At 37.4% G+C, this 576,716-nt stretch overlaps 1 protein-coding gene and 1 non-coding gene across 6 annotated transcripts; both read right to left on the bottom strand.

Annotated features, from left to right (window-relative positions):
* Positions 1-48,168: 48,168 nt before the first annotated feature.
* LOC130021225 (U1 spliceosomal RNA) lies at positions 48,169-48,331 on the bottom strand. Its single transcript, XR_008792122.1, has one exon. It is a non-coding gene; the product is annotated as a U1 spliceosomal RNA (small nuclear RNA).
* Positions 48,332-154,976: 106,645 nt separating this feature from the next.
* On the bottom strand, positions 154,977-427,642 carry GULP1 (GULP PTB domain containing engulfment adaptor 1). Of its 5 annotated transcripts, XM_056111742.1 has the most exons (14): positions 427,495-427,642; positions 330,756-330,856; positions 256,560-256,634; positions 249,499-249,560; positions 210,003-210,074; positions 202,425-202,523; positions 196,188-196,325; positions 180,126-180,242; positions 179,850-179,930; positions 179,369-179,461; positions 166,779-167,003; positions 164,230-164,368; positions 163,315-163,409; positions 154,977-156,879 (listed from the first exon to the last, which is right to left on the bottom strand). In XM_056111742.1, the coding sequence occupies exons 3-14, from the start codon at positions 256,585-256,587 to the stop codon at positions 156,808-156,810; spliced, it is 1,221 nt and encodes a 406-aa protein (XP_055967717.1). In that variant the 5' UTR covers positions 256,588-256,634; positions 330,756-330,856; positions 427,495-427,642; the 3' UTR covers positions 154,977-156,807. The 5 variants fall into 5 exon arrangements, with proteins under 5 accessions (XP_055967717.1, XP_055967719.1, XP_055967720.1 ...); XM_056111744.1 differs by lacking the exons at positions 166,779-167,003; positions 427,495-427,642 and adding an exon at positions 427,176-427,302; XM_056111745.1 differs by lacking the exons at positions 166,779-167,003; positions 427,495-427,642 and adding an exon at positions 427,176-427,302 and having other exon boundaries at positions 179,850-179,873.
* Positions 427,643-576,716: the final 149,074 nt, after the last annotated feature.

Here is a 576,716-nt window from a genome sequence, read left to right as displayed (position 1 = left end):
TCAACATTGACTCATACTAAGTTATCTCTCTAGATAAAGTGTAAATAACACCCACGAGGAACTAGATGTAGTGTAAAATTGTTATTAAATTATTTTCTTCTAATTAATTTTAAACTCTAAGTTTCTTGTGGGTGGCTTGACACACTCAAATACTTTATGTTTAATGGGATTTGGAGATCATTAGGTAAAACGATTCAAAATATTCATATTGTAATCATTCAATAACTTTAAAATATTGTAAATACATCAGAAAAAGTATTTGAGTTACTCTAATTTGATCAACAGATATCATTAATTCCTAGTTTGTACTTGCATTTACTTTATTGTATAATCACATATTCTAATAAAACATTTTTAGAGAACTCTAATACAGATTTTTAAAAAAATTTTAATGAATCATCATGAGATTTTAACTTCTTTTTTTTTTACTTATCACATTAAGGAGTTCAAATTCAAATTCTTTGGGGCACAGAAGCAAATTAAGCTTTCTTTGAAGCATATGTAGCACCATACTCTTTAAGTCCCCTAAGCTTACTCTACAACGTGAAAAACATTGTAGCATCTGACATTTATTACCTATGTGTTTTTATTCCTAAAAACATAAATTAATTAAAAAGAAAAGTGAAACTCTCTAGAATTAGAGTCTGAGTCTGTGAGGCCCCAGAACCTTATTCACTTTTCTAGCTAGTACAGACCTTGCTGTTGCATATCACATTACTAAGCCAGAAACAAAGATTTTATTTTCTATAATGGTGTACACAATAAGGTTGTGACTTGCCTCGTTGATAAAGTAGCTACTCTGCCCATTTTATAGTAGTTATTTAGTCAGATAAAATACTTGAGTTTGACTGAGACACATTATGTTATCTTTGCTTTGTTTGCTTTCTTTTAGAGATTTCCTTTAAAAATTGCTTTCTGGTGGGTGGAGAGAAGACAGCAGGTAAGGCGCTTGTCTTACCTAGGAAGCCATCTCTGGTTCATCCTTAGAACCACATCTGCTTCACTGACCTTCAAAGGAATGATCCCTGAACAAGTTATGAGTAAGCACTGAGAACAGCTTCTAGGTACAGAACTTCCAACTAGTTTGCCTATTCTCCAAAGGAAACAATTTTAACATTCTCTGTTGATATTATTTTAAAGTTAGGGTAAACTCAATCATTTCATAGGTCCTTCCCAAAATATGGAATCCCTCACCTATAAAATAGTAAGAGACTGGGGGTAGAGTGTGGCCCCAAACAAGATCATTCTCATTCTCTCTCTCTCTCTTTAATTAGGAGTCACATCTGGCCTTGCTCTGGGCTTGCGTCTGTCTGTACTCAGGGACTGCTTCTGGTGGTGCCGGGGAATGCTTTTTAGCTCTACTTCAGATCAGCTCAGATCAGCATTTCAAATCAGCAATTTCTGATTGAACTTTTCTCATAATTTCTCCTGCCTTGCTGGAATTTTCCTCTGTTACTCCCTTCAGCTCAACGTACAGCCTAATCATTCTCACTTTAAAATCTTCATCTGGGAGTTTAAAGAGTTCTTCTCTGATTGAGCTCTGTCTAAGACTTGTGTCATTGTCAATTAGTACAGGTGGATTCTTCAGTTTCTTCATTATGTCTTTTTAAAAAAAATTTTTAATGAATCATCATGAGGTGAAGTTATAGATTCCTAAACTTTCAGGATTGCGTTTCAGTCATACAATGATCTAGTACCCATCCCTCCACCAGTCCCCATTCTCCACCAACAATCCCTACCACCATCCCTTCTCCCATGACCCCCACACTGTCTCTATAGCAGGCACATTCTCTTTTACTTCATTATGTCTTGCACTGCAGCTTCCTTGCATGTAGCTATCTCGGCCTTTCTTTAGTTGGACTGTTTCTCTAGGCCAGATCTGGGATATAGAGCAAAATTCATTAGTGGTGGGTGGAGAGAAGACAGCAGGTAAGGCACTTGTCTTACTAGGAACCCGTCTCTGGTTCCATACTTAGAACCACATCTGCTTCCCTGATCCCTTGAAGGAATGATCCCTGAACTTATAGATATAAGTAAGCACTTAGAACAGGTTAGTAATCAGAGTATTGGGTATTCAGTGGGGTTGGCTATTGAAACACTGCTTCAGCTGGGTTTCTTTGCTGGATAGGGTAGGGGAAGTGGTTTAAGGAGAATGTCAGCAGGCCTTACCATTCTTCAACAGCTTTGAACAGCAATAAATTATATAAAATTATTTGATGATTTAATAAGTAACATAATAAACAGTACTTGTGGAGAACAGTAACAAAACACTAAAATAAAATTTAATGTTATTTTATATCTTAAAAATTATAATACACAATATTGAACTTTCATAACCTAGCAGTGTTTTCCTTAAAAGAAGACAATGTGCCTAGGACATTAAGTAAGAGGTTGTCTTCATAATAAATCTTACTCTCCAAGAACACTGATCTACAAGGCCACCACAAAAATGTATTTAGCCAGTATTACTCTGAATTGTTTTAAAAGATACGAGACTACCAAAGATAAAGACTCATCAATATGTTTGGTTGTTTCATTCACAAACAAGAATTGAAGGTAGGATTTAATATAAAATAAGTCACACAATGGAAACGTCAATAAATCACATAAGTAGCTCATGTAATAAAATGAATTTAAAAAGTTATTTTATGCAGACTTTACTGAAGACTGGCAAAAATTTAGTGGACACATCTGTAATGTATCCATTCAGGGTTCTTTCCTCTCTCTTCAGAGTTCAAAGTCTTCCTTCAAAAAAATTTGTCTTAGTTAGGTGATTGGATAGTAAGACAACATGTTAGAAGCAACTTTGCCCATAAATAATTTAAGAGTAGTTATTCTGGGCCCGCCCCCCAGCGCCATCTTTACAGCACACAACCACAGAGAAGAAGGGCCACGTGGAGGGCTGGCTCCACAGCTCCCGGAGAAGACACCAGGTTGCAAAAAGAGCCGAGATCATCGGGAAGTCCCAGATGGGGTAGGTGCCGCATCCTACCTTGCCCAGATGGAAGCCCGGTGACCAGAAGCCTCTACAAGCATAGCTCGAGTATGGGGGTACTAGGACTTTTCCTCCAAACAGCCGGGACCATCCTGGCTCACAGGTAACCTCTGATTCCGGAAGTCACGCCCACGGCCCGCCCCCCAGCACCATTTTTACAGCACAAAGCTGCAGAGAAGAAGGTCCACGTGAAGGGCTGACTCCACAGCTCCCGGGGAAGACACCAGGTTCCAAAAAGAGCCGAGATCACCGGGAAATCCCAGAAGGGGTAGGTGCCGCTTCCCGCCTACCCCAGATGGAACCCCAGTGACCAGAAGACTCTACAAGCATTGCTCGACTATGCGGGAACTAGGTCTTTTTCTCCAAACTGCACGGCCACATATGCGGCCGTGCAATATCTCTGTATATACAGATTGAACAATGGGAAGTAAATCACCCAACGTTTCTCCCTGAAAATCAGAGTTAAGTTTGGAGCACGGCCACGGCCCCAGAAGCAAAAGGACTTAATGCAGAACCCAGCAGCTTAGAGCAGAAAAGTGAACGGACTATGCGTTAATCCAGGTCATCGTGTCTGCCCGGAGGGGAAAGGGTGTTGCCCCATTCACCCTCTCCTCTCTGGAAAGAAAGATGGCGGCCACATAGGAGCCTTGTGGAGAGCAGGTATGAGCCGGGGGTTTGGGGGCGACTAAAACCTCATGGGAAGGGAGACGCTCCGGTCCGTCCTTCACACCCTACTAAGGCCACCAGTTGCCCCCCACAAGTGGCTCTCCAGCACGGCAACGGCCCCAGAAGCACAAGGACTTAATGCAGAACCCAGCAACTTGGAGCAGAAAAGTGAACGGACTACACATTAATCCAGGCCATCATGTCTGCCCGGAGGGGAAAAGGGTGTTGCCCCATTCACCCTCTCCTCTCTGGAAAGAAAAATGGCGGCCACATGGGAGCCCTGTGGAGAGCAGGTGTGAGCGGGGGTGTGGGGGTGACTAAAACCTCATGGGAAGGGGGGCATTCCGATCCGTCCTTCACGCCCTACTGAGGCCATCAGTTGCCCCCCACGAGCAGCTCTCCGGCACGGGCATGGCCCCAGAAGCACAAGGACTTAATGCAGAACCCAGCAGCTTGGAGCAGAAAAGTGAAAGGACTATGCGTTAATCCAGGCCATCATGTCTGCCCGGAGGGGAAAGGGTGTTGCTCCCCTCCGCCCTCCTCCCTCTGGAAAGAAAGATGGCGGCCGCATGGGAGCCTTGTGGAGAGCAGGTATGAGCCGGGGGTGTGGGGGCGACTAAAACCTCTTGGGAAGGGGGGCGTTCTGGTCTGTCCTTCACGCCCTACTGAGGTCACCAGTTGCCCCCCACGGGCGGGTCTTCAGCACAGCCATGGCCCCAGAAGCACAAGGACTTAATGCAGAACCCAGCAGCTTGGAGCAGAAAAGTGAACGGACTATGCGTTAATCCAGGCCATCATGTCTGCCCAGAGGGGAAAGGTTGTTGCCCCATTCACCCTCTCCTCTCTGGAAAGAAAGATGGCAGCCGCATGGGTGCCTTGTGGAGAGCAGGTATGAGCCGGGTGTGTGGGAGCGACTAAAACCTCATGGGAATGGGGGCGTTCCGGTCCGTCCTTCAAGCCCTACTGAGGCCACCAGTTGCCCCCCACGAGTGGCTCTCCAGTACGGCCACGACTCCAGAGCACAGAAACCAATCTCTTAATTATCTGACTTTCAGTAGAAATACTTCCAGAGTTAATTAGTAAAATAGCGCACATCCAAAACCAGCATTTAATTCTTGAACCCAGCTGTAGAGAGCGAATCACATCACAATGCTTTTTCAGCATGTCTGATTTGGGGGGGGGGGGTAAACTCTAAATAATAGTGGTGCATCTTTTATTGAAACAATGACTCTAATCAAAGCAGATAGAGTGTTAACTAGAATTCATCTGCCTCGCAGGCATTGGGAGGGGTTTGGGGTGGGGTTTTATTGGGGTTCTTCGTGGTAAAAAATAAGTATTGGTAAAGGGAAATGTGTTTGATATTTGAATGACTGAGACCTAAACCTGAAAACTTTGTAACTTTTCCCACAGTGATTCAATAAATAAATTATTTAAAAAAAAAGAATAGTTATTCTATCTATAATTGTCTTTTGAAAACACATTCAGTATAATTTAGGGTACTCTTAATCAGAATATCTTCTAAAAGCTGCTGCAAATCTTTAAAAGTTGTTAAAAAACAAGGAGTAATACAAAAATAGAAATTTCTAACAAAAATATGCTGGTAATTTATAAAAGTGAACAAAAATGATTAATTTTTTTCAGCTATGTCATATGATGATTAAGTGGGAAAGGTATAAAATAATTTAAGGAGTGTGAACAAAATATTGACAATAAATGTTTAATTATATGCAGATATTCATTTGTTAGTATCATAATTATAGGCTTAGTTCTAATAAAGTAAAAGGAAAAGATAGTAGACATTGGATAGGAAATTTATAAAAGGTAAAGGCCCTCCCATTGATCGTCGATTTGCTCGAGCGGGCCCAGTAACGTTTCCATTGGAGACTTTGTTGTTACTGTGTTTGGCATATCGAATACTCTCGGTAGCTTGCCGGGCTCTCCGTGGAAATTTATATCTTTATTTATTTAAACTTAACAAAAAAGAAATATCAAGTGTTTTATCAGTTAATAGGCAGTGGATAAAAAGTTAAATTAATTATAAAAACAAAACAAAAAAATTCTTCTCTCATTCACCATATTGTTAAATTCTGACTTAGAGTTAACAAAAATTTTACTGCTTCTGAATGCATATTTCATCATGGATAGTTATTTGTAACAAATAATTTTACTTTTGGGAATATATCGGTATCAGAGATACAGGACAGATTTTCTCAATTTTCCTATGTGGGTGATAAAATTTTAAACCCCACTCCTTCTAAATGTCTTTCAATGCAAAGTAAATCTTAGTTCATTTAAATCTCTTAAAAACTTTTAATCATGGGTGTTTATAATGCAGAACATTTAGGAAGAAAAGTTACCACAAAATGGAAGTAATCTCCAAAAAATATTACCCTTGAGTGAAACAAAAAATAAAATCATTGAATGAGATACCTTCCTTATAAAGTAAAAATTTTCTTGTTAATTTTCTTCAAGATTATCTCCCATTTCAGATCATATATTTTCATATTATTTACCATATAGAAGTATTATTGTATTTTTGTTTCAATCTATTTTAATACCATAATTATATCAATTACTTTTTTCCTTTAATTAGAATCAGATTTTAGCTTTTGTTAATTTTAAAGAATATAATGGAAATGAGTGTGAAATGGAGCTATTTTATTTTTGTTTAATAATATAACATTATGTGACAGCAACTTCAGAATATTTAGTATTCAGCTTGAGAATGACAACTTGGAATATATAAAAGGAAAAATAGATGATATTTATATATTAGTTTAGTATTTTCAGTCTAATATTTAGCTAGTCTGCCATAACAAAAGCACAATGATGGACAGATAGAATCTTACAAAGAAAACGAATAAACCCAAGCTAAACAGTAATTTTCTAAATGGGTGAAAACGCAACATATATTCACAAATTTAGTGTGATAATAGCAACACAACTGACACAAATATGAGCTCCTGGCAGAGGAGTTGATTTATTTATCACTGAAGCTGAATATTTCAGCACATAGAAGTGCATATGGAAGGAGAGTTATTCTAAACTAAAGAAGTGATTACAGCGTAATGAATGATTCAATAAGTCTGTACACAACTAGTGCTAAAATTTGAATGTGACCAAATTGTAATAACACTTAGTAGTATGAAAACATAAACTTTATTTCATAAGAAAATAGATAGAGCTGCTCAATGGACACACATATATAAACAATTTTTTTCATATAAATGCAGGAATAGTTGAAATGGTAAGATGTGATATCTTGAACAATTTCATAATCTTACAAGAGAATCAAGAATGTGGTTGGGAGAAAGAAATATAAAGAAGGAAGGTAAGGAAAGAAATATAGGCACCATAGGCACCATTTTATAATACTGGCATCATTTTATGAAATAAAGAAGAGAAAGAGAAAGACGTTCACCATCCCTTCTTCAATTCTTGCTTCTCCCATCATAGAATCAATTAGAAAATTGGTGTGGCAAGTTCTGTACAAAGTGAGAAAAGATAAATAAAAAAGATATAGAAAATGAAGAAGCTTATTGATAGTATACTTATGGATCAGGTAAGGAGGTCAAGTAGATCCAATCCAAAGGAAATAAAGAGCCCATAGTTTAGGATTACATATGTTAACTTGGATGTGTGATACTCTTAAATTCTATTCTATTCCTGCACATAATTCTCTATATGTATCTGCACAAACCAGTAGTTTCACTGGAGCCCCTTCATCCTATTCCTGTCCCCGAGGGACACCCAGAAAGCATATGCAGTTGAAAATGACGGTTAAGTGGAAAATCACACAACTGCAAGATGTGCTTTCTGATGCAATGAGCAAGTTTGAGTTTATTCTATCCATACAAATTCATCACCCCCATACAGATCTTAGGAGAGAGAATGCCAGTTAGAAGGAACATAGTTTTCTTATCATGCTGTGTGTGATTTCAGTGAACATATAAATTGCTTATTTTATTATGAATATTTTGGGCTCTTATAAATTGTTCAGGCTTCTTGAACCTTATTATGTTTAAGACTGTTTGGGGAATTAATTTGGGGAGCTTCCTTTTAATATCCCTTCTTCCAATTGGTTATCATCCTGAAGTCTTTCACGCTTTCCTAAATCCTAGTTATTTTTTTCTTATGATTTTTGTTTTCAAAAACATTATTGTGATCAAGTTCTTTTTGGTTATTTTGTCTTTTGGGATTTCACCCACTGAGAATCCTGGGTATTTCCAATCCCTTATTCAGAAAGGAGGAAGCCCTCACTGTTTTTTGAGTGATATTATAACAAATTTCCAAACTTTAGTCTTGAATTTTAATTTTTATATCAACTTACTTAAAGCAGGAAATTCAACAAATACCATTAATTTCATTATTTAAATTAGTTTAGATATATGGAAGTCAAATCTATTAATGCAAAATGTCATAACACAGATCCATTAAATTTTAACAGTTCAGTATTTAGCAATTTAGTTAAGTTTTGCAAATCCCATTTTGTTTCCTTTTTTTAAATTTTGGCTATGGCCAATAAGTAGTAATCCTGGGGGGTGACTCCGAACTCTGTGCACAGGCTCACTCCCAGCAGTGCTTAAGGATTACACAGACCTGCTACATGCAAAGCATGTGCTCGGCCTATTGAGCTATCTTTCTAGTCCTAGCAATTCTTGATTTTGAATAATTACTTTTTAAAAAATTTTTAATAAATAAATTAGTTACAATAAGAATGAGGGAGATAAATGTTTAGTATAGTTTGGAATAATAGTTACATCAGTATTAGTAATATGAAATAAAGTCAGAAAATAATTATTGAATGCCTACCAAATGCAAATTATTATACAAGTGTCAAAAACTGAACAGTATAACAATAACTAAAAAATATAACAAAAAATAAGAAACTAAAATCTTTATAGAGGCTGGAGTAATAGTACACTGGGTTGGGCATTTGCCTTGCACATGGCCGACCCGGGTTCGATTCCCAGTATCTCACATGGTCCCCTGAGTACTGCCAAGAGTACTTCCTGAGTGCAAAACCAGGAGTAATCCCTGAGCATCACCAGGTGTGATGTCAAAAAGAAACTTTATAAATATAAAAAATCTAAGCAATAATAAATAAAATTTGAATATAATTACTAAAAACTGATTTTAAAAAATAAAAGAATGTAAACCTTTTATAAACAAATTTAAGGGATTAAAAAGTGAAAAAGTTATGTCTTTAAAAGTGAATATTAACACCTTAACTATACAGTAACTGTTTCCTCAATTCTTTCAAAAAGAATTGAGGTTGAGTAAGTTATTATGCTACATAGCTCTGAATTCTATATGCATATATATTTTTAAAAACTTTCTTTTTTAAAAAAATAAACAAACAACTCCCTCCAAAAAAACCTGTGCATTTAAAGAATAAAGAAAGTATGATAGACTATTGTACACAGATAGAGTACTTTGACACACAAACGAACCCTGGACCTGAGCAACTTGCTGAAGAAATGGCCTCAAAGTTTGCGATAGGCCATTTCTGCTGGGTAACTCCAGACAGGGGAAGGCACCATCCCTTCAGTGGCCACCATTTTCTAGAAGTCAGGGACAAGCTCCAGGTATACAAGTGGCAGTGTCAGCAGACTCCAGACCTCACGGGACAGGGGAGGAGCAGATCTTCCTTCTTCCCCTGGCCCCGAAGGGATGTCAAGATGATGCCACATCCAGCCACCGTCTACTTAGGCTCCCACACAGCCACAATCCAGAAACACACAAACGAATCTCGGACCCGAGCAAATTGCTGCAGTGATCTCTTCAGACCCTAATTATTAAAATTTCAGAATTCCTAGAGCACACAGCCACTCTCGTTTCTGTGTGACATTATATTGTATCCATAACAAGCAATATAAACACATTGCATAGCATCACCTTTTCGGCAGGTATGAGTGGTAGTGAGACTGGTCTTGAAATATTGAAGGTAATTAAAGTAGAGAAAGAGAGTATTGTGCAAATTGTCTGCCATACAGGCAGGGGGAGGTGTGGAATGGTGGGGTGGGGGAATACTGGGGATTTTGGTGGTGGAAAACGTGCATCGATGAAGGGATGGGTGTTTGATGACTGTATGATCGAAGCTCAAACATAAAAGCTTTGTACTGTACTTCACGGTGGAGCAATAAAACAAAAATATTAAAAACATAAAAAATAAAATAAAATATACTCACTACTGAAATAAGATACTGTACTTTAAAATAACAACTTACATTAGAGTATGAAAAACATTTCTAAGCTATATATCTACACAAAATCAAATTACTTTATCCAGTTCTCTACATTATTATAACTTAATCTCTATTTAGATGAGCATTGTAAAGCAAAATATTCTTTTCAAATAATATTACAGAATTTAATTTTTCATTCAAAAAAATTTACAAAAGAATTTTTTGGGGGGGTGGATTGTGTCACACCCAATTGTGCTCAGGGCTTAATCCTGGCTCTGTGCTCAGGAATAACTGCTGATGGGTCTTGAGGGACCTTATTTAGTATTCAGGATAGAATACAGGTCAACCATATGCAAGGCAAGTACCCATTGTGCTATTTCTCATGCCCAAAATGTATTATTTGTTAAGCCAGCATTGGTTTATCCATAGCTAGAGATTACATCATAAACTATGTAGAGCATTAGGCTAAGTAATTTGATTTTTGGTGTTTTACAGCAGCACTGCTTTTTTACACGAACATTCTCCTTTCCTTATTTTGTTGCATGTTACTTCTTATACCAGTTTCCAAATTACTATCATCATTAGGCATTACCAATTAGTAAAGATATTCTCTTCCCAGTCCTGCTAAATTGAAATTTCCCCTTTTTCCTTTTTATTCGTTATTTTTTGTTGCTAAGGAATCAATTCTTGGCTTCTAGATTTTCAACTTGGCATATCCCCTTCCTAAACCTTGAGAATTAGAATTATATTTTGCAAAATAAATAAATCCATCCGGGAATAAATAAATCCATGGGACTCTGCATCAGGCTACTTTCACCTCGGGGCTCCCAAGAGGGACCAAGCCCTGGCAGTCAACTTCCACTATCCAACTGCCACCACAGTCCAGGCCCCTTTCCACATGCTTAGGCCGAGCTTCACATACGAAGAACATATTCTGGACCATGTGGCCTTGAAAGCAGCCATGCGACATATCATAAGACACTCCCTACCCATTTTCCATAATATATATATATATATATAATATATATTTATATGTTTATCACTGTCACTGTCCTCCCGTTGTTCATCGATTTGCTCAAGTGGGCCCAGTAACGTCTCCATTTTGAGACTTGTTGTTACTGTGTTTGGCATATCGAATACGTCACGGGTAGCTTGTCAGGCTTTGCTGTGTGGGTGAGATACCAAGATACTCTCGGTAGCCTGCCAGGCTCTGGAGAGGGGCAGAGGAATTGAACCTGGCTCAGCCGGGCTGGCTGTGCACAAGGCAAACGCCCTACCACTAGATAGATAGATAGATAGATAGATAGATAGATAGATAGATCTTGGAATGCCCGGCAAGGTACTGAGAGTATCCCGCTGGCACTGCAGAGCCTGGCAAGCTCCCCATGGTGTATTCAATATGCCAAAAACAGTAACAATAATGGGTCTCATTCCCCTGACCCTGAAAGAGCCTCCAATACGGCAGCGTTGGGAAAGATGAGTAAGAGAGGCTGCTAAAATCTCAGGGCTGGGACAAATGGAGACATTATTAGCACCCACTCGAGTAAATCGACAATCAATGGGATGAGAGTAATACAGTGATACAGTGAAATAAATCCATGATTGGTTTCATGGGGATATTTAGGAAAACTGGAAGACACAATTCTTTGATTTCTAAAGACTCTGTTAAACTTGACTTTCAACAAATGTTGCTTATGGTTCATAGACATTCATTATTTTCTAATAAGCTCAGAGAAATTAACATTGATTTTTTCTTTTTATTCATGTTACTATTTCTTTTCAAAAATTTTAGATGAATAATTTTAACAACTTAGGAGTTAGGTAATTACAGGCTAAAGACAGGTCCCTTAACACTTGATGTTCACTCTGGTTCTTTTTAACTGGGAGTCACTTTTTCATTTCTGAGTTTCTATTTTTTTGGTTATAGAAGAAAAATACAAATCTGAAAATGCTCCTCTAGTTTTTGATTTTAAGGAATTGTAGCCAATTTCTAGAACCCGAGTGCCAATCAATCTTTTTTGTCCATATGCAATTTATTCCTAAAATTTAAGGAAACTAATAAGATAAGAGATTCCCTAGTAATGTTTCAGGCATAATCTTCAACTTTCTGGAAACTGCAAAGGAAAGCACCTGTGTAGGTATCTCAGCACTGTCAACAAGAATTAATATCACCTATGAAACAAGAAAATCATAATTAAACTGACTTTCACTAGCCTTTAGGATTTGTAGTGATGGTCAGCATAATCACAGTCAATCAAGTAAAAATTATACATAATTTCTTTGTAATACTATAAAAATACTTACATTAAGTAACTTCAATACTCATAGAATTCTTTGAGTTTGGTATTCTTATCTGTTTGAGAATTTTTTTTTTCCTTTTATCTTCACTTGGTTGTTGTTGATTCCAACAATAACATGGCTTCATGGTGGGTTGTGGTCCTTCCACACAGCTGACTACAGTGAGCATAGGAGACTGCAGACCTATTGTGGCACTGGGGATCCAATGACTACAGAATATTACATTCAGGTGTGGGTCGGTAAAAAAGGATCAAACTCTTGGTACCAGGCCTCCAAGGATATCACTCTACTGCTAAATCAAACTTCCATACCTTGGGTGCTGTGCTCTTACAAAAGAAGAAATTGACACTCAATAATCATGTTTTCATATGGGTTACAAGGACATATAGTTCAATTATGGTAGAGCTATATTTTAACCAATCTGTATAGACCAGAGCACATGCTTGTACCTTTGTACCTACTCTATTGCTCTGCCTTACACTGCTATCAGAGGAAACACTCACTACAAGAGAATAAAAATACACACACATAACAATTCATTTCTATTGTCACATATAATAATTTTATTTTATTTTAATGAATTTATATATAATTTATGGGCTGGGAGCTTGTTTGGAGGTTCTAGCAGGAGAGCGCAGCTACTCGTATACCCTCGACCAAAGACTGGTCCGTCTCTATTTGGGGAAGGCCATCCTCTTCAACCGAGCATGCAGCTTTGGGAGGGACACACATGGAGCGGTAAGGGAGGAAGGGGACACCCGCCTAGCCAGCCAGATCAGCGAATCAACCCTGGCGATCAATGGGGTGACAGATGTCACAGCCAGATCGCCCTCACATAGCACAGCAGTAGGGCGTTTGCCTTGCACGCAGCCAACATGGCCGACCCGAGTTCGATTGCTCCGCCTCTCTCGGAGAGCCCGGCAAGCTGCCGAGAGTATCTTGCCCGCACGGCAGAGCCTGGCAAGCTCCCCATGAGTATTCGATATGCCAAACACAGTAACAAGAAGTCTCATGAGGGAGACGTTACTGGGCCCGATTGAGCAAATCGATGAACAACGGGAGGACCATGATATCGTGATTATGGGCTGGAGCGATAGCACAGCGAGTAGAGTGTTTGCCTTGCATGCAGCTGACCGGGCTGACCCGGGTTCGAGAGCTCCGCCCCTCTTGGAGAACCCGGCAAGCTATTGAGAGTATCTCGCCCACACAACAAAGCATGGTAAGCTACCAATGATGTATTCAATATGCCAAACACAGTAACAACAAGTCTCACAATGGAGATGTTACTGGGCCTGTTTGAGTAAATCGATGAATAATGGGAGTACAGTGCTATTTAATTTATATAAATTATTTAATTTATATATATGGTTTATTAAATAATACATTTAGAAACCATTAGTTTATATCAAAACTTTTATTTTTTATTTTAATTATCTTTTTATTGAATCACCATAAGATTCTGTTACACTGAGACACTGTTACAAAGTTGTTCATGATTGGGTTTCAGTCATACTATGTTTCAACCCCAATTCCTTCAGCAGTGTACATTTCCAATGACCAACCAACTGCTCCCAGTTTCTCTCCTGCTTCCTCACAGCCCCTGCCACCTTCCTCCATAGGAACAAGCACTTCTAACTCCCTCCCTCCCTCCCTCCCTTTCTCTCCCCATCTCTCTCTCTCTCTCTCTTTTCTTTTGGGCTTTATGGTTGGCAGTACAGGTACTGACAGATTATCAGATTATCAGACATATCACTTAACCTACTTTCAACACTCAGTTCCTGTCCAAAATGATCATTTCCAGCTATTATTGTCATACTGGTGCCTTCTCTATCCTAACTGCCCTTCACCCCCCAGACACTGTTGTGGCAAGCTTCTAAGCACTAAGCAATCCTCCTTCAAAACTATTATTTATGAATTTTCACTCTATAACAATTATATTTCAATTGAATTTAGAAGAAAACAAAGTTTTGGGTTTTTATTTTCAATGTTTTTATATAATATGATGCTAATATGTTTATATAATATGATGCTCAATTTTTTAAGACTAAAACATAATTGTTTCTTCCCAAATGTAGTCATTTATTTTCATTGTATTGCTATTCTATATTTCAGATGCACTACCAGTTACTGTGGGCTGGAGCGATAGCACAGCAGTAGGGCATTCGCCTTACAAGCGGCCAACATGGCCTAGCCGAGTTCGATTCCTCCGCCCCTCTCGGAGAGCCTGGCAAGCTACCGAGAGTATCTCGCCCGCACGACAGAGCCTGGCAAGCTACCCGTGACATATTCGATATGCCAAACACAGTAACAATAAGTCTCATGATGGAGACGTTACTGGGCCCGCTTGAGCAAATTGATGAACAACAAAAGGACTGTGACTGTGACCAGTTACCGTAAATTCCATAATTTCCACTCATAACATCTGGACAAATGCATATAAATTTCTTATGCCAAAGAGCAATAATGCATGGAAAAATCCTCCTGGCATTCATTATTCCATTTCTTTAAAATCATGCTTTGCATCTCTAGTAATCAGAAATGAATTCATGATTCATTAACTGCTTTCTACCTGACTCTGTACTTGCTGCTATATTCTATATCAATTTTCCCCCAAGTTTGTTATCTAAAGAAGCTTCTCATTCTAATTATAATTATGTACTTATTAAGAACTGAATATTTTCCTTTACTTTTTCATTAAAAAATGTAGTTTAATCTTTAAAAGTTTCCAATTGATTTCTGTCCATTCACTGACGACCTCATATGTTAAAATATGTGCAGAAAAGATACAAGTTGGATTGGTCATCCAACTGCCAAATAAAATTCCTGCTTATCCATTTGAATTTCAAGTATAAAATTGATGATTGTAAAGTTTCATAATATAGGGAAACACCTAAAAATTAAAATGGCAGCTGTCCTTTCAGACTCAGTAAGTTCAATGATAGAGTGATACAGTATTATTAGTGTTGGAAGAGTGCAGACATTTTACAAAATTCCTATATTTTCATTTTACATTGCTTGCCAATTGAAAAGTCATACAGAAAAGTCATTGTATATTAAGAGCCCATGGAGAGCCAATAATTACAAGGAAATTTCAGTAATAAATAAAAATTAAACATCTCATTAATTTCAACTATATAAAATTAAGTACCCAGTATGGTAAAAACTGTAGAAATTATAGCATCACTTAGTTATGACAACTATGGCTAAAAGTTAAATTTCTTTCTTACTAAGTCATTTGATTTGAAGAATTTCTCTTTCCCTTTGTATGTATAACTATATATACATATATGTTTGTATACATATGTATAGATAGATATATAGATATAGATAACTATATGAAAACTATAACTAAAAACAATCATTTTTGCTATCTACATATTCTATTTTCTTCTGAGATCTCATATTGATCAATTAGAAAGGCTGTTTGTAAGGCTATGCTTCTGCAATATTTTTGAGGTATGTTTAATATTTTATTTCCTACTTAAAATCTTCTTGTCAACATGATGAGATTTGTAAGTATTGCCTCACAGAGATGTACTTGGATTATAACTTTCCTTTGCTTTTTAACTTTTCTGAGAAAATTTATAGAGAACTAAATATTTGACATTCTAGATTGTTCTACATTACTGAAAATCTTCACTAAAAGAACTCTGAATGTCAGAACTGCGTAAATGAAGCAGATCACAAATTCATTCTATGTGACTTCATTATTAATATACTATTTCTCACATTTTACTGTTTTAATGCTCTTACATGTCCAAGCAGTTTTTTATTTTTATTTTATTTATTTATTTTTACTTTTGTGAAAGACCATGTAGTATTTCTCACAGGCCCAAGTTATTGACTATGAATTCTTTTATCTGTTGTTTGTATAAAAAACTTTACCTTCCCTTGAATAACTCATTCTTTTGTTTTATTTTGAGGCAACAGTGTTGGGGCTTAGGGTTGACTCCTGGCCCTTCATCCATGGATCACTCAGGGACCCATACAGGAGGCCGAGGATAGAACCCTGTTTGATCGCATGTAAGTCCAGTGTCCCTACTGGCTGTACTGTCACTCCAGATCAGCTAAGCTATACTTACAGCTGAATGGTTTTGGTTGGCGGTCTTTTTCATTCAACACTTTGGACATAGCAGACCCATTCCTTTCTGTTCTGTAGCTTTTAGGTTAGTGGTTTAGTTCTTTTGTTTGTTTGTTTGTTTGTTTGTTTTGTTTTGTTTTGTTTTGTTTTTGTTTTTTGGACCATACCAGGAGATGCTCAGGGGTTACTCCTGGCTCTGCTCTCAGGAACGACTCGTGGTGGCACTCAGGGAACCACATGGGATGCTGGGAATCGAACCCGGGTCAGCTAAGAGCAAGGCAAATGCCCTACCCACTGTGCTGTTGCTTCCAGCCCCAGTGGTTCAGTTCTGATTAAGTATGTTTCCTTTGTTTTACTTTTGTGATTTTATTTGAAATTGGGAGAAAGTGGTCTAATTTACAATAAAAAATCTAAGTGAAAGTGTAAATGTCTATCTAAAAAGGCATTTGATATTTTTATGTCTGAGTTAAGAAGCAGGCCCTGTGTTCTCTCAAGCCCATGGGATGTTAATGGATCACAGACAAAACTGTGAGTTAGTCTCCAAAACTGACTCTTGTACAAATATTGAATCTAATAACTTTTGTTAAAATTTCTTTTGCTCATAACAGTTACATTTTAAAATACTCCTACTTGAACCAGGAAAGGGTCTCATCGATAGACGCATATGTCTCACATGTGGGAATCTCTGGGTTGGCTCTCAGCCCCCTTAAATATTTCATCCCTCAAAAGCCTTTATGAAAATTAAACAAAACAAAATCAACAATAATACTATTTCCCCTTTCCACTCCTATACTCTATTTGCAAGTTTTCTTTAAAATATAAATTAAACAGTTCCCTTAATAAAAATTATTAGAAAATATACTTAAATTAACAAGTTACAACCAGCAGAATGTCATATCTTTTAAATCACTGTCATCACTGTCCTCCCGTTGTTCATCGATTTGCTCGAGCGGATCCAGTAATGTCTCCATTGGAGACTTTGTTGTTACTGTGTTTGGCATATCAAATATGGATTATTTTCAAGCATTTTTACTTTAGTATATGTTAAGAATTATAAACCCATCCTATCATGTATCCTATATTAAAAGTGTTGGAGAGGCTTGATGGATGTTTCTGTTCCTTGATACTGTGATATCTGACCTCAGTTTTTCCAAACTGGCAAAGATAGTTCTTTTTAGTTCCAACGTCAACTGTCTTAAATTCATTAGTTTGGCACACAATGATAATAAGTGATACAGAATATATTCTATAGCTTACTGAGTAGCCATAAAATTACAGACAGTACATTCCTAAAACAGTCCCTCTAGTGGATCTAAGCCAAAAGTGATTCAAAGGAACAAGAGATGCTTAGATAAAACTGCTTTTATTTTCATTTCTTACTTCACAGTTACTTTTATTGCATTTTATGTCAGTAAGGCATAAATAAATATATGAATTTAATTTATATTTCCTGAAAATGTGTTTGATATTATTTTTAATTAACACAAATATATATATATTGCTCAATATAGATTCCATTGCCCTAAGGAAATTTGGAGTGGGTATATTTCTTATATTGTAGTGCATAAAGTCTTTTTTTCCTTTAAGTAGTTAAGTTTTTATAAAATGGTTTCTTTCAATTTGGTATTTTTAATTAGTAATTTTTGGTTTTTCTTTTTTTGAGGCCACACCTAGCTGGCTCTATAACTGGTTCTCAACTCAGAAATCGCTACTGGCAGGCTCGGGGGCCATCTGGGATGCTAGAAATCAAACCCAAGTCAGCCATGTGCAAGGCAAGTTCCCTACACATTGTACTATGCCTCCAGCCCACATATGTGGTATTTTTTATTTTTCATTTCATTTCATTTCATCATCCTGTTATTCGTCGATTGCCTCGAGCAGGCCCCAGTAATGTCTCTTTCATCCAAACCCTGAGATTATATTCAAGGCTCTTTAGGAGAATGAGACCCATCATTGTTACTGGTATTTGGCATATTTGGTACGCCATGGGGAGTTTCCAGACTCTGCCCTGTGGGCAGGCTACATTCGATAGCCTGCAAGTTTGTCCAAAGTAGGAATGAGATAATAAGATGTCATGAAAAGATGTCCTGATAAGATGTTGCGCAGCCGCAAATGCGGCCGCGCGGTTCCAGGACCTGAATTTTATAGTCTCTGAGTCTTGGCCGTTGATGGGATTACACGGCGCCAGGGGGCCAGGTGGTGGGTGTGACCCCCACCTACTGGAATTTGGAGGATCTGGGTGGAGGATGCTCGACTCCAATCCGAGTAGGCTGGGAGATCTCGGCCCCGGAACCTGCGTGGATTTGTCCCTCTGCCATTACCTTCATGTGTGCGGAGAGTGGTCTCAGCATGGTGATGGCTGGTCCTGGATGTCTTCGGCTGCCGGAACCCTGGTCGGGGTGGGGAGGAAAGCTCAACCCGCTCCCGTCCAATGGGCCCGGGCGAGGAACAGGCAGGCGCGGGGGCAGAAGACTGCACTGTTCTCGTCCGGGAGCTGGATTTTTTATTGTGGCTGGAGCGATAGCACAGCGGGTAGGGCATTCGCCTTACAAGCGGCCAACATGGCCGACCCGAGTTCGATTCCTCCGCCCCTCTCGGAGAGCCCGGCAAGCTACCGAGAGTATTCGATATGCCAGACACAGTAACAACAAAGTCTCCAATGGAGACGTTACTGGGCCCGCTCGAGCAAATCGACGATCAACGGGAGGGCCTTTACCTTTACCTTTATAAAAATGTAACATGAATGAATTATTCTTATCATTCAAATTGACCACTATGGCAAAACTGTAGCAGTTTTATATGTTACCTTGAGCAAAGATTTGATAGAATTTCCTAAACAAAAATTTATGAGAACATAACAAAAAACTATTATCTCAATGTTTAACTTAATACTCTTTCTTTTTAGAAGTTCAGCTAGTTCTAATGCACAAGCAGATATTTCCTCTATGATTAAAATTAGGATTATCATTTGAAGGGAGCAATTCAGATCTTTGGAATATTCCCAGGAGGAACAAAAGAACATGTATACACAAAATACTTTGTATATCAATGTTTTTGTTAATAGTGTTAATGAAAACCTAAAGGTGGAAAAAAATGAAATATTCATTTACTGACAAAGAATTTTAGGTGTGATATAACCATACAATTACATGTTTATTGAGCCGTAAAAGAGTAATGAAGTACTGACACACAACCCAATATGAACAAAATTTGAAAATGTTTTTCTAAGTGAAAGAAGTTTATCACCAAAGGTGATAAAATACCACGTAGGTAATTCCATGCATATAAAGGCCCAGTACAAGAGTATCTATTGCTTAGGATAAGGAATATAAAGAGACATACTAACTAAAGGATATAGATTTTATTTTGATATCAAGAACATGTTTGAAAATTGACTCATATTAGTGGTAATGGTGTGCATAGCCATGAGTATATTATAACCACTGGATGGTGTACTTTAAGCAGGTGAATTATGTAATATGTAAATTGTTTCTCAGTAAAGCTGTTAAAATTTCTTCAAAAGAAAAATAAAGTGAGGGAAAGGAATCTGACCACAGAGGTGGGTCAGCAACCAGAAAACCAGCAGATGTGGAGCTGGGACCATTGAAATGGCAGAGGTTAGATGTGGAGGCTGCCAAGGCCAGTATAGAGATTAGTCTCACCTGGAAGGGCAGGAAAGCGAGCAGAGGTTTCTACATCTATTTTTATATATTAAAAAAACATTTGAGGAAACCCCCTTGAGATTTATTTGTTAGAAAACTCTAATATTTCCCTAGGACATTTCAGGTACAAAATCAATATTAAGAACTTGTACAGACAGCATTCAGCCAAAGAGAAGGACTACATGGAGGGCGGGATCCACAGATCCCGAAGGAAAAAAAAAAAAACAGGTTCCAAAAAGAGCCGAGATCATCATCATCAGGAAGTCCCAGATGGGGTAGGTACCGCATCCCGCCTCCCCCAGATGGAACCCCGGTGACCAGAAGCCTCTACAAGCACAGCTCGAGTATGCGGGAACTAGGACTTTTCCTCAAATCTGCCGGGACTACAACTCCCAGGTAACCTCAGATTCCGGAAGTCACGCCCACAGCCCGCCCCCCAGCGCCATCTTTACAGCATTCAGCCGAAGAGAAGGGCTACATGGAGGGCGGGATCCACAGATCCCGAAGGAAAAAAAAAAAAACAGGTTCCAAAAAGAGCCGAGATCATCGGGAAGTCCCAGATGGGGTAGGTACCGCATCCCGCCTCCCCCAGATGGAACCCCGGTGACCAGAAGCCTCTACAAGCACAGCTCGAGTATGCGGGAACTAGGACTTTTCCTCAAAACCGTGCGGCAGCTTATGCGGCCGCGTGACATCTCTCTATATACAAAGTGAACCATGGGAAGTAAACCACCCAACGTTTCTCTCTGAAAATCATAGTTAAGTTTGGAGCACGGCCACAGCCCCAGAAACACAAGGACTTAATGTGTAACCCAGCAGCTTGGAGCAGAAAAGTGAACGGGCTATGCGTTAATCCAGGCCATTATGTCTGTCCGGAGGGGAAAGGGTGTTGCCCCATTTGCCCTCTCTTCTCTGGAAAGAAGGATGGCGGCCGCATGGGGGCCTTGTGGACAGCAGGTATGAGCCGGGGTTGTGGGGGCGAATAAAACCTCATGGGAAGGGGGGCGTTCTGGTCCGTCCTTCACGCCCTACCGAGGTCACCAGTTGCCCCCCACGGGCGGCTCTCCAGCACGGCCGCAGCCCCAGAAGCACAAGGACTTAATGCAGAACCCAGCAGCTTGGAGCAGAAAAGTGAAAGGACTATGCGTTAATCCAGACCATCATGTCTGCCCGGAGGGGAAAGGGTGTTGGTCCCTTCCGCCCTCCTCCCTCTGGAAAGAAAGATGGCGGCCACATGGGAACCTTGTGGACAGCAGCTATGAGCCGGGGGTGTGGGGGCGACTAAAACCTCATGGGAAGGGGGGCGTTCCAGTCCGCCCTTCACGCCCTACCGAGGTCACCAGTTGCCCCCCACTAGAGGCTCTCCAGCACGGCCACGACTCCAGAGCACAGAAACCAATTTCTTAACTATCTGACTTTCAGTAGAAATACTTCCAGGGTCAATAAGTAAAATAGCAGAAATCCAAAACCAACATTTAATTCTTGAACCCAGCTGTAGAAAGCAAATCACTTCACAATGCTTTTTCAGCATGTCTGATTTTGGGGGGGGGGGGTAAACTCTAAATAATAGTGGTGAATCTTTTAATGAAACAATGAATCTAATCAAAGCAGATAGAGTGTTAACTAGAATTCATCTGCCTCACAGGGACTGGGAGGGGTGGGGGGTGGGGTTTCATTGGGGTTCTTCATGGTAAAAAATAAGTATTGGTAAAGGGAAATGTGTTTGATATTTGCATGACTGAGACCTAAACCTGAAAGCTTTGTAACCTTTCCCATGGTGATTCAATAAATAAATAAAGAAAAAAGAAAAAAAAAAGAACTTGTACAAAACACTTCAACAACAAAGCTTAGATTTTATTTTAGCAACATTATAATACAAAATAAAATTTTATTTTTACTTCAGTTTTCATGGGAACAGAGCAAATATTCTATACAGAGAGAGTGTATTTTGCAGCTCTCCTGAAAAGAATTCACGGTCACGGTCACGGTCCTCCCGTTGTTCATCGATTTGCACGAGTGGGCCCAGTAACGTCTCCATCATGAGACTTTGTTGTTACTGTGTTTGGCATATCGAATACGTCATGAGTAGCTTGCCATGCTCTGCCATGCGGGCAAGATACTCTCAGTAGCTTGCCGGGCTCTCCGAGAGGGGCAGAGGAATCGAACTCGGGTTGGCCATGTTGGCTATAGAGAAAAAAATGTTGTAAAGACTAGTTTTGAGTGGGTGATAAGCAACATTTTGAAGAGTTTGGGCTTTAACTCTGTGTAAGCAACACGCATTAGGATCTTTCTTAGAATCTCTCCTTCCTCATTGACCTTACTGTATCCATTAGGAATGGATACAGTATCCATTAGGAATGGATACAGTATCCATTCTTAAGGGATATTCTCATGCATTGTGTATTTAATGTTAAACAAGGTAGAGTTGCAAACAGAGGGGAAAGACCAAACACCAGGCCCTCTGGAGATTCCTGAAGGAATCTTTTATCAAGGATTCAGCTAACGGTGGCTGTTATCTAACTATTTTATCTCCAAGTTCTATAGGGAATAGACCTCCAACCTGCCAGGAATTCATTAAACCACTGATGTCAGCCAATTGAGCACTTTTCTCCTGACCTGTTAGCCTATTTTAATTAACTTACTTTCCAAATCAGCCCTGTATTAATACTAACCCCAACTTGGGAGCAAAATGGTTGAGGGGTCATATCTACCATCTTTTTAGGTTACTGATACTGACACGTATCTGTTTTTTTTCTTTTTTTCTTATCAACTCATATATCTTAAGTAATAGTATTTGAACATCAAGTATCAGAACTTGGATACAGGAACAACTGCACATTGGAAGCAATAATATTTTAAACAAAAGTATTAAACAGATTAATTGATGTTTACTGAACTCAACAAAATACCAAGGGTATATTCAGAGATTAATAGCAGAAGAAATAATTTATATAAATTAAAGTAATGGTCTTTATGATATAAGGCTCTGAAAGTTAGTAATTATTTGACTAAATCATTTTATGATAAACACTTAAAAGGATATCATGTCCTCAAAATTCAGGAACAAAAAACAAATCTATAAAGTTTTATGCATTTGACATTTTTCTTAACTTAGAACAAAGTGCATTGTTTGACATAAAAAGGACAGATGTTATTTTATGTTGTAGTTAGAAATATATCACAATCATAAATTGTAAGAAAAATCTGTCTTGGGAAACTTCCGAGTTCTCCACGCAAGGGGGTTGGAAATTATCACCCCTTTCTAATGATCAGAAAACTGGACAGAATGGAAAAAAATCACAATTTTGAACCCAAAAGGGACAAATAATACAAAGGAAAATATTGATCCTAAGAATAGAGAGACAAATAGGTATAAAAACAGGAAATCACAAGACACTAGAGGAAAAATTGAAGAATAGAGGGCAGCTATGGACCCAGTGCTTGGATAGGATAAGCTGAATGGCAACTGTGTCTGAAGGCTTAGTGAGGACAACTATGTGAGTTAAAAGCAGGGGGACCAAATCACTGGGGACTTACCCAATAAGTGCAATTTATCTAGATGAGCTTATCCAGGTTCCTGGAATATCTGAGATTCTCCTTCCCTTTCATATTTTCACCAAGGGGAGAGAAAAATGAGTTAGTTTGGAAATAAACCAGAGTACGTGTTCTTCTTAATATGAATACCCTCAGGGGAAACTAGTTAACCAGATCCTAACCAGAAGGTTATATTACCAGAGTCTAATGGAAGATAGGAAACATCAACTCCAAGTCCAGTCCAATACAGCTATGCTGTCCCACCTAATTATGGAGGGAAAATAACTGTGAAACTAAGGAAAAATAATTGTGAAACTCTTGTAATGTTTATAGTCCAGCGGCACAGACTCATAAAAAAATCGAGGTCTATTGAACTACAAAATGTTTTTCTCATACACAGCTCTGCAACACAACTAAGTTCTGTTTACTACTTTCCCTTTTGAAGCTGAATGAAGGTTTGCTGCCCAGTATATAAGAAAATCAAATATTGTCAAAACAGCTTTTGCAAGAAGGAAAAAGTTTTTACTGCAGTCTGAAGTGTAAAGAAGGTAAGAGCATGCCCAGCTATTCTACCATTCCTTTGTTTCAGAGACTATTTATACAGATAGGGGGAGGGACTGCAAACTTTTATCAATCTATTGAAAAATGGGAGGTAGGTTTCAAGATACACAAGATAGAACCTTGAGGTTATCAGATTATCTTGCCTTCAGGATGAGGATGTTTTTTCTGTAGTTTTTTTCCTTGAAACTAGTCTTTAACTGTTGTTCTTTAGAAACCTCTGTGAGTGAGTGTGTGTGTGTGTGTGTGTGTGTGTGTGTGTGTGTGTGTAAGAGAGAGAAACAGAGGAAGAGAAACAGAGACAGGGAGGAGATTATGAGACTATGCCTTTTGTTCTTTCTTTTTTTATGTTACTGCCACTGTGGAAACAATTCCTGTGAACTATGAGAGGGCTTTTATATTTTGTTTATTCAAAGTAGTTGATGTAAAGTTGCCTTATCTTTCAAGGGCCAAGCCAGTTAGTACCAAAATATTGGAACTATAGATTTACTTATAGATTTACTTTTACTGAGTTGATTGTATGAAGCCTTTAAGAAAAAAATTGCAGGTCATACCAAAAGGTGAGAGAGAGAGAGAGAGAGAGAGAGAAAAGGAGACAGAGACAGAGACAGGGACAGAGACAGAGACAGACACAGAGAGAAGAAAACTAAAATCATTTTGATATGACACGCCAATCATTAAAATTAGTCATGGCAAGAATGCTGGAACTGTAAGAAGAATTTAATACACAAAGATCTCTAAGAAATAAAGCACATAATGTTAATAAATTAATGATATTTAAGAGATGGAAATGCAAAGGATAAACAAAATGCAAAAATAATTTTATGGAGGTATGTTTGGTGGCCCAGCATGTGCTCTGTCTTGGAGAATGTCCTATGTACACATGAGAAGAATGTGTATTCAGTATTTTTTGAGGATGAAGTGCCCTGTAGATATCTACTAAGCCTCTTTCTTCCATTTCTTCCCTCAGATAAAGTATGACCTTGCTAAGCTTGAGTTTGATTGATTTATCAAGAAGTGATAAAGTGGTGTTAAAATCTCCCACTAGTATTGTGTTACTATTGATGTCTTTCTTCAAATCTATGAGTAGTTGTTTTAAGTATTTTGCTGGCCCCTCATTTGCTGGCATATATGTTTAGGAGTGTAAGTTCTGATGGTTGGAGGGATAGATCAGGATGGGAGATGTGTGCTGAAAGTAGATAAAAACTCAAATGTGATAACCTCTCAATATCTGTATTGCAAATCATAATGCCCAAAAGTAGAGAGAGAGAGAGAATGGAGTAAATTGTCTGCAATAGAGGCAGGGGAAGGGATGGGGGGATGTTTATGGGGGACATTGGTGATGGAAAATATGCACTGGTGGAAGAATGGGTGTTCGATCATTGTATGACTGAAACTCAAACATGAAAGCCTTCCCATATTAGTCTTTCCATAAAGACTACACAAAAGTTATGACAGAATTGATATAACTTTTTCCAAATATTTTCTTAATTTAATTTCAATTATCCTTTCTTTACCCACCTTTCTTTGAAATTTAATTTTTTATATTAGAAACAATAAAGAATAAAAAAATCCATGTTTGTCTTAACTATTTGCACTTCAGGATTTATTGTGTTTGTTTTGTGTATCAATATGTTTTCTTCTACTCTTGACTAGTAGGACCTTTAAGAGTCCACCATTGAGGCTATCTATTACATTAATTCTGCCTCCCATTCATTTGTTGATGTTTAGAAATCACATATTTTACTTTCATTATTTAGAAAATGTCTCAGTGCTGTCTTTCTATGTCTGTCCCTCTCTGACTCATTTCACTTAGCATGATACTTTCCATTGGGCTGGAGCTATAGCACAGCAGGTAGGGCGTTTGCCTTGCACGCAGCCAACCTGGCCAACCCAAGTTTGATTCCTTCGCCCCTCCCGGAGAGTCTGGCAGTCTACCAAGAGTATCTTGCCCACATGGCAAAGCCTGGCAAGCTACCCGTGATGTATTCGATATGCCAAACACAGTAATAATTGTCACAATGGAGATGTTACTGGGCCCGCTCGAGCAAATCGATGAACACCAGGAGGACAGTGACAGTGATATTCTCCATGTCTATCTATTTATAAGCAAATTTCATAACTTCATCTCTCCTAACAGCTGCATAGTATTCCATTGTATAGATGTACCAAAGTTTCTTTAACCAGTCATCTGTTCTAGGGCACTTGGGTTGTTTCCAGATTTTGGCTATTATGAATAGTGTTGCAATGAACACATAGGTACAGATGTCCTATGTGTTTTTTACATCCTTGAGATATATTCCCAGAAGTGGTATTGTGGGGTCATATGGAAGCTCAATTTCTAATTTTTGAAGGACTGTCCATATTGTTTTCAAGAAAGGCTGTACTAGTGTACTACTTTTCACCAACAGTGAAAGAGCATCCCTTTTTCTCCACATCCACACCAGCACTGTTTACTTTTGTTCTTTTGTATGTGTGCCAGTCTCTGTGATGTGAAATGATATCTCATTGTTGTTTTGATTTGCACTTCCCTGATGGATAGCGATGTAGAGCATTTTTTCATGTGCCTTTTGTCCATTTGTATTTCTTTTTTGAGGAAACTTTTGTTCATTTCTTCTCCCCATTTTTTGATGGGGTTGGAGGTTTTTTTCTTGTACAATTCTACTATTGTCTTGTATATCCTAGATATTAGTCCCTTATCAGATGGGTATTGTGTAAATATTCTTTCTCATTCTGTGGGCTCTTTCTGTATTTTGGTCACTTTTTTTTTTTTTTTTTTTTTTGCTTTTTGGGTCACACCCGGCGATGCTCAGTGGTTACTCCTGGCTCATGCACTCAGGAATTACGCCTGGCGGTGCTCGTGGACCATATGTGATGGTGGGAATCGAACCCGTGTCGGCCATGTTGGCTGCGTGCAAGGCAAACGCCCTACCCTTTGTGCTATTGCTCCAGCCCTGTCACTGATTCTTTTGAAGTGCAGAATCTTCTTAGTTTGATATAGTTCCATTTGTTTATGTTTGCTTCCACTTGCATGGTCAGTGCTGTTTCATCCTTAAAGATGCTTTAAGCTTCAATGTCGTGGAGAGTTCTGCCTACATTTTCCTCTATGTACCTTATGGATTTAAGTCTTATATTGAGGTCTTTAATCCACTTTGATCTGACTTTTGTGCCTGGCATTAGACAGAGGTCAGAGTTCATTTTTTTTTTTTTTTTTGCAGGTAGCTATCAAGTTTTCCCAGCACCACTTGTTGAAGAGGCTTTCCTTGTTCCACTTCACATTTCTTGCTCTTTTGTCAAAGATTAAGTGGTCATATACTTGGGGGTTATTTGTGGAGTTTGAAACAACATAACATGAGACTGACTTCTAAGGATATTAGATACACAGGACAGGAAAATTGCTCCATAGCTGGAAGCCTGCCTCATGAGCAAAGGGGAGAAGATAGCTGAAACAGAGAAGGGATTACTAAGAAAATGATGCCTTGAGGAACCAGTTGAGATGGGAGATGTGTGCTGAAATTAGATAAAGGACCAAAAATGATAATCTCCCAGTGTATGTATTGTAAGCCATAATGCCCAGAAATAGAGAGAGAGTATGGGGAATATTGTCTGCCATGGAGGCAGGGGAAGGGTGGGAAAGGAGGGGTAGGCGGTTATACCGGCAATATTGGTGGTGGGGAATGTGCACTGGTGGAGGGATGGGTTTTTGATCACTGTGTGACTGTAACCCAAACATGAAAGCTTTTAACTATCTCATGGTGATTCAATAAAATTTAAAAAAAAGATAATGTCTCAGTGCAAAAGTAGATAAAAGATCAAACATGATAACCTCTCCGTATCTGTATTTAAAACCATAATGCCCAAAAGTAGAGAGAAAGATTATGGGGGAAACTGTCTGCCATGGTGGTGGGGAGCAGGAGGTTTGGAAAAGGGAGGGTATACTGAGGACTTGGTGATGGAAAATATGCACTGGTGGAGTGATGGGTGTTTGATCATTGTATGACTGAAACTCAAACATGAAAGCTTTGTAACTGTGTTTCACAGTGATTCAATAAAAAAAAGTCTCTGAAATACATTAATGTGAGGCACTGAGACTCCATTATTTTGTAGGTTAACAACTTACCAAACTTCAATAAATTTTATGTTCTTTTATAGACATGAGCACATAACCACAGAGAGCTTAGTAAATATCAGTTCTATTAAAATCTGGCAGAGATATTTTAGCACACAGTTAAATTTGGGTGAATGAACTGAAAATGATTCTTTCCTCCCATTGATGACACCATTTTCAGTTGCTGCATGCCCTCTGAGTAACAAGCACCAGCTACAGGAACAGTTTAGGCTTTTAGTACACTGTTTCTCAGAGGTGTAATCAGAGCCAAAAATATTACTAACACGATCTCACCACACCTGAAAACATATAGTGGTTAACACTTCTGTTTGGGAAAATAGATTTATATTAGTAGCAGTGACTAGTATCAATTAACTACATTTCATATTCGTAGGATGAGGTTACTGATTATTTTAAATTATATTGCCAATATTGTGAGTTTTCTGTTCTCTATAAATAAGTACAAGAAAAATATAGTCTAAGTTTATGAGAAATTGAGATCATTTCCCAATTCATATTCTTAAAAGACAGAATTATGGTTCCCAAAATAATTCTTTAGTTCATATTTTGACTTGTTTTACTATGCTTAATGTCATTTGTGGGGTCATCCAAGCACCTTTGGAGCCTGTGATCATTCTCAGCAAGAGTCAGTCTGGCAGAGAGGGCTATAAGTTTCTATGATGTGGCAACCCAGTGTTGTGCAGGTCCAGATGTGCTGGAAAATACCACAGCAACCCAGCAGTACTCGGGGTGGAGCAAGTATGTGGTTCCAGGGATGAATCACCTCATACTCCAGGCCTTTGAACAGTGATAATTTGTTTTAAATGACATGTAAACACTTTTGACCTATTACCAGGGATGATATGCATTGTGATAACTTTATTTTACATACCAGGAAAACAATAGAATTTCCAATGACCATTGCAATTAACTGTTGATAATTGGCCCAAGGAGGTAGATAGTAAAGTGAGTAAAAACAAGAACAATTAGTAAAAACAATAACCCATAGTGTCATACACATATATGAATCATGCTAAATCATCAGATCAACAGAAAACAATCATTAACTCAGTAGTTTTTCTAGGGTTCTCTACATGATGGTTTCTTAAACTTTTTTCTTCTTATGACCACTTTTGGCTCTCCAAATTTGTATGCCACTCTTAATATATGATTCTGTTCTATTTTTAGGGCTCCCAATGCTTCGTAGGTCAATTTTGTCCAGTTTTGTAATTCTTATCCTGTAGAAAGTTGTTGACATCCAAAAATCACAAGGAAGCTGAAAGAAAAGGGTTTTATTGGCAGAAAAGTAAAAAAGTTAGCCTGGCCTGCACATACTGTAGAATGAGCTTTGGAACGAGGAAGGGGGTGGTCTGACTTGATGGCAAGTAGAGGAGTTAAGATTTATGTAACAGTGTGAAAGTGTTTAGGAGTTTCAAGGACACTGATGCATATTTATGGGACATATGAGAATGCACAATTGAGTGACATACAATGAACATACATAACAATATATCTCATGTGTAGAAGGCAAGAGAAATGTCACTCTGGTCAAAGCTGTGGTTTTTGAGTATGGTAATGATAAAACAGGGTAGGAAGAGGCCCATTGTGCTTGCCTACTGACCACTTCTCTACAGCTGGAGTCTGTGGTCCTTTGAAGCTCAAATATTCTGTCTTGATCCAGACAAAACTATAAGAATTCAGCAATATGGTTGCTTCCAATGTAGGGTGGGGTGAGTGGGCATGGCTGGGTTGTGCTATTATTCAGATGACAAGCCTCAGACCAATGTGTCTTGTTTTCTTCACCTCTTCACCTCAGAGAATCTCTAATTTAGGCAAGAAAATAAAGCACAAATTTGCACACAGTTGAAAAATTTGATTACTCTGCCATTGCACTGTTAATAATTACAAATTTAATTTTGATAAAACCTGTTCCAGTAGTTAAGAACACAGCTTAGTCATCACAGGTACCTGAACTCCAGTATAATTCTCAAGTGGTGCACCTAGGATAGCTGAGGTGACTCACGTGGTCCCCAGTACCACTTGGCACTAGCAACATCACATCTTGGGCTCTGGCACAGAGCTTTTTGGCCCCTTTGACCAAGTATGATGAGGAAGAACTTCATAGTGCCCTCAACCCTACTTGGGAGTTCCTCTTGTCCAATTTACTTTCATATTGCTTTACTTCTTAAATTTTATCTCAGAGAACTTAAAAATGTTGACTTTGTTTACTATCCATTTTATCCATAATTTCTCATGAATATTAGAATTTTAATTTACATAGTCACAATTTATTTTTAGTTTTTTTTAGGATTTTTATATATTTTCTTCCTTGTGATTTTCTTGCAGATTCACATTTCTCATAGCTCAGTATTAGGCCATGTGTTTACATTTCAAGTTCCCACATTATATATGAGTGTATTAAACTTATCAGTTTGACAGTTGACAGGAAAGAGTTTTTTTTAAAGAATGAACTTATTGATTTAGAAAAATACTTTGAGCAAGCGATAGCACAGCGGTAGGGTGTTTGCCTTGCACGCAGCCAACATGGCCGACCCGAGTTCGATTCCTCTGCCCCTCTCAGAGAAGCCCCGCAAGCTACCGAGAGTATCTCGACCACACGGTAGAGCCTGGCAAGCCTCCCGTGATGTATTTGATATGCCAAACACAGTAACAACAAAATCTCCCATGGAGACGTTACTGGGCCCGCTCGAGCAAATCGATGAACAACGGGAGGGCCTTTTTAAGAAAGCAGACACACTGCTGGAGAGAAGTGTTGGACCATCCTACCCATGAAACCCTATAACTAACAGTATAATAATTTCAAGTGTCTCAAAATTCAAAATATACTTTTGTTATCATAATAGACTGGATTATCTTAAATGATCACTTTTACCTGTATAAACTACATATAAGTGTGTGTGAGTGTGACACACACATGAACACATCATCATGTGACTGCAAAATATTTTAGTAGAGATATTCATCTACTGACTTTTGTTTGCTTGGCCTTAAAATTATGTTGATCAATCTCAGTACCGCAAATGCTACATAAGGAGAGCAGGGTTTTATATTATTGTTATGCATATATGCAAACATACACATGTTTATGTATGTTTATATGCATATGCTCATATTATTTATCTTGACCTTTTGTGTTTCCACAGTCCACTAAGAATCCACATTTTGTAACTACTCCTAAATAAGAAGAATCCTAAATTGTAGTGCAGATAAACCCAGGTAAGTCTAGCAATATCAAATAAACTGTAACCAACTGACACATGAAAAAGAAAAATATATTCTGCTCCAATTAAGGTCTAAGACTAATGCATAATGTTTCTGTATAAATTTCTTACTAACACAGAGGGAAAACATGACCTGATCAAAATCAAAAAAGAAACTACTAAAGTCCTCTGCCTAATAAATATAAATTTGAGGAGGAAGAAATTAAGGAGAGGAATGAAAGATAAAAATTAAGCTACTCAGATAAACAGACATAGGATATCAGAGTAGGATGGAACCTGAAGAAACAGTATATTAAAGTGTCATGTAAATTCTAATTAAAAAGTAATACATTTTCAATTCATTAAACATCTTACCGAGTTTGACCTTGGATTCCAGTTTCTCAACATTTTCCTAGTTCTTCTAACCTGCAGTTAGATGGAACAGGATGGCTTCTATGAGCTGGAGTTGAGTACTTTGAGTCTGTTAAACTTTGACAGTTCCTCAACAGTTTAGACTCTGATTAACTGGTTTTCTCTGGTGGCAGGCTTTGTTAAGAACTGAGATATAACCTGAGCCTGGAAGTTCCTTAAGGACATAAAAGTTATTGGTTATTTAGTGTGTTCAGTACTTGACTCTTTAGAATTACATGATGCTCCCTAGTTCTTTGTGCACACAATTAGAAAGCTCTCTGCTTGTGATGATTTATAATGAATTCTATATGAAGTTACACACAAATTTCTATTCTTAGTTTTACTTAGAGGGCTTAATTCTGAATAATTTATGGATTTAGTTTAATTTAATAATTTATATGTTTCTCTACATGTATTTATGTAAATATATACTTTTCCTCAATATTTTGAGAGTTATATAATAGAATAGATTTAAATTTCAGCTAACTTTTAATTTCTGGCCAAATATTTCTGATCACAATCTATTATATTTTAAAACAATTCTGGTTCTAATTTGCAAAAATTTTACTGACAAAAATGCATCTGTACTTATAAAATATATAAACCTATAATATTTTTATTTGAAAATCTTTTATAGGTTTTCTTATCAGAATTAGGCTTATAAAATGAGTTAGGAAGTAATTTTATCTTTCATTGGATATTTCTATTTACTCTTCTTTACTTTTTTAATTTATCTAGGTCCATCTGTCTCATTAAAATTTTAAACAATTTGAATTTAGTTTATTATTTTTGCCTCTTTCATCATCTGTCACTGTCACTGTCCTCACTCCAGCTTATCTTTCATCATATTTATCATTCTTATTTCTTTACATATATTTAATGTGTTCATACTTTTTGTTCTTTTCTAACAACTTATGATCACTGTTTGATTTTTAATTTTTAACATTTATTTCCTAGGTGTCAGGAGTGGGATGGAGTGATAGCACAGCGGTAGGGCGTTTGCCTTGCACCAGCCAACATGGCCGACCTGAGTTCGATTCCTCCGCCCCTCTTGGAGAGCCCGGCAAGCTACCGAGAGTATCTCGCCTGCACGACAGAGCCTGGCAAGCTCCCCGTGACATATTCGATATGCCAGACACAGTAACAACAAAGTCTCCAATGGAGATGTTACTAGGCTGCTCGAGCAAATTGATGAACAATGGGAGGACAGTGACAGTGACATTTCCTAGGTATGGGCTGGAGCGACAACACAGCAGGTAGGTTGTTTGTCTGACATGACTGACCTGGATTCAATTCCTCTTTCCTTCTCAGAGACCCCAGCAATCTACTGAGAGTATCCCACCCCCACGGCAGAGCCTGGCAAGCTCTTCGTGGCGTATTCAATATGCCAGATATGCCAAAAACAGTAACAACAAGTCTCACAATGGAGAAATTACTGGTGCCCACTTGAGCAAATGGATGAACAATGGGAGGATAGTACTACAGTGCTATATCCTAAGTACAGTAGTAGAAATCCAATAATTTACTACATATCAATACTAATATTTCTTTAAAATACCTTTGAGAAATGATTTGCACTTTTTAAATTTCAAAACTTGAGGGGAAAACTATGGAATACCTTTCTTTAATACATTATAACAAAAATATTATCCTAATAAAATATGAAATTAATATTATTCAAGTTTGAATTATGCTTTAAACCTTAGGAAACATGTTCAAATTAATATTTTGTCTTTTTATCATTTTTGTTTGTTTGGCTCTGTGCTTCCTTCTTCACGCCATGGATGCTCAAACTTGGCCACCACAGGGCGGTAGGCTGCAACCCAGCTGCAGCCCCTAAGACTCTCTGGCAGATGCCGTTCTTGGCGAGCTTCTCCTTGACCTGACGTGTCAGCTCCAGTGTGTCCACATAGTGGCACATGTACAACTCCTACTAGGGAGCCACACCCAGTTGTGCTATAAGCTTACTCTAAGCACTAGACTTAAGGATTACTCCTGGTCATAACTGAGGGGCCATTTCTGGGGCTGAGGATTGAATCTGGGTTGATCACAGCAACACAAGCATCTCACTCACTGTGTTTTCTCTCCATCAACTTATGATTATTTCTAAAGTTTAAATCAATAGGATCTGTCACTGTCACTGTTCTCCCATTGTTCATTGATGCACGAGTGGACACCAGTAACGTCTCCATTGTGGGACTTGTTACTGTGTTTGGCATATTGAATACATCACGGGTAGCTTGCCAGGCTTCGCTGTGTGGGCAAGATACTCTTGGTAGCTTGCCGGGCTCTCCGAGAGAGATGGAGGAATGGAACCCGGGTCGGCGGCATGCAGGGCAAACACCCTACCCTCTATGCTGTTGCTCTGGCCCAAATCTATGGGATATATAAACAAAGGAGATGGTGGTCTGATCCTGTTTGGAATTTTGGGACAACAGTGGGGAGAAAGAGCTGCAAAGTTTAAGAAGAGAAGTCCCAGAACGACCACCAACTAGGAGCTCTTTGGCACTATTGCTGAAACATGGGAAGATGCCAATGTTGACAACATCAATGAGGAACACAATCGACTATTTCAGCACCTGCATGATTGTGCATATATTGATTGTGCATATATTTCAGCACCTGCATATATTGAATATGCCACGGGTAGCTTGCAGGTAGGACACTCTCGGTAGTATACCAGGCTCTCTGAGAGGGATGGAGGCTTCTAGGATGGCCTCTAATTGTTATACAATCACTTGATCACTTGACATTCCTTTACTTATCAATTAGTTCGGGTGGGCACCAGTAACGTCTCCATGTGTCCCTGTCGCATGCTAATGTAGCCCAACAGCTTCTGCTCCTTGTAGGAATACAAAGAGCCTCAAACCAATCGTTTAGGGTCTTGATGAAAAAGTTTGACCATCTCGTAGGTGGGCGGCCACAAAGTCTTTTGATGTTTCATGGAATCCAGTCGGTAATGGCTCTAGTTCAGCAGTCGTCTCCAAATCTCATGTGTATAGCCCATTTGATTTTTGATGCCTACGGAGGTTGGAACTCCGGATTCTTTCTCTCATTTGAGTAAAATGTGATACTCCAAGCATAGCTCTTTTGATTCCTCTTTGGGAGACCCGAATAGCGTTCTCATCCTGTTTTCGTAGGGTCCAGGTCTCTGAGGCATATGTTAATGCAGAAAGAACATCGGAATCAAAGAGATGTGCCCAGAGCCAGAGGTTCTTTGTCCTCTTAGTTATTTCTTCGACACTCTTGAAGGCATTCCAAGCTGCTCTTTTCCTCCTCCTGTGCAACTCAGGTGCCAGGTCATTTGTCATGTTGACTTCTCAACCTAGGTATACATAACTGTTGCATTCAGAGATGGTCGTTCTGTTGAGAACAAATGGAATGTCAGAAACAAGACTGTTTATCATAAACATTGTCTTTGTGAGATTCAGTTGTAGTCTGACCTTTCCACACTCACGGTCGAAGTTGGCCAGCATTTGTGCCATTATACCATAGAGTTAGTAAATTTTATATTTCCTAGATTTGTAGGAGATTTGTAAAAGGTTGTCGTCTCGTGTGTTATGCAACTGATCCACGGTACAAATACTCTAAAACAAGAGCTAAATTAAAGATCATATACATATATATAATACTTATAAAAATTAAATGGTACTAAATTTCAGAAATATCAAAAACCAAATTGAATCAGAATATTTTTAATTTGTAAATTGGGGACAGTTTTAAAATACATACTTTGATTTACATATTCTCTAAAAAAATGTATCTCAACCTGCCAAGGCCAAAAGTTGCCCCCCACAAGCGGCTCTCAGGCACGGCCATGGACCCAGAGGCATATGGACCTAATTCAAACCCAGCAGCTTTTGGCAGAAATGTAAATGGACTATGCATTAAACTATGGCACTGTGTCCCCATTCCCCAGAGGGAAAGGGTGTCTGTCTCTTCCGCCTTCCCACCCCCCACCCGGCAGCACTTTGGCCTCAGAGCTTATTGGACAGCCAGGTATGAGCCCCTGGTGACAGGGCAACTGCAGCCTCATGGGATGTGGGACAGAACCAGCATGTCCTTTCCACCCTGCCGAGGCCGAGAGTTGCCCCATATGAGCGACTCTCCAGCACGGCCATGGCCCCAGCAGCATACAAACCAATCTCGTAACTACGCAGCTTTTGGCAGAAATTCCTCCATACTTAATTAGCAAAATATCAGAAATCCCAAATCACGTGGCCACTATTGCAGCCACATGACATAATATGGTCTTCATAACCAGCAATATGAAACAAATTATTTCACAATGCCTTTTCAGCAGGTCTGATTGTTGTGGGGAAATTCCAAATAATAATGATGCATCTTACGTTGAAATAATGAATGTAATCAAAATAGAGAAAGAGTTAAGTGGAAATCGTATGCTTCACAGGCATCGGGAGGGGTGGGATGGGGGGCATATTGGCGTTCTTGGTGGTGTAAAATATGCAGTGGTGAAGAAATAGGCATTTGATCATTGTATGACTGAGACTTAAAACTGAAAGCTTTGTAACTTTTCTCATGGTGATTAAGTAAATAAATTTAATATATATATATTTCAAATGCTATGAATTTATCAATATTCACATGGTCTAAGATGTTTTAGCAGTGGTTTCACTTAGAGCATAATTTTGTTGCTCTTTCCCAGTCTATGTTTATCCTTCTCTCATGTAACACTGTTGCACTGTTGTCCCATTGTTCATCAATTTGCTCAAGTGGGCACCAGAAATGTCAATTGTGAGAATTGTTGTTACTATTTTTTGCATATCGAATATGTCATGGGTAGCTTCTCAGGCTTTGCCGTGAGGGCGGAATACTTGTGAGAGGGGCAGAGGAATTGAATCCGGGTCAGTCATGTACCAGGCAAATGCCCAAATATAAATTACAAAACTAATCTTTTCACTTGGGCTGGAGTGATAGCACAGTGGGTAGGGCATTTGCCTTGCATGCAGCCAACATGGCCGACCTGAGTTCAATTCCTCCGCCCCTCTCTGAGAGCCGGGCAAGCTACTGAGAGTATCTTGCCCGCACAGCAAAGCCTGGCAAGCTACCCATGATGTATTCAATATGCCAAACACAGTAATAACAAGTCTCAAAATGGAGACGTTACTGGACCCGCTCGAGCAAATTGATGAACAACGGAGGACAGTGACAGTGAATCTTTTCACTTATTAAACTAGCTCTGTTCTTTCTGGATAATGCAGGTAAATAGCAGATCACCCACTCCAAGAAATGAGTGAGGCTTATGTGAACCCAAAGCATCTCAACAAATGTTCTGGACCCACATGAAACCTGGAAGAATCCCTTTTGACCATGGCACATAGCAGAAGCATACTACTGTCCAACACTTCTGTGCATTAATCCAAAATACTCTCTTGTTCTCTTGCCACTGTCACATTGAAGCTGTCATCTCAAGCCCCAAGTTCTAAAGACCAAGTGAAATTTGAACTGAGTCATTGAAATTTTTTGAATGTATACAACGTAAAAATTTAATGTATTCAACAAAACTAAAATAGTTAGAATTTATAAGTTTAGGTCTAGAAGACAGTTCAGGGTGAAGATGCTTCCTTTTCCTATTTTTGATCAACCACTATTTAACTGCCTGCCCAGCATAAGCCCCTGGACACCACAGGGAGTGACTCCAAATCAGGATCCAAAGAAGTTCATATATGTCACTAGCCCCTCCCCCAAATATATAAATAGTTCAATGGCTTTGGCATATTTAAATAAATATAAACTTACCATGTAATTTAAAAGTATCTGTCTTTCTGAGATCTCCAAGCCTACTCAGATCGGGGCTGAGCATCCTCCACCCAGATCCTCCAAATTCCAGTAGGCTGGGGTCACACCCACCAACTGGTCCCCTGGCGCCTTGTAATCCCATCAATGGCCAAGACTCAGAGACTATAAAACCCAGCTCCCGGAAGAGAACAGTGCAGAGTCTCCTGCCCCCGCACCTGGCTGTCCTCGCTGGGGTCCCTTGGAGGGGAGAGGGTTGAGATTTCCTCCCCGCCCTGACCAGGGCTCTGGCAGCCGAAGACCTCCAGAACCAGCCACCACCATGCTGAGATCACTCTCCGCACACATGAAGGTACCGGCAGAGGAACAAAGACACGCGGGTCCAGGGGCTGAGATCTCCAAGCCTACTCAGATCGGGGCTGAGCATCCTCCACCCAGATTGTCCAAATTCCAGTAGGCGGGGGTCACACCCACCAACTAGCCCCCTGGCGCTGTGTAATCCCACCAATGGCCAAGACTCAGAGACAATAAAACACAGCTCCCAGAAGTGCGCGGCCGTGACATCTTATCATCTCATTCCTACTTTGGACAAGCTGACAGGCTAGTGAATGTAACCTGCCCACATGGCAGAGTCTGGCAAACTCCCCGTGGCATACCCAATATGCCAAATACCAGTAACAATGAAGGGTCTCATTCTCCTAACTCTGAAAGAGCCTTGAATATGACACTTTTTAAAAAAAATCTCAGGGCTAGGACAAAGGAGACGTTACTGGGGCCTGCTCGAGGCAATCGACGAATAACAGGATGATTGTGATCTTGTTGTCTTTCTTTCAAATCATGGGGATATTTTGCTTAAAGTGTACTGATAAAAAGACATTTTTAAAAGGAAATATCTTGTTTTGTGGCCACATTTGGAATCATTCAGGTTTTACTTCTGACTCCCAAAAATTTTAATTAAGATTTATTATAATGATTACTTCAAATTTAAAGCTCTGAGAAACTATAATTTTTATTTTCTTTTTGAGAGAGAATTGATTGTTATCAGGTAGCATACATGCAGAAAATGGGATAACTGTTTCTCAATGTTACTGAAAAGAAAAACAAAGTTTGGGACTGCATAAAAAATGAGATATAATTTTGAATATATTTAGTAGACCAATGCATTTATCTCACTTTCATGCTATATGACATGCTATCATTTTTGTATATGTTTAAATATTAGAAAAATTATGAACTAAAACACAGAATTTAGATCAAAGAAAACTATTGTTTATATAATGAGAGGTGATATTGTTCTTATAAATGGAAAGACTAAAGATACTGTCCAACTAGCCCAATGCTAACATATTTTTAAAATTTTAATATCCGTGGCCAATATATACATGGTTTGTTCCAGATTATTCAAGTTCAGCCTTAGCAGTCCTGATAGTTATTTGAGATAATGTTTCCTCTAGATTTTTTACCTGCATCTTCTATTAACAATCATATCCTGACATTTAAGAAATCATGATGTTTTTTGGGTTTTCAATTTTTATAAAAATAAATCACAAAGTTTCCACTGTGCAGCTAGAAAATAACTCCTGAAATATGAAATTCCTATTTAACAACTTTATTTTCCTACCTTCATATTCTACAACTATCTTTGGAATACAGAGACAAAGTGAGGATATTTATTAAACAGAAAAATATTTTTATATTCGACACTTAAAACAATATATTTCTATCCTATTTTTCTGAATAGTCTGACACCAGTTCAAAGTGTCACGGAGACGAAAAGTAAATTACAAAGCATAAGTAACTATTATGTCTATGTCTGTGTATCTTGTGAATATTTCCTTATTTCTACAGTGCAAAGATAGGATGAATATCAAGCTTCAGTTTGCTATTTCAATTTTATTGACATAGACTCAACTGTATTAAGTAGTCTTCCTACTTCTCATGACAGAAAATAGCCAAGATATGTAATGTGTAATCCTTAAATAGTAGATGCATTGCAAATTGGCTTTGATTTGATTTTTACTGCTGGTTCTATTAATTTTTTAATTAAAACACGGTGAGATACATAGCTACAAAGATATTCATAATTGGGTTCAAGTAATATAATATTTCGACATCGATGCCTCCAACAGTGTACATTTCCCACAACCAATGACCTCAGTTTCCCTCCCAACAACACCCCTCACCATTGCCAGCCTGCTTCTATGGCAGGTAATTTTCTTCTCTGTCTTTGTCTGTCTGTCTGTCTCTGCCTCTGTCTATATATCTCTCTGTTTCTCTCTCTGTCTCTCTCTCTTCCTCTCTCTTTGTCTCTCTTTGTTTCTCCAAACCTCTCTCTCTTTCCTGCTCTTTGTCTCTTTCTCTCTATCTTTCTCATTTTGAGCATTACAATTTGCAATACAGATACCTAGAGGTTATCATGTTTTGATACTCAGATTTTAACAACAAGTAAACCATGTAGTTGACTCTAAACTGCTTGAAATATTCCAGGATAAAGAACTGTTCACCTTGTAGTTCAATTAAAAAAATAAACAAAACAATTTTTTAAAGGGATTGCTCACTTCAAAATTAATGTATTAGGTTTTTATGTGATGACATGATTGTTGGTGAATGTAAAGACAAATGTATTTTTATATATTTAGTTTTCTCTAAATTTGTTAATTTTGTAGTTTTGTTTCTTCATTAAACTTTTGTTTTCTTTATTGCTTCTTCATTAAACTTTTGTTTTCTTTATTTTTTAACCTCTGCATTAAACACTGTGCCTGGCTCAGATTAAGGACTGAAATCACAATAAATAAATTGAATTGAACACACGTTATGTTGTTCTTTCCGTGAAATCCTTGGAGAAAGAATTACTGCCTTGATGTGTTAGTGTTGGTATCCTGAAAAGTTAGAGTTTAAATAATGTTTTTAGAGAAAACATCCTGGCATTTAGCAAGAGCCAAAAATCTCTTGTCAGTCAGGTGGAACTCCTTCTGAAATTCTTTGTCCACAATATGGTTCCACCAAAACCCAGGCTCGGTGTGGGTGGCCAAGGAACATTTAACTTCCCCTCAAAGAAAATAATAAACCTTCTACCTGTAGGACAAGTTTTTATATTACCTTCCATCCAAGAACTATTTAACTATGTAAATAAGTTGAACACTGAAAACCTATTTCTAGAAATATTTCAGTGAAACAGAATTTATATCTCTGAACCTGATTTCATTTCTCAGCATGAGTAGTTATTACATAGAAGATGCTCAATGGAGTGAGGCATCAGCCCACACATTCAGTTAGCCTCCAGCAACCAAACAAATAATCCAGTAATCATTCACCCTCTTCCCCCAAATGAGAGTGCCAATATGGCTGTGCATAGTAAATGAGTATGTATATATGCCTTAGGAACTGAATAGTGCTTCTAGTCTTATTCAGCCTCTTTCATAACTTCACGTTACTGAAACACCACAGGGAGAACAGGGGATAAGGAGAGGAAATCAACCAAAGCACACGCTTTCTTTTATTCTTCTACATTTTGGTTTGCATATTTGAAGGCCATACTGGCATTACTTTTGTCTGACTCCTGGCTTTTGCTCAGGGATCACTCCTGGAGGGACCTGAAGGACCTTATGTGGTGTTGGGGATCAAACTCTAGTTTATCACATGCAAACTAAGTGCCATACCTGCTGTACTATCTCTCCTGTCCTCTTTCTTTGATTTTCTTTCCTTTCATTTTTCTTTTCTTTATTTGCTTGTCTTATCTTATTTCAAATAAACCATATAGTTGACTATAAGCTACTTCTTTTTTCTCCTTTCTTTGTTATCCTTTCTTTTCCTTTTGTTCTCCTTATCTTTTACTCTCCTCTTTTTTCCCCTAACACAGTTTACTTCCCTTTTCATTACATATTTTTTTGTCACAGATGTTACTAATGATGCAGAGACTGCTAGAACAAACGTGGTGGAAAAAATTTCACAAAAGAAATGCTATCCTTTTAGTTTTGTTGCCAGGTATAATTGATTCCATACAGTCTGGCCATCATTCTTGTTGATTCTATTTCTTGTTGTACAAAAATGTATTCTCTTATAGTGACATTTGATATTTTGGTTTTTCTCACAGTAAAATAGTAAAATATCTAAATCTTAGAAATTAAAAGAGGAGCTGTAGAGATAGATGAGTGGGTAGGGTGCTTACCTAGCACTCTGCTGACTTGTGTTTAATCCTAGAATCACATATGGTCCCCCATGCAGCACCAGGAGTGATCCCTGGGAACAGATCCAGAATTGTTATCTGAACACCATAGTGTGTGGCAAAAAAACAAACAAAAAATTAAATTAAAAGAAAAAAGTGGTAATTTAAATGCCTTACTTGTTTTGTTTTGCTTTTATATGTATTTATATTAAACTCATTTTCCAATGATAAAACATGTTTATTTGTATAGTTTAAATATGTTCTAATAATTAATAAGCAATTAAGTATTTAAATAATTGTATGCATGCATATACACATACACACACACTTATAGCTGTAAGACAATGTCAACAAAATCCACTTAAAACTAGTCATTCACCTAATGAACTTTCCCTAGATACCTAACTTTTAGATTATAAAGTGTTTTATGACTGATTGGACAAAAATAGAACTAACAAATAGATCTGAATGCCATTATAACAGGTTATTTTCTCACAAATCAGAATTCATGAATTCTAAGAAATAAATAAAAAATTTCAAATTGTTAATTTTCTATTTTTATGATCACAGATTGAAACCAAGAAACAATTAGCAAAGGGTGAGGGTATAGTATATAGTCATATTTATTCCTATTTATTTATTGTTGATACAATGGTTAAACCAAGGAGATTAAGCCTCCTCCCTGATAAAGTAAATATCAGTTATCTCACAGATTCAATATTCATTTTACCTATGCTCATGCTTGAGATATAACAGAAAATTGGATTGTAATGATGTCCAAAGCATTCCATCCACACCCAAAAGCATCTGTATTGGTATTCACATTATTCCAGAATATTTATTAAAAATACTTTCAAAACACATGGAAATTTTTACAGAAATGTTGTATCCACATAGCCAGCACTAATTGAATACTTCTTTTTAAGTTGGCATCCTTTTAGATTAGCATGTTGTGAAGTCAGTACAAAGGTAATTACATTTATATTATACTTTTCTATATCTTATTTATTATTTTATTTTATCCATAATTTTCTCTAGCAGGGGAAGACTTCCTACTATAGGTAGAAGACTGCCTAACAGCCCAAAGAGAAATTCTGAATAGGTAAGTTAAACACAAAGTAGGTGATTTTACAAATACATTTGAAAACATATTGTGACTTTACTTGCATAACAATGATAAATGCCAATAATTGCAAGTCAGAAAAATCCATTACCAATATTTTAATAGAATTGTATGACACAATGCAAGTAAGTTTTGATACGTGATACTACAACATTCAAAGTAAAAGTATGTAGATATTGCAACAATTGTTTTACTGGTGAAACTCAACTCATGAGGTTAAACTATTTCATCCACGTAAACTTATAGAATGTAATTAACCAAACATAAACCCATATCCTCTGATTTATGCCTAGAGTTCTTTGATCTTACACCATAAACTGCAAATAATGGCCAGAAGTGCATGTTTGAACTTTTTATATGGATTGTAATAATCTCTAGTTGAATGATAAACTGGATTCTAAGTGTAAGACATATACTAAAAGCTTATCTCTGGGATCAGAAGAATCAGAGTTGAGCAGAGACAGTCGAAATTGTAATTCACTTATGACAAAGATTTATCCAATCCTAAGGGATGTTCTGGAGCAAATAAGTCAGATAAGTTTCTTACTGCATAGAAGATGCCAAGTTTGTTTATTCTTACTGTACTCAGTCTTTGCTGGGGCAGCACAGGAAGTATTTCAAAAACTGCACAAATACAGCTCAAACATTGAGGTACATTTACAAGGTGCTAAAAGCTGAACAGTTCATTGAAGCACTCTTTACAATAGCCAGAATCTGGAAAAAACTTGAGTGCCCAAGAACAGATGACTGGTTAAAGAAACTTTGGGGCCTCACGGGATGGGGGTGGAGCCAGCCCTTTCCTCCCCATCCCCAGGAGACCCTGAGTCGCTGCCCATGAACAGCCTCTCTGGCTCCTGATCAAGCTTCTTAACGGCCATGATCCCAGAGACTCAGAAACAAATCTCAGAACCCAGTGGCTTTTGGCAGAAATGCATCGAGACCCACAGTAGGTTACTGTCACCGGGCGACCCCAGGGGGGAAAGGGTGTTGTCCCTCTGCCTGCTCCCCCTAGGCGGCTTGGTGGCTGCCATCCTTCAGAGGCCATCAGGCAGTCAGGTTTGGGCCCTCAAAGATGAGACATACAGCACCTCACAGGATAGAGGAGGAGCCGGCACTTTCCTCCCTGTCCCAATGAGATCCCGAGTCACCGCCCAAGAAAGGCCTCAAACTGCTTAACGGCCATGATTTCAGAGACTCAGGAACAAATCTCGGAACCCAGCAGGTTTTGGCAGAAATCCCTCCAGATTTAATCATTAAAATTTCGGAATTTCAAAATCGCGCAGCCACTACTGCAGCCACACGACATCATATGTTATTCATAACCAGGAATAGAAAACAAATTGTCAACTGTTGGCTTTTTAGCTGATCTGAGTGTTGGGGTAAAATCTCAAATAATAATAGTAGGTCTGGTGTCAAAATATTGAATGTAATCAAAGTAGAGAGGAGTAAAGTGGAAACCATCTGCCCCACAGGTAGGAGGAGGGTGTGGGATGGGGGTATACTGGGGTTTTTGGCGATGAAGAATGGGAACTGGTGAAGGTACAGGTGTTTTATTGTATGCCTGAGACAAACCCGTAAGCTTTGTAACTGCTCTCATGGTGATTCAATAAACAAAATTATAAAAAAATGAAAAAAAGAAACTTTGGTACATTTACACAATGGAGTACTATGTAGTTATTAGAAAAGATGTAGTAATGAAATTTATATACAAGTGGTACTACATGGAAAGTATCATGTTAAGCAAAATGAGTCAGAAAGAGCGGGATAGACACAGAAAGATTGCATTCATGTGGGGAACAAAAAGCAACAAAATGGGAGACTAACACCCAGGAGTGGCCAAGATTAGTACCAGAAATTTTGCTCCATGACTTGGAGGCCAACCATACGTGGTAGGGAAAAAGGAAGCTCAAATAGAGAAGGGAGCACCAAATAAAGGGTGTTGGAAGGATCCTCCTAGGATGGGAGAAACATGTTGAAAATAGACTACAGACCAAACATGATTGCCACTTTATGCCTCTCTTGCAAACCACAGGACCCAAAAGGAGAGAGAGAGAACAAAAGGGAATGCCCTGCCACAGAGGCAGGGTGTGATGGGGGGAGGATGGGGGATGGGAGGGATGCTGGGACCCGTGGTGGTGGAGGATGGGTGCTGGTGGAGGGATGGGTACTTGATCATTGTATAACTGAAACCCAAGCACAAAAATTTGTATATAACTATAACCGTACCTCCTGGTGTCTCACTAATTTAAAAAAAACCCATTCATAAAAGCTGAACAGTGTTTCTAACTGCCCTCCTTAAAATTGCACGGAAAAATATTTCCTGAAAGTACCATTTTAGTAATTTGCATATACATGTAAGTGGTGGAATTAAATTGGAGTTAAAAATTCTTAGAAATGGTGGATGAGGACAGAAAACTTCCAGATTTTCTCAAGAAATATCACTGGTGCTTCTAGATAGCAGAAAAGAAGTTATTTCTCAAAGGCATTAAAGTTATACATATCTAAAATTTTGCTTTGAGAAAACATTATTACACTAAAAATTAATATGGGCTGCATCAATTCTAGATTAGTCTAACTTTATCAAGAAGATAGGACTGCCTGGTCACTGATTATTTTCAAACAATCTTCAAATTATGAGAAGAAATTTCCTTATGAGTCTGGTCACTGATTATTTTCAAACAATCTTCAAACTATGAGAAGAAATTTCCTTATGAGTCACAGAAATCTATTTTAATGCATTCTAAGCAAATTTGTACATGAATCATTAGATGGACAACAGATGGAGTCATAATTTTGTAAGCGATAATGTTGTTTATTAATTTAGCAATTTATAGAATGTGCAAGATGTGCAAAAGCATATCTAAGTTCAGCATCAAAGATCTTAAAAGATAAACTATCACACACAATACCAAAGATTTATATATAAGAAAATTTTGTAATTGTAGTTAATAGGCAAAAAGGCTGTGATTAGTAAAAATCAAAATATTAATGTGAATATCACAGAATAATTTTAATGTCTCTAACATATACAATTGTTTTTGAACATTTTTGAAAGTAAATACACTTAAAGGGTACAAATGTCTGGACTTGAGTGACAACACAGTTAGTAAGCACTTGCCTTGCACACAGTACATGTGGCTTTGATCCTGGCACTTCTTATGATCTCCTGAGCCTCACAGGAGTGATCCCTGAGAACAAAACCAGAAGAAAGCCTTAAGCACTGCTGATTGTGGCTCCAAACAAAAAGAAACAAACAAAAAATACAAATGTATTGAATTTAAACATTTACTAAAAATAATGATGATAGCTAAAGTGAACTAAAAATTGTAAAATATTTGGGTTACGCATCTCTATTGAGCTAAAAAGAATATTAACATTGACACACATAGGCTTGACAAAATGTTGACTTTCTGTACTTGCTCTCCAATATTATATCAAAATATAACGTTGCCAGTCTTCTATAAGGATCATTAGTCTGAATAGGAAGAAAATGAGGGTGAAAATGAAATTTTTAGTTGGCAATGGTAATATGCTCTTTCAGTAGGATGTGCAATGTATTTGAGGAAGATTGTAATTATTTTCTGGTCAGGTTTTTCATATTCATCTTCATTTAACAATTCTATATTATATTCAGACATTGTGAGAAAACATTTTATGATTAGTGCATGATGTAGGTATTTACTTTGATAAGACTCATGAGAAGAATAAATAAAGGGCAATTTTATCAATGTAAATGTTTTCATCTTCGCCTTATTGGCTTACAAATTTGGGAATTTTTTAATGACAGGATCACAATGGCTTAAAATTTACAAAAGCATTTCTCATAACAAAATCCCATTTCCTGATAATTCTTGGAATTTTTACCAGAAAAATTCATGTTGAATAGAAAATCTCCATAGTCAGCAATTGGCCTCTAGCACTCTTTGCCCTTAGGTCACCTCCTGCTGGCTCAATTGTAGGTTTCCTAGGATTTTTGCTGCTTACACTACAAATATCTTTCTCTGCATGGATACAGTAGCATCCTAACACTTACTACTACTTTTATGATGACTAAATTTTGATGTGTTGAAAAACTTCAATGAACAACAGGAAAATACAAGAAAACAAAATAGCAGCAATCTGAAATACAGAACAAATTTTTCTCTTACAAAGAAGATAACATGTGATAGAGTTGAAATGTATTTTGAATGCTAATCCTCATCACCTCCCCAGGTACCCTATGGCATTTATGTTGTTATTGTTTAAATATCTTTATATTTCCTTAAAAGTTCGCAAAGAATATTAAGGCCTAATTATAAAAATACATCGTTATCTCAAAGAATTTTCTTTACCTAACTTAATACCTTGAACATGTTTTACCCTATGAATACAAGTTTTCTGCTTAAAATCTCTCATTTTTATTGCCACATTATTATTTTTATGTATACATTCTGTGTAACTCTTCATATTCAATCTCTTTCAGAAAGATGTTCACAAGTTGACTAACATTACTAACTCTGTCTCCTCATTTTGGGTGGTGTGAATTATTTATTAATTCTTTTCCAATGCTTAACTAGTTTTCTTTAGGCACTGCGGTTTACACCACTCATTCCAACATCATATCCATCACCAGACTGCTCACTTCTGCCCATCATTGTCCCAGTATTCCCTCAACAACCACTGTGGTAACTTTTCTACTGAAGACTAGTTCTTAGTTTCTATTGGCTTTTGGCATAATTATCCCCCACTGTGCTTATTGATTGATTGATTGATTTTAATCACTTACTATTATTATTGCTATTTTTGGTGCCAGGGATCAAATCAGACTTAATATGCAGGAATGCACTTTACCATTGAGCCACAACTCAGTTCCATAACTATTTATTGGTTTTGTGGACTTACTCTTGCCACATTTTAATTATTTTTAAATTGTTAAGCTTTTTATTCTCACCAATGGTGCACGAACTTTTCTAATACTTACTTTTGCTACTGCTTTTCTTTGTTGATACCTTTCCATGCCAATATTGCAAATCACAATGCCCAAAAGGAAAGAGAGAGATGGAGATAGAGAGACAGAGAGAGAGGAAAAGTAACTGCCATAGAAATACGGTGGCAGTGGTTGGGGGTGTTGGTAGGAAAACAGAGGTCATTGGTCCTGGGAAATATACACTGGTGGAGGCATGGGTGTTGGAATACTGTATGGCTGTATTCAATCATGAACAGCTTTGTAAGAGTCGATCTCACAGGGATTCAATAAAAAAGTAAAAATCACAAAGCAACTCCTGTGTTTATTTATATCCCACATATGAGAGAAATCATACTGTCTGTTCCTCTCCTTCTGAATAACTTCACAGGGTATAATATTCTCCATATCCATCCACATAGCAACACGCTGCATGACTTCATTTTTTCTTTATATTTTTCAGAGGATAGTTTGAACCGGTCTATTACTGCAACAAGTTATGCAGTCAAGTTTTCCACATTTGAATAAACTGCATAAATTAGCACATCCAGAGTGTAATGGATAAGCAATCACCCTAGCAAAAGCACCTTTGTGATCATGGTATCTGCCCTGCCAGGTGTCATCTTTTCTTATAGTACAACAGTTTTCTGAGTAGTATTCCAATTCATCATGTATACACACTGTAGTTTGTTTTTCCAGTCACTATTCTTCTGTCTCTTCTGTTAACAGTTGAATTTCCTTCATGCATGCAGTTGAAGAGAATGCTGTGAAGTTTCCAGTAAATACTTACTTTTTAATTGAATCACCATGAGATATAGTTACAAAGCTTTCATGTTTGAGATTCAGCAAACAACAGTCTCCAATGGAGACGTTACTGGGCCCGCTCGAGCAAATCAATGATCAACGGGAGGGCCTTTACCTTTACCTTTATAATAAAATTTAACACTTCGAGCATAGATAAAAAATGTAGAGCCTTCGCTGAAATTTGCTCAAAACAATTTTAGTACATTTCATTCCAGATTATTACAGAAACAATGCAAATGTTCAAATAATTACATTTGTAACATTGTTATGTTGATAAATATAGCTAAAATTCTTCTAATCCGACACAGCATTCAGCCGAAGAGAAGGACAACATGGAGGGCGGGATCCACAGATCCCGAAGGAAAAAAAAAATAGGTTCCAAAAAGAGCCGAGATCATCGGGAAGCCCCAGATGGGGTAGGTACCACATCCCGCCTCCTCCAGATGGAACCCCAGTGACCAGAAGCCTCTACAACCACAGCTCGAGTATGCGGGAACTAGGACTTTTCCTCAAAACCGCACGGCCTCTCACGCGGCCGCGCAACATCTCTCTATATACAAAGTGATCCATGGGAAGTAAACCACCCAACGTTTCTCTCTGAAAATCATAGTTAAGTTTGGAGCACGGCCACAGCCCCAGAAACACAAGGACTTAATGCAGAACCCAGCAGCTTGGAGCAGAAAAGTGAACGGGCTATGCGTTAATCCAGGCCATCATGACTGTCCAGAGGGGAAAGGGTGTTGCCCCATTCGCCCTCTCCTCTCTGGAAAGAAAGATGACGGCCTCATGGGAGCCTTGTGGACAGCAGGTATGAGCCGGGGGTGTGGGGGCGACTAAAACCTCATGGGAAAGGGGGCGTTCCGGTCCGTCCTTCATGCCCTACCGAGGTCACCAGTTGCCCCCCACAAGCGGCTCTCCAGCACGGCCGCAGCCCCAGAAGCACAAGGACTTAATGCAGAACCCGGCAGCTTAGAGCAGAAAAGTGAACGGACCATGAGTTAATCCAGGCCATCAAGTCTGCCGGAGGAGAAAGGGTGTTGCCCCATTCGCCCTCTCTTCTCTGGAAAGAAGGATGGCGGCTGCATGGGAGCCTTGTGGACAGCAGGTATGAACCGGGGGAGTGGGGGTGACTAAAACCTCATGGGAAGGGGGGCGTTCCGGTCCGTCCTTCACGCCCTACCGAGGTCACCAGTTGCCCCCCACGGGCGGCTCTCCAGCACGGCCGCAGCCCCAGAAGCACAAGGACTTAATGCAGAACCCAGCAGCTTGGAGCAGAAAAGTGAACGGACTATGCGTTAATCCAGGCCATCAGGTCTGTCCGGAGGGGAAAGGGTGTTGGCCCAGTCGCCTCCTCCTCTCTGGAAAGAAAGATGGCAGCCGCATGGGAGCTTTGTGAACAGCAGGTATGAGCCGGGGGAGTGGGGGCGACTAAAACCTCATGGGAAGGGGGGCGTTTCAGTCCGCCCTTCACGCCCTACCGAGGCCACCAGTTGCCCCCCACTAGCGGCTCTCCAGCACGGCCACGACTCCAGAGCACAGAAACCAATTTCTTAACTATCTGACTTTCAGTAGAAATACTTCCAGGGTCAATAAGTAAAACAGTAGAAATCCAAAACCGACATATAATTCTTGAACCCAGCTGTAGAAAGCAAATCACTTCACAATGCTTTGTCAGCATGTCTGATTTGGGGGTGGGGGAGTAAACTCTAAATAATAGTGGTGAATCTTTTATTGAAACAATGAATCTAATCAAAGCAGATAGAGTGTTAACTAGAATTCATCTGCCCCACAGGGACTGGGAGGGGTGGGGGGTGGGGTTTTATTGGGGTTCTTCATGGTAAAAAATAAGTTTTGGTAAAGGGAAATGTGCTTGATATTTGCATGACTGAGACCTAAACCTGAAAGGTTTGTAACCTTTCCCATGGTGATTCAATAAATAAATAAAAAAAATATTCTTCTCATCCAAAATCAAGTTTTTGTACAAGAAACAAAATGTTTCTTATCGCTTACATTTTACTTTTTTCCAAGTGTTGCTTTAATGTATATTTTCAACATAATAACAACTAAAGATTTTATTCACCAATTAATATTGATAGCTCAGGTCACTCTTTACCAGAGATAGCAAGTTAAAAGGAAAAAGGCAGAAGTTTCTTCTTCATTTTTGTCTATTCTTCTAGTCGCAATTACAAATTGCTTTTACTTTTTTTCTTTTTTAGTTTCTCCAGTTTTCTGTTTCAGTACAATTTATCTTGGGGTCAGAGAGATAGCACAGTGGGTAGTGTGCTTGCTTTCCATGTGCTGATGCAGGTTTGAACCCTGGTACTCTATAAGGTCCTCAAATCCGCTAGGACTAAACTCTGAGTATGGAGCCAAGACTAAGCCCCAAACATGGCTGGGTGTGGCCCCCAAAGTATAACAAAACTCCTCAGCACAAGTTTTTTTATATTGTAAGAATTTTTATATTTTTATGAGCCAGAATGATAACATAGAACATAGGGTGCTTGCCTTGCAATGCACCTGACCTGGATTCAATACCCCCACTCCATATGGTTCCCTGAGTCTGCCAAGAATTATACCTGAACTCAGAGCCAGGAATAAGCCCTAGTAGAGCCAGGTATGTCCCCAAAACCAAACAAGAAAAGAAACACGGAGGAATATTTATATTTAGAGCATGTGTCAAAGAAGAAAGCAATCTCATAGAAAAATAGAAAGAATCTTCCCTCATAGCAAGACCAACATTCAAAATCTGAGGCACAAATATTTTATTAATTCTTTAAGAACTTTTTCCTTAAACATTCCAAGTTATGATATTATAGATCTAAATTAAAAAGTAGCCAATAATTTATTATTCCTGAGTCACAAATATTAAGAAGTTGTATTTGGTATTTTATGATCACGGTCACAGTCCTCCCGTTGTTCATCGATTTGCTCGAGCGGGCCCAGTAACGTCTTCATTGTGAGACTTGCTACTGTGTTTGGCATATCGAATACATCAAGGGTGGCTTGCCAGGCTTTGCCATGCAGGCGAGATACTCTCAGTAGCTTGCCGGGCTCTCTGAGAGGGGTGGAGAAATGGAACTCGGGTTGGCCATGTTGGCTGCGTGCAAGGCAAACGCCCTACCCGCTGTGCTATCATATCACTCCAGCCTGGTATTTTATGACCATTTTAAAATTATTTTTGCTTATTAAATAAATACAAGTGGAGCATAAAAACTGAAATTAACATGATGAAAAATAAGGTATACTTTGAAAGATTTTTATGTATATTTTGAAATTGCTAATTTTGAGGACAAATGCTTTTTTATAAAATCTTTTTTTAATTGAAGTATCAGGATTTACAATACTGTTAATCATATTGTCCTAGCATACATCATTCCAACACCAGTTATTTTAATAGCTTCTATCATTGTCTTAATTTTTAGTGTTATCTATAGATGAATATCTTCTCATGTAAAAGTATCTTCTTACAGTGTTTTCACAATTCCACATGTGAATTATCGTTTACTTAATCATTCCATTACTTTGGACAGGTTTTAACATTTGCTGTTACACATATCACTGTTTGAACACACTTCATATGGACTTACTTAATCCTTATAATAACTCTGGGACTGCCTTGTTTAACAGATGAACTTGTGTAAAACAGAAATCAAGGCCACACAACTTGAAATGGTACTAACGTGATTTGATCCCAATTAGTCTTTCACTGTAGTCCAACTTTTTACCTCACTACCAAATACTTTATATCATTGTCCAAATAACTTTTTCCTTAAATCAAAAAAGTCAATTTCTTGGAACATAACTAAGAATAACATATTTTTAAAATGAATTAATCATATACAGACATTTTTCCCTTCAGCACTGCTTCAATAATAGTCCCAAATGCCATCAGTACATAATCCAAATTCCCAAGAAAGCAGTGAGAATTGTTTTTTAATATCTCCAAAATCTTAATTCTCACCTTAAAATAGTTTAAACTTCAAAACCAAACATGACATGCCATTATTTTTCTTTTCAGTTGCTTTAAAAGAGTTTATGAAAAGTTTGATTATTATTTTTATATTTATATTATATATATATTGAGAGCATCATATATGTATAAGCAACATTTGTTCAGGGTTTTGACAAAGAAGCCTGACCATCTTGTAGTGGGCAGCCATGCAATCTTTTGACATCCCATGGAATCCAGTTGGTAACGGCTGTAGTCCAGCCTTCGTCTCCAACTCGCATTATGTGTCCAGCCCATCTGATTTTTGACACCTTGGCAAACGAGACAGCATCCCTGATTCTCAATCGTTGACGGAGGTCAGAACTCCGATTCTTTCTCTCACTTGACTGAAGTGTGATACTCCAAGTATAGGTCTACCGATTCCTCTTTGGGAGACCCGAATCTCAGGTCTCTGAGGCATATGTTAATGCAGGAAGAACGGTGGAATCGAAGAAATGTGCCTGGAGCCAGAGGTTCTTCATCCTCTTAGCTATTTCCTCTATGCTCTTGAGGACATTCCAAGCCTCTCACTTCTTCCTGCGCAATCAGGAACCAGGTTATTTGTCATGTTGAGGTCTCGACCTAGATAACATAATTGTTGCATTTGGAGATGTTCATTTCATTGAGAGAAAATGGAATGTCAGAGACAAGTCCATATCTCATAAACATTGTCCGTGAGATTCAGCTGTAGGCTGACCTTTCCACACTGACGGTTGAAGTCGGCCAGCATTTGTGCCACTTGGCTAAAGTTTGTTGTTATTAGAATAATGTTATCAGCGAAGTGGAGGTGGTGTAGTTGCTGACCATATATCTTCACTCCTATTTTTCCCATTCCAGTTGTCGCATGACATTCTCGAGGGTGGCACTGAAGAGTTTTGGTGAAATGGTATCACCCTGCCGAACCCCTCTCTTGACTTCGATGATGACTTCCTTGTAGAATGGTGAGATCTTGGTAGAAAATCCATAATACAGCTCACCAAGGATCCTGATGTATTGAGTTTGAACACCCTGTTTGGCTAGGGATTCGATGACCGCTTCAGTCTTACAAAATTAAAGGCCTTCTTTAAATCATTATAATAAACATTAGACAGAGTGGCATCTTGAACTCCCAAGAAACCTCAATGAGGTTGGTTACCATGTGGATATGGTCAATGGTGCTGAATCCTTTTCAGAACCTGGCTTGGCCACATTGTTGTCCTTCATCTAGAGTTCTGCCAATCCTATTTAGGATGACTTGAGTGAATAGCTTGTAGACAACAGATCTTGGCAGATCTGGCGATAGTTACCAAGGTCGTAGATGTCAACCTTCTTGTACAGTAGAACAGTTCTGCTGGTTTTCCATTGGAACAGAACCTTGCATTCAGACAGGTAGCATGTGAAAAGCCGAGCCAGTATATTGATGAGTACTGACTGCAGGTCTTCAGGTGTTCAGGTCTGACCTTGTCTGGGCCGGGTGTTGCTCACTTCTTTACTGACGAAATGGCGTGTCAGATTTCGAAAGGGAGAATGTTGAGAATGACATATCCATCCTTCGGAATTTGGTAGGTGGACATGGCTATTGAAGAGATACGAGTAGAAGTCTTGGATGATCTTTTCCATTGTCCTTCTGCAAGATGTGATAGATCCATCAGGATGTCAGAGGGCAGTCATCTTGGTCTTGTAGTTGGCGAAGGACAGGTGGGAATTGCAAATGCTTTTCCTGGCTTCTGCCACATCTACCAGCACTGCTGCTCTTCTCTCTTTGAAGTATTCCTTTATTGCCTCTCTGCAATGCTTTTCTAGTTTTTTCTAGCTTGGATGTTCACTTGTGGTTTCCTGAGGCTCACGCCAAGCCACATTGACAGATGTTCTAGAGAGTTTTCAAAGACAGGTGTCTTTTTTGTGACTTTCTCTCTATAGGCATTGCTTGCACAATCATGGAGGTGCTTAACTGGTCGATTGTATTCTTCATCAATGTTGTCAACGATGGCATCTTCCAATATTGCACAATACTGCCAAAGAGCTCCCAGTTGGTGATTATTCCCAGTTCTCTTCTTAAACTTTGCTGTCCTTTCTCCCCACTCCGTGAAGTAGAATTTTGCATGAAGGAGATGGTGGTCTGATCCCGTTTGGAATTTTGGGACAACAGCAACATCAGTCAGGCAAAACCATCAATTGAATATGATGTGGTCATTTTTTTGTGGAACTTTACACCGGGAGACTCCCATGTCCAACATTTAGATTTGGCCTTCTGAAACTGTGAGTTACCATGGATGGTCTTGGTCGACATGATGAACTCATACAGCCTCTCATCCTGTTTATTCCATTCTAGGCCATGGGTCCCTATGTGGAGTTATTTTGCTGATATTCTCGGTCCTATCTTGGCATTAAAATCACCAACGAATATCTTGTAGAAGGTGTGGTCTTTTTCATAGAAATTCTTCAGCTCCATGTAGAATTTTTCAATTTCTTCTTCATCGTAATTGGATCTTAGCGCATAGACAATGGAGATAGAAACTGCCAGCAGTGAGCCACATCTATTCAAGTGTAATTGTCCGATTCAGGTTGTTAGGCATTCTAATGAATCAATGCTCATGGCCAAGTTCATGTTGACAAGGAAACCGACACCACCAACGCCTCTTTTGTCACATGTTCAGAGGAACAGTTCTTTTCCACTGTTGAAAATGACGTGATGTGGTTGATGCCTTCTCCTCTTGGTCAAACCAATGATGCCATACTTGATCTTTCATGCTTGTACCATCAGGTCCTCGATGGATGCATCCGATGCCAGTTTTGTGCATTGAAAATACAGACAATCATTTTAGTCCTTCTTCATTGTGGCAGCCTAGTTCGGCCTTGAGATTTTATCAGCCTCTCCTTGCTCATGCTTCTGAATGCTGCCATCTTGGGGACTTTATCAGGGTCAGCAGATTGAGACATATTGTATTTACTGTTTTGGGCATATTGAATTTGCCACGGATAGCTTGCCAGCTCTGCCATTTGGGCGGTATACTCTCAGTATCTTGCCAGGCTCTCCGAGAGGAATAGAGATTTAGGGCAGCCTCTAATCGCCCTGGCAGGTGTTCCCATAGTTCAAACCACATTTGAATCCCAACAAATATGGTGAATAATAAAATATATTTATATGTTTCTCTCCATGATTTGTTGCCTACTGTTTGAACACCATCAAATATGGCGTAGTAATTATGGAAAATGGGTAGGAAGTGTATTATGATGTGTTCGGAAAGTGGCCTGGAGCATGGTGGTGGTTGGGTAGTGGAAGTTGGCTGCTGGGACTGGATCCTTTGGGGTGGAGAGGGCTCTCACCCTCTGGGAAGCCCTGAGTGAAAACAACCTGGTGTAGAGACCGGTAGCATGGTTATGGGAGTCTCATTTAATGCTCCCTTTGGGAGAAGCAGCCTTGAGTTCTGAAGGGTGGCCAATGAGGAGATTATCTGGCGCTGGCAGGGAGTGGCTTGTGGGTGTTACCCCGGGTTCACCAGAGACTGGAGAAAACAGGCAGAGGATCTCTGCTCCCAGGTCCTGTTGAGCCCGGAGTCTAAGGTCACAAAGTTCCACATTGCCTGGGTTGTGTGGGACTTCATTCATGTGTGAGTCTCGGCCGGAGCATCTGGAAAGCATCCTGGAGTATGGCGGCCATTGGATAGTGGAGGTCAGTTGCTGGGGCTGGGTCCCTTGGGGCAGGGAGGTTGAGAGCCCTCTTATAATGTAATGAAACATATCTACACATTTCTATAATTTCTATCATGATTTTTATTCATATAACTCTCCCATTTTTGCTTCTACCATAATATTAATTTTTATTTAATTATATGTCTCCATAATGCTCTATTCTCATACTTTTTGCTTTCACTTGCTCTTTATGCTCTTCTAATCGCTTTCTCTCTCTCAGTTTAGCATGAGATTCTCCAGTTCTATTCATGTTGCAATAAATTTCATAGTTTTGTCTTTCTTACAGTTGCATGTAAAGACTATGAGAAAGAGAAGGGCTAGAGGAGGACTAAGAGGACCTTGAGGTCTACATGGAGACTAGGATGATGGAACTATTATTGGGACTATGACCAAAACTATGACTATCATCATTCTGTAAGGGGAGAGAATGGACAATTCTGTGGAGGAGAGAGAAATAAACCGACTACCAACCGTCTGGGGCCCAGTCCCTGTTCTTCTGTTCCCTGTTCCCCATTTATGCAGTCCTTCATCTGTTTATTGCTTTGGGCGGCCAGGGGAACAGCACTTGGCCACTGAACGCTCAAGTCCCTCATGTGCCTGTCACTTTTCCTTTGGAAAACCACACTGTACTATCTTATGGGCTGGAGTGATAGCACAGCGGGTAGGGTGTTTGCCTTGCACACTGCTGACCTGCGTTCAATTCCTCCATCCCTCTTGGAGAGCCAGGCAAGCTACTAAGAGTATTCCACCTGCACGGCAAAGCCCAGCAAGTTTCTAGTGGCATATTTGATATGCCAAAAGCAGTAACAAGTCTCACAAGGGAGATGTTACTGGTGCATAATATACCAATTTGTATATGTACAACATCTTCTTGATTAATCACCCATCTTTCTTAGATGTCTGGGTTCTTTATATCCTGGCTATTGTGCTAACTACTGCAATGAACAAAAGTGTACACAAATCTTTTCAAATGAATGGTTTTGTGTTTGGAGGTAGGTGCAAATAAGAGTAATTGCTGGGAGCTCAATTCTTACTTTCTTGAAGAATTTCCATATTGTTTTCTATAGGGGATAAATCAGATGACATTTCCACTAGCAGTGAATCAATGTTTCTTTTTCACCACATCCCTATCGACACTGGTTGTTTCCAGTCTTTTTAATCCATGCAATTTTCACTAGTGTGAAATGATATCTGATTGCTCTTTTTATTTGCATTTCCTTGATAATAAGAGATGATGAACACTTTTTCATATACCTATTGGCCACTCCTATATCTTTTTCAAGAAAATGTTAATGTCTATTAATCTCCACACCCCACATTTGATGGGATTATGTGTGTCTTTGTGTGTGTGTCTTTGTGTATGTGTATGTGTGAAACTGAAGAGTATACTACTAAGTGAAAAAAGGAGAAGTATAAATACGGGTGATATCATTCATATATATAATACAGAAAGAGAAAAACAACAACAACATAGGAATATAAAGTTTTAAACTACAATAAACGTTTTGGCCTTCACTTACAAAACATTTTAATAATTAGTTGATGATGGTAGGAAAGGGAATGAGAAGATTATAGATATGGAGAATATAGGGCACTTCAGTGGTGGTAAGATGTAGTTATTGTTACATAAATATCATAAAGGTAAAGGTAAAGGCCCTCCCGTTGATCGTCGATTTGCTCGAGCGGGCCCAGTAACGTCTCCATTGGAGACTTTGTTGTTACTGTGTCTGGCATATCGAATACTCTCGGTAGCTCGCCGGGCTCTCCGAGAGGGGCGGAGGAATCGAACTCGGGTCAGCCATGTTGGCCGCTTGTAAGGCGAACACACTACCCGCTGTGCTAACAAAATTATTGCTGTTACCTAAACACCAATCAACAACTATATTTTGCATTTTTATTTCATTTGATTCTTTTCAAAAAGATGTTACATTTGTTATTTGCAACTTAAAAGATTTTTTAGGACCTGAGAGATAGCACAGTAGTTAAAGCACTTGCCAAGCCTGGGGCACACCCTGGTTCATTCTCCTGCGCTGCATATGTCCCTAAACTCCACCAAGGATAATCCCGGACCACAGAGACAGTAGTTAGCCCTGAGGACTACTGAGTGTGGCCACTAAATGCAAGAATGAAACTTATTTTAATTTTTTAAGTTTTTTTATTTTTTTTATTCTGAGTCTGGGAGATTAGCACAGATGTCAGAGTATGTGCTTTATATGCGCAAGAACCAGAACTTCATTAACAATAAAGCATAGTCCCTCGGTGCCTTTGAGTTAGCCTTAGAGAACCCCAGACCTGCTGGTCCTAAGTAGGTCCACATCATAGGGCCTGAGAATTTAATCAATTTTACCATCAGCCCAAGTAACCCCAGGAGTGTCTCCTTGGCTCCCTGAGCACTATTTGGGAGCCACCTACAAAAAATTATTTCTCCTATCTTTCTGTATTTTGATAGAAAAATTATCTTAAAGTAATGGCATTTTTCTTTAGACTACATGGCTATTCCTTCTTATGTTGACTGCTTTTATCCTTGGAAGTTTTATTGATTTATTATTTTTTTAATAATACTTCACTTTAAATAAAATACAACAGAATACATTGCAGGGAGAAGAAGTTGTAAATGAAAAGAAAATCATCATTTGTTTATCAGAGCATACTATTTTCTTTGTATTCTAACCACATCCTTTTTGCTGCAGCTAAGACTAACCTCAAGTTTCTGTCTTTGAGAGACTCAAGGGGTCCACAGCAATTCCTATTCACACTCAGCCTCTCCACATTGTGGTATGACTCCTCCCTTTCACTCTATTTGATTTTCTGTAATCCTTTGAACTAAGAAATCCAAATATTAAATTAAATAAATTTCTTATCAGTATGATTTTCTTATCTTCTAAACCTAGTTATTTGAATGTATCTCTTCCTAAACTTAACACATATAACCTATTATTGAAACTGAACTAGGTTTAATCTCTCAAATGAAACACCTCTAAAGATGGTGATACTGATACATAAGGCAAACATGCACTTTACTAAGGTTTAAAGTCAAGAATGTCAACTCTGAGTATTGCTTCATCTCATTATGGGCTTTAAGCTTAAGACTATACTCTGCAGAGTTTGTGGCTTGTAGATAGTATTGTCTTTGTTTATCATTCAAGAAGATTTCCCCAAACTTTTTACAGTTAATTTTTGTTTACAATGCCTGTCAGGGAAGGTAATTGAGTTAAATTTTAATTCTATTTTAATTAGAATTCTATTTTATTTCCACATTAATATGAAAATGTATTCTTTTTACTTATTTTATACTAATTTTGATTTTTACAATTCAGATTTCTATCAAATAACATTTTGGAGATTTCTTCTTTAAAGAGTCAGCTGTGGGAGCTGGTAGATTTTAATGTTTTTCATCTCCCATTTCAGTTTAAATTGTAGTTTAGTTAATTTTCTTTAAGCATGGTTACATTTGTCAATGGAAATATGCATTACATATATAACTATGTTTAGTTTTTAACATTTATGTTTTTTTCATTATATTCAGTTGTATTAGTTTTTAATATCAATATAAATCCAGATACCATGCAAACACCATCCAATATCCAGTGGAAATTTTCACATAAAACATCCCTTACTGTGCACAGAACCAAAAATGCACCAAATAGCAAAAGTAATTGAGAGTAAACAAAGCCAGAGGCATCACTTTCCTTGACTCAAATTATCTTACAAGACCTTAGTAATTGAAAAAGTATGATACTGGCCTAATAATAGACACCAACCCCCTGAGGATTGTCAGGTATGGCCCACAAACCAAAACAAACAGTGAAAATCAATGGACACCATAGATTCACAGTAGTGGAAACCCAAGATGTTCAGTACATTTTTATCATGCAGATATAAAATCAGATATAAACACATTCGGTCAATTAATTTATACAAAGTATCCAAGAAATATAGTGCGGAAAGGGTAGTCTCTTCAATAAAATGTGTTGAAAAAGCAGCACCGCCAAACATAAAATAATGAAATTGTTTTTTTCTGAGATCGCACCCTGTGTTGCTCAGGACTAACTCTTGGCTCTGTACTCAGGTGTCACTCCTGGTGGAAAAGGTCAGAGAAGAAAAAAAAATCCAGAGGGGTTGTGGGGTGGAAAGTAGAGACAGATGGGAATCAACTGCAGGCAGAGGTCAAGGAGATTCAGTTACATTGGTGGTGTAAAGGAATGGTATAACTGAAAATCCAAACCACACTCAACAACAGTGAAATCATGAGACCCAAACTTTAAGAGCCAGACTTAAAAAGATTCCTGTCAAGATGCAGGCTGGGAAGTGGTGGGAAAGGAAACCTGGGAAACTGGTGGAGGAAAGTTGACACTTGGTGGTAGAATCATTGCTAAAACACTATGAATAACTTTGTAAATCATGGAGCTTTAATAAATTTCATAAATGAAACTGAATCACTATTCTTGAGTCAAACTGGATTAAAGACCTGAATGTAAGAACTAAAATCATAAACCTCCAGGAAGTATTTTTAGTTAGGCTCTTATCATTAATTTTGATGATGATATTTTTTTTTATCTGACACTGAAATCAAAATCAAGAACAAAAATAACTTCTTTAGCAGTGGTGAATCTCCCTTTGCTAATGGCTGTGTTCTCAATAGACTTTTTTTTTCTCAGTGAAGCCCTCTTGATATTCTGGTTTTTAATTCACATCATGTGCATTTATTTGTGTGTTGATGCTGTGGAATGCTCTCAGGTCTTCCTCCTTTTGGATATCTTGGCCCCACCTATATCTAAAGCTTCCTAAAAGCTTCCTTTCTTTTAAAAAATAAATCTTTGTTTAGATACCATGATTTACAAAGTGTTGACCTACAATGTTCCCAATTCTAATCCCACAACCAGTGACTTCATTCCTACATCTATGGCTCCAAATTCTCTCCTACTGATGTTCTGATCCTTGACTGATTCATTCTTAAGTTATTGTAGTTTGAGTTCCATGCTTAGAGTAGTTTGGGGCCTAGGGGTTTACATATGTAAATATATATATATATATATATATATATATATATATATATACATAGCTCGCCTCTACACCCTGATAAACCCTTTTATAATTTCATTTATTTTTCTGGGAGTAACTTTTTTTCCCTTTATGATTACAAAATATAATTTAGGAGCTGGAGAGATAGTACAGAGAGTAGGGTGCTTGCCTTGTACGCGGTCAACCTGGGTTCAACCCCTGACAGTACATATGGCCCCCTAGCCTCTACCAGAAGTGCTCCCTCAGAGCAGAACCAAAAGTGGTCTTGGGCACATCCAGAAGTGTCTCCAAGAACAAAAAGTTACTTATCTTGTATAAATAAGTATAAATATTTTGTACAAATAATTACTGATAAATGATTCGTGGCAAATAGATATCTATTAATATATATAAAATCTTTCCTGAACAGTAAATTTTATTTATTAATTTGTAATTAATTAATTAAATATTCTAACTTATCTATTCCAAGTGTGTAAAACTGTGCGGATTGTAGTAAAACATAAAACATATTTTAATTAATTGATATCTTTTTTAAAAGGTCATTGAGATTTGCTAGTTAATCTGCTCTCTGAAAAAAATTTTCCGAACTTTTTGAGTAAACACCTAAACAAAGGATATTAATAATAGGATGGAAATAATAGGATGGAAAATTATATCCCTTGGACTGTCTCAAAGCATATGTCATGGCTAATTGAAATATGCAAAGGCTTTCTTGTGGACAATTTCCCTGAAATAAAATGGGATAGAATTAACAGCAAGCAGGAAAAGCCTCTAAACTGTAATGTCGCCCTGAAATCTATATAATAATGAGAAGAGTAAAGATTAAATATTGTATTGAAAAGGCCTCAGACTTTGCAATACATATGGTGTATTTTTTCTTTATTTCAGTTTGAAAGCAGTTGTTTATTAATTAAATTACAAACAGAAATGGGCTGGAGCGATAGCACAGCGGGTAGGGCGTTCGCCTTACAAGCGGCCAACATGGCCGACCCGAGTTCGATTCCTCCGCCCCTCTCGGAGAGCCCGGCAAGCTACCGAGAGTATTCGATATGCCAAACACAGTAACAACAAAGTCTCCAATGGAGACGTTACTGGGCCCGCTCGAGCAAATCGACGATCAACGGGAGGGCTTTTACCTTTTTTACCTTTTACAAACAGAAATGGTAGATACCTTAGTTCATTTAGTTTCCTGTTGCCAACATCTCCACCATCTACAAAATGAGTGGTCTTTTTTTTTTCCATCCCGCCCCTGGTGAGAAGATAATTTTAAAAAGTCAAAGAAAGTTGTTTTCCTCTTTGAAGAGTTTTCCAATGGTATAAATCTCATGAAACAGATCCTTCATGCAAGTGATGTTGTATTACTAAGAGTTCAATCAATCAATGTGTTATGTGTTAGGACAATTTCCTTCTTGGTGCATTTTGTCATAAAAATGCTTGTAAATTATTTTTTTATGAAATTCACTTTGGGGTACCCACATGCAATATAGGATTCCATAATCCTAAGCATTTTACTTGAAGACTTGTGCTTAGTAAAGGTGCCATTGAAAATATGCAGAAGGTTGAGAAGCTACAGTGACTTTCAGGCCTTGAGGCTCACACAATTGATATCTCTCATCCTGATGAGAAAAAGTTAATCTGGGTTCTGCAGGAATGTAAAAGTTGCCAGCTTTACTCATCACTCTAGTCATATGGATATCTTTCCTTTACATCTGCCTAGATTCCTTGTGAAAGTGCTTAACTTTTTCATAGATCATCTTCCTCCTTGCTTTTTGTAGCCTCATTTGGGCAAACTTCTTTCTCAGATGCTTAATCTTCAGTTCTGTGAAATTTTTTTGCTTTTCAGAGTTTCTGCACATCAGAAAGCTTCTTTTACTTCTTTCTGATTATCATATACTAGCATTTTCCACAAAGCTTTTTTTTTCCAAAAAAACGCTTAAGAATATGATTCTACATAATTTAACATGTCCATTACATCTAATTGACTAGATGAAGCAAATGAATGCATAAAAATTTATGTTTATATGTTTAATTGTGATTGCGTTCTCTTTGAATATAATCATGGTTCTATTGAATTGTACTGTATATAACTAAACAAAAAACATACTCAGAAATATTAAAAACGCATGTCATTTTATTGATTATAACAACACACGCCTATGTCTAGAAACTGTTTATTCTATTTTTTCCTCCTCTGTGGGTTAGTAAAGAAAATAGAAAGAGAATTTAGATTTCTATGTGTCTGTAATCAAGAAAGTTATATATAATATAAATAGAAATTGAAGCTAATTTATAAAAATTATACTATACCTTTGCTTTTACTGTTCTAACTCTGTTGTTGCTCTAGTGAATGATATACAATCAAATGAGGTATATAGGAGTGTTTTTTAACATTAATGTGACCATTTCAATTGCTCAGTAAAAGACAGCTTCCAGATAGAAAAAGTGTTAACTTAATGACTAATCACTTATTAACCACTAAAAATTATTATGTTATTCAAGGTTTGGTACTAGATCATTAACACATGAAATATGAGATTTGACAAAACAACAAGTTCAATGAACAGATTTCCACAAAGGTGAAAACCAATCCCCAAATGTCAACAAAGCATAAATATTTAAAAATCTTGTTATCATAATTTAGGGCAGTTTGATCAGAAAGTAATTAACATAGAATTAAAATGCATGACAGATTGGCTTCATCATCAAAGTTTGGCCACTGATCTTGAGATGGTTTTAATTATATTTTAACTATTCTGAGCAATGCCCATTTAGGAAAATACTTATTACCAGATGTACAGTGAGCTCTCTGATTTCTGTATTTTGCAATTAATTCAGTGAAATATATTAAATGCCTATTATGTTTTAGGCATAAGCATATGTTGCTCTGAAGAAAGCAGAACACTGCTCTAACAAGAAAAGTAGAAAGTTTTAAGTAATATAGAAACATAATCTAATTGTGGAGGGAGCCAAAGACTGTTGAAATAAACCACTGCTAGAAAAAATAATCTAATGTATAACTATAAAAAATGGAATAACTCTCGGAGAGCCCGGCAAGCTACCGAGAGTATTCGATATGCCAGATACAGTAACAACAAAGTCTCCAATGGAGACGTTACTGGGCCCGCTCGAGCAAATCGACGATCAACGGGAGGGCCTTTACCTTTACCTTTACCTTCTTTGAAAGGGGGTTTTGAAAAGCATGCGAATCTGAGTCAGAGTTGAAAAAGTAGTTCATGAAGGCAATACCATAGCCACACATCAAAATATATTTTCATATCCTGAATATCAGTTTTTTTTACTCTTCCAGTTGCTCTATGAAACTGCAGAGTTAACATTTTAACTTCTTTCTACTCTTTCAATCATTCCTTGATAACTGTTCACTCACCAGACCACTGATGTAAATACAGTAACTTGATATACAAATCTAGAACAGAAACATATAATAATTTTTGTTAACAGACTAATAACTCATCATTCATTTACTACTAGATCATTGAATTGCTGAGTATAGGCAGTAGTAGAATTATTTATCCCAACAAAGTGACTCAGATTTTTCATATAGTACCCTAAATTAGCATGTTACCCTGGGAGAATGACTCAGGGCCTTTTGCCCATGCCTTTAATTGCATGCTTCAAATGAAAGAGCCAGACAGTTTTTATCTTCTCATCCAAATATTATTGGGTTGAGTTTACCACACCAAAATACAGAAAACAACATGTCTCATATGTACTTCTTCATTAAAATGTTTCTTGTTCTATGTGTCAATTATCTGTCAATTATTGGGAAATCCACAATAATTTAGAAAACACCCTATCTGAAGATGCCAGGAGGAAAAAAAAATACCATGAATGTGTTCTTTCCAAAGTCAAGTTCTGTTTGTTGAAACAAGATATTTAGCAAGTCAAAATTACTAGGATAAAACATTTGTTATAAAGCAGTTGAACACCATTTGATTTAAAGAAAGTACAATTGTTTAGAACCATTTCAGGGCTAACTTGATTCAATTTGTTATAGATATAATCACTAGATTTGACCCTCTTCTTTGATACTTTAGAAATACAAAGTGTTTGGCATATCTGAACTATGGCGACATTTGCAACTGAATATGCTCCAAAGGTTGCAGAAGCAGTCAGGCAATTCACAAAGTAGGCTAATTCTACACAAATGTTACAAGATTTCACTAACATACAAGTTAGATTGTAGAAAGAAATATTTTTTCCTGCTGATTCTAAATTCCTTTCCCTTCCCTTCTGCTGTTGTTATTAGCAAGGTCATGCACTCCTTGGTCACAATGTTGACACATATGTAGTTGTAATGCTTGCTGGAGGCTGCACTTCCAAGAGCAATGCTTGCACACTAGGCTGTGCCATTCACAGAAAAAGGACCTCAAGCCAAGTACCTTAGTTCTGGTGCTTGTGCATTTGCTCATGGGGGAAGACCGTGATGCTCTACATAGCTGTGACACTTGCACACTTCTGGCTCTGGTACTAATACTCACGTAATCTATTTTAATGGAAATATTTAAATAGATCTAGTAGTTTATTCAGATATTAACCAGCACATTAGAAGGAACATTATATATATATTTTTTTTCTTAAGACTGAGACCAGAGATGGTCAGATGATGAGATGGATAGTCATCATTCATTCATATGTACTTCTTCATTAAAAGAAACTTGTATGAAATGTACTTCTTCATTTCAGAGAAACTAATATTCATTTTCCTTTTCTTTTTTTTTCTAGTAACTTTAAATTAAAAATTACAATAACAACTGAGGCACATCTTGCGGAAACAAAGCTGAATGGCTCCGGGCATTCTCTCCTCATTCAAACAGATACAGCCCGGCACCCAGTGTCAGGGACACTTTCCAGAGCCATGGCCGCTAACGCAGCCGCAAATTATTCTCTCACTACATATCCCATAGGAACCATAAGTTACCCTCTTAGATGGATCCTTCTCTAGGTTATCTCAACCACTAGAAACACATTAGCCAATAATTTGTTAAGCCTATCTCAATTTATTCTGCATATCAAGCAGAACAGTAACAGTGAACATGAAGGTCTAAACCAAAATGATAATAATGGTAAAGCAACACAAAAGCCCACCAAACTTTCTTATTGAAGAGGCTAGCCCGAAAGACTACAACTGTATTGTAGTGTTGGGCAACCTCTCTGACAAGGAACTCAGAAGGGAGCTACTTAGGATGCTTAGGGAGCTAAAACAAACAATGGGAAGCAATGCCAATAAAAGACAAGAGGATTTGAAGGCATAAATGAGGAAAATGCAAACGGAAATGTCACACCTGAAAAACCTGGTAGGCAAATTGAAAAACTCAGTGGAAGGCCTCAGCAGCAGAGTAACAGCTGCTGAGAACAGATCAGTGAGCTCGAGGATGTAGTTCAGAGACTCTCCAGAAAAGAGCAGAAAATGAAAAAGAGACTCAAATTCAGGAACAGATGGCAAGAAAAGATCGTGATGAAGCCAAGAGGGGTAACATAAGAATTATTGGAGTACCAGAGGGACAGGAAGAAAACCCTGATGAAGAAGAAACTGTCAAAGACATCATTGCTACAACATTTCCAGAGCTGAAGAAAACTTGTGACCACATTCAGGAGGCCTAAAGGGTACCAGCTAGAAGAAATCTGAATAAAAATACCCCAAGCCACATGCTGATCAAAATGACAAAATCTTAGATAGAGACAAAATTCTGAAAGCAGCAAGATCAAAGAAAGAAATTTCCTACAAAGAAGCATCCTTAAATTTCACAGTTGATTTGTCTGATGAAACCCTCATGGCCCGAAAACAGTGGTGGAATATAGTGAAAAAACTCAATGAAATAAATGCCTCACCAAAAATACTTTACCCAGTGAGACTCTCATTCATAACAGAAGGAACAACACACAGTTTCACAGACAAACAGGAACTTAGGAACTTCATAGACTCAAAACCATGGTTACAAGAACAACTAAATGGGCTACTTTAAGACAAGACAGGCCTCTCAAATACACAAAATTTCAACAGAAAAATGGGAAAATACACCATAACAATAATCTCTTTCAATGTCAATGGGCTAAATGCAACAATTTAAACACACAGAGCGTCAGGATGGATTAGAAAATTGAACCCACATTGTGCTGCCTGCAAGAAACACATCTCAATAGTCAAAACAAACACAGGCTCAGAGTCAAAGGCTGGAAAACAACCCTACAGGCAAACAGCTCCCATAAAAAAAGCTTGGGTAGCCATCCTAGTATCAGATCACATAGATTTCACAGTGAAGAAGGTCACAAGAGACAGTGAAACCCATTTCTTATTGATCAAGGGATCTGTACAACAGGAAGAACTTACAATAATAAATGTATATGCACCTAATGAGGGACCAACAAAGTACTTAAAACAACTACTCATAGATTTGGAGAAAGACATCCATAGCAACACAATACTAGTGGGAGACTTCAACACCACTTTATCACCTCTTGATAGATAAAACAGACTCAAGTTTAGCAAGGACATACTTCATCTGAGGAAAACAATGGAAGAAAGCTACTTATTAGATATATACAGGACACTTCATCCTCAAAAAGCTGAGTACACATTCTTCCAAGCATGCATGGAGCATTCTCCAAGATAGACCACATGCTGCGTCACAAAACATACCTCCATAAAATTATGAAGATAGAGATTGTATCATCAATTTTCTCAGAACATCACTGTCACTGTCCTCCCATTGTTCATTGATTTGCTCGAGCGGGTCAGTAACGTCTCCATTGGAGACTTTATTGTTACTGTGTTTGGCATATTGAATACATCACGGGTAGCTTGCCAGGCTCTGCCGTGCGGGCGAGATATTCTCGGTAGCTTGCCGGGCTCTCTCAGACCATTATGTGCTGAAATTAGAAGTAAATCACACAAAAAAACAGAAAACTAAATCAAAAACCTGGAAATTAAACAGTTAACTATTGAACGACAAGTGGCTTAGAAAGAGGAAATCAAAAGATTCCTAGAAACAAATGAAAATGAGGACACAAGTTACCAAAACTTATGGGATGCAGCAAAAATTGTGTTTAGAGGAAAGTTTATAGCTCTACAAGCATTCCTCAGGAAGCAGGAGCGAGCCCACATACATAACGTAACCTCTCAGCTTAAGAGCTTGGAGAAGGACCAACAAAAGGAGTACAACCCGAACAGGAGGAAGGAAATAATAAAAGTCAGAGCAGAGATTAATGAGATGGAAACCCAAAAAACACCCCGAAAGACCAATGAAACCAAAAGCTGATTCTTCGAGAAAATTAACAAGATCGATAAGCCTCTGGCAAAACCTACAAAGAAAGGGAGAGAGAAAACCCTAATAAACCGAATCAGAAATGAAAAGGGGGCCATTACAACAGAAACTACAGAAATTAAAAGGATCCTCAGGGAGTACTTTGAGAAGCTTTATGCCAAGGAACATGAAAACCTCAAGGAAATGGGTAAATTCCTAGACTCCTACAGACTCCCAAGGTTGAACCAAGAAGACCTGGAATACCTGAACAGACTTATCACCATCAAGGAAATTGACATGGTAATAAAACATCTTCCCAAGCACAAAAGTCTGGCCCAGATGGATTCACTAGTGAATTCTTCCGAATCTTTAAAGAAGACTTACTCCCAATTCTCTTTAAGCTTTTCCACAAAATTGAAATATCAAAAACCCTTCCGAACAGTTTCTATGAAGCCAATAACAACCTGATACCAAAAGCAGACAGAGATACCACAAAGAAAGAGAATTACAGGCCGATATCCCTGATGAACACAGATGCAAAGATCCTCAACAAACTTCTAGCAAATAGAATCCAACAACTTATCAAAAAAATCATACAGCATGACCAAGTAGGATTCATCCCAGGGATGCAAGGATGGTTTAACATTCGGAAATAAATCAACATAATCCATCATATCAACAAAAGAAAAGAAAAAAACCATATGATCATATTAATAGATGCAGAAAAAACATTTGAGAATGTTTATAATGAAAACCCTAGCCAAAATGGGTAAAGAGGGGACTTTCCTCAACATAGTTAAAGCCATCTACCACAAGCCTACAGCAAACATCATCCTCAGTGCGGAAAAAGTGAGAGCCTTCCCTCTAAGATCAGGGAAGAGACAAGGATACTCACTCTCTCCACTGCTGTTCAATATAGAACTGGAAGTTCTTGCAATAGCGATTAGGCAGGAAAAAGTTATTAAGGGCATTCAGGTAGGAAAGGAAGAAATCAAGCTCTCACTATTTGCAGACGATATGATACTATACTTAGAGAACCGTATAACCTCTATCAAGAAACTCCTAGAAACAATAGACTTGTATAGTAAAGTTGCAGGCTATAAAATCAATACCCAAAAGTCCATGGCTTCCCAATACGCAAACAGTGAGAGAGAAGAAAGCGACATGAGAAAAACATTCCCGTTCACAATTGTGCCCCAGAAAATCAAGTACCTAGAAATCAGCTTGACTAAGGAAATAAAGGATCTGTACAAAGAAAACTACAAAACTACAAAACACTACTTTAGGAAATAAAAGAGGATATGAGAAAATGGAAAGATATCCCATGCTCATGGGTTGGGAGAGTTAACACTGTCAAAATGGCAATACTTCCCAAAGCACTGTACAAATTCATTGTAATCCCTATAAGGATACCCAAGACATTCTTCAAAGAAATGAAGCAAACACTCCTGAAATTTATATGGAGCAATAAGCCCCCACGAATAGCTAAAGCAATTCTTGGGAAAAATAAAATGGGAGGAATCAACCTCCCTAACTTCAAACTCTACTACAAAGCAGTAATATTTAAAACTGTATGGTACTGGAACAAAGGCAGAGCTGCAGACCAATGGAACAAGGTTGCATATACTGACATCTCCCCTCAATCATATGATCATATAATATTTGATAAAGGAGTAAGAAATGTGAAGTGGAGTAAGGAAAGCCTCTTTAACAATTTGTGCTGGCAAAACTGGAAGGCTACATGTAAAAAAATGGGCACAGAACTCTGCCTAACACCATGTACAAAAGTAAGATCAAAATGAATTAAAGACCTCAACATCAGACCAGAATCCATAAGGTACATTGAAGAAAAAGTTGGCAAAACCCTCCAAGACATTGAAGCTAATGGTATCTTCAAAGATGTCACGCCACTGACCAAGTAAGTAAAAACAGAGATAGATCAATGGGACTATCTTAAATGAAGAAGCTTCTGCACCTCAAAAGGAACTGTGACCAAAATACAAAGACAGTCTACAAAATGGGAAAGGATATTATCCGAATACACATCTGACAAGGGGTTGATATCAAGGATATACAAAGTACTGGCTGAACTCCACAAAAAGAAAACATTCAACCCAACCAAAAAATGGGGCGATGAAATGAACAGAAACTTTCTCAAAAAAGAAATTCGAATGGATAAAAGGCACATGAGAAAATGCTCTACATCATTAATCATTAGGGAGATGCAAATCAAAACAACAATGAGATATCATTTCACACCACAGAGACTGGCCCACATCCAAAAGAACAAATGCAAACCACAGCACCTAAATGGAGAGAGAGAACAAAAGGGAATGCCCTGCCAGAGAGGCAGGGTGGGATGGGAGGCATGGGGGTGAGATGGATACTGGGATCCATGGTGGTGGAAAATGGGCACTGGTGGAGGGATGGGTATTTGATCATTGTATAATTGAAACTCAAGCACAAAAATTTGTAAGTCTACAACTGTACCTCAAGGTGTTTCACTAATAAAAATTTTTTAAAAATTACAGTAACATGTAAGACTCCACTATTTATCTGAAATTAATAAAATACTCTAACATTAGAATTTTTAAGGAAATTCTATGTATTTTATCTTCCAGAGCATTATGTTCCTGTAATTCTATTTATTATATATTTTCAGTTATAAAATCAATTTTATTTATACAACCATTTCTAATTTCTATTAATAAAATAAATTTATGCATAAATTTAAAAATTAGTGTCAAATATCATCAGCAATTGACAAAAGTGTTTTGCTTTAATCTTCCTTTATTTGTACAATGACATTAGTTAGCATGGAATAATATAATTTATTGAAAATGGCAATGTCACTGGAGCAGTACACAAGGGTTAGAGCTTATGCCTGGCATGTGTCTAACTCTACTTCCATCTCTGGCAGCTCATGGTTTTCCAAGCATCACTGGATCTGACCCTGGACATCCCCAAAGTACATTTGGGGTGGCCTTGGGTAATCCCATTGCCACAGGATCTTAGTAGAACCACATTCTTGGGCCCTTGCTGACTCTGTTAACAATATTTAAACAGGGCCCCTAGGCTTACTGAGAAATACTTGGGAGGTCCAAAAAAATAGATAAAAATTTGTAAAGAAAATCCCTATGTCAAAAGTTATCTTCTCAATGGAATTTGCACTCTGGACTATATCTAAGATACAAATAATTTTTAGCACTGTCATCTTCACAATTATTCACAATAATTTCTCTCTTGATACATTACTTTTTAAATTTTATACATTGAACAGATTATTTTATAGATTTTGAAATCTGCATCAGTTTTCTTTTATGACATTATTTTATTTTGCTCTAGTTTCTACTGTGTAAAGAAAATTTCTCTCTTCATTACTATAAAGTGTTTGGGAATGATATTGTATAATTTTGGTACTATCTTGGCAATATACAATTAATTATAACATGCATTGCATGGCATATGTTTCTCACCATTCCTCTTACCCGAATTGTTAAGATATTTTGGATTTTGAAATTAAGTTATTATCAACCATGGGAAAATATCACATAGATTTGGAGGTCCACTTCTTTAGATCAGCACCCTAGGAGAGTGCAGTAGCAGAACAATACTCACAGGCTCCTCACAAAGTATCAATAAGAAAAAATCTCAAAGACTAAGAATAAAACGATAATTAAAGCTTTAAAATTATACTTGTGATTGTCACTTATTTTCAAACTGAGCATGAAAATAGACTTGGGTTGTTCTTAACAAAGCACTCCTTATAGGTGCTTGTGGACACGGTATCCATTTGATGGAATGGGGGAGTGAGGAAGATGACATGGCAGTAAAGGGCTCTCTTATTTTACATTTTACATGTTTATACATTCTTATACTTAAACAAAATGTCCTTATGTAGTAAGGAAGGCTTGTAAAGAAAAGAAATAATAATCAAATATTTGTTTAAAAGGCAAATTCTAAAATGCAAAGTTCTAATGAGTTTCTAATTTTACTTAAACATGTGAAACATAGCATTCAACTCAGAAAAAGTGTTGTACAGAAGTTAAAATTAAATGTTATTATTGAATTCAATAATAGATTAAATTTAATTTATTTGTTGATGAGAGCTTATAGTCAGATAATGGAAAGATTGTACCCTTAACAGTATATGCAGTTGTTTCATGAGTTTACTAGTGTGTAAAGAACTTCCTCAAAGTTCATGCTTAGATTTACAATTGTTTTTAATATTATGTATATCATGCTTAATCCTGATAACTAGTAAAGAATGCAAAGAGAGATTGCCACAAATTTATCTGTAAGTCTATCCATCTCCCAATAGAATAGCCTTAGAACAAAAGAACCATTCCTTTTTTAACTTATAAAGTAAGAATTACAGTTCACATTAATATTTTTCTTATATGGTTGAAGTACATTTTAGAAGTTTTTTTTCTGTTTAATATTCACTATTGGCTTAGGATGTTATCTACACAATGTTCTATGCACTTACAGAAATGAAAAAGCTGAAAATCTTGAAAATTTGATTTGAAATGAATTATCCATGATTCATTTCTCCTGCTGTTGTTTCGTAGGGAGTTGCCAGTTTACTTCTGGCTTTGTGCTCAGGGTTCAGTTCTACCAGTGGGATCAAACCAGAGTTGGTTGCATTCAAAGCAAGTGCCTAAACCTCCATACCATTTCTCCAGCAAGTTTTTTTTCCCAACAGAATATATTATTGACATAGCTCACAGCCCATTTGCATATTAAACTGCCATCAGGGTTGTAAGTTACAGTCATAGAACATTCATCTCATATTTATTATTTTATTGTTTACAAGGTGCTGAATTATTTCTATTTATTTGCTCTTTTTCTATGTGTTTACAATGGAGACTTGGTTGTTTTCCATCCAAACCTACACTGAGTTAATTTACCAGTAACTCATAAATGATGTGCCTAAAATGTATAGAATTATATATTGTAATACAAGTAGAATTCATACCAAGAATGTAGAGACCTACAATATAAAGATGCAAGTTATAAACTTTAGATATGCCTATTTATTGTTGAAATATTATTTCAGAAAGATGTTTCTGTAATGATGTCATGAAACACTTTTTGTAAAGTACATATATGTTGTTACTGTGTCTGGCATATCGAATACTCTTGGTAGCTTGCTGGGCTCTCCGAGAGGGGCAGAGGAATCGAACTCGGGTCAGCCATGTTGGCTGCGTGCAAGGCAGACGCCCTACCCGCCGTGCTATGTTTCATTGTATATATATAAATATGATTAATTAAATGGATTATAATATACTGATATAATATGCAATATATTGTATTTATATTATTACTAAACTAAACCCAGCACAACACTAAAAATGAAGTATATTCATTTTTAGAAAATGAAATAAGAAAATTGGGGAGCTAGAGCAATAGCACATCAGGTAGGGCATTTGCCTTGCATACAGCCAACCCAGCCAACCCAGGTTCGATTCCCAGCATCTTATAGGGTCCCCCGAGCACCGCCAGGAGTAATTCCTGATTGCATGAGCCAGGAGTAACTCCTGAGCATTACTGGGTGTGACCCCAAAAAATCAAAAATAAAAGAAAAAAAGAAATAAAAGAAAATTGAAAGGTTAGAGATGTCGTCCAGTGGTAAAGTACTTGCCTTGGGTACGTGTTTGTGAGGCCCTAGGTTTGACTACAGTCACTACATTGCTCTTCCCATATCACCATACACTCTCCCCAGAACTGTTAAGAGTAACCCCTAAATGAACCCTAAGCACTGGGAAGGAAGTTGACCCAGAGCTGACCTCCAGGAATATCCCAAAAACCAAACAAAGGGGCAAATTTCACTCATAATGATAATAGCTGAAACCATTTTGATAAATGAGAAGCTATCTGAGGTAGATGGTGGTGATGGTTGTCTAATAAAAAATTTACTTAATATAACTGAATTATATAATTTAGATGGTTAAGACAATAAATTTTATGTTAGGTAGCACTGTAGCACTGTCCTCCTGTTGTTCATCAATTTGCTCGAGCGGGGACCAGTAACGTCTCACAAAAAATTGTGAAACTTGTTACTGTTTTTGGCCTATCGAATCTGTCATGGGTAGCTTGCCAGGTTTTACCCTCTGGGCAAGATACTCTTGGTAGCTTGCTGGGCTCTCCAAGAGGGGTGGAAGAATAGAACCCAGGTCGATATATTTGAAAAAAAATGAGAAAAAAAGATTTCCAGCACTAGATTTTCTGTCATTGATTCTCTAGTTAATAAGAATATTTTTAATTTAGGTTATTTTAACTTTCACATTATTTTGGGAACCACCCCAAGTGGTGCTTAGGGAACCATGCAGTGCCTGGGATCCATCCACATGCACAGCGTTGATACTATCACTTTAAGAGCTGTATCTGGCACTAACATTCCATTACTGTAAGTCACAAGGAAAAAGTGATGTGAAAGTGTAATTTTATTTTATTTTGTTTTATTTATTTTTATTGAATCATCAGAAGATACGCTGTTACAAAGATGTTCATGATAGTGTTTCAGTCATACAATGTTACAACAACCCATCCTTCCACCCATGTACATGTTCCATCACCAATATCCCCAGTTTTCCTCCTACTACACCCTTCATTCACCAAGCATGTCTATATGGTACTTCTCTCTCTCTCTCTCTCTCTCTCTCTCTCTCTCTCTCTCTCTCTCTCTCTCCTTTTCTCCCCCCTCCCCTCTCTCTCCCCCCGCCTTCTCTTTCTTCTTTGTTTCCTCTTTGCCTCTTTGGGACATTATGGTTTGCAATACAGATACTGAGAGGTTATCATGCTTGTTCCTTGAAAACACAGTTTTGATATATAATAAAATTTTAGTATAATATATCTTTGCCTATAAACATCTATATACAAAAATAATATACAAAAATAATCATACAAAGTAATATTCTTACACAGGCACAAATTTTTATTATCACAAATGAACATGGGATATAACTTTTAATCCCAAGACTTTATTGATGTATTTTTATTTTGTTTGGGGGCCATGCCTGGCAATACTCAGAGTATGCTCCTGGCTCTGCACTCAGAGTTAATTCCAGGTAGGCTTAGGGTAACATATGAGGTTTTGGGATTGAACCTGGGTTGGCAAACTGTGAGGCAAGAAATCTAGCCCACTGTACTATTTTTCCAGCTCTTCAAACTCAAGATTTAATGAGAGTAAACTTAAGTTACAGATTTGTAAATTAACTCTGGATGCTAGAAATATGCTCTGTCTGACTTTACCTTATGCATTATGATTATAATATCCAAACAAAAGTGAAAAGGAATTATTCCAAGTATGAGTAACTTTTAAACATCAGCACCAATTAAGTGCTATGGATTCTTATTTCAGTGAGATATCATGAACTTGGTTCTGGCTATTTGGTCTTGAAGACTATGTGAAACAAATAGCATTTTTAAGATTCTTTAGTAATCATTTTTTAAAAATTTTTATTAGTGAGACACCATGAGGTACACTTGGAGACTTAACGATTTTTATGCTTGGGTTTCAATTACATAATGATCAAATACCCACCCCTCCACCAGTGCCCATTTTCCACCACCACGAATCCCAGTATCCCTCCCACCACCAATCCTCCACATCCCACCCTGACACTGTGGAAGGGCATTCCCTTTTGTTCTTTCTCTCCTTTTAGGTATTGTGGTTTGCAAAATAAGCATTGAGTGGCAATCATGTTTGGTCTATAGTCTACTTTCAGCATGCTTCTCCCATCCTGGAAGGATCCTCCCGACACCCTTTATTTGGTGCTCCCTTCTCTATCTGAGCTTCCTTTACCTCTAGCATGTGTAGCTGGCCTCCAAGCCATGGAGCAAAATTCCTGGTACTAATCTTGGCCATTCTGGGGTGTTAGTCTCCTATTTTGTTACTTTATGTTCCCCAGATGAATGCAATCTTTCTATGTTTATTGCTCTCTTTCTGACTCATTTCGCTTAACATGATACTTTCCATGTAGTACCACTTGTATATAAATTTTATGACTTCATCTTTTCTAACAGCTACATAGTATTCCATTGTGTAGATGCACCAAAGTTTCTTTAACCAGTCATCTGTTCTTGGGCACTCAGGTTTTTTTTCCAGATTCTGTCTATTGTAAAGAGTGCTGCAATGAACAAACAAGGGCAGATGTCACTTCGACTATACTTTTTTGCCTCTCTGGGATATATTCCCAGGAATGGTATTGCTGGGTCAAATGGGAGCTCAATTTCTAATTTTTTGAGAATTGTCCATACTGTTTTCCAAAAGGGCTGAACTAATCGGCATTCCCACCCCCAGTGAAGTAGGGTCCCTTTCTTGCCACATCCACGCCAGCACTGGTTGCTTTTGTTCATGTGGATGTGGGCCAGTCTCTGTGGTATGAAATGATATGACATTGTGGTTTTGATCTGCATCTCCCTGATGACTAATGATGTGGAGAATTTTCTCATGTGCCTTTTAGCCATTCAAATTTCTTCTTTGAAAAAGTTTCTGTTAATTTCATTGCTCCATTGTTTTTTGTGGGTTGGATGTTTTCTTCTTGTGGAGTTCAACCAGTACTTTGTATATCCTTGATATCAACCCCTTGTCAGGTGTGTATTCGGAGAATATTCTTTCCCATTCTGTAGACTGTCTTTGTATTTTGGTCACTGTTTTGTTTGAGGTGCAGAAACTTCTTCCTTTTAGATAGTCCAATTTGTCTATCTCTGTTTTCACTTGCTTGGCAAGTGGCATGACATCTGTGAAGATACCATTAGCTTCAATATCTTGGAGGGTTTTGCCAACTTTTTCTTCAATGTACCTTATGGATTCTGGTCTAATGTTGAGGTCTTTAACCCACTTTGATCTTTCTTTTGTACATGGCGTTAGGCAGAGATCTAAGCCCACTTTTTTTGCATGTAGCATTCCAGTTTTGCCAGCACAAATTGTTAAAGAGGCTTTCCTTGCACTACTTCACTTTTCTTGCCCCTTTATCAAAGATTAGATGATCATATGCTTGGGGGGAGATGTTAGTATATTCAACCTTGTTCCATTGGTCTGCAGCTCTGCCTTTGTTCCAGTACGATTCTGTTTTAATTATTACTGCTTTGTAGTAGAGTTTGAAGTTAGGGAGGTTGATTCCTCCCATTTTATTTTTCCCAAGAATTGCTTTAGCTATTCGTGGGGGCTTATTGCTCCATATAAATTTCAGGAGTGTTTGCTTCATTTCTTTGAAGAATGTCTTGGGTATCCTTATAGGGATTACAATGAATTTGTACAGTGCTTTGGGAAGTATTGCCATTTTGACAATGTTATTTCTCCCGATCCATGAACAGGGAATATCCTTCCATTTCCTCGTGTCCTCTTTTATTTCCTGAAGTAGTGTTTTGTAGTTTCCTTTGTACAGGTCCTTTACTTCCTTAGTTAAGCTGATTCCTAGGTACTTGATTTTCTGGGGCACAATTGTGAACGGGATTGTTTTCTTCATGTCTCTTCATGTCACATCTGTTTCACTATTTGTGTATTGGAAAGCCATGGACTTTTGGGTATTGATTTTATAGCCTGCAACTTTACTATACAAGTCTATTGTTTCTAGGAGTTTCTTGATGGAGGTTATATGGTTCTCTATGTAAGGTATCATGTCATCTGCAAATAGTGAGAGCTTGATTTCTTCCTTTCCTACTTGGATGCCCTTCATATCTTTTTCTTGCCTAATCGCTATTGCAAGTACTTCCAGTACTATATTGAACAGCAGTGGATAGAGTGGATATCCTTGTCACTTCCCTGATCTTAGGGGGAAGGCTCTCAGTTTTTCCTCATTGAGGATGATGCTTGCTGTAGGCTTGTGTTAGTTAGATGGCTTTAACTGTATTGAGGAACGTCCCCTCTTTCCACTTTTTGGCAAAGGTTTTCATCATAAACGGCTGCTGGATCTTGTCAAATATTTTCTCTGCATCTATTGATATTATCATATGATTTTTATCTTTTCTTTTGTTGATATGATGGATTATGTTGATTGACTTCCGAGTGTTAAACCATCCTTCATCCCCGCGGTGAATCCCAGTTGGTCATGGTGTATGATCTTTTTGATGAGTAGTTGAATTCTATTTGCTAGTATTTTGTTGAGAATCTTCGCATCTGTGTTCATCAGGGATATAGGCTTGTAGTTTTCTTTTCTTGTGGTGTCTTTGTTTCCTTTTGGTATTAGAGATATGGTCTTCATAGAAACTGTTTGGGAGATTTTCTGTTTTTTCAATTTCCTGTAAAAGCTTGAGAAGGACTGGCAGTAGGTCCTCTTTACATGTTTGGAAAAATTCGCTAGTGAATCCTTCTGGACCTGGCTTTTGTTTTGGGGAAGACTTTAAATTACAGTTTCAATTTTCTTGATGTTAATAGGTCTATTCAGGTACTCTAGATCTTCTTGATTCAGCTTTGGGAGATGGTAGGAATCCAGGAATTTATCCATTTCTTCTAGGTTCTCTTGTTTCGTGGCATACAGACTTTCAAAGTAGTCTCTGATGATATTTTCAATTTCTTTGTTTTCTGTTGTGATATCCCCCTTCTCATTTCTGATTCAATTTATTAGGGTTCTCTCTGTTTCTTTGTGAGTGTTGCTAGTGGTTTATCTATCTTTATTGAAGAACCAGCTCTTGGTTTCATTGATCTTTCAGATTGTTTCTTTGCTTTTCATGTCATTGATTTTGCTTTAAGTTTTATGATCTCTTTCCTTCTGCCTGATTTGGGTTCTTTCTGTTGGTCCTTTTCTAACTGTGAAGTCAAGTTTTTTATGTGCATCTTTTCTTTCATCCTGAGAAATGCTTGCAGAGTTATACATTTTCCCCTAAATACAGCTTTTGCTGCATCCCATAAGTTCTGGTAGCTTGTGTCTTCATTCTCATTTGTTTCCAGGTATCTTTTGATTTCGTCTTTGACTTCCTTCCTGACCCACTCGTTGTTCATCATTGAGTTGTTTAATTTCCAGGTGTTAGATTTGGTTCTCTGTGTCTGTGTGTGATTCACTTCTATCCACAGTGCATCTTGGTCTGAAAAGATGGTTGATATTTTTTCTATCTTCCTGATTCTATTGAGGTATATTTTGTGGCCTAGGACATGGCCTATTTTGGAAAATGTTCCATGTGCACTGGAGAAGAATGTATTCTCTCTTTTTGGGGTGTAAAGCCCTGTATAGGTCTATAAGCCCTTTCTCTTCTATTTCTTATTTCAAAGCCAATGGTTCCTTGCTGACTTTTGTTCTTGTTGATCTATCCAGAGGTGATAAGGTGATGTTGAAATCTCCAACTACTATTGTGTTGCTAGCAATGTCCTTTTTAAAATCTGTTAGCAGTTGTTTTAAAAATTTAGCTGTTCCCTCATCAGGTGCATATACATTTAAGTGTGTGATTTCTTCCTGTTTTACGTATCCCTTGATGAAGAGAAAATAGCCTTCGTTGTCCCTTCTAATATTTTTCAATGTGAAATTAATATTGTCGGATACTAGTATGGCCACCCCAGCTTTTTTGAAGGAGCTGTTTGCTTGCGGGATTGTTTTCCATCCTTTCACTTTGAGTCTATGTTTGCTCTGACCGTTGAGATGAGTTTTTTGTAAGCAGCAGAATGTTGGGTTCTGTCTCTGAATCCATTTTACCACTCTGTGTCTCTTAAATGGTGAATTTAGACCGTTGACATTGAGAGAGATTACTGTTATGGGGTTTTGTGTCATCTTTTTGTAAGGGTCTGTTGTGGTTGTAGGGTTTGTCTTGTCTTATAATAGCTCCTTAATTTAGCTCCTGTTTTAGGTTTGGTTTTGAGTCTATGAAGTTCCTGAGCTTCTGTTTATCTAGAAAATAGTGTACCATTCCTTCGAGTTTGAGTGAGAGTTTAGCTGGATAGAATATTTTTGGTGAAGCATTCATTTCAGTGAGTTTTTTCACTATATCTTGCCAGTGCCTTCAGGTTTGGAGGCTTTCCTCTGATCTGCTGTGAATCTAAGGAGTGCTCCTTTGTATGTAATTTCCTTCGTTGCCCTTGCTGCTTGCAGTATTGTGTCTCTATTCGCAGCATAGATCATTCTATCTAAGATATGTCTTGGAGTGTTTTTGTTAGGGACTCTTTTAGCTGGCACCCTTTGGGGTCCTTGAATCTGAATGGCTGCATTGTCGAGCTCTGGGAATTTTTCAGCGATAATTTGTTTAACCATGGCTTTTTCATTGCGATTGTTTCCCTGAGCGTCTGGTAGACCAATGATTCAAATGTTGTTCCTTTTCGAATCATCTCCTAGGACTCTGTTTCTCTCTAGAGCTATTTTGAGGTCCCTTACCATTGTTTGCTGTTGCCTGTTGGCTTGGTGCAGCTGATCTTTCAGATCACTGATTCTTTCCTCAGCTGTGGCCATTCTACTTTTGAGGGCACATACTGAGTTTTTTAGTTTATCTACGGAATCTTTAATTTGTGACATTTCTGTGCGTAGCTTTTCAATTTCTGCTCTCATTTCTTCCCGTAATTTGTTGACTTTTTCTGTCATGTTACTGGATATCTAGCTGACTGTTTCATTGAGTTGATTGAACATCTTCATGACTTCGTATCTGAATTATTTGCCAGAGAGGTCCCTTAGGTGAGCAGTATCTACAGAGGCTTCTGGATTCTTTTCATCGACCTCCCTTTGTGGTGGGGATTTACGTTGTTTCTTCTTGTTGGTGTCTAGGTGTGGGGAGTAGATTTATTGGTATGATTAAACTACCTGCAGCCGCGTGAGCATTGGCCTGCTGACAATTGCCCAGCATCCACTTGCTTCCACAATCCAAATCCAATTAGGTCACACCCACTTCTACAGAAGCTACGTCCACTTCTAAAGCGGCCACACTCTCACGGGAACCTGGTGTGTGTGGGGGGAGTAAAGACTGGGTGGGGGAGAAGACCAGCTGAGCTTGGGGGAAGAAAAGGAAAATGCAGAAGCTCATGGCTGTTTTGTCTCCCAAGGTCTGAGAGGACGCCTGGGGGGCTTGCAGGGAGAAATCCAAGTCCCGGGTTTGAGAAGCAGTAAAACTGCAGATAAACTGAACTGGATGGGGGAGAAGACCAGTTCAGCTTGGGAGACGAAAAGGAAGAGCTTTCGTAGTTATTTCTGAAGTATTAAAAATGCATAAATTTACCTGCGGGGCGAGTGCATCAGCAGCCTGCTGTTGTGTTCAGGCTTCCTGATACCCCCAAATTGCTGCTTGTGCCTTTGACCAGACCCCAACAACTTGGGAACAAGTTTACCAAGAAATTAAACGGCGAAAGGTTAGGCATGTGGGAATCACATTCACAAACCACCTCCAGCTCAGCTATACAAGCTCACTCAGAGTTAGGATGGGCTACCTCTCCCACTTCTCAATACACATGGAAGAACTCATGGTCAACCCCCCCCCCCCCCATGAACCAACTCTAGTGCCACCCTGTGAGCTCTGCTATTAGCCTTGCTTCAGAGATCCCTAAATAAATCTCAAAAGCAATCAAAAACCACAGTTAAGCTCGGATCCATACATGGCTGAACAGTCTGGAGTAAATTGGAGGAAACAGGTTGGCGTGTGCCCACTCAAGCAGAGTCCCCAGCATCCACTTGCTTCCACAATCCAAAAGAGCTGCCATACCCCAGGCCTGACTCCACCATCTCAGGATGGACCTTACCAAGATATAATCTGCTGAAAATTTTGTAAAGTGGATTTTAGCGTACCAAAAGCCCTGGCCCAGAGACACAGTAGCAAGTCCTGGAAGACACCATAGTGCCAGAGATCTCTCCGTGCCTCAGATGGAGCCAATATCACCAGGACACCACAGATGGAGCAGGTGCAGTCTCCCCACCAACTGCAGATGGAATCCTGGTGGCCAAGAGCTTCCACAGCAAGGCCCAGGTATGCGGGTTCCAGGACTACATCTCCAGGCCACATAGCAGCAGAGGACCCGGGCTGTTTCTCCCTGGGTCCGCGCCTGCCCAGAAGATTGTCTGTCACCTCCACAATTAGCCTCCGGGCACCATCTAAGCATACCAAGAGCCCTGGTCCAGAGACACAGTAGCAAGTCCCAGGTGACACCACAGTGCCAGAGATCTCTCCAGGCCCCATACAGAACCAATATCACCAGGGCATCCCAGATGGAGTAGGTGCAGTCTCCCCACCTACTCCAGATGGAATCCCGGTGACCATGAACTTCCACAAGCAAGGTCAAGGTATGTGAGTTCCAGGAATACATCTCCTGGACGCATGGTGGCAGAGGACCCAGGCTGTCCCTCCCAGGTTCCTCGCCCACCCAGAAGACTGGCTGTTATGCCCACAATTATCCGCCTGACACCATCTTAACGTGCCAAAAGTCCTAACCCAAAAACACAACAGCAAGTCTCAGATGAGACCACATCACCTGGGATCTCTCAGGGCTCCATACCTAGCCAATATCACTGGGGCATCCCAGATGGAGCAGGTGCAGTCTTCCCACCTACTCCAGATCGAATTCCAGCAACCAAGAGCTTTCAAAGCAAGACCTAGGTATGCAGGTTTAGGACTAAATCTCCAGGCCGCATGGTGGCAGAAGACCTGGCCTTTCTCTCCCCAGAAGACTGGCTGTCACGCCCACAATTTGCCTCCAGATTCCACCTTACTGCACCAACAGCCCTGGCCCAGAGGCTCCCAATTGAATCCCAAAATGGATTAGTGCCATACAGAGATGTCTCTGGAACCCAGCCATTTACAATCTAGAAATTTACATTTACAATCTCGTCCGTGTGAGCTCTTGTGATATTTGAAATGAACTATGGAAAATGTATTATCTAGTGTTTGCCCCTGGCAGATAGGCTTGAATGGTGGTGAGAAAATTCAAGCAAAATTAATGGCTCAAATTAGAGAGAGAGTATTGTGAAAGTGTCTGCCATAGAGGCAGGGTGAGGACAGTCATGTGTATGTATGTGAGGGGGGGGGTGATACTTGGGACAATGGTGGTGGAAAATGTGCACCGGTGGAGGAATGGGTGTTTCATCATCGTATGGCTGAATCTCAAACATGAAAGCTTTATAACTCTATCTCACGGTGATACAATAAAATAAAAAAGTAATGTAGAGTTCATGCCCCATTCAATCAGCTTAATCAATGACTGAACAAATAGCAGTACTCCTACATTATATAAAAGAAAAAATGCATAAATTCTGATTCATCTGTGTAACTACAAATGAGGAAAGAATGACTGTAGCACTGTCCTCTCGTGCATCGATTTGCTGGAGTGGGCACTAGTAACTTCTCCATTGTGAGACTTGTGGTTACTGTTTTTGGCATATTGGATATGCCATGGTAGCTTTCCAGGCTCTGCCATGCAGGCGGGATACTCTCGGTAGCTTGCCCCGCTCCCCAAGAGGGACAGAAGAATCAAACCTGGGTTGGCCTCATGCAAGACAAACACCCTACCCGCTGTGCTATTGTTCCAGCCTACAAAGGAGGAAAGAATCGCTGTCATTAATAACAGAAATGCAATGCTCAGAATGAGAATAAGGGCCAGAAATATAGTACAGTGGTCAAGGTCCTTGCCTTCTGTGCCTCCAACTTGTATCCCCAGCCCCCAATATAGTTTCCATGCTCCCCCAGAGGAAAACAGTGAGTGAAGGGCCAGAAATAAGTCCTGAATACTGCCTAATGTGGTACATTGCAGTTAAAATATTTCAAAATATCCTTTAATAACCAGATTTTTTCACTTAGATCAATGTCTTTATGTTTATGTTTTAGTATGTTATTTTTTCCATTTAATAGTGAATAATATTCCACGGTATTTATATTCCACATTTTCTTAAAGCCTAAGTTTGAAAGGCTATTGAGAGTATAAATAATTCATCTACTTATGTTTGAATATTATCATTTTAATGCTAAGTTAAAATTAAGTAGAGCATATTTATAGCATACAAAGTACTCCATCATTGCATGTTTGGGTTTCTTCCATGCTTTCCCTGTGATTAATGCTGCTGTGAGCATAGTTACATAAATGTTTATATCTTCTCTTTCAATTCTTTAGAATATAAAGTTTGAAGTGGAATTGCTGGATTAAGTGGTAATTATACGTTTAATTTTTTGTTTTAATTCTATATTTTAATATTCCAAGAATCTACCATCTCATTTTTTTACATTGGACGTCTGTTTTTCTCATCAATGGTACTCAGGTTCTAATATCTCCACATTCTCATAAACATTTGTTATATTTTTGTTGTCTACTTGGAAAAACCACAGCAAAGCCTGCCAAGCTACCCATGACGTATTCGATATGGCAAACACAGTAACAACAAGTCTCATGATAGAGACGTTACTGGGTCCACTCAAGCAAATCAATGAACAACGGGAGGACAGTGCAGTGCAGTGCTACTTTGAAAAACATTGATATTCTTTAACTTTAATACATGCTCTTCAACTGATAATACTAATAAATTAATGATCTAAAATAATATTTTCATAATATTTCTTTTGATATTACTGAGATACTTAATCTTTGTCTGTGTTCAATAAATGTCAAAAAGCTAATCAATGATTGCTAAAACTTTAAGACAGATGAAAACAATTATTTCATAGGCCCAGTAACCACCTACTGCCTGAATGCCATATTGCTATATGATGCTTGAGTTTAATCTGTTGTATCACCTCACATGCCAAGATTGATCCCAGTTCCTTTTCCAAGTTTGTGCAAGCACCACAACTTAACCCCTTGTCATTGCAACAATAATAATAACTATAAGGGGAAATGGAAAATATTAATTGATTGTTATAGATAAATCAAGTATAAACTATTAAAAAAGCAATAGATTAAACCTCGTAATTAAATTTTAGCTTATATTACAGAGAAATGGCTATAAAATTCATTTTTCATTTGTTAATATAACTATGATTCCTTCCCACAACAAAAATATCTTTTAGATTCAGAAAAACATAGTTGGTAACAAGAGAAATGGTAAGGTAAACAGAGAGAACTAGTACGATGGTCAATTGGATAATGTGAATCACGGTCACGGTCACGGATCCTCCCGTTGTTCATCAATTTGCTTGAGCGGGCCCAGTAACATATCCATCATGAGACTTGTTGTTACTGTGTTTGGCATATCGAATACGTCACAGGTATCTTGCCAGGCTCTGCTGTGCAGGCAAGCTTGCCAGGCTCTCTGAGAGGGGTGGAGGAATCAAATTCGGGTCAGTCATGTTGGCCGCTTGTAAGGCGAACGCCCTACCGCTGTGCTATGGGCTGGAGTGATAGCACAGTGGGTAGGGTGTTTGCCTTGCACGCAGCCAACATGGCCGACCCGAGTTCGATTCCTCCCCCCTCTCCAAGAACCCTGCAAGTTACAGAGAGTATCTTTCCCACTTCAAACTGGATAATGTCATGGTACTAGAAATTTGGTATTAGCTGTGGTGACATATATATAAATATATATATATATATATATATAATTTGATTGTTAGTTGTGGTGATTTGTGAGACTGTATTACCAAAATGTAAATAATTTTAAATGATGAGTGGCAAGTTCTTGGGCTGGAGCGATAGTACAGCGGGTAGGGCATTTGCCTTGCATGCGGCCGACCTGGGTTCAATTCCTTTGTCCCTCTCAGAGAGCCTGGCAAGCTCCCCATGGCATATTTCATATGCCAAAAACATTAACAACAAGTCTCACAATGGAGACCTTACTGGTACCTGCTCGAGCACATTGATGAACAATGGGTGTGACAGTGAGTGGCAAGTTCTTAAAAAGTTTCACTGTAGAAAAATTTATATGACTATCTTTCATTTTCAAGTCATTTCCAGTGTTCAGATTTTATCTGTCATATGTGCTCCTTAACATTTTTATTCATCCAACAAACATCGAATTAACACTTCTTATGCAAGATAATTCCTTACTGCACCAATTTTGCTCACTAAGTTTTGTATGTAAATTCTTGCTAACGAGATATTTAGACACTTCTTCAAGAAGTGTGAATATATCTGGTAGGAAAGCAAAGAAGGACTAATGTTGGCTTTCTACATTGATTGAAGGTAAATCAAATTTACTACTACAAAAAAACTAATAGGTAATTTAGATGTATTTGAGACACTTATATGGTAAACACAAACACTATGTTGTTTTATTAGTTTAGTTTTCAAATTGTTAGATATTTTGAGCAGATGTTCGATGACTAGAATATGCATGTAGTTTTCTACATATTAATGTCTATACAATGTAAATTATTTGGAACTAATATGACTTATGGATTAGTTTCCATTTCCAAAATATTCAATAAATATCTGGAAAATGACTCAATTTTCACTTTAAAGGAAATGTAGAGATGAAGATCCAGCTCCATCTTTAAAATTTCTTGTCTATGTTTCAAGCAGAGAAAGCCTAAAACAAAACAAGCCCCAAACAAACTCCCTAATGACAAATGTGTGTCTGGGGAGCCTCATGTATACCTGGGGAGTTTCATTTCTTATGCTAAGACATTTGTATCTGTTTTATCCACATTGCAACTGTAACTTTGTCACTTTTGTTTTTACTTTGAGATTTTAATGAAGGTGTCTTAAGAGCTAGCCATAAGTGTGCAGGTTTAAATATAGCCACAAGTGACCTAGTTAAACCCTTGGATTTGTGACATGACAGAAATATAAACAAATTGTGTAGTACCCATAGAAACTCATCCAAGATTTTTCACTCACTTATTCCAAAAAGGGTACTGCTAGCCCTTGAACATTAAATAAATCAAATACTTGAAATGCCCCACAGCCATTTTTTTTCTTTCTAGAAACACATCTACCAATTTTCAATTTATTTCCAAATGGACCTTTGTAATTAAAATACACAAAATAGTTTAAGATATTTGCTAAGCCTATTTTACAATAAAATACCAAATTCATACATTTAAAAACTGCATTGTATGTATATTAAGAAAATGTATCTATCTGGTAGCAAATGTTATTGATTAAATTAATTATCCCTATTGCACATATGAGTTTACATGCACACTTATTACAAGATAGGTCAACTGCCTTAATAGCCACTGGAACATCATTTTAATTTAATGGTGGAAATTATGCTAAACAGTATTATAAATTTGAATGATTAAAAATAGGTAATACAGGATTTAGATGATGATGGAAACTTAGGTCAGCATTCACTGAATGACATTAGATTTTAGAGCTGACTTTTAATGTAATGGGAAGCCATTAAAACAGTCTAGTTTTAAATATTTCCAGAGTTGTTATTTTTTTGAGAAATTCCCTGTAATAGCACTGTAGCATTGTTCTTCCATTGTTCATCGATTTCCTTGAGTGGGCCCAGTAACGTCTCCATTGTGAGACTTGTTGTTACTGTGTTTGGCATATCGAATACGTCCGTGTAGTAGTTAGATAGTAAATCATAAATCAATGATATGAGCTAGCAATATTGCTCAAGTACTTAATCCCCAGCTCAATAACAAATATAAAATTTTAAAAATAAATGAAAGGTATATATGAGCTTGAATGGATGTATGGTTGTTGATTTGAAAGATAATTTCATAATTCATGGTTATGTAGAAATGGCATTTAGAGACTGCAGAGATAGGTCAGAGAGCACATGCCTAACAATATTCTAGGTCCTGAGATGGAGCCCCTCAGAAACACTGGTAGATATTTTAAAAGTAAGTGTTGGTGACTGAGATGTTTATGCAGAGTATAGAAGTCCTATATTTTAGTGATTATTATTATTTAGTTCCATATTGTTATTTATTTCTTGATTATTCAGTGATCATATATTGAGAACATTTTCTATCAAGAACTTGATAGAAGTAAAAAATAGAGAGGAATTTTTCTTCTTAAGATTATTTTAAGAAACTCATAAACAAGTATACAAATAAATGCAAATTATAATTTCTGATAAGAAATATTCTTCAAAATAATAAGATCTGGAGCATTAATAATAAGACAGGTGAATTTTTTTTCTGTGAATTAGTGTTTAGGGAAGATTATTTGAACCTTGATATAATATTGAGAGTCAGAGAGGTATTCAAATAGAGCAAAGCAAATTTCTATATTAAAAAAATTTAGCCTAGGCAAGACTATTGAAGGGGAAAAATGACTGGTATTAAAAGGAAGTAAGGACAGTGATGTGGAAGAAAAATTGTCTTCTCACCAAACAATGTAAGTTTAATTCAGACAATTAAATTTTTATCTTTTCTATGCTTCATTTGTAAAATGAAGATAACATAAAGATACTTAATGAACATCATAAGGTACAACACAGAGAAAGTCTCTATACTTATTGTTTCACTATGTTATATTCTTTGTAACAATAAAATATTGTAAGCACTAAAATATATGTGCTGGTATTCACCTTATTTACCAAAAAACACCAAGTAGATTAGGGTTCAGATAATCACTACTTAGACTAAGAAATGTAATTTTCCTATCACAGCCACCCAACTCTGCTGTTGCATCAAATCAATGAGACAGTGTATTAGGCCAATAAGTGTCGACTTTTCAATAAAGCATTGTTCACAAAAGTAGATGGTAGGTTTTTTTTCTCCCAAAGATGAAAATGCTAAAGGAAAAATCAGAGGATCATCCAAGCAAAATATCTACCATCTATTACATTACAAGTTCCCCCAAAAAACATAGATCTCAAAATTAGTCAACTTGATACTAAAAGGCAGGATTAATAGCCAATTAAATTATAAGTTTAATTTATGATTTTAAAAAATTAATTGTTGGTAACAAGAAGTAGTGATCGATTATTGTACCCTCATGCCATATCTTAATGCAACTTACCATTTAACCACTACACCATATATCCGAAACTCACTAAAAACAGGAATCTTAGTTGAGTTAATCTGGGCCTCTAACTGATTAGTTCTAGTCATTTTAGTTATATATATATATATATGTATATATATAAAATCTTAATCTAAGTAAATATGTTCAGCCATTATACCTGTGAATATTTTACTATGTAGCAAAATCTAACTGACTTATTGAGAATGGCATATCTTTGCACTGAACAGATCACATATATTTCTTGTAAAATGACAGTAAAACTTATATAAAACACAATTTAAAAGGGACCAGATGGTAGTACAATGAATAGGGTGCTTACCCTTCACATGCAGATCCAGGTTTGATTCCCAACATCCCATGGGGACCCCTGGGCACAAAGCCAGGAATAAGCACTGCTGGTGCGCCCCAAATCAAAACCAAAGCAGGAGCAATGGTTGCTGAGTGTGCCTATTAGATGTGGGAACCATGTTTCAGTTCTGAAATGTGCCAGAAATCAAGAGAATCATGACACCTCCTTTCAAAGATAAAGTTTTGGCATAACCAATTATCAGATTGCTAGAATGGTACAGCCTATAGATAAGGAATACTTTTATGCTGTGGTAAACATCAGCAATCACATAAACTTGGTTTCAACTAATGCATCTCTAGTCAAGATAGGCTGGAGTGTTCATGATATTTTGAATTTTTTTTTTAGGAAATAGAAATAATTCGTCTTTCGTTCTAGTATCAGTTGTTTCCAAAATGAAGACTAATGGCATGGCCAATGATTTTCTGTGTGTTTGCTTCCATTTGACAAAACTTCCATGTAGTTTGCATACCTACATGGCAATTGGGAGTACTTCCTGGGCTCCCTTTTATTTCCCTCTCTGGGTCTACTCAAAGGAGGAGCTGTGGATAGATAGGGTTCAAAAATTTTCAAAAAAGCCTTGGCAGAACTCCAGTCCTTTGAAATTCTGCTTTCAATGCTGTAATAGTTTCCATTTTGGGTCTTAGCTTCATTACTTTGCATCTGAACAACTGTTTGTTGTTGGTTAATTAAAACTACATTAAAAATTCATGAACTTGACTCTTGAATAATTGTGTCCAAAATAGGTCTTATGCTCTCAGAGTCATCACCTAAGGCAATCTTGGGCTCCAACCTGGCTTCCCATCAGCCACCTCATTCTTGGGTTTGGTTTATATGACTGAATCTGAATACCCTTCGCCCTTGGGCTCTAATACTCAGATTGTCTGTCCCTCAGAAAAGGGGAAAAATCTGTCTGAAGTTTTCTCATCCTCACCTTCACAGTACTGGGGAGGAGTGGGGGTTCTCAGCACTCAGGATAGACCCCTGTCTCACCACCCTACCTCAGAGGTCAAACTAGATGACAGATGATGGAAGCCACTGTTACTGGCAGGAAGCCAATAGGCTAAGGAATCCAGATGTTTTCCTGTCAAAGAGACAGACCTAGAGGCTCTGTTTAGGTGTGGGGGAGTTAGAAACAACACTAGAATTTCCTGACCCATCTCCCTTTTAAAAAACTTTTCAATCAAATACAACAATCTTTTTTACTAGTGGAAAAAAAGAGAATTCACTGATTTAGAAACAATACTGAATCCATGTGCAGAAAAAAATTCTATAAGGTATATTAGTAGTCCATGAAACTAAAAATGGGTTTTGGGCCACACCCAGATGGGCTCTGGGATTATTCCTAGCTCTGAACTCAAGGGTGACAATGGTGGGGCATGGGACTCTAAATGGGCTGCCTGAATTGAATCAGGGCTAGTCTCGTGCAAGGCAAGCACCCTGCCTGATGGTCTCTCTCACAGGCCTCTATGATTCTAAATTGCAGTGAATCAAATTTCTTCACCTTTTTTAAACTAAGGCCTAATTAATAATTATGATATTGACATATATGTGATAAAAAATGAAAATTATCTCCCTTTTTCCCACAAACTTTTCACCTGAGCTGTAATTTCAGATTATAAAAAATGTTCATAATCGTCCATTAAGATATTTGTTTATTTTTTTTGCTTATCGGAAATAACAAATTACAAAAGAAAATAAATATGACAGAGTTTACAGATATAGACTCTATGGAAAGAGGGAATTAACTGCAGAAAAAAAACAAGAGAATAAACAAGCAAATAACAGACCACTTACATCAGAAAATAAAAACAGAAATCAAAAAATCAAAAAAAAATCATCATTTTTATTTGTCATCAAGGCAGCCTCTAGTTCAGGTATAAACAATTAAGTTGGGTTTAAATCTGAATCTCCTTTTTGATAATATACATTATTATATTATTAATAATGAGTCAAGATCACTTGATCACTTGATCACTTGACATCCGGTTACTCATAGATTTGCTCAAGCGGGTGCCAGTAATGTCTCCATTGATCCCTGTTGCATGCTAGTGTAGCCCAATGGCGTCTGCTCTTTATAGGAACATGAAGAGACTCAAACTGATCATTCAGGATCTTGATGAAGAAGTCTGACCATCTCATAGGTAGGCGGCCACGCGATCTTTTGACGTCCCATGGAATCAAGTTGGAAATGGCTCTGTCCAGCAGTCCTCTCCAAATAGCATTACGTGACCAAATCATTTAGATCTGAGTCAAGATCATTTAGACATATTCTCAAATTAAGATATAACACAAGTGGACCTAAGAGATAATACAGAGGTTATGGCACTTGCATAACCCTCACCAGCGTCAGCAGAAGTGACCCATGAGCACAGAGCTAGGAGTACCCTAAGCATCTCTGCATGTGGCACTGCAACCAATTTGCCACATCACAGATGCCTAATTCACGGAGATTATGTAAGAATGAAAGATGATGATAAAGAACTGGAGTGCCTTAAGAAGTGTAATGACTTGCCACCTATTTCCATCTTTTTGTATGAATTGTTAAAATCAAAAACACTTATATACTGCAACCCTCACACCAAAAAGAGATAAACCAAGTAACATAACTAGTATAATCCTTGGCATGAAATAGTCTCAAATAATTATATATTTAATTATTAGTAGTACTAACATTAAAACTTCATTTAGACATAATTTAGTCTCTTATGACACATTTTTTAGTATTTTATAAAGCTGGACCAATGCATTTTAGAGATTTCCATGCTTAAAATAATGAAGAGCTTTTTATGTTTTAAAAAGTATATTTGGTCTCTTTGAAAATCATTTTTAAATTGTCCCAAAGATACTAAGAAAGAGAAATGTAGGAAGAGAGGAAACCCAGACAGACAGACAGAAAGACGCACACACACACAGAGGAGAGAGAGAAAGATAACTGATTAAGTAGTAGTAATGCTAAGAATAAAAGAATATTTTCATTCCATATGGTTTGCATTATTTATGAAATAAGTGTTTTTGATTTTAACAATTCATACAAAAAGATGGAAATACGTGGCAAGTCATTACACTTCTTCAGGCACTCCAGTTCTTTATCATCATCTTTCATTCTTACATAATCTCCGTGAATTAGGCATCTGTGATGTGGCAAATTGATTCAAACAAGAACGAAGACTGACCAAGAACATAACATTTTTTTCTACTGTCTTCAGAAGGAAGGCTGTCTTTTATGTTTTTCCCCTCAAGCCACCCAGTTTTTGCAGCCAGCCCCCTTGGCTCCTGACAAGAAGATGTCATAGTTCCCAAAGAGGCAGCTGCACTTAGTTACTGTGCTCTAGACATGCACACATCTCAAGTCAACACATTATTAAATACTGAAATATAAAAAAGAAACAAATGGTATTCAAACTCTGCTCTGGGGAAGAAATCAAAGTTAGATGAGCACTATTATATAGGCATAAAACAGAGTTTACAGGAAGGGTTGATATCAAACGTGACATATATATTTTTTCATAATAGAATTTTCCCACTCTAGGGCAACAAACAATGTGATGTATCAAATATTTTTTCTAATACATTCTAAAATTATTAGTGTGTCTTGGTTAAAAATCAGATAGTTCAAATAGTTTTTATTTTATATTATCCTTTACTTTGAAGCAACTTAAGACAGACACTGCTATATCAGAAGGAAACCAAAAAGAGAACATTCACTATATAATTTATGGGTTGATTATAGAAAAGCAAACTATATTTTATGAAGCTAAAACCAGGAAGTATCAAAACATAGAATTTAACATTTATTCTATTATGAGTCAATATTTATGTATATGTGATACATTTTATTCACTCACATTTTTCTTATTTGGGGGTCTAGTCTTATTTTTTTTTTTGCTATTTGTTCTGTATTAATTTTGTGGAATTTAATATTGGTCCTATGGTACATATTCTTGCTCTTTTTTGTTGTGTTCGGTTATAAAATCAAGGTCAAGTCCAAGTGTGTTTTTGTTGGAATGCATGTCACTGCACATGTGGAAATGCCTAATCAAGCAAAAATAAATTTCAAAAGGAAGCGTAATTACAAAAAATTGTTCTTGAATAACTAGGCTTTAGAACATTTTTAATGGCATTTGTTTCCCAGGCAGAGTATAAATACAATGTTATCTTCATGAACTCCAGATGGCTGTCAAATAAGAAGCATCTCTAAGGCTATTTGATATATTATATACTTGTTTCCACATTTATTTAGCAGAACAAACTTAACTTTACATTATATAGAATATCTTCTTTTAAATTGCTAAATCCACCAGTATAGCTCATTCTATGGACTCTTTTGCTAAAAGTATTCCATGGGTTGGAAACATGCTGATATGAAGACCCACAGAATTTCTTAACTGCTTCTTTATAGACCTTCAAATATAAGTTTCATGGGATCTACTATGACAAAGTATAAACTTTAAACTATCAGTTTAAATAAAAATTAGTGTAATTTAATATTTTATGTATGTAAAAACTAAGTTTGCAACATCAATTTACTAAAACTGTTTATAATTTAAGCATATGAATCAATGTATTTATGTCAATGGTTCTTTCTGATATATAAAAGAGTACGTATATAAGTTTATATCTCCAAGGAAAAGAACGTAAACTGTTTATGAAGCTTTTTCAAATATCAAAATACATTGCACAATACAAGGTGTTAAACATCAAAGAATTTTAACAAATTATATCTGGGGTCCAGATCTATAAAACAGAGTGTAGGTTGCTTGTCTTAAACAGACAACTGGGAATCAATCCCTGACACCCCATATAGTTCCCCAACTCCCTACTACGAGTCATCCCTTAGCAAAGAGTCAGGAGTAAGCTCTGAGCACAGTACTGTATATGTCCCCAAAAATAAGCTATCACTTAATCACTTAACTTCCTGTTAGTTGTCGATTTGCTCGAGCGGGCACCAGTAACGTCTCCATTTGTCCCTGTCGCGTGCTAGTGTAGCCCAATGGCATCTGTTCGCTCCGGAAACATGAAGAGCGTCAAACAGATCGTTCATGATCTTGACGAAGAAGTCCATCTGGTAGGTGGGCGGCCACGCGGTCTTTTGACATCCCATGGAATCCAGTCGGTAACAGCTCTAGTCCAGCGGTCGTCTTTAAATCTCATTACGTGACCAGCCCATTTGATTTTCGACACCTTGGCAAATGAGAGAGCGTCCCTGATTCTTGATCGTCGACGGATGTCGGAACTCCGGATTCTTTCTCTCATTTGAGTGAAACGTGATATTCCAAGAATAGCTCTTTCTATTCTTCTTTGGGAGACCTGAATAGCGTTCTCATCTTGTTTGCGTAGGGCCCAAGTCTCTGAGGCATATGTTAATGCAGGAAGAACAGTGGAATCAAAGAGATGTGCCTGGAGCCAGAGGTTCTTTGTCCTCTTAGCTATTTCTTTGACGTTCTTGAAGGTGTTCCAAGCCACTCTCTTCCTCCTGCGCAGCTCGGGTGCCAGGTCATTTGTAATGTTGACCTCCCGAGCTAGGTACACATAGCTGTTGCATTTGGAGATGGTCGTTCCGTTGAGAGCAAATGGGGCGTCAGGAACAAGGCTGTTTCTCATAAACATTGTCTTCGTAAGATTCAGCTGTAGTCCTACCTTTCCACACTCACGGTCAAAGTCGGCCAGCATTTGTGCCGCTTGGCTGATGTTTGGTGTATTAAAACAATGTCATCAGCAAAGCAGAGGTGGTGTAGTTGCCGACCATCTATCTTCACTCCCAATCCTTCCCATTCCAGTCGTTGCATGATGTTCTCGAGGATGGCACTGAAGAGTTTCGGTGAAATGGTATCACCCTGCCGAACCCCTCTCTTGACATCAACGATCACTTCTTTGTAGAATGGTGAGATCCTGGTAGTGAATCCGCAATAGAGCTCACGGAGGATCCTGATGTATTGGGCTTGAATGCCCTGATTGGCTAGGGCTTCAATGACCGCTTCCGTCTCAACAGAATCAAAGGCCTTCTTTATTTTTTTTATTTTTTTTTATACTTGTTATGCTTTTAATGGAGGAAGATACAAAACACATCACGGAAATGAATGTTGTATATACTCAGCCTTGTGATTAATGTAAATTTAAGAATATGCTGTCATATCTCAAAACTCTACAAAGTTTCTTAGAACTGAAAATAATGAAAAGGCTCCTTAAATTTTTATTGTTGCGGTGGGGGCTATTTTTTGGAGGCCTCATTGGTTTGTAACATTGTGTAAATGTCAAGTATACAGCTTTATACTTGACATCTACTACATGGTGATTACCAAAACTCTTGTTTCCATTACATACCACATTAATTGAAGTTCTAAATGGAGAGAGTAGAATGCAAAAATAGGATAGTTTCAACTGTAGTTTATGAATTCTAATTTAGTATCTGGCAAGGGAAATAGGACTAACAAAGGCCTTCTTTAAATCAATGAACGTTAAACAGAGCGGCATCTTGAACTCCCGAGAAACCTCAATGAGCTTGGTTATCATGTGGATATGGTCGATGGTGCTGAATCTTTTGCAGAACCTGGCTTGCTCGCATGGTTGTCCTTCATCTAGTGTTCTGCCAATCCTATTTAGGATGACTCGAGTGAACAACTTGTAGATGACAGACAATAGGCAGATCGGGCGATAGTTGCCAATGTCATGGATGTCTCCCTTCTTGAACAGTAGTACAGTCCTGCTGGTTTTCCACTGGGACGGAACCTTGCATTCAGACAGGTAGCGAGTGAAGAGCCGAGCCAGTGTATTGATGAGTACTGACGGCAGGTTCTTCAAGTGTTCAGGTCTGACCTTGTCTGGGCCAGGTGCTGTTTGTTTCTTTACCGACGAAATGGCGTGTCGGATTTCAGAAGGGAGAACATTGGGAACGACATATCCATCCTGTGGAATTTGGTATGTCGGCAAGTGGACATGGCTATTGAAGAGATTTGAGTAGAAGTCATGGATAATCTTCTCCATTGCCATTCTCGAGGACGTGATGGATCCATCAGGACGTCGGAGGGCAGTCATCTTGGTCTTGTAGTGGGCGAAGGACAGGCGGGCGTTACGAATACTTTTCCCGGCTTCTGCCACATCTACAGTACTTCTGTTCTTCTCTCTTTGAGGTCTTCCTTGATCGCATCTCTGCACTGCTTTGCGAGCTCAGAGGTTAGCTTGCGGTTGCCTGAGGCATGCGCCAAACCACACTGGCGAATTAGCTCAAGAGTTTTCGAAGATAGATGATTTTTTGTGGCTATCTCTCTCTTGGCTCCTCACACATTCATGGAGGTGCTGAACCAGTCGATTGTATTCCTCGTCAATGTTGTCAACAATGGCATCTTCCCATGTTGCCGCAATAGTACCAAAGAGTTCCCAGTTGGTGGTCATTCTGGGAGTTCTCTTTTAGAATTTTGTAGCCCTTTCTCCCCGCTCTGTGAAGTAGAATTTTGCACAAAGGAGACGGTGTTCCGATCCCGTTCGAAATTTTGGGACAACAGCGACATCAGTCAGGCAAAACCGTCAATTGAATATGATGTGGTCTATTTCGTTGTGGAATCGTCCACTGGGAGACTTCCATGTCCATCATTTAGATTCTGCCTTCTGGAGCTGTGAGTTACCATGAATGGTTTCGACACTGGAGAAGAATTGTTCCTCGGAACATGTGATAAAAGAGGTGTTGGAGGCGTCGGTGTCCTTGTCAACACAAACTTGGCCAAGAGCATTGATTCATTCGAATGCCTAACAACCCGAATCGGATGTTTACATTTGAATAGATGTGGCTCACTGCCTGCAGTTTCTATCTTCGTTGTCTACGCACCAACATCTCATTATGATAAAAGAGAAATCGAGAAGTTCTACATGGAGCTAGAGAAGTTCTATAAAGAAGACCACACCTTCTACAAGATCATTGTGGGTGATTTTAATGCCAAGATAGGACCGAGAAGATCAGCTGAAGAACTTCATATCAGGACCCATGGCCTAGAATGGAACGAACAGGGTGAGAGACTGTCTGAGTTCATCATGTCGACCAAGACCATTCATGGTAACTCACAGTTCCAGAAAAATAAGTTATATCTGACGATTTTATTACCAAATCAGAAAGAACAAGAGCATTTGTCAAATATTTGGGAATTAAGATTTTTCTCTCAGGGCTGGAGTGATAGCACAGTGTGTAGGGTATTTGCCTTGCATGCGTCCGACCCAGGTTCAATTTCCAGCATCCCATATGGTCCCCTAAGCACTGCCAGGAGTGATTCCTGAATGCAGAGCCATGAGTAATCCCTGTGCATCGCCATGTGTGACCCAAAGAGCAAAAAAAAAAAAAAAAGGTTTTTTCTGATACATTTTCCTACTCATAAGGTGGATTTCTCATAAACAATGTATAGAAGAAGTGTTTATGTAACAGGTACCATAAAATGCATATACATTTTATGCAATTGATTGACTCTAGTAAAAATTAACAATAACATGACTACATTAGTTTAGGTAATTTTATATTTTTAATCAAATACTGTCACGTTGTAGCTATTTAACTTTCAGATGTATGCATTACTGAAAATCAGCATGTGTTTGTACTATAGTACACTCATCACTGAAGCTCCAGTTTTATTCTTTAAACATACATTTGTCTGTCTTTGTGCTTATTTATCCCCCTTTTCCTTCTTGTAACCACTAACTAGTCTAAAAGTTTATTTTGGTCTTTCTTTTCTTCCTTCCTTCCTTCCATCCTTCCTTCCTGCTTGCCTTCCTTCCTTCCTTCCTTCCTTCCTTCCTTCCTTCCTTCCTTCCTTCCTTCTTTCCTTCTCTCTCTCTCTCTATTTCTTCAAGTTTGGGATAATACCTAGCATTGTTCAGAGCTGGGTCTGTGCTGGACTCATTTCAGCTGGTGCTCAGGGGACTATATATGGTGCCAGGAATAGAATCCAAGACTGCCACATGCAAGGTCTCCATCATGATGCTTTCCTTATTTGGTTGTTAAATTTCTCTATATTTTATCTAAGTAAACAATTTCTTTGATGGTTTCACCACTAATTTATCATAGTCAATTTTTGTGTGTTACAAGAAATTCAAAGTTGATAAGATCATGAAAAGATAATCTTATATTGTTTGGCTCTTCTATTACACAAATATAAATTTAGCAATATGATTTTAAACATAAAATTATAATGAAATGTCACGTTACCATTACTATTTTGATAAAATAAAAAAAATTAAAATGAACCAGAGAGATGACTCAAAGGAATGGGGTACACTTTGAATATGATGCCATGACTAATCTTGTAAAATAGTCCATCCAACTTAATTGGTTATATGAGTGGAAAACTCTAGTGTTATCATGATGGGTTTTGTTTTACTTATTTTTTGTGGATTTTTTTTTTTTACTTTCTTGGTCACACACAGTGGTTGCTCAGGGATTACTCTTGGCTCTGCACTCAGGTATTACTCCTGGAAGTGCTCAGAGGGCCATGTGAGATACCAGGAATAAAACCCTGGTCAGTATCCTGGCAAGGCAAACAACCTACTAGCTATACCAAGGCTCCAGCCCTGATGGTAATTAGATACGGAAGTCTGTTCTTTTGAGAATATTTATAGGTATCTAGAATTAGGTAAAATCTAATCAACTTTGCTATGGTATCTCAGTTTAATTGCCTTTTTAGCTTCCATTTGAAAAATAATCTTCATTAGAGGAATTTGTGTACTATTTTTGATGTTGTTATTGGAAGTATTTAAAAGCTTTAATCGGATATTTTTGCTGTAGTAAGTAGAAACACAACTGATTTCTATTGATTTGTGTCCTATGACTTTAATGATTTTATTTATCAATTCTGCTTTTGAGGGGATGTTTTAGGATTTTTTATATATAAGGTCATATCATTGGATCCAAAAGACAGTACAGTGGTTACTGTGTATGATACCATACACCTAACCTGGGCTTGATTCCTGTATCTTGAGGTCCCAGGGGCATGTCAGGTGTATCGCTGGAGACTCCCATCACCACCAGTGTGGGCCCAGGTGACCCCTTTACTGTAGGACCTAAGTAGCAATGTGTCCTTGGGCCCTGTTGGATTGAACCAAGAGCCTACTTGGCCATGAATGCTAGTGGGGCCTCTAGGCCTCCTGATCATTAGCTGGGTGCCCCTCAACCACCAAAAGAAGAAAAGTCATAGATTTACGGAAATAAAGTTGCTTTTTACATTTGATTTGGATGCCTTTTATTTCTTTTTTCTTCTTACAGTACCCCTCAGGAGGGAGAAATCACAGCCAAGGAAAGCTTTCTTGACCCACAGCTGTGCTGGCTTGTGGGAAGCACTGATTCAGATAAAGTTGAAGTGTTTCTCTAAACTTTCAATTAGGTAAAAACTCATTATTTTGTTGTTGTGATTTGTTTCAACTGTGTGTTAAAACTTGCATGCTAAATCCTGAACTTCGGAAAAGATTCACCAATATGAGGGAGATTGTCTAAGACATTGATCTTCAGGGAATTATGAACCATGCCTAAGCCAGGCTGGAGTTGGATCATGGGTCACTGCAGAATCCACAGCTGGCTCCAAGATCTGTATGACTAATAACATTCACATGTGGGCAAGAATCCTCCTCAGTCCCTTGGTGTACGTTATTCCATTACTGTATTCCATTACTTGGAGTATGTTATTCCATTGCTTCCTCGGTCATCTTGCTCCATGTAACAGTGCAAATTCTTGTGGCCGGGGTAGTGACAACAAGGAAAGTGAATGAATGATATTTTATTTATCTATGATGCAACTAGAGTTGTCTGTCTGGTATTTACTTTTGATTTCAGTTTTAGAAGGTAATTTACCTACTATGCTAGTACAAGGATGAGCTAGCTCTTATTGGAACATTTATTGAGTTTTTGTAATTTTCAAATAAATGAGATCCAGCAATTTCAAGAAATTAACACTGACATTCTGTCTTAGAATTTGTATTTTTCTAAACAGACTTTAATAATTCTCTTACCAGTAGGCTAGAAAGAGAGTACAGTCCAACCTGTGTTGGATTCAAATGTGAATTCAAAAGAGACATATCCAGAGGAGTCAAAGAATATTCAAACCTGGGGTGAATCGATAAATATATCTACATATTTTTCCTGAATTCTATTGTCCCTGAAAATATATTCAGTGATTCCATTGCTCTTTTCCCTGCTCAAAACAGACTTTAGTTTCTGCTATGCCAGCAAATGTGTTTATTTTCACAGAAAATATGATATTTTAATTGAATTGGCAACAATGGCAGCTGTGTGGTTTCTTATTTTCCCTTATCTCTCATGGTTTGAGTTATTAGTACTAAGTCTTCACTTCTGAGTAGTGTAGATAGTTCTTATGAACAATCTGCCTCTCAGTGTCTAACCTTGTGACTTATTTTCACCAATGATATGTCAGTAAAACTAGATAAAGAGAGAAAGTATGCTCACTGACTTTGATTTATGCTTTATTACTATGAGAATATGCATTGTATAACAGAGGTTCAAGATGGAGCGGACCAATCTCTACTGTACAACTAAGAGTCTAGTCCAATGAACCCGGACCTTATTGAGCCAACTGCACCAATACAGACTCATGGGATCAAAAGGTTTATGCCACTGTGTTGAAGGAAGTGTTGTTTTAATTATTACTTTAACTTTATGTATACTAGTCTTGGAAGTAGAAGGGAACTGGAGAGGACAATAGAATATATTATAGAAAATGAAATGTAGGTTAAAAAAAAAGAGCTAGACATAAATTAACCTTTCCTGCTGTCTTAGTGCTCTGGCCAAGGCTGACTCTATGAAAAAGGATAGGCAGTGAGAAAATCCTATAAAATTTTCAAGATCTAAGATGAGAGATAACCTGTGCCGTGCTTTTCAGGTAGTTTCTTTAAAAATATCAAGGTTCACTGGATAATATCCTGCAACAGAGCGGTGTTATTGCTCTTACATGGGAGCATAGCATTTCCAGGAATAAGTGTAAGCAACCTCTTCTCACAGTAATAATGCAGAAGAATGTTCAAAATGTCCTGTTTCCACCTTTTTGCAAAAGAAACAAATCAAAAGTCTTCTTTAAAAAGTGAAGAGTTAAGCGGACCCCTTCATAAAGAGATACCATAGCAGGTGATCTAAAAATCTATTCAGACAATTGACAGATATTGTTGTGAATATCACTGGAGACAAAAATAAGTGACTTTCTGAAAGAGACTTAATTTTGATGTGAGGGTACAGGGGGTTGGCTTCACTCAGTGATACTCAGGGGTGAATCCTGATTCTGTACTCAGAAGTGATCCCTAAATGTTCTTGAGGATCATATCCAGGACAAGTGATAGTATCTCTCCAGCACTTGAAGAGAACTTTAACTATAAACTCCAGATCACAGCATATTGAATTTATTTGGTGTGGTAGTTATTACCATGCCATAAAAGCAATCTAAGTTAACACCCCTTAGGCCAGAGTTATTGTCTCTCGGTCTACTTCAGGTTTTGAATGATCAAGAAAGATATCTTCAGTTCTTTCAGAGAAAAACAAAGGTTTCTCTCCCATTTTCTTTTTATTCTATGAAGAAAAAAATAAAAGCTCGCATATTATATTATATTTGGAAAAAAGCCAAACATATGATACTAACACCATTAGAAAACCAGAAACTAAGGACTATGTTGTACAAAATATAATAGCTTTCCTCCTAAAGAAGTCTTAAGAGATTCACAAACTGTATTACACTTAAAAATGCGTAGGCATTGGATCACCCACGTAGAAAAGCTGGAAAAGATTAAACTATTTAAAATACGCAGAGAGAATTCAATTTTTAAAAAAGTTTTAAAATAACATGCTGTGGGTGGATAGAGAAACCTTCAGAGGGAGAGAGAGAGAGTTGAACTAGGGACGGGCTGGAGGAACAGTATATATAAATTCCTTTAATTCACACACATACAAATAATATGAATCAATACAAAAATAAATATCACTTTTACATTGAAATTCCATGTTGTTGATTGGTATTATTTGATTTAAACTTTCAAAGTTTGATTCCTCTAAATTTTTTTTTGTTTTTTGCTCATTGATATGGAACTAAGACTCATACACTGGTAGGATGACTATATTTCCTGTTAAAAATTTGTATGTGAATCTATTGAAAAATATCTTAATAGATTTTCAATTATTTTGAAAAATTAGTTGACCTTAGGTGTGTGCTCCCAAATTGCAGTCACATCTTAAAATCAGTAATAAACCTAAATATGATTTTTTCAAGTAGCTCCCCAAAATTTTATAATTCATTTTATTCACTTAGTATCAGTAATAAAATATGCCTAATATTACCATAAATGTTATTAATCAATTCAATACACAGTTAAGATTCTCTTTTAAGATTCTCACATTATCAAATACTTTAGTTAGCGCTCAAATTGTCTCTGGGTCCTTTAATAACTTAATAGCACTGTCCCATTAGGGCACCAGTAATGTCTCCATTGTGAGACATGTTGTTACTGTGTTTGGCATATCCAATACGCCATGGGGAGCTTGCCAGGCTCTTTCATGCAGGTGGTTTACTCTCAGTTGCTTGCTGGGCTCTTCAAGAGGAGTGAGGTAGCTTACCGGGCTCTCCGAGAGGGTTGGAGGAATCGAACCCAGGTCGGCTGCATGCAAGGCGAACACCCTACCTGCTGTAATAACTCATCAAATTCTCGAAGTTCTTTATGCCTCTATAGTCTTCAAATACACTGCACCCAAGATGAAAATCACATTATTATTGAGCTATAATCACTTTTCTAAGTTTTAGTTTCACTTAAGTGACAATTTCATTTAGTTGTTTATCACAAGTGCAGCAAATTTTCATTCTTGGAATTACTGCTTAAGTGCCATAGAGATAGTACAGAGGATAGAAAGCTTACCTTGTATACAGACAACCCCTGTTTAAAACGCAACTCCACATTTTGAACCTACACTTTGTCAGGAGTGATCCCTGAACATAAAGCTAGCAGAAAGTCTTGAGTCTGAGCATGTGGCACAAAAACAAATAAACAAACAAAAACAAAAGAAAAAAACTTTTTATCTTCAGGATCACATGGATATCTCTCTCTCTCTCTATATATATATATATATATATATATACTCGAGCATATATATATATTATAATAATTAAATCACTTACTTAATCAGTTAACTCCCCGTTAGTCGTCGATTTGCTCGAGCGGGTGCCAGTAACGTCTCCATTTGTCCCTGTCGCATGCTAGTGTAGCTCAATGGCATCTGTTTGCTCTGGGAACATGAAGAGCCTCAAACCGATAATAATTAAAAGGATTTGCTTTTCAGTGAAAAAAAAATAGAGAAATAGGAACTGGAGAGATAGTTCAGTGGGTTGCTTACCTTGCATGCAATTAACCTGGTGACATCCCTGGCACATCTGGTTCCAGAGTTCTACCAGGTGTAATATCAGAGCACAAAGCCAAGAGTGAACCCTGAGAACCACCAGCTGTGGCCATAAAACAAATAATAGCACTGCAAATAGTACTAGTAGTGTTAATATATAAATAATAGGTCTCCCTATCCTACCAAAGATGATTCAGATCACTGCAGCACATACTTTTTATGCAGAAGCACCACAGGTGCCCCCCCCACACTGCAAACATCAAGAAGTAGCACTGCAATGTAGCACTGTCCTCCAGCATACACACACACACACACACACACACACACACACATATTCTCTATCTCTCTTTCTCTCATGCACACATATACACACACTAGCTACACAGCTATATCAATAGTTTACATTTTGCTGCAGTATAAATGGATCTATGTTGTGTGAAATGAATCAAAGCAAAACAAATGTTGATATTTCATCCATTTGCTTGAGTGGGCCCAGTAATGTCTCCATTGTGAGACTTGTTGTTACTGTGTTTGGCATATCGAATACATCACAGGTGGTTTGCCAGACTTTGCTGTGCGGGCGAGATACTCTTGGTAGCTTGCTGGGCTCTCCGAGAGGGGTAGAGGAATTGAACCCAGGTCAGCCAGGTTGGCCGCATGTAAGGCAAATTCCCTACCCGCTGTGCTATTGCCCCAGCCCATCAAGAAGTAATTTATTTAATTAATTGCTCAACATTTTCATATCTCACTCATTATATACACATTTTTAGTGGCAGAGTTAAAATGGAATGTTTTCATTATTTAACTACTATCTCTATGGTAAAGACCATTATCATTTATAATGCATATCTGCTATACAAGTTGTTCACTACATTCTCATAGGTACATAAATGATATCTGTGATACTATAATTATCCACTAATTTGAATCTATTCTAACAGGTTATTTGTATTTGTTTTCTCTTAAGTATAATCACTCTTACACAGTCATTCTCCCTTAATGTCGTTATTGTCCTTCGAACTCATATTTACTGTTGGAACAACCAGGGTAGGTGAGGACTGGGTGAAAAATGAACCATCATTCACTGTTGATGGGATTGTAAACTGCTTTGGTTTCAGTGCAAAACTGTACAGAAACATTTCCAAAAATTAAAAGTAACTACCTTTTTATCCGGGCTGGAGCGATAGCACAGCGGGTAGGGCGTTCGCCTTACAAGCGGCCAACATGGCCGACCCGAGTTCGATTCCTCCACCCCTCTCGGAGAGCCCGGCAAGCTACCGAGAGTATTCGATATGCCAGACACAGTAACAACAAAAGTCTCCAATGGAGACGTTACTGGGCCCGCTCGAGCAAATCGACGATCAACGGGAGGGCCTTTACCTTTACCTTTACCTTTTTATCCAACAATCCTTAATATCTATACTAAAGTTCTTGGTATCTATCCCAAAAACATTAAATGAGAAAGGAAATGCAAAAAAAATGCTCATTACAGTGCCAATTGCAGTATTCATTTATGGAGGCATCTCAAGTGCCCAAAGGCAGATAAGTAAACAAAGAAGTTGTTCACACGCATACACACACACACACACACACATTCTCTATCACTCTCTCTCATGCACACAAATACACACACTAGCTACACAACTATACCAATAGTTTACATTTTGCTACAGTATAAATGTATCTATTTTGTGTGAAATGAATCAAAACAATACAAATGTTGATATTTCAGTAATTTTGTGATATATAAACAAAGAAAATAATGCTAAATAAAAAATAATCTTACAGAAAAATTGAAGTTACCAAGTATCTGTAGAGGTTTTTTGATTGGCCATATAGGCAGGTTCTTATAGACAATGCTGGAGGGATATAATAATAATAAACAATCTTATTGTGAACTTCAAATTTCCTATCAAAAATTGTGGGTTTTTTTGTTGTTGTTTGTTTGTTTGGCAGTCTTGGAGATTGAATCTAGGGCCTTACATATGAAGAGCAGGTAATTTAGTGCTGAGTTATTTCTGGGGCTCACAATTGTATACTTGGAGAAGATTTTTAATTTACAGTAGTCTTACAAACAGTTTTAATGGACTTTTACTTATTTGAATTGTAGAACAACTTATACTGTAGTTGTTCCAGACATAGAATATTAATTTGGTTTTCATCACTTTAAGTCTTGGTTTTCTTCTCAGTTTCTGGTGCTTGATGTACTCTTCTCAACTATTTGCAAAGGATGAGATTACTATGGTAACAATACTCCAGTTTCAGAAAAACTGAGTAGGTGTTCCATTTCATAAATAGGAATGATCAATTACTGCTTGAATGTTTGCTGTACAAGCCCAAAGGTCTTTGTCAAGAGCCCATATTGTCTCCATCCCAATACCTATGGGACTTTGAATCCTTGCAGATGTTCAGTCAGAGATACCCATTATAGATCTATTATTAATAAACCATATAATACTATTTTTAGGAAAGGCTGAAAATGTTATTAGTTCTAAAAACTCTCAAGCTCTCTTCCCTTCTTAATCATCACAAAAACACAATTACATGCTATCCCTTTGATTCAAAATTTTGTCTGCCTATATCAAACAAATTTTGTCTGCATACTCAATGTGCCTATATCAGCAATGTTGTCTCAAAAAGTAATCTCTTAAATTTAGTCAGAGGTAAGTAAAGAGCAAGGAGAAAAAGGATGTAAAATCTGTTCACAGTGTGCTGCTGTCTGCCAAATAATGCTAACTATCTGTGCTGCTTCAGCTCAGTTGGCAGTGTTTCTGAAAATTAATCTCCAAAGTACTCTTCAGCCTTTGCTGAAATTGTTCAATACATTCATTTGAACTAAAAAAAAATAATGATAATGTTCAAAAATGGGAGTTGAACTATTTTCACTTTAAACTTTATCAAGGCTTTTAAAAAATATTATAAATGTGGTTAATGAAAATATTTGCTTTATTCCTGTAATCTGTTTGAGAAATTCAATAATGCAGCTTTAGTACAATTTAAAATCTTTGCTGACCGACTTGCTGGCAGCAATGATTTTTTTCCAAGACCTATTCCAAAGTTATCTCAATGAACACAGCTGCAAAACTGAAACCTTCCAGCTTGCACTACAATTTCCTAAAATTGATCACCAGGAAATGTATTTTCTCTAGTTTTCATAAGTGAATTTTAAATGAAGCAGTCCAGCAATTTTTTAAAGTCATGAATCCTTTCCATTTATATATCATCCCACAAAAATAAAAATAAGTCCTGAAATCTTGACTTCCCAAACAAAATAATACTTTTCATTAGTACATCATATTTATCATTTTTATAAAATTTACTTAGTAGTTTAATTCTATAAAGATAAAAATCAAATAGTTTCTTAAACAAAGTCCTTCTGAAACCTAGCCAATAATTGAGAATAAGAGAAATTGTAACCCTTAGCCCAGTCCTTTTTTGTGTTCTTTCTATCCAGAAGACTGTAAAAAATTGAAAAACATGGGCTGCATTAGAAAATTAATTCAATAGCACTAAACAATGTTATAGCAAGTATCACAAAAAGTATAGCTCCACCATATTATTCCATGATAAATAGAATACTGTCCTAAATTTTCTCTGTCATTTCGCCAAAAAAAGACAAACTGCAAATGATTTCCACATGTTTCTCTAAGAAATGAATAATACAGAAAAAAATATATGTCAGTGACAAATGGTACAAAAGTTAATGATAAAGCACAATATTTCCCAGCTCATAGCCCCACCAAAGCTTTTCTTTTAAAGAACAAAGTATAGCCTTTTTTAGAGATATAGACATAAACTTTAATTCTAGTTTCATTCTAAGAGTGGAAAAATGAGGTAGATTATCTAATAACTATGACAATAGATGTAATTCCAAGCTATTATCTCCAAATATTTTCCTTCACTATGAAGTTGAAACTTCTGTAGAATTTCCTTTGTCACTGAATACAGACATGATCACATAAAATTATCTTTAGTTCTGTCCTAACATTAGTAAACTGAAATGGAAATCTGAAATGGAAATCATCTGCACCAACCTCACAAGATGTGAGTTTGCCGTCCCCACAGTGAGCATTCACACACACACACACACACACACACACACACACACACACACACACATCTTTACTATACATATGAGCTTTATGAGCCTCCTGAAGATCTTGGTAAAGTATATATGATGATACAATGATTTTACATTAATGTCAGAGACTGCACTTTCACCAAGCTTATGTGACATTCTCTGCTTATTTTAAAACCACGTTTTAAGCAGTGAAATGTTATGATGACCAACTAATAAGAATCTCATAGCACTGTTAAGAGAAAGTTTATTGATACTAGGAATTGCAAAGTTATTGCCAAGACATCTGCAGTCAACTTGAGTGTATTCTCAGTGCAGTGCATTCCTCACACTTGAGGCTAAAGGAAGGAATGATCCAAGAACAATCTTAAAGTATGTTAATTATTAGTGCTGGAATCAATGTAGTGATAAAGCTTAGTCTTATAGCTGCAACAAAAAAAAATTTAAGTAGATAGTATTTAATCTTCTGATGTTTCTCAAACTTAAACCAATGCAAAAACTTCTTCATATTTAATTTCATGGTACTAGTCTTTGCACACACTTAAATGTGTTTTTATATAATGCCTAACAAAAATACTTTAGGGCCAGAGATATACTACAGTGGGTACAGCACAACATGGGCTGAATTGGGCTGAATCCCCATTACCATATACAGAGAATCATCAGGAGGAGTAATTTCTGAACACAGAGCCAAGAGTAAACTTAGAACCCCATCAAGTGTGACCTTATAACTTAAATAAGAACATATATATAGAGAGATGCATATCTATCTATATATACATATATATTAAAGCTATACTAAAGTGCATATATGTACTAAAGTGTATATACATGTAATTTCAGGTATTGATTCTTAAATTAGTAATAAATATAATTTAATCTTTAATATTATTTTATCTAACATTCTTATTTAGTGCTATGTCTAATATTATAAACATCTGTACATGCTTTATGAAAATCAGCAGGAAAATAAGAGAGGGAAATAAAAGTAGATAATTGAATAGAGGAGAGGGTACATATAAAAAATAAAGAGAAAGGTGGATGGAAAAACGAAATGAGCTAAAAATGAAAAAGCAATCAATAAAAAAGGAGAAAGATAGAGGAATAAAGGAAGGTGGGAAACTAGTTTTTGTACAAGGATGAAAAATTAGTTTTTGTAAAAGAACTGAGATTTAAAATAGGCCAAGTATCCTTTGCTTGGGTAGAAATAGCAGTAGATTGTCCCAGGATCATTTGTTGAAAAGGTAAATTTTTAATCATTGGAATTACTTTTGCACGTGTGCCCAGTATAAGTTGAGCAGATTCCTGTGGGTCTATTTCTTGGTTCTCTATTCTGTTACACTAATTTAAGCATTTATCTTCATAGACATGGCTTTACTTTTTTTCTAACGTATGTACATTTTCATTCTATTTCATTGGTTTCTAATGTTTTATTTATTATTTCATTTCTTTCTGCTTGTGGTGGGCTTATTTTGCTAGTTTCTAAATTCATGAGGTGAACATTAAGATGATTGATTTGCATAAATGTTTTTCCTAGTGTATGTAGTTATTGTTATAAATTTTATTCTCAGCACTGTTTTAGCTGCATTAAATATTTTGGCTCTTATTTTAATTTCGAGTCAATGTATTTTTTGTTGCACTGGAGCATTAGCACATCTGGTAGGGTGTTTGCCTTGCACACAGCCGACCCGGGTTCAATTCCTCCGTCCATTTCGGAGAGCCCGGCAAGCTACCGAGAGAATCATGCTCACATGACAGAACCTGGCAAGCTACCCATGGTGTACTCGATATGCCAAAAAAAAAAAAAAAAAACCAGTAACAACAAGTAACACAATGGAGACGTTACTGGTGCCCACTTGAGCAAATCAATGGACGACAGTGCTACAGTGCAGTACTTTTTGTTTACAAAGTGAGTTTATTACCTTTGATAAAATAATTACTAAGAAATATATTGCTCACATTCATAATTTTGAACCTTACTCAGAGATGTTACAGATGTTAAAAATATTAAAAGTAGATATTCCTGCTACCCCTGGCTCAGAGGTCCCTCCTAGGTTTATTTGGAGGCGCATGTGGTACTGGTATTGGATCTAGGTTTCCTATATGCAAAACAAGCACTCCTGACCATTAAGATTTCTTCTTTCCAGGGAGTTTTCTCCCTCAGATCCTATTGATTTCTGGTTTGATTTTATTGCACCTAATCAGCACTAAATAATATCAATTATTTTTAACTGTTTATAAATATTTCATTATCTTTGATGTAGTCTGCATTATAATATCTTCTATGAGTATTCAAAAATAATTTACATTTTTCATATGGAAGGTGGGATGGAGCAATAGCACAGCTGGTAGGGCATTTGCCTTGCATTTGGCCGACCTGACTGACTTAAGTTCGATTCCTCTGCCCCTCTCAGAGAGCCTGGCAAGCTACCAAGATTATCTCGCCTGCACGGCAAAGTCTGGCAAGGTACCCGTGATGTATTCGATATGCCAAACACAGTAACAAGTTTCACAACAGAGACGTTACTGGGCCTGCTCCAGTAAATCAATGAACAACGGGAGGACAGTGCATATTGAGGGTACAGTGTACTACAAAGGTTAATTTGAATTGAAGCAGGTTTAATTTCATTTATAACTTTGCTTACTTTCTGTCTGTCCTTTAGAGAGAGACCTTGCAAACCTGATGTATAATTGTGGTTTGATCCTTTTGACTAATCAACTTTTTATTTCAATGGGCTAGAAAGATAGTGCAGCAGGTAAGGCACTTGCCTTGCACGTGCCTGACCCCAATTTGATCCCTGGCACTCCATAGAGCACCCCCAAGCACCACCAGGCATGAGCTCTGAGCACTGCTAGATACAACCCAAAAACCTACCAATCAGTCACCCAGTCCCCTCCCACCCCAAACAAAACAAACAAAACAAAACAAACTTTGTATTTCTATAAACTCACCACTTCTGTGAATTTTATGTAATGGAATAATCACACACAATAAGTGTGTGATCTTATGTGACTAGGTTCTTTCACTTTGCATATTGTTTTCAAGGATTATCCATATTATAGAATTGTCAGTACTTCATGCTTTTTATAATCAGTACTTCATGTAATATTCCATCATATAGATATTCCATGGGGTGGAGTAATAACACAGTGGGTACAGTGTTTGCCTTGCACACGGCTGACCCGGGTTTGATTCCTCCATCCCTGTCAGAGAGCCCGGCAAGCTACCGAGATGATCCTACCTGCATGGCAGAGCATGGCAAGCTACCTATGACATATTCAATATGCCAAAAACAGTAACAACAAGTCTCACAATTTGTTCTGAGACGTTACTGGTGCCTGCTCGAGCAAATCGACGAACAATGGGAGGACAGTGCTACAGCACTTTTTAATCCTAATAATTTCTAAGAGTTAAAATTAATCTATTAATATAGCTGATGCTATCTATTTGGATTAATATGTCGATATGCCAAACATAGTAACAAGTGTCACAAAGGACACATTACTGGGCCCACTGGAGCAAATCAATGAACAACAGGAGGACATTGACAGTGAATGATCACATGATATATTCCCTTCAATCATTGAATTTGAAATGGAATTAAATTGGAATGAGTTTTTAAGTTTAGAGTTGGGTCATGGTCACAGCCACGGTCCTCCCTTGTTCATCGATTTGCTTGAGTGGGCCCAGTAACGTCTCCATCTTGAGACTTGTTGTTACTATGTTTGGCATATTGAATACGTCACGGGCAGCTTGTCAGACTTTGCCGTGCGGGCAGATACTCTCGGTAGCTTGCCGGGCTCTCCGAAAGGGACAGAGGAATCGAACTCGGATCGGCCATGTTGGCTGCGTGCAAGGCAAACACCCTACTGCTGTGCTATTGCTCCAGCCCCTTTGTATCATAATTGAAGAAATTGATATGCCATTTCTTTCTATGGTCACTGATGATAAATTTATTGTCACTCAAACACTCTTTCTCACATGGAAAAATTCTTTTGGATTCCTTTCAGAATGTTTCTTTGTCCTTAGTTTTTTATTGTAATGTATCTATGTGTAGATTTGATTGATCAGGTTTTCTTTAACTTTTCATGGTTGAAGATTTATGTATTTTGAAAAATTATTTTAATCATTATTCTTAATGTTTTTTATCTATTTATGGTATATTTATGCACATCATTATTGTGGAATTTTGTTAATTTTATTATATATCTTTTATATAAATATTTAATTCTACTATTTGGTTTGAAAATTTCTCTATAGGCCTTAGATTATCTCAGTGTGCCAAAATTTTCTAGTTTGGGTTGTTTCAGATATATTATTCATTGCTCACTGAAGTATTCATATTATGTTTCCTATAAAATATTTATTAGATGCAACTCTGGCATCTCAATTTGCCTTTTAGTTATTCTTTAAGGTTCTTTTTTAGAAGAGGTCCAATATGCTACCATTGTACAATGGAGCCACCTAAGGAGCTTTCGTAATTGGTTCACTCATATTGACTTTTAATTTTTGTTTCCTTTTTATACAAGGCATGCTGTTTTCATGACACTTTGGGGCATGTTTTGATAAAGGCATGTTGTTTTCATGACACTTTGGGGCATGTTTTGATAAAATTTTAGTTTTCAATTCATTATTCACAATCAATAGTATTACATTTTCTTTCTAGAATTCTAAGTTAGTTAATGTCCAGTAAAAGAAAATTTCTCCCATCTTTCTATCTCTGTGCACATGATTATTTTTGTATACTTATAAAATGTATATTTGTACTGGAATTTCCAGTCTCAGATACAACAAAAATAGATATGATAATATAGATATAAAATATTAACACTATGATTAGTGAAATATAGCTATGTAGATTTTTTCAACTTCATTTTTTATCTTTTTATCTATTTTAAATTTTTGTTAGTGAAACACTATGAAGTACAGTTGTAGACTTACAAACTTTTGTGCTGGGTTTCAGTTATACAATGATCGAGTACCCATCCCTCCACCAGTGCCCATTCTCCACCACCAATGATCTCAGTACCCCTCCGACCCCCCCCCCCAGCTCCCCCATCTCACCCCACCTCTTTGGCAGGGAATTCACTTTTGTTCTCTCTCTCCATTTACGTACTGTGGTTTGCAAAAGAGGCATTGAGTGGCAATCATGTTCGGTCTATAGTCTACTTTCAGCATGCATCTCCCATCCTGCGAGGATCCTCCCAAAAGCCTTTATTTGGTGCTCCCTTCTCTATCTGAGCTGCCCTTTTCCCTGGCATGTGTGGCTGGCCTCCACGACCTGGAGTAAACCTCCTGGTACTTATCTCAACCATTCTTGGGTGTTAGTCTCCTATTTTGTTAATTTACGTTCCCCAGGTAAATGCAATCTTTCTATGTCTGTCCCTCTCTTTCTGACTCATTTCACTTAACATGATACTTTCCATGTAGTAGCACTTCTATGTAAATTTCATGATTTCATCTTTTCTAACAGAAAAGCATATGATCATCTAATCTTCGTGAAGGGAGCAAGACATGTGAATTGGAGCAAGGAAAGCCTCTTTAACAAATTGTGCTGGCAAAACTGGACTGCTACATGCAAAACAAAAATGGGCTCAGGTCTCTACCTAACACCATGTACAAAAGTAAGATCAAAATGGCTTAAAGACCACAACATCAGACCAAAAACTATAATGTACATTGAAGACAAGGTTGGCAAAACCCTCCAGGACATTGAAGCTAACGGTATCTTCAAAGATGACACGCCACTGGCCAAACAAGTGAAAACAGAGGTAGACAAATGGGACTATCTTAAACTAAGAAGCTTCTGCACCTCAAAAGAAACAGTGACCAAAATACAAAGACAGTCTACAGAATCGGAAAGGATATTCACTCAATACCCATCTGACAAGGGGTTGATATCAAGGTTATTCAAAGTACTGGTTGAACTTCACAAGAAGAAAACATCCAACCCCACCAAAGGATGGGACAACGAAATGAACAGAAAGTTCCTCAAAGAAGAAATAAGAATGGCAAAAAGGCACATGAGAAAATGCTCTACATCACTAATCATCAGGGAGATGAAGATCAAATCAACAATGAGATATCATCTCACATCATAGAGACTGGCCTACATCCAAAAGAACAAAAGCAACCCGTGTTGGCGCGTATGTGGTGACAAAAGGACCCTCTTTCATTGCTGGTGGGAATGCCGACTGGTTCAGTCCTTCTGGAAAACAGTATTGATGATTCTCAAAAATTTAGAGCTCCTATTTGACCCAGCAATATCACTCCTGGGAATATATCCCAGAGAGGCAGAAAGGTATAGTCGAAGTGACATCTGCACTTGTTTATTCATTGCAGCACTGTTTACAATAGCCAGAATCTGGAAAAACCTGAGTGCCCGAGAACAGATGACTGGTTAAAGAAACTTTGGTACATCTACACAATGAGTACTATGTATCTGTTAGAAAAGATGAAATCATGAAGTTTACATAAAAGTGCTACTACATGGAAAGTATCATGTTAAGTGAAATGAGTCAGGAAGAGAGGGACAGACATAGAAAGATTGCATTCATCTGGGGAACGTAAATTAACAAAATAGGAGACTAACACCCAAGAATGGTTGAGATAAGTACCAGGAGGTTTACTCCAGGTTGTGGAGGCCAGCCACACATGCCAGGGAAAAGGGCAGCTCAGATAGAGAAGGGAGCACCAAATAAAGGCTGTTGGGAGGATCCTCGCAGGATGGGAGATGCATGCTGAAAGTAGACTATAGACCGAACATGGTTGCCACTCAATGCCTCTTTTGCAAACCATAGCACCTAAATGGAGAGAGAGAACAAAAGCGAATTGCCTGCCACAGAGGCGGGGTGAGATGGGGAGGATGGGGGAGGTAGGAGTGGTACTGAGATCATTGGTGATGGAGAATGGGCACTCGTGGAGGGATGGGTACTCAATCATAGTATAATTGAAACCCAGCAAAATTTTGTAAGTCTACAACTGTACCTTATGATGTTTAACTAATAAAAATTTTAAAAAGTAATTTCTACCAAATGTAAATTATGATTTAATCAATAAATGACTTACAATGCTTGTCTTGCAATCCTAAGGTCCTGGTGGACTCACATGGACCAAGTAATACCCAAGTAATGTTGCTTTTGAGTTTGGCAAATATCCAGTCTGTGATCCCCAACACTATCAACAATTTCCAGCCACACACTACCCAGGTTTGTGAGAGCACTACAGCCATTGGGCTGCTACATCCTATGAGAACTATTATACAATATTCAGACCCTACAGCCCGTAACTGTGACCACTGGCCAGTACTTTTGTAAGAATGGCAGTACTGCTTAGTGAATATTATAGCCAGAATGTGTCTAAAACCACGACTTAAGAGTACAAATCCAACAAGCATACATGGAAGCACCATAGTTCAATGAATGCAACCCCTGGCAAGCATTAAGGCTAGAAGTGAGAGAGAGCACTGCGGCCTTATTTGCAACAATCAGTGGATACTGCAACAACAACAAAATGTGCAGGAGTTAGGCCTGACTTGAGTACAACTCTAGCAATTAAAACAATATCGACAAGAAAGTAAGTTGGGAAACTAAATCATTAAAAATACAATCATTTATGTATAATGGAGAGAGATTGGTGAGAGAGTACAGCATTTACACTCTTGTCTTATATGCTGCTGACTCAGGTTTAGTCAATTCCCAGAACCTAGTATGGTTCCCTAAGGACTGCCAGGAATGACCCCTGAGTACAGGAAGCTCTGAGCACTGCAAATGTGGTCCAAAAGCAAAGAAATACAATTGATGTAGCTTAGTTACATCAGACCTACACCAGAAAAAATTTGAAAGTCCTTATACAAAAAGAGAAAGAGAACATTAAATATGATTTTTGTGAAAAATAGTAATCCAGAGTAACAAAATCAACATGACTCAACAAGAAGACATCAGACCCTAAAAACACAACACAAAAAAGACATCTGCTCTTCTTTGTTCATTGCAGCACTATTCACAATAACCAAAATCTGGAAACAACCCAAGTGCCCAAGAGTAAATGAGTAGAGAGAATAAGGTAGTGGTACATTTATCAATGGAATACTATGCATGGAATACTATGCAGCCACTAGGAAAATTGAACTTATGAAATTTGCTGATTCATGGATGTACATGGAGAGTATCACGTTGAGTGCAATGTGTCAAAGAAAGAGGGAAGACATAGAATAACCACACTCATTCTGGGGATGAAAAGAAAAGTAGGAGAATAATCCCCAAAAATAATAGAAATGAAGACGGGATGACTAGTTTCAGTAACATGATACTGTTTCAGTAACAGTATCCCAAACCAGAATACCTAAAAGTAAAAAAAAATATAAAAGTTTCTGTCATAGAGATCGATTGAGGGTTGGGAGGGAAACTGGGAACAATGATTGAGGGAAGTGGACACTGGCTGACGATTGGATGCTTAAACAGTGTACCACTGAAATTAAATCATAAAAAACTTGATAATTTTGTATCTCATAATGATTCAGTTAAAACAAACAAACAAACAAAAAACAAACCAAGAACACATTGAGGGGAAAGAATTACCATGTAGAATCTGTTTAGTTTAAGTAAAGCCAGTCAAAATTAGTACTAAAAAACTTTATCAGAAATCGAATACTTTTATTAAACTACATAGCAACGGCAAAACAAAAATCTTGAGCACAGACACAAACTAAATCTGAAGAAACTAAATCTCCAGGAAGCAATTAAATTAAAGCAGAAGACAGAAATTCAGGGAAGAAACACAAACAAATACAAAGGTAAAAGGTAAAGGCCCTCCCGTTGATCGTCGATTTGCTCGAGCGGGCCCAGTAACGTCTCTATTGGAGACTTTGTTGTTACTGTGTCTGGCATATCGAATACTCTCGGTAGCTTGCCGGGCTCTCCGAGAGGGGCGGAGGAATCAAACTCGGGTCGGCCATGTTGGCCGCTTGTAAGGCAAACGCCCTACCCGCTGTGCTATCGCTCCAGCCCCATTACAATTAACCTTAATATAAATTATCTGAATTTACCAATTTATGAGAAGCAGGCTAGGGTCACAGCAGTATTGCAGAGGTTAAAGTTCATGCCTTGCATGTGGCTGATCTAGAGTTTATCCCTACTACCACATGATTCCCAAATTTTGCTGGTGTGTAGGATAACATTGGTATGTCCTTTCTTCCTTTCCACAAAGAGTTTAGGTTTCCTGAGTAATACCCATTGCAATGCTCCTGAGGCACCCCTATTCCCTTTATGGGAATATAGCTCTAAACATTTTAGGATAACATTGGTATGTCCTCTCTCCCTTGCCACAGGGAGCTTAGGTATATTGGGTTACACCCATCACAGTACTCTTAAGGCATTCCCATTTCTCTGTGTTTATCTGTAACCTCTTCTCTGTACTCTCTTCCCCTACCAGTTAATCACGATTTTCCCCTAAGCAGTACCTGTGACTATTAAAGTGAAATATTCCTTTTTTTTTCTCCTTATATTCTTTGCATAGTTAATTCAGAGCAATGTCCTTTTTGTATAGACACAGGAAGACAGTTGATGCTATGCTTTTGTAACTTGGGAGTTAACTGACTCTGAATAATATTCACTCCTGGGTGTATAATAACTTTGGTTTGTCCTTTCTGCTTTGCCACAGGGAGCTTAGGTTTAGTGGGTTACTCCCATCACAGTGCTCCCATTCCTCTGATATATTTGTAAACTCTTTCTTTGTGCTCTGTTCACTTGTAAATATTGTTTTTTCTCTTCCCCTTAAGTCCTTTGCATAATTGATTCTGAGCAATATCCTTTTTGTATAGACACAGGATGACAGTTAATGTTATGCTAACTCCCAGGTAAATTGATCCAGATAATACTACCTCCTGGACATCTGTTCTCTCAACTTAAACTTCAGTTGCCCTTACTTCCGAGCACCCCAAAAGCAGTGTCCCGATGAGGGACTGGATGAACCCAAGCCAAGCAGTGAACTACTCTGGCATTGAAATGGGCCTGGTCAAAGCACCATAGTATTTAACTATAAGTTAAGAGCATGGTCACGGATAAATTCTGTCATGATCCAAAAAGTAATAACTGGATTAGGATCCTGCTAGGATTAGGAAAGACTAATCTGAGCACTGTAGTCTGAGATCTATAGCAAGATGTCCCCAGGAGAGCCACCCTATAAGCTTAATATGTCTTTTATTGTGTCCATACAAAACAACTAATATTATTAAGAAGTAGAATTAATATGAATGTTTCAATGGTTGTTGTATTAAGAAAAGAAAAAACACACCCACAAATTATATATTGCCCTTAGGTGGGTCTTCTTGATGAATGAGATTTTGTCCTGGAAGAAGCTTCCCCTGAGGGAGGGATCTTACATATGTTGATTGTATGATGGCACCTATGATGGGTAATTGCTATGCCAACCCCCTAATGATTTGGGAGATAACTAAGGCTGTAAGAGTGGGCAAGGGGAAGAAGAATCAAGGAGCAGGATCCCAGAGGAGGGATGAAGGAGAATCGGGGGAAAGGAGAATCAGGAGAGTATGGAGATGAGGATGGAATAAATGGCAATTGATACCAAGCATCCTGGCCCTCGTTTCCTCCTTTGTCCACCCATTGCCATAGGCCATCCTGGGGTGGGAGAAGTGGCCCAAAACCATGGAACACAGGCAGTGAGAGAGAGTGGCGGCCTTCATATTTATTTTTGAATACACACTGGTGCAATCTGGAGGACCCCCAAAATTTCTGGGAATGGCCCTGAAGGCCCATACATAGCACTGCCACAGTAGCCAAGGGGTACAGCTATATTATGTCCTCAGTCCTTGAAGTGAGCTATCAGCTAGTCAACCATATCCCCAAGAAGAACTACTTGAGAGCCTTCTACACCCCTGAGAAGAGAAACATTGGTTGTATATGTATATAAAAGTATATTTCATCTATATTATGCATGCAAGAAACTCACAACAGATACAAATACAAATATAAACTCAATGTTGAAGACCAAAATAAGTTTTCTTCAAAAAATAACAGAGGAAAGTGAGGAATCCTTTATTAAGATCTGAGAAACTAGACTTTGAACAAAAAATGATATCAAAAGGCAAATATAAATTTGGAATGCTCCCTAAAAGAGTATTGAATACACTAAAAATCATACAACATAATAAAGTTGTATCACTCCAGGGATGTAAAGCCTGTTCAATATGTACAAATAAATTAATGATATGTATACATAAAAATCACATTATTCTATCAATTGGTACTATAGATGCATATAATAAGATACATTAATTCATTTATGATTAATAAATTGATGATTGTGAATAGGAAACACATACCTCAACATAAATAATGGTCATATATGGCAAAATTACAGCTAACATCACCATACTAAATGGAGAAAAGCTTAAGGCCTTTTCTCTAAAATAAGAAATAAGACCTGGATGTCCTCTCATGAATATTATCTATTTTAAATCTACTGAGAGAAATAAGACAAGGAAAAGCTATAATAGGAAATAAAATTGTAAAAATAAATCATGAGAGTTGTTTCATATATATAGAAACAACTAAAGACTCCACCAAGACACTATTAAAAATTAAAAATTAACACAATAAAGTAGAAGTTTAAAGAAGCCATACATATAAATTTATTTTACTTTATATAAAAACAGAAAGTTAGAGGTAATAGTAATTAATAAAATAATTCTATTGGCCAGAGCAATATATTAGTGTGTAGGGAGTTTGTCTTGCAGGAGCTTCCCTAGGTCCTATCCCCAGAATCTCCCTGAGTACAGAGCTAGGAGCAAGCCCTGAGCACTTCCAGGTGTAGCCAAAAAATTGAAAATAAATAAATAAATAAACCAAAAAACCCAAACTTATACAAAGGGATCAAATACCTAGGAAAACATAACAAAGATCTAAATGTAGAAAATAAGACTACATTTAGAAAGAAAGAGAACACACACTTTTGAAAAAAATGAAACAAGATCATAGATTGGAAGAATTAATACCATATACCCATCATACCTAAAGCAACAGATTTTCAATAACATACCTATCAAAATCCTAATGGCTTTTTACTTGAAATTTTTAGCATGCATTTCTAGCATCTCAGTGATATTTGGATCAGCTGTAGCAACAAAGTATGCTGCTTTGGCTTGGAGGAGCTCAGGTTCCATCTAGATTTAACATATATAGTGATGGAAATTGTCCTTCTTAAATTGTATAGCATAGAACAAATTGGCATGGAAGATACACTATGGGTAAGGTACAATCAAAACACTAGTTGAATACCCAGGACCACATGACCCGAAGAGTAATGCTAGGAGTAATGTTAGCAGCCCATAGTACTACTAGAGCAGCTCTAGTGGTCCTAGAACTACTGTACCTAAGCACTACTCCATGCTTGGGCCCTATTATTCACCACTGAAATGGTTGGTCACCAAGAGTAGACCCAGAAGTACTTCATACCATTTGGGAGCCTTCCAAACTTACTGCAAAAAAGTAAGTTTAAACAAAGAATTGAAAATAGGGGCTGGAGCGATAGCACAGCAGGCAGGGCGTTTGCCTTGCACGCAGCCAACATGGCCGACCCTGGTTTGATTCCCAGCATCCCGTATGGTTCCCTGAGCACCGCCAGGAGTAATTCCTGAGTGCATGAGCCAGGAGTAACCCCTGAACATCGCCAGGTGTGACTCAAAAAGCAAAAAAAAAAAAAAAAAAAAGAATTGTAAATAAATAAATGACTGTGGAAAACTATCTTCTTGTTTACCTATTGAAAATATGCCTAACAAAAACAAAGCTGAAGTGCTCCAGGAACTCTCTCCTCATTCAAACAGGTACCCACCCGACGCAAGTACCCCTTTCTGGAGCTGCAGTCGCTAATGCGACCGCGAAGTATTCTCCCACTACATATACCATAGGAACCATAAGTTACCCTCTTAGATGGAACTTTCACTACGTTATCGTAACCACCAGAAACACATTAGCCAATAATTTATTAAGCCCATCTCAATTCATTCAGCATCTCAAGCAGAATAGTAACAGTGAGCGTGAAGGTCTAAGCCACAACTGGTCACAATGATAAAGCAATGCAAAAGCCCACCAAGCTTTTTTATTGAAGAGGCTAGCCCAGAAGACACTATTGTAATGAAGTGCTAGACAACCTCTCTGACAAGGAATTTAGAAGGGGGCTCCTGAGGATGCTTAGGGAGCTAACAATGAAAAGCAATGCCAATAAAAGACAAGAGGATTTGAAGGCAGAAATAAGGAAAATGCAAACATAAATGTCAGACCTACAAAAACTGGTAAGCGAATTGAAAAACTCAGTGTAAGGCCTCAGAAGCAGAGTAACAGCTGCTGAGGACAGAATCAGTGAGCTCGAAGATGAAGTCCAGAGACTCTCCAGAAAAGAGCAGAAAATAGAAAAGAGACTCACTATTTGGGAATAGATGGCAAGAGAAGATCATGATAAAGCCACGAGGGGTAATATAAGAGTTATTGGAGTACAAGAGGGACAGGAAGAAAACCCTGATGAAGAAACTGTCGAAGACATCATTGCTACGACGTTTCCAGAGCTGAAGAAAACATGTGACCACATTCAGGAGGCCCAAAGGGTAACAGCTTGAAGAAAAAAACACTGTCCTCCCGTTGCTCATCGATTTGCTCGAGTGGGTCCAGTAACATCTCCATTGTGAGACTTCTTATTACTGTGTTTGGCATATTGAATACTCTCCGTAGCTTGCCAGGCTCTCCGAGAGGGGCGGAGGAATCGAACCTGGCTCAGCCGGGCTGGCTGTGTGCAAGGCAAATGCCCTACCACTGTGCTATCACTCCAGCCACGGAAATTTGAAGAAATATGAATAAATATACCCTAAGACATATCCTGATCAAAATGACCAAAACCTTAGATAGATAACAAAATTCTGAAGGCAGCAAGATCAAAGAAAGAAATTTCCTACAAAGGAGCATCCTTAAAATTAACTGCTGACTTGTCTGATGGAACCCTCATGGCCTGAAAACAGTGGTGCGATATAGTGAAAAAACTCAATGAAATAAACACCTCACCAAAAATACTTTACACAGTAAGACTCTCATTCATAACAGAAGGAACAACACATAGTATCACAGACAAACAACAGCTCAGAAACTTCATAGACTCAAAACCATGGTTACAAGAACAACTAAATTGACTACTTTAAGACAAGACAGGTCCCTCAAATACACCAAATTTCAACAGAAAAAATGGGACAAAACCCCATAATAATAATCTCTATCACTGTCAATAGGCTAAACGCACCAATTAAAAGACACAGAGTGGCAGGATGGATTAGAAAACTGAACCCAACTTTCTGCTGCCTCCAAGAAACACATCTCAATAGTCAAAACAAACACAGGTTCAGAGTCAAGGGCTGGAAAACAATCCTACAGGAAAACAGCTCCCATAGAAAAGCTGGGGTAACCATCCTAGCATCAGACCACATAGATTTCACAGTGAAGAAGGTCACAAGAGATAGTGAAGGCCATTTCTTAATGATCAAGGGATCTGTACAACAGGAATAACTTCAATATTAAATGTATATGCACCTAATGAGGGACCAGCAAAGTACTTAAAACAACTACTCATAAACTTGGATTAAAACACTGATAGCAACACAATACTAGTGGGATACTTCAACACCGCTTTATCACCTCTTGATAGATCAAACAGACTCAAGTTTAGCAAGGACATACTTCATCTGAGGGGGAAAAAAATGAAAGAAAGGGACTTAGTCGATATATATAGGACACTTCATCCTCAAAAACCTGAATATACATTCTTCTCAAGCGTGCATGGAACATTCTCCAAGATAGACCACATGCTGAGCCACAAAACATACCTCCATAAAATTAAGAAGATAGACATTGTATGAACAATTTTCTCAGACCATAATGCGCTGAAATTAGAAGTAAATCACACACAAAAACAGAAAACTAAATCAAACACCTGGAAATTAAACAGCTCACTATTGGACAACGAGTGGCTTAGAATGAAAATCAAAGAGGAAATCAAAAGACTCCTGGAAACAAATGAAAATGAGGACACGAGTTACCAAAACTAATGGGACACAGCAAAAGCTATTTTAAGAAGAAAGTTTATAGTTCTACAAGCATTCCTCAGGAAGGATGAGCGAGCCCACATAAGTAACCTAACCTCACAGTTTAAGAGCTTGGACAAGGACCAACAAAAGGAGCGCAACCCGAACAGGAGGATGGAAATAATAAAACTAAGAGCAGAGATTAATGAGATGGAAACCCAAAAAACAATCTGAAAGATCAATGAAACCAAGAGCTGGTTCTTCGAGAAAATTAACAAGATTGATAAGCCTCTAGCAAAACTCAGAAAGAAAGGGAGAGAGAAAACCCTAATAAACTGAATCACAAATGAAAAGGGGGTCATTACAACAGAAACTACAGAAATGCAAAGTATCCTCAGGGAGTACTTTGAAAAGCTTTATGTTTCTCAAATCATAAAACATGAAACATAAAATACATAAAAGCACAACATAAAAACCTCGAGGAAATGGATAAATTCCTAGATTCCTATAGACTCCCAAGGCTGAACCAAGAACCTAGAATACCTGTATAGACCTATAACCATCAAGGAAATTGAAACGGTAATAAAAAGTCTCCCCAAGCACAAAAGTCCCGGCCCAGATTGATTCACAAATGAATTCTTCCAAATCTTTAAAGAGACTTACTCCCAGTCCTCTTTAAGATTTTCCATAAAATTGAAATATCTAAAACACTTTCAAACAGTTCTTATGAAGCAAATAACACCATGATACCAAAAGCAGACAGAGATACCACAAATAAAGAGAATTACAGGCCAATATCCCTGATGAACACAGATGCAAAGATCCTCAGCATACTATTAGCAAAGAGAATCGAACGACCCATCCAAAAGATCATAAACCATGACCAAGAGGGATTCATCTCAAGGATGCAAGGATGGTTTAACATTTGGAAATCAATCAACATAATCCATCATATCAACAAAAGAAAAGATAAAAAGATTATGATCACATCAATAGATGCAGAGAAAACATGTGACAAGATCCAGCACCCGTTTATGATGAAAACCGTTGCCAAAATGGGTATAGAGGGGACTTTCCTCAATATAGTTAAAGCCATCTACCACAAGCCTACAGTAAGTATCATCCTCAATGTGGAAAAACTGAGAGTGTTCCCTCTAAGATCAGGGACGAGACAAGGATGCCCACTCTCTCCACTGCTGTTCAATATAGTACTGGAAGTACTTGCAATAGTGGTTAGGCAATAAAAAGATATTAAGGACATTCAGGTAGGAAAGGAAGAAATCAAGCTCTCACTATTCGCAGATATGATACTTTACTTAGAGAACCCTACAACCTCTACGAAGAAACTCCTAGAAACAATAGATTTGTATAGTAAAGTTGAAGGCTATAAAATTAATACCCAAAAGTCCATGGGTTTTCTATATGCAAAGAGTGAGAGAGAATAAAGTAACATGAAAAAAACAATCCCATTCACAATTGTACCCCAGAAAATTAAGTACCTAGAAATCAGCTTAACTAAGGAAGTAAAAGACCTGAACAAAGAAAACTACAAAACCCTATTTCAGGAAATAAAAAAGGATACGAGGAAATGGAAGGATATCCCCTGCTCATGGATTGGGAGAATTAACATTGTCAAAATGGCAATATTTCCCAAAGCATTGTACAAATTCAATGTGATCCCTATAACGATACCCATGACATTCTTCAAAGAAGTGGAGCAAACACTCCTGAAATTCATATGGAACAATAAGCCCCCACGAATAGCTAAAGCAATTCTTGGGAAAAAGAAAATGGGAGGAATCAACCTCCCTAACTTCAAATTCTATTACAAAGCAGTAATAATTAAAACAGAATCGTACTGGAACAAAGGCAGAGCTGCAGACCAATGGAGGAGGGTTGAATATACTGACAACTCCCCTCAAACATACGATCATCTAATCTTTGATAAAGGAGCAAGAAATGTGAAGTGGACTAAGGAAAGCCTCTTTACCAAATTGTGCTGGCAAAACTGGACAGCTACATGCAAAAAAAATGGGCTCAGATCTCTGCCTAACACCATATACAAAAGTAAGATCAAAAGGGATTAAAGACTTCATCATCAGATCAGAATCCATAAGGTACATGGAAGACAAAGTTGGCAAAACCCTCCACAACAGTGAAGCGAATGATATTTTCAAAGGTGTTTCATCACTGGCCAAGAAAATGAAAACAGAGATAGACAAATAGGACTATCTTAAACTAAAAAGCTTCTGCATCTCAAAAGAAACAGTGACCAAAATACAAAGACAGTCTACAGAATCAGAAAGGATATTCACTCAATACCCATCTGACAAGGGGTTGATATCAAGGTTATTCAAAGTACTGGTTGAACTTCACAAGAAGAAAACATCCAACCCCACCAAAGGATGGGACAACGAAATGAACAGAAAGTTCCTCAAAGAAGAAATAAGAATGGCAAAAAGGCACATGAGAAAATGCTCTACATCATTAATCATCAGGGAGATGCAGATCAAAACCACAATTAGATATCATCTCACACCACAGAGACTGGCCCACATCCAAAAGTACAAAAGCAACTGGTGCTGGTGCGGATGTGGCAAGAGAGGGACCCTCCTTCACTGGTGGGAATGACGACTGGTTTAGCCCTTTTGGAAAACAGTATGGACAATTCTCCAAAAATTAGAAATTGAGCTCCTATTTTACCCAGCAATACCCCTCCAGGGAATATATCCCAGAGAGGCAGAAAGGTATAGTTGAAGTGACATCTGCACTTGTTTGTTCATTGTAACACTCTTTACAATAGCCAGAATCTGGAAGAATGTGAGTCCCCGAGAACAGATGTCTGGTTAAAAAAACTTTGGAACATCTACACAATAGCTGTAGGAAAGATGAAGTCAAGAAATTTACATAAAAGTGCTATTACAAGTATCATGTTAAGTGAAATGAGTCAGAAAGAGAGGGACAGACATAGAAATATTGCATTCATCTGGGGAACATAAGGTAACAAAATAGGAGACTAACACCCAAGAATAGCCGAGATAAGTACCAGGAGGTTTACTCCATGTCTTGGAGGCCAGTCATACATGCTAGGGGAAAAGACAGCTCAATTAGAGAAGGGAGCACTAAATAAAAGTTGTTGGGAGGATCCACCCAGGATGGGAGAAGCATGCTGAAAGTAGACTATAGACCGAACATGATTGCTACTCAATGCCTCTTTTGCAAAGCACAACACCCAAAAGGAGAGAGAGAACAAATGGGAATGTCCTGTCACAGGGAAAGGGTGGGTTCGGGGAATAGTGGTGTGGGAAGGATACTGGGATCTGTGGTGGTGTAAAATGGGAACTGGTGGAGGGATGGGTACTTTATCACTTTATAATTGAATCCCAAGCACAAAAATTTGTAAGTCTACAACTGTACCTTATGGTTTGTCACTAATAAAAAATTAAAAAAAATAAAATATGCCTAAAAGTACCTTATTTAAAGTCTAAAAATAAAGAAATAGGTTCTATTGACTAGTTTTAGTTTTTATTTCAACTTATTTTAAGTTGTTTTTTGGAAATTAGCATTTAGTTACCTTTCAAAGACATGGAAACTTCTGCTTCTTGTTACTAATTCTAAGCAATGACATGATTCTCACATGTTTATATTTTCTTCTCATATAATCCACTTCATAAATGTTGAATTTATTTTCCTTCTTTGTATTTTTATTATTTTATGTAACATGGTTACAACAGTGTTAAAGTGTAGAGTATATATTTACAAAATTACTTCTTTAATCACCATAAAAATACTCAATAGTATCTATTGCTATGTTACTTTTAGTCCTCTTCATTGACCCCCCCTCTCCACCCACTACTCAGTAAACTGAGTTTTGAAGTCCAAAGTCAAAGGGTTTTCTGTCTATATTCTCATTTTTTTCTCTATGCAGCACCAATGGGTGAGAAAATACAACATTGTCCTTCTACCTCTGGTTTATTTCACTTTTCATGGTACCCTTCAGTTCAATCCATGTTACAGCAAGCTGCCTGTTTTCATCTTTGCTGCATAGTACTCCATTGTGTATACATACCATAACATCTTGATCCATTCACCTCTGCTTAAATATTTGTGTTATTTTCATATCCTGCTATTTGAACTTAGGACTGCAATAACCAAAGGTGTACATATATCATTTTTAACAAACATTTTGTGGTTTTTAGGTAGATATCAAGGTCATGTGGAAAGTCTTTTCCTTATTTGAGATGTCTCCATTCTACTTTACAATTTTAAATGTTCAATATTATGCTGTATAGGCCCCCATTATAAATGTCCTGGGTCTTGTAAGTGTTGAATTATAAATACAATGGAAACAACCTTAGAGCAAATTCTACCATATGTACTTTAATCTACAAGAATTTTTTATGCCAACATGAAGTCTACCATAGCCATGCCACTGGACTCCGTGGCAGATTGTTTCACTTGGGGCCCCCAGAGGGGGGCAGGTGAGAGCCCTCCCCATCCCAAGGGACCCAGCTCTGGCAGTCAAAAATATCCAGAACCCAACTGCCGCCATGCTCAAGGCCACTTCTCCACACGCTTGGACTGAGCCTCATGCATGATTGAACATATTCTTGGATGGCGCAGCCATATTTGTGGATATGCGACACATCATAAGACACTCCCTACCCATTCTCCATAAGTACCATACCACATTTGATGGGGTTCAGATAGTAGGCGATAAATCATAGAGGGAAATATATATGCAAATGGATATATACATATGCAAATGGATATATACATATATATATATATATATATAAAAGTTCACATCACTCTACCTTTAACATGTTAGTGATATCCTAAGGAATGTCTTAATGGTCCCTGCCAAAATAGAACAATCGTCACACTGTTTCCTATATGAATACTTTTTTGTAAGCATTTTCAGTGGTTCTTCATAACAAACAATAAAAAATAAATTATTTCGGTTGTGCTTTGGGACAGGGATCAGGGCTTGAGATGGGAACATACCAAATTTGGTGTGAGAAGGTGTAATGGTGGTGGGATTGGTGTTTGAATATTAAATGTAATCAAATATTGTAAAATACCTTATAAAATAAAAAAATTAAAGAAAAAAAAGAATTTATTATGTCTTTGATCCATAAGTTTAGTAAGGGGCCATGAGGTTTTCATATTCCAGCAAAAACCTTGCATGAGAAATTCACTGAAGACATAGTCAACATTGTCTCAGTGACAGCATTTTACTAATTCTCTTATTATAAGGTTAAAAAAATCTGTACGTGAGTTTATGAAGATCAAACAAAATCATAAATTTAAGATGAATTTCCCTGTTATTATGCAAGAGATTTTTTATATGGGCTGCATTACCTATTATTCTAGGCCATCATATAGATTTTATTATTTCATAAAAATATAATCAATTCTGGGACCAGAGCAATAATATAGCCAGTATGGTGTTTGTCTTGCACATGGCCAACCTGGGTTCAATTCCCAGCATCCCATTAGTTTCCCGAGCACCGATGGGAGTAATTCCTTAGAACAGAGATAGGAGTAGAGTTGTATCAGGTATAACCCAAAACGCAAACAAATAAATAAATAATTCTTGAAGGTAGATTAAAATAACAGAACTTCTGTCTTTCAAATTATATGTGGATACTTAGTTGGAATTTTTCCTACACTTGATCTTAGCTAAAAGGTGGAGAAGTGATTAATTGGGGTTCTTAATACTAATTATTCAATTATGAATCATATATTTCTAGTGTAAAGTTTTTGCTCCAGATTAAAATTTGCACATATATATTATATATACTAGAAAACTATAACTAAAAGGAAATATAATCCTCATAATCCACTGTTAAGAAAGATACCAGGGAGGCTGGAGCAGTAATAGAGCAGTTAGAATGCTTGCTTTACTCTCACTGAACTCAAAATTTTGATCCCTATATTTATGGTCTTCTGAACCCACCAGGACTGATCCCGGAAAGAACTGTCAGGAGTAAGCCCTTAGCAGCACCAAGTGAGAACACTGCCCCACCCCACCCCCCAAAAAAAATTTAAAAAGAAAGATATTAAAGGGATGACATAGAGGAATGAGCACTTGGCTAGCATGCAGGTAGTCCTAGGTTGGATCTCTGAGAACTACATGGTTTCCGTAATGTCATCAGATGTGACACAGAGTCAGGAGTAGCCTATGAGCATGATCAAATGTGGTGGTAATTATAACAATAATCCCACAGTTCCTGCTCAATCAGCTTCTTTTTATTTAAATCTTGAACTGTGGTCTAGGAAATTTGAGGAATAGCTACCTTGACCAAAAAGCCATCTGTGTGACAGTCAGAACTGACAGCATTTATGTCAACAACTGCTAAAGTATGAGGTGTTTACAGGTTCATTTGTACTTGCTTTTAAAAAGAATTATAAAAATATTCTAAGATTTAGAAGTGAAATGAATGCTGATTTTCAACCTATTTTCACTCTTCCCAATGACAGTTGTGAAAAAGTTTTCACTAAATAAACGCAATTCTCCTTTCTTCTTTTCTCTTTCTTACTTTTTTTTTTTTAATTTTAGGTAATTCCAGGAGAAATAGCTTTCTGAAAAGCTTTCTTTTTCAGGGCCTCCAGGAGTTTGGCTGCCCGCCTTCATGCCCACAAAGTCAAAAAGAATTACGATGCATTTGGTTCTCAGCAAAGTCCGTGGCCCAAAAATCTCCGCCCTTCCTCTAGGGATTTTCTTGGCTACAGTTACACAAAGGATTGTGAAAGACAAATCAACCTACTGAGCTTTTTCTACACTTTTCCACTCTCTCCACCCTTTCAATTTACAGCAAATCCCTTCAATCACAGCAAGGCCTTAGGGGTCAGAGGTAGTGTCAGATAACAAGAAAACTGAAGTTCAGGAATTACAATGATCTGCAAATCATTTCTTCCAGCTACTAAGTGTATTATAGTTATTCATTTTATATAGACATAGATAAATGTGTGCTTTGAAGACAGGATTGGGTGACTAAACTAGTGCTGGAGAACATCAAATAGAGATGATTTGGAGCACAGAACATTATCTACCTTGTGTCTGGAATCTAGAGATTTCTCTCGTTCTCCATGAACCTAAATCTTTACCAGAACCCTAATATCACAATGATGTCAGAAGCTCTGTATTAACCACACAAACTAAAGTTTGCTAAAATATTTTCCAAAGAACCTTAACAGATTTTAAAAGCCTTGCTAATGAAGGGAGATCTTTAGCTCTGTGGATCAGTGATTGTCTCAAAGTAAATTACTAGAAATAATTCACTTTACTAGGGAATACCCCTCTTATGTAGAAAAAAGCAAGCATAGAAGTGTCTGGGAAAGCTGGCTTGGCTCTACTTAGTTAGCTTTTACATATAAATTGTGACAGGAGTATTAAGAGTTTTTGGCAAAGGAATACATTTTGTGGAAAGATCAAAGATACCAACATAGAGAAATATTTGAATGCAGCATTGAAGATACATTAGAACATTCAAAAAGAATAAAATTTCAAAATACTTGGTTTACTGAGGAAAAAGAAATAAAACAAACTTAATAGGTCTTAGGTTGTTTTTACTATATGATAATCCACAATGAGACCTTAAAAAATAGTATAATTAATTTTAAAACTTAGACAAAATTACATGATCTGTATTATTGAAATTAAAATTATCCTAAACAGTTCATATATAGTTACCAACAAGCATTTCTAATTACTCTGGAGATACAAAATATAATGCATTTATGTTCTTATGACTTAAATATTAATTATAATCTAACTTTATGTAAGAAACAGAAAATACTTGTTAAAAATGAAAGCTGTAACTATCAGAACTATAAAATGTGTTCTAAGTAGCTAAGTTTTACTTGTGGATTGTTTAATCATGCTCTAAAACTAATTTATAAAAGAAGAAATTTATTTATCACCTTTGTTCTTGAATATTACCGAGAGTATCTCGCCCGCACGGCAGAGCCTGGCAAGCTACCCGTGATGTATTTGATATGCCAAACACAGTAACAAGTCTCATGATGGAGACGTTACTGGGCCCACTCGAGCAAATCGATGAACAATGGGAGGACCGTGACCATGACTGAAAAAGAATGCACACTTTGTCCTTACCATGAAAATTGAAATAATAGACTGTGAAGGTGCATATTTTAAATTTAAAGGAATGTCAATTTAAGATCTTTTTAGTTAGTTAAATCAGTTAACCAGGTGTTTATGCTATTTAGGATTTTTTGGTATACATTCATCTGATACTCAGATCTACTAGCTTAATCATCTTTTTCTTTTATAACAACAAATTAAAAGGAAAGTAGTTCATAATGAAAGGGAGGAACAATATAATTTAAAAGAGTATTCAATATTTTTCTCTGCTCTTCTTAATCTATGCCATTTATAAAGTATGGCTATTTTATTCCTAGATAGCAAAGTTTTATTCCAAAGTGGAGGAAAGGAGGAGCTAGAGAAATAGTACTATAGGTAGCTTTCTTGCCTTGCATTTGGTTGACCCAGATTTGATCCCCAGATCCCTATGTGCTCCCTGGTGTCCAACAAAGACTGATATATAACACAACCAGAGCACAAAAGACAGAAAGGAAGTTAGTAAGTTTTATATATCAACAATCACCCTAAATATTAAACAACCAAAATACACTGACTGGGGACCAGAGATATGGTTCAAATTGCTGGAGAACATTACTTCTGTGCACAAGGCCCAAGGTTTGACATTTGACACTTCATGCTCCACTGGTACAACCCTGTACCTTTGTTCCCTTATACTCCCTTCTACTACCAAGATGTCCCTGGTCCCGCAGTGCAGCAAGGCCTAAGTACCACAACAGCTCTGGACACTAGCACTGAATTGTCAAGCCTAAGCTGCCAAGTTGAGTATCAACAAGACTGGATCATGAACTCTGCTACTGGAGAAACTCCCCTTAGCAAAAATATTACTAAATAAAATGATAATGATAATGATACAAAGTGGATTAAAGACTTACCTATTATAGCTTAAATGGTAAAAGTATATTTGTGAACAAAGGTAATATGTTCTAGACTAAAACATCAGGAATGCTGTTTAGAGGCTCTACATCAATACTAAGGGAAACAGAAGGATTTAAAACTCTGAATAAACTACAGCCACCTCCACTCCCCCCCCAAAAGTCCTACTACAAACACAAAAAATTCAATCCAACAATTGGAGATATTTGCACAATATCCATATAACTTGGGAGTGATATTCAAATTATGTAGATAACTCACTCTACCCAATAGTAAATAAGCACTTCCATTAAATATGCCATAATACTTGAATTGACACTTTTACAAAGAAGTTATATGAATCTCCCATGTATACATGAAAAAATATTTAACTTCCCTCTTGTTAGGGCTGGAGCAATAGCACAGCGGTAGGGCGTTTGCCTTGCACGCAGCCGACATGGCCGACCCGAGTTCGATTCCTCCGCCCCTCTCGGAGAGCCCAGCAAGCTACGGAGAGTATCTCACCGGCACAGCAGAGCCTGGCAAGCTACCCATGATGTATTCGATATGCCAAACACAGTAACAACAAAGTCTCCAATGGAAACGTTACTGGGCCCGCTTGAGCAAATCAATAAACAATGGGAGAGCCTTTATCTTTACCTTACCTTGTTAGATAAATACAAAACTGAAACACAATATCTCCTCCAAACCCCATGAATGGCTTACAAAAAATATTATAAACAGTCAATATTAGCAACACTATAGAGGAATAAAGTCTTTTAAATTAATAGGGGTCAGAATTAGTGGGGAGGGAAATTAGGGTCTGATGGTTCAGTGCTTGTCCAGGAAGTACAATATGTTCTTACAGAACTGGGATGGAAGGGCACCAGGCCCACACCCATTGGTGCCTGGGGGAACACCAGTACTGCAGTCTGGTGTTCAGGGTGGGGTGGTCATTTAATGCTGGGGACTGAACTCAAGACTTTGCCTAAATTTAGTATGTATTCTGCCATTTTAAGCCTTAAAGTTGGCCAAAAGAAGAAGAAAGAAACATGCATTGTTGGTAAAAATTTATGATGCAAAAAAGTGTAGAAGTTCTTTAAAAAAAATCAAAATGGAAATTTCATAAATCAGTAACATGACTCTTAGGCATTTATCCAAATGACATGAAAAGGCTAATTCAAAAGTTATTTGCATTCCTGTGTTGATAGCATTATTCATAAGTGCCAAAACATGAAATCACCCTAAATGCCCATCAACATATGAATGGATAAAGGACTTATAGTAATTTTTTTCTTTATAGGAGATATTTAACAGAATAAAAATCTTCTGTTAAAAGAAGATGAACTAATACCCCTTAAGACATAATTCATGAATCTTGAAATAATTATACTAAGTAATGAATTGGAAGATAATTAAACAACAACTTGATTCATAAGCTAATTATGAATAATTAAAACAAATTACTGGCAAACACCAAAAGACCTAACCCCCTAGACTTGGTGAAAATTTGGAAACTCACATTACCAGAGAGGAAGGTGAAGGGGTGTGTATATTCTCCAGGATGGCTATGGAAGGCCTCAGGAGCTCCCCCGCCCGCCACCTGGGGCCGCCCATGTCATGGGCAAATGGAGGAGGAAACGAGGGCCAAGCTGGTTGATAATCAGTTTCCATTTACTCCATTCTCCCCACGAGCCTGTTCCAGTCTCACTAAGCTCCCCATTCTAGTCTCATGCTGCCCCTCATTCCCGTGTCTTCCTGTCTCTCCTACTCATCTCTCCACGCTTCATCTTGCAGCTTGGGCTCTCTTTCCATGTGCCTACTCCTGTATTCTACTTGTATATTTTTTCCCCTGTGTTCCCCTTGCTAGTCTCTCCCCGCTCCATCTTGCAGCCCTGCAGACTCTTGTCTTCTTCTAACTCCTCCGGATTTGGGGTAGATGCTACACCTATTGGTAGCAAAATCAACATAATAAAACCCTTCCTGATGCCCTAACAGGCTCAAGGGCAGAAACACCACCTAGGGGTGTTCCTATTCTCCTTAGTCCAGTAACTTAATTACATCTTAATTCTACTTCTTAATATTATATTGTATGGACACAGTAAGAGATACATTGAGCTTGTAGGGTGGCTGTCCTGGGAACATCTTGCCACTGACTCAGACTACAGTGCTCAGGCTGGATTAATCTTTCCTAACCCTAGCAGGGTCCAAATCTAATTATTACTTTTTGGATCTTGACGGAATTTTTCCATGACCATGCTCTTAACTTATAGTTAAGTGTTATGGTGCTTTGGCCAGGCCCATTTCAATGTCAAAGCAGCATATAGCTCAGAGCTTGCCCTGGGGTCCATCCAGTCGCTCTTTGGGACCCTGCTTTTGGGGTGCTAGGAAGTAAGGGCAGCTGAGGCTTAAGTCAAGAGAACAGATGTCCAGGAGGTAAAGATCATTCAGAGTCAATTAACTCCCAAGTTATTAAAGCATAGCATTAACTCTCTTTTTGTGTCCATACAAAAAGAACATTGGTCTGAATTAACTACACAAAGGACATAAGGAAAAGAGGAAAACAATGTTTACAAAGTCAACAGAGCACAAAAAGAGAGGTTACAAATAAACACAAAGGAATGAGAGCACTGTGATGGAAGTAATCCAATAAACCTCAGCTCCCTGTGGCAAGGCAGAAAGGACAAACCAATGTTATCCTACAGTGGTGTATGGAACGAATAAGTATATGGTCTTTCTGGTAGTGGGATGGCACTGGAACCTTACTGGTAGAAGTGCTGAGAATTAGACTCTCATGCCCTTTAAAGAATGATTTTAAAGCCCTGAAATTTTATTATATCATAAAACAATGAAAAATTAATAAAAATAAAATTCATAGATCTTCTTAAAGTCCCTTCATGTGTTCATTTATTCATCATTGAGAGTCAATTTAAAAAATTTAGGTTTTCACAGCACCCAAAATGAGAGAGAAAACAAAAGGGAATGCCCTGCCACAGAGGCAGGGTGGGATGGAGGGAAGGGGGATGGGAGGGATACTGGGATCAGTGGTGGTGGAAAATGGACACTGATGGAGGGATGGGTACTCGAACATTGTATAATTGAAATCCAAGCACAAAAATTTTTAAGTCTACAACTGACCCTCATGGTGTTTCACTAATAAAAATTTTTTAAAAATGTAGGTTTTTTTCCCACAAAGAATACAGAGAATAATTATCTTACTATGTATATTAGTCAAGGTGAATAGAAAAATGGAAATATAAAAACATGTCTATTAAAAATGCATGAGGATTATCAACAGATAATTTCCATCATGGAGTGTGGTTTTGGGGTGTGGATAGACCACATGAGTAGAGAATATGTCCTGAATGACAGGGTGGATCCATTTTATCATATTTCTCTCTCTCTCTCTCTCTCTCTCTCTCTCTCTCTCTCTCTCTCTCTCTCTCTCTCTCTCTCACTCTTTTTGGGTTTTGGGCCTCACAGTGATGTCTCTTAGGATTTGACTGATCATTCCAATATCATCATAAGGAAGTAAAATTTAATGGCCACAAAAATTTATTCTTTGTAAATCTGGTTTCAGAAAATTGAATCACACACTATTAATTACATTTGCGTTATGAAATCGACCTCCATCTATTTGACTTTTGTGTAGATAGGGAGACTTTTTTAAAAGTGATTTGATGAAATTCGAACCTAAAAGGATTATTTTTTGGTTGTTTAATTGTTTTGACCAATCACATTTCAAAATTAGAATTGTTTAAACAAGTGTCAGTCATGTTGAGATACTGAAAGGGTCAAACAAAAAGTCATAACTACAGGCACACAGAATAACTTCTAAGATGGAAAATTAGAGACTGCAGAAGGTGGTGAATCTTTTTCAATGAAAGGTTTTCCATATATGTGATATATCCCTTTTAGATTATGTCTCTTTATGTTCGGCATCTGGAAAAGCAGAGACTCGTCAAAGGATAAAAATTACCAAAGTCAGTGCAAAAAGTTTAGCAGTTTTATAAGAAATAGAGAGTTTGCAAATATTTTACAATAGCACTGTCTGAGGCTTATGAACCATACAAGAGGCTTAGATCAAAGCCACATGACATGTTGAGGTTTAGCTTGTGCTTGAGTCTCTCCAGAAACAACGGAAACATGATATCATTTCACATCAGGGAATAAACCGAAGTGGAAACAGCACAATTTCAGTGATGGGTTCAGTCTGTGGTCAGTTCAACCAAGAAAATGATGAGGAAGAATGAATTCTTCTGCAGCAAAATGTGTTTCTCTTCCTGTAAAACAGTATCATCAACTTGTGATACATACATTGTAATCGGATTTTGGGTTTTGATGTCAGAGAGATTATTACCAGGATAAGGATGCTCACCTATCAAATAGCAAAGCAACAAAGTCTTTTTTTTTAAATTTTATTTCCTTTCTTCTTTCATTCTACACTCTTCTCTTTGGATATCAGAGTGTCAAATTTCTCACCCCAACATGTATTGATAGAGATTAAATTTTTAAAATCTAGAAAGAAAACAGTATGTTCTCTAGTTCTTCCAAAAGAAACTAAAGGATTCTTTTTGTAAAAAGAACATTTTATCTCTCCCAAAAGGATCGAACTATTTCTATTGCATGTCCAATAAATAGATATATTATTTTGTATATTTACAAATACTTGCTCAGATTTTTACTTTAAGCAAACAAATTTAATGTTCATTCATAAAAGGTCTATATTAATGAAATATCATATTTAAATCTTGATTTCTTCAAAACTAAAAAACAGTATCTTGCATTTCTCTATACATTTGCTTAGTGCTTTAACTGTATGATATATAACAATATATAACTATACATTTCTATACTCATTATTCTGTAGCACTGTAGCACTGTCCTCCCATTATTCATCGATTTGTTTGAGTGGGCACCAGTAAAGTCTCCTTTGTGAGACTTGTTACTGTTTTTGGCATATCGAATACGCCACGGGGAGTTTGCCAGGCTCTGCCATGTGGGCGGATACTCTCGGTAGCTTGCTGGGCTCTCTGAGAGGGATGGAGGAATTGAACCCGGGTTGGCTGCATGCAAGGCAAATGCCCTACCAGATGTGCTATAGCATATATATATATATATATATATATATATATATGTATTATACATATATATATATCAAAGTACTGGAAATGGAAGCACAATGTTTAGTATTCCAGATTCAGAAAATAATCCAAAAATTTATGAACTAGTCACATACATGCTTTTACCAAGTATGTCTGATCTGGGTTTGATTAATTGCCTGATTTTTTAAACTCTAGAACTTCCTAGGATCCTTTTTATTGAAATCTACTAAGTGCTTTGATTAATTTTTATTTCAATAATAATTGGAAATGTATATTCACTTAACTGACAATCTATTTTCTCCTTTGTAGTTGTATATAGCATGCAATAAACAATCAAACAATGGAATTTCTTATCTTCTTCACAAAGACACTAGACTCTTAGTAACATTTTGAGATATAATTTACTTGGCCTATGCTTTAAAATTTTAAACCAGCAGGCCAAAATGACGTAAGAAGCTTGCTTTGATACATACAATGCAGGTTAGATACCTGGCACTCTATGTGTTCTCTCAGCTCCAGGAAAGACCATATGGCTTGGGGCATAGGAATTTTTTAATGTTACTATGTTACTTTTAAAATTGAAGTATAGAATTTTAAAAAATTCTTATTATATAGGCTAGAGTGTTTAGAATAATTAATATATAATACCATATTTCTGCTAAATTTAACTCTGCTCTAGAACATCATATATTAAAAATATACAATGTATATATGTATTTTGGTAGTTATTTTATTATTAAACTAGCAAATATGAAAATGAGGCTAAAAAGGAACTTGGGGAAAGAAAGAAAGACTATGCTTCTATTCACATTTTTGTCACAGTATAAAATAAGATTAGATTGTGCTTGCTTCAGTATGTGATATATTTGTTATACAGTGAATCATAACCTACATGTACCTTAGAAATAAGAGAAAATGTAGAACAAATACTATATAAGACATGGATCTTTAGTCTTAAAGAGTGTGTAAGATTTAGATAAGTAGAGTGAATGAAGATAGAATTCCACATAGAGGATGCATGGAAGCAAATATAAATTGAAAGAATGAGAACCACGTGTTTGGGGACAAAATGACAGAAGATGAAAAATGGTGAAACAATGTATCATTTTGGCTTATCTTGAGAAATACCTCTGGATAGATAAGTAAAAGTTGAGCTGCCAGAATTCTTAAGTGGTAGTGATTAGTGAACAATTGTTTCCTAGATAAGTATCACAAACATAGTGAATCAAAATTATTCTCATTTATTATCCCATAGTTTCTTGCTTCTTGCATGTCATAGGCCATTTGTTGCTCATAGACTACTATTTCTTAGGTCCTCTTTCAGGCTGTGGCCAGAATTTAAGAGCATGTGTTTCTATAATTAATGTTTCCCTCACCCACCCACCCACCACCACCACCATCATCACCACCACCACCACCACCGCGATAGCACAGCGGTAGGGTGTTTGTCTTGCACGCAGCCAACATGGCCGACCCGAGTTCGATTCCTCCGCCCCTCTCGGAGAGCCCGGCAAGCTACCGAGAGTATCTCGCCCGCACGACAGACCCTGGCAAGCTCCCTGTGACGTATTCAATATGCCAAACACAGTAACAACAAAGTCTCCAATGGAGACGTTACTAGGCCCGCTCGAGCAAAATTATAAAGTATAATTCTTTGAAACAACACCCTGAGTATACATAATAGAGAAAAAGTATAATTTTCCAGGATAGTGGATGGTGGGAATGATAGCAATTAAGTTCAATATTTAAAAAATTCAAAAGATTCAGGAGTGAGAGTCCCATCAAATATATATTTCATTAACAATCTGGCCCTTATTAGGTAGATTCTGGAAGATGATAATGCCTTACAGCAAATTCAACAGGAGGTAATCTCAGTCAGAGATATTGTGCCATAGCAGATTAATTGAGTCTCAGACAAAGGTAGAGAATTGATTTATCATAGTATTTTCCAGAAAAATAAGCATGATGGAAATTCCTCAAATGAGTAACCTGTGGTGATATATTTGTTCACCTATTACATGAAGAAAGAAAGAAATTTGTCAGGTGATAGATACAAAGACTCTCAGGAAATGATGAGTAAATGGGTTAGAAACCCAAAGAAGGAATAGAATGTTAAGTAGAGGTACATGTGAGTTTATGTCATGAAGATGGGACTAAGGGACTGAACAAAAAATGGGAAGATTTTTATATTCCCTATTAAAATCTTTCAGAGATCATCTATTTGGGGGATGTAAATGAACACCATGGGCATGGCAAAAAAAATAGAAAAAAGGAAAATGATAAATAGGCAGATGAGAGAGTTCATGAACAAAACGTTTCTTAATATTCTCTTTAGAAGCACTCTTTTTTTCTAGCACTGCAATAGAAAGATGTCATTAAAAGTATACTATATCACTGCTGTTCATAAGATTAAAAGTTAGATAAAAGGCAAATTTAAAGAATTTGCCATGCGATAAAGAGTATATTTGAATGTTAAATCTTAAAAATCAATATTCACATATTCAAGAGGAGGAAAGATGTGAGCAGTACAGTTAAGTAATATATCATTTTTTGTTCCATATCTCCCATATTTGAAAAAGCAAAAGTGGACACTGTCAGCACCATTTACAGTTTAGCATTCTGGGTTACACAAGTGCTCATATTTTCTAAGAATTTTAGCCAACATTGGTTTTGGTAAGAATTCTTTCTTGAGGAACATTTCAAACCATAGAAAAAGCCCACAGTTTTTTGGCTTACCAGTAGGCAACCTAGATTATACTTTGTGGAACTTTGGTTCTGTAGCCACACTCAGCATAAAACCTACTGGCAGAAACCGGTCTTTTTCAAAAGCCACACCAGTGGCCACTATTGCAGGGGTAAGCCATTCATTAGACCAACATTCCTGTTTTCAATTAGGTAGGCTTTGTTATGATTTATTAAATTCTGGATATCCAATCCAGGAAGGATTGAATCTCACATTTATTAAAGATATCATATGGAGAAAATTGGCAGTTCAAAATTGCAGATCTTTTATGAGGAATACAAATAAAATCATTGTGAAAAAAAGAATAATAACTGCTGTTAAATTATTTGCTATTTTATTAAACAGTAATATAAATGCAAGGTTACAACCCCTTATATATTGCCTTGATAATTTATTATTTCTTAATAATTTATTACTAGAACTCTGAGTTTCACCACAGCAGCAATAGTTGTATATTCACTTACTAGATTCCAACTTCATTTATTGGTTCATTTTCTTTCTTAATGCAGAACTAGACACTATATTTTAGGAAAGATGAGATGATTCTTAAAAATAAGTAAATATTTTTCTACCTTCACAAAGTTAACAAATATTACAGGCATTTAATAAGCATAATGGTTTATAGTCATGCTTGCCAATTTTTATCTCCCTCCTGGAGGATTCCATTATATATCTCTCTCCCGACGAACTCAAGAATAGGCATGTGATTGCTTTGGCCAATGAAATAATCTGTCTTCATTTTAGAATAGAAGCCATGTGTGCTACTGCCAAACACAAATGTCAAGAGTCAGCAAAATGACTTTTCACATCTCCTTGCCTTGGATTGGTTTGCTAAACAGAATCAACAAAATAAATCAATTCAACAAGACTTTCTGCTGATTTTTATATTAATTCATTTTGAGTTGTCCACTAATAATATCTGATATCTTCAACTTTATTAAAATCTCTTTTAAGACAGATTATATATAGTAATTTTCACATTTTTCTCTACTGGAATTTTTTTTCCAAATTACTTATGTGATATCTCCTGTGATTAATTGATATTGCATTCATTCACTTTTACTGGTTTTACCTTTTTATGTTTTTAATATTGACTACACAACAGTGCACATAATGGCTGTTCCTAATCTTGATTCTGTCTGGAATATTATAAATAAATGGAGTAATTTTTTTCTATATACATCATTGCCTAGGGTCTAGTTTATATTGCTCCAAAAGCATTATGAAAAAGTTAACCAGCAAAGTAGAAAAATAACAGAAAAACAACTGAGCATATGCTTCAAAATGAAAGACAAGAGATAAAAGCTCTTTGTGACTTTCATGCAAAAATTCTTCTCGTATTTTGTGTTAGTTTCATTGAGATAAAACAGATATACCTTTATTCAAACCCAAATCTGACGTTATGTGTAATTAATGGTGTTTGCAATTGTCATTAATTCTAGACTATACAGGAAGTTTTCTATGAAATTGCCTTTTAATACAGTCTACTCTGGAACCTTATTTCTGTAGTGTGTGAATAATCTTTCCATAGAATGCTGATCTGCAGTTTTTGAAACCATATTTTTATCCAAAGTAGATGGCATAATATCTAGAATCACTGTTTTATTCTGGGACATCTGGCTGCCATGATTTGTGGTTTGACTGTACTTCTCATACAAGTAAATTCCCACTGATGCACTTGTGGTTTCACATATACCAAAAAAAAAAAAAAGTCTCTGAAAAGTGCTGAATGGAAAGGATTGTTCATCTAACAATCTTTATGGCCACACAGACATACTCCAATCTGTAGCAGTTATCTTGAAATTTTGGCAGTTTTAAACATTCATAATTTTGCCAATATATATTCATTATTAAAACCATTTCCCTTTGATGTTTTAGCCTTTAGGAAAGAAAAAATAAATATGTTTCTGAAACATTTTCAAAGTTTTTGTTGACTATCCCAAATTACTTTAGTAACTAATATGCTTAGGTGAAGTTTACAATCTCATTTCTAGACACTTTAGTTCTATGTATATAAGCAGATGTATAGGAAGACAAATGTGTGCACCTACATATAGATAAAAGTAGGTATAAAGAGGCAGAGACAGAAGGAGGGAGAGAGAAAAAGGGATTCCTATCACTGCATTATTGTAAAGGAAGCATAGTCTGAAGATGAAGTCAGAAATTAAATGTTCCCCTTCGAATATGTGTATGTGTAGTTAGGCACATTAAAGGGTCAGTGAAAGACAATGACTTGTTTCTTCTTTAAGCCCATACCCACCCATAACAGATTAGAGTCAGCACAAAAAAGACTTCATCAGAGAAGCCCTTTAGCATAGAACTTCTGACTTAAGTGCTTAAAATGTGACTTCAGTTTCTTCTCAAATACCACCACTAGCTGACCTTTTGAAACAGAGCTGCAAGTTTCTCTCTGCTTGAAATTGTTCATTCTCATGAAGAACAATGATCAATTAATGTGGTTTAAAAAATAATCTTGCTGGGTCTGAGAGCAACCACATTCCAAAACAACTTTCTCAGTTCTTTATGTCTTACTTACATGTTTCATTTTACATTCTAAAAATGAATTCACAGTAGCAATTTTCATGATACTTGTTAAAGAAAAAAGATAACTGATGTTACATGGAAATTGCTATTAAATATTATATTCAATAAGCTACCGCTGAATTGTCTTACAAAAAAAAACAAATTATGATACATGATCTTTCCTTTTACTTTTGTATCTATTTTGTTTTGTTAGTCGTTAGACAATTTTCATGCACTGATTTTTGGGACATGTTTGTCCAATTTTCCTTTGACCTTCTAATTTTTTTTTGGGGGGGGGGAACTGTGGGAAGCAATCTGTTTTTGATAGAATCCCAAAATTTTGCAAGTGTTTGTGTGTTCTAAATAAACTTAACTAGGTCAAATGACTCATGTGCTTTCCATGGTTGCATTAACTCAATTTTATGTCTACAAGCTTTCTATTTAACTTTATTTATAAGATATTCTTGATTGCATCTTTTTAAAATAAAAAAACACTGGGCTATATGTTAAGAAGGAGGTACTGCTTTAGATTTTAAATTTGTTATCTTCTAAAGTTTATAGAAATGTGATCAATTTACAGAGCAGAATAAATACTTGAGACCCCTGTGGTTTTCAAGGAGAGCCTGTTTTCAACTCTGATTAAGGCTCTAGGATAAGATGCAAACTGATCAGAAATGCAATTGCTGCTTTTAGCAAATGTAATAGAAACAGTAGTATTTTTATGTTCTCTGAATATTCTTTTCTATGAAAATTTGGCAACAAGAAAAAGCACCCCCCAAAAGCTACACAGTGTAGTATAACAACATATATTAAAAGCAAGTTTAAGCTGGATATATTTCAAGGAATACTTAAATATTTATATTCCTGCATATGATATCATATAACCTAAGTAAGTACAAGCAAATTTCGATTATATCCAGAAATACAAATATTCTGCTTAGTGTAAGTATTCTCTTCATCTAAGCACATTTGTTGTTGTTGTTGTTGTTTAGGGTCACACCTTACAATTCTTAGGGGTTACTTCTATCTCTACACTCAGGAACTACTTCTGATGATGCACTCCTGGCAGTGCACGGGGGACCAGATGCCAGGAATCAAAATGCAAGCTCACATACAAAGCAAATGCTCCACCCTCTGTACTATCTCTCTGGGAGGATAAAGTATAAGTTTCCTTTTGGTTTTGGTTTGGTTTGGTTTTGGGTGTCACAACTGGCGATCACCAGGGGTTATTACCAGAGGTGCTAGAGGATCATATGGATGCTAGCAGTCGAATCCGGGTTGACCACATGCAAGGTAAACATATACTTGCTCTACTATCCCTTCTGTTTCACATGTAAGCATACTTAATAATACTTGTATTTTGTGAGGGCCAGTACAGTGGGGAGAATGCTCTCTTTGCAGGTCACTAATCTGGGTTGGATCTCTTGCAGCACATATGATCCCCTGAGCCCCGCCAAGAGTGATTCCTAAGTGTAGAACCAAGAACAATCCCTGAGCAAATGGGGTTTGGTCCCTAAACCCAAAAAGAAAAGCAAAAGAATACTTGCTTTGACATTTCAACATATTATTTTAGACACCCTGCACCCCTTATCTGGGATTTTTAAAGTTTAATTTTTACCTAAAAAAAGGCTCTCAATTTGAGATGTTTCATTAACCTTATAGTTATCCTGACAGTATAAGGTATCATTATACATTTGAAGAGAAGCCTCGGCCCATTTTTCTAATGTGAATTTGCTCTAGGGCATATAGGGATAGTAATGCTTGGTAGAGGAGTGAACATTAGAATCATGGTTTTTGCTATGCATCCAACTTTATCATTGGGAAACAGAATTCTGATACAAATTTTCAGATATTAGACACAAAGTTTGAACAGTTTTGTTGTCCTCTTTTACAGAACTATTACCTCTGATTGTCAGTCAAACCCATTATTTATTTAGAAGACACTGATTCAGTGTTTATTTATAACCAGTGTTCAAATAAAAGATGAATCAATGTGGTTTCTATGACAATTTTTAAATCTTTGGTTTATTTGGATGGCTTTCTTTTTTTAATGCCAGGAATAGCTCATTTTCATGAACTTTATGAACCCTTTTACATGACTTTCTCAAATCAAATATCAAACTAGGGTTATAATGATCTATGTAGTAAGTGTGAAATTTCTCAGTTCTGTAGTTCAGTACTGAGAACTATACCTGATCACTGTCAGTTAATTTGAGTTATCTCTAAATGAAATATTCAAGAAAGTATAGTTGAAAAAATTTCAAACTCAAGTGATTCTAAAGATGTAATAGTTTCCCTGAACTGCCTTTGACAGCAGGAAGTCATGGAACCAGAGGTCAGTAATTCCTTTTAAGTGGAAATGAAAATCAAGTGGGGGTAGAAAGGAATCTTGGTACATTGAAGGAGGGAAGAGGACATTCTGGCAGTGGGTGTGGTACCAGAACACTATGCTTGAAACTATCATCATCAGTTTTATAAATCATTTGCCTTAATAAAAGCTGAAAACTGAGGGCATTACCAGAGAACAAGGAGAAATTAGAGATAACTCTGTAGAAAGTTGTTTGTAGTATAATTGCATCATACTTATTACTCCCTGGTCTGCAAATGTTTCATTTGTTTGAAAAATGGTCAGGTCAAATATGTCTGTGCACAGCTCTCTTGCCAAGTGTGTGTTAGTTTGTATCTCTGAAAATTTATCATTGCACCTTTACTACCTGTCTCCCTGTCTCCGCTCATTCCTTATACTTCCTAGTATAACTTATATTCATTACTCTACAATTAAAACAACTACCAAGAATAACTAAATATGACCTTAAATTTTAATGAAGTGCAAATGTGTGTGAGAATTTAAGATTATCTGGCTTTTCCCAAAATCTCTCTATATAAACTTACCCCCCCCCAAAAAAAAAAACCAAAAACAAAACACACAACTTAATTTGAGGCACGTTGATCTGCAATACTCTTCCTGATAGGGTTTCATGCATGCAAGATTCCAACCATAATCACCACAAGTGTCAGCTTCCCTCTACCATTAGCACAGTCTGCACCCCACTCCATCTACACTCCCTCTCTTGTACCTCTGCTGTGGTGAGCTCAGTTCTGTAGACCAGTTCTCATGTTCCTGTAAACAATGATTACACATGCTTAGCTTTAAAGTTATTTCATTATTTAATAATACTGATAGGGAACAACAATCTTTTTACGATTTTGTAAAGTACATAACCAAGCACAATGAAAAAAATCAGAAAATATTAGCAATTTTAAATTAGTCCAGAGATTAATTTATTTATCTTATAACTATTAGATTTAGCCGTAAAATTTTCTTTTTTTTTGTTTAATGTAGGCAAAGAACAAACATCTTTCTTTGCTTTCTTTGCAGGAAAGAACTCATATATGGATGATTTCCAGCCCATCCAGACAGCTATTTTAACTGGAATAAGTGACCTTTGGAACAGACTGGAACATAGCTGCCTGGCCAGACAGAGAGGAGGGAGTAGTCAACTGGAAAGAACCCCAACATGTTCTTGTGAAATGTCATTTGAAGTAGGAGGACAATAAAAGTTAAGGACAAATAAATTACCTTAACAATCTTTAAAGTCAGTGATAGCTCTTATGATAAAAACAGGGAGTAAAGGAAAGATACAATTTAAGTTCTTATTTGTTAATGCATATACTCAACATATATGCTTCTACTCTTTAAATGAAGAGTATTTAAGTATTCATTTTCCTTTGAAAATGACAATCCAAAAGGACAATGAATGTCCCTGAAGTATTCATTTTTCTTTGAATCTTTGTACTTTCTTAGATCTCAGCAATCATTTAATTTCCCTCCTACATTTGGGCCAGATTTCTTTAGTCTTACTCTATGGATATTGTTAGATACCTTTAAAATAATTATCATGATCTGGGTGTAGGGATGTAGCTCAGTGGTAGAATATTCAATTCCTAGCAACACACACACACACACACACACACACACACACACACACACACACCCCACCACCACCACCACCACCACCACCGCAGCAGACTCTGAAAATTTTTACTACTAAATTATCGCTGTAGTAAGAAACATTAAAATAATAGAGTTTTCATTAAAAATAAGTGGTTATCCTCTCCTAACTTTTTCTTGGTGGGTTTTCTTCTTTCAGAGAGCCTAAGTTTAATTAGCAAAAAGCTTGTGGAGGAATCATTTAATAAAGTATTGTACTTGGTATGCAAGAGGATACAAAATGTTAAGACAATGTTTCTTTCAAGAATGTTCAATGTCTCCTGAGCACTGTCAGGAGTAATTCCTGAGCACAGAGCCAGGAGTAACCCCTGTGCATTGCGGGGTGTGACCCAAAAAGCAAAAAAAAAAAAAAATGAAGAATATAGCAATATAAAAATCCAGTAGAAACTCTGGGTAGCAGAATAACTGCAACTAAGAAAAAGGTCAAGGTGGTGAAAGATGAGAGGAAGGAAATGGTTAGAAAAAACACTGAAGGTGGGAAAAAGTCTGAAAAGAAATAAACGAAACACCAGAGAACTGTGTAATAATATGAGAATTATCAGAGTTACTGAAGAAGAGACAGGCAAATTTGACAAAGAAACAATAGTTAAGGAAATCATAGTTAAGAATTTCCTAGAGTTGAAGAATACAGGCACCAAGATCTAAGAGGCACAAAAGGTTACAGAGAAAATACTCAAATAAGACTCCAAAACACACTTTACTCAGAATGACAAAATTCAAAGAAAAAGATTGAATATGGAAAATAACAAGGTCAAAAAAGGAAAATTACATATAAAAGAAAGCCGATAGGATTCATAGTAGATCAAATGATTCTACAAGCCAGAAGAGAATGGAGACACATGGCACAAAAACTTGATAAATAAACAACTCATTAAGAATACTTAATCCATTCATCTTTATTACTTTTCATTTCTGAAGGAACAATACAGAACTTTAGAGATGGGCAATGTATTAGGGAATTCATAGTCTTGAAATCAGTCTTGCAAAGGCATTAAAGGAGCTTCTCTGAAAGGTAAGACAAATTCTTCTGCACTTGGCATTGACTGAGTCATTTACTCATGGCACTTATGGTTATGCTCGACTAATTGAGACAGGTTTATCAATTCCTATCTTAAAGGATTGTAGATATTCTAAGTAATAAATTAACTTTAATTTATATTGAATATTACATATTTGACCAGTTTTTAAAAATAGGTTTTTAGTACAATCTTTTTCTTATTAGTGCAGACACTTATGCAGTATGGGCTGGAGCGATAGCACAGTGGGTAGGGCGTTTGCCTTGCAAGCGGCCAACATGGCCAACCTGAGTTCGATTCTTCTGCCCCTCTTGGAGAGCCCGGCAAGCTATGGAGAGTATCTCGCCCTCATGGCAAAGCCTGACAAGCTACCCATGATGTATTCGATATGCCAAACACAGTAACAAGTCTCATGATGGAGATGTTACTGGGCCCGCTCGAGCAAATCAATGAATAACGGGAAGAGCATGACCATGACATATACAGTATGCACAATATTACATCTCCTAACTGTTACATCACTGTCCTCCCGTTGTTCATTGATTTTCTCGAGCAGGCCAGTAATGTCTCCATTGTGAGACTTTGTTGTTACTGTGTTTGGCATATCGAATACGTTCACGGGTAGCTTGCCAGGCTTTGCTATGCGGGCGAGATACTCTTGGTAGCTTGCCGGACTTTCTGAGAGGGGTGGAGGAATAGAACTCGAGTCGACCATAGTTGGCTGTGTGCAAGGCAAACGCCTTACCCACTGTGCTATTGCTCCAGCCCACTCCTAACATAAAGCAAATATTTTCTTTCCTAAGGTAAAACACACTTTACTTCTCTTGACTGTTCAAATTCCCACTCATATATTCCTTAACTCTCTTCACTTTTACATTTGTAGGATTTGTCTGTTTCATTTAATCTTAAAATATAATGACACATATTCAATATTAATATGTTAAAGGTAAAAATTACGTTAAAGGTTTTAGAGCATTAATAAAGCTAAAGCTAAAGGCCCTCCCATTGTTCATCGATTTGCTCGAGCGGGTCCAGTAACGTCTCCATTGGAGATTTTGTTGTTACTGTGTTTGGCATATCGAATACATCACGGGGAGCTTGCCAGGCTGTGCCATGTGGGTGAGATACTCTCGGTAGTTTGCCGGGCTCTCCGAGAGGGGCGGAGGAATCGAACTCAGGTCGGCCATGTTGGCTGCGTGCAAGGCAAACGCCCTACCGCTGTGCTATCGTGTAGGATAACATTGGTTTGCCCTTCCTTCCTGGCCACGGGAAGCTTAGGTTTGTTGACTGTTCCCCCAACCTGTCAATTACCTTTGCCTCCTGATCAGATTCTTTTGACTTGTAAATATTGTTTTTCTGTTCTCCTTAATGTCCTTTGCATGGTTAGTTACTTCAGAGCAATTATTTTTTGTATGGACATAGGGAGACAGTTAAAAAGATAAGTTTGTAATTTCGGACTTAATTGACTCCAGATAATATTACCTCCTGGACATCTGCACTCTCTATTTAAGCCTCCATTGCCCTTACTTCCTAGGTTCCCCAAAACAAGGTCCATACGAGGGACTGGATGGACTGAGGGCAAGCTGTGATCTACCCTGGCATCGAAATAGGACAGGCCAAAGTGCCATAATGCTTAATTATAAGTTAAGAGCATGGTCATGGATGAACTCTGTCCTGATCCAAAAAGTAATAACTAGATTCATACCCTGGTAGGGTTAAAAATGATTAGTCCAGACTGAGCACTGAAGTGTGAGTCTGTGGTGAGGTGTTCCCAGGAGAGTTGCCCTACAGCCTAAATGTGTCTATTACTGTGTCCATACAGAATGGCAAATATTAGAAAGTAGAATTAAGGTGGGCTAGAACGATGAACAGTGGGTAGGGCGTTTGCCTTGTATGCAGCCAACCTGGCCAACCCGAGTTTCATTCCTCTGCCCCTCTTGAAGAGCCCGCCAACCTACTGAGAGTATTCTGCCTGCGTGGTAGAGCCTGGTAAGCTCCCCATGGCGTATTCGATATGCCAAACACAGTAACAACAAAGTCTCACAATGGAGACATTACTGGACCCGCTCGAGAAAATCGATGACCAATGGGAGCACAGTGACAGAATTAAGGTGTTAATTAAGTTACTTGTCTAAAGAGAGGAAAAACACACCTTAAGTGCTGTTTTGCCCTGGTGGGCTACAGATGGTCAGGAAGGCTTGATAAACATGTTGATTGTGCTTCCAGTGGGGATGGGGGGTGCGGGAGGCATGGTTTGGAGGCATAGTGAGAGAAGAGGTGGTTGAGGTGGTGGCTACAGGTGGACAGTGGGGATTTAGAAAGCAGAATTGAAGAGCTGGGAGAGAGTTGGTGAGAAACCAGAGATGGAAAGAGTGTTGTGACTTTGTGGAGCGAGTTAGAGAGAGAGGGTTGGAGTGAGCTAGGAGAGAGTTGGAGAAAGTTGGAAGCGAGTTGTGGAGAGTTGTGAGAGTTGTGGAAAGACTTTGGGAGAGATGAGAGATGGAATAAATGGCAACTGATCACCAACCGACGTGGCCCTCATTCTTTCTTCATCCACCCATGGCAAAGGCCGTCCCTGGTGGGAAATCTATTTGAGAACACCAAATGCAGGCTGTGAGAGAGAGCAGTCCAGAGAGCCTGTGAACATCTGTTAATGTGTAATAACTCATAGTGTCACCCAAGCAACAGAGTTTACACAGCTCTGAGAAAGGTGTTTACATAAATATTCATATTAATTAAAACATTTTTGTATTTGTAAAAATGATGAAGTTTATGAAAAATATTTTTTACTTTACTATTTGGTGGACTGGAGCAATAGCACAGCGAGTAGGGTGTTTGCCTTACATGTGGCCAACCCGGGTTCGATTCCTCCGCCTCTCTCAGAGAGCCCAGCAAGCTACCAAGAGTATCCCACCCACACAGCAAAGCCTGGAAAGCTACCTGTCATGTATTCGATATGCCAAAAACAGTAACAACAAGTCTCACAATGGAGATGTTACTGGGCCTGCTCGAGCAAACCAATGAACAATGGGAGGACAGTGCTACAGTGCTACAATTATGTACTGGTTTACAATTTTTGTGGATTCCGGATTACCACTATTCACCTATATTTGTAGGTGTCATCAGCTCCACAATTAAAAAAAAATCTCAAATATAAAATAAAAAAGAAACATAGAAAGCAGCAGAACAGCAAATGGTCAAAGTCATCAGAACTAAAGTTTTTTTTTTTTTTTTTTTTTTTTTTTTACAAAACTGAGTTCACCTGGAAATGGGTAAATTGGAGGGACACTGATGGAAGAAATGGGTACTCTGGTGGTGGGTGTGATTATTTTATTAATTAAAGGTATGATTAACAGTATTATAAATTCTGCTATTTATTTTTATTAAAAATAAAAAATAAGTTTTAAAAAATACGAACAAGAGGAAAATTTTAAATGAACTTTTTAAAAACTCGGCTCTTTTGTAAGTCATCTTCTGTAAAATATTTAAGAATGATTCTGAAAGTATTATGTCCCAGAATAAATAAGCTGGAGTGAGAAATTAATCGAGAGGGTAAAATAATGTTTTCTATTATTTAAACAAATATTTCACAAAATTCTGTTTAAAACAGGAAAATGTTAATGAAGACCACAAATTATTTTAGGGGGTGGTTTTCTTGCTAAAATAGGAAAATCACACTGAATCCCAGAAAGAAACATTTTTAGGGAGGAACTTTTAGTGAAGGTAATATTTGCATACTAACAATATGAAATAAAGACATGAAAGCATGCACATATTAAGCTTTATGCCAAATTTGAGCTTCACCTTGGAGGAGCTCTTGAAAAATTTGTGCTGCTTACCCCGGAAGTAGAGGACAAAAGTATTTTCTGCGAAGACTGGAGAAATAGTACAGCAGTTAGGGCTTGGGAGTTTGTCTCGCACACACACGACCTGGGTTTAACACTTGACAATCCATATGGTCCCTCGAGCACAGACAAGAGTAATTCCTGCCAAGAGTAATCACTGAACATCATCGAATGTGACTCCAAAAGCAAAAAACAAATCAGTATGTCCTGCATAAGACATAGGGTCTCAGTCTCCTGCCCTTGGCAAACAGGGTTTTAGCTGCCCGTGAACAGTGACTATTAGGTAGTCTGAGATTTGGTTGTCAAAACTGAATCCAAGATTATCCAGTAATCTAATAGGGGCTGGAGCGATAGCACAACAGTAAGGCGTTTGCCTTGCATGCAGCCAACATGGCCGACCTGAGTTCGATTCCTCCGCCCCTCTTGGAGAGCCCGGCAAGCTACCGAGAGTATCTCGCCCGCACGGCAGGGCCTGGCAAGCTCCCTGTGACGTATTCGATATGCCAGACACAGTAACAACAAAGTCTCCAATGGAGACGTTACTGGGCCTGCTCGAGCAAATCGATGATCAACGGGAGGGCCTTTACTTACTTTACTTAACAGGGGCTGAATCCTAAACTCATGAATGAATTTTAATTTGGAACCATATACCGAAACACTGGATAAAATAATATCAAAAGCCAGTTTTTTAATGGTAGAAGCATCAAAAATAAATTTTAGGGCTGGAAAGATAGTACAGTGCATAAGATACTTGCCTGCAGACCTGAGTTCTATCCCCTGCTCATGCATATGGAGCCTGCCAGAGTGGTTAGAGTCCGACAGGAGAGATCCCTGAATGTAGAGCTAGGAGCAAGCCCTTAAGCACAGCTCTGTGGCTCATTACTCCCAAATAACTAGTTTTAAAGTCAGCATTTAGAAATTAAGTCTGTCATAAATCTCATTGGAAATAAACTTCCATAGTGTGGTCAAAATATTTTGAAAAATACATAAGAAACCTGAAGAGATGAGTACTACCATTGACTTGTATTACATTGGATATGTAATATTGTCAATGATTACCAGTGTGGTGGCTAAATTTACACTAAATAAATGCTCTTGAGGAAGATTTAGCTTCACATAGTACATATTGGTTTTCATTTGTTAATTCATGTAACTGACTTTCTTCTATTTTTATGGCAATTAAGTAAAAGTCATCTCCAATTTAAATATCTGTTTGTAAACTACTTAGAAGGTGTTTTCTTACCACATCATATATGTAATTTACACAAAGTGAGCAATAAATGCATTGTACTGAATGGAATGATGAATGTTCATTGTTTTGCAAAAGTGTGTTTCTTTAAACACTTAACACTGTATTTTAAATAGGCTCACAGTTTCCTGGTTGCTCAACTAGTCACAGATCAAATCCTATTACTACTTATGAAAGCTTCTCCTTTTAAAAAGTATTAGGTTTTAGAATTATCAGTTTCTTTTTAGACTTGCATTATTATCAGGATTGAAGGGTTCATGGTTTAAAAAAGGAATCTTTCCATAACGTAGTTATTGTACCGAATACTTCTGGCTAAAGAAAACCAACACGGGGTATGGTGCCGTCAGCAGGTCAATCTGTACCTGTGAGGCGAGTGCATCAGCGCCTTCAGTCTTGCAGATACCCCCAAATTGCTGCTGTGCCTTTGGCCAGACCCCCAAAACTTGGGGCAAAGATTACCAAGAAAGGAAACACACCTACAAATCACCTCAGGCTCAGCTATATAATTGGAGGCATGGCCTCTCTGGTTCCTGGATTGAACTGCTTAATGGTCATGATCCCAGAGACTCAGAAACAAATCTCGAAACCCCGTGGCTTTTGGCAGAAATGCGTCTGGTCCCTGCAGTAGGTTACTGGTGCTGGGCCAACCCAGGTGGGAATAGGTTTCATGCCTTGATCTGTTTCCCCCTGGCGGCCCTGTGGCCACCCTCCTCCAGAGGCCATTGGACAGTCAGGTTTGGGCCCGCAGTGACGAGAAACACAGGGCCTCATGGGATGGGCGTCCTGTCCTCCCCACCACAACGAGACCCCAAGTCATCGCCCACGAATGGCCTCTCTGGCTCCTGATCAAGCTGCTTAATGGCCATGATCCCAGAGACTCAGAAATAGATCTCGAAACCCTGTGGCTTTTGGCAGAAGTGTGTCTGGATTCCACAGTAGGTTACAGTTGCCGGGCCACCTTAGGGAAGAAAGGTTGTTGTCACTCCACCTGCTCCCCCTTAACAGCTCAGTGGCCGTCATTCTCCAGAGGCCACTGGACAGTCAGGCTTGGGCCTGCAGTGACGAAACTTGTTGGGTCTCACGGGATGGAGTAGAGCCAGTCCTGTCCTCCCCGTCCCAATGAGACCCCAAGTCATCGCACACGAACGGCCTCTCTGGCTCCTGATCAAGTTGCTTAATGGCCATGATCCCAGAGACTCAGAAACAAATCTAGAAACCCAGTGGCTTTTGACAGAAATGTGGCTGGACCACTCGGTAGGTTACTGTCATCAGGCCACCCCAGAGGGTGTTGTCCCTCCCCCTGCTTCCCCCTGGTGGCTCGGTGGCCGTCATCCTCCAGAGGCCATTGGACAGTCAGGTTTGGGTCCACAGTAGCGAGACATTTTGGGCCTCACGGGATGGGGGTGGAGCCGGTCCTGTCCTCCCCACCCCAGTGAGACCCCAAGTCATCACCCACGAACGGCCTTTCTGGCTCCTGATCAAGCTGCTTAACGGCCATGATCCCAGAGACTCAGGGGCAAATCTCGAAACCCAGCAGGTTTTGGCAGAAATCCCTCCAGATTTAAGTGTTAAAATTTTGGAATTTCAAAATTGTGCGGCCACAACTGCAGCCACGCGACATCATATGTTATTCATAACCAGCAATAGAAAACAAATTGTCTACCATTGCCTTTTCAGCATTTCTCAGTGTTGGGGTAAAATCTCAAATAATAATGGTGGGTTTGGTGTCAAAATATTGAATGTGATCAAAGTAGAGAGAGAATAATGTGGAAATCATCTGTCCCACACATAGGGGGAAAGTGTGGGATGGGGGATTACGGGGGTTGTTGGGGGTCGAGAATGGGCACTGGTGAAGATACGGGTGTTTCATTGTATGACCGAGAATTAGACCCAAAAGCTCTATAACTGCTCTCATGGTGATTCAATAAATAAAATTATAAAAAATAAAAAAAAGAAAACCAACAATGAGCTCTATCAATTGTAACTGCTTCACAACTAAATAATATTTACTCAAAGAACTAAAATGTGTGTGGGCTACATAAAATGAAGTGAAAGGTGCAGACCTTTCTTCCTTCCATTTTAAATAACAAAAATATATCCAAGGTAATTTTATAGATCCAATAGGCTTTATTAACTTATGTCTTTCTCTGTCTCTCTCTTTCACTACCTATGATCCATTTTGTGGTAGGGAATTTAATTATGTGTAATAACTTCAAAATGTATCAGGCTCAAAGAACTATGAACATGCTTTGCTGCAAGAGCCTAGGTGACTCCAGGCAAGTTGTGCACCTTCTAGCAACACAATATGTAATTGAGGATTGAGCTGGGATTATTACCCCTAACACTGCCAGTTCTGCATCAACACAAAGAAAGACTGTACCAAATGACAACTATTTAATGAGTAAATTACACAATTCAATGTATTTGAAATCATTTATTCTTGGCAAAATCAAACATTATTGTTTACATAGAAATACAAGTTTCAACGAGATTTTCAAAAAATGCACTGGTGAAATAAATGTTCATAATTAATGACTAATTATGTACTACTTAATCATGCCAGTAGCAGAATTTCTTAACATTAAAAATTTTAAAGTACTACCTTAAATGTGCAAATACCATCTTAGTAATCTATTGTATTATCATTGATAGTAAATGGCCACTAAATATATAGCTATTACATAAAGCTTTTTAAGTACAATAAAAATACAAATTCTATCTGTTAAAAAAAGCCATTGGAATAGCTTCTAAACATCCTCATTATATAAATTCCAAAATACTATGTGACAAACAAAATTATAAAGAGTCTTCTTTATGAAACATACTAACCTCTAATTAAGGTACAGCTTAGCAGATAACAAACAAAAAACCAAAAAAAAAAAACAAAGAAGGCTTATACAGACCATAAGTTATTGTGGAGATACATACAAATATAATATTGCATGAGCATATTTGATTCTTTTCCTAGAGAAACGTACCTTTAGCATTTGAAGACAATTGCCATGAGTAATTGCCACGAGTGAAAGAAAAGCATATTTTGAGCATCACTGCCATCTAATATCAGATCTTTGATTTTTATTTATTATAATGTGATGAACCAAATAATTAATTTAGACTATGGATATTTGTCATAATGAGTACAACTTAGAATCTTCTGTATAATAGTATAGGAAATGTATAGGGAACAAACAGTTTTAAAGGACAATGTTCATCAGTACATTCGAAGATTCTAATGATTATTTTAATTAAGGATTAAACTGACCAACTCGATCTTGTGAAAATTGAGACTCTGTCCTCACCAAGTCAAATACAAAGTAAATTTTCTAAATAATATTGTTGATGTATACAGAATACTTGCCTTGATTTTAATATCTCAAAACTAATGTTGCATCATAAAATAAGCTTTGGTTAGAAAATATCTTTATCAAAGAAGAAAATAAAAGGATAGTTCTAATTCAGTTGAGAAAAAAATGTATTTGGCAAAGTAAATAAGAGTAAGAGACAAGTACATAAAGTACACAAAGCATATATTCCAAATGAGTTTTTAAGGAAAAACATATCAGATGATATTAAAGGTGTTGGATAATATTGGATTACAATCATATTTTGAGTGTTTCTGTAAATAGAAAACTTCCTTTTTTCCTCTCATAAGTTCTATTATGAGTATGACACTATTACCTTTTATTTACTAACACTTTAAATGCATTTGGTTTAAACATTGGAAGCTGGATTTTAATTTGTCTCATAATAATCACATGTCTGTATTATATTCAAATTTATATTTTTCAAAGACATAAACAATCACTTACACAAAATGACATAATCATTGGCAACATACTTACTGGTTTGAATATAGAGCATGTTAGTTTGGCATTGATAAATTCTTCAGAACTTTGAAAGTATTGATTTATAGTTTGGATTATTCAATAGTAAACTATTATTCCAAAAACTGAACAAAAGTTTTCTAAACTAATTTAAAGTAGACCAAAGGATATATTTTGGATAACTTGTTTTTCAATTATGAATTAACGTACAACAGGAAAAGGAAGGAGCATATAGGCAGAAACATAAAGGCAACTGTTTTTAAAATAAATTCAAGACTGAATGTCTGAAGAAATTTTACTAAAATAATTGTTTAAAAAGTTATTCAAAAATATATTGGCACATGTGTAATATCTGTTACATAGTAATAATGAATGATATATATGTATATGAAAGAAAACTGAACATGGGATCAGGATCTGTTGTTCTTGACATCAGCACCTGCTGTCTAATGGGTCAAGACAAAATACTGTGCCTTCGAGGGTTAATCCCATTTTGAACCCCTCCTGTAAAAGAAAGTAAATATCACTGCATTAGAAAATTTTTGGGGTGGGGGTAGGGGATATTAGGAAAATAAATGAGATTACAAATACTTCAAATCTTCATGCTTTTATAAACATAGAAGGATATTTTGGTCAAGTATTGCTCATAAAGTTTAACTTTTTATATATGTGCATAATCCAATAAATTCTTAACATCCATAGCATTTTATATATATTATGATACATCTACACAATGGAATACTATGTGTCTGTTAGAAAAAATGGAGTCATGAAATCCCCTTATAAATCAATGAACATGTAGAGTATCATGCTGAGTGAAATGAGTCAGAAGGAGAGGGACAGGCATAGAATTATTGCACTCATTTGTGGGATATAAAAAGAAAGAGAGAGACTAAGGCCCAAAGACAGAAGAATCAAGGGCCAGGAGGATTGGTCCATGGTTTGAAGTCTGTTCCAAGTGCTGGGAGAGAAGGCATTTGGGATAGAGAAGGGACCACTATGATAATGATGGTCGGAAGTGATTGCTCTGGGTGGGAGCTGTGTGCTGAAAGTGGGTAATAGACCAAACATAATGGTCTCTCAGTATTGCAAACCCTAAAAGTAGGGAGAGAGAGAGAAAGAAGAAAAGTGCTGGCCATAGAGGCAGGCTGAGGGTGGTGGGGTGGGGTCGGGTGCTGAGTTTGGCTGGAGGGATATTGGGGGACATTGGTGATGGAAAATGTACACTGTTGGAGGGATGGGTTAATTAGAACATTGGATGATTGAAACCAGATCACGAACAGCTTAGTTACCGTGTATCTCAGTTATTCAATTTTTAAAAATTAATAAAAGTGAGGTTAACTCTGAATATATGAGATCAGTATGCACGAAAGACTGAAATAAAATATAGAGTTGTTTTTAAGAACTTGATACTTATTTTAGTAAAGTCTATTATGCTATTCTATCTAAGCTTAAATATACCCCTATTGATTTTAAGGATTAAAATTCATTTAAATATGAGTAAAATGATTAAATCTCACACTGATGAGAGGTTCAAGGTAGCCTTAACCTTTCATTTCTGTCTCCTTATCTAGAGGCCCAATAAAATAATTTTAGTAAATGCAATGAGTATTCTGTGAATATAATTTTAGGAGACAAAACTTCATCTGCTACTCCTGCTATTCCTGTAGTTGCAAGCTGTTGCTTTCAATCCTATGTCTTCCCCTCCAAGCAAGTTTTAGATATTTTCAGAAATTAAGCTACTTTGATTTATCAAATGTAAGTATACAACTGACATGAGTCTTTACTAATGGTCACAACTGAGATATGAAAAAAGATATGAGATATGAAGTCAAACAGATCCTGTTTTAAGCTATCCTGTAGCAGTGTCTCTCTCTGTGTGATTATATTTATATATCATGATTATATATTTTATATAACTATCCTACTTTTTAATGAAAAGAACTGGAATTTTTTCCTATATTATTGATAGTCTGAAGTGACCATGTGACAGAGTGCCAATAACTACAAAGAGTAGTGTTATTCTTTATATATAATATGTATACACAATATAACACACATATCTATGTTTATCCTGATAGTGTTTATAATTTTTTAAATTATTAATTGAGATTCCGTGGTGCAAATACTACTAATAACGGTTTCTTATGCACATAATTCCAACATCACACAAATTCTCAAAAAACTTTAGCATTCTCAAGAAGCTTTAGTCCTCTGGTCTTCCCTGTGTTTTATTTAATTAGACTGTGTTTACTTTTGTATTAAACACTAGGCTGTATTTACTTGCAAGTTAGAGATTTGCTATCGTTCTGTATTTCCCTGAATTTCTTTTCTTTTGACATACATCTTATGTAAATACAACATAAACATTATCACACAGGCATAGAGTGCAGTGTTTCCCAAAGTGGATCATACTGTCCACCTCCTTAGTTGATGGGGAGTAGGTGGGAGTGCAGGGGTAAGTAGGGTCTTTCTGTTTGTTCACTTTCAATTTCCAAGGGCACTGAATAACTTTTCTTCTGAAAAGATGGCATATCAAATAAGCCTGAGAAACTTTGATTTTGGGAGAAAAAATAGGTACAAAACAATCAATCAGAAAAAAAGACAATGGTAGGTGATATAAAGAGGATAATTTGTATGATGTCTGAGGGATATTAGATACTTGGTGGTGACTATACATAGAATATTTATATATTCACATTAAAATTATGTACACCTGAAGCTTCTACAATGCTCTAAGCCGATTTTATTTCAACAAGTAAAAATGTGAAAGTGAAAAAAAGGAGAAAGGCAAAATAAAAACTTGTAAGTCATCCTTATATGCTATTAAGGCCAGAAAAGGATCAGTGTGTCTACAATACAAAGATCACCTAGCAATGCCATCACTTACGTGGTTTCAAAACTTCCAAATACTTGGAATAGAAATTATAGTTAGTGGAGTAAAAATTAAAAGTACATACCATTATTTTTAAAGCATATTTGTACCACAACAAGAAAAATTTTGTCACATATTATAAATACATACAAATATAAAACATATGACAAATAGAAAAGATAACACTTTAAAAATACTGCAACTAAAAATTTTTAAGTATTTTTTGGAGATTAGAGATCTGTGGACAACCTCTGTTTAGAGAAATAGGCAGGTATATGGAATGTATTATCAGTACTTGACAGTACTGTTCTGAAAGGCAAAAGAGCAAAGTCAAATAAAATCAAGCTCTATTTCTAGCACAAAAATGTGTATCACTTTAAAGAGTTCTTCCACGGTGTTTTTATAAGGCTTATTTTAGTTCCCGGAGATTAATTACTTCAATTAATGCTTTGTTATATTACTCCTTGGTTTCTTCCTTCCCTCATAAGTGAAATGTCCCATACATTTCTAACAATTCCTCCTAGGTCTTATTTTGTGAATCATCATTTAGTAGCCATAATGACTACTGTCATTATGAAGCCTGCTAAGGTTTCTACATCCCTTAAATCTTAATTGCTTTTTTGGGGGGGCTAGTAAAGGGAACTAGTCACAGTCAACAGTGCTCACGCACAACTCAGCTTGTGTGAAGGAGCAGGTGGTGCTGGGAATTTAACACACCTTCTTGTTTGCAAAGCATATGTGCCATCTTCCAGGCCCCTCCCCTTGAATTCTAAAACCTCAGAAATGCAAATGAGGCTTTATTCAATTTACGTAATGAAAGATACTATCATAAATTACACACACGATAATTTTTAAGGTTATTAATATTTTATGAAATAATTTTCCAGTTCTAATTTCTTATTTTAAAAAGGAGAAAAGAAAGCATATCAGATAAGAAAAAATATTCACAAATTTAAAATATAATTGGTAACATGATGAAATGTGCCTTTTCAGTATTCTTGTTTTCTCCACATATTTTAAGCCACTTTACTTTTTTTGGGTGAGGTGAGTCACACCTGGCAATGCACAGGTATCAGGTATTCCACCTGGTTTGCGCTCAGGAATTACTCCTGGCAGTGCTCAGATGACCATATGGGATGCTGGGAATCGAACCTGGGTTGGCCATGTGCAAGGCAAATGCCCTACCCGCTGTACTATCACTCAAGCCCCTTTAAGCCACTTTAAATAATACATAATTATATTATTTATTTTTTAGTCTTAGAAGAATAATCTTTCTCTGTTATTTTGTTTTATTTTGATTTTAGGGCTATACCTGAAAGTACTTGGGCATCAAATTTAGGGCTCACACATGAATATCATACTTCTAAATGTTAAGCTGTCTCTTCTGCCCATTCTATATTATTTGACTCCCTGTAAACTAATTTAATGTCTATGCAATATTCATTAGTGTTCTCCCAAATCTTCCAGTTGACATGATGCCACTTAATGCATAATTCTTTTAGTCTTAATTGACTTGTTATATTTCTTCATTATTGTGCTGAATTTATACATAATGCTTTGGAATAATCACTGTCAAAATAATTTGGTCATTTTTTACATGCACCAGAAGCTTTAAATACATCACTGATTTCAAATAAATACATAATTTTCTAACAACTTAAAAGTAAAATATGGCTTATAATTTCTGCTTAAATTCTTTAAGAATCTTCTTTGAGACATCTGTGATTTCCTTTGAAAATGAAAAAGAAAAACGAATGTTTCAAAACCTTACACTGAGTCAAATTTTTCTATTATAGTTAAGATAAAATTATGACATAATGTTTACATTGCATTAATTAGGCTAACAAGATTAAAAACAAAAAAAAAGTCATAGACTTTCAATGAAGGAAATGTTTTTCTTTAATTAAAGTGACCTTTCAAGTGACCTTAGATTAAAGAAATAAATAAGCAGTGAGGTGGATAATGGGGCAATGATTAAATTGCAGGAAAAATAACCATAACACCTAGATTGTAAAACCTTTTAAAATAATTATGAAAATCAGCAACATCTATTTGAAACCAGCATTTGAAAATTTATTGAGTAGAATATGCAAATATTACAGTTTTAGATTTCAGTAGTTGTACATTTTTTAAAACCTTATAAAAATATATACCAACCATCTCTGTCGCTACCCAGCATGAAAGCAGAAAAAAATAAAAGAGACATGAGCAAAATATTAGATATGGCATACTTGACAGCAAAACTTCACAGTTTAACCTTACTTAGTATATCATAAAACCATTCGGTGCAGTGATTCTCAAACTGGCTCCCTATAGAAGTCTAGAGATATATACTTATTTTATTTACTTCCAAAGCAAAAGGGAAAATTAAGTTTTGTAAAAATATCTTAAAAAAACAATAAAAAGTGCTCTTTATAATAATTTGAATAATTTCTGAAAACAAAGTCTACCACATAAATGCCCTTATAAAATATGTGATTTTATATAATATTAGTTTTAAGCAGTATAATGTTAATTGGTAAAGTTAATGGAGAAGGAAAGGAATTGATTTCAAATAAAACAGGATTCTCACTAAATAATTGTGTGTTTTGTGACTGAAAATTTTGTAGTACTTAAAAAATAGAAAAAAGATGGAAAATTGTGGTACTTAACTGGATACTCTGAGATTGACAACAGTAAATTTAGTTTCAACCAAACAACATGATTCATCTTATTGTATTATATTATTTTAGTTTATGATGCTCTTTTGCCTTAAATTATATTTTTTATCAATGGCTATATGAAAGCTATAGTAATAAATTGTTTATAATATTTTAAAAACTTTAAAGAATGTTACAAAAATGTAAGTTTATATTTAGGATTTAAAATAATTTTATGTAAGTAGGAACTATGAATCACACACCATAGTAAGTGCACTTTAACACTTAACATATGTTTTTTGACAATCTCAAGGCAAATGTTAAGTAATCCAACTTTTTTTGAGGGTGGGGCAAGGGGCCATATCCACAAATGCTAGGGTGAGGGAGGAGGAGCTAGCCCATGGATCTGACTACTGCGTGTTCAGCCTGGTTGTGAGTCAACATGGTGGAGCTTGGAGCATCACCAGGGCTACCCATAACAGTGCTTGACAATTCAACTTTTAAGATGCAAGTATTATTATGTTTTCAGCAACAGGAAATTCAACACTTTAGAAAACTAAGTGTGCTCATTGCTTCCATCCAAGTGATAAGGTTATTTATATTATCTTTCTAGTTATTCAGATTTAACCATTAGTAGAAGATCAAAATCTACCTTACGCAAGTAAGGAAGCGGAGTAAAGGCATGGGCTTGGGCCTAATGAGTACATTCTTTTTTTATTGCCTCTCCTCAGTCAGATTCTTAGATTTGGTCTCGGCCTGCATTTAACTGAACAGTAATTTAGATGAAAACTAGAGTACAGTGGTTTCACCAAAATGTAGAGGGTAAATGCAAACTTTATTCTACTGCTTATAAAACTCTTATCATGACACTTTATATACATAATCTTTAAAACCAATCTTCCAGATCAATTCAGAACTGAGAAATAAAAAAGAAGATGAAGAAATAAAAATCCATGGCTACGTTCCTAAAGAAGTTGCTATTGAGTGTCTGCTTTATTTTTAAATAAACCTTAGAAGTCTACACTACAACTACAATACTTCTTTTTTAAGAGACCAATCTTATACTTACAAGAATTTTCCTTTATAGTCTCATTCATAATTTTGAACTGTCTAATTGTTAAATCTTAGGTTAATTCTTATGTGCCTAGAGTAAGGCTTTCAAAATAATGAACCACTAGAATCCATGTAATTTGTACAAAATATTAGATATCTTATTGCTATTGCAAACTGTACTATTTAAAGCAGAGCAAAATCTTATCCTTAGAATGTATAGGACTTTTTTAGCAGAAAATATATATTTTTACTTTAAATAAATTTTTATAATGATAACAATTCAAAGAAAGAATAGTTTTGGTATAATTATTTCCCTTGTCCCATATTACAAAGAAAGGAATCACTTCTCGGGAAATCTATTAAAGTAGTCACCTGCATCTCATCTAATTTTGACTGAATATCTGGAGGGAAATCCCCTGCTCCACAGTTAAATGGGTCAAAAGGTTCTGCTCCAAACAGGTCTCGTTCTAAAAGAAAGAGAACAATTTTGTTAAATGACCAGAAGCAAATATGGTAACTTAATTCTCAGAGGCAGAATATCTGAGTTCACCAAATGTTTTAAGATATACAGGAGTAAATAAAAAAATTCAAGCATGAACAACAATTTTTTTTGGTCACAGTTTCCTCACATAGGGTTGATAAATCATGGCGTTTATAAATTTATGTATTTCTTTCACTAAGACGATCCAAATGCTCTGATAATAAACAATTTGAAACAAAATTTTTTAAATGTCAAAAATGTTTAAAATCACTACTGGAGTTGTTGTTTCTATTCATCAAATGAAAGCATTAAAAACAAAACTCCAAACAAAATTAAAATATAAAGTGCCTTGTATTATCATGTAAAAATGACTTTTAGTAAAATAGTTTCAAAATCAAAAAACATTTTTCAATGAACTCTGAACTATAATAAGGTAAAAGTAAAGGCCCTCCCGTTGATCGTCGATTTGCTCGAGCGGGCCCAGTAACGTCTCCATTGGAGTCTTTGTTGTTACTGTGTTTGGCATATCAAATACTCTCGGTAGCTTGCCGGGCTCTCCGAGAGTGGCGGAGGAATCGAACTCGGGTCGGCCATGTTGGCCGCTTGTAAGGCGAACGCCCTACCGCTGTGCTATCGTTCCAGCCCTTGAACTATAATGTAAAATATAATTAACTGAATTTCACATATAGACACACAAAAGTTCAGTAATCAAAGATTTTAGTGAGGATATTAGCATATATAATTATTTGACATTTAAATGGTATAAAAATACAACAAAATAATACAGAATTGTTTAGAGAGCTTACTAATTTCAGTAGATCTACTAGGTACAGGAGGTGGCTGTGTGCCATTGCGAGTGGGTAGTGAAGATGGGTGTGATGTTGGAGAAAATGGAATCATATCAAATATGTCAGTAGAAGGTGACTTAGGTGTCATACTGCCTGCCTGCAATAAAAATAATATCAGTTAGGGAAGTACTTCATGAAGACATATTCTAGTGCTAAGTACTCATGCTTATATATTAAATATATGTATATATAAAACAATAGTAAATTTATGCCAATCACATAAACACAATTTTGTAGGCTAAGGTAGTCAAATATTGGGATTTCATATGATTCAATTATGCCAAAGCTTGCTGACAATGTTATTTCTGCAAAAAAAGTTCTCAAATATGTTGTTAAAAATGGGAACAATATTATTCTATAGTAAGTAAAGTAAAGGCCTTCCCGTTGTTCATCGATTTGCTCAAGCGGGCCCAGTAACGTCTCCATTGGAGATTTTGTTGTTACTGTGTTTGGCATATCGAATACATCACGGGTGGCTTGCCAGGCTCTGCCGTGCGCGCAAGATACTCTCGGTAGCTTGCCGGGCTCTCCGAGAGGGGCGGAGGAATCGAACTCAGGTTGGCCATGTTGGCTGCGTGCAAGGCAAACGCCCTACCGCTGTGCTATCGCTCCAGCCCATATTATTCTATAGATATATTAAAAGATTATTGAATTCTCTGTATACTTAAAAATAATTTCCATTTGCATCATAGATTTAAAGACAGTTTAGAAACTATATAAAATATCATTTTAGAAGTTTAATCTATAAAAATGAAATTTTAAACAAAAAATGAACATAGATTATAGTCATTAAAAGTAACACTGAAATGTAATTAATAATTTAAAAGTAGAATATTTTATTTTTAATCTTTTATTGAAATGGTTTTTAATAAGCTCCCTTATGAAATAAATTAGCAACCATAAAGTATATCTTCAAAATTATTAGTTATCTAGAATCTAGCTTTTTACACGGTAGGTTTTGACCTCTATATAGGGGATCACAGCATTTTTTGTTTCCCTTTGGTTTTTTTCTTTGGTTCTGGAGTCACACCCGCTGGTACTCAGAGCTCATTCCTCATGGTACTCAAGGTATTGTATTTTTATATACTAAAGGTCAGCCAATTCCTCTACCCCTTGTACTTAAATCTGTGGCCCTGGGGTCACAAGTTTTTTAAAAAATGTTTTAAAATATTATCTTGTGATGAATATCAGTACATTTTTTATTTGTATACCTGGAGTTACATAAAAATTTCTTGGGTGAAAAAGAATAATGAGTGCAAAAATTTCAGAAACCCTGATTTAGACCAATTTTGGCCAAGGGATAACATAAGAATGAAACACTCATCACTTTGTATGACTGAGGAGCAAATAAAAAAGAAAAAGAATCCTGTTTGATGAGGAAAAGTAAGAGGAAGAAAATTACTTTGGAGGACGGAGGCTTCCTAAACAGTGTTCAGGAGGCCTGGGAGTCCCTTTCTGCAATTCTGGGCCAACCATGCCAGTGGCTCAGTATTATCGCCAATGGACTTGGTACTACTCCATCCACACACGGTGATGGTACTCTGTTCACTCTGAGGTCCTTGTGTATGTACAGGGCCAATGCATAACGTAAGAAAAAAAACACTCATCATTATGTAGACTGAGGGACAATCATATAAAAATAAAAGGAAAGAGAATTCCCTCTAGGTGACGCTTGAGCACAGCCTTAACTCCTGTACTACTTCTCAGCTCCCCAATTTTGTTTCTCATAAAAGAATATCAACAGAGGTTTCTTGGAGGGATTCATATTAAAATTAAAGTTCCCAACAAACATTTACTTTTTATTCATATAGAGTAAAGATCATGAAGAAAAATAAGACATTTTGTAGAAAGTGTGACAGATTTGCTATGGATTTAACATGATTTGTTTTTTTCATGTGGGAGAATTTTTGTCGTTTTAATTATTAGCAATCTATTTACCTTACTGGTCATAAATATATCCCCAAAATATATTTTTGGGGATGACTTTATCTATCAGCGACTTTATCTTTTTCCTTCTACTAGCAGATTTTATCCTCCTAAATCATCCATGCTACCATTTTCCCTGGCTTCCTTTCCCCAATCTCAGTTCAGTAAAGTTCTATAATTGAATTAGGACAAACAAAGCAACCGACATATCTTCTCTCCTTCCATATTCTCTTAGCCACTAAGCTCTTTCTCTTTTCATATCAAAGCTAAACTAGCTTCGTTCTCTCCTCAACTCCTAATCAATATTTGTTCCTTTGCTCTGAACTTTTTGGAAATCCTCTTCCCAGTAGCACGGACGACCTCATTTTTCAATTGCTGTGTTTGACGGATCCTTTGAAGTATCTATCCTATTTCATCTTTCTTTGCATTCGTACAGCTTCACCATACAGAAAGGATCCATGTCAGATGGCACAGACTGAAGACATACCTGATGTTTCCATTACTATAGAAATGGAACATTTCAGAAGAATTAAAAAAAAGGAAGTGGGATAATAAAAATATTTTTCTTTTTAGCAAATTACATGAGGTCTTGGAATGCTGTTCCCACTGATTGGCTTGGAAAGGCCCCATTTAGAAGGTGGTGGTATTATCAGTCCCAGTGATAGTCTGGAATCAGGCGGGTTGACAGGAGTGACAGTAATGGAAGAAATGTTTACACAGGAAGATGAACCATCACTACTCTGCCAGAAAGAGGATGAACATCTCTGAAACCCATGTTGCTCATGATCAGACATTTTGTGCAGCAGCTGTAAGGAAATGACAGAAAAATACACTAAGGAGAAGACAAGGAGGAAAGAGAAAAGTATAAGTGAAAGTTCACTTGCAAAATGAAACTGTAGGAAGTGAAATGATACATTATTCCCAATTGACTTTTCTAAAGTTAAAAATCTAAAAATACCTATTTTTCCCTTCCTAGGAGTCCTTAGACTCTGCATCATTTAATTTTATCACATTTCATTGAAATATTTTATTTTTTGATAGAAAATGAAATACTGCATTCATTAGGACTGAAGAAGAGTGAAGAAAATGAGTGAAGTCTGGACTTTTGAGGACCCTGAATTAGAGGCTCTGTCTTCCAGAAATAAACTATCATATTCAAGTTCTAGGAGCTGGAGAAACAGCATAGAAGCTAGGGTGTTTGCCTTGCACGTGGCCAACCCGGGTTTGATTCCCAACATCCCGTATGGTCCCCTGAGCACCGCCAGGTGTAATTCCTGAGTGTCTGAGCCAGGAGTAACCCCTGTGCATCACTGGGTGTGACCCAAAAAGCAAAAATAGAACAAAACAAGTTCTAATGCTTCTGCATGTTGCATGCCCGCTGATTGAGCCTGACAGCTCTCTGCTTTCTGTGATCCCTGATGCCAGGTATATGTGGACACCTCAGCTAGAGTAGTGGAACCCTTGGCAGGCCCCACAAATGATAAAAAAAAATAGTGTACTCTTTTTTGAGTATACTAAAAAGTGTGTGGCCAGGAAGTGTGTCCCATTTTAGCATGTGTGAGCACTCTGAGAACTTCCAGCACGCATTGCTTCCAGAATGTGCAAGCATTACAAATGATGGAATGTGATCCCAGATGAGCATCAATGTAAACACCTCAACCAAATGCATACAACGCCCAGGGAGGACCACAACCAGGTGTGTGATCTCAGGTGAGTAATGCAACTAAATGTGGGAGCATGTCTGGAGTCTGTGTGATACCTCCTAACCCCCAGCCCTATTACAGCAACATTGACAACACAGGGAAGGGGCAAAAATAGACATTCTTTAGAAAGTATTAGCATTAACAAATAAACACTGTCCTCCCGTTGTTCATCAATTTGAGCGGGCCCAGAAACGTCTCCATTTTGAGACTTGTTGTTACTGTGTTTGGCATATTGAATACGTCACGGGTAGCTTGCCAGGCTTTGCCGTGCAGACGAGATACTCTTGGTAGCTTGCCGGGCTCTTCGAGAGGGGCAGAAGAATCGAACCCGGCTCAACTGGGCTGGCTGAGTGCAAGACAAACACCCTAACACTGTACTATCACTCCAGCCTAAACCAGTTAAATTAAGACACCCAGAAAAGAAATTAATGTTCAGAGTCTGTTACTTAGAAAGGTAAGCAGCAGAACATACATTTAAAACAACAGGACTCTTCATCTTTTCAATAGGATCTTTTCAATAGGATGAGAGTTCCAAAAGGCAGTTTTTTTCAGGGTAGGGAGAGAGAATGAATAAACACAAGCAAGCAGTCCATTGTAATGGGTCTGATGTATGAGTCTTTAGATGATTTCAGGAGCTATTTCCATTATAGGATGGAAAACTATCAAGGGCTGAACTACAGAGATTTGAACTGTAAGATGCAAAAATGGTCAAAACATCAAGACAAACTGAAAGCAACAATTAAACCATTTTCCACTTCCCGTGACTATACATGCAACAGTCCAGAATGAAGCTGCTGGTTCTATCAATGCCCCCATTCTCCCCCAGGGAATGGCTAAGACTAAAGGTCAAAGTGAAGAATGCAGAAGCAGAGCTTTGGTTTACTCCAGAGGGAAACCTGAACAAAAGATGACCACTGGTATTTTTAATGAATTTTTGGTGGTGGAGAGGGAGGGGTTGGTGTGTAGGGCAAGACAGCATTATAGGGGTCAGTCCTGGATAGGGAAAGAGGAAATTGCCAGGGATAGAAAAGTATAAGTAAGGTATGGAATGATCTTGGAGCAAAGTATGTATCACTCTAGTCCACTGGATAATGTGGTCACGGCAGAGAAATCAAAGAGGGCACTTGGCCTAGGGGCCTCCAGCAGTGAGGAGTGCAGATATGCTTCTGAGCACTGCCAGTGTGGGAGTTGAGGGGCTTGTTTTTCTGACTGCATATCCTCCCTGCTAAGAACTAACTGCTGTAGGGTGGCCAGCAGCCCCCCAGGAAACTTGCCCCCAAGAGCTCTGTAGCTAAGACTGGACTGTAAAGATCACATATAGAATTCTGGTACCACCAGCTTGTTAGAGATAAAACACATTGGATATTTAACAAATTGATAACAAATTCTTTGTTAATGCATTCTTTATTTTTTGATTAATATTCCAGCAATTTTATTACAGTAATTTTTGAAATGCAAAAAGATACGAATATTTGTACTTTGAAAAATATAGTAAGGCAACAAGAAGCAGTTGTTCTTGGTCACCGCCACTGTCACTGTTCTCCCATTGTTCATCGATTTGCTCGAGCGGGACCAGTAACATCTCCATTGTGACAATTGTTACTGTGTTTGGCATATTGAATACATCACGGGTAACTTGCCGGGCTCTGCTGTGGCAGGCGAGATACTCTTGGTAGCTTACGGGGCTCTCCGTATCATCAGAATATAACATAAATCAGATTCCTCTACATTGTTTTGTAACTTGTATTGGACAAAAAGTATTTATGAAATGACTTAAAATTGAAGGTTCAATTCACTTAATTTAAAATTCTTTGTATTTTTCATGGTATTTTTATTTTCTACTTCCTCTGAGTGGTAAACTGATATAAAGAATGTATATAACTTAAAAATAATCAAGAAGTTAAATGCTTCAATTAAGAGGTATCTTTATATTTGAAATGGTAAGGTAGGGATATTTGTCAATAGTTATGGTATGTAGAATTTGGAACTCCAGTAATATCTTACTGAATCACAGATATCCTATCAGTTATCAGCAGCCCAAATTGGTGAAATGTATCTTTTTTGGGGGGCTACACAGGTCTTTTGAAAAAATGGTAAGTCAGTTGGGTTTTAGTAATACACACAGAGCCTTGTTCTGTTTTTAAAATTTTTTTACTTGAAAACTTAGAATATCTAGAAAGTGGTCTGCACAGTTTTGTAACTGTAATTGCTAATACTGAATATCTGCTATACTTTGTAAAGTGAGTGAGTGCATTCTAACTTATTGCTGCCACTCTATGTCTATTTCTTACATTTATGTCACAGCTGGGGCTCTGGCAATAGTTCAATTTGAAATTGAGAAGTTAGAAATTCAAGTCAAGGAATTACTGGTACATCCAATTCCTTCTAAGAATAAAATCTAAGCTCAGCATGTTTAAATGTAGAGGTAAATTTCAGTACTGCCTTATTCTGCACCAAACTGAAAGACCTACTGAGAATAAAAACATGTTAGCATAACAATTAAATGTTATTAGGTGGGCATAGATAAAATATTTTGAGCACTGTCTCTAATTGTGGAGATCTAACTGGATCAAGAAACTCATTTGAAAGCTGTTACTTTTAACTATTTGAGGGTACTTATTTGCTGGAGCAATAGCACAGCAGGTAGGGCGTTCGCCTTGCATGCAGCCAACATGGCTGACCCAAATTCAATTCCTCCACCCCTCTTGGAGAGCCCGGCAAGCTACCGAGAGTATCTCTCCTGCACAGCAAAGCCTGGCAAGCTACCCTTGACATATCTGATATGCCAAACATACATATTAGATATGCCAAACACAGTAACAACAAAGTCTCATGATGGAGATGTTACTGGGCGCGCTAGAGCAAATCAATGTGCTACCATTATTTACTCCCTTATGCTCATTCCTACAAGTCCTTTGGTTTTAAAAAGGTGTATAGAATCTGTTCTAAGATGAATGAGAAATTCTGATCAATATCTATGTGTAGAAATCTGTGCAGAAACTGCTAGGTTATAAGATCCACCAATGAAGGGTACCTCTATTTAAGATTCACTGTTAGTTTTGTACATTTAAGTAAATAGTGGTTTGGTACCATGAGGAAAATTTCAACAAAATATTGACAAAAAATGAATAACGTCCTAAAGGATGTGTGTGAATCTTTCAAGAGATATAAAATGCACTGAAATAAACAAAACAAATGCTATTAAAGTTCTGGAGCTAGAGAGACAGTCCAGTTGGTGCTTGCCTTGCTTACTGCCGACATTGGCTCAGTCCCTCAGTACTGCATATGGTAGCTAGAGCACCACTAGGAGTAATCCTTGAGCTCAGAATCAGGAATAAGTCCTGAACACATGTGGGCATGGCCCACCCTCCTCCCCCATGAGACGGGTTAAATAGTTCTCAGGTAATACATAGAGAAATATTAGAGCATGAACATTTTATTTCATGCTATCAGTTGTTTGGATAATATAAATCTACAATGACCAAAAATGTAAGACAACCTTAAGATTAAAATTTAGCACATGATAATTATGAAAATAGTAGAGTTTCATGGAAAATTTAAAGTATTTTAAATGTATAGATTGCTTAATATTTCTACTTAAAGACTGTTGGATTATAAATAATATTGAAGATGGGGAAATTTATAAGAAAGAAGATTAAGGATATAAGAATTTTTGGAAGCTATCCTTAAAAAATTATTTATTAATTCACATTTTGTTTCTTGAGTCACACCCTATGGTGCTCAGAGGCTTGTTCTGGTTTGGGAGTTGTTCCTGGATGTGCCTAAAGGACCACGTTGTGCTGGAAAGCAAATCAGGGTAGGTAGAGTGGTTGGCCATGGTTTCAATAAAAGTAAGATTCATAGTTCTGAAATACATGAAACTATATGGGTCCCATAAATGTCTTAGATCTTTCTATATTGTTTTGCTATTAATAATTCATTATCTGAAATATTTTTAAGAATATTTAGTGAAGCAAAATAGTTTTACTTAAAGTCATTTACTTATAGAAATGTGAGGGGAAAGAAGTAAAGAAATATGTATGTATCTTTTTTTTTCTTTTTGGGTCACACCAGTGATGTTCAGGGGTTACTCCTAGCTTTGCACTCAGGAATCACTCCTGGCCGTGCTCAGGGGACCACATCGGATGCTGAGAATTGAACCCATGTCTGCCACGTGCAAGGCAAAAGCCCTACCCATTGTGCTATCGCTCCAGTCCCTGAAATATGTATCTTAATATCATTTTCTAAATGTAAAACAACTTGTAGAGTTTAGAATTTATAGTAACATGTATTTGCTTTGTTCAGTCTTCTAGATGGACAGTGAGTTTATGTTGGTTGTCAGACCTATTATATGTTCTTACAAGAGTACTGCGAGTTAATCATACATAGCCAAAAAGTAGAGAGACAGAAAGAAGGTGACTGCCACAAAGGCAGGGGGTGGAGTGGGGTGGGGGTAGCAGGAGGGATACTTGGGACATTGGTGGTAGAAAATGTGCACTGGTGGATGGATGGGCTTTTTTTTTGTATTACTTAAACTTAATCATGAAAGCTTTGTAACTGTATTTCATGGTGATTCAATAAAATAAAAGTACTGTAAGTTAAAAGATATGATTGTCTACGTGTATCAAAGAGAAAGGGTGGAATGAGGAAAGATTAAATTACTTACTCTGATAGTCCTGATCACAAATAAAATGAGAATCTATATTCCATCTCTTTAGCCATGTTTTTATGAATTTATAATCATTTTCATACATGTAACAATTATAAAAGTGGAATTGTGGACCAATAATCTTTTGGGGACAAGTTCAAATGTCCTCAAATCAATGAACATGCTTAAAATGTATGTCTTTGTTTAAAGATTCACATTTAGTTTGCTGTGTAATTGAGTTTTCACATTCTGGTCTTGCCTATCATACTTCAATAGTAGTTGAGAAAACATTTGAGGAAGATAAATAGGAAGTTTTGTTTATCCACAATGAAATACACATTTTAAGTGTAATTGTCCTATCAAGTTTAATCAGTGGTCACACAGTTGTTTATGTAAAGAAGGAATTTTATCCAGCAACACTTGGTTAATTGAAAGGGAGACTTTTATTTTACTTAGCAATAGAAAAGTCCAGTATTTCTTTGGATACAATTTTATTTACTTAACTTCTTGGAAATGGTCTGATTTTGCTTGATAGTTCTATAGCCAGAAAAGTGAAATATAGGCATCCAGACATAAGAATCAAGAGGAACAATTTGATTTTTTCTATGCCACATTTTATATGGAACAATCTTCTGGAGGCATTCATAAGGCTAGGAGGGCAGAATAAACCCTTTTTCTGATATAAATACAGGCAGTACTGCCATGTGAATGTAATAAATGGAAATCAGATTGTTCCTAGATAATTAGTACCAAATGGTGGAAAACCCAACCTCTAATCTATTGCCAAACCACTAGAACACAGTAAAAAGCAAACAACACAGTCAAGTAACGGAAATTTCTTCGTGTATCTAAATGACTGAATAAAATAAGGACCCTGTTTCTAAAACCAATGAAAAGATTTCCATAATTCAGTGTGGTTGAGATTGGTAGAGATATGTAATATGGATACTATAAAAGGCTATTTTTTTGCAATAAAAGAAAGTCATGATAGAAACAGAAGTGGTATTTAGGAGACATGTAAGCATTCTGTTTGTGATGAACAAGTATAAAAACAATAGCATGTCAACCTTTATATGATAAAATAAAAATATTCATTATGCATATAATGAATTAGCTTTAACTGAAAAAATTTAAGATAGTATGAAAGACTTTATTTTCTTCAGTTTTGTAATGTATTTCCATACTGAGCTAAAAGAATAATTTTTTACTTTTTTTTTATTCCATAAACTCAGACTAGCACTGTAGCACTGTCCTCCCATAGTTCATCAATTTGCTCAAGTGGGCACCAGTAACGTCTCACAACAAATTGTGAGACTTGTCACTGTGTTTGGCATATGGAATACATCACGGATAGTTTGCCAGGCTTTGCCATGCAGGCGAGATACTCTCTGTAGCTTGCTGGGCTCTCCGAGAGGGGCAGAGGAATCAAACTCGGGTCGACTGGGTCAGCTGCATGCAAGGCAAATGCCGAAGTTCAAATTATGTACCAAAAAAAAAATTTTCTTCATTCAAGTACCATATATTGTGAGTACAGACATTCTTAAATTTCTGATACATGCATCTAAAAGCTTTCTAAACATTTAAAATTGCCTTTCAATACACAACAAAGTTTTAAAAATAAAAAATATTGTTTTTTTATTATTCACCTTACCCAAATCATGACTGCTTCAGAAAAATGGCACCATCACCAGATACATTAGGAAAAATTAGTATAGAATATCCCTGACACTGGAGCGATAGCACAGCGGGTAGGGCGTTCGCCTTACAAGCGGCCAACATGGCCGACCCGAGTTCGATTCCTCTGCCCCTCTCGGAGAGCCCGGCAAGCTACCGAGAGTATTCGATAAGCCAGACACAGTAACAACAAAGTCTCCAATGGAGACATTACTGGGCCTGCTCGAGCAAATCGACGATCCCTGACACTGTTATTCTTCAAGTAGTTGCTAATTCAGCAAATGTTGAAAATTTTACTCCTGAAAGGAATCAGTATCAAGTTCTGTAAGACCATCTCAATTAGTAAAATTCTAGACAAATCTAATTTTTTCCTTTCCTAGATTACTGAAATAGATGTTTACTCCATTTTTAGAACAACTCTTTGGTCACATTGCAGCTCAAGGTACCTATAGTAGACAGAGGACCAATTATCTGTGTAAACATTTAGGTGAATGAATTTCACCTAAATGAATGAATTTAGGTCCAAGGTGCTGCTGACCCTACTGTGCATAGGATTTTAAACCTCTCAGTGTTTGGGGACTTCAAGGCTGCACTCTGTAATGCTCAGGGGAAACTGCAGTGTTGAAGATAGAGCTAGGTATGTGCTGTCCAAGGCCTTAACTCCTGTTTTCTCTGGCTCCTTTCTTAAGGCAATTTAACAAACAAGTCAAACACCTTTATTATGTCCTGCAAAGCTCTGTAAAATCTAGACATTAGCTCGCTCTCTCATGACCTCTTTAAACTTTGTGGCTGTTAGTCATTAAGTTCTAATTAAAAAAGACCTTGTCATTCTTTCAGTCCTTTTATTTGACTTCTTTGTCATTTGGAACTCAATTCAAATATCAAATTGTCAGTAAAATTTTTCTTAATTAGATTCTCCATAAAATGTTCCTACTCATTATCTTGTTTTTATTCACAGTGTATCTTAGATCTGATTTTTTTAATTATATGTAATTACCTTGTGCTTATTAACCATCCCTCTCTCTTTCCTATGATCTGTAAGTCTTGGATGGGGAGGGCTCCCAATTGCAACTCAGGGGGCCTGGAAGCCCCTGTGATGATGCTCAACCAGACCAGTGGATCAGTTAAAAGGCATGAGGGTGTGATACGACTTGATCCCTGTGATGCTCAGTGTCAATAACTGGAAAGAAGGCCCTACATCAGCAACCAATTTTCTTACTAGCTAAAATTCCTACTTTGCTGAAATAAAGGGTTCTAGAGTATCATATGACCACATTAAAAGTCCAATAATTAAACTTCTATAAAGGTTTACAACTGGATTAAATGTATAAAACTGGCAAATATGAGAATGAAGTCATACACTTTATAATATCACATAACTGATATCATACATATGTATGATTATTCTATCCAAAGCTCTGTACAGATTAAATGAAATTTCATTCAAAATTTCAATAACATCTTTTAGGAACTCTACTAAAAATGTATGTAATCAAAAACCTCACCAGAGTCCAAAGATATTCTAAGGGAAAAAATAAGATGGGAGGTTTTCTTTCCATGGCTTTAAATTATACTACAAAGCTATAGTAATCAAAACAGTGACACTGGAAAGAAGAAAGATCATCAGACCAATGGAATAGAATTAACAGCCTCCAAAATTAGCCCTTATATGTGTTATCCCTCAATGTCAATTAATCTATGAAAAACATTAATCTATGATTAGTGTTAGAAAAGCCACTTAAAAATGTATAGCCACATTCAAAAAAGGTACATCGATTTGCTCAAGTGGGTCCAGTAACGTCTCCATTGTGAGACTTGTTACTGTCTTTGGCATATCCAATACACAAAAAATTAATATGAAAAGAAATATGCATGTCTATATTCATTCCAGCACTGAGTATAACAGTCTGAATATTAAAATAATGCAACAGTTTGATCACAAATGACTAGATTAAGAAATGTGGTACATATACACAAAGGAATACTATGCACCTCTAAGAGAAGATGAAATCATGTAGTTCACTGCAACATGGAGCTAGAAAGATGGTATAGGGGTTAAGGTGCACGATTTAGAAGCAGTCAACCCCAAACAGATCCCTGCTACCACAAATGGACTTCTGTAAATTTTAACATATCTGAAATCCATTTTAACATATTTGAAATAAATGTATCTACATTTAATGTTATGGTAGTTTACTGCACAATACTATAAATAAACTTAAAAATAAAATTATGTGGAGGTACAGAGCCAGTAACAGGTCAACCTTGTACCTGCAGGGCGACTGTATCAGCAGCCTGATGGTGCCTTCAGACTTCCTGATATCCCAAAATTGCCACTGGGCCTCTGACCAGACCCAAACAACTAGGGACTAAGTTTCCTGAGAAATTTAAAGTCCAAAAGTTAGGAATGTGTGAGGTACACCCCTGAAGCACCTCCAGCTCAGCTATACAAGCGCATTTATCGGCCTTGCTTCAGAGACTCATAAATAAATCTCAAAAGAGATCAGAGGGGGAGTGAGAGGGTAAGTGGTGTGGGTGGTGGGAAGGAATACTGGGGACATTGATGGTGGAGAATGGACACTGGAGGAGGGATAGGTACTCAGTCATTATATGACTGAAACGTAATCACTAAACTTTGTAAGTCTATAACTGTATCTCACGGTGATTCATTAAAAATAATTTTTTTAAAAATAAGAAATCAAAAGCCACAGTTAATCTTGTACCCACGCAAGGCTGATTGGATTAGGGTAAATCAGAGGGGGTGGGTCAGCCTGATGCCTGCCCAAGCAGAGTCTCTGGCAGCTGGTTGCTCCCACAATACAAAATCACCACCATGGCCCCAGCTGTACTCCACCATCTTGGGAGGGACCTGTCTGAGCTATCATCTCCTGAAAATTCAGATAGGTGGGTTTTGTGACTGAAATCTCCAGGCTTTCTCAGGGTTGGGATGGGTTACCTCCCTCCACTTTCCTATACTCCCAGAAGCACCAGCAGTCATCTCCAAAAACCAACTCCAGCATCCCATGTACGTTCTTCTACTAGTCTTGCTTCAGAGACCCATTAATAAATCTCAAAAGAAATTAAAAGCCACAGTTGATCTCTGACAAGTGCAAAGCTGAACAGACTTTCCATTTTCAGTACTTTAAAAATTGCTGTTTAATGCACATTTTTCAAATCTTTGCTCTTTGTAACTCCATGAAGCTCTCTCTTTTGATAAAGAAAATGCACAATGAACAAGATTTAGGTTTGTATCCACATGCTAACAAATCTTGTATTTTACTTGTAAATACTACCATTGAATAAAAAAAGCTACTTTCCATTTGCAGTAAATTTCAGGAACAACTAATAATCTTAGTTGAGTGCTTGAAAATGTAACCTGCCCTTCATTTATCATTACTTAATAGTATGTCTTACAAAATGCCTTATAATTAGACTTCCAATAGAATCCATAAGAATCTTATTCCATTTGGCACGAAAGGTTGAAAAGGAATCTGTGTTGATGCACATGCTGATTGGAATAGGGGATAAATGATTTAAAAAATAATAACAAAGCTCTTCAATTATGATAGTAAGGAGACAAAATAAGATGAGTTATAATAAGGCATGAATAGATATTTCCAACTTCTCAGCATGTATAACAGAGCATAGAAAATGAAGCCCAACTTCTCTCATCTCTGCTGTATCAAGTCCACTATTACAAACCAAATACCAAACAATGGGAATACCAGTGTTTAAGTGTGAGAAGATGGAATACAGAGGGTTTAGAACAAAATTTATTGACCCAATGCTAGAGCACACCCATACTTAAAACCTTAAATGCAACTTCATGAAACTATTCTACATTTTATACTACATTTCAGTCCTAGATAGCAAATATTTTCATTAAATAGGGTTTTGCTGCATTAGTCTATTAAACTCAAATTGACTGGCAGATTAGAATCTAGAGCACACTTTTTAGACATTTACAAATTCCGTGTATTTCGGTTCTCAGCCATCACATTATAGCTATATATTAAATATTTCAAAATAAAATGTACACTTTAATGTGGAACATTCATACAGATGATTCAAAAAGAAAAAATTCTTAATACACACTTCAGAAAAAAAGTGATGTTCGGAATTTCAGCATCCTTCAAAAATTTCAAATGGGGCTGGAAAGATAGTACAGGAGTTGTGGTACTTGTGTTGCAGAAGGCCCATTCTGTTTCAATTCCTGGAATATTCCTGGAATATTTCCCAAGCAGAGCCAGGAGTGATCCCTGAGCACAGAGTCAGAAGCAAGCCCTGAGCACTGCTCCAAAGCAAAATAAACGGTCACGGGTCACGGTCCTCCCATTGTGCATCAATTTGCTCCAGCGGGCCCAGTAACATTGTGAGACTTGTTACTATGTTTGGTATATTGAATACCTCATGGAAAGCTTGCCAGGCTTTGCCGTGAGGGCAAGATACTCTCAGTAGCTGCGGGCTCTCCGAGAGGGGAGGAGGAATCGAACTTGGGTTAGCCATGTTGGCTGGGTGCAAGGCAAACGCCCTACCAGCTGTGCTATCACTCCGGCCCAAATCATGAAAAAAATGGCATCATACAAGAAACTGGAAAAGTGACAAAGTAAAAGCCAGTAATTTACCTATAAATACATGAGTGTACTCTGCTGTCACCACCAGTCATTTTTAAGTATGAAATGTAGTTTTGTCACTCCTTTTCTCTCTCCACAGTGAGAACACACATTGTATATAATTATAACAAGAAACTAAATTTTGTTGTGCTGACAGTCTAGTTTCTATAATGAAGTTTAGTACTCCAGGGGTAAATTGAAAGAGACCATAAATCTAGCCTCGATAAATAATAGTCCATAGAAATGAAAGAAAGAATATTCCACAAAGAGAAAACAATCAACTAAAGGCCAAGTTCAAGAAAAGCACAAACTAAAGAATGCTATGGAGAAAGAATCTTGGTCTAAACAACTGAGATAATTTTTATTCTTAAATTAGACTATTTTTTAGCGCCTTTCATCTTCATTTATGTTACATTTTAAATATGATCCCAGAATATTATTTGATTACTTGAGTCACTGCAGAGCTGATGATCCAAGATGCTTTGTGAATTCTTGTTTCTAAGAAAAATATGCACATATTCTGTTATACTTACAGGAGAAGTTGATACTTGGGTTATTCGTAGCTGGTTCTCTAAATCTTGTACTTTATTTTTGAGTTCCACATTTTCTGTTTCTAAATCTTGAATCTAAAAATCAAATTATTATTGAATAGCCTTTAGAGATTTATTCTTGGAAAATACTAGCTATTATATTTGCTATATTCATTAATAGGAGTTCATGTTATTTAAAATTTTAATGTACTCTTATGTATGAGGAAATGAAGATAAATTTGGGAAGCTAACAGAGAATTTTATATTGATAAAATATATCTATATTATTTAAAATGTTGTATGTATATGTACAAATTTCTTGTTCTTAGTATCTATGTATTTTCATCTTGTACTCTTCAATCTGTACCCATAATCTTGTAGTACAACCACAAGACAGTGGAACTTGCTTATGATGGTTCTGAAGAGTAGAGAAAGGGTGTAATTTAATTACAAAGGAATCTGATCTGCATGGGAAACCACTTACCCAGCATCTGCTGCTTCTGCTGCTCTGATCCCCATGAGAAGCATCAGGAAGTGAAGCAAAGTCACATGAGAACAATAAGTTCTTGTGGGAATTCAATATAAAATGGTTAAAAACTGTGCAGGGGATCAGGAACGCAATATTATAGGAACACAGTGAAAGCAGTTCCAATCAGTGTGGGGAAAATTTAATGGCAGGTCTTCTAAATCTGTTTGATGATATGCAAGTTTTCCTGTGCTTACATCACATGAATGTGAACAACAAACTAAGTTTACTCACTCTTTTCTGTAAGCCTGCAATCTGTTTTCTTGTTTCAACATCTTTTCCTCCAGATTCTAGAAATTTCCTGTATGCCAGGTCAAATGCTTGACCAATTGTTAAAGTTATCTCTTCGGCCTTCACAAAAATCAAAGAAAATTTGCATTTAAAGATAAATATGTCAGACTGTTCTTTGAAATCAAGAGAAACACTCACATTTAAAGAGGTATTTGACAAGGGCAGTGGCTGGGGTATTCTAAACAAAGTAGTCTATACTAAAATATTTCACCTCCTATTAATGCATAACATTTAATAATGTTATCACAGTTAAATAAAGAACCACTGAAGCTATCCAATTTCTCATCTCTTTTAACATACTATTTGTTATTCCTGACCTGCCAACTGCAATTTTCTCTCACTGATTTGTCACTTATTTCCTAGTAAGGAAAGTTTGCTGAACCTGGAAGGAAACTTGACAGACTGGCAGGTGTCTATGGAAAACCTGAGATTGCTCTAACTGAGGAAACTGCTATTCAATTCCAGTTAATCGCTGGCTTTGTGAAAATGAGAGATATCAATCAAGTTGTAACATTTCATATAATCCAGTGAGATAAAATATCTGAACTTTTGTGAAATCTTCCAATTTTAAGTGATAGTAAGTTGCATTTTTGTAAAGTGTTTGTGTAGTCACAGTCAGTCACAGTCCTCCCGTTGTTCATCAATTTGTTTGAGCGGGCCCAGTAACGTCTCCGTCATGAGACTTGTTGTTACTGTGTTTGGCATATCGAATACATAGCAGGTAGCTTGCCAGACTCTGCCGTGCGGGTGAGATACTCTCGGTAGCTTGCCGGGCTATCCGAGAGGGACAGAGGAATCGAACTAGGGTCGGCCATGTTGGCCGCTTGTAAGGCAAACACCCAAAATAAATGAATGTTACTGGAATTTGGTTTCATACATAACTCTCACAGACCAATAATCTATCAACTAGAAATTGCCACAAATATCTCATAAATTCACCAGCTAATTCTCTGTTCTCATAACCCAACAAATATTAAAGTACTGCACAATGTAAGTAATAAATATTTGCTTTGAATTTTAAAGATATTTGAAAAATGCTTTAAATTAATCTGACATATCACAAAAATGCCTTATTTGATTTCAAGATGTCTGACGCACCAAATTTGTAATATTAATTCTTGAAAAGGTCATGTTTTGGGTCAGGAATGTAGTTTAGTGATAGGGTATATGGTTAGCACATGAAAGTCTCTGGATTCAATCCCTAGCAATCAATTAAGTCATTTAATAAAAATCATATACAAACAATAAATAAATCATAGATACCTCAAGAAATCAAGGGATATTAAAGAGAAAAATAATACTTAAGTTATTTAATCTCAAATTTTAAAATTTTATTAAATACTAGGATTAATCCAAAATTGAAACTATGCTTCTTAAATAAAACTTATATTTTTTAATACTATTGCATTTTGTAGTCCTCTATTTGAAAATAGTTTTTAGCCATACATATACAGCGATTTACCTAGTTAACAAAACATTCAAAATATATACCTAAAATGACAACAGGGGGCTGGAGCTATAGCACAGTGGGTAGGGTGTTTGCCTTGCATGCGGCCGACCCGGGTTCATTTTCCAGCATCTCTTATGGTCCCCTAAGCAACACTGGGAGTAATTCCCGAGTGCATGAGCCAGGAGTAACCCCTGTGAATCGCTGGGTGTGACCCAAAAAGCCAAAAAGAAATGACAACAGACTACATTTTATAGCAAAGAATTTAAGAGTTGCATTAAAGAATAATTTTTGAAAATGTAAAGGTCAGATATTAAATTATGTGAGCCTCATTATTCAAAAAATATATGGAATAAAACCTGGTGGTTAGAAGTTAATTATGCATAATTCTAAAACACAATAAAAGCAAATAAGATGTATTACCAAGTTTTGATGACCTTTTTATTTTCTAATTTCAAACTTTGGGTAACATACTTGCATTTGTTTCATAATAAAAGGTCATTTTGAGCTGGTACTATAGCTCTGAGGTAAGAGACACAAAAATATTGCCTGTGCAAGGTCCCTTGTTCATTCAGTCCTTGTGGGTGGTCCTGGGGTCCCCCTGGACCACTGAACTAGAACAGCGTAACATCAGGGAGTCTAGAATGGGACCACCTGACCCTGCTGGTCAAGAAACACTGGGAGTGACCTCCAAGAAATCAAAGTGCCAATAGGGAGCCCTCCAGTCCCCCCAATAATTTATTAAGTTATTTTTTTCAACCTTTCAAGGGTACAATATCTATCCACTTCTATAAATCTACTTATTTTAGATGCATATTTTTGTAGACTCCTTTCTGCTTCCTACCGAAAAATTATATTTGCATATAAAATTCTATTTCTTTATTATTTATTTATTTATTTTGACTTGGGGGCCACACTCAGTGGTGCTCATGGGCTTATTGCTTCTTCTGCTCAGGGATCACTCCTGGTGGAGATCAGGATACCAAATAGATTGTGGGGTATCAAATTTGGATTGGTCACATGCAAGGCAAGAGTCCTACCTACTGTATTATCTCTTTCACCTTGGAATTTATTTCCTCCTTTAGAATCCATATGGTTCTTATTTTCTTCTACTGTCCTATAGACATAGATAGCTAGAACATCCATGATTACATTTTATATTTTTGTTCTTGTTAGGCCACACCTGGGGGAATATTCTCAGGGCTTACTCCACGTCCTGCACTCAGGGACTACACTTGGCAGTGCTCAGGAGATCATCTGGGGTACTGGGGCTTGAATATGGATCAGCTACATGAAAGACAGGCACCCGCTCTGCTGTACTATTTCTTTAGCCCCTACTTACTATTTAATAGGAATATAATTAGAGTGGTTACACTGTAAACCCTGTTTTGTCCTCGGTCTTAGGAGGTAAGCATACAACTTCTCACCAAAAAGCAGAATGCCATCTACAAATTTTTTTTTTTTTTTTTTTTGGTTTTCTGGGTCACACCTGGCAATGCGCAGGGGTTACTCCTGGTTCATGCACTCAGATATTACTTCTGGCGGTGCTCCGGGGACCATATGTGATGCTGGGAATTGAACTCAGGCTGGCTACATGCAAGGCAAACACCCTACCCTCTGTGCTATTGCTCCAGCCCTGCCATCTACAGATTTTAAACATCAATTGATCAAGTGAAAAATTTCTTCCTTGGTTCCCAATATTTCTGGTCATTTCTGGCCCTTCTCTTCCCTGTTGATGTTATGGTGGGTGATAATTGGGTGTTGCACAAATGCTTTGTTGTGGTGCTTGCGGTTTTTTACTTATGGTGTTTTCCAGGGATACCACCTCAGCTTGTGGAGTTCAGACACTCCCAGGAGGTCACACTTCTTTATTTGCAAAGTTCACATGTGTCCTCACCATTGGTGACAACTCTGGCCCCAGTGCTTACATTTTCTTTTTTGTGACACTGTGCTCTGGGAGTTGTACCCTGGGTGGCTGTGAACTCACATACCTGGCTGCAATGTGCCAGAACTTAAGTGTACACTGGGAATCAGATAACAGAGCTGTGAAGCACAAAAAGTGAAGATGACAGGATCACACACTAGCTTTTGCAATGACACCAGGAGTAAACACGTCGTCTCATGCCTACGAGTAAAACAATTTAGCCATCAAGTCATCTCCTGGCTCCATTTAAGGATTTTTAATGATAAACATCTAATTATATTTTCAGTATGTTGAAAACCCTGATTGATGTGTCTTTTCTTTTGTCTGTTAGTAAGTTTAGTATATTGTTGAAATTTTGAGTATTAAGCAAGTCTTAAATTCCAGGACAAACTCCAGTGAATCCTATTGTGTAATTATTTTTCTATATTACAGAGTCATATTTTTCTAATACTGTTACTTTGGCATCCATATATTAGAGGCGTAATTTTTGCAATTTCTCATGCTCTTTTTCTCCTCTACACTGTGTATTTTGGCTTGGGTTCTAAGGATACACTGGTTTTACAAAATAATTGAGGAGAGGTCCCACTTTTGTATTTTTCAATAGGTTATATAGAATAATGTTAATTTATCTTGAAGCATTTTATAGATTTTTCCACTTAGAGCATCTAGTTTAGAGATTTCACTTTTAATAAACTCTCAATTGTGAAAAATTTGTTTTGTTATTAAATATTCTAGAGTTACTAGAATTATTTAATTGTGGGTGATTCGTGATGCTTTTTTATTTCTTGGGGAATTAATTCAATTCATCTGTGCCTATGAAATTTGTTCCATAGGCCATTATTTATATTAAACTTATTATTTAAATATCTGGGGAGTCTGCAATGAAGTCTTCATTTCACATTTGATATTGGTAACTTCTCTCTTTTTTCTTTTATTGCTCAGTCTTAAAAAAAATTGCATAACTTTTGGAGCCAGTGATACTGTACAGTGGGTAGTGTGCTTGCCTGCATACAGCAGACCCAGATTCAATCTGCAGCATCTCAAATGATTCCCTGAGCCCACAAGGAGTAATTGCTTAGCACCTCCAGGTATGGCTCAAAACCAACAAAAGATCATTACTTTACAGTCTTTAAAAAGAAATAGGCCCTGAATTTTATTAATTCTTTTTGTTTTAACTGTTTCTTTGTATCTTTCTTTTATTCTTTCTGCTTTGTTAAGTTTGTTATTTTGTTTTCTAGGTACTTGAGGTAGGAGCTTTGATTATTCATGCCTTTTCCTTTTCTTTCCAATGCATTTACAAATATGGATACTGAACATTTTTTATGGTTCATTGCCTGTAATGATTTTTTCCTTTAAAAATTTCTCTCTTTTATTTGGTGTATGGTGCCAGGATCAAGCCCCATGCTTTACATATGCAAAGCCATGGCTCTACTGATTTCCAGCTCTGAAAATCTCTTAGAAACACAAAAGTCATATTTCATTGCCAAGGTTGTGAAGTCCTCTGTTTTCTTTTGTTATTGATTTTTTCTTCAATTATATCTATTGCGATAATATGGTTTGAAAACTTTTCCATTTTTGTTTTTATACTTGCAATGCTACTATACAATTCTGACTAACAGTTTCAATAAAACTTCACCGTTCTCTCTAGGTCCTCTTTTCACTCACCTCTCTTTGCAGACCAGCTCACCATTCTTCTGACAAGAGCTCAGGATTTGCTTCTTTGGTGACTATCTATTCCCTTTTTATTTTTTTATATAGTTTACATATGTGAGATCATATGGAATTTGTCTTTTTCTTTTTCCCTTTATTTTTAAAATTCAGAATTTACCTCTGAACTCTCAATTCTATTCGTCTGATCCAATAAGCTGTCTTCATTGTAGGACCATGTAGTTTTTGTTGAAATAACTGCTCAGCACCCTAGAGCCGAAGACTGACTACTCCCATCCTTTTTCCCAACATCACTTTGGTTATTCTACGAATTCAATGGTTCCATAAAAAAATAGATGTATTTGTTCTATGTCCTTTTAGAATATCATGGGACTTTCATGAGTATACAATGAATCTCTGAGTCACTTTGGGTAGAATGGTCACTGTAATCTCAGTCTTCCAATTCATGAACAAGAAATGTGTTTCCATAAGAGACAGTGAAGGCCATTTCTTATTGATCAAAGGATCTGTACAACAGGTAGAACTTACAATAATAAATGTATATGCACCTAATGAGAGACCAGCAAAGTACTTAAAACAACTACTCATAGATTTGGAAAAAGACATCAATAGCAACACAATACTAGTGGGAGACTTCAACACTGCTTTGTCACCTCTTGATAGATCAACCAGACTCAAGCTTAGCAAGGACATACTTCATTTGAGGGAAACAATGGAAGAAAGGGACTTAGTAGATATATATAGGACACTTCATCCACAAAAAGCTGAATACACATTCTTCTCAAGCGTACATGGAACATTCTCCAAAATAGACCACATGCTGAGCCACAAAACATGCCTCCATAAAATTAAGAAGATAGAGATTGTATCAACAATCTTCTCAGACCATAATGCGCTGAAATTAGAAGTAAATCACACACAAAAACAGAAAACTAAATCAAACACCTGGAAATTAAACAGTGCACTATTGAACAACGAGTGGATTAGACAGGAAATCAAAGAGGAAATCAAAAGATTCCTAGAAACGAATGAAAATGAGAACACGAGTTACCAAAACTTATGGGACACAGCAAAGGCTGTGTTAAGAGGAAAGTTTATAGCTCTACAAGCATTCCTCAGGAAGGAGGAGCGAGCACACATAAGTAACCTAACCTCACAGCTTAAGAGCTTGGAGAAGGACCAAAAAAAGGAGCACAACCCGAACAGGAGAAAGGAAATAATAAAACTCAGAGCAGAGATTAACGAGATGGAAACCCAAAAAACAATCCGAAAGATCAATGAAACCAAAAGCTGGTTCTTTGAGAAAATTAACAAGATCGATAAGCCTCTAGCAAAACTCACAAATAAAGGGAGAGAGAAAACCCTAATAAACCGAATCAGAAATGAAAAGGGGGTCATTACAACAGAAACCACAGAAATTCAGAGGATCCTCAGGGAGTACTTTGAGAAGCTTTATGCCACGGAACATCAAAACCTCGAGGAAATGGATAAATTCCTAGACTCCTACAGACTCCCAAGGCTGAACCAAGAAGACCTGGAATACCTGAACAGACCTATCACCATCAAGGAAATTGAAATGGTAATAAAAAGTCTCCCCAAGCACAGAAATGTGTTTCCATTTATCTGTCTTCTAAAATTTTTTTTAATGGTGGTATCATTTTCACTAAATAAATTGGTCACCAATTTCATTAATTTCTTGATACCCTTTTGCATTGTTGTTTACATATTTAGAATGCACCTGATTTTTGTGCACCGATTTTGAGGCCTGATTCTTTAATGTATAGATTTTATGTTTTGTGTGTGCATGTCTGTATGTGTACAGTCCAGTTTCTCCATGCACAGTATAATATCATTTATGAGTCGTGATAAAAGTTTGACTTTTTTCTGTTTTTGAGACAGACCCACTGGTGCTCAGGGCTTTCTCCTAATACTAGGCTCAGAAGTAACTCTTACTGATACTTGAGGGAACGTGGTACAAAGCAAGGAATTAAATCTAGTCACATGCTAAGCTCTCCCTAATGTACCATCTCTTAGGCCCTACTTTGACTTCTTCAACAAGATTAGAATCCTTTTAGCTTCTTTTTTCTTGCTATATTGTGTGGCCAAGGCTTCCATCACCACGTTGAATAACATCAGTGAAAGTGAACATCCTTGTCTTGTCCTTGATCATAAAAAAAAGGTTTTCATTTCTCGTGCAACCCCCATAATTTGGGGAGTTGTTATATGATTTTTACTATAGTGAATTTATTCATTTCAGATTTGCTGAGGGATTTTTTAAAAATCGTAAAAGAGTTCTGAATTTTGGGAAAAAATGTTTTCTACATCTACAGAAAGCATCACATTTTATTAATTTGGTGTATTCAATTAATTGATTTTTATATATTGAACCATCCTTACAACCCTGCAATGCATCTGCAATGATGTGTTTAAAATAATATTGTAATGTATTCCCTAGGACATTATTGAGGATATTTTTCACCTTTATCAAGTCTACTAATCTGTAATTTACATTTTTAGTGATGACTCTTTTGATATGTGATGTCTTCCCTTTGAAATGAAAATAAGGTGTTCCATAGAGACTGTTCAGGTGAATTGTTGTTTCTTCCACTCCCTGGAAAAGATTGAGCAGTACAGACAATAGGTCCTTGATTCTTAGATTAACTTTTGTTACTTCAATTCTTTTAAATATGAGGAATAATTTTTAGCCCAGATGTGTTCATTTATTATTGCTGAGAGGAACTTCTCAACAGATGTTAATTAAATCCTATTAGGATGTTGATGCTGTTGACTAATTTTATTTCTTGATAGTGGTCTCTTTATTTGCAGAACATAGCAAGAAAGTCTTTAATGACAATTTTTTTTCATACTTTTTATGTATTTCTTTTCATTTGGCAGTTTGAGTTTCACTTATTTTGTAGCCCATTGGATGGATTATACACATTATTAGTGTATACACATTACATAGTCCTTATGAATGTGACTATTATATAATGTCTTTTTCTGTATCCAATATTTATTTGAAGTCTGCTTTATCTAAGTAAATGATTGTGTCCATTAAATGACATTTGCATATTATATTGTTTGACTATTCCCTTATTTGTAGTGTGTGTCCATCACTTGTAGGATAGTTGTAGAAAGTTTCTGTAGAAACTATGTATGAGTTATATTCTGCACCTCATAATCCTTTATTGTTGTGACGGCTGAGCATCACATGTATTTGGTAGTAAAGCTTATAAAGTCAGCCATCATGCTTACCAAGGTTCATGCCCTTTTGATTGCAGTTCTGGTTGATTGTACACACATTTCTGATCTCAATTCTTGCCAGAAACTACACACTTGGTAGCAGTTCTTGCACATCATGTTGCCATAGTAGCCAAGAATAAAACACTTTAGTTATAGTTCTGTGATGGTAATGTAATACAATACCGGTGACACCAGGATTGAAACTGCTGCTGTGCCAGGAAAGTCAGTTCATTGTCTACAAGGTGCTCTATCAGAGTTAGACCCAGTTCCCTAAATTAAGTAAAAGTAAGTAAGTAAAGGCCCTCCTGTTGTTCATCGATTTGCTCGAGCGGGCCCAGTAACATCTCCATTGGAGATTTTGTTATTACTGTGTTTGGCATATCGAATACAACATGGGTGGCTTGCCAGGCTCTGCCGTGCAGGCGAGGTACCTCGGTAGCTTGCCAGGCTCTCCAAGAGGGGTGGAGGAATCGAACTCGCGTTGGCCATGTTGGCTGCGTGCAAGTCAAACGCCCTACCGCTGTGCTATCGCTCCATCCCTAAGTTAGATTTTGAAAAACTTTACTCTGACAATATAGCTGAACTTTTGATGCATTAGAACCTGCTTGCCAGATGATTTTTTTTTCTTTTTGGGTCACACCTGGCAATCACCGGGGTTACTCCTGGCTGTGCTCAGGGGATCATATGGGATACTGGGAATTGAACCCGGCTCAGCCACATGCAAGGCATACATGCAAGGCAAATGCTCTATCTGCTGTGCTATCACTCCAGCTCTGATTTTTTTTTTGTGATACACAATTTTTCTTTTCTTCCTTTATGTTTTTTAATGATATATACCTATGAATTTCAAGAATATTTTATTATAAAGTTTTTTATTTATTCATAGTGCTTTAAAACTGACACACAGATAATATTTTAAAGTTATATAGTCCAAAATATAGTTTTAAAAATATTTTTTGATTTTGCGGGACACCTGCTGGTACTCAGGGACTGTTACTTGGGGGCTATATATGGTGTCAGGTATCAAAAATAAGGGTTGTGGGCTGGAGCGATAGCATAGTGGGTAGGGTGTTTGCCTTGCACATGGCCGACCGGAGTTCAATTCCCAGAATCCCATATGGTCCCATGAGCACTACCATGAGTGCAGAGCCAGGAGTAATCCCTGTGCATTGCCAGGTGTGACCCAAAAAAGGAAAAAAAAAATCAGGGTTGACAGCATGCAAGACAAATGTAATCCAGTACTATCTCATATGCCCCCACATAGTTTTTTATGGTTGCTCTAGGACACACATTGCATTTATATAATTTTGGAAAATCCATTAAATCTGTTAATTTTCCAGGTAAGTCAGGTATAGAAATCTTTTTTTTTTCTTTTCCTTGTTTTCTCTTTTTTTGCTATTTGGGTCACACCCGGCAATGCAATGCACAGGGGTTACTCCTGGCTCACGTACTCAAGAATTACTCCTGGCGGTGCTCAGAGGACGATATGGGATGCTGGGAATCAAACCTGGGTTGGCCGCGTGCAAGGCAAACGCCCTACCTGCTGTGTTATCACTCCAGCCTCAGGTACAGAAATCTTATGTTCTATTGTATCTTTTGCACTTCCCTTGTTTATAACATTGTTGCCCAAGTTCTTTTATATATATTCATTTAAATCATAATCACAAAGTATTTCTTCCTGTGACTATAATATTTTATGATTATTTTGTGACATTTGTTTTACTTTCAAAGAACCAATTTTTTTTTCACTTTTCTTTTTTCCTTCCTTATGCACTTAGGGTCCTTTTTGTATTATCACCTTCCTATTCAGAGAACTTAATTTAGAATTCATTTCAAGTGTGGGGAAGATCTAGTAATAACAAATAGCATGGTTTTGCTTCATCTGATGTTAAAAAACTGTTCTCTTTAAATTCCTTACATATATCTTTTTCTGAATACAGGATTCTGATTTGACAGTTTTGTTTCGATTTTTAACACTACAAATATATTGTGTTAATTTTTTTGGCCTTTGGGGCTTTCATGCAGAAAAATACTGTCTGTCTTTCAAATTATTTTCCTGCTTTAGGACTTGTTTACATTTTGTTGCTTTCAATATTTTCCTTTTCTCAGTTTTTATAAAATTTGGCTGGCATGTGTTTGTTAATCCTATTCAAAGTTCACACAATTTCTTAAATCTGTAGGTTATATATTTTACAAAAGTTGGAGAAGATGTAGCTATTATTTTTTTCAGGTACCCTCTCATGGATTTTTTTTTCATTTTTCCACTTTCCAAGACCCGGTGACTTGAATGGTTGATTTCTTATTATGGCTTGTCTTCATTTTAGTATTGAATCTGTTGACTGTAAGATAACAAGTTGTTTTGTCCTTCCTGTATAGCCTGAGGTAGTTTAGGTTTATTAGGTTGCTCCCATCACAGTGTTCCCATTCCTCTGTGTTTATTTGTAAACTTTGTGTTCTGTTGACCTGTAAATATTGTTTTTTCCTCTTTTCCCTAAGTCCTTTGCATAGTTTATTCAGAGCAATGTCCTTTTTGTATGGACACAAGAAGATAGTATTTGTTATGCTTTTGTAATGTGACTCTCAGTGATATTTTTCTCCTGGGCATCTGTTCTCTCACCTAAGCCTCAGCTACCCTTACTTCTTAGCACCCCCAAGGGCATGGTCCTGATGAGGGACTGGATGGAACCAGGGCAATCAGTAAGCTATGTGCTACCCTGGCATCAAGATGGGCCTGGCCAAAGTGCCTAATGCTTAACTATAAGCATTGGTCATAGACAAATGCTGTCATGATCCAAAAAGTAATAAGGAGATTCTAATCCTTCTAGGGTTAGGAAAGATTAATCTGACCTGAGTTCTGTAATCTCAGTCTGTGGTAAAATGTTCCCAGGAGAGCTGGCCTAAAAGCCTCAGTGTATCTTTTACTGTGTCCATACAAAAATAATTAGTATTAAGATGTTGATAGAGTTATTGGACTGAGGAAAGAAGAAAAACACCTTAAGAGGTATTTTGCCCTTGGGCAGTCAGGAAGGTCTTTGGAATATCCCTATGTGATGTTTAGTCCTTGAGCCTAGCAGTCAGGAAGGACTTTCTATTGTTGATTTGGCTACCTTATTGGGTGAGGTGTCAGCCCAGAGTGTTGAATTGGAGAGCTGGAGAGAGTTGGAGAGATGAGAGAGAGCAGGGCAGCAAGATGATGTGTGGAGAGACTAGCAAGGGGGACAGAGAGAGAAGAATGTAGAAGAAGAATACAGGAGTAAGCACGTGGAGAAAGAAAGCCCAGGCTGCAAGATGGAGTGGAGAGATGAGTGGGAAAGACAGGAGGAGATGGGAATGAGGGGTTTGAACTAGAATGGGAGGCTCAGAGAGGCTGGGGCAGGCATATGGGAAAAATTAAATAAACGACAACTGATCAATCTTCGAGTGGTCCTCCTGTGCCCCCCACCCCAGAACAAAATGCGGGTGGTGAGGGAGAGAGCCATTGGGTCTCTCCCTGGCCACCCCTTGAGGTTATACAGTTGACTCTTCCTTTTTTTTCTAGTTTAAGATCTTCCTGTGACTTTATCAGTGATTTTCAAAGAAATCCTGGTTATCTTAAAAATTTTATTATAAATTTCTATAATTTTAAAAGTTTTCTTTTTTTAAGTGGCATCAGCTACAACTACATGGTGAACAGGAAAGATAAAAGCACCGCCTCACAACTGTCTTTTGGTATTAGATGTATAGCTGCCTCATTGATTTTTTTCCTTCTTACAGATGGACAGAGAAGGTTATCTAGTTCCCCTGACTATCCAAGACAGTGGGAAAGAGAATCATTAAGACATTACAATGCTGTTTAGCAGTAAATTCTAGTCCTTAGTATAGGTTGATCTATCTTTCAAATGCTACAATTTCAGAGGCAATACAAAAGAAAAAACTACAAGTGGGTGAACCAGGTTTGAGTCCCAGAACCCCAGTTGGTTTGGTCCAACCCAAGCTTGGTTCCCTGAGCACTGCTAGGAATGATCCCTGAGTGCAGAACCAGAAAAAGCCCTGAGCACAGCCAGTTGTGGCTTCCAAACAAAAATAACAAAACAACAACAAAAGCAAAAAGTAAACTACAATGAATGGATAAGTCAAACGCTTCACTGTTAATATTCCCACCACTGTGATCTGGGGGAAGTAACAGTTATGGGAGTAATACAGCAAGATGGGATGAATGTAACAATGGCAATTTTGGGTCAATGTTTATCTTAAAATTACATTATGAATTTTTATAAATGAACGAACTTTGGCTAAGTCGCATATATGGTTTCTTATAATAAGAAGAAAGAGTCCTGCTAACCGTACCATAATATATTATCCTGTTTTAATATTCTTTAGGGCTGGAGCAATAGCACAGCAGGTAGGACGTTTGCCTTCTACTCAGCTGACCCGACCATGCCGCATTCGATTCCTCCATCCCTCTAGGAAAGCCCAGCAAGCTACCGAGAGTATCTCACCCACAGGGCAAAGCCTGGCAAGCTCCCCGTGACATATTTGATATGCCAAACACAGTAACAATTGTCACAGTGGAGACGTTACTGGGCCCGCTCGAGCAAATCAATGAACAACGGGAGGACAGTGACAGTGACAATATTCTTTTAATACCTAAAATGAGAATCAAGGTAGAAGTTAAAAAAATCTAAATAACAATCAAATCAATTTTATGGACATAGCCATAGTCCAGTCCCCGGACCCAGGGACAGAGTTTCTCTGCTTGCTCCTACCAACCACAGGTGACAAATCAAATCAATTTTATGGACATAGCCATAGTCCAGTCCCCGGACCCAGGGACAGAGTTTCTCTGCTTGCTCCTACCAACCACAGGTGACAAAGGGATTCTACTCAGGAGCCCCACCCTACCCTGCCCTGTCTGCTTCCATCAACCACCCAGGGATCAGATTGCGCACAGAAGACCCACCCTACCCAGATAAATACCCCACTGGCAGACTTCCACTATCGACACTACCTCCACTACCCAGCCGTTGCCACACTCAAGGACGCTTTCTGGACCCGCGCGACCGCGACACATCATAAGACACTAAATACCCATCTTCCAGAATTGTTGTACCATACTTGATAGGGTTCAAAAATGGTAACACCTACAAGGTGATTAGAGGTCGCCCCAAAAGCCTCTATCCCTCTCGGAAAGACTGGCAAGCTACTGAGAGTATTCCGCCCGCACGGAAGAGCCTGGCAAGCTATCCGTTGTGTATTCGATACGCCAAAACCTGTAACTACAACTGGTCTCATTCACCTGACCCTGAAGGCTTCACTGACATGGCAGCACTGAGAAGGATGAGAAAGGAGAGGCCGACAAAATCTCAAGGCCGAACTAGGCTGCCACAACGACTCATGAGCGATCGGTTTGAGACTCTTCATGTTCCCAGAACGAACAGATGCCATTGGGCTACACTAACACGCGGCAGGGACAAATGGAGACGTTACTGGTGCCCGCTCGAGCAATTCAACGACTAACAGGAAGTTAAGTGATTTAAGTGACTAAGCCATAGTTAGAGATAGTAAACATTACTGCGAAAATGATAAACTGGAACTTAAGAAAAATTCTTTGAACTCCTGAAGGTGGATGCCAACTCAGAGTTGGAGAAATAGCTTGGATCTGTGCATTTCCAAATCTAGACTTCTATCTGTAGCGGAATAACTTGGTCAACTTTCCAAATAGATTTGTTATGCTCCATCTCCAACAGATTAAGATTTTTTTTAAGTGTGAACCAAAGGGCTATATTTTAAAAGGCACTTCTTTTGAAAATTAAGTACAACAGTGTTTGCAAGATACTGCTGTGGACTTCAAAAATTTCTTGCCATTTTATTAAAAAAGTGAAGATGCTAATCCAAAGAGAATTATAAGTAAAAGTGAAATTCTGATAATCAATTATGAACAATTATAATCAGGAAGAAGCAGAGTCTACATTTCTAGTATGATGATGAGTCTATAGCAAGCTAATATTTAAAGTGGAATAAATTTGGCCAGAGAGCAAATAAAAATATATATCACAAAACACAAAGCTAAATTTTATGATTAACTGTAGCACTGTAGCACAGTCTTTCCATTGTTCATTGATATGCTCTAGTGGGCCCAGTAACATCTCCATTGTGAGACTTGTTACTGTGTTTGGCATATCCAATACATCACAGGTAGCTTGTGAGGCTTTGCCATGCGGACGAGATTCTCTTGGTAGCTTGCCAGGCTCTCCAAGAGGGGCAGAGGAATTGAACACGAGTCGGCCTGGTCAGTTGCATACAATTTAAATGTCCTACCTGCTGTGCTATCGCTCCCCAGCCCTAAGATTAACTGTTATTTATATTTTATTCTAAGGAAGTTTATTTCTCTGTAAGACAAGAAAAAACTGAGTTTGATGCAATTGTTGCTATGTCTTACATATACTCAACAAATATCAATTTTAATCTCCAGTATTACAAAAGAAAAATACTTGCAAACAATTATGGATGATACACTTGAAAGTAGAATATAAAGTGTTCATTCAGTGAAAAACAATTTTTAGGAAAAAACTATGTACATAGATAGTATCTTAATATTCATGTTAATTTATGTGGGCAAGCATATTTTATGATGTTTCTTAATCTTTATCATATTCACAGTTTTTATGAGGTCAAGTAGTTTAGTATAAAGTTAAATACTAATATGCCTTTCAAGCTCTATTATTCAAAAGATATAGATGATTGCTCTACTTTGTAGGTTTTCTATGGAGTCTTTCCTTAATGAGAAGTTAATTAGAATCTATTCTCCATATGATGTAATAGTCACACATGTACAAATTGAAAGTCAATTTGTTATCAAGATGTTCACATACTGAAGCCATAGAAATAAAGTATAGTGATAATGTTATTCTTTTCTATTTTTGACAAGAGGGAAATGATTCTTTTTCCTGCCTAAGCAAATAACATTATTGAGGTTAAAATTTCACCTTCATTAAACTCTTTAATAGTTTCAATATGTGCTTTAAGTTCACATTTTATGTTTTGAAACTTGACTCAAATTATTATCAATAGTTTATGTTTACAATTACATTTTAAGGGGATATCCTTAAATTTTAAGATAACTAAAGAACTTATAGAATGAATATTACTTTAGAATTCACCAATGTTCTTATCAGATAAAAACTTTATATTCACAAATATATACACACATAGAAACAAACATACACACTCCTATTAATGTTCATAATATTAAATTTTATGAATAATGAAAATTAAGAATAGAATTTTCAGAGTATTGGAATTTTTTTAAAGGTGCCATGCAGATTTTGTTTTTGGAAGTTTAAAATATTTTCACCACATCTATCTCATTCCATAAAAAAAGTACTCTGATGACCATTATTTCTTGCTTTGTGTGTATGCTACTAAATAATAGGTGAGATAAAAATAAATACATAAAATGACTACAAGAGAAATAAGTGCACAATAAAATAAGCTATCGAGTCAATATCTGGGCCACAAGCATGCATGACATTCGAAGAAATTTGCATGAAAGATTGTGCACATGAACATGAGAACTTAGTTAGGGATGAAACCCTGGAGCATATTCTCACAACAGAATGAATCCATTAGTCTAGATAAGTATTTGCAGACCTTACTCATTTCCAAATACTTTACTAATGCCGGAAACAAGACAATCCCTTGCCTGTAACAGAACAAACCACCCTAAAACATCTGGCATACTTACACACTTTTCGCTGTCAAATACATAGCACAAATGTTTATTTGACTCAGAATCTTTGCATATGAAAGTGAATATCCTCTTGTCAGTTTTATCATCTGCACAAAAAGATATTCTATGAAGCTGGCAATTGTGTTGGACTTCCTGTGAACACAGATACAAATAAGCAATTTGTGATATCTTTTATGATTTTCTAAAATAACAGTCAGTTTTAATACACACAATGTATGGCTGTAAAAATAAAATATTACTTGTCAAATTTTCGAGATTTGATTACATACTACACCCTAATGTTAAACATATACGTAATGGAGATAAACCTCCTGACTCAGGATTAACCAAAGAGTAATTTCAATAATATTAAGAAAAACGCAAGAAACTGATGGGCTTTCTCAGGTATAAGAAATATTACGAGAACACTGTTTTCAATCCTGAAATTTTGATTAGGAAATCATTAAATCCCAGAGAGGTTAATATGCTTCTCAAAGGTTATAAAATTAGCAGAATATTTAAAATCATAACAATTTTATATTATCTAATTATGCAATAAACACTACAGTTTAATACATAATTTCACCTCCACGTATTTCATTGAGATACCATTAGCCTTAATGTTCTTGTTAAACTGCACAGTATATATGTTAATGTTAAATCATAAGTACATCCTTCCAACTTCTACTGTGTTTTTCACTAAAGTAGCAAATGAACAAGATCTATAATGCAACTTCTAAATGACTCAATGAAACCTGTTAATCAGTAAAAAAAATTAAATACTACAACCAGACATATCATCTTTATCTAGCCATCTGCACCTTTTATATGAACAATCACTTGCCACTGTATACTTTCAAATCAGTGTCAGCAAGTTAAGACTGATTCACATTCGTACTCATCAGAATTGAAATAAATGTGAACAGCATTTGTATAAGGTACTGTATTCTTTCTTTGTATACACAAAATAGTAAACCAGGACTTCAGTAAACCTGAAAACTGAAGTGGGGGATTAAAATGAGGAAGTTTATAAAAATGAGAAAGTAAAAATATGATACTATTTTGTCATTTCAAGATAGTTTGAGTCATCCAATTCAACATCAAAGAGGTGCAAGGCTGGAATAAAGGAAGTACAGGACGAAGACTCATGCATTACATGTAGCCTACCCTGATTCTATCCATGGCACTGCACTATGATTCCCAAAAAAACCACTAGGAATGATCACTGAGCACAGAACCACGAGTAAACCCTGAGCACTGACACACCTGGCCTATACGTCAAAGTAAAAGAAAGAAATATAAAGTGCAAGGCAGGGGATACAGTACAGTGCACGCTTTTCAAGTACGTGTACTTGAATTCAATTTCAGCATCATAAATACAACAAGGAGGAGATGTTAAATTCTTAGGTTTTTGAGGAGTTATCTTCCCATCCTTTTGGTTACACTACAAACCAAATTTTGTAGTACACTGTCCACTGTACTACAATAAAAATGACCATATTTGTCTGAGACTATCCCTTTCCTATACTTTGACCAATTTATCACTGCTATACTATTACAGAGAAAGATTTATTTTTTCCAATTGCAGGAATCATTATAGGGAACATGAAAATGGGCGATTTATATATCTGGGCTTGAAGCCTACACAGTCCCTCAATGGTGAACCAACAATATGATAACAGATGAACATTGATTAGAAGAGTTGGGAATCGTTCCAGTTCTTTTTTCTTTTATTTGGGAGGGTGGAAAGGGAGAGGCACATCAGTTATGCTCAGGAATTACTCCTGGCTTTGCAATTAGGGAACGGTCCTGATAGGATTGATCCACCAATCCCACAGGGATTGTATGGTATGCAGGGGATCGAAATGGGGTTGGTGTGCATAGCAAGCACTCTACCAACTCTACCATTGCTCTGGCTCTTTAGTTCTAATTTAAAGTGACAAAGATAACTCTGGAAAGGTAAGACTAAGGAGCTGAGACATAATTGTTAAATTTTTATCAGTTATGTTATTGCAATGGATTAAAAACAAAGGCTTCGCTAATCACACTGAATTGAACCCCATACTTCTGACTTTCTTGAAAATAGGATTTTTGACTTGAGGAGGAATGCAGATTCGACAGTCAACATTTATGTAATAGAATTTATAAATAACAGATTGACAGGGATTTTATTAAGAGACACAATGGGACTCTAGAATCACCAACTAGTAACAGCACTCCATTTACATTGGCATGACACACATACACACACACAAACACACAAACACAGCAGCAGCAGCATTACCTTGACATGCATTCTGCCCTAAAGTTATGCTGCTATCAAAATATTAGTTCTTAACACTAAAAACATTCTCTCTGTATAAATTAATCATGTAGTTTATATAAATATGGTAACAGTTTTATAAATATCTTCTAATATAGATTCTTAAGTTTTATATCAATACATTAAAATACAAAAAGTGTACTAGGTATCCATTAATAGAAATTTTACTACAATCTGTAGGTTATGCTATTGGTGAAAACTTATAGCCTTGGATATATTAATAATGGGTAGGCTCAAATAAAAGATATAGATAGTGGTACAGACTCTGGAGAACTAGGTTATGATGAAAGTAGAGTTAACTTTGTTTATCAAAACCATTAAAATTAACACCATGCAACCATTTTACCTAATAAAAATAATTTTAAAAAGTGAAACAGTGGAAGTATATGTAGATGATATAAAAGGCATATGACAGCCCTTGGCATTTGAAGATAGTATGGTTTAAAAAATTATCAACATTCACCTAGAAGTGGAATTAATAATCAATTATACATATACACTTCAAAAGTGTTACAGATCTATATAGTTAAGAAGAATTTTCTTTAGTTTAGAAGAAATTTTAAACACAAAGATGGCCTACAAATTACCTCTCTAATTGAATATATTCCATTATGTATCAATTTCATTTTTAAAAGGAAATTCAGGGCAAGGATTATCTATCTTATACTGCTTATAAGATTGAACTTTTGGCTGCACTGTCACTCTGTAACTTCATGCTTCCTTAACTATTGTTCTTTTATAACTACTATTTGTGTAATTATTTTCTTTTTTTCTTTTTTTTTAATTGCTTTTGGGGTCACATCCGGCAATGCACAGGGGTTACTCCTGGCTCTGCACTCAGGAATTACTCTTGGCAGTGCTCGGGGGACCATATGGGATGCTGGGAATAGAACCCAGGCAGGCCCTGTGCAAAGCAAACACCCTACCCGCTGTGCTATTGTCCCAGCCCCTTGTGTAATTATTTTCATCCAACACACCTGTTTAGCAGAAAATGCCTCACTTTAAACTGTGTTTCTTGCAGGCAAACTACATACACATACACATACATATATATGTATATACACACATACATTTTTAGCCACCTCAGCAGTAGTTATTTAAAGACAATCATAATTAAGTAAAGTCTACATTTACTATTTGCTATATCATAGTGAATGCAAGTAATAGAAGTATCAAATAGTTTTAGAAGATCCTAAATCCATGGCTTGAGTGTTTCAAAGGAATGCTATTGCTCTTCAATTTGTTTTTGAACAGCAACTGTGGATATATCCATACCTAGTCCAGTTGTTCAGAAAATATTAAAAATGCAAATTTTCCATGAAAATTCTAGGTTAAGTTAGGGCATGAACTTAATTCTGTAAATGACTATGACTTTTACTGCAAATATTTCATAGGCTACAGTTTAAAATTGCATGCTGCCAGTGAAGTAAGCACTATACCAACTCTTCTCGAAATTTACTGTATATTAGCATTACTGTATTTCTTCAGAAAGTTTCCTGGTTGTACCAATGCGTCAAGTCAAATGATCAAGCTTTAACATGCATGACACTGCCAGGAGTTCCTGGGTCTATAGAGGATGTTATAAATGACAGATGCTAGACCAATGAAAAGTTTCAGACATGTGAAAAATGTTTTCCCAAGATATTGCTGGGCTTTAATTTAAAACTGAGACCATTTGTAGGTGTTAGGAGAAATCATCAATAACACATTTTTTTAGATAATTGGAGCTGAATGTTAATCTGTTCTTCCAAACAAACTTTCAGGATTTTATCACAATTACTAAACAAAGATTCTGAAGAACTATCAATAAAGTATTGCTTTAGTTAACTGGAGTTACTATAACAAATATCGATAGCATATTTAGTGATGACTCTTATGATGGGCTGGAGTGATAGCACAGAGGGTAGGGTGTTTGCCTTGCATGCGGCAGACCTGGGTTCAATTCCTCCATTCCTCTCAGAGAGCCCGGAAAACTACCAAGAGTATCCCGCCTGCACGGCAGAGCCTGGTAAGCTCCCTGTGGTGTATTCAATATGCCAAAAACAGTAACAACAAGTCTCACAATGGAGACTTTACTAGTGCCCGAAGACAGTGCTACAGTGCTACTATAGCAACAATATATCACCATCTTGGTGGCTTACATAGCAGAAAACTACTATCACATCATTTGGGAAGCCTTAAATCCAAGATTTGGTTTCAGCTGAAGCCCCTCTCTTTGGACTGTAGATGACTGTGTTCTCACTGCCCCAGCTGCCATGTGTTCTCAGGAATCTACGAAAGTCTGGAGGTACTCTGTCTCTTCTGCTAAGGACAGCTGTTCTACTGAATGAAGGCCCAAGACGACCTCCTTTAACCTCAATTTTCTTTTTCTTTTTTCTTTATTTTTTTTCTTTTTGGGTCACACCCAGCAATGCTCAGGGGTTCCTCCTGGCTCATGTACTTAGGAATTACCCACAGTAGTGCTGGGGGGAGGCATATGGGATATTGGGAATCGAACCTGGGTCGGTCGCATGCAAGGCAAATGCCCTACCCGTTGTGCTATCACTCCAGCCCCTAACCTCAATTTTCTTAAAGGCACTATCTTTAATCACAATCATAATGGGAATTGCATCTGACTACCAAGAGTATCTGACTGCACAGTAGAGTCTGGCAAGTTCCCCATGGAGTATTCGCTATGCCAAAACCCAGTAACAATGATGGGTCTCATTCCCATGACTGTGAAAGAGCCTCCAATGTGGCACTTGCTAAAATCTCAGGGTTGGAATGAATAGAGACATTACTGGTGCCTGCTCGAGGAAATCAATGAACAACAGGATGACAGTGATACAGTGACAATCAGACATATTAAGTCACAGAAAATTTTGGCTATTATTTGTAGTAGTGTTATCATTGTTAGTTTGGGGCTTCATCTGGCTTTAATCAGACAGGTATTACTCTTGGTTTAGCAGTCAGGGATTATTCCTGGAGGGGTTGAGGGGTCATATATGGTACCAGAGATGGAACTAGGGTTGGCTCCATGAAAAGCAAGCTCTTTAACAGCTGTACTCTTTCCAACCACTAAATACAACTCTTGAGTTTACACTGTGCCATGACCTGCATTATGTCCCCCAGTTCATAAATTGAAGCTTTAAGCACCAATCCCTCAGAACCAATCCATACTTGGAGATTGAAAGAGGTAGTTGAGTTAAATGAGATAGTTAGGGTTATGGTAGGTAACTGATCTCTTTATAAGACATAGTACTGAATAGGGCTACTTCAATCACACAGAACCAATTGGAGAGTAGTCAGAGAGAACTACAGGCCAAGAAGAGAAAACTTAACGAAAACAACCCATTCTCAGCTCAATCTTGAATTTCCGGACTTTGTGCTTTTAGGTCTTCAGTACTTTTTAATGGTATATCTAGGAAATCAATACACATTGGTCATGTCTACAGCCAATAAAAGTCAGTTCAGGATATTTTAACAAAGAAAACACTGTCTTACTGTCATACTCAGTGAACCACACTTTACGTACCTCTTTTAAGGAATAGCAGAAAAAACACAACTAAGTGCATCTTATATAAATTATTACATCACATACATGCTGATGATCAGGGCATGAAAAAAGAATTCCTAAGTTACTTTATTTCCTAGAGATGCTAGAAACTTTTAAGCGGTTAACACCTAACATCCAAACAGTTCCAGTGGGGGGCTGTGCCTTGCATGAAGCCAACCCATGTTTGATTCCCAACACCAAGTATACAGTCCCCAAAGTCTGAGCACAGACTTGGGAGAGAAACGCTGAGTAACACCAAGTGCAGTCCCCAAGTTAGTAATAATAACAGCAAAAGTTTCAATGTGTAACAAATAATAAATATCTATTAAAACTGGAATAAATTTGGAATTAATGAAAAATCAGAGTGCATCTAAAATTAGAGAACAAGTCTTACCTTTGTTTTGGGTTCAAGAATTTTTACTCCATAAATTGATATTTGCAACTCAACTTTAGGGATTTTCTGACCTTCAGATTTCTTGATGTGTCTTGCAAACTACAAAAGAAATATCATTCACAAAACAGTAGTTTTGTATCTTTTTTGTCTGTGGAAAGGCACAGACAAATAAATATCTGTCAAAATTAAATATTATGTGTTTGATTTTCTTTAGTTATTGTTTTTAACAAAGTGCAATATAAATAATATAAATTTGGCACTGCTTCAAACTATTTAGAAATAGTATTCTATCACTATTATCTTTACAATTTTTTAAGATATACTTAGTCACTGTCCTCCCATTGCTCATCGATTTGCTTGAGCAGCCCAGTAACATCTCCATTGGAGACTTTGTTGTTACTGTGTTTGGCATATCGAATACATCACGGGTAGCTTGCCAGGCTTTGCCGTGCGGGCAAGATGCTCTCGGTAGCTTGCCAGGCTCTCCGAGAGGGGTGGAGGAATCGAACTCAGGTCGGCCATGTTGGCTGCGTGCAAGGCAAATGCCCTACTGCTGTGCTATCGCTCCAGCCCAGATTTAGTATAGAATTGTAAATATATGTAATGTTTTCCCAAAATTATTTATGATACCTTCTTTATGAATCAATAAGTACATATAAGTTCTTATTAAGATCTATTTTGTTTTTAAAAGACAACCAGAAAACTCATCCACTTTGTAAATATAATGCTGCAAGTTTTGGTGGTGTAACAGGATTCCCACTGAATATGAACGTAGACAATATATTTAAATTTTTTATTTTAGAATATATGTATACACTTTCTTGTTAGACAAAACAAAAGATACATGCTGTTAATCATTGTCCTATGAAACCATAAGAAAATATTATGAGTAAAAACTTTGTTCTTTGTTTATATGACAGTTGAAGCTTATTGAGTGTCTTGATTCTATCTGGCATGAGTCTCTCTATATTTCTTCCCTTCTCTTCTCACCTTTCTTTTGAAAACTTGGCAATAAATAAAATGAAAGAACAATTTCTTATACCTATTCTAGGACTCTGAAACATTATTTCCTAGTACAACATTTTTTCAACATATGGACCATCCTAACTTGACTCAAAATAGATCACACATAAGACAGTGTGGGGTTTCAATCCTCTTTTGTGTGCCTTATTTATCTGCATTGTGTATTTCTTTCTAATGTAGGGCAGATGTGAATACACATGGTATAGTTCAGAACCTGGAGTAGAGAGTGGCTAAAGGCCATTTTTTATTCTCAAGGCTTTGTGCTACAATGGGGGATAATATAATAAATGCATACATGAGTGCCTTCAAGTGACTGCCTTGATATACTGAAGTGGGGTACCATCTGTCTCATTTCTTTCTGGGTGGTATAATTTTTTAACATGATGTCTGTTCTGTTCAATGAATGTGGGCATCTTAAAAAAATCCATTTGTACTAGACTCTGCACATGAATTCAACTAATTTGGGTCAGATAAATTTGACTATTTTCAAGAGACTTGTTTTGCTTCGGTGCAGATCTTTAAATATTATCCCATTTATTTCCCAGGAAAACAGGATTAATTTTTGTTCTTTTCCTTTTATAATCTTCCTGTACTGGCATAATTAAAACAAGTTGGGGTTTTAACATATAAAGGCTTACAAAATAAATCAGCTGTTCTCCATCTACGTGAATACATCTGAACAAAGTCATTCTCATCCTTGGCTGCAAAAGCACTCTAAGCTGGCTTCCCAGTTGCTGTTCTTTTCCAGAAAAAGACAATGAGCTGTGGCTCATAAGGCCTTTTCCACATCTGGACACAGCCATCCTGTGACCTCTTTTTGTTTCCAAAAAAGTCTATCACAAAACAACCACCACTATTAAATTTATCTGTTATTTCATTTTTGCCAGGAAAAAAAGAAAGAAAGAAGGAATGGAAGAAATGAAGGCAGAAAAGTGGGGGTTGAATAAAAAGAATTTAAGGAGTCAAGGAAGGTCAGAGATGGAGAAAGACAAGGAAGAACACAGAACAAAAGAAAATAAAACATAGAGATGGTCTGTGGCTTGTGATACCTTTTTAACACTGATTACTGTCAACAGGAAGTAACTGTATTCAAAGAATATTCAGAACTCATCCAATCTAATCTTCCCATTTTGAGGACAAAAAAAAAAAAACAACTAAGTCTTAGAAGTTATTTATATTGATCATAATGTAAATCTGTAACAACTTGTCTGATAATCTAGTTTTGCAGTTACTCAACTAAAATAAAAAAAAGATTCAGCAACAGCAACCTAGCAAACAGTTCCCCATACTTCAAGGTTTATCTTGCTATTGGCTTGACTGTGCTTGACTGTAGTACATAGGCTGCAAACCAACTTATGCAAAGGTTGTATTTGTCAAACTAGAGCAAATATTTTTGGATCAGCCTTATATTTCTTAAAATATAGTTAAATTACTGAATTGTCTATTTGTATACTGTCCTTTCGCTGTTCATCGATTTGCTCGAGCGGGCCCAGTAACGTCTCCATTGTGAGACTTCTTGTTACTGTGTTTGGCATATTGAATACTCTGGGTAGCTTGCCAGGCTCTCTGAGAGGGGCGGAGGAATCGAACCCCACACACTCTCCATTGATCTACCCATCTGTAGATTTCACTATGTTCCAAAAATATGTCGAATTTACATACCTAAATACCATTCCTTATTCTTTTGGGGAGTACAGGAGACAGAGACTAAGGGATGTGTTATGTCTCTAATCTTCCTTGACTTCTTAAATTCTTTTTATTTAGACCCCACTTTTCTCTCCTGCCTTCATTTCTTCCATTCCTTCTTCCTTTCTTTTTTTCTAGCAAAAATGAAATAACAGACTCCTGGCGATGCTAGGAAGTCTTTCAACGTATGCTTAGGAGACACTAGGACATCTCCAGGCGATTCTTGTCCTAATGGGTCCTAGGGTAAATGAAAGGAATCTGATGGTGTGTTGCGGTGCTGGCCTTCGTACTGTGGAACGACCAGAGACATACCTATCTCTCCTATTGTCCCAAACCCCCCAGGTTTCTAATTCTTAATACTCTATCCTTTTTTTCTCCATAATAAGTAGGTGAATATAATATTTTTTAAAATACTGGCAAATTTCTTTCCATTTTATATTCAATGTATTCATGTCATAGTCATCTAGATATAGTGATGTACAATCACCACTAGAAAAATCCAATAAAAATGAGTTCAAGTCGGTAAATCTTAAGCAATTCATAGAGTTATATTGTTACCACAAATAAACAAAATCCTTGTCCATTATAAAATAATGGAGAAGAATTGAGTATTACTTGAAATACATAATATTAGTAAAATATCTGGGCACTGGTGAGTAAAACAACTAAAGAGAATGAAGTGAGCACTGAGTTTCAATGTCATTATTATGCAATTTTTATTCATTTCTCAGACAAAATCCTTTAAAAAAATAAATCCAACTATATACTAAAAGAATATACATTATTAGGCAAAAAATAAATAGATAAATTTATTTTTTTGAGTTAACTTCTCAGATCTGTTCCTCGTTTCTAAGAACTATAACTCTGCCTCTCTGTGGTTTTTCTATTTAAATTGTAAATTTATTATAAAATATTCCTGATTATCTTGAAGGAAAAGCAGCTTCATGTGCATATTAATTAAATTATATGTTGAATAAGAATATTAATTAAATTAACTGCTAAATGAGTTATTAAATAACTTGCTATATAGATAAAGAAAATTATTCTGCACAGAAAGAGTGAAGTTAGTGTGAAAATACGTTGGACGAGACTTAACAGAACTCAACAATAATCCCAAGGGTCATAGCCTTTGAAAAAATTTATGTAATTTTAATTAGAAGTGAGAAGTCTCTCCTCTAAAATCAGTGTTAAGAAATACTGACCCCTGAGGCTGGAATGATAGCACAGCGGGTAGGGCGTTTGCCTTGCACGCAGCCGACCGGGTTTGAATCCCAGCATCCCATATGGTCCCTTGAATAATTAGGGGACCACCAGGAATAATTTCTGAATGCAAAGCCAGGAGTAACCCCTGAGCACTGCCGGTTGTGACCCAAAAAGAAAAACAAAACAAAACAAACAAACAAAACCCCAGAAATACTGAACCTTACATATTTATAAGAAAAATTAAAGGGTATGAGTTCACCTATTAATATATATCTACATGCAGACATAAGAAGCATATTTAATATAATGGAATGTCTGACATTTGTATTTAATGCATTCATAAAAATAGACAATGATTGAAAGTTAATTATTACAATTGGAAAGTTTGGCAATTTACTAAATCATAGCCTAAAGCATGATTAAGAAATACTGTTGACCATGATTGAAATACAGAAAATAATTGCTTTTGATAAATGTAAAACCTGAAAACTAAAACTTTAGCATAAAAGTGTATTAAAGAAAAAAACATAAACTATAAGTTCTCCTCAAAATGACTGAAAAAATGCACAATTAAAAAGTGCCACTTTTCATTTTTTCTCTCAAAACAATCAGATATCACTAAAAATAGGAAAATTAAAAATACATATTTTGAAAATCTCAGATTTTGAGTTAAAGTCAAAAGTTGATGTGGTAAGATTGGAAACTTTTGAAAAATGAACAAACAAAATAACAATGTTATTTTATGTGAAAAATAATATATTAAACTATAAGAGACAAAAAATCAGTCAATATACATAAATTAAAGAAAAACAAGCAGCAAATTAAAATGGGGGATGTCGGGCAGACTTTCCTTCTTTAGTAGAGCTATAGCACCATCTTCTGGTCATTTCTACATGACAATAGACAACAGAGGAGAACACAGATTTTTAAAAATTAATGCAAATATTGTTTACTTTAGGTGTACTCTCTGACTTTTGACCAAGATAAGTTGGGGGAAATAGATGAAGAGCATATTTTTGCTAATTTTCATTATCCATTACCCTAACTTTTTTTTTCTGATATACAAAATGTTTTGTAGTAAGTTTGCATGCTTGCATACTAAATACATATTTATTTTGGGTTACAGTGATTGTACAGCAGGTAGAGAGTTTACCTTACATGTGGCCAACCAGGATTTGATCCCCGGACCACATATAGTCTCCTAACACCTATAGGGGGGGGATCCCTGAACACAGAACCAGCAGTAAAGCCTAAGTACTGCCAGGTGTGTTGTCCCCAATCCTCTTCACACACACCCCTCCCCCCACCCCAACACACATACAGAAAGAAAAAAGAAGGAAAAAAAAACACACGTTTATTCTGGAAAAGATAAAGCGTCTATCAACTGACAATGCATTTTTAAACTGTATTACATAACTTTTACCATAAATCGTATCCTTTATTAGCAGTCGATTTTCAAACAGCACCAACTGTTACAAAATCATTTAATTTCAAACATCTCTTTATATTTTATTTTATTATAATGTAAATCATTTTTTCTTTGGGCAAACTAATAAAGTGCTATATATAAAGAAATGTTATGTGTAAAAATAAAACATTCTGACTGTTAAAGTTAGACACCTGTCCAGAGTTTGCAATATTTTGAATATTTATGTAGAATCTTTTTTTTTCTTTTTGGTTTTTGGGCCCACACTTGGCAATGCTGAGACTACTCCTGACTCTGCACTTAGTGATCAAGCCTGGTGGCACTAAGCAGATCATATATGGTGCCTAGGAAAAAAAAAAAAAAAACCAGCTAGGTTGCATGCAAAGCAAGCATCCTACCCAATCTACTATCACTCCAGTCTCTAAAACTGAGTCTTAAACTGAATGTTGTCTATAAACTGTAAGACTTTTTGTACTTTTTATTAGTTCTGAAGGCACTGACCAAATAAGGGCAAGTCTTAATAAGCAGTGGGAAGTTACTTATAATAGTACCTAATGAGTAATGGAAAGAAATTGTTGGTTAGTCAACCTCTTTCCGCCCTTAAATGAGAGATAGCACTTTGGGACCATGCAGCAAATTTATTTAAAATACTAAGTAAAGAATTTTCTATACAAAATGGATGCAAAAATGCCATTCATTTTTATTTACTCACCCATAATACAAGTTAAGTGCTCCATTTAAACTTTTCCTTCCTTTTAACACTCTGTAGATTCCTTCCCTTATGATAATCCTGCAACTAAGTAATTCTATTTGGAGGAAGGAAGGCTCCCAACCAGTACTCAGGGGTCCTGGGTCCACTTCTATTGATACTTGGCAAACTGGGTAGAGGGCTTAATGCTAGGGCATAAGAATGCAGTGTTTTGTGGGCCCTGCAGTGCTGGCGACTCCTTGGATCATGTTCAAGGATGCTTCAGTTTCTCCAGGATGATGCTCTGGTGTCTCCAAGGGTCCTTCGGATGTTTGGCAGGAGACTGAATCCATGGTCATGTACCTTTGCCCCTATACTATCTTGCAAGGCTCCAAGTAATATGTTGTGTAATGGTTATGGCTTTACCTGGCACACTCAAAGGCCTATTCCTCCTGAGGAATAAATGGATATTTTCTAATCCAAACAAAGTCAACAAAAGGTTGTTTCTCAAAATACAAAAACAAACCAAATCAAAACAAAATGTGTCAGTAGTCACAGAGAATAACATCAAACTGTGCAAACAAAGTGGAGTAGTTGGATATCTTAATGAGATAAAGATAAAATTCTGTTGGGAGTTTTCAGTTCTTTAAAATCTCTGCAAGAACTCTTTGGGATGGAATGCAATTAGAAAAACATTCTAATATGTATGCCCTCTTATATATGTGCTGACTATGAGTTTGTGGGGTTCAATAAATATCCATCCCTGCTGTCTTCATCTTTCGGTTTCCCATGTATGCTCAGGCATGTGATCAGATGCTCCTTGAATTTGTGCATTAGGATATCTTTAATATATACTGTGACTGCAAAATTCTTTTTTGGAATTCACACTAACTCTACATTTTTAAATTTATAGATACAATAACTATTATACATAACTGTTATGCCATTACTAACTTTTGAGTTGGGGAATTAATTCACCAAGAAAAGTGTAGGTAATCTACTTATAAAATAAACACTCCTGAAATATACATAAACATATAAATATAGCTTATATATATACTGATATACATAAAATACATAAAATATGCATTTATAAAATATATACTTGTAAGTGCATATTCATTATTATTATATATTCTTATAAAATATTGGCCAGAAGTGTATACTGGGGTAACAGAGTCTACATTGCTTGCACTGACTTCAGTTGGATTTCTGGTGCCACATATGAACTCTTGAACCCAGCTAAGAGAAATCCCTGAGCAGAGTCAGGGATAGCCCCTCAGCACTGCCTGTAATGACTCAAAAACCCATTGTCCCCCAAAAAGAAAGAAAGAAAAACCCAACACTTGTAAAATAATACCATTACAACACATTTTCGTTAAATAAAAGATTCTATAGATTATTAAAAAAAGGGACATCAGAAAAATAATTGTGTATATTTATCATTAAATGTTCCTTGACCTGAGACAAATGTGCTAATGCTTTGAGTTTCCAGGAGTCCACTAATGAATGAGACAACACACGAGCCGTTTATCTGAAGGGCCAGGCTTACCTTTAGCTTCCTCACAGCATCTCTCACAACTTCTGTTCCCTTAGGCTGTTCCACTTCTGTACTGCCAAGAAACTGAAAATAGTGATTTGTGAGACCCATGCTTCTCGACGTCAAATACATCTTAAATCACTTTGAAACATAGCATAATGTAATAATACAAAGTCTAAGGAAGAGCTAAAATAATAAAAAACAAGACACGGGTGTGTGTGTGTGGCAAATTTAAAACATGAGCTGGAAATGCAGACTTGAACTGCTGATTTACTATATGACAATGTGACCAAAAGAAGTTAAATTTTTATTTCTTCTGAGCCATACCTGGGGGTGCTCAAGATTTACTTCTGGTTCTGCACTCAAGAGATCACTCCTGGGAGGACTCAGGGAACCATATGGGGTACCGGGCATTGAATCTGGGGCGGCCAAGTGCAGGGTGAGCACCCTACCCATTGTCCTATCTCTATAGCCCCCAAAGTTTTAATTCTTGATTCTAAAAGGCACAAGCAATTCCTTTTTTTTTTCTTTTTGGGTCACACTCGGCAATGCACAGGGGTTACTCCTGGCTCTTCACTCAGGAATTACTCTTGGCGGTGCTCAAGGGATCATATGGGATGCTGGGAGTCAAACCCTGATTGGCTGCATGCAAGGCAAATGCCCTACCCGCTGTGTTATCGCTCCAGGCCCAGCAATTCCTTTTTAAAAATATGGTGAAATTACACCAAATAAATTTCAGCAAGGGACTGGATACAGTGTCATTAGATATCTAGTTTGCTCTACGGTGACCTCGACACTTTTCTATTGACACACAAGTTCAACTAAAAAGACCAAATAAATGGAGAAAGACTTAATTTGAAGGGAAATGAAAATGTGAAAGAAACATACGGAAGAATGCCAGACCTAATCCTCACGCAAAATGGACCAGTCACTGTTCTGTTTCAGATCAGCGTTCAATGCAGTTTGCAGGAGGGAATCACTTGGTAACTTTAAATTTAGAGCAGTGCCACAGTTTGCTTTAATTAGCTTGGGGGCAGAGCCTGGACATCTGTAGATTAAAAGACTCCTGGGGTGATTTTAATTGCCACTAGGCTTGAAAAGGACTGTTTTAGATCATCCAGAAAGGATAATAATTTCCAGGGTGAAAGAGAAGTCCGCACAATAGGTGTTATTAATCATTAAACTATGAGTAAAACCTTTGGTAAATTCTTGTTCTCAAAGCTCTCTTATCACCAAAAAATTCATCATTCAGTCAATTGTCTTGTATTAGCAGGAACAGGAACTCAAAAGCAAATGCCTAATTGGTTAAGTGATTCTTGAACTAGAAATAGATGAAATGTGTCAACAAGAGACTGTAATGGTTATAGGAAATATTTATGAAGAATATTCATAAATCTCATGAGTCATAAGTATTGTATGTAAATAAGTCCATATGGAAGAACTATGGAAGAACTCCAAGCACATTCCAACTGCATCAACCTCTTACAATGCTCCAGAAACCTTTAAATAAGTTTCTTTCATGCTGGCTTTAATTAAGCCATCTGAATAATAAAAACACAGGAAGAAGTCTTTAATTATCGTGGTAAATTAACTATTAGAAATTCTTACTATGAAACTTGCCACTTAGTCCAAGTTTTCATGGAATTTTAAATATCCTGAATAGAAATAATTTTCATTATTTCTTTTGCAAAATAGAATTGCTAAAATTAAAAAGTGTGTTACTTATTATATTTTCTGAATTTTTTTTTTTTGCTTTTTGGGTCCACCTGGCAATGCTCAGGGGTTACTCCTGGCTCTGCACTCAGGAGTTACCTCTGGTGATGCTCAGGGTACCATATGGGATACCGGAGATCGAACCCATGTAGGCCACGTGTAGGCCTTACCCACTGGACTATTGCTCCAGCCCCAATTTTCTAAATTTTTTTTATCCAGCTACTTTCCTTTGTTGCTATTGTGATGACCAGGTGTCACACACACACAGGTAATTTTGGTGCTCACCAAGGTAAGCACATGCTAACTATGGTGTTTACACAATTGACCGCCATTGGGTTTCATTCATTTAGCTGTGTCACTTGCACGTACACTGGATGTACTGTGTTCTGGGTTTTTCTGAGGGATGGGGGTCACATTCATGCCATGATTGTTCACAAATCTCTAGTTCCGTTACTTACACATACCTGGCTTTACACCAGAGATTACAGACTCTTTTTTAGCACTAAGAGTTTCACACTCTCAAAGTTACCAAGATTGTGCTCAGTGTATGTGTATAGCACCAGGGATCAAACTCAGAAATTTATAGCTACTGTCCTTCCCCCTAGGTCCTAAAAAACATTTTAAAATAACAAAAAAATTCAAATATTATTTTTAAATAATTCATATTTCTTACATTGTCATGTCTGTTAAGTATTTACAAAACTCAAATTGGAACAGTAAGGTATAACAAACTCAAGGCTTAGAATCGAATATACATTGGAGAATTTACTTAATCTTCATCATCTATGACTTGGAAAGTAAGGTTTATGATATTACCCTGCTCTCCACACTATTCTGAAAGAAGGTGAATTAACAAAATGGCATAAATGAGAATACAACACTGTAAACTGCATTGTGTTTTATAATTATGAAGAACTTGTCATTCCTTTATCAAAAAGGTTATAGGAGAATACACTAAGATTTAGCGGATACTGTGTGTGTCAGTTCTGTTCTCTTTGGATCAGAGCTTATTATCAACTCTGAATCTTATCCTTTGACTTCCACTGATTTATCTTCTGGGAATATTCACTCAAGCTCTTCAGGAGCTTCCCTTTGGACAAGTAAGTCATCTTGTCAGTATTGAGAGCTAGAAATACCTGGGAGGTTTTTGCCCTCAACCTCCATTCCAAAGGACCAGACAGTTTGCTGGAAGAGTGGTAAATTCTAAGGAGGATGCAGACATTCATTAGGAATAACACTGAGTCCTAGGCCTCACTCATGCATTCTCCATTTGTTTATTCCCCTTGTCAGTCCTGCAGTTCCTTTCTGTCTTACCCTAGGGGAAGCACTCCTTTAATAAATCACATGCACCCACATCTTTGCCTTAGGATCTAATTCTCAGAGGAATAGACCTATGATACTGTTAAATACTTTAACAATTAAATCCAGATATATATTTTCTATATCTGTTACTGTCACTGTCCTCCCACTGTTCATCGATTTGCTCAAGCAGGTCCAGTAACATTGTGAGACTTGCTACTGTGTTTGGCATATCGAATATGTCACAGGTAGCTTGCCAGGCTTTGCAGTGCGGGCAAGATACTCTCAGTAGCTTGCCGGGCTCTCCGAGAGGGGCGGAGGAATCGAACTTGTGTCGGCCATGTTGGCCGCATGCAAGGCAAATGTCTTACCCGCTGTGGTATCGCTCTAGCCTGTTTTCTATATACACCCCTCAAAATACTATACGACTGTTTAAAGAATTCATACAGAGCTTCAAGAGCAACACCGTGGGGAATTCACAGTTTTGAATCCAGTTTTGCAGAAGCTTTAAAGGAGCTTCCTTAAAGAAGAGGCAGAACTTCTCTGCACATATATGAAGTTAGTACGGCACTTACTAATGGTACTTATGGCTGCCTATGATAAATTAAGAATGGTGCTTACTCCTAACATGCCAGTTTCAATTAAAAAAATAACATCTCATTTATGCAGACTGTTTGTCTGACCAGTTCTTTTATATCCACAGATATTTTTATTTTTTATTAGTGAGGCACCATGAGGTACAGTTGTAGACTTACATATTTTGTGCTTGGGTTTCAATTATACAATGATCAAATACAAATCCCTCCACCAGTGCCCATTTCCCACCACCACGGATCCCAGTATCCGTCCCACCCTCTATCCCTCCCATCCCACCCTGCCTCTGTGGCAGGGTATTCCCCTCTGTTCTCTCTCTCCTTTTGGATGTTCCACAGATATTTTTTATTGTGATCTTTTATTTATTATTGCAGATGTCCAACCAGTATTTATAGTATTTTCTAATATAAAAGCAACACTAACTTTCTCATAGCAATAATTCTTTTTATTCTTTCTAATTTTTTTTCTTTTTTTGCTTTTTAGGTCACACCCGGAGATGCACAGGGGTCACTCCTGGCTCTGAACTCAGGAATTATCACTGGTGGTGCTCAGGGGAACATATGGGATGCTGGGAATCAAACCTGGGTCGGCCGCATGCAAGGCAAATGCCCTACCCACTGTGCTATCACTCCAGCCCCACTCTTACTAAATTTTAAATTTGTAGGTTTCACCTATTTCATGTAAATTCTAAAATAGCATTGAATTTTTTTTTTAAAAAGCCTTATACTTGCATTTTGATCTTCTAGATATTTTCTAGCATGAATCTAGTGCATCTTTTGGGTAATCTCTTGAGCCAATTTACTAACTTTTCAGTTGTAGAAAAGTTGAATGTCAATGAATATCTTTAAAATGCAAGTGAATTATGTGAATAGTATTATACCTTTCTGAAACTTAGTTTCAATAATATTTCCTATGTGCATATGATTCTTTGAATCCCATGGAACCACATAAAATCTCACTGCGCCCCCTCAATAACTGAGTTAAACAAACAAAAAAGCTTTATAACAGGGGAGATACAAAAATAATCACAGTAAGATCCAAGTACAAAATAAAATTTAATGCAATATATTTTAGATACCAGAGTTATAAACGTATTTATGTAAATAAGACTATGGGTTATATTAGCACTAGCACTAGCACTATCCTCCCGTTGTTCATCTATTTGCTCCAGTGGGCCCAGTAAAGTCTCCATTGTGAGACTTGTTACTGTGTTGTTACTTGTTGTTACTGTGTTTGGCATATCCAATATGTCACAGGTAGCTTGCCAGGCTTTGTCCTGTGGGTGAGATACTCCCGGTAGCTTGCCGTGCTCTACCAGAGGGGCAGAGGAATTGAACACGGGTCAGCCCGGTCGGTTGCATACAAAGTAAATGCCCTACCTGCTGTGCTATCGCTCCAGCCCTATGATTAATTGTTATTTATATTTTATTCTAAGGAAGTTTATTTCTCTGTAAGACAAGAAAAAACTGAATTTGATGCAAGTGTTGCTATGTCTTACATATACTCAACAAATATCAATTTTAATCTCCAGTATTACAAAAGAAAAATACTTGCAAACAATTACGCATGATACACTTGGAATTAGAATATAAAGTGTTCATTCACTATTGCTCCAGCACAGCGGGTAGGGCGTTTGCCTTGCATGCGGCCAACATGGCCGAGCTGGGTTCAATTCCTCTGCCTCTCTCAGAGAGCCCGGCAAGCTACCAAGAGTATCTCGCCCGCACAGCAAAGCCTGGCAAGCTACCTGTGACATATTCAGTATGCCAAACACAGTAACAACAAGTCTCATGATGGAGACGTTACTGGGCCCGCTCGAGCAAATTGATGAACAACAGGAGGACAGGGGTTATATTATTTTATATTAAATTATTTTAATTAATATACATAAGTTAAATTATATAAGTAATCATAATTAGACTTTTATTGATTTATTTTTAATATTTCAATTTGCCCATTCCATTAGATTTTCTTCAAGTGAGTCATAGGAAATAAGTTTGTTATATGCCTGCCAAGAAGGCACAACGGGAGATGGGAGGGGACCTGGAAACATTGACTGGTGGTAGGATTAGTGATTGAGCTTTTCATGCCTGAACCAACTCTATTATGAACAACTTTGCAAATGAGAACATAGTGGGCCAGAGTAATAGTATAGGTGGTAAGGTGCTTGTGCTGGCCATGGCCAAAACCAAAAAAAAAAAAAAACCAAGCGAAAAGAAAGAGAGGAAGAGAGAGAAGAGAAAGAAATAATGAAAGAAAAAAAGAAAAAAAGAAAGGAAGGAAGACAGAGAGAAAGAAAGAGACATTTAAAAATAATTTTCCTTCATTAATTACATGGGAAAGGGTGCTCCCAAGCAATGCTTAGGGATCCGAAGGGTCCCTGTGAATCTTGGCAAAGAGAGCTGGGCCATTCAATGCTTAGGTCTGGTGCTAAGGTGCTGCTCAGAGCAGGGAGCAAGGGTCCATCAGGGCTGTCCAGGTGGTGCTTGGTGGGCCTGTGAATGCAGGCATGTCCCCTTGCTACTGAGTTATCTCTCCTATCCCACCAAAATATTTAAACTGAGTTTAAAAATTCATGTTTTTACCTTTAGCTATTTTATGCTTCTATATGTCTATATGGCAGGACTTCTTGGCATCACACACACACACACACACACACACACACACACACACACACACACACTGAGCTAGCGAGCGAGCGAGAGAGAGACAGAGACAGAGAGAGAGAAAGATTCAATGTTTTCACATACTTTTATAATCATGTAGATAAATGTTATTTTGCAGCAAAAGAAAAAGATATATGTTCTGTGATGATGGATAATGGTTGGTGCCATTTATTCTTCTTAGGTGATGCAGTAGTCAAATTTTTATTATTTATTTCTCTGTGTAATTCCAAAAGTGCCATGTTTTACTTGGTAAATAAATATTTTTAATACCAGACATTACACCTAAAAGTACAAGCATGAATCTAGGATGATTTGTACTTTGAAATTTCATAACCAAAACTATCTACTGAATTTAAAACAACAATAATGCATGTTTCCTATAGGAAATTTAGAAATCACAAAAAAGTGCCAAGAAAAATATTAATTTAATAATAAGATGTAATTACTCCTAAAAATAAAAGCAAAACATCAATTACAACATTAGGCAAACATAAACAAGGAAGCACTTTAACTTACTACATGTGACTGTTCATTAGTGGGCATATATATATAAAACCCATATGCATTTTCACTATTAACTGAATTACTCAAAGAGTTGATATTAAAACCCTGAAATATTCCTAACAAATTGGACAAAAGTGAAAGGTGTCAAACAGTATTACATATATGGACTATAAAGTATGATAACAGAAAATCTCAAATAGTTTATTATTCTCAGTCTATATGTTGAAATGTTAACAACACAGCAAATACCTCCCACACATTTTGCATACAATATAATTTTTTCCAAAATTCTTCTATTGAGCCAGAGAGATGGTTTAAAGTACTGGAGCACATATCTTGAATGCAGAAGCCCTGGGTTCTATCCCAGAAACATATGGTATCCCCACAAACAATCACTGGGAGTGACTAACTCACTCCCAACTGAGCACTGATGAATATAGAACTCCCACCAATAATAAAACATAAACAAAACAAATTTTTCTATAATGATTTTGATAAACACAAGAGTAAATTTATGATACTACAAAGTAAGTGAATTACATGATCAACATAAGTACATCAACCTATGTATACTTTTTCCTAGTGCACTTGAATACTTAGTATATGTACTCACACCGGTACTTTCGGGTGGTGTAGTTACTTTAAGTTATATATATATATAAATATCAAACTCACCACTAGTATACATCTTAAATTAAGAGACAAATTACTTCCTGCTCACATTAAAAACTTCCAAAACTCCCACCATTTTTTTCAACTAACAAAATAACACAGACTTTTCTTTCAAACTTTCAGTGGTGTCTGTTTTCATTTTTTTTCCAGTTCTTAAACAAGCACATAGCAAAAACATGCAAAAGTGATGTTTTCGCTTTGGTTTTGAAATATTTCTCGAGCTTGACTTTTACACTTGAAAGTTTGAATTTATTTTCTAAGTTTCTTCTTTGCCAGTAGAGAGCAGTGTTGGACATCAAATGAGACTATAATAACCACTTGCTTCCTCAAATGTTTTAAGAATCACTCTATAAATGCAGTTTTTTTCTTAATGTCAGATAAATATCAATTAAAATAATGAAAGCATTATTAAGTCTAAGTATTATGAAATTTTGACACTAATATCTGAAAGAGCTAATTTAAGAACTATATTCAATACACATATCAAATTAAAAATGTGTCCATTTTAAGAAGATATCCATTATGCCCTTCTCATAATTGTTTTAAAATATTAAGAAAAGTAATTTTACTTCCTAGAACATAAATGCTTTATCTAACATGAAAACCAGTAAAGAGTGGTAGCATAATGACCAATGGGTATCCTAATTGTACAAAAAGGTAAAAGATAAGCCTCTATGTTTGCTGAACTTTAAATAGGTTAGGCCTCATTTTCTTGGATTTAAGCTGACTGTGTCAGTGAGAAAAAAGCAAAGCAACATTTAAACCTTTAACTATTCAACTGTACGGAGCAGATAAGTCATATAGGAGAAAGCCAATTTAATTTTGTCATCTTTCTCCGGCTGACTTGACATGTCACAGTGCCAAGCGAAACAGGAAAAACCATTTTTAAAAAGCAGATCATAGTAAATAATTGCTAAAGAATGGTAAAATAATCTACTTAATTTAAATGTATTACTTAATAATCAAGACTATAATACAGAGCAAAAAAACCACAGGCTAAAATAGATACGATCAAAAGAAAATTTAAACTTTGAAATTCAAACTAAATACTGTAAAAATTATCCTTGGAATAGGGGTCAGGAAATGTTAATAAAAAAATAAAAACTGCATTGGGGCTGGGATTTATTTATTCATTTATTTTGGTGAAGCAAGATTGTATTTACTGAGATTTATTTTGAAGGATGTGAGGGAATGGAAAGCTAGAGACGTGTATTTAAGAGAGAGAATAAAGATTTCTTCGGCGTGGAAATAGGCAAGCAAAGAAAGAGAGACAAGCAAGGAAGCAAGATATGTGTTCAACGGAGAAAATGGCCTTGAAGAGCATGCCTTGGGCCAGTATCTAAAAAAACTAGAATTTTATACTTGATTTTTAATTGAAACTTTTATTTTATTGTCATAATTTTCTATAATTGCTAAGGCTCAATAAATGGAACAAACAAGCCTTTGTCTGTCAGAAGCTCAGGGTTCAATTAATCAAAACACAGGCTCCTGTTGCTGTCTTCTCAAGAACTAAAAGTTAATATATAAATATATTGTTTGGTATTGTAGCACTGTAGCACTGTCCTTCCTCTGTTCATCGATTTGCTCGAGCAGGCCCAGTAACATCTCCACTGTGAGACTTGTTTGTTACTGTTTTTGGCATATCGAATACGTCACGGGTAGCTTGCCAGGCTTTGCCGTGAGGGCAAGATACTCTCGGTAGCTTGCCAGCTCTCTGAGAGGGACGGAGGAATCAAACCCGGGTCTTCCGTGTGCAAGGCAAATGCCCTGCCTCTTGTGCTATCGCTCCAGTCCTTCTTTGGTATTATTTCACATAAATAAATGATGCATTTCTAAATATAAATGGTGTATTTTTAATTTTTTAAATTTTTTTAATATCCCCCTCCCTTTATTTTGTAGTTTTGGAGATCAAATCCACATAAGTCCATAAGCAATAAGGCCTGTGCTCTGTTACTGAGGAATCTTTCCAGCTCTAGGTTCTATTTTAACACGAAGGCTTCTAAGGGTAAGTGAAAACAAGTTTATTTTCTATCAGAAACCTGCTACTCTCAGGTCCCTCTGCAAACTTAGCCTTGAATCACAGTGATAATGAGAGGTCAGTCTTTTTGCTGGCCCAGAGCCCCCTCCACAAGTAAACTTCTGCATCAGAGAATTAGAAGAGGTAGAATGAAGGACAGGCATCCACTTCTACTGTGATAAATAGAAGTATTGGAAAAATAAACATCACCTTACATGGAAATCAAAATCACAGATTTTGAATTCTCCTTAGAAAACCATATGGTTGCAGAGTGTGGAGATAACATCCTTTATCTTCCACTATTTTATAATGGTGAAATTGAGGCCTAAAGAAGGTAAAGTGAAAAAGCTTGTTAAAAAGCTTGTTGGTACCAGAATAATTCCCAGGGATGTATTTTTTTTTTCGAATGTCACAATGTAAAATTAATTTTTTAATTACAATATTATTAAAAATTGTTTCTCATGGACATAATTATAACACCATACCCATCACCAGTGTAATGCACAGACAAGTACTCTATTTCTGCTACTGGGGCAAAAAATATATGCTTTTAATTGAATAATTAAATATGGTCCTTCTTGCCTTCCAAAAAAACGCAGAAGGACTATCTTGGGTAAAGAAAGCAAAAGAAGAGAGGAGTTTGGGGTTCGAAACTTGTAGGATTTGACAAACATTCCCCAGTAGAAGTCAACCTGTTGTATTTCTTTGGTTTGGACTGGACCAAGAAAGAACCTTGTACTTAATAAGTTTCCCGCATCAAGGTGGAACAGTACTGCTCATTTGAGTAGGTAGGACCCTCCTCAATCAACTATCACATTATTTTCTCTGTTAAACATACCCTTCATGTAGTTTCTCAGCCACTCTTTGTACATGAGATACATGATGGCATGATGGAGTATGTGCATTGCGGGCCCCACAACTACAATGCATAAACATACCACCCATACACATGCATGAGCTTTCCTGAAAGATATCAATAGAATGGTGCATTACCCTGACTACCAAATCCTCATTTCCTCTCTTTGAAGTTCATGCGATAGTACATTTTAGCTTGACAAGTTTACAATCTTAAACTGTGTTCTTGTCAGTCAAGTCCCTCTGTTCTACGCACATGTTGCTTGTTTTTTGGGTGACAGGAAGAAAGAATACAGTGTGCTGAGTATCAGACTTTTCCAGAATGATGTCACTTGTTTACTGCTTGACAATCATTTATTTTACATGTTATTCCTATTTTGAGATATGCTTAACATCAAGGACAGACAAAAGGATATTTGATTGGGTCTATAATCAGTTAACCTGAGTTTCCAAATACCTAAATGCTTCTTAAGAGTCCAAGATCATTTGTAAAATGGGAATAACTTATTTTCATGAGTTATCAAATGAAGAAACATAGTTTGTGATGAGCTCAGAGTGATCAGCCATTGAATTTATGCTCAAAAATAAAAACAAAGAAATAAAACAGAAAGACTTTCAAAGTCAAGAAAAAAGTGAGGAAAAATATAAATTTGTATATGTGTTGTATGGAGTCCAACAGCCTCAGAATTCAAAATACAAATAACTGTAGCTAAAAAAATAGTTATTGTTGCATAATTCTCATTATGATTTGCCAAAGAATAAAAAACTTAAGATAGTGCCAAACATATAGTACAAATTACAGGGATCTTGCCTTGCACCATTCTGATCCCCATTGATCCCCAACATGAGATGTGGTCTAGTGAGTACTGTTAGGAGTGATCCTTGAGCACAGAGTGAGGAATAAGCCCTGAGCACTGTGGCTGTGGACTCTAAACCAAACCAAAATTTGAGACAAGTAATTTTTAGGTATTTTTTTTATAAAATGCCTATTTGTGGATATCTTATTAATGAATGCTAACATTGTAATATTGGCTTTTAGGAAGACTTTTTTTTTTTTTTGCTTTGGGCTGGAGCAATAGCACAGCAAATAGCATTTGCTTTCTGTGTGGCCAGCCCGGCTGAGCCAGGTTTGATTCCTCTGCCCCTCTCGGAGAGGCCGGCAAGCTACCGAGAGTATCTCGCCCGCACAGCAAAACCTGGCAAGCTACCCATCATGTATTTGATATGCCAAACACAGTAACAAGAAGTCTCAAAATGGAGACTTTATTGAGTCCGCTCAAGCAAATCGATGAACAATGGGAGGAAAGTGCTACAGTGCTTGTTTTTTTTTTTATTTTGGGGCCACATCTAGCAGTGCTCAGAGCTTACTCCTAGTGCTGTGCTTAGGGACCACTACAGGGATTAGGGGCTGGGGAACATAAGGGTTTGCTGATTGCAAAGCAGATGCCCTATCCATTGTACTTCCACTCCAGGAAGACTAGATACTTTATTTGACAATTATGTTCCAACCTATTGTATAATTCTGAGTGTAAATGAGATTATTTTTATTCTATTTATATTGTTATGGCTACTATAGGAAATATTTACCATCTATCTATTCAATTTACTGTTTCTTTTAATGCATAGCTTTAAAAAATTTATGAATTTTATGCATAGTTTAAAAAATATATCTGTTTATTTTAATTGGAATCCTTGGGATATAATTACCAGCAAAGTGAAATACATTTTTAGTTTGAACATTGTTAAAATTTTTTTCACAGTCCTCACTAACTGAACAAAATAATGAATAACAGTGAGAATTAGAATTCATATGAATTAATTTCTTCATCTTTTGGGGGGTGCTTAAATTTTCAGCAATATAATGTTTTAGTTACAACATAAAAGCATATAATAGTATGTATGCAGTTTAGTTACAACATAATAGCATTATAAAATATATAATTTTCTCATATCCTACTTAGGTTTGAATTTTGATGTGATTGTCTCAAATCTGAGTGTGGTTTTAAACTCTTCCCTAAAACAAAATATTTATCTAGCACTGTGTAGCACTGTCCTCCTGATTTTTCATCAACTTGCTCAAGCGGGCCCAGTAACGTCTCCATTGTGAGATTTGTTGTTACTGAGTTTGGCATATCCGATATGTCACAGGTAGCTTGTCAGGCTTTGCCATGCGGGCAAGATACTCTTGCTAGCTTGCCGGGTTCTCCGAGAGGGGCGGAGGAATCGAGAGAATATCCTAATATGCCAGGAGATCTTCCATCTCTAGTATCTAAGTGCATTTATTTTCTCCCTTTTGGAGAGACTATCCTTCGAAAATTCAAGTGTTCCTCCTACTCTTTTAAGAGCTAACATCCCACTTTAGAGCTAACATTCTACTTTCTTTCTGAGACCTAGTATGCTAATAATAATGATGGTATTGCTGTGGCTGATTTCTATGTCTTAAGACAACACAAAAATACTTACTGCACATCACCTATATGTCAGGTACTGTTCTAGACTCATGAAACATACAGCAGTGAACAAATCAGATTAAACTCCCTGGTACACTAAAGTCACTACAGGCTACACTCTGGGTCCTGTATGACCAGAGAAGGCATCTGTTTTGTTTTGTTTTAATCACAGGTTTTTTTTTCATTTAATTCTATCAAAAATCTCATTATTTGAGAAAACTCAAATAGAAAGCAATAATAACACACTTCTAAATTAATAATAGTTGCCATAGTGGAACTATTGGGCTTTTTTTTAATCCCTGTGTTTAATCCCTGTGTTGTTTTAATCCCTCTGATGTTATTTTGGTTCGGTTTTTGGCTTGGTGTTCCTGGCAGGACTCATGGGGCTATATGGGGTGCTGTAGATCAAATCCAGGTTGGCCTCATGCAATGGAAATGCCTGACCCACTATAATTTCTCTCTAGCCCCCAAAGTGGAGTTTTTTAAGTTTTAAAGTTTCCTTTAAAATCTGGCAGTTTTGGAGAAAACATCTAAGCTGGGAGATGAACTTCTCCTTCACACTTGACTGTCACAGTAAATGAGTGATCTCATTAAGAGACTTTACTATTTAAATTGCTACCTTCATTCTGTAGAAAGAAAGAATATCTACCTTTCTGATCTTGATAGGTTGCACATAGCTAATCTCAGTGAAAAACGAGCAAGTGCTAACAGTACTTCTGAAACATATTTATTTATTTCTTTTAACAGACTTTCTGTCGGTGATGAATATAACCTGATTAATTCTGTAATGCACTGCTGCATGCAGAACTTTCATTAGTGTGCTGTGAAGGTGTAAACAAAGAACATGGGTCCTTTTCCCTCCTCCACCATCACCTACCCCAAGAATTATCTGCTAGGTTTAGTGATATAAGCACCCGCAATGATGAGATGAAACAAATTCTTACAAGGTCAATGTCAGTGACTACGAACGTGTTGTTTTACCTAATTTTATCAGAAAATCAGAACTCCCTCCCCCCACAAAGGCGATCACGATCACGATCATCCTGTTGTTCGTGGATTACCTTGAGCAGGCACCAGTAAGGTCTCCTTCTTCCTAGCTCTGGGATTTTAGAAGAGCCATATTCTCTCTTCAGGGCTGAGAGAATGAGACCTATCATTGTTACTGCTATTTGGCATATTGAGTACGACACGGGAAGTATGCCAGATTCTGCCGTGTGGGCAGGATACTTTCAGTAGTCTGCTGGGTTCTCCAAAGTAAAAACGAGATAATGAAATGTCAGAAGCTGGGAGCTGGGTTTTATAGTCTCTGAGTCTTGACCGTTGATGGGACCACCTGGCACCAGTGGCAGATGGTGTGTGTAACGCCTACCTACTGGAAGATGGGGGATCTGGGTGGAGAAGGCCCAGTCTCCATCAGAGCAGGCGTAGAGATCTCAGCCCCGGGACCTGCATGCCTGGGTTCCTCTGCCAGTTCCTTCATGCATGAGGCTTGGCTTGTCCAGACATGTGGAGAGTGGTCTCAGCATGGCTGTGGCTGCTTCTGGAGGTCTTCGGGTGCCGGGGCTCTGCCAGGGGGGGAACTCTACCCGTCCCCCTCCAAGGGGCCCAGTAAGGACAGCCAGGCACAGGGGCAGGAGACTCTGTCCCACAAAGGCATTGGAGAAAAACAGACAAGTAGTGTCTTCACAAAACCTTTTTATTCAACCGCTATTTACTGAAGATTTACTAAGTGCCAGTTATTGTTCTAGGTAACAGGACATAGTGATAAACCTAGGGTTTTATAAGCTATATGAAATTGGCTTCGTGAAACCAAGCAAAACACATTTAGAGTCACATGGTTATGCATTTGAGTTCTTCTGTCACTTCATAAACCTTTAAATTTTAACATTTCTGAGATTCTTCTTTCTTCTTACCTCCCTCCTTTTCCTCCCCCTCTTCTTGTTTGTTTAATGTCACTGACACATATTCCTGTACTTCAAAGTGGGCTTCTGAGAGGTAGTACTGGTAAGGATACTTGCCCTGTAAAATGGGTGACCTGAGTTTTATTCCCAGAACCATATAAGGTCCCCTTATATCCTACCAGGAGTGATCACTAAATTTAGAGCCAGAAATGAGCCAGGAATACACCACAAATAAGCCCTGGCACCCCAAAATTAAATAAATAAAGTGCCAGCAAAACTCGCCCAGGTAAAGTATCTGACATACAACAAGAATGAGTAACTCTTTGTGTCTTTTAATAAATACTAGTAAATGATATACAGATGCTGTTTGTTTGGATCTAGATTTTACGTAACGTTGCATCAGGGTTTGTGCCTGATTATTTTATGAGTTGTTTTTGCTTCCGTATTCTAATGTTCAACATGATTCTATTTGTAGGGCTCAAGGAATATGTTGGTTTGATAGAAAGCTGATGACTCTGGCGAAATAAGTGACAGATGGAAAAATTTAGAAGGATCAAATAACGACAGTATCCTGGCAATTACAACAAAGGAATAAGGGAAAGAATTGATATTTCTTTTCACTGTAACCAGTCTATCTCCATTAAGAAATATGTCTTCCAATAAAATTATGACATGAAGAGATGCTCTTTTATCTCATTAAATACTAGCCTAATTCTCTCTTCCAGTTGTTAAAAGTGAGCACTTATCCTGCTTTCACTATATTAATGCATTTATTATTCTCTTGTTACCATTAGGTCAAATCTTATAAACTTCTAACTTCAATTTGATAATTTCATTTATATTTTAAGCTCATGCACTTTTTCTTTCTAAAGATTTTAGCTTTTATAATACTTGAAGCCAGTTATCACTAATTAGCACCACTTAGTCTTTACTATAATACTTGATTGGTTTTATTTGAACCTTAATATATGCTGATTTTATTTGATTTTTCTTGGCCTTTGTAAAAAAATCAATCATAACATATTCCTGGGAAGCTTCTAAAAGAATTTCTCAGCTGCCCTTTGAAATTTCTAATCCTGATATTAACATAGACCTTTATCTTTTATTGGAATACTTCTAAAAATTTAGTAACCTGATTAGTGACTTAAATTCCAAATAACATAAAATCTTACCTTTACAAATACAAATTATTTTTAAATATGTTAATTTTCTTTCCAAAAATCCATACATTTTTATTTACCATCATGCTGTCAAGGGCTATTAAAACACTAACATTAAATACTGACTTTTCTATTCCAAAGTGCAAAACTAGTACTTGAGGTAAACCATTACATCTACTTCCATTAATAATACAATAAAATCTAAAAGTAACTGTCTTTAAAATAATTTTAATTTTATTTATTCAATTCGCTTATTTCTTTACCCACCAGGATTAATTTAAAATAGATATATTGACTCAATACTAAGAACTACTTCTTTTCATTTAAAAGTGATTAATTCTACCAAAAAGCACAGACAAGAAAAGTCTAAGCAATGACATTCTAGCCTTATATCTCAATTCAGGGCTAATCTGGTTTATATTTCAAAATTATTTATGTCCATGGAAATTGTAAGTTGTGCTACATGAAGAAATAGGAAGCAAACAACATTCTCTCTTTGCTACAAAAATTTACATTCTGAAACTGAACTGTCAATTTGACACATTTATACAAACCGGGAATCCTATTCCGTAAAGCCCAATAAACTCCATAGAATGGAATTTCTTCTAGATCCTAAGTATTACTGCCATTTTAACATTATTAATTCTATATCTGACAGTAGATAGCATTTCATTCACCAGACAGTTTGAGGAAGTGTCTTTTGAAAGCCATTGATGGCATCTTATTGGAGCTGGAGGGCCCTAGCTAGAACCCCATCTGTCAAGCCATGCCTATGGATATTCTGCCAGCAGCCTACAGAAGGAAATGCAAGTGGGTGGATTGTAGAGATAATGTCATGAGAAAGGCACATAACTATCTCTCTTCTCTCAACTGCCTTGTTAGTCTCTCCACAGAAATTAATTTTGGCTTGCTACTATAAAAACACTTGAGGGTTGGGATCCATCTTCTCCACATGGATTGAATTTTTAGTTACTTGGAGAGCAACTTAACCAACTTATCTACGTGTAAAATAAAAACCCTCATATAAGCACCAGTCAGGGGGGATTTTTTTTGGTTAACTTTCTTTCATCTGCAAAGTGTATGTGTTTACTGGATGATGGATTCAAAATATTACTATGCCTATGCATAGTCATATGCTTAAAAAGAATTATGTGGCTCAGGGCTAGAAAATCAGCTCTGTATGTCAGTTTAATCCCTGGGCACTGATGCATGTATTTGAGTCTGAGTGCAATACTCAGCTCCTTTGTATCACACTCAAGGGTATAAGTGCAGCAACTACGTTTGTGAGACCAAGGAGTATCACCAACAGCACAACAACAAATGAAAAAAAAAAGAGCTAGCCAAAAAGAAAAGTCTATAACCTTGTGGACATTAAGATTTGAATCTTGGCTGTACTGTTACTTGATTATTCTGATGAATCTACTTTTTATCCCCAAGCCTTTACTATCAGTACAAAATGATATTAGTATTTTTATATTAAATATTCTAGGGATTGCTGAAAATGAGAATACAGTTTAGCACAGTGTGCATATTTAATAAATTAGCATTTAATAGAGTTGCTTCAATCAAGTAGAGAAATGGAAGTACTTTATAATAAAAGAAAAAGATTCTCCTTGAAATAAAAGTGTTTCATACTATATTACCCAAACCTATTACAGATACTAATATCAGTTTGGGGCTTTATTTAATACCTTGAAATTCCATAAATGTTAGTGAAAGTTTTCTGTCATGTCAGTTCTCCTAATTATTTTAATGTTCCATTAAAACTCCAATAAGCTAATATAAATTTGAAGTTAAAAATGAATTATGAAATGTATCCATATATACCAAAAATGTCAATATTGTTGTAGTAAAAATAAAACAACAGAAAGAAAACAGTGAGTAATAGAATTCAATTTAAGTTTAGAGATTACAATGTATAGGGAATATCACACTAGAATGTTTTAGGTGCTAAATATGTTGCAAATAATCTAAATCCATAAAATTCTTTCTTAAATTTAATATTTTAGGTTGACATATTTATATTTGCTTTTAAAGTGGAATGCTGTACCAAGTAGGTATGTGGTGATATCACTTAGGAGGTCACAGAGTTGGTCAATAATATGACATAAAGGGAATTAGTTTAAGGTAGGGCTAGAGCGATAACACAGCAGTAGGGCGTTTGCCTTACAAGCAGCCAACATGGCCGACCCGAGTTCGATTCCTCCGCCCCTCTCGGGGAGCCTGGCAAGCTACCGAGAGTACCTCGCCTGCATGGCAGAGCCTGGCAAGCTACCCGTGACGTATTCGATATGCCAAACACAGTAACAACAAGTCTCATGATGGAGACGTTACTGGGCCCGCTCGAGCAAATCGATGAACAACTGGAGGACCGTGACCGTGACTGACTGGAGTTTAAGGTAAGGCAAACTGGGTCAGTGACTATAAATTGCTTAAAGACTCACCCAATTCAATGGTCTAATTTATGAAGGTCAATAAACATTATTGAGGATACATGTCATATAAACCATCTCAGTGTTTATATCTCAGTGTTAATATCTAATCTATTTGTTTCAATATACACAGATAAGTACATTGATTTTGGACCAAAGTATTTAACCTACTGGTTTTCATTTTCTGTATAAATAGTACTGGATACTGATAATTCCACTGCTAGCTAGAACAATACATCTTCATGCAAAGAGTGACTCAGATGTAAGCCATATTCAAAGAGTTATCATACTCTATTTGCTTGACAATATTTAACAGGAAGTTATCACCTCAAATAGGCATCTGTTCATATAGTGACCTGTGTTTTAAGTAACAGCTGCCCTAGTATGGAGAAATTTTATGGTCAAATAGCAATGAAGCAGGGTGACAATTTATGATCTTGGAATTGTGGTCAAATCAATTAGGAGAGGGAGGGGGCACCCTTTGATGAAATTAAATACTTAGCCTCAGGATTTTAGGATAAAAACAAAAAAGAAGCAGAATTTGTTTTCTTAGCCAGGAGTTCTGGGGAGAATTGTGTGGCGAAACATCTATTGACTTGACTTGTGGAATGTGCTTAAGTTTGGGAAAGGCAGCAGAGGATTTAGGGTCCTCAGAGAGAATTGGTTTTCATTTGAGCAGGAAAAAAAAAACAAAGCTCAGAGGTGAGGTGGAGGACAAAGGAGATTTTGCTGGTGATTGGTTTTAAATTTCCAAGGACCTAGGAAAAGTTCTTCTTAAAAGGAAAAAAAAAACCTTAAACAAAATTCGCTGATAAAAAAGCCCTCTATTGTATATTAAAATATTAATGTAGCTAGAAAGAATCATAAAATAGAGAATGTAAAACAACGTAGAGGGGCTGCAGAGATAGTCTAGTGGGTAAGGCACTTTCCTTGCACATGGCCAAGTGGGATTGTTCACTCTCTGGCACTGGTAGGTTCCCAGATACTGCCATGAATGATCACTGAGCTCAGAGCCAGGAGGTAAGTCCTGAGCACAACCAGGTGTGGCCCATAACAGCCCCCGAAAAAATTAGAAAAGGAAAAAAGGTAAGAATATAGAACAAATATTAGTGGTCAAAAGGCATGCAATTCCTAAGATTTACTAAAGGTGGACCATAACTAGGCAACAAAGTCTTTGGCAACTACAAAAAAGAAAACAATGCAATCAGTTAACTATATAAATTACCAATGACATGGGAAAATAAAATAAAAATGTTTCATATATTTGATCACATTTTGATACACAAGTGGATTAATATGAGGTTTCACTGGCAGAAGTGTTTGATAGTTCATTAAATTTCAAATAGCTCTCTAGATATTTATTTTTATAATAGCTATGGATATAAAAATAGCTTTATATTTATTGCTGACTTTATTTCAAACTCTTTCCTTCTCTGCTATTTCCAAGTATTTCAGAGAAAGTACTGTAACTCTCAAAAAGGGATTAAATATGAATTACTTTTGTCTGTATCATTCTCTTATACATCTTCTAATAACCATTAGTAGTTGCTATGTAACTATTTAATTTACTCAACCATGAAATAACTCTTGGGGTTAGCTTTAAGACACAGCAAGTTATATAACATGTTGGTAATTTATACAGGCCTTGCTTTTAGTTGGCAATTTTTGTTTATGTTTAGTTTTGTTTGGGCACAATGGAGTTGGGAGAGCTTGGGCAATGCTCTGGAGCTGGTCTTGGTTCTGTGCTTGGGAGTCACTCCTAGTAATACTCAGAGTCACATGCTGCTGGAGCTCAAACCAAATCTCCTGCATGTAAAGCACTATATTTCAACCTTTTGAGCTTGCTCTGCAGCCTCCAATTCCATTTTTAAAAAAATTCAGTAGAATCCCATGCTTTTAAAAGTCCCAATTAGTTTCTAAGCTCAATTTTTACGAAGTGAAATACATGCAAATCATAACATCTTTTTTGATTTTATTTTTCAAACAATATGTTCATTGTTACAGCTTCCCTTCTCTCTACATTGTTAATACTGAAGATAAAAGTTATGCTATTTTCTTCTGCAATACAGGATAAATTATTTCTGCTACAATGCTCACCAAAGAAACATCATTAGAACTAATTTTGAGACTTTCTGTGGCACTAAATCAAGGGAATGTATTATTAGGATGAAAACATGTTGAACATGTTATAACCAACATTTATAAAGTGACAAAGCTGTGTTTTAATAAACATGTTAGTATAAAATAAAATCCATTATGATTAGGTTATAGGTAGGTATTTTATCCAAGTAGGTATATCTAGTAATTTCGAAGGACTTATAGGTCTCTCTCTTTCTCTCTGTCTCTCTCTCTATATATAATATACACATATAATATAGGTAGCTAAATATATTCTCTTTTTATATCGGTATGTAATTTATAGCTACAATTTAATTAAACATTTTAATTAGAGAAATACTTAAAAGTAATTCTAATCTCGGGATTCAATTGACATAAGCTGGGTAATTACATTAATCAGTCATTTATGAAAAGAATTTGAGAGTAATACTAAATGCAACACCCATGGCAGTTGTAATCATATCTAATATTTAGAAGAAAAGGAGTCTTTTCAGAAAAACACCATTAAAAAGCCTTTCAAGTCGGTTCTCTCAAGAGGCGATCGGATGGAACTCTTTCCCAGGTTTTCTTTCGCTCCTGGAGCTTACCAAATTGTAGAACCATCTGCTCCACCCAGTTAGTACTGTCTCCTCTGCAAGCAATCCCACAACTGCTTCTTACCCTGTCAGGGCTTTCCTTAGTAGTGGAATCCCTAAGAAGTGTGAGTAGTCTTGAAAATGGAAATGAGCAGCAAATGTGTTTTCTGAACAAAATGAGATTTTCAAGATGAAAGAAGAGAGGAAACATGACTCTGGAAAACTTGGTCTATTTTAAGTAGACACAGAGTGTTCAAGACTGGGAAAAACTAATTGGTTATGGGAAGAGAAGACAGCTACTGACTTTTTCTGGAAGAAGTCTGTGACAATTGGAGACATTCTTTTTCCTTCTGACAATTGCTCAGGAAGAAATTGAAAAAACTGCTTTCATCACAAGAGCAGTACTATCACACAATGAGACACAAGACCATAGTTTTTCTAACAGGACAGAATCAAACACAGAAAGGCCCATACATGATATATCCTCAGCTTACAAGATGACAGCTAACTGTTTTAATATGTGGCTTTAATATCACATTTTCTGAATTTGACACTTCTCTATTAATGATGTAACTTTGGGCAAATTATTTAATTGTTCTTAATATTAATTTCCTTATTTGTAAAACAGGGGCCATTATATGAACCAAATAGGTTAAGAATAAAATACTGTTAAAACTCAATAACCAAAGATTATCAAGAGAGTGAAAAGAGAAAAGATGTCTAATCAGTTATATACAACTTAATAATGCCAGCAGGATTATTACTAAAGTGTAAGTTGAGGGTTTTTTTTTTTTTTGCTTTTTGGGTCACACCTGGCAATGCACAGGGGTTACTCCTGGCTCTGCACTCAGGAGTTACTCCTGGAGGTGCTCAGGGAACCATATGGGATGCTGGGAATTGAACCCGGGTTGGCCGCGTGCAAGGCAAACGCCCTACCCGCTGTGCCCCTAAAGTGTAAGTTGAACGACTGGTATTAACCAATGACTAGTTCCATCAAGGCTTGAGAATATAAGATATATATTCTGAAATTTTGGTGGTGATAGGCCTATAGTACCGAAACATATCCAAAAATAGGTTATAAAATTATTTAGATTATACATGGGAAGTTACTTCTTTTTTTAAGCCCTTATGTTTCCAAAGGCTTGATTCAGTCAGGCTTCAGCAAAACAAAGGAATATTCCTCCAGTATAATTTTCTTTTCCTCTCCTAAATCATCACCTCCAGCTGATTTTGATGCTTATTAATACTGCTAGAACTAGTATACATATAGACAAAACTGAAGCTAAGACCAATTTATTTTTCTCCTTATAATGAATGATAGGAAGCAAGATGGACACTATTGATTAAAATAAGATGTGTTAATTTATTTTGCTTTGTATCCTTTCACATGAAATTCTCATCTTTCTGGTATTTCTTGGTTATATCACAACCAGAATGCAGGCTTCATGTTTCATAAACCTAATAAATCAGAGTAAGGATATATATAAAATATTTAGTAAATATATAAAAAAATCTGGATTTTCTCCTATTTGGGGCAATGAGGGAGATAGGGTGTTGGATTATAGAGCTCAGGGATCACTCATGGTGGTGCTTCCAGGACTATATGTGGAGCTGGGATTAAGCCAGTGTTGGAGGCATGCAAGGCAAATGCCTCAGCTCCTGTACCCTCTGTCTAACCTGAAGAATATGCATTCTTAATAAGCATGCTTGTTTAGAATAGTCATTATAAATAAATCTGCACAGTCTGTGATAAACTTTGCATGTCACAAAGCATGTGGGAGCTCTTAATCTAGTCAGAATAAGTATGCTGTCGTTACTAAAATGTCTATTTGTGTAGGTACAATACAGAATGGCAGAGCATAGGACAATAAGGTATGAAACGGAAGCAACTACTGCATATAGATGATGCAAATTTGATCCCAGGCACTACATATGGTCCAGGGTTTAACTAAGGGTGATCCTGAGCAACTGCAGAGCCAGATGTAGGCCCTGAGCCTGGCGACATGTGGCCAAAACTCCAGAATAAAATTTTTAAATAAAAGCACTCCCATGGATTGAGTCTACAACCTTCAAGATAAACTCTCTTATATTTTATATGTCTATACAGGATGATGCCTCATTACAAAAATTAAAAGTAAAGTTGTGTACATGATAATTTTTATCTACATATACACACTTATATTCTCTAACTTTATATTTCTAAAACTACAGAAGGTAATTTATTTATTTATTTATTTATTTTTGCTTTTTGGGTCACACCCAGCAATGCACAGGGGTTATTCCTGGCTCTGCACTCAGGAATTACTCCTGGCAGTGTTCAGGATACCATATGGGATGCTGGGAATCGAACTCAGGTCAGCCGCGTGCAAGGCAAACGACCTACCCTCTGTGCTATTGCTCCAGCCCCACAGAAGGTAATTTAGAGAGAAAAAGGAGTATAATTCAAATTTATTAGGTCCTAAAAGAACATTATCTGCACAGATCAGTTTAAACTTTTTATACGGTGTGAACTTAGACAAATAATATAAGCTCACTGGGGCTGCATTACTATTTCCAAAATATAGTAGTATTCATTCTGACTATCTCACTGGAATGTAAAAGCATAAACAGATATGAAGGTTATAACGTTTGGAAGACATGTGGCAATCACTTTGAATGATATGTGATCTTGTAGTTCAAAGGAAAATGGATTTTTGATGCTTGTGATTTTTTTTGTGATTACTTTTTAGACATTTCATCACGAGATAGAATCAAGTACATTTATAGTATAATACTGATGATCTTTACTATTTATTACTTTTAAAGTATTGGTCTGTCACTAGAAAAAGCAGATCTTTTTCTTTTTATAATGATTCAAATAATTGCTTATTTGAAAGATACAATGTCTACATAAAGGTAGATTCAGAAATTGTTACTATTATCCTTTAAAACTGTAAGAATTAGTATTTTTGCATTTTAAACATATGTGCATATAAATGTAGTAAGTATATATGTGTATGTGTGTACACACATGAATTTAACATTAATAAATTGTCATTTAATAAACCAAATAAAATCCCTGGGAAATCTTTTGGGGACAGAAATAAGGAAACACATCACTTGACCCCATATGGTGGTATAGGATAACATTGATTTGTCCTTTCTCCCTGGCCACAGATTAGTAATATCCATCACAATGCTCCTGAGGCACTCCCATTCTTCTACGTTTATCTGTAACCCCTTTTTTTGTGCTCTGCTTCCCCAACTGGTCAATCACCTGTATACCCTAATCAGACTCTGTTAACTTGTAAAGTCAGATCCTTCTAAGGACACTGGATTTATATTCGTAAATGTAACATTGCTTTTCTCTTCTCCTCATGTCTTTTGCATAGTTACTTCAGAACAATGTCCTTTGTGGATAGACACAGGAAGACAATTAATGCTATGCTTTTGTAACTTGGGAAATTAATTGACTCCAAATAATATTCACTCCTGGACATCTGTTCTCTCGACTCAGTTGCCTTTCTTCCTAGTACCCCAAAAGCAGGGTCCCGATGAGGAACTGGATGAACCTAGGGCAAACGGTGAACTACCGTGGCATCGAAATGGGTGAGGCCAAAGTGCCATAATACTTAACATAAATTAAGAGCATGGTCATGAACAAATTCTGTCATGATCCAAAAAGTAACAACTGGATTAGGACCCTGCTAGAATTCGGGAAAACTAATCTGACCTGAGCAATGTAGTTTGGGATCTATAAAGAGATGCTCCCAGGAGAGCCATCCCATAAGCTTAATGTATCTCTGTGTCCATACAAAATAACTAATATTATTAAGAAGTAAAATTAAGATGTATGTTTAGTGATTGTTGGACTAAGGAAAGTAGAAATGCACCCATAGATGGTTATTTTGCCCTTAAGTGGTTCTTCTTGCTGAATGAGTTTGTCCTTGAAGAAGCTTCCCCTGAGGAAGGGATCTTACATCCATTGATTGTATAACCACACTTAGATGTAATTGCTACCGGAACCCAGGATTATGGGGGGATATAAGTAAGGCTGTGAGAGCTGGCAAAGGAGGAGAAGAATATAGAGGAGAAGAATGCAGAGAAGAATATAGAGGAGAAAAATGCAGAGAAGAATGTAGGAGCAGGGTCCAGGAGAAAGGAATCAAGGAGAATGAGGGCATAAGGGAGGATCAAGGGGAGTCCAGGAGAAAGAAAAGAGACTCGAAGAAGGAGAGTCAGACGAGAATGGAGATGAGATTGGAATAAACTACAATTGATACCAGTCAGCCTGGCTCTCATTTTTTCCTTCATCTGCCCTTGGTATCAGCCGTCCTAGGAGAGGAAGTGGCTCGAGACCACTGAACGCAGACAGCGAGAGACAGCCATGGGTTTCATAGTCATTTTATGAATACACATGGTGGAAAGAAAATATAGCGACACTCTCAAGACAAAGTCTTCTTCATCAGGAAGATAGCTTTGACCTGATCATCTACAAGTGCATAACATAAATTTAAGAAAAAGAAAAACATTTTTTACCTATTTAAAATGGGTTTATGCTAATAAGCTAAGGAAGTAAAGAACCTGTACAAAGAAAAATACAAAATGCTACTTCAGGAAATAAAAGAGGACACGAGGAAATGGAAAAATATTCCCTGTTCATAGATTGGGAGAATTAACATTGTGAAAATGGCAAAACTTCCCAAAGCACTGTACAAATTCAATGTGATCCTCATAACGATACCCATGACATTCTTTAAAGAAATGGAGCAAACACTCCTGAAATTTATATGGAGCAATAAGCCCCCACGAATAGCTAAAGCAATTCTTGATAAAAAGAAAATGGGAGTAATCAACCTCCCTAACTTCAAACTCTACTACAAAGCAGTAACAATTAAAACAGCATGGCACTGGAAAAAAGGCAGAGCTGTAGACCAATGGAACAGGGTTGAATATACTGACATCTCCCCCCAAGCATATTATCATCTAATCTTTGATAATGGGGCAAAAAAAAGTGAAGTGGAGCAGAGAAATCCTCTTTAACAAATGCTGGCAAAACAGGACAGCTACATGCAAAAAGTGAGCTCAGATCTCTGCCTAACACCACATACAAAAGTAAGATCAACGTGGATTAAAGACCTCAACATCAGACCGGAATCCATAAGGTACATTGAAGAAAAAGTTGGCAAAACCCTCCATGACATTGAAGCTAATGGTGATTTCAAAGATGTCACACCGCTGGCCAAGCAAATGAAAACAGAGATAGACAAATGGGACTATCTTAAACTAAGAAGCTTCTGCACCTCAAAAGAAACAGTGATCAAAATACAAAGATAGTCAATAGAATGGGAAAAAATATTTGCCAAATACACATCTGACAATGGGTTGATAGCAAGGATATACAAAGTACTGGTTGAACTCCACAAGAAGAAAACATCTAACCCCATCAAAAAATGGGGCGATAAAATGAACAGAAAGTTTTTCAAAGAAGAAATCTGAATGGCTAAAAGCACGTGAGAAAATGCTCCAAATCATTAACCATCAGGGAGATGCAGATCAAAACAACAATGAAATATCATTTCACACCACAGAGACTGGCCCACATCCACAATAACAAAAGCAACCAGTGCTGGCGCGGATGTGGCGAGAAAGGGACCCTCCTTCACTACTGGTGGGAATGCTGACTGGTTCAGCCCTTTTGGAAAACAGTATGGACGATTCTCAAAACATTCGAAATTGAGCTCCCATTTGTCCCAGCAATACCACTCCTGTGAATATATCCCAGAGAAGCAAACATGTATTGTCGAAGTGACATCTGCACTTGTTTGTTCATTGCAGCACTCTTTACAATAGCCAGAATCTGGAAAAAAAACCTGAGTGCCCGAGAACAGATGACTGGTTAAAGAAACTTTGGTACATTTACACAATGGAGTACTATGTAGCTGTTAGAAAAGATGAAGTCATGAAATTTACATACAAGTGGTACTACATGGAAAGTATCATGTTAAGGGAAATGAGTCAGAAAGAGAGGGATAGACATAGAAAGATTGCATTCATCTGAGACACATAAAGTAACAAAATAGGAGACTAACACCCAAGAATGGCCGAGATTAGTACCAGGAATTTTGCTCCATGGCTTGGAGGCCAGCCACACATGCTAGGGGAAAAGGGAGCTCAGATAGAGAAGGGAGCACCAAATAAAGGGTGTTGGGAGGATACTCCCAGGACGGGAGAAGCATGCTGAAAGTAGACTATAGACAAAATATGATTGCCACTCAATGCCTCTTTTGCAAACCACAAAACCCAAAAGGAGAGAGAGATTACAGAGCGAAATGCCCTGCCACAGAGGCAGAGTGGGATGGGGGGGGTGGGCGGTGGGAGGGATACTGGGATCCGTGGTGGTGGGAAATGGGCACTGGTGGAGGAATGGGTATTTGATCATTGTATAATTGAAACCCAAGCACAAAAACTTTTAAGTCCACAACTGTACTTATGGTGTCTCACTAAATTAAATAAATAAATAAATAAATTAAATTAAATGGGTTTATGACAGGATTTTTTTAGAACTCTTAAAATGCAAGATTGGAGCAGTAGTCTTCCAATTACTAAGCGGTCAAAAAATACTATACTCTCTATTCTGGGCTTTTCATTATTTCTTGTCTCTCTCTATAGAGATGTTCTATAAGACCTAAAATTCACTGTCTAGACCCAGGATATATCTGACTCATCAGCACCTATCACACACTCAATCTGGTCATTACAGTCCTGTCACCCAGCAATGCAACTGAGAAGAGATTTATAATCTAAAAATGAATCTGTGAGACTAAGCAAAGACTTTGAAGTTCTGTGCCTAGAAGCTTCTTAGGATCCTGATGCTCAGTGTATAATCTTTTTCTTGCTACAATTGTTATCTTTGCCTTTATTAAAGACTTACATAAGTAAGGGTAAATATGAGACCCACGAGGTCTTGTTCTTCCAATCATCCAATCTTTTATTATCCTTGCAGCGGATCTCTTTCATAAGACTGTGGGAAGTGCATTATATAAAGCATTTATGCCTTTTATAAGCAGTACTTTAACTACAAACTTATGTCCTAGACTATTAAGTTTTACCCTAAAATCAAACTCACTATAGATACATTTTATATATCACCCCAATATGATATCATTCATAATAAAACTGAAAATCATTTAAATTCATAATAATCTATTAACTTTTTATAGTATAAAACTTTTCATTTTTTTAACTGTGGTTAATGATGAGCTTCAGCACTTTAGAGTCCTGTTATTAGTTTCATTTGCTATGAAATTATGTGCTTGTATCCTTTGTGGTTTTTATTACTATAGGAAACATTCTGTGAAATGTTTTGCAAACTGTACATCAAACATATATTTACTAAATCACCTTAAAAATGCAAGCTACACTTGTGAAAATATTATTGCTATATAATGCTCATAAGTGTATACTCTATTGGGCTGGAGCGATAGCACAGCTGGTAGGGCATTTGCCTTACAAGCAGCCAACATGGTCAACCCGAGTTCGATTCCTCTGCCCCTCTCGGAAAGGGGAATCCAGCAAGCTACTCGCCCGCACGGCAAAGCCTGGCAAGCTACAGGTGACATATTTGATATACCAAACACAGTAACAATTATCATAATTGAGACGTTACAGGGTTCGCTCAAGCAAATCGAACTCTATACTCTGTTATATCTCTGCTATAAATTTTTGTTTTATTACCTTCTCAAAAACAGTACAGATATCCCACTAATTACAGTATCTTTACCTGCTATAACCACATTGTATTACAAGCATGCAGTGTTCCATAGATTTCTCACTTCATTTCTTAATTTATATAGTTTTTGTTTCCTCTTAGTACACACTTTAACAATATTAGTGACATTTTTCTCATGGAAATACTCAGATATGTTTAATCTCACTCATTTTCCCCAGTAGTTGCTATATTATTTGCTCTGAAGATTTACAAATGGAAATGATTTCTCTGTTTGAAAGACTTGCTTTGTTTTCATTCCATTATCTCAGTGAATGTGTGAGCAAGAAGTGCAAGACCATTCTAATGAGCAATAAAAAAAAGTCTGGAAACCGAGAAAATAGTGTGGGAATCCTAGTAAGTACATGCAAAACCCAGCCAATCTAGCTCACCAGGTTTTACTATTTAGGATTATCACTGAGGTGCAACTAAAGGCAAATCAAGCCCAGTGTTGCTGGCTTCCCTGCCCAGGATACTATTCAATTCACCTACAGAGTGTGGGAGAGATGATTTATGCTTCTCTGAGTTTAAATCTCCCAGGAAGCAATTAGCTATCTCTGCCTTGCCTACTACCATTTGTGTGTAACTCCATCAGACAAAATCTGCCTGGGAGACAGAGCAGGGAGAGAGGGGATTGTGCAAGTCTATTCAATTTGGTTCAAGTATTTCATAACATTGAATTTTGGCATAATTATATATTCAAATATGCAAAAAATAATTGGGGCTAATCTAATAAATATGCTGTACTCTAAGAAAACAAAAAGCCAATCTGTAAATTGGTTGTTTAAAAAATGTGCAAGTTTTCTTCCATAGTAACAGTGTTTTATCAAATAGTAAAATATATCACATATGATATATATTTATATGACACAGATTACAATATATATGTGTGTGTGTGTATATGTGTAAGTATGCTTTCAACTAAATGATATGACTCCAAAGTCTGTGCTCTTTTGATCACATAGATTTCTAATCCTAACCTATTGTTTCTGTAGTACTAATAGTATAACAACTCTTAATTATCACATATAAGTCTTTGTTTAAGTGAATTCAGTTTTGCATTTTGAAAAGTAGAGGCGTGATTTTCTAATTTTCTTTGGCAACCTTTGCAATACAGCCGAGGAGTTAATTTTCTGGTTCCAAAACATTGCTAAAAATTTGTGCTGAGACTTCAATTACACCAATAAGCTATGTTATTAAAATTTAATGATAAATAATGAAGTCTCAGGCACTCACACAAAAAAGTTAGGGCATGCATGGGGATACTGAGGTGAATTCAGATATTTTATCAACAGAAATAATGAAGGAAGTATAACAGTGAGTAATATTCCAAGGCAAAAAAAATCTAAAAAAATAGGCAGAGTTTTTAAATGTTAAACAGTCCACCGAATACTGGGATGATTTAGACTTAGTAAGAGAAACATTATATAGAAAAAAATTTAAATCTAATAAATATCTCATAAATAGGAGAAGAAATTGTAAATTGTGTTAGTGATAAGATTTATTTTAATATATGAAAAAAATTAAGTACCAGAGGGAAATAAAGTTTCTAGAATTTTGGAACAAAATGCAAATTTTGTAATCTTAGAAAATTAAATCTGAAAAATGCAACAACAGCTGAGGACTGAAGCACGGTAGAGGGATGAAATGTGAGTAGGCTATTAAGCACATCACTCATTTGTACACATTGTCAAAAAATGATATGTGCTATTAAGAAAAAACATAAGGATGCCAAACTCTTAATGTGATTTTAATAATTATAGTTCTTTATCTCCAGAGCAGTCTTTGAGGAAATAATAAATCCTTGGGTAAAGATATATATATATATATATATATATATATATATATAAAGATATATATATATATATCTTAGATTAAGTATCTATTTTGATTCACTTTTTCTTCAATTATATTCAAATAAATTTCCATGTTTTTTTATTGTAAAATGGTATGTGCTATTATTTTCTTGTTAATCTTCCCATTTATCTATTCATTCTTAGTCCTACTTTCTATAGTTATTTGAATAATATTAATCTCATCAAACACTTAATAACACTATTATTATCACTGTCACTGTCACTGTCCTCCCGTTGTTCATCGATTTTCTCCAGCGGGCCCGGTAACGTCTCCATTTTTTTGGAACTTTGTTGTTACTGTGTTTGGCATATTGAATATGTCACGGGGAGCTTGCAAGGCTCTGCCGTGCGGGCGAGATACTCTCGGTAGCTTGCTGGGCTCTCCGAGAGGGGCGGAGGAATCGAACTCGAGTCGGCCATGTTGGCTGCGTGCAAAGTAAACGCCCTATCCACTGTGCTATCGCTCTAGCCCACTATTATTATCATCTCTTTAAAACTGGGATCAAACAATTGCAACAGTAAAGAAAAGAACACTGAGTGGGAGACTTCATTTCTAGACTTAATTTTGCTATCATCTTGCTGTGTAAAGCTTAAACAAATAACTTGGCACTTTCCTAGTCCTCAATTTGCTTTATCAAGTAAATGATGAAATCAGAAAAAGTAATTCCTGAAGTCCTTTTCAACATTAAAAGTCTTTAAATCTGTAATATCCTGAATGTTTTTATTTTACTTTTTAAGAAAGGACATTATTTCATAGTGAAATTTTACAATAAGCAGTTATATCTTGATATAAATGCAATTTTACTGTGGTAGTTATATTGAGTTTTTTAAAGAATTTTTTTGGTAGAGTAATAATATTTCATTGAAGATGTACTTCACAGTTATGTTTAATATCTGTTTCCTTTATTTTGCAAAAGAGGGGGAGAAAACCAACAACCGCAACCCTAGCATCCTCTTTACAATAAGCACTCACATTTTAGAAATTAAATTACTTAGGTTCATCCCTCAAAATGAGGTTTAGTAATGAAAGATGTTTGTTTTCATTTTTTCTTTCCTTCCCATTTTCCTTGTACTTTAAGAACACACAAAACTGAAATTATAATGAAAATTAAAAATATTTCAATTATAGTAAAGTAAAAGCCCTCCCGTTGTTCATCGATTTGCTCGAGTGGGCCCAGTAACATCTCCATTGGAGACTTTGTTGTTACTGTGTCAATTATAACACACTTAAAATATTTTCTGTTACACTTCATGTGCCTTAGCACTTAAGGGATATTTCCAAATAGTTAAAAATGTAAATTATCCATGGCAGCATCACATTTTTCAATATATAAAAATGATAATAAAAAGTTCAATTGTTAAATGTTTGAAATAAGCTGTGGAGGTAATTGACTGTAGAGCACCTATCTGCTGGCATGTCATTGGCTCTGGATAAAAGCTCCAGCACAGGAGAAAGAAAAGGAGGATAGATCAGCACTGGCAGAGGGAGAACGAAGGAGGGTTGAAGTCTTTGGAATGCACATAAAGTGTACATAGTAGCATTATTAAAAGTAGTTACAAAAAAGAGATTTAAAAACATATATGATGCCAATATCACAGACATCAGGGGTGCCAGCTTCTAATAGGAAGCTGCCAGGGGTACATCTGAGGTACCCGAGATCTAAACTCAAAACCATATGCTTGCAAAGTTATATGGCAGGCCCTGCAAGTCACTGCATTATTAATCTGTAGCACTGTGTTCCTGTTGTTCATCGATTTACTCGAGCAGGCACCAGTAACGTCTCACAACAAATTGTGTTACTGCTTTTGGCGTATCGAATACATCATGGGTAGCTTGCCAGGCTTTGCAGTGAGGGCGAAATACTCTCGGTAGCTTGCTGGGCTCTCAGAGAGGGGTGGAAGAATCAAACCTGGGTTGGCTTCGTGCAATGCAAAAGCCCTAACCGCTGTGCTATCACTACAGCCCACTATAAATCTGATACTAAATAAATACAAAATAATTTTTTTTTAAAAATCCAGGCTATTTGAAAAATAGTATGGCAGGTAAAGTATCTGCCTTTTATGCACTGACACATGTTCAATACCCAATACCACCTCTGGTCACCTGAACATCATCAAGGAGTGCTCATAACTAGGGAATGAACCCTGAGTACAACTAGATATAATCCAAAAAGAAAAAGAGGAGAAAGAAAGATAGGACAAAAGAAAATAATTTAATAGATAGTATTGAGAACTGATTGTTTTGAAGCAGTTCTATGTACTGAGACTAACTTAAAACTAATTTTGAAAAACTCATTAAATAAAATGCAATTCATCTCTCCATGATTCTTATTGTCCCCAGTCCCAGTATCAAAAAACAAACCAGTAAAATCGGAAATGTTCTTTTTTTTTTTCTTTTTGGGTCACATCCAGCGATGCTCAGGGGTTACTCCTGGCTCTGCACTCAGGAATTACTCCTGGTGGTGCTTGAGGAACCATATGGGATGCTGGGAAGCGAACCCGGGTCAAGCCATGTGCAAGGCAAACACCAGACCCCACTGTGCTACCGCTCCAGCCCCTGGGAATGCTTTTTTGGCTGCTACTACAAAAAAGCTTGAAAGAAACCTGTGAGTTTAGAATTCTATATTATTTTGAGTATTTTCACAACAAGTTATAGTAGCATATCTTTTACTCAGCTTCTAATGATTCACTGGGTTAATTATGAATACATTTCATTGCTAATTTCTTTTTAAAAAGAATTACAAGTATCACTTAATTCCAAGATCCAAATTTACTTCTGTGTCATAAACCATCCCATTGAGAAATGAATCCTACACTCACCAAAAATAGTATAAGAGGAATTAGTAAAATGATTTAGTTTCATAAAACTTTTCTCTACCCTGACTCATAATACCATGGCCACATGATGTTGTAATTTTCTCTCTTTATTAATTTCTTCGTTAAGCCCCATACCATTTTAAAACTTTGCATGAGCTTCCTTATATTTCTATATTTGATTTTTTTTTTAGTGAAGCGAAATAGTTTTTATTTAAAGAAATGTGAGGGTTGATAAAGAGAAATATGTGGTCAAGCAAAATCACGAGCTTCTCTAAAGGGTGAAAAAAACAGAAAATGGCTTTTAGGAAAGGCTATATGCAATTTCTTTAAACTGTCTTGGCCTGGAGTTCTCTGATGTCTACAAATTAATCTGGGTGTATTCTCAGGAAAGGCCCTGCACTCTTGATGGTCCTTGAATATTCTTAACAAGACCTTTAGATTACACAGCATATTCTATTCTTAGGGGATCTGCCCATCTCTGGGTGGGGTCTCAGTTTTTCCATTTCCAAAGAGCTCAAAATTTACATCTCAAAGGGATGAGTTCCCATGCTTTTGGGATAATTCAAAGTCAAAGGAATAGGAAAGTAGATTGCACTTGTGTTGTTTAACAGTCAATGCCTTTTCTTGTACGTAAACCTACCTTTGGATAAAAAAATGCCATTCCTTTCTCAAATCAAAAATTTTTGACTGGCCACAGCAGGTACCTTTCTACTGTTTCTGAGGAAAACAGAAAAAACAAACACTACTGGACACATTCTAAAAATGTTGTTTCCTGTTCGTCAGATAATAGTGCAAATGGGATTGATGTCAAAAATTTTACGCCTGAAACTCAACAATGAGTAACTTTGTAAATCCCATTGCCTCAACTTAAAAAAAGAACGTTCAAAAGGTATTCTCAAGAGATAATAACTAGAGCAACTCCAAACTTTACAACACTTTCTATAATAAAAGATAAGCTTTTGATAGGGAAGACATTGATTTAAGAATTTTTTTTATATCAACTCTTTTAAACCATATAGTAATCTAATGAAGTAGGTACAATTACTATCTCAGTTGGAAAGGAAGAAAAGCCAAGGATAGACAAGTCACACGTGCACCTCTTTGCACCTCTTTGGGCACTCAAATATGACACTTCAATCTACTTAGTTCGAGAAGGCTCACTTCAATCACTGTGATAAGAGGCAATATCTATGTGGCCATAAAATTCTGATAGCATGAGTAGAGCTGTTGGCACAGATGCCCTGGTAGTGTCTTTGCATATATGCCATGTGAAGGTCTTGATTTTCCTATCTCAATAAACAGGTTTGGTTTGAAGTTTTAAACATACAGATTTTGAACAAACAGGTGCAAGAATCCTAAAGTTCTAACTCCTTACTGTTACTACTAGCTATTGTAACTATTTTTAAGTAAAAAAAAAACTAGCTATATATATTTCCATATATATAATATATATACATGTATACGTACATGTATATATATTTTATATACACACATGTATATATGGAAACAGATTAGGTTGTAAAGATTTAAAGAAAAAACAAACTAGAAATCACCCAATTACATCAGGAATATCTTGAGAGTCAAGGTTCAGTTACACTTTCTCTGCAATTAAACACACTGCCAGCAAACAATACATATTTCATACATGAAATTGTTCTTTTAAAAAATCAGTAAAATACAATCTTTATTTTGTTGGCTATCATCTATTTAGTTTTCTTTCAAAATTCTTTGGTTCACATATTCTAATTCCCCCGGGAAGACTTAAGTTTTTAAGGTCAAGATCCATGTTTCTATTTGTTTTGGATTCAATTACTTTCAGAACTTGGAATAGAACAAATAGATAATCAAGGAATGCTAACTCTATCGCCAGATCTTAAAAATTACTGCATTACTTCAGAACAGATTTGTATTCTCATCTGCTTTAACAATGTTAGTATTTAATAAGAAATATATATTCATCTGTCCTTCGATGGGGATTACACCTTGTATAATAAAATATTAAATAACTAAATTAGTTTTAATACATCTATCATAGTAATCAGGAAAATGACTAACTAATGGAATAAGTTCCTTCAACGTTTTCATACTCTTATGCTCATAGAAAAGAAAATTCAGCGATTAGAGAGATAGCGTAATGGGTACAGCACTTGTCTTGCTTGTGGTTTAAGTAATCTCTAAGCACTGCTGAGCATCGTCTAAAACAAACAAACAAACAAACAAATAAAAAGACAGGCAATCTCGTCAAAAGTTGGAGAGAATGAAAATTATGACTTTCCTTAACAGTGATTTTTAAAAGTTGTTCTTTAGCAGTCTCAGTCACCTCTTTTTAAAAATAGTAACAGAAAACTAGTACACAATTCATCTATAGATCCTGTCAGCTTCTCAGATTTTATAGTGGTCTCTAAGACCCTCTATGTGATGAGACCATCCTCCCCTAGCTGCTTCTGAGCTATTGTGCTTGCTGCACGGCTTCCTAGCATCCTACAGCAATGCAGACACTCTGAATTGGCTAGTCCCCCACTTGCAATATGGTTCCACTAAAAAGGTGCCGGTCATGTCCTAAATACTCTTTGACCATGTAGTCTCCTGCTTTACTCTCTCCCTTAGTTTGTTTCCATAGCTCTTCCTTGATCACAGTATTTAATACATTGTCTTCATATCTCCCACTCACCGAATGCCTGCCTTAGATTTTTCTATGGCACATTTTACAATTTGGACTCGAGTTCATAAAAAAAACTACCATGTTAATACTATGGCATATTGTACTACAATAGTACAGTGAGTAGGGCTCTTGCCTTGCACATAGTCAGCCCAGGTTCAATTCCTGGAACCCCATCGGGCCCCCAAGGCCAGCCAGGAAGTGATTGTCTAGCACAGAGCCTAGCACCAACAGCTGTTGCCACCAAACCAAAACAAACATACCCAAAAAAGCACTATAGCATATATATATATAATGTATATAATACTAATAATACTGATTAATGAGTAAAATGTATTTTACATTTATCTTACTGAAGAAACTCATATTATTTACTAAGTACATATAAATTTTAGGAATGAAGCAATTTATATTAATGTGTTCACTGAATTCCTATTATCTAGATCAGAATCTGGCATTTATTAGGAGTTCAATTCAAATTTAGAAAAAGCATATGCAAGAATGAACCATAAAATAAACCTTTATTTCCACGTTACCATATATATATTTTTTATCTCACCTACATGTTAATAGGCATATTTCAGAAAGCATTTTAAAATGTCATAGTTAATGAAGACATACAGTTTAACTAAAATTGGATGCTCTTTTATTTAAAACACACTTGTCCTTTTAACTTACTCTCTCTCACAGTTGTTATTTTATGATTTAAATCAGTCAATACTGGGGTCAGTGCGATATTCCAGTGTGTAGGGCTCTTGTCTTGCACACAGGTAACCTGAGTTCAATACCTGGCAAGCCATATGGTTTCCAGGGCCTACCAGAGCCTGAGCACAGAGCACCAAGCCTGGAGTAAGCCCTGAACACAGTATTTAGTACACTGGGTATGCACCCACCAACCAAAAAAAAAAAGGAAGGAAGAAAAAAGAAATTTGTGAAGTCTTTGCTAGAATTTAAAAGATGGTTACTATTTAAAGAAAATGGATTTAAAACTCATGAGCTAAACTTTTATGAAACAAACTTATGGTCACCATATGAGTCCAGAAATGTCCATTACTTTCCACTCTATTTCATCTTTCATTGCATGCCTCCTATGACCCACAATTTTCATATTTCATGAACTCAGATTTTTTTATGAGACGTAACCTAAGCTTTGAAAAATCAAAAAAGTAATATAGTAATATAAGAAGAGTAATACATTTGCCCCAAGGTGCAGAATACCCAGTACCACATACGGTTCCCTAAGCACTAACAGGGGCCATTCCTAACCACAGAGACAAGAGTAAGTCCTGAGAACAGGTGGATGTGAAAGAAATCCCATCCACAAAAATATGAATGAACCTTACATAAAATGATACTTTCAGTTTATTATTTTATAGTATACAATACCATTATTTTATATCCCATGACCAGAATAGATAAATTATAAATATTTAATGACTATTTCTGAAATTTTGAACATTTTGGAGCCAAACTATGTGTAACTAAAATATTTAAAGCATAGCTAAAGTGACCACAACATTAAAGCACAAAACTATTTTAAAACTGAAAACATTTCAACATAAATGCTAGTATGTATTTCCCCATTTTTCCATTAAAATAAGTTTATATGAAGTTTAATATAATCCTATTTCTTTTTTTTCTTTTTGGGTCACACCCAGCAATGCACAGAAGTCACTCCTGGCTCGTGCACTCAGGAATTATGGGATGCTGGGAATCGAACCCGTGTCGGCCGTGTGCAAGGCAAGCGCCTTACCTGCTGTACTATTGCTCCAGCCCCTATCCTCCTATTTCTTGTGATTCAAATAAACTTTCATTTCACTACACATTTATCTTATTGAAAATTATTTTGTTATTTCACTGCTCAAACAGATTTTTCCTACTACTAAATCATTCTCAATTTATCTGTTCAGCATTATTCATCAGTAGTACTTGTACTGGTTAGTTTTATGCAACACCTTAGTTATCCAATCAAATGTTAACTGGTGTTGTTATCAACTTCCTTTGTAACTATAATTGAACTATGATAGTTGACTTTATGAGATTATCCTGAATAATAAGGATGGGCTTAGTACAATCAATTTAAAAGATTGAAACCAAAGCAAATACAGGATTTATTTTTGAAGGAGAAACTTCACCTGTGTTCAGATCTTGCCCAAGAGTTTCACATTCAGAGGCCCAAGCATAGCTCAGTGGCAGAGCACCTGCCTTATAAGCATCAGGGCAACCTGGCACCACCCCACAAGCTGAGCAGGATACTAGTGTTAATTGCTCTTTGTGAATGTGAAAGGGCTGGAGTGATAGCACAGTGGTAGGCCGTTTGCCTTGCAAGCAGCCAACATGGCCGACCTGAGTTCGATTCCTCTGCCCCTCTCGGAGAGCCAGGCAGGCTACTGAGAGTATCTCGCCTGCACAGCAGAGCCTGGCAAACTACCCATGACATATTCGATATGCCAAACACAGTAACAACAAGTCTCATGATGGAGACGTTACTGGGCCCGCTCGAGCAAATTGATGAACAACAAGAGGACTGTGACCATGAACGTGAAAACTACAACCAAGCATGTGATGTCTACTACCAGCAACATAACAGCAACACAGAGAGAAGGGAAGAAAAAAGATTTCAGTCTGCCTCTTCTGATAGCCTGACAGAAGGGTTTCAGTGTCACCAGACCAACCCCCACTCTTATGTACTCCACTACAAGAAACAAAGAATGTTTGTACGTATGCTTGTGTGTGTGTGTTCATAATACTTGCTTTATTTGTTATTGTATGATAATTATGTTCACTAAAATTGAAGCTCATTACTCTATTTCCAGTTTAGCTTTTATATCCATCTGAATTCATTCATTCATTCATCATCCTGTTATTCGTCGATTGCCTCAAGCAGGCCCCAGTAACGTCTCTTTCATCCTAGCCCTGAGATTATATTCAAGGCTCTTTAGGAGAATGAGACCCATCATTGTTACTGGTATTTGGCATATTTGGTACGCCACGGGGAGTTTGCCAGACTCTGCCCTGTGGGCAGGCTACTTTCGATAGCCTGCAAGTTTGTCCAAAGTAGGAATGAGATAATAAAATGTCATATCCATCTGAATATCAGAGCATTTGTATGTCTTAAAGCTTACTCATTGTTTTATCTCCTACAAGTCATGATATTGCAAATAATCTTAGTAACAGCCATCACTAGTTGAATAAAATATATGTATCACTTAAACAAATCATAAAGATTTTTTAATCTAAAAAGCTCATTTATTTGCAGAGAAAAATAACTTTCCACACTATATATGACAGTATGATATCATTTATATTTTTTTCAGGCTCATCTAGCAAATATATGCAATACATGACCAACCTTTCTAAGGACAATTTTGGATTACCAATAACAAACAAACAAACAAACAAATTCAATGACTGTTTTACCTTTAACACTAAACAAACTCTATAACAAGCACAAGTCACAAGGACCATTTTACCTTTGCATTATAGGGAATGTAATGTTTTGATAATGCTTCTGGTGTGTGCATCCATGTTTTGTCTGCAATTAAAAAGAAATACACCAAGTTAAATTAAATCACAGGTTCAAAGGGCATCATGTGCAAGCATTTGTAGGGATTCTGATAAGGGTGAAAATACTGAGTTTCTTTTGTTAAACTGAGAAACAATAACTATTCATTTATAAGAACAATGTCACTGGGAAGACATTATAAGGTTTTAATCCTCAGTATAAAGCTTCCAGATTTTCCTTTTAAAAGCTGTCAGAAAATACAAATAAAACAAAAAAAAAATGAGAGTCCTGAGAGGTAGTACATGGGTTAGGGTGAGACCGACGTTCAATTTCTTGTATCACATGGTCCACCAGAATAATCAAGAGACCCCCTCAACACTGTCTCTGGCAGTGGGCCCGGCGGGGAGGGGCTGCTAGTGGGACCCTGTGTCTCAGAGTCTGAGCTCAATGCATTCTGACCCCCGAGCATCAACATTTGGTTTATGGTCAGGTGTGGCAGTCAGGATCCATAAACACCTGCTGGGGGAGAGGGGTCATCAAAAATCAGTTGAATGATGAGTTAATTACATTATATAATATTTTCCTTCTATATAAGTAATTTTTCATGAAATAAAGGCGATTTTTATTAATTCCCTGGTCAATAAAATTCAAGTGCTCTTTAGTCATTGTGATTATATTATTCTTTTTTTAAAAATTTATTTTTTATTAGTGAAACACCATGAGGTACAGTTGTAGACTTACAAGTTGTTGTGCTTGGGTTTCAGTTATACAATGATCGAGTACCCATCCCACCACCAGTGCCCATGCATGCAAGACAGAGCCTGCTGACTCAACTATCTCCAGTCTAAAACAACTAAATATTTTTTTAAAAAAAATAATATACAATTAGTATAATTTCTAAGTCTAAATTTTAAGAAATATTGATTGAGGGGCTACTCTCAGGAATTTGGAATATAAATCTTAAAAAGAAGTAATCTGAAATGTTGAATAGATTAGAATAGTAGAAAATTGGAAACCAAAGTAAATAAAGGGATAACATACTTCAAAACTTTATTCATATTAGATATTATTAATACACATATAAAGTATATTTTATTCATTTTTTGAACTTATATATTCCATAGACCTCCCCAAATAATCTTTGACTTGTATAAACAAATTTAAAAAACAAAAAAATCATATTTATACAATTTAATGTTACTATTTCAAATTTTTAAGCAAAATTTTTTAATCTTCAAGTATGTGTCAAATATAAGACATGTAGCTCCTTAGGGTAATTATGTCCTTAGTCCTAATAGAAATTTTTAAAAAGTGTCTGATCAACACTATAAAAAGAACATAATCAAAGACATCTTACTATAAAAATATAGAATAAGAACATATTAAAAAATATATGATTAGTGATACAGTATTTTCAGCATTTACTTCAGAACATTTAAAATAGTGTTGATAGAAATTTGCTGTCTATCAACAGCAATATAGCTCTCGGCATGATTTTTTCAAACTCAAGGAATGCGAAGGCATAGAATTACTATATTATAGGGATTTCAATTATTTTGTATCACTTTAGGGATGACAAAGTGTTTATTTTAAACATATTTATGTTGTACAAGAACAATGACAAGTATTTCTATAACTGAAAAATGAGGGATAAAAGAAATTCCAAGCCTATGGTGCATTTGGGTGTTATTTCTGAATATTGAAATGGATATAGTAGCTGTACTAGCTTGGGATACTTAAGAGAGATGCATTCTAAGCTTCAAATAGCAATACTGGCATACTGTGTAAACATTTATTTTATCAGTTGTCAGTTTAATTACACTTTTTAAGATTCCTCTTGATAATGATATAGTAATTTAGTAATATTATGTACTTAGATTTGAAAGATAGTCTTACCTTTCTATACTAAAATGTATCACAGTGCTGTGCTATTGACACAGAGAAGGGAGCACCAAATAAAGGGTGTTTGGAGGATCCTCGCAGGATGGGAGAAGCATGCTAAAAGTAGACTATAGACCAAATATGATTGCCACTCAATGCCTATTTTGCAAACCATAACACCCAAAAGGAAATGCCCTGCCACAGAGGCAGGGTGGGAGGGATACTGGGATCCGTGGTGGTGGAAAATGGGCACTGGTGGAGGAATGGGTATTTGATCATTGTATAATTGAAACCCAAGCACAAAAATTTGTAAGTCTACAACTGTACCTCATGGTGTTTCACTAATAAAAATTTTTAAAAAATGTATCACAGTATCACTTCTCAGCCTTTTGGCTAAGATCAAGTGTAAAAGGTATCACAAAACATTTTGTACACTGAAACAATAAAAACACCAAAAATATGCCTTTCAGAAACCTTAAAAAGAAATTATTTTTTTCCAGTCCATAAAGATCTACTCTTCTCATGTCTTCTTTTTCAATAGATACGTCATGGTTCAGGAGGCTGTAAAGCCTTGCGGAAGAATCAAAGTGCTGGTTCAAGCCAATCGGAGGCAAAGTAATACTACTATTTCCTCTGGTGCTACTAAGAGAAAACCAATGGCAAGGCAGCTGAGATAGAAAAGGGATCACTAAGTCAATGATGATTGGAGGAATAGTTTGGGATGGGAGATGTGTGCTGAAAGTAGATAAAGGACCAAACATGATGGCCTCTCAGTATCTGTATAACAAACTGTAATGCCCCAAAGCAGAGAGAAAGAGGGAAACTGTCTGCCATTGGGGAGACGGGGATGGGATAGGGGGGTATACTAGAGACATTGGTGATGGAAAATTTACACTGGTGGAAGGATGGGTGTTCAATCATCTTATGACTGAAACTCAAACAGTAAAACTTTGTAATTGTATCACATATCTAGTGCTGGTGGGTTAGTGGGTTGTTCATAATATTCTCCTAGTATATGAAAAGTATATACTATATCTGAAGAATTTCAAAAACAGTTCCTTACTGTCATACTAACTTATAATTTGACAACTTAAAAACTACAATGAGGGGGCTGGAGAGATTGCACAGCGGGTAGGGTGTTTGCCTTTCACGTGGCCGACCCGGGTTCGATTCCCAGCATCCCATATGGTCCCCTGAGCACCGCCAGGAGTAACTCCTGAGTGCAGAGCCAGGAGTAACCCCTGTGCATCGCTGGGTGTGACCCAAAAAGAAAAAAAAAAACTACAATGAAACCTTTCATATTACTTTATATAGACATGGCTGACCTTGAAGAACAAATTCAGGTGATGTCCCTTTGTACCTACTCATAGTACTTAGACACATTAATAGAACTGGAGAAGAAATATAAATAAAAGTATTTTCTAACAGAACTCCCTCTTGATTTGAAACCATATCAACTAATTCAAGAATATTTACATACAGGATAATTGTAACATTTTAAATTATTTGACAATATCAAACTACTCTGACAGATCAATCATTATAGGTGCCTAAAGGCTCACTAAGAAAGGTGTAGTAACTTTGCAATTTTGAGTTAATAGCACATAACATAATGAAAACATCTACTTAAAGTCTTACAATGAAAATTAAATGTTGCTGAATTAAAACAGATGCTTATAAATGGATCATAAATAGAAAGATCGTGTTTAATTGATGAATTTTAGATGCTTTGTATTATATCTATTTCTCACTATGTCAATTTATAAGTTAAAGAATACAAACATAATTAGTTTATTTTATGCCTTAAGAGCAATTTTATCTATAGGATTTTAAAATAAATTAATAGATTATAGGAGTTAAGAAATCCAAAGACAAAGGTACCATACTGAGAGGAACTACAAAACAAATATACTCATTTAAGCAATCTACTTATGAGCCTTGACCCATTTTTAAGAAGCTCTTCAAAGTAGTTAAAAATAAATGCAACTCTTAACATACTCGTCTTTTCCTCAGAATCTTTAAGAGTTTCTAATATGATTACATTATTTAAAAAGAAAATAAATGAAGTACTTAATTAAATCAAAGTGGCAAATTTTAAATTGGGTGAGTTAAGAAAAAAGAAACCATTGTGTATACTAATCTCTTTTCTGAGGTGTAGGGTGATTTGGTGATGTTGCATGTGCATCCTAAAATAAAGGGAATGTCAATGAAGTAAGAAATAACCTTTTATTGACAGAAGACCATTGTGCAAGTTTATAGACTACAATACATAGTGCATTTTGAAGCTAGTTATTGGAAATAGAACTAAACTATATAAACTCTAGGGCTATAATTACTGATTCTGATTGTTAAGCTATATAATTTTGCTTATAACATTTTATATTTTATTCTTAAATTATAACTCAACCAAGTAGTCCTATTGATTGACACTAGAAGCAGAGGTTCTGAGAATTTCTTTCTTTAACAACCTCATTAAGTGAGCAAGTCAAAATTGATTGGTGAACAAAGGAAAAACTTTAAGTACCAATTTCTAACTCAGAATTAAAGTAACATATTGATCAATAATTTCCTGATAAAGACATTCAATCATTAGGAAAAAAGAAGTTGAAAAAGAGAGAGAAAGAGAATGAGACAAGCAAAAAATAACAAGTGTGAGTTTCTAAATTATTCCAATTTTCTTCTCAGTTGTAACACCACTTTCTACAAATGAGACAAATACATAATTTTCAGTTGCTTAGTATTTTTTAAAAAATGACCATTCCTCTTTACAATGAGTAAATTAGAAAAGTGGAGTTTCAGCTCTAAAACCACAAGAAAAGGAATTGGAAGAAAATGAAAAAAAAAAGGAAACTTTGAAGTGTTTCTAATATAGTGTAATTTATTATAAGGATTTTATTTATCTATTAAAATACAGTGTGGCTGTCCTTAGACAGAATAGAGAAGGGATCAATATGTCAATGATAGTTGGAAATGATCACTCTGGACAAGAATTGGGTGCTGAAAGTACATAAAGGGATATGCATGATAACCTTCAGTACCTGTACTGCAAATTGGCAAATCGTAATGCCCAAAAGAGGAGAGAGAGAGTGAAAGAGAGAGAGAGAGAGAGAGAGAGAGAGAGAGAGACAGACAGACAGACAGACAGACAGACAGACAGACAGACAGACAGAGGGAGAAGGAAGGTGCCAGTCATAGAGGCAGGATGAGTGGGCGGTGGCAAAATGGAAACTGGGGACACTGGTGATGGGAAATGTACACTGGTGAAGATACAGGCACTGGAACATTGTATGACTGAAACCCAATCATGAACAACTTTGCAACTATGTATCTCATGATGATTCAATTTTTAAAAATACATATATAGATCAGGTAATTATTTCCAGGTATTTTACTAGTAAAATGAATAAATACATTATTTTATTTTTTTAGTATATTTTTGAATCAGGGCAACTACAAACTACAACAAGTTATATTTTACCTTCCCTTTATTTGGAAAAATAAAGTAATAATAAATTTCTTGGTGTCCTCTGTTTAAAAAGTGTCAATAAGCCACTTTTCCTAAATCAAATGAATTAATCCTCTGTAACACATTCAAATGTTGAATAACTCTCTATTCTATAACAAAAGCAGTTAGTATATTTTGAGTAATTCCATTTTATTCTGCACGTTTTGGATGTTTCACCTACATTAAACTAATAGTCATATATTTTTACATCTTTTTGTTCCTTATTAAACTGAGTCCCAGTACAAAATGACAGCTCTTAAAACACGAAAAGACCACACCAACTATTCCCAGCCACTCTTTCTATTGTATGGTCAATAAATTCTGGTTTGGAAAATAATATTCTACTGTTTTGAATATAATAGCACAAATCTTCATGTCTTGGGTATAGAATGTTCGTTATTCACACACCTGACACTATCAACTGAAACCCTTGAGAATCACACCATAGATTAATCTTCATTTTTAGTCATATAGCTCATAAGGATCGTCTTCCTGAATTACAATTAAGTTGAATTACAATTAAGAAGTTAAATTATTTTTTGAACCTGTATTTGGTAATTTGCTATCTTAAACTTATGGTGTGAAATAGATGCCTCACTGACCATTGCTGCCCTAACCCCTCATACCAGTAATCCTACTATAGTAATGCTCTTCCTGCTTTCAATCATCTACACACTTGCTTAACATGTCTAAATATTTTCTCCCAATGCACTTATATATGTCAAATGAGAGGCCTGTGCCCAATGGCAGAGAAGCCCTCTTATGATACGAGGATACATTATTTTAAATTAACTGAACTGGGTAAAATATAAAATTTTTCTCTTTGTTTTGAGTGCACCATGAAATATTTTGTCAAATATGTTCTCTTGCCCCTTTAAAACAAAATGTAACTCTTTCTTTTATTCCTATGCTGATAACTATGATACATTACACTTACATTTAAAATTCTCACCTTGAAATTAATGACGAGCATATTTTTATTTCATTTCTAATAGTTCACCTTATCATTCAAATATTATTTAATAGGGGTTGGAGTAATAGCACAGTGGGTAGGGCATTTGCCTTGCAAGCAGTTGACCTGGCTTCGATTCCCAGTATCCCATATGGTCCTCTGTGCACTGCCAGGAGTAATTCCTGAGTGCACAGCCAGGAGTAGCCCCTGTGTATCTCCGGTGTAACTCACAAAGAAAAAAATAATTAAAATATATATATATATTATTTAATAAAATGTGAAGTATGGAGCTTCTTCCAGCCCTAAAACCCATACAAATGTGAATTTAAAATAACTGTAAAATTTGTGAATGAAGGAAACTTTAATATTATATGGCTATAGTAGTTAAAATTTCAGATCATTTTGGTGGTCGGGATAGGGCTGGGGCAATTTCTTACCACAGAACAAAATAGCCAAAGAACATGATATCATTATGTCTTCTAAACTAAGTTTATTATCTCCACTCATTATTATTGATCTGACCAGCAAAGAAGGTCAGTTAGCAATGTTTGAAGGTTAGCATGCTCAATTCTAACTTTATTTCTGAGTCATGTAGTTGATAATGGAAAAAAATTTGATTTATTAAGATCTCTTCTTGAATATCATAGCAACAATAAATTGGTTTCCAGGTCCTTTAAATGAGTACACGTACCTTTCTTCCTGCTAAAAGCACGGTTCATGATGAAGAACAGTCAAGCAGAGGTTCAGTTCAATCACAATTTATAGCCTATAAAAATAACAGTGTATTAATTAATGCTTTATGCAAATAAATGTTAACCTCTTTAATGCAACTACATTTTAACCACAAACCTTTTTCTTTTGCGAAAATATCTATAGACTGTATTTTGAAATGTTCCAATGTATACCATGTAAGAATAAGCACATGCTAATATCAAGAGTGGCCTAGAAGATATAACCAATAGTTCAAATGAAATTCTTTCAAAGTTCCTTGATTTTCTTATTGTACAACTAGAGCGATAGCACAGCGGTAGGGCGTTTGCCTTGCACGCAACCAACATGGCCAACCCAAGTTCGATTCCTCCGTCCCTCTCGGAAAGCCTGGCAAGCTACCGAGAGTATCTTGCCTGCACGGCAGAGCCTGGAAAGCTCCCCGTGACGTATTCGATATACCAAACACATGCCAAACACAGTAACAACAAAGTCTCCAATGGAGACGTTACTGGGCCCGCTCGAGCAAATCAATGAACAACGGGAGGGCCTTTACCTTTACCTTTACCTTTAGTATTAATTGTATCTACCTACAAATTAAGGAGAAATAATATCAATATGTTTGCCTTAGCAAGTCAGTAACAAGTTTGGTAAACCTTTGGGCTGGTAATAATATACAGTAGATAAACAGAAGCTTTCCTACAATAACAAGTGAAATCATGCTCCCCAAGTTCTGTTGGCTCTCTGCCTGGGCAGCTGCTACCCGGTCTGTCAAAACAGGTGATGACATTCTATCCTCTTGAAATCCAGAATAGGTCTGATGGTCTTTGAATTAACTTTGGGATCATGTATCCCTGATCTTGAAAAATTTCAAGACTTCAGTGAGCTCTATGGTCAGATATTGCCGGACCTAAGAAGTGCAGCAAGACTTCCCTCACTTCATCTCCTCTCAATCACTTCAGTTCCAACTGGCAGTGCTTTTGCTGAGGTAGCTAAGTAGGCCTGAGATTAATACCCAAGCTAACCCCCATCAAATGGTTGTTTGGCCACATCCTTGGTGCACTAATGTTAAATGTATAAGCTGACAAATTTTCAAATTGCTAAGTACTTATTTCATTTTACAACACAAGTCCTTCTTTAATTCATTTCCTTCTTGCCTAGTGCTGGAGCGATAGCACAGCGGGTAGGGCGTTCGCCTTACAAGCGGCCAACATGGCCGACCCGAGTTCGATTCCTCCGCCCCTCTCGGAGAGCCCGGCAAGCTACCGAGAGTATTCCATATGCCAGACACAGTAACAACAAAGTCTCCAATGGAGACGTTACTGGGCCCGCTCGAGCAAATCGACGATCAACGGGAGGGCCTTTACCTTTTCTTGCCTAGTACTATTAATCACTTTGAAGGAACCAAGCCCCTCCTTCAAAACTTTGCTTAGAAATTTCATCAGGCAAGTAATCAATTCCATCACTCCCAAATTATTCCCTTCTCAAAATACTAAAATGCAAATACAATACTAACAAGATCTTTGCCACAAGGATCATCACTTCTCTAGGTTCAATGCCATGGTCTTCATTTATATCTCAGACTATCGGAAAGCAATTTACCAGGCATATATCTACTGATATTCCGTTCCTTACTGTTTGTGTTTTTGCTACAAAGATGGAGATGTTCTCTCCAGGTTTTCTCTTATCTTTTTGAGCACTAATCAAAACAACAGTCCCTTCACAGAAGTATTAGCATCTTCTAGCATATATCTTTTAAAAATAATTTAAATCTATACATTACCTAATAATAAAACTATTTCCATAGTTTTGATATTTACTAGAGTAACAGCTCACTTCTAAATATCAAATTCTCTTTTAATCTGGACTGCCTTAACAAAATACCATACAAGTGAGTGGTTTAAACAAGAGATTTGATTTTCTCACTGTCTGATCGTTTGGAAGACTGAGATCAGGGGAAGATGGCCTAGTTCTCACAAGAGCTCTCCCCTTGGCTTGGAGACAGTCACTTTCTGACTGCATCCTCACATGACAGAGATGGCACTACACGGTCTTGCTCTTCTTATAAGGACACTAATCTCTCATGGGACTTTTCATGAGAACAACTATGCAAATTAATTCCCAGAGGTCCTCTCTCCAAACACTACTTTTATTTTATTTTATTTTGCTTTCTTGGTCACGCCCAGTGATGCACAGGGATTACTCCTGGCTCATGCTCTCAGGAACTACTCCTGGTGGTGCTGGGGGAACCACATGGGATGCTGGGAATCAAACCCAAGTCAGCTGCTTGCAAGGCAAACACCCTACCCGCTGTGCTATCGCTCCAGTCCCCAAACACTACTTTTATAGATAACTGTGTCAACATAAAATTGGGGCTCATGATAGGATGGCTGACATACACACACACAAAAAATCAGTCCTTAGCACTTTCTGCAATTCGACATAGCAATTAAAATACATTAAATCAATCTTTATCAAAAAGTTATTATTGTACTGGAAGAGCTATATCTATCCCCGCATTTCTACTTACAAAAAAAGGAATTGAAACATTTGATCATGTTATAACTACGTACTGATGTGTAGACTTAGACAAAACACATTACTATTCTGATGTTCACTAAACACTTTATTCATCTTCTCTAAGACACATCATTAATCCAATACTGAACATGCATTTTTAGAATAGCAAAATAATAACTTCAGGTATATTAACAATTTTGTAATCTATTTTTTTACTATGGTGTAAAATATTTTTATACAGGGATAATTAAAACAATTTCATTTTTTACAGATAATTGATTTACTCATAAAATAGTTTTGCTTTGGGATACAGCTCAGTATTAGAGCACAGTTAAGTGAGACTTAATGAGACTCTGGGTTCGATGACCAGTTTACAAATCAAATCCCCCCCAAAAAGCATAAAATATTTTTGATCAAAAGTGCCAATTACTCTGCAAGATGCAAAGGAAAATAACGGAAGTAAATTATATATTTTACTCTTCTGAATGTTTTTTTCCTTAATTTTTATGCTAAGAGATATGATTAGTGATTGTGTATCCTGGAGAAATAAGGGAAAGTACAAATCTACCTGCAAGAAGTACTGGGGCTCAGTGTTTGAGCACTTGCTTTGCATGTGGAAGGCTCTGGGTTCGACCCAGTACCACATGGTTCCTAGTCACTGATGGTTGTGCCCTAAAACAAACAAACAAACAAACAGAACTACCAGAAAAAGAAAAAACAACTCTCCAAAGATTAGATTCAACTTTCCTTTTCCAAAAATGTAACCAAATACTATTGAGAGTATTAGTCAGCAGGTTAAATTCAGTAGCTCCTCTAACACAACTTTCAGGTAAATAAGTAATAAAATATAAATAAAATAAATAGAATAAAACATAAAGAAGTATAACATAAAATATTAAAAAGTACATACATAATTAAGGGGGTCATATCCAATGGTGGTCAGGGGTTACTCCTGGCACTGTGCTCAGGAATCACTCCTAGTGTGGCTCAGGGGACCATAATGGGGTGTCTGGGATTGAACCCGGGTTGGTTGTATTCAAGGCAAATGCCCTACACACTATACTATCATTTCGGCCCCTTGATATTTTAGTTTTTAATTACAAACAATAACACAGTGCTGAAAAGTACAAAAGTTAAGGTACCGGTCTTGCAAAGAGTCACTCGTATTCTATCCTGAGCACCACCAGAAATGATGCCTGTGCACAGAGCCGGAAGTAAACTTGAACAAAGCAGGGTTTGACTCCAAGACAAAATACACCAAAAATCATTGGCTTTGAGAAGACTTGCAGAAAGAATTTTTTTTAAATGGAGTTGGAACAATATTACATAGGTCAGGAATTTGTCCTGTACTTAGCCAACCCATTTATAAAGCTCAGTAGGTCAATAAAGGGAATGGAAAATGCACTGCAACTCTATGACTCTAAATCATCAGAGGATTCTTGGTTTGTGTGTTTGTGTGTGGTGTTGAGGATGAGACACATGTAAAGCAAGCACTCGACCCACATTCTCAGCAAGATTTTGGAGGGGAGAGAAGAACCACACCTGAAGGTGTTCAAAGGCAACTCCTGACTCCCTGCTCACAAATGACCTCTGGTGGTGCTCAGGGAACCATGTGTGCTGTGGGGGATCAGAATCAGGGTTGCAGCTGCAGCAAGAGCCTGTAGGGACAGCACCTCATCTCATATAATATCTCTCTGCCACTCCGGAGGATCTTCATGTGCTCAGAAAATGCAAAAGGTCAATGAATCAGATTCATTCTTATCAAATACATGAAAAATACTGTAATTTTACTTTCTAAATACTACTCTAGTGTAATTATTTAATCCAATAATACTCTACATTTGTTTATGTGATAAATTCTATTTTCATACTCAAAAATAAGCAGATGCTACTACTTTTTCTTTGTGTTTATATAAAATGTATAATGCAAGTGTTATATACAGAGCCTGCCACTAAGTTTTCATTCAACATACTGCAAGGAGTGATAGCACAGCGGTAGGGCGTTTGCCTTGCACGCAGCCAACATGGCCGACCCGAGTTCGATTCCTCCGCCCCTCTCGGAGAGCCTGGCAAGCTGTCGAGAGTATCTCGCCCGCATGGCAGAGCCTGGCAAGCTCCCCGTGACGTATTCGATATGCCAAACACAGTAACAACAAAGTCTCCAATGGAGACGTTACTGGGCCCACTCGAGCAAATCGACGAACAACGGGAGGGCCTTTACCTTTTTTACCTTACTAATAATATGCACTAGACTATATTTGCAATAGGAAAAATAAGACACATGACTATAAACCAAGTAAGCTAATAGGTTGAGAAATAAAGTTCCAGGGGCCAGGGAAATAGCTCAAAAGCTAGAACACCTGCTTTGTATGCTGGAGTCCCTTATTCAATCCCTAGCACTGTGTGGAACCCGAGCAGAGCTGAATGCGACTCTCCCCCCAACTCCAAAAAACTGTCACTGTCACTGTCCTCCCATTGTCCATCCATTTGCTCAAGCAGGCCCAGTAACGTCTCCATTGTGAGACTTGGTGTTACTGTGTTTAGCATATCGAATACGTCACAGGTAGCTTGCCAGGCTTTGCTGTGCGGGTGAGATACTCTAGGTAGCTTGCCCGGCTCTGCGAGAGGGGCAGAGGAATTAAACCCAGCTCAGCCGGGCTGGCTGCGTGCAAGGCAAATGCCCTACAGCTGTGCTATCACTCAAGCCCCAAAACTATAAATAAAATAAAATTCTGCATTAATCTATTTTAATGCAACTTCCAATAAGGCAAAAAACTTCTTATTAAAAATATTTTACAAAAAAAAAATTTTTGTAAAAAATCTCAGGGCTAGGATGAAGGAGACGTTACTGGGGTCTGCTCAAGGCAATCGGCGAATAACAGGATGGTTGTGATTGTGATTGATTGTGAAAAATATTTTATAAATATTGTTCCATTGGCTAATGTATATAAGGATGCATTACTTCCCTATCACTAAATAATTGACTTCTAAACATAAACTAAGTATATATAAATAAATAAACATGAAAATTATACTTTATTAATTTTTTACTATGAAAATAATATCTTGAATTTGGAATTAAATCTGAAACACTGCTATTTAGATTTTCTCATTTTTGAAATTAAGCATAAAAGCGCTGTAACAATTTATATGGTAATCAATCATGTGTGAGAACATTTATGAACCTCAGTACCCAGAACTAAATAATGAATAGTAGATATCTCTATAATTTTCTGTGCTGTACTTTGCATAACCCTGTTATTCAAATACAACTCTTCAGGACTAATTGTACTATATAGAATGACATAAGAACTTACACTGATTTCCCAGTGGTATATTAAAAAAAAAAGTCACTATATTTCAATGAATAGTCCAAGGAGGAATGATATCATTCCTCAGAAATTTATTTTGCCAAATCCTCAACCTTGGCTTAATAAAAAAATGAGAATGCCATGGAAAAAATGGAGTATTGGGGTGGGGAATGAGGAGGCCGAATGGGTATAACCTAAGGGAATTTTCTAGGGTCTGGACGTACTTGAGGTGCAGAGGTAAGGCAATTATTTTCATCAAATCCTAAGAGCTAACACTTAGTGTAAGACTGTGGCTCAAAATCTAGAAAGTGAATTTTTAAAAATGTTTTTAAAGTTTGCTTAAGAGGTGGGTGGGGAAATAGAGGGAACTGGTAGACGGTCACTGGTAGAAGACCACTAACACTGGTAGTAGGTCTGACATTGAAAACACTGAATGCCTGAAATTCAGGAACAGTTTTGTAAATGACGGTGCCTTAAAAAAAATTATGTTTCTACCTTCCCATGCCGAAAATTCAACTATGGTCCCAGAAGAATAGTGCAAAGACTTTTAACATCTGTTCTGCAAGCTGGTAGTCATAGGTTGAACTTCCCAGTGCCCCATACCAAAGTGAGGGGTCTTGGTAGCTCTGTTGGTGCCTAGAAGTGACCTGTCTGCCATCTCTTCTATCACTACTAACATTATCCACCTGAACTGCAACCAGGTTTGGGTCAGAAGCACAAAAATGGGGGTAATCACCGAGTACCATAAATTGTGTACCTCAACTGAGAACACTCACCCTGGGGAGTACCATCACCCAGAGTGTGAAAGCACCTCTACATGCTGCAAAGGAATGGAAGGCACAGTGAACCCCGTGGCTCAGTGGATAAGCACCCCAACCTGAATGATGTGTGCCTCCAGGCTGCCGCACAGTAAAAACTATACAAGAACCATAATCTGGTCATCACAGTACCAATAAAAGCAACAGTGAAGGGAATTGGGGGGAGGGGTAATAAAACATAAATTAAAAAGATAAAAATCTCCTATGTAGATCTATTTTGATATCTGTTTCCAGACATTATGCAGTAAGATACTATATTGATCTAAGTGTATGAAACATCTAAAAATGAGATAATATATTAATGAAGTATCTGTTGACACATGGAACATCAGGCTATATAAAGAAAGGGCAATGATACATGAGAGATACGAAATAAATAAGGGATTGGAGAGATGATATAGTGAGACAAGCACTTGCCTTCATTTTAAAGAGCCCCAGCACTGCATTGAGTCCCTCAAACCCTGCTAGAAGTAAACCATGATAACAGAGCCAGGAGTAACAGTCAAGTGTGATTCTGGGCACAGATAAGTGTGTCCTAAAAGCCAAAATACAGCAGAACCAAAAAAAAAAAAAAAAACTATATTAGGTAAATACTACCATTTCCCAGATTAATGCATAGCGAAAGATACCAGGGTACAATCCTAGGTGAAACTCAGCATATTCCAAAAATGAGAACCTATAGCTGGGGATGTGGCAAAATGATGTGTTTACTGGTTGTTTTTCAACAGATAAAACCAAAGGTGCCCGCAGACAATTATTTACAGCAAAATTTAATATTGACGACTACAGAAAGTTGAAGAAAGGAGCCACCCACAAGTCTTAGGAAAGCAAGCCTGTAGTTCACTCAGGAACCAATAGCAAGAGAGGAGAATATCACTATTCACAAAACACCAGTGACCATGTGAAGAAGTGACTCACCTTACCTATGGGGGAAAATTAAAACTGCATTTCTGCATAAGTGCTGCATTTCTCCTAACCAGCAATTCTTAGAAACAAAGATCAAGATAAAATTAAAGCATCTTCAAGTAAGTTCACCATCTTTGCCATGTATTATAACTAGAAAAGTCATTCAGCACCTACTATAGTAAAATTAACCATGGCTGCCATTCAAAAAAATTAAATCAGGTATGCAAAGAAGGACAAAACAAACCTATAACAAGGAAGAAAAATCAATCAAACCTTATCCATAAATTACAGATAATGATAGTGTTAAGCATGGATATTGTAACATTTTATATGTTTTATATGTTCAAGAAGTTACGGCTAGAATAATCAATTATTAAATTCAGAGAAAATAAAAATTATTTTAAAATCACTATTTTTGGGCTGGAGCTATAGTTCAGTGGGTAGGGTGCTTGGCTTGCATGTGGCCAACCAGGGTTCAATCCTTAGCATCCCATATGGTCCCCACGTGACTCCAACTGTAATTCCACAGTTCAGAGCCAAGATTACCCCTAACATCACTGGGTGTTTATCCCTCCAAACAAAACTAAATAAACCTACAAAGAAAAATTTTTAGAAATGGAAACTATAATGTATGAGATAAAAATACATGTGTCAATATCATATAAGACATTGCAAGGGAAAGGAGAAGCACAATTGAAGACATTCCTAAAATGCAGCAGACAGGAGGTGAGGGAGGAAAGGGAAAGACAGAGGGAGAGAGAGAATAAGGATGGAGAGAGAAAGGAAGAAAGGAAGGAAGGAAGGAAGGGAGGGAGAAAGAGACAAGCACACTTCTGCCCAATAGTATTGTCACTCCAAATTTAAACCCGCTGGAGTCAACACTATTATAAACCATATTGTTTAGCAATACGTTTACAATTATATATGAATTAAAAAGAATAATTAAAATTATTTTAGATTGCAAAAATCTAAAAATTTAAAGGAAGATTAAAATAATTCTGATGCCATGAACCAAAAAGCCAGCAGTTTTTAAAAGTCACTGTCATTATTAAGTTTCTAAATAATCACTTAAAAGCATGTTCTAAATATTAAAGGTAGATATCATTAGATGTTATTTTAATCTTGATTTTTATTTAAAAGTTAGTAACTGCATAATATAAAACACTATCACTATAAGACCACTTGAAATTAACTTACTCTATACACTTAAACTTTGCAGGCCCAATTTTTTTTAAGTTTAGAGTCAACAATCATTTCTTTAAATAAATCTAGCACATCCAGATTTAAAAAATAATTTACCAAAGGAAATTCACTGATATTTATAGACTAGTTCAGGAGTTTCAGAGTAGCTTTTTAATGAATGGCAGTTTCCTGTTTTACAACCTGCTGTCCAAGCTCCTATTTTAAAAAGTTAAATTGTATTGTTATAATTAATGAAACTATGCCATAAATAATAGGACCTATAAAATAGCTAGTTCTGAACTTCAGTTTTATCCTGAGTGAATTTAAAAATCAAACTTTCTTTGAATTCTTCAAGATTAAAAGAAAAACATCCTAAAATTGATTATAATTCATATTAATATGCCATGAATCACATTAAAATCTGTTTTACATGAGATCAGAGATGATGCTGAAATAATGAAGTTTAATTTTTAGGTTTAGATTTATATAGGAAGATAATTAAGTCAAACAATTTTAAAAAGTTGCTTCTTCTGTGAGTGCATATTGATTGTTTTATTTTCTTAACTCAAAATTTTTGTGTAGTTTTTGAATATGTGATGAAGGAAGATATTCATTAGAAATTTTACATACTGCTTTAACACCTCCAGATTACTTAAATAATTCCAAATAGTGGCTACTTGAACTTTATTGTTAAATGAGTATACAGAGAACTCAAGAGTGACAGCATTCTTGATTTAATTAATGTCCATTGTAAAAATTCCCTGCTTTAATCTCCTAATTCTTAGACATCTTATAATATCTTTTTCATTATTTTTTATGATGATAATTTACAAATACCTTTGTTTCAATGAATCAGACCTAAGTTTAAACAAGAAGACTAATCAACAAACTCAGAAATTTTGCATTAGTGGGAGGTAAAAAAAATGTGCAATGTGTAAAGGAGCACTTAAAATTTGCTCTAAAAATAGCAAGATTAGTGCAATGTTTACTGAAATTCCATGACTTACCAAATCAATCTATATCTTATACTACCCAATAGAAAAATCTTTATTCTTTTCATAGATACATTTTGGTATCCTATTATAGGACAAAAATTACAGGAGTGGAGAGATAAAAAATAAGTTATGGCATGGTCTTTGTTTTCAAAGAACTTTACCAACTTTGAGAGGTGGGGAGAATGGAAAGGAGGTCCGTGTATAGGACAAGCCCCATTGAAGAGGGTGACGCTACTGAAAATGAAAGAAGTGACTACTTTGTTCAAAGGAAAAGATTTTGAGTAGAACAGTCATTTCCGTGTGGACGAAGGACAAAGGGGACAAGATGGAACGTTAGGAAGAGAAGGGAAGAGCACTTAGGGTGTCTGAAACTTCTAGTCACATTAACTACTTTCTTTTCTGATCACCATCCGCAGCTCCTGATTGACACTCACTACATTGTTCTGCAGCACTTATGACTGGAATAGGGAAACAGGAGCATTCTGGATAATTCATAAGGGAGCCGACACTTTTAAATAATTTACAAATGAAAGCAGCTTAATATACAAAGTTCAGGAATGCAGAACTGGTGGGCCAGAGTGACAGTACAGCAGGTAGAACGCTGGCTTGCCTTGTATGAAGACAGCCCGGGTTTAATCCCCCAAGCATCCCATCCAGTTTCCCGAGCCATGCCAGCAGTGATCTCTGACCTCAGAACCAAAAGCCTCAAAACAAAAACAAAAACCCAACAACAACAATAACAACAAAAGCAAAACCCAAAAATGAAATGCATAATTGCAGATAAGTAAGTGTTAATGTCATCCAATGCCAAGAGTGAGATCATAACAACAGAGATCACAATAAACCTACCAGAAAAATGGGCATATTCGGTTTATACTTTATGACAATGAAAGCTATGAAACAAAGTACTTTAGTTTCACAGTACCACTAGAGTTAGATATGGAGAGGAATATACAAGTCCTTTGCATAGTTGTACACCCTAGACAACATATTGTGGAATAAGTATTAATAAGTATTTGGATGATGAGTAAGACAATATTGCTATATTCTAAAATCTTGTGCAGGGATTGGGTGATGCAGAAGTACTCCATCTTCCTGGATCAGCCTGGGAGCAACACTATCAATCAGTCCGTCCAGAACGGACAATGGATTAGCAATGGATCTGTTTATAATTATACTTATCTTTCCAATGAAAAAAAGAGAAAGCCCCAGGAAAGGAGAAGTACTGTCATTTCAAACTGTCTTTCAGTTTGAGTATTTCAACATACTTCCTTAAGTAGCTATATGATCCTGAAACAAATGTGGACAGGAAGTAGCATGTTTTAATAATCAGTTGCTGAAACTTTTCAGTAAAACTTTATCCAATTATCAATGAACTGTTTCTGTGATTGGGTTTTCAATTTTTCTCTTGTGCCAAAATAGGAGCGAAGCTGCCTTTATTTGAAGTGAAAGGACCAGAACATAAGCTCTGCTAAGAAATATTTTTTAAAGACAAACAAAACTCATTGTATTGAAACAACATTCTTGACAATAGAAATTTCATGGCTCTCATCAACCTACACAAAAGTAATGGAGACTTAATTTCCTTTTGAACATTAGACTTTGAAGTTCTTTGCAGAATTCCTAGCTAGTATTTTCTCCATTCTGTAGGGAGGGCAGGAACTTTCTGAACAGTGGTCAGAGGGATCAGAGGCCACTTCCAGGTATACACAGACAAGTGGGAGGGTGGCACAGTGCATAGGCTCGGGCACTGCAGGGCAGGGACCCACAGGGCCACACCGAGGGATGCTCCAGGAAGGCTCGAGGATGCATGCTGGAATTCAGTGCACCACTGAGCATCTAATTATAACCCCCAACCAGTCCTATTTTCTCTCTCTTTTTTTTATAGCATAGCAATATTCTTTCCTTTTATTTTGACTGTACACATAAGCACTGTATCTTTTTAAAACTGCTGTTTTGGTTATTAACCTCTTTGATATCCATATCCTGACTGTGAATGAAAACTTATGGGATTCAATTACTAAGACAACATTGTCTTTGGCAAAAATGTCTGAATTCCTCTGGAAGACTTGAATAAACCAGCTCAGCAATACAATAAATACTACTAAAGTCTAAGACTTTAGAGATTTTAAGTCTAGCATTCAGAAAAAAATATTGTATTAAAAATATGTTGAGGAGAGAGAGAAGAAAAGTGCCTGCCATAGAGGCAGGCTGAGGGGTAAGGGGTTGGAGAATGATGGGAGGGAAACTGGGGACACTGGTGCTGAGAAATGTACACTGGTGAAGGGATGAGTGTCGGAACAATATTTGACTGAAACCTGATCATGGACAGCTTTGTAAGGGTCTATCTCACAGTAAATTAAAAATTTTAAAAAAAAGTAAAATTGTGTTGAGGAAGCAATATATAATTCTTATTTATTTTCCTTGTAAAGATCTTCACACTTAAATATCTTTTTTTTTGGTGGACTTTTTATGAGAGAACAGACTTAGTAACAAATTATCTAGAGTCAAGAACAGCTTACACTTGTGAGACCATTTAACTTCATTTCTTCTTTCTTAAATTCTTACTATAATTTGTGCCCCTCCTTTTGCCATTATTTAGTTCTCCACCTGGATCTCGTCTCTGAATTCCAAGTGTTTCATCCTCGAAAATGTGTTCTAACCTTTAAAATGACTCCTAGATTTTGAATTTGGTAATGGTAAGCACACATTTGTATCTTTATATTAAATTCTAGTATTTGATAATTATAATTACTATTTTAATCATTTTGGGCTGGAGCCAAGCACAGAGGGTACCGCATTTGCTATGCTGCTGGCCAACCTGGCTGACCCAAGTTCGATTCCTCTGCCCCTCTTAGAGAGTCCGGCAAGCTACTAAGAGTATCTCACCTGCACGGCAAAGCCTGGCAAGCTCCCCGTGACGTATTCGATATACATAGTAAAAAACAAGTCTCACAACGGAGACATTACTGGGCGCACTGGAGCAAATCGATGAACAATGGGAGGACAGGACAGGACAGGATTTTAATCATTTTATAGTTTTGGAATGAAAGTGAGAGAAAGAGTGGAGAACAAGAGAAAAAGAAAGAGAACTAACAGAATGAGAATTTCTTATTCCTTTTGCCCACCTTTAAAGCAGCCATCACAGTACTTTCCAATACAGAGCGATTTACAATAGTCAAAACTCTGAAAACACTGTAAGTGCCAAAGAACAGATAATGAATAAAGATGTTGTACATATAGACAATAGAACAGAGGTTGTCAAATAAGCCAAGATAAAATCTTGTCTTTTATTATAACCCAGATGGAAACTGTGAGGTTGCTCAAAACAAAACAAGTTAAAAGGAGAAAGACAAATACTAGATAATATCACCTACATATGGTATATTAAGAAACAAAGGAAGAGAACAAACAATATCTGAAAAAATGACAACAACAACAACATCATAGAGTGCACATAGAATTGAGAAGTTACTAAGGCTCTGGGGATCAGTAATGGTTTAAAAGAATGCAATGGACTATGATGAATGATGCCTGACCTTGGAGGTAGGTATGGTGTGATAACATTGGTTTTTTGGTTTTTTTTTTTTGCTTTTTGGGTCACACCCAGCGATGCTCAGGAGTTACTCCTGGCTCATGCACTCAGGAATTTCTCCTGGCGGTGCTCGGGGAACCATATGGGATGCTGGGAATCGAACCTGTGTCGGCCATGTTGGCTGCGTGCAAGGCAAACACCCTACCTGCTGTGCTATCGCTCCAGCCCCACATTATATTCTTAAAATATATAAATCTTTATACTCTTGCAACCCAACACAAGGAGCTAAGTTTGGTGTTATAATACTGTACCCTTAAAATATAAATATTTATACTTTGTAAAGCAGTGTTAATATACACAACACACATGACTTAAAAAAATACAAAATAAACTCATACATTTTCAGTTGTTATCCAAAGCATGCATAATATTGGTAGTTTGGGTGGGAGAGAATTGATGGACAGGAAATCTAATCTTCAAAATAAGAACCTCCAAATATTTACAATGGGAAGTCATGTTTTCCTCAGTGTTAGCAGCAAGACTGGAAATTACCACATTTGTCCCCACACAAGACTTCTCGCCTGTGGTTAATAATGCATTCTGCCTCTGCCGTTGCAATCAGAACTTCCTATTTTTAACTTGACGGAGACTGTGATAATTTTCAATCAGGTGGCCTTCCTGAAGAATTTCTTTAAGTCTTACACTATAGCTGCCAACATATTTCTCCTCAGAAATCTCTTTATCTCCATCTCCATCCTGACAATGTTGAACTTTATCCTAACCCAGGGTTCTGAAAAATAACAAAGGTTAAGGAAATTCCCCACCCCTTTGTGTTCTGAAAATGGCTTAAAGCAAAGAACCACCCTTTCCCCAAGACTGAGATCTAAGATTCAAGGCACACCCCTTATTTAGCAAGGCCTAGGCCAGCCAAGTTCTCGTTCTTTAAGAATGATTAGTTGAACTGCTTGTGTCACTGAGCAATCTGTGTAAATTATTTGTTCTCACTGAACTTTAGCTAAGCATCTCTTCTTTCCCTGGATTTCTAAACTTCAAACCACCTCCCAAACTCCTTTCATAATTACTCCAAAGAACAGATGCACTAGGTAAAATTCTGTAGTGTACTGTCCTATTCACAGCATCTTCACTCACTTATATTACTTTACCATACAACTATTTTTAGACTGATGTATTCCTCCTTATAAAAGAAAGCCCTTTTCTGCCCAATCTTGAGGATACTCCTCTATGTTATCTCTATTGTAATATTGTACATGCATGACCCCCTCCCTTCCCCCACCCCCATACCAACACTAACTTCTGCAGTTACTTTTTCAAATAAGGGCGTAGCTTTCCAAAGTCTCACTTTGATTTTTGTTTGACATTCCATTTGGTCATATAAAAAAGACTTCTGGAAACCATCTCCAGTCTCCTGAACTAATTTGAAATTTTCTTTTTCAATAGATCTACTGAAATGGAACTGGTATTTTAATCTCTCGTTCTAATGGCTGCTTTCATTTTACTATCAATGAAATGGAAAAAAGTCTTAGTTAACAAAAAGCTGTCTGTCATTGATTTTGGGTTTTAAAATTCTGTCATCCAAAACATATCTATAGCAAATACCTGTAGAATTACAAAGCCAATGAAAAAATTTAGCTTTCTAAGTGTGTATTTTACTGATAACCATATTCCCCAAATTTGTTAAAAATATAGAACAAAAAATCTTAAGTTTAAAATATTTCTTGAATTAAGAAATTCTCTAACCTTGTTCAGTATGGACACCTCTTTATATGTATCACAAAGGAATATGATAAATCATACAAGATAAAACAATTAAGAAAACATTATAAACCAGCCAGCTATAAAACAAAATTTTCCAGCAAAAAAAATATAGGCCCTCCCAAGTATCTTCCTCCTATGTCAGTTCACTTCTTTTTGACTTTTAATGTTGATCAGGCATTAAGAATGTTAATGAATGAGAGAAAATAAATATATATTGAAAGTAGGAGAAGAAAACAGAATGTGTTTTGTGGATTAAAAAAAGCTGAGTTTGCTTACTTGCTTTCTTCTTTTTTTCTTTCTTTCTTCCTTTTTACTTCCTTTTTTCTTTTTCTTTCTTTCTCTTTTTCTTTCTTTCTTCTCTCCTTCCTTCCTCCTTTACTTCCTTTCTCTTCTCACTGTCTCTCTGTATCCGTCTCCGTCTCTGACAGACACACAAACACACACACACACACACACACACACACACACACACACATCCTCCCTTCCTCCTGTTTTTCTTTTTCTTGGATTTTGGGACACAGCCAGCAGTGCTAAAGGCAGTGTCCTATTCACTGTACTATGAGTCCAACCTTCTGACCTGAGTTTTCTTACCAAAAAAGGTCAATAAAAATGATCACATAAAAGAATAAAAATGTCTGAACCTAGTAAGTAGGTAGTCCATATATCTAGCAGAGAGAATGGTATCTTAGTGAAGGAATTGTATGTGGCTAAGAAAAATACGATAAAAATGAATTATTATGAAAAATTGTTATAAAAAATTTAAGGGTTAAATTTTAATACCAAACTTGGTATCTCTCATTTACTATAAGGACAATAGTATACTTAGACTGTGACCAACATTTAGCAATAAATTATAAGTTGTTTAAATAATCTTCCCAGAAAATAAAGAAGCTCTGTGTGATTAGTGTAACTTCATGCTAATTTTCCATCCTGGCACTTAATTACTTAAATAAACCTAATCTTTGTTTTATAAGTGCTAAATTTTATTTGTAACAATGAGCATTTTAATATTAATCTAAAACCTTTCACACTTTAAGTAAACATGTAAGTCAGCATTATTTCAAAGTAATCCATGTAAGAGTATGAAACAAACGAAAAATTGTTCTTAACTTGTAGAAATAGGAATCAAACATGGGACCTCATGAGTGTAAATCACGTAATCTACCACTGAGTTGCATCCCTATGCATGTTTAAAAACTTTAACTACATAGATGAAAATATAAGAGTATTTCAACTAATTGGGAAAAATACAAAAGAACTCTTAGAAAAACTCCTGAGACACCTGATAGGATTCTCTCCCGATTCAAGTGCTAGAGCACATGTTCTGTATGTGCAAGAGAGATTATCCCATACCAGAAACAATCAGTATGGCCAAAAACAATTGCTTTCTCTCTTTATGAAAAAGAATAGCCAAAAATATCTGACAAATTTGTATATGAAAATATCTTGGGATATAGCACTGTAGCACTGTCCTCCCATTGTTCATAAATTGCTCCAGCAGGCCATCTCCATTATGAGACTTGTTACTGTTTTTGGCGTATCGAATATGCCACGAGGAGCTTGCCAGGCTTTGCTGTGCGGGCGGGATACTCCCGATAGCCTGTCGGGCTCTCTGAGAAGGGCAGAGGAATCAAACCTGGGTGGGTCACATGCAAGGCAAACGCACCCCCCCCCACACACCCACTGTGATATCGCTCCAGCCAGTAGGTCACATGCAAGGCAAACGTCCCCCCACACACACACACACCCCACACCCGCTGTGCTATCTCTCCAGCCAGTATATATTGGCACATAAAAAATTATTTAACTTAAAATACATAAGCAAATGTTGAGATGGGTATTCTAAAGTTATGTAAAATTACTTCTTTTTAAAATTTATTTAAATAAAGTGGTCAATAAAATTGTTCATAATACAGTTCTTATAGGCATTCAATGTTCCAACATCAATCTTTGTTTGTGTGATAACCTGTGTTCCATTATCTGTGTATCACTATCTTCTTTATTCTCTTGTCTATCCTTTGGCACCTGGGATGTTTTCAGATTTTGATTATTGTAAATAGCTCTGTATTGGAAATTACTTATTGTTTCTTTAAAGGCTGACAAAAGGAATAAAATATTAGTTCTCATTCACAACTCAAGTCTTCCCCCTTAACAGACACACCATAATTTATTTTATACTACTTGTTACAACTAAATAGCTAATGGAATTATCAAAAAAAATTCAGCAAAAGAAACTTTGTAAAATTTGTTATATCTTACCATGGGATCATTAAGTAATTGTCTGTGGGTTTACTAAGCTGTTTTTTGCTGATTGAGCCTTCTGTGTTACTGTTTTCATTTACTGAGCTTAAGTGGCTTCTATTACTGTCCCATCGAGTTTGATGTGCTTCTAGTGGAATGTCAGGGTTGTGGAATTTGTAGTTGTCTTGCAGCCTCAGACGTTTCAGAAAACTCCAAAATCTGCAGAGCTGGGCCTATGAATTTATATGGCAGTGGCTTTGGGATGTGGTGTGGCAGCCACAAATTTTGGACACACAGAGGAGATGGGGTAAGCTGCGCTGAGAGAGAAGTCCCCAGAGTTCTCAGCCTGAAAACTGGTTCACCTGTAATTTTCATCAGTTTGGTCTCTCAGTGATTAGTCGTGAAGCAGTGGAGTTGGGCCGTTGGCATGGCAGCAGCTGTAGGCTGTGGGTGTGACTGCTGGGGCTTTGAGAGGGTGGAAGCTTGGCCCACCCGTCCCCAAGCCCCAGAGTTTTTACCAGAAGAATGGTGTACCCATGAATATTAAAAACTTGCTTGCATCTTTTCCATGACTTAATTGTGAATTTGTAAAGCTGAGTCAATGGAAGAGTTTACATGATGGCGGCTATAGAATGTGATTTTCAATTTTTTATTTGTTTGGTTTTGGACCTCACCTCACAGTGATCAGGTCTTACTCCTGACTCTTGCTCAGGGGTTATTCCTGGAAGTGCTCAGGGAACCCTTAACTGGTGTTGTGGGCATGAAAGACAAGTAATTTAAACCCTTACTGTCTGTCCACCCCCCAAAATTGCTTAAAACATATTGGTCCATTCTGTTATGGTAAATTATAGGTATCATTACAAAGCGTTACATGCAGTAACTGTATGAACTCCCTGGTCAATTGTACTTAAAAAAGAACTTTAAGACTATAGTGATAGCAAAGCAGAATGGGTGCATTTCATGCAGCCAACCCCAGATGGATCCTCAGCAGTGGTTGATCCACATATGTTGTATCACACTGAGCGGATAACCAGAGTTAGTACTGAGTGCCATAGGGTATGACTCAACAACACATGAAATAAGAGTTCTCATAATTATCATTTAAGGTTTGGCTTTGTTTGCCATTTACAGAAGATATTTAACACTTTTTGTTAAAAAGATTCACACAGGAAAATACTTTGACAGATAGCTCAGAATACAGGTTATCAAAAACTGAATGAAAATGAAACTCTTTTTCTTAACAGAGTGAATCATGCTGCTATTTGGAGAGAAGGAAAAACTGATAAAGAAAAAAGCCAGGTTTGAGAGGCAAAATTCAGAATTTAATTTGGGTCTGCTAGTTCTGAGATATCTATTAGACCCAGTGTTTGCTAAGCGGGGTGATATTGGAAAGTCACATTTATTTCAGATGCAATAGGGCACGGTGGTCATTTGTTTGTTGTCTTAAAGAAAGTAGATTTCCAGAGGGATACTGAGTGATTTTTTTTCTTACACAAGGGTAACTTGTAAGTTTGGCAAACTCTATGTTAGACACAGAAGTGGAGATTAAAGTCAAAAGTTGGGGATAGGAATCTAGGACAGACAGGTGTAATCAAACAGAGATTTAATTTGTGAAACAAAGTTTTCATCTGAGGAATCCAGTGAGGAAGTGGACGTAAATAGAGAAATGATAGCTGAGCTCAAGGATATGTCAAATTTTATAAATAAATAAAACAGGACACAGTTCAGAAACAAAGCAGTTATGGCATACAAATGAAGAATGCTTTCATTAAGAAAACAACGTAAATAATATTAAGAAATATACACAAAGAAAGACCAAGAGATGATTATTAGTCTCAGAATAGAGAGATTGCTGTTTAGTTTTATATTATAGTTGGAGGGGTTAAAAGGTCTACGATGACTTCATTGTTATTGTTTCTGAAGAGAATAGAAATGAGAAAATGGAGAGAGGTAAGAATAAATGTTGAGTAATTTTTTTCTATCAATGTCATCAAGGAATAAGGCAGGACTAGAAAATGAGAGATCAAAGAACAGACATTTTGCTGGGCAATAAATACTGTATGTATATTCATGCTGATGGAATTATTTTAACTGTAAAAAATTGATGATACAGAAAAGTGAAAAGATAAATGCAGGAACAAATTTTATGAACAAGTGTAAATATATAGGGTCAAATCTACAAGTTACTGTCCTTAGATAAAAGAAGAGGCTATTCGCTCATGGAACATAAAGGAAGGCTGAGTGGAGTCATAAGGAAACAAATTTGTCACTCAGTAGATAACATGTTGGGAAGGTATGGAATTTATTTTCTAGTTTCTCTGATACTGATCACTTAAAGAAGAAGTAACTCAGAGTAAAGATGGAAGTTTTAGAGAAAGAGAGAAACAAGGGAAAGGGGAGGGTAAAGGCAGAGAGGAGGGAGGGGGCAAGGTAATCACTTTTATTAGAAGAACAAATTGAAGAGGGGAAGCAGCTGAATTTCTGGGAAATCCCATGACCTGATGATGACTTTCAACTCAAACATATATACATGTGTCTATACCATTCATTGAGCTTATTTAAGTGCAGAAGAGTACAAAATCATTAACAAGAGTTATAAGGTTCTTCACAGAAGTTAAAGGGACCACCACAATCATGACATAATAAGTACATAAACAGAAATAGATTTTGCCACCATTTCAGAAATCACATCAATGACAATATTCTTATCCTATCCCTTATTAAGCTATATATATTCATATCCTTTTATTGTAAGTGGCATGAAGATTCATTAAAATTCACTGCACTAACCTATTTTTTTTTATTTTTAGTGAAACACCATGAGGTACAGTTGTAGATTTACAATTTTTTGTGCTTGGGTTTCGATTATACAATGATCAAATACCCATCCCTCCACCAGTGCCCATTTTCCACCACCATGGATAATATCCCTCCCGCCCCCATCCTTCCCATCTCACCCTGCCTCTGTGGCAGGGCAATCCCTTGTGTTCTCTCTCTCCTTTTGAGTGTTGTGGTCTGCAAAAGAGGCTTTGAGTGGCAAACATGTTCAGTCCATAGTCTACTTTCAACATGCATCTCCCCTCTTGGGAGGATCCTCCAAACACTAACCTATTTTTAAATAATCAAAGTACAAAACTTAATCCACAATCTAATAACCAAAGGGGAAAATGCAAGCAAAATATCTTCTACATTTTTTGTCACAGTAGCATATTTACACTTAAGAAGCCTTTCTTGAAGATATTCAAAGAAAATACACATAAGAGGCAGAAGGTAACAATACTTTAGTAACCCTATGTTGAATATGTATTTCAACATAAATGCGTATCATGAACTGAAATTACAAATTCTCTTTGTATAACACTTCCATCACTGTACTTTTTAGAATTCCCCATCGTTTTCACTCAAGCTGGAGCGATAGCACAGCAGGTAGGGCATCTGCCTTGCACGCAGCCAACATGGCCGACCCGAGTTCGATTCCTCTGCCCCTCTCGGAGAGCCTGGCAAGCTACCAAGAGTATTCGATATGCCAGACACAGTAACAACAAAGTCTCCAATGGAGACGTTACTGGGCCCACTCGAGCAAATCGATGATCAACGGGAGGGCCTTCACTCAGGTCTTCTTGATCAACTTTAGCTAGACTCTTTTGAATATGCTATCCCAGAAGAATTAATAAGATTTGGAAGCTGGATAACCAGGACTGTAGTGACATCCGCAGATACAAAGTAAAGAAAAGCAGAGTCTTTCGGTATGTTCATCAGGTATGTGCATCTATAACTAGAAACCATTTCTAAGTTAAGAGATTCTTTCCAGGGCAATCTTGAAATTCTGATCACTCTTTTCCATGTTTCTAACATCTATTCTACAAGGGAGTAATTTGTTTCTCGTTCTTTGAACTAGATACCAAATAAAGTGTCATCCTGATACCAAGGATAGTATTTTATTTTTTTCAAGCAAAGTTTCAGAGGAAAAGCTCTCTGAATATGAGGAAAACCACATATGGTCCTTGTTGTGTTACAGAATATGGTTACTATTTTGGTTAATTGGTTATTATTTTTCCTTTGCTTAATGCAAAACAACATGGAAACTCAGATTTCCCTATAGTGAGATTAGTGATGATTATTTATACATTTATTCACTTGTCTCACGAGATGAAATGTTGAATCAAAAACACGAACCTATTGATTCCTAAAAAAGCAATGAGCTTGTGCTTGAAAAATAATCTTGTAAAATTTTCCTGAGAGAGCAAAAGACCCCCAGAAACCTAGAATATTAATATTATGGTACAATAATTTTATATAAAAATATTTTTATATTTATAAGAATTTTACATTTAAATATAACAAAATCCCGTTAATCAGTGCCACAGATGTGTTCTTCTGTACAAAATGAAAATGAAAGTCATCAATCAATATTGTATTGCAGGAACTGATAGATAGTACAAGGGTGAAAGCACTTGCCTTGCTGACCCAAACTGAGTTCCCAACACCACATATGGTCACCTGAGCACCACCAAGAATGATCACTGAGCAAAGAACCAGGTGTGAGGTCTGAGCATAGCTAGATATAGCCACAAGCCCCTCAAATGCTAGTTATTATAAATAAGTGGAAGAGAGAAATTAGAACACTCTATGTAAAATAGCTAGCACATCCTCGGATTAAGTAATTCAACTGAACAATAGTATGATCCTCTACAAAGATATATTTGCTATACTGTAGTAACATGTATTAGTACTTCTACAGACTCTCATATTTTAAAGGATTCATTTACTGTTTTTTAAAATAATATAATATTAAAATATTAGCATAATCTTTATAGAAATTAAATTAATGTAAAAATAACAATATAATTAGCTGGACTAATGACTGTCAGCTGAATCATTAGCAGGAGAAGAGGACAGGGCCACTATGTCAACTATGGTCAACAAAGCAGGGTCCTTGTATTTGTTGTTTAGAAAAACTTGCAAACGGTACATAGATTATGCCCCTAGTAGAAAACATAAGATAGAAGCTCTAGTCAAACCTGGGTGGTGATAAGGCAAAAGGAAAAAAATGAGAAAATGGTTTAAAGTAATACAAGTTTAAGAAGCTCATAAATGTGTGTTGGGAAAACAGTCTTGGTATAGCCTCACAATTTTAATATTCAGCAAGGAAACGTGAACCTTCTGATGTGAATGCATCACCTTTATTTTGTATTTCTTAGATCATGAAACTGCTGTCATGTAGTTTCCCGGGCAGTCTGCTCAGCTTTCAGGTCAGGGACCTGGAGGTGAAAAGCCTTGCTCTGCAATTTCTCTACACCAACATTTTTTTTTTTTGTGTATCTGGCACTTTCTTTCTTTTCATTAAACTTAACATCTACAAAGAGGAATTAAAAAAGCATAAGCATCCGACTTACCAACAATCAGACAGAGAAGAAACAAGTCAGCTTGGGAATAATGAACCTGGTTGGTCCCAAGCCTGCTTTCATTTAAAATACTAATTATACAAATATTTATTTTTAATATAAAACATCACGTTTTTAATATAACTAACATCATATAATGAGGGCTCTCTATTGTCTTAATTAAAATTTCAATTTAGTATACTTAGATCAAAGATTCATTTCTAGTATTCACAGAAAACACATGATTCAATAAATTTAAATTGTACCAATGCTATTTAGAATGTATCTCTTTCTCCTAGTATACCCTGATCTAAAGAGAGAAGGAAGCTGACAGGAGAAATGATGCAAACCAAACCTCCCATTGGCCTTTCTTATAAACAGCAGTCTGTTTACAAAGAATGTCTTACAAATACTGTGCCTTCAAATATACTGATATTGAGAAGCATAACAGCAAGAAGCCTAAATTAAAATTAAATAATTTAGAAATTATGGCAATATTGGCAAAATAAAAATGCACTTTAAGAGCTGGGATACACCCACAATTCATCTAACAGGACCATAATCAGATAGTCATTATATAATGATAAAATGGAATATAGGCAAAATACAAAGGAGTCTTGTCATGGAAGTGAAAACCTAAATCAGCTAAACCCAATCTGGAGTTTTCTCATACTTCCCAGTGTCTTTTATTCCTCTAACACTCTTACCATAACGCAAATCATATGTGACAATATATAGCTTGGCTCATTCCTTTACCATCAGACAAATGTGCTCACTCAGCAGTGCAAAAAGAAGCTACTGACCTGTGAATATTTTTAATCATTTCTATGCTAACACTATCCGGGTAAAGTAAAACAACAAAGTGTCTTTCTTTTGAATATGTCATTTTTTTTAATCACAGATTCCTAGAAACTATTCAATTTTAAAAATGAATTTCTTAAAAGTCAAATTCTGAAATGATCAACCAAAAATAAAAAGCTAAATAGATTAGATATGAGTATAGCTTTGATTTTAACAAAACTAAATCACTGTATTTTGCAGTTTAAATGAATATACATACTCATTTGCTGAGTAATTCATTACTGGGTAAAAGTAAAACTTCTTACTTGCTTCTGAAAAATCAGGAACTGAAGGGGAAATGTGGCTGAAGTTTGATGATTTTCAACTGTAAAACAGATGGTGCTTTCAGAATAAACTAAAAATTTTGAGTACTAATGTTAGGGCTCCTAGAACAGAGGAATATATTTCTTGTTTTAGCTGGACCCTAGCTATAGACTACAGAAGAGTAAGTCCTTTGAAAGTTCATAAGGTTCAAATATACCTACTACCCTGAAAAAAAAAATCTTTGACTTGAAAAAAGAAATCTGAAGTCAACAACATAAAATAAAACAGAAACCTTACCTTTGAGCACATTCTATTTTATTCATATTCAGTAAAGCAAAACTATCTAATGCTGTGACATATCTAACTCTTCCTTAAATGGAAAGTTAATGAAAATGGTAGTAATTCATGTTGGTACACATTGATTTTAACTCACAATATAAATACATAATTGTATGTACTTGGTACCCCTCACATATATATGTGTATATATACTTTATAGAGTGATAAAAAACTTATCTTTTTATGAAGTGGGAGCAAGTGGCAAAAATGAATGTAGAGAGTAAGATGCTTACCTGGCAAGTGGCTGACCCAGGGTAGATAAAAAAACAACAACATCACATAAAGTTCTCTGAGCACACCAGCAGTAAATTCTGATTACAAATCCAGGAATAAGCCCTGAGCATTGTCAGTTGGTCCACAAAAACAAAAAGGGAAAAAATGTTTTTACATTAAAGGAGCCACTACAAAATTCATACCTAGTGAAACAAGAAGATGACAGAATTCTTTCTCCCCAACTTCAAACTATAGTGTAGAGCTGTAGTCAATCAGTGTGGTACCTGAATAACAATAAACTCTCAGACCAATAGAATAGAATTGAGAGTCCAGATATATGCCTGAGGCATAAGGACAGTTAATGATTGATAAAGGGAGAAAAAAATAAATAAATAAATAAATAAATAAATAAAGTAGAACAAGGAGCGCTTCTTCAATAAATGGTGTTGGGAAAACTTGTAGGTAACATGCACAAAATATTAACTCAAACCTCTAACCTCATGCACAAAATGTAATATAAAAATGGATTAAAGACTTCAAATTAGACCCGAACCAATAAAGTATATTGGGGAAAACATAGGTGTGATACTTCAGAACAATGAAGCTAGAGGAAGATAAATGAAGAGGACAATATTAAAAAAAGAAACATCTGCATTACTAAAGAAACAATGACTAAAATAAAAAGACACCCATAGACTGGGAAAAAATATTTTCTCACTATGCATCTGATAAAGAATTGATATCCCAAGTATATAAACCACTGATCGAACTTTATGCAAAAGAAACACAGACCAGAGTAATAGTACAGCTGGCAGGGTGCTTGCCTTTCACACGGCCAAACTTGTTCGATCCCCAGTACCCCATATAGTTCCCTGAGCCTGCCAAGAGTAATCTCTGAGCACAGCGCCAGGAGTAAGTGCTGAGCACAGTTGGATGTGGCCCCAAAGAAAAACAAAAACAAAATGAAAATGAAAATGTTAACAGCCAACCCTAACAAAAATTGGAGAAAAAGATGAACAGAAACATCTTCAAAAAAAGATATACAGATGTAAAAAAAAAATGAAGATGTTCTGCACCTCTTATCACCCAGGAAATGCACATCAGAATAACAATAAGATATCATCTCACACCTGAGCTGGAGCTGGAGTGATAGCACAGCGGTAGGGCATTTGCCTTGCACGCAGCCAACATGGTCGACCCGAGTTCGATTCCTCCGCCCCTCTTGGAGAGCCCGGCAAGCTACCGAGAGTATCTCGCCTACACGGCAGAGCCTGGCAAGCCACCTGTGATGTATTCGATATGCCAAACACAGTAACAACAAAGTCTCCAATGGAGACGTTACTGGGCCTGCTCGAGCAAATCGTTGAACAATGGGAGGGCCATGACCATTTCACAGAATGCATTTCAAGAACTTGTGCTATTTTGACCCGAGTTCGATTCCTCCGCCCCTCTCGGAGAGCCCGGCAAGCTACTGAGAGTATCTCACCCTCACGGCAGAGCCTGGCAAGTTACCCATGACATATTCGATATGCCAAACACAGTAACAACAAAGTCTCCAATGGAGACGTTACGGGGCCCGCTCAAGCAAATCGATGATCAATGGGAGGGCCTTTACTTTACTTTACTATCATCTCACACCAGTGATACCTGCACACGTAGTAAAGAACAAAAGCAACCAGTGCTGGCATGGATGTGAAAAAAAAAGAAAAAAAAAAGGATCCTCATTCTCAGCTGGTTGGAATGCTGATTGTTCCAGCCTTTTAGAAATAATATGGACCTTTTTCCTAAAACTAAAATTGATCTTCCATATGATGCAGCTATTCCAGTTCCTGGCATATACAATAGGGTTCCAAAGTTCAGTTGAATCCCCATGTTCATTGCAGCACTATTCACAACAGCTGGGAGCAACTCAAGTGTCCCAAGAATAGATGACTGGATAAAGAAACTAAGGTTACATGTACACAATGAAATACTACTCGGCTTTAATAAAAGATAAAATCATGCAATCTGTTGCTCTGTGGATGGAACTGGTGGTTATCATGCTGAGTGAAGTTAATTAAAAAGAGAGAGAAATACACAAAATGATCTCTCTCATATGTGGAATATAAATAAATACAAATGCCCAAAGGCTACAGACACTGAGGCTAGCCTTCAGTAGAATGCTCACCAAAAGGTGGCGTGGAGAGGTGACACTGGAACAATGGTGGAGAGAAGTGGGAAGTCCGGTTGAGGGTGTGGTGCTGGAATGTTATGTTTATGTAATGATGCCATTAATAGTTTTATAAACCAAGCCTAAAATAAAAGAGATGAAAATTTAACCAGCTAAAATATTAATGTATACTATTAGAGAAGAAAAAGTAAATGAAAACTGAAAATAAGAACCATTTTTTAAATATCTTAATGATTTTTTATTCCATAGAGAACATTTGAACTACTGTTATACTCCTCTTCCTTTAGAGTTCAAGCAAGACCAATTTCTCACTGAATTTTCCAATAATTTGACAATGATTCACTTTGGTCATATTCTCCTCAACCCTTTATATTATTTCTGGGCAAGATTCCAATACTCTGAATAATAAAATATCAGTGAATCATAAAATTACTTTTCAATCTTTTACATCACCAGGTATTTATTCTTTTCTAGAAAATCAGTAGCAGAAATATTGATTTTATTTTTGTTTGGGAGTGGGGGAAATGGGATCTCACCTGGGAATACTCAGGTTTTCTCCTGTCTCTGTGCTCAGAGATCACTCCTGGAGGTGCTTGGGGACCAGACACAGTGCTGGGGAATCATACCAGAGTCAAGGCAAGCCATTAACATCTATATTATCTCTGCAGACCAGAAATAACCATTTTAATCTTCTACCTTTATTTTCATGTGACATACTCTACGTTGCACACACACCACTGTCATCTACTTTCTGATATCAATAACGCTATAAACAGAATAATATCTAATGCTAATTTATTATTGATTCTGTAAAAAATTTTTACCGAGAAAAATCAAAGATGTATTGGGGATGAAAATGAAAGCTGTCAGAGATACATTAAATTGGGAAGAAAGAATATAAAATAATACTATGGATGGAAAAAGTATTGAAACTAATTTCCTACTTTTTAACATATGAAAAGATAAACTGAAATAGAACTGTATTCAGACTAACATTTCTTGAAAAGAAAGGCCAAGGGAAATGGAGTGAGCAGAGAAAAACACTATGTGATTCAACTAACACTTATTGTGTAGAAATTTTGTCAGACTCTATATAACCTAGATTCTTTCTTATACACTTATTAAAAAAAAACATTTTCTTAAGTAGGTAACACCACCTTCAATTAACAAATAGGCATAGAGTGCCCTGTATTAGTTTTAATTACTCCTAAGATCACAGAGCCAGTAAGAGCAATAGTAACTGTTTAACATTAGGACTTCCAATGGCAAATTCAAGAGATTTTTTGTGTGTGCGTGAAACAAAATAGTTTTTATCAAAAGAAATTTAGAGAGTGTGTATGGGATGGAGAGGAGAGAGAAAAATATGTTCAAGAGAAAACACAGATTTGAAAAGCAAGGGAGCTTCAAATAAGTTCAAGATATTTTTTTCTACACTGTTTTAAACAAATACATCTTACGGCGGATTAAAAAAAATAAGGAAAATTTAAACAAAATGCATGCGTGTTTTTCCAAAAATATGTGAAAATAATTTTTAAATACTGCATTGGAATTAAAGTTAAGACTCAAATGGAAAAAATAAATGAATCCTGATTGATTTTAACAGTGTAGGTTAAAGAATTACTTAAATATGTCTTAAAACCAGCTAAATTATAACGACTAATGCAACCTTTACACACCTACTGCCCTTTATCTTTTTACCACCGACATACTAGGATACTTATAATTTTCCACTTTACTGCTATGAAAGATCAAAATATTCTGGAAATTCCACTGTTTCAGAATTTGAACCATATTGGTCCACCTTCACATCTTATTTCTGGATCTGGCATAGTCTAGGTGTTCTGATGTTTCCAATTATGTGTTCAATCAAAGTCCCTGATTTTTTCGTTTGACCAGCATGAACTCTACAGTCCTAGAGTAGCATCAATTACTGATATTTTGCTGTGTTTTACCCTGGAAGGAACAGATTTAAATTCTTTCTTCTAAAAGGCTTCTTGTGATCAGTGATAGGAGGGCAAGACACATTTAGAAGGTCAGTCTACAGGTATGGAATGAATAAAACCAGTGGGTTAATATAATAACTGAATCCTTTGCTGCAGTATGATTTTCAGAGAGCTGTGAACTGTTGATATGCCATATATTTGGCATCTAGTGTGTGCCTGGCAATGAACCCACTCTTTAAATATAGCATCTAATTTACTTCTGGGAATAATATACTCAGAGAGGTAGCAATTCAATATAATGTTGCAAAATGATTTGCCCAAATCTACAAGCTAACCAAGTAGCGGTAAGAATTCCACTTGAACATAATGTGACTAAAATGGCTGACTCTCATTTTGAATTCATTATTAAAAGCAAATTTCTTCTAACATATCAATGTAGACAAAAAGAATAAGACAGCAACCCTTAGTCTCAAATCTATTTTAAACATCTAGCAGGAAATATCATTACATTATTAAGTAAAACAATACTTCTTTTATCTAAATATTGAAAAATGACTGTGATACAAATTGAAATAGAATTTTAGAGTCTTGCTTGTTATCATAGGGTAGAGATGACAGGAAAAAAACACAAACAAAAAAAGAAATTAAGAACAAAAGATACTTGTGACAGGGAACTCACAAATAACCTATACCCAGTAAGTAACAAAATCCAAATAGAAAGAAATCTAGTAAGCAAGACTAAACTCAAAATCTAAAAAATTAGAAGGGCTGTGTTTTATGCAAATTTTTGTATATGTTGCCATTTTAGAGTTACCATATTTGGACACTATGTCTTACTTTGAATGCTTTGGGGACCCAAATAACAAGCTGACTAACAATCACTTGGATAATAGGGGTTTATCATTTCTCATAAAGAGAAAAGTGAAGGCTACTTGGTTCAGGAACTGGTATACAGCTGCCAACTGAGACCTGAGTGCTTTCACACCCTTTCTCTCTCATTCTCAGTTTGTTGGTTTTTGTTTTTGTTTGTTCCTTTGTTCACAAAACTATTGTCCCTATTCACCTAAATACCTACCTAGCGGAAGGGTGGGAGAAAGACTGTAGGGTACACAGTCAATCTGAAAATCTCTGATAGAAACATTCAAAATATGAAATGATCACCCCTTACAATGTGAGAGATAAAAGATAGATAAAGGCCCTCCCGTTGATCGTCGATTTGCTCGAGCGGGCCCAGTAACGTCTCCATTGGAGACTTTGTTGTTACTGTGTCTGGCATATCGAATACTCTCGGTAGCTTGCCGGGCTCTCTGAGAGGGGCGGAGGAATCGAACTCAGGTCGGCGGCCATGTTGGCCGCTTGTAAGGCGAACGCCCTACCCGCTGTGCTATCGCTCCAGCCCCTTACAATGTAGGCTGCAGTTAAACCTACAGTTAGATCTGACATGCTTAGTTCTGCTTCACTGCCTTTTCCCTCCACCTATAACATTCCTAAGTTTAAAAAACATATTTCAATTTCAAGTATTAGTAATTGTTTAAATGGAAAAATAACACACTAAGAGAACATGAATACAATGGAAATATTTTAATGCCAACCCAAACCAACTGAAATACTCTTAAGAATGAGTCTTCAGTTAAAAAAAAGTGTTAATTAATACAAAGATTTGCTAATCCAGGGTTATGAGAGACTTGGAGGGTCTACAGTGAGAAGATTAAACAATTTAGAGAGGTCTGAAATATGCTTATCCAACTGTCAACTCTGTCTTTGGAAAATGTTTTGAAATATCAAAATATGGTCTATTAAAATTAATAACTGCTAGCATATTTGATACATATATTTTATGGAGAGAAGCATATGTCTTATTTCAGCTACTTATACTGGAACCTCTTTAGTCCCCCTTATACTTGTTTCTGAATCATTCTCCCAACTATTCACTAGAAAACACATGATTTGATTCTACATCTTCTTTCTGCAGTGGTTTGTTGTTGTTGTGGGCTGTTTCCACATCTCCCCAGCTCTGCTTGAGGGATGACGTGAAAGTGGAAATTAAACCAGTAAGCATGCACTTTAAGTCTCTTGAGCTACCCTCTTGGTCCTCATTTCATACTGTGCCATTACTTTTTATTCATCAAAAGAACTGGCTAGATGATAAGTTAGAGTTAGCACCCTAAGGAAAAAGCATAGAACTTAGGTAAGAAGATAAGGCAGAGTGGAACGTGCTTCAAGGTTTAACCCAGCAAAGGAACCAAGGATTTTGGCCATGGAATCTATAATATTTTATTTAAAAAGGATATTCCTAGAGATTTTGGTGAAGGGAAGTCTACATTGGCAGTGGAATTAGTGTTGGAGCACTATATACCTGCAACTGAACTATGAAAAACTTGGTAATCATGATGTCTTTATAAGAAACATTTTTTTAAAGAAACTTAATGTCAAGATTCTGTCTCTGACTGATGCAAAAAACCTCTTTGACAATTATTAAGTTACATTTTATTACCAATTAGAATGAGGATCATAACAATAAAAAAGAGGAAATGACTTCATCAATTACAGTCTGCTTTACAATGTTCTCCTATTTTAAAGTCTTTTGCTGAAAATCCACTATTCATTAGACAAGACTCTTAAAAGAAATACTTATAAGATAATGTCAGTTTTAGGAAAAAAGAAACAAACCATTTCTGTTAAAACATGGGAAATGCTTGCCAACCTGTCATGCACAACCGTAGAACTTCTATAAACATTTATTGACTACTTATGTTCAAACAAGCAGTGAGTCTGGCATATTTTAGAACACAAGTCAATCAAGTATCCATGCACTGATGACCAAATAAAATAAGACATATGCAGAAATTACTCTGATGTAATGTCATGCATAACTGCCGAATGCCTCTGAGACAGCAGATATCCAAAAGGTCAGTGATAGGAAAAACCACTCTTGAAAGGCTTTATGAAGCAATAGCTTTTCCAATTACCTTTATGGTATCAAAAAATATCTTGACAGATATTGATATTACGGATTGATCTAGGAAAATTTGCTTTACCGATATTAATTTGGCAGCAAACCAAAGAAAAATTTGAATAATGAGAATTTATACATAAGGGAAATCAGCAGAGCATGTGCCACTGAGCTGGAATTATAGAGGTTTATGTAGATAGAAAGGGCAGAAAAATGCATCAGCAGCTGGCATAAGGTCTAGAAGTTAAAAATGAAGGATCACTGTGGATTCTGGAAAAAGAATTTCTAGATTTTAGATTAAAGTATCTTTTGGAAAAGTAAAATATTTGCTATTAACTTTTTTCTTTGAGCACAGATGCTCCCCTAGCAGTGCTCAGAAGGTTCAGGGGCCTCATCAGTGATTCTCAGTCAATTAGTGGACAGTTCAGTGCACAGACGGAAGGATGGTGCTGGGGAAATCTAGGCTCTCAGGTGGTACAGGGGAGACTCCATGGTTGCATCTAGCTCAGGTACAATGTGGTACTGAGAATTGAACCTGGATTGGGCACATGCTAGGACCACATTCAACCCATGGTCCTAAACCTAGTAATTAACTTTTCTTTCTTTGAGACCAAGTATTACCAGAATGATTATTTTGATGTATTTCTGATTTCATTCATATTTTTAATATTAGCTCTTTTATAAATCATTTTAAAGACTCATTTTAATTATTACCAGCTTTGAATCTAAACTAAAAATACACATTGATGAAATGTGACAAGTACTGCATTTTATTATCTCTATTCTTGCTATAGTCCTTAAGAATCTAGGTTCACACAAACTTGTTCTTTCTTTTTTTTCTGGTGGTGTCAGGAATTGAATTCATGTGGCCTCACAGACATGCAAAGCCTCCCTCCCTGCCTCCCTCCATCCCTCCTTCCCTTCTCTCTCTCTTTCTCTCTCTCTCTCTGTACTTAATGTGGAACACAATGCTAGAGGGTGTTCCCACTTAAGTCTGCAATGTGAAGTATGTGATTTTAGATCAAGAAGACATACAAAAGACTGAGAACGCCTGGAGATAAAAGAACTACACAGAGTATGCTGGCTTCCAACACAATAGGGGCAGTGGGGCTTGTAATGACATGGAAGTATGTGTCCAGCTTTAAGGTAGTTGGCTAAAATACTGTGTTCCCAAGAAAGTCAGGACAGGGTGAGAGTAAGCTATTTGTTTATTTTTATCTTTGTATGTTTGACAATATATTTTCTGGTGTAAATTTCCTTGAAGACTATTAAAGAAATGCAGTAAAGATAAAAACACGAATAGTTTCAACAGTCAAAACTGAATAATTGATTTTGCTGTTGCCAGGCTGTTTTTGTTTTATTTTGTCATGTGAGAGTTGAGGTAGCTAGAATAGAACCCAAGGCCTCAACCTGCACACATGCAAGGTGAGTGCCCAGCCTTCCAGTCCTCTGAGACTCTTCACCAATCTGCAGACTTTTGTTTCCTCAGTAATTTCTCGCATGATAAGTGAATTGAAAGCTTTCTTTTCAGAGAATGTCATGGGAAAAAAAGACTTAGAATCTAATCTTGAAATAAAATTTGGAGGGGAAAAAAAAGAAAGGCATTGTTTAGTCAGCAAAGCACATGAAGGTTACTTTGATTCAGCTACATTGGATGATAAGAAAAGTACACAGACAAGTAACATTTTGCTATATACTTTGTAACCATAATCTTAAGTATTTCTTGAAAATCCGACAAGGTAGGTATCATAGTTATCCAATTTTATACAAGAGGAACTTGAGAAATATGCCCATAGACATTTAAGTAGTCAGATGTTGATTCAGACCTAGTAAGTTCATATTGTGTATTCTGTCAATCCCTTTTTCCTAATAAAGCAACAAGGCATTAACCTAGGAACAAAATAAAGCAAATAAGATTACTGCCAGGTAATTTACATACTTTCCTTAGGAAGTTTTTTTTTTATATTTTACCAACATAAAATCTAATTTTACTTAGAAAGCAAATTAGCTACACACACCACATTAGCTTAACTCCTTCACTCTTCATTTTAGAAAATACTCAGAATATGTCAGTAATTAATGCTAACAATCTTGGATGTGACCTGAAAAATTAAGTACCTTAACTTCATTTATCAGATGTGACCAAAAAATCAAAGCAAAAACCAAAGTAACAACAAAAAGAACTCTCATTACAATATTGATAAAGGAACTGCATTTGTTTATGAGGGCTCTAAATTTATTACTCAAAAAACATAAAATCAAAACAAGTTAATTTTGACATTTAAAGATCACTTTGAAATGTCATCAACATTGTTTTAAATCCAAATGTATCCATTATTTTCCTTTTCACACATTAATTTAACCTCTATAATTATTATTATTAGGATGAATACACTGCCATTCTAAAAAGAAGAAAACATTTTTATTAGCTGACATTTTACACTTTTTTATCCAGTATTTTAAAAGACTGTTCTTCATGTTTTCGAAAAACCAATGATTGTAAATTCTCAACCCATCATTGTGAAGTCTAAATCAATATGTTCACTAGTTCAGTAAACAGACCCATTTTAGATATATTACATTATTTTAGAGTTACGCTTTAGCTTTAGTTTTAGCTCTATCAGTCAGGCATGTTTCAGCTTCAAATAAAGAAAAATTAATTCTAGCTTTCCCAAGAAAATGAGTGGACTGTTTTTGCTTATTGAACCCAAACACAGAAGGATGAGTGGATTGAGTTGAACCTTGGTTCAAGTTGGATTAGATGAATTTATTTTTTTTCCATCCTTTGGGTTAATTTTAATTAAGAAGGCCTCTCAGGTTTCACCATTGACATATCTTTCTAGAAGATTCACACTGAGTGGACAGCTGTGCTGAATGCAAATATCTGCCTTGCAGAGCCTCCTAGATGCCCAGTGATGGAAGTAGGGGTCATGCAATAGCATCACAGAGAGAGTTAGCAATGTTACTTTGAAAAATTCTCTGGAAGCAAACAAAGGAAAAGGTCATTTTTTAAATTCTCACCCCATCTCTCCTCTTTGCAATAACCGTACAGAGCAGGTAAAATTCTAAGATACATGTGAGACCTGAATAATAGTATTTGCTATATCATCTCTTGCCATTGATAAAAATAAATTAACAATGATAATATAAGTGGAATCATATCCATTTTTAACCAAAAACAATCCAATAGTAAAAACATTAAATTATAGTTAAAAACTATTAACTTTGGGCTTTTGAAACTATTGCAGTTCTTGCAAAACTAGTACAAAGGGTTAATGAAAGCACATTTAACTAAAATTAATCATAATACACAATATAGGTAGCAATTTAGAAACAGGAGTCTCAATGCTGAAACAATACAATAACAAAATCAAGTCTTAGGTGAGATTCTTCTTCACAAATTATCTCAGTGCACTATTTTTACTGAAGAAATTAAGTATTCCACTGAAGAAATTTTTTAAATAGCCGTGCTCAGGGTTTATTCCTGGTCGTGTGTTTAGTGGTCATTTCTGATGGTGCTTGCAGGACCATTTGTGGTGTCATAGATCTAACAAGAATTTGTCATGAGCAAGGCAAGATCTTTCCCCATCATGTTCCCAACCGTGATTGTAAAATGGCACCACTCTACTGTTGATCCATTCTACTAAATGAAACTTGAAAGAATTTTCAGGACTTATTCATTCTGCTCTCAGTTCAACGAAAAATAATTTCTATAGCTGCCCATTAATAGACACTGTGAATAATTTTTCTTTATTCTGACTTGTAGAATTCATTTTTTCTTTGTCTGATTGTTTTTGGGGGCATACCTGGCTATACACAGGGGTTACTCCTGACTGTGCTCACAGATCACTTCTAGTAGGGATCAGCAGAGCTTATTTGATGCTGGATATCAAAGCCAGGTCAGCTGCATGCAAAGGCCCTGCTCTAGCTCCCTGGTACTTAGAATTCTTAGAATCCAGATTTATTTTTATACAATATACAACCTAATATAGACACACCTTATACATTTCATAAGTCAGCTCATTTCAGTTTTACTTGTTTATCTTGTTTATCCCCTTTCTGTTACTTCTTGACTTATGATTTCTTATATGCATGATTTACTGATTTCACACATTGATTATACACTGATGAATAAGTATATAAAAGACCTCCCTTTCTTATTGTCCAGTACAACTTTCATGCAAGGATACTTCATTTAATTATACTTTTTCTGCATTACCTTACTGAATAAGCAGTACTCAATAGTCTGTCTCTGGCAATTTATACTCTAATATTTATTTATCTTTAGGGTGTCTTCCCAGCAGTTTTTAAGGACCTATAGCCACTCTGTTATTTTTGATCCAGTAGTGAAGAGTCTTTAAATACATTGTGCTGAGGGTCACTCGGCCAAACCCCACTGTATGAATTCTCCCTACAGTGCTTATTAGAGACCATTAGGGCTACAGTTGGAAGTTCTAGGAATCAGCCATGTGAGGTATTAAATCTGGGCCAAGATTGTAAATGTTTCCAAACCCATTGACCTACTGCTATAGTCTTCACTACTTTATTACAAGAAGCATATTTGCTACAAAATACTAAAAAATAAAGAGATAAAGAACTATCTCCTTTTAAACATAGATCCCTTCTCTCCTTTAATTTATAAATTCTCATGGAACCATTTTCTGAAACAGTAATAATAGCTTTCTGAAAATACTATAAAATATACACACACAACATATGTACACATATGCATGCATATCTGTGTAGGCTATTGTCACTTGTCAAATTTTGAAAGGTCAGTTACTACTCGAGGAACATCAGTGAGTGAAGAGAGTGTGCAGTCTGCTGCTCATATTGCATATTGGTAACAATTATTTAACAGTGATACATGAACCAAAGTGTCTCTAGCTCTTCTTGGAAACTACAAAGACTCTAGTTTTTGAGTAACTGCACACCTACCAACCTCAATTAACTGAAAATCTGGAACTTTACTGGAAATTGGCAGTTACTCCTTTAAGAGTGCTCCTTCCCCAATTCTAACCCCACCTCCAGTGATCAAGAGAACTGTGGTATATGATCAGAGAAAGATCACAGACACATTATCTTTCGTCTAGATAATAACTTGTTCTCCTCAAAGAGCCTGAAATAACCTTGTAACTCATGTTCAGCCTCTTTCATCAAAGGTCAAAGGAAGCAATGTGATATGCCAAAAGAAATATTCATAACACAGAAGGTAAATCTGACAAATCTGGTCTGACCAGGAATCTTAAAGAGCCCTTCAAGCTAGTTGCAGTTTCTTTCAACTGTTGGGTCCTGCGTTCCCAGGAAACCAGAGGGTTCTATATTTTTCCATAACCCTGGAAGAACTATAAAACTTGATGCAGATCCATAACCCAGTTTAATTCCATTCTGCCACATTCTGGGAATACTTTGCTCACTCAAGAACCCAAAAGAGTGAGTGATCTAACATGAGAAAGAGTTCTCCTGGCAAAACTAAAAACAGAAAATGACAGTCTGTCCTTTGTACATCAATGCAAAGCAATTCATGTCCCAGAAATTTAGAAAAATATAAAGTTACCCAAGGAAATCAATTTTCAGGAACTAACTTCAAAGAAATAGGATCAATGGTTTGACCAAAAAACTTTTAAAGTCACATTTAGGAATCTGAGTAAAACTGACCAACATAGACAACACATTCAGGGGGAAAATGCACAACATTTATGTTTTAATAAATAAACTCATAAAACTAATTGAAACGTAAAAATGGGACTAAAAAAAAAACAACATAGATCTCCAACTACAGAATTGATCAAGCATAAGAATGTATCGACAAATCTGAAAACAAGTAATTTGAAATTAGCTGGTTAGGGGGCTGGGTTGTGGCTCAGTCACAGAGCATTTGTCTTGTTTAGTCATAGAACCAACCTCCCCTCAGAAAAAATTAACCACCTGGAAAAACAATTTAAAAATAATAATTAGTGGAAAAATGAATATGAAATCTGTGCTACATCATACACACAAGAACAGATTCATCATGAGAGCCTCAGGAAGAGGAAAAAAAGGGGGAAGGGAGAGATATGAATAAAAAGATAATTTAAAAAAAATTCTCAAATACTGTAAGAAATCTGTATTTAAAAACCCATAATGCTCAAAAGACCCAAAGCAATATTCACATATCTATTATGAAACACATTATAATAAAAATTTAATAATCACAGATAAGGAAAAGTTAGTATAGAGCAAGAGAAAAAATGACTTCCTTGCATAACAAAAAACTTCCATAAAATAATTTATCAGTGATTTTCTATATAGTCATCTTGCAAGCCAGAAGAATTCCAAAAACAGAAGAAAAACAGTAATATAATACTTGGAAAATATGTCTTTCAAAAATTCAGGGGAAACAAAGACATCTACAAATAAAAATGTAGAGGAGAGATCATTACCAGTAAACAAGTCCTGTAAGAAATGTTAAAGGAACCTAGGGACATTGGTGAAAGCAAGATGGCACTGGTGGCTGGACTGGCACTGGAACAGTATATGCCTGAAACTCCACTATGAATAACTTTGCAAATCATGGTACAGTAAAAATATTTTTATTTTTTAATTAAAAACATAAGAGAACCAAATACAATTTTTTAAAGGATAAAAAGAATAAAGGCAAGGGGAAGAAAAAGAAATGATAGAGGGAGTCATTCACATTGAAAAGTAAAGAGGATAAGTAAATACACTGACATTTATAAAGGAATAAATCTCACTAGCTAACAGTCTAAAACTGTATTTTTTTATAGTCACTATTGTGAATTTTATACCTCTAAAACAAAAGTTAAAGGATTAAAGCATTAAAAATAACTAAGAAATTTTTTCTGGGTACAAGACTGAGAACAAACTACAAGATGAGGTATCTGTGCTTTCACGTTCATTAAAGAATTATTCACAATGTCCAGGAAATGATAGCAACCTCAGTGTCGAGATGAATGTATAAAGAAATGACAGCTAGATTAAGACAGAGAGATAGAGTCTGAAATTGAATAGTATGGCTATACTGATAAGACAAGAAACTAGTTAGAAATGTGGAGGAAGGAATACCCTTTTGTGATACAATGGAATGTATTGTTGGTCTCTGAATTGAAATATTCATTCAATATGTGAAATGTGAATATTCACACTGATTTTAATATTTGATATTCATTTGAAGTATGAATTCTCATTTATAAAGAGCAGATTTTTCCATTGAGACATCATGCATGAAAACGAATAACATTATGTTAGTAAAATCAACCCACAACAGAAAAAAGACAAACATTTAGTCATCTCCCAAACATCTGGTACTTAAAAAGTCAAAGGAGTAGAATGAAGGTTTTCAGGGGAAATGGATAGATTGTGGTCAAAAGATATACATTTCTAGTGTAGTATCACTTCTCTGTGGGAAATCTCTCATAAGAATGATGGCAGCAGTTAATTCTCTGTGTGGTACTGAAATCTGTCACAAGACCAAAAAACCTTATTTGTTCTTGCCACCAAAATCAAGTGAGGTGATGGATGTGTTAATTAACTTGACTGTGGTAGTTATTTAACAAGTAATATGTGTTTAAATCATCAATTACAGATACAAAACATCACATTTTTATTTGTCAATTATACTTCAATGGAGAGATAGAAAGGGAAATTTTCTGAAGTTGAATAGCACAGCGGGTAGGGCATTTGCCTTGCACGTGGCCGAACTGGTCAGCCCAGGTTTGATTCCTCTGCCTCTCTCGGAGAGCCCGCCAATCTACCAAGAGTATCTTGCCCACACAGCAAAGCCTGGCAAGCTACCGGTGGCGTATTCAATAAAGCAAACAGTAACAAGAATGGAGACATTACTGGGCCCTGCTCAAGCAAATCGATGGACTAGGGGAGGACAGTGCTTATGAGGCTACAGTACTACCTCCAATTAATAAATATGCTCTGGCCTGGGGATATAAACATTATTTAAAGTATATTCTTATTCAGGGCTGGAGCAATAGCACAGCACATAGGGTGTTTGCCTTGTACACGGCTGACCCAGGTTCAATTCCCAGTATTCCATATGGTCCATATGGCCCCCCAGCTCCACCAGGAGTAATTCCCGAGTGTATGAGACAGGAGTAACCCCTGTGCATATCCAGGTGTGACCCAAAAAGCAAAAAAAAAAAGAGTATATTCTTATTCTTTGTCTATTGAAGCATTTCTCTAAGACAGATATTTTTTCCTTTTGAACCTTAATTTAATGATTCCAATTTGCTGTCTGACAGGAAGTTGGAGAATCAGACTGATAAGAATGCCATATAAAATGATAAATTTACACTAGGTGAGGGGCTGAACGTTTGCATTAGTCAAACTCAGGAGCTTTAGATTTTAATCATGAAATCTATCCCTGTCAACCTCAAAGGATCCCACTTATTCGGAATTTGCTAATCCTTGCAATGTTTAAATTATCAGTTTACTGTCACTTTTTTTTTTGCTTTTTTTTTGGGGGGGGGTCACACCCAGCGATGCTCAGGGGTTACTCCTGGCTCATGCACTCAGGAATTGCTCCTGGCGGTGCTTGGGGGACCATATGGGATGCTGGGAATCGAACCTGTGTCGGCCATGTTGGCTGCATGCAAGGCAAACACCCTACCCACTGTGCTATCGCTCTAGCCCAACTGTCACTTTTAAACATTTTTTGAACCCTAATCATTAGTGGGAAACATGCACCCCTGAGAAGATGAAAAGAAATAGGTTATGGTTCCTAAAAGAGGGTACAAGTATAAAATAATAATTTGGGGGTTGGAGAGATAGTACAGTGAGTAACGTGGTAGAGCCTTGTGAATAACTGACCAATATTTGATCCTGGCACCCTTTATCTCACCAGAGCTTCTCCAGCTCTGATTCTTGAGTAAAGATCCAGGAGTCCTGAACACAGCTGGTATGTTCCCCCAAAACCAAAACAAAACGAATAATGACAATTTAGGGGACTGGAGTGATAGCAGAGCGGTAGGGCATTTGCCTTGCACGCAGCCAACATAGTCAACCCGAGTTCGATTCCTCCGTCCCTCTCGGAGAGCCCGGCAAGCTACCGAGAGTATCTTGCCCGCACAGCAGAGCCTGGCAAGCTACCCGTGACGTATTCGATATGCCAAACACAGTCACAATTGTCACAATAGTGACATTACTGGGCCCGCTCGAGCAAATCGATGAACAATGGGAGGACAGTGACAGTGTCAGTGACAATTTAGGAGGTTAGGAGACAGAGGTTAGAGTACCCGCTTTTCAAGAAAGAAGCCATAAATACCACGAACCCGTTCATGCAGGCACTTCTTCTCTATTTAATACCTGGTGCCACAGCCACTTCCATCCACACCACAGCCAGGTGTGTGTGTGTGTGTGTGTGTGTGTGTGTGTGTGTATGCACGCGTATCACAACCAACAAAGGCATGCGAGCACTGTGGTCAGGAGTGTCCCACCATCACACCATAGTGACCTCCAGTGAGTACTGCAAGTAGAAAGTGAGTGAGCTGCCAGCCTGAGCAACCCTACTAACAACTCAAGCAACCTGATGCCTCCGTTGCACAACTAAATATTCTAGCCCTTCCTACAAACCTTTCTGTGAACCAGACAGCCTGAGAGTCATCACAAAACAACCTCAACAGATGGAATGGAAGAGGTGAAGATTATAATTATTTAATCATACTCCCTATTGCAGGAAATACTTTGCAGAATTCCTTTAAAAATTAAAGCATATTCCCAAACTTTGTGTTTGTTGTTTATAAACTCATCATATAAAGAGAAATTTTACAATTAGCTTAATTCATCAATTAATATCTTTTTTGGGGCAAGGGCTCCCCATGAAGTGCTTAGGGAGAATATAAAGGATTAGTCTGCTGATATTTGACCCCATTCTGCAGGCCTGATGGTTCAGGGCTTGGCCCTGATGTTATGGTGCTGCTTTGTCCTGGTAATGTGGTACTGTCCACCCAGGAACACTGAGGGCTACATGCAGCAGTACTAGGTTACACTCAGTGGTTCTGGGTGGACAGGCCATAAAGTGCTGGGGATGCGACTTGAAGCCTAGCAAAGTAAGAGCTGGATTCCAGTCTTCTTAACCAACTCCGTAACCCCAAGGTGTGTGAATTTATACAACAGGAATTCTTATCACATGAAAATGCTTAAAGCAGTAACCAATATCACTGTGCAAATTTGGGTAGGTCTGTACCTACCTGCACATAGCTCCACACATTTCAGTCTGATAACAGGTCCTTTAACTAATTTTATTTACATCTATTTTGACGACCAACATATTGCATCTGTTTATGCTACTTTGTGTTTTCTATGCATTGCTATTCATTTGTATTTCTTCTTTCTTTACCAATGGTGGTGCGGGGAAGGGGTGGGGATTGGGGGTGTTCCTGGGGGGAATGTGGTCCTCGGTGGTACTTGTAGTTGACAGAGGCAGAGAGTCAATCCAGGAGATTCTGTGCTCAACTATGCAGATCTTAAAATTCAGCTCAAGGATCGAGACACTGAGTGCTGCTTGGGCCCAGTAGTACAGGGGCCACCAGAGTCATACCTGGCTGTGCTCAGGGATGAGGGAGGCTTGTGGTGCTCGGGATCAAACTCAGAGCTTCAGACATTAAGGTAAGTACTCTGATCCTTTTAGTTAACTCGCAGCTTCCTTTCCTAGTTTCCATTGAAAAATGACTTTTTAACTGGAGCTGAATGAATTAGTACTCTCCATTCTTCACTTTCTTGTGATATATAGCCCCTTAACATGAATTCACATTGGCTGCTTTGAACTCAGGTCAAAGAATCAACAATTACCAGACACACTGATAAGAGGAAAAGTCAAAGGGAAATTTAATAATAACAAGTGAACCTTCTGTATACATAGGAAAAACCGGAAAAGATTTAGAGACTCACCCACATGGCTTCAAACAAAAGTTAGATACAGAGAAAAAGGAAGCTATGTTTGGGAGGTTACCAAGGAAGGCTCAGTGAAACAAAGGCATGTGGATTTAAATTCTACCTTATCCACAAAACAAAGATAAGAAGATGAGGTCTAGTCCCACTGACTTAGGGGGCACCTAAATTCTTTCTCTGTGCATATAAATGTCATTTTACAAAGTGACTTCTACTCTGTACACCCGCATCACCCTTTTACTTCCTGGAAAATAACATGTTTTGGGATAGCATATTTTTGCTCACATACTAGTTAAGGAGGTTTTTGAACATAAAAAGCAACAAGGGTCTGAAACCTACTTGCGCAGTTTTTTTTTTATTTTGGAGGTGGGGGGAGTGTGAGTGGTGCAAACTTAGTGGTATAAGGGCACTACTTCCTACTCAATGCTCATTCTGGGATAAAATGGCTCCTCCTACTGTGCTTGCAGACCATGCAGGAGACCAAATAAGGGCACCTGCATGCAAAGCATGTGTTCCAGCTCACTTCATTAACTGCTTGGCATGGATATAATTTTGTATTAATTTCAGATTGGGTTTCTTGGACCCTAGTAGTGTAATGATAACTACACCTCTACACAATAAATTTTAAAAAACAGAATTTTAATTACTTGATCAAGATGTTTCTCATACCCATGGCCCCGTAGAGAAAAACATGTCAACAGTTTCTCTGGAGAACAAACAGGTAATTTGTTTTCATTTTTAATATTTCCTCTTCATCATGGTAACAACACTCCTCTGCATTAAGGCAACTGCATGTTACCTTTTTAATAACGACTTCACCGTCATATTTTTAGATCCTCCAGTTTCCTCTGCTGACTTTAGAATTTGGTTGTGCACTTAAAGAATTATCTATCTAAAGGAAGAAGAAATCAGTTCAATTTCAATTAGTTTTGTCAAAGATTTTGCAGCTTTACCTCTTTTCACCCTTCACGGCACTTCCCATCCAACTCCTCATTACCCAAACTTAAGACACGTGGGTTAGAAAGGTAAAACAAATTGTTCTGAGACCACAGTTTGGAGGGTGTGACAATCTCCCCCTGAAGAATCCAGCTCCATATATGATTTTTCTATTTGACTGAACCAAAAGAACCTTAAGAATGACTTTTACTCTAAGTAGGAGACCAGATCCCTGTTCATACCATACTTACTGGCCAGTGAGACTGTACAATAAAGCTCTCCTCAAACTTCACTCATCTTCTGATAAAACATGCTGATGATGTCTCTCTGCCATTAATATGTAATATTCATTGGATATTCCTCAACTGCTTAGCCTCAATATTATCCCTCACGAGTATGCAGGAATCTCCTGAAAACTGCTAGAATGACAGCTCTGTCATCCTCTCTCTGCCAGGCATAAAACCAGATCCTCTCCTCCCTTCTTTAAAGCTTATTCTATGGCCAGTGCTGGCAGATGTCCTTTAAGGTCACTTTCATGACAGTAGAGCCTCTTCATCTTTTTCCATTGTTTCTCTGTTTTTACAGACAATAGTCTGATATTCATTAAAAGTTATTTAGTAGTCATTGTGTGATACTTTTCTTGGAGTATTGCATAAGTAAATAAAAATCACTGGGGCAGGAGGAGAGGTGTATTGAATCAATAGTACAACACTTGCTTTGCATGTGTTGTAGAAGCTCAAGCAGATCCTTGGTACTGAAACAAAATTTTATTTGTAGAAATGAAGAATAATATTAGCACAGTGTATTCTTGCTTTAGAACGCAGTTTATATGCAAACAATCCCAGGGACAGTTGAATAGATTTCTTGAGTGCTACAATAAGAATGTGTTGAGCACCAAAGTTTGAGTATGATCTCTATAAGCACAGTGGCCTGAGTGTATAAGTACCATAACCTAATACACAACTCCCAGTGAACATCCACATGCAAAACGTGCAGGCACTAAAATCAGTATATTGGAAATTCTCAACAGGGAGGATGGAATGGGACTGAGATAAAATTTAAAATAAAAATGGAAAAATTAAGATACATAAGTACAGATGTACATGCAAAATTACATATATATGTATATATATATATATATCTGTTAACATGCAACATAAAAAGTTTAAGTTACGATATATAGCTTCCAATGTGGGTACTGTAGAATACAAAGAATAGTATGAAAATTATGAAAATAAGAAGGGGCATGGTAATAGCCTTTTATATAGCAATGGCAAGATTTGTTTGCGTCAGACACAAATGAATTCAGAGAAGGAAAAAAAAGAAATTCGATATTGTTCATAGAAGAAAAAAGAAAACAAAACATATGGGGAAGGAATTCTATAAATAGCACTGTAGCACTGGCCTCCCATTGTTCTTCGATTTGCTCAAGCAGGCACCAGTAATGTCTCACAACAAATTGTAAGGCTTGTTGTTACTGTTTTTGGCATATTGAATACTTCACAGGAAGCTTGCCAGACTTTGCCATGCGGGCGAGATATTCTCAGTAGCTTGCCGGGCTGTCCGAGAGGGGCGGAGGAATCGAACCTGGGTTGGCCATGTTGGCCTCGTACAAGGCAAATATCTTAACCACTGTGCTATCGCTCCAATCCATTGAACATGCATTCTTATAAATATCTTCAAAAGGGAACCATGAATAATTTTATAATTTTTAATCCAACCTGATTCAATACATTATCAAAAAAGTGAAGGTTAAAGCAAACAAAGCACAATTGTTAAATTTGTGGTCAACCATGTTTCTATGTTAGAGTGTATTCATTCATCCAAGAATTTTTCCGTGGAGATCAGGTCACTCTGAGTTCTGCAACCCTTTTACACATGAAGCACCCAGGTCTATCAAGTCTATCAAGACTTTTCCAACTGCCCACATCATACTGATGTAGAGGCCTGGAAAGAGTTCACTTACCTAAAATCAGTATCAACACTGGGTCCTTCTTGTCAGTGTGATCAGACTGTTTGGCATCTCCCCAACTCCACTTTTCTCTCCATATCTACAACCCCAATTCTGTCCCTCTGACTATATCTCTCTGCCTCCTTTTCCCATCTTCATCTTTTATTCCTCTCTCCATCTCCTACCTACCTTTCTGTCCCTTCCTTTTAATCTATCATTATCTCTCTCTCTCTTCACACACACACACACACACACACACACACACACACACACACACACACACCTTCAGTCCTGTACTAATAGTTATTGTATGTGTATCTCATTATAATGCAAAGGAACCAAAGTCTTGGTAAGGACCTCATCATACACAGCTGGGGCCAGCCAGGGATTGCCTCTACGCTGGGAACTAAGAGAGCTTTCTTTGGCAAACCAGAGCAAGAGAAACAGTTGATTTCATGGTTGATTCAGAGAAAATCCAAAATAAGCCTGCACTTCTTTTATAGCAAAGAGTACTATAGCATTCAACCAATCATGAATATTGTCAAAGAGACACAGGAGTTCACGGGAACCACTTCTGGGACAATATCAATATTTAAAAATAATGAAAGTAGTGGATTATAAGCCACTGAATGAAGAACCTATAAAACATTAATGATTATATATATATATGTATATAGATTTGTGAGAAGGAAACTCACTTTAGTATAGAATGTCAACTTAGAAAGAATGGCAAAATTAGAACGCCACTTGACAACCTTCACAGCAAAATATAAGGAAAATCACTGCGAAAATTAGTGGGTGAGTTCTGATAAAGACCAGATTTACTTCTAAAAGTTTTCCAATATATCTCCCAAATATTAGTTGTTAATTTATATAAAAAATATTGGTTGCCAAACTTTACAGAAGAGAAATCTGGATGATAGTTTATTAACCAAATTAAGAAAACATCTATATTAAGACAGAGAGATACACACATTCTGGCTGCTAACACACAGAAATCATAGCCATCACATCTGTGGTACTCAAACAGAAAAGAGCATGTCCTGATATAATTATACGGAAACATTAAAAAAACATACTGAAAGATATTCTATAAAGTGTGTTCTTATAAACTGTCAAAGTTATAAATAAATGTCTTCAATACTTTTCTTCTGAATAAAAATAAAGAGCAGGTACTTAGTTCTGGCATGGGTGTCATTCCATATAGAAGCAGAAGGAAGCAAGAACCTTATTTCTAAAATTGAGAGTAAGATGTTCTATAATCCTTAAGTCCTGAATGTTACATGCCTCAGCACTGCTTTGACTCACTGCCTTTAAAGTTCTTTCCCAAATTTAGCATAAATTTGCATGCTCTACTATCCTACAAGACAGTCACACCCTCTGCATAAGCCCACATGAATGATCACATTTGAGATCATACACTGGCACATGTTTTTGCTTTATGAACCCAAAAGATTCTGCAAATGCAAAAATGCCTTCTTTATGGGTTTAACACATTGTTGGTACTCAAAAAAAATTAGCTGATTAATGAATGACTAAATGGATGGATGATAAAAAGAAATAGAAAAGGGCTTGTGATAATAATTACCACTTCACCATTTAATCTATATAATTCTAAAATTTTCACCATTAAATTTTAAAATTTTACTAAAAATTCTGTCAATACTAAAATCCTGTTATACTGACTTGTTAATTATATTGTTTTCTACATGTCTCCACACATGTATGCATGTATGCACAAATATTTCAAGTTAAAATATAAACTTCACTCAGATTCCAGATTTTTACAGGTACAGAGCTAAATTAAATGTAATAGCAAATGATTCAAAATCTAATTATGGGAACAATACTTGTTACTCCATACAGGAACACATCTACTCTTTGTCAACTCTTTTTGTAGTGAGTCTACAAAAATTGACAAGGATCCTTTCAATTCTTATTTTAAATTAATGTTTCTGTGAAGTCAAATTTTCATTAAACCAAACGTTTTTTATGACTGATGACACAAGTCTTTTGTAAGAGAATGCATTTTTAATGAAGTAAATATAATTGTTAATTAATGATAGTATAGTTGAATAAATATGAGTAGTTTTAAGTTATTTTAAAATAATTTGATTTTTTCTACTTTAAATTTGAATAAATTATACTATCACTACCACTGGGAAAATCTACTAAAGTACATCATGTTCTAACAAAGCTCAGCATAGCAATTTCAGTATTCTCGAGTGTGTATACTACTTCTGGCTCAAGAAGTGACAAAGAAATTACTGGAAAATGTTAGCAAATAACATCAGTTTGAGTAAACATGGAACAAAATAAAGAATCCAATGAGCCATGCTTTTAAAAGCTCCCAGAGTGGCTTGAGAAGAAGTTGTAGTCAAATTAAAAAATAAGCCATGTTATTGCATAAGAATAACCGGAAAATGAATTCCTGTAAAAATAAGTGAGACAAGGCAACCAAAGCAACCAATTACTTTAACATAACAACAATAAACAGAAAGACCCTGTGCATTTATATAATAATCATTATACTCAGCATCCACTCTCACTGTCCGAGTTCTGCAATGCATTTCTGCTGCTTTTGAAAAACTCAACTCGGTCTAAAAAAATTCTGATTCTTATTTGGGTAGGGTGAAGGTCGCAGGGCTAGGGAGTCTTGGGTCATTCTAGGCAGTGCTTGGACCTGATTAGGTGGGAGACATGTGATTATCAGCAGTTAAACCCAGGGCCTCAAACTGCAAACCATGTTATTGAGCAAGATCACAAGTTCTCTCAACTCATAATTTCAATAAAAATGTTTTTATTATCTGAAATTCTTTATATAATGCATTAGACATTTTCTTGAGGCAGACAAAGAATAATTTCCAGGTTATTAAAATTTTTTCAAAATTAGAATTTCCAATACTTTATTTATTTTTTGCTTGAGGGGGTATGTCTGGCATTGCTCAAGGCTTACTTCTCGCTCTGCACTTAGGAATCACTACTGTCGGTGCTCAGGGTACCATGTGGGATGCCAGGGCTGCAACCAAGGTAGGCCATATACAAGGCAAGTACTACTATTACTACTACTACTACTACTACTACTACTACTACTACAACTACTACTACTACTACTTAACTACTTAACTACTCTCCAGCCCATGTAATACTTATTGTAAATACTACTGTGATTTGGCATTTACTTAAGAATGAAAAAGCATATAAAAAAGCATATATATATTCAAAAATAATTATGCAGCTATATATGATTAAGTGTTTTGTGTGTTTTATTCACCTGTCAATTGAATACTTCATATTAACTGCATGCTACACTACTCTGTGGCTTGTCTTCATAAAGGAAAAATACTGTCTATGGACTATCTAACAGTCACCCTTTCCAGGATGTTAGACACAATCCACAAATTGGTATAGGTGAAATAAAGTTGAGATTGATGCCAATTTTCTGACTGATAGTTCATCTCTTCCATTACAAACCTAAAAGTACAGGACTGCTAGATGAAAGGACAAACCAATTGTGTTCTGAAAGAGTGTCTAGCCCTGTGACTTGTTGTAATCAAACTGAGATAACATTGGAATACAGTCCTTACATTTTAGTTATTCCAGTCACCTTAGTTAACCTGTTGCTGACACTTCAATTTTTGAAAGCAACAAACTTGTTACACAATTTACAAACCAAAGAGTTCATTCATCAATAATACACAATCCTGGGCTGGAGCAATAGCACTGCGGGTAGGGCATTTTCCTTGCACGCAGCAGACCTGGATTCCATTCCTAGCATCAATATGGTCCCCTAAGCACCGCCAGGAATAATTCCTGAGTGCAGAGCCAGGAGTAACCCCTTGAGCATCGCCGTATGTGACCCAAAAGGCAAATAATAATAATAATAATAATAATTAATAACAACAATATACAAATCAAATTTTTTAGAATATTTCCAAATTTGTGTAAGTTAAATCATAATCTCATTGTAGAACATGGTCATTGCCTCCAAAAGTTTCCAGCAATGACCCTCAGAGAAGGAACAGTATAAAGAAGAGCAGAGAAAACAAAGGAGAGAAGATCGAAGGGAGGAAAGCCATATAGAAAAAAATTTGTTTTTCTGGAAGTCTACCTGCAAAAAAATGGGCTCAGATCTCTACCTAACACCACATAGAAAAGTAAGAGCAAAATGGATTAAAGATCTCAACATCAGACAGGAATCCATAAGGTACACTGAATACAATGTTGGCAAAACCCTTCACGACACTGAAGCTAATGATATCTTCAAAGATAACACACCACTGGTCTAGCAAGTGAAAACAGAGATAGACAAATGAGACTATCTTAAACCAAGAAGCTTCTGTACCTCAAAAGAAACAGTGACCAAAATACAAAGACAGTCTACAGAAACGGAAAGGATATTCACCAATATCCATCCAACAAGGGGTTGATATCAAGGATATACAAAGCACTGGTTGAACTCCAAAAGAAGAAAACATCCAACCACATTAAAAAATGAGGCGATGCAACGAACAGAAACTTTCTCAAAGAAGAAATCTGAATTGCTAAAAGGCACGTGAGAAAATGCTCTACATCACTATTCATCAGGGAGATGCAGATCAAAACAACGAGATACCACACCACAGAGACTGGCCCACATCCAAAAGAAGAAAAGCACCTGGTGTTGGCACAGATGTGGCGAGAAAGGGACCCTCCTTCAAATCTGGTGGCAATGCCGACTGGTTCAGCCGTTTTGAAAAACAATATGAATTATTCTCAAAAAATTAGAAATTGAGCTCCCATTTGACCTAGCAATACCACTCCTGGGAATATATCCCAGAGAGGCAAAAAGTATAGTTGATTAATCACCCCAGAACCATGTATGATCTCTCAAGCACCATAAGAAGTGACCCCTGAGCACAAAGTTAGGAGTAAGCCCTGGGCACTTATAGGGATGTGACCCAACCCCACCTGAAAAAAAATGTTAACAGTCTGTTATTTCTGGATAGAACTCATATTAGAGTCATTTTTATTTTCATGAATAAAAAGCCCTCAATGTTAAAAAGAAAAAGTATAGTCGAAATGACATCTGCACTTCTATGTTCATTTCTGCCCTGCTCACAATAGCCAAAATTTTGAAAAAACCCGAGTGCCCGAGAACGGATGACTGGTTAAAGAAACTTGGTACATCTACACAATGGAATACTATGCAGCTGTTAGAAAACATGAAGTCATGAAATTTACGTACAAGTGGTACTACATGGAAAGTATCATGCTAAGTGAAATGAGTCAGAAAGAGAGGGACAGACATAGAAATATTGCATTTATCTGGGGAATATAAAGTAACAAAATAGGAGACTAACATCCAAGAATAGTCAAGATAAGTACCAGGAGGTTCATTCCATGGCTTGGAGACCAGCCGCATATGCTAGGGGAAAAGGCAGCTCAGATAGAGAAGGGTGTCGGGAGGATCCTCTCAGGATGGGAGATGCTTGCTGAAAGTAGACTATGGACCGAATATGTTTGCCACTCAATGCCTCTTTTGCAAACCTCAGCATCCAAAAGGAGAGAGAGAACAAAAGGGAATTTCCTGCCACAGAGGAGGAATGGGATGGAAGGGCAGGGGGGTAGGAGGGATACTGGGATCATTGGTGGAGAATGGGCACTGGTGGACAGATGGGTACTCGATCATTGTATAACTGAAACCCAAGCACAAAAACTTGTAAATCTACAACTTTACCTAATGGTGTTTCACTAATAAAAATTTTAAAAAAAGAAAGACTTTTGTTTTAAAGATTAAAAGCTGTGCCTTGAAACATAACTTAAAGCTAGAGAGCTAAATGTAATAAAATTTAAAGAGTATTCACGGTTTATTCTAGATTATCATATCTCCCTTTTACATTGACAGTAAGAAGCATCACTTACTGTGTATTCAAAAATATATATGTGGGCTCTCTTGTCGCGTGTTCAGTGGTCAGGCTACCTTCCCACTATGAATGACCAACAACAATGGACAAAAGAAGGAGGAAATGGCCAGGCGGGTTGGTGATAAATTGTCATTTATTCCAATCTAGTCTTCATTGTCTCCTTCCAGTGTCACTCACTGCCCATATTCCTCCTTCCCCATCCCACTCTCAGAGCCTTAGTTATAAAGAACAATCATAAAGGGTTGGAGGTAGCAATTCCACATAGGCCAGAAAGCACAATCAACATATGTAAAGCCCTTCCTTCCAGGGAAGCTTCTTCTAGGACAAAATCTCATCCTGGAAGAGACCCACCAAAGGGTGGAATTTCATCTAAGGGCAAATTTCTCCTTTCCTTAGTCCATAAACATTTAAACAGCAATCTTAAATTTACTTCTAAATAATTTTTCTATTCATAGTGTATGGACACAGTAAGAGATATATTAAGCTGAAAGGGTGGCTCTCCTGTGAATATCTCTCTGTAGATTCCAAACTACAGTCCTCAGGTCAGATTAGTCCTTCCAAACCCAAGCAGGGTCCTTGTCCAGTCCTTTGTCTTTGGGTCATAACAGAATTTGTCCACAACCATGTTCTTAACTTATTATAAGTTTTATGACACTTGGCCTGTCCTGTTTCGATGCCAGGGTAGCTTACAATTTGCCCTGGGTTCATACAGTCCCTTCATCACAACCCTGCTTTTGAGGTGCTAAGAACTAAGGGCAACAGAGGCTTAAGTCGAATAAATATGACAGATGCACAGGAATAAATATTATGCGAAGTCAATTAACTCCCAAGTTATAAGAGCATTAACTATCTTCCTAACTATTAACAACGTCCAACAAAAAGGACGTTGCTCTAAAGTAAACTATGCAAAGAATATACGGGAAAGAGAAAAGCAATATTTCACTTATAAATACAAATCCAGAAATCTCTGAAAAATTTGACTTTACAAGTCTCAAGTTCTGGTTAGGGGAAATGAATAATTAACAGATAGGGGAAGCAGAACACAAAGAAGAAGTTAAAGATGAGTACCAAGAAATGGGAGTGCTTCTGGAGCATTGTGATGGGTATTACTCAGTAAACCTAAGCTCCTTATGGTGGAGGAGAAATGGTGGAGGAGAAAGGACAAGCCAATGTTAAATCTAAATTTTTTAGAATTTTAATCCAACAATTTGCTAGTCACAGATTCTTAATGACTTTTTAAATTATAAATTTTCTGGGGCTGGAGAGATAGCACAGAAGGTAGGGCATTTGCCTTGCATGTGGCCAACCCGGGTTCAAATCCCAGCATCCCATATGGTCCCCTGAGCACCGACAGGAGTAATTCCTGAGTGCAGAGCCAGAAGTAACCCCTGAGCATTACCGAAAAGCAAATAAATAAATAAATAAATAAATAAGAACAAAAAAATTATAAATTTTCCTGTCCCAGAGCACTGGAACATCCTGCTTAAATTTCTCACTCTGCAAACTATAGGATTTGCTTTTAGTTTGGAAGAGTTGAACTCTGTCCACATTACCTTCAAAGGTTCTGAAATAATGTGTTTTAATTTTATGCTGAAATTCAGTTTTAGAACTCAAGTGGCATATCCTTAGGTACTGCTAATCTTGTGTTTGTGATAGAGGAGATGGAGTGACAATCAGAAAATTATCATCAATAACAGCTTTAATTTACCAATACCCACCTACTTTCTTTCTAAAGGATTAGTCTAGTCTTTGCAATTCTCTCCTCCAACTAAAAACATATTTTTTTCTCTGATTTGTCTTGTATGTCACAGGATGTGGGCACACAATGACATGTCCTAATAACTTATTTTTCTTTGCAATTTGCCACATTCCCCAAATTATCACCAGGCTCATCAAAAAGTCAACCACTAAGAATGATTGTTAAACTAGTATTTGCATTATGCATCATAGACAGATATCTACAATCCTGCATACCTCTGAGATAAAGTTTATTTCTTACTTAGGTGAAATATTTTTTTAATTTTGTTTTGCTTAGGAGCTACACCCAACAATGCTCAGGAATTACTCCTGGCTCAGCACTCAGGAATCACTCCTGATAGTTCATGGAGATCATATGGGAGGCTGGGGATCAAATTCAGGGTAGTGTATGCAAAGTGCTTTACCTGCTATAAAGTCTCTCTGGCCCTCATGAGACAGAATTTTATCAGACAGCATTCATGCTAGCTTGAGATATATAAACCACCAGAGCTTTCAAGGTATAGTCTCTAAAAAAATGTACCCTTTATTTTTGTATGTAAAACAGTTTCCTAAGATTTATTCTTGATTCCCTCTCCAACTCAAAAGGGAAAAAAGGAGAAAATTCTCATGCTCGCATTCATCTGTACACTAATTTGTTACAAAGATGTTAAAAGATGCCTCCGACATCACCTATTCACTCTGTTAGAGGGTCTTGTTTCATAACAATAAACAAGTCATAGAAACTAATATCATTAAGAAATCATAAGTTATTCTAAATAGAAAATTAGGTTTTGTTGAAGAGACCTGAACTATTTCTGTCATTGTATGATTTATATAGCTACAATAATACAAAAATTGAAATCAGAGAAAGGAACCAAATTATAAGCTCTTGACATATTAAAAAAATTCCTTTTTTTGATTAATTGTGTTGTGTTCTCAGAGGCACTGCCAAGCTACTGACATATTCAGCTATTACAGCTTCAGCATTCTTTTGAAGACTCTAGGAGGTCAACCATCTTATCCTCCAAATTCTTCACTTACTTCTTGCTAAACTAAGCTCTAAAAAAAGCACACATGCGCATATATGCACCCACACACACACTCACCCACCCCTGAATTTTCCAATGAAGATCACAGGGTAATGTGATTCAGAGAAGCATTCTACTGGTTAGACTCTCAGAAGGAAGGGCGGGAGAGAGGCAGGACTGGGAGAGAGGGAGGGAAAATAAAGTTTTTTTTCTAATAGTTACACAGCTAAAATCAAAATTCCATAGATACCTATCTATGCAACTCATTAATAAAGAAAATTCCAAAGAATTTAATAAAGTTGACAGCACAAAAACAGATCACTCTATTAAAATACAGTTAAAAAACCAAAGTATGATGGGAATATCTTCTAACAATATAGCAACTCAGTAATGATAGCCCCCAACTAGGTTATTTTAACCCTTAATTATAGAGCACAACACATACTTTTTTTTTTTTTTTTTTTTTTTTTTTTTTTATTTTTTAAAAAAAGTGCATACTTTATTTTTTTTTTTTTTTTTATTTTTTTTTTTTTTATTAGTGAAAAACCATGAGGTACAGTTATAGGCTTACAAATTTTGTGCTTGGGTTTCAGTTATACAATGATCAAGTCCCCATACCTCCACCAGTGCCCGTCATCCATCCCCATGGGTCCCAGCATCCCCCCCCCTCATCCCCCCCCATCCCCCCCCCCCCCCGTCCCATCCTGCCTCTGTGGCAGGGTATTCCCCCTTGTTCTCTCTCTCTTCTTTTGGGTACTGTGTTTTGCAAGAGAGGCTTTGAGTGGCAATCATGTTTGGTCTATCGACTACTTTTAGCATGCTTCTCCCACCCTGGGAGGGCCCTCACAACACCCTTCATTTGGTAATCTCTTCTCTATCTGAGCTTCCTTTTCACCTAGAGCCTGTGGCTGGCCTTCCATTCATGGGGCAAAATTCCTGGTACTAATCTCAGCCATTCCTGTGTGTCACTCTCACTTTTTGTTGCTTTATGTTCCCCAGATGAATGCAATCTTTCTGTGTCTATCCCGCTCTTTCTGACTCATTTCGCTTAACATGATACTTTCCATGTAGTACCACTTGTATGTAAATTTCATAACTTCATCTTTTCTAACAGCTACATAGTACTCCATTGTGTAAATGTACCAAAGTTTCTTTAACCAGTCATCTGTTCTTGGGCACTCAGGTTTTTTCCAGATTCTGGCTATTGTAAAGAGTGCTGCAATGAACAAACAATTGCAGATGTCACTTTGACTATACCTTTTTGCCTCTCTGGGATATATTCCCAGGAGAGCTATAGCACAACACATACTTTTAATTACATATCTTTTTTACATAGAAACACTCAAAAATTTTAAAAGCCAAAGGATACATAAAAAAGATAAACATACTCGCCTATCTTTAAAAGTATTAACAAAGATCTCAATCTGTTGCTTTTCACTAAGAGTTTATATTGCAGCTTATGTCAAAATAGAAGAGAACAAGGAGAAATAACCTATGTCCCAGTGTTACATATTGTCATGTACGACAAATATGGGGGTGGGGGGGTTGCACACATCACACATAATGAGTAGATTAAAAAATTTATACAAAGAGCTATGGCAGCATCTGATGAGAGGAGTCAAGGGGAACTTCCAAGAGAAAGTATATTGAAAGATGTTAGAAAAGTTACCAGGCAGAGGGAATATAGTACACAGGGACTTGAAGTGAGAAAACATACAAAGTATTGAAAATATAGCAGTGAGAATGAAGCATAGAAAAATAGAACAAGGAAGTACAGCAAAGAGGAAATGAGACCACAAAAACCATGCTAGCCACATGAGCCTTATAGTGGGAAACAACCAAAGTGAACTACACAACATTAAAGCTGCAGAAACCTAGTAACAAGTGTATATATTTTGGAATCTATAGTGAGGAAAAGTTTAAAAACCATTACGTTTCAGGCAAAATATAAAAGCAGAGACACAAAGACTATCCCCAAAGCAAATGCACATTTTTCAAAGGACAAATGGACATTCAGGGTCTAAAAGAGGGTGGGTGGAAAAGCAGAAAAGCATTTTAAGTAGTTCCAGATTTGAACCATGGTGGTTTGAAGAGTGAAGTGACGTGAATCTAGAAAAAAGGACAGAGACAGGAAAGAGATACAAACCTAGAGGACACTATAAAAAAAAAAGAGAGGAAGGTTCTTTGTCCGACTTGATACCATTTTAATTAACTTTTGAATTTACTTTATTTTTATTTTTTGGCCCACATCAGGCAGTGCTCAGGGCTTACTCTTGGCTTTGCATTCTGCAATCACTCCTGGTGGTGGTCAGGGAACCATACCAGGTGTCAGGGATAGAATCTGGTTGGCCACACTGCAAGCCAACTGCTCTACCCACTGTATTATCTCTCCAGATCCCTAAATTTACATCTGAAAGAACTCAAAGCCTTTGTCAAAACTTGAAAGATGACCAGAAATCCTAAGATTCAAGTAAAGATTGATAGTTGGGGTGCTTTATACTTAAAGGTTAATATTTTTTAATTATTAAAAATATGAAGGAAAAATATGATTTTTAACTGGGGTGGGCAAAAACATCCACATTTTCTTTTCAGATTTGATTAATAAATCCTGTTCCAAATGTATGGAATCAATATAGTAAAAAGCATCAATGTTAACTGAGGTGATTTCTAGAAAGCATTAAAAAGCTGACAGAAAATAAAAATAATTTACCTACAAGGCTGTAATTTTGCTGTAACTATATTGAAATGTATAAAATAAGTGTTTAAAAGCTGTCATTGTGTATCTGGGGCAAACAAAATACAATAAATGAAAGAAAAACAAAGGATGTCTCGGGGAAATAGAAGGCCGAACAAAATATTTTAATATCATAACACAAGGCAACTCTAAATCAGTCATTACCTGTCCTTTCAGTAGAATATACAATTTTTATTCAGAGATGAAAGACAACAACAAAAGCACAAAAAAAAAAATGGAAAAGAGCAGTCAAGGAGATAGCTCAAAAGACTAAAGTACAGGCAGAGCCTTGGTATGTGGTCTCCTGAAGCTTGCAAGACACAACCCTTAGGGCACCAGGCTGAATGTAAGTTAAGCATGGTGGGGCATGGTCCCAGAAAACAAAATTGACAGAAAAAATATAGAAAACAAATACTTCAGGAGGAAATTCTTCTCCTTAGTATATATAGGGTATTTTTGTAAATTATGCAAAATAACATCCTGCACATAAAACTGATAATCTTTCAAACCTAGCAAAAATTCTCTAAAGTAGGAAATATGCTGATATGTATTGCCACAGAAAATTGATAGAAAACACTTGTACACAGAGATGTGGACGCAGGGACTAGGCGAAGGTAAAGTTATTCCTGAAACCATAGCCTGGCTTTAACTATTAGATAAAAATCTTAATGATGACCACAGGCAGCAACTTAGGTTCATCTGTGGCATCACCTACATTTAAACACTAACTTATTCTCTAAAGATAACAAAACCAACGGAGAAATAACAGGAATAATTCAAAAATCAGATTAATAAAACTGCTAAAATACAGAAAGATTTTCTTTAAGAGGCTGATCTATGAAACTACTTAGAGAGACCCCAAATAAGTTCTTTAATCTAAATCTGCTGACAACTAGCAGAGACCGAGCCAGTATATATAGGAATGGGGCATGTAGAACCCTGAGACAAACAGACAAATGATCAAGTAATTGGAATAAAGCACAGAGCTGGACAGAATCCACAAATGAACTAGCTGTCCTTGTCCATGAGTGGAAAACAGATCAAATCACTAGTTTAAGCCAGGCTATGGTTTCAGAAAGAACTTTACCTTCGCCTAATCCCTGCCTCCACATACCCCCAACCCCCTGCCAAACACACACCCACCTCTGCAAGCCCTTTCTTCTTCTGAACTTAGTATCCTGCATCTGATTGAGAACCATAATCAGTAACGCAGTGACGCAGCCTGAAAGATGACAATTTCTACAAGTGGCTCAGATCTGCCTGTAGAGTACATACCCCCAATGGGAAAGAGGAAACAAGATCAGTAGCTATATTACTGCTTGCACAGCTGAGAGCACGTGAGTGCATCAACACAACCCAAACCAGATCAAAGTCCAACTAGTCCTATTTTGTGAGCAATAATATCAGGAAGTGCCTAGCAATGTAATGATTTACTCTTTAAAAAGTAAAAGTATCTGAGTTGCCACCCATGAACAGCTCCTCCAGATCCTGAATTGCCATGATCCCAGAGGTGCACAAACCAATCTTGAAACCCAGCAGCTTCTGGCAGAAATGCTTCTGGACTGTGAATCAAGCTACGGCTCTGTGCTGCCCCGGGGTGGGAGGGGGGAACGGGAGAGTGTTGTCCCTTCTTCCGCATTCTTCCCTTGGCAGCATGGTGACTGCCATCACTCAGAGCCTATTGGACTGAGAGGTACGAGCCTGCAGTGGCGAGATATATGGGGACTCATGGGATGGGGGTTGGAACCGGCCCTTCTTTCCGCCCCAACAAGATCCTGAGTTGCCTCCTACAAATGGCTCCTCTGGCTCCTGAACGGTTATGATCCCAGAGGCACACAAACCAATCCCAGAACCCAGCGGCTCTTGTAGAAATGCCTCTGGACTTAATTACTAAAATATCGGAAATCCAAAATTGCGCAGCCCCTATTGTGGGCGCACAACATCATATACTCTTCATTATCAGCAATAGAAAAAATATTATCTAATGATGCCTTCTCGGCAGGTCTGAATGTTAGGGGAAAATTCCAAATAATATCGGTAGGTCTTCTGTCGAAAAATTGAATGTAATTAAAATAGAGAGAGAGTAAAGTGGAAATCATCTGCCAAACTGGCAGGGGGAGGTGTGGGTGGGAGTTATACTAGGGTTCTTGATGGTGGAAAATGTGCATTGGTGATGGGATGGGTGTTTGATCATTGTATGACCAAGACTTAAACCTTTGTAACTGTTCTCATGGTGATTCAAAAAAAAAAGTAAAAATGGAAAAAGACGGGCAGAAAGAGATGCCCACAGGGGAATCTACTTTGATCCCTGACACTGCCTGTTCCCACAGCATCTCTGGGTGTAGTTCCGATGGACTCTGAACACCCACAAAGGTGACCCTAATGATCCACATCATTGCAGAACAAGTACCTGGGATCCTTAGGGTAGTACCACATTCTCCGGCCATAGCATTGCCACCTCTGGCCATGGGGGGGGGGAGGGAGGAGAGAGGACAAAGCTTCCTGAGCACTGCTTGAGTTCTGCCCCTCCTCTATTCATCCCCACAGCAAAACACTGAACATGAAGGTGTGATTTTTTTCTAATGAAAACAAATTAATTTCCTCTATTTCAAGTGATGGGGACTGAGGATGAAGAGATTTGCTCACATTGGCTGGCAAACCCCACATAGGCAGGGAATTGGTCTGGTTTTGCTTTGTTTGCTATATAGTGTAACAGTGCCAGACAGACAGACACACCCAACAGGGCTATTTGTGGAACAAACATTCAGTCACTGTAAAGTCTCACAAACTAGAATATCATCTGCTTCTTTAAAAAGTGAATGCAACTTGTTTTGAGAGCTGTGGTAAAAATACAAAGGGCCAATTATTACTTTAATACATTCAAATCCTTTATTTGTTTTATCAAAGTTATTTTATTTTCAAAGATTGTTTATAATGTCCAGAGAAGTGAGATAAACTTGTTCAAATGCTCTCCAGAGGAAAGTTGTCTTCCTATTGTGAATTTGTGCCCATTAGAAAATAAATTACAGAAACTCTGATTATTCAAGACTTTAATATTATCAGTGGTTTCATATTAAAATATTTATCCATTTTATGGTATGGCAATTAAAGGGCCAGGGTGCTATCATGTGACACTGATTTGAACTAAAGTGGTTCCACAAGCATCACCTGGAGGCAGCACTAACAGAAATGGCCCTAGTGGCCCTTAAGACCATGCAGGGACCCTGATGGTTCCAGCACTGAAGATCCACACAGCACTGCTTCCTCCAACCACAAGATTCAACTATCATGGCCAAAAATACTGGGAATGGTCCCCAGGCACTGTGAGCATCTCTTGACAAATTTCTCTCACCTCGCAAATTAGACATTACAATTCTGAAAAAAAAATATTGCACAAAGCAGTACTAAACGACTAGAGCAATCTCAAAAAAGAAATTGTTTTCTATTGAAGGATGAGCTTAGTCTTACAATATCCAATTTTACCATAATTTATAGCATTTTAAATACAAGGTGAAATTTTATGTTGAAATATTTCTCATATCTTCATCCTGGCAATAACTCTGATACCCTTCTACTGCTATATAATAATGATTCCCTGCTTACTTCATTAATTCTTGTCATCTTTGAACTGCTGTCTGTCTTCAATAAGTGTGGGATATACTAAAAAATGAGCAAATTCATAGATGAGTTCACTGATTCTCAGCATCACAGCTCTTCACAGGAACATACCACTGTTTTTAACATACCGGAACATACCATTAGCATACTTGAGCATACCAGAACATACCACTAATCCAAGTTCATATCTCACTGTTGGAACCAGAGAAGACAAGTAGGGGTTCTGTAGGTTCAATTTCTAGGGGTGGTTCCTACTTTTGGACTTGAAAACCACAACTGGAGATGCTTAGAGAGCCATGCAATGTTGGGGATCAAACCAAGGCTCCTATACACAAACCATTGATAAAGTTCCTGAGTAACAAGAGTCCTATCTTGATTAAGCAACTAGTTTCTTTTCCTTGAATTATATTTTGTCAGGAATCTGGAAACTTCCCCTATGCATATCTTGAGTTGTGGCATTCTTCTCAAATTAGACTCTGCCCTTTTATGTATTTCTAATACATTTAGGTTTTCTGATTTATTTTCTAGCATAGTTCTATACTTGTGAAACTATATGTATGTATGTATGTATATGTATGTATATGTATATGTATGTATATGTACATATACATACATATATGTATATATGTATATTTATGTATACATATACATACATATATGTATATATGTATATTTATGTATACATATACATATATACATATATGTATATATGTATATGTGTGTGTATATACATACATATATGTATGTATATGTATATATGTATGTACGTGAAACTATATTTATGTATAACAACTATACATATATACAATAATATATAATATGCAGCATAATATATATATATATTGCTATGCACACACAGACACCTATCTTTCTTTTCTCTTCAGAGATTTGGGCATTAAGTAGGATTGTGATAAGTATGCTTGCTTTATCATAAAGACAGAACATCTCTCATTTTCTTCTAAAGTAGTTTAATAAAATCAAGTATAATTTATTGAAAATCATGAAATTTTCTTCTTATTCTGAAAAAGCTTTGCTATTTGCATTAATGTTAAGGAATGTGATTACACTTTACTATGTCATGTCGTTTCCATGTTGATATAAGGAAAATATCTTTGCAATGATATATACTAGAAAACATGTAAATTAAGTTATGAAACCTAAGGTATTTCCGAATACCACTTCCTAAGGTATTAGGAAAAGAAGAGTAAGAGATTTGAAATGAGTGCAATATGAGGCAGGTAGGAAGTACAAAGGTGTGGGAGAAGATAAAATATGTAAAGTGTCTAGCACAGGTCTGAATGTCATAAATTTCTTAAAAAGAAGATAAGAGAATAATACAAACTATGGTGTTTGATGTTTTAGGATTAAAATACTTTCTCTCATGTGCCTTTTTCAAGCAGTAGAGTATAGTGGGTAAAATAAGGACTCCATTGGGGGTCTAACTCCACCTCTACATTTGATCTCGGCTGAGTTTACTTCACTTTTCTCTGCCTTAACTTTTTCATCTACATAAAGAGTTTCTTACATCAAAATTCTTCTGTAAGGATCAAATGCGTTCACGTGCTTAAATAGCTTAGAATAGGGCCTGACACGACTCATAAAATATTTGAGTACAGCCATTTATTATTATTTCTTAAAATTATTGAATTGTAAGGTGGATTTTTCATCTTCCCTAAACAGTTTAGAAAATTCCCCTTAAGAGGGGGAATAAATTGGTGACCCAAGAAATAGTTCAAGGTATAATGTACTTGCTTTGCATGTGGCAATACCAGTTTATTTCCTGACACTGCGTATGACCCCCTGAACCCTGACAGGACTGACCCCTAAGCAGAGAGCCAAAAGTAGCTGCAGAGGATAAGGCCCCAAAACCACAAATCCCATTTCCCACAAAATAACGGGGGAAAGGGGCCATAAATTCTGAGTAGGTGGTCTTTCAAGTTGAATGCTAGATTGAAAAACCTACTTAGATCAAAATTTTTATAGGACACATCATTAGGATAGCCAAACTAATTGGTGTTTTAAATTTGTTTTGGTAAAGTCAAATTATCCACTGAAATGTTTTTATATTTATTAATTTTTGTTCTATAGATTTTCTTATAACTTACCAGGGAATTTATTTCTAATATATAGTATTATGATTAGACTGTAGCTGAAACTACCTTTAAAGAAACAAGGTATTTACAGACAATGACAAGTTAATTGAAATTGGGTGTTGAAGAGATAGTGCAGGAATTAAGACGCATGCCTTGCATGTGGCCAGTTCTGGTTCAACCGCGGCACTGAATATGATCCCCTGAGCTCTATCAGGAGTGATCCTTGAGCACAGAGCTAAGAATAAAGAAGAAATCCCTAAGCACTATATATTGTACCCCAGTTCCCCAACCCACCTCGAATAATAAATTTTGAAGTAATTTTAAGGAATTAAATACTTATACATCTCCTGAGTCAGGAATAACAGGTAATTTTATTGATGAATCAAAGAAAACAAAGGATTATAAGCAATTGTACAATTTCAAAATAAAACTAAACAAGAATTTTCCAAATAAGTATCAAATGATTTTTTTATTGCAGTTTTTAGTCAGCATCAAGCCTCTTATCAAGTTCTTACAAAGTATTAACTGCCTGTATTATCTCTTGGTAACTACAAAATAATAGCCTAATGATGTTTTGAGAGTTTAATTTGTACTACCACATCATCATCCTGCACTTGTTAAAGACATAGATGTTTAATATTCTAAAACTGAATGGAACAAAAGAACATGCAAATGTGTTCTGTTCTCTCAGCATGGCCCCTGGATATGCAGAGTACATTTAATATTAAAGATTTAATTTTGCATTCCAGAAGTATAAATACCACATTAGTCTTACAGAAATTAGTAAATCTGCATAGGAATGTTATGTCTAATCACCTTACATAAGGTAACCTGGCATTACTAAGAACAACTTAAATAAAAGTTCCTGTTTCTGTGTTTCATTACATTGCTCACTGAGTAATAGAGTTTTCAAAATAAAGTGAAGAGCATCTTTAATCTGAATTATTTTCTGCCTAATGCTCAAAGGGAATATTTTTCTTTGATTTACCAAATCACAACCTAAACGTGGATGTGCAATACACATTCCTATACAAACTGCATGATATTCTAGGAAAACCTTGTCCAAATGTTTTAATTTCTGTGCTGCACATTTTCTGTTTTGTTTTGTTTTGGGGTTATACACAGCAGTGCTCAGGGCTTATTTCTGGCTCTGCAGTCAGGGAACACTCCTGGCAGAGAAACTAAGGGGACCAGAGGGGGTGCTGGAGAAACCAAGTTGACTGCATGCAAAGCAAGTGACTTTGTTTATTGTTTTGTTTTGTTTTGAACATTAGGCTTGGCATTGATCAGGGCTTATTCCTGGCTCTCCAGTTAAGAATCAATCCTGGTGATGCTTAGAGACCATATGCAACTCCAGGGATTAAACAAAAACAAAGGTCAGCTGCATGCAAGGCAGATGCTGAACCCACTGTACAATCCCCTGGCCAAGTTTTAGTTCTTTGCTAAAGCAAAATATTTTTCCTCCAATATCAGTTCTCAATACTTAATCCTAAAAAATGATTTATCTATGTTTTAAAACAAAACACTATCAAAACCCTATTTAAGTTATCTTGTGTATGCTAAAATTTACCCTCCTAAATACATTTTTCAGATTATATAAACAGCATGTTCTCCACAGATTAAAATTGAAGTGCAGGGGCCAGAGCAATAACATACAACAGGGAGTGTGCTTGCTTCACATGTGGCTAACCCAGGTTTGATCCTCATGACCTTCCAGGTACAATCCCTACATGCACAACCCTGAGCACTGCTGGATGTGGCCCAAAAAGCAAATAAATTAATTAAAAATAATATTAGGAGACCAGAAGGATAGTAAAGGGGATAGGCATTTGCCTTACATGTGGCTGTTGGAACCCCAGTTCCATTGCCAACTCCATGTAGTACTGCCAGGTGTTACAATGAGCACAGAGCCTAGAATAGCACCTAAGATTGCCGAGTATTGGTCCAGCCCCCAACAAAACCCAATAAAATAAAAATCAAATAAATAGTAACCACAGTTACCATTTAAACACACTCCACTACAGAGTGGTAAGATAGTACTATGAAATCGTGTTTCAAGGTTTTGTTCTTTTCACTTTTTGTGACTTTTTATTTATTGTACAGTGGTTACTTTCAATAGTAACAGAATTAGATACATTTAGGAATGGAATTATTTCAGTCTAAATAATATTCATTTTTAGACAGAGTGAGGCATCACAATATTTCCAAATACTACATTTCAGTTACCATTCATATACTGAAATGTCTTTATTCACTGTATCATCAAGGCAACTGTCTCTTGAACATCTATATTTGAAACTACCACAAGAACACAAACTCAATATTTTCAAAACTAAATATATTGCTTCGCTCCCTGATTGCTCCCATCCATGTGCCCCTCTCATATTGTCCTCGAAACTGACAACAATCATCCAAAATCCTAGAAGCTGGTGATCTATACACTGGCTTCATTCCTTGCATCATCTTCATTCTATTAAATTCATGCAGAACTAGTTCCATCTTTTAACATACCATATTTGCATTCATTTTTCTTTATTTAGAAGAACATCCCTTTCTCCACGTCTCCTTATGTCAACCCTGGATTGCAATTGTGGCTCCTTAGAAATATTGTTTTTCTCAAGAATTATTCAACCATACTTTACTTCCATATTGCATTCAGCGTAGCTTTTGTAACACATATAATTCATGAGTTCGTTCACATGTTTAATTTCTTCCAAGATAAGCAACTACATCCAGGATACTGTCAAATGACATACACATTGCCTTATTAACTGCCATGCCAAACTCCTCACATCACCATCTTTCCTCTCTGTTTCCCAATTCTGAACACCCTGTTCCAGCTACACTAACCAGTTTCAGTTCTTCAAAGGAACTACATCTCTTCATAAATGCCGGAAGGGTCCACTGTTTAGCCTATCCTTCCACCTGAAACATTCAGAATAGACCCTAAATTTGGTGACTACTATCTTTTATACAAAAGAAAGTGAGGACATCCGTAGAGACAAACAGGGAAGAAAGCAGGTAAGTATGGAAACATAGTTGGAGATAGTCTACAAGCGGAGGATGTCCAGGAGCAGAGAGAAACAGGAAGAACTGGAAGAAACAAAGGATATACTCCAGAGATTTTGGATGGAATATTGAGACTTATCTTACTTCTTAAGTGCTGATAGCTAGAATCTTTGCTGTTTTGATCTGCCCACTTGTGCTTCTTTGTTACTCTAGCCCTAGAAAAATAATACACTTCCCACCCCATTTTTTTTTTTACAATTCTCACTAGGTTATAAAATCTTTCCAAAGTAAGGACAAATTCTATTGTTTACAGTTTTATTTTCACTGCCAAGTATGATAATTGGCACATAAAACTCAATAATTAATAAACAAAAAAACAAGTATTTCACAAATATCCATCAAAATTTGAGCAATGTTATTATGTAATCTGCATTAATCTACTGACAAATCACTATTATTTGAGATTGTGTCATTAAACTTAAATAGATTTTGAATGATAGTTCCGAAGAAGGGTTTTAGCAAACATTCTTTGTTTTCAATCATGATCACAATCATCCTGTTGTTCGTCGATTGCCTGGAGCAACCAGTAACGTCTCCTTCATCCTAGCCCTGAGATTCTAAAAAGTGCCACATTCAAGGCTCTTTCAGGGTTAGGAGAATGAGACCCACCATTGTTACTGGTATTTGGCATATTGGGTACGCCACCGGGAGTTTGCCAGACTCTGCCATGTGGGCAGGTTACATTCGTAGCCTGCCAGGTTGTCCAAAAAAAGAATGAGATAATAAGATTCAGGAGCTTCCGGGAGCTGGTTACCTTCATGTGTGTGGAGAGTGGTCTCAGCATGATTATGGCTGGTTCCAGAGGTCTTAGAGGTCTTCGGCTGCCGGGGCTCTGCTTGGGGTGGGGAGGGAAACTCAACCCGCCCCCCTCCAAGGGACCCCGGCGAGGACAGCCAGGCGCAGGAGCAGGAGTCTCTGCATTCTTTGTTTTAACTGTTCAAAATCCACTCTCTATCATGGTCCATTGTAGAATGTAACCTCGCTGGATGTTGCAGCCAAGAGAATTGCTAAGCAAGAGTGTAAGTTTTGAGTGGAGGACAAATCATTCGATCTCAGCCAGCTGGCTCTGAATGTGAGAAGAACAGCACTAAGACTCAGTTTTGGTCCAGATTCAGCTCCGTGGCATAAACCTTTCATCCTTCTCCACTTCCTATTTCCTAGATCCCTGAAAGCATTTTAGTTCATTTTTGTTTCTCTCTGATTCTACAAACTAATTCACTACCTTTCCTTAAACAAAATGCTGCTTGCTTGTTTGAAATACCAGAACAAGTTCTGTTACTTACAATCTAAAAACAGTAATAGAAAAAACTACTGAAATGTTGCATTTTCTGCAATTATGTAGATTGGTTGGGTGTTGTTTCCCAGTTGTTTCCCTTAACTTTTTTTCCCCCCTTAACTTTTATTAAGGTGCTGTTTCCCACCTTAACTAAAGTTTAGAGGTGAGATCATCAGATCAGCTAATTGATAAATTATATATCCTGAAATTCATGGATGGGGAACTTCCTTCTCTAAAATGGCCACTTACATTTCATTTCCTTTACATAACACTATAAATCTTATTTTTCTGTCTCATTTACAAACAGTGCCAATTGACATTTTTCACTTTCTAACAAAGTGAAATCAATGACAGGGTAAAACCAACATGCATGCAAGTAAAAGCCAGGTTTTGAACTCTGATCACTTTCCCAAAGTCTTCTATGAAGCCAGGTACTCTTGTGATAAGAACGGCAGAGAGAAGCTTTCAGTCCAAACCAGTAACTGACACTGATGTAGGCAGGTAGATAGGGAAGGGTCCTCAGCAATGAAACTTAGGTCAACAGAACTTCTGGGAGGAAAATCCTAAGACTGATCCACCCTGTGGATACAGAAAACAGACCAGATAAGATCTTCAGCTACTCTGAGGAGGTTGGACCCTCCCTATGAAGTTCCTCAAATCCCCAATCTCTCCCTTAATCTGATGAAAATATGATCCAGTCCTGAAAGGACTTCAAAATTTCCGGATCAAGACAATCCAAGAAGAGCCTATAAAAGACACCTTGAACAAAGGAAGGTGTGCATATGCTGCCAGTGCTCTTGTGCTTGTGCCCATGTGGCCAAACGCATGTGGTTCCTGAGCACATGTGTCACCCACATCTCCCCTCTTGAGATGTGTACTTTTATGTTTCCGTGTCTAATGCTGGAATGTGTCCAGGGACTCTCTCCACTCTTGGAGAAGCCCACGTTCTCTTGAGCATGTTACTCTGTCTCTCTTACTCTCCACTCTCCCACTTATCTCTTCATCCTTCCCTCCAAAAAAAAACTCCAAATAAAACCTGTTTTACTTCACTGCTTGTCTACTCCTGAAATTCTTTTCTGTGAGCGACAAGAACCGAGTAACCCTGGGTCCTGGGTGGCAGAGGGGGGTTGGGAGAAAGTGACAGTCTTTCTCCTCTCGACTTACGTGAGCCGCCCATGGGGTCCACTGACACCAACACTACAACCTGATTTTCATAGTCAGTACAGTTATTCAACAAATTACAAGAGATATTTAGTGACTGTTCAAGAAATACGTTGAATGTTTTGATTTTATCCAAATTTACAAGTGCTCTGAACACATGTAATGCAGGTAAGACTAAGCTAATATGTTCAGAAGGTTAGGTATAATAAATTTAATTTGATGAGATAATTTCAATTTATAAGGATTTTGGGGAAAACAATCATACTGTGAATCCAGGGAGATCATTATGCATAAAATCTTTTAAAATTTTTTTTTGCTAAAATCATCTCAACATAAATTATATGCTAAGGGAAACTAAACCATTTTATAAAGAGTGTGACCACTAAAATGATATTTTCATGAGATTGAATAGTTGCTAACGTTCACCACCCATAATTTACCACCAGAATGTAGACAGCAAACATATTTGATGAGCAACCTCTTAGCTAGATTTCATTCAAAAAGCAACCCATTTATAAAGGAACAATTCATAACATTTGCATACTATGAATAAATACTTAACACTTTTCTATTGTATCTTTTTTACTCAATAAAATTAATGTTAATATTATAAAGTACAGATGAAGTTGAATGTCACTAAAGCAATTTTTTGCTTAGTGAGATATACTGAATGTGCATTTTTAGTGTAAAACCAAAAAGCAGTGGGGGAATAAAATGGCTTACCTAAATTTTTCCATCCTTTAAAGGTTATTTTCTTCCATATGTGAATGATGACAGTGCACAATACATTCCCTTTTAGCAATCTCTACACTGAAGAGATTTTCTCCAGAAACACCTCTAACAAGGTGTGGAAGTAAGACTTTTCAGTTTTACTTCCTTAGAAGGAGACAGTGAATTTAGACTTTCATTTTCTTTCTGCTACTTTCTTAACAGTGGATCAAGTCTGCTCAACTTTTTATTTTACACCTCACTCTCTGAAAACAGCTTTATCATTTTCCTCACATTTTCTAGCACACACTAATGTCCACGAGAGTCATTTATTTCCCTAAAAACTTAAAACCACAACATAGTCACACTGGACTCTAAACTTCATTTATGTTCTCAAACTAAACTCAAACTAACTCACTTTCCTAGTGCTCTACTTCTTCCCTTTTTTTGTTTTTTTTTTTGCTTGGTTATTTTTGTTTTTTTGGGTCACACCTGGAGATGCACAGGGGTTACTCCTGGCTCATGCACTCAGAAATTATTCCTGGAGGTGTTCGGGGGACCACATGGGATGCTGGGAATAGAACCTGGGGCGGCTACATGCAAGACAAACGCTCTACCCACTTGCTATTTCTCCAGCCCCCTACTTCTGCACTTTTGCAGTTAAATTTTGTTCTCCTTTATCTTATCCTTAAAGGTAGTCTTGTTGGAGAGTTTGGACTTTTCTTTTGTATTTGCTTTCCATTTGGGGCTTGTCTGTAAGTTTAGCCACTTTCTTACTAGGCCTCTTTTTAACTCTTTCATCTTTGGAAGTTTACAACAGATAAAAATCCACTTTTGCTGGTCTATATCATAAATGTGCTAGGTATTTTGAATGTTAAAAAAGACAGCAAACTCTTACTTTGATTACTGGATAAAGAAAATCACAGGCAAAGCCAGCTAAAATTAAATAAAGCAAAACATAAAAAATAAACTTGGAAAAATGTATATGATGTTTTAGAGCTATATTAAAAAATATAAAGGGAGGTTAGATTGGAGAACTAGATCATAAGGAACTTCTAGTTCCTGAAATAATGGGAACAACATAATACTATTTGGATTTTTCGAAAGCCACTTTTCAGGAAAGATTTGAAGAAATAAAACCAGATTAATCATTTAGGAGCTATTCTGATATTTTTTGGAAAAACATCATAGAAGCCTATTAATGGTAGAAGAGAAATTGTAAAAGGAATAAATGATTAACACAGGACAGATTGAAAAAGACTGGTTAATAAAAGGCTATGGTTATTCAAAGAGAATTAAAAATGACTCTATTTTCCAATTTCATTCTCCAAATGAAGTGTTCTGATCAGTGAGATAGGAAATACAAAATTTTTAAAAAATTAAGATTTTTAAGAATATGGGATAGATTTTAACCTCTGACTTGCTGTGTTGGTTCATCTACATAGATATGCCAAAATAAAAAAGCTATGCAGAAAGCTGATAAGTGGTCATCTGCTAAAGGGTTTCAGATCATCACCAATTCCAGGTATTCAAACTTTTCTGTGATTCCCTGCCCTTGAAATTGGGCTGAACTTAGAAGATGGAAGATTGAAGCAGTGCTGTATTCATTTCTTTGCAAACTAGATATCTTAAAATAAATTTATTTTCTCACAATTCCAATGGCAAGAAATCTGAAATTAAGCTGTTAGCCAGTCTGCAGTTCCTACAGAGTTTCTGTGGAATAACTGGCTCCTTGCCTTTTGCACTTTTTGTGGTGAAAATGGAAGTCTCAATTTCCCCTTGCCAGCAGTTCCATTTCTACCTATGAACCTAACACAAACCTCATCCCCAAGGTCCAGTCTTAACATTCCTAGAATTCTCCCAGACCATAAAATTCTTCCAGGGTTCAAGCTGACAGGGAGACTAAGCTAATGGACAATGCCTGAGGCAAATGTGCAGAAAGACTTAAACCAGCTAACTCCCTTCAGTCTCTTTAAGACAAAGATTCAGTTTTGCTATTCAAAAACACCCATAAAATAAGTCATAGTTAACTTAGTCCTATACTAAGTTCCTCTCCCTGTGGGGAGTTATTTTCCCTTTCTCTTCTACTTTCCAATATACTTTGTACTTTCCAACTCTGAGTTTTGAGCATCTTTACTACTCAATAATGTCACTCTTGAAAATATTGAAGAACCTGGGAATAGTGGATGAACTCAGTGACCCACTGTCACTGCTCCTGTATCAGTAGTTCCAGGTAATCCTCAATTTGTGGGGACATCACACCTGTCCTTGTACCTCCAGCAGATGGTCTCCTTCTTACATTTCATTAAGACACATGTCATCAGATGTAAGTCTCATCCAGTTAGTCAATATCGATCACACAGCAAGATTCTTAATTCAATTCTGCAAAGCCTTTTTCCAGTTTTAACACAGGTTACCACTTGACTGTGTCTTTCTGGAGGTCAGCATTCTGTTCCCTACAGATGTCCTAGTCCTCAGCCTGGATCTATTTATAAAGGAAAGCAGCAGTAATCATGGTTTCTCACTTTTGCATTGCATGTCCCATGGGAAACCAGACCTGCAGAAAGAGGCTCTCCATAACTAAAAGTGAATGCTTCAATCCCAGTTGAGCATGGGAATGACAGTACCTCCAGCTGACAACTTAATTACAGCATCCTAAAACCTAAAGCCAGAGGCATCAACAAGGTTATGGCCTAATTCCTTCCTACCCTACAGAAACTCTGAAATAATATGCATGTAAGTGCTATTTTAACCTGCTATGGTTTGAAGCAATGTATTATATAGAAATACAAAACTAACATGATACACATAAAAATGTCTATGTAGGGCTAACAGTACCTCATACTAGTCACAAAGGTTTGGGCATGAGCTCAAAGAGCTGGAGCACATACTCTGCATATGGGAATCCCAAGTCTGAGCCCAATATGTGTCCTTCAAACACCCTGTGTGGAGTGGATCCTGGGAATTACCAAGTGTTCTTGCTCCCTCCCTTCCTCCCCTACAAAGACAACCCAAGAAATTGAATCCAATTACGCACGTATTGATAAGGAACCAGGGAAATAGCTCAAGGGTCAGTGGTCCATTCACATGGAACTATGCAAGATCCCTGGCACTGAATGGCCTCCTGAGCACTGCCGGATGAGGATCTAGTGGTCCCCAGGTACTCCAAGAATGGCCCTAGTGTCCACATAAATGCTGGGCCTGAGTAGCACTGTAGTGCCTGGTTCTTGTACTGAACCTTCCAGCCTTACTGGACGAATGGCACAGAAAATGAACCCCGAGACCTCAGAACAGTCCCTAAGAGTACCCTAAAAAGAAATATGTACAGACTATGACCAATAAACATTGTAGTCACCTTTACATGTAAATTTATATCTATACCAAGAAGAGGGGATCCGGGTCTCAGGTATACTATGATATCAGGAAATGAAAAAACAAGACGATTTTATATTATAGAATTGTTATATATTATATGAATGAGTTGCATATATAAGTGTATTTTATAACAGAGAAAATTGAATGGTACTAAAGAATGTAGCATATAGAGAAAGGGCCCATCCAGATTCTATATTTCAGCAAAGACTTCCTGAAGTTGAATGTTCCAATAAATTTATTACCAGAATTTCTATAACTTTATCTAAACCCTTAAGGCAAGAACATATACATATATGTATATGTGTGTATATGTATATGTGTATATATATATCAACTTTAGTGCTACTGGAAAAGCTAAAGTTATATATTTTATACACAAAGGTTACTTATTAAAAATTACAATGCTATTCTAACGTTCTTATTACTATAGTACAAATATGGACAAAATGCAGTAAACAAGAATAGCAGAACAATCCTCAGTGTTCAAAACCAAGTTTATAATATTTTGCAATACTAAAAAATATTTTAATTGTTTTTTCTACTTTTGTTGATTCCAGCATGATGCTCCTCTTGCCTAAGATAGGTCCTAACATCCTACCACTTTCATATCTTATCAGAAGCTAGTTTTTATCTAGAACACCCTCACCACTGCTTAATTCTTGCAAGCATAGAAACACTGCTTCTTGAGTAACCTTGATCAGAATTAATGTCTTTGGAAAAACCTCATCCTTTGGTAACCCAGAATCTACATCTCAACATAACTCTTTACTCAAGAGTTTTTCCATAGAATATGGTTCCTTTGTTATACTGTCACATTGTATTAGATTTGTTAGCCATGCACATCTCATCCATTACAATATAAACTTTTCAGCAGTGAGAACTGTCTTCATCTATTTTTCTGCAGTCCTTAGTCTAGTGCTTCACACACAGCAAGTGCTTATCAAATGCTAATGGAAACGACTGCATATTCTCTTCTACTTTGGATTTGCCCTTTCTTGCTAAGCCTGAGACTCAGAAAACTTCTAGACAAAGCCTTTTAAAAGCAATGCAGCTTATCCCCCTCTTTAAACTATCCCTCACCAGTTAATGATGAGATATAAATGCCTGAAACAGCAACTGGAAACTCAGAACAATTTTCTCACTACGTCTACTTTATTGATCTCATCTTCTCAATTAATAGAATAATAGCAGCACTGCTCCAATATATCTGAATCCTTACTTCAGTTTGCTCCTGTCGTTTATTTCCGTGTTCACCTTCCAAAGTCCTAACTTCTCTAAAAAGAACTTAAGTGGTCTTCACTCACCAACTAAAAAATATTATCAATGCAACTGACATTTCACTTTCCTTTATTATTTTTGGAGGCACTAAAACATCCTATTTATACCCACAGAACTAAAATGTGCTAATCTTACCACATATCACTGAAAATTAAAAGAGGCAGAAATTATTTCTGCTACTTCTTGATCTACCATAACCTCCATCACTTAAAAAACCTCAATATTTAAGTGTTACTTCAGTGATTTTTCAATAAATATTAATTAAAGAAATATATACTAGCTGTCATTTGTCAATGATATATTTTTAGGTAGTATGGGATTATACATTTATAATAATCACTTTTCTTCTAGGTGTTTATATAAGAAAATGCACTGACTGTATAAGTAGAGAATGCTATTGATTATAATCAAATTTATTTAATTTTGCATTTTTTTCTGATACAAACTAGTTTTTCTTAAAGACATGTTTTTAATTAATAATCATCAACAAACATTTTAAATAGTTAATAAAAACTGCAATTCATTACCAATTGCTAGAAGTAAATTCAGCAATACGAATTAAAAGCCTTTGAACAGTTTAGCTTATAGTCACTAATACTAAATTTAAGTAACTCCAAAATTTCATGATGATGTATACTTCAATTTGTCCAATGAGAATATTCTCTGATAATAAAAATAAATATAAGAATACTTTAAACCATATATGTTATGTTAACTGAACAAATGTATAATTTTTTTCTCAAATAAAATATACTGCTAGAGAACTAATAAAGAAATTCAACGCATGTTTATATTGCATTTGAAGAGAAAAAAAACAACAAAGCAACAGAATAAAATAATACAGAAAAACATAAAAAGGGGAAAAATAAAAAACATGTAAAGGTTTTTTTGAAAAATATTCATCTGATTTTCCATAACAAAGCTACTTTTAAAATATTTGGTATAAAACAAAAAAAATGTATAGTCTCCAGCCCTTTCCACAAAATGTTGGAAAATATATAAACAATCACTTACTCTTACCTGAATTTATTCAAATATAGTTGAAAAAGTATAGACACTGTTGATCTTGGATAATTTCAATCATAGAGTTGTCATTCAAGTTCTCCTTTGATCACTCTCTCCTAAAAACATCAAATGGATTCACATATAACTAAAAAGCAATTAAAGTTGAATATTAATAAAACTTACTTCTTTTTTTAAATTTATTTATTTATTGAATCACTGTGAGAAAAGTTACAGAGCTTTCAGGTTTAGGTCTCAGTCATGTAAATATCAAACACATTTCCCTTTACCAATACTTATTTTTTACCACGAACCCCAATAGAACCCCACCTCCCACCCCTCCCAATTCCTGTGAGGCAGATGAGTTCTAGTTAACACTCTATCTACTTTGACTAGATTCATTGTTTCGATAAAAGATGCACCATTATTATTTAGAGTTTACGACACCCCCCCCCCCCCGCCAAATCAGACATGCTGAAAAAGCGTTGTGAAATGATTTGCTTTCTACAGCTGGGTTCAAGAATTAAATGTTGTCAGCCGCACGGTTTTGGATTTCTGCTATTTTACTTATTAACCCTGGAAGTATTTCTATTAAAAGTTAGATAGTTAAGAGATTGGTTTCTGTGCTCTGGAGTCATGGCCGTGCCAGAGAGCCGCTCGTGGGGGCAACTGGTGACCTCGGTAGGGTGTGAAGGACGGACCGGAACGCCCCCCTTCCCATGAGGTCCCTGCCCTCCCACCCCCGGCTCAAACCTGCTGTCCACAAGGCTCCCGTGTGGCCGCCATCTTTCTTTCCAGAGAGGAGAGGGCGAATGGGGCAACACCCTTTCCCCTCTGGGCAGGCATGATGGCCCAGTTTAACACATAGTCCATTCGCTTTTCTGCTCCAAGTGGCTGGTTTTCTGTGCTAAGTCCTTGTGCTTCTGGGACCGTGGCCGTGCCGGAGAGCCGCTCGTGGGGGGCAACTGGTGACCTCGGTAGGGCGTAAAGGACGGACCGGAACGCCCCCCTTCCCATGAGGTCCCTGCCACCCCCACCCCCGGCTCAAACCTGCTGTCCACAAGGCTCCCGTGCGGCCGCCATCTTTCTTTCCAGAGAGGAAAAACTTACTTCTTAAATAAAGTAGGTTTTTTGTTTTAAAAGTTACAATGCATATTGTAAAATTCTAGTATAATTTCTTATGAAAGATCAAGAAACTTACCAAATAATAGTCAAACAATGGTAAAGCATGTATTCTTTTCTTAAACATGAAAAGTAGGAGGTAGGGAGATAAAGATAGCAAGATAGCCAGACAATAAATATCTGAACTCATAGAAATGTTACTACTAAAGCACAGTGGTGGTTGGTTAACAATATACCCATTTCTTCCATTGAAATAATCATAACAAGTCCCAGCTCTCTCCTTCAAATATTAGCTAATTATTAAATTAAAAGCATAACCTGTCTACAATTAAGAAGGTGAAATCAAATTTTAGGAAAAAAAATTTATCTATTTTAACTTCTATTACATTTGACTGCTAGGGAAACACCGAAATCTCTAAGCTTCTATTTATTCTTATGCTATAACGAGAAAACACAGAGCGGTTTGATAGGATTTTTACACTGTTATGCCAACAGACCAGAGGAAAATTTCCTTCAATTGTGACAGCATAAATTATGATTTTCCTTAATTTGACTATTTAGACCATACCTCTGGTGAGAATTCAAAGATTAACAAAAAAATTCCGGTTTATCCACAGTATATTAGGTATATCTACAGTGTATCATCTCTTGCCAAAATAGCAATTGGTTTTTGACAAAAACAGGAAAATACACATACTCCCCTTATAACTTTGTTAAAGACAACTGGTAAAGCCAAACCTTTATCTATAACTTTCACAAATTACAGACATAGGACAATATCTCAAGTAATTGTCTTTTTGTTTGTATCAAGACCATATGACCATTCAGAAAAGTGTCTCCCCCTAACTTTCTTATAATGATTATTCCCCACAACTTATATTTCTATCTCAGATTGACTAAAATCCAATCTTAGAGTGGGACATGATTTTTAAACTAGTATTTTATGCAGTATGACAGAATAAAAGAGCACAAAATACACTTGTAGGAAAATAATTTAGGGGGTTTGATGCCACAAACAGATCAACCTGTACTTACGGGGTGAGTGCATCAGCAGCCTGATGGTGCCTTCAGGCTTCCTGACACTCCAAAATTGCCCCTGTGCCTTTGACCAGACCCCAACAACTTGGGACCAAGTTTACCAAGAAATTAAACAGTCAAAAATTAGGTCTTTGGGAGCCATGCCCACAAATCACCTCCGGCTCAGTTATACAAGTTCGTTTATTGGCCTTATTACAGAGAACTATAAATAAATCTCGAAAGAGATCAAAAGCCACAGTTACTCTCATACCCGCACATGGCTGAACAGATTGGGGTAAAGCAGAGGGGTGAGGTTGGCCTGTGTCCACCCAAGCAGAGCCCCCAGCAGCCTCTTGCTTCCACATTCCAAAATCACCGCAATACCTCTACCGTCTCGGGACGGACCTCACCAAGATATAATCTGCTGAAAATTTGGGTATGCAGATTTTTGTGACTGAAATCTCCAGACTTTCATGGAGTTGGGGTGACCTACCTCCCCCACTTCCCAATACACATGGAAGCACTGGCAGTCACTCCCACGAACCAACTCCAGCAGCACCCTGTGAACTCTATTACTGCCCTTGCTTCAGAGACCCAAAAATAAATCTCAAAAGAGATCAAAAGTCAGTGACACAGAGGTGAGTCCCAGAAAACACCACAGAGCTAGAGATCTCTCTGGGTCCCAATTCAAGCCAATTACACCAGGGCACCCCAGATGGAGCATGTGCATTCTCCCTGCCTACTCCAGATGGAATCTGGCGACCAAGAGCTTCCAGAAGCAAGGCTCAGGCATGCAGGTTAAAGGACTAACTATCCATGCTGCATGGTGACAGAGGCGATGGACTGTCCCTCCCTGGCTCCCCACCTGCTCATCGGCCTGGCTGTCAGCCCCACAACGTGCCTCCAGGTGTCGTCTTAGTGCACCAATAGCCCTGGTTCAGAGATGCCCAATTGAATCCCCAAATGAATTGTGTCCTACAGAAAAGTCTCTGGAACCCTGCCATTTAGAATCTAGGATTCCAGAAGCACTGGATGCAGCACCCATGACATTCAAAATGAGCAATGGGCAATACATGATCTACTATCTGGCCCTGGCAGATAGGCTTGAATGGTGGTGGGAAAATTTTAGCAAAGCATAATGCCCAAAAGTAGCGAGAGAGTATTGGGAAAACTGCCTGCCATGGAGGCAGGGTGAGCACTGGAATTGGCGAGGGATGGGGGGCGTTGGCAGATATACTGGAGACATTGGTGGTGGAAATTATGCACTGGTGAAGGGATGGGACAGGATGGGTGTCTGATCATTATACGGCTGAATATCGAACACGAAAGTTTTGAAACTATCTCATAGCAATTCAATAAAAAATAATAATAATGTGGAGTTCATGCCCAATTCAATCTGTTTAATCAACTGCTGAATAAATAGCAGTAATCCTACATTAAAAAAGGGAAAAAATGAACTTATGTCTACTTTTCTGTCTCCTCTTGAAGAAAAGAATGGCATGTACTCTGAAATAGATCTAATATTCGATGTCTGATATGATTAAATTTTTTCATATAAAAGCACTTTAAATATTCTTGAGGAAAGTGAGATCTGCTTCTGCGCTGCTCACTTAAATTTTTAATGTAGAATCTTGATTTCCATTTCAAATGATTCTTGAAATCTTAGGATGAACACACTGCATTCAATAACATACTATTTTGCCATATATCACATACTCTCATGAAACCTGAAAAAGTATATGAAATTAAATGAAATCTACCTTTTCTCTGCCAAAAGTGTCATTATTCCCAAGAGTATTTTTTTTTTATGTAGGAGTACTGCTCTTTATTCAGTCACCGATTAGTTGATTGAATTGGGCATGAACTCCATCTTACTTTCTTTTCTCATAATTTTATTTATTTTTTTCTTCTTATATTTATTTATTGAATCATTGTGGTGTATTCGATATGCCAAACACAGTAACAACAAAAGTCTCCAATGGAGACGTTACTGGGCCCGCTTGAGCAAATTGATGAACAACGGGAGGACAGTGACAGTGACAGAATCATTGTGGGAAAAGTTACAAAGCTTTCAGGTTTAAGTCTTGGTCATACAATGATCAAACACCTTTCCCTTCACCAGTACTCATTTTTCACCACCAAGAACCCCAATATACTCCCCTCCAACCCCTCCCAATGCCTGTGAGGCAGATAATTTCTATTTAACTCTTCTCTACATTGATTACACTCATTATTTCGACAGAAGATCACCTTTATTGTTTAGAATTTCCCCCCCAACAATCAGAATTGTTGAAAAGACATTGAGAAACTTTGTTTTCTATAGCTGATTATGAGAATCATATAATACGATTTTGTATTTCTGCAAAGAGTCAGATAATTACGAGATTGGTTTCTGTTTGTCTTGTGTTATGTCTGAGCTCGAGAGCCGCTCATGGGGGGCAACTTGTGACCTTGGTAGGGTGTGAAAGACGTGCCGGTACCGCCCCCCTTCCCATGAGACTGCAGTTGCCCTGTCACGGCCGGCTCATACCTGGCTTTCCTATAAGCTCTGATGCAGCGGCCACCTTGCTGCTGGGGGGTAAAAAGGCAGAAGGGAGAAAAACCCTTTCACTCCTGGGGAGGCAAGGTGCGGTAGTTTAAAGCAGGGCCCATTCACTTTTTTCCGCAAGCTGCTGCGCTCTGGACTAAGTCCTTTTGCCTCTGGACCCATGGCCGTACCAGAGAGTCACTCATCGGGGGCAACTTGTGTCCTCGGTAGGGCATGAATGACGAGCCAGTACCATCCCCCTTCCCATGAGACTGCAGTTGCCCCGTCACTACTGGCTCATACCTGGCTTTCCAAAAAGCTCTGAGGTGGTGGCCACCTTACTGCTGGGGGGTAAAAAGGCGGAAGGGAGCAACACCCTTTCCCTTCCAGGGAGGCATGGCAACCTCTCAAATTAACAGCCTTTTAAGAAAAAAAGCTTAGACACCAAGATTAATCCAATTTTGTGACAGTTGGTCACAGGCTAGACATTTACTTGAATTAATGAAGTAGGAAAGAGTGGACACCACTTCAGAGGAAAGAAGCCTTTTTTTCTTTGATGCAATGGCAAATTAAAATAATAATAATCTTATTGGTAAAAGGAATGAAAATATCAGTAACGTTTGACAGAATATGAGGAAAACAAAAATAAAAGGAGAGAGCCAAAGAAAAATGAGGAAAATAGAAAAAAAAAGGGTATTTCTCCCTCAATCAGTCATCTAAAATTTGAGAATATACTCTATATGGGCCAATAAGGTATCATTCACATCTATAAATAATCACTGTAGTTTCTACAGAACCACTGAACAACAAAACATCAGAGAACTGTCCTGGAAATAGAGGTGCAGTCAATTCTCATTAATTACATAGCTATCACACACAATAAAAAGCGAGTTCAATCAAAAAAATAAATCTAACCTACCATAAATACAATGAGATAAAACTGACATCATGTGACTAAAAATAAGTTAAATAATCCATTCACAGTAATAATGACCATACCTGGAACACACAAAAAGGACATAACAGTTCACAATAATTACAACTTCTTTCAACTTTTTAAAGATTTCAGATAGAATTACAACAGATTTCTTAATATTTGTATTCAACTATTATTTATTAATGGACTTTCAGATATAAAAATGCTAGATTAAAAATACTTGACAAGAGTCATGACAGGAGAAACAGTAGAAACAATAAATATCTGGTCTTTTATTTATAATATAACTCTTACTTATAAAGCTTTAATTCATATAACTTTTACCAAGAAGACAAAAGAATGCTAATTTCAAACCACTCTTCCCAGCAATGATTTTTCCCAATAATTAGATACTTTAATTGTCAAATTTGTCTTTCATTAAGTGCATACTTAACAAAAATAATACATGTTATATAAATAATAAGCTTGTACCCAGAAAGTAAACCTGAGCCATGAATTCACACAAAAGCATTAAGGTAACTAAAAGGTGTCAGGCACATAATGTGTCAAAATTTTTCATTTAATTGATGGCTAAAATTTTGTCAATGTATTCTGTTGATGCAATTAGGTCTCTCTTCATTTTTCATATAATAATAATTTTCATATTATGAAAATTATTGAGAACTATTATTTACTAGTATTTTCACATTGAAACACTCAGCATTATGATAATATTAAAACAGATAGTATAATACAATAGTATTTTAATACCAAAACATTCAGGTTATTAAAAAATACTTATAAAAATACCTATGCTTAAGAACAACCATTAACTTTTGAAAGACTTTGAATATTAGTACGAAAAGTCATACAATTATGCAAATATATTTCAATATTTATGGAAATAGAGAATACACAGTGGAAGGTCTTATTGAATTTTTTTGTAGATGCTTCACATTAGAGACTGTTCAAATGAAGAAAACCAGGAAACTATGTCTGTTTTCTTAATGAAAAACTGGGCCAGCAAAGATTCATAATTTGGAAAACATAAAAAATCATAATTTTTTCATTCCTATATCAAATGATTCTTATTTTACAAAGAAGGACATAGTCTCAGTGATACTGAGTATCAATATTTATATAATAAATAGATATTGAGTATAAAACAGCACTGTAGGTAGCAGTGTCCTCCCATGTTCATCTATTTACTTGAGCGGGCACCAGTAATGTCTCCATTGTGAGACTTCTTGTTACTGTTTTGGGCACATCAAATTCACCATGGGAAGCTTGCCAGGCTTTGCCCTGTGGGCAGGTTACTATTGCTAGCTTGCCGGGCTCTCCAAGAGAGATGGAGGAATCGAACCTGGGTCGGCCACGTGCAAGGCAAACACCCTACCTGCTGTGCTATTACTCCAGCCCCGAGTATAAAATATCACAAGTATTTTATATTTTGATTGGTTATAATTTGAAGATTTTTTTTCAGCAATCAAACATGTTTGCTACAAATTTTTGTAATCATTCTTTATGTTACTCTACTATTTGAAGAACATTTTTAATTGCCTTACTTTTATTTCTCAGTGGTATTTTCACAAAGATTTAGATCTTCTTTTGCTTTAGTGCTATCTTATTGTCATCTCTATTTCCTCCAAAAAAAATATCAAGATGCAATATCAACAACAAAAACTCCACATAATAACTATAATGCTCTGGAGTTCCTGTACGACAGACCTATACCTTTTGCTTCTCCCCAAGAATTATATCCAGTTAAGGTTATCTGTAATGCTAATTTCAAGACAAACCAATGTCACTGTACCCCTATTCATAAAGACTCTTTCAGGGAGTGAAATCTGGAGTGAAAGCTGGACTAAACTAATAAAAATTAAAAAATCATCATCTTTCCCTAAACCATTTAGGAAGAAGGAAATCCTACACTTGAATTGACCAGTAAGTTGAAGAAACAAAAATCTGATAATTATTCCTCTTCTGGTTTACTAACTGCTCAAAGAAATTTCTCAAAAAAATGACAGCATGGTGATTACTGTTTCTTACTCTGTTCAGAGTCTTCATTATCTACAGTGTGTTACTGGAATGGCCTATCAAAACTTAAACTTTTAGTGCTGTCTGGAGTGGGGAAAAATTAATCTCAAGGTTATTTAATAAAATTTAAGGATATCTGGATCTTTAGCACAACTCTATTTTGAATATTGTACACAAAATATCTTATGGCATCAAAAAAAAATTCTCCCCAAATACAAACTGTAATGAAATAAAAGTCTAGCTTACAGAAACTCATTTTTCTTTATTATTCTTTTATTTTAAAATTATGTTGTTTTCCTTTTTTATTAAATACATTCAAATATAATGTAGCATCTCAATATGCACAGTTCTCCCTAAAGATACCTGACCATTCACTAGAATTTTTATTTTCATTTTGTCCCTTTTAACTATCATTACCATCTCAAAACTAATTTAATAAAATATAATAACTGAAGAGGTCTTGTATTTAAAATAGATATTTGAGTCATTCTTTTTCTCAGCACCATAGTATAGAATATAAGCTGTAAAATAAACACATTCTTTCATTAAGCAAGTATTTATATTTACCATGCTATGAACATCTTTTCCTTTATTCTCTCTTTTAACACATTTTTTACTTATGAAGGAAGATATTTCTGTCTTGGCAAAATATCCTCTTTCAAGTCATTTTTCAATTACCGTGTGATATAAATCAAGTGAGTTTCCTCTCTGTGAGCAAAGATTACAATCATCTTATCTGAGACTATTTTCCCAAAATACAAAGTCCCAGATCACAATGATACACTTTAGGAGAGGTACAGCAGGCTTTTCTTTGTTCGCAGTCTCATCAGAATAATAAAAGAGTGAAAATGTCAAAATAATTACACTAAATCTAATTGTATTTGACAATTAAATGTTTTACATGTAAGTTACATAAGAGCAATCTCTAGAGCACTTGAAGCATGATGTCATAATAACTACTCTCCCTTATTTCTGGGGCTACTTTTAAGGAATTCTGTATAAAGGAACTTTGGAAAGAGTAAAGCATGACACAAACATGAGATCATACTACTAGTGAAACAGGAGGCATGACTTGTGCTAGAAAAAAAAAACCTTAACAATCAAATTTTCCTTTTCCAAAGATGATGTCAGAGTCTACATTCATATGAAACTTTTGCAAAGATATTTTACAAGAATTCTACACTGAGCTATAGAAAATAGAACTTGTAATGCCAAGGATGTCTAATTTTCAACTGTGAGTAGTTTAAGAAATCAAAAAGCAGTGTCCATAATGCCCTGAAATGTTAAAGCAAAAGGACTACTACTGGCTTTGGCAGATGACTCTTCAGAAAATTCAAGACTAGATAAAACAGGGAAAAGCTGATCTCTTATGTATTAAGAAATTTGCAATCTAATCAGTATTGTATGTCTTTCAGACAGTACGTCTTTGATTTAATACAAATAATGAAGATGACATAACTAAAAAGTACATTCGCTATGTTTTGGTTACTGTTTACATTTTAAAAAGGTAAAATGAGAGAAAAAAAAAGCAAACTAGACTCAGAAACTGATACAAAGGGGGAAACAATGACGCTAGCTAGCTCTCTAATGGATTTCTTTTTCTCTCTACTTCTGAAAATTAGAGGCTGGAGCGATAGCACAGCGGGTAGGACATTTGCCTTGCATGTGGTACACGTGGCTGACCCGAGTTCAATTCCTCCGCCCCTCTCAGAGATCCTGGCAAGCTACTGGGAGTATCTTGCCCGCACGGCAAAGCCTGGTAAGCTACTCACGACGTATTTGATATGCCAAACACAGTAACAAGAAGTGTCACAATAGAGACGTTACTGGGCCTGCTCGAGCAAATCGATGAGCAACGGGAGGACAGTGCTACAGTGTCCTAATTTATGATAGTCTATAATACTGTAAATATGCTTCCTCCTCTTCTCCTCCCATTTATTCATCCAAAAACATTTTTGAGTACCTCTCCTCAACACTGCACTAGAGAGATGAAAGGTAACTTTGTGCTAATAGTGTAGTGATACATGTAAACACATTATATCTTGTTATTATTAATATTAAACTAGATGTCATTCCATTAAGTGGTTCCATTTCATTAAATTACTAAATTCATTTCTAAATAGCTATTTATTTAAATTAGGTCAGCTGCTGCTGAATCTATAGTTGTTTTTATTGTTCAAAATGTTTTCACTTTATAATCACATTTTCACAACTCTATCCCATACATAGGCCTGTACATTCCTTTTGTTCAACAAAAAGAAAATCAGTTCTGTCCTTTAGCTCTACTTGGCCAAAGCAACAATACACTCTTGCAAATACAAGTAGGATATACATTTAAAAGCATATGCATTAAACATAATCTCATATCATATCATAAAAACTCTTTCACTCAGCTTTCTTGTCAATATTGCCTACATTATTTTGAATACGTGGTTAGAAACTTAGTAGAGAATTTTTCAAAATAGGGATTATACTCTGAGATGCAAACTTCATCACTTATGAACAATTAAATGCAAGCTTACAAATGTCACCAAGATCTAATAATTTTAGATGCAAACAAAAGTTGCTTATGCATTTTTTTAAAGACAATTTATGTTCTTGGTCCCATGACCTGGAGCGATAGCACAGCAGGTAGGGCGTTTGCCTTGCATGCAGCCAACATGGCTGACCTGAGTTTGGTTTCTCCGCCCCTCTCGGAGAGCCTGGCAAGCTACCCTGAGTATCTTTCCCGCATGGCAGAGCCTGGCTAGCTCCCCGTGATGTATTCAATATGCCAAATACAGCAACTAGTGTCACATTGGAGACGTTACTGGGACCGCTCGAGCAAAATCGATGAACAAAGGGAGGACAGTGACAGTGACAAGTCCCATGACCTAGCTCTGGGCAAGTGGTCATTTTTGTATGTGTGCATTTATTTATTTATTTATTTATTGTGGTACCAGGGATCAAAGGGATCAAACTTAGGACTTCATACATGCCAGACATGTGCCCTAGCTGAATCACAGTCCCTGATGCTTATGTACTTTAAAATCTCCCTGGGGATTGCAATAACGAATACAGTGAACTGAATGGAAATTTTATTTTCCAAAATCACTGTATCATTGTCTTCCTGTTGTTCATCGATTGTCTCGAGCAGGCCCCAGTAACGTTTCCTTCGTCCTAGCCCTGAGATTTTAAAAAGTGTCACATTCGAGGGTCTTTCAGGGTCAGGAAAATGAGACCCATCATTGTTACTGGTTTTTGGCATGTTGAATATGCCGCGGGGAGTTTGTCAGACTCTGCCGTGTGGGCAGGATACTTTTGGTAGCCTGCCAGGTTCTCCAGAGTAAGAACTAAATGATACGATGTTGCATGGCCACAAATGCGGCCAAACGCTTCTGGGAGCAGGGTTTTATAGTTTCTGGGTCCTGGCCATTGATGGGATTACATGGCATCGGGGGCAGTTGGTTAGTGTAACACCTACATACTGGAAGATGGGGGATCTGGGTGGAGGAGGCTCCAGTCCCAATCCAAGCAGGCTTGGAGATCTACGCCCCAGGTCCTGCACACCTGGGTTCCTTGGCAGGTTCCATCATGTGCGAGGCTCGTCAGAACGTGTGGAGATTGGTCTTAAGAATGGCTGTGGCTGGAACTGGAGGTCTTCAGCTACCAGGGCTCTGCTCGGGGTGGGGAGGGTAACTCAACCCACCCTCCTCCAAGGGGCCCCGGTGAGGACAGCCAGGTGCAGAGGCAGGAGACTCTACGCTGTTCTCTTCTGGGAGCAGGGTTTTATAGTCTTTGGGTCTTGGCCATTGATGGGATTACAACATAACAAAGTATGTATTTATTTATTTATTGCTTTTTAGGTCACATCCACTGTTACACAGGGGTTACTCCTGGCTCTTCACTCAGGAATTACTCCTGGTGGTACTCGGACGACCATATGGGATGCTGGGAATTGCACCCGGGTCGGTCGCATGCAATATTTTCCAAAATATTGTAAACATTTAGTTTGAGATCCAAGGAATACCTCAAAAATAAATGAACTCTTTTTTCCCTTTCTCTTTATTTTTTTATTTTTTCAGGGCAAGCGTTCAAACCAGGGCCTTCCACATGTCCATTCTATTTCTTAGCTACAGCCACAGAAAATGAATTGTTCCTTTTTCATTATTGCTTTCTTTTAAAAATATACACATATATGGAAATATGAGATCCCTGGACTAGACTCTACAGGTGTTCAACAGCTCATGCACTCAGGTATTACTCCTGGCAGTGCTCAGGGGACCATATAGGATGCTAGGAATTGAACCCGGGTCAGCCGTGTGCAAGGCAAACACCCTACCTGTTGCACTATTGCTCCAGCCACTAGACTTTTCTTGAGTTAAGGTTTAAGTTGGAACCTTGTGCAAAAGCTTCACCTAAACAAAGAAATAGCAGTGAATTACCTGAACTGAGAACCTCCACAAGATTCTGAACTATGACATGAACAGAATCAGACTATTTAATCACTGTGTCAGAAAATAAGACACATAGAAAGAAAATGCTTTTATGTATTATGGCCAGTAAAAGTCGGGAAGAATAACAACTATGAGTGATGAGAAACTGTCATAAGAAAGAAGAGAAACACACTAAAGAGAGGGAATGTTTGTAATCCATTCATTGTCACTCATTCCAATGGCAGAGAATTGACTCTCACACTAGGGGGGCAGGGGAAAAATCAGCTCAAAAGATTCTATAATTGACAGAGCTGCAACATTAGGCACAGTGAAACCAATTTTTAAAAAGAGCATTATGATTACCTTTGATGTCTGAGCCTCAGTTTATTTTCTCCTGTTACCCTTTAAGACTGGACACCTGCCTGAAATTCCTGCTTTCTTTATTCCTAAATTGAACCCTAGTGTGGTAACTGAGTGATTCTTTCAAAAAGAACACCTGTGAAAGTCCCAGGTCCATGCATTCAAAGAACCTGACATCATCTTTCCTTTCTGGTCTATATAACATCCACCTAAAAAAGTAATCTTAAAACCACAAAAAGAACAAAATTTTATCAGACACAACACAGTAAAAACTATTTTATTACTTTATCAAATCAATAGATTTTCTAAGAATTATACTAATGCAAGGTTAGGGGGCCACATTAATTTGTTATGCATCTCAAGTCACTAGGAAAAGTGCAGTGTCCAAAAAAGAAAGTATGCTCTTTATTTGCAAACATCTGTTCTTATATAGCTCATGCAAAAGCACAAATAAACAAACTAACCTGTACTACGAATTTGTTTTCCTCCCAAGAAAAATAAGGCAAACATAATTTATCTGTGGCATCTATATTTCCCGTTGTGTGCCTAAAACATTTCATGTCTTTTTTTAACTCAGTTAAATGTAATCACAGACTGCATCAATAGATCAGAAAAAAATACATTCCTTCTCAGTTTAGTGAATCCCTCAAGATCAATAAAATCCATATATTCCCTACATATTATTCTTAGTTATGTATCAAATTTTTATATCTCTGCTTATAAAATATCAGGTACAGAATTTTTACCCTATATTGAAAATCACACCCTGAGGCAAATGGATCTGTAAGGTAGAAAGATGTGGAAAAGAGAAAGTTAAAAGAGAAGAGGAAGGGAGAGTACAGGGGAGAAAAGGAGAAAAATAAAAGGATGGAATGTGGGAAGGAAAGAGGAAGAAGAGACAAGGACATCCACAGCGCATCTCTAAGTCCTTATTCCCAGCAAGTACACACCCTTCTTCAGATAGAAAAAAAGCTTCAAATAATTTAGCTTCATTAGAATATGGATTCTGAAAATGAAGAGAGGGTCCAGAGATTAAGGTGTTGACCTTTCAAGCAAGGACCATGGTTCCAATTACCAGAATCATGCCTGATCCTCCTAGCACCACCTGGATTCACTCCTAATCAGAACCAGAAATAGCCCTTGAGCAGAGCAGGGTGAACCCACTCCCCCTTCCACCAAAAAAGAATGAAGACGCTGACTACCTACCACCACTACTGAGCCCCTACCACAGGATCTTGGTATTTTAAATAAGCTATTTAAAAAGTAAAATCTTCCCTTTCCACAGCGATTTCTCTCTACACATCTGTGCACCTGGTTAATAAGAAGTAAGTAAGCCTGGTTATCAAGATGGCACCTCAGTGAGCACTTCCATTCATGTAACAAAATATTCAACCCCACACTGGAAAATCAACTGGGCTTTTTCTGAGCCATTCATGCACCAGAACTGCTTCTTTTCTAGTCTGCTTGCCTAAAAAAATATTTGAAACTCTAAGTTATATCATATTTCTTACTGTTACTCAACATTTTATGCTGGTATTGCATCTTGAACATTTAACTTTCAAAAGAACACTAAAATTTGTTCCACCTTTTCTGTTCTTACAGTTATTTCTGTAAGACACAAATAACCCTTTGCCTTGAAGACAGTGCTATATATTATCAAAGTGCTTCCTCCCTGTATTTTCTTTCACCTTTGGCAGTAAGAGTTCAGAAATGCTCATGTTAAAATCGAACTTTCAGTGGTGAACTTAATTATTATTTATATGTATCTTGTGTTTAATAATACACACCTAAACACGTTATTAAACCTTGTCACTTCAATAAATTTTTTGTGGATGAAATACTAATACAGATTCTACCATTCAGCTATTCACCAATGCTTCATTGAAATTTTCAAGATTTCGGACTGGAGTGATAGCACAGCGGACTGGGCTTTTGCCTTGTACATGGCTAATCTAGGTCCGATTCCCAGCATCCCATATGGTCCCCTGAGTGTGGCCAGGAGTAATTTCTGAATACAGAGCCAGGAGTAACCCCTGTGCATCGCAAGGTGTGACCCAAAAAGAAAAAAATATTCAAGATTTTTCTCTCTTCCATAATTTAGTACTCTCTACAAACACCCTAATATTTACTCTAGTAACTATTCCATAATGCACATCCATTGCAACAATCGATCCATTGGATTCAGTTCCCGGAGTTCCCATGATATTGCAAAATACATACAAACCCACAGTTACATCATGTTTCTTCTATAGACTAAAATTTTTCACACAGAAAATTACTGTGACTCTTCAAAGGAATATGCCAAAGTAAAACAGATTATATTTTTGAATACTTACAACTGAAAGTAATTTCTATCGATTGTAAAGCGACAGTTACATAAAGATACTTAGGGAGGATATCATTTATCAAAATTTACTTCCACAGTTCCTGAGAACTCAGAGGGGCCCAAAAATCACTTGAATAATTATGTTGCCATCTACTTTTACTATTTATGTTTTTGTTTGCATTAGAACCACCTCCTATTAAGCATTAGTTTTCTTTTTTGTTCTCCCCCCCTTAAAAGATGGATGAGGAAATTATACTCTCCAAATACTTTGTTACATATTTGCTAGACATGACCAGTGAGGTCAGTAACAGGATCAAAGAGTGCCTTGCTTTCTTGGCCAATATTACCTATCAGTCTTCTACATCAGTAAGACAGGAGAGGAAGAAATGGAGAGAATACATCCAAGCTCTTTAATATTCACAGGCTGGTGAGATAAACATAACCATTTAATATCTTGGCAAAAGAAGTAAAGTTACACTTTTTTATTTGTGAAAAGGCTTGGAGTCACGTATGAACTTAAATTTAAGACTTTAGAAGAACAAGAACAAATTATTAGCAAGTTTATTTGTATGTTCTGTAGGTACTAATGGGGAAATAAACTTCACATCTGCTCAGTGTCGGACCATAAGTCCTCCACTGTTTTGTTCCACACATAAAACTGCAGGAGTAAGAAGCCATCAATAATACCACCTGCAGAAATAAATGTCAATTATATGTAGAGCAGTGTTGTTTCTCAATGCTGCGAAATGTCACTTGTATAAAATACAAAAGGTATTTCACATACACACTCATATGCACATGCTCTCTACAGGAGTTTGTTTTATGATCAAAAACGCTTTTAAAAAACATTTGGATAAATAAACCTAGTGTTTTTATTACAATTTTTTCATGTCTTCTTTGTTGTGTATCCTGAAGTTCCAAAAGTTTATCAGCACATGATTTTATTTTATTTCATCAAGAAAATATCTTTAAAATAGCAGCTATAAAATTTTATTCATAATTTTCTCAGGAAAATATAAAGACAGAAAGCTTTTATGATTAACAATTTATTACTAGAATACAATCAATTATTCCAACTAAATTCTTGGCTGAAATCAAAAGGATTAAAGATGGAATAGTCATACACATAAAAATCATGTTCATTAGAAATCCATGAAATAATTTTACTTTTTATAATTGAGCAGACAATAATTGTATCAGTATATAAGAAGAACATTTTGCTATAAGACAGAAGAGATAATTAAATTTTGAAAAATATACAATCATTGAAAACTGGGTTTTGTTGAATGCTAAAATTACTATTTTTGATATTTATCCAATGTTTAAATATTCCTTAAAATCATTAAAAAAAATATTGGTTATAGAACATAAATTACATGTATCATTTCCTAAAAGAAATCTGTCTTATCTCCATTTGAACAAAATAATTATCCATATAAAAATATGATAAACAGAAAGTTGCTCTCAAATTCAGCTTATTAAAAAATTGTATAAAGATTAAATGTCCTGATTCATTTTTCTTCTAATAGAATTAATATGCAAAATAATTATCTATATTTGCTTTATGTGTCAATATCTGACAAATCATAATAGTGAATATCAGATGTGTAATCTCCATATTTTATCCAGTAGTAATAGAAATTATAAAGTCATAATTATATTTTCAAATGAAATAAATAATATCATTTGATGATTTCTGCACTCTCTCTCACTCTATCTCTCCTATTGTTTTTTCTAAATAGAACTGTTTTACTGCAAGAAGCAAAAAAGAAAATGATGAGGTAGAAATAAGCCTGGAATATTATAAATGAATTAATGAATGATTTACTGAAATTAAAAAACATTTTTAGTTCAGAACAATGAGTTACTTCTAAATGCAATAATTAACCTTTAGCATCAATGTATATGTAACAGTTATTCAATAAAATAGTATAATAATTCATCTATTTATTATTATAATTATTTTTAGTTTGGGGACTATACCTAGCAGTACTAAAACTGGAGCTATTAGTCTAGTATTTATCAATTTCACCAAGACATTTACCAAATGAAAGTGTTTTGTTAATTGAGAAAAAAAATTAACTCTGAGGTTTATGTCATTATAATAGAGGTGCTATCGCCCATAATTCTGTCCCTTGATTTAAAAGACTTCAAACATACAGTAACTAAATAGTGGGTAACAGCTATGCCAAACACTACCACCAATGCACCAGCTCTAAACAACTCAAAATATATTAAACTAATGACAGTTGTTCAAGCTACCTACCTTTCCATTTTTATAGTCACATAATAAAATGAAATACCAAATTTCACAATAAAATTTCTAGACAGTAGTTTGTGTTTTATTACCCCAACATTAAAGTAAGCATGTCTTATCTTCCTATCTTCCTTAAAATAGCAGCCAAATGGTCTCTCCATAATGGCTTCCTCTAGCAGCTCATCACACAAGAGCATTGTCAAGGGTACAGCAATCAAACACTGAGCCCACCCTGACCTGACAAAAAAATCAAAAGCTCCCTTCTGACTTTGTTAACACCAATAATTAAATCAATCTCCCTCAGAAGAAACCAGAGTGAGGTTTCACAGGTGGAAGCAGCTTTCACTGCCAAAGGGCTTTTCACAATTTGACGAACCTAAGGTTTAAAGCTGGAAAAAGTGATAATAATCTTGGACTATTTCTACTTATTTTCAACTAGTAAAAAAAATTCATTGCTTGAAAGCCAACGGAAATAAAACACGGAATTTTCTATGATATTTAATCAGGATTCAGTAAAAATTATGGTCTAAGAGGATACAGACTTTGGGGGTTGTAATTAAAGGTCTTTCTTCTTGAAAATTATAAGCACTCTAGAATACAAAATAAAGGCTGTTTTGGCTGGAATGCATTCCTTTTAGTTTTGAGTTACCCTGTTTTTAAGATCATGACTAGAGACTCCTCAAGAAACTAAGTAACATCATCAAAGTGAACTAGGGAGACTCTCAGGGGAGTATGTCAATCAAAGGGAATTACAGATCAAGCCGCAGCCTAGAGAACCAATGGGGAAACAAAATTCTCCAATATTGAGGAGTTCACAGCTGAAATTCAAAATGATGCAAGTATTGAGAACTGAGATCTTTTTAAAGCAACCATGGACATCATGTATGGAACAAAAACACAGAATAAATGCTGAAATCTCTACAACTGACTAGCCTCTAGGCTTTCTCCCAATTCACATTCTTGTCTCTCTGTGATAAAATTCTTAAATTTACCAGTGCACTGGGAACATCTCAAATAGAGAACATCTCAAATCAAATGTTGCCGATTCCTGAGTCATATAGTTATTGTTATGTTAACTGAAAAAGCATAAATTTCCTTCTAAAATTATAAGGAAAAAGAACTATCTTCAGCCTGTCACCTCTCCTCTTCAAGAAAGTTGAATTGACATCATTTTCAAATTCTTCTCTTCTCTTAACTGTAATTATTAAGCCACGACTTTTCATTCAAGGCAAAATCACACAGCTTTCTCTAGGAGACAAACGTGATCACAACTCAACTAATGGCTTTAATTTTACAAACTGCAGTAACATTTTGAAGCCAACATGACAACAGAAAATGCACTTACTAATGTGCTAGAGAAAGAAAAGACTTCTGAAAGTTTTGTTTAGTCACAGATAGAGTTAATGTTCTGTCAGTGTTTTTGCTCCTATGTTAAGGAATTTAAGTAAAATATTAACACCATTTATTTCTTCTTTATAACATGCTTCATTCTGGTATCTGATTAACTATCGCTGTTTGCTCATTGCTGCATCTCTATTATTTGGTATTATGCCTAGCACCCTGGCACATACGGATCACAATACAGGCATAGATCATTTTATTGTGCTTTGCTTTAGTGTACTTAGATACATATTTATTTTATTTTTTTTAATTTATGTTCCTTTTGGGGTCACACCCAGCGATGCTCAGGGGTTACACCTGGCTCTGCACTTAGGAATTACTCCTGGCAGTACTCAGGGGACCATATAAGATGCTGGAGATTGAACTCAGGTCAGCCTTGTGCAAGGCAAACATCCACCCGCTATACTATCGCACTGGCCCTGATACATATTTTTTTAACAGATTGAAAGTTTATGTCTACCTCTGTTGGCCATTTATCAGTCCTATTTTCCCAATAGCATATATGCAATATGTCACTGTTATTACATTTTAATATTTTTTCCATTTTAATATTTTTTATATTTGGACAAACTGGCAGGCTACCGAGTGAAACCTGCCCACATGGCAGTGTCTGGCAAACTCCCCGTGGCATACCCAATATGCCAAATACCAGTAACAATGATGGGTCCCATTCTCCTAACCCTGAAAGAGCCTTGAATATGGCACTTTTTTAAAAATCTCAGGGCTAGGACGAAGGAGACGTTACTGGGGCCTGCTCGAGACAATCGATGAATAACAGGATGGTCGTGATCGTGATAGTGATTTTTTCCATTATTTCAGAAGTTTTGACATTATTTTATCTGTTATGGTGACCTAGGATCAGACACCCTTGATGTTATTCTTGAAACTGTTTGTGGGTGATAAAGCCTGTGTCTTCTGACTGATCCCCAAATAGCTTCATCCCATTTCTCTCTCCTTATTTCTCTCTCTCCTCACAATGGCATCTCATATCTTTCTGTTCAAAGAAACATAACAGTACTGAAAGCAGTCCAATGAATTCACAATAACTTCTAATGGTATATTGAATACATCTCGGGGAGCTTGCCAGGCTCTGCTGTGCGGGCGGAATACTCTTGGTAGCTTGCCAGGCTCTCCAAGAGAGGTTGAGGAATCAAACCCAGGTCGGCCGCGTGCAAGGCAAACGCCCTACCTGCTGTGGTATTGCTCTAGCCCATAACATAACTGACCTTAAACCAGAATTTAAGCATTGTTCTAATTTAGTTCAATTCAATTGAGACTAAGAGAGGTTGCAGAAGATAAATTAGAAGCCAGTAAAAATTGGTTATGAGGTCTAAAGAAAGAAGTCACATCTCCATCAAAGTGTTTGCAGAAAGCAGTATTTATTGAAGTGAAATCTCCAGAATGTTATCCAAAAGATCTAGCAAAGATAACTGATATAGGTGACAACATTATGCAAGAGATTTTCAATAAGGACTAACCAAACTTTACTGGGACAAGATGCTGTCTAGGGCTTTCACAGGTAGAGAGGAGAAATCAAAATCCAGCTTCAAAGTTTCACAGAACAAGCTGACTCCCTTTTCGGAACCAATGCAGCTGGTGAACTTGAGACCATTTACATTTACATTTCCAAAATCTTAGAACTCTTTAAAATAAGAGCTAAATCGAATGTTACTGTACTCTATAAAAGCAACAAAACCTGAAAGACAACACATTTGTTTATATCATGGTTGACTGACTACTTGAAACCCACCACTGAACTCTACTGCTCAGGGAAAAGATTTCTTACAAACATTACTGCTTATTGATCTGGTTATCCAAGACTTAATGCTGGATATGGACTTGGAGATGAATACTCTTTGCATGCCTGCTAACACAACATCTGCTCTGCAGACCAAAGATCCAAGAGTCATTTCAATTTTCAAGTTTTACCATTTAAAAAAAATATTTTAAGACTATGCCTGTCCTAAGCAGACATTCAGCTGATGGATCTGGCAACTAAATTAAAGAGCTTCTAGAAAAGAAGTCACATCATTCAAGATGCCATTAAGAATATCCATGATTCATGGAATGACAAAAAATCATCATGAGTAGAAGTTTGGAAGATACTGATTATTTCTTTTAAATGGAAACATTTAATAAAGTAAAATTGCAATTGGAGCATAAACATGTGAATGACTGTGGCAGGTTCAAGGTAGAAGAAACAAACAGGGTTCAGAGTGATAGCACAGTGGGCAGGGTGCTTGTCTTGCATGCTGCCAACCAAGGCTTAATCCCTGGCACCCTATATTATGCCCATAGTCTGCCAGGAATAGTCCCTGAGACAGAGTCATGAATGGGGATAGCCCCAAAACAAAGAATGCTTCCCCCTAACAAAGAAAAGACCTGGAGTAGCTTTTTATGGATGAGCAAATCAAGTTTTTGACATGTAATAATCTACCAATAAAGATGCTGTGAACATGTCTAAAATTTTAAAAATAAAAATAAAAGACTCAGAACATGGCATGAACTTCATGAATGAGAAGATTAGGAGAGAACTATCTCTAGTGTTTAAAGAATTAGAGTGTTGATTTATAAAATGCCATCTAACAGCATAGCATACCTCAAAAAAAACTGTTAGTCAGTAGATACTGGCAAAAAAACCTAGCTGCCTTACTTAAAAATATTATAGATGACAATTGCCTATAAATGGATGAACATTAATGGAGTATCATGCTGAGTGAAATGAGTCAGAAGGAGAGGTACAGATATAGAATGACTGCATTCATTTTTTGCTATATAAAAATATTAGTATGAAACTAAGATCTGAGGCCAGGAAAAAGAAGGGTCAGAAGGACTCATCAATCGTTGGAATTTACCACAAGTATGTGTTTGGAGGAGGGTGGATAAGATAGAGTGGGACCAATATGACAATAATAACTGGAAATTATAACACTGGCCAAGAACTGAATGTTGAAATAAAGGTAAAGGGATTTTCATTTCATTTCATTTCATCATCCTGTTAATCGTCGATTGCCTCGAGCAGGCCCCAGTAACGTCTCTTTCATCCTAGCCCTGAGATTATATTCATGGCTCTTTAGGCGAATGAGACCCATCATTGTTGCTGGTATTTGGCATATTTGGTACGCCACGGGGAGTTTGCCAGACTCTGCCCTGTGGGCAGGCTACATTCGATAGCCTGCAAGTTTGTTCAAAGTAGGAATGAGATAATAAGATGTCATAAAGAAAAGTTCTGATAAGATGTCCGGTTCCGGGATCTGGATTTTATAGTCTCTGAGTCTTGGCCGCTGATGGGATTACACGGCGCCAGGGGGCCAGGTGGTGGGTGTGACCCCCGCCTACTGGAATTTGGAGGATCTGGGTGGAAGATGCTCGACTCCAATTCGAGTAGGCTTGGAGGTCTCGGCCCCGGAACCCGCGTGGCTTTGTCCCTCTGCCAGTACCTTCATGTGTGCGGAGAGTGGTCTCAGCATGGTGGTGGCTGGTCCTGGAGGTCTTCGGCTGCCGGAGCCCCGGTCGGGGCGGGGAGGAAAGCTCGACCCGCTCCCCTCCAAGGGGTCCCGGCGAGGGACACCCAGGCGCGGGGGCAAAAGACTGCACTGTTCTCGTCCGGGATCTGGATTTTATAGTCTCTGAGTCTTGGCCGCTGATGGGATTACACGGCGCCAGGGGGCCAGGTGGTGGGTGTGACCCCCGCCTACTGGAATTTGGAGGATCTGGGTGGAAGATGCTCAACTCCAATTCAAGTAGGCTTGGAGGTCTCGGCCCTGGAACCCGCGTGGCTTTGTCCCTCTGCCAGGGAGGGATACACATGATAAACTTTCAGTATCTGTATTGCAAACCACAATGTCCGAAAGGAAAGAGAGAGAGAGAGAGAGAGAGAGAGAGAGAGAGAAAGTGCCTGCCATAGAGACAGTGGGGGGAGGGGAGTAGGAGGTGGGGGGTTATCAGGGAAAACTGGGGACATAGAGACAGGTGGGGGAGGGGGACTGGTGCAAGGGTGATGGAGAAAAAACTGGGGACATGGGTGTTTTGTAATGTACACTGGTGGAGGGATAAGTGTTGAAATGTTGAAACGACCAACACCTAATTATAAACACCTTTGAAGAATTATCTCACAGTGATTCAATAAAAAACATTTTAAATAAAAAATTAATTGAAATATTACCATGCAGCTCTATACCCAGCACCACATAATGTCCCCCTGAGAGCCCCTAGGAGTGATCTCTGAACACAGCCAGGTGTGGCCCAATTCCCTCCCCCCAAATACTCCTGCAGAAATCCCAACAACCAGCAACCCCTATTCAAATTAGACAGCATCCATCAACATCAAGGCATGATGTACTCTACCAAAAAACATTACTTTTTTGAGGATGGCCCTGATGATGGCACCATTTTCTAAGAATAGAAATTTTACATAAAGTCCGTACAATGTTTCTGTAGGTCCAACAGTATTTAATCCTCAGAGGTTATAATCCAATGCATACATAATTTTTATATTAACTGGGAAACCAAAAGCACTCATGAGTCACTTTATTGTAATATTAACCACATTTAATTGAAGTGGTCTGGAAACAAACTCGTGTATACCTAAGGCTATAAGGTGTGCCTGTATCTAATTGCTAAAGAAATAACTATTGGGGGGTATGGTGCCACCAGCAGGTCAATCTGTACCTGTGAGGCGAGTGCATCAGCAGCCTGATGGCGCCTTCAGACTTCCAGATACCCCAGAATTGCTGCTGTGCCTTTGGCCAGACCCCAAAAACTTGGGGCAAAGTTTACCAAGAAAGTAAACGGCCAAAAGTTAGGTATGTGGGAGACACACCCACAAACCACCTCCGGCTCAGCTATACAATTGGAGACATGTTCTCTGTGGTTCCTGACTGGACTGCTTAACGGCCATGATCCCAGAGACTCAGAAACGAATCTTGAAACCCAGCGGCTTTTGGCAGAAATGTGTCCACACCCCGCAGAAGGTTACTGTTGCCTGGACACCTCAGAGGGGAAAGGGGAAAGGGTGCTGTCCCTCCGCCTGCTCCCCCTAGGCAGCTTGGTGGCCGCCATCTTCCAGAGGCCATTGGACAGTCAGGTTGGGCTGCAGTAATGAGGCATAAGGAGACACATGGGGCCTCAGGGCATGGTGGTGGAGCCAGCCCTTTACTCCTCACCCAACAAGACCTCGAGTCGCCGCCCACAAACGGCCTCTCTGGCTCCTGATCAAGCTGCTTAATGGCCATGATTCCAGAGACTCAGAAACGAATCTTGGAACCCAGTGGCTTTTGGCAAAAATGCGTCCAGACCCCATAGTAGGTTACTGTCGCTGGGACACCCCAGGGGGGAAAGGGTGCTATTGCTCCATCTGCTCCCCCTTGGCAGTTCACTGGCTGCCATCCTCCAGAGGCCATTGGACAGTCAGGTTTGGGCCTGCAGTGACAAGACACGCGGGGCCTCACGTGATGGGGGTGGAGCCAGACCTTTCTCACCACCCCAGCAAGACCCAAGTTGCTGCCCATGAACAGCCTCTCTGGCTCCTGAACAAGCTGCTTAACGGCTATGATCCCAGAGACTCAAAAACAAATCTCGGAACCCAGTAGGTTTTGGCAGAAATACCTCCAGATTTAATTGTTAAAATTTCGGAATTTCAAAATCGTGCAGCCACTACTGCAGCCACACAGCATCATATGTTATTCATAACTAGCAATAGGAAACGAATTGTCTATTGTTGCCTTTTTGGCAGATCTGAGTGTTGGGGTAAAATCCCAAATAATAATGGTGGGTCTGGTGTCAAAATATTGAATGTGATCAAAGTAGAGAGAAAGTAATGTGGAAATCATCTGCCCCACAGGCAGGGGGAGGGTGTGGGATGGGACTATACTGGGGATTTTGGTGGTGGAGAATAGGCACTGGTGAAGGTACGGGTGTTTCATTGTGTGATCAAGACTTAAATCCGAAAACTTTGTAACTGCTCTCACAGTGATTCAATAAATAAAATTATAAAAACGGGGGAAAAATAGTGAGGTGGAGTTCATGCCCAATTCAATCAGCCTAATCAGTGGCTGAATAAATAGCAGTACTCCTACAAAAAAAAGAAAAAAGAAGAAATAACTATTAAAAATATAAGTAAAAACACACCATCAGCATATAGTTTACAGAATATCATCTGCATTTTTTTTGGCTTTTTTATGTCACACCCAATGATGCTCAGGGGTTACTAATGGATCTACACTCAGGAATTATTCCTGACAGTGCCCAGGGAAAAGTATGGGATGCCAGGGATTGAACCCATCTCAGCCACTTGCAAGGCAAATACCCCACTTGCTGTACTATTAGTTCACCCCCTCTTCTGCATTCTTGATCATTTGGTATTTTTCAACTAAATCCAATTTGAAGTACTAAATTTGTAAACATCATGATTAATTCGCTTTCAATACTTCTTTTTAATTACTGTATCATAATTATATTAGCCATCTTTATAGATCAAATGGACCTTCTGGTTTTCATCTCAAAATAAAAGAATTCTACAAACAAAAAGAATACAATTCAATCTATTAATCACTAGATAACAAGATGACTAGGTCCTGTTAAATTATGCTGCTCATTTAATATTCTCTGACTAGAATGAAGGTCCAGTGTTTCCTAAGCTTTGGGTGTGAAAAGTTTCTTATACGTTATAAAGGAAAGGCAACTTTTGGAAGGCATTTGAAAGAGTTTTTTTTTTGCTTAGAAACTGACCTGAATGTTGGATGCCACTTTCAGTCCCAGCACCCTAAGCACTGTGAAGGGGAGAGAGGCAAAGACGGAATTTGACTGCTAATGGTTAATAAGTTCATCAATCATGCCCCTGTAATGAAGCCTCTGTAAAACCCCTCAGGGGGTCTCTAGGAAGCTTTTAAGTTGGTGAATAGAAATGTGGGGCAAGAGATGCCTGTGGGGAGGAGACAGAAGTTGGGGCTTTCACTCATGCCCTGCTCTAAGTACTTTGCTATCTTTATAATAAGCCGGAGATATAATGAGTCAACAGAGTTTCTGACTTCTTTAACCCATCAAGCAGATTTGAGGAGGGTGTCCTGGAAATATTAAACTTAGAGCCAGAGGATGAGAAACAAGAAGTAATCTGGGCTGTGATAGAAACCTAGACTGGGGTGGGAACCTCCAACCTGTAGCTGGTTGGACAAAAAAACTAGCAGGTCATCTGACAAGGACTTGGCACTGGGTCTTGTCTCTGAACTGAAGTAGAGTATCAGGAGCCTAACCCTTGGCCTGAAGAATCAGAGTTAACTGCTGGTGTGGGGAGCCTAACCCTGCCCACAGGTTGGAGAATAGGCCCAGAGACCCTCATTGGTCCCATACAATTTTCTTCCAAGCATTATTTCAATTTTTCTAAAAGGTTTTATTGCACACCATTTGTATATTCATTCAGAGGAAACAAATGTTATTTAAATTATTATTTTATATTTAAAAATAGACCTATTGTCAATATGCTGTTTCTATGATTGGAAACAGAAATAGTCTTGGTAATATAGTGGATGATTTTTAAAACACTTATGCACTGAGTCCATTCTGTATGAAAATTTATTCAAAAGGCAAACCTTTAAAACTTTCATCAGAGAAAGGAACTTATTTCTCTAACTAGGACTAGAAAGTCAGTCATGTGAATCTCTGAGCAGATACTCATTTTGTTTTGGTTGTTCCTAAGTATGGAAAATTTTCTGGTGCCAGGTGGCTCATGGGACAAACAGAAGCATTTCAAGAAGTTCCCAGTTGACTGAAACTGCATAGGTTAAGCTATCGTAAGTTAAGCTATGGTAAGCAGTAGGTAAATTTATATGTATCTCAACAATATTCTCAATTATGGCCTGTATTAAGAATTCCACCTAGAATTTACTGATTCTTCAGTACACAACAAATGTAAATATTATATTTTTAAATTATTAAATATTGTATTAACTACCTAAAATATATATCCCTTTTAATATTTTCCTTAATTCACCATAGGGTTATTGCTTAAATAACTAGTGTAACCAGCTGAAACCTTGCCTAGAGCTTCTATCATTAAAGTGCATCTAACTTAGGGTGGGTAATGGCTCAGCAGAAAAAAAAACCTAGTTTATAAACGTGAGGCTGTGCGTCTGACCCCACTGATGCCCATATGTGTAGAGTGCAGTCCTCAAGACTGTGTTCTCTGAGAACCCCAGCACTGCAACATATTATGTGAACTCCAACACATCACCAGTGGTATGAGAGCACTACAACTAATGTGTGAGTCCCTTGAAGGGTGTGTACATGAGTGCCACAGTGACCACAGCAGCCAAGCGTACAAAGGTCACAACTAAGTGATCTGAGTGTATGTGTGAGACCCCAGATCACTACAGCAACAGGTAATCTTTTTGTTTTTAATTGAGGCACTGTTGTTTAGAAAGTTATTCATGATTGCATTTCAGGCATAGAATGTCCCAACACCAATGCTTCATCAGTGACCATTTCCTTCCACCAATGTCCCCAGTTACCCTCCCACCCCCCATGCTGTTTCTATGTCAGCCACCTTACTTTCTGTTTCCCTTTGCAGTCTCCCTTTGCAGTCCCCTTTCCCTAAGCACTGCAGTTTTCAATACTGTTACTGAGCGGATCTGTATTATACTATTCAGCATTTCCTCTTTCGTCAGAGTGACCATGACCTCAACCAACATTACCTTCCCTGTCCTACCCCAGGTCCCTCTGCCCAGCAGAGACAAGCTTTCAACTTAAGTCCAGTTCTCATGTTCTCCATTTCTATTGCCTTCGGGCATTTATTCCTGACTGCGCTTGCCTATAAGAGAGATCATTTGCAGCACATAATTTTTTAAAAACAAACACATAGTATCTCTAACTTGTCTTAGTTTCAGTCTTCCAAGCTACAAGGTCAGTGCTCTAATAGAATAAAACTGGACTACACTAATACTTTTTTAACCCTTGTATTCTGAGAATTGTTTTTATGTACTGTGAGAACAAAATCTCACAGTTAATGAACCAGTCTGAGAGAAGCATACAGAAATAAAACGAAGGACATCTTTTGCAAAATCAAGTTTGACAAGGTATTTTGTTGAAAAAAAAAAAAAGGCTTGGAAGGAAGAGACTAAAGGGAGGGAAGCCGGAAGGGTGGGAAAGCAACAAAAACATTTTTACCCATGGAAATAAAATTATATAAATTGGATCATTATTAAAACAAGTTTGGCATTTTCTTAGGTATACAGACTGGAAGAGATCCTTTGTACTCTTGAAGCTTTAAACAGTTTGCTGATTGCACTATTTTTCCCTTTGATGAAGTACTTGCCTACTTTATTTTTGTTCATCCACCTTTTCCGTCACTTTTTATTCAGTCCTTTGGCTGGGAGGTAAGGAGGAAGGGCTGTCTGTCAAGTTTCCTTTATTACAGGCCTAATTTTCTTATTTGATAACTTCCTGGTTCTTGTGTATACTTTTCAACTTCCACAAATTTGTGCTTGAAAGAATCATGACAGTAAATTTCTTAAGGCAAAATAAGGTATTTTTTTTCAAGGTTTTGCAATAAAGAAGATACATAAAAATTACCACCTTAACTATGTTAAGCTCGTATGTCAGTAGTGTTACATGTATTCGACTCATCTGTGTAACAAATCTCCAGGATCCTTTTCATCTTGAAAGTGAAGCTCCTATATGACACTCAATATTCTATTTCCCATAACAATCACCTTGATTTAAGTACTTGATTTGAAAAAAAATCAAAAGGGCATTATTAAAAGATGGGTGAACATGGGCCAGAGGATAGTATAGCAGTGTGCGTGCATTGCACATGGTCAATCCCCGGCACTTCATACAGTCCCCTGAACCCACCAGGAGTGATCCCTGAGCCTAGAGCCAGGAGTTAGTTTTTGGCACTACCAGGTGTGGCCCCAAACAAAAATAATTAAACTTTTTGAAGTAAATAGATAAATGATGGGCAAGTAGGAACTCAGTGACAGGAGAGAGTAAGAGACAGAGAAAACATAACAGAGAAGTGAAGAGACCACAAAAGATATTCTAGACACAAACAGTAATATGATTTCATCTATAGATACCTAAGAAAACATAAAAAGTACCACACAATGTTTAAAAGTGTGGTCTATTCTACCTAATGCACAAAAGTCAAATCAAAATTGATTAAAGACCACAATATCAAACCTGAATACATTCCATGGAAGAAAACATAAGCAAAAATCCTCCATGACATTGAAACTCAAGGCATCTTCAAAGACGAAACACCACCGGGGCTGGAGCGATAGCACAGCGGGTAGGGCATTTGCCTTGCAAGCAGGTGACCCGGGTTCGAGTCCCAGCATCCCATGTAGTCCCCTGAGCACCACCAGGAGTAATTCCTGAGTTCAGAGCCAGGAGCAACCCCTGTGCATTGCCGGGTATGACCCAAAAGGCAAAAAAAAAAAAAAAAACACCGCTGACAACCAAGTGGAAGCAAAGATTAACAAAAGGAACTACATTAAACTTAGAAGTTTTTGTACCTCAAAAGAAACAGTGACCAAGATGCAAAGAGAGCACATTGAATGGGAAAAACTATTCACCCCACACCCATCTGATAAGGGGTTAATTTATACTGGTAGAACTTTACAAGAACTTTACATTCAACTCCATCAAAAACTGGGAAGAAGGAATGAACAGAAACTTCCTCAAAGAAGAAATTCGAATGGCAAAGGCACATGAAAGAATGCTCTACATCACTAATCATAAGGGAGATGCAAATCAAAACATCGATGAGATATCATCTCACACCACAGAGACTGGCACACATCCAAAAGAACAAGAGCAACCAGTGCTGGTGTGGATGTGGAGAGAAAGGGACTCTCATTCACTGCTGGTGGGAATGCAAATTGGTGTAAACTTTTTGGAAAACAATATGTGCTTTCCTCAAAAAACTAGAAATTGAGCTTTTATTGGTCCCAGCAATACCACTTCTGGGAATATATAAATGCTAGCTCTCATTTTATTTTGTAGTTCCAAATAAATTACAAATTGTAGTATTATAAATTCCTGTGCCATGTCACAGGAATCTAAACATTTCTAAACATGTTTCTAAACATTTCATATGAAGATCCTCAAAGCATTTTCCATAAAGAAAATTCTTAAAGAATGCAAATTTGATGCTTTACTCAAATTTCATTCCATGAGTTTTGCCAAGTTAGTGGCTTTGTACACAAAAGTAACTTGTCCCATATTCCTACTAAAACTCAGCAAAAAATACTGCTAAGGGACTAAGTTTAAATTAATTGTCCTTACTTAAAGTAGAAACACATAATATGTCATAAGCGAATCTGTATTCTTCTTGCTTATGAGTTAATGAACTTTTTTATCTCTACATTATATCATATTTATGAGACATTCCATCAATAATCATTATAGAATTCTGGCATTATATTCTTTATATTTAGTATTATCTTATTTCAGTGCTTCAATAGCAATACTGAAGACTGTGATATGGGAGCAAACTGAAACTTTACTGAAATATGAAATTAAATATATTCTATATACGGTAACCACACACATGGTGTAATTTACTATTCATAACAGGAACACACTTAAAAAAAGAGGGCTCATTAGATAGGATACCAAGATAATTGCTATGAACTAAGATTATTCCTGGCTAGCATAAATGCGATGTTACCTCAAATGAAAGTGAGAATGGAGACATTTTGCCAATGGAAGAAACAAGCTGTCTTTTTTTACTAAAAATTTAATTTCTCCTCATTAAGCTTAGAAGAAATAAATATATGTTGAATAAATCAAGATGTGAACACATAAAATATGTAGAGAAATTTTCATGTGAAATGTCCAAAGAAGACTGATAAGCCTGTATTAGTTATACTCTGCTCCTATAATTTTATTGCCCTTATACAAATTGATACAATGAAATGACAAAAACGCATGAATATTAGGGGACTTAGAATACATTCATGTACTGATTTTTATTAAAATATTTAAAGGATTTAAATCTTCACCCGAGTTTCTGCTTTCCTCCACCATTGCCTCAGAATCCACCTGTCAAATTTAGCCCCCCTAACACTTTGTCTTCCCACCAAGGTAAGATAAGTTCTGTAGATCAGTCCTCATGGTCTACTACCTTTGAGCATTTGTTATTTCATTACTATGCTTCTTCATATCTCACATATGAGAGATGTCAGTCATTCAGTATCTATCCCTCTCCTCTGGCTTACTTAATGGGACCCCTCCAGTTCCATCCACATAAAGGTAAAGGTAAAGGCCCTCCCGTTGATCGTCGATTTGCTCGAGCGGGCCCAGCAACGTCTCCATTGGAGACTTTGTTGTTACTGTGTTTGGCATATCGAATACTCTCGGTAGCTTGCCGGGCTCTCCGAGAGGGGCGGAGGAATCGAACTCAGGTCGGCCATGTTGGCCGCTTGTAAGGCGAACGCCCTACCTCTGTGCTATATTGTAAGGCGAACGCCCTACCTCTGTGCTATAAAATTATACAATTTCATCTTTTCTTACAGCTGAGTTGCATTCCACTGTTTAAATTAATTGTATGACAATTTCCTTTATCCAGCCATTTATTCTTGAACACTTGGGTTGTTTCAAGATTTTGGCTATTGGGAATAGTGCTGCAATGAACATGCAAGCACAACCTTTTTTTCCTGAGTTTTAGGGATCTTGATATAGACGATCAGAAGTGTGACTACTGGGTCATAGGAACTCAATTCTTAGTTTTTGAGCAATGTTTTCTGAAAAAATTTGAACCAGTCTACTTTCCCACCAACAGTGGATAAGAGTTCATTTTCACACATGCATGCCAATTGGATGTATTTGTTCTTTGTGACGTGTGCAGTCTCATTGGTGTGCAGTGATACCTCACTGCTTTTTTAATTTGCACTTCTCTGATAAGAGTTGTTCTGATATCCCCCCCCCACACACACTCACACTTTTCTGAATAAGGTATGCTTGGATAAAAGATTTTAAGCATTTTACTCAAGAACATGTGTGGAATAATATACTACTGAATATTTGGGGAATTCAATTAAGTCCACAGCCATTCATGGTTACCTCATGGTATAAAGAACACAAGGGTTGGAGACACATAGAAGAGCAAGTACCATATGTGGTGCTGATCCGGATACGTTTCCTGAAATTGCCTATGGTCCCCCGCGCCTCTCCAGGAATGATCCTTGAGCACAGAGCCTGACGTCAGATCTGAATATCACTGTTGTTTTGATTTGAATTACCCTAATAATAAGTAACACAAGCAATTTTTCATATATGTTGACTATCTGTCTTCTTTGAGTAAATTTCTGTACATCTCATCCACCCATGTTTTGATGGGGTTGATTTTTTCCCAAATAATGTACCACCAATTTTTTACATATCTTGGATATAGATGAGAGGTGAACAGACATTCTCTCCCAGTCTGTGCTTCTGCACCACAAAAGAAATGATGACTAAAGTAAAAAATATACTCTGCAGATTGGGAGAGAATAGTTTTTCTTATATCTAACTTGTTATTATCAGGAATTCACAACATTCCTTCTCCTTCATTTCATCATAATTAATCTTTTACCATGTCTTAGTTCTTCAGTCCCTCAGAAGTTCTCTCATCATACTTCCTTTCTCTTATTAAAAATATCAGTTACACTTTATATCAGTCTTATTTTTTTATTTTCTGTTTTTTTTTTGGAGTCCCTTTTTTTCCCTTTTTTGGATCACATCCAGTGATTCTCAGAGGTTACTCCTGGATCTACACTCAGGAATTACTCCTGGCGGTGCTTGGGGGACCATATGGGATGCCAGGGATCGAACCCAGGTCTGTGCGGCCAAGACAAATGCCCTACCTGCTGTACTATTGCTCCGGCCCCTTTATATCAGTCTTACAACAAAATACATATTATTAGACTTATTCTTTTTCAAGCTATAGTACATTTATGAATTGTTTCTGAGAGATCAAACTTTTACAATATTTTTTACACTCTGACCTTACTTATGCCATTATGTATGTAAAATAACTTGCCATTACTTAGCACCATAGTCACATCCATTTGGAAAAATGAGGGTATGTTCTGCCATTTTCATGGTCTTAATATTTAACACAGTATGCAATAATACTTAATTTTCTTAATATCCACTAAATTCACATTCAGTTCTAATTATTTTGGCAGTTTTACACATGTTGAAACTTAATTTCACTATAAAATTAAGTTTCCACATAAAACTCTTTATTACCTTCACAATGTCTGACACATTCCTATAAATAATGCTACATTCAATAAACATTTTGCTGACAATAGCTGACAAGGTGAGGACAGTTTGCTTTACAAGTTTATCCAACTATTGTGCTCAAAGTGGATTGAAACAGATTTCCAGGTGAATATAATCATGTCCTTACAAAAACTGTTATAGTAAAACACTATAAATTTATTATCATACCACAAAAAATAAAATAAAATTTTAAAATTAGTTATTTTTTTTAAAGAAAGGCATCCAGTTGAGAAATGGGCTAAAAGTTTATTACCCCTCCCCTCACATTCATATGCTAAAGCTTCATTAACCCAATCATGGCATGAGGAAGTGGGATATTTAGCATGTAATTAGTTTTAGATGAGATCTGAGGGCAAAACTCCCATGATAAGACTGTATGTATAGCCTTTATAAAAAAGAAACAAGATTTTTTTTACCATCTGAAAGCACAGTGAAAAGACGTCTAAATATAACCAAGAAAGAGGACCTTCTACACTAGAATCTGATTGCACTTGTATTATGAGTTTCCTACACTCCAAAATGCAAAAATAATTATCTGTTGTTCATACCAATCAATCCATAGTAGAACTGGAGAGATAGGACAGAGAGTAAGATGATTACCTTGCACAAAACTGAAACAGGTTCTAGAGTCGACACCATATATAGCCACCCAAACCCCATCAGGAGTGACCCCTAAGCACAGAGCCAGGAATAAGGCCTGAGTACCTCCAGGTGTGACCCCAAACAAACAAAATTGGTGATATGGGAGCTTAAGCAGAATAATATAGAAAGAGTTATTGCTTTATCCATCCACAAATGACAAAATCTTAATACCTATAAGGATAAAAAGTTGAGTAAAATATACAAAAATCAATTTTATTTCTAAAAGTTATCTGTGAACAATTTGAAAATAAAATTAAGGAGACAATTCTACTTGCAAAACCATCTTTAAAAAGTAAAAATTGGACGAATTTAACAAAGAAGGTGTAAATGCAAACACTGAAAACTACAAAGCATTATAGAAAGGGATAGTTTTTTTTAGAAGAATGCTTTAGTTTTTCTGCATAAGCTTTTAGATTTTTTTTTATTAGTGAAACACCATGAGGTACAGTTGTAGATTTACAAGTTGTTGTGCTTCAGTTTCAGTAATGCAATGATCGAGTACCCATCCCACCACCAGTGCCCATTCCCCACCCCCACCAATCCCAGTATTCCTCCCACCACCCCATCCCCCATCCCACCCTGCCTCTGTGTCAGGGCACTCCCTTTTCTTCTCTCTCTCCTTTTGGATGCTGTGGTCTGCAGAAGAGACACTGGGTGGCAATCATGTTCGGTCCATAGATTACTCTCAGCAGGCATCTCCCATCCTGGGCAGATCTTCCCAGCATCCTTTATTTGGTGCTCCCTTTTCTATCTGAGCTGCCTTTACCCCTAGAATGTGCGGATGGCCTCTAAGCCATGGAGTGAACAACCTGGTATTTATCACAGCTGTTCTCGGGTGTTAGTCTCTTATTTTGTTACTTTATGTTCCCCAGATGAATGCAATCTTTCTATGTCTGTCCCTCTCTTTCTGACTCATTTCGCTTTGCATAATATTTTCCATGTAGTACCACTTGTATGTAAATTTCATGACTTCATTTTTTTCTAACTGCTACATAGTACTCCACTGTGTAGATGTACCAAAGTTTCTTTAGCCAATCATCTGTTCTCGGGCACTCAGGTTTTTTCCATATTCTAGCTATGGTAAACAGTACTGCAATGAACAAACAAGTGCAGATGTCACTTCGACTATACTTTTTGGCCTCTCCGGGGTATATTCCCAGGAGTGGTATTGCTGGGTCAAATGAGAGCTCAATTTCTAATTTTTTGAGAGTCGTCCATACTGTTTTCCAAAAGGGTTGAACCAGTCCGCATTCCCACCAGCAGTGAAGAAGGGTCCCTTTCTCGCCACATCCATGCCAACACAGGTTGCTTTTGTTCTTTTGAATGTGAGCCAGTCTCTGTGGTGTGAAATGATATCTCATTGTTGTTTTTATTTGCATCTCCCTGATGATTAATGATGTAGAGCATTTTCTCATGTGACTTTTAGCCATTCTGATTTCTTCTTTGAGAAAGTCTCTGTTCATTTCGTTGCCCCACTTTTTGATGGGGTTGGATGTTTTCTTCTTGTGGAGTTCAACCAGTACTTTACATATCCTTGATATCAACCCCTTGTCGGATGTGTATTTGGAGAATATCCTTTCCCATTCTGTAGACTGTCTTTGTATTTTGGTCACTGTTTCTTTGGAGGTGCAAAAACTTCTTAGTTTAAGATAGTAACATTTGTCTTTCTCTGTTTTCACTTTCTTGTCCAGTGGCGCGATATCTTTGAATATACCATTAGCTTCAATGTCATGGAGGATTTTGCCAACTTTGTCTTCAATGTACCTTATGGATTATTGTCTGATGTTGAAGTCTTTGATCCATTTTGATCTTACTTTTGTACATGGTGTTAGGCAGAGATATAAGCCCAGTTTTTTGCATGTAGTCGTCCAGTTTTGCAAGCACCATTTGTTAAAAAGGCTTTCCTTACTCCACTTCCGCATTTTTTGCTCCTTTATCAAAGATTAGATGATCATATATTTTAGGGGAGATGTCAGTATATTCAACCCTGTTTCATAGGTCTGCAGCTCTGCCTTTGTTCCAGTACCATGCTGTTTTAATTATTACTGCTTTGTAGTAGAGTTTGAGGTTCGGGAGGTTAATTCCTCCCATTTTCTTTTTACCAAGAACTGCTTTAGTTATTTGAAGGGTCTTATTGTTCCATATAAATTTCAGGAGTCTTTGCTCCCTTTCTTTGAAGAATGTCATGGGTATCCTAATAGGGATTGATTGAATTTTTACAGTGCTTTGGGAAGTATTGGCATTTTGACAATATTAATTCTCCCGATCCATGAGCAGGGGATATTTTTCCATTTCCTCGGGTCCTCTTTTGTTTCAAGAAGGAGTGTTTTGTAGTTTTCTTTGTACAAGTCCTTTACTTCCTTAGTTAAACTAACTCCTAGGTAGTTGATTTTCTGGCATACAATTGTGAATGGGATTGTTTTCTTCATGATATTGCCTTCTCTCTCACTATTTGTGTATAGGAAAGCCATGGAATTTTGGGTATTGATTTTATAGCCTGCAACTTAACTATACACTTCTATAGTTTCTAGGAGTTTCTTGGTAGAGCTTTTAGGGTTCTCTAAGTATAGTATCATATCATCTCTGAATAGTGAGAGCTTGATTTCTTCCTTTCCTACTTGGATGCCCTTAATATCTTTTTCTTGCCTAATCGCTATTGCAAGTACTTCCAGTACTATATTGAACAGTAGTGGAGAGAGTGGGCATCCTTGTCTCATACCTGATCTTAGGGGGAAGGCTCTCAGTTTTTCCCCATTGAGGATGATACTTGCTGTAGGCTTGTGGTAGATGGCTTTAACTCTATTGAGGAAAGTTCCCTCTATCCCCATTTTGGCAAGGAAGAAAGGGATATTTTGAAAAATTCTATGGTATATGAAGCGATAGCACAGTGGGTAAGGTGTTTGCCTTGCAAGCGGCTGGCTGGTAGGACCATGTTCTATTCCTCTGCCCCTCTCAGAGAGTCCAGCAAGCTACCGAGAGTATCTCACCCGCACGGCAAAGCCTGGCAAGCTACCCATGATGTATTCTATATGCCAAACACAGTAACAACAAGCTTCATAATGGAGATGTTACTGGGCCCACTTGAGTAAATCGATGAACAATGGGAGGACAGTACTACAGTGCTATGATCATATACCGAAAAATAGTATTATTAAAATAGCAATATTTCCCAAGTTATCTACATATTTAATTTTAAGTCCTATTTAAAATACAGCTGCCATTTTTTCAGATTGACAAATTGTTGCTGAATTCATAACACATTTCCAAAATTTACAATTTTATTACAAAGCTTCAGTAATTAAGAAATTGTGGTGCTGACATAAGCTAGACAAATAGATCAAGGAAGCAGAAACTGGAGCTAAAAATAAAGCATAACTTTTAAAGTCAATTGATCTCCTACTAAGGTGCCCAAAAATATGTGGGGAAAAATAGAGTCTTTTCAACATATGGTGCTGGTACAAGTAGCTATAATTTTATGCAAAAGCATAAAATTAAACTGCCCCACATAATAAAATATTTTAAAGAATTCATTGAAATGAACAACAGTGTAAAACCAAAGAAAACAGGAGTAAATTTCTGTGACCTTGATCTGGCAATGGTCCCATGGTATACCATCAAAAGCAAAAGCAATATAAATAAACAGTCAATGTTGATTTGCATCAAAATTCTAAAAAAATTTTCTTCAAAGAGCAATACAAAAAAATGAAAAGATATTCCACAACATAACAGAAAATATTTGAAAAAATTTGATAAAGCAATAACTCAACAATAAGAGACAAACCAGTTAAAAACAGGTCAGAAGATCTCAAGAGATAGATCCCCAAAGAAGATGCATAACCAAAAAGGGGTTAGCATTTTAAGTCATCAAAAGAATGAAAATAAAAGTCACAAAGAGAGACTGCAATACACTCACAAAGATAACTACAATTAATGAGCCATTTGGAGGTATTGTCAAGGGACCAGAAAGTGACTACAGCAAGTAGGGCTCTTGCTTTGCATATGTCTGGCCTGGGGTCAATCCCTGGCACCCTAGATGGTTCCCTGTGCCATAGTAGGAGTGATATTTGAGCACAGAGCCAGGAGAAAACCCATAGCACTGCTATGTGGCCCCAAAAAACAAACAAGAAAAGAGCTATTGGCAAGCACAAGCAGAAGATGGAAGCCCGTACTATGATGTTGAGATTGATGCTAAAATGGTGAGGCTTCATTGGATAGGGTTTGGCAGATTCTCAACAAATTCAAAGCAGAATTATCTAACACATGACCTCGTAATTTCACTCTGAGGTATTTATCCAAGATAACTTATAACATATGTCCACAAAAGCATGTACACAAATATTCACAGCAGGATTTTTCAAAATAAAAAATAAAAACAGATGTTCTTTAGCAGACACATGTGTAAACAGATTTTGGCACATTGAAATGATATATTTGTAGAGTCTTTGTTTCTTTTGAATGTGGATGTTTCCGAAAACGATAAAACTTAAATGCATTCTGCATTAATTTTTAGTAAAATGTGAACAAGTTTCCTTTTTTAATAAATATGAATACTTACATTTTGTAGAATCATAAAGTCTCTCTTACTATTTTAATATTTCTATTATTAATTTACTACTGAGCAAAATGTCTATTTCAATACATGCAAAATTAATTCACCTTTCAGGAACTATTTCTTTAGATTATATAGAATTTATGTAGAATATATATGTTATTATATATACATGTATATGTGCTATTTATGTGTGTGTATATATATATAGAGAGAGAGAGCGCGAGAGAGAGAGACAAAGACTGGACAGAGAGTAAACATGTAAGATGCTACTACTAGAGACACTGGACCATGGGTATATGAAACTTCTATTTTGAGTTCTTGTAATGAAACTTATTTCCAAACTATTGTTTTCAACATATCTCCTAATTTTCCCTTTTGAGAATTCTCATACTTTGGTTATTTCAGTATAACTGTAACACCAATCCAAAACTTAAATTTCAGGGGGAAAGAGTAGGTTCTAAGTGGTGCTTAGGGTGGCCAACCCATCAATTCCATGTTTACCTATCCAGTGGCGAGTCAGGGTCTCAGGATATGGTGTTACTTGGGCCCTGTGGTGCCAGGTTACCCTGCAGTGCTAAGGTGCTAAAGTAGATATCCTAGGGGTCTCCAGGGCTACATAGGTGATGTGAGAGTCCTTGCAGTGCTGAGGACCCAACCATTGAGAGCATGTAAGGCATGCACCCATATTACTGTACTATCTCTTCTGCCCCCAAGCTATACTTTTATATTAGCTTAGTTTTTGTCAACACCAGACGTTTTTGGGAACTGCACCAGATTCAGTGAACAAGGAGTCATTCCAGGAACTGCTCAGGGAACTACGTTGTTTGAGAATGGAATCTGAGCCTCTTGGTCTGAATCTAAGGTCCCAAGATTATACTTGTTTCTAAAGCCTCTTTTAATGCATATTTTTGATACAAGATACATATATATTCATGATATAATTATTGTTCACATGAATGGATTTTTAACCTATAACAATTGTGTAATATCAGCATATTTTATTAAAATCATGAGGCAATATTCATAGCACATAAATAAATTTCACACTTTAGTGGGGGCTGTCTATTGGTAAAGGCAGTGCATGGGCTAATGTTCCAGTCAACAGTTACATGTTTGACCAGATAACTTCCCAGATCTGGACATGAATTACTATTAAAAGACTGATCAGTGATATTTTTAGCAAGTGTCTAAATATTTTTTTAAATGCTATGAAAGATCCAGAAAGAGAGCTCAATGAGCTAAGCATACAGGCTTCAAGCTACAGGAGGACCTGGTTCTATCCTGTTCCACCACGTGTACCCGCAAACATCAACAAGAGGAACTGCTGAGCACAAAGTTAGGAGTAGTCTCTGAGCTAAGCACTGCCGGGTGTGGCTGCAAAATGAATAAAATTTAAGAACTTTAAAAAGCTATCATATATATATACACACATAATAATATTCATGTATGATTTTACCATTATATTATTTTAACCTTTATATATCATAGTAAGCAGTTCCATTAACTAAGTGTTCTGAAAAATAAACCTGTAATTTGGTATAAAAATTGATTGTGCTTCTCAATGGCTTCATAATAAATCACTTCTATATTGAATTTTATTTTAGTTGATACCTCTTATAGCTACAATACTTTCAGAGAGAAAAGTCTGGCTCCATTTAATTACAAGTTCCAAAATTGACTTCAGTCAATAATATGTTTTAATTCTTCAACTAAAACAAACAAAAGAAAAACTACTATGAGAAGTACCAGTCACTGACAAGAAGCTGAAATTACACATGTGCTGACTGTTTTAAGCATGAATATATTTGGTCCTCTAGCTTTTGTGAAGCTATTTTGATAAGGAGACTATGTAATGCTGACTTTTACACAAGTCAGATTCCGGTTAACTAAAAGCGGGGGCCATTAGGCATGGCTCTAAAGCCCTGAGAAGCTAGGAAACACCCCAAATTTTGAATTTGCACAAGTTTCAGGTTATAAAATCAATATGCTAAGGGCAACCAATTACTAACAGCCAATAAGGCTCCACGCTACAGTCAGCCAGTAATATCTTCTCATATAAATCTATCAGAGTCCATTTGCCATTACATTTCTGTTTAAATACTCAAATGTTTAATATGCCTAAGTTTATTTTTACCGAGACATTTTATTCATATTGGAGATTAAGAGGCACAGAAGAACAAAGAGAACTCTTAAACAAAGAGCCGAGAGAAGAGCGCATGGCATTGTGTAGAGGCTTAGACTCTCTTTGCGGGGTCTGAGCTGTTTCTCAGTCACTTAGCAGACAAGCACACATGTGTGACTAAACCTCTTTTCAATTTTACCAACCACAAAACCCTGGTAATAATAACCTCTAGAACACAGAACAGTAGGGAACATTAAACAAGAACTTAAATTTCTTAAGGCCAAGACTGGTTCATAATAAAATGTCATGGCAGCAATTAACATTAATCTTCTGAGTCTCAATTGACTTCCTTTCTTCCTCCCTCCCTTTCTTCCTTCCTGTTTTGGTATTCAGACCTCACCCAGCTGTGCTCATGGCTTACTCCTGGTTCTGAGCTCAGGCATCACTCTGGTCAGTACTGGGAGGATCGTAAGTGGTGCCAAGGATAGCATTGAAGTCAGCCAGCCATGTGCAAGGCAAGCACCTTCATCTGTATTATCTCTTTGGGCCCTGCCCAATTTTCTTAGCCATAATAACACAATCCCTCCTCTGACTATGAATCAGGTATGCTGTGAATTGAGAGATAATGCCTATTACAGTTCATTACACACTACAAAGGGCATGCCTCCACAAATGTAAACATAGCCTACTTCTGTGATTTATCAAATACCAAAGATTACAAAGACTACAGTTAAATCAAACCTAAACCTACACAGCTGATTGTGTTTTTTTATTATTAGTACTCTGTTATTAGTTCTCCCTTAACTTTAGTGTGTGAGAGTCTAGCAGTTCCTAAATGACTATTTTGATAAGCATATCGAGGCACTGACTCATTGGGAAGTCCTTCTAAACTGGAGGTTCTGTAAGTGTCGTTGAAAGTTTTTTGAGCTTCAGCCAGATATCCCATTATAATACAACTAATCATTACATGGATTGTACTTTACATCAGAGCAAGCTACATCATATTAACAAATCGAGGCTCTTGAAACAATGCAAGAACCAGGACCTATAAAGTGGGTATTTCTATATTCACTGTGAAGTTAAATTAAAAAAAAACTTTTGCCCTACTGATTCAGACAGGTATACTGTATCATCACTAAATAAGTAGATAAATGAGCCACAGTAAAACGCTGGTAAAGAGTGCACTCAACACAGAAATAGGTCTTACTCGTACTATGAGTTATGGTTTTAGAAGGCAAATTACAAAGAGTTTAAATAAGACTTCATATTTCTTTTCATATACTATAAAACAGACTGACATAGTCATAGTATATTTAAGCAATATGAGTAACCTGCTTCTAAAAAGAGTGATATACATATAATATTTGTATTCCCTCATTTTCATTTTCTGTTGAAACCTCAGTGAAGTTTCTTGAGAAGATTTGAAAAAAAATCACTAAGGCAAAAAGGATCTTGAAACACATTTTACAGAGTTCTGCTGTGACAGCAGGGGCAATTGACAAACAGTACAAACTGCTTAGAGAGTGGTGTGATGCTAATAACTTAGGAAACTCATTTTGCATAACTGAATGGAAAAGAGAACTTACATCTGCTTCACTGTAAGTAGGTCTTGAAAGTAATGAAGAAGCAATTTTTCAAAAACACACTCAGTAACAACAGAGTAAATTTTGGGGCAAAGGCTAAAGTATACAGAAGTCTTTGAGAAAGACAGATAAAAGCACTGCTCAGTTTTGACAGAAATTTTGATTCATGAAACCAAGATCCTAATTGTTTTAATGACAAATTTTACTTTTAAAAATCCATATACAAATTAAAATCATGCATATTTACACCAGTCCTCCACCTATATCCAAAGCACAATCTCAACAACACCAAAAAAATGAGATCTAAATTACAATCCTCAAACTTGGAAATGTGGCTGTCAAGGTGACAGGCATGGGACCTGGGGGAGGAAACACAGGAACACTGTTGGATGAAAGTTGATTGGTGTTAGAGTATCATGTGCCAAAGACTCAACTATAAATAATTTTGTTATCACAGCTCTTTAAATAAAACAATTTTTAAAATTAAAACTCCCTGGGAAAAATTTCCCATAAAAATATATGCAATAGTATATATTATAGTAGATAATTTATTGTTATGTAGAAATTGTTTAAATGTAGTAAGATGTCATCTAAATATAATTTAAAATATTATAAATTTCAAGGAAATAGCAGAAGTTGCAGAGCTTATGTTTAGCAATTGTGATGCCTTGAGTTTGAGCCCCAATAATGCATGCTCTCCTCAAAAATGTCTGGATGTGATTCTCTTGGTCCTCTGAGTGTTAGTGAGTCTAATTCCACCAGATGTGGTCCCTATAAAAGTACTTAACATTATTTTTCAAGACACATCTAATTTAGGAATGTCATTATAAAACTGAGTGTGTGTAAGTGCATGTTTCTATCGCAGAGACCATCCAAGAATGTGACATTTATATTTCATCCCTGTCTCACTAGACTCGAATGAAATGAGAATGGCCACTGAGGAAATACACACAGAAATGCTACAAAACTATGCAACCTGGTGGTGACAGAAATGGTCTCATAACCTGAAACCAATGCTGCAAATTCATCTCCCCTTATCTGTGTCTGAAATGTAAATGTCAAGAATTAATAATTATGTAACCCCACAAAAAGGCTCTCATCTAATTATGAATCCTTCTAGAATCCCATTGTTCAATATTGACTCAAATCTAAAATTCAAAGTAAATTTTCTCTCTCCTTTGTCCTGGAGAAAAAAAAATGACTAAATACCCAGCAAGGCTCAGGAATCAAACTAAGTATATGCAGGTAAGGTTAAAAAAAAAAAAAAGAAAACAGAGTCACTCACATGGGAAGCAAGCAAGCTCCTTAAGACCTATACTATCTTTCCAGCCAGTGAATACTATTTTTGAGTAGTAATCACCGGAATGAAGACCAAAGCATTTGTTTCCTGACAAAATCCTAATCCTAAAAATTAAGAATTTATATACTTGCTTTATTATTTATTATTTTTACAAATAACACTGAGCTCAGAAAATCCTAACAAATTGCTAAATCACAAGTCTGTTAGCTATATATAGCTTTATTTTTAACTTATTATGAAAAAATCCATATAAAGATAATAAAACAATATCCATCACATGCTAATCACCTAACAACATTTATTTACAATATTTACATTTCTCCAAACGTACCTAACAAGGTATAAGACATACATCTCTAATTGTAATACATAATTTACAATGTACATCAGATATTAAGACATAGGTGTTCCACATTATTATGCCTCCACCCCCCGAACTCCAACAGTACGTCACTAATGAAAGAATAATTGTTCGGGAGTCCTATCTTTGCAAAACACACACAGCTTGGATACCCCAAGCACTGTTATTGTAGCTCTAGTGTTCCCCTGAGTACTACAGAGTGTAGCCCTGGTGGCCTGCTGTACTGTTGGTTAGGGCAAAGACACATTCAAGCCTTAGTATTGAGTCAACCAGTCAGCTGGTCAAGTTTCCACTGCTGTGGACATGAAGTCTCCTGGCAATTATTTGGGAGCCCTATCTTTGCCAAATATGACCCCCCCCCCACACACATACACACGATGGTAAAGAATGAGAATATTTTAACTCAAAGCATTCTATCCCTAAACTCAAAGACAAAGATTTATCTATCACTAAATGATGCTAATAATACAATAAATCTGTCACCAAATTTTCTTAGAAATTATGAACTAAATACACTAAACATAAATCCCTAAAAGTTCACTGGCAAAAACTAAACTTCATATGCATTAATCTCAAGACTACATTTGCTAAAATGATATTTTGATGGAAATACCTCCTTTTCAATTGAGAGTCAAAGGAAACTGCTTTTAAAAAATGTCCTGAGATTATAGAAGATAAAAATGTTTAAGGAGAAAATTGGGGTTTTCCTGTTCTTTAATAAATGAGCTATTTTCATTAAAGCAAACAAGTGAAATATTTTCAGAAACAAGCCCCATTTTTCCCTATGAAGACATTGGAAAACAATTTTTCTTTGCAAAAATTTTTCAATTTTTCTTTTGAAAACAAGTGTCATCATGAAAAGCACTGTTTCCACTGACATGTCAACTGAAAAATAAGAAATGCATTTATAAAGATAAGGAAATTTTATTTCTACAAAATAAAAATGGCAAGAGTTACTAAAAATCCAGGGCTTCAATAGAGAGTGGAGAGGTAACCGGAAACAGAAAATAGGGGCTATTTAGAGAAGTAGCTACATTTCTAACAACCCTTCTGAGAGCCGAGCACAAGCACTGGGCAGATGGGAGTGGTGACGATTGTTAAGTATCCCTGCACCTTACTTTTGTATAGCAATTAGAAGCCACTAGCCACTAAATGTTAGAAACTGTTCTCTTCTCAGATACAGCACAAAGCACATCATAAAATGCTGATAACTATCTAATGAATAATTGTTTGGGAGCTCTATCTTTGCCAAACACACACACACACACACTCACAAATCTCACACACACTAAACTACTACACAGATACCCATATGTTCATATATGTTTAGGATGGAGATGGATGATTGAATACTTGTTGAGGTTGCAGACAAGAGGGACTCTGGCTGAGAAGGAAACTATCCAGGGCAATGTATTCATCAGTGGTGTATCTGGAAGCCTAGAGATCTATCGGCTATTGTGATCTTTGTATTAGATCCTGCTTTTGAACTGAAGTGAGACTAATACAAGATTTCCATAAGTATATAAGTAATTAGTCTGAATTCCCTGTATTGTATATAATAAATAAAGCAGCCTTCTATAACAGGGACAAGCTTACAAGCAGTCATTAAATTTTTTTTTTAAATAGAGAAAACTGGAATCTGAAAAAGAAAAAGCACTATTTACAATTTCAGCTCATTTTAGCTACTTGTTAGCCCAAGAATTCTGAGTTGGAATAAATCTCATAGATCTAATGCTTCCCAGACAGTGGCAGTAAATCTCCCCTAACCTTTACTTTCAAGTAGGGGCACTGACACAGCCTTCCTAATTAAGGACAACAGAAATTCACTTTAGTTAATTTATAAAAAGACATTTATAGAGACTCATAGAAACAGAAACCCGGAGGGAGAAGTAAGGCATGGAGTAAAACAGGACTGAAATGGCGTGTACCTGGTACATGCTCATACTCTGCAGCAGTCACCACCCTCTCCTACCAAAGCCCATCTGGATAACCAAAGTTTTGACAAGCAAATGCTATCTTAGAAATTTCACTATAGCTGCCTTCATTCACAAAATGTACATGAAATGTATCAGACACCATCATTTTCATAATCGAACCCATAATGCCTGTTAATCACTGATTTCTGATTTCTCAGGAAGTCATAGACCTTCCTGAGACTGTCTGATTGACAGAGTCTATGATAATATGCACGTCTTTAGGAAGCAAATTTATGGCTATTTAGTCACTAGGATTTTCACAAACACTTGTCAAGGATTTTGTAAGGAAGCATGAAACATGTCAAAAGCATCACAGAAGTAAGAACATCATGGGTTTACCTAGAGGCTATATGAATGCTGGTACTTGAGAAAACATTTCAACCACTGACTGATATTCTTGACCAACCCAACTCCCTTTTCCGGCTACCCACTTTCCACTAGTCAAACTGGTCTTTAGCAGTTCTCCAACATCCAGAGTTTGGAGGATTTCTTCTCCTGGACTTGCCTCTGCTGAGAACTGTTTAACCCAACTTCATTCATGCCTGGATCCACTTTGCTCTCATCACAAACTCCTAAGGAAAGATGCCTTTGATCACTCTACTCATGCAGACTCTCACTCTCCTCCCTTTTGTATCTTGTCATCCCATTTTATTTGCTTTGTGGTATTGATAATTTTTTAAAAACCTCATGTTTTCAGTCCCAATCAACATAATTAAGTTCCATAAGACTTTGGAGTTTGGCATTTTGGGTGCTATATTCAGCATCTAGGACATTAATATCCATTGCATAATAAAGGAATCCCTGATTTAGTTTAACAGGCCTATTTTATAAGTGTAGCTATTGAGGAACAGAGGCCTGGTGATTTCTATGTGAACATACAGCTAATTAGATTTTAAAGGGACAAGTTCTTGTTTCCTAGCTATGTAATTTCCATGAAGGAAAAGGTATGAGCAGTTTCAATCACTTTTAAAGTGGGAATGGTGCAGGGCAGGAAGAACACTGATCAGGGGAAAGGCATAAGTAAGTAAGTAAAGGCCCTCCCGTCGATCATCGATTTGCTCGAGCGGGCCCAGTAACGTCTCCATTGGAGGCTTTGTTGTTACTGTGTCTGGCATATATCGAATACTCTCGGTAGCTTGCCGGGCTCTCCGAGAGGGGTGGAGGAATCGAACTTGGGTCGGCCATGTTGGCTGCGTGCAAGGCAGACGCCCTACCCGCTGTGCTATTGCATATTATAAACTTATGATTAGTAATATTCATATGTAAATTTAAAACATTGAGCCAAAATCTGTGAAAAGTGCTATAGACATAAAATACATTGAAAAATAATCCCGTCCTTCAAGGTACTATGTTACGCATAGTAAGGACAAAAAGAAGTTGGTAGCGAAGTGACTGACACAGGATGCTATATAAACCCAGAGGAGCTATCATTTGGTACCCAAGTTGGCTATCATTTAGAAATGAGCTTGTTAGAAATGACTCCAAGCTCCATCCTAACAGAAGGATCTGGAGCCACTAATCAGGATCAAACCTGCCTGACAGAGAAACTAGAATCTGTGGGAGCCCTGGGGAGAACTGAAACGTGGCATCTCAGGAGAGTGTGCAGTGAAGAGAGAAGGACAGCAACAGCCTCAAGAAGAAAGAATTTTCCAAAAGGATATGTTCCCAATTCCTAACCTTTTCAAGCTACAAATGATTAATTTCCTCAAATTAATGTGTGTTCCTCGTGAAAGATAAAAGAATGGTTCAATTAATTATTTCAGTACATCTCTACTCTGGCATAACCCTAAATTCTTAGGGCTTATATTTTATTTAAAAATCAGTACATATGTATTAAATGTTCTATCTTCATCAAAGCTCAGTCTTAAATTTTCTTTTTATTTATTTATTGCTTTTTGGGTCACACCCGGCAATGCACAGGGTTACTCCTGGCGGTGCTCAAGGTTGGCTGCGTGCAAGGCAAACGCCCTACCCACTGTGCTATCACTCCAGCCCATCAAGTTTCCTTTTTAAATTCCCTTTATAGTAGCAACTTTTTCTTAAAGGAACTGTCCTTTGTATGGCTTTCTGAGACTCAGAGCCTTCAAATCACCTTCCTCTAGCAATTTTCTTTTAATTCCTCCAAACATCATGTTCATTTCCTCCTGTAAAATGACAGCACTTTCTCCATTGCTTCCTTTATTGCTTTTAGCAAATTGCCTTTTAATAAATTTCTCTTTTGCTACACTGAACTTTTAGAGCTTAAGGTTTTGATCTTTTAATCTCCAAAACATTCTTTTTCTCTGTTTTCCAATAAATATTTGTATCTTTATATTTAGAGAATAGTTGCAAAGACAGTACAAATAGTATCCTAGGAATATTTTTAAAATTCAAGTTCTGATTAAGACTAGAAAAATCCCCACATTCTGGATTTCTATCAAAATTATAGTTTACGTGAAGATGGTTAATCAAGGAACCAGAATTTGAGAAGGTACAGGTCAGACAAATGCGAATAAATTGTTTAAAACTGACTGCAAATCACAATCAACTGGAAATGCTTTTCATTTGTTTCAAAAATCCAGTGCTTGATAGCAAAAAGATAGTTCAGGAGACTAAAGTTCATGCTTTGCTGGTAGGTGATTCAGGTTCAGCCCATAGCAGTGGCCCATATAATTCCCTGAGCACTTCTATGATTGACCCCTGAGGACAGAACCATGAGTAGCCCCTCAATATCACCAAGTGTGATCTCAAAACCAAAATAATAATAGCTCCTTAAACAAAATAGAATTCCAATGCCTAGATCTATCCTCAGAGATTCTCATTTAATTTATAATCCTAGTAATGAGAACTACAAAAAAAAATACCTTTTTACGTCGATACAGCGTGTATCCAGAGTCAAATGCCACTCATCTTTCTAAGTTACTGAACACCCAGACCTAAGCAGGCTTTTCATCTCTTTCTCTACAAAACAAAAACAATGTCACATATGTGATAAGTTATGAGGACTTAATGAATTGAAAATTAGCACCAATACAGTGTTGATTAAATTCTAGGCGCTTAAGAATGTTAATTACAATTCTGACAGGCAAACGGACACATGAATACATATTTCTCATCAATAAGCCATTGAAAACTTTCTTCTGGGGTTCTCTTTCCAGGTCGGACAGCTCTCAGAGCCTCGTCTGTCAGGAGAATATTTAAAGGGGCAGGAGTTCACTGTTGCTGGGTGAAGTCACTACAGAATTTGCTAGTCTTTGGGGAATGTGATCTAAGTATTCTTTGATTAATTCAGCAGACCCCACAGATGAGCCGAGAGTACAGAGAGTCCTTGCCTGGGTTGGGACAGAAACAGCTTTGTCTGAGGACAGGCCACAGGATGACTGGCTGGTTCCAAGCTGCTGATTCCAGAACAATGAGTGGCCACATCCGAACTGCAGCTGGTCTTCAGGAGAGCTTTGCGAGAATCATCTGGCTTCAAACTGCTAGTTGTAGGCTTAAAGGCAAAGCTCTGAACAAAATCCAAGAAGTGACAGCATGCTGACTTCAATTCTAGCAAGACACTGCGAGAAGCTGTAAAACTGCACAGCTCCTCTACTGGATCCTAACACACAGCCCTTTCTCTCATCTCAATACAAACAAGGCACTAAAAGTTAGTTATCTTTTCTCTATGTTCCTCAATCAGTTGTTTATATTCAAGCTAAATACAGTTAGTAGGTTCTTGGGATGATAAGAAAAGAGTTACAGACTAAGAGATGAAGTTAAGCGGAGTAAGAGGTGCTATGTATAAATTACCATTCCTTTGCAAATAAAAAGAAACACACACACATAGAAAGCTAGTCATAGTTTACCCTAATCCAACTAATTATTTAATAGTAAATAATATTTTTGATAATAACAGACAATATGTTTTTAATAGCAGGCAATAATTTTTGCCCAAAACTTTATTATCTATCCTAAATACTGAATTACTATTTTTAATTATCAAGGCTTAAATTACATGACTTCTTCCAGGAGTGCTATCACATTTATTTCATATCTTATCCTTTGAATGATATACCGTAAGGAAACCTGAACAGATGTTTATTAAGACACAAAAATATAGACTGATATTCATCAGTTTATAGTAGAGTTTCACATTTTATTATTATTTCTGTCCCTCAATTTATCCTTAAAAGGAAGTTGCAAGTTGTACTTTTCAAAATATGCAATGTATTAGCTTTAAAGATGTAGGGTATTGTTAGCATGCTTATATCTTAGTCTAGTTTCGAGAAAATTATTTCTGCATATCAACAGACTAGATATATTGCATTAGTAGCTATTGCAAATGCATGGTAAAAATCACTTTCACCCATTTAGTAAGAGTTTTGCCCTTTAAATAAAATTATCTATATCAACTTTAAGCTTGAAAATGGACCACAGAGACCATATATCTATCATGTTCTTATTGGTAACATGAATTCTAGCCAGAAATGTAACAGCAGGCTAGATATCACCATTAAATTACCTGTTATCACCCAATATCCATTATTTATGAGTCTCATCCTCACTCTCTGATATCTTTCGTTCACAAGTGGTTCATTCTTAATATGACTTTCTGATTTTTCTAAAAGGCATCATCTCTTTTAGTTATCTCTGGATTCACATAGACTAATGCAGCATACAAATAAAAATTTATGAAACCATGTGTACAAAGACTAAGTCATCCAATTCACCCAGAAACCTTAAAAAATAGGACTCATGCCAACTCCTTCCTCTTGGTCATCCTCCACAATCCACCAGTTAATCCCTATCCTGAGCAACTCTTGCCTCTAACACTTTTTTTCTTAGGACCACAACAGTCCCAAAACTTGTTCAACTGGTCTCCCCATTTTAATCCACCTCCTCCAGTCTACTTGTTAAATTATTGCCACAATATAAAGTCAAGCCGATTACTCACCTGACTTTTTAAATTCTTTGAACTTACTAATAAGATGTTCTGACATTGAACTCTTGCCCATCCAAATGATGTCTTCTATTTTCCTCATGGGTATATAACCTTCCATCCTTATCAAATTACTTACAGCTCTCTAATTAAACCACACCAGGTCACATTGCTTCGCATATGTTTCTCATGGAAAATTATTTGCCCCCGCTTGCCCATCTGCTTAGATAGGACTGTGCCTCACTTTTCAAGATTCCTATTCAACATCTCTTTGAGGTGAAACCACCTCAGAGCTTCCTCAGAAGGAGCTTCTCTGTTCATTTTGCTACATATGCTTTCTCTGCTACAGTAGGAATTTTGTATACAAGGCTTTTTTCTATAGCTCTATACTTAGTTAAATAAGTAAATGACTGGTAAAATAGTTTTGGACTGAATATAAAGATGACCACATACTAGCCCTAGAGACTATCAGTGAGATAATCAATGCTGACCATTATCTTCCCTTTAGAGTCAATCAAAAGAGAAGGTCTTTTTATCAAAGGATCTTTTTGTGTGTTGAAAAGACTTAGTGACAATGAGAATGTTGCTATACCACATAGTATTTCCAGGGGTGATCAATCCCCTGGACTCATTTTCTATATAACTACTTTATGACAAGTAGTGAGAGTCACAAAGTTCTCATTTATTAATATAAATAAAATGCACTATTTTCATGATTAAAGTAATAATCATTGCAGAAATATTGAAGCTGTAAAAATAAGTGAAAGCATATACAGTTCATGATCTAGAACATATACATAATAATATGTTGAAATATTATCCTAAATTGATTCTGTTGCATATAGATATTATCACATACAAACTGTAACAACAGTATACAATTTTGAAACTGAATTTTACATTTCACTCACATATTTTATAGTGAAATATAAAAACAATCTACAATTATAATCACATGAAAGGGTCAAAGTGTAGATTTCCAGACTCCATCTCTTTATCTATCTCTTAAATAATCTTTGAAAAAGGAGTCTAGGAAAGTTCATCTTAATCCTCTAATGGTTTCTCACAGTAAATTTTAAAAGTCACTAACCACAGAAAGTGTTTTTGAATCACTATGGTAAAAAGAAAAGTAAAGGTTTCACAGACATTTATTGTGACCACAAATAGCAAAGCATAAATGCTGTTACAAAATGGAATGGGTTCCCATTCCCATTGATGAGTCTCTGGCACTCTGCAAGTAGATTTTTAATAACTAGTCTCAGGGAAGTGGTGGTGTTTCTGTAAAAGGAAAGATATCATTTCTGAGGTCTGTCTCAACCGTAAGATCCTAAAACCCTATAGTAAAATAATATCATGGTGAAATTACACTTCAGAGATTAAAAAAAAAAGCTAACCTGGGAAGAGAGTTAAGTGTTAGAATGAATAAAATGTTTTGTGGTTTCTGGTTTAGAAATAAGGCTGCTTTTCAGGTCAGATAGAAAGTACGAGGGTTAAAGATACTTACTTGCCTTGTAAGTGGCTAACCCCGTTCTTATTCCCAGCACCAGTTACGGTCTCCTGAGCACTGCCAAGAATGATCCATGCGGACAAAGTCAGAAATCCCAGCACTGCTTGGAATGACCCAAAACCCCACCAAGATAAAATGAAAATTACATAAAATGCTTTTAAAAGAAAAAAAGACAGCACTCAAAGCTGATGAAAATTAAAATAATTCACTTATCACTTAAAAAAATAATTAATTTGAAGTATTTTTCCCCCTTAGGAAGAGTGATCCCTGAGCACAGAACCAAGAGTAAGCCCATGCACAGCCAGGTGTGACCCAAACCACCACCCACTAAAACGTCTCTCTTGTGGCTCAGAGGAATGGCTCTATGACAGCTTGGAATGGTACCTTGCAAGCATTTAGCAGAGTTAAATCCCCAGTGCTATGATATGTTCTGACTCTGATCCTGACAGCTCTGTCTGTGCCCAGCACCTCTGTATCTACGATCCCTGGTGCCACAAGCAATTTCTAGATGTTCTGCAGTCAGGTGTGTGGAATCTCCATGACAGAGGAGTACAACCCCCACTAAAGACTGCAGCAAAATGATGTTTTAACACCATGATCAGAAACCAAAAGCCTGGTGAGCACTAAAATCAGAATTTGCATGAGAGCCACATCTAAATGAATGTGACTGCTGGTGAACAGATTTACAAAGAACTACAACTTAAAAAAAACTGAAAATACCATAATTAAATATGAGAATGCTGCAGTCAGGCAGTGTTCAATTCCTATCTTCATCACAACAGCAAGGGAAAGCAGAATAATTTAACAAAAAGGATGTCCCTGGTTCCCCATATAGACTCCCAAGCCATCCAGGACAGATCCCTGAATACAGAGCCAGAATTAAACTCTAAACATAGACAGGTGTGACCAAAAACACCAACATAATGTGTGTGTGCGTGTGTGTGCGCGCGCGCGCACGCGCACGCGCATATGTGTATTCACAGTATAGAGGTTAAGTAAGGAATTTATTTGTCCTGCATGTGGCTGACTCTGGTTGAGTCTTGGCAAAGTCAGGAAAGTCAGGTAATACCTGAGCCAGACGTAAATCCTGAGCAAGATCAGGGGTCAGTCCTGAGCACAGAGTCAGATATAATCCTGAGCACCATCAAGTGGAGTCCCAAACCACCCCCACCCACACACACACATATATATATATACATATATGTATATACACATATACATATACACATGTGTGTATGTATGTATATGTATTTATGTAAAAATTGTCTTTCTTGGTAGCAATTATGCAGAGTATGTGAAAGCTCAGTGAAGGATCTTTGTCAACTAAATGATCTTTGTCCAACCTAGTCCACAGTGGGAAGGAACTCTGAAGAACTGCAGCAGGAGCAGCAACCTAATTGAATCTTTTTGTTTTCAGACAAAACGCCTATGGAGAAGTTCTGTCTAGAGCATTTGATGCTACAGAAAGTGCATAGTTCATATGCCAAGTAAGTGACAAAATAATCTAGACACCCACATTTCTAACTCCTACACAAGTGTTTTGAATAATATTTATTCACTCCTGTAAATTTTTTATTCAAAAATCCTAAAAAGTTACACTAAATCACAAAAAGTCCAGAAAGTGTTTGAAATTGTTACACATAAAGCTGCCATACAGTAAACAAGTGGCTGAAAGTAATTGTATTCTGAAAGTACATTGACATTTCAAGGATAGTTGCAACAATGCTCCTTATGTTCTCATCTCAGTTATAATTTAATTCCCTGTTTGGCAGTAAAATCCATGATTACTCTCATTTTCTGACATTTAAACAAAAGGGCCTTCCAAAAAGACAAAAAATATTTTCAAACATGGATTTGAAAGTGTGTTATACACTTTGTATATCCACCAATCAGTTTATATTCACTTGTCAGTATTTTAATGAATATGCATGTTATAGATGCTTGTATTTCCTACATGTCAAATACAGAATAAAAAAGTTCTTTATTTGAGGACTGGGGATGTGATTCGGTGGTGAAAGCACATGCATTATATGTGTGACATATTAAATTTTACCCAATAACACACAAAAAATGGTTTATTTATTTAGTTTTTGTTTTGGGGGCCACACCAGTCAATCTCAAGGCTTACTCCTGGCTCTGTGCTCAAGGATCACTCCTAGTAACTTAAGATAACCGTATGGTGTGCCAGGGATCAATTTCAGATCACCTGTGCACAAAATATGTGTCCTACTCAAAATACTGTCTCCAACACCCAAACTTCCATTCTTATAAAATATTACGTACAATTTTAATGAATTTTCATTAAATACAAAACACATTATATCCATAGTGAAAATTATATTCATGAATATCCAAATAAAGAGTTTAAGAATCAACGCCCTAAAAAAAAAGAATCAACCACCTAATTTACATCAATTTAAATATCACCTAAATGTTAGTGACATCTAAATTCTAAATTCTTAAAGAAATTCTTAAAATATTCCTCCAGTAACTGTCCAAATATCAGAAATTACAGATGTATCCATGCAGATGCTAATTTCGTATACTTCTGGACTCCTTTCCATCATCCAATCTCCACAGATTACAAAATACAGCCAGAACCCAACATTTCTTACTACCTTTGCATATGCCTTCAATCAACAATTCCTCAAGTTTTTCTCAACATCCTCTTTCTTGTTTTTCAGGCTTTGCCATCATAGATTCTTCTTTCCCAAATGGTAGTCTGAGTAACACATGATACAGATGCCTTCTTATCTCACACTGAAAATAAGCCATGAGATAGCCTACAATCTTCCTTCCTCACTTTGCTCTCCTTTTGACCATTTTTTACAACCTTTATACTTGCTTACTTCATTCTTGCTAACCATCCACTCTGCCACCCATCTAACATACAAAGAAAAGTTCTGTCTTTTTTGTTTTTACTTTTAGTACAAGTAGTTCTTTCCTTATACATCTTTCTGACTTTACCTTTACCTTTTCATATATCAATGATGATATCAAATTACCACAGAGGTACTCTCATACTTAGAGTTGTTTATCATATTTCACCAAGATAGGGAATTTGTTTTTAATGAAGGTACAATTAAAGTTGGGCATTGCAAGTGAATTAAATTGAGTAGATCATGATGTCTGATATTATCATAAATGTTTCTGAGAAAAGAAACAAGTGAGAAGGAGTCATAGGTACAGTCTATTCAAAAAGGCAAAGTACTAAACGTTAAACCTAACGATCCCACATACTTTATCTACCATGAATAAATCAAAGAAAGTTTCCCATTAGATGCTTTCCACCTCTGGCAACAGTTTAATAAAGAAAGGGCTTTTGCTGAGCAAGTATTGTTAGACCCTCTCATCTCCTGGTTTTCCAAATTACTTGTGACATTTGGGAACTTGGGTACAATGAAAATAAAAACATCACTTGTTTTGTAAGAGTTCCCAAGATCCTTGAAATTGGTGCAATTACAGGAGCAAACAAATGAAAAAACAAACAAACAAACAAACAAAATAACATAATGGGCCATGAAAGCAAATATCTGTTTTACTTGTAAAAAATAAAGAACTATGTAGGTGAAGAGTGTATTTAACGTTCGTAGCTCCTCCCAGTCCATCATAAAGAAAGGGGGGACGGGCAGTGAAGAGGGAGATTTAGATGATATTAGGAAAAATAGCATGGCAAAACATATTTCCAGTAAAAAACATACTAAAGATAATTTTTGAAAGATCCGTCATGCCTACTCCAGCATTCACTGATTTTATCTGTCTTCATTTTCCGGAAAGGGATTTGGCGCTACACAAGGAGATAGAAAAGTATGATAAAGGTTGATTTAGTAAGAATTTTAAAATTTACACTAGGTCTAAGTCAGGAAAATAATCTTATTAGCTCTGGTATCATTCTTATAATCTATTTCTATCCTATTATACAGTTGTTCCCTTGGAAAAAATCAATTATGTTACTATGACTGATCTCCAATACATAAACAATAAAATGATCTCTGAAAAAAATCTTTGGGTTTGTGGGGAAACCTGTTTACTACTAGAACCTCTTTACATACACTTCCTATTTAGAAGTGGATCAAAGAAATTTGAACTCTGACGCTTGCACAATAGATATGGGATTTAGGACAGTTAATCTGAAACTGGAGAGATGTTAAGGCACGTTCCCCAAATGCAGCCCTCCCCACTTTAGTCCCCAAGATCATCAAGCAGTGCTGGTGTAGCCCTGAAAGCCCCTGAGTTCTACAAGGTGTCCCCTTTGGTCCCTGGCATCATAGGGCATGAAGAGCATGGTAAATTATGGCCTTGGTATTGAACTGCTGGTCCATATGGCTAATAATCACCAGTAAGGGGACTAGGGCCATGGCATAGCTTTGAGGGACATTCTCTGCAAATACTAAAAAGAAAAAAAAAGAAATTTCAAAATAATACAGATAATCTGAGGGTCACAACAGTGGGACAGAGGTAGGGCATTTGCCTTGCATGCAACCAATCATGGTGGTTCAATCTCTACCACCCGATATGGTATTCAGTTACCAGGAGTGATCTCTGAGCTCAGAGCCAGGAGTATGCCCAAATCTAAAAAACAAATTAAAAGTCAATAATATTAATAGAAATAATGTGATAGTTATCAACAAAGAAAAAAGTCAAAAAAGCTACAATACAATTTTAAATAAGTATTGAACCAGCTTCTCAAGGTCAGATATAGTACAGCAGGTAGGACAATGGACTTGCTTACAGTCAGCCGGGGTTTGATCCTGGCAACCCAATGGTCCCCAAGACCCTGGAGTGATACCTGAACCAGAATCAGGATTAAGTCCTGAGCACAGCTGGATGTGGCTCAAAAAGCAAAACAAAACCAAAATAAAATAAAATAAACCTGCTACTCTACACTTTTTTCTTGGTGCTTTGTTTTGCACTCATGCACTTTTTCTTTCTCTTATGTTTTAGTGATCTTATATTTTCTATGACGATGTTTGAAAAATCCCCCCATTTTTCCTCTATCAAGCTCAATTAAAATGGATCATTTTTCCTTCTGCCCATGTGTTTTTTGCATGAGCTACTTCAGTCTAGAACTCACGATAGCCTCACAGCATGGTCCATTCTCTGATCATGATGTACTTTCACTTATTACTACCTCCAGTTAAGAGGCTGTGTGGGTGCAGTAAACAGTGGGTGGTTCCTGGGAGATAATCCTTTACCTAGATCTAATAGAAATAACTTAATTACGCACAATAGGTAATTTATGATCAAATATGATTGTATGAGCTTGTCACTGTTCAATCATCTTCAACCTCCAAAAATGACACCTTTGTATGGTTAATGTTAATATAGCCCACTCCCCAAAAAATATCTACAACTCAGTACTCCATTAGCTAGATTCCAGAATTTCCTGTCACCATTCTAACATGCAGTGCACTAGGGGAAGTATGATAGGTAGAGATAAAAATACAAAAATACTATACTCTTGCCTGTTTAAGTTGAAAATATCTTATATATGACCTTATGTATAAGGTTCAGAGGTTTGGACAGTCTGGGAAGATAAGTGAATGAGAAGACTCTATTAACTTCAGAATCAATCAGTTCTGCAATCTCAATCCAGTCACTGAGGATTTATACTCTGATCATTACCAGGAAAACTCCAAAGAGACCCATAGAAAAGTAAGACCACTCTTTTCTCCCATAGAAATAGTCCTTCATGTCAGAAAGAAATAACTTCTAACTTATAGGCCTAAGGATGGCAGACTTTGTTCATCCATTTCTAGATTCAAGTAATGCTGTTGAAAATGGCGAAAATTTCTGTGAAACAAAGAGTCCTTTGTTAACAAAGGAATTTCATCTCCCTATCATTAACCCCTAGGGCATTCATCAACTGCACATTACTGCACAGGGCATCTTGGCTTCACATGGGAGCCTATTAAATATAGTGCTTATAATATATAGTGCTTATGAAATATAGTGCCCTCTGATAAAAATAGTCTCATTGCAAAATACAAAGTTGCTGTTTATGTGGAATCTGATACCAGTCTTTCTGCTAACTGGAGCTACAGTAAAATAGCATTTTTGCTTTTTAACATTGATACAAAGTGCTACAGAAAGAATGAGGTTCAGCTAGACTCTTTGACCTATTTTAATAAGAAAAATTTTCTCTGGTTAAATAGGTAAGTCTCTCCAGTAAAGACTGATAACTTCCATAGGTAGACTGCTTGTCTACTCTATTTTGCTGAGTGGTAGTACACACTAGAACTGTCCTGTGTCTGCACAACTATCATCATCTGTTGCAAAGTTTCTAGGAACAGTCTCATCAGCATGAAACACTGTGTCTGCCCTAATAATTTAAGCACTGCTTTGGAAGTAAAGCCAATGGTGGAAATGAATTCCAGAAGGTCATTACCATCTGGTTTCTTTTCGGTAATTGAAAACACAGATGCAAAAGGATAATTAATAAAACTATACTAAGTGTTCACTTCATTTACATTTCAAAAGATAGCAAATATAAACAGCATAGACTTTAGAATCGGAAGAAACAGAATGTCAGCTGTGTCACTAGTTGGGACACTAATATTATGGCAAAATTTGAATTCATGGAGGGGCTACCAGTCTCTGGCTCTGTGTCTGTGTGTACCTCTTTGTACGTATAAGAGTTGTCAAAGTAGGCCCCTAAAGAAGAGAGTATGAGCTAGTTATGAGCTAGTAGGCAAACTATTTTAACCCTATAAGTTTTTTGTTTTATCTCATTTATAAAATAATGCAAATTAATGTTGGTAAAAATTCATGACAACATAGGTAAAGTATGGAGCATTCTATAATAGCTATATAAAATAATTAAATATTCACTATTAAACCCTAAGGTATACACAGACTACATATGGTATTCTATTAGCTCTAGATGATATTTATACTACAAAATATAGCAAACTGCTCATTCTCCATCCAGGAGATTGGCCTGCAGCTAAACATAAGATCTAAAATTCTTTTACTTCATGACTAATTTTTTACCCTAGAGATTGGCCAGAATGTACACACTACACACACACACACACACACACACACACACACACACACACACACTTATTTCTATAAGTAAATTTCTCTAAATGAAACTATATATACATATATCTGTGTGTATATATAAACCTGAAGCATCCCTCAAGTGATCTAGGACACTACCTTGCTGATTCTACAGATTTAAGAAATAAGCTAATAAAAAATAAAGTAGAGCAGCTGTTTGGGGCATATCATCTTTCAAACCAGTAAGCATATATTAAAATTCTGCTCCAATACAGTAGAAAATGAAAAAGGAAGTAGTCATACAGTCGTTTTGGGACTTTATTTTAGTATAAGACTATGCATAATACCAATTTCATTTTTCTTGGGAGTAATTCATGCACGAATAATAATAATGAAAGTTGCAAAATAAAACATTTATCTTAACATTCAAATCAAAGATCTATAAGCAGTCAAAGTTGAGACATACTGTGTTCAGCATATAAATTTCAGGTTAAAGTTCACCTTTGACATGAAGATAAGATTATGTTTTAAAAGACAAATTAGCTTGTGGTTGTATCCCAAAGAGTAGTCAACTGTACCTATGGAAACTTACTGCCATCCACTCAATTTACAACTCTGTGCTTGACCCTTTGCTTTCTGTTATAAGATAACAAGTCAAAGCACCTCATAATAGAGAGAATGTATAAAATGTCCATTGATTTAAAATTTTTCATAGAGTTTCTGTACCTTAACCAGAGAACAAATGTAAGAGCTAAAGAGAGATACAGCTGGTAAGGTACTTGTCTTGCAGATGGTCAGCCTGGGTTCAATCCAAGACAAGGTGCACCAAGCACTACCAGGAATGATCCCTGAGCAAAGATCCAGCAGTAAGCCCTAAGCATCATTGGGAATGGCATAACCACTGGGAAGACTAGGAAGAAAGGAATGAAAGGAGGGAGGGAATTAGGGAGGGAGAGAGGGAGGGAGAGAGGGAGGAAGGATAAAAAGTCACTAGAATAATCATTATTAGAAATGGAAAAGCAATCTTACTAGATTGCTTTTATTTACACCTTAAAATGTAAAAAATATCTTCCTTAAACCCGAATATGAGTATTTAGAAACAAGAAAGCTTATCCCCGCCCAAAGTCCCCAAATTCCTCAGCAGAAAATTACTTGAATAATATAAAACACATATGTTAAATGTAGAAACATATTACATATACACACACTGGAGAGAACAAATGATAGCCTTCCTGAGATGTGGCATTAAGAACAGATTATCACAGATCAATGGTATCCTTTTCACTATTCCTGCAAATTTGATCTAAGTCTAAAACTTGTTTCCAAATAAAATAAAAGAAATCTATTTTAAGAAAATTAAGGAAATATAAAACTTTTTAACCATGATATAAAATGCAAGCTAAATTCCAAGGTATTGCATCCTCTTAATATTAAAGAATTATCACTTTAATAATATCACTGTCCAATGAAGCATTCTAGAAACTAAGAAAAGTTATTTAATGTTGAACACTGGTTTAGAATAGAAAACTATAGGAGGGGGATTTCTTACATAATTCTTCTAGGTAAATATGACTCTCACAGAAACAACCAAGAAAATAAAATCTAAAATGATTACAAATGACTAGACTAGACGTAACATGAAATTGAGCTGGAAATGATTTAACAAGCCATATATAAATGTTTTGTTTTCCTTTGATGAGTCTCAGGGTATTCAGATCCTCTAATGTTAAATATCAGGGATTACCTGCATTTTCCCAAAAGTTCACCAACTACAATCATAAAATCTAAGTATTTCTGTCTAATTTTGATGCCCTAAATTCTCCCAAGTTAGAATATCATACAATCTACAATACTGATATATAAGAATACGTCACTGAACTACTTTCAGAAGTATTATTTTAAAAATTCAGTAAAAATAAATTTGGGTGTTTGGCTAAATGATTAAGGTGAGATGCAAAGCTTAAATTGCTATAGTTAGTGATCCTTGGAGAAAAATTCACATGGTAATTCAAAAAGAGGCTCTTTTAAGTATTATTCTTCCTGAAAAGTTAGTACCTGTTTTATATATCACTAAGCAAGCATTTATCAAGGGAGAGCATCTCCCAAGTGATGCTCAGGAGTTTAGGAACTGCTCCCAATGATTCTCTGCCAACCAGGCTGGTAGTTCAATACCAGCGCCTGAGGATGAGAAGCAGCTCAGGTCTCACAGTTCCTGGGATTAACTGGTGCACATACACTGGGATTTGAAGCTTGAAGGGCATCTTGGGGTGGTGTCTGGGATCATAGTTTGGAAGGCCACACACCACACATAAGACAAATTCCTTAACTTGACCTTAACTTAACCTCTTTACATTTATAATCTCTCTCTCTCTCGCTCGCTCGCTCTCTCTCTCTCTCTTCCCCCCTTGCCCCCCATAACCTCCAATACTGCTAAAGGTTTAGTTTCAGAAAATTTCACATTTTAGTCGGGAATAATTTAGAGGCATCGAAGACGTCACAAAACTTAATGGTATTGACAATCATTCAATTATTTATTTGGTGTCACATATCTATGATCGAATAATTTTTGACAAAGAAGATAAGTATGTAAAGTGCAATAGTGATAGCGTCTTCAGCAAATGGCACTAGGAAAACTGGAAATAAATGGAAATTGATTAATATCTCATATCTTACATAATAGTCAATTTAAAGTGGATCAAAGATCTTGGTATCAGACTATAATTCATAAAATACAGAAAATATAGGCAGAACACTTCAGAATTTGGACCGCAAACTAGAAGACACCCAACTGAATATGAAAAACTGTTTCCATGCAATGTATCAGATAAAAGATTAATATCCAAGGTATAAAATGCACTCACAAAGAGCAACAAAAAGTAAAACAAACACCATAAAAAAATCGGGGGAGAAAATGAACAGATACTTCTCTAAAGACAGGTGGGTGGGCAATAAACACACAAAAATTGCTCATCATCGCTGATTATCAGGGAAATCTGAATTGAGACGAAAATGAGATATCATTTCAGATCAGTATTAATGGCACATAGCAAAAACACCAAGAATAATCTGTGTCGTTGAGGATATAGTGTAAAGGGAACTCACAATTACTACTGGTAGAAAATTTGACTGGTTAAATTCCTATGAAAAATAACATGAAGGTTTCTCATAAAAGTAAGATGGCATCTCCCATACAACAAAGCAATTCCACTTTTTGGTATCTATCCCCAGGACAGAGGCCCCAGTATGCCATTGGGCTACACTAGCATGCAACAGGGATGAATGGAGACATTACTGGCACCTGCTTGAGCATATGAACAATGGGATGACAGTGATACAGTGACACAGTGATTACCAGGACACAAAAACAGTCATTCAAAAGGACATATGCAAACCACTACTCATAGCAGCACCCAGCACAAAAGCTAAGTTATGGAATCCACCTAAGTGTCCAAAAACAGGTGACTGGATAATGAAAGTATAGTATATATACTCAATGGAATACTATGCAGCTTCAAGAAATGATGAAATCATTTAATTTGAAGCAACTTGGATGGAACTGGAAATTATCCATTGACTGAAGTAAGCTGGAGGAGGAAGAAGAAGAAAAGATGGTAGAGTAGATAAGTACTTGCCTTACACACAGACAATCCAGGTTCTATCCCTGACAAATGAATGTCCTTTGAGCACTTCCAGGAGTGATTCTGGAGTGCAGAGCCAGGAGTAAGCCCTGACCACTGCCAAGTGTGCCCCCAAACAAAACAAAATAAAAAAGAACAAAAGAATGACTTCACATATCTATAGTATACAAAAGAATATCAGGAGAACATAATGCAAGATTGCAAAAGGGGAATACCACAGTCACACCTAACCCATGGCCAGAGAAATAATGACAGGGAAGGAAAAAAAACTGAGACAGGGAGGAAGTAAGAAGAGACACACAGGAGGCAACAAGAGTAGTGGTTAGGGATCTCAAGCACACTGGTAGTTTAGAGGTATGGCATAGGCATATATGTGTACATGTGTGGTAAATGTATATAAACTATAGAAACAACAATACTGCAAGGAGAGATCTAACCCACAAAATTTTAGCTGTGTCTGCCAAGGAGGAAGACCAGGGATTGGGAGGATGTTTAGGCACAAGTTGGACATTGGTAGAGGGAAGTGGACACTAGTAGTGGGACTGTTGTTAGAACATTCTGTCCCTGAAATTCAACTCTGAATAATTATACTCAATTCTGCATAACTATGTACATCATAATGCCTTCACAGTTTTTTTTTCCAAAGTAATCCAAGATACCTCTGTAAACAGCAGCGTGAGAGCCCAGAATTCTTTAAAAATTAGAAAACCATAGGAGATAGTACAGCATGTAGGGTGCTTGCCTTGCACACAGCAGACCCAGGCTCTGTCCTCCACATCCCATATGGTCCTCCAAGCACTGCCAGGAATAATTCTTGAGTGCAGATCTAGTAGTGACCCCAGAGCACCGACAGGAATGCACAGCCCCCAAAATAGGACACATTATCATTAAAACTCTTTTCCAAAATTTTTTATTAGTTCTTTGGACTAAATATAAGATAAAGAAGCTTCTATTAAGTTTATGTTATGAATATTATAATAATTTCTACTGAAAATCCAGTAATGACTGAAAATAAAGTATAAAAGCAAATTATTATAATTCAGAAGTGATGCTATAACTCAATTACTAAAATACTATCAGGATATTACTTTTTTTTCTTGCAAATATGCCTTATTTATTTTCTTTGTGGTAATTTGCTGAATGAAAGTAAATCACAGAAGAGGGAGACATGAAAATGTGCTATAATCTCTGGATTCCTTAAAACTGGAAATTAGAATTAAAAGTTGCCAGAAATGTCTATAAGAGTTGGTGAACTGACTGTATTTAATGGGAACACAGATTTTTTTTAAAAAATAAAGAAAAGCAGCGATGGTAAAGGATGGACCTATACATACATACATACATACATACATACATACATACATACACTCACACACACACACAATCTCTTCAAAGGTGAATTTTCATTCAGTCTTGTATATAAACCCCTTGACTTTATGGGAGAAGGAAATTATTCTTCAGAGGTAACAAAACAATGAGTTTCTTAAGGATATTATTTGAATAAATATTATAACAGCTTTCTCTCATAAATAAATGCTATTCTTCCTCCAAAGCTGAAACTTTTTATGCAAGGAATAGCATTCCAGAATAGAGAATATAGAACCACAATTGCTCATACCAGTTACAACAGGGTACAGAGCAGAAACCAGGTATACCTGACTGTAAGATCTATGCCTTTCTTTTATACTCAGGATGCATCAAGCTAAAAAGTATATAACATGAAGTACAACGTCAGTTTAGAGAGAGAAAATATATAACATGAAGTACAACGTCAGTTTAGAGAAAGAAGAATGGTGTGTCCTGCCACAGAGTTAAGAGAACGCAGAAAAGATAACATGAGAGATAAAATGTGAACTGAGATTACAAACAAATGAGTTATTACTGGCTTTCAAAAAGAGTTAAGTGAACAAAAAAGAGAGGACAGAATAAGCAAAGGTAAACTCTCCCATGGGACAATTGTCCTGTTTATGTCCAGTATAAGGGCAGTGGAAACATATGAGGACAATGGCTACAAAAAGTAGATATAAAGTAGTCTTTGCAAATAGATTTTGAAGTTTTTTGACCAGTGTGAAGCAAATACAGAGTTACAATGAGCTACAGTGAGAAAATAATCAAAGGTTTATATAGGAAAAGGTTAAAAATCATTAAAACCATGAAAACAGATTGGTAGTGAAAGCCAAAATTGGGACTAGAGAAAAAGTGGGAAAGAAAATTGGTTCCATTCTACCTCGCAGCCTTAAGGTCTATGTTTTAAATGAATGTGACCTTTCAAAAAAAGAGCTAAATGAGAGTGACATAAGAAATCTTAATCAAGAGGCAAAGAGAAAGTACATTAAGTAAGGCAACTGCCTTGCACATGATCCACCCAGGTTTGTCCTTTGTTCCCAGTACCAACACACCCAGATCTCTGCAAAGAATGATCTCTGAGCCCAGAGGCAAGAATAGGCCATGAGAACTGTGGGTGTGGCCAAATCATACTTGGTTGCAATGCCAAGGATCTCAAAAGAGGCTGTATGTGTGCATGCACGTGTGTGTGTGTGTGTGTGCATGTGCATGTGTGTGTGCATGTGTGTTTGGATGGAGCAATTCAGAATGAAGTCTCAGTTGGATGATGACTGCAGGACAAGTGTTCCACCACTGAGCTATGCCTGGATTTCTGGCATTTCCCTTTCCCTTTTTAGTACCTGATGCACTTCAAATAACGACTGGATGGTTTCAATCTTAGATGAAATATGAATAAAGCAAATGAACTGGCAAGAAAATAAGAAACCTTAGATTTGGTGATGACTAAGTGAATATGAGAGGAATGGAGAAAGGGGAGGTGGAAAGGAAGGGTAAAGTTGGGGTAACTTTATAGAAAGATGATCCTAGCACTTTGGGAGCTCATCCAGAGAATTTTACATACAGTGTGAAATTCTAACTTTGTAAACATGAATCAATAAAAAAGTATAATGGTTGCTAGAAATTACCACAGGGGTAAGGAGTTTGCCTTGCAGTGATTAACCTAGGTACTCTACCTAGGTTCTTTACCGGATGAGGTCCCCAAAACCTCTCCAGGAGTGTTCCCTGAGGAAAGATCTAGGAGCAAGCCTGAGCACAGGCAGTTTTCTTTTCAGAAACAAAAATACTCGGAAATCAATTTAAAAATAAAGAGTGATATGTTTTCTAAAAGTGCTTTGTTGTCAGTATAATTAGTTATCACCACTTTTATTTGCATGTCATATAAAGCAAGATATAATAAATAATAACAGACTATAGCAACCCGCATTTTATTTTCAGGAAGCTCATTTAGTCATCATCTTTCACTTTCTGTTTGATTTCACTAAAGTCTACTCATTATGTTCCCAAAGACATGATTTTACCTTTACTAATGGAAAAAGAGAATCCATTGGTAATATACAACAAGAGTTTCTTTTCTCTTTTCTTGATTTTGGCCACGCCCAGTGGTACTCAGGGATTTCTCCTGGCTCAGAGCTCATTATCAGCAATATCTGTAGAAGATCATACAGGCTTTCAGAAGACCACAGGGTGCCTGGCACTGAACCTGAGCCTCCTGCATTGATAAACATGCACTCTATAGTCAATAGAACTATCTCTGCAGTCCAATCTCAGTTTCTTTATCCATCATCTGTTCATGTACATATAGGTTGAATTAATGCTTGTTTTGAGCTGAATGTCCATATACGGAGTTCACTGAAAGAAAGGAGAAAAGGAAAAGCCAAAGGCACAGGCATAGTTACTGTAACTAGGGTAATTTTACTGATAAACTTCTAACAACTTCTGACATCTGCCTGAAAACCATCAGCTGAATGCATTAGATCATTTATGGCAATTTTAAGAACTTAAATTTTCTCCTAATAGTTGCTAAACAATTGTATCACCTCTAAAATAGATCACATAAATTTGTACAGTATGTTTGAGGGTTACCTTGATTCACTGAAATACCATTCAGAATAAATGTCAATAAACATTTGAACAAATACTTTGACTATTCTCCATTTTGGTTTAAAGGCAGGACTAACTGCACTTGACTAGAATGTAATTGATATTTCTCATTTATCAACATACTTTATGGGTAAAGAATAAAAGCACTGTTTTCATCCAACCTAAATTAGATAAGTATCATACATTTTTCTTATCATTGATTAGGGTAATTTACAGCAGATTTCCAAGCAAAAATTTTTCTGATCCTAAAGTTTTGTTTGCCAAAGTATAAAAAAAAATTAGAAGCTAGGAATAAAAAAGCTATTACAACAAAATCAATCTTCTTGTAAAATTATAATTGTACTAAAAAAATTCTCTTTTTTTCTTTGTGTGTGTGTGTGTATTTGTGTTTGTTTTGGTACCATAATCAGTCATAGTGATGCATTGTTACTCATGGCTTGCAATCACGAACTACTCCCAGAAGGAATTACTGCTGGTGGTGTTCAGTGACTGTATGAGATGCTGGGGATTGAACACAGAGCAGCCACATGCAAGGCAAATACCCTACTAGCTATTATATCTCTCCAACCCCAGGAAATTATTTCTTGCTTTTTTTTATATCATCTTCTATACAATGTATATGCCATTATATCAGAAATAATGGCATAAGCCTACTCGTATGTTTAATGATGTATTTATATTATCCATTTTCATTAAAACATTTTCTTAAAACATACACATATGATTAGGCATATGATTATATCATTAAACAGTCAGTGTCCTCTTCAACTTTTCAAAGAAAGCTATCCATTACCATAGCTTTAGCTAATTAATCAAAATTATGCCTGCTTCTTAGTTCCATATTTTATTAGTAAGTGGCATTTTTCAATACAAACATTTTATATGTTGTACTATGATGTGGAAGACATTTTTAATAGTCTTCCAGATCATTATCACTATCACCATACCCCGTAGCTTATCAATTTGTTCTAGCAGGCACCAGTAACTTCTACATTCATCACTGTCAAGTGCTAGTGTACCTGATGGCATATAGGGGGCTCTTTCAGGGTCAGGGGAATGAGGACCATCACTGTTACTGTTTTTGGCATATCAAGTACGCTACAGGTAGCTTGCCAGGATCTTCTGTGTGGGCGGGATACTCTCGGTACTTTGCCAGGCTCTGCAAGAGAAATGGAGGCTTTTGGGGCAGCCTCTAATCAATTTTACAGGTGGTCTCAGTTAGGCATATATGCGGGCAGGAGACTCTCGGTAGCCTGCTGGGTTCTCTGAGAGTGAGAACTAGATAATAAGAGTCTTCAAGATATAAAATCAAAATATTTGCAATTATTCTAACAGATAAAAGCACTGTAGCACGGTAGTATTGTCCTCCTGTTGTTCATCGATTTGCTCAAGTGGGACCAGTAACGTCTCCATCGTGAGACTTGTTGTTACTGTGTTTGGTATATTGAATACGCCACAGGTAGCTTGCCAGGCTTTGCCATGCAGGTGAGATACTCTTGGTAGCTTGCCGGGATCTCGGAGAGGGGTGGAGGAATCAAACCCGGCTCTGCCCAGCCGACTGCGCGCAAGGCAAATGCCCTACCTGCTGTGCTATCACTCCAGACCATCACTCACCAATTTCCCAGAAAGGCAGGCAGTGCCTCTGCCCTCTCAACAGCACATAGGCTACTGCTGCATCCCTACCATTTCAGCAACACCCTCCCGGCCTGGGCAGCCAAATGTCACAAACATTGGAAACACTGTCTAGTTGTCAATTCAAGTCTTCACTGACTGTCATTGTTTCTTCTTCCTAAAATGCTCAACTCCATCAGCCAATAGTTCTCTATATTAAACATTACTCCAATTCATTCTCCAACTTCTTGATATCTCTAAATTCAGGTCATCCTCATCTCTTAACAAATTATTTTCATGTTTCCTAACTTAGTTATATCTTCATCTACTTTGTCCAAATGTATGGTTTTTTTAAGTGAAAACTCCATGATTTTTTCCTGCTACTGTGTTTGAAAATACAGAAGAACTATAAAGCACACAGCCATAGTATACTGACAGAAACACACTGCGAGAAATGCAACAATGATCCAATGGATAAATGATGTCAAAGGATTAATAACTCACAATCCTAGGGAACTGGTTAACGCCTCATTGAAATTAAAATATCTTAGTTTACTTTAAAACAATGGTTTTGTAGAACCAGTTGAAATGACTGAGACTAAAAACAATTTCTCATGAAACAAACATATTAAGCTTGTGACATTATGAAACTTTAGAGGAATCTCATTTAGTGTCTAACATGTAAAGAATAAAATCTGAAGTGTTTTTTAATAAATGAACAGCATGACAAGAATTCTAGTAACTGCAACATACTTCGCCTAAAATTATTTGCTCTATTAAATTCACAAATATTTTATGAGACTCATTACCCCATATAAATTTCAATTATGATAAGGTCATATCTACAACATTTTTTGTGAGTGGTGTGGTGGTTATGAAAGTTGAACCCAGGATCTGACTTCTGTAAAACACTGACTACATCCCTGACCCTAAAAAATTATTTTTACTCAATATCTCAAGTAACAAACTACAGGATGTTCTTGTATGGTGGCCCTAAGCCAGAGCTATCCAGACATTCTCTAAGCACATTCAGAAACAGAACATCACTATTAAATATGTGAACTTGATTTACTCTAAGTAGCTTCTTTCAAACGCTAGATTGTTATCTGAGGATAACAATTAAATTAATTAATTTAATTTAATAATAATCCTAAACTAGAGGCCATTCATGAAGTTACATCCTCCATCTCACCAACCATCCCCCAAAAATTAAAACAATAGATTCAGGCTGTTGAAAAGAACAATTTCAAGAACAGCAAAGTAACAACTGGAACGCTAACTATTTTTTTGATTATCAGAAAGCTCCTTGAGGTCTGATAAGGAGAGTAAGGAATTTTAAGTCTGCCTGCTTTCCAGACCCAGAGCAGACAGTGTGAACTCTGAAAATTCCATGGAAGCTAAATAATCTCCCCTAAGATCCCTCAGTTAGTTAAGGATAGAGCCAGATTACATAATTTGGGAACATCTGGTAAGGGGATCATTTATCTATGTCTCAGTATATCTTCATAAACCATCTGGGTCTTCCATAATGCCAGAGACTACACACTTCACTTCATTCCTGCAAAGGTTTCATCCAGGGGATACACAGGCAAAGGGACAAAGTAGCTCTGCATTGTGGGCTTGTTTCTTCTCCTCTATCTTCCCGATTCTTCAATCTCCTACTGTCACTGTCACTGTCCTCCCGTCGTTCATCGATTTGCTCGAGCGGGCCCAGTAATGTCCCCATTATGAGGCTTGTTATTACTGTGTTTGGCATATTGAATATGTCACGGGGAGCTTGCCAGGCTTTGCCATACAGGCGAGATACTCTCGGTAGCTTGCTGGGCTCTCCGAGAGGGGTGGAGGAGTCCAAACCGGCTCGGCCGGGTCGGCAGATGGAAGGCAAATGCCCTACTGCTGTGCTATCACTCCAGCCCTGCTATCATTTCTTTTTTTCAGATTTTAACCAGGAGACTATTTTCATTATAAGTGTCACAAAATAATGGTTCAAAGCTCATTTTTTGTTAGATCCTAATTTTAATACTAAGGAAAATTCACTTCTAAAAATTCTTCTCTTTGATGATTTCAATGTGAAAAATTTAAAACACACAAACAACTTGCTCTTAAACCCTTGAAAGAAATTAAACACTGGATCAAGAAAATATATACATCTTTAAGGTCTCATGTTATTTTAATTTATGTAGATGTCAGGAAATGACTCAAAGTCACAGTCTCTTCCCATAATCTGAGATAACAATGAACCCCAGTCACCTCTGGCTGCCAAAATGTGCGCACAGAAAATAATGACCTAAATATCGAGATTTGAGCCCTCTAGTAAATTATGAACATCATTATGGAACGGAAAAGTGAAGCAAGCCTTTAGAGTGCTGAGTGAGCTAAAACAGAGGCTCACACTGGCATTTGTGCCAATCTGTTTATAATGTACTCATCCTTCCTCTACTGAGAAAAAAATAATCATGATTCTGACAGAAACCACTGCCAAATGATTTATATTCCTATGATTACTTATTTTCTGTTTAGATGCTTTTACACATTTATCTTTTATGGCAACATGATTTGCAATCGTGAAATTACAGCCCAAGAATTCAGCCCAAGTTCCTCCTGAGTCCATACAGGGACATATACCTAAATCAGCTGCAGCACATCACAGCTTATGCTGAAATAATGGTTCAAAGCTCGTTTTTTGTTACAAACAACAACAAAAAGACAAATTTCAAAGAATTATGCAGCAATTGGCTCCAATTATCATTGTTTAATTAAAGAAAATGTCACTAAAATGGCAAATGAGACTCATTTGTTCCTTTATACGCTGTAGTACTCAAACTGGTTTCAACAGCACACACTGATTGCACAAATGAGGGAAAAATGATGATGTATATACAATAAAAAAAACTAACAATAGCTTTCTCATACATAATTTTAGGACTAAAGGTTTCCCTTGTTTCATGTCACTATTTTTTGTAGCAAATTTTCTTCCACTAGGTTTTATTTACATATATGTTAAAATTTTCTAAATGAAATGTAGTGAAATTTTAGAAATATAAAAATACTAATAACTTTTGGTAGAGAGAGGAACTTTTTTTTATTAAAGCACTGTGATTTACAAAATTATTCATAGTTGAGTTTTAGACATACAATGTTCCAGCACCAATCCCACCATCGTTGTCAACTTCCCTCCAACAGTATTTTTCCAGGTTCCCTTCCATATCCAACACTTTAACCTGCTCTTCTGACAGGCACCTTTTTAAGTTTAGTTGTTTAAGTTAGAAACATTTTGTCTTTCATAATTTTTAAAAGATAAAATAACACAATTTCACTTGTGATTTAGATAAATTTAAATAAAAAGGTTTATTTGCTAATTAGAATGAAAATAACACAAAATATTCCAGGAGGGTAAATTTAAATGTGTATCATTATACTTAATTGCATAATAATATTAGCTACCATTTACTGACCACCTTAAAATGTCAATTTTTATGCTACATGCAACAATCACAGTTTTAAATTTGAGGGGGAATGTTTTGTGTCACACCCCATTTTGCTCAACACTTACTTCTATCTCTGTGCCCAGGGGTTACTCAGCAGTGCTCAGGGGACCATAGGGGATGCCAGAAATTAAACCAGGATTGGCTGCAGGCAAGACAACTGACTTACCTGCTGTACTATCTCTCCGGCCCACCAGCTACAGTTCTAACAACTAAAGAATCCTACCTAGAGTTATTACCTCTGCCATCTCTCAGGTTATGAAAAGAAAGCAATGTGCCACTAATTTCCCTGATGAAGAAATTAGTTTATAAATAGTGAATCTTGTCTGCAAAGATGCCAAAACTCAGGCTCTTCTCAATCCATACTGATCACGTAGATCTATAATGAATATCCATACATGTGCTTAAGGTAACAAATACCCTAAAATGTAAAGTTCTCATTTAATAATAGTAAATCTATAAGAATAAAGGTTAGGGCCCACAGTGACGAGACACGTGGGACCTCACGGGATAGGGATAGAGCCAGCCCTTTCCCCCCGTCCCAACAAGACCCCGAGCTGTCGCCCACTAACGGGTCTCTCTGGCTCCTGATCAAGCTGTTTAACGGCTATGATCCCAGAGACTCAGAAACAAATCTTGAAACCCAGCGGCTTTTGGTAGAAATGCGTCCGAACTGCACAGTAAGTTACTGTTGCCGGGCCACCTCAGGGAGGAAAGGGTGCTGTCCCTCCACCTGCTCCCCTTAGGCGACTCAGTCGCCGCCATCCACCAGAGGCCATTGCACAGTCAGGTTTGGGCCCGCAGTGATGAGACATGCAGAGCCTCATGGGATGGGGCTAGAGCCGGCCCTTTCCTACCTGTCCCAATGAGACCCCGAGTCGCTGCCCATGAACGACTTTTCTGGTTCCTGATCAAGCTGCTTAACTACCATGATCCACAGGACTCAGGAACAAATATTGGCACCCAGCAGGTTTTGGCAGAAATCTCTCCAGATTTAAAGGTAAAGGTAAAGGCCCTCCCGTTGATCGTCGATTTGCTCGAGCGGGCCCACTACTACAGCCACGTGACATCATATGTTATTCATAACCAGCAATAGAAAACAAATTGTCTAGTGTTGCCTTTTCAGCAGATCTGAGTGTTGGGGCAAAATCCCAAATAATAATGGTGGGTCTGGTGTCAAAATATTAAATGTAATCAAAGTAGAGAGGGAGTAATTTGGAAATCATCTGCCCCATAGGTGGCGGGGGGGGGGGGTTAGGATGGGGGTATACTGGGGTTTTGGGTGGTGGAGAATGGGCACTGGTGAAGATACGGGTGTTTCATTGTATGAGCAAGACTTAAACCCGAAAGCTCTGTAACTGCTCTCACAGTGATTCAATAAAGGTAAAGGTAAGGTAAAGGCCCTCCCGTTGATCGTCGATTTGCTCGAGCGGGCCCAGTAACGTCTCCATTGGAGACTTTGTTGTTACTGTGTCTGGCATATCGAATACTCTCGGTAGCTTGCCGGGCTCTCCGAGAGGGGAGGAGGAATCGAACTCGGGTCGGCCATGTTGGCCGCTTGTAAGGCGAACGCCCTACCCACTGTGCTATCGCTCCAGCATTCAAAAAAGTAAGGTGGAATCAATCAGCTAATTAGTGGGTGAATAAATAGCAGTACTTTTACATAAAAAAATTCTAAAAAAAATTTTAAAACATTTTTTAAATTAAAAAATTTTTGAAAATAAAAATAAATAAAAATTTAAAAAATAAAAACCATTAAAAAAGAATAAAGGCTTAGGGCACATAACTGGGACAAAAAAATAACAACAAAAATGTAAGAGTAAACATACCTGTGTAAAAATCTCATCTCTCTGTCAAGAGGAACTCAGTGCAATTCTAGGAGCTATGAACCAACTCTATCATTCTAGAGTTCATGCTAAAACTCTGTCCTCATACTACTTGGGGATGGGGCCTTTGAGACCTAACAGGAAAAATTCATGATAGGATTAGTGTTCTCATAATAGACAAGCCCGAATTTCCCCTCTCTCACTTCCTCCCTTTTTTCTTTTATCTCTTCCAGTTTTCCTTCCCCACCTTCTCCCTCTCTCACCTACCTCCTTTCTCATCCATTATACTGTTTTGAATTCTTTATAAACAAAAATCTTTAGTCCTCACTTCTTCAGTCAAATATTCTACTGGTCTTAGTAGTAATACACCTCTGACCCAGGCCTCTATTTCTAGGGCCCTTTCCCCCACCCTCTTGTGTGACTTCTATTCTAATATTTTTGTCACTGTTTCACTGTTTCAAACATCATCTACCACACAAGTTAAGATATCCTGCTTTAGAGGCCAGTGAGGTAGTAAGGTGCTTGTAAGTGGCTACCTGAATTCGATCTCTGACACCCCATAATATAGTACCCGAAGCATCATCAGGAGTGATCCCTGAGCACAGAGGCAAGTGTAAAGCCCTGAGCACACCTAACTGTGGGGGAAAAAAATCTGTCTTTATGTCTTTATGTGGGAATTATGTTGTCTTTCTGTGGAAATCCAGCTATGAACCCCCTCCCCCACAAAAAAAGACACACTGGTTCAATGGTCAGGAATTGCCAAAGTGGTTATTATAATTATATTTTTTATTTCTCAGACCCATGCTGTCAACCACTGATGCTGTAATATTTTATACCAAAATAATATCAATGTCTGATGCCTTATGGCATATTTTAATTTTGACTTTTAATTAGTTAGCATTAATCAGTGGCAAGTTTTACTTTGACTCTCAGTTTTCTGTATATATTGGTGATGTATACAAAACAGCTTCAAGTAAGTGATTTCTACCAGGATTTTCTGGAACATTATTGTAAAAGTTCAACTTGCTAATAAAACACAGTAGATTTGGGAGGAGGAAAGATTCTTTAAAATAATAATCTTCTACTATATTCACTTAGGAAGAAAAATCAATTGTCCTTATATTTAACTGTATCTTAGAATAGTATAGGAATGGAAAATCTTAGAACTGTAACAAATACAAGTGGCCAATTTTAAGTGGTCCTTAATATTTCTTGGAATTCTGCTATGCTATCCTACTTCGCATTTTTCTCCTTCTTCACAATGACAGAAGTGACAAGCCCACATTCTCACATACCTAGAGTTAGATGTACGGAATAGCTAATCACTTCAGTTCACCTCAGGACCAGTCACCCAGACTGAGTGAATTCTATGAACTGTCAAATCTGCCTCAGATTAATAAATTTTCTCCCTTCTAATAGAGCAAGCTACCTTTCAGATCCTCCTCTGCTACCTCTCCTTTACCGTACACATGTGGGGATGTATATACAAATCTATGTATATATATATATATATGCATTTATATACATATATATATGCTTTGGGGTGCCTTTAAAACACTGTTCTACAGTACAAATTACCACATATGCAATTCTACAGAAAGTGCTGTCACCATAGACACCAATGAATATACATAATAGATACAACAGACACTAAAATCTGTCTTTACTGATTGATGCTAAGTTTTGCTCTTCCTATATACTTAATACTATTGATCATACTCTCCTCAGATTTTTTTTTTATTTTTGTCTTTTACAAGCCATAGCCGCATGGATTTTCTTCCTCACTGGTCATTCGTTCTTAGTATTGCTAGTTGACTTTGCTCTTTCTACCTTGGTGAAAATATTAACATTCCATGTTACTTTCTTCCTATTATATAAATTTCTGTTCTGATGACATAATACTATTTATCTATTTTATAATCAAAAAGAAACATTCAGGGTCTGAAGCAATAGTACAGTGGGTAGGGCTTGCATGTAACCCACCTGGGTTTGAACGCCAGCACCTCCTATGTTCCCCCAAATACCATCAGGAAACCCCTGCACCCCATATGTTCCCAAGTACCATCAGGAATCAACCTAGAGCACTTCCAGGTGTGGCACAAAAAATAAAAGAAACAGCAACTCCTTCCATTTTTCTACCCAGTTCCCCAGTCCCTATTTTCTTCCCATCTGGTAATCTCAGTTCTGCTGACAATTTCAATTGGTTTATTTTTATTATGTTGTATCTACACATCTACTTTTGTTTCTTTATTTCTCTTCCAAGCTATCTGACTCATAATTCCCTCTATCTTGCTGCAAATAACAACAATTCATCTTCCCTAATAGTTGACTAGTATTCCATTGTGTCTATGAAACATACTCTATCTAATCACCTGTCCGTGAACAGATAAGTTTTTTCCATATGTTAACAATTATAAACAATGCTGCAATAAATAGTGTTGTACATATAACTCTTTAAGTTAATGATCTTGTATTCTTTATATATCAAAAGTAGAAGAGCTAGATCATTTGCTAGCTTGTTTCTTTCTGATATTTGAGCCACACCCATTAGTGTTGGACTTACTCCTGGTTCTGCGCTCTGGGATCACTCTTGCCTGCGCTCAGGAAACATATGTTGTTTTGGGAACAAACCAGGGCCGGCCTGCTGTGTACAGGTAAATGTGTTACCCTCCATAAATCTCCATCCGTCATTGGTCTTTTGTCTTTTAATTCTTTGAAGAAAGTTTGACAGGATAAACAGTAAAGCGGGTATAGCACTTGCTTTGCATGCAGTTGACCCCAGTTTGATCCCTAGCACAAAATAAAGTTCTCGAAGCACTGCCAGACATGACCCCAAATTTTTTTAAAGCTTCACACTGTTTCACAGAGAGACAGCGGCAATTTACATTTCTATTAGCACAGTTCCAGGATTTCTCTTTCTCCAAAACTTGCCAACTCTTATTCACTAATGTTCCCTGGGTTTGTTGTTTTTTCAATTTTTGCTTTTGATGTATGGTATTCTCATAGGAGAGAGATATGGGATGATATCTCATTGTGGTTTGGGGGTTCTCTAATAATAAGTGGTGCTGAGGACTTATCTTGCATATGAGTCCCTAAAGTTGATCCCTGGTACGGTGGGGGGAAAACAAGAGATGTTGAGAATTTTCTGTGTGACAGCTGACAATCAGTATGTCTTCTTTGAAGTGTCTCTCTAGAGTTTCTGTCAATTTTTACCCCATCCCATTTTTGTTATAGTTCTTTCTATTTGCAGGGGTTTTACACTGAGAGTGACCAAGCTTGCACATAGCTGTTTGTGATGCTCACGATGCAGCACATTTGGCTGCAGTGTTCTCACACTTAGTTCCTGTATTCACAGGTCAGAGCCTTCTTATAGTACCTGGGATTCCAGTGACAATGTGGGGATTGTACTCAGCTATACAGGGTGGTCCCAAGGATCATGACAGCCTCACATATGCAAAGCAGACAGCTACCAAAATGTACATTTCTGGACCTCTTATGCTCATTTTTATGGTTTAGTTGTTTCATTTTTGTGTTAAGATCACACCCAGAAGTGCTAATGGTTTACTCCTGGCTCTGTGCATAGAGCTTACTCCTGGCAGTGCTCGGGAGAACAGGCAAAGTGCCCACCATAAAACCAGACTGCTACTTGAAAAGTAAATGGCTTACCTGCTAAACTATCTCTGTGGCCCCCTTCTGAACATTTTTTGGGGAGACCCACACCCAGCAGTGCTCAGGACTTACTACTACTGGCTTTGTGCTCAGGGATCAATCCTGGCAGTTCTGGGGTCTATAAGGGGTGTTGAGGACTGAAACCTAGTCACATCCAAAGTACATCCTACCCACTGTACTATCACTCTCACTGATATTTTTATCTGGGTTGTTTGCTTTTGTGTTGCTGAATAATAAACTCTTTACATATCTTGAATATTAATCCCTTATCAGATAGATGATGTACAAATATCTTCTCCTATTCAGCAGGCTGTTCTTTTCATTTTGCTGATAATTTCTTTCACTACATAGACAGTTTTATTTGATGTAGTCCCAATCTATATTTTTCTTTATTTTTTCCTGCCATTGGAGATAAATCTCTAGAGATATCGCTAAAGCTTCTGTCACTGACCTTTAATTCTATGTATACAGTAGTTTCAGGGTTTTTTTGTCTTTTTTAATTTTAAAATCAAAGTCCAATCCATTTTAAAATTTTCTAGAAGCCCCCATTACTTCTTCGCCCCTGCACATAGTACTCAGGGTACTTAGTGACCACTTCCAGTAATACTCAGACAATGGGGCCTATGATTCAGTGTTAGGGCTCAGGATGAAGTGCTGGACACAGCTGACAATGACTGGGGGACTCCAGGGAGACACCAGCAATGCTGGGGAGGACATGTGGTACAGTGAAAACTGGCTTGGGCACAACTTTCCATCCTTACCATTGTTCTATCTTCATAGCCCCTTAAATGTTGTTGTTTTCTAAGTTAAAAGATGATAAAAACAATTTAAAAGTTTATTTTTTCATGTATGTATTTTTACCTACAGCTATTCAGTTTTACCAACACCATTAAATCAAAGATTTTTCTTTCTCAGTTGGGCTGGAACAATAGCACAGTGGATAGGGTGCTTGCCTTGCACACAGTTGACCCGGTTTTGATTCCTCCACCCATCTCAGAGAGGCCAGCAAGCTACCAAGACTATCCCGACCGCATGGCAGAGCCTGGCAAGCTCCCTGTGGCATATTTGCTATGCCAAAAACAGTAACAACAAGTCTCACAATGGAGATATTACTGGTGCCTGCTTGAGCAAATTGATGAACAACAGGAGGACAGTGCTACAGTGCTTTATCAGTTATAATGCCACAGTTTTTCTGTCATAGATTAAGTGTCAGTGCATGTGTGGGTTTACTTCTGAAATTTCTACTCTACCCCATTGATTCAAGTGTCAACTTTTATTCTAATATTATACTGTTTTAATTACTTATACTTTATAATATCGTTTCAAGTTGGATAATGTAATGGTTCCATTTATATTCACTTTTTTTTAAATCCAGCTTGCTTTAACTAATCAGAGTATTTTATAACTGCATATACGTTTTGGTAAAATGGCGAGTCAGATTTTGAAAGGGATAATGTTGGGAATGACATATCCATCCTGCAGAATTTGGTATGTGGGCAGGTGGACGTAGCTATCAAAGAGATCCGAGTAGAAGTCATGGATAATCTTCTCCATTGCCCTTCTGGAAGATGTGATAAATCCATCAGTACGTTGGATGGCAGTTATCTTGGTCTTGTAGTTGGTGAAGAACAGGCGGGTGTTGCAAATACTTTTCCTGGCTTCTGCCACATCTGCCAGCACTGCTGCTCTTCTCTCTTTGAGGTCTTCCTTTATCGCTTCTCTGCACTGCTTTTCGAGCTCGGACATTCGCTTGCAGTTGACCAAGGCTTGTGCCAAGCCACGTTGGCGAATGAGCTCAAGAGTTTTCAAAGACAGATGTCTTTTTGTGGCTATCTCTCTCGGAGTTCCTTGCACAATCATGGAGGTGCTGAATCAGTCGATCGTATTCCTCATCAGTGTTGTCAACTATAGCATTTTCCCATGTTGCCGCAATAGTGCCAAAGAGCTCCCAGTTGGTGGTCGTTATGGGAGTTCTCTTCTTACACTTTGCAGCCCTTTCTCCCCACTCCATGAATTAGAATTATGCATGAAGAAGACGGTGGTCCAATCCCTTTTAGAATTTTGGGACAACAGAGACATTGATCAGGCAAAACCATCAATCGAATATGACGTGGTCCATTTCATTGTGGAACTGTCCACCAGGAGACTTCCATATTCAAGTTTGGATTAGGCTTTCTCAACTATGAGTTACCATGGATGGTCTTGGTCAACATGATGAACTCAGATAGTTTCTCACCCTGTTCGTTACATTCTAGGCCATAGGTCCTGATATGGAGTTCTTCAGCTGATCTTCTTGGTCCTATCTTGGCAGGCGGGATATTCTCAGTAGCTTGCCAGGCTCTCCGAAAGAGATAGAGGTAAAGAAGCGAACAACACCCAGCCCAGACAAGGTCAGACCCGAACATCTGAAGAACCTGCTCTCAGTACTCATCAATACACTGGCTCGGCTCTTCACATGCTACCTGTCTGAATACAAGGTTCCATTCCAATGGAAAATCAGCAGGATTGTATTACTGCCCAAAAAGGGAGACATCCACAACATTGGAAACTATTGTCTGATCTGCCTGTTTTCTGTCACCTACAAGCTGTTCACTCGAGTCATCCTGAATAGAATTGGCAGAACACTAGATGAAGGACAACCAAGCGAGCAATCCAGGTTCTGAAAAGAATTCAGCGTGATTAACAATATCCACATGATAACCAAGCTCATCGAGGTTTCTCAGAAGTTCAAGATGCTCTGTCTAACATCCATTGATTGAAAGAAGGTCTTGATTCTGTTGAGACTGAAGCAATCATCGAAGCCCCAGCAAAACAGGGCGTTCAAACTCAATACACCAGGATCCTCTATGAGCTGTATTATGGATTTACTACCAGAATCTCACCACTCTACAAGGAAGTGATCATCATGTCAAGAGAGGGGTTCAGCAGAGTGATACCATTTCACTGAAACTCTTTAGTGCCACCCTCGAGAACGTCATGCAACAACTGGAATGGGAAGGAATGGGAGTGAAGATAGACGGTCGGCAACAACACCACCTCCGTTTTGCTGAGGACATTGTTCTAATAACACCAAACATTAGCCAAGTGGCACAAATGTTAGCCAACTTTGACCGCTAGTGTGTACAGCTAAATCTCATGAAGACAATGTTTATGAGAAACAGTCTTGTTCCTGACATTCCATTCGCTCTCAACAGAATGAACATCTCTGAATGTAATAGTTATGTGTACCTAGGTCGAGAAGTCAACATGACGAATGACCTGGCACCTGAGTTGCGCAGGAGGAAAAGAGCAGCTTGGAATGCCTTCAAGATCATCAAAGAAATAGCTAAGAGGACAAAGAAACTCCAGCTCCGGGTATATCTCTTCGATTCCACTGTTCTTCCTGAATTAACATATGCCACAGAGATCTGGGACCTACAAAAACAGGATGCGAACATTATTCCGGTCTTCCAAAGAGGAATTGAAAGAGTTATGCTTGGAGTATCATGCTTCACTCAAGTGAGAGAAAGAATCCGGAGTTCCGACCTCTGTCGACAGTCAAGAATCAAGGATCCTGTTTCGTTTGCCAAGGCGTCAAAAATCAGATAGGCTGGACATGTAATGAGATTTGGAGATGACCCCGGACTAGAGCCATTACTGACTGCATTTCTGGGACATCAAAAGATTGCATGGCTGCCCACCTATGAGATGGTAAGACTTCTTCATCAAGATCCGAAACAAATGGTTTGAGGCTCTTCATGTTCATAGAATGACCAGACACCATTGGGCTACACTGGCACGTGACAGGGACGAATGGAGACATTACTGGCACCCTCTTGAGCAAATCTATGAGTAATGGGATGTCAAGTGATCAAGTGATAAATTTTGGCACTGTTGTTATGTTTCATATAAGTAACTGGAATTTTGATAAGAATTATATTTAGTCATGCATTTATTTCGAAAAGAATAGTATTTTAGCAATATCAGTTCTACCTATTCATGAACCTGAACTATCTTTCCATCTCTTACATCTTCTGCTGACTGTATCGTTGACAGTGTCTTGAAGTTTTCTCTTATTATTTCACCATTGTGGTTAAGTTTAATCTAAGACAGTGAATGTATATTAGACAAGAAAAGAAAAGAAAAGAAAAGAGATGCATATTGGAAAACAAGTAAAATGAGTACTATTCAGATAATACAATTTTATACATAGAAAATTCTAAAGTCTCAACAAAAAAACTTAGAAACAAAAAATAATACAATGAAGTGGAAAACCAAAAGTATAACTACGTAAATCACAGTGCCTTACTATTTTAAATAATGTAATAATAATAAAATAAGACTAAAATACAAACAAATTTATTGCATTTTCTCTATTGCAGCAATGACCTAAGAGGAAAAAATGTTTAGTTCCATTTGCAATCACATAAAGATAAGAATATAGGAGTAGAGTTAACAGGGAAGGCAAAAGACTTCTACTTTGAAAGCAGTTAGCTGTTTAAAGAAACAGAGGATACAGGTAGAGGTGAAGATACTCTATGCTAGTAGATAAGAATGAGCACTGATATAAGGACTATCCTAGGGCATAGGGACATAGCTCACTGGTAGGGCACCTGCTCTGCAGATGCAAGGACTGAATCCCAGCACTATCCTATATCACTGAGCACAATTCCCAGTGACACTATAGTTGATCTCAGGAGCCCCATGTGTGCAATCCCTGGTGAGCATTACAACCCAGTACAAGACCCACAGACATCATAACACTGACCACAACAACACAAGAAATTAAATAAAATAAAGTTGAAGAAAAAAGAAAAAAAGAAACTCACTACAACAAAAGACACCCTGGGGCTGAGAGATAGTACAGAGGACAAGGCACTTGCCTTGCACACAGTCAACCTACATTCAATCTTCAGCATCCTGCACACTTCCAAAAGTGATCACTGACTGAAAATCAGAAGTAACCACTAGCATAACTCGGTGTACTGACCCCACACATCCCACTAAAAGGAAGACATTCTACCAAATGGAGAAAAACTTATTTGCATATCATACTACTCATAAGGGCTAATGTCCAACGTATATAAAGTACTCACAAAGTTCATCAAAAAGAAAACAAGTCAACCCATCAAGAAATGGAGGAAAGTGATGAACAGACATTTCACAAAACAAGACACATGGCCAATGGGTACGTGAAAATAAAAAAGTCCTTGTTAATTTATTATCAGGAAAATGCAAATCAAAATGACCATGAGCTATTATCTCACACAGAATGGACTATATCCAAAAAGCTAGAAGCACATGTTGGAAGGAAAAAAGGAATCCTCATCCACTGTTAGTGAGAATGTAAATTGGTTCAACATCTATTGAAAACTGTGGATATTTCTCAAAATATTACAAGCTTATATGAAACATATCCCAGCAATTCTACCTGCATCTATTCCAAGCATAAAACAAGACTAATTTGAAAAAATATATGCATAACTTATTTCACTATAGCGCTATTATAAAAGCCAAGATATGGCAACAACCCAAGCAATCAAAGACAAATGAGTGGATAACGAATATGTGATAACCATAAAAGAATACTACCGAGCTATAAGAAGAAATTAAATCTTGCCCTTTGTAACATGGATGTACCTTGAACGGGGTGGTGCTAAGCGAAATAAGTTAAAAGAATAAGTACATATTTGAATGCTGGATTCAGAGAAGCAAAGCACAGCATAGGAACATAAGAACTCAATTATCAAAACAACTTCAAAAATTGAGAAGAAATGAAAAGAAACTTCCTCAAAGAAGAAATACAAATAGCCAAAAGGCACATGAAAAAATGCTCTACATTGGTAACCATCAGGGAGATGCAAATCGAAATAACAATGAGATATCATCTTACACCACAGAGACCAGAACACATCAAAAAGAATAAGAATAACCAGTGCTAACATGGATGCCGGGAGAAAGGGACTCTCATTGTTGTTGTTGGTGGGAATGCTGACTGGCCCTTTCATTTGGGAAAACAATATGGCATTCCTCAAAAAACTAGAAATATGACCCAGCAATGCCACTTCCAGGAATATACACAAAGGGTGCAAAAACACACAGCAGATATGACATTTGCACTTCTTTGTTAATTGCAGCACTCTTCAAAATAGCCAGAATCTGGAAACAATCCAAAAGCCTGAGAACAGAGAACTGGTTAAAAAAACTATGGTACAGATATGTAATGAAATACTATACAGCTGTTAGGAAAAAATGAAGTTATGAAATTTGCTTTTAAATGGATGGACATGGAGAGTATCATGCTAAGTGAAATAAGTCAGAAGGAGGACAGATGTAGAATGACTGCACTCATTTGTGGGATTATCTTTAAAAAGAAAAAAATAGTATGAGACTAATACCCAAAGAGAGTAGAAACAAAACATAGGATGAATGGTCCAGAGTTGAAAGCCTAACTCAAGGCCTGAGGAAGAGGGCAGTTAGGATAGAGAAAGGACCACTATGATAATGATGGTTGGAAGGAATCTCTCTGGATGGGAGATGTGTGCTTAAAGTGGGTAAAGGACCAAACATGATGGCCTCTCAGTGTCTGTATTGCAAACCAAATAGGAAGAAAGGAGGGAGGGAGGGAGGGGAAAAAAGGTGTGAGGGAAGGAGGGAAGGAGGGAAGAGAGAAAGAAATGAGAAAGAAGAAAGAAGAAAAAAGAAAGAAGAAAGAAGAAAGAAGAGAAGTGCCTGCCATAGAGGCAGGCTAGGATGGTGGGGGCGGGGGGGAGGTGGCAGGAGGGATATGGGGGACATTGATGGTTGGAAATGTACACTGTTGGAGGGACTGGTGTTGGAACATTGTATGACTGAAACCAGATTAAGAAAGCCTTGTAACTGTACCTCCTATAGTCGAAGTGACATCTGGAATTGTTTGATCATTGCAGCACTCTTTACAATAGCCAGAATCTGGAAAAAACCTGAGTGCCCTAGACTGGTTAAGAAACTTTGGTACATTTACACAATGGAGTACCATGTAGCTGTTTGAAAAGATGAAGTCATGAAATTTACATACAAGTTGTACTACATGGAAAGTATCATGTTAAGCAAAATGAGTCAGAAAGAGCAGGATAGACACAGAAAGATTACATTCATCTGGGGAACATAAAGCAACAAAATGGGAGACTAACACCCAGGAGTGGCTGAGATTAGTAGCAGGAATTTTGCTCCATGGCTTAGAGGCAAGCCACACATGCTAGGGGAAAAGGGAGCTCAGATAGAGAAGGGAGCACCAAATAAAGGGTGTTGGGAGGATCCTCCCAGGGTGGGAGAAGCATGCTGAAAGTAGAATGTAGACCAAACATGATTGCCACTCAATGCGTCTCTTGCTAAACACAAGACACAAAAGAAGAGAGCGAGAACAAGGGGGAATGCCTTGCCACAGAGGCATGGTGGGATGGGGGGGCTTGGGGGGTGGGAGGGATGCTGGGACCCGTGGTGGTGGAGGATGGGTGCCAGTGGAGGGATGGGTACTTGATCATTGTATAACTGAAACCCAAGCACAAAAATTTGTAAGTCTATAACTGTACCTCATGGTGTTTCACTAATAAAAACATAAAAAAAATAAAAAATAAATAGTAAAGTAAAATAAAGTAAAGGCCCTCCCGTTGATCATCGATTTGCTCGAGCAGGCCCAGTAACATCTCCATTGGAGACTTTGTTGTTACTGTGTTTGGCATATCGAATATGACATGGGGAGCTTGTCAGGCTCTGCCGTTCGGGCGAGATACTCTCAGTAGCTTGCCGGGCTCTCCGAGAGGGGCGGAGGAATCGAACTCGGGTCGGCCATGTTGGCTGCGTGCAAGGCAAATGCCCTACCGCTGACAAAAACAAAAATAAACTAAACAAAAAAAATTTTTTAAGAAGAAATCAGTGAAACATGAATGCCTGACCACAGAACTGCAGTTGCTAGAAAATGGAGAGAATAGATGAAATGGTTCAATGGTTCTGGAAAAATGTATCAGAACTATTACAGGAATGGCATATACTCTGGACAAGCATGAAATCATATCCTTAAAACACATAGTCATATAAATCAACAAATTCTCATAAAAACTTGTACACTCTACTTTTATTTATTTATTTGTTGTTGACATGGGAGCACACCCAATGAAACTCAGCATTTACACCTGACTCTGTGCCCAGGGATCACTCCTAGCAGTACTAGGTAGACCAAACCACAATCTTCAACGCATAAGTTTACAATCTTAACCCCTATACCATCTCCTGGATGCAAAAGATGCTTTACTGTTCATCAAACTTCCTGCCCTGGTCTACAGTTGGTCAGTTACAGAACCTGTTTTTCAGAGCTAAAATAAGAGTCTCTTAGGCCATACCCTTGATCTCCAAGGACCTAATTACAGTTCTGACTCTCACCAAAGTGGAGACCTAGAACTGTCAACCAAGAATCACCTGATTGGCAATTGTTAGATAAGCGGCCTTTTCCGTTCACGACATGGGCAATATGGCTCTCTTCGGGGGTCCCAGACTATTCCAAGGAGTAAAATCTATATAAATGTGAGGGTGAGGAGCAGGGAACAATAACAAGAGATTAGAGGGCAGCCATTAGAACAGAGGAGCAGAGGGGCCACAAGAAGTAAAGACTGAGAAATGAGAAACAGAATCAGAAAGATTGAGAAATACTGAGTTAAAGAAAGTAACCTTAGAATAACCAAAGCATATGTTTTTTCTTCTTTTCCCCCCTACTATAACTTCCTTGTTCCTGTTTTCACTTTTCTATAAGTCAATCATTTTGTACAGTTCCTCAGAGTTCCTTTCTACCTACTAGACTGTAGGCTTCCAGATTTAAATCAATTTTTGCTGAAATTAATTTTTATAGTTTTAATTATTTTAGTGATTATTTAATTAAAATACAATTATAGACAATGTTAAACACGCCTCATTTATTGGCAACACTTCTTTGGTCTCTGAGCTTTCTGTGCCTTTTAATTATTTTCTTCTTTTATCCATTGGGTCAGCACAGAGGACATCTTGAGACCAGCACATGCAGCTGTAAAACCAGCTGACCAGGATTTTTAATCCCCAGAATATCCAGAACCCACAACAAAAGACTACTTACCAGACCTCTGCTAACCAACCAACTCAAGAAACAGGACCACGTTATCAATCTAAACGCACATCCATACATCCTCCCTAGCCACAGGTCTTCTTTTACTTCAATATAAGCTCTGGCTTGAATGATCTTCAGTAGTCTCTCTAGAGGCTTGCAAAATTTACCCTCTTTCCAATAAACCCCACTGGGGCCTAATTTTCCTCTTAGAAATGGAGTCCCATTTCATCCTTTTAGCAACCCCACTCCATCCCTGGACCTTGCTTTACTAACATATATTTTGCTATATAAGGGAATTGGTCATATTCATTTATTCATTATTTAATAAGTTTTATTGAGTGGTTATTATGTTGCAAGCATTAGAAATAATGGTAACATAAAAAAGTAAATTCAAAAAATACAATTTTAATGTCTCAGTTTGCCTTATAACATACCTCAGACAAGGTTCCTAATGAGTTATTAATTATAAAAAAAAAGTCAGCATAGTACTTACACATAGATATAACAAGTCCTCTGTAAATGTTACCAATGTAGCATTGTCCTCCCTTTGTTCATGGATTTGCTTGAGCGGGCACCAGTAACATCTCCATTGTGAGACTTGTTGTTACTGGTTTTGGTATATCAAATACATCACGAATAGCTTGACAGGCTTTGCTGTGCAGGCTAGATACTCTTGGGGTAGTTTGCAAGGCTCTCCGAGAGAAGCAGAGGAATCAAAGCCGGGTCAGCCACGTGCAAGGCAATCACCCTACCCGATGAGCTATCGCTCCAGCCCCCTACCAATGTGAAGATAAAACATATCAATTTCACAAAAACATACAAATTTATATCATATAAATTTTAGTGACACTGTGAAAAGAAGACCCTGGGAAATGAGTTTTAATGTCAGTTTGAAGAAGTTACAAATTAGGAAGATACGCTCAGACAAAGAATATGAGCCCTGGAGAGATAACTGAGAGAAACTCTGCAAGAGCATTCTCATTCCTGGCTGTGTCCCTTTTCTTCGAAACTAGGATGCTCCTTCCCTCCTGGCGTGAGGAGAACATCTCTTGCATGTGAACTTAGTGACTCATTTCAGAGAAGGTCAGAGAGTGCTTCCTCACTGACATTTATCAAATTCCTTTAGCTTGAAATATTCAATATGTCAAGGTATCATATTTTTGAGGGACTACATCCTGAACCTGTCATATTCTTGCTATTATCTCTGACTTGTTCAAAAAGTCCTTTTTTGACTGGATTCAGAGGTATATGAAAAAAAAAAGGTTAAGAAAAGAGTACTTGAGTAAATAATATCTTATAAAAGAGAAAGAATTTTTTTGGGGGGGGAATCCTATTTTCATTTTTCTCTATTAGTCTGGGAGTTAAAATTTGAATTATTTGGATACTTAACCTCTTTTTCTCATTTCATATCTGCTAAAATCCAAGTTAGAGTTTTTGCTGAATTTCAAACGTAAGCAAAATCCCTTTATAATTGTTTCCATACCAAGAGGCTTTTATTCACATTCAAAACCCTATAAAAATGTGGCTCCTTTTAAGCCAGGGAAAGGTCAGCCAGCCGATGGCACCCCTACTCAGCAAGGGCCAAGGGGTATCCTGGGACAATCCCTGAACAACAGCTTCTAAGGAAGAATAATTCTCTGAGAATTACAGCACTTTGTATTCCCTGCTTTTTCTTGTCTAGCATTGAATGAAGGTCGTGATCTCATACAGGAAGTATCTCAAGCATGTTTATTGCATTTTTATGCAAAAATCTAATATACAATTTTGTTCAGTAATGGAGAAGATCTTTTTCCTTTGTATGTCTCCATCCGTCAGTCATCTTCTGATGTCGCTTTCACTTTTCTTTGCTTTTCAAGTTACTGGCGGTCTAAATCAACAGTCAACCCAGTCTCTGTGCCTTCAACATTCACTCTGACATCAGCCCTAAAACAAGAGCCTAGTGACTGGCAAATGAACCAGTTGCCACTTGGCTCTCCTGCGGGCTTTCAGAATCTGTAACCTTTCCACCTCCGGTTTTAGCAGCTGCTCTTCTTCATCTGCACAGCGTAGACACCTAGAGCATCTGTTTCTCACGTCTCCTCATTCACAACAAACCTGCCCACGGTGACACCCTTGCCTAGTCTCTGACCTTTTAGCCATTCCTGATTCTGCTTGCCTCCGTCCCCTCTTAAACCTCTAGTTATCCATTTCTGCTAAGGAAAACTAGAGCAATATTACAGCAGGTAGGGTGTTTACCTTGCACAAAGCCGACCCGGTTCAATTCCTCCGTCTCTCTGTGAGACTCAGCAATCTACCCACAGTATCCCGCCCGAATGGCAGAGCCTGGCAAGCTCCCCATGGTGCATTCGATGTGCCCAAAACAGTTACAAGTCTCACAATGGAAATGTTACTGGTGCCCGCTCGAGCAAATCCATGAACAATGGGAGGGCAGTGCTACAGTGCTAAGGAAAACAATAATACTCTTAAAATAAACTTATCTTTTGCATTTGTCAGTGCTCATTTCTGCTGAATTATTACCATCTTTAGAGATAAAGGGACTTCTCTACATACTTGATGCAGCATATCACATTTAAAAATAACACTACCAGGAAGCTAGGAATATGGGTCAGTGGTAGAGCTTCTGCTGTCTAGGCAATGCGGCTATCAGTCTGATCCCCAAAACCATCCCATAGTGTGGCCCAGGGGTACTAATGTTTGAGATCCCTAGCACCACCACAATTATGTGCTTTCCGGGGACATTGCAACCAAGACTACATCTCCTGACCAATGGAATCTAGTGTGCACCCTCCAGTCATTATAGCAACAAACACCACCACAACATCAACAACGAGGAAAGGAAGCATGGAGGGGGTAGTAAACAAAATAATAGCACTCCACTGTCCTCCTATTGTTCAGCGATTTGTTCAAGCAGGCACCAGTAACATCTCACAACAAATTGTAAGACTTGTTGTTACTGTTTTTGGCATATCAAATACGTCATGGGTAGCTTGCCAGGCTTTGCCGTGTGGGTGAGATACTCTTGGTAGCTTGCCAGGCTCTCTGAGAGGGGTGGAGGAATCGAACCCAGGTCATCTGTGTGCAAGGCAAACATTCTACCCACTGTGCTATCTTCCAGCTCAAACAAAATAATACTAATAATAAACTTAAAATAAAAATGCTTCACTGTTCATAACAGTCAGAATCTGGAAAAGACCCAAGTGCCCATGAACAGGCAAATGGTTAAAGAAATTTTGGTACATCTGCACGATGGAATACTATGCAACTGTTAGGAAAGAGGAAGTCATGAAATCTGCTTATAAGTGAATGGTCATAGAAAGTATCATATTAAGTTAAGTGAGTCAGAAAGAGAGGAACAGACATAGAATGACTGCACTCATTTGTGGAATATAAAATATCATAGAATGAGACCAACACCCAAGGATACAGAGACAAAGGCCAGGAAGATTGCCCCATGGTTAGAAGCCTGCCTCATGAGCTGGGGCAGAAGGCAGCTGAAACAGAGAAGGGATCACTAAGTCAATGATGGTTGCAGGAATCGCTCACGATGGGAGACGTGAGATGAAAGTATATAAAGGACCAAACATGATGGCCTCATTATCTGTATTGCAAACCATAATGCCCATAAGTAGAGAGAGAGCAAGAGGAAAATTTTCTGCCATAGAGACAGGGGGAGGGGTGAGACAGAGTGGAGGGATACTGGGATATTGGTGGTGGAAAATGTACATGGTGGAGGGATGGGTGTCCGATCATTGTGTGACTAAAGCTCAAACATTAAAGTTTTATAATTGTAGCTCTGGTGATTCAATTAAAAAAAATAATAAGGCTGCTAATGGTAGGTACCAGGCCACCAAAACAAGACTTAATTTCAAGTAGAGAAAAACTCTTATTCAGACAGAATTATTTATATACTATGGAATTCTTAAAAACTAGACCAAAATTAGGTCAGATAATAACACATACAGTGACTACTCAAACCCAAACTGGCAGGATGCAAGACAAGTGCCTTAGGCCCTGTACTATGTCTCTGACCCCTATAAAGCATTTTAAAATAGGTATATTCTGTCCTCTGAAATAAAACATTTTTTCTCTGGTGCCAGAGAGAGAATCCAGGGTCTCACATATGCAAAACAAATGCTCTCCTTACTTATATTTCCCAGGCCTGAAATAAAACTCTTATCACTACTCACAAACCTATATTTTATAACTCAGCCAAAAGGAAATTGGTGTAATGAAACTATTTGCTGTTAAAACTTTTACTTTTTAAAACATGACACACTCTTGATGGTTGTAAACAGCTGTGAAAGAAACAGAGAGTGAAAACAAATCTATTTTATCAACTTCAAATTACTCCAAACATGGAAATTTGTTCCCATAGCACAGATGATTCTTGTTGGGTCTTTGACTAAAATGCTATTTTACATTCAATCTTATCTACTTTATATACAAACTGGGGAGAGTTATTTTTTCAGGAAATGATATGTACCTATCTTAAAATGCCAGAGAGATAGTACAGAGCTAAGGTGCCTGTCCCACCAATCCCAGTCTGAATCTCTGGTCCCCCAAGCATTGCTAAGAGTCAGCCCTGAGCACAGAGACCACAAGCACCATCAGGTATGGTTGCAACACTCCCCCAAAATGAAAATGTTTCATACCAAATATTTAATAATTCATTAGACTACTTATGTTCTGTGTTTTCTTCCAATTTTTTTCAGGCAGTGTTTCAGTCATTATATTATGAGAGGAGAGGAGAGGAGAGGAGAGGAGAGGAGAGGAGAGGAGAGGAGAGGAGAGGAGAGGAGGGGAGGGGAGGGGAGGGGAGGGGAAGGGAGGGGAGGGGAGGGGAGGGGAGGGGAGGGGAGGAGAGAAGGGGGAGGGGAGGGGAGGGAGGAGATGACTGAATAATATAATCATCAGCAGCAGGGGCTGGAGAGATAGTATAATAAGTAGGACACTTACGGGCAGTTGTCCCCGTATCAATCCCTGGCATTCCTTATGGGCCCTTAGTTCTGCCATGAGTGATCTTTTTTTAAAAAAAAAAATTGAATCACCTTGAGCTACAGTTACAAAGCTTTCATGTTTGAGTTTCAGTCATACAATGATCAAACACCCATCCCTCCACCAGTATATATTTTCTACCACCAATGTCCTCATCCCTGCCCCCCATCCTACCCCTCTCCCTGCCTCTATGGCAGACAACTTTCCCCCATACTCTCTCTCTTCTTTTGGGCATTATGCTATGAGTGTTTTCCTCAGTGTATAGCCAAGAGTAAGCCCTGAGTACTGCAAAGTGTCTCCCTGAAAACAAAACACATTTTAAAATTCATAGTAAGGGGAACCAGGGGGTGGCTCAGTGGCTCAAGTGTTTCCTTGCAAACTTGAAGCCATGAGTTCAGTTCCCAAGCACCACCCACATATATCAAGTGAGGACAACACAGAAGCAGACTATGAGATCTTAGGCATATAGTCAAGGATGTTCAAACAGATAAATCCCCAGTGAGCACCACACTAAACAATGGGCAAGCAGTGTGGTCTGGAATACAGCCTCCACAGAGCACTACAAGGGAGCAAAAGTGTGTGACTTCCTGTATGCAGCATTACTCGCACAACAAAGGGAAGAGGATAATTTTCTATTCATCTTTGCAATTTGGCACAAAATCCAGTGGCAGTCACAAGCCTTACTTAGAGACTCACTTATTCATATTATGTGAGCAAACTGGAATGGTCTTTTCAAAATCATCCTTAATTAGACAATCCTGAAAAAAATGAGACCAATCCCCAAATTACCATAACTATACAATTTTAATGCAAACAGTAAATTAGCACTTTTTCTCCTTCAGCATATTTGAGTCAATTAACTGTCTTCTAATGAAAAATAAACATGCACTGTAAATACCACTGAATGACTGAAAACATTTTCTTGGCATCAACTAAATATAAAATTAGCAAACAACAGTCTGAAAATCATATAAACACTATTTTTTAACTCTGGAACAATGATTTTTAGCCATTATCTCTACAAGTAAAGGGCTGATTTCATTTCATAGCTCCACTGTTGGAGCAAAGTGATTTCTTTATTCAAAGTTCATACTGTTTATTCCTCTTCCAATTTGAATATATTTAACCTCCCATAGGAAAAAGTTAAAAGTTTCCAATTCTCCAAAGGTGTTAAGGCAAACATTCTTGGATCCATCAGCCTCTAATATATTTAGAAACCTGGGCACACAGCAGCCATAAAAGTTGGATACTCTAATGACTTTTAAATTCCTTATTATATTTCCATAAATAACATTTTTATTCTTCAAAGGTGTCAGAAAACAAATTGCAAGTTTGCAGGATAAATCACAACGTGGTGTGCGAGATGAAATTTATATAAAACTGAGATAAAGAGCTGGAGACACAACACAAGGATAAAGTGCTTGCCTTGTACACAATGAACCCCGGTTTGATTCCAACCCCACATACGGTCTCCTGAATAAAGCCAGACCTGAGCACAGATTCTTAAGTAATCTCGGAGTACCGCCAGGTGTAGCCTAAAACCCACAATCAAAAACAAATAAAAATAAACATGGAAATTATAGTTAAAGATTTTTAATTTGAACTCAAAAGTGAAGTGGCTTTTGAATATACATCAAAGTTCTCCCAATAGCTCCTTAAAATTATTTTTTTCTTTGCGTTTTCAAAACAGAGTACTTAATGCACTAATATGACTAAATTTGGCCTTATATTTGGCGATGGAAAATATGAAAAACTCTTTCCTATAATTTCTACCTTTGTTAATAGATTCACTATTAACGATAGTACCAGATTTAAGAATAAATGTTAAAGTATTTCAGCAGGAGCCAGCACTTGCCCTGCATGCACCCAACTCAGGTTCTGTCCCCTGTATCCCCCAAGACACCATCAGGAGTAATTCCTGAGTGCAGAGGCAGGAGTAACCACGGAGCATCACCGGGTATAGGCCAAAAACAACAAAAATCTATCCTTTAACAATATTTTTTTAATTCTTTCTCTTATACATTATTTGTTTGTTAACTCCAGAAACAGTAAAACTAAACATCATTAAGTGCAATAGAGTGGAATGAGTTACAAAACTGTTTTGTCTTGCTAACAGGTCAAACCAAATATTTAGCAATGATCATGCGTAAGTCAACAATAACAGTACACATTATAGATAGAAAAATAAACAGCTGTATGTTGAAAAAATATTTAAGATGCAAACCATGGCCAGAGTCATAGATTAACAGGCTGAGTGCATGTTTTGTATGGGGAAGGCCTGGACTCTATGACCAACATCTCTATCCTCTATCCTGAGCACCACCAGGAACAACTCGGGAGCACAGAGTTGGGAATAGCCCTTGAGCACCACTTGATATGGTCTCAAAACTAAAACAAAAAGATGTAAAATTACATGCACAAGATCACAAGGTTGAAATTTGAAACCCAAGACTTAAGTGTTTTCTGGCACATAAGAAAAGTTACCAACATTCATTTAATTGCTTAAAAAACAACTCCTAAGTCTATCCTCCCAACTTGTTGATGTCATTGGAAACCAAGTTGATACTTCATGAATGTATTTCAGTCTCTTGACTGTTATTTCCCAGAAGCAAGCCAAGCATTACATATTTGTCAACTTCTTATAAAGACAAAATTTGAAGTAGGCTTTAAAAAACACAGTGATCCTTGGATTTCGGAGCTAGGAGAGGTATTAAGGCTCTTGTCTTGCATGCTACCCTCCCTGGTCTGATCCCCTGGTACCAAATGGTGTCAGAATACCACCACAAACAGGAGTGATTCCTAGAATAGGCTTCCCCACAAAGAGCCAAGAATAGCCCCGAACACTGTTATGTCCCCCAAAACACCAAAAACAAAACAAAGTGATCTTAAAAATATACAGAGACATAAACATAAAATAAAAATAAGTGAATTTTCTCATTGTTACTTTTTTGAGAGAATGATTCAGCTTTAACCATACAAAATCTCAACCAGTGTTCTCAAAAATTAAAGTTTACGAATAAAGGCTGTGATTAAAATAAGAAATAGTAGTCTTTACAAAATATACACTGAAATGCCCCTATTGTTAGTGTGCACTTTAGTTTTACACACACACACACACACACACACACACACACACACACACATACAAGCCTATAATCTTAACTGAACCGAGTCAAAAATCTTATGGCCTTCCTGTCTAAAAGCCTATTAAGAGAATTTCATCTCCTTAATGCTCATAGTAAGCTTACAGTTATATAAAGAAATGTTTCTTTACAAGTGGAAAAACTGAAATCATAAGAGAAAACACTTTGTGGAGGGTGATTCATAAAGTCAATCTCAACAAGTTCACAAATTCACCAATTCAGGGAAAACAGAGTAGCATTAGTGTTTTTTTAGCATTCCAAAGTAGACAACAGCTACTGTTGTATGTCGAAAAAAATGTTTAAGATGCAAAATCATGGCCAGAGACATAGTTCAATAGGCTGTGTGCTCACAACAGTAAACCTACTTCCCTGAAAAAAATGACATGATTTCATCATATAGAGGGGCCTGGTTTTCCTGATAACATAGATTTTTTGACTAGTCTGGAACACAGAATCAGCAAACCCAGGTCTTAATAAATGGACAAATGTGTGAAATACTGAGATCACCCCAACTTTTACTCCTTCAGGCATCAAAAGTAAGATCTATTTATTGGGATCATTTTTAACAAACACAAGGAAGACAGACTGGACATGTTTTCTACTTCAATTTCATGACCCAAATCGGTGCCATTTGAGAATACCTAATTGAATTATTCAATTTAGGTGGAAAAACATCTGCTCAAATTCAAGACTTCAGTTCTTACTGGCTATTTAAAAAAATAATAATAAGGTCAAGAAATTGAAGCCTCGCAGCAAAACTTGTCTAAGTGGAGGATACTGCTGCAACAATGTATGGGCATTTGAAAAGTTCGACCTGCACAAAAAGCATCGACCCCTCAGCACGGAGAAGGGTAAGACTTGAACACTTCTCGATCAGTTTATATTTTAACCAAAGCACAGATCTCAGTCACCTAAAAAAAAAATCTCATTTGCAAAAGAAACCCCTTGTTTAAGCCCAAGTACAACCAACAGCTCCTTTCCAATTATCCCCTGCAACTTCCCCAGTCTCTTTCATGCCTGGCTACTGAGCTCAGTCTAGTTTGGCTGCCGGCCAGGCTCCTCTCTTCTTTACTTGTCAGTCGTAAAAACTTGGAAAACACTCCTGGACAGCTCAAGGAGACCTTTAAATTATGCAACGGGGCAGTACCTTAGTCTGTCTGCTGGTTCCAGCAAGGCTTTTTAGTCGCCAAAGACCTCAGTCTCCCGATTGGTGGGTTTTCTAGCAAGGCTACTTGTTTATGTGGGGGAAGGAGGGGAAACCTGGCAAAAGAAGGGGCTATTAACGAACCTGAAAATTTTCCAACTCCTGTTTTCAACTCCTGTTTCCTACCTCCTAACATCCACTCTTGTCTCATTATAGCTCCTTTAGCACCTAATCACCCGTTTGATAGCAGACACAATTCATCAGCATTGCCGGCTGCTACATCCTCTACAAGCCTTAGAAATGAACAAGCAGGCATGACCAGCACTCTCCAAAAACTTTTACGCCCAAGTCTTTGTACAACATTTTTTTTTAAAGCAGGTCCTAAAAATATGGATAAAATCTCTCCTTGATTGACTGTATTATACATTGTCAAACTTGCAGACAGAAGACAGAAAGCGTGCATACGAATGTATGATTGTAGCTTAAAGTATGGAGTGCTCAAGTGGGCGCGGGGGGGGGGGATGGGGGGGCGTTAGCAGCCAGGATAAGGTATCTAGACCGCCAACCTACCCCAAAGTGCGGGTTTGCCCAACCTAGTAGGTGAACACGCGGAGCCCAACAGCAGGGTCCTCTTCCTTACTCCACCCAGGCACGCTAGTTTCTAGCTGCAGCTTCCAGCTTCCTGTTCTAGACCCATTCAGCCTCGTAAACACATTCCAAGAAAACCAGCCTGCCCAGAGTTCCCTCCCGCACGCAGAAGTCTTAGCGAGCGGCCCCAGGAACCGTGGGTGGGGAGAAACAGTTTTCGGATCCACTGAGTCAGGTCCCCAGCCAGCGGGCTTGGCCAGCCAGCCCAGGGTCTCACCATCCTTGGGCGCCGTGCGCCCCAAGAGAGCAGCAGTCACCCCCAACCCCCCAACTCCCAGAAGGAACTACTCGGTCTACCCGACATAAAGGGGGGACCATGCGGGCGCCGCCCCCGAGTGGGGGCCCTCCCTGCCCAGGGATTTAAAGAATCCGCGGCCGAGCCGCGGGGCTTCGCGATTCCCCGCCCCCAAGCCCACACTCTTTCGGGCCAACAAAAGGGACCTTAGGCTGGAAGAAGTTTCGCTCCGGCATCGCCGGTCCCTGACCCGGCGGTGACTTACTTGGCTCGCTTAGTCCCATCTGGTCCACGCACCCTCAGATATAGCGACCCAAGGGTACCCACCCCCCAGTCCCCTCCAGTTGCAGCCCCGGCCACCAGGACCCAAGTTGCCACAAAGGGCGCCCCGATTGCAGAGTCCGCTGCGTCTCCCACCTGGTGGGGGCTTCCCCGTTATTCCTCCACACGGCCCTCGCAATCGTCAACAGGTCCTGCTTGCAGGAGGGCTCCCCGCCTTTCGCAGTCCAGATTTTGTTTCCGTTTGGCGTTTTTATTGGTGGGCTGGGGGGTGGGGACGGTTCCAACCTGCCCGGTGCCTCCAGCGGCCACGCACGCCCCGCGCCCGCCGCCGCCGCCGCCACTCGCGGCCAGGACTGACCACCGCCCGCGTCCGCTCTGGAGACACTGCAAGGCCTGAGGCTGCGCTTGCAGCCGGCCCCGGAGGGTCCCGCGGTCCACCGCGCTGTCTCCGTACCTTTCTCAGCCAGGGCAGGGGCGTGGAGCACCGCCGCCTTCTCGCAGCCCCGCGATCTCCGCTCGGAGCCCAGCCGGGGCGCAGTTCCCGAGGCCGGGAGGGAAAGTTTCTCTGCGTGCACCGGGTGGCTGGACGCGGGGCCCGGCGGCTCGGGCTTCGGTCCCCTCCCTCTGCACGCTCGCTGCCCCCTCCCTCCTCTTCCTAATCGGCTGCAGCCCAAACTGGCGCAGGCAGCGGCCCGGTGCTGGAGGCTCGGGACGCCGGGTCTCTCCGGGCGGGGGAACGCGGGGCTCCCCCTCTTGGCCAGAAGGAAACGCTCCCGGACTCAGGCTGGCGCGCTTCGGGCGATCTCCTTAGACACTTGCAAATGGGACGCCCGCGTTCCCGCGCGCTGACTTGCTCCAGGGCCGGGGACACGCGGGACGGAAGCGTGGGATGGGAGAGAAACCCGGCCTTGGAATGGGCTTTACCTTCCCCTGTTCGGGCCCGCGAAGCAGCTGCACACCCACACCACGCCGCCGCCTCCTCCCTGCAGAAAGCCCCAGAACCGGACTACTCTCAATTCTAACGCACGCTTCAGACAGCTTGAACTAAATTAAGGCACCAAAAGTGTCAAAAAAAAAATCACACATCAAAAATGAGTAGAGTATGCCTGCCTTGTAATCTTGATTGAGAAAGCATCCACACACTACTTGTTGCTGCTGCGCTGAAAATCTTTCTTTTCTTAGACTCCCCCCCCCCCCCCCTTTATTTTCCCGGATTTCTACACTTTGAAAATGAAGAGCAAGGAAGATAATACAGGGATTAAGGTGCTTGTCTTGCTTGCAGCCCGGAACTCTTCATACTGCATAAAATCCCCCAGTCCTGCCAGGAGGGATGCCTGAGCCCAGAGCTAGGGGCATGCCTTGAGCAAGCCTTGAGTATGCCTTGAGGTGTAGCCCACAAATAAAATGAAAACTGTCTTAACCAATAAATCATTTTCGTTTAGGCCACACATATATTCGCCTCAGAAATCAGGACTTCCCTGTGGGTCCAAGGAAAACACAAATATACCATTCCTTGTAGACTCCAGGTAGACCTCTTTGTGGAAGATGAGAAAGAAGGAAGCCTCAGAAAAGCCAGTTTTAGAGGATGGCATTTGTTTGTTTGTTTCATAGGTTTTCTGACAACGATTTTTGTTGTTGTTGTTTGTTTGCTTGACAAGATACCTAGAATTTGTGCTAAGAAAAAAGGAAACATTTTTTGCAAGGTTCTCAATTACAATGTGTTGCAGTGAAGTCCAGGAGTTAAAAATCAGACAAGCCAGATTCTCTTCCTGATGCCATACTTAACTCATTCTGTGCCCTAGGAGGCTCATCGCAATTACCAGTGTCAGAAGGAATTACATAATCGAACTCAGAGAGTCGTGGTCACAATTACAAGAGTAAAAGAGAGTAGTGTGAGGTGCAGAGAAGTTTCTCAATAAATATTGGTTTCCTCTATCCCACTATAGCTGTAATTAGGAGAAGATGATACTGGTAATTTCCCCCAAAGACCTTGTTAGCTGAATCTTATTTCCTCACCATGATGCTCTTTCAATTGAAAAAATATACAGCACCACACTTTTTAAAGTACAAACTAAGCTTTAGGACCATCATATTCCAATCAAATTCCCTCATTTTAAATTGAAAGAAACTGAAGTTGAACCTCAGTTAACTTTTCCAAAATATAGTGGTATCCAAGGTAAGATAAAATGGGACTTCTTTTACTTTGGTCAGGGGCCAAAATAACACAAAAATCAAGCACTCAGGAAAATGCTCATTGCTTTTTCTGTAAACTAGATTCAAGCAACTAATTATTAACAACTACTAAAATATAAAGAACGTCATTTGGGTGATTACTTTGTATGAGCATAATAATGAAAATAGATGGCACACCACTACTTAATAAAGAGGTTGAACAGATGACATACCAGTACTGAATAAAGAGGTTGACCAAATGACCAGAATTGTAAACATGAATATGTAAGATAAATATTTTTAATAAATTGTAAACATGAATATGTAAAATAAATATTTTAATAAATATTTTATTTTTATTTTATTTATGTTTTATTTTTTCTATAAATATTTTAAAATTTTGATGGAAAAATATCATTTCCAAAAAATGCATCAACAAACTGTTGGGATCCTAACCATTCTATCTATAGAATAATTTTGATCAAATATACAGCATTCCTCAGGAATTGAAAAGAGATGCCAAGGAGGACCACAGAGACTCTAACAAGTACCACTACTGGGAAATTCCTAATTCTATCCATCACAAAAATCAGATTCTCAAGTTGGCAGTTATTCACATTCATTATAAATGCTGGTGTACTCTGATACTCAACAGCCCTTCAAAAATGTTTAATGAATTTTCTTTCTCAAGTCAGCTTGAAGATTCTCTTACTTGAAATCAAATAATCTTGACTAGAATTTGGTGATTTGGCTCATCAGTTGAATAGCATGTCCTGCATGTATGAGACGCAGTGTCAAAATTTGAGTAAGAGAGAGTACCTATTCCTTTTGTTTGTTTGTTTGTTTTTTCCATGGGTCAAAGAGAGAAATTTTATTTAAAAAGTTATACATTCTTTTTTTTATTAGTGAAACACCATGAGGTACAGTTATAGACTTACAAATTTTTGTGCTTGGGTTTCAGGGTGAGAGACTGTCTGAGTTCATCATGTCAACCAAGACCATCCATGGTAACTCACAGTTCCAGAAGGCCGAATCTAAACGTTGGACATGGGAGTCTCCCGGTGGACGGTTCCATAACAAAATAGACCGTATCATATTCAATCGACAGTGTAGCCTGACTGATGTCTCTGTTGTTCCAAAATTCCAAATGGGATTGTACCACCATCTCCTTCATGCAAAATTCTACTTCACAGAACAGGGAGAAAGGGCTGCAAAGTTTAAGAAGAGAACTCCCAAAACGACCACCAACTGGGGGCTCGTTGGCACTATTGCTGCAACATGGGAAGATGCCATTGTTGACAACATTAACAAGAAATACGATTAACTGGTTCAGCACCTCCATAATTATTCGGGGAATGACAAGAGAGAGATAGCCACAAAAAAACGCCTGTCTTCGAAAACTCGAGCTTATTTGCCAACATGGTTTGGCACATGCCTCAGGCAACCGCAAGTGAACGTCCGAGCTTGCAAAGCAGTGAAGAGATGCGATCAAGGAAGACCTCAAAGAGAGAAGAGCAGAAGTGCTGGAAGATGCGGCAGAAGCCGGGAAATGTATTCTTAACACCCACCTATCATTCGCCAACTACAAGACCAAGATAATTGCTCTCCGATGTCCTGCTAGATCTATCACGTCTTCCAGAAGAGCAATGGAGAAGATTATCCATGACTTCTACTCACATCTTTTCAATAGCCATGTCCACCTGCCCACATACCAAATTCCACAGTTCCCAATGTTCTCCCTTCCGAAATCCTACACGTCATTTCTTTGGTAAAGAAACAAACAGCACCCGACCCAGACAAAGTCAGACCTGAACACCTGAAGAACCTGCCGTCAATACTCATTAATACACTGGCTCGGCTCTTCATACCCTACCTGTCTGAATGCAAGGTTCCATCCCAATGGGAAACCAGCAGGACTGTACTACTGTACAAGAAGGGAGACATCCACAACATTAGCAACTATCGCCCAATCTGCCTATTGTCTGTCATCTACAAGCTGTTCACTAGAGTCATCCTGAATAGGATTGACAGAACACTAGATGAAGGACAACCATGAGAGTAAGCCAGGTTTCACAAAGGATTCAGCACCATCGACCATATCCACATGATAACCAAGCTTATTGAGGTTTCTCGGAGTTCAAGATGCCACTCTGTCTAACATCCACTGATTGAAAGAAGTCCTTTGATTTTGTTGAGACGGAAGCAGTCATTGAAGCTCTAGCCAATTAAGGCATTCAAACTCAATACATCAGGATCCTCCGTGAGCTGTATTACGTATTCACTACTAGCATCTCACCATTCTACAAAGAAGTGATCATCCATGTCAAGAGAGGGGTTCGGCAGGGTGATACCATTTCACCGAAACTCTTCAGTGCCACCCTCAAGAACATCATGCAAAAACTGGAATGGGAAGGAATGGGAGTTATGTGTACGTAGGTCGAGAAGTCAACATGATGAATGACCTGGCACCTGAGTTGCGCAGGAGGAAGAGAGCGGCTTGGAATGCCTTCAAGAGTGTTGAAGAAATAGCTAAGAGGACAAAGAACCTCTGACTCTGTGCACATCTCTTTGATTCCACTGTTCTTCCTGCACTATCATACGCCTCAAAGACCTGGGCCGTACGCAAACAGGATGAGAACACTATTCAGGTCTCCCAAAGAGGAATTGAAAGAGCTATGCTTGGTGTATCACGTTTCACTCAAATGAGAGAAAGAATCCAGAGTTCCGGCCTCCATTGAAAATCAAGAATCAAGGATGCTGTCTCGTTTGCCAAGGTGTCAAAAATCAGATGGGCTGAACAGGTAATGAGACGACTGCTGGGCTAGAGCCGTTACCGACTGGATTCCACAGGACATCAAAAGACCACGTTGCCGCCCAGCTACCAGATGGTCAGACTTTTTCATCAAGATCCTGAACGATTGGTTTGAGACTCTTCATGTTCCTAGAATGAATACGCCATTGGGCTACACTAGCACGCGACAGGGACATATGGAGATGTTACTGGTGCCCACTTGAGCAAATTGACGATTAACGGGAAGTCAAGTGATCAAGTGATCAAGTGGGTTTCAGTTATACAATGATCAAGTACCCATCTCTCCACCAGTACCCATTTTCCACCACGGGTCCCAGTATCCCTCCCATCCCCCATCCTCCCATCCCACCCTACCTCTGTGGCAGGGCATTCCCTTTTGTGTTCTCTCTCTCTCCTTTTGGGTGTTGTGGTTTGCAAGAGAGGCATTGAGTGGCAATCATGTTTGGTCTATGGTCTCCTTTCAGCATGCTTCTCCCATGCAGGGAGGATCCTGCAAACACCCTTTATTTGGTGCTCCCTTCTCTATCTGAGCTCCCTTTTCCCCTAACACGTGTGGCTGGCCTCCAAGCTATGGAACAAAATTCCTGGTACTAATCTCGGCTACTCTTAGGTGTTAGTCCCCTATATTGATACTTTATGTTCCTGAGATGAATGCAATCTTTCTGTGCCTCTTGTGTTCTTTCTGAGTCATTTTGATTAACATGATACTTTCCATGTAGTACCACTTGTATGTAAATTTCATGACTTCATCTTTTCTAACAGCTACATAGTACTCCATTGTGTAAATGTAGCAAAGTTTCTTTAACCAGTCGTCTGTTCTCCGGCACTCAGGTTTTTCCAGATTCTGGCTATTGTAAAGAGTGCTGCAATGAACAAACAATTGCAGATTTCACTTTGACTATACTTTTTTGCCTCTCTGGGATATATTCCCAGGAATGGTATTACTTGGTCAAATGGGAGCTCAATTTCTAATTTTTTGAGAATCATCCATACTGTTTTCCAAAAGGGCTGAACCAGTCGGCATTCCCACCAGCAGTGAAGTAGGTTCCCTTTCTCGCCACATCCCTACCAACATCGGTTGCTTTTGTTCTTGTGGATGTGGGCTAGTCTCTGTGGTGTTAAATGATATCTCAATCTCGTTTTGATCTGCATCTCCCTGATGATTAATGATCTGGAGCATTTTCTCATGTGCCTTTTAGCCATTCAGATTTCTTCTTTGAGAAAGTTTCTGTTCATTTCATTGCCCCATTTTTTGATGGGGTGGATGTTTTCTTCTTGTGGAGTTTTTTCAACTAGTACCTTGTATATTCTTGATATCAACCCCTTGTCGCAAGTGTATTTGGTGAATATCCTTTCCCATTCTGTAGACTCTCTTTGTATTTTGGTCACTGTTTCTTTGGAGGTGCAGAAGCTTCTTAGTTTAAGATAGTCCCATTTGTCTATCTCTGTTTTCACTTGCTTGTCCAGTGGCATGACATCTTTGAAGATACCATTAGCTTCAATGTCATGGAGAGTTTTGCCAACTTTGTTTTCAATGAACTTTATGGATTCCAGTCTGATGTTGAGGTCTTTAATTCATTTTGATCTTACTTTTGTACATGGCGTTAGGCAGAGATCTGAGTCCACTTTTTTGCATGTACCTGTTCAGTTTTGCCAGCACAATTTGTTAAAGAGGATTTCCCTGCTCCACTTCACTTTTCTTGCCCTCTTATCGAAGATTAGATGATCATATATTTGGGGGTAGATGTCAGTATATTCAACCCCGTTCCATTGTTCTACAGCTCTGTCTTTGTTCCAGTACCATGTTTTTTTAATTATCACTGCTTTGTAGTAGAGCTTAAGTTAGGGAGGTTGATTCCTCCCATTTTCTTTTTTCCCAAGAATTGCTTTAGCTATTTGTGGAGCCTTATTGTTCCATATAAATTTCAGGAGTGTTTGCTCCCAGAATACCTATTTTTTATGTTAAAAAGTCATTTTATTGACTACTGTTTTAACACACACACATGTAGAAAATGATGATGCGTTAACCATAACTGAAAATCTCACTTAAAATAATTAACTTTTAATATTTAAATGTGTGTCAATAACAAAATGCTTACTGAGTTTCTAAAGGGATCTAGGTTCTAAAGTTGTTGTTAAATTTACTTTTTACTTTTCATAGTTATATCTCTCACTTTACTTTAATCTTCCTAATTAAAATCATGAAATATACTCATTATAAAATTAATAGGAGCAATACCAAAACACTACCTACATTCACTCCACTAACAATATCCATTGCTAACATTTGCTCTTTACCCTCAAGAATTATTGAAGTCTCTAATAAGCTCTAATAAATAGCATTCCTTCTCTAAGCCTAGGTTAGGCTCAGTGCATAAAAGAACTTCTCCTTGTGCTCAAAAAGCATATACACTGCAATAAGTCTACACCCAGAAGGTACAATGCAAACTGAAATGCAGACAGCTTTTGCCAACTAAGCTGGTGGAGCCCCTGACTGCAGAGAAAGAGGCATCTTTTCTAACTTAGAATCATCATCAGTTCCTTTCTATTTAACCTTCAGTTTCTTTCTATTTTAGTATCTGCCAGTTTCCTTAGAATGGGACAGAGAGTTATCTAATTGTCTCAAAAACATCATATGAGCTAATGGCAGCCCTTTCCCATTTACCTTTCCTTGTACTTCCACAACAAAATATCAATAAATGCTCCTATTTGTAGGGCTGGAGTGATAGCACAGCAATAGGGTGTTTGCCTTCCTCGCGGTTGACCCAGGTTCGATTCCTCTGCCCCTCTCAGAGAGCCCGGCAGGCTACCAAGAGTATCTCGCCCACAGGGCAAAAGCCTGGCAAGTTACACATTCGATATGCCAAACACAGTAGTGACAAGTCTCACAAAGGTCATGTTACTGGGCCCGCTAGAACAAATCGATGAACAATGAACAATGGGAGGACAGTAACAGTTACTCCTATTTGTAATTGGTTAAGATGTTCATTGGACAGTTTGCCTTCATTATTTTTCTTTCAAAAGTTTCATTACTATTGTCTCAGGTTCATATTTTCCAAATGAACTTTGGAATCATTCTAGTGTTACCTTATCATACTTCTCTTACCTTTCACCTAAAAAACATTTTATTAAAACTGTATTCTATGTTTACTGGGAATTATTGAATTCACATCATTATTGTGCCTTTTCCTCTGAACTAAAAAGCCGAAGATGTATTTCTAACTTGGAAAGATTTAATTTGCACCCATGCATGTTATATCTTTATCCTCCTTGTTAGGTTCCCTGTTTACTGTTAAGCATGAAAAGATGGTTACTGCCTAAGAATGACAAAACACAAGTAACACTTGTCTACAATAGCTCTTCTTTACAGTAAAAATAAGGCAAAACACAGATCTTAATTCAGGTCAGGTTTCTACTTTCAGTTCTAATTCACGTGCACTTTAGACAGTAGTGAATATCTTATGTGGAAGCCAGCCATGACCGAAAAAGAAAACCTTAGACCTGCTTCATGAAAAGGTCTTGTCTAATGACCAGGAGTGATCTCCGGAGATGTGCTCTCCTGGCCCATCATTTACAGCACTGGAAAGTTTGTTCAAGGCAGTTTTGTTTTCAAGAATGAAGGAAAAAAGCTGAGTCAATAAATGATGTTTCCCATTTGAAGAATTAAATTCTCAAACTACAAAAGCAGAATAATTTTATGGTAAATAGAATAATAGTATTTTTTCCTTCAGTAAGATATAAAACAATATAAACTAGTTTGTTTAAACAGCAATTTTTGGAAAATTATTATTATTTTTTTATTCAAGAGTCAGAGAAGACAGTTCAATGGTCTGGAGTATATGCTTGCATGTCAGAGACTGGGTTTGATTACTGATGTCACATGATCCCCTGAGCACCACTAGGAGTGACTCCAAACACTCATCCAAGAGTAGCCCTTGAGCACTGCTGGGTATGATCTAAAGTCTATACAAAGGAAGGAAAGAAGCATGGACAAAGAGGAGGAAGGAAGGAAGAAAGGAAGGAAGGAAGGAAGGAAGGGAGGGAGGGAGGGAGGGAGGGAGGGAGGGAGGGAGGGAAGGGAGGGAGGGAGGGAGGGGAGGGAGGGAGGAGGGAGGGGAGGGAGGGAGGGAAGGGAGGGGAGGGAGGGAGGGAGGGAGGGGAGGGAGGAGGGAGGGAGGGAAGGAAGGAAGGAAGGGAGGGGAGGGAGGAGGGAGGGAGGGAAGGAAGGAAGGAAGGAAGGAAGGAAGGAAGGAAGGAAGGAAGGAAGGAAGGAAAAGGAAGGAAGGAAGGAAGGAAGGGAGAGAGAGAGAGAAGGAGGGAGGGAGGGAGGGAGAGAGGGAGGGAGGGAGGGAGGAAGGAAAGAAGGGAGGAAGGAAGAAAGGGAGGAAGGAAGGAAAGGAGGAAGGAAGGAAGGAAGGAAGGAAGGAAGGAAGGAAGGAAGGAAGGAAGGAAGGAAGGGAGAGAGAGAAGGAGGGAGGGAGGGAGGGAGGGAGGGAGGGAGGGAGGGAGGGAGGAAGAAAAGAAGGGAGGAAGGAAGGAAGGGAGGAAGGAAGGAAAGGAGGAAGGAAGGAAGGAAGGAAGGAAGGAAGGAAGGAAGGAAAGGAGGAAGGAAGGAAGGAAGGAAGGAAGGAAGGAAGGAAGGAAGGAAGGAAGGAAATTTATTTTAAATTATGATCTTGGCTTTAACTAGGATACTAATATCTTAAATTCCCTTTAAAATTCTGTAACAGTATTTAATCAGTCCTGATGACAGGACCTAACCCAAAGCAAATCACTGTGAGGCTTCTATATATTTGGGTGTGAGATAATATAATTCAGAAAAATCTCATCATTCTTTGAAATGCAAAGGGGCCACTGGATCCTATTACAACCTAACACAGGACTTTCTCCCATTGACTCTGTTTTTTTCATTGCAAGTGTAAAATAATTCAAACAGTGACTTTTCTGCAAAAGGCAATCAGAGGCAAGAATTACTAAAACAGACTTGTCACGTTGGTTCTGCGCCAACAGACTCTAGCCAAGCAATCTGAGAACACACAGAGATAAAGTACTATCAGTTCGATGGAAATTGGCTGGTTTTCAAAAGGTGCGACTGTGTAAGCCCATTGTTCAATTTCAGAAATGAAACCCTCCAGAAGCAACTTCAAAATTACATGAATCTTTCACATATACTGACAGTTCAGGTAAGGATCATCCATTTATTTCCACAAAATAGTAAATTGTTCAAGACTTTTAACTGGATATCACTATCTGTTCATCCACTGCTTTGCTTAATATCCATATATCATGTAAGTGAAGACTACAATAAACTAAAACACATAATTAATGCAAAACTTTTTAAAATGTTGCACTATGTCATGAGTTTGGGGAAGAATGAAACTGGTATCAATGGTTATGGATTTGTCTCTTAAAGTTTAAGAAAAACTCAAATTAATAATTTTTCCTTTGTACTGAACTAAGTTTCAGATAAGTTTTGGTGAAAATTTGGGAAATATCCTCTTGAAGGGAGAAGCATAACTAGTTTCAATGCACAGATTTTGCAGTCAGATAGTCATATAACATAAAGTCAGTCACATAAGTATATACTTTGCCTCCTAAAGGCTGTAATACTTTAAACAATTTCCCTTTCTGTAACATGTTTCCTAATTTCTAAAACAGAGTTAATATTAGATTAATGGACTTAATAATTTTAAAGCACTTAGCATAATCTGTCAAGAAAACACAAATTAAATGATAAGTGTAAAGGAAAATAGGTAAGACAATTTAAACTTTGATATTTTGATGAATGTCTGTCTCAAAACTTAATGCAGGTCAAAATTTAAAAACAGTAGCTCTTAGCTATAATCAACTATAATTGTTAATCTTGGAAAAGTAACATTTCTAGAACTTTTTGGGTAACAATAGTTTTATTTACTTTTATCTCATAATTAATTTTAAAATAGCCTTTATTCATATATCTTCCTTTTTTATCATGGATCCTTACTGTTACAAATTTCACATACAATCTTTGTCTGTTAAGCCTCCTATAATCTGTGAGAGTTTTATGGTCTTTTCTTCTCTTTCATGACTAACCATTTTGAAGGAAATGATTGAGTATTTTGTAGAAGAACATTGCTCAAATTATATTTGACTGCTATTTTCTCTTGATTGCTGTGGAATTATGAGTTATTGGAAAATATGTCACAGAATTAAAGTATCTTTATAGCACTGAATTGGAAGTACATCACATTGGCTTGAGTTTACACTGGTGATATTTTTCTGTTGTGTCATTTTTTCCAATATAAATTCAATATTTTCCCTATGAAACAAATATAGGCAAAACATCATTTGAGATTGTGCAAACACTCTCATTCTCCTTAATGTCTACCCAATAATTTTAACAAGCATTGATGAATCTTGTCTGCAACAAGTATTACTGTAGTATTCAAATAAGATTTTCTTTCTCCCTCACAATTTAGTGGCTTTTGAGAGGATTTGTATGTGGATTTTCTCCTAATTGCTTTGGCCTGAGTTCTTTGTATTTATAAAAATTTATCTGGGTGTTGCCGCAGGAGAAGAGACTTGGACTCTTGATAGTCTTTTTATAGTCTTACCATGACCTTAGTTTTTCTTAGAGTTTCTCCTTTTGTGAGGGGGTCAGTTATTTTCTATAAGGAGCACAGTGTTTGTTTCTTAAAGAGTGTGGTCTTTATGTCTTTGCACTACTTAAAAGCTGGTGATGAGACAATCATTTGAATCATATCTTGATTTTATTACTAGAGAAAAAAACTTTTAAACAAGTCTATCTTCCCACCCACTTATCTGCCTGCAACCGTGTGATTGCTTATTAGAAGTTACCTATCCAGGGGGTTTGTAAAGTAAAGGTAAAGGCCCTCCTGTTGTTCGTCGATTTGCTCCAGTGGGCCCAGTAAAGTCTCCATTGGAGACTTTGTTGTTACTGTGTTTGGCATATTGAATACTTCACGGGGAGCTTGCCAGGCTCTGCCGTGCGGGCGAGATACTCTCGGTAGCTTGCCGGGCTCTCTGAGAGGGGCAGAGGAATCGAACTCGGGTCGGCCATGTTGGCTGCGTGCAAGGCAAACGCCCTACCACTGTGCTAAGTTTGGCTAATCATTCAGCATATTTTAATACATTAAAATCTGGATCATTGAGGTTCTCCAGAGAACAATCAATGGCATAATATGGTTAAGGTATATCTAGATCTAGATGAAAAGTCACTGCTTTTGTCTAACTATCATCACACTGCAAATGCATATTTTCACAATCTTTGGTCATTTACAGGAAATGAATGTGATTGTAGAAACCTGAAGGCATGTATTAAATGTACATTCCTAAAGTTTCTATTATGTACACATTACTACCTAAAGGGATTTTTGTCTCCTATTTACTTATTTACTATTTTGTCACTTATTTACTCTTATTTACAGGAGCAGTTGTTCTTGCATCTCTAGGGAAGCAAAAATGTACCATCCACAATACCTTTTATTAAAGGTTGAATCCCTGAGAGGGAATCTGAAGATTGGGTGGAGGTTGCCCTTCTGGGGTGTATATTAACACTTGTGAAGGAAAGTCCCCTCCCCTCCAGGGCAGCATGGGGAGACCTTTGTCCTTGATATCCCAGGAGCAGAAGGGTGGAGCTAATATAGTGTTCAGCTTAAACCTCACTCATCAAAAAGGAATCCAGTCAGAGTAGATTATGAGATGACTGGGCATGCACTGTATGTGTGTGTGTGTGTGTGTGTGTGTGTGTGTGTGTGTCTGTCTGTCTGTCTGTCTGTCTGTCTGTCTGTCTCCATCCCTTTTCTCTCTGTGATGTTTGTCTCCCTCTCTATCTCTCTGTCTGTCTCTGGCCCCCTCTCTCTATGTTTATCTCTTTCACTCCCCCCACCCGCATCGTGTGTGTTGTGTGTGTGTGCTCGTGTGTCTGTGTGTGTGTGTCTGCATACTCTCCCTTCACATTCTCAAATATGCCTAGATATTCTACAAGATCAGGTACGTCCTGTTTACACAAATAAATGACTAAATACAGGAGCAGAACACACGTAGGACTTGGCTGCCCAGGAAAACCCAAATCCAGGCAGGGTCCAGACACCAAATAGTGACAAGCTGCTGGGCACTGGAGTCGCACCCACAAGCACCATGACAATGATGAAGTCTAAGGAAAGCTAGGACAGGATAACAGGAACTGCTAGAGAGGCTCATTAGCAGGTACAGAGACAGGAATCTTGCCCACATGTACATGGATATGACTGGAGACTAAGGGAAGTGGAAATGTCAGGGAACAATTGGGCACAATCCAAGAGAAGCCCAGTAAAAAGATTTTAGAAGTCATACAATGGACCAGACATCATGAGGAAAGATGAGTGACATTGTTCATGAGTAAAGGAGAGGTCTAGACATTTGGGAAGGGTCCCAAACCCATCTATTTAAATTGTACAATAAACTTTGACTTCTAAATTTTTGAGATTTGTACGCAAATCTTTCATACAATTCTCAGCATTCACCAGCACAGGAAAATCCAATTTCATGCTAACATCCTTTTTTTTGTTTTAATGAAAGAGGCACTTAAATTGCAAACTACTCTTACTGTGACATCCTAGGTATCCTCCCTAACATAACCTACTGCATTATGTTCATAAACTGTCTTAGCTAATGTCTATTTTCACCCCTATAATCAGACTGTTTTTTTAAATTATTTCTCAACAAAAGGTGCCTTCAGGCTATTTTTATATCATCTCTGAGGATGTTTCTGTTCATTGCTTCTCCACATTTTTTGATGAGATTGTTTGTTTTTATCTTGTGAAGTTTTACCAGTGCTACCATCGACTTATATATCTTAGAAGGCTTCACCTCTTAATTTTTTTTAGCACCAAGAACATTTTTTTCATTTTTTATTTTCCCTAATCTTAGAGGGAAGGTTTTTTGTCTTTCCCTATTGAGAATAATGCTTGCCTTGGGCTTGTGGTAGATGACTTTGACTATATTGAGGAAAATTCTTTCAATTCCCAATTTGCTGAAAGTTTTCATCATAAATGGGTACTGGATCTTGTCAAAAGCTTTCTCTGTGTTTATTAATATGATTATATTGCTTTTATCTTTTTTACCATGTGGCTTTTATCTTTTGTGATGTATTTTGATTGATTTGACTTGAAAATGTTAAACCATCCTTGCATACCCAAAATGAATCGCACTTGATCATGGTGTATGGTCTTTTTGATGAGTTGTTGGATTCTATTTGCTAATATTTCATTGGGTATCTTTTCGTCCATGTTCATCAAGGTTACTGGACTGTAATTTTCTTTTTATGTGGTATCTGTCTGCTTTTGGTATTAGAGTAAATGTGCCTTGTAGAAACTGTTTGGAGGGATACTGTTTCTGCAATTTCCTGGAAACACTTGAAAAGGACTGGCAATAGGTCTTTTTTAAATGTTTGAAAGAAATCATTAGTGAATCCATCTGGACCTGGGCTTTTGTTTTTGGGAACAAAACAAGGAGTTTGGGGAATGATTTTTATTTCTCTTTCAATTTACTTGATAGTTATAGGTCTGTTCAGTTATTTCAGATCTTCTTGGTTCAGCCTCAAGGAGGTTATAGGAATCCAGGAATTTATCCATTTCTTCTAAGTTGTCTTGTTTTGTGGCATACAGACTTTCAAAGTCTTTTGAATTTTGAATTTCTTTGGTTTCTATTGTGATGCCCCCCTTTTCATTTCTGATTCGGTTTATTGGGATTCTCTCTTCCTCTAACTTTCTTTGTGAGTCTTACTAGTAGTTTATCAATTGATACTTTTTTCAAAGAACCAGCTCTTGGTTTCATTGATCTTTAGGATTTTTTTTATGTTATCCAACTCATTGATTTCTGCTCTAAGTTTTATTATTTCTTTCCTTATTCCAGTTTGGGCTCCTTTGATTTGTTATTTTCTAAGATCTTAAGCTGTGACATCAAGTTGTTAAGTTGTTTATGTGAATCCTTTCTTCCTTCCTAATAAACGCTCACTAAGCTATAATTTTTCCCCTTAACACTGCTTTAGCTGTGACCCACAATTTCTGGTAGCTCATGTATTTATTCTCATTTGTTTCCAGGAATCTTTTGATTTCTTCTTTGATTTCCTTTCTAAACCACTGGTTGTTCAAAATTGAGCTGTTCAATTTCCAGATATTTGTTTTGATTCTTTGTTTTTGTGTGTGATTAACTTCTTCCTTCAGTGCACTGTGGTCTGAAAAGATAGTTGAAACAATTTCCATCTTTCTGATTCTATTGAGTCATGTTTTGTCACCTAGCATTTGGTTTATCTAGGAAAAATGTTCCACATGCACTGGAAAAGAATGTATATTTGGTTTTTGGCAGATGAAAAGCCCTGTATAGATCTAGTAGGTCTCTTTTTTCCATTTCTTCCTTCCGAGCCAGTAATTCCTTGCTGAGTTTTAGTCTTGCTGATCTATCAAGAGGTGATAAGGTAGTGCTGAAGTCTCTGGCTACTATTGTATTGCTACCAATGTCCTCCTTGAAGTCTATTTGCAGTTGTTTTAAGTATTTTTGCAGGCCCCTTATTGGGTATGTCTATGTTTAGAAGCTTAATTTCTTCCTGATTATTAAAAAATGGCCTTTTCTGTCCTTCTAATCTTTTTCAGCCTGAAATCTATGTTGTTGGACACTAGCATAGCCGCACTAGCTTTTTTGAGGGAGTTGTTTGCTTGAAGGATTGTTTTCCATCCTTTGACTTTGAGTCTGTGTTTGCTCTAACTGTTCAGATGTGTTTCTTGTAGGCAGCAGAATTTTGGATTCAGTTTTCCAATTTTGCCACTCTGTGTCTCTTATTTGGTGCATTTAGACCATTGACATTGAGATAGATTATTGTAATGGGGTTTTGTGCCATCTTTCTGTAGAAGTTTGTTGTACTGTTGGGTTTGTTTTGTCTTACAGTAGCCACTTCAGTCCTTCTTTTAAGATTGGTTTTGAGTCTATGAAGTTTCTGAGCTGTGGTTTCTCCATGAAATAGCATGCTGTTCCTTCGAGTCTGAGTGAGAGTCTAGCCGGATAAAGTATTCTTGGTGATGCATTCATTTCATTGTTTCATTGAGATTTTTCACAACCTCCCACCACTGTCTTCGGGCTCAGGTGGTTTCCTCTGATAAGTTTGCTGTAAATCTAAGGAATGCTCCTTTGTATGTGATTTTCTTCTTTGATCTTACTGCTTGCAGTATTGTGTTCTACCTGTGATATTCGTCATTCTGATATGTCTGGGAGTCTTTTTATTCAAGTCTCTTTTAGCTAGTACCCTTCAGGCTTCTTAGATCTGGATGCCTGCATTCTCCCACTCTAGGAAATTCTCAGCAATGGTATCTTTAACTGTTACAACTTCAATGGAGTTGCCTCTCTGTCCTTCTGGTACTCCAATGATTCTTATGTTGTTCCTTTTGAATTCATCCTCTAGGTCCCTTACTCGTCTTTGGGCTATTTTTAGGTCTCTTTCAATCGCATACTGTTGCCTGTATGCTTTCTGCAGCTCATTTTCAAGCTCACCGATTTTGTCTTCAGCTGTTGGCATTCTAGTGTTGAGGGCACCTACCAAGTTTTTAACTTTATCTACCAAATTTTTTATTAGTAACACTTGTGTTTCTACCTTTCTTATTTCTGCTTTCATTTCTTTCTGTATTTTATTGACTGTTGATTCCACTGTTTTTTTTTTCCATTAATTTACTGGATGTCTGTACCACTGTTTCTTTGAGCTCATTCAACACCTTCAACATTTTATCTCTGAATTCTTTAGAGGAGAGATTGTATTTTGAGGTATTCCCTGTTGAATCTTTTGGGCTCTTTTCTTCATCCAGTCCTCATGGTGGGGATCCGTGCTGTTTCCTCATGTTGCTGTAGTAGTATGGGAGTGGAACCTTCCAGTTCACAATCAATGTCCCCCTCACTTTGAGGGACAATTCTGGATGAGCTTGCTAGATGGTGATCTCCTTTTCCCCATTCAAGAATACTAACTTCCTCTTTGGTGCTTCTCTGTGGCTTATGTGGGACCTCTAGTATAGCTTCAGGGGAGGTTCTTTTACATTAGGCTTGTTCAGATTATTGTGTTCATGGTTATTTTGGTGAATTTTGGGAGTATTTTGACTGGAATAGGCTAGTAGAGTATTGGCATGATATGTTTGGGATAGTCAGGATGTCATAGTAAGAGTTAGATGACGGAGTCCAAAGCACTATGGAAGAGTAAATTAACTGCGGTTGCATGAGCAGCTGCTGCCCCAGAGACCACACCCCCTGCTGCCCATTGTATCTGTGGGGAAGGGGTCCCGCCTTGCTAATGGTCCTGGGTTAGAATTCTAATTCCAGAAAACTTCTAAAACCGCACGAGTCCCCTTGCGCCTAGGTACTCAAGTGGGCACCTTAACCAAGGAGGGGTCTTCCAGATCATTGTGTCTGCTTGCTCAGCATGCCACCCAAGAGGCTAGGGCTTCACTTCATACATTTTATTATTTCCCAGAAGTAAATTATTGCTCCGCGTCCCCCAACGTCTCCGCCTGAAACATAATGAACTTTTTTTGTACTTTTTCTCATCAAGTTCTCTGATAAGTGTCTGATTACTTGTCGTGGTTCTGAATAATCTAAAGGATTGTGGATGTTTTGCGTTGTGCACCCTCAAACAATTCTGATATTAGCTAGATGTCATACAATTTAATTCCATTCTGACACTCTCTACCCAGAGAAAACACCAGATTTCCTACAAAGGAAAAGTAATAATAGGTTAAGGGGTTCCTGGCAACAAGCTTCTGGAAGTTACAATACTAAGAAAAATGAATCATGTGTAGCAAGCAGATATGTAAGTGTAGCAATTTTTTTATTTGCTTAATGTAATAAACTGACTTTTGTTTTAAAAAGTTTCCAAATCAACAGTCCTGAAACTGGAAAGACAAATCCCTGTGAGTTGTAAATATTGTACTCTTTGGAGATGGAGAAAATGGGCACATTTTCAGAGATGGCAGACCACCAAAAAAAGGAAGTTTCAAGAAAAATTAATAGACATCCTAATAATATGAAAAAATATTAATAACCAAGTCTTTTTTCCTGTGGCAATATCCAGATTTTCTCTGATTATTGCAAAGAATACCAAGCAAAGGCAATGAGGAGAAAATCCATGTGTAACCAGTCCGAAAAAGGCACTCAAGTTTTTCTCTTGTGGAGTAGCTTATGTTCTCTCTTGAATACGTATCTCTCACTCTCTCCCTTCATATTTCTCTGAATAAGCTATATTACTTTAGTGTTATTATAAGACTTCACTATATTTCCTCTTGAAATTCTTTTTGTGTGGGAAGATAATGATTCTGAAAAATTTGGTCAGGGATTAGGACTGACTTCCCTTTTTCTGCAAAGAGCAATTCCTTGCTTCAATTCCTAACATGGTATTAATCAATTGAATTTCAGTTGAAACTTGACAGCTGCGTAGTGGGTGCAGTGGGACCCTAGTGGCCTTGCTGCATAGACAATAATGACCGATCTTGCCAGTCATAATCATTCTGCACTTTTCCTGGATAACTAAGGTGGGTTCAGCAGAGAAGCAGGAGCACTTCCCTCAAAACTGCTTTGCTCCCTTGCTTCTAAGTCCCTTGCTCCCTCTTCACATAAATCGCCTGCAACACCTGACATCTGCCATTTTGCGAACTTAAAAATACTTTTTTTTAAAACTTTTATTTATTGAATCACCATTAGAACAGTCACAAAGCCCTTCAGTTTAAGTCTTGGTCAGTCATACAATGATCAAACACCCGTCTCTTTACCAGTGCACATATTCCACCACCAATAGCCCCAGTATACGCCCCTCCTAGCTCTCCTCCCCCGCCCCAGTGTGGCAGGTTTCCACTTTACTCTCTCTCTCTCTCTATGTAGATGACATTCAATACTACGACAAAAGACCCAACATTATTATTTGTAATTTTCCCCAACATTCAGACATGCCAAAAAAGGCATCCTTAGATAATTTCTTTTCTATTGCTGATTATGAAGAGCATATGATGTCATGGGGCTGCAATAGTAGCCACGCAATTTTGGATTTCTTATATTTTAGTAATAAGCCTAGAGGGATTACTGCCAAAAGCCCCTGGGTTCTGAGATTGGTTTGTGTGCCTCTGGGATCATGGTCGTTCAGGAGCCGGAGGATGCATTTGTGGGTGGCAACCCAGGGCCTTGTCAGGGCGGGGAGCAGGGCCGATTCCACCTCCCATCCCACAAAGCTCCGTGTGCCTCGTCAATGCAGTCTCATACCTGGCTGTCTATTAGACTCTAAAAGATAAAGGCCACCATGCCACCACCACAAGGGGGGAGAGGCAGAAGGACAAACACCCTTACCCTCCCATGGTGGCATAGCTCCATAGTTAAATGCACAGTCCAGATACATTTTGGTTGGTCATTATGTTTTGCTCAGATTTTCCCACCATTCAAGCCTGCCTTCCAGAGACAGATGTTAGATCATTTACTTTCCATTGCTCACTTTGCATATCAGACTCGGAAGAATAGTCCTGGTGTCAGCATACCAGAGATATACTTATAGAAGCTCAGTATCACTGGGATCCCATTTGGAAATGGTGGGGAGACAGCACCTACCCCATCTGGTACCTCCTGGTGATATCCGCTCAGTATGGGTACCAAAGAATTCTCCTGGAGTTGTAGAGCCCACAGACCAGTTTTCTTTGCTGCTGTGTGCTGCAAGATGGCCCTGGGAAACTTAAAAATTCTTAAGACTAGACACCATTTGTAGATTCAGAAACTGTGACCCTATAAGACTGAATGACTCTAGCACCATATCAGAGATGATTTAGAAGAGGCAAACTCATGTCATCACAAAAATATGAACAAAGACCACCAAAAGTTCAAAGTTCTTTCCCTTGACTATGCCAAAGAAATAGACTCTCATCTACACAGAAAACACCAAGCAGGGGTAGTTAATAAAAACCTTATAGAAACAACATTGCAAATGAAAGCAAGGTATATTCCTTTCTGGAATCTCCTGCATGCCCACTTGAGAATTCCACAAAGTGCAATTTCATTCTTGCATTTGTAGAATTCCCTTTTCTCTGTCTCTTTTCATATTTCCTCAAGAAAAGTACTTTGCTTCACTGCTCATCTCCTGGAATGTTTTCCTGTGAGAGTAGGCAACAAACCTGGAGAACCTAGGTGAAGGTAAGACTGACTTTTCCTGCAAAGAGCAAACCCTAAGTCTTATCTGAGACCACAGATCCCCCAGAAAACTCTGGAGTTAGGACAAATTTACACACTGCATAGATGAGCAGATCAGGGTTGATAGGGCCATAGTGCCTATGCCGTGCACTTGCTCACACAGTATTTGCCAATTCTAACCCTTCAAGCACTCCCCAGGTGAGATTGAAGTGTGCCGAGTGGAATGGCAGTAGTAATCTTTCTAATAGAGCTCCTACAAGCCGGGCTCACCATTCTTCCCACAAGAACAGTATGTGAAAGATTCAGTTTTCAAATGTTCCCCAAAAGAAATAAGGGCTGAACTAAAAATTAAACCAGCATGCTCCCCTGAGCTCATCTGCTGAACATGATGGATGTTGCCCTTATCTTGTACTAATACCTATACAAGGAAGATACATGTAGGCTGAACCCATGTAGAGCTCAGAAAACCAGTCCACAGGGCTGACTATTCTGGCATGAAGTGTTCTGTAAGTTTCCCTTTCTAAAGTTAAATTTACCTGTTAATTTCGTACATGAACTGCTTTTCCTGATCTTATCTGCAAGTTGGCTCTCTAAGACTTGAGTCTACGACTTTCCAATCTACCTCACTGTTGCTAATAAAGCTCTTTTTAAAAATAATCGCTCTGAAATAATGGTCCCAATGGACAGTGGAATCCGACCTTTTATATTCCACTTTTATAATCCCACAAGTCTGTCACACTAACTGTACTTCCTTTACTCTCTTGCACCGTTCAGAAACCAAGTAGTTACCAGCATTTCTGCAAACTGGCTGCAAAATTGCCCCATGCTTCTCTCCTCTGGTTTGATTAATTCATTCAAGTAGCTCACATGACATAGTGAAACTATGTACTCACCAGGCTTAGTCGTTTATTAAAAAATATGAAAACTTAAAGATAAATTCAAGTATAAGAAGATGAAACAAATAAATGAACCAATGTTCTTATGAAATTTGAAACTTGGCATGTGGCATATGGAAGTTTTCTGCTTCCACAATCTGCAAGCTCTCTGAAATCTGTTCCCCCCTTTTTAAAATAAAAAATTCATTACATAGACATGATTGATGAAATCATTGGCCATTTTTGATTGATTGGATCTTTAGTTCTTTTCATACCATTACTATCCCAGATCAGAGACTTGGGGTCTGAAATCTTAGATCTCTAATCACATGGTTGATTCTCCTGGCATCCAGCTTTCATCCTTAAGTGCAGCCAAATGTCACCTCATTAACATAATAAAAGACCTATTTCATGAGCAGCATTTAGAAAATACCAAGAGTTTTAGAACCTCTGTGCCAGCTACTGTGGACTAAAACCAAAACACATATTATTATAAATCATGATGTCATAGCATTCTGTTAATTAATACATCAATATCTTATCTCAGATATTAAAATGTAAAATTATGGGGGAGAAGACAATGATTGGAGGAATTTTAGAAAAGGAAAAGAGTAAAAAGTTTATAATGGAACATAGCAGTAGAACAATTATGTTTTTTTAGATAATGTTATAGGGACTGATGGAATATTGAGGAAAATGCATCACTTATGTAAATTTAGACTTCATTTTCAAAGAATTTAAGTCATTATTTTGTAATCTGAAGAAAATGTTTTCTTCATTTAGACTGGATTTTATTTTAATATACTTCTTTCATGAGAGAGAAATCCATATGAATTTTAGGTGTAAGATTCAGTAACTTTGAGGCAAGCACTTAGCATGTTGAATATTTAAATTTTCTTCAAATAAGTTGTATAGTTATAGGAAATAGGAGAAACACATAAATATATAGAAATACCTATATAGTTGAGGAAACATTTGAATGTCACATTCATATAATGGACAAATGAAATATTTTTTTTTAAAAAACATTGTTTATACACTTAAAAACTTCACTTGCCTGCTGTTCATTCTAATATCAAACTTGACAGTAAAACAGATATGAAAATTCACAAAAGATACTTGGAAAAATCATTTATATAATGCTCAAATATCAGAAGCCCCTTAGATGCCTTTAAGCAAGGTATATTGTATTTTCATGACACTCCCATTTAAAATTCTTTATCAAGAGAAGTATATCATGTGAGAATCTGTTTTCAAATGTCAGTATAACACTCAAATTTACGAGACTACTAAGGACAGTATTACCTATCTTTCACTTTAAAATGTTCAAAGTCCAAGAACATTTCAGTTTTTAGAAAATTAAGACTATTGAAAATTATTATTGAAATTAAGTATGGAAACTTATTTTTATTGTAAATCTAAAAATAAGAAATAGTTTATATATCCCTTAAAAGTGTAAATCTGGGGTCAAAAAGCACAGGGGTAAAGCTCTTGCCTTGCATCAGCTGACCCCAGTTCAAATTTCAGCACTACATAAGATTACTTAAATCCTACCAGTCTTTATCCCTGAATACAGAACCAGAATAAAATCCTGAGCTCTGCCTAGTGTGACTCCAAAGCAGTCAAACAAAAAAAGCAAAAGTCTTAAACTACTTTAACAAATTTTGTGTTTGCCTCATAATATTTCATTTTGTACTGAGAGATAGAGAAGCAAAGGCAATGCCATGACAGGCTCATAAAGAAGCCAAAAGAAACTAGGCCTAGGTCTCAGTTCCAGGATTCCTGGAATTGAGCACAGATACCTGGAATTGAGTCATGATTTCCCTGAAGTGATATAGTCATAGTGAGATCAACTAAGAGTTATGATCAGATGCAGGTAGGGAAACCCCCCACTGTATAACCCTTCTGGAACGCTTATGCAACCCTTATGTAACTCTAACCAATCATCTAAGTACAAGTAGTGGAAAGCCCTTCAGACTGCAGCCAAAAGGGTTGTCTATGGAAGTCCCTGTTATATAATGCTATGGTATAATAGCCCCTCACTTTTGAGATTTGGGGATGCTCATTCCAAGAAGGCTGCTGCCGTGTCAGTGAGCTGGACAAGGGTCCTTGCTTAAACTGGCCAAGCTAAGCAATAAAAACCCTTTGCTTACTGCACTGCAACTTGTCTTTGTGTGATTTCTCTGGGGAGATCTCGGCCCTGTTTAACAGTATCAGATAAAATTTAACTTCAACTAAAGAGAACCTGCTTCAGATTATAAATATGATTTCTGCTCAGTAATATAAATTTTATTTTTACTGAAAGGAAGTGGAACTGGAGCGATAGCACAGAAGGTAGGGTGCTTGCCTTGCACGTGGCCAACCTGGGTTTGATCCCTCTGTCCCTCTCGGGGAGCCCAGCAATCTACTGAGACTATCCCGCCTGCATGGCAGAGGCTGGCAAGCTCCCTGTGGCATATTCAATATGCCAAAAATAGTAACAACAAGTCTCACAATAGAGACGTTACTGGTGCCCACTCTAGCAAATCAATGAACAATGGGAGGACAGTGCTACAGTTCTATTGAAAGAAAGTAATTTTTTTAGACTACACAACTACTAAGACATAGACAAGAATTTTTTCATTTACTTTACTGAAAGCCTTGAGACATTTTGATTGCATTACAAAGATTATAATTAAAAATTTTAATATTAGTTTTAAATAATACAATTATAGTGTATGTGTTGCCTTCATTACAAGAACTTTAAAAATTTTATTGATTTATGTTTACCAGGGCCGGAGCAATAGCACAGCTGGTAGGGCGTTTGCCTTGCACGCGGCCAACACGGCCGACCCAAGTTTGATTCCTCTGCCCCCTTCTAGAGCCTGGCAAACTACCAAGAGTGTCTTGCTCGCATGGCAAAGTCTGGCAAGCTACTCATGATGTACTTGATATGCAAACACAGTCATAAGGCTCACAATTTTACTGGGCCCGCTCGAGCAAATCGATGAACAATGGGAGGACAGTGAAAGTGACAGTGATGTTTACTAGAAGACCCTCACAAGTTGTGCCCATCATTCTCTGTCAATTGAGCTAATTGTTCAGTGCTAGGGTCTGAGATGACATGCAACAGTCCTGTAGTGATGGGGACCACCTGGTTACTCAGGCCAGCTCCAAGGCTATACTGGACAATAAGCAGAAGACCATGTGTTTCTGGGGATTGAATGGAGGTCAGGGTACATTCACTGACCCCCTGTACTATTTCTCTTGCCCCCACAAGAACATTTATCTATGAAGTTAGAGTAAATCTTCCTATCCTAAGCATGAATGCTGCTAAATAAAAGATTCACTGAAATACATTAGAGGTCTAAATGACTTCATAAAATTCTTGTGGACAATATCCTATCCAGTATGTAGAAAGTTTCTGTAAGGAATTAGACAACACGGAAGATTTGTCATCCAAGAAAGTGTATTAATAAAAGAAAAGCTAATTTCAGAGGAGGAGGTGAGATCAAGTTATTTGACTAGATGGGATTATAATAATGTCCTTGCTCTTAGCAAAATTTATGCCAACTACTAAATGTCATATGGACTCATGTTTGATGTCTGGAATCCACTTTCAAGGAAATATCCTGTTGTAGAACAAAGAGTATCAACAGAGAAATAAAACTCAAGAATGAAACTCTTCCGAGGGAATAGGCTGAATAAAAAGTCTACAGTCTAGGAAAACTTCTATATTGTTAAGGCATGAAAAAGTTGGGCTGGAATGGTGGTGTGGAGTCCATCTGAAAACCTGACTTCCCAACCTCACAATTCTACTCTAGTAAAATCTTTGGGCCGGTGATGGCATTTCTATTCTTATTATACCTATCCAGGAGACAAGAACTACACTGTACAGAATATTCAAGGACCTGATGCTACAAGAGGCTGTCCTCAGTGTTTTCTTATAGCTTTCAGGGAAATGCCATTTCTTCTTCTTCTTTGAATAAGAAAGAGCTTGAGGGTACATTTCACCATACCAATCTAAGCAGAGCAAAGCCTATGTGACATTTAGTTACCCCAGGCTAAACAAACCAGCATGTCCTCACTTATATCTGACAAGTGACTGGCACTCTAAATAAACATCTTATATCAGAAAGTGCTTTCATGTGAGAAAAAAAGATAAAAACACTGGACATAGATCCCATTGCCAAAAGTGCCCATAGCGCCCAGTTTTGTAACATTTGAACATTCTGTAGCAGTCTAGGTCTGATCAAGTCTGATGCCACAGCCTTTATCACCAAACATCTTGTCCTCCAACCACAGGGTGCTTTCCAGATCTCGTTCAGCCTGGCAATATTATTTCTGTGAGATATTGGCAAACTCACATACTTTGTGATCCTCTCAGGTTTGCTTGGAAGTATAGTTGCTCTTGGGCATTCATTATCCCAAGTTCCCATTTACTGCCCAGGCTTGCCCTTTCTTTAGGCAAGGTCAAGAACCCTGAGACACAGCCCAGGTCTGTGAGCTATTGGTGCTATAGACGCTACAGTTCATTTGGGACTATAAGTTCACTGTGGTTTCCAGAGCATAAATTCAGGACATCTGTCTTAAATTAGCAAGGATTAACTCAGATTGCTACCCATGCATACATAGAATCAGAACCTCAGTCCTAGCCTTTGTTCACAATGAAGTGAATGAATTCACTTGCATTGATGCATGAAGAAAGAAGTTCTTGAAGGGATCCAAGAGTATCAGTTTTCTAAACTACCTGATGAAGACTTTAAAACCACTATGATGAGTAAGTGCACTGAGTAGAGGAAATCAATAAAGAGAATGGCAAAGACAAATAATACAGCAGGAGAGATTAATAGAAGATGACAGTAGCAGAGCAGCAAGCACTTGGAGGGACAGCAGCTCTCAGCACTCTGAACAACCTATGAGGTCACAAAATTTCTGTGTGAGTAAACGTGAGTGACCTTTAGATGTTTTATCTCAGGAAGAGCATCATTATATGAAACCATCCAGTTGTCTTCCTGGAAGAACCAGTCCAGAGTGGAATGCGTGACGATAGAGGTGGTGCAACCATCTGTTGGTGGAGGTCTTGTAGCTCTTTGCACTACAGGCAGTGGTAGAGTTTTAATGGGTCTGAATAAGGCTTTTTGAGTCCAACTCAGCATCATGACAGAGCATGAGTGTTGAAGTCCTGGAGTTGAGGAGGGCGCTCTGGGACTCCAGTGATTCACTCATTCACTCATGCCAGGGCAGTGCTGCTGCTGCTTTCTCCCTAGATCAGCCAGTGATGCCTACAGCATATTATGGGGGAAATCCTTCCTGAGCACCAACTGACTGGAAATCCAAGATGGGGGTGTGTGTCCCCTGGTCAGGATCTGCTGAACTGATGGTACAGCTTGTCCAGATGCCCCAAGTCACCTACTGAGATAACAGCGTTGGTCCCAGTCCTGGTCCTGCCAGGGCCATTTCTGCTATTGCTACTGGGTCCCCAGAGGCACAGCGCTCACAGCAGGTACATCTGGACCAGCAGGGTGAGTGCATCAACAGCATGATGATGCTTTCAGGCTTCCTGATACCCCTCAAATCACCACTTTGTCTCTGACCGGACCCCCAAAACTCAGGATCAAGTTTCCCGTGGAATTCAACTGCCAAAAGTTAGGTTTGTGAAAGCCATGCCCACAAACAACCTCTGGTTCAGCCATACAAGCTCATTTATCAGCCTTGCTTCAGAGATCCATAAATAGATCTCAAAGGAGATAAAAAGCCACAATTAAGCTTGGACCTGTGCAAGGCTGTATAGACAGGGTACATTGGAGGGAGTGGGTTTGCCAGTGCCTGTCTAAGGAGAGCTCCTAGCAGTCGCTTGCTGCCACAATCCAAAGTCACCATTATCGTCTTGGGATGAACCTCATCTAATGAAAATTTGGGTAAGCGGTGGGTAAGCGGGTTTTGTGACTAAAACCTTCAGGCTCTTTTGGGGTGGGGATGGGTTATCTCCTCCTACCTCCCTTACTTTCAGAAGCCCAGGCAGTCACGTTCACAGCCCCAAAGGCATTACCCAGTGGAAACTAACATGTGCAAAATGAGAGAGAGAGAGAGAGAGAGAGAAAGACAGAGAGAAGGAAGGTGCCCGCTACAGAGTGGTAGAGAGGAAGAAGGATGGGGAGGAGGAAACTGGGGACATTGGTGGTGGGAAATGTTGATCAAGGGATTGGTATTGGAACATTGTATGATGGAAATCAAATCAAAAATATCTTTTTTTTTTTTGCTTTTTTGGGTCACACTTGGCAATGCACAGGGGTTACTCCTGGCTCTGCACTAGGAATTAGTCCTAGCACAGGGGACCATATGGGATGCTGGGAATCTGGTATCAGATCTGCTGAAAAGACATCATTAGATAATTTGTTTTCTATTGAAGATTATGAAGAGCACATTATGTGCACACTCTATTTTGGATTTCTGACATTTTATTAAGTCTGTAGGTATTTCTGACAAAACCCAAACCTGGATCAGCTGCGTGCAAGGCAAATGCCCTACCTGCTGTGCTATCACTCCAACTCCCTAATCATAAATATCTTTGTGATGGTCTATAGCATTTCATGGTTATTCAATGAAAAAATGGTTAGAATGAACCCCAATCCATTAAAAATTTCTTGTGCTAATATATATCTACCTGCAAGTGCAGATGTCACTTCAACTATACTTTTTACCCGTGGTGGTGGAAAATGGGCACTGGTGGAAGGATGGGTTCTTGATCATTGTATAATTGAAACCCAAGCACAAAAATTTGTAAGTCTACAACTGTACCTCATGATGTTTCACTAATAAAAATAAATAAATAAATAAATATTGCAAATACAATGAATAGAGAAAAAAATAAGTATGATTAGAAAACACCTAAATTGTCAAATGGAATCAGATCAATTACATAAACTATGATTGATAGCAAGGAGATATCAAGTCATAGGGGAAGAAAGTAAAAAATATGTTCAAAGAAACAAAATTTATAAAAAAATCCATATAGAAAAATCAGAATAAATCCCTTCATTTAAATATTTTGTCTAATTAAATATGTTTCTCAACTAAACTCAAAAATCCAAAGAAACTTAGTAGCTATATCAATCAATAAATAAAATCAACCTTTCACTGACTATAAGAAACACATTTATAGGTAGCACTCCTTAGAATGTTTTCTTGTACTTGGCTCATTCCCTTATATTTGGGTTTTCAGCAGAAATGAGGAACTGGGGAGATTGTACATAGTTACGGTGCTTGTCTTGCATGAGGCCAACCTGGGTTCAATTCCCAGTATCCCATATGATTCCCTAAGCACTGCCATGAGTGATTTCTGAGTGAAGAGCTAGGACTAAGCCTTGAACATCACCTGAACAACAACAACAAAAAAAGCCTCACCAAAAAAAACCCCTAAGAACCCACCAACAAAACAAAACAAAACCAGGACAGGACAGAAGAAAAAATTCCATTCAATATTTAAAGAAAACGAAGAATTAAGTGAATTAAGTATATATTTATATTTTTCTGTAATAATTACAATTATTTTTGAAGAGTGCAATGATTGGTTGAAGAACAACCCATTATATTTCTTATTAAAATTTTAGCAATAAAATGTTACTTCAAAGGTGAAAAGAATACATTCAATAATATTTTGTCACACGTATTCATATGTGTACAACATTTTATAAAATATAAAAATCTCATAAAATAAGCTTCCTGAAGTATTTGTTGTGAATGTTAATACTGAGAAGTCATTCTCATGTATTTATTCACCTGATTTATGTTTACTTCTGAATGAGCCATGTAATGAATACGATCGAAAATTGGGTCTTAAATGACAGAATGTAAACCCACTTGAAAATTATAAGTCACACAACATATATTAGCACACAGAAATTATCAGAAACTACCTGTTTTATAAAGGCAGTTGTTCTATTAGGCACTGTTTTTACAAAATATTTTTGGAGGAGTACTTTGACTATAAAAAGACTGGTGGTGGAAAATAGTCAAGTAATTAAATTAAGAGGCAATGGCTTGCTGTTTTAGGAATTCAGTGTTCTGAAAGGTTTAGATTATGGCTTAAAAGTAGCTTAGTGAATTATATTTTAACTTCAGTATCAAAACTATGACAGAAACAAGAACATAGCTATTATTGAAAGCAAAACCCCATGTAATAGATATTTTAACTCAACTGATGTATTATTTTAAAAAAATTGTATGAATCAGTAATTATTTTAGTCACCTTTAAATGATAGACTTTCTTTTTTCCCTCTTTATAAATGTTATGGAAAAACTTACAATAGAATTTGTTTGATATATGAGCTAATACATTTCCTTCACTTTTCTTTTATCTCTGATATTATTCTTTTATTGTGTCATATTCTTTATTTCATCTTTCACCAAGTAATTTGACTCTACTATAATTGAGGTAAAGAATTTTCTTATAATGTCCATATTGAAGTAACTGACAAAGCCTCAGCAACAATAGAAAAGTAAGAAGAAATGCCAAGGTACAAAAGTCAGATTAAAATGGATCAAAGAAAATAAGACCTGAGTCCATAAGGTACATAGAGGAAAATGTAGGCAGAACTCTCTATGATGTTGAAACTAAAAGCATCTTCAAGGATGAAACACCAGTGACCGAGCAAGTGGAAGTAAAGATAAATAAGTGGGACCACATCAAATAAAGAAGTTTCTGCACCTCAAAGGAAATTATGACCAGGATACAAAGACATTCCAAGGAATGGAAAACCTATTTACCAAACACCCATCTGATAAGGGGTTAATATAAAAGGTATATAAGGCATTGGTGGAACTTTACCAAAAAAATAACATTCAACTTTATCAAAAAAGGGGGAGAAGAAATGGACAAAAATTTCCTCAAAGAAGAGATGCAAATGGCCAAAATGCATATGAGAAAAATGCACTACATCACTAATCATCATGGAGATGCAAATATAAACAACAATGAGATATCTCACACCACAGAAACTGCCACACATCCCAAAAGAACAAGAACAATCAGTGCTAGAGTAGATGTAGAGAAAAAGGGACTTTCATTTATTGCTGGAGGGAATGCTAATTGGTCTAAACTTTTTGGAAAACAATATTTGTATTCCTCAAAAAAGACGAAGTCATGAAATTTACTTACAAGAGGTACTACATGGAAAATATCATGTTGAGCGAAATTACTCAGAAAGAAAGGGATAGACAGAGAAAGATTGCATTCATCTGGGGAACATAAAGTAACAAAATAGGAGACTAACACCCAAGAATGGCCGAGATTAGTACCAGGAATTTTACTCCATGGCTTGGAGGCCAGCCACACATGCTAGGGGGAAAGGGAGCTCAGATAGAGAAGGGAGCACCAAATAAAGGGTATTTGGAGGATCCTCCCAGAATGGGAGAAGCATGCTGAAAGTAGACTATAGACCAAACATGATTGTCACCCATTGTCTCTTTTGCAAATCACAACACCCAAAAGGAGAGAGAGAGAGAACAAAAGGGAATGCCCTGCCACAGATAGATGGTAGGATGGGGGTGGGGGTGGGGGTGGGAGGGATATTGGGATCCGTGGTGGTGGGAAATGGGTACTGGTGGAGGGATGGGTATTTGATCATTGTATAAATGAAACCCAAGCACAAAAATTTGTAAGTCTACAACTGTACCTCATGATGTCTCACTAATAAAAATTAAAAATAAAAACAAAAATATAAATTGAACTTTCATAGGATCCAGGAATACCAATCTGGGAATATACCCTAGGGGCCCCAAAACACCAAAAAGCCATCTGTGCTCCTATGCTCATTGCAGCTCTATTCATACTAGCCTGAATCTGAAACTTGAGTACCCAAGAAGAGATGAGTAGATAAAGAAACTATGGTACATCTACACAATAGAATACTATGCAGCTGCTAGGAAAAATTAATTCATGAAATTTGCTTGAGAATGCATGGACATGGATAGTATCATGATGAGTGAAACGAGTCAGAGGTCGAGAGACAGATATAGAATTATTGCATTCAGTTGTGGTATGTAAAAAATCATAGTATGTGATGAATATCCAAAGACAGTAGACATGAGCGCCAGGAGGATAAGTCCATGGTTGGAAGCTTGCCACAAGTGAGAGGTTGTAGTGCACTTAGGAGGAAGAAGGTTCCACTACGATAATGATAGTTGAATACGATCACTCTGGAAAGGACTGAGTGCTGAAAGGATGTTAAAATAATATACAAAATAACCTTTCAGTACCTGTCTTGCAAACCACAGTTCCTAAAAAGAGAGAAAGAGAAGAGAGAGAGAGACGGAGGAGAGGAAAGAAGAGTGTCATAGAGACTGCTTGGGGGAGGGGTAGTGGGAGGCAAAGTGAGGGTTTTGGTGGCATGAAATATACACTAATGGAGGGATGGGTGTTTAAGCATTGTATGACAAACCCAATCATAAATGACTTTATAGTTGCGTATCTCACAGTGATTTAACAGGAAAATGGAAAGTCACTGTCACTGTCTTCCTGTTATTCATCGATTTGCTCAAGCGGGCCCAGTAGCGTCTCCATTGTGAGACTTGTTGTTAATGTGTTTGGCATATAGAATATGTCATGGGTAGTTTGCCGGGCTTTGCCATGCGGGCAAGATACTCTAGGTAGCTTACCAGGCTCTCCGAGAGGGGCGGAGGAATTGTAAAGGACAAGCTTGCCAGACTGGGTTGGCCGTGTGCAAGGCAAACGCCCTACCTGCTGTGCTATTTATGATAAAAGAAATTTCAAACAAATTCAATGATAGAAAAATAGATCTCTAATATAATATGGGAAGAAAATATAGATAATTAAACTAATAAGTTTTTTATGCTTAGTTTTGTGTACTATGTTCCAATGTTTTTAGAAAAAGTAATGACAACTACGCATAGAATGCTAATAATAGTCTGAATAATAGAAAGAAAAATGTTTTAAAAAGTTGAATTTTCTGAAGTTTGTAAATTTTACTTTTGTGTATAGTTTGCTGATTTGAGGTTTTTGTATTTAAATATAAATATGCTAAATATATAGATACTGCAACATTCTACTTTTACCAAAACCATTTAATTAAACGAAACCAAAGCAAGTATCTTACCCATGGTAGTATTTTTCTACCCTCTCCTCTTAATACTTATAGAGTTGATGCTTGAAAACCTTGGGCATTAGAGTCATAAACATCCATGGGTATTTGAATTTGTGAATGTGGAACTTTAAGATAAAAAAATACATGTATATATGTGAAGTTGCTTTGTTTAAACCTGAGTTATTCAACTAAACTTCTCATTGCAACATGCACTTAATATCAAATTCCCTCTTTTCTCTTTCCTTTCACATTACTCTCTGTTGTCACATCAAAAAACAGAGTTTATTATTATTATCTTTTCGTTTTTTCTTCTTATCTTAGCAGCTGGATAACTAACTTGACCCCCATGGAATGAAGTGGAATTTTAAGTCCTGATTAAAAAGGAACAGGCATCCATCACTTTCCTTCCTCTTGGAATACGGCCATGCAGTAAGATAGATAAACCAGGGTGAGAGGTCATGTTGTCATTGTGTGGGAGAAGGAAAAGTCTTGAAATGAACACAGTCAATAGCTAGATCAAGATTCCAGATATGTGATGTCTATATGAAAATTTAAGAGTGTCATTAAGCAATATCTATTCTTTAGAAAAAATTGTGCTTTAGAAATATAGATGGCAAAAGTGATGGCATTTTTGGAACCAAGAATATTAAGAATAAACTAATTTTAAGATGAAATGCTTCTGAGTAACATATATGTACTACCCTAGTTCATAAAGGTAAAAGGTAAAGGCCCTCCCGTTGTTCATTGATTTGCTCGAGCGGGCCCAGTAACGTCTCCATTGGAGACTTTGTTGTTACTGTGTCTGGCATATCGAATACGTCACGGGGAGCTTGCCAGGCTCTGCCATGCGGGTGAGATACTCTCGGTAGCTGGCTGGGCTCTCCGAGAGGGGCAGAGGAATCTAACTCGGGTCAGCCATGTTGGCTGCGTGCAAGGCAAACACCCTACCGCTGTGCTATCCTCCGCCCTGGGTAGAGCGTTTGCCTTGCACGCAGCCAACATGGCCAACATAGGTTCGATTCCCAGCACCCCATATGGTACCCTGAGCACCGCCAGGAGCAATTCCTGAGTGCATGAGCCAGGAGTAACCCCTGAGCATCACTGGTTGTGACCCAAAAAAAGCAAAAAACAAAACAAAACAAAACAAAAACCCTAGTTCATATTAGTTGACATTTTAAATATAGAATAATGGATATAATATTAAACAGTAGTCCATTTAAAGTAAAGTAAAGTAAAGGCCCTCCCGTTGATCATCGATTTGCTCGAGTGGGCCCAGTAATGTCTCCATTGGAGACTTTGTTGTTACTGTGTCTGGCATATCGAATACTCTCGGTAGCTTGCCGGGCTCTCCGAGAGGGGCGGAGGAATCGAACTCGGGTCGGCCATGTTGGCTGCGTGTAAGGCAAATGCCCTACCCGCTGTGCTATCGGAATTTTTTGGTTTTGTTTCTGGGCCAATGTTGTGTTTCCCCTGTGGTCAGTAATCACTCCTGGCAGTGCTCATGGAAATGTAAGGGTGCTGGGGAATAAACTTGGGTTAGCTGTATGCAAGGCAAGTGGTGTTAACATAAGACAATATTAAGTTGTGCTTTGTGTGTGTGTGTGGAGGGGATTTTTGATTATTCCTGGATACTCAGAGCTACTCTTGAGACAGTGCTCCTAGGTTATTCCTATAATGATTCTTGTGGTCTCTCTCCACAGGGAACCATGTGATACTGGGATGAAAGTTAGACCTTCAGCAGGCAGAGCATGTACTCCAGAAATTTGAGCCATTTTCCAGGCCCAATAGAATATTTTTTATTTATTGTTATTTTAAATTTTTTTGGTATTTTTGGTGGGGGACATGGGAGGTGTTCTGTCAGTGGTTCTGAGAGGGTACTCCTGGCTCTGCACTCGGGACTTGCTCGTGGCAATGCTGCAGGAACCATGCATTCGGGAACTGAACCTGGGTCTACCCCATGTAAAGCATGTACCCTGCTCACTGTACTATTGCTTCGGTCCTGGGCCCAGTGCGATTTGTACCTTTAGGTCTTTGGAAGTTCTCAAATGATATTTTTAGTTAAGTAAAATAGTTTTATGTAGAGGTATTTACTTAGAGAATATGAAGGTGAGAATAAAGAAGACTTGTTCCAAAAAGATCATGAGCTACTCCAGAGGAAACAAAATCTGAGAATGTACATCTCAAGTTGAGACATGGGCAAACTTGAATCTCCAAATACCATTATAAAATGATTTTATAGTAGGATTCCCTCAAATGCCCTACCTGATTAAGAGTCTGTTGTCAGGGTGTTGTAAAGGACAAGAGCCTTGGATTCTTGGTGGTTTTTTTCATATTCTTATGGCTTTTAGATTTTCTTGAAGCTTCCCTTTTTTATAAGAAGAAGGTGCATCTATCTGTTATTCTGCAGTATTTACCTCCAGAGATTTCATACCCTTAAGACTCTAAGGGTTATATGGGGGAAAGTCTGTCTTTTGTAGCTATTTCTTACTGGCAACAGTTGTGGATTGGCTAAGGAAAAGAAACCTTCAGAAATTATTATTAATGAGGCCCAGGAAATGGTTTGTTGGATTTCAAAGTTGTCAAAGTTCTCAAGATTAGACTTTCATTGATTTACCTCCTATTTGAAGTTGTTTTTTTTTTCAGCTTCTTCACTTTTCTCCTGAATGGCTGCAAATTATGTTGCATATAGTAGTATGTTGCAGATTATAACCTTGACTCTCTTGCCAAGGATTATAATGATTTGGGTTACGTGGGGAGCAAAGGAGGGAGCTGTGAGAATAAAACTTCTGTCTCCCTGCTCAACCCATGTTGGCTACTCAAGAAAGTCCCGGGGAGGCTCAGCACTAGTAAAGTCTGATCCTGGCATCCTACATCCATAGACACTAGCACACTACCAGCACCACAGGCATCCTTCAGGCTGTACCTGGAATTCATTTAATCTACATAGCATGGGTACTTGCCTCCAACACTGGCATTCTTGGAGAATTGTGTACTCAGGCTAGAGCTAGGAAGTTTTCTTTGCAGGAGAACAAAGTCAGCTTTAATCCCTGCCCATGTTTTAGAGGATGGTCATCTATTCTCAAGGAAAAGTATTTCAGGAGGAGTTGACACAGTGAAGTCAAATAATTTTATTTAGAGAAGTTTACTTAAACACATATGAAGGGAAAGAGACTGATAGATGTTTTCAAGAGAGAACCTGGCTCTCCAGAGGGGAAACTGTTGAGAGTACACATTGCAGGTTGAGATGTGGGTAAATCTCCAAGCTGGAGAGTGTCTTTAGAGCATTTTTTGTAGTTATTATTTGTTCATTTTTAGACCACAGCTGATAGTGTTCAGGGCTTACTCCTGTCTCTGTGCTCAGAGATCATTCCTGACAGGCTTGGGGGACCATATGGATTTCAGTGATGGAATGTATATGTTTCATGCAAGGAAAGTACCTTTCCTCCTGTATTATCTATAAAGTTCTTAGATTATTTTTTGAAGGGAGAATAGCCAAACTAGTACTCATGGGCTATACTTGCTCTGTGCTCAGGGGATAATGTGATAGGGTAGCTTTTATGATAACATAGCTCTTTTGTGGTGGGGGGTGTTTTTGTCTTGTTTGTTTTGGGGGCAGGCCCAACAGTACTTAGGATCTGCTCTTAGCTCACTGTTTGGAGGTCACTCAAAGCATCAAAGCCCAGGGGAACACGTGGTATCAGCAATCAAACTCAGAGCTTTCACAAACTCTAGCCCTTTGTATTATCTCTGCTCCCAACAGGTCTTGAACACAGGCATTAAAAAAAAAAGTGAATAAACAACAGCCAAACTGTAGGGAAAGAAGGTAATTTGTTCATCTAAATTAAAACGATTTCATTTTTACTATTCTAATTCAGATTTCTTTTGAGTGATGTTGAAGTTTAGATATTTTTGGATGTTTTCCTTGCCCTTAAGTATTTACAGCTTTCTACACTGTTTATCAGAGTAGATTCGAGATCTTTACTTGCTAGACTTCTGATAATGGCACCTTAAAATTTCTTCAGGTTTAAATTAATCAAAGAACTCTGGCTTTGACAGATGGTGAAAGTGAACCCCTCAATAACTACTGCAACTCTCAGAAATGAGATTTTTATACTTATAAGTTAAAAGTTCTAAAGATAGCTAAAGATAGTGGAATAAATCACGCTAATCAGACACCATGGCTTCCTAAGTCTCCCTGAGTCTCTCACCAGTGACTGTGCTTTGGCTGTGGCAATAGTTTCCTCACAGTCTCTGAGTTCTACATGGTTTTAAGAAACCACAGGGAAAATCTGAAAATCCTCTTAACGCTTAACATCATCATTCTGAATCTCTGTAATTTTATGATCCTTAGAATACTGCCTCAAACTATGACACCAGTATCTAGCTTCTAAATACTCATGAAAAAATATTTTTATTATAAAAAGTTACTCTCTTTTGGGTTTCTGTAGCTTGAAACCACAAGAAGCCTGACTCATAATGACAGTGATGATGCTACTGAAGTTAAATGACCTTCCTGCTTGAACTTCAGCCTTGTCATCCTTCCCTTTATTCTGGTCCAGAAATAGAAGAGGATTTGCATTGCCTGGATATAAAATGTTGCTTAGATGCTTCAAATTTCTATATTCTCTCTGGAAAAGTTTAAGTCACTTTATAGCACAAATGTAGTTCTGTCTTCTGTGGAAGTTTCAATGATAGTATATAATCTTCACCTCCTCTCTTCCATGCAAATATCATAATTTATTTTGATATAGCTCTTTATTGTACCATCTTTGCTCATATAATTCTATATTTAATTATTTAATATTTGGTATCATCGTGATTATGTGATTCTTGAGTATTGCATTGCTATATGATTCACTCTGGTTATCCTTCAGCACCTAAGAAGATTTAAACAAAATAAAACTTTAAAAATGTACATAAAATGAGAAAAGCAGCCAATATGAAGAAAAATAAATTGAACACAGAAATATTTTGGGTGGAAGTATTCTGAAAGTATTTTGCTAATTATATATCTATGACCAGAAGCTGCTTGGGAATTTCCTTCATTTAATTGAAGATAAAAATCTGTAACTTAGGGGTACTTTAAAACATTTCAATTTTTTTCTTATTTCACTAGGATATTAAAACCGAAAGTATTCTATCACTTATAAAATATTCCATCACTTTAGAGCAATCACCTTATTTCTTTCTTGAAATTTATGCATGATAACCAAGTAGCAAAGTGAGTTTACAGTAAGGATAAGTACACAGGCAACTCAGAGAACTACTCACTAAAGTTACAACCTTTCCGACTGTCCACAAAATACATTTATAGGGGTCAAAAAGATAGTGCAGCATGCTTGCCTTGAATACAACCAAGCTGGAGGATTTGATCTCCAGCAACACAATTGGTTCAAGATCCTACTAGGAGTAATCTCTGAGTGCAGAGCCAGGAGTAAGTTGGATATGTCCCCAAACTGCTCTCCCCATAAAAAGATTTTCTAAAAAAAAATTATATTATATATTACATGGTTGCACTAGTGATAACTTCTATAACTTCTTTTTTTTCCTTTTTTTATTAGTGAAACACCATGAGGTACAGTTATAGGCTTACAAATTTTGTGCTTGGGTTTCAGTTATACAATGATCAAGTGCCCATCCCTCCACCAGTGCCCGTCATCCATCACCACGGGTCCCAGCATCCCCCCCCATCCCCCCCGTCCCATCCTGCCACTGTGGCAGGGTATTCCCCCTTGTTCTCTCTCTCTTCTTTTGGGTACTGTGTTTTGCAAGAGAGGCTTTGAGTGGCAATCATGTTTGGTCTATAGACTACTTTTAGCATGCTTCTCCCACCCTGGGAGGGTCCTCACAACACCCTTCATTTGGTGCTCTCTTCTCTATGTGAACTTCTTTTCACCTAGAACGTGTGGCTGGCCTTCCATTCATGGAGCAAAATTCCTGGTACTAATCTCAGCCATTCCTGGGTGTTAATCTCCCTTTTTGTTGCTTTATGTTCCCCAGATGAATGCAATCTTTCTGTGTCTATCCCGCTCCTTCTGACTCATTTCGCTTAACATGATACTTTCCATGTAGTACCACTTGTATGTAAATTTCATAACTTCATCTTTTCTAACAGCTACATAGTGCTCCATTGTGTAAATGTACCAAAGTTTCTTTAACCAGTCTTCTGTTCTTGGGCACTCAGGTTTTTTCCAGATTCTGGCTATTGTAAAGAGTGCTGCAATGAACAAACAATTGCAGATGTCACTTCAACTATACCTTTTTGCCTCTCTGGGATATATTCCCAGGAGTGCTATAGCTGGGTCAAATGGCAGATCAAATTCTAATTTTTTGAGAGTCGTCCATACTTTTTTCCAAAAGGGTTGGACCAGCCGGCATTCCCACCAGCAGTGAAGGAGGGTCCCTTTCTCGCCACATCCGCGCCAGCACTGGTTGCTTTTGTTCTTGTGGATGTGGGCCAGTCTCTGTGGTGTGAAATGATATCTCATTGTGGTTTTGATCTGCATCTCTCTGATGATTAGTGATGTAGAGCATTTTCTCAAGTGCCTTTTTGCCATTCAAATTTCTTCTTTGCGAAAGTTTCTGTTCATTTCCTCACCCCATTTTTTGATGGGGTTGGGTGATTTCTTCTTGTGGAGTTTAACCAGTACCTTGTATATCCTTGATATCAACCGCTTGTCGGATGTGTACTTGGTGAATATCCTTTCCCATTCTGTAGGCTGTCTTTGTAATTTGGTCACTGTTTCTTTTGAGGTGCAGAAGCTTCTTAGTTTAAGATAGTCCCATTTGTATAGCTCTGTTTTCAATTGCTCAGCCAGTGGCGTGACGTCTTTGAAGATACCATTAGCTTCAATATCATGGAGAGTTTTGCCGACTTTGCCTTCAATAAACATTATGGATTCTGGTCTGATGTTGAGGTCATAAATACATTTTGATCTTACTTTTGTGCATGGTGTTAGGCAGAGATCTGAGCCCAATTTTTTGCATGTAGCCGTCCAACTTTGCCAGCACAATTTATTGAAGAGGCTTTCCCTGCTCCATTTCACTTTTCTTGCCCCCTTATCAAAAATTAGATGATTATATGTTTGGGAGGAAATGTCAGTATATTCAACTCTGTTCCATTGGTCTGCAGCTCTGCTTTTGTTCCAGTACCATGCTGTTTTAATTATTACTGCCTTGTAGTAGAGTTTGAAGTTAGGGAGGTTGATTCCTCCCATTTTCTTTTTCCCAAGAATTGCTTTAGCTATTCGTCGGGGCTTATTGTTCCATATAAATTTCAGGAGTGTTTGCTCCATTTCTTTGAAGAATGTCATGGGTATCCTTATAGGGATTGCATTGAATTTGTACAGTGCTTTGGGAAGTATTGCCATTTTGATGATGTTGATTCTCCCCATCCATGAACAGGGGATATTTTTCCATTTCCTCATGTCCTCTTTTATTTCTTGAAGTAGCGTTTTGTAGTTTTCTTTGTACAGGTCCTTTACTTTCTTAGTTAAGCTGATTCCTAGATACTTGATTTTCTGGGGCACAATTGTGAATGGGATTATTTTCTTCATGTCACTTGCTTCTCTTTCACTATTTGCGTATAGGAATGCCATGGATTTTTGGGTATTGATTTTATAGCCTGCCACTTTACTATACAAGCCTATTGTTTCTAGGAGTTTCTTGGTAGAGGTTTTAGGGTTCTCTAAGTATAGTATCATGTCATCTGCGAATAGTGAGAGCTTAATTTCTTCTTTCCCTATCTGGATGCCCTTAATATCTTTTTCTTGCCTAATCGCTATTGCAAGTACTTCCAGTACTATATTGAACAGTAGTGGAGAGAGTGGGCATCCTTGTCTCGTCCCTGACCTTAGGGGGAAGGGTCTCAGTTTTTCCTCATTGAGGATGATGTTTGCTGTAGGTTTGTGGTAGATGGCTTTAACTATATTGAGGAAAGTCCCCTCTATCCCCATTTTGGCAAGGGTTTTCATCATGAATGGGTGCTGGATCTTGTCAAAAGCTTTCTCTGCGTTTATTGATATGATCATATGATTTTTATCTTTTCTTTTGTTGATATGATGGATTATGTTGATTGATTTCCGAATGTTGAACCATCCTTGCATCCCTGGGATGAATCCCACTTGGTCATGATGTATGATCTTTTTGATGAGTTGTTGTATTCTATTGGCTAGTATTTTGTTGAGAATCTTCGCATCCGTGTTCATCAGGGATATTGGCCTGTAGTTTTCTTTTCTTGTGGTGTCTTTGTTTCCTTTTGGTATTAGAGAGATATGGGCTTCATAGAAGCTGTTTGGGAGAGTTTCTGTTTTTTCAATTTCCTGGAAAAGCTTGAGAAGGATTGGCAATAGGTCCTCTTTAAATGTTTGGAAAAATTCGCTAGTAAATCCGTCTGGGCCTGGGCTTTTGTTTTTGGGAAGACTTTTGATTACAGTTTCAATTTCCTTGATGTGAATAGGTCTATTCAGGTACTCTATATCTTCTTGATTCAGCTTTGGGAAATGGTAGGAGCCGGATAGAGCATTCTTGGGGAAGCATTCATTTCCGTGAGTTTTTTGACTATATCTCGCCACTGCCTTCGGGCTTGTAGGGTTTCCTCTGATAGGTCTGCTGTGAATCTAAGGGATGCTCCTTTGTATGTGATTTCCTTCTTTGCTCTTGCTGCTTGTAGTATTGTGTTATAGCTCTGCAAGCATATCTTAAGTCGATAGAAACGATGCACATAAACAATTTGACCTCACAGCTCAAGACCTTAGAAAAGGATCAACAGAAAGAGCCTAAATCAGGCAGAAGGAAAGAGATCATAAAACTTAGAGCAGAAATCAACGACATGGAAAACAAAGAAACAATCCGAAAGATCAATGAAACCAAGAGCTGGTTCTTCGAGAAAATAAATAAGATAGATAAACCACTAGCAACACTCACAAAGAAACAGAGAGAGAGAGAACCTTAATAAATCGAATCAGAAATAAGAATGGGGATATCACAACAGAAACTAAAGAAATTCAAGAGATCATCAGAGACTACTTTGAAAGTCTGTATGCCACGAAACACGAGAACCTGGAAGAAATGGATAAATTCCTGGATTCCTACCATCTCGGGCACTCAGGTATTTTTTTCAGATTTTGGTTATTGTGAACAGTGCCGCAATGGACATAGAAGTCCAGATGTCATTTCGACTGTATTTTTTGCCTCTCTGGGATACATTCTTAGGAGTGGTATTGCTGGGTCAAATGCAAGCTCACTTTCTAATTTTTTGAGAACAGTCCATATTGTTTTCCAAAAGGGCTGAACCAGTCGGATTTCCCAGCAGTAGTAAAGTAGGGTCATTTCTCCCCACAACCGTGTCAACACTGGTTGCTTTTGTTCTTTTGGATGTGGGCCAGTCTCTTGGTGTGAAATGGTATCTCATTGTTGTTTTGATCTGCATCTCCCTGATGATTAGTGATGTAGAGCATTTTCTCATGTGACTTTTTGCCATTCGGATTTCTTCTTTGAGAAACTTTCTGTTCATTTTATATCCCCATTTTTTGATGGGGTTGGGTGTTTTATTCTTGTGGAGTTCAACCAGTACTTTATATATCCTTGATATCAACCCCTTGTCAGATTTGTATTCGGCGAATATCCTTTCCTATTTTGTATACTGTCTTTGTATTTTGGTCACTGTTTCTTTTGAAAACTAGAAGCAGAAGCTTCTTAGTTTAAGATAGTCCTATTTGTCTATCTTTGTTTTCACTTGCTTGGCCAGTGGTGTGTCACCTTTGAAGATACCATTTTCTTCAATTTTGTGGAGGGTTTTGCCAACCTTGTCTTCAATGTACCTTATGGATTCCGGTCTGATGTTGAGGTCTTTAATCCATCTTGATCTTACTTTTGTACATGGTGTTAGGTAGAGATCTGAGCCCATTTTTGCCAGCATAATTTGTTAAAGAGGCTTTTCTTGCTCCACTTCACATTTCTTACTTCCTTATCAAAAATTAGATGATCATATGTTTGGGAGGGGAGATGTCAGTATATTTAAGCCTGTTACTTTTGTCTGTGGCTCTGCCTTTGCTCCAGTACTGTGCTGTTTTAATTATTACTGCTTTGTAGTAGAGTTTGAAGTCAGGGAGGTTGATTCCTCCCATTTTCTTTTTCCTAAGAATTGCTTTAGTTTTTCGTGGGTGCTTATTGTTCCATATGAATTTCAGGAGTGTTTGCTCCATTTCTTTGAAGAATATCACGTGTATCATTATAGGGATTGCATTAAATTTATACAATGCTTTGGGAAGTATTGCCATTTTGACAATGTTAATTGTACCTATCCATGAGCAGTAGATATCTTTCCATTTTCTCATGTCCTCTTTTATTTCCTGAATTAGCGTTTTGTAGTTTTCTTTGTACAGGTCTCTTACTTCCTTAGTTAAGCTGTTTCCTAGGTACTTGATTTTCTGGGGCACAATTGTGAATGGGATTTTATTTTTCATGTACTTTCTTCTCTCTCATTATTTGTGTATAGGAATTTTGGGTATTGATTTTATAGCCTGCAACTTTACTATACAAGTCTGTTGTTTCTCGGAGTTTCTTGGTAGAGGTTTTAGGGTTTTCTAAGTATAGTATCATATCATCTGTGAATAGTGGCAGCTTGATTTCTTTATTTCCTTCATGAACGCCTTTAATATCTTTTTCTTGCCTAACCACTACTGCAACTACTTCCATTACTATATTGAACAGCAAAGGAGAGAGTGGGCATCTTTGCCTCGTTCCTGATCTTAGGGTGAAGGCTCTTAGTTTTTCCCCATTGAGGATGATGCTTGCCATAGGCTTGTGATAGAGGGCTTTAACTATATTGAGAAAAGTCCCCTCTATACCCATTTTGGTGAGGGTTTTCATCATAAATGGGTGCTGGATCTTGTCAAATGCTTTCTCTATATCTATTGATATGATCTACAGTTTTTATCTTTTCTTTTGTTGATATGATAGATTATATTGATTGATTTCCGAATGTTAAACCATCCTTGCATCTCCGGGATGAATCCCACTTGGTCATGGTGTATGATCTTTTTGATGAGTTGTTGAATTCTATTTGCTAGTATTTTGTTGAGAATCTTCACATTCCTTTTCACTAGGGATATTGGCCTGCAGTTTTCTTTTCTTGTGGTATCTTTGTTTCCTTTTGGTATTAGAGAGATATGAGCTTTATAGAAACTGTTTGGGAGAATTTCTGTTTCTTCTATTTCCTGGAAAAACTTGACAAAAACTGCAATAGGTCCTCTTTAAATATTTGGAAAAATTCGCTATTGAATCCATCTGGACTTAGGCTTTTGTTTTTGGGAAGACTTTTGATTACAGTTTCAATTTCCTTGATGTTAACAGGACTATTCAGGTATTCTAGATATTCTTGATTCAGCCTTGAGAGATTATAAGAATCCAGGAATTTATTCATTTCTTGTAGGTAATCTTTTTCTTTGCATAGAGACTTTCAAAATATTGTCTGATGATCTTTTGAATCTCTTTGTTTTTTGTTGTGATATCCCCCTTCTCATTTCTGATTTGATTTATTAGGTTTCTTTCTCTCCCTTTCATTGTGAGTCTTGCTAGTGGTTCATCTATCTTGTTTATTTTCTCGAAGAACCAGCTCTTGGTTTCATTGATCTTTCTGATTGTTTTTTTTGGGGGGGGTTTCCATGTTGTTGATTTCTGCTCTAAGTTTTATGATCTCTTTCTTTCTCCCTGGTTTGGGCTCCTTTTACTGGTCCTTTTCTAAGATCTTTCTTCCTTCCTGAGAAATGCTTGCAGAGCTATACATTTTCCCCTTAACACGGCTTTAGCTGTGTCCCACAGGTTCTGGTTGCTCGTGTATTCATTCTCATTTGTTTGTCATTCTCAGGTATCTTTTGATTTCATCCCCGACTTCCTTCCTGACCCACTCATTGTTCAACATTGAGTTGTTCAATTTCCAGGTTTTTGATTTGGTTCTCCATATCTGTGTGTGATTCACTTCTATCTTCAGTGCATAGTGGTCTGATTTGCTCGAGTGGGCCCAGTAACGTCTCCATTGGAGACTTTGTTGTTACTGTGTTTGGCATATCGAATACGTCACGGGGAGCTTGCCAGGCTCTGCTGTGCGGGCGAGATACTCTCGCTCTCCGAGAGGGGCGGAGGAATCGAACTCGGGTCAGCCATGTTGGCTGCATGCAAGGCAAACACCCTACCGCTGTGCTTTAGTGGTCTGAAAAAATTGTTAATACTCTTTCTATCTTTCTGATTATATTGAGGTATATTTTGTGGACTAGAATGTAGTCTATTTTGGAAAATGTTCTGTTTGCACTGGAGAAGAATGTGTATTCTTTATTTTTGGGGTGTCAAGCCCTGTATAGGTCTAAAAGTCCTCTCTATTCTATCTCTTCCTTCAAAACAAATGTTTCCTTGCTGAGTTTTGTTCTTGTTGATCTATCCAGAAGTGATAAGGCGATGTTGAAATCTCCAGCTACTATTGTGTTGCGAGCAATGTACTCCTTAAAATATGTTAGCAGTTGTTTTAAGTATTTAACTGTTCCCTCATTAGCTGCATATACATTTTAGCGTGTGATTTCTTCCTGTTGTACGTATTCTTTGATAAATAGAAAATGACCTTCGCTGTCCCTTCTAATCTTTTTCAACATGAAATTTATGTTGTCGTTTACTAGTGTGGCCACCCCAACTTTTTTGAGGAAGCTGTTTTCTTGCAGGATTGTTTTCCATCCTTTAACTTTGAGTCTGTTTTTGCTCTTACTGTTCAAATGAGTTTCTTGTAGGCAGCAAAATGTTGGATTCTGTCTCTCAATTCATTTTGCCACTCTGTCTCTTAATTGATGAATTGAGACCATTGAAGTTGAGAGAGATCATTGTTATGGGTTTTTTTTTTGTCATCTTTCTGTAAGGGTTTGTTGTGTTAGTAGGGTTTGTCTTGTCTTATAGTAGCCCCTTTAGTCGTTCTTTTAGCTTTGGTTTTGAGTCTATGAAGTTCCTGAGCTGTTGTTTATCCAGAAAATAGTGTACTGTTCCTTTGAGTTCGAGTGAGATTTAGCTGGATAGAGTATTCTTGGTGAAGCATTCGATTCAGTGAGTTTTTTTCACTATATCTCACCATTGCCTTTGAACTTGGAGGGTTTCCTCTGATAGGTCTGCTGTGAATCTAAAGGGTGCTCCTTTGTATGTGATTTTCTTCTTTAACCTTGTTTCTTTCAGTATTGTTCCTCTACCCACATCATCTGTCATTCTAACTATGTTATGTCTTGGGAGTGTTTTTGTTAGGGTCTCTTTTAGATAGCACCCTTTTGGCTCCTTGAATCTGCATGGCTGGATTGTCCAGCTCTGGAAATTTTTCAGCAATGATTTGTTTAACTGTGGCTTTTTTTATTGGGATTGTTTCCCTGACCTTCTGGTACTCCAATGATTCTAACAGTGTTCCTCTTGAAATCATCTTCTAGAACTCTGAATCGCTCTAGAGCTATTTCAAGGTCTCTTGCCATTGTTTGTTGTTGCCTGTAGGCTTCGTGTAGCTGATCTTCCAGCTAACTGATTCTGTCTCCAGCTGTAGCTGTTCTATTGATGAGGGCACACACTGAGTTTTTTATTTCATCTACTGAATCCTTTATTCAGGACACTTCTGTGTGTAGCTTTTCAATTTCTGCTCTCATATCTTCCTGTAATTTCTTGATTGTCCTATCCATTTTTTCTTTCATGTCCTCCTTTAATTTATTGGATAACTGTGTCAGTATTTCTTTGAGTTCATTGAACATCTTCACTTCTTCATATCTGAATTCATCATTAGAGAGTTCCCTTAGGTGAGTAACACATAATGAGGCTTCTGAACTTTTCATTGTCCTCTCCTTGTGGCAGGGTTTTGCATTGTTTCTTCATGCTGGTGTGGTGGTATGGAGACTGAGACTTACATAAGATTGCTGGGCACGAATAATTTACCTGCGGCTCCAAATTAAGCCACCCCACTCTGTAGAGGCCACGCCCACTTCTGAAGAGCTCAAGCCCCTATGGGTACTTGTGTGTGGGGGGTACAACCTGAGTTTTGGAGAGATCAGGCACAGCATTGGGGATGAACAGGAAGAGGCTCAGGGATGGTGGTCGACCCAAGGTCCTATAGGACACCTGGGGTACATAAGAGTGAAGTCCAGGTTCAAATAAAGACTGACCTTAGTTTTATTTCTGTATTTCTTAGATATTTTTCTAAAAATGTTTATAGTTACATCAAAACTTTGTTATAACTAGTTGTATTTATACATTAATATTGAAACCTCCGAGGAACAATTCTTCTCCAGTGTCGAAAACGGCATGGTGAGATTCGTGCCTTCTTGTCTTCGTCAGACCAATGATGTCGTACTTGATCATTCGCGCTTGTACCATCAGGTCCTCGATGGATTTTCTGATGCTAGTGTACGTGCATTGAAAGTACAGACGATCATTTTTGTCTTCCTTCATTGTGGCAGCCTAGTTCGGCCTTGAGATTTTGTCGGCCTATCCTTTCTCATCTTTCTCAATGCTGCCATGTCGGTGAAGCCTTCAGGGTCAGGTGAATGAGACCAGTTGTAGTTACTGGTTTTGGCATATCGAATACACAACGGATAGCTTGCCAGGCTCTTCCGTGCGGGCGGAATACTCTCGGTAGCTTGCCAGTCTTTCCAAGAGGGATAGAGGCTTTTGGGGCGACCTCTAATCATCCTTGTAGGTGTTACCATATTTGACCCCTATCAAATATGGTATGACAATTCCGGAAGATGGGTATTTAGTGTCTTATGATGTGTCACGGAAAGCGTCCTAGAGTGTGGCGAAGGCTGGGTAGTGGAGGTAGTGTCAAATTACTTGGAAATCCTGCTTCATGAGAGCCTTTCCCATAATCAGGGGACTTCTATGCCTTCTTTTCCCCTCTTTGAAATAGCCTTTCCTGAATTAAGCCAAAAAAATAAATAAATATATATTAATAATGTATATTAATTTACTAAGTGTAAATAAAACAGTATAAGTATTGTTTTTGATCAATATACTTGATACGTAGCCATACTATTGACATGGATATGACTAGAAATTTATTAATTCTTTTATATTAATTATGCCAAGTAGCTATTGTTGCTTTTTCTTTCAATAACTTTATAGAAGCCCATATAGTCTGTAGTCTAATCTTGTGAGGGGTGGATGTTGAACAAAACTGGTTGTGTTTAATCATTATTTTGTGTTTTGTTCTCAGTAATGACCCCTGGTGATGCCCAGGGGACCAATGCTGAGAATGGGGATTTGAACCAACGATGTAACTACATGCATGCAAAGCAATTGCCCAACACTCTATAACATCTTTTTGGCTCCTCCATATTTTAATCTCTACATGACCAAGTTTTCAAATACTTTTTCTTTCAATCTTTATTGTAGTTTAGACTAAAAACTTTTAATTAGAAAATATTATTTCTTATAGTTTATTCTATCTATAGTTATGAAGAGAAAAAATATAAATTTAGGTGACTGCAAAAATATTTCTATAAGCTGAAATGTTGAGTTTGCTTGCAAACTTATAGAGTTTCCAATTCAGACTGGCACAATAAAAACTTTGGAAAAATGTTTTAATTTGCATATATTTCACATTTCCTTTTTTCTGGTTGATTAATGACTGCAAAGAAACCCAGACTCATTTCATGTAGAGTGCATTGGTAAAGGAAAAACACAAAAGACATTATGAAAAAGAAGTACCTTGAAATGGAGATTCTAAGAATAAATTGGCTCTTATTAAAAAGCTGTTATTTCTTTCCTGTTGTATTTATAGCTGAGCATGTGCATTTCATTATTTATGGACTCATTCATTCCATATTTTTCTTTTTCTAACTATTTAGTAAAATTTATCAACAGAAATTGATATTCAAGGTGAAGACCTATTTTGATTTAAGTTTTATGGCTATTGTTAGAAAAATCTATTTGCAACTGTTATTAGCCATTTTCATTGAAAGATGTTTAGATTTCCCCTAAGTTTATGTTCTATTAGTTTTACTCTTCAATGAAATTTAGTAATTATTTTTTTAATTTGGTCATATCAAACTATGTCATTTATATTATGGCTAACTTTGCAACTTGTCATACTTCTTATAACAAGCATAGAGTTCAAGAAATCACCTAGATTAGTTTGTTAAGACTTATAATTTGCTCCTGATAAGATCCCATTGCTGCCTATCAGACCATCAGTCACTGCCATCTGCTGGGAATTGATTTGGGGTCCCATTAGTCTCTTTGCTATTAGTGATCCAATTCTGTCATGACACAACTATTATTCTAGCAAAGGGAGAACTGACTGAATTTCTTAGAGCTGCCTCCCTTCTGCGGATCCAACTTCTCTTAATTTTGTGATGCTGTAACCTTAAGGTTTTCACGGACCATAGTGATATGCTGGGACTTTCATCTTTTTATAGAAGTTGCTCTTCCCCCAATGCCCCTTTTTATTAGTACCTGGATGGAGACACTGGGCAATCCTTAAGGGTTATTCTTGGCTTTGTGCTCAGGAGTGACTCCTGGTGATACTCAGGAGACTTAATGTACTGTCTCTCTGACTTCTCTATTAGTATTTAAAACACTTCTTTTTATGTTTGGTCAGTAACTATGACATTTATAACTCATCTTATTGGGGAATTTTATAATGTTAAGACAGATCTTCTGGGGAGCACCAAATAAAGGGTGTTTGAAGGATCCTCCCAGGAAGGGAGATGCATGTTGAAAGTAGACTATGGACTGAACAAGATTGCCACTCAATGTCTCTTTTGAGGACCACAACACCCAAAAGGAGAGAGAGAACAAAAGGGAATGCCCTGCCACAGAGGCAGGGTGGGGTGGGGGGAGGGTGTGGGAAGGATACTGGGATCCATGGTGGTGGAAAATGGGTACTGGTGGAGGGATGGGTATTTGATCATTGTATAATAGAAACCCAGCCACCACCATGCTGAGACCACTCTCCGCACACATGAAGGTACCGGCAGAGGGACAAAGCCACATGGGTTCTGGGGCCGAGATCTCCAAGGCTACTCGGATTGGGGCTGGGCATCCTCCACCCAGATCCTCCAAATTCCTGTAGGCGGGGGTCACACCCACCAACTGCCCCCCTGGCACCATGTAATCCCATCAACAGCCAAGATTCAGAAACTATAAAACCCAGCTCCTGGAAGAGAACAGCGCAGAGTCTCCTGCCTCTGCACCTGGCTGTCCTCGCCGGGGCCCCTTGGAGGGGAGCGGGTTGAGTTTTCCTCCCCGCCCCGACCAGGGCTCCAGCAGCCAAAGACCTCCAGAACCAGCCACCACCATGCTGAGACCGCTCGCCGCACACATGAAGGTACTGGCAGAGGGACAAAGCCATGTGGGTTCCGGGGCTGAGATCTCTAAGCCTACTCGGATTGGGGCTGGGCATCCTCCACCCAGATCCTCCAAATTCCTGTAGGCGGGGGTCACACCCACCAACTGGCCCCCTGGCGCCGTGCAATCCCATCAACGGCCAAGACTCAGAGACTATAAAAACCAGCTCCTGGAACCACACGGCCACATTCGCGGCCGCATGACATCTTATTATGATATCTTATTATCTCATTCCTACTTTGGACAAACTGGCAGGCTACCGAATGTAACCTGCCCACACAGCAGAGTCTGGCAAACTCCCCGTGGCGTACCCAATATGCCAAATACCAGTAACAATGAAGGGCCTCATTTTCCTAACTCTGAAGGAGCCTTGAATATGGCACTTTAAAAAAAAAATCTCAGGACTAGGACGAAGAGATGTTACTGGGGCCTGCTCGAGGCAATCGACGAATTACAGGATGGTTGTGATTGATTTTTGTGATAATAGAAACCCAAGCACAAAAATTTGTAAATCTACAACTGTACCTCATGGTGTTTCACTAATAAAAATTTTAAAAAAACAGATCTTCTGGAAGGATACATCCATATCAATGGGTTATTTTATTGAATTAATAATTGATCTCTTCCATTGTTCTTGTACTTTCTAAGTTCAATCTGAAACATCTACCTACAGAAGGACATTTTTTGCAGCCCCAGCAGCTATCCCATCAGGGTATAGTTTCTTTTCTCCCTCAGAAGGTCTAATATCTCCATGAGAATTATAGAAATTTAACGAGATCAAGGGCTCAGTGAGCAAGAAGGGAAGGGGAATAGATTCTGAAGGAGACATCTATTATATTATACTGTAATGATTCTGCATAATCTTCAAGGAGTAAGGGGCGAAGACGTCCTCCATAGTTAAAAGTGGCTATTAATCCAGTCTTAGAACATTCAGTAGAATGTAGAGAGTTTTGCTTTCTAAACTAATCAATTTAATGTTCCATTGCATATTTCAGAGGTCCATTCTTTTTTTTGCAGGGGGATTTGGGGTCTCCCAAGCAATGTTAATGGGGCACAGACCCATCCTGGAAATTCTTGGTCTCTGATGCCAGGAATTACTTGGATCACTCTATCAGTGCTTCAGTCCTCCAGAGCTGCACTCAGCAATGCATAGGGAGACTATATGGTACCAGGGATTGAATCAGGGTAGCAGTAGGCAAGGTGTGTGCTTAACCCTGTATATATTTAGGCATCCTCAGTATTCTACTCTTTCTCAACAAATCCCTGGCCTTGTCAAAGTAGATAGGACCTGGTTCAAGTCTAACATTTTTTGGAGCTTGGTCTTGAGATCTTTTTGTGGGTAGAGATTGAGTTATCCCTGACGGTGCTCAGAGAACCACATGTCTTTTTCCTGAATTCAGAATAATCAATTTATAATAAAAGATAGATGATGTCACTACTTAAGATAATACTTATTCATGTAATTATAAGGAAAAGTCCTATATGAACTCTTACTCGACAGATGATACTCAATATCTGCAACCACATCTGCAACCAAAGCCCCCACCCATTGCCACAGCACCATAGTACTGTAGCACTGTCCTCCCCTGTCCATGGATTTACTCGAGCGGGCACCAGTAACATGTCTATTGTGAGACTTATTGTTACTGTTTTTGGCATATCAAATATGCCATGGGTAGCTTGCCATGCTCTGCCATGCGGGCAGGATACCCTGGGTAGTTTGCTGGGCTCTCTGAGAGGAATGGAGGAATTGAACCCAGTTCGGCCACGTGCAAGGCAAATGCCCTACCTGCTGTGTTATCGCTCCATCCCACAGCACGTCTCTTTAAGTTCTTTTTTAATCCTTTTCTTCTTGCACTATTTGATCAGTGACCTTGTTGTTCTTTTAAAGTTTCAGGCATCTTCCAGCTTTCACCACTTTGCACTATTGGCTTTCCCTTTGCCTGTACTGCCCATCCATCAAGTATTCACTATGCTAATTCTCTTATCTCCTTTGCCAAATGTCACCATCTCAATGAGGCTTACTTTGAAGTCTTCTTAATTAAAATTGCAACTAGTTCCCATTCTCACATCACTGAGCTCTCGTAACTGGCTTTAGTTTTCCACCCTCTAACAAAGACCATATTTTTTGCATTTGCCATATTTATATCAATTATAAACTTATTTAGTAAGGTTAATAATAACTATTTTGCAGTTATATTTTTCATAATAGCTATATTTTTTAACTATCCATACATCTAGGCTTGCATCTGATATATCGTACAAATTAAGATGAAATGTGGTCACATGTACAAATGAATAATGGTAATGTAATAATAGTAATAGTAATTCATTAATAGTAATGAATGTAGACGAGCTTAGACAATTTTAATCTGCTGTGTTCTTAAAATCCCTCATCTTTTTTACTTTCTACATGTTTCATCTATTTGTCCCAATCAACCCTCAATATTGGCATTACTTTTTCCTTTACACAGTATTGAATAACTAAGCCTCAACTAATGAGCAGAACTTCCAAGTTTCAAATCCAATTTGTCTGACTTCTTAACTATATGCTGTCTGTTTTCTTTTATTTTGAATTTTCCAGACCCCCCATATTCTTTTTAACTCTACAATCATCAGGAAACATTGAAATTAGACCAAATGGTTTTAAGAATATTGTTCTTCCTGTGAGTGTGTGAGATCCTGTCCTCCTGAAAGAGATTAATCTCACAATTGGGAAGAGGAAGCCAGAGACTTTGCTTTCATGAGTAATATTTTAAGCTCCTTAATTCTTATCCCTCTTCCTCACCTGGGAAACATTCATTATCTTGCCCTTTAAAAATGTGTGTACAGATGAGTCATGGGAGAAAATACTGAGTCCTCTGCCCTTCCAGAGTCACTTTCCATCCTTCTCATCACATTGTCACTGAATTCAGTACAGAATAGGAACTTGTGCTGTCAGAAAATTGATGATAGTACTAATTTATTCATAAAAAATCCTCACTAGCAGCTTGATAGCATTACAAACTTACCAATTGAAAAGAGTCTTCATATATCATATTTTCCTTTATTTACTAAATAATATATTTGCTAAATAATATATTTCACAAATTAAAAATATTTTCAGTTTTTTCAATAGGAAATTTTATCAAAAATAACAATTTAATTGAATATATTATTAGAAATACAATGTATTATGCAATAATATGTTAACATTTTTATTTATTTACCAAAATAATGAATAATAAATATAATCACTGTCACTGTCACTGTCCTCCCATTGTTCATCGACTTGCTCAAGCAGGCCCAGTAGTGTCTCCATTGTGAGACTTCTTGTTACTGTGTTTGGCGTATTGAATATGCCCTGGGTAGCTTGCCAGGCTTTGCCATACGGGCAAGATATCCTCAGTAGCTTGCCGGGCTCTCCAAGAGGGATGGAGGAATCGAATTGGGTCAGCCTTGTTGGCTGCATGCAAGGCAAACACCCTACCTGCTTTGTTATCACTCCAGTCCTAAATAATAATATTATATTACAAATAATTATATTTATAAATAAAAATATATTTTTTGCTTCCTTTAAAATTTTTTTTATATATTTCTGTTTTTTTAATTGATTCACCCTTAATTACAATGTTACAAAGTTATTCATGATAGAGTTTCAGGCGTTATATTTTGTTATGTTGCAGGAATTCCATGTGATTTTGTTCTGGTGTTTTTAAAACCCAGCTTTTAAAACATGGTTTATTGAGACATTATTGATAAATTATAAACTCTCAATATTTAAAGTATTAAAACATTTATGATACATAAACATCACTGTGCAATTGAATTAAGATAATAAGTATAATCATCACCCATATTATACTTTTTAAACATTTCCTTTTAGTGTTTTACTTGTCTTCTTTTCACCTCCATGGAACCACTGAATTTTCCATCACTACAGTTTAATTTCTATTTTCTGGAACTTAATATAAATGAATTAATAATATTAATATTGTTTTGTTCTTCTACCAAGAGCCATTTCTTCTACTTGCCAACTAGAATTCCATTATTTATTTGTACTCTATTTTATCAATTAATGGAAAAAACTTTTGAATAAAAGTAAGTTTCTAGGAACCTCCATTAATATTTGTGTGAAAATAGGCTTTCATTTTGCATGAGTAAATATCTAAGAATGCAATAATTGGATTATAGGAAGAGTGAACGCTTAACTTTTTAAAGTCCAGTTAAATGTTTTTTAAAGTAGTTGTAGATTATTACAATTCTTTTAGCAGTATAGGAACGTTACAATTGTTCTACCTGCTTGTCGATATTTGGTGTTTTCAGTCATTTTAATTTTAGTTTCCAATCGTTTGTACTTGTAAGTTAGTGACACGTGACAGTGAGCATCTCTTCAGGGATTTAATCTCCATCCATATATTTTCTATCAACCAGATAAACTAGACTTCCAATTGATCCATTATTTACATATGATGATTTATCAGTCCCACCTGTCCTCATTTACATAAAGCAGAACAAATTGGATAGTAGAAAATCTAAGGATTGGGGATACAGTAATAAATATAAGCTCTGGTCAGTGTGTTGTGGATACAGTAATAAATATAAGCTCTGGTCAGTGTGTTGTGGATACAGTAATAAATATAAGCTCTGGTCAGGGGGTTGTTTCTGTGTTAGAGTTGCTGCCACACTACTAGTGGTTGCTGTCGTTGGACTGCAGTTTAATCTATTATTGTCACTGCTGCTGATTCCTTTGAGCCAGTTCACAGAGATGTACTGATTTTGACCTTAAATAAAGGTTTGTAGCATTGAAGACGTGTGGTGATCTGAGTCCTATTCTTACAGAGTGCAAGAACTTGAAGGTAGTGATATCTACTCCAACAAAAACAAAGCAATTAATAAAAACAAAAAAGTTATAGTCATTGAAGTATTTTAATATTAGCTCTCAAAGACTGAAAGAAATGACATAATTTAGAAGTTACTTGGAATGAAGTTAGAAATGTTCTAGATAGATATGATCAGTATCAACTTCATTGAAATATACCAAAGACTAAATACAGAGTGTCCTTGACACAATATCAAATATTTGAAGAACTTAAAACACACCTATCTGTGCTCAATTAGGAAAACTTCAGCATTACACAGTCTATATTATCATTTTACAGATTAAAGTCATAAAAAGCAGATGTATAATTAAATTTCTTTAAGATTCAAATGCTAAGGGATGAAATCTTTAGAGATGGTAGTTTAGAAATAATAATAGAGTCCTATGTTCTGGGTTAATTTGCTCTATGGAAGAGACAAGTTTTCTCTGTAAGAAATTTTTTCATTTATAGAATTAAGAGCTCTAAATTAGACACCTTGTGCAGGGGTCATATCACAATAGATTTTTATTTTTTGTGAATGACTGTAAGAATGTTTTCTTCAGTATATGATTAGTTATTATCCTACTCACAAATAAGAAGTGTCATTATCTCTGACCTTCCATTTTCTCTCTTAAAGTTTGTACCACTAGAATTATTAAAAGAAATAAATGTGTGTCACTGTCTTTTTAGGGCTACATACAATGAAATGCACGTCTATTTTCTGAACTTTGTATTCTCACCACAAATCAATGGCTCTAAATCCTGGCCATGTTACATTTATTTAAAGTCTAAACATGTGACCAGGGTCTACTCAATCATACCTCTATTCATATTTCCATATTTCCATTGTGTCAAACACCTGATATTTTTGTTTATCGAACCCTACAGAGATGTCCATCAATTCATAAAATTCAAAATAAAGCAACTTGCCAGCACAAATCATAGGGATCAATCAAAGGGCACTAAAAGAGAATCTATTGAGCAAATAGAAAAACAGGACATTGAAGTCTTGTCACATGTTCTGAATTATTTTTCTCTTTGTCTCTTGTGTCAATTAATTTTGTTCCTCACTAAATATTTCTTATAGAATTATTGTATATCAGTAACCAAGTGCTCAGTGACATATTGGTGTTGATTCCTAAGTTTAACTCCAAGATAAAATTTTCTTCAGAGGCACACCCAGATGTGCTCAGGGGTTTGGTGCATGAGGATGACATTTAGCAGGGCTGGGGACAGGGTGGACAGGGATGGGGGCAAGCTGAGCCAGGCATGAGTTTCAGCCCAATGAGCTGTCATTGACCCTAAGTTTTAGTAGATTCTGACAGTCTCAGAGTTTAGCACCTGCTTCTGCACAAGTCTCACATTAAGCGATCCTTGGCTTTTTGTAGTTTGAGTAGATTAAAAATCTTCCTTCCCACTTTCAATTCCCATAGCATTGTCTCATTTCATTAATAGTAAAGTTCATTCCGTTACTCTCAGGGGTGTCGTAGTCCTCTTGGTAAAAGTATTGTTCTATCCATGATCCCAAATATTCCAATTTGGATTCAAATAGAGCATTTCCTTGAAATATATCCTATGTAACTCTAAATAATTTTGTAAGGCTGAATTAAGTAGGTTATGCTATAGTCATAAACTTCAAACCTCAGTGACTTATTAACAAAGAATTTCTCTCTCCTACAGTATACGTTCCTTGTCAGCAATGACTCTCCATTAAATAGTTTTTACTTAAGTTCTGCAGTGAGTTCTTGCCCCTCACAGAAACTTCAGCTAAGTGGCTAAGAGGAGAATGACAAATCTTGTATTGAGTTTAAAATTTTCTGTTCCTATGTGATGAATCACTTTGCCTCATAGACCATGAGTCATTCAAGTTCTTTGGCCACTCATGACATTGATCTGTTAGTGAAGCTCTGATTTCCCTTCCCAAGCTAGAAAGGACACTCTTTACTAAATAAAACATACTTCTATTACAACATTATGACAAATATAATTTTATCCATTTTAGGAGACGATTATACTTATTGTTTTTCTTTTGAAAATGATTGTTTAAATAAAAGAGGACAGAAGAAAATGGAAAGATATGCCCTGCTCATGGATAGGGACAATTAACATTGTCAAAATGGCAATGCTTCCCAAAGCATTGCACAAATTCAATGTGATCCCTATAACGATACCCATGACATTCTTCAAAGAAAGGGAGCAAGCACTCCTGAAATTCATATGGAACAATAAGCACCCAGGAAAAACTAAAGAAATTCTTAGGAAAAAGAAAATGGGAGGAATCAACCTCCCTGACTTCAAACTCTACTACAAAGCAGTAATAATTAAAACAGCATGGTACTGGAACAAAGGCAGAACTGTAGAACAATGGAACAGTGTTGAATATACTGACAATCCCCCCCCCCCCCAAACATATGATCACCTAATCTTTGATAAGGAAGTAAGAAATGTGAAGTGGAGCAAGGAAAGCCTCTTTAACAAATTGTGCTGGCAAAACTGAACAACTACATGCAAAAAATGGGCTCAGATCTCTACCTAACACCATGTACAAAAGTAAGATCAAAATGGATTAAAGACCACAACAACAGATTGGAATCCATAAGGCACATTGAAGACAAGGTTGGCAAAACCCTCCACAACATCGAAGCAAATGGTATCTTCAAAGGTGTTACACCACTGGCCAAGCAAGTGAAAACAGAGACAGACAAGTGGGACTATCTTAAACAAAGAAGCTTCTGCACCTCCAAAGAAACAGTGACCAAAATACAAAGACAGTCTACAGAATGGGAAAGGGTATTTGCCCAATACACATCCGACAAGGGGTTGATATTAAGAATATACAAAGTACTGGTTGAATTCCATAAGAAGAAACCATCCAACCCCATCAAAAAATGGGGCGATGAAATGAACAGAAAATTTCTCAAAGAAGAAATCCGAGTGGCTAAAAGGCACATGAGAAAATGCTTTGTATCACTAATCGTCAGGGAGATGCAAATCAAAACAACAATGAGATCATTTCACACCACAGAGACTGGCCCACATCCTGTTATTCGTTGATTGCCTCGAGCAGGCCCCAGTAATGTCTCAGATGAAGAAAGGAACACCAAATAAAGGGTGTTGGTAGGATCCGCCCAAGATGGGAGATTCATGCTGAAAGTAGACTATAGACCGAACATGATTGCCACTCAATGCCTCTTTTGCAAACCACTGCACTCAAAAGGAGAGAGAAAACAAAAGGGAATGCCCTGCCACAGAGGCAGGATGGGCTGGAAGTGGATGGAGGGTGGGAGGGAAACTGTGATCAGTTGTGGTGGAGAATGCACACTGGTGGAGGGATGGGTACTTGATCACTGTATAACTAAAACCCAAGTGCAAAAATTTGTAAGATGTACAACTGTACCTCATGGTGTTTCACTAATAAAAATTTTTTTAAAATATTTTTTTTCCTTTGGGCTGGAGCTATAGCACAGCGGTAGGGCGTTTGCCTTGCACGCAGCCAACATGGCCAACCCGAGTTCGATTCCTCCGCCCCTCTCGGAGAGCCCAGCTAGCTACTGAGAGTATCTCGCCCTCAGACAGAGCCTGGCAAGCTCCCCTTGACGTATTCAATATGCCAAACACAGTAACAAGAAGTCTCATGATGGAGACATTACTGGGCCTGCTCGAGCAAATCGATGAACAACGGGAGGACCATGACCATGACCATTTTTTCCCTTTAATACTTGTTTATGTTTAGCACTTTATGAAACTTTTTCATAAGATTTCTTCAGTCAGTTAACAGATTTTATTAATTTGTTTATCTTAAATGTAGTTATTTTTTCTCATAGAGTAGGCATTTAACCCTTACTATTTGAATGAATTGAAGATAAGCCAGAAATGCACTAGAACTTGCTGAATAGTGATATTCCTATAAAAAACATCTAGTGCTTATACATTTATAACATAAAGAATGGTGACCTCAGATGATATCTTAATAACATCTTCCAGGCAAATCTGTTCATCATGTCAGGATTGTGCCACTATTTGTATCAGAATCGTTAAAGATGCTTTGAGGGAGTATGCCTGGAGAATAATAAAATTGGACTTCTGCCCCCAAATGCTATTTGTATGAATCTTAAGATCTAGAATAATGGATGAAATTTATCTGCCTCACTTCTTTCACCTGTAGATAATGTGTGTCACAGTCACAGTGAAATTTGAAGTATTTGTGAAGACTCTAAACTATAGGGCACAGCATTTGCATTCATCATCTGCTCCCTTTGCCTCCTCATAAATAAATGACCATACTTTATCTTATTGCAGAATTAGTTGCTATAGACATAATGATATAGATTTATGAAATAGCTTGTTTCAGTTAAGAATGATACACATCTCAAAAGAAATTTGCTTTTAAAATGTCAGACTAACTTATATTCATGATAACATTATTATAATAGTAAACATTATTTTGTATCTTGACTTATTATCTGGCTATAGAAAATAGGGAGGGCACACATATGCTGCCCAAGCCCATGTGCTTCTTGTACCACTGTGACAAGGAACACGTGGTGCCTGAGCACATCTGTCACCCGCATCTCCACTATTGATATTTGTACTTTCACGCTTTCATGTCTAATGCTGGGATGTGTGTAGGGACTCTCTCCACCCTTGGAAAAGCCCAGGTTCCCTCTTGAGCAAATTACTCTCCACTCTCTCCCACTTCCTCTTTCTCCTTGCCTTCAAAACCCTCTAAATAAAATCTGTTTTACTTAAAAAAAAGGAAGAAAGAAAAAGAAATAGGGAGGACTGGCTAGTCTGTGAAATGGTGTAAGTACCCATTAAAACATTACTATTTTGCATTTTAGGAGTATTATAATAAAGAGATGGAAAGATTTTTTTAAATTGTAATAGCAGAAAAATATCGCACATTTATTTCCTAAGTAAAAATAAAATAAAAATAAAAATAAATATTGAACAAGTAAAAATGCGGTAATGGAGGTGAAGGAATTTGAATAATGATGTGAAATGACTATGTTAGTAAAAGAATGTCTTCAGTTAGACAAAGTTAGTAGAGTCAAAGCCTTAAAATGAGAATAATGGGGCAAATTTCTACCTGTTCAATGATGCCTAAAATTGAGCCATAAAAGAAGAATTGATTTTCCTTAAAAATCTTTACTTTCCCATTAAACTGTCTCTTTTTTACTGCAATAAAAATCACTGATTTTTAAATTGCGGATAATTTGAAAGGTGAATATCATATTATACTCACACCCAGGTTTTCTTAAAAGGAGCATTTCAGTATATATTATTCATCTTAGTGGGAGTCTGATTACTCAGCAGCTATTGGAAGTGGTCAATACCTTGTCAGTCTTGTGGGAGATGGGGGCAGTTGGGAGTTCACCACACTTGTTTAGAATCCATAATCTGGGTTGAGCTTCTTCTTGGCCTTGAGGTTGGTGAAACCACATGTGACAATCTCAGCTTGTCCACAGATCTCTCCATGTGCACCCAGTCCTGAGCGAGAAAACTCTCTTCTGTCTCCAGGTACACACTATGTAAGGTGTAAGGTAGACATCCCAGGTCAAATCTAGCCGCTGGACCACCAAAAGGGCCTTTCCTAAGCTCCCCCTCAAGACCTCCTAAGAGATGAATGGAAGCTCTCTAATATAAGGACCCTCAGTGTACTGGGCCTGCAAGAGAAATAGAGGGGGCCTCTGGGACATTTTTGTGAGCACCTGATGATACTAATGCATTTCTTTCTTTTCATTGTTTTCATGGTCCTTACAAAATAACATTGCCAATATATAAATTATTTCATGAAAAGTGGTGTTTATGTTAGCTTTGTATAAAGTAATTTTGAGGGGTTGAAAAAAGCAAGGGGTAAATTGCACCAAACTTGTTGACAAACTCTTGGTCCTAGATTACAAAACTGAGATTTCAAAGCTTTAGGGTGACAGAAGGAATGAAGAGGCAGACTAGAGGTGTTACAACAGACAGTACTAGATAGTCCTGGACATTTTTTTTGTCTGCAGTGGAGGTCAGGGAGCTGGACCACTGTACTCAGGAATGATTCCTGGCCATGCATAGGGAACCATCTATAGTATGAGGGATTTGAACCAGGGTTGTCTGGCATATAAATCAATTCCCTTAACTCCTGCATTAGCTGATTCTAATGGATAACAATTTATTTAAAACATTTAGGCTATGTTTGTAAATAACATTGATATTTTATGTCTTCCTATTCAGAGTCTGGTTTTGGATTTATTTATGTTACAAAATGCTTTGGAATGGAAGGACATTTTTGTATTCCTCAGCATTTAATTGCAGATTGGGATATGGTTTGCTTGGGGCACTCACTAGACCTATTTTTCAAATTAATTTTTATTAAGGTATAACATTCTATTTAGGTTTTATACTTCTGTTTAGTCTGTACATTTTTACCACTGTACTGGAAATATTTAAAATAGGGACAACTAAATCAAAAGTTCTGCTCTGATTTAATTCTCCAATCCTTTACCACCTGAATTTTGAAAGAACACAGCGGTAGGGCGTTTGCCTTGCGTGCAGCCAGCCGGCCGAGCCGGGTTCGATTCCTCCACTCCTCTCGGAGAGCCTGGCAAGCTACCGAGAGTATTCAATATGCCAAACACAGTAACAAGAAGTCTCACAATGGAGACATTACTGGGCCCGCTCGAGCAAATTGATAAACAACGGGAGGACAGTGTTTCCTTTCAAACCAAATAAATTTTTAATGTTCTTTAACAATCTTAGGCAAGAAGGAGTAAAATGAAAGTTCGAAAATATATTGTTAATTTTCATTCTGAGGATATTGAAACAGAAATTTTCTGTAAGTAATATGATTTCTTTTTTACCTGAAGCTAGTGAATGGGGTCAGATCAGTTTCAGCTATATTAATTCATATCTTTGTTCATTTATCTTTTCTCATTATCCCTATTCTTTTTATCAGAAAAGTTTATCCCATAGTATACTACACATATCTCATGGCATACAACACAGAATAATTACTCTATTGTACTTTATAAATTAGGAAGAATAAGGAAGAGTAAATACAACCTTGTTCTCATCTCTGTTATCTGTAAGCATGTCAGATTACACAGCAAAAGTGGTTTAAAGATGCAGAGTAATTATGCTTGTTATTCCACTACCTTTAACCTAGTGAGACTACTCTGGATTATATAGAGAGACCCAGTGTAATCACAAAATCTTTATAAATGGAGGAGTGACAATAAGAAAGAAACAGATGATCATGAGAAAGATCTGGTTTAATGTTACCTGGTTTTGGAATCATGAATTTAGAAATGCGGCCACCTCTAAAAACTGAAATAGAGAGTGACATACTGTAATGCAATCTTCCAGAAGGAATGCAGCTCTGTTATTTCACTAACCCCGTGAGATCTCATTCAGACCAATCTTTACATTGCTAAGATAAAATATGCACCTTATTTTAAACCACTGAATTTGTTGTTTTGACTATAGAAATCATAGGAAACTCTATTTGTGGGAACTCAAGCTTGACGATGACCAATTTTGATAAAACTTTGATTAACTTCATCTTATGTGAAATAAATATTTTATGTTTCAGGTAAAGATAAGCTTCCACCTTAGGTTACTTAGTTTGTAAATTTTGAATTAATTTTACTGAAATATGAAAACTGTGCCTTTAGCTTATACATAAACTAATATTTTGTGCTATTTTCCATGTTTAATGTAAATAACTTATAGACTATGAACTAAATACTAAATAAAAACCTTTATGCCAATAAAAAACAATCAAAAATTGTAATTTTAAGTTCCTAAATCTTTCTTTTGCCATACTCAAATCAATAAAATGTAATCCTTTAAATTGGGAGGATTTGGAAATTTTATCAAAGGAAATATTGATGCAAAAAAATCAAATAAATTATTGCCTAATAATTCCTAATTTATGATGAAAATTAAAGAAATTTTCTTTAAAATTAAACCCTAATATTTAATAAAATTAAAAATAAATTTGTAAATCCCACTATATAAATCATGAAAGTGATCATCATAGGAAAATTAATTTTATGGGTATAATTTTTTTAATGTATTTTGTTTGGGGGCCACATTCAATTATGTTCAGGGGTTACTTTTCACTTTGCACTCAGGAATTATTCCTTGTGGAACTTGGGGGACCGTATAGGATGCTAGGGATTGAACTCTGGTAAGCCGCATATAAGGCAAATGCCCTACCTACTTTAGTATCTCTACAATATATTTGTATAATTTTTAATGTGTTATGTCTTGGGAAAATAAGACATACACTTATTAATACTTAGGTCTTTGTCTTACTAAGCAGTTTCTGCTTGAAAGCCTAAACGAGATAAGTTATTTTAGAGCTTGAAAAGAAGCTGCCTGATGTTTTAGACCAATGGGGATATGTGCATGACTTTTAAAACATTAAATGATAGACATTCTGTTTACTGAATTTGTTACCGAAAATTTGTTACTGAAAACAATAGAAGGGATGTACTTGGTCTATCATACTGTAGTTGGTAGCTATTATGGCAAGTTAGTTACCTCTTCTAAAATTGAGTTTGAAAGGAAGCACAACAAAACATTAAATCATGCGTTCAGACTCCAAAATGAAGTGTTTTCAGCAGTATATAAAATTATACCTATGTGATTTTACTGAAGAAGTGGCTTTCAAACCTTTGACATTTTATCTTGAGACTCAGTGCGTGCATGCATGTGCATACAAACACATACATTACCTCTCCTAGATTGGAAGCAGTGTAAAATTTCAATTTGCTCTTCTATCTGTCAGTCTCTTTCTTTAAGATACTATTTATGACACATATATAATGCCTCACAGATGCTGCAGCCAGCACTTTGAGAATCAGCTCACATAGTGCTTTTTCCAAGGGACACAAGAAGCGTTTAGATTCAATGAACTTCCATATGGGGTAATATGTCTGCTTTACAGACTTTACTGCTTTATTGATTTCCCCCAAAATGAGAGGAATAATTGGAGCTGAGAATCTGACTTTGGAGAAGTATTATTATGCTGTAATTCAAAAAGCACTGTGAAGAGTCAAGAAAGGTAACTAGAGTGGCCAGAATGATACTATAGTGGGAGGGTGTTTGTATTGCATGTGGTTGACCTGGGTTCAATTCCTGATATCCCACATAGTTTTCTGAGCACTACCCAGGAGTAATTCCTGTGCGTAGAGCCAGGAGCAAACCTGGAGAATCACCAGGTGTGCCTCAAAAAACAAACAAACTAACAAACAATAAACAACAATAAAAGAAACAAAATAAAAAAGGGGAAAAAAAGAAACTAGAATCAGAGGAATACCAGGAGTGTGAAGAGCTGAGGAGATGGTGTTGATATGAGAGAAAGGAATTAGCTGATATAATAAGTGACACAGATCATACTGCTCAGGGGAGATGGTCCTAGAGTCGACGGAGCTCATCTTTGTCACTATATCAATCTCAGCTTCATTACTATAAATTAATAAGAAAAATTTTGTTCATCTACTACGTACCTCCTTTTGTTCTTGTCAAAACTCAGTCAGGTTCTTTAGGATTAAGAAAATAAAAGCACATTAGCTAGAAATCTGTTGTTTGGACAATGTGAGAACTCCAATACAGCAATTACATTATCTAAAGTTTTTGTTTTTGATTCTTGTTGGACCAAGAAAGTGCCTTAACCTGTGCTATCTCCCCACCCCAGAAACATTATCTTTGAAAAAATAACTCGATGTAGACTAAAGGTTGGGCACAAGGTTGCTAGCAATCCTCTTTACAACATAGAGTTTCTGAAACTTGGAGTTCCTCAGCTGTGACACAAACCAACTGTCTTGGAAGCATCCTTGCGAGTCAACTACATATTGTCCTTGTGGATCCTTGGAAGGGAAACAGATGCAAAATTGAAGATTATGTTGCCTGCTGGGCCATGAGTTGTACTGTCCTCTGTCTGTGACCTCTAAGTTTATTCATTCTGCCTGCCTCTATAAAAGGTATGACACACTAACTTAATAGCTTGCAAGTAGGCATAAACCCCATACATTCCCAGTTCTTAATACTAAGGTATGAATGCTGCTCAGTTAGCACTGTGATAGTTAACAATGTGACAATAGAATAGGACTTAATTTCACTAAGGAATGATTTTTATGCATATTCACCACACACTCGTAACAAAATTATTTTCTTAGTCATGATGACACTTGAAATGGTTAAAAAGCCAAAGCTGACTCTGATTTTATGGTATCAGGAGGAAAAAATGCTAATTTCTTTATAATTATAGATAAATAAAATACTTATTTTTTATGTACCTAAATATGTATCTAAATGTTACAGAGATATAAATAGAAATTTAGAGCTGATGGAGGAAAGGGCAGCTCTCTGTCTGAAATGTAAAATTGAGCAGAGGTATCAGGGAATTCATTCTGGATAACACCAGCTGAATTTATCAGTTAAAAGAAGTGTGTCTTTATCACAAGATTCAATAATTTGGATTATTTTGTTGTGAGAATAGTTTTGTATTATTTTATTGTGATTTACCCTTATAACATGTTCTAAATTGAGTTATTTTACCCAAAACATATAATAAATCCCTAGCACCTGTCCTCTATGAGTGCAAAATTATTTAAAAATAGGTTTTTATTTTGTTGTTAGGCCACGCCTGGCAATGCTCTTGGAGGTACCAAAAAGAGGATATGGAATGCTAGGATTAAATCTGGGTCAGCAGTGTACAGGGAAATTTCCCTACCCACTGTGCTATTGCTCCAGTCCCCTAGTAATAGCTTTTATAGATGTAATAAACAAGTAAATCAAGGTGATATTATACTGGAGAAGAATAGGTCTTTGATTCAATATGCTAGTTGTCCAAATGATAAAAGAAGAAATATTTAGGTTAACACATATGTAGAGAAACATGTAAAGATACAGATTCATGGGGACAACTGTTCAGGAAACATCAAATATAGCTGGTTTCCACAAGAAGCTTCCAGAACAAGGAAATCACCTGCCAATATTGTGTTTTTTCCCCCACATGTGATGATGCCCATGTTTTACTCCTGTCCCCCGGGCTGGAGTGATAGTACAGTAGGTAAGGTGTTTGCCTTGCAGGCAGCTGACCCAAGTTCGAGTCCCAGCATTCCATTTGGTATACTGAGCAGCTTGAGGAATCATTCCTGAGTGCCGAGCCAGGTGTTACCATACCCAGAATCACTGGGTGTGGTCCAAAAACAAAACAAAACAAAAGAATCACTTGGGGTGTGATAGGGGTTCTTAGGAGACCATAGAGGTTGCCAGGGTTTAAACTGGGTCAGTCACATACTAGGCAAGCACCCTATCTAATGTATATCCAGTTACAAAACCATGGTTTTTAACTTCTTGCCTATAAAACTGATAGTAAGTTTCTATTGATTTTAGCTACAGATTTTGTGTAGTCTGTTACAAAAGTTCTAGGAAGTCAGATACTGTTTTAATCACTATTTTCTTTAGTATCATCTAGACAAGAGTATCATTTAGTATCATTAATACAAGAAGAGAAAAGGGCACTGCAGTGAAATATAAAATAAGTCAGAATGAAAAATAAGTTTAGGAAATTATACACTTAAAAGTTTACTCTATGTAGAGGTTCTAGTAGTTTATAAGACTAGAAAATGATATATCTTCTATAGATACTTGGTTCTAACTCCTTTGTATACTAGATGGGCAATCTTGAAAGTTTTGCCATCTCCTCCATACTGTGGTGTTATCATCTCTTGAATGGGATAAAAATTATTACTCTGAAGGTGATCTGGAGAATTTGAAGAGTGAGGGAGATGTGCAAGAAAAATATTTGCTCCGCAATAGTCAATGGTCTCAGGTTTATATTCTATATTCATTTGACGTTAGTACATATTGGAAATGGGAGAGAAGTGTGACTGGAGGAAGAAGCATCACTGAGGCAGTACTTGCATCAGCACAGTTGAGAGAAACTGGAGAGTTGAGCTATGATAGACAAACAACTGGAGAAAAAAATGAGGCAATGAGCATGAGACATTTCTTCATTCAAACTTACTGGGCATGCTCTGGGACTGTGGCTCATGCATATCAGGACCTGTATATGATTCCTGAGCTGAACAAATTAATTGGTTACTATTAACCAATTAGGTGGGAGCAGTGGTGGTATGATAGTAATCTGTAGACATGCTGATTTCTTTCCATTTCTGTTGATGTTTGAAAAGTATGTGGTATTTAGTTCTTCACTTTTTCTATTTCATTTTATTCTTCAGAATGAAGAGTATTGCTATCTCACTCTACTTAGAAAACTAGATTCCATTTGGGACACTATACCTTAGTCAGACCCAACTAATGTATCTCTAAAGATGAACAAAATGTGTCTCTAAAGATAAACAAAATGAAGAGACAATCCAGTTATTTTATATAATTTCAGAGAAACTTTTTTCTCCTGAAAAAATATTTATGTACCACTAGTTCAATTTAGTATAAAATGTTCCCAGTAAATTCTATCACTCATATATAATGAGATCCCTGATACTAGACTTCAAACTTATAAAGATTACGTTAGAATCCCTTTCAAATTCTAGACACAATTATTTTTGTTTCATTCCTTTAATTTAAAAAATGCCTTTATTGACAGGAATATTGTACTACAGATTTGTCGTACTGTTTATGGTTGTTGTTTCTCTCTCCTATGGTCCCCAAAGGCCATCCCTGAAACTCTCCACCTCCCAACTCAGTTCTGTAGGTCAAATCTCCTGTTGCATTGGACCACTGCTGCTACTTTGCTGGGTAACTTTAAGTCCCACATATGAGCAAGATCCTCTGTCTCTGACCTTTCCTTCTTCATTTTTTTTTTTATTTAATCATCATGGAATACAGTTACAAAGCTTTCATGTTTGAGTTTCAGTCATACAATGATCAAACACCCATACCTCTACCAGTGCACATTTTCTACCACCAATGTCCCCAGGATCCTCCCCAATCCTACCCCCTGCCTCTCTGGCAGACAACTTTCCTCTTACTCTCTCTCTTCTTAATGGGCATTATACTGAGAGGTCATCATGTTTGGTCCTTTATCTATTTTCAGTACACATCTCCCATTCTGAACAATCCCTCCAATTATCATTGACTTAGAGATCCGTTTTCTGTTCCAGCTACCTTCCCCCCCAGCTCATGAGGAAGACTTCCAACTATGAAGCAATATTCCTGTCCCTTGTGTGACCTTTCCTTCTGATTAACTTCTCTGGGTATGATATACTCTAATTCCATCCAGGTCATTCTAGTCACACTCTAGATGCTTTGATTTTGTTTAATAAAACTATATAAAAAAAACTATCCCCTGATGTTAGAAAATCACAATACAAGGAACCCCCACCCAAGTCCCAACCTAAACAAACAGAAGTACAGGAAAACTGTACTGGAAGTGGCAAGCTATTTCTGCAACAAACAAAAGTCACTTTTTCTTGGAAAAAAAGCATTTGTTATAAAGAAAAATTTAAAAATCCATAAAAGCAAAATAAAAATAAAGTTCACCTTTAAATAAATGCTATGATTTCAAACATTTGTTCTTTAGGAGCTCTTGTCATTTAAAACTTGAACATCTCCCACTCTCTCTCTTTGTCTCTCTTACAACACATACTCATGCAACTTAAATATTCACTATAAAACACAAGGACTCTGGACTTAGAATAAAAAGGTAAGTGTCTGACCAGAAAGAATTCAACACTGGATGCTTCAAATGCAGGTAAGAAAAAAACAAAACTGAAATGACAAGTAGACAAATTAATTTTTAACAACTATACAGTGAGTGTGAAATTTGCCAAATAGAGATGACATTTTCTAACACTGAAACAAACAAAAAAGCAAACAAAGAAGCCTCTCTTTTAGAGAATTTCTCTCATTCCAAATCTTATTTGAAAAACTGCTGAAAGTTTTCAACATCATTAAAATAGAATAAATGGCACTGGTCTTCTGTAGTCGAAGACATTAATGTTCGTTCTGTTTACTTTCATCTGTATGGAACATTTCTTTTGTCATTGCAAAACACAACTTTCTATATTCTTAATTTGTTATTGAAAGAAATTTAGCGACATGGGAGGGGAAAGAGAGACAGATAAAGAAGCAAAAGAGATATGTGTGCAAGAGAGAACAAGGGCTTGAGGGAAAAAATTCAAGCAAATCTTCATGGCACATATCTTATGGCTCTTATAGCATAATTTCTTGATGAATGTGTTTTTATTTCCAACCTCACTGACGTAGGAAAATAGTCTTCAAATATATTTCAACAAAACTATGAAAACAAAAAATGATTTCTCTGGTATTGCTTGCCAATTGTATTTGTAAGCTATGAATTCCTTGAATAACCATAGTGGTGATAAAACTTATCCTTTATTAAAAATTTTAATAACTTTAGTGTAATAAAATGTTGAATCATTATGTCTATACCAGAAACTAATATAATGTTATACAATTAAAATAAAATTGCTTTTAATACAATTAAAAGTTTGTTCAATAAAAATGACACATTTCTTTTGAATAAGATTAATGCTTAAATTGCAAAACTGAAAACAGTCATTTAAAAATGTGTCTTTTCGGCATCCAGCCGAAGAGAAGAACAACATGGAGGGCGGGATCCACAGATCCCGAAGGAAAAAAAAAAAACAGGTTCCAAAAAGAGCCGAGATCATCGGGAAGCCCCAGATGGGGTAGGTACCGCATCCCGCCTCCCCCAGATGGAACCCCAGTGACCAGAAGCCTCTACAACCACAGCTCGAGTATGCGGGAACTTGGACTTTTCCTCAAATCTGCCGGGACTGCAACTCCCAGGTAACCTCAGATTCCGGAAGTCACGCCCACAGCCCGCCCCCCAGCGCCATATTTACAGCATTCAGCCAAAGAGAAGAACAACATGGAGGGCGGGATCCACAGATCCCAAAGAAAAAAAAAAAACAGGTTCCAAAAAGAGCCGAGATCATCGGGAAGCCCCAGATGGGGTAGGTACCGCATCCCGCCTACCCCAGATGGAAGCCCGGTGACCAGAAGCCTCTACAACCACAGCTCGAGTATGCAGGAACTAGGACTTTTCCTCAAAACCGCGCGGCCTCTCATGCGGCCGCGCGACATCTCTCTATATACAAAGTGATCCATGGGAAGTAAATGACCCAATGTTTCTCTCTGAAAATCATAGTTAAGTTTGGAGCACGGCCACAGCCCCAGAAACACAAGGACTTAATGCATAACCCAGCAGCTTGGAGCAGAAAAGTGAACGGGCTATGCGTTAATCCAGGCCATCATGACTGTCCGGAGGGGAAAGGGTGTTGCCCCATTCGCCCTCTCCTCTCTGGAAAGAAAGATGGCGGCCACATGGGAGCCTTGTGGACAGCAGGTATGAGCCGGGGATGTGGGGGCGACTAAAACCTCATGGGAAAGGGGACATTCCGGTCCATCCTTCACGCCCTAACGAGGTCACCAGTTGCCCCCCGCGAGCGGCTCTCCAGCACGGCCACAGCCCCAGAAGCACAAGGACTTAATGCAGAACCTAGCAGCTTGGAGCAGAAAAGTGAAAGGACTATTCGTTAATCCAGGCCATCATGTCTGCCCAGAGGGGAAAGGGTGTTGGTCCCTTCCGCCCTCCTCCCTCTGGAAAGAAAGATGGCGGCCACATGGGAGCCTTGTGGACAGCACTTATGAGCCGGGGGTGTGGGGGCGACTAAAACCTCATGGGAAGGGGGCGTTCCGGTCCGTCCTTCACGCCCAACCGAGGTCACCAGTTGCCCCCCACTAGCGGCTCTCCAGCACGGCCACGGCCCCAGAAGCACAAGGACTTAATGCAGAACCCGGAAGCTTGGAGGAGAAAAGTGAACGGACCATGCGTTAATCCAGGCCATCAAGTCTGCCGGAGTAGAAAGGGTATTGCCCCATTCGCCCTTTCTTCTCTGGAAAGAAGGATGGTGGCTGCATGGGAGCCTTGTGGACAGCAGGTATGAGCCGGGGGAGTGGGGGCGGCTAAAACCTCATGGGAAGGGGGGCGTTCTGGTCCGTCCTTCACGCCCTACCGAGGTCACCAGTTGCCCCCCACTAGCGGCTCTCCAGCACGGCCACAGCCCCAGAAGCACAAGGACTTAATGCAGAACCCAGCAGCTTGGAGCAGAAAAGTGAAAGGACTATGTGTTAATCCAGGCCATCATGTCTGCCTGGAGGAGAAAGGGTGTTGGTCCCTTCCGCCCTCCTCCCTCTGGAAAGAAAGATGGCGGCCACATGGGAGCCTTGTGGACAGCAGGTATGAGCCGGGGGTGTGGGGGCGACTAAAACCTCATGGGAAGGGGGGCGTTCCGGTCCGTCCTTCACGCCCTACCGAGGTCACCAGTTGCCCCCCACTAGCGGCTCTCCAGCAGGGCCACGACTCCAGAAGCACAAGGACTTAATGCAGAACCCGGCAGCTTGGAGCAGAAAAGTGAACGGATTTTGCGTTAATCCAGGCCATCAGGTCTGTCCAGAGGGGAAAGGGTGTTGCCCCAGTCGCCTTCTCCTCTCTGGAAAGAAAGATGGCGGCCGCATGGGAGCCTTGTGGACAGCAGGTATGAGCCGGGGGACTGGGGGCGACTAAAACCTCATGGGAAGGGGGGCGTTTCGGTCCGCCCTTCACACCCTACCGAGGCCACCAGTTGCCCCCCACGAGCTGCTCTCCAGCACGGCCACGACTCCAGAGCACAGAAACACATTTCTTAATTATCTGACTTTCAGTAGAAATACTTCCAGGGTCAATAAGTAAAATAGCAGAAATCCAAAACCAACAAATAATTCTTGAACCCAGCTGTAGAAAGCAAATCACTTCACAATGCTTTGTCAGCATGTCTGATTAGGGGGGGGAGGGATAAACTCTAAATAATAGTGGTGAATCTTTTATTGAAACAATGAATCTAATCAAAGCAGATAGAGTGTTAACTAGAATTCATCTGCCCCACAGGGACTGGGAGGGGTGGGGGTGGGGTTTTATTGGGGTTCTTCATGGTAAAAAATAAGTTTTGGTAAAGGGAAATGTGCTTGATATTTGCATGACTGAGACCTAAACCTGAAAGCTTTGTAACCTTTCCCATGGTGATTCAATAAATAAATAAATAAATTAAAAATAAATAAATAAAAAAATAAATAAAAATAAAAATGTTTCTTTTCTTGTCATTTATACAGTTGAGTATGAAAACATATGATACAGGGTAATAGCAGAAATAAGGTAACTAATTTTCTGCACCAAAATATGGATCATGATCTCCTAAACATGTGAATAAAGAGATAATGTTTTGAGAAATTGTGAATTTTTTTATTGTCAGAATCTCTATTTGTGAGATATTAAGGTTTAAGGACCAAAAGATAATAGATTGGAGTGCATGCTTTGCCTGCAGGAGGTCCAGGTTCAGTTTCTAGCACTATACAGTTCTTTGAGCTCTGCTGGGAGCAAACTCCAGAGCATCACCAGAAATGGTCCACACACACACACACACACACACACACACACACACACACACACACACATATTCTCTCATTCCATCTCTTTCTCTCTCACACACATACCATTAACTTTTAAAAAACATGCAATAATCTGTACACACATACATTCCTTTTATTTTGCTAGAAAATTTACTTTAATATTTGATAACTGCATTTGTACATACTAAGAATGCCAAACAAATAATTTACGGGTGACAATTAGCACACATTTGTTGGAACAATCCTATCTATTCTTTTCTCTTTAGGAAATCTAATCTTTTACTCTGAGGTGTGCATGGGTCACCTGTTCTCTGCTTCTGCAGTGCCCATGATTTCCCTTCAACATAATAAGTTAAAAATTCTTAGAAATAACAATGATACATTAAAATTCTTTCCTTGAAGATTTGTGTATGTTTTATCTTATGAGTATAGGAACTTCCTCACATGCACAATGTTCTGATATCTAAGGTTTCTCAGTTCTCTGGTCATTACTAATAATAACTATTAGCAATGTTGAAAAGAATGACTTGGCCTATTTTAGCTGTTTGATATTGCATGTTTGAAAGAGTGAACAAAAAGGGGAGAGAGACTGGGAAAGGAGGGGTAGGACTTACAGTCCAACTTTAGCTTTGTCATATGAAAGATGCTTCTGATGACTTCTCAGGATCTGGTGAGTGATGTCAGAAATTACAGGTAAATTCCCTCTGTGTATTTTCCTTTGCTGAGCCAGGGCACAGAGACATACCAAGATAATGGAATTTTATATGGTACCATATAAAAGGACTGTGTTTAAGCTATCTAAGTTTTGATTTACTGAGAATTTATGCAAAAATAATTCTTATTTTTTTCATTTTGGTTTTGGGCCATACCTGGGTTTACTTCAGACTTACTTCTCGCTCTGGGCTCAGGTATCACTCCAAGTGGGCTCTAGGTACCATACGCTGTTCTGGGGATTGAACCCAGGTTGGCCACATGCACCTTACCTGCTTTACTATCTTTACAGATCCAATAATTTATGCATTTCTATAAAATAAATAAACATACATGTTAAGCTGGAGAACAGAAATATTTATTTGATTTTTTATTGAGACGTAAATCTACTCAACAAGAATTTACAACTTTCTGTATTCTTATTATACTATTTTGTATTACTTCTTACTTTTATGAAGTTAAAATATATGAATCTATGAATGAGGAAGTGAAAATTTCATGTAGACCTAATTTAAACCCTGTACTCTCAAGTAAAGTTTGCATTGAATCTATTGTACTAATTATTGATGGTAATTGTGACAATTGTCTTATTTTTATCTACTTTAATTTTTAAAATTTTTATTTAAAAATTTATTCTAAGGGGCCACACACGGCAGTGTTCAGAGCTTACCCTGGCTCTGTGCTCAGTGATTACTCCTGCATATCTGTTACATTCATTATATGAGTACAATATAATGGGAGTTTTATAATAATAAAAACTTGCTTTTGAAATCAGGTAAACCTGCGTTCACATCTGTTCTTCATACTTATTGTGCATTTAATGTATTTATTTGACCTCAATAAATATCAAGCTTCATATCCACAATATTAATACCTATAACTGAGATAGTCCTGTCCCGTTGTTGCCGGAGGGACCAATTAACAAAATATACCAATCGCTTTAGAAAATTTCAGTATTGGAAGATAGTGGATTCATGCCCTATAGGTGACAATCTTGCCTGCATGATTATAAGATTTAGTGCTTTATTTCTTGTGGGGGTGGTTTGGGCCATATCTGGTGATGTTCAGGGCTTATTCTTGAATCTGTGCTCACAGATCACTCTTGGTTGGGATTAAGGAGCCATATGGGATGCTAGAGATCAAATTCTAATTGGACACATGCATAGTGAGCACCATACCCACTGTACTATCTTTCCAGCTCAAGAATTAGTATTTTTTTAAAAAAACAATCTTCTCAATGGCAAAAAGAAAAGAAAACACATTTTTAGAAATGGGAGGTTGTAGGTTGGTTACTCTGCAGTGAACAATCCGTTCTCATCTGAAATTATATTTTGAGTTATACTATATTATATTACTATGTTACTGAAAATCTAAGAAGATTTTTTAATTTTTTGCCACACCTGGTGTGGTACTCAGGGCTTTCTCCTGGCTCTGAGCTCAGGGATCACTGCAGGGACCATGTGGACTGTGGATTAATGCTGGGTCAGAAATATGAAAGGCAAATGCCCAACCAGCAGTACTATCTCTCCACTCCCCTGTGTATGAGAACTTTTGCATTCATAATGTTTTTCAGATGCATCAGGCAGCATTATGAGATACAAGAAAGTTTTGTATTTCCATTTCATAGGAGAGAGAAAGCTAATACATTGCTATGTCTTTTTGAGAGCAAATTAATTTTCCTTTTGGCACCTTTACCATAGGATGAATAGAGATGAAACTTCAATTAATCTGAATTATTTTTATTCACATTCCTTTATCAAGACTGCTTAGAGAAAAGTGGAAGAGATGGCGTTTAGGTCTGTTAATTTATATTTTTGGACATCTCAGTTAAGAAGATATATGGATGGTGAGAAAAATGAAGCTATTTTCCAAAATGAGTTTAGGTTTCATATACTTAAGCTTACCTGACAGTTAGCATTATCTTGGATCATTAACTGCATCCGTGTGTGTGTGTGTGTGTGTGTGTGTGTGTGTGTGTGTGTGTGTAATAAGTAGGGCTGAATTGATAGAAGGTTATGTTACTCAGGTTTTTATCCTCCTGAGTGAGCTGAGTTTAGGAGTTGGAGGGGAATATATATATATATATATATATATATATATATATATAATTTTTATTAGTGAAACACCATGAGGTACAGTTGTAGATTTACAAACTTTTGTGCATGGGTTTTGATTATATAATGATCAAATACCCATCCCTCCACCAGTGCCCATTTTCCACCACCATGGATCCCAGTATCCCTCCCACACCCATCCCCCCCATCCCACCCTGCCTCTGTGGCAGGGTATTCCCTTTTGTTCTCTCTCTCCTTTTGGGTGTTGTGGTCTGCAAAAGAGGCATTGAGTGGCAATCATGTTCAGTCCATAGTCTACTTTCAACATGCATCTCCCCTCCTGGGAGGATCCTCCAAACACCCTTTATTTGGTGCTCCCTTCTCTATCTGAGCTGCCCTTTCCCCTACAATGCCCGGCTGGTCTCTAAACCATGGAGTAATCCTCCTGGTACTAATCTCGGCTATTCTTGGGTATTAATCTCCTATTTTGTTACTTTATGTTCCCCAGATGAATGCAATCTTTTTATGTCTATCCTGGAGGGGAATATATTAATCTGATTACAATTCAGTTGTTAGAGTTCCTGCAGTTTTACTGTGACTTTCTTTTGTGATATTTTTCTATTTTTTGACAGATATTATAGAAAGCTCTCGTCTTTGATTTTTTACACACTATTTACAGTTTAGAAAGCCCAAACATATCTAAATAGTTTGAAAAAATTTAGTAGAAAAAGCAATAAGTTGTTGAACTTAAGACTTTTTTTGAAGTCAAAGACTGAATTTCTTTTTGTATGCTCTTTCCTTTTCACAATACCTCCCAGGATAAAACCTAGATTAGATAGGGAGTAAGAAATAGCACTTATTATTCAAAGTAAATTATCCACTGCATTTTTAAAAAGAATTATTTGTTAAAAGAACCCCACTAAAACTTTCAATCTATGTATCAAAAATCAGAAAAATACGAATAATTCTGTTCTTTTATTAGTAAGCTTGTGTATGTGTGCATGTATATGTTTGCATATAGTTTCTCAAAACATTCTCACATTTTCTCTCCATCACTTATCTGAATCCCAAAGTGATGAGTTATCACAGATTTTCCTTATCTAGTTGCATTGTTTTGTTGTGCCTTAAGAAATGGACTTTCTTTTGAGTTACCGAAATGAACTATCCACAATTTTTCGATGTTGATCAAATAGAACAAGTACAACTTTTATCTCAGGATCCTCAAAGCTCCTTTTTTGGAAGATAAATAATTTAAGTCACCTTGGTTATTCTTTCAAAATAATTTTTATAAAATGAACTTCCTATGACATTGTAGGTCTTAAGGTGATTTTTAAAGTAACCCTGGAAGTTGTTCCTTATTTAAGTTGGTTAAGTTAAATATTTCAATTCATATATAAAATTAATTCTTGGGTGGTTGTAGCTTTGGTTTGAAGAATTCTTATAAAATATTTAAGCAAATATTCCTTTATTACAAAAAGACAGTATTTTAAGAAAGAATAATTCTCAAGAATATTTCTTGGGGCCTGAGGAATACTCAGTGGCAAAATGAGTCTGTCTTGCAAGTGTGAGACAATGAGCTAAAATACCCGTGATGTCTGTGTGAGCTGAGCACAGCCATGTGTGCTCAGACTCCTAGACTCTTTTGTCTAGGAGTCCTGGTGCCACAGCCAAGTGTGGGTCTTCAGTGCACAGACTGCTGTGTGCATGCGAGTACTGCAAATAAAGATGTTCCTGGCAGGGTACTGGGCCAGGAGTCTGACCAGAGAAGCATGTATGTGAAGTTTTTCAAAGATGCTTGGCAAGAACTGTAAAAGGAATGTGTGCATGTATCACAGTTAATGAGTGTTTTCCCTGGAGACCCCTGTGGCCAATTGTGTGAGTAGCACACCCAGGGATGTGACTCCTGGTAGGCACTGTAACCAAGTGTGTGTGAACCTTTCATTGTGATAAAAATAGCAAAGGAAAGGGAGGTGGGGGAGGGGAAATACAACTCTTAACAATTAGCTCAAAGCAAAATTTAGATAAGAAAAAGCAAACATTCCACAACAATGTATTTTTTTAATATTGATTAGAGGATCAGGCTAACACAATATACTGAAAATTGTAGGGCAGAGATGCTGAATTTTAAATCCTGGCATTTTCTACTTTGGCATTAAGCCCAGATGCTCAGTTCATTGAAGAGGATGAGATAAACAAAGTTAACAACAACAATAACAAAATTGTTAATGTGAAACTGGCTAGCTCCCCAGTAGATCCGTGAGTTGTTTTACATAAAAATTAGCTTAAGAAACTCACAATATTTATGAAGTTACAGTTATTTATCTGACAGCATTACTATGATAGTCTGAGGCCCAGGCTTCTCTTGCCCTGTAGAACATTACTTGTAAATCCTCCCCAATTTTTCCTTCTAGTATGAGTTCTGTCTCTCTAGGGCTCCAGGACCTTCCTCTCAAGGCCTGCTGACCCTTAGCTCTTTGTACCTTTTTCTTTTTTGTTTTGTTTTGTTTTGTTCTCTGGCCACTACCTGCTTTCCTACAGGTGAGGGGTCAAAGAGAGCTGTCAGAATCTGGGCAAGAGCAAAGGGTCAATGAGGAAGTTCCTGACCTGTTTCTTTCAAGTGTTTGCTCTCTTCACCCTTGCGCCATTTGCATGATCTATCTGAATGAAATATCACCTTTCACGTGGGTGATATTTCAAATGACCAATGTGTTAATTTGATTACCTGACTCACTTGTCACTTTTCACCTCTCTTCCCCATAACAAAATCATCTTATTTGTAAAAAGTACAGAGGAGAAATTTAAGGGGAAATAATTATCTGGTCTGCTTGCCTTGTCTACTAAAGTGATTTTATGAGGTCATTGAAAGATCAAATACTAGGCTTCTTTAAATATATTTTTACTGTTTACTTATTCTCTGCTATTTTTCATCATACCAATTTATTTCTTATTTGTTGCCTTTATGACAAAGTTCTCATCAACCTTTGTAGTAGTAAAAGGCACTTAAGGAAAAATAAGTTGAATAATTTTCTCAAATAGGACATCTCTGAGTATTTGAATAAACTGGTGAGAGAATTTGAGAATACTAATTCAGAATATCAATGTAACCAGATCTCTTAATTAAACATATTTAAAATATGGCTTTAACTTTAATATTCATGACTTTGTCATAATTTCTTTATTATTTTCAAAATCAGAATCCTCAAGTATTCACCGAATTTCAAACTTTGCACAGAGATCCATGCCTGATCTCAAGTACTAGCATAGGAGGTGAGTGCAACATGCGTTTGCCAATCTAGGCAAGAAAATCAATTACTTAGATGTTTTCAAATGAATAATTGAATGATGGGAGCATATCATTTAAAATTAGATTTTTCTTTGTTCCTAAGAGTATTTGAGAGTATAATCTGGGGGCCTAGGAAAAGTTTTTCTGAGGAATTATTGTTGTCATGACCATGCATAGGACTAAATTAGGCAAAGAAAAAGAGCAGAGTGCTCTAGGCAGCATATGTGTAGGCAAGGACAGTGGGGAATAGTCCCAGAGGTGTCAGCATGAAGTTATAGAGAAGATCATGAAAACTAGCAGGGAGAGAAACTGTGAGACTGCTATTCAAAGACTGAGAAGTATAAATGCCTTATTCAGCCCTTGAATATTTTATAATGTTTTGGAAGAGTGAGAGGAAAGATGAACCATGCTGGCTGAAGTGAAAATGGGGGCAAATAGATTACTCACCAATTGTGGGACAAGCTATGAATGAGAGCAACAATGTGAGGAATTATGAAGGATCTAACACGATTGCAGGTCAGGGAATAATGTGTGTCTGAAACTGGAAATAGGAAAAGTATTCACAGATGAATATCAAAACTTGATTTTGAATTTATTAATTTGTAATGTCTACAAGACAGATCAATTTGGTCATTGAGTATAGGAAACTGGAGCTTGACCTGGAGAAATAAGACCTAGGAACCTCAATACCAATTTAGTACCTTGGTTAGAGTTTGGTCTAAGTGATTTAAATGGAAGAATTCATTTAAACAAGTGGAACAGTGGTTTAAACAAGCTAGAATAATTCTAAGGGCTGGAGCGATAGCACAGCGGGTAGAGCGTTCGCCTTACAAGCGGCCAACATGGCCGACCCGAGTTCGATTCCTCCGCCCCTCTCGGAGAGCCCGGCAAGCTACCGAGAGTATTCGATATGCCAAACACAGTAACAACAAAGTCTCCAATGGAGACGTTACTGGGCCCGCTCGAGCAAATCGACGATCAACGGGAGGGCCTTTACCTTTACCTTAGAATAATTCTAAAATTTCTAGCAATATAGAGAAAGCTAATATAGTCCAGGGTATGTTGTTATTCACTTTAATACATACTTTTATCTCTGGGCCTACAGCAGTTACTCCAGTCTGTGTCAGTCTGAATCCATTCAAGCCCCAAAGAATGCAAAAAGTGATCACTTCTTTCAAGGATATTGGACCTTAGACATGTCATACACAACTTAAAGAAAATGCACTTCAAGGGCTGGAGGAATAGTACAGAGGCTAAGGATTAATACAAGGTTTATCCCTGGCACCCCATGTGGTCCCCAAGCATCACTAAGAGTGATCCTTGAGTGCAGAGCCAGGAGTAAGCTCAGAGCACCAACAAGTGTGGCCTCCTTTTCAAAATAAAAAGTACACTTTGTATTTAGTTATTTGGTGTTCCCCAGTCATCTTCCTTATAAAGTTGGCAAGTGTTAACTGAGAGCAGGGGTGGAAAAGATTTTTCAAGAAGTTGCTAGAAAGGAGAAGAGTAAAGATTAAGCTAGAGGATGAGACGGATCAAAATAAGACTTTTTTAAGATAGAAAATTTTTGATATAATTAAATTCTTGTGGGATAATCATGCATACATAAAACCAAAGACACTGAAAAAAAAGGCATAATTTAATGTGGAACAACTGTGCTAGAAATAAGATAGAAAATTCATTTTCAGAATAGATATGCACAAAGCCAATGCAGAAATGTTTGTGGACTTTGTGCAGAATTTAGGTTGTGTCATTTGTTCATTTATATTTTCAATAGGAGATTTTTTTCTCCTATTTCTCAACTTTTGCTGAGAGTAAATGAGAAGGTGACAGGAATCAGCGCTGCACAGGGAAGAGGTTTGAGAACATCTGCAGATGAACAGGCTGTGCCTATCAGGCTTTTAGTGTAGCCACAGGCTACATGAGATTAAGACACTCTAGACTTTAATGTGCACAAATAATCACGAGACTCTGGCAGTTTTAAATTTGTAGTTTGTCAATAAAAAATTGACTAGAGATTTAAGTTGCTGTGAAATGGATGGGTCATTTGAGGTTATCAGCTGAATTTCTGAGTTTAAAAATAAATGCAATTTTTTCAATCACTCAACATTGAAACTATTCTTGTCTACTCTCTGGCCTATATAACTTTATTATTATTGTTGTTGTTGTTGTTTACTATTATTATTATCATCTTTGGACAATACTCAGAACTGCTTAGGTCTTACTCCTGGTTCTGTGCTTAAGGATCGCTCTATCAGTGTTCAGGGAACCATGTGTGATGCCAAGGATTGAACCAAGGTCCATGGGTGCAAGGTAAATTCCTTACTATCTTTCTAGTCCCAAGACTATTTGACTTTACGCATTTTTCATTTTGCAATGTATGTTACAAGTGTTTCTATTTTTTGTCAGTCTTTTTTTTTAATTATAACACCATGGATTGCCAAGTTACTCATAAAACAGTTGTTTCAGGCACTAAATATTCCATCAATACCAATACCACTTCCAGTGTAATGTTCCCACCAACAATGTTCCCAGTCTCCCACTGACTACCTCCTTGATGGATGAACACAACGATTTTACTTCATTTTTTTTGTTACAACACAAAGGCAAATGCAACATACACAACTTAAATCAATAAAAGTCCATTTGTGATATCATCATATCTCATGATGGTTTTACTGGAGTGATTTTCTGAGGATTTTGGTGCTACTGAAGAGATTTCCTGGGGATTTACTAGGCTGTTTGGTGCTACCTGAGCCTTCTATGTTAGTATTTAGGGCCATTAAGCTTGGTGGGCTTCTCTGCAGCTTTCCCATCAAGTTTTCTGTGATACTACTGGGCTAACAGTACTATGAAATTTGGAATTGTTGTTCCAGGAGCTATGGGACTGGATGGATTTGGTGGCTTGGCATTATGAGGAGGTTCTCTGGAGCTGGTCTCTTGGAGGGTGTCTTGTGTAACTGCAGACTGCTGTGCCTTAAGGCAGAAAGGAAAAAGGAAATCTGCCTGCCCTCATTTCAAGAAGGCCCCAGTCATCAACCTGAACCAGTCAACCTAGGAAGACTCCTGGGAAGTATCCGGAACATCATGTTCTTTTTGAGACTAGTTGTGGAGCTGGGTAGTTTCTCTGCTAGAAGCTGTGGTTGAGGTATGCTCCATATTCCAGGGGTGTGGAGAAGGTAGGAGGGGTAATCTACTCACTCCATTCCTAGGACACCCCAGAGAGTTCAGTCTGTAGACCAGTCCCACCTAGGAATATTTGGCTGATTGCTTTCTTTTTGTAACTAGTGTTTATTGTCATAGTCTTATTTAAAGACTATGTTACGCCATGTTACTGACACCCGCTCAACCAAATTGATAATTAATGGGATGTCAAGTGATCAAGTGATCAATACTGATTTGTGCATGTACATGTGTGTGTGTGTGTGTGTGTGTGTGTGTGTGTGTGTGTGTGTGTGTAAATCTCCAGGACTGTTCAGTGGCTCCTAGGCTTCTCCTAGCAACATTCTGGGAACTGATCCAGATGATTCAATGAGGCTGATGACGTGATGCAACTCAGGCCCACATGTTACTGGAAATGGAGCTCTAGTCCTTGGGCTTGACCCCCTACCAGTCTTATGCTAAAGTATCTCCAATTTTCTCCACATGCAATTTTTTTGTTTTAATCTTCCAAATGTTATTTTAAAAGAAAAAGCAATGTTTTAAATTCACTTGTGAACTTTTGCATTTCTCTGGTATGCTTTTCTCCTGCCATTTTTTAACCCATCTTTCCTCTCTCTATTTTGTCAGTAGAGGTGTTTCCTGCCCCCACTCCCATCTTGAGACTTCTATCTCCCCCAAAAGTTTCACATTTAAGTTTATTTTAGTGCAATAAATCGGAATAAGTCAGGAAGAATCATCTCTGAGGCATGAATGAAAGAAAAAATTAAAATATGTGGCATACTTGCCTACATCTCAGTATCCTTTTTTCCTGACTTTGGTTATTATAAACCAGCAAGTAAACAAGTACAAAAAGTGAACAGAAAATCTGGCAGTTTTGAGTGTAGTCTTGTAATGTCTCTCTAGAGACAGCTGAAATTACTTGAACAGAAGTTGTCTCTAGCTTTTGAGGTCTAAAATGTGGAAACTTAGAGAGTTTGCAATGTAATTATTCTGCTTATTTTGTTCATATATCACAGTGTCTGTCCTTTTAATAGTTTGTCAGGCAGAATCAAGACTTACTAAATCTCAAAACTCTAATGCGGATATCTGATTTTAATACACATTATGAACTCTTTCAAATGACTACTTTTAATTATTCTGCTATAAAGAGAATATTCTTGTAGGGAGACTGAACTGTTGAATGAAAGTATAACATTTTATTATTTCCATTATTGCATCTCAGTAATAAAGAAATGGTGTACATAAGCAAGACAGAGACATGTTACTGATAATAGGTTTTGTTCTTAAACATTAAATTAAAATGTCAATGCGTAAAATATAAGTAATTAAAAATGTACAAAAGACTTTCAGATTCTTTATAGTCTATTTTTCAGCTACATAAATAAAAGAGTAATCTTAAGTATGTTCCAGTGATGTTTAGTCAAGGTTACTAGGTCCAGTGTGGCTTATACAGTGGTAATAACTGAGATCCAATGAGCATTTTCTTTTGATCAAGGCATTTCTGAGTATTATATTTTTCACTCCGAGTTAGATTTTGATATGATGGAATAAATCTTATAACTCAAGAGAAAAACCCTCGCAATTTGGCTATTAATTTTTTTCAGAGATAGAAAGATACTGCATTAGAAGCAAAATTACAATAATATTCTTAATTATCATGATTAAATATCCACTATGATAACTCCATGTCTGGTATTTAGAACATAGAGATTTTGAAAACATCAAGAGGAAAAACTTCAGGCATAGTTCTTATATCAGCTATTGGTAATTAATCTGGTTGTGGCAATGGAACATTACTCAAGAAATAATCTGGAAGGATAACTTTCACTCTATGGGACACGAATATTCTTCAGAGAGCTTTATTTGGGCCAAGGGTGAGTCGGAGTGACATATCTATCACAGTTTTACATATATGGCAAGAGCCTTATCTCTTTTATTTATTTATTTATTTATTTATTTATTTGTTTGTTTTTTATTAGTGAAACACCATGAGGTACAGTTATAGACTTACAAATTTTTGTGTTTGGATTTCAGTTATACAATGATCAAGTACCCATCCCTCCACCAGTGCCCATTTTCCACCACCATGGAAGGGGAGAATGTGCCCAAACTATGTTCAAGTGTTTCTGGGCTAGTCCTAGGCCTGACCAACTTGGCCTGCATTTCAGTGCTCAGTTAAGGATGTGGCAACTCAGGCCCTGATGTGTCAGGGACTACCTTGCCCAACCCAGTAGAGCCTAGAGGCCTCCACAGCTGTGCCCAGCAATGCTTGGGTACTGAGATGAAGGGGAACAGAGGAGAAACTATATGGTGCCAGAAATAAAAGTTGGGTATACCCCAAGCAAGACAGCCTTATCTCTTATACTGTCCCTTGGACCCCATGTTCAAAAGTTTTTTAAGTCAACTTTAAAAATATTACTCAGTGGGTGAGAAAACATTTACTAATTTCTACCCTTTGCAAGAAAATGAGGTCTGTTTTGATAGTTTTCAAACTAACCTTTGCACAAAAAACATTTATTCGAAGTACATACTTCAAACCAAAATGATTGGAAATTACTCCTTAAGTATAACATGAATCATTGAGGATTCCTTAAACTAAATATTTGAATAATAGTTAATACTTTTAGCATAAGGACATCAATATATATGTGTATCTTTATCTTCTAGGTGGTGAGAGTCCAATGCAATTATGAATATCAAAGAGAAAGCATCTCATCATGATTCCAGCTTTAAAATGTCATTGTTGTATAATGAATAAATTTATAATGTACTCAGCATAATAGATGACTGAACTAAAAGATGAAAGATTCATAAGCTTCACTATGAAACTTGATATTTAGTTCTGCATCAACCAGCTCTGAAAGTTTGACATGCACTTTCCATCTATAGTAACCAATATGTGTTCTGTGGTTTAAGACAATTTCCCCCTGATACTTCCAACTGTAATCATTCTGAATGAGCTATATATTCCAGTAAAAGAGGATAATCTTTTCAAAGATAGACAGATGATAATATTCTTAGAATAGCAAAGATACTACTGGAAAGTTATACGAGAATAAAATGAAGTCAATTAGTCTTAGATCCTGATAAGAAAGACATCTATTTACAAATGCATATATTTAGAGAAATGAAGACCTATTTAATTGAATTACAGAATTTATAGTCAGGATCATTGGATAATGCTGGCACTCGGAGTATAGAGAAATTTGATTGCTCAGGTGAAAAGTTTCAATGACCTTATAAGCTTGATAGTCATGTAAGCTAATGGCAGTGTTTTGAAGTGGAGTAATGATTCACATTGTCAAATGACTTAAACGAAGAATGGAAGAATAGCTTTTGAGCAAGAATCCCATGTATGGATTCTTCCAATAGAGGATTTATGTTTCATTTGAGACCTGAACTGTTGTTCAAAACATTTGTAAATGAGGCAAAAACATTTGTAAAAAGTTTGAATTCAATAGAGAGCTTAGTAAACATGGATTGTGATTTCTAGAGAGAATAGAAAAGATTTTCACTAAAGAGACTGCCTGAACATTTCAGAGGAAAAGAGAAAATTTTCAAATAAATATGGCATAACAAAACCAGTGGGGGACACTAATAAGATTAAAGAAATACAAAACATGGAGAAAAGAGCTGTCTGAATATTGTGATGCTGTAATTTCGGTGTAAACTGGGCATTTATTGGTCTTTGAAAAAAACTAGCAAAGATGTTTTCAAAGGGAAATTGGCGAACAGATTATGAATAGAAAATCTCAGTAATTCTGCTGTCAGCTATGTAGTGTAACCAAATTAATTTTTAGAATATTCTTTTGTTTGAATGAATAGGCAAACTCTGGATAACTATTCTCCCAAACACTTACAATTTCAACTGTTTAGATAAATGGACTTAGTGCTTTGAGAGAAACATTAGTTAAGCCAGAAGATTTGATAATTTTTTGGTTTGTTTTAGTTTCATTCTGTTTTGTTTTGGGGATTTTTCGTAACTTGAGCTTTTGACCTCACTGTATAAAGTGTATACCACTTCTTTAAAGTGAGGAATGAGTTCTTTAGAAACATGTAAGATAAACAAGGAAGGAAAATTAGCTTGTGAAACAACTGTGAATCCTTTTTTATCTTGCATATACATACACCAGTGGTGAAAATCTTTTAGTATACGAGGACTGTTTTTCAAAAAAATTTATAAATATATGCACTTACTGTATACAGTGTTGTATATTTCACAAATGCTTAAAGGACTTGTTTAATTTCTTTACAACATTCATGAAACTAAAGATTATAGGTAGAAAAGTGGTCATTTTAAAAATTTATTCATTGAATAATGCATTTTATTGTAAACTAATTAAGAAATATCATTCTATAATCAAAATATATACATTTAGTAAGGAGAATTACATAAGTTAGGAATTTTAAATATTGATGCAAGTCATGGTTACTGTTTAGTACTTGACATACATTTTACAAAACAATTTTCTAAATTAAAATATGACATTCTAAGGAAAACTTTTCATAATGATGATGTATTTGAAAAATTCTGTTTCAGTAATTCTAGTAGTTTCCTTTTTGAATATATAAAACATAATTAATTTTATCAAAGCTTAAGCCATAATATTTTTAATGTAATATGCCAATATATTCATCTCCCTTTTAATTGAAAATGTATGAAGAAATTTTATTTAATTTCAGTAAGTCCATTTAAATTGACAGCAAAATAATAGTAATCAGCTATTAATATACATTTTTCTTATATATATAATGTATCAATATTTGTAAATACATATTATATATAAATAAATTCCTTCACCCAAGTTGTAATTGCACTCAAGTAATTTTGAGCTTAATGACTTTTTATTAAGCATTGATATTTTAAAATTATACAACCAATAAACAAGTATGCAAACAACAGTTGAAACAATATTAGCCTATATTGCTCAAGAAGGATTACAGATTTATTTAATATTGATATTTTCTTTTGTATTCTGCTGCTATCCTGACTTTGATTTAGTTGGAAAGCAATTTAGAATACTATTTTTGCCAGTAATGGCAAATACCTCTTATTTCTGGTGATTCTTTGATTGAATCACTTTAAGTAGAGTTAATTTAGCTGGGTTTATGGGATTTGGCTTCTCAGTATAAGCTGTTATTTCAGTGTCTATACACACTTACTTTCTTTTACAGTGGTTAGCAAGCACCTAATAGAATGATTGATTTCTAAAGGGTCACTCCATACAAAACTTGTGCTTCTAAAATACAGACTTTTGTAATTTGAAGCTCCTATTCTTAGGAAATTTGATAGCAATTTATTATGACATTCAATAAACCAATTATTAGAATATACTTATAAAAACATGAAGTGTTTCATTCAGATTGATGTTACTTGAAAAAAGAGCATGAAAATATTGCTGGATATTTTTTCATAAACATCCAGTGAGAGTGCTTGGGAAAATTAATTTATTGAGGTAAGATGTGCAACATAGACTCTGATGGTACATTATTTTTCCACGAGCAAAGAGACAGTAAAGATTTTGGGGTGGAATGATGTGATACATAAGTATTTAGATTGTCATGAGTTCTGAAAAAGCAGTTAACTTCATACAATAGAAATCAGGTAGATATAGGAAAAAGACTTATTACCACAAAGAATTAAAGAAAGAGATCATGTGGCATCCTGTCCTAAGCTTAATTTTTAAAAACTGTTGGTAATTGCATCATTCCATCAATCTCTTTGTTTTAACTTTTATACCTCAGCTATGTATTCTGATTATTGCTTTAACTCTTCACAAATTTAACAGCTTCCTATTCTCTGGAAGGGTTGCTACGAGCATAGGAACTACAGATAAGAGGCTTTATGGAGCTTTTCTTTTCCTACTTCACTGTAGTACTTATTCAAGTCAACTAAGTAAACGTGTGCTAGCATCTTCGTATATTAATCACTATCCTGAAGAGATCCAAGTGGCAACATTGTCTCTGATCTCAAAATTCTTATAATCAGACTCAAAAACTTTTGGAGATGACATAATCACACCATCCAGCATTTGCAGATGGCAAGTTATGTAATAATGGTTGTTTAAAATAAACATTTAACTTGGTATAAAGTTCTGAGAAAGCATTTAACTTCATATCATTGAAATCAGGGAGAAATAGATAAAACATTTGTGTTTCATTGCCTGCTGTAAGTGCATATCACCTAAAGACCCTTGTTCTTTTTGTTGTAAGTTTTCCTAAAAGTTAGCATATCTCTAGTTTTCATTTATGTGCCTCCTTATAACTGTAAAGTCTAACTCTTCTAAATAAAAGTCAGTGGTAACAATATATTGAGTGGTAAAAAACAATGCCCAGGAGAGCAAGTTTTAATTAATTTATTTACAAGTGTATGGGGCTCACATCATAGTTGGGCCTGTAGTTTCCAGAAAGAGAACGTAAAAATAAAGTAAAAATATGCCTTCATGAAAGTTTTCTTCTATTTGGCAGGAAACTAAAGATAAAGATGGGAAACTCACATGTCAAATATTGAAAAACGTATGAAAAAAGTACAGAAGAGAGGGAGTTTTAGGATTGGGAAAGTTCTACTTATAGTCAAGATTATATAGATCCATAGAGTGACATTTGTGCATAACGTGAAGGTAATAAGGAAGCAAGTCATTCAAGTGTCTGAGGAAATCATATGTATACATATATATGTATATATACATACACACAAATGGTTTATGTACATGCATACATGAATTTGTAGGTATGTGCATGTGCACATATGTGTATATACATATATACACATATGTATGTATATATGTATATATAATATCAATTTTACTTCTAGCACTTGAAGCTACAGAAGGTATACTTTATCATGGTATTATTGTACACACTTAATAAAGTGATAGTCATTAAATTTCATTTGGCATCACAAAATCAGTAATTGATTGTTTAAATGTAACTGACAGAATAAAAACAAAATCAGAAGTCATCCATGGTTGCACTGGCTGTCTATTAAGATACTTGGCCAGAGCAACAGCAGAGAACAGCTGATCCAAAGAACTGAGTCCAGGGGGTGGGAGAGGGGCAAACAGGCAGGAACCCATAGGACATTGGTGGAGGGTAATGTTCACTATATTGGTGGGTGTATGGTTGGAACAATGTATGCACGGAACTGTAACTAGCAGTACTGTAAATCACAGCACCTCAGTAAAATATAAAAATTAAAAATAAAAATATTGCAGAAAATTTAGTTGTGACAGGGCTACATTATCTCTGTTTTATTTTCATCAGAAAGTTTTCTGTGGAATTTGAAATTACCTGCTAATTTTGTAGGGATCAATTTTACATAATTACCCCAAAGTGTGGAAATAAATTTTATTTGAATTTGTTTTGATTTTAAAATGATTTTTTGTCTTCCAATTTCTAATTCAGAAATTGAAGACTCATGTTTTGATTACTAAACGAGAAAAATTATTCAATTATTTTCTTCTAGTTGTAGACATTTTTTACTTTAATTATGATTTTGAAAGAAAATTTGAGAAAAAGCAAAGTAACAGTGCAGTATTTATGGAAGATATTTTCTAGGAAACAATAAGAGATTCTATAATAGAAAAATTTAATTGCTCTAGAAGATAAAGAAATGTCAAATACAAGTGCTTTTTTATAAGAAAAAAAAACTGTTATTAATCCTGAAAGAAATCCCAAGTGAGAACTGGGGATGACAAGCTAAGAAAACAATTAAAACAAACTAAACTATTTTTTTCAGACTCAAGGGTGTCATAAAATAAGTTGGTAGGAAAGCAAAATAAATGAAATGCTTCAACAATAAACAAATAAGCAAGCAAAATTACCAGAAGAATTAACAGAGTTAGAGAAAACACAAAATACATTTTGACAGGGCCCCAAATTTAATATTTTAATAGAAAAAACTTACATATTATTATTTCATCCTTGTCATCTTATTTTACTTCTTTTCTGAGAAAAAGCATAATAGACATATTTAATGAGCTACACTCCACAAGTTAGAAAATTATGTTCCCACATGAGTTAATGAGTAGCTTGGAATGTATTTTCAGTATTACATTCAAGAACTCCTTTATTTCCTATTTTTCTGACTTTCAGCTGCAATTTTATAAAAGATAAATTTTCACTTATTATTCCTACCATCCAAATAAAAATATCACTTTATATAAGATACATAAAATAGACAATACCGATCTAAATAGCCAGTTACTTTTATTGATCTATGAAAACTACATTATTGTTAAGGTCTTAATGACCATGTTTGTGGTCATGACTCTGAGAGCCAAATTCTTAACCAGTGAGTCTAATCCTTAAGTTACACTAACATTCTTTTAGGGGTCACAATGTCAGCCAAGAAACAGAACACCAATGATTACAGCAATGTGCCATTTTGATTGTAAAATATCCCTTATTGTGTGCTTTGCTAACTCTGACAAAAAAGGCCAACACAGAGGGAACACTTGAAGAGTGTTCTGACTAAAATTTCAGCATCTTGTCCAAAAGATGCAGAGTTTCAAAGTTTAAGTTTCCAACATGCTTGAAAAATCATACTGACTGCCCTATTTCCCTAAAAAATTTCCTATGAACTCTCCAGAAATCCTTCATTAAATTAGATAGCTTCAGGGCCTGAGAGATAGTACAGCTGATAGGACATTATTTGTCATGCATAGGGTCAAACCGGGTTTGAGACTAGGCATCCCATATGGTACCTCAAGTACAGCCAAGAGAAATTCCCAAGTGCAGAGTCAGGAGGAAACCCTGAGCATTGATTGGCTGTAGCCCCAAACCAAACCAAACCAAACCAAACCAAACCAAACCAGACCAGACCAAACCAAACATACAAACAACCCCACCCAACCCAAATTATGTAGCTTCTTGGAACTAAATAAATATAATGCATACATGTATAAATTTATATATTATATATAAATAAATGCTTATTTATAACTATATATATTTAGTTTCAAGAAGTTAAATAATGTGTATGTGTATGTTTGGGTGTGTGTGTCTGCATAGTAACCTTTGCATGTAGAAATCAAAAAATAGAAAATAAAAAGGGAGAATAAAAAAAATGTGAGGAATGAAATGACCAAGTGCAAGATATCCAAGAAATAGTGAAATTAACAATGATGCCAGTTCTGAAGGTTTGGAGGTATGGTGGCTTTTAAATACGGTTTGGTATAAAATCTTATCACACCAAAGGCTGTGTGTTCACGGGCTCACTGGATGGCACTGTCTCACCACCCGCATTCGGTGCTCTTGAGCCGCTGTGTGTGGCCTGGATTGGGACGGCTGTTGGCCAAGGACAGATGGAAGAAGAAATGAGGGCCAGGCTGGTCGATATCAATAGTAGTTTATTCCAATCCTCTTCACTCCTGTCTTTCCTCTGCCTCCTTCTCTCCTGGCCCCCAATCTGGAACCTTTCTCCTTCTGGCTCTGACTCTGGATCTCTGGAGCCTGAGTCCTCTCGCTTCTGAGTCCCCTCTCAAAGCTTACAGTCTTAGTTTATATAGCAATCAAGTAAGGCGGTGACATAAAGGTGGGTTGAATATTGACGAATCAACAATAAGAGGTAAGACCACTCCTCCAGGAGATTAACTCAAGGATAAAATCTCATCTAAAGAGATTACTCCAGATTACTAGGAGATCTGATCAAGGGTGGGATCCTAACAAGGGTGTGTTCTTTTCTCAGCTAGTAATCTACTTAAATAGTTGTAGTAAGTCTACTTCTCATATTTCTAGCAATGTCATTCTGTGTGAGCACAGTAAGATATAAACATCTCATTATACATCCGCAGTCCTCAGGCCAGGTTAGTCTTCCTAGCCCTAGCAGGGTCCTAGTCTCGCCGTTACTTACTTTGGATCATGACAGCATTTGTCCATGACCATGCCCTCAACTTACAGTTGAGTATTATGGCACTTTGGCCTGTCCCATTTTGATGCTAGGGTAGCTCACAGCTTGCCCTGGGTCCATTCAGTCCACCGTCAGGACCCTGCTTTTGGGGTGCTAGGAACTAAGGGCAACTGAGTCAAGAAAGCATATGCCTTTTGAGTGAAGCATTATTATAGGAGTAAATATTATTCAGAGTCAATCAACTCCCAAGTTACAAAGCACAATATTACCTGTCTTCCTGTGTCCATACAGAAAAGACATTGCTTACAATACAAGTTCAGTGTCCTTATATGGTTGTGACACGTTAAACGTAAGCTACCTGAGGAAGGACAAAACAATGTTATCCTACAGTTTGGGTGACAGTGAAGACAGAATTGAGGAGTGAGCTGGCTTTAGAGTGTTCTGATGAAAAAATAAGCATGTTTCGATTCAAGTAAGAAAAAATAACAGCATTAAAGTGAACTCCTTGGTATTCTTCCCCAAAACCTAGTCTTTAATTATTAGATTGAGTTGTGTGGTGAGACTAACTTGAAACACTTTTCATAATTATCATCAAGGTGAAGCTTTCAACCAGGGCAAAGCATGCTTGACTATCCTCATTAGTCAAAATAAAAGAATTAATTTTCTAAGAAATAAAGGTAAGTCTTAATAGGTCAAATAATAATAAAGAGGCAATACAAGAAAAGAAGGAATTAGAAATGCTATGCTGATGTCATATATCACTTGCATCACTTGTCATCTTATTGCTAATCAATTTGCTTGAGAGGGCACCAGTAATGTCTCCATTCATTCCTGTTTCATGCTAGTGTAGCCCAATGGTATCTGCTTGCTTCAGGAAACTGAAGAGCCTCAAACAGATCGTTCATGGTATTGGCGAAGAAGTTTATTTCATAGGTGGATGGCCAGGCGTTCTTTTGACTCCCTGTGCAATCCAGCCAGTAACAGCTCTAGTCCAGTGGTCATCTCCGAATCACATTATGTGTCCAGTCCATCTGATTTTTGATGCCTTGGCAAACAAAAGAGCGTCCTTTATTCTTGATCATCAACAGAAGTTAGAACTCCAGATTCTTTCTCTCACTTGAGTGAAGCATGATACTTCAAGCAAAGCTCTTTCAATTCCTCTTTGGGAGACCCGAATAGCATTTTCATCCTGTTTTTGTAGGGCCCAGGCCTCTGAGGTATATGTTAATGCAGGAAGAACTGTGGAGCCGAAAAGGTGTGCCTGGAGCCGGAGGTTCTTCATCCTCTCAGCTATTTCTTCGACACTTTTGAAGGTGTCCCAAGGCGCTCCTTTCCTCCTGCACAGCTCAGGTGCCAGGTCATTGGTCGTGTTGACTTCTCAACCTAGGTACACATAACTGCTGCATTCGGAGATGTCATATATACTGCTTGATTTTTATCTTATTGTCTAGTGAAGGGTAACCAAATATTTTCCTCTCCATGTTACAGAATTTATTTCTACTTTTGTTCCTTCAATTTGCTCGAGCGGGCCCAGTAACGTCTCCATTGGAGACTTTGTTGTTACTGTGTCTGGCATATCGAATACTCTCGGTAGCTTGCCGGGCTCTCCGAGAGGGGCGGAGGACTCGAACTCGGGTCGGCCATGTTGGCTGCGTGCAAGGCAGACGCCCTACCCGCTGTGCTATTGTTCCTTCAATAATATACACAAATAATGTTAAGAGAGTGTGTCTAATGTTTTCTGATCACAATGATTTCTAAAACTGATACATATCTTGTGTCATGTGAAGAATCTGAAATTTATGCCATTGTGTATATTACAGGTGCTTATTATCTCCTGAAGGTTTCTTTTTCTTTTTCTTTTCAAAAGAGGATGGGCATCACACCCAGCTGTGATCAAAATGGTGATCAGAGATAACCCCTGGTGGGGCTTGGAGTACCATATATGGTGTCAGGGATCAAAGTTGCAAGGTGAGCCCTCTGTCCGCTGTACACCCTCTGACACCCTCACTCCTAAAGTTTTAAGGCTAAGTAAAGGATAGCACAGCGGGTAGGGCGTTCGCCTTACAAGCGGCCAACATGGCCGACCCGAGTTCGATTCCTCCGCCCCTCTCGGAGAGCCCGGCAAGCTACCAAGAGTATTCAATATGCCAGACACAGTAACAACAAAGTCTCCAATGGAGACGTTACTGGGCCCGCTCGAGCAAATCCACGATCAACGGGAGGGCCTTTACCTTTAACCTTTACCTTAAAGTCAACATATACCCCACGAATCACATTTTCTTTCCCCTGAGCTATTTCTTGAGGATAAAAGGAAATAGACTGTGGATAGACTGATGCAGTGACAGGTGTGAAGACTACACCCATAGAAAGGGTATAGATCAGCAAAGCTGCTTTTCTGAAAGATGTGACTCTTACTATTGTCTTCAGATGTGACTAAGAGGCCAGACTGATAGTAGAAACTTCGAAGTTCCCTATTCAACTCATGGTGTTGCTATGGTGTTGCATATTCTTCTTTCATAAGAACATGCACTAAAACCGTAACAGTCAATCAAGAAATAATAGATTTGGGGGCAGAGGGAACTAAAGATGGAATGGACATAGGTAGGAGGGGAGAGTCATGGGAACTTTGATGTCATGGATGAGCAGTAAATTTGTACATCAATACCATAAACTTGAACACTATTGTAAGCCTATTATTTAAAATGTAATATAATTTAAATAAAAAGGTACAAAGAAATTTCCTTAGTAAGTTTTTTAGAGAAAGTCAAAGAAATAACGTTTTGAAGAGTAGAAATAAATATAGTTAGGAAGTATTTGATACAAAGCATGGTCAAACAATATAGAATGTTAATATACCCCCCAGCTGGTTATTTGAAAAGTTCAGCACAACTGACACAACTTTAGACTGACCAAAATACATAAGACTCAAATTACTAATATAAGTATTTTAACAGAGTAACTTGCAGAATAAAAGTAAGTTAAATTGTCCAGTAAGAATTATAAAATTCCTAGAAACAGTTATCCAAACATCTAAAAATAGAAAATATGAAAAACTATAACAAATGAAGATATTGAATTAGTAAGAATACTTTTAAATTTGTTCATCAAAAGATAGTCCAGAATTTTTTATGGAAGATTAGTGCAGAACCAGATGATTTCACTTACCCATTCTACCAAATATTCAGAGTTCACACTAATCCTTTACATCCCTTCCCTAAAACTAGAAGAGATGATACTTTCCAAATCATTGTCTGAGATAAGTACTGTGCTCATAGCAAAGCCAAGCAAAATCATCACAAAAACTACAAAATAATATCCCTCATATAAGTGAACTAAAAGCCCTCAACATAATACCAGCAATAACAAATCTAGCAACAAATTATAAGAATTATACTTCATGATCTCGACATTGGTGGAGTGAAGAGAGGACTTGGTGGAGGGAAGAGAACACTTTGGTGGTGGTTATTGTGTTGAAATAATGTATGCATAAAACAATCACAGACGGTATTGTAGATTATGGTACAACAATAAAAATGGGAAATAAGGATTATATTTTATGACAAAGTGAGATTTGTTTAATGAATTTAAGCTTGGCTTAACATATGAAAATAAATCAGTATGATCCATGATGTTGACAGAAAAGGACAAACGATACATAATTCACTCAATAGATACATAAAAGCAATTTGATAAGGTCCATCAATCTTTCAAAATGAGAATCTTGGCAACTTCAAGTACAAATGAATTTCTGCTTCATAATAAAGGGCATACATGAATAATCCATAGTCAACACACTTTATAGTGAACAGCAAAAACATTACTTTAAGATCTGGAAGGATTGATGATGTCTAGCTCTCACATTTATTCAATATATTATTACAGGTTCTTTTAAAGGCAATAAGAAAAGAAAAGAAATAAAATGCATCCAGATGGGAAAGGAATAAATAAAACTCTATTGGTAAATAACATGGCCTCGTATATTACAACAAATGTCCAAGGAATTTATTAAGTCGATATTAATGCTTCTAATACCAGGAAAGTTGTGCTACACAAGATCAATGCACAAGACATGACTGCATTTCTGTCCACTTTGCAGAAACCTGAAAATGAACTAAATAAAATGATTTCATTTACAGAATCACAAAAAAAGAATAAATAACAATGCATTTTAAAAACTTCAAGCTTTTACATGGAAAAACATAAAGTATTGTTGAAAAAATTAAAGAATACCTGAACAAATAAAAATGCATTTTAACCTCATGTATTAAAATATAGTATTGTATATAATGGCAATAATACTCAAACGTATACATCAATTCAATCTACATTGTATCAAACTTTTTCTTTCTCAAAAACTATCGTAAGCTTATATTAAATTACACATGAAAAGCAATAGATTCAGTATGTGACAGCAACCATAAGAAAAAAAATAAAGTGAAGGAATTCCCTTTTTCCAATTTCCAGTTGTACTACAATTAAGATAGTATGGTGTTGGAGTAAAGACAGGTGTAGGGAATGCCTCTCTCATTTTGGGCATTAACAGAGTCTTTTATAAACATTTATGATTATAGATAAAGCAGAGGACAGAATATTGATTAATAAAATGAAAGGGTTTTATTTGTTGTTTTTTTTTCCCTTCTAAGAAATTGAGCTCCTTTCCTTTCATACCTTACATATCCTTATAAGTCTCCATTCAGGGGTTGCCATAGCAATTGAAAACTGTCACAGTAAAGACTATAGGTGTGTTATGCACTGCTAGTAATTACAATCATGGAATAATGAGGATAAATGGGCCTTTTAGAGGAAAAAATAGTGTAGTTGTCTCTGGATGTCATCATGATTCTTTTATTGACAGGAGAGAGAACCATGTCCTAAGATCCACTGGAAATGCTCTGTCAGCAAGCAAAGAAGTGTTCTCTTTGCTTTGACCTGTGTCCTCCTGCATTCAACTGTAGGATGTCATCTAAACTTACTGAGACCTAGGGTGAGTTCTGGGTCAATTCTGGAAACCATCTGGTCGGCCAATTGCTTCTTTATCTCAAGACCATTGGTTAAACACACGTAAAAAATTAGTAACTAAACAAAAAATAAAGGCAGAGCCCAATCTCATGTAATACAAAAAATGTATAAAACTGAAATTTAAGAATTAAAACTATGAAATCTTAGAATAAAATCTAGGTTCAATTTTTATAACCTTGCATAAGAAAGAATTTTGTTGCTGCTTTGTTTTTACTTTAAAAAAAAAGTTCAGCATGTTGGAGAGATAGTGCATGTGTAGGGTGTTTGCCTGTCATGTGGCCTACCTAGATATGATCCCTGGAATCCCTTATGGTCCTTAAGCACCACCAGGAGTAACTCCTGAATGCAGATCCAGGAGCAACATCTGAGCATTGCCAGGTGTGAGCACCCCATACCCCCAATATTCGTTACCTCCTTTGCCCCACGGTTTCCTTTCTCCTTTCCTTTTTTTGAGGGAGAAGTATAGAGGGAGAGCATCTTCCAAGTGGTGCACAGAAGGTCTAGAGACACTTCTTAACAATTATAAGGCAACTGCCTGAAATGAACCAGGGTTTGTCACATACAAAAAATGAGGTTTATCCTCTGTCTTTGCAATCCTTCCCTTTTCTTTCTGTGGTTGTTGCCATAGCTTTACATACTTGGCTATTGTGTTGACAAAGTAATACAGTATACAAGAAAGGCAGATGCTCTGTCACTAAATTACATCTCCATGTCCTTGGGTAATGGTTTTGAAGATATAATACAAACCATACCAACAAAAACATAGACCATAAGTTGGATGTCATAAAAATTAAAGCAAAATTATAATTCAAAGACTTTAATTATGAAATTATAAAACTTTCTTATGGATTTGGGGAAATTTGTTAGAAAGTGACTTGAATACCTATTATCAAAATATTTTAAAAATTCTTAGAAGTCAATAAACTTAAAAAATGTCATTGGTAACTGGTCAAACGATTGGAGTTAACTTCTTTTCCAGTTATATAAAAATCACCAATAAGCACCTGAAATGATTCTCAACAATATTACTCATTAAAGAAATACAAATCAAGGACTCAATGAGATATTGGTTAGGGTGTATAGCATAACTAAAAACAAAAAGTGAAAAAATCCCTATACCTGCAATGATTTAGAAAAGATCAAACCTTCATATATTTTTGGAGAGGTTGTAATATAGTGAAGACATTTGAAAAATCATGAAAACACTTCTTGAAATAATTAAACCTAAGAATGACCATAATGGCCCAGAAATTACACACTGCTAGACAGAAAAAAAGTAAAAAATATTTCCTGTAGCACTGTAGCACTGTAGCACTTCTGTTGTTTATTGATTTGCTCAAGTGGGCACCAGTAACATCTCCATTGTGAGGCTTGTTGTTACTGTGTTTGGCATATCAAATATGCCACAGTGAGCTTGCCAGACTCTGCCCTGCGGGCAGGATACTCTTGATAGCTTGCCGGGCTCTCTAAGAGGGATGGAGGAATCAAACCCGGGTGGGCTGCGTGCAAGGCAAATGTCCTACCCGCTGTACTATCACTCCATGGGAAACCTCACCCGGCCCAGACACAAACAGGATTAACAGATTGATAGCTCTTTCTCCATTTCATGGGTGTGGTGCATGGCTGTTCTTAGTTGGTGGAGTGATTTGTTAATTCTGATAATGAAAAAATATGTCCACACCAAAAAATGTAGATGGACGTTCATTGCAGTTCTATTCATAATACCCTGTGAATGAAACATAACAAGTACTCAAATCATGCATAGTTTAAAAAAATTCAATACAGGGTAGGAAAGAATATGGCGATCAAAGTGCTGTTTCTGCATTAAGCAGTCTAAATGCTACTTTAAACTTCAGGAACTTCAGGAAAAGTCATTCCCCAATACTGCTGGTGGTCACTGCTGTGTAGAGTCAGTAATAGCCCCTAGCTACAGCTAGGTCTCACCCCTCTCCCCTCAATGCAATATACTACTTTATATTCTAAATATAAATATTTATATTATATCATACAGTTGGGCTGGAGCATTAGCACAACGATAGGGTGTTTGCCTTGCACACAGCCAACATGGCCGACCCGAGTTTGATTCCTCCGCTCCTCTCGAAGAACCCAGCAAGCTACCGAGAGTATCTCGCCCGCACTGCAGAGCCTGGAAAGCTCCCCGTGATGTATTCAATATGCCAAACACAGTAACAAGTCTCAAAATGGAGATGTTACTGGGCCTGCTCAAGCAAATCGATGAACAATGGGGTGACAGTGACAGTATGTTATAAAATCATTTTATAAACTTATATACATTATTTATTATCACTGTCACTGTCCTCCCATTGTTCATCGATTTTCTCGAGCGGCCCAGTAACATCTCCTTTGTGAGACTTTTGTTGTTAATGTGTTTGGCATATCGAATACGTCACGGGGAGCTTGCCAGGCTCTGCCGTGCAGGCGAGATACTCTCGGTAGCTTGCCGGGCTCTCTGAGAGGGGCGGAGGAATCGAACTCGGGTCGGCCATGTTGGCTGCGTGCAAGGCAAACGCCCTGCCCGCTGTGCTATAGCTCCAGCCCATTATTTATTATATTTAAATTATATTAAATAAATATTATAGAAATGATATTATACAAGATATATTATAAAATTATATTAACATTTTTATATTTTATTTGTATTTTATGTTTTCATATTTTATAAATATAGTACTCATTTATGGACAACTGGGCTGGAGCAATAGCACAGAGGGTAGGGCATTTGCCTTGCACATGGCCGACAGGGCTGACCCGAGTTTGATTCCTCCGCCCCTCTCCAAAAAGCCCGGCATGCTACCAAGAGTATCTCACTCGCATGGCAAAGCCTGGAAATCCATGACATATTTGATATGCCAAACACATTAACAAGTCTCACAATGTTACTGGGCCCACTCGAGCAAATCAATGAACAGGAGAACAATGACAGTGATATATGTTATATAAGTTGTCAAGAAAATATAGTTAAAATTTTATAAAATATAATTATATATAAAATACTAATGATATAGTATAATTTTATATTATATTATATTTTACAAAATACAATAGATTATTATTCAGTGGTTAAGAACAAAAAGAAAAAAGAATCTTTACTTATTACCAATGACCAAGTTTTAACTTTTCTATACCACATAAATGAAACTTAGTTACAAAATTAAAAAGTCAATCAGAATAATTGCAAACAATTAACGGTTTTACATTATATTGATAATATCAGAGCTATACTGAAAGAATCTTTCAGAGTCTTATCTCTCATTAAAACCAATCTTACCATTTTGTTTTTATTACTTTACAGATTGTTGAAGAGGAAATTGGCCAAAGGTAAGTGTGAGGTCTGAGAGCATGAAAAATAATTAGCAAGGTTAGCTGGCTGCCCAGCAGTGAGGTTCCAAGTCAAGTCCCAGTTCTGATATAATATCACAGTCACAGTCACAGTCCTCCCGTTGTTCATTGATTTGCTTGAGTGGGCCCAGTAACATCTCCATCGTGAGACTTATTGTTACTGTGTTTGGCATATTGAATATGTCATGGGTAGCTTGCCAGGCTTTGTTGTGCAGGCGCGATACTCTTGGTAGCTTGCCGGGCTCTCCAAGAGGGGTGGAGGAATTGAACTCGGGTTGGCCATGTTGGCTGCTTGCAAGGCAAACACCCTACCTGCTGTGCTATCGCTCCAGTCCTCATATATATATATATATATATATATATATATATATTATATATATTTCTTTTTTGGGTCACACCCGGCGATGCTCAGGGGTTATTCCTGGCTCTGCACTCAGGTATCATGCCTGGCGGTGCTCAGGGGACCATATGAAATGCTGGGAATCGAACCTAGGTCAGCCACGTGCAAGGCAAATGACCTACCCGCTATGCTATAGCTCCAGTCCTGCCAGTTCTGATTTATGATAGAAAAAGTCCCAGAGATTTTTCTAACATCTGATAAGATCTCTCCTTTTTCTATAAGCAGCAAGGGGAACAAGCATAGATGAGTCCTAAAAGATCACTGAGCGAATTTTTAGCGCATTTTCCAGTCATTATACTACTTTAACATAACAAAATATCATTCACTAACTGTTCTTGACAGCTTATATTTACCAAGGCAACCCATGGAAGTGGCCAAATATAGTCAGGCCTCAGATGCTACGTATTTGAGAGAAGCATGAAATGGAGTAGGTAAGTCAGGAAATTTTCAGCCATAAAAAAAAGATGAGACAAAGAAATTTTAGTGTCTCCTTTTAGACCAGTCCCTGCATTTGTTTGGATGTGTTTTCTACTTTGTCTCTTCCTTTAGTAAATGTTTTTCCCAACTGAATTTTACCTACCTCTACTAAACTTTTCTAAATTTTAAAATAAATTCTTGCTTTACTTATTTTCTGCCCACCAGGAATTTTTTTTGTTAAGACAAAAGAATCAGGTACCAGAAGTGCTGTGCGTGCTAGTGCCTGAGACACCCCTTAAGCTTTACAAAGGTGACCCACATAGGAGAGTAAAAAATATGTAGTAATATTTATATATTATATAAAGTATACAGTTTATATATAAGTATAATCATATATTTATAATATATATGCTCCTGGCCCTGCGCCTGACTGTCCTCGCCGCCAGGACCCCTTGGAGGGGAGCGGGTTGAGCTTTCCTCCCCACCCCGACCAGGACTCCGGCAGCCAAAGACCTCCAGGACCAGCCACCACCATGCTGAGACCACTCTCCGCACACATGAAGGTACTGGCAGAGGGACAAAGTCATGCGGGTTCCGGGGCCGAGATCTCCAAGCCTACTTGGATTTGGGCCGAGCATCCTCCTCCCAGATCCTCCAAATTCCAGTAGGCGGGGGTCACACCCACCAACTGGCCCCCTGGCGCCGTGTAATCCCATCAGCGGCCAAGACTCAGAGACTATAAAAACCAGCTCTTGGAACTGCGCGGCCGCATTTGCGGCCGCATGACATCCTTTTATAACATCTTATTATCTCATTCCTACTTTGGACAAACTGGCAGGCTATCGAATGTAGCCTGCCCACACGGCAGAGTCTGGCAAACTCCCCGTGGCGTACCCAATATGCCAAATACCAGTAACAATGATGGGTCTTATTCTCCTAAAGAGCCTTGAATATAGTCTCAGGGCTAGGATGAAGGAGACGTTACTGGGGCCTGCTCGAGGCAATCGACGATTAACAGGATGATTTGTGATTTGTGATTTGTGATGGATATTTTAATCAGAAATTAGTGGATCAAAACAAAATAAAAACCAAAATATACCATTAAAAATAACTTTTCTGAGATATTAAGAGTACATGGGAAATTATTATATTTTTCTCTTAGTACTTAAAACTTGTTTTAAAAGCCATTTTATAAAATGTATCATAAAATTGATGATCAAAATAATAGAAGTTTCAAATATTGCTTTATAGGTAACAAGTTCAAAGTACTGCACTTCAAAATGCCTAATAATTGCCTAAACTTTCGAGTCAGAATAATACATTCAATTAAGTATAAGACAGAAATAGTGAGAGTGATACCATCAATGCCTCACAAAGTATTTTATATTTTCAAAATATTTTTGCACATGCTCTGTCATTGAAGGTTCATAATATCTTGAAGAGATAAAACAAGCAGAATTGAAAATTGAGGTATTAAATCTTTTTCCTGAGTATTATGCTGTTGAGCAACGAAGCCAAGAACAAGAATTATCACCTCATTTTTGCAATTATATTGATAGCTAAAACTGTTTAAATTTTAGAAGCTCTAGACTTTAATAGTTTGGTAATAAAAATATTGAACAATTCTATCAATTATAATAGTTTCAAACAAGTAATTTTTTTTCTGACCCAAAAATTTCTTTGAGAACTGTACTAAGCTGTCTTTGACTTCATTCCATACCCAAATGGCAGTTAATCAACACATAAAGCAGTAGGAACTTGATATTGGGACTCTCCAGAATCTGTGCTCCTTAGTAGCCAACCTGGGGAGGAGATGCTAATGAAAGAAAGACATGTATTTTGTCACCTGGAAAAGCAAAGTATGCTCAGACACTGGAGCAAACTCCAAACTCTTTAAATGATGGTACTTGAGGTTTTGTTTTGTTTTGTTTTTTCTACTTCACTGTAGTGATCAAAGCTACATAATAGTTCAAGGATTCTCAATGTCAATACAGTGAGAACACGTTGATCTTTGTCTACTGGAGTTTTGAAAGTGCATAGAAATTGAAATCTCCATCTCAACTAGAGAATCAAAAGACAAACCCCTGGCTGGAAATGCTTTTCAGTACGAAGAGGCAAGGTGGTTGTGGAATTTACCCCAGTACTCAGAGATTACTGGTTCAAGGATGTTGCTTTACAACCCTTACAAGGTAGGCTAGACTCATTTTGAGAGGACTCTTCTTCAATGTATTTCTCAGGGAGTTAGAAAACTTAAGCACAAACAGACTGAGAAGCAAAGCTAAGATTTCAGGATTGCCATGATTAATTTAAGAAATTGTGGATGGGGCTTGAGAAATTGTGGATGGAGCTTACGTCCACAGGCTTAGTCACATGCCTTGTATGGGGCTGACCAGGTTCCATCCCTTCCATCACGTATGGTTCCTCAGTCCTTGTCAGGAGTTATCCCTGAGCACAGATCCAGGAGTAACCCCTGAGCACTCTTAGACTGGGTCGTTGCCACCTAAAAAGAGCATCTCATAGGGCTGGAGTGATACTACATCATGTAAGGTGCTTGTCTTGTACACATCTAACTCGATTGAATGTCCTGCATCCCATATGGTCTCCCAAGCTCCACGAGGAGTGATCTCTGAGTGCAGAGCCAGGAGTAAGTCCTGAGCAATTCTGGCTGTGACCCCAAAACAAAAACAATAACAAAAACAAAGAGTGGGTCATAAAAAAACTTAAAAAGAAACCAAATTATTGTCAAGGAAAAAAAGGTTAGATGTTGATGTAATTAACATTAAGAGAAATGAAAGGTGCTATTTTATATACTAGCACTCAGAAACCAGTCCTTCTTTGTTCCTAATAGGAGATAAATCGAAAGTGCTATGCCAAGAATCCGTACAGCTGAAATTCAGAGCCACACTTACCTACCACCAAATCGATTGCTTTGCCTTGCCCGGAGGCCGCCTCAGAATTGAAGGGTTACTTTCATTTCCTCACACTGACTTAGACTCTTTTTCAAATACAGTGGATTTGTTTTGTTTAAAATGATTATTTTATTATTCTTGAGAAAGTGAAGATGAATAGATTCTAATTTATAGCATATCAAATTCAGTTGCAATTGTACTAGGTCATTATGATTTTTATAACTTGAGTCCTTTTACAATGCAAATATCACAATAAATTTTTTTATTTGTATATTGGACTTCTTTAAGGGATATTTTAAGTTATGGAATTATGTCTGCTATAAAGGTTTTTATTTATTATCTTTTTTAAAGTGAAACAGATAGTTTTATTGAAAGAAATTTACAGAGAGAAGTGTTGGGAAAGCATAGAAAAATAAATAAAAAGAAAGAAAAAGAAAAAGATATGTGTTCAAGAGAGAGTACAGATTTCTCCAGAGTAGAAAATCTTCAGAGGCTTATAAACTAGAAAGAGTGGCAATGAGAGTTTGAAAGAAAAAGAGAGATTGTTGTACCTTTACTCAGCTAATACTAAAATGTGATATTATCAGACCTGTGTTGAAAACAGCTGCCCAGGGACAAATTTTAAAGGTAAATGATACACATAAGCAATAAGAAAGAGAGAAAAAATCAGTATCATTTTCAAATACTTATTATTGCTGTCTGGGGATATGCCCAGGGAAAAAAATCTAATAGACATATCTGTAAATTTAGAGATATTAGGTCTATTATAAAGTCAGATCTATCCAGATACAATTATTTCTATCCTTAGGGAGAAATGGGATCCTTGCCTAATGTTCTCATAAGAAAGAACTTTGTTTAACTTTATGCCTGCATAAACATGTTTTTAGTAGAGATAATAATGATATTTGAAAAAAATGCTTATATTTTAAAAATAAATATTTCTTGACTTAACCTTTTAGTCTTGTAGTACAGTATTAAATGAATAAAAATCTCTTTTAAACGAAAGTAAAACAGATATGTGTCAGATTTAAAGAATATATAAAATTTCTCTTGAATCTAAATGTTTGTTTGATTTTGGGTCAAACTCATGGTACTTAAGGCCTACTCACCTCTGTTTTCAGAGGTGTCTCCTGATGATGTATAGGATAGTAAACCAGTGGCTGAATCCACACTTCCTGCGTGCTTCTGGTCCCAAATAAAGTAAGAATGATTTTAAAAACAAATACATACATACATATATATATGTATATATATATATATCACTGAAGAGTATACTATGATTTTTAGTACTTTTTTTCCCACTGTTCATATAAACTATAAGGGAACTGTTTCTGACTTTTCTCAAATTTTAGCAAATGAAAGAGTAAAACCAGAAACCTAGGCCAATGATTAAAATTTTTAGTCCTTAACCAAAGAGTTCTAAATACAATGGGACTAATACCAGTTATCATTCAAGTAAGTTTGTGGTTTTAATCTATGATGAGTAATCAGGAGCTGTCCAAGCTGGCCTTATTATTTCCCTTATTCTTCCTAGACTACACTCTGATGGTTCTTTTTCTTAGAGCTTTGTATTAGGACAATCTACAGTAAACTCTTTCCCTGCCTTTCAGTTTTACTGACCCAAAGCAACTTCTTTAAGGAAGGACCTAGCTGGCATCTTCTTGAAAGGAGATTCTGGTTAGTTGATTTGGTGGGTGATCAGAGATTTGAAAAAATTTCAAAGTCCCTAGGTGATTTTAACAAGCCCTGAGAGGTCTCACAACTTCTTTAAATATGTCTTCTTTTAGAAAGTCCTGGTTTTCATTTAATTTTAAAATAGTAAACTTGTATACTTTATTTGGGTGGTAAGCACATCCTGTGATATTCAGGGTTAACTCTTGCCTGTGTTTAGGGGTGACTCCACCTTTCTGCTCAGGGATTTGCAACTCAGTCTGTACTCAGGAGTCCATACATAGTGTCAGGAATCAACTAGACGTGATCACAGTGAGGCAAACACTTTACCCCATACTATCTCTTCAAAAAAAATCCATTATTTACCTCGTTATACTATGCTTTGATATAAAGAGATGATAAAATATAAAATTACTTTAATCTCACTGTTTGCCTCCAACTCTTACTGTCTTCTTCCACCTGTTATAACTTTCTAACTATCTGTCTATCTATCTATCTATCTATCTATCTATCTATCTATCTATCTAATCTATCTATCCTGTTTGCTTGACTGGGGGTCCACACCTGGTGGTGCTCAGGGATTATTTCTGACTCTGTGATCAGGGATCACTTCTGACTTGCATGGGGAAGCATATCAGTACTAGGGATCAAATCCATATTGGACACGTGCAAGGAAAATGTCTTATTCTTGTAATATATTTCCAGATCCTATCTGTATAAATTGAACTACCTCATAATTGTTTGGGTAAATGCACTTGTTGCTTTTTTTTTGCCCTCAGACTCGATCACTCTGCTTTTGAAATTTCCTTAAAATCAGTTTTCCAGAACAACAGCATACTATCACTTGGGAGATTTTTAAGTAGATGCTTGTATCATCCTGTATCAACAAAACCACATGAGTATATTTCACAAGCTATCCACACCATTGGTATGCATTTACAGTTTAGAAGCATTTCTCTAGAGTCCCACTTCACTAAGTAGTGATTAGTAACATTTTGTATTATCTCTCTTGGCTGACACATTTTGACTGAAAACCAACCATTATTATCCCTAAACAGCTTTCTTCCTCCTGAAGTAAGCATCCTCCCTCAGGTGTTTGAATATATTAAACTATAGCTATTAGTAATGCATTTATACATAAATTTACTCATTTATTTTTAAAAAGTGAGTGAGGCATTTGATATAATGATTAGACTTTTCTCCCACATTAAACACAGGTCTTTGTGCTAAAGGGACTCCATTCATATAGCATGTTTTAGGAGCCCAGAATAGGAATTAGTCTTTGATTTAGGCAGAAACAGTTGTACCTTGGGAATGAGACCTAAAGGAAACAGTGAGTTCCTGAATACTTATTTATGTGTCAAAGCCTTGGCACAGAGTTGACTTTGTGTTGGCAGGGTGGGAAGGTGTAGGGAGAGAGAGACACACACACAGAGACACAAATTCAAAGATGAGGGCATTTTGGAATAGAAAGAGAGAAAGAGAGGGAAAGAGGGTCTCAGAACTGTGGCAAGGGTTGCCCTTGAGAAAAGAAATTTGGAGTGGACTTAATGGCAGTGGTGCTGCCACTACTAGGATTTGTCTCTGGATATAGAGATGACTCCAGGGAGTCTGAGGAGAATGGAAGTTGTGTCACTGTCCCCAGCCCCTGCGAGAGAGTGCAGAGCAGTATGTGTTTGTGTGTGTGTGTGGGGGGGGGGAAGGGGCATTAGAAAAAACATAAATTTTCCTGAATGCTGAACAGAAGAACTGCAACAGAGAGAAAGAGAGAAAGAAGAGAGAGAGAGAGAGAGAAAGAGAGAGAGGAGAGAGTCATGGTGCTGCCTGGCCATAATCCCAGAAAGAGAAATGCTCTCAGGAGAATCCTGAGGCAGAGAATGCACAGCTCCAGTAAAGAAAGTTACATTTCTCCCTGCAGCTTGTCTTCTTTGCCTGCTTTGACTCCTGGACTGAAAGACTCATGGAACAGATGGGCTACTCCATAAGTGTTCAAGAGAGGGTAAGATCCATAAACCCAAGGCATGGCTTCCATGGCCCAAGAGAAAGACTTACTCGAGAGTGAGTAAGTACTGATGGTGGACTGGATATACCATTACAGCAGAATAGACAAGACATCTTCCTTGGGGACGAAAGCTTTGCAATGAAATGATTAAAATACAGCATTTTTAGATCTATAAACCTTGATGGGAGGTATTATCAACTGGGTATGTTCCTGGGTCTGAAGATCTGCACGAACTTATACATAGCAAAGACACTAAGATTTGGTGAACTTCACTAAGAATGTTGCCAAGTTGCACATGAGACCCTCTTGGTCTATCTAGAAAGTAACCTCACATCACAGACACTGGAACATATCAAAAAGAACAACAACTAATGCTGTCATGGATAGAGGTAGAAAGGAGCTCTCTTTCATTGCTGGTGGGAAATGACAACTGGTCCTGCCTTTCTGAAAAACAAAATGGACATTACTGAAAAATATCTAGGAATTGAGTTTCCATTTGGCCCAGCAATCCCATTTCTTGAAATATATCCCAAGGGCAAAACAAACAAAAATGAAAAATGGAGAAAAAAAACACTCCTATGCTTTTTGTAGCACTAACTATCATAGCCAAAATCTGGAAACAACCCAAGTTTTTAAGAATAGATGGCTGGATAAAGAAATTATCATACATTTGGACAATAAAATATTATTCAGACATTAGAATACATAAAGTCATGAAGTTTGCTATTACATGTAGGGACCTGGAGAGTATCATGGTGAGTGAAGTTAGATGATGGGAGTGTGGCTCACATACAATGACATCTATCATATGTGGGATATAAAAAACATAATGGTAGAAGAATGAATATACAAAGAAAATGTAAATAAAGAAAATGAGAATGGATATTCAGTAGAAAGTATCCATCTTTAATCTTTAGGGGGCTGAGGTTAGGATAGGGAAGGGGCAATATCTATAGGACATGGAAATGTTGAACCTGGAGGAGGGGTAGGGGTAGGTATGGAAGGGTGGTATATATATATATATATATATATATATATATATATACATATATATATCATATACGGTGCTTCTTGTAGAAGCAGACTGCTGAGTGGGAGACAGATGGGGGCATTGGTGGAGGGAGGTGGATACTGGTGAACGGATGACTATTAAAACATCATATGGGGGCTGGAGCAATAGCACAGCAGGTAGGGCGTTTGCCTTGCACGCGGCCAACCTGAGTTCAATTCCCAGCATCCCACATGGTCCCCTGAGCAACGCCAGGAGTAATTCCTGAGTGCAGAGCCAGGAATAACCCCTGTGCATTGCCGGGTGTGACCCCCCCCCAAAAAAGCAAAAAAACACCATCATATGCCTGAAACCCAATTATGAATACCTTTGTAATTTAATGGTGACTAAATTAAAACAAAGAAGAAGTAAGCAGTTCTTGCAAGCTGGGATTTCAGGGAGTTATAGTTATGAGGGTGAAGGAAGGTTACCTTCTCACAAGAAAGGAACTAGTCCCAAACTTCATTAAGGATCTAAGTCTTTGCCTTTTATTGCAGAAAGAACTTAGAAGACCACAAATAGTAAAGCCAAAAAAAAGAGTTAATTATAATATGAAACACATTTAAGGAGAATGTGACATTCTCCAGAGAGAGCAGAGTTATAAAGTAGAAGAAAGTGAGTAGAACTGTAGCAATGTCCTCCCATTGTTCATCGATTTGCATGAGCAGGCACCAGTAATGTCTCCATTGTGAGACTTGTTACTGCTTTTGGCATATCGACTATGCCATGGGGAGCTTGATAAGCTCTGCCACATGAACAGGAAACTCTCGGTAGCTTGCCCGGCTCTCTGAGAGGGACAGAGGAATCGAACCCAGGTTGTCCGTGTACAAGGCAAACGCTCTACCTGCTGTGCTATCACTCCATCCCAAGAAAGCGAGTATGTACCTAAAACGATGAAGGCATCTCCAAAATGGTGTCCCCTAAGTTATACTGGGAAACTCTTTATATCTGTTTTTCCTCCCCATCCCAGCTCAATTTGCTCTAAGAGTCAGTGATAGGATGTTGTCAAGGAAATAATTTTTAGTTTTGGTAGTCTCTTCAATCTCTCTGTCTTATCAGGTTATCATCCCTGACTGTGAGCTATATTTCAAGAGGGTGTAGCTTTTGTCCTGCAATGACAAAAGGATTACTTTTATTAATATTACATCTTGTTTTGATGAATCTTCCTGTGTTTTATGACTTTTTGTCTCTCCAAGCATTTCTAAATTTTATTGATTCCTGAAATGTAATGCCAAGGGGTTCCCGACCAGAATATCTGCATCTCAGGGATAAAACATTATGTATACAGAAGAAATATGATCACATTCACATAAATTAAGGAAGACTTCTGAGAAAAAGTGACATTTCAAGTGAATTATATCAAATGAGTAAATAAAAGTAGGAAATAATCACATGGAGAAAAATGTTAAAGACTAAAATACATTGACCAAGATTCAGGTTTTAAAGAAAAAATATTATTGATTTATGCATGTATTCCTTCTTTATCCTAAAAATAATCTATATATCAATTTTTAGATATTCTTTTATTCTTTTCAATCTGTCTTCTGGCTTTAATATTCTACTCAATATCTTACTCAGATATTATCAATTACCTTATAATTGTGAAAGAAGTTTTGTTTACCCTACCCCTAGTGTTCATTTTTTGTTTCTGGTATTGGGGCCACACCTGACCTGGTGTTTTTTTTTTTAATTTTTATTAGTGAAACACCATGAGGTACAGTTGTAGACATACAAATTTTTGTGCTTGAGTTTCAGTCATACAATTATCGAGTACCCATCCTTCCACCAATGCCCATTCTCCACCTCCAATGCTCCCAGTATCCCATCCACCCCCACCCCTGTGGCAGGGCATTCCCTTTTGTTTTCACCCCTTTTGTTTTGTCCCCTTCACCCCACCCCCACCCCTGTGGCAGGGTATTCCCTTTTGTTTTCTCTCTCCTTTTGTGTGCTGTGGCTTGCAAAAAAGGCATTGAGTGGCAATCATGTTCAGTCTATAGTCCACTTTCAGCATGCATCTCACATCCAGGGAGGATCCTCTCGACATCCTTTATTTGGTGCTCCCTTCTCTATCTGAGCTGCCTTTTCCCTCAGCAGGTGCAGCAGCCTCCAAGTCATGTAGTGAACCTCCTGGTACTTCTCTCGGCTATACTTGGGTGTTAGTCTCCTATTTTGTTCCTTTATATACCCCAGATTAATGCAACCTTTCTATATCAGTCCCTCACTTTCTGACTCATTTCACTTACACATGATACTTTCCATGTAGTACCATTTGTATGTAGTACCACTTGTATGTAAATTTCATGACTTCATTTTTTTCTAACAGCTGCGTAGTACTCCATTGTGTAAATGTACCAAAGTTTCCTTAACCAGTCATCTGTTTTCGGGCACTGGGGTTTTTTCCAGATTTTGGCTATTGTGAATAGTGCAGCAATGAACATACAAGTGCAGATGTCATTTCGACTGTACTTTTATGCCACTCCAGGATACAATCCCAGGAGAGTATTGCTGAGTCAAATGGGAGCTCAATTTCTAATTTTCTGAGAATCGTCCATACTGTTCTTCAAAAGGGCTGAACCATTCGTCCTTCCCAACAGCAGTGAAGGAGGGTCCCTTTCTCTCCACATCCATACCAACACTGGTTGCTTTTATTCTTTTGGATGTGGGTCAGTCTCTGTGGTGTGAGATAATATCTCATTGTTGTTTTGATCTACATCTCCCTAATGATTAATGATGTAGAGAATTTTCTCATGTGCCTATTAGGCATTCAGATTTCTTCTTTAGGAAAGGTTCTGTTCATTTCATCACCCCATTTTTTGATAGGGTTAGATGTTTTCTTGTAGAGTTCAACCAGTGCTTTGTATATCCTTGATATCAATCCCTTGTCGGATGGGTATTGAGTAAATATCCTTTCCCATTCTGTAGATTGTCTTTGTATTCTAGTCACTGTATCTTTTGAGGTGCAGAAGCTTCTTAATTTAAGATAGTCCCATTTGTTTATCTCTCACTCCACCTGGTTGTTCAGTGGAGTGTTGTCTTTAAACATACCGTTAGCCTCAATATCGTGGAGTGTTTTGCCGACCTTGTCTTCAATGTACCTTATAAATTTTGGCCTGATGTCGAGATCTTTAATCCACTTTGATCTGACTTTTGTGCATGGTGTTTGGTCAAGGTCTAAGCCCATTTTTTTGCATGTGGTTGTACAGTTATGCTAGCACCATTTGTTGAAAAGGCTTTCTTTTTTCTTTTTTTCTTTTTTCACATTTCTTGCTCCCTTATCAAAGATAAGATGTTCATACATTTGGGGTTGTGTGTACTGGATATTCCACCCTGTTCCATTGGTCTGCGGCCCTGCCTTTTTTCCAGTACCATGCTGTTTTAATTATTACCACTTTGTAGTAGAGTTTGAGGTTGGGGAGGGTAATGCCTCCCCACATCTTTTTCCCAAGCACTGCTTTAGCTATTCATGGGCGTTTGTTGCTCAATATGAATTTCAGGAGTGCTTGATCTATTTCTTTGAATAATTTCATGGGTACCCTTATAGGGATAGCATTGAATCTGTATAATGCTTTTGGGATTATCGCAATTTTGACAATGTTAATTTTTCCTATCCATGAGCACGAGATATGTTTCCATTTCCTCATGTCCTCTATCATTTCATGGAATAGCATTTTGTAGTTTTCACTGTAGAGGTCCTTTACCTCTTTATTTAGGCTAATTCTGAGGTATTTAATTTTCTGGGGCATGATTGTGAACAAAAAAAATAACAAAAACAAAACACTGTCCTCCCGTTGTTCATCGATTTGCTCGAGCGGGTCCAATTACGTCTCCATTTTTTTGAGACTTGTTGTTACTGTGTTTGGCATATTGAATACGACACGGGTAGCTTTCCAGGCTCTCGCCATGTGGGCAAGATATTCTCGGTAGCTTGCCAGGCTCTCCGAGAGGGGTGGAAGAACTGAACCCGGCTTGGCCAGGCTGGCTGCGTGCAAGGCAAGTGCCTTACCGCTGTGCTATCGCTCCAGATTGTGAACAGGATTATTTTTTTTCATGTCACTTTTCTCTCTCTCATTATTTGCATATAGAAAGGCCCTGGATTTTTAGGCATTGATTTTATAGCCTGCAACTTTACTGTATAAGTCTATTGTTTCTAGAAGTTTCTTGGTAGAGGATTTAGGATTCTTGAGATATAGTATGATATCATCTGTGAATAGTGAGAGCTTGATATTTTCCTTTCCTCTATGGATGCCTTTAATGTCTAATCGCTATTGCAAGTACCTCCAGTACTATAAAAAATGTGGTGATAGTGGGCATCCTTGTCTTGCTCCTGATCTCAGAGGAAAGGCCCTTAGTTTTTCCCCATTGAGGATAATTCTTGCCATTGGTTTGTCGTAGATGACTTTGACTATCTTGAGGACAGTTTTTTCAAAACCCATTTTGGTGAGAGTTTTCAAGATAAACGGGTGCTGAATCTTGTCAAAAGCTTTCTCTGCATATCTATAGATATGATCATATGGTTTTTATCTTTACTTTTGTTGATATGATGGATTATATTGTTTGATTTCCAAATGTTAAACCATCCTTCCATCCCCGAGATGAATCCCACTTGGTCGTGATGTATTATCTTTTCGATGAGTTGTTGGATTCTATTTGCTAATATTTTGTTAAGGATCTTCACATACGTGTTCATCAGGGATATTGGCCTATAGTTTTCTTTGTTAGGGGTGTCTTTGTTTGCTTTTGGTATTAGGGAGATATTTGCCTCAAAGAAGCTGTTTGGAAGAGTTCCTGTTTTTTCAATTTCCTGGAATAGCTTGAGGAGAAGTGGCAAAAGGTCTTGTTTAAATGTCTGGAAGAATTCACTAGTGAATCCATCTGGGCCTGGGCTTTTATTTTTGGGAAGACTTTTGATTACCACTTCAATTTCCTTGATATGAATGGGTCTATTCAGGTATCCCAAGTCTTCCTGGTTCAATCTTGGGAGATTATAGGTATCCAGGAATTTATGTGTTTCTTCTAGGTTCTCTTGTTTCGTGGTATACAGACTCTCAAAGTAGTCTCTGATGATCTTTTGAATTTCATTGGTTTCTGTTGTGATGTCCCCTTTTTCATTTCTGATTCAGTTTATTAGGGTGTTGTCTTTCTCTTTCTTTGTGAGTCTTGCTAGTGGTTTATCAATCTTATTTATTTTCTCAAAGAACCAGCTCTTTGTTTATACCTGACTGTTCTAAAGGCTTATCGTTGCTTTGTACTTAGGGATCACTACTGGCAGTTCTTGGGGTGGGGAGTCATATATGTGCTGGAAATTAAACATGGTCAGTTGCATTCAAGGGACCAGCCTTACCCTTATACTCTCTTTGTCTCTGGCCCCTCCATCCTCCTTTATTAACATGGGCTTTGTAGCAGAGTGTGTGATTAGACAAGATTTAGTTAAAAGAGATAGTTCTTAAAGCTTTGAACTCTTTGCTGATAGAAGGGAATTAGAAACTCATTCTTTACAAGATTTTTATCCAAAGAGAAACTGATTATTCCATTTAGCCAGATTTCTGTATATTCAAACGGTGTAATAGTGATTGTGATCCCTGCTCTCTTCTGCAGTTCTGCTCTGCCTTAGGCTCACAATGGCCAGCTCTGATTCAGGACTCATCCTGACAGCAACCATTCGCAGGAGGAGCTGCAAATCTGCTCCCCTCCTCAGGCTTTCTGGGCTTATCTCAGTGGACAGCAGCTCCTAGCAAACGTCTAGCTAACAGCGGTCTTGGCTTCTCATCCTCTCTCTAGTAGCAATGACCTTGGCAGCTCACTGTCTGTCTTAGCTACAGCCCTGCTGCTCTGCTCACTGTTCTAGCTCTCCCTCAGGGCTGGGGGCAATAGCAATTACCTCATGCAGCTACAACTTTCTAGCTCATTTAAGTGGGCAACAACTCTGGTAGTAATAATTGCCCCTAACTTGTTCCAGCAGTTTCTAACAGAATTCTACCTGGATTCTAGAAGTTTTCTAAGATCAATAACTGTGACCCCACTCCCCGCCATCCCTTTTAGGACTGCCTTGTCCTCCTCACTCTCAGCTCATTTCCAGTGGCAGCCATTGCAAATAGTGGCACCTGGACAGTGGCTCTCACAAGGGGCCTCCCCTGCCTCTGTCTCTCTCAAGGATCCTCTCTTAGAGGGAACAGTATTATGATGCAAAAATGCCAAAACCTTCCTGAAAACTGTCTTAAGTATGTGCACACGTACGAAAAGTATTCAACAGGACTCAGTCTGGAGGACAGAGTCAGAAGTAAGCCCCTGAGCATTGCTGGATGTGGCCCCCAAACAGAAACAAATCACAAGAATAAAAGTGGACTCACATTTCTTCCCTAATATAAATCTTTGGACAGTGCAATATTGTCACAAATGATTTACCTAAAGAAAGGTTATATTTAACATCCTGTGCTAGATATAACTAATTTTATTTTTAATAATTTTTGTTATAATTTTTCTAATATGCTTACAATAGTGTTCAGTATTTTTAATAGTATTAAATATATGAACAAATGTTCTGCACGCCATCACAATCAAAGTGCCCATGACCCTTCAGTCTTGTCTTTATGTTGCCATTAGTATGATCTTCATTCCTCCTGATATTCCTCCCACTCTTTGTTAATATGTTTTATAATCCAAGCTCAAGGGTTTTTGTTGTTAGATACTATCTAGTCCCTTGTTTTGACTTCTATATTTCATAGATGAGTGAGACCATTTACTTTTCTTCTTTTGAGTTATTTCACTTAGCTGGATACCTTCCAGTGCCAACCACATTGCATGCTTGATTTCATCTTTTTTTCTATAGCTGCATAGATTTAATTGTGTGTGTGTCAATGTGTGTATCTTACAACTTCTTTATTCATTTATCATAACATTTGGATTGCTTCCACATTCTTACTATTGTATTAAGTGCTGTGATGAACATAGGTGTTGCATATATATTTTTGAGTTAGTGCTTTTGTATTTGGGTGATAGATACCAAGAAGTGGAATTGTTGGGTCATATTCTATTTTAAAAGGTAAAGGTAAAGGCCTTCCCATTGATCATTGATTTGCTCGAGCGGGCCCAGTAACGTCCCCATTGGAGACTTTGTTGTTACTGTGTTTGGCATATCGAATACATCACGGGGCTCTGCCGTCCGTGCGGGCGAGATCCTCTCGGTAGCTTGCCGGGCTCTCCGAGAGGGGCAGAGGAATCGAACTCGGGTCGGCCATGTTGGCTGTGTGCAAGGCAAACGCCCTACCGCTGTGCTATCGCTCATTTATACTATTTTTACAGAGAAGATGAAACATATGGCATGTCTATAAGCAATGGTGAGGGTGACTTTTATATTTTGTTTTTTTTTTTGGGGGGGGCTCACACCCAGAGGTGCTCAGAACTTATTTTTGGCTTTTAGTTCAGGTGTCACTCTTATCATGGCTTGGGGGACCATGTTGGACCCCAGATCAGTCACATGTAAGGGAAGTAAGCTACTTGCTGTACTATCATTTCAGTTCCTAAGGGTTATTTTTGTAATGCATCTGTGAAGCATGTTAAAATCCATTCTCCCTGAAAACAAAAGTTACTAAGGATTCTTAACAACTTATATTTTAAATACATTTAAGTGAACCTAAATCATTCCTTTAAAAATGTTACATTCAGTGACACCCCAGATATGGTTTATAATGGAAGAAAAGAAAGTGTTTCTTATAGTTTCCAATACTGACATTTGAATGACATGGGCCTTGTTTTGAAACATTGATTTTGCTGATTTCCAGCAGATGAGAAAAAACAGTTTGTGAGTTACCATTTCTCAAGTTCTGGCAAACATAAAATATAGTTTAAAAAGTGTGCATGCAGTTAAAGCATGCCACTCTCAGTTATTCAAAAGACCACTGCTTGAGCGTTCAAGAGTAGGAACAGATTAGGTCACCACAAAATGTGGAGCTTGGTCCTATGGATTATTTGGAATTGAGGCTAATTCACACCCAGCTGACTAAGAACACAAATTTTTTCTTCCTCTCTCAACTACCTTAAAAAAAAGAGAGAGAGATAGGGAGTATATATCAGGGAAAGGGTAGTCTTTTAAAAACAAAAGGCCTCTCTGCATGGCTGAGAAAACTTTTAATTAACCAAAATCTGCTCTTTTAATGGTTCTGTGATTGACTTCATCCCTTTGAAGCCTTGGTTTCTTAACCTGTTCCATAACTTAAAAATGCTTCTATTGCTATATATAAGTGTATAAAATCTCCAGGGGTAGCGTGGGGAGGCCCAGACAGCTCTTCCTCTAGCTGCCTGGGTTCGGGTGGGCCTGGGCCACTGTCCAAGCCAGGGTGGACCGGCCAATGGGGCAGGTGGTGGAGGAAATGAGGGTAAAGCCGGTTGATTGATCAGATGCTGTTTATTCCATTCTCTCCATGTGCCTGCACCAGTCTCTCCGAGCCTCCCATTCTAGTCTAACACTCCCCGTATTCTTCTCTCCTCCTATCTCTCCTGCTCATCTCTCCATGCTCCATCTTGCAGCCTGGGTTCTCTCTCTACATGTGCTTACTCCTGTATTCTTCTTTTACATCCTTCTCTTTCTGTCCCTCTTGCTAGTCTCTGGACACTCCATCTTGCTGCCCTATTGTCTCTCCTCTCTCCAACTCTCTCAGGTCTCCAACTACCCAGCATTCTGGGCTAAAACTGCACCGAGTCAGGTAGCCAAATCGACATAAGAAAGCCCATCTTGAGAGCCCACCGAGTTCAACGGGAGCACTACCTAAGAGGTATTCCAAAGTCCTTCCTGACTGCCTCAGGCAAAATACCTCTTAAGGTGTTTTTCTCCTTTCCTCAGTCCAATAACTCAATCAACATCTTAATACTAGTTATTATTGTATGGACACAGTAAGAGATACATTGAGGCTTGTAGGGCAACTCTCCTGGGAACATCTCGCCACAGACTCAGACGACAATGCTCAAGCCAGATTAATATTTCCTAACCCTAGCAGGGTCTGAATCCAGTTATTACTTTTTGGATCATGACAGCATTTTTCCATGACCAAGCTCTTAACTTATAGTTAAGCAGTATGGCACTTTGGCCCATCTCGATGCCAGGGTAGCATGTAGCTTACCTCTTGCCCTGGTTCCATCAAGTCCGTCGTTGGGACCCTGCTTATAGGGGCACTAAGAAGTAAAGGCACCTGAGGCTTAGGTGAGAGAACAGATGCCCAGGAGGAAAATATCACTGAGAGTCACCTTACAAAAGCATAGCATACACTGTCTTCTTGTGTCCATACAAAAAGGACATTGCTCTGAATAAACTATGTAAAGGACTTAGGGAGAAGACAAAAACAAAATTTACAAGTCAACAGAGAGCAAAGAAAGAAGTTACAAATAAACACAGAGGAACAGGAGTACTGTGATGGGAGTAACCCAATAAACCTAAACTACCTGAGGCTATGCAGGAAGGACAAAAACAGTGTTATCCTGCATATAAGCTTCTATTGCCTAGTTTTTTCTTGAGTTTCATGTGTTTGAGGCATATGCATATGACAAGGTATGTAATTGTATATAATTAAATTGGTTTCTCTCCCATTACTATATCTTCTGTCAATTTAAGTATTGGAACAATTGAAAAAAATCTGTAAAAGAAAAGAAATTTTTTTTATCAGTACAATATTGAGGCTTAACATTTGTTTTACTGCTGATCATGGTTTATCAGAAAAAGAACTTTTATTTAAGCTCTTGATCATTCTTTATTGTACTCTTAAAGAAAGAAAATCATGATGGAGTCCTAAACACTGAGTTAGTTTTTATAATTTAATTTTACAAATTAAATATATATGGATATATATATATTAATCTTCTTAGGCATAAAAAGGGTACTCCAACCTGAATACTACTTAATAAGCTTCCTGGAAAAAAGGAGAACCACATATATAGCTAATAGCCATGTTCATTGTAAAGAGTACATAAATGTATATTTCTGCTTTCTGTAAATTTGCTTTTTGTCTTTGGAGCCATACTTGGCACAGCTTGGAGTGTACTCCTGACTCTGTGCTCAGTGATCACTACCAACATTGCTCTGAGAGGACCATATGCAGTGTAAGGTTTTGAATTGGGGTCGACTATATGCATGGATGTGTTTTTTGGTTTTTTAACTGTCTCTCTGGTGTCTTTTATATAATTTTTGGACATAGTTACTAGCATAAATAATCCATACTTACCTGAATTAGCCTATATTTGGATTTTGGATTACTGTTTTGTTATTTTGATATCTCTTTTACTATTTATTCATTATAAAGTGTTTCTTGAGCAGGACAAAACATTGAACAACAAATTTAAACTACAAGATGATTTTATTTTTCATGCATAGAAAACATTCATCATGATTTTTAAGAATATGTTGATATATCGTTTATATACAATCAGTTTTCAGACTTTTAAAAGCATCAAAAATCTGCCAATGCAACATATTTTTTTTCTGAAAATAGGTATTTTTGTATGATACAAACTAGCCATATTTATAAACTATCTCTAATTTTCCATTTTTTTCTCCTTGTGATTTTAGCCTTCCAAAGAAATTTTCTGTTTTATGTAATTAATGAAATTAATGAGGTAAATGTAGTAAGAAATAACCTAGTAACCTATGGTAACCCTAATACCATAGTCTTGTTCATATTCCTTTAATGCTTCCTTCTGGATAGAAGACAAAATGATTACATATTAGTCTTAATCACAGGTAATTTGACCTTGTGTAACAGCTTTGTCCATAGATACAACCATACAAATCTAGGGAATGGTACTTTTTCTAAAATAACAAAAGAAAGTCCAAGAAAAATTGGACCTCCCATACTTTTCCCAGTTTTACCTATGATGTAGACACTGTGTTAAAAGTAGCATAAATCGTACAATGATTTTTATGATTTTCCTGTCATAGAGTTCAAAATGCATCCTAAATTGCCGCTAATAACTAACAATAAGGATCAGCTGTCTGTGAAATCATTCAATCTTAGGTTTCCCTTTATGATATATAACCTTTAATAGTTAAAACCTTTGCATCCAACAATTTTAAAAATTACTAATGCTATATATTAAAGACTGTTCTAAGCTGCGATTTTTTAAATTTTGTTTTGGGACCACACCCTGCAGTGCTGTGGGCTGTTCTTAGCTCTGTATTCAGGAATGACACCTGTCAGTACTTGGCGGTCCATATGTGGTGATGGAGATGGAATAGGAATCAGTGGCCTGAAAGGTGAGAGCTGTTATCCCTCTTTTTATCTCTTTGGCCCCTTAGTTGCCATTTTTTTACTCAATCAAAAATTTTTTAATTTAGTTATCATGATATACTAGTATTGCTATTGGTATTTTGGGCTAACAATACTAGTATTCCACATTTGCCACTGGAATAAGTTGTTATTTTTAATTCTTTTTGTTTGTTTTGGCTTTTTTTTTATGTAGGAGTACTGCTATTTATTTAGCCACTGATTAGGCTGATTGAATTGTGCATGAACTCCACCTTACTTTTTCCCCCCATTTTTTATAATTTTATTTATTGAATGACCGTCAGAGCACTTACAAAGCTTTCGGGTTTAAGTCTCATCATACAATGAAACACCCATTACCAGTGCCCATTATCCACCACCAAAATCCTCAGTATACCCCCATCTCACACCCTCCCCCTACCTGTGGGGCAGATGAATTCCACATTACTCTATACTTGGATTACATTCAACATATCGACACCACACCCACTATTATTATTTAGGATTTTACCCCAACACTCAGATCTGCTGAAAAGGCAACAGTAGACAATTTGTTTTCTATTACTGGTTCACGATCATGATCACGATCATCCTGTTATTCGTCGATTGTCTCTAGCAGGCACCAGTAACGTCTCCTTTGCCCTAACCTGAGATTTTAAAAGTGCCATATTCAAGGCTCTTTCAGGTTTTGGAAAATGAGACCCATCATTGTTACTGGTATTTGGCATATTGGGTATGCCACAGGGAGTTTGCCAGACTCTGCCATATGGGCAGTTTACGTTTGGTAGCCTGTCAGGTTGTCCAAAGTAAGAATAAGATAATAAGATATCACGCGGCCGCATTTGCTTCCGGGACCTGGGTTTTATAGTCTCTGGTTATGAATAACATTTGATGTGGCCACGCGATTAAGGAATATTGAAATTTTAACAATTATATCCAGAGGAATTTCTTGCCAAAATCTGCTGGGTTCCGAGATTTGTTCCTGAGTCTCTTGGATCATGGACATTAAACAGCTTGATCAGGAGCCAGAGAGGCCATTCGTGGGCCATGACTCGCAGTCTCATTGGTGTGGGGAGGAAAGGGCTGGCTCCACCCCCATCCCATGAGGCTCCGCGTGTCATGTCACTGCGGGCTCAAACTGATTGCCCAATGGCCTCTGTCAGATGGCGGCCACCGAGCTCCCAAGAGGGAGCAGGCGGACAGAGAGCACCATTTCCCCACTGGAGCGGCCTGACAACAGTAATCTACTGTGTGGTCCGGATGCACTTTTGCCAAAAGCCGCTGGGTTTCAAGATTTGTTTCTTAGTCTCTGGGATCAAGGCCATCAAGCAGCTTGATGAGGAGCCAGAGAGGCTGTTTGTGGGTGGCGACTCGGGGTCTCTCGTTGGGATGGGGAGGAAAGGGCTGGCTCCACCATCATCCCCTGAGGGCCCATGTGTCTCGTCACTGAGGGCCCAAACCTGACTAGCCTCTGGAGGATGGTGGCCACTGGGCCGCCAGGGGAACAGGCCAAGGCACGAAACCTATTACCACCTGGGGTGGCCCAGCACCAGTAACCTACTGCAGGGACCAGACACATTTCTGCCAAAAGCCGTTGGGTTTCAAGATTTGTTTCTGAGTCTCTGGGATCGTGGCTATTAAGTAGCTTGATCAGGAGCCAGAGAGGCCATTCATGGGTGGCGACTCAGGGTCTCATTGGGACAGGGAGGAAAGGGCCGGCTTCACCCCCAACCTCTGAGGTCCCGCGCATCTCGTCACTGCGGGCACAGCCCTGACTGTCCAATGACCTCTGGAAGATGGTGGCCACCGAGCCGCCTAGGGGGAGCAGGCGGAGGGACAACACCCTTTACCCCCTGGGGTGTCCCAGCAACAGTAACATGCTGCATGGTCTGCATGCATTTCTGCCAAAAGCCGCTGGGTTTCGAGATTTGTTTCTCAGTCTCTGGAATCATGACCATTAAGCAGCTTGATTAGGAGCCAGAGAGGCCATTTGTGGACAGTGACTTGGGGTCTCGTTGGGATGGGAGGAAAGGGCCGGCTCCACCACCATCCCGTGAGGCCCCGCGTGTTTCATCACTGCGGGCCCAAACCTGACTTTCCAGTGGCCTCTGGAGGATGACAGTCACTGGGCTGCTAGGGGGAACAGGCCAAGGCACGAAACCTTTTCCCACCTGGGGTGGCCCAGCGTTGGTAGCCTACTGCAGGGACTGGACGCATTTCTGACAAAAGTCATTGGGTTTTGAGATTTGTTTCTGAGTCTCTGGGATCATGGCCATTAAGCAGTTCAGTCAGGAATCAGAGAGTCCATGCTTCCAATTATATAGCTGAGCCAGAGGTGGTTTGTGGGCGTGGCTCCCACATACCTAACTTTTGGCCGTTTACTTTCTTGGTAAGCTTTGCCCCAAGTTTTTGCAGTCTGCCAAAGGGACAGCAGTAATTTTGGGGTAGGTATCTGGAAGTCTGAAGGCACCATCAGGCTGCTGATGCACTTGCCTCACAGGTACAGATTGACCTGCTGGAGGCACCATACCAACCCTGTTTTGGCTTTTGAATCTCACCTATGTTCAAAGCTTACATCTAGCTCAATGCTGTGTGATCTCTCCTGGACGTGTTCAGGATAACTGTGGTTCCAGGGACAAAATGGGGGTCAATTGCATGTGAGGTAATAGTCTTAACTATTATACTCTCTCTTATGTCTTCCATTTTTAACTTTACAGTGATTTAATTTTATCTTCCAATTTGAATAGTTCTAAAGATAGACTTCATTGTCATTGTACTAAATGGACCAGAATGTGAAAAAATGAACTGTAGAAATTTTGAATTTTCACTAATTAAAGGTTGATATCATTCAGTATAAACTTAGATAAGAAAAGACAATTACCTTTATTAGAAATCAAATTTAATAAATTAATAATAGCAGTAAGAATGAAAGATAACTTCACTCAGGACAATGAGTTTATAACAAGTCAAGTTTCTAAACAATTTAAATTTTTGTTTCAGAAGACACCATTATGGCAACCATTAATCACATTAGGATAAAATATAAGTGCAATTGATGAATGCTGTCAGAGACTGACAAAAAGAATATCTACAAAATTTAACTAAGTCTCATCAAGTGAGATGGGCTATCAGTGAGAACTTTAGGAGCAGTGATGTGCTTTAACATGATCCCCACCTTTATTCGAATTTTGTCTTTTTTCAATGTTTGTTAAACTTTGATCATTCAGAGTTTCACAGACTTTAAAGTTTATGTATTTTAGTATGATTCTTTTGTTAAAAAATAACCTATTTAAGAACTTTAATTTATTATGGATTACTTGGGCCTAACATTGTTTCCAGTCTATTGAATAGTTAGGTCAGTGGACTTAGAAAGAAGCAAGATTATCCTGATGTGCTGCCATTATTGTAACTCAGCTCCTTCAAACCAAAATAGTATTTTTTTTAATTTTGGGTAACACATACCTGATGGTGCTAAGGAGACACTTCTGGTTCTGTACTCAGGGATCACTCTTGGTGGGCTCAGGGGATCATATGGGGTTGCTAGTTTTAGAACCATGGTGTGATGTGGGCAAGGTAAGTACCCTAAACTCTGTACTATTGACAAAGCCCAATGCAAACTCAAAATTATTGACTTAAAAATGAGTAATTTGTAGGGAACATTATTTTATTAGTCTGGTATTTTATTCCTAGTCCAGTATTTTTTTCCTCTTGCTTAGTTATGGAATCAGAGTTACACAACAAATTAGTACTGAGTGTTTTCAGCATTAAATTTTCTATGAGGGTAGGTTAAAAAGACAAGTAAATTTGTAAGTACCACATTATTTGTTATTGCAAAAGTTGATCACTTGATAACTTGACATCCCGTTACTCATCAATTTGCTCTAGCAGGTGCCACTAACGTCTCCATTTGTCTCTGTCAAGTGCTAGTGTAGCCCAACGACATCTGCTTGCACCAGGAGCACGAGGAGCCTCAAACCGATCATTCAGGGTCTTGACGAAGAACCCTGACCATCTCATAAGTGGGCGGCCACGCTATCTTTTGACATTCTGTGGAGTTCAGTCGGTAATGGCTCTAGTCCAGCAGTCATCTCCAAATTGCATTACGTGTCCAGCCCATCTGATTTTTGATGCCTTGATAACTTGATAACTTGTTTGCCAATGTTGTTGGCAAATAACATTGTCCCTGATTCTTGACCATAGACAGAGGTAGGAACTCTGGATTCCTTCTCTCACTTGAGTAAAGTGTGATACTCCAAGCATAGCTCTTTCACTTCCTCTTTGGGAGACCCAAATAGAGTTCTCATCCTGTATTCATAGGGCCAGGTCTCTGAGGCGTATATTAGTGCAGAAAGAACGGTGGAGTCAAAAACATGTGCACAGAGCCAGACATTCTTTGTCCTCTTTACGACTTCTTTGCTGGTCTTGAAGGCACTCCACGCTGCTCTCTTCCTCCTGCACAGTTCTGGTGCCAAGTCATTCGCTATGTTGGGTTCTCGACCCAGGTACACATTGCTGCTGCATTCAGAGATATTCGTTCCATTGAGTATGAATGGAATGTCAGGAACTAGTCCATTTCTCATGAACATTGTCTTGGTGAGACTCAGCTGTAGTCCAACCTTTCCACACTCACAGTCGAAGTCGGCCAGCATTTGTGCTGCTTGGCTAATGTTTGGTGTTACTAGAACAATGTCATCAGTGGAGCAGAGGTGTTTTAGTTGCCCACCGTCTATCTTTACTCCCATTCCTTCCCATTGCAGTCATGCACATTGCATGACATTCTCCAGGGTGGCACTGAAGAGTTTCTGTGAAAGGGTATCACCCTGCTGAACCCCTCTCTTGACATGGATGATCACTTCCTTGTAGAATGGTGAGATCCTGGTAGTGAATCCGTAACACAACTCATGGAGGATCCTGATGTATTGGGTTTGAATGCCCTGTTTGGCTAGAGCTTCGATGACCACTTCAGTCTCAACAGAATCAAAGGATTTCTTTAAATCAATGAACGTTAGACAGCAGCATCTTGAACTCCCGAGAAACCTCAATGAGCTTGGTTATCGTGGATATGGTACAATGGGTCTCATTGCAAAAGTTATCTGAGATAAGTTGACTTTTTTTTTCTATTCCTTGCAAAGAACTACACTACTCTAGGCATTAAATTTGTGAATATATATATAATATATTTTTTTATATATGGTCTGGAGTGATAGCACAGTGGGCAGGACATTTGCCTTGCATGTGACCAACCCAGTTGATCCAAGTTCGGTTCCTCCGCCCCTCTCAGAGAGGTTGGCAAGCTATCAAGAGTATCTTGCCTGTGTGACAAAGCCTGGTAAGCTACCCGTGACATATTCAATATGCCAAGCACAGTAACAACAAGTCTCACAATGTTACTGGGCCCACTCAAGCAATTCTATGAACAATGGGAGATCAGTGACAGTAATATATACATATGTTTTATAGAATATACATATTATGTTTTGGCATCGCTTAGTGTCTACTTCTTTTTCTTTGTCAGAATCACTCCGAGTATGGTTCAGAAATCTATGTCGGATGTTGGTTATTGAACCTGCGTCAGCTGCATGCATACTCAGAGATCACTCCTGGTGGGCTTGGGGACTACATGAAATACTAGAAATGGAACCTGGGTTTTTCTCATGCAAGGAATGTACCTTATATGCTGTGCTCTTTCCAGACCTCAATATAATTGCTCTTTTAAAATCTCAACAACACATGGTATAAACTGTTAAAGAGGCAATGGAGCAAGAAGTGGAGATAGCAAAAATGTAAAAGGGGACATATGTCAGGTAAATTCCTCTTTGAACTTGTACCTTTTCTCAGGACAGATAGTAAAAAAGTAGCAGTTCTCCCACACAAAAGACTTTGTTCCCAGGGAACAAAGGACTGTGAGGGACAAAGATCAGTGAATACCAACAAGAGGAAGTTCTTAAATTCCATTGACTTCAAACAAGGACTATGTACATGGGAGAAATAGTTCATGGGTAACAAGACCATAGAAGGAGAAAATCATAGAGAGCATGGGCCATCAGAGGACAAGATCTCTGGGGAGTAAGATTAATGAGGGACAGACCAGCCAGCAAAGGATATGAGGGATCTGGAAACAGAACCAGTGGGATTGCAGCACTGATCTGAACTTGTGCACTAGACTGGAGACTCCAGCCAACAATGGAAATACACATAATTAAAGCAAAGTAAAGAAGAAAGGAGGAAGGAAAGAAAGAAAGGAAGGAAGGAAGGAAGGAAGGAAGGAAGGAAGGAAGGAAGGAAGGAAGAAAGGAAGAAGGGAAGGGGGAAAGAGAAAGAGAGAAAGAGAGAGACTAGAGAATAGTTTAAGGACTAAGGTAATTGTCTTATATATGAATGACCACGGTTAGATCATGACACCTACACATGGTCTCACACATACCTCTGAGGAGTGATTCTTAAGCACAAAACTAGGAGTAAGCACATATGTGGCACCTCAAACACAAACATACACATACACACACAAATACACACTCTCTATAATAAAAAATAAAGAAAAGGAGTAAAAGTCATAAAATTATAAATATTTTGAGTTTTTGCTGACAATTAAAAAAATTTCATGAGGTGCCTATAATTTGGTAGGGTATAAGTAATGTTGCTCAAAAAATAGAGATGATGGGACATTGTGCAATGCATCGCAAGTGCTCATAGTTGTTGAGTTGCAGTTAGCTGTGAAGCTTTTACTCAGTAAAATTTTTGAGCAGTATAATGTTTCAGGTTAATTTGCAAGACATCCAGTCAGGCTCCATGAGACAGTACAAGTTGGTGGTACTAAACATACCCAGAGGAGCAGTGACTGAGAGGATAAGGGATTCCCACATATACTTCAATAATTCCCCCTGTGTCCTTGAGAACCAAGCACTTAATGAGTGAGGTCAACATTTCCCAAATTTGCACTTCCCAGAATGAATTTTAATAAACCATAAAATTTGTTATGCTTATAGTTGTAATGCTTAATGATTGCATAAATTGGAAAGCATCAAATTAAGCAAATACTAATTGGCTTTAGTATTGAAGGATTTCATAGATAATTTGATAAGTGAAGTAATAATCTCAAAAGGGGATTCATGTATTTTATTCCAAACTAAACTAATTAATAAAACCTTTGCCCTAGAGTATCTCTCTTGGAAAATTTTTCACTACCACACTTTGGGACATGCTCTCAAAGATATTAATAATAAATCCTTTTGTATGAAGCCATGATTTCAATTATTTGCCAAAGCCAGAGTTCCCTGTGAAGAGGCAAGCCAAAAATTATTATTTTTTAGAAGTAGAATAAACTCTTACTTATTTCAAGACTAGTCAAGCTACTGTTAAATGCAAGGTGTTACTAAAAGGAAGACTAGTGCTTACTACTGATAGTGAGGACCTGGGTGGTTCTTACTTAATTCTTTGGGGAAAAACTCAATGCATTTTTATTGATTGAAGTGCTGTGATTTAATTAAAATTTTTCTGGCACACCTGCACCTGCAAATACTCAGGGTTACTTCTCGCTCAGTGCTCAGGAATTATTTTTCATAGGGTTGCAGGACAAGATAGGGTGCTGAGGACTGAACCTTGGTCAGCCAGTTGCAAGGCAAGCACTCTACCTTCTGTACTATCTCTCCAGTCCTTTAAAATATTGCTTTCTTAAAAAATACATTTATTTATTTTGTATTGAATTATTGTGAAATACATAATTACAAAGCTGCTCATGGTTGAGTTTAGCCATACAATGTTCCAACATCCATCTCTCCACCAGTGTACATTTCCCACCACCAATGTCTTTAGTTTACCTCCTACCACCTCTATCTCCCCAACAGCCTGCCTCTATGACAGGCACTTTTCTTAAAAATACTGTTAATGACAGCTTCCTGTGTACATAGTAACAAAACTACATTCATCACCAGTGTATTCACTTCCCTCTTTCAAGCCCTCCAATGTCCTTCCATTTCAATGCCCGCCCCGCCAACCCCCCTCCCCCCTATGACATGCACAGATTCGATTCTGTGAATCAGTTCTCCAGTGCTTTGCTGCTCCCTTGCTGTGTCTTTGACTCCTACACATGAGAGAGATAGCTTGTATCTGTCCCTTTCCTCTAACCACTTTCAGTATTCTATCTCTATCATGCTTTTGTCTGACTGATGATGATTTGTCTTTTTCATTTTCATTTCATCATCCTGTTATTCGTCGATTGCCTCGAGCAGGCCCCAGTAACGTCTCTTTCATCCTAGCCCTGAGATTATATTCAAGGCTATTTAGGAGAATGAGACCCATCATTGTTACTGGTATTTGGCATATTTGGTACGCCACGGGGAGTTTGCCAGACTCTGCCCTGTGGGCAGGCTACATTCGATAGCCTGCAAGTTTGTCCAAAGTAGGAATGAGACAATAAGATGTCATAAAAAAAAGTTCTGAAAAGATGTCACGCGGCCCCGGATGCGGCTGAGCGGTTCCGGGATCTGGATTTTATAGTCTCTGAGTCTTGGCCGCTGATGGGATTACACGGCGCCAGGGGGCCAGGTGGTGGATGTGACCCCCGCCTACTGGAATTTGGAGGATCTGGGTGGAAGATGCTCGACTCCAATTCGAGTAGGCTTGGAGGTCTCGGCCCCGGAACCCGCGTGGCTTTGTCCCTCTGCCAGTACCTTCATGTGTGCGGAGAGTGGTCTCAGCATGGTGGTGGCTGGTCCTGGAGGTCTTCGGCTGCCGGAGCCCTGGTCGGGGCGGGGAGGAAAGCTCAACCCGCACCCCTCCAAGGGGCTCCGGGAAGGAACACCCAGGCGCGAGGGCAGACGACTTTAAGTATTTTTATTTGGGTCTCTCTTAGCTGGTACCCTTTGGACCTCTTGAACCTAGCTGTGTGCTCTCTTCAGTTCTGGAAACCACTCAGCTAAGCTATGATTTCTTTGAAATCATCAACAGAATTTCCTTCTTCCTCAAGGACTCTGATGATTCTTCATTGTTCCTCTTGAATTCATCCTTTTTTGAGAATTTTTTTTATCCTTTGTTGTGTTTTACAAGTTTCCTACAATGCACCTTGGAGCTCACTCATTTTACACTAATCTGCTGTTCTTTGCTGCTCAAGGACTTCCACTGAGTTTTTTTTTTTTCATTTTACCTACCAAAGTCTTCAGTTCAGTATTTCTGTTCTAAACTTTCATGTGTTTCATTGGCTGTCTGCTCTGTTGCTTCTTTGAGCTTATTATACATCATCAGCATTTCCACTCTTAAGTATTCATCTGCAAGACTAATTGTTACTGGTTGAGCATTTCTGGGCTATTGTCTTCAATTGCTGAGTGCGCTGCGGTAATGCACTGCTTTCTCACTGTGACTATTTCATTCTACAGGTAGGTCTTACCAATTCAAAACAATTACACCTCCCTGTGGGCTCTCAGGAGGAACTAGCCGGCTCATGCTCTCTTCCCTCCCTGTCTAAACTATGGCCACCAGATTTGTTGTTTCTAACTAGTTGTTGTTTCATTTGCTTCTTCCGGGAAGCCTTTCAGAGTCATTGATGCTGCCAGTCTTCCAGCTGTAACTTATTTCCTTGTTTCATTACTCCCCAAACTACACTTGTGCATTGTTGTCTGAATAGAGAGTAGTGTAGAATGTACAGTGAGAAATATGAAGGATTGAAGTATTACACTGTCATGTTATGGTTACTGCTGACCTGGTAGGTGGGGAAATATGGCAGCCCATGCATGGAGGGTTCCAATTTGTGCAATAGGGATTGTGTAGAGCAGGGAAGCAGGTGCCCACCACACCCACAGTAGTCCTCACCTGGTGGATGAAGGGTAAAATGCCTGATCCTGAGGGCAGGTTCCTAGGTAAGGCTCAAATATTCAATTTTCCTAATGTGGGCTGGATAGAGCAAGGCTCAAGGTGCCCAGGACTACTGCTGGCATTTCCCTTCTGACTACAGTATTATATTTAGAAAATATAAAAGGAGCAGGAGATACCACAGTGGATAGGGTGCTTGCCTTGCATGTGGCTGACCTGGTTGGATCCACTGCACCCAATATCGTTCACTAGCATCATCAGGGGTGATCCCTGAGTGCAAAGTCAGAATTAATCTCTGAACACCTCCGGGAGTGGCCCAATAAGAAATAAAACACACACAGTAAATAATTAAGTTTATCATTAAGAAATAACTTGGTTTTAAATTTAAAAAAATAGGCAGCTCCCCCCCAAGAAACTTGTCATCACTGCTTCGACTAACTATAGCTCAAAGGCTGTGATCAGAAGTAAAGATAAGTTGGAGGAGATGCAACAGGGCATTGTGCTACTGGGAACACTGGAAACATGTAAGATAGCGAAGCCTGGACTTGCAGATTATATCAAGAGGAAGTTTTACAAGAAGCATAGCCCTAGAGGTAGGTCTTAAGCTCAGTGGTACAGTACACATTTCACAGGTATGCTACCCTGGGTTTCAACCTCAGCACTATATGTTAAAAATTTCAACCCCACTTTGTTTCTGCATTGGTGGGTTTTTATGGGACTGTGGAGATATAGGGAACTCTGGCTCTCATTGTGGGGCCCTGAAACTTGTGGAACCACACATTTTATCTGCTTAGATCAACTAGCTACTTTATTTTACATCCTATGAAAAGCATAGACTGTTGCACAAAATCAACTTATAAAAAAACTATTCCTGGAGCTTAATTTAAATGCCACTGTAGCACTGTTTTCCCATTGTTCATTGATTTGCTCAAACTGAAACCAGTAACTTCTCCATTGTGATACTTGTTGTTACTGTTTTTGGCATATCAAGTCACAGGGAGCTTGCCAGGCTTTGGCTTGTGAGATACTCTCAGTAGCTTGCTGGGCTCTCAGAAAGGGGCAGAGGAATCGAACCTGGGTCGGCTGCATACAGGGCAAATGCCCTACCCACTGTGCTATCGCTCCAGCCCATTCAAATACCAAGGACTGAAATATTCATTTTTGCCTCAATGTATTATTTTGACTGATTGTATTGTTTTATGTAGGGCATTATCTGTAATAACAAATGGTGTTTGAAAACAATGAAATCACAGCTTATATTTGTATTTATTTTCTATTCAGAGGCATTGGTGGTGTTGATGTGAGGCATCAGTAGTGTCGCTGTCCTTGTCAACATGAACTTGGCCATGAGCACTGATTCATTCGAATGCCTAACAACCCGAATCAGATGAATACACTTGAAGAGATGTGGCTCACTGCCGGCAGTTTCTATCTTCGTTGTCTGCACACCAACATCCAATTATGATGAAGGAGAAATTAAGAAGTTCCACATGGAGGGGGTATGGTGCTGTCAGTAGGTCAATCTGCACCTGTGAGGCAAGTGCATCAGCAGCCTGATGGCACCTTCAGACTTCCAGATACCTGAAATTGCTGCTGTGCCTTTGGCCAGAACCCCAAAACTTGGGCAAAAGCTCTTCATGACATGGGTAAGTCCTGAGATAATGAATACACAGGTAAAGGTAAAGGTAAAGGCCCTCCCGTTGATCGTCGATTTGCTCGAGCGGGCCCAGTAACGTCTCCATTGGAGACTTTGTTGTTACTGTGTCTGGCATATCGAATACTCTCGGTAGCTTGCCGGGCTCTCCGAGAGGGGCGGAGGAATCGAACTCGGGTCGGCCATGTTGGCCGCGTGCAAGGCAGACGCCCTACCCGCTGTGCTATCGCTCCAGCCATTCACAGTATCGCTCCATTCATTCACAGTAACAATGAATACACAAACAAATGATAATACTTCACTTTATCTCCTTGAGTTCTATACTTTTAGGTAGCTAGCTTTCATCTTTATACTTCAAAAGTTTATTCTAGAATTCTGATTATTTAAATTATATCTGGCATTATATGTTGAGTTTCTTTCGCGCTTCTCACAACACATATATAGAGCTTCTGTTATTATATTGTTTTTAGTTATCCATTATTTGGAACTAAAACCTGATTCTAAAATATATGTTTTTTTCAAAAATACATATGAAAGATTACATATGTCAAACTATGAATATGTATGACAACCAAATATCTTGTACTTTCCAGTGTTTTTCAACCTTTAGTACATTTTCACATATGCAATGACTGAATTGAAAATAAGATTGCACATCACATGCAAATTATTTTAATATGCTACAAGGTAAATTACAGAGGAAATAACGGCACACACTTTCATTTTTTAAATGTGACAAGATAATAGTTGCACATGCAAATAGAAAAATATTTTATTCCAAGATCTTGAAAAAGTTAAAATAATTTCGCCTGAATTATTTTCATTATTTTCTGTCTTTATTATTATTATGTTAATTCACAGCTTGTTCTGCATACAATTAAGTACTTACCTGTTTTCCTTCTACTCCCATTCACTCTACACTGCACAAGACTTCAAAGTTATTCTTTTTAAAGTAGAAATCTAATAATTTTACTTGCCTACTAAAGAACAAAAGAGAGGTACCAATAATTCTTTTAATAACTATTATAATTCTAACTAGCTAGTTTAATTTAAAAGCAAAATTCTGGCTTCTAGTTTCTTCTCCAGATTCCTACTATTCATTATTCGTTTTGAGCTATAGTTAATTTGAACAGTAGGGTTTTCTATATTTGTGTATGTTTGTGTGTGTGTGTGTTTGCGTGTGTAGTTTTTGGAGGGGTGTATATCTAGCTGTGTTCAGGGCTTATTCATAATTCTGTACTCTGCAATCAATCCTGGAAGTGCTCAGAGGATCATATAGGTTGCCGGAATTAAACTTGGGACAGTTGCATGCGAGGTAAGTGCCCTACCTGCTGAACTATTTCTCTGACTCCTTAATATACCTTTTTTGTGTGTATGTGTGAGTTTTCTTCTAAATATCTTCTTAACTATTCTATTTTACCTTTGCTTGATTTCTTAAAAGCGTTTTATTGCTGTCTTAGTCTAGGAAAGCATTGCAACATATTTTCAACGCAAGATCTGTGATTTTCTTTGTTTTGCTGCCTGTTTCAACCACCTTTACTACACTACATAAAAAAAAACCTTCTTAAAGCTACCATATTATTTTAGAGAAAATATCTGGTTAATTAGGTTTGCTGAATGGAATGAAATCACCAGGAATATTTTAAAGCAAGTTATTTCAGTTTGCTTGAGAATGGAAACAACCATTTTCTTGTCTCATTTAGTAAGTTTGAGACCTGCTGTGAATTTAAAGTTTAGTAGGTGGCACGTCTATGAAAAGAGCAGTGTGGCCTTGGTTTCACATTGGTATTTGCAGTTGGCAAATCCCAAATATTCCACACTGTGCTTTTCCACCTGCTATTCCAGCAGAGAGTTTGATGTTGGATCTTTAGATTGAGCCAAGTAAGTAGGTGAAATTATTATTTATCATCTGATGCTGTAGAGATTAAGGCTCACATGGAAACTTGCCTTAAAAAACAAATATATTTTAGCCATAGCAACATTAGTTATTTAGAGACTAACTATTTTATTGTTGTTTTTCTTGTTACAAAGGTTAGGTGTCATTGAAACACTACGTTACAAAAAATAGCTTGGAAGAAAAGTGATGATTAAATATTGACTGAATAGAGGGACCAGAATATAATCGCAACTTGTGTTTAATTTCCTTTAATAATACTCAAATCTGAAGCCAATATTTTTAAAAAGACCATTAAGGTGATTATAGAATGGTATTTTCATAGCTTCAAGCAACTACATTTTCATAAAATTAGTAAGATATTTTAATGTAAGCAAATGAAGTTACTTTTTTCAGATTTTTCCCTGAATGTTTGCCTTATATTTTTATGAATTTAAAAGTAGGTGAGAGACATAGCATTCACAGCAGATGATAATGGTGTTAATAATAAGAAATGACAAGCAGTTTATAACATGGAAACACTAAAGGGATATTCTTAAAAGATCAGATGCTAAAAACAATGTGAACTGCGATAACACATGCTCAGTGATTCACCATGGTCCATTAAAAAATGATTACAGAGTCATACTCAAGAACATGCTTTGACTAAGTGGGGACATATATTTTTCCAAACTACTATCTTTCTAATCATTGCAATGGCCTACTTCAATATAAGGGAAGTAATCTTTATTTCTCAAAAACATCTACTGGGAAAACACCTGCTCTGTTTCAATTGTCTGTAATTTTAATGATACTATAATGCAATACCATCATGCTGAAAAATGACCTCTATCTTCTTATATAGTTACACAGATGTTGCAATAAGTGATCAACATTGACTCATACTGAATCTGATGTCCAAAAGTAATGGAAATAAGGGCAGTTAATATTCCCAAATGATGAATTTTAGAGCAAACTGTTAAACATTCCAATTTGTTTTTCAGATCAACAGACAAGGCAATAGTCCAGTTTATGATTCTAGCATTTTAAACTCAATACTCAAGAAGAATCCAAGGATCCAAGAGATACATCTGGATTCTCTGCTTTGTCACCTTATTTGATTTATTTATCAAATTATCACAAGTACTATTTCAATCTTTAGTAATTGATCTTAAAGGACTCTTTTATGGGAGAGACAGACAGAGAGAGAGACAGAGTAGGGGGTAGGAGGACTCTTTTAGGCTACACACACACACACACACACACACACACACACACACACAAGAAACAAAGTGTGCTTTCTTATTTAAATGGAATTAAGTTATCTAAATAAACACACATCTATATTCTTTCTTGCTGATTGTTATTCAGAGATCCCATAGTCAGGAGATAAATAAGAAAGCATGATTTATGCATTGTTTTATGTTTTTCATCATCAAATATTTATTATGGCAGACTTTGAGCTAGATCCTTGGGGTACCAAAAAATTCATACGTTATCTAAATCTCTTAGGTGTTCCTCTCTCAGAGAAAGGGGATAAGTATATTAATAAATTTTTGAGAATGAGAATGAAGCCATAGAAAATGGTTTGAATCTTAAAACCATTTAGAGAAAAAAATGCAGACAGTCTTTAAACATTATTTTCATTTTATCAAGTATCAAGATTTACAATACTGTTAATTATATGTTTCATACACATATCATCCCAATACCACACCCACCACCAGAATATGCTGTTTCTTTCCTCTAGTGTTCCAGGGGCCCCTCCCAGTCAATTAAGTAAGTTCTATGAATGAACATCTCTACATAGCCTTTTTATCCAGCCATTTATAACAAAGTGACTGTACTATAAGGTGTGTATTACACTAAGTGAAATAAATCAGACAGAGAAAAACAAACATTGTGCTTTATCAGTTATTTGTTGTATGATTTGAAAAATAAAATAGCAGTTGTCTGAGGAAAGGGAGAAGACCTGGTAGTTATGAGTTTGGGTGATGAACAACAATGGGGACTCGCAAATGGATTTTTAGCACTGCACACCTGAGCCCTATAAAACAGTATAATTTAATGCTATTTCAGTAAATAAAATGAAGAACTACATAAAACTTGCTTTCATCATAAGCATATTATCAGGTACAACAATTGAGGTTTTGAATTTCTTACTTAAATATGGAGAAACTTAAATACTTCAATTAGAAATGTTTATAGATTTCAAATTATACATTTATTGTCTAATTCTCAGCTTCTTAATAAAATAATATCTCTCTTTCTCATGTCAGGTGTGTATGCTCATGTAGTCATTATATTTTATGTAGAGTCACAGTTTAGACAATTAGCCTTCTTTTAAGAATACATAGAGCCTTCGAAAGCCGGTTTTCTCCCCTGATCTGCGCAGGACGGGCACGGAGGCGCAGCTCTGGACAACAAAGCTGAACGGCTCCTATTCCAACCAGGTACAGCCCGCCCCCAAGGGCCTGGGACCCTCTCTGGGCATGCGCAGCTAGCTCCATCAACTAGAAAGCCGGTTTTCTCCCCTGATCTGCGTGGGACGGGCACAGAGGCGCAGCTCTGGGCAACAAAGCTGAACGTCTCCTCATTCCAACCAGGAGACGTTCCCAACTCCTCGCCCAGTGCCAGGGACTCTTTCCGGATATTTTCCCACTACATATGCCATAGGAACCATAAGCTAACTTCTTAGATGGAAACTTCTCTAGTTTAGCTCAGCCATTAGAAACACAGTAGCCAATAACTCATAAGCCTATCTTAACTCACACTGCATATCAAGCAGAATAGTAACAGTGAACGTGAAGAACTAAACCACACTTGTCACAATGGTAAAGCAACGCAAAAGCCCACCAAACTTTCTTATTGAAGAGTCTAGCCCAGATGACACCAACAGTACTGTAGTGGTAGACAACCTCTCTGACAAGGAATTCAGAAGGGTGCTACTTAGGATGCTTAGGGAACTAAAAGAAACAATGGAAAGCAATGCCAATGGAAGACAAGAGGATTTGAAGGCAGAAATGAGGAAAATGCAATCAGAAATGTCAGACCTGAAAAATCTCGTAGGCGAATTCAAAAACTCAGTGGAAGGCCTCAGCAGCAGAGTAAGAGCGGCTGAGAACAGAATCAGTGAGCTCGAAGATGAAATCCAGAGACTCTCCAGAAAAGAGCAGAAAAAGGAAAAGAGACTCACAATTCGGGAACAGATGGCAAGAGAAGATCGTGATGAAGCCAAGAGGGGTAACATAAGAATTATTGGAGTCCCAGAGGGACAGGAAGAAAACCTTGATGAAGAAGAAACTGTCAAAGACATCATTGCTTCAACGTTTCCAGAGCTGAAGAAAACTTGTGACCACATTCAGGGGCCCGAAGGGTACCAGGTAGAAGAAATCTGAATAAAAATACCCAAAGACACATTCTGATAAAAATGACCAAAACTTTTGACAGAGACAAAATTCTGAAAGCAGCAAGATCGAAGAAAGAAATCTCTTACAAAGGAGCATCCTTAAAATTCACAGCTGATTTTTCTGATGAAACCCTCATGGCCTGAAAAAAGTGCTGGGACATAGTGAAAAAAACTCAATGAAATAAATGCCTCCCCAAAAATACTTTATCCAGCGAGACTCTATTCATAATAGAAGGAACAACACACAGTTTCACAGACAAACAACAGCTCAGGAACTTCAGAGACTCAATACCATGGTTACAAGAACCACTAAATGGGCTACTTTAAGGCAAGACAGGGCCCTCAAATACACCAAATTTCAACAGAACAATGGGACAAAATCCCATAACAATAATCTCTCTCAATGTCAATGGGCGAAACGCACCAATTAAAAGACATGGAGTGGCAGGATGGATTAGAAAATTGAACACAATATTCTGCTGCCTGCAAGAAACACATCTCAATAGTCAAAGCAAACACAGACTCAGAGTCAAAGGCTGGAAAACAATCCTACAGGCAAACAGCTCCCATAAAAATGTTGGAGTAGCCATCCTAATATCAGACCACATCGATTTCAGAGTGAAGAAGGTCATAAGAGACAGTGAAGGCCATTTCTTATTGATGACAGGATCTGTACAACAGGAAGAACTTACAACAATAAATGTATATGCACCTAATGAGAGACCAGCAAAGTACTTAAAACAACTACTCATAGATTTGGAAAAAGACATCAATAGCAACACAATACTAGTGGGAGACTTCAACATCGTTTTGTCACCTCTTGATAGATCAACCAGACTCAAGTTTAGCAAGGACATACTTCATCTGAGGGAAACAATGGAAGAAAGGGACTTAGTAGATATATACAGGACACTTCATCCACAAAAAGCTGAATACACATTTTTCTCAAGCGTACATGGAACATTCTCCAAGATAGACCACATGCTGAGCCACAAAACATGCCTCCATAAATTTAAGAAGATAGAGATTGTATCAACAATCTTCTCAGACCATAATGGGCTGAAATTAGAAGTAAATCACACACAAAAACAGAAACCTAAATCAAACACCTGGAAATTAAACAGTGCGCTATTGAACAACGAGTGGCTTAGACAGGAAATCAAAGAGGACATCAAAAGATTCCTAGAAATGAATGAAAATGACAACACGAGTTACCAAAACTTATAGGACACAGCTAAAGCTGTGTTAAGAGGAAAGTTTATAGCTCTACAAGCATTCCTCAGGAAGGAGGAGCTAGCACACATAAGTAACCTAACCTCACAGCTTAAGAGCTTGGAGAAGGACCAAAAAAAGGAGCACAACCCGAACAGGAGAAAGGAAATAATAAAACTCAGAGCAGAGATTAACGAGATGGAAACCCAAAAAACAATTCGAAAAATCAAAGAAACCAAGAACTGGTTCTTCGAGAAAATTAACAAGATCGATAAGCCTCTAGCAAAACTCACAACAAAAGGGAGAGAGAAAACCCTAATAAATGAATCAGAAATGAAAAGGGGGTCATTACAACAGAAACTACAGAAATTCAAAGGATCCTCAGGGAGTACTTTGAGAAGCTTTATGCCATGGAATATCAAAACCTCGAGGAAATGGATAAATTCCTAGACTCCTGCAGAATCCCAAGGCTGAACCAAGAAGACCTGGAATACCTGAACAGCCCTATCACCATCAAGGAAATTGAAATGGTAATAAAAAGTCTCCCCAAGCACAAAAGTCCTGGCCCGGATGGATTCACTATTGAATTCTTCCAAATCTTTAAAGAGGACTTAGTCCCGATCCTCTTTAAGATTTTCCACGAAATTGAAATATCAAAAACACTTCCAAACAGTTTCTACGAAGCAAATATCACACTGTTACCAAAAGCAGACAGAGAAACCACAAAGAAAGAGAATTACAGACCGATATACCTGATGAACACAGATGCAAAGATCCTCAACAAACTACTAGCAAATAGAATCCAACTACTCTTCAAAAAGATCATACACCATGACCAAGTAGGATTCATCCCAGGGATGCAAGGATGGTTTAACATTCGGAAATCAATCAACATAATCATTCATATCAACAAAATTAAAGATAAAAAGCATATGATTATATCAATAGATGCAGAGAAAGCATTTGACAAGATCCAGCACCCCTTTATGATGAAAACCCTAGCCAAAATGGGTATAGAGGGGACCTTCCTCAACATAATTAAAGCCATCTACCACAAGCCTACAGCAAGCATCATCCTCAATGGGGAAAAACTGAGAGCCTTCCCTCTAAGATCAGGGACGAGACAAGGATGTCCACTCTCTCCACTGCTGTTCAATATAGTACTGGGAGTACTTGCAACAGCAATTAGGCCAGAAAAAGATATTAAGGGCATTCAGGTAGGAAAGGAAGAAATCAAGCTCTCACTATACGCAGATGATATGATACTATACTTAGAGAACCGAATAATCTTCACCAAAAAACTCCTAGAAACAATAGACTCGTATAGTAAAGTTGCAGGCTATAAAATCAATACCCAAAAGTCCATGGCTTTTCTATATGCAAACAATGAGAGAGAAGAAAGCAACATGAAAAAAACAATGCCATTCACAATTGTGCCCCAGAAAATCAAGTACCTAGGAATCAGCTTAACTAAGGAATAAAGGACCTGTACAAAGAAAACTACAAGACGCTACTTCAGGAAATAAAAGAGAACGTGAGGAAATGGAAAGATATCCCATGTTCAAGGGTCGGGAGACTTAACATTGTCAAAATGGCAATACTACTGAAAGCATTGTATAAATTCAATGCAATCCCTATAAGGATACCCATGACATTCTTCAAAGAAATGGAGCAAACACTCCTGAAATTTATATGGAACAATAAGCCCCCACGAATAGCTAAAGCAATTCTTGGGAAAAAGAAAATGGGAGGAATCAACCTCCCGAACTTCAAACTGTACTACAAAGCAGTAATAATTAAAACAGTATGGTACTGGAACAAAGGCAGAACTGCAGACTAATGGAACAGGGTTGAATACACTGACATCTCCCCTCAATCATATGATCATCTAATCTTTGATAAAGGTGCAAGTAATATGAAGTGGAGTAAGGAAAGCCTCTTTAACAAATTGTGTTGGCATCACTGGACGGCTACATGCAAAAAAATAGGCTCAGAACTCGGCCTAACACCATGTTCAAAAGTAAGATCAAAATGGAATAAAGACCTCAACATCAGACCAGAAACCATAAGGTACTTTGAAGACAAAGTTGGCAAAACCCTCCATGACATTGATGCTAATGGTATCTTCAAAGATGCCATGCCACTGGCTGAGCAAGTGAAAACAGAGATACATAAATGGGACTATCTTAAACTAAGAAGCTTCTGCACCTCCAAAGAAACAGTGATCAAAATACAAAAACAGTCTACAGAATGGGAAAGGATATTCACCGAATACACATCTGACAAGGGTTGATATCCAGGATATACAAAATACTGGTTAAACTCCACAAGAAGAAAACATCCAACCCCATCCAAAAATGGGGCAATGAAATGAACAGAAACTTTCTCAAAGAAGAAATCCAAATGGCAAAAAAGCACATGAGAAAATGCTCTACATCATTAATCATCAGGAAGGTGCAGATCAAAACCACAATTTTATACCATCTCACACCTCAGAGACTGGCCCACATTCAAAAGAACAAAAGCAACCGATGCTGGCGCGGATGTGGAGAGAAAGGGACACTCCTTCACTGTTGGTGGGAATGTCGACTGGTTCAGCCCTTCTGGAAAACAGTATGGATGATTCTCAAAAAATTAGAAATTGAGCTCCCATTTGACCCAGCAATACCACTCCTGGAAATATATCCCAGAAGCAAAAATGTATAGTCGAAGTGACATCTGCACTTGTTTGTTCATTGTAGCACTCTTTACAATAGCCAGAAACTGGAAGAAACCTGAATGCCCAAGAAAAGATGACTGGTTAAAGAAACTTTGGTACATCTACACAATAGAGTACTATGCAGCTCTTAGAAAAGATGAAGTCATGAAATTTACATACAAGTGCTACAACATGGAAATTATCATGCTAAGCGAAATGAGTCAGAAAGAGAGGGATAGACATAGAAAGATTGCATTCATCTGGGGGATATAAAGTAACAAAATATGAGATTAATACCCAAGAATAGCTGAGATCAGCACCAGGAGGATTACTCCCTAGCTTAGTGGCCAGCTGGGCATTCTAGAGGAAAGGGCAGCTCAGATAGAGAAGGGAGCACCAAATAAAGGGTGTTTGGAGGATCCTCCCAGGAGCGGAGATGCATGTAGAAAGTAGTCTATGGACTGAACATGTTTGCCACTCAATGCCTCTTTTGCAGACCACAACACCCAAAAGGAGAGAGAGAACACAGAGGATTGCCCTCCCACAGAGGCGGGGGGGATGGGGTGATGGGGGTCGGGGGGATATTATCCATGGTGGTGGAACATGGGCACTGGTGGAGGGATGGGTATCTGATCATTGTATAATCGAAACCGAAGCACAAAAAATTGTAAATCTACAACTGTACCTCATGGTGTTTCACTAATAAAAAAAAAAGAAAAAAATCTAAAAAAAAAGAATACATAGAGCCTTTCTCTAAAACCTAAGAGTACTTATTTTGTTCCTCATGAACTTTTAAAATGGGCAAACAGATTTTATTTCAGCTAAAGTTAAGATATCTTCGCCAAAAAAAATCAGTATAGAGTTATCTAAATACAGAGTGACCAACTGAGCTTTTATTTATTTTTGAAATATGTACTTGTAAACATTGTTTTACTGCCGAAATGTCGGATTTTGGAAGGGAGAACGTTGGGAACAACATATCCACCCTGCGGAATTTGGGCTGGTGGATGTGGCTATCGAAGAGATCTGAGTAGAAGTCATGGATAATCTTCTCAATGTGGGAGGGCAATCCTCTGTGTTCTCTCTCTCCTTTTGGGTGTTGTGGTCTGCAAAAGAGGCATTGAGTGGCAATTGCCCTTCTGGAAGATGTGATTGATCCATCAGGATGTTGGAGGGCAGTCATCTTGGTCTTGTAGTTGGCGAAGGACAGATAGGTCTTGCAAATGCTTTTCTGCTGCATCTGCCCTCCCTTCAGCTCTTCTCTCTTTGAGATCTTCCTTTATCACTTCTCTGCTCTGCTTTGCGAGCTTGGACATTTTGTTTGCAGTTGTGTGAGGCTTGCGCCAAGCCCTGTTGGCAAATGAGCTCAAGAGTTTTCGAAGACAGGCGTCTTTTTGTGGCTCTCTCTCTTTGCATTCCTTGAACAATCATGGAGGTGCTGAACCAGTCGATCGTATTTTTTTTTATCAATATTGTCAATAATGGCATCTTCCCATGTTGCTGCAATAGTGCCAATGAGCTCCCAGTTGGTGGTCGTTTTGTGAATTCTCTTCTTAAACTTTGCAGCCCTTTCTCTCTGCTCTGTGAAATAAAATTTTGCATGAAGGAGACGGTGGTCTGATCCCATTTGGAATTTTGGGACAACAGTGACAATGGAGAGGCAAAACCATCAATTGAATATGATGTGGTCAATTTCATTGTGGAACCGTCAACCGGGAGACTCCCATGTCCAACATTTAGATTCGGCCTTCTGGAACTGTGAGTTACCATAGATGGTCATGGACAAAATGATGAACTCAGACAGTCTCTCACCCTGTTCATTCCATTCTAGGCCATGGGTCCTGATGTGAACATCTTCTGCTCATCTTTTTGGTCCGATCTTGGCATTAAAATCACTGACAACAATCTTGGAGAAGTTGTGGTCTTCTTTATAGAACTTCTCCAGCTCCATGTAGAACTTTATTTTTTATTTAGGAGTACTGCTATTTATTCAGCCACTGATTAGCTGATTGAATTGTGCATGAACTCCACCTTACTTTTTTTTTCATTTTTTATAATTTTATTTATTGAATCACCGTGAGAGCAGTTACAAAGCTTTCAGGTCTAAGGCTCGGTCATACAACAGTATGACTGAGCTCGGTACCTTCACCAGTGCTCATTATCCACCACCAAAATCCCCAGTATACCCCATCCCACACCCTCCCCCTACCTGTGGGGCAGATGATTTCCACATTACTCTCTCTCTACTTTGATCATATTCAGTATTTCTATACCAGGCCCACCATTATTATTTGATCTTTTACCCCAACACTCAGATCTGCTGAAAAGGCAACAGTAGATAATTTGTGTTCTATTGCTGGTTATGAATAACATATGATGTTGCGTGGCTGCAGTAGGGCCATGTGATTTTGAAATTTTGAAATTTTAAAACTTAAATCTGGAGGGATTTCTCCAAAAGCCAGTGGATTTTGAGATTTGCTCCTGAGTCTCTGGGATCATGGCCATTGAGCAGCTTGATCAGGAGCCAGAGAGGCCGTTCGTGAGCGATGACTTGGGGTCTCGTTGGGGTGGGAGGACAGGCCTGGCTCGACCCCCATTCTGTGAGGCCCAAGAAGTTTTGTCACTGCGGGCCCAGACCCGACTGTCCAATGGCCTCTGGAGGATGATGGCCACTGAGCTGCCAAGGGGGAGCAGGCAGGGACAACACCCTTTCCCCCCTGGGTTGGCCCAGCGACAGTAACCTACTGCGGAGTCCGGACGCATTTCTGCCAAAAGCCGCTGGGTTTCGAGATTTGTTTCTGAGTCTCTGGGATCATGGCCATTAAGCAGTTCGATCAGGAACCAGAGAGGCCATGCTTTCAATTACATAGTTGAGTCGGAGGTGGTTTGTGGGTGTATTTCCCACATACCTAACTTTTGACCATTTACTTTCTTGGTAAACATTGCCCAAGTTTTGTGGTTCTGGCCAAAGCAATTTTGGGTATCTGGAACTCTGAAGGTGCCATCAGGCTGCTGATGCACTTGCCTCACAGGTACGGATTGACCTGCTGGCAACACCATACCCCCTCCATGTAAAACTTCTTAATTTCTCCTTCATCATAATTGGATGTCGGTGTGCAGACAACAAAGATAGAAACTGCCAGCAGTGAGCCACATGTCTTCAAGTGTATTCATCTGATTCGGGTTGTTACGCATTCGAATGAATCAATGCTCATGGACAAGTTCATGTTGACAAGGACACCAACACCACCGACCACCTCTTTTGTGACATGTTCTGAGGAATAGTTCTTCTCCAGTGTCAAAAACAGCGTGATGTGATGTGATGATGCCCTCTCATCTCAGTCAGACCAATGATATTGTACTTAATCTTTCGTGCTTGCACCATCAGGTCCTCGATGGATGCATCCGTTGTCAGCATAAATGAATTGAAAAAGTAGAGACAATCATTTTTGTCCTTCTTCATTTTGGCAGTGTAGTTCTGCCTTGAGATTTTATTGGCCTCTCCTTCCTCATCCTTCTTAATGCTGCTGTATTGTTGGTTCTTTTAGGGTCAGAGGAATGAGACAGGACCAGGCCCAAACAAGGACAGACGCGAACATCAGAAGAAACTGCCATCAGTACTCATCAATACTCTGGTCAGTACTCATCAATACACTGGTTCAGCTCTTCCACGCTACCTGTCTGAATGCAAGGTTCCATCCCAATGGAAAACCTGTAGGACTGTACAAGAAGGAATACATCCACGACATTGGCAACTATCACCTGATCTGCCTGTTGTCTGTAGTCTACAAGCTGTTCACTTGAGCCATCCTGAATACTATTGGTAGGACACTAGATGAAGAACAACCATGCAAGCAAGCCGGGTTCCGATAAGGATTCAGCACGATCGACCATATCCACACGATAACCAAGCTCATTGAGGTTTCTCGGGAGTTCAAGATGCCGCTCTGTCTAACATTCATTGATTTAAGAAAGCCTGTGGTTCTGTTGAGACTGAAGTCGTCATTGAAGGCATAGCCAAACAGGGCATTCAAACTCAATACATCAAGATCCTCCGTGAGCTGTATTATGGACTCTCTACCAGGCTCTCACCATTCTACAAGAAAGTGATCATCCATGTCAAGAGAGGGGTTCAGCAGGGTAATACCATTTCACCGAAACGCTTCAGTGCCACCCTCGAGAATGTCATGTAATGACTGCAATGGGAAGGAATAGCAGTGAAGACAGACGGTGGGCAGCTACACCACCTCTGCTTCACTGATGACATCGTTCTAATAACACCAAACCTTAGCCAAGTGGCACAAATGCTGGCCAACTTCAACTGTGAGTGTGGAACGGTCGGACTACAGCTGAATCTCACAAAGACAATGTTCATGAGAAACGAACTTGTTCCATTTGCTCTCAATGGAATGAACATCTCTGAATGCAACAATTATGTATACCTAGGTCAAGAAGTTAACATGACATATGACCTGGCACTTGAGTTGCGCAGGAGGAAGAGAGTGGCTCGAAATGCCTTCAAGAGCATCAAAGAAATAGCAAAGAGGATGAAGAACCTCCAGCTCAGGGCACATCTTTTAGACTCCACATTTCTTTCTGCATTAACATACACTTCAGATACCTGAGCCCTACAAACACAGGATGAGAATGCTATTCGGGTCAACCAATGAGGAATTGAAAGAGCTATTCTCCGAGTATCACACTTCACTCAAATGAGAGAAGGAATCCAGAGTTCCGACCTCCATTGACAACCAAGAATCAGGGACACTGTCTCATTTGCCAAGTTGTTGAAAATCACATGGACTGGACACATAATGTGATTTGGAGATGACCGCTGGACTAGAGCCATTACTGACTGGATTCCAGTGGATGTCAAAAGATTACATGGCGGCCCACCTACAAGATGGTCAGACTTCTTTGTCAAGATCCTGAATGATCGGTTTGAGGCTCTTCATATTTCTGGAGTGAGCAGATGCCATTGGGCTACACTAGCATGCAACAGGGATGAATGGAGATGTTACTGGCACCTGCTTGAGCAAATCAATGAGTAAAGGGATTTCAAATGATCCAGTGAAACATTATTTTGAAAATATATTTTTTCTGTGCCCTAAAATTTTATACATATGCACAGCAGCAGGGTTACGGCATCTGCCTTGCACGCAGTCCTCACGGCTGACCCGAGTTCAAGTTCTTCTCCCCTCTTGGAGAGCCTGGCAAGCTACCGAGAGTATCTCGCCCGCACTGCAAAGCCTGGCAAGCTAACTGTGAAGTATTTGATATGCCAAACACAGTAACAACAAGTCTCATGATGGAGACATTACTGGGCCCGCTCAAGCAAAATTGATGAACAATGGGAGGACAGTGCTATTGTTAGATGTTTATGCAAGGATATTAGCAGGAAAATAAACCATGTTTTAAAATGCTATTGATGTATAATGTCATTAGTTCCTTTCTCTCTCTGATCAAATTCAAACACTGGTGATCTAATTCAGAGAAACTCACAGTCTAGCAGGCAAAATGAGTACTACAAATAGTATATATATTTACTCTTTACCCCCAAGGTGTAAAATAGAAAAATGTTTTAATGGAATAGCACATTTTTCAGTATGTAGAAGTCTAAGATAAGTTTTCTGTATTCATATTATTGTTTTAAACCTAGTCGTAATTTGAATGAAAGTTAAGTAGTTTTTACTTTTTTTAAATCTGATTCCCCCTTTTTCACAAACCATGACTGGATTTATATTCACTAAAAATGAACTTTGACTGTTTTCTTCAATGGAAGAAAAATATGTTCTTCAATGGAAGGAATTTCTAACATTTGTTGTGGGTTAATTTTAAAGAAAATAGCTATAAATTTAATATCTACAACTCATATTTGTTATCCATTTATTTCATTACTGTATTAAGACATTTAGATTTTTTTCCAATTTGATATTGAGAGAAAGATTATACTCATTTATTTTATTTTACTTTTATTTATTTATTTTGATTTTTTTGCCACTTCCGTAGTAGTCAGGGCTTAATTCTGACTCCTATCTCAGGGATCATTTCTGGTAGTTGCTTTGGGGACCATTAGTAGTACTGGGGATCAAACCAGTATTTGAGTCAGCTCAAGAGTCAGTCTTGAGCAAGGCAAACACCCTACCCATTGAAATGTATCTCCTAATAAATGTTTTAAAGTCTGAAAATAGTGAAAGGATATTGCAACAAACATTAGAGTTCATGCACCTCTTCAAATTATTATTAATATTTTTATGCTCCAAGTAAACACCCAGGGTGGGGAAGTGGATTGTTGAGTTCTTATTTTAATTAATTTATTATTATTTTATTTTAGATGTTTTGGAGCACACTCAGCAGTGCTCAGGGACTAATCTTGACTCTGTACAGGAGGGTAGTCCTGGAAGTGCTCAGGAAAATGTGTGGTGCCTTGTGCATATAAAACATTCAGTTCAGCCTATTGAACTGTCTCTCTGACTGAGATTTCTATATTTAATCTTTTGAGTGATTTCTATTCTGCTCTCCATAATAATAGTCTTTCCATAAATGAGTTGCACTGATTTACATTTTCACCAATGGTGTGCGAGAGTTCTCTTCACTCTAAATCCTCTCAAACAACTGTTGTTGCTTGTATTTGGGGTCACAGTCAGTATTATATGCATAAAGTAATATCACATGATAAGTCACTGATTCCTGGAGACTACCCCCAGCTTTGTGTCAGGCTTCATTTCTGGTGATTTCAGAGACTTACGTGATGCAAGACATCAAGCCTTAGCATCTCACATGAATGGCATTTACTCAGCCTATTAGGTTCTCTTTCCAGAATCCATCTGTATTTTTCCTTGGAGAAGTGTCTATTTATATATTGTGCCCATTTATATTTTTATTGTTAATTTTTATATTTTGTTTGTTTTGGATGTCACCTCTTGTCATATATGTGATGTGCAGATATATTCTCACATGCAGTATGATCCTTTGTTTTAATGGGTTTATTTCACCATACAAAAGTTTCAACTCTTGTTTCCCTTGCTATTGGTATTGAGTCTAGAAATGAATCTCTAAAACTAGTATCAATGAAAATATTACTTATATTTTATGGCTTAAAGTTTTACATTCAAATCTTCAGTCCACTTTGATTTAATTTTTGTGTAGTATATGATGTGGTGGGCTAGTTTTGCTCTTTGGCAGGTGGGGGGTCGAGTTTTCCCAGCATTTATTGAAGAGACAATGAAGGTGTCCCCTGTTTCATTGTAGGATTTTGACTCCTTTGTCATAAATCACTTAATACCTACCTAGTAGGTATTACCAGTATAATACATTAAAAACTGCAGTCCTGGAATAACATACTGTGTAAATGTATTTGTCGTCCAGGTTTTCTCATTGCAGCAAATGGCAACTTTACCTTCAATTTGTTCAGAATAAAAGTTTATAGAGATTTTATTTATTTTTTTAGTCATGAGAGATTTAGTGTATTATAATATGCTTTCTGCTCTGCCTTCAACATCTAGAGTTAGCTATTCTTACCACTTTCACTGCTATTACTTTGTCCAAGTAATTTTCATGTCTCACCTTGATGATGGTAATGTCCCTTTACCTATCCCCAACCCCAATTTCATGCCTGTCCTTCTAAATTATATGCTCAACTAAGAAAGCAGAGTGTTACTCTAAACACATGTCAATTCATGTTAGTCTTTTCTTCAAAATCCTTCAAACCTATCCAAACTCAGTCAGATAAAAGACACAGTTCTTATGATTACCTATAATGCCTATTACCTTTTGACCTGGTCTCCTACAAATTTTGCCTCTTGCACACTCCTCTATGTGTATCTAGGACATCATGTTACTTTTAAATAAGCCATGAATTCTTTTGCCCTTGAATTCCTTATTTTAATTTGTAACCACTATTCCATCAGCCTGGATGCGTTAACTACAGATATCCAATAATTTTCATTAAAATACTTTGTTTCTTAATTCTTCTAATGCCAGACCCCAGTCAGAATTTCCTTGGCCATTGTGCTCAAAGTTGGAATCTTTTCTCCTAGCGCATCAGTTTCTAGAGCTTCTGATTTGTTTCTTTCATTAAAGTATTTTCCTAATAAGGTATATACTTTTATTGACTTTATTGATAATCTCTTTCCAATTTCAGAATGCATCTACACAAGAGTAGAATTTTATTTGTTTGGGTTTTCTTTCTAGAGGATATTGACAGTGGACCTTATCTTCTGTAATTTTTTTTTTAGCAGTGGGCAAGTAACTAAGTGATAGAGCACTTGCCTTGAATGTTTGAGGCTGGGGGGCTAATATCTGGTCTAAAAAAAAAGGGAAAACTAAAAAGGTGCTTTCATTGAGTCACACTTTTCACGTTTGTTATCAATTACATACAGAAGTGCCAATAAAATCTCCGATGAGCATGAATTTAAGTTAACAATATGAAGCCAATTGATTACATAATAACCCATCTGCTTCAGTATTTTCTTATTTCTGTGTAGTATATTCACATAAGAGAGTTACTCTCCTTGGGTCTTTTGAAATACACAGCTTGACAGTTCCCACTATTTTCACAGCCCTATTAAATCATAAAAACATCAGTTTGACAATAAACAGTAAAAAAAGCTAATATTATGTAAAGGTAAAGGTAAAGGTAAAGGCCCTCCCGTTGATCGTCGATTTGCTCGAGCGGGCCCAGTAACGTCTCCATTGGGGACTTTGTTGTTACTGTGTCTGGCATATCGAATACTCTCGGTAGCTTGCCGGGCTCTCCGAGAGGGGCGGAGGAATCGAACTCGGGTCGGCCATGTTGGCTGCGTGCAAGGCAGACGCCCTACCCGCTGTGCTATCGCTCCATGGTGCTTTTTGGTGCTGAATTTGGAGCTTGTGGACAAGACCTTCCAGCCAGCAGTTATAGCCCTGTCCAAACCTCAAGTCATTTGTTCATTCAATAAATATTTCTGTGCTTGTCATGTGCCAAGACTTGGATTAATACTGGGAATGTAACAGTAAGTTCGTCAACCCCTACAATGCTATCAGGGTACAAAATCTGAAATAAGTACAAGAAATAAATTATTGCATACTATCAAGTACTATGAAGAAATGATCTGAAATGATAGACAATGAGAATCTCTATCCCCATCTCTTAGATCAGGGAACTCTTCTGTAAACAAGAAGTATATTTAAATATAGGAAAAATTACCTGAGGTAATTGGAAGAGAGAGAAAGAAGTGCTAGAGACAGAAAGAAAAAATAGAGAGGAACAGAGAGAGAGAGAAGAAACTGATACGGCTTAAGTTATCAAATTAGAGGGTGCATTGACATCTGAAAAAATGAAAAAAGAACTTTTACAAATGTTCAGAAGGCAAGGAGAGGAATGGATAAAAAATAATATAATATATTAGGGAGAATCCTGTAAACTAGTTTAAAACAGTTATAATTTAGACAAAAAGCAATGCAAAGACAAAAGTGGTTTTAAGTAGGGAACAAATTTGACATTTTTATAAAGTCATCAGTCATTTATCCTTGAAAATGTGTCCTTCAATCTAGATGATTATAAGATAATTTAAAGAAAAAGTTTTTGGGGATTGGTGTTCATTTTTTGGGTTAAATCCAGCTATGCCCAGGGTATATTCTGGACTCTGAATTCTGGACTTACTCCTGGAAGGATGCAGGAGACCATATACAGTGTTGGGGGGAAGGCACATTTAAGGCAAGCGTCTTAATCACTGTTAAACCTTGACCAAAAAGTATTTTACTCAAACAATTCAGTCATACTAAGCTAAAAGAGAACATTGGTTACTACAGAACATTCCTGTTACAAACTAGACTCAAAAGAACCTTAATTTTTAACATTCCAGAGAAATGTGAATAATGTGCTCCAGTGAATTTACATAATTGCAAACACAGTCCAAGAACCATGAAGACATTTCCAATTGGAGAACAATGCTGTCTATGTTGGGTACTGCACTTCTAAGTGGGAGGCTTCTGCACATTTCCTGTAATGTATTTCTGAGTCTGTTTGGGATCTTGTTCTCATATTGTGTTCAAGTCATGTGGTGACCCTAGTCATAGTTTCCATCAGGAAACTATGCCACATTGTTTGTACAGACAGAGAGAGGCAAGGATGGTAGTAAATATAT

The sequence above is a fragment of the Sorex fumeus genome, unplaced genomic scaffold, assembly GCF_029834395.1.
Source record: "Sorex fumeus unplaced genomic scaffold, SorFum_2.1 ptg000014l, whole genome shotgun sequence".
NCBI lineage: Eukaryota > Metazoa > Chordata > Mammalia > Eulipotyphla > Soricidae > Sorex > Sorex fumeus.
The sequence above is the reverse complement of the archived record's forward strand: the minus strand, read 5'-3'. Positions and strand labels throughout refer to the sequence as shown.

What these genes read in the sequence shown, in the direction of transcription:
- GULP1 (XM_056111742.1), bottom strand. Translation starts at nt 256,587, where the DNA reads ATGAACCGTGCTTTTAGCAGGAAGAAAG. An exon ending in TTGCAGGCTTACAGAAAAGA is followed by an intron (nt 179,931 to 180,125) that starts GTGAGTAAACTT and finishes AATTCCCACAAG; the next exon opens with AACTTATTGTTCTCATGTGA. An exon ending in TAGTAGATCTACTGAAATTA is followed by an intron (nt 163,410 to 164,229) that starts GTAAGCTCTCTA and finishes TCTTTCTTTTAG; the next exon opens with AACGAGACCTGTTTGGAGCA.